The 576716-nt window shown below is 41.8% G+C and overlaps 7 protein-coding genes across 21 annotated transcripts; 1 reads left to right on the top strand and 6 right to left on the bottom strand.

Moving 5' to 3' along the window:
* Nucleotides 1-6727: 6727 nt before the first annotated feature.
* Nucleotides 6728-21928, bottom strand: wnt10b (wingless-type MMTV integration site family, member 10b). Its single transcript, XM_072248829.1, has 4 exons — nt 21864-21928; nt 21429-21691; nt 14895-15262; nt 6728-7186 (listed from the first exon to the last, which is right to left on the bottom strand). The coding sequence occupies exons 1-4, from the start codon at nt 21926-21928 to the stop codon at nt 6728-6730; spliced, it is 1155 nt and encodes a 384-aa protein (XP_072104930.1).
* Nucleotides 21929-32665: 10737 nt separating this feature from the next.
* LOC140191368 (protein Wnt-6-like) lies at nt 32666-63466 on the bottom strand. 2 transcript variants are annotated; one of them, XM_072248718.1, is made up of 5 exons: nt 62679-63466; nt 58394-58690; nt 45297-45514; nt 43416-43717; nt 32666-33719 (listed from the first exon to the last, which is right to left on the bottom strand). In XM_072248718.1, the coding sequence occupies exons 2-5, from the start codon at nt 58564-58566 to the stop codon at nt 33258-33260; spliced, it is 1155 nt and encodes a 384-aa protein (XP_072104819.1). In that variant the 5' UTR covers nt 58567-58690; nt 62679-63466; the 3' UTR covers nt 32666-33257. The 2 variants fall into 2 exon arrangements, with proteins under 2 accessions (XP_072104819.1, XP_072104818.1); XM_072248717.1 differs by lacking the exons at nt 58394-58690; nt 62679-63466 and adding exons at nt 47484-47558; nt 56037-56057.
* On the top strand, nt 60773-78144 carry wnt1 (wingless-type MMTV integration site family, member 1). Its single transcript, XM_072248716.1, has 4 exons — nt 60773-61002; nt 61143-61396; nt 63217-63482; nt 77310-78144. Exons 1-4 carry the CDS (start codon nt 60911-60913, stop codon nt 77796-77798), a joined length of 1101 nt encoding a protein of 366 aa, XP_072104817.1. The 5' UTR covers nt 60773-60910; the 3' UTR covers nt 77799-78144.
* Nucleotides 78145-149592: 71448 nt separating this feature from the next.
* On the bottom strand, nt 149593-163176 carry LOC140191401 (uncharacterized). Its single transcript, XM_072248794.1, has 3 exons — nt 162938-163176; nt 161926-162008; nt 149593-154041 (listed from the first exon to the last, which is right to left on the bottom strand). The coding sequence occupies exons 2-3, from the start codon at nt 161982-161984 to the stop codon at nt 150834-150836; spliced, it is 3267 nt and encodes a 1088-aa protein (XP_072104895.1). The 5' UTR covers nt 161985-162008; nt 162938-163176; the 3' UTR covers nt 149593-150833.
* Nucleotides 163177-171429: 8253 nt separating this feature from the next.
* LOC140191305 (5'-AMP-activated protein kinase subunit gamma-1-like) lies at nt 171430-237422 on the bottom strand. Of its 2 annotated transcripts, XM_072248581.1 has the most exons (13): nt 237219-237422; nt 210400-210448; nt 205224-205330; nt 197879-197960; nt 196415-196473; nt 195427-195472; nt 193840-193894; nt 190732-190858; nt 189554-189719; nt 181222-181259; nt 180996-181142; nt 177439-177532; nt 171430-177158 (listed from the first exon to the last, which is right to left on the bottom strand). In XM_072248581.1, the coding sequence occupies exons 1-13, from the start codon at nt 237303-237305 to the stop codon at nt 177130-177132; spliced, it is 1086 nt and encodes a 361-aa protein (XP_072104682.1). In that variant the 5' UTR covers nt 237306-237422; the 3' UTR covers nt 171430-177129. The 2 variants fall into 2 exon arrangements, with proteins under 2 accessions (XP_072104682.1, XP_072104683.1); XM_072248582.1 differs by lacking the exon at nt 171430-177158 and having other exon boundaries at nt 177451-177532; nt 180962-181142.
* Nucleotides 237423-266010: 28588 nt separating this feature from the next.
* Nucleotides 266011-513320, bottom strand: kmt2d (lysine (K)-specific methyltransferase 2D). Of its 13 annotated transcripts, none has more exons than XM_072248869.1 (57): nt 513027-513320; nt 511123-511207; nt 472298-472388; nt 454535-454670; nt 453538-453779; nt 448797-448906; nt 447657-447819; nt 439578-439749; nt 439087-439201; nt 433318-433505; nt 432533-432684; nt 424686-424793; nt 422806-423890; nt 419672-419782; nt 418472-418579; nt 410012-410116; nt 408802-408983; nt 406287-406451; nt 405569-405678; nt 404603-404653; nt 404303-404515; nt 402314-402457; nt 401673-401792; nt 400697-400830; nt 394223-394394; nt 390865-390963; nt 372500-372637; nt 370322-370510; nt 366558-366669; nt 364713-364963; nt 364283-364356; nt 358088-358138; nt 355572-357512; nt 354652-354831; nt 354020-354177; nt 347371-349745; nt 325457-325580; nt 325167-325254; nt 322377-322443; nt 316730-316962; nt 310946-315844; nt 308685-308837; nt 308137-308301; nt 306858-306999; nt 303254-303335; nt 302012-302190; nt 300863-301005; nt 300495-300636; nt 298501-298628; nt 293234-294329; nt 292288-292424; nt 285044-285174; nt 284115-284283; nt 278196-278312; nt 270379-270452; nt 269705-269813; nt 266011-268820 (listed from the first exon to the last, which is right to left on the bottom strand). In XM_072248869.1, the coding sequence occupies exons 3-57, from the start codon at nt 472344-472346 to the stop codon at nt 268728-268730; spliced, it is 18174 nt and encodes a 6057-aa protein (XP_072104970.1). In that variant the 5' UTR covers nt 472347-472388; nt 511123-511207; nt 513027-513320; the 3' UTR covers nt 266011-268727. The 13 variants fall into 13 exon arrangements, with proteins under 13 accessions (XP_072104970.1, XP_072104979.1, XP_072104977.1 ...); XM_072248878.1 differs by having other exon boundaries at nt 302012-302187; XM_072248876.1 differs by having other exon boundaries at nt 306858-306996.
* A 12185-nt stretch (nt 513321-525505) lies between these two features.
* LOC140191456 (GTP-binding protein Rheb-like) lies at nt 525506-541388 on the bottom strand. The gene is made up of 9 exons (XM_072248887.1): nt 541337-541388; nt 538328-538399; nt 534818-534885; nt 534464-534546; nt 533075-533131; nt 530850-530912; nt 528608-528655; nt 526122-526203; nt 525506-525691 (listed from the first exon to the last, which is right to left on the bottom strand). The coding sequence occupies exons 1-9, from the start codon at nt 541386-541388 to the stop codon at nt 525506-525508; spliced, it is 711 nt and encodes a 236-aa protein (XP_072104988.1).
* Nucleotides 541389-576716: the final 35328 nt, after the last annotated feature.

Below are 576716 nucleotides of genomic sequence, written 5' to 3'. Positions count from 1 at the left end.
TGTTATTCAGGAACGTAGTTACAGTAAACATAGTCATTTTAATGAGTAATCAAAATGGGAAAATGACCTCAGTTGCATTTCAGACTCTAGCCACAGGGTATCTAGTCATACAATTGCCTAACCTTGTCTGGCCCTCTGTTTGGGAATGGATGGAGTAAAAGGGAATGCAGCCTATTAGATACTGTAGAATAGATGCAGAAACTCCAGTAAAGATGAACTATACTGAATAAGTATTTACTGAACTAACCTTCAGTCATTTTTGACTATTTAATCACAGTTGTCAAGTGGAAAGTGAGTATTTGTTTTCCTCAGCAACAATCAGTTCAGCTGAGGGACATCTGAGACTAATTTGAGGAATGTTTTTGTCCTCTTCAATGACAGCTCGGCACGCTGATTTGTCTTTCCGTCACATTACTCTGGATCTGAGAACGGTGTTGAAGTAACTAGGGATGAAGGTATAAAAGTCTGAGACACAGGCAAGCCACAGAGAGCAGAAGTCATCACGTGAAGTGTAACACAGAGCACAACCTGAGCACTGTGCTTGCTTCTGGCTCTCAGGAAACAAGGACAGGAGGCAGTGTAGAGAGAGGCTATGAGCTATTGCCCTGCCTCAGGGGATTATCATGGAGAGAGACTTCAGTTTTCATGCTGGCAAATGGTTAATGAAAGGTGATCTTATTATGCTTTATAAAATGACTTAAGGTACAGTGAACCAGCCCGACCTTCTACTTCAAAGCACGTCCCCATAGTGGTGTAAGGAGTGGGCTTGCCCGCTGATGACTGTACAGTATTGTGCTCCATTCCTGATTCCTCAGGTAACAGGCCAGTCCATGCATGCCTGCCCCAACACCTGAATAACTTCCAAGATTGAGCTGCCTAGTGGCAGGCAATGTCCACAACATGTGTCTGCCAATGACCATCTCAAACAATAGGAATATCAGCCCATTGCCATTCATCAGCACACAGAGCATAAAATCTCCCACCATCGCAGTGCTGAGGGTCACCATTGACTAGATGATTAACTGGACAAACCACGACAGCCCTATGGCTACAGGAGCAGGGCAGAGATTGGATAATCTGCAGAGACGTGGCTCACCGTCTAACCCTTTAACACCTCTGCCACCTTTACTGTGCTCAAGTTAGGAGTGTAGTGGACCCATTAATTGCTCACAGTGCAGAGGAACTCCAATGATTGGGTATATTCTTTAAAATATCTCATGCGAGAAAACAGGCAGGCAAGTGATTTGCAAAGTTTCTCTCCGCTGTTGTACAATTAGCTACCAGGAGATGATGCAAAATCACTTTTCTGCATGTTTTCCCACCTTTCGTACAGAGAAATTAACTGTCCTGACTCAGTGCTTCGTGCTGACAATAGAAATGAAACCAAGAGCTTATCACATGGAGTCGAAGGGTCGACAGAACAGAAAGAAACAAAAGATGGGAAAAGGTCATTTGGTTTGGCAAACTGAATCCCTTCACAAACTACAAACACGAGGAAATCTGCAGATGCTGGCATTTCAAGCAACACACATAAAAGTTGCTGGTGAGCGCAGCAGGCCAGGCAGCATCTCTAGGAAGAGGTACAGTCGACATTTCAGGCCGAGACCCTTAATCATCACTGACCCATGTTGTGAGGTTTGTTGTTTTGCGGCAGCAGTACAATGTGATGCATAAAAATGTGATAAATTACATTAAGAATAAATAGAGATAGATAAATAAATACATGCATAAATAAGTAAGTAAATAACTGGGTGAATGAATGAGTAGATAAATGGATAAATGGTGCAAAAAGTGAATAAAATAGTGTTCATGAGTTTAAAAATCTGGCTGTTCCTGAAATATTGAGTGAGCATCCTTGGGCTCCTGTACCTCCTTGTTGATGATAGCAATGAGAAGAGGGCATGTCCTGGATGGAGAGGATTCTTCATGATGGATGCTTCCTTCTTGAGAGCTTTATAAAATCATAAAGGGCATAGACGGATATCAGAAACTCCAGGGCATGTTTAAGGTGAGTGGGGAGAGATTTAAAAAGACCTGAATGGCAAATTCTTCCCAAGGGTGGTGAGTATATGGAATGGGCTGACAATGAAGTCATGGAGACAGGTACGTTAACAGCATTTAAAAGGTACTTGGACAGGTACATGGGTAGGAAAGGGCTGGAGGGATATGGGCCAAATGCAGGCAAGTGGGACTAGCTTCGATGGGAATCCTGGTTGGCATATTTGAGTTGGGCCGAAGGCCCTGATTTGGTCCTGTGTTACTCTATGGCTCTTAAAGTTGCTGGTGTTGAGTTGAGTGGCTACAGTACTGTTAACAGAACCCTCCTAAGCTGAGCTTGTGGCTACAGTACTGCACAACCCATAAGCACCACAGGCTCCTCACTGCTTTGCATCATTTTTGAAAAAAATAATTAAGTTATGAAATGTTGCATGTGCGAGTTTCTTCAAGATTTCTGATCTCTGAAGTAATATAACCACAGAAAGTTCTGTGGGGTACCCTCTGCGTGCATTTCTCCTGGGACGTTGCCTGCTGACCACTCTAGGCTATGTCTGCTTTTCTAATGTGGTGACTACATTTAATGAGCTTTTGGAGCAGCTGATTTTTTTTTTGCTGTGAAGGGAAAACAGATCAGACTGGTCCAATTATACAGATTAATACCATCAAAAACGGGCATAGCAATGCCGCTCTCCAAGTCTAAAAGCAGTAAATTAGAAAGTACTCTTTGATGCTTAAGTGATCATGTAAAAGCAAGAACATAACAGAGCCAGGTGAACCCTACCTTCAACATAGGTGGGACGGTATGGCTCAGCCGTTCAAGCCACTGCCTCGCAGGACCACAGGCTGGTTCTAGGTTGACTGGGTTTAATCTTGATCTCGGGTGTTGTCTGTGTGGAGTTTGCAAGTTCTCCCTGTCATCTCATGGGTTTCATCCTGCGCACTCTGGTTTCTTCCCACATTCTAAAGACATGTGGCTTGCAAGGTTAATCGGCCACTGTAGGTTGTTCCCAGTGTGTAGGTGAGTGGTCGGATATATGGACGTTGATGAGTATGTGGTGAGAATAAAATGGGTTCAGTGCACGATTAGTCCTTGATGTTTGGTGCAGACCTGGCGAGTGAAAGGGCCTGGTTCTGCGCTGTATGTCTCCATGGCTGTGAGAGCACTGTCATACCTCTGAGTAGAACTCAGCTTGCTCACAGCAAGTCCTTCGGTCAAGTAGAATGCTACTTTGTTATGTGGGAGATGTAGCCAGACTACTTCAACCCTGCCAGATGGTGCTTTAGTTGGGGGTGACTGGTGCATATCAGATTTATCAGAGAACCACTGAATATCTTCTTCAAATGTGATCAAAAACAAAATTTTGACCTCCTAGCGCACCAGTAATGGACCCATTATTTGGATTTAAATTACATACCACTTTAAACCTTATAAGAAATGACCTTATAAAAAAATTATTGGGACTCAACACACACGCGAGCTACAAGCATTCTCTCTTACTAGAAGATCAGCACAGGGAAAAACCAAAGTGAAGCTGAATGAGATGAGAATGAATGGCATTTCTTTATTTAGACATTATAATATACAACATTTTGTATTTATAGGAAATTAAAGGATAGAAAATAATATTTAAAAACTTAAAACAGATATTCAATACATATGAGGATTACATCTATTAGTTTCAGATTGATATATTAAAATCAGATTCTGACATCATATTTCACCTACATTTCTGTAAATACAAGCAGGACTGGAGACTATGCCTCAAAATTTTTGGCCTAGCATTAAATATAGGTTTAGTATGGAATAAATGAAATTAGTGCTGTGTCTAATTAACTACACCAAAGACTTTGTTGGCCCTGACACCAACAAATCTCAAAGGCTACATCAGTCTGTAGACAACAACAACTTGGATTTACTTAGCACCATTAGTGCAGTAAAACTGATTGCTTCGCAGGAACATTATCGATAATAAAAACAATGATGCTGAGTTGTACAAAGAGACATTAAGGCATGCATCCAAAGACCTGCGTAAAGGAGGAGAGGGGGTGAAGGATGTTTGACTTAGGCCTGGGCGAGTGAATGAACAGCAATCAATGACAGGGCAGTGTGTGTTGCAGGAAGACAGAAGTTCACTCTAAGCAGTACAGCATACTTTCCCCTGCAATTTATGGGGACTTGTTGTGCCCAGAAATTCCAGAAGCTCTAGAATATACACATCCCAAGTTTGCAAATATGACAACAAGAGGCATTGCACATAAAAGGCAAAAGACATTCCATCCTGAAGTGGACCACAGTCCAGATGTTGCTTCCTCGTACTATTCTGCCAGCTGTGATGTTCATGCATGGCACCACTGATATATCCAACAACGCCCACATACTGCTGTAAGCAACTATGTAGCTAAATATTAAATACTGATGTTACAAGTGTGGGTGTATAATCCAGATTAAAGAAACAATAGAATAGTTTAGGAGAAATATGTTGGCCATTAATAATTTTCAGTATAACTTCCAGTGTTACTGCCGAAAGCAAGAAATTTTTTGAAATACCTTCTAATTCTTAGAGGAATCATTTAGATATACTATAGCATGTGCTGAGGAATGCTGATGACTAAGGCTTGCTGTACGGTTGTTAAGAGTACTGCCCCAGGATATTAAATAAGTTAATTAAGGTGGTCCGCTGAACAACTTGAACACCTGGCTTTGAAGTTGGAACGTCTTTTATCGGCTGCCCCAGTCAATTTCCATTTCAAAAAGATCTTCTCTGGTTGGGGAATATTTGTAGGCCAGTTAGGAAGTGTTCACAGGTGTAGGTACAGGGCTTCACAGAGCAAGACGCTTCTTTAAACAGTTTTTTTTCCCTTAATAGTTCAAATACCACTTTCTCTTCTGCTTTGACGGCTAATGAGGAGATGCATTTGCAAAGGACTGCCAACCCACCACTTCCCTTTATGGTGAGGACTTTGCAAAGAAGAATTTAACATCTGAGTCTCCTTGGCCGGAATGTGGGTTATTAGTGGGGAATAACATTGGTGAAACCATAAATGATATATAATTTAGCAGGAAATCCTTTGTACTGTATGTATCAAAGTGAATTTAAAATTAAAAGTCCAAGTGCAACAGATAGTCTTTGGACTGCTTTCATGCTAACAGTTTGCTTCAAACAGCACCCCCCCTCCTGCCGTGAGGTCCTAATTTGATCCCCTCCCACCGTTAACGTGGAACTTTGGATAGCTTTGGCTAAAATAAAATTCCGTCTCAACAATCTTTCATTTCTCTTTTAATGTTGTAAATGTCTGGGCAGCTACACATCTCTAGCATTGCACCAATGTACTAGTTGCATAAAACTGAAGCCTGTCTGTCTGTCTGTCACCAGTACCTATGTGTCTTTGGCTTCTTGACTGCTAATTCAGGCTGTGCCTGGTGATGTACACTGACCAACAAAATCACAAAGTGAAACTTCGATGTCTTGACTGTGCTGCCAGATCATTATAACTATCAGCCTACCTCAGTTACGTCCCCACCTAGCCGCAGTTTCAGAGCCCATGAGAATCGATTTCCTCTCACCTTACCCTTCACAACCCACAATCAAACATCTAACGCCTAAATTCTCTTCCTCACAATGTCCTCTAACCATTAGCTCTGACTGCATCAAACTCTTGGCACCTGGTTTCTAATCCTTTTCCAATGGCTCCCATCTATCTGAATAATATTCTCCAACAAATGTCATGCTCAGACGCTTCCAGCTCTCTTTGTAGACTGGATTATTGCTTAACACCACCCCTACCCAATCCACTGACCCATTCTCTCAAAGACCAGAAGGTGATTTAAACTTTGGCTTTTTCAACTCTCTCATCTCTTCATTTCACAACTAACACTCTGGCAAGGCGCCTTGGGTTCAATACTCTCTTTTGCGCTTCCTTCTAGAATCCATTTAGCTCTTTTTCTGGGTGTCCCGCTGCTTAAGCTACAACATGGTCTCGTACATGGTTGCCTTAGACCTGTTAATGGTGGTTGCCAAAATTTCTGGCTTGACATCAGACTGACATTCCTGAGCTCATCCAGCTAGAAAGCCCACAGGATGCAAACTGATGTTGCCCATTCTATCACTGAAGTGACCTTCAAGGCCAGGGCATCTAGCCTGCAGATACTGCAAACAGGGCAACATGCACAATGGCAGTGCCACGAGGAGCGGGCGCTGATCATTGGAACGTGGAGGGGAGCTTATTACTAGCATCTTGCTAGGCATGTCTCTCGTGGTCAAGAGTGTTGTAGTTTAGCCCCACCTCATTGAAAGCATCAGGTGCAGTTGGACAATCTGTCCAAAGACTGGCAGTTAAAATATGCTACAGGGCACCTCTCAAAGGAATTTTGAAGCATTGTATTCTCTATCTATGTCTATGTCTCCTTCCTTAAGCTAAGCCGGTAAAAGTAAACCTACAGTATTTAAATTGGACTCTGAAAACCTTCTGATAGTTTCCTTTTGTCAGCCAGTTCTTGGAAGGATTGAGTGGTTATTTCAAGTGGAATGGATTGTTATCAAAATGGGCAGTTGCAGTTTTTGGCTACAAGTTTAAACTGATTCCTGTAAACCAATCGGATAAGAATCACTGTTAGAGCAAACATGTTATCCTTAAGTATTCAACCTGTCCATCAAAATAGATAATAAAAGGAGAAAAAAATTTGGTACAAAGATTCCATATGACATTGGAAGGAAATGCATTCCGCTGCTTATTTGCATACACTGACCCACTCATTGACTCTGCATTCATCACACAACACGTAGCAACACCAGTGGAAGCGACAGTTGCACCGCTCACTCCGGCTCTGTTTGAGGATGTTGTGCCCCCTCCCACAGCACAGACTGTCACAGTTATCCATCCCTTGGCTCGTTTTATTGCACACCCTTCCCTGTGTCCCTGGTGAGTCCGTGCCGAGGTCCTTCTCGCAGAAATCAGGGGACTTCTCGAAGTACACCATGTCCTTGTAAATCCGTCTCCTGTTTTGCTTCAGGCTGAACTGGCCTGTGTTTCTATTGTGAGTTTTGATGAAAACGGCGTTCTGGAACCGCTCCTTGAGCACGGCACCGACCTGTCGGAATTCAGGGGTCACCTGCCAGCAGGTCTTAAACTGGCAACTGCCAGAGGTGCCGTGACATTTACACTTGCGTTTCATGTTGTCAATGACCGTCTGAAATTTAGAAGAAAAGCAATCAAACAGAAATACCATAGGAAGCACTGGTGCAATGAATAGAGTGCGAACCCCTCTCCGGCACCCTCTAAACACAACAGCCTAATGGGCTAAGACCTCAGTTAACGGATTACAATTGCTCCCTTTAAATACAAGAACGTCACTGGGAAAATGGAACAACAATAACATGCATTTTATACCTCCCGTAACGAAGTTAAAAACTTTTAAAGATACTTCACATAAGTGTTGACACACAAAATAGTTGGCAAGTTACTTAAGGGGATATGAGAGCAGATGACCACATTTTGAAGAGAAAGGTAGGCTTAAGCAGCATTAAAAAAGAGGAGACAGAAGCAGAAATGTTTTGGGAGGGAATTCAAAAGCTTGGGGCATCAGAAGCTAAAAAAAACAGCCACCAATAGGGGAGGCGATTCAAAGATAATCAAGAAGCCAGAATTAGAGTTGGATAACATCTCAGGGGGTTATGGGACAGTGAGTGCTGGAGAGGTGAGAAATAGGACCTGGTGCACGTTAGAATACAGGCACCCGAGCTTCGGATCGCCTCAGGTTCATGGAAGACACGTGAGAAAGGCTATCCAGCAGAGCACTAGAATAGTCTCAAGCCTAGAGACAAAGTCTAGAAGCAAGAAAATAACCCAAGTACAGGCAATATGAGAAAGGTATGTCCACATCCATAATGAGAAAGGGAGAATGCCTGGCATGTGAACGTAAAGGAACTTGAAAGCCCAGATGACCAGACTCAAGAACAGCTTCTTCCTCACTGCTATCAGACTTCTGAACCAGTCACCTCTTCCATATCCCTTCCCAGTGGTGATGCTACGTTCTCAGGATTTATATTATGTGAAATTCGTTGTTTTGCAGCAAAAACGAAAACACTATAACTTATAAAATAATGCAAATAAAAAAGGTATGACAATAGAGTGTTCATGGGTTCATGGACCATTCAGAAATCTGCTGGTGGAGGGGAAGAAGCTGTTCCTGAATCGTTGAGTGTGGGTCTTCAGGCCATAGTAGCAAGATATAGTACATTGAACTTTCAGACCAATCCATTAACTTAGTGGTCAGGGGAATGAGAGTTTTAATATCAAAACTTTCAATATATCATGAGTGGATTGCTTTGTAATATTTGACACTCTATCGTTCTCACCTTCCAGCACCCTACGTGATGTGTTTGTCATGATAGATATATCTTTCTGTTTGTGCATTATCTGTATTTATTTGCATGGGCTTTCTGCATCACCTATATGGCATTTGATGACTGACAGCTCAGAATCAGAATTAGAATCAGGTTTATTATCACCAGCATGTGATATGAAATTTGTTAACTTAACAGCAGCAGTTCAATGCAATACATAATTTAGTGGAGAAAAAATAATAATAAATAAGATTTTAAAATAAACAAATAAACAAGTAAATCAATTATGTATATTGAATAGATTAAAAATGTGCAAAAGCAGAGATACTCTATATTAAAAAAAGTGAGGTAGTGTTCAAAAATTCAATGTCCATTTAGGGATCGGATGGCAAAGGGGTAAGAAGCTGTTCCTGAATCACTGTGTGTGCCTTCAGCGTCATTATTATCGATGTTTGACTACAGATGTCATCTGGTTTAGTGAGTATTTTAAAATTTTTTTCAGTTGCCTTTCTGTCTATATGTGCATATGTGGTTTATTTTCTTGCTGATGTGCATTTGAAAGCTTACTTTGATTTGGTTCTTCTGGTGGCATGTGTTGCTGACTGATCATTATATAAAATCTATTTCCACCAGACAACCCCCTGTTCATCTGCTGCTCATCTGTAGCTTTGTGTGACTGTAAGGGTTGACTATTTCAATGCTCTCCAGAACCAGCACAACATCCTTCACAACCTGAGTTTTCCCCAAACTCTGCTGCCCATTTCCTGTCACAAACTGAGTTCTGCTCAATTGCCTTGAATGGGTGTGTCTTGCTGATCTAAACAGTTTTCCCATTCTTGTTAGCTTCAGTTTTTAAATCCCTCCATTTTCCTCTCCTGTGTCCTCTTCCTGTGCTCCAGAGGGAGCAGACTTAATAGGTCAAATGGCTTAATTCTGCTCCTATGTCTTGTGGTCTTCCAGCGTTACAGCCCTTGTACTCCTCAGATCTGGCCTCTTGCACACACCCACATTCATTTGCTCACTGTTGGTGGCTGTGCCTTTAGCTCCAGGCTCCAGGTTCTGAAATTCCTTCCCAAAATCTCTCCTTCACAAAGTCATTCATCACAGAAACTGGCCCTTCAGCCCATTGAGTGTGTGCTGACCATGAAGCACCCATATAGTAATCCCACTTTGCTCTCCCCACATTATTATCAAATCCCCCCAGATTCTGCTACCCACTGACACACTAGGGGCAAGTTACAGCAGCCAATTAATCTAGCAACCCACAGACCTTTGAGATGTGGGAGGGCACTGGAATTGTGATGGAGAAAGGGATTGAGGCCCAGTTGGTAGTGGGAGTATTGATACACTTAGGGGGAGACTTGACAAGGAGAGGGGGAAAAAGAACAGAGGTTCGTGCTCATAGATTTGGATGTTGCCAAATAGAAGGAGGTTGCATTGGTGCATAAGCGGATGGCCTGGTTCTGTGCACAAATGTCAGCAAAGAAATGACTAGGCACATAACAATCTTCCAAGCTCAACACTAGTTCAGGACTTTCAGATCACAGTACTCCATGCCTAGATGTATATTTTGTCCTTTTCAACAAAACATCAATACACTCAAAATTAATCAGACTTTTGTAGAAAGAACTAGATAGAATGAATATAAAAGACTTATTCTCATCAGCAGAGGGATCCAAAGTTAGGAGGTATAAGTTTAGAGTAACTGGCAGAAATAGTGGGAAGCTGAGTTGGGACACATTATTGAAAAGAGTGATGGAGGCAGAAACTACGGACATACTTAAAACAGTATATTAATCTTTATAACTCTTCTTCAACCAGCACAGACTCACTGATCAAATAACTTACTTCTCTGTGTGATAATTTCTCTATATGCAAATCATACAATAATTTTGACATACTTTGAGTGAATGAATCATAAATTGCAATGAATTGTAGGGAGAATTATCAGATGAGAGGGGTATGGAGGGCTATAGTCCAGGTACAGGTCAATGGGACTAGGCAGAATAACAGTTCAGCACAGACTAGATGGGATGAAGGGCCTTTTTCTGTACTGTAGTGTTCTATGACTCTAGATGGTAATCTAAACAGCTTTATGAGTATGTTACTGATTATTTTATATATATATAAAAAGAATAGTGAAATGGACCATCAATTGACATTGCACTTAAATAATCTGTAAATGACATGAAAACACATGAATTAGCTGAAGTGAAGCTTGTTACCAGATGTACAAATGTTATTTATTTTTGCTCTCAAAAGACCAAACTGAAGAATCCACGTCAAACTATTTTCTTCAGGAGGTGATTACCATTTCGGTTTGCGATTGTAGAGGTTATTTGCAAAGTGACACAGTGGTGCCGCCTCACAGTTCCAATAATGCAGGTTCGACCCTGACCTCCAGCGCTGTTTATGTAGAGTTTGCACCTTGTCCCTGTGACCACAGTGGATTCCCAATTTCCTCCCAAATCCCAATGATGTGCAGGGTTTTGGGTTAATTGGCTGCTGCTAATTACCTATAGTGTAGATGGTTGGTGGGAGATTTAGCAGGATGTTCTGTGGCATGTGTGACAGGAATGGATTACAGAGAAACAAGTTAGGGATTGGGATTGCTCTGAGAGCCACCATAGATTCAACAGTCTAAATGACTTCCTTCAATATTATAAGGAAATATGTGTATACAGTCAGGCCCCATTGCAAAACATTTAAATCATACTTCATTGGTACTCACTTACGTGAGTCTTACCAGCAATAAGGGCTATTATTTCAGTTCTTCTGTCATACTGTGAAATTGCGTTCTGCATAGTTGAGAACGCAACATCACATGAAGCAAGTAAAACTACATTAGAAAGAGCTTGTGGTTTCTTTGAAGTTTACAGGTCAATGGCCTCTGCAGTATGAATCCATAACTAGGTTGTTTCAGAACTGAGTGATTGTAAGCTATGTAGAAGCAATAAAGGAAGATTTGAAACAACTAAGTATAGATTTCTGCCAAGCGCTGTCTCATTAGCAGGGTCTGATAGTCCATAGACAGCTTCAAGTGAATCAGAGGACATTGTCAAGGTGTGTGATAAAGGCATGCACCCTGTGCCCTCTTTCAGCAGCCTACAAGGGTGTAGCTAACAAGACAGACAAGCTCATCAAATGGATGGCAGTAAATGATACCAACAACTGAAAAAGTGTATTAATGAAGCAACCAGTATCTTGCAGTGCCTGCTGGTTGAAAAAGATTGTGCAAACCAATTGACACCAGGTGACCAAAGCAAATGCTTACCTGAGCAGGGCTGGCCTTGTGTCCATATTGCAGATATTCTTGTGGATAGTGTGGAGGGTTGTTGTAGGTTGCGGCAGGACATGGACAAGTTGCAGAGCTGGGTTGAGAAGTGGCAAATTGAATTCAACCCAGAAAAGTGTGAAGCAATTCATTTTGGAAGGTTGAATTTGAAGGCAGAATACAAGGTTAATGACAGGATTCTTAGCAGAGTGGAAGAACAGGGGGATCTCGGGGTCCATGCCCATAGATCCCTAAAAATTGCCACACAAGTTGATAGGATTGTTAAGAAGGTGTGTGGGGTGTTGGCCTTCATTAGTTGGGGGGACTGAGTTCAATAGCCATGAGGTAATGTTGCATCTCTATAAAAACTTTGTTCAGTTTTGGTCACCTCATTATAGGAAGGATGTGGAAGCTTTAGAGAGGGTGCAGAGGAGAATTACCAGGATGCTGTCTGGACTGGAGGGCATGTCTTATGGTTGAAGGAGTTCTTTGGAGAAAAGGAGGATGAGAAGAAACTTGATAGAGGTGTACAAGATGATAAGAGACATAGGTAGAATGTATTGCCAGAGACCTTTTCCCAGAGCAGCGATGACTAATAAAAGGGGACAGAGCTTTAAGGTGATTGGAAGAAAATATAAGGGGATGTCAGAGATCAGTTCTTTACACAGAGAGTGATGAGAAAGAGTGGTGGATGTGTGGGGCACCTGTCAGAGATGGTGGTAGAGGCAAATACATAAGGGGCATTTAAGAAACTCTTAGATAAGCACAAGGATAGTAGAAAAATAGAGGGCTATGTAGGTGGGGAGGATTAATTTGGTCTTGGAGTAGATTAAAGGCTAGCACAGCATCATGGGCTGAAGGGACTCTGTGTGTAATGTTCTATATTTTATTCCATTCCTTCACCGATTTGGTGGAAAATAGCTATTTTTTTTTACCTTATTGGCTTAATTTAAACTAATAACTGCTTTGGTGAGTTTTCATGCAGATTGTTAGTTCAATTCTGTGTACTTTGCTATATTAAAATTAGGTGGATAGACCTGGCATCCTTACCTCTACTCATCTAATCATGTGCATTACCTTGAAACACTGATCATAGATCTTCTGAATAACATGAACTCTGCAGCGATCAGAACATGAAATGCAGTCAATTGGCTGGATCAGAATGTGTTGACTGACTAGAAATCCCAAAGCAATTTTTAAACTTGTACCCACTCTTAGTACATTTTTGATTTACACCTGTGAACGAGTTAGTTTTGCTGCCTCAATCACAGCACAAGTTAACAGCAGACATTTTGCCTCCATGAAGGTGCCACAACATGGCACCCACATCTGGGATAAGTCAAGACTCACCTCACAGCAGTTGTTCAGTGCCTAGCATGAAGCAATGCCAACAGAGGCAGGCATCAATAACAAAATTCACTGTTGCATTCAGTGCATCAGCTCAGCCTTTGGTCATCTGGAGGAAAAGAGTGTTTGCAGATCAAGGCCCTGAACCTAGCACAATATCTTATGGTCTACCAGTAAGCTGTGATCTCTACCCTTGAGTCATGGATTATCTACAGTAGTCACAATAAACTAGAGCTATTGTGTACTCTGTCTCTGCAAATCCGCCAAATCCATTAGCAGAATGAGGGAACCAACAGCAGTGTCCTTTCCCTAGCCAATATCCCCAGCAAGAAAGCCTAAATTATACTAAGTTGGCCGCATTAGGCAGGCCACATCATTTGCATGCAGCTCACCTGACTCCTGAGACACACTCTTCTTCAATCTCTACCATGGAAAGAGACCGCCAAGTGGACAAAGTTCCCGAAGCCTCCTTGCAAAAGTCCAACACTCCCCACCAACTTGTGGGAATACCTGACCCATGATTCCTCAAATGTGGAGAAGGAGCTCCCAGATTGGCTCGGAGAACTTTGTCCATTTGTCACGAGCACACAGGAGCCCAGCATAAACAATGCAAGGAGTATACTCCCTCACAAGCTATTGACACCCACTCCTGTCACCCATCTCCTGCCCCACTTGTGGAAGAGTCTGCAGGTTCCACATTGGCCTCCCCAGTCACCTCCGAGCCCATAGCGCAAGTAAGTCATCTTCAATCCTGAGGGACTACCCAAGAGAAATCCAGCATCCAACAACTGCACTGAAATAGAAGTTATCTAAACAGAATAACTATAATTTTACAATCCTGTCCTGATGTATTACATCCCCAGTCCCGAAGAAGGGTCTCAATCGGAAACCTCGACTGTTTGTCCTTTTCCCTAGACGCCGCCTGACCTGCTGAGTTCCTCCAGCATTTTGTGTGTGTGGCTTTGGATTTCCAGCACCTGCAGAATCTCTTGTGTTTATAATTTTACATTATTTTTGAAACGACAAAGTCCCCCAGCATTAATCCAGCAGGAATAAGATTTATTTGTCACATACAGTGAAGTGCACCGTTTGCATCAACAACCATCCAGCATCAACATAGCATGCCCACAGCTTACTAATCCATACATCTTTGGAAAGTGGGAGGAATCCCAGTTGGTCATGGGGAGAACGTGCAAGCTCCTTACAGACAGCAATGAGAATTGAACCCCAATCTTACAGCTGGCATTGCTAAGTGAAGCGCTAACCATTACACTATTGTGCATTTTTAGCGCTGCTAATGCACATTTTAGCGCCAGGAGCATATACGTTAATGCAGTTAAGCTGTGGTATAGACAAGCTCCTGCCCCTGCTCGTTTTCCATTCCGACAGGTTGCTGCCATCTATTTATTGCATCCCCTGAACAGAAAGGCTTGTTTGACTTTTTCCAGAGTGTAGTTAAGGGTCTGGAGCCACATGTAATCAAGAGCAAGGAAGGACAGCAGGCATACTCCCCTAAAGAACATTCCCAAAACAAACAGTCATTTCATGGCCACCATTAACCAACTTTGTTATTCCACATTTACCTAAGTAATTGAATTTAAATTCCTCAGCAAGCAATGGTGAGACCTGAATTCAATGCCTACAGGAAAATCACCCATACTTCTGGATACTTATCAAGTAACAACCACTTTGCCACCATATACCCATTTAATTGAGAGGTGAGTTATTCATTTTACACTTCAGAGGGTAGTTGACTGAATGGTTGAGATGGAGGTTCCAGCAGATTTGTGGCTTCTACCAGGATATTGCTGTTACACACATATCTTCCTGTCACAGCTCAAAACACTGAGGATCCATTTTGTAGACATTCAACATTTTTTTGGGTTAAAGCATTGAGTAGCCAGTGCATGTATTCACCATGGGTGGCTTACCTGCCTTCCCAATTTGTTATTGTGGAGTCTCATTCTCCCATGAATGTCCCTCGATGTCTCTCGTGAGTCCAGAAAATCCCTGGAAAATTTCTCCGCAAACTCGATGTCATGGTTGCAGTCACCCCATTCCCACGAGTCCTGGATCCTAGAGAAAAGTCCCTCAGGCTTAGGAACAGAGACGGGGAGCCCCTGGGTCAAGGCCTGCACCCGAAGCTGGTAGAGTTTGAATCTCAAGTTCTGGTCATCTCCTCCTCTCTGCTTCCGGTCACATCCGCAGCCATTCAGCTTCCCCAGGCTGCAGGCAGTGGCTACTGAGTGGGTGACCCCAGCAGCCAACAGGGAGAACATGAAGGCACTTTCACGGAACCCTGCATGGACAACAATAAGGTGGGAGTTGAAAGAGGGCTACTAAGAAATGTGCACAGAAACTCATCTTACAGACAGTTAATGCTTAGCAACTTCCAATAATGGAGCATTTGGCTCTCAGCCTGCTTGGCACAGACAGTTCTCACTGCGACCTGATTGCCTTAAATGTCTCTTAAAGTTTGACGACCTCATCAATTCATAATTTATTGGTGTCTTTTTAAAGTGTTACTCCTGAATCTATAGAGTCTCCTGGAATCTTGCTAGCTGAGTTGGACTTGGCATTGTGAGGTCTAGATGGGCTCTGGCCTGCTGGGGGTGTATAGAACTGCCAGAATCAATAGATCATAGAAGAGGGGGAGAGAGAGAGAGAGCTCAGAAATTGGTGTATGAGCTCATCCTTGAATGAGCATTACAAGATTCTGTCCAATAGAATAGATTTTACTTTGGTGCAGGTGATCTACCTGGACCAGAACTGCACCATACCCAGTAAAAGGTCCTCTGTTCAGGAATACCTGTTATGAGGGGGCATTGGGAGTGGACCCAAATGCAAGACACAGACACTGAAGTACTAGGGACAGGACAAGGTTTATCCAGAATGCAAGGCAAGTCAGGAAGAAACGACACTGGACATGGACACAGGCCCTGGATGAGACAAGGACACCGGGCCTGGGCTAGGACTAAGACTAGGAAAGCGTGACCGGGACAAGGAACTTGGAACTAGGAGCCTGGACAAGGACTCCGAGCCAGAGACTGGACATGGACCCGGAACCTGGGTCTTGACTCAGGCTCGGACCCTGGATCTAGGTGAGGACAGGACATGGCTACAGGACTGGACAAGGGAACTCCAGTGCCCGGCCGGGCGAGGCTCTTGGACTTGGCTTGATTAGGTTCTTGGGTACAGAGCCGAGACTCCTTCTTGGAGCACAGGGCCGGGATGACTGCCGAGGATTTGGATGGGGATGATCCAGCACAGGACGAGGAATCTCCAGCACTGGGCTGGATGAGGACACGAAGCCTTGACTTGGACAGGACTGGAACGCGGTGCCTGGAACTTGGAACACAGGAACACAGAACCGGGACCCCTCCTTGGGAACAGGACTTAGGGCTGGGGCTTCACACAGAGTCGTTACCCCTCCTAGGGAGAAGGACCTAGGGCTGGGACTCTTCTTTGACATGGACACTAAACATGGGGACACAAAGAGATAGTTCCAAACTCAACGATAGATAGTTCCTTATCTTGGCGTGGCAAGGCTCCAGTCTCACTCCAGCAGTTGAACTTGACAGGGATGCAGGCGAGGTTTCAGAAGGAAGGAGAAGGGAACAGTCCAGCAAAAGAAGCTGTCTGTGTTTGTGTTGTCTGTCTGTGTAGCAAAAGAAGCTGCATCCCGAAGCCATTTATGTAGCCAGCCCAAAACGAGAATCAGGTGCCTCAATTAAGGCACCCAATGGAACAAGGGAAAACAGGAAAACCCGGAATAAGGATCAATGAACTGGACTGTGAACCGGAATGCGGACTTCACGGACCGGACCATGATAATACCATCACCCGTGGACAAGATGGGCAGGCAGAGAGGACACCTGCACGGTCAGTTTGGGATAGGATATGGCCTCTGACAAAATACTGCACCTAGACATGATGGACGTAAATCAGGAAATGATGGAAATATGCAACAGGGGTCATCTAGAGAGAGAAAAAGAGTTAATATTTGAGGCCATTTTCTATTTTTATAGGAAGGACATTACTGCACTGGAGAGGGTACAGAGGAGATTCACCAGGATGTTGCCAGGGAAGGAGGGTTGCAGTTATGAGGAGAGACTGGAGGGGTTGGTTCTGCAAGAGTATGGTTTGGAATAGCCAGGGCATACACTAAGTATTGAGTGGAGCAAATAACTGAGGTGAAGTAGAAAGTAAGATCATGGAAGTGGTGCCCCCTCTTAATTGCAGGAAAGAACTTGGGGACAGGTGTGAAGTATGTTTGGAGGCTCAGGTGTCACTCTGCAGTGCCACCGCCTTCTGAGCAATTTCAATTTGCCCACAGCCGAACGTCCAAGGACGGACAGGGTCCAAGGTCATCGCTGAAGGTCAGTGCATTCACCAAAATGATTCCATGAGGAAAGGCTGTAGCTTATGGCCCTCTCACCATTGCACATTGAGAGGATGCAAACTGTGTCACAACCCCTTGAATATGTTGCATGGAATCTATTTAAAAGGAAAATGAATAAATCTTGTAAGGAAATGGAATAATATGCTTGGACTATTGATAATGACACATACATTTTCAGAACTATATATTTGCAAATTTTAAGAATAAATCATACTTTTGTAGAAAAAGAGTTACTTCAGAATCTTAACCAGTTGTAAAGTAGCACAAAGTTCACAGCAAATATCAAATATTGTCTGAATTACATCCTAGCTCCATTTTCCTGCTGCCTTGGTTCTTTCTGCATTAACACTCATGCCTATCAATCTCAGTTCTAAAGCTTCCCATTGTCTTCCAGCATCCACCAGAATTGGGTAAGTATTCTACATTTTCATAGCTGTCTGTGTGAGGAAATGCTGCCCAAGAGCAGTCCTGAATGACGGGCCTCTAATTGATGCCCCTTGTCTTGGACACCCCCTCCAGAGGGTGAGGTTCCTGTCTATCTAACTAGCTCCTGAATTAGATCAGCCCTTAATCTTCTGCAGTTAAAGGCCATGGGATCTGTCCCAGCCACCTTGTTAAACGTTGGTTTATCACTTAGATTATCACAAGGCGGGGCACTGCACCACCATCATCGTGTCTGTAACCAACACTCAGAATTTATGAACCTGCCCACATAACTTCACCACTCGGTATGCCAGTTCATTAATTCATCCAACTGATCAAGCTGCTAAAGGCTAGTAACTCTTTCCTAAAATATATTGCTCTTGGCTTCATGAAAGCGGCAGTTTGGTTGGTATCTAACTACAGCGTTATATAACTGAAACATAACTTCACCACTCGGTATGCCAGTTTCATGGGATAATATGAGACTATTTAACGATTCTGTTTCAGTTCATCAAATTTTAGTAACGGGCTCCTCGTTTCCTCTTTAAGCCCCAGCTTGTACTATTCAGAACATACTCGGATCTCTCCATGTGGATGGCAGCACGAATTGAACCTCCAGTGTCCCTGCCACTTCCCACGAAAAGCAAGCTAGGAGACAGGGAGGGGAAGAACCACGTGGAACAGCAACACAGATAAATGTAATTAGAACACATGGCCTGAACTGGCAACAGCGATTCATCCCGTCCCTGACTAACATAGCATTTGGCCTGAGTTAATTGCAGATGTTTATGTGATGCTGAGTTGGGGGTCATTACGTGCTGCACAGAATCAGCCACAGCGTACATTCAAGCCCCAACCGAACCTGGAGCCCCACGCACATCTGCAATTCATCCCAAACATCTGTTACTTTGTGTATTTTTATTATGCAAACGACCTCCCTCTCTCCAGCCCCTGTTCTCTTTTCTAAATGTCCAGCGTAGAATCAAAGCGGCCATGAATTGAGATTGGGGTACGCAGTTACAGGAATAGAATCTAGATTTTGAAGCGATGTTGTGGAATAACGTGCGTGTAAAGATCACAGCCCCTTCAAATGGACCGCTTTGACAAGCCGGTTCCCATTAAACAGTTGATAGCATCTATATTGAAACGCTACTTCTGAAATGCATCGCACGTTTATTTGAATCATTTGCTTATCTAGAAGCATAAAAGCAACGTTAAATGTTTACGGAACAAAAGTACCATTAATTTGAAAATATCATGGGATATATATTATTGACAAGTGACAATGCCGTTAATAGGTGAAATCCATAGTGTGATGCCGCTGTGTTGATAAGGAGAATTAGGAAAAGAAGATTGCAGAATCCGGGTAATTCAGGACCATCAACCCCCACCCCCAGACATTTGCGATCAATTAAATGCACTGCGGGCAATCTTATCTTTCACTTAGTATTTCGATTGAGGGATAAATATTGTTCGTCTCCCCTCATGGTTCAGAATGGGTGCCGTGGGATCTTTCCCATCCACCTGATTAAACGTTAGTTTTCAGCCCCACTAAGATCACCCCAAGGTGGAACACCCAATCAGCAACGCCGTGTCCGTAAATTAACACATGCCGGACAATAAACCTGATACTGATTCTGATTTCTCAAAAAGTAGGTGCGACAGTTAATCTGTTAATTTGGCCTGTATAATCGGATGCTGCGCTATTTCCATTACCTGCTCCCCCCCCCCCACCCACCCCGTCTCTCCCTCATCATTCGCTACAAAGTGTTTCAATAGAAGGATGTAACACAGTACGAAAACCGCTGATGTGAACACCCCGTGGCCAAGTACAGCTCAAACTACTGCCCGCGCTTGGCCGTTTTCTTGGTGTTAATTAGAACACTATTTACACAATTAACCAGATCGAGAACCCCAGAGGAACTCAACCGCCCATTAGAGTTCCAACCTGTAAGTCCTAAAGAGCGAGATGCGCAGTCTAAATTCGATCTAGGATAAGTTTTAAATATAAACGCACGGCGCTTTGTTTTTAAGAAGTGGTTCAGTTTGCCTGCGAAATAAATCAAACACTGTCGTTAGTAAGCGATAAAACCAGATTGAGATACCAATTAGTGGTGCACAGGTGATTTGTGTAGAGAGAGAGAGAGAGAGAGAGAGAGAGAGAGAGAGAGAGAGAGAGTGAGAGTGTGTGTGTGTGTGTGTGTGTGTGTCTTGGTGAAGAACGAATGAGCGAGTCCTCATCCATTGTCCTCGCAGTGGCTAAGATTCTGATCACTGATGAGGTTTCGTTAATATTCGGGATGTGGGGTTTAAGATTTAGAAACTGCATCACCCGTAATTTCTGGGACTCTGCCCTCCGAAAAACGTAATGATGTCAGGTCATAAACTGTAACAGAATGGCCTGTGTTTCTATAGCGCCTTCTCACACCTCTTTAAAGCGCCTTACAGCCAGTATTAATATGGGAAAATTGGCTGCCACTTGTCCCAAATTACGACGCGTTGTTGTAATGTGGGAAACGTGGCAGCCAATTTGCCCACAGCAAAATACCACAAGCAACAATGTACGTGTGAACAGATCGTCAGTTTTAGAGATGTTAGTTGAGAGGATTAAATATAGGCCAGGGCACCATCCCTCAAAATATTTCCAGGGAAGCTGTTGTATCCACCCGATGGAGCAGCCGGAAGAGGTCACCTGTGCACTTCGCAGCACTCCCTCAGCATCCAACAGGAGTGCGGGCCGAGATTTGGGGCCTGATGTCTCTACACTGGGGTGTGAAAGGGGACAGTTCTACCTAGTAAGCTACGGACAGCGCTACAGCATGAAACCGTGAAGTGTGAGGATGCCTTGAATCTCAGTGTGGAATTTGTATTTTCTGTTAGAAGAGCGACGTTCAGAGAACAGCTCTCCCTTCAGCAACAAACTCACGTCAAGTAGAATTTGGCATGTCACCATATTTTGTTTCTACACGCACTCACACAGACGCGCACTCATTTCATGCTCATTTCACACATACATACATACATACATACATACAGATAGACACGCGCGCGCGCACGTTTGTGTGAAAACTCGCTAAAGAAGGTCACCAAAGTTCTCGGAGCTATGGGCCAGTCCAGTCTGCTTCAGTCTCTCACCTGGGATTGTCAGCACAAATCCTTGGCGAGTGAGCCTTGCAAGTATCAACGGTACATTAACGACACTCTCCAGCAATAGAGAGCGGTGCCACCACGTTTTCATCGAAAAGGTGAAAGCAACGTGTGTGTGTGTGTGTTGTGTGGGGGGGGGGAGGGGGTAACTCGAAATGGAAATCACACCGCCCATCTCCCTCAAGTCTATACATCTCTTGTACATATATCTTGACTGACCCTTTCCCATTTCTAATCCTAAATTCCATCCTGCCTCATTCTCTCCGTCGCTTTGCTGCTTACCTAGGGTGTTAGAAGGTTGCAATTTTCTATTCATTTTTTCTTACCTAAATTTACCTACCTATTCTATCCACCTTCCCTTTGCACCTGAGCACTCACTGCCCAAACACGTTTCAGGGAAAATCCCTCTGGATCAGACATGCGCCTCCCTTGTTAACCCTTGCAACCCCATAACGGCGTGCAGCCTGAGGCAAAGAATCAAAACGTCCTGTACCTCTGTTCAGGATGACGGTGTCCTGCAGGATTTTGCCACCGTTTTCCAGGGTCGAACAGTTCCACCTCTGATCCCAGAGCTGATGTTGGCATTCGTGAATAGCGATCTGAATACCTTGAACCGCAGCCGCCGTGACATCAGGGCTCCTCACACACAAACCCATCTGGCGTCTGCTCAGTCCCGGCAGGGTCAGACAGACCGTGTTGGCAGTCAGGATCGGGTCTGCAGGTATCTTCAGTCCCAGAATCTCATTCCCAGCCACACTACACCGGAGAGAAATGACCAAACAAAAAACATGTTTACGAACATACATGTTAGCCAAAAGAAAGAGTAAACGCGTTTTATAACTGTACTTTTCTTCTTTAATATTTCAATTAAAGAGGACAATTTTTAAACTAGGCACAATGATAAGCAGCCACGCTAATCATTTCTTACCGACAGACGGTGAGTGAGATGGTGAGAAGCAGAGTTGCGTGTCCTGAGGTTGGGAAAACTGCCATGGCAGGGAATTAAATCGGTCAAATAGATCGGTCCTTTGCAAAGGACTATTGGGAACCACACGGGAATAGACTTTACAAACCAGGTCTGGCAGCGAGAGTATCAGGATAATTACAATCTCCTCCTCAGTGTCATGTTTCATTTCCTCGCTCAGCTGTTCTGTGTAGCCGCTAGATTGAGTCAGTCAGGGTTTTAAAAGTCACGGGACGAAAAAAAAATCCCAACTCAGTTCAAAGGCAGATTGAACGGAGATAGATCAGTCAGTCTTATTTTGCCAGATCACTGACGCTATCTCTGTCACTCTCTATCTCCCTCTATCTTTATACTGTATTTCAATCGTTCCCTCCCTCACCCTCTTTCCTCTCTCCTCCTCTGTCTCTCTCTCCCACCCACACACTTCCTCCTTCTCCCCCTCCCAGCTCTCATCCATTCTCCTTCAAACTCTCCTGCTCTCCATCACTCCCTCAATCTCTCTCCCACCCTGCCTCTCTCTTCCTCTTTCATCTCCCGTCACCTCCCCTCTTCTCTCCTGCTTCTAATGCAGGTAGATTAAACAAATCGCAACATTAAAATGAATACTTTGATCTTTATTGCCCGATCATGAATGTTCGGGCAATCTTTGAAAAGAAAAAGTTATTTGAAGTGCGACCGATGGGAGGAAGTGAACAGGTTCGCCAAGTGATGCTCTCTCTCTCTCTCTCTCACTCACTGTCTCCCACACCCCGCTCTCTCTCTCCTTCTGTCACTCTCTCTCGCTCATTCACTGTGCCTTTCTCATTTCTCTCTCTCGCCATTACATTTCCGCCAGTTTGTTTCTTGTTCTCCCGCTGTCCCGTTTAATATAAAAAGGACAATTACAGACAAATTCAAGTTAAACCAATTTACGTACAAAATCCAGTCGATTAAAATATTCCTTGAAAATCCGCCTTTGACTTTCAAAGCAGCTATTACAGTAATTAACATACACCACACATTGGAAGCTATCCGCAAACAATCCAAGAATCCCGAATATAGTGTGCTTTGGACTTGGGTTTACCCCCATTTCGTTCCCTTTGTATAGATTCCATTATTTACGTTATTTAAGATGCAGCATGTTTCAAAACACATAAAAACACACACACTGGACACCTATTGCTTTCTTGACAGCCACTGCAAATCAAAGCAATTCATTACACGTGAAGCCCTTGGAGACCTTTCTGAGAGAGGCGCCGCACCCATGCAAGTCTTTTTATGTCAACCCAGAGGAGCTGGGAATGAACAATCGCGGTGCTAGCTAAGGTCAGTCAGCTCAAGAATGGGAAGGTGGAGGTGGCTCAAATAGTCGGGGTTCTGCCGCGAGAAGTAACGACGTCCTCCCAGCACCTGCTGCCGAGGATGCGGTCAGAGTAGAATGGCGGGGCCACTCACGCGAAACAATCTCCACTGCTTTACTCCCGACCGGCACCCCTACTCGCCAACAAACAGCTATTGCAAGCTTTCTGTCCTTCTTTCGCTAAATTGTCTTCATGTTGTGCAGGTACGGAGATTGCCGCTGACTCCGGTAAGACAGATGATATATGCTTGTGCATTGTGCAAAGGTCAGGGAGTCCCACTTTTCTTCCCCTTCAGTCTGAAACGACAACTCTATTATTGCCTTCATATTTTGAGGCAGCTCGGTACTATTTGTCGGACGAGTCGAAACTGCACTTGGCTTATCTCACACAGAGCCAGAGACTAAATGAAGAGTCCTTTGGGGATTTGAGTGCCGCCCGATAAATGTGATAAATGGCACATTGAAAGGCTTCTCAATCATATCAGGACTGCATTCAAGAGGTAGGCCGCGTCGCAGTTTGGCGCGGGAACTCTGCTGCTGCTTTCTCGTCACTACAACCTAAGTGTGAAACAAGACCATAACCTCGCCTGCTAAAACCATTTCGGGTGGGTAGGAAGGGAGTTCGCGCTTCGGCGCAACCTAATATTAAACTGGTAAATGGGAGGACATTCCCCAACCAATGATCCCTCTCAAATTGATATTTAAGACATCGAGTGGGATTTGAAGAACTATTACTTCTATACCGATAAGAGTCCATACTCTGTCGACGGAATGTAACACTTCCTGAAGGTTCGACCCCTTGAGGGGCGGTTATTTACATCATCACTTGTGAGGCGATTTTTTTTTAAAAAACGGGATTAATGTAGGATTCGTGTAAATGGGTGGAGGGTGGTCGGCAGGGATTCACTGGGCCGAAAGGCTGGTTTCTCTGTTTTATGGTTCTCACCAGAGAGATAAAGCAGGTTAAAATATCATTGAGCAAGCGCTTTATTCTCGGGCGAATGAGATACTTGGTTTATGGGAATTTAAAATTTAACGTGATCAACTGGCTCCTTTTAAGGTCAATTGATAGAACCACCAGTTTATATTTATAGATGTCGGGTCAATCAGTGAGAGCAGATCATCCACCAGCCTTGCCCTACAATGAGGGAGAGGGGCTGGCGGATGGGTGAAATAGTTTAACCCTCCCCCCACTCCACCCAGCTCAACTAATATTAGGACTGGCATTGTCAGCGAGGCCTACACCCCGTCAACGAGGGATTACGTATACTGTATGGCTTTCCCGTGTAGGGTGTTTCCCATGAATGCTCCTTTCGCCGTTCTGTTTAATGCAGGCTGTTATTTGCGACTGCAGCAGAACAAAGCAACCATTGCCGACCAAAGTTGACAAAAAAGTAGGGGATCCCCTTGCAGACGCCAAGGAAGATAGGCGGGGGTGGCATGGTTGTGATTATGTCAGCGGTCCCAGAAACGTGTGATTTTGAGATTGTGTCAACGAAGATATACAGGAATGCTAAATATTGTATATACCACAGTGGTAACACCGTGTAGAGACAATTGCATAGTATTGGTTACCGCAAATTAATGTTGTCCATACTCTGTTTGATAAATCGGGATTATTTGTCCCTTCGCAACATCATCTGAAATTACAATATGGAAATTGCAGTGTATGAAACAGAATGGGAGAACTCTCAACACGTTCACTAACAGCGCACGTTTTGAGAAAGTGAGAAGTTTCAGTACACTCTTTGGTATAGTAATGATTGTTACAAAGATCCTTTAAAGTGCATCATTACAAAGTGTTTTTGTTTTATAAATCCCCAGTGGCTAGTGAATCAACTGCCAATGCGCGGGTCTCATTAATCTGTGAGTTCCGATGTGTGGGGGAATTACATTACACTCTCCCCAAACCTTGCAAATATCCAGGAGGTTCAAACAACGCCTTCTTACGAATGGCAATGTTGTGACCGAAACTTACTTCAGTAAATATCTGCGTTTAGAAATTTTAGTTAATTCCCAAGCATCTGATTGATTAATAATGACATCCAAAAGTAACCAAGAGGCCTGTTTAATCAGCGGGAGTTCATCTCGGAGCTACAATTAATTTGTAAACCTTGTCAATTCCAATATGTAGGAATCAAACAATTTGGGGAAAGGCAAGTGACTGACTCGGTTTCTCTCCGCACTTTAATTTCAGTGATTTGGCCGGAGGTCCGCACAATGGATGAAATTAACGTGTCCCCCATCTCTAATCACCCCCTCCTCCTGCCGACTTGTAAAAATATTGTTGCTTAAGAGTTGAGTGTGGGTCCTCAACGTGTGTTATCCACAGACACCACAGGGGATTGGGAAATGCATGCTATTTGGGCTCGTCCGAGGGTTGGGTTAGAACACGTGGCTGGGGTGGAGTACGATTATTTTCCGTATCTGCCGATGTTACACTTGCGTGTTCAATACTCCATTAGAACAATATTCAACTACGAGGCACTGACATCCAACAAGGTGTACGGAATCCATCTGTTTTCTACTCCCAATAACTTCGGGATTTAACACCACCAAACAACTTACAGATCGAACAATTTACGAACAACATTGGAAAGCATGAATCCTGTTATTGTCTGTCATGGAAGTGTTATTAATTATGCGTTATTACTATATGTAATGATGTTTTAAAGGTGTCGAGAAAAGAGAGAGGGAGAGAATAGTCGATGTAGCAACTGGACAGAAGACCTTTGGGAATGACGTTCAGAGTAGAAGGTGATAGATTTTAGATCTGCCATTGCGCTTTAACACATAACACAGCAACATTTTTCTACTGACGAGGCAAAGTCAAGACAATTTTTATTGCAGTGTCAGAGACAATCAGGCGCACCAAAAATGCCAGCCCTCTTCAAAATTAAAGTTCAAAGTTTTATATATGTGTGTGTGTGTGTGTGTGTGTGTGTGTGTGTGACCATATACTATCCTGAGTTTCATTTTTTGCAGGCATGCGCAGTAAATGCAAAGAAACGCAATAGAATCAATGAAACCCCACACAGAACACCATCACACTGAGCACAGCCCCCCCCCCCCAGGGCTGTGTGCTCAGTCCACTGCTGTTCACTCTGCTGACCCACGACTGTGCTGCAACACACAGCTCGAACCACATCAAGTTCGCCCATGACACGACCGTGGTGGGTCTCATCAGCAAGAACGATGAGTCAGCATACAGAGAGGAGGTGAAGCGGCTAACGGACTGGTGCAGAGCCAACAACCTGTCTCTGAATGAGAACAAAACAAAAGAGATGGTTGTTGACTTCAGGAGGACACGGAACGACCGCTCTTCCCGGACCATCGACGACTCCTCCGTAGAGATCGTTAAGAGCACCAAATTTCTTGGTGTTCACCTGGTGGAGAATCTCACCTGATCCCTCAGCACCAGCTCCATAGCAAAGAAAGCCCAGCAGCGTCTCTACTTTCTGCGAAGGCTGAGAAAAGTCCATCTCCCACCCCCCATCCTCACCGCATTCTACAGAGGTTGTATTGAGAGCATCCTGAGCAGCTGCATCACTGCCTGGTTCGGAAATTGCATCATCTCAGATCTCAGACCCTGCAGCAGATAGTGAGGTCAGCTGAGAAGATCATCAGGGTCTCCCTTCCCGCCATTACAGACATTTACACCACACGCTGCATCCGTAAAGCAAATAGCATTATGAAGGACCCCACACACCCCTCATACAAACTCTTCTCCCTCCTGCCATCTGGCAAAAGACCCCGAAGCATTCGGGCTCTCACAACCAGACTATGTAACAGTTTCTTCCCCCAAGCCATCAGACTCCTCAATACCCAGAGCCTGGACTGACACCAACCTACTACCCTCTACTGTGCCTATTGTCTTGTTTATTATTTATTGTAATGCCTGCACTGTTTTGTGCACTTTATGCAGCCTTGGGTAGGTCTGTAGTCTAGTGTAGTTTTGTGTTGTTTTACGTAGTTCAGTGTAGTTTTTGTATTGTTCATGTAGCACCATGGTCCTGAAAAACGTTGTCTCGTTTTTACCGTGTACTGTACCAGTAATTATGGTCGAAATGACAATTAAAAAAGTGAAGTGAAGTGAAAAAGTGACAGACCAGTGTGCAAAATACAACAAACTGCAAATAAAAAAGAAAGAAAGAAATAAGCAATAAATATCGAGAACATCGGTTGTAGAGTCCTTGAAAGTGAGTCCAAGTGAGGTTGTGAAATCAGTTCAGTGTTGTAGTGAGTGAAGTTATCCCTTTGGTTCAAGAGCCTGATGGTTGAGGAGTAATAACCGTTCCTGAACCTGGTGGTGTGAGTCCCCAGGCTCCTGTACCTTCTGCCTGATGGCAGCAGCGAGAGGAGAGCATGACCTGGGTGGTGGGGGTCCCTGATGATGGATGCTGCTTTCCGGTGATCCGTGTAAATGTACTCGATGGTGGAGAGGGTTTTACCCGTGATGGACTGGGCTGTATCCACAACTTTTTGTCGGCTTTTCCGTTCAAGTATATTTGTGTTTCCAGACTAGGCCGTGACGCAATCAATCGGTATACTCTCCACCGCGCATCTATAGAAGTTTGTCAAAGTATTAGATGACATGCCAAATCTTCACAAACTTCTAAAAAAGTAGAAGCTCTGTCGTGCCTTCTTTGTAATGGCAGTCACGTGCTGGACCCAGGTCAGATCCTCTGAAATGATAACGCCGCAGAGGAATTTAATTTTGCTGGCCCTCTCCACCTCTGATCCTCCGATGAGGACAGGATCATGGACCTCCGATTCCCTCCTCCTGTAGTCAATAATCAGCCCTTTGGATTTGCTGGCATTGAGTAAGAGGTTGTTGGGGCACCAATCAGCCAGATTTTCAATCTCCCGCATCGTCACAACCTTTGATTCGGCCAGCAACAGTGTGTCATCAGCAAATCTATATAAGGCATTGAAAATGTGCTTAGCCACAGTCGTAAGTATCAAACGAATAGAGCAGCCTTGTGGTGCACCAGTGCTGATAGTGATTGTGGAGGAGACTCCGAATTGTCTGGGGTCTGCAATTGAGGAAATCGAGAATTCACTTGCACGATGAGATACTGAGGTCTAGGTCTTTGAGCTTATTGATTAGTTTTTGAGGGGACGATAGTGCTGAGTGCGAGATGTGACAATGAAAAGCATCTTCACTATCCAGATATTCCAGGGTTGCGTACAGAGCCAATGAAATGGAATTCCTGATACTGAAAATGCTGGAAAATTCCAAATTACGGTCACAGCAAGTTAATGTTGTTCATACCCTGCTTTGATAAGTCGAGAAAATTTGCCCCTCCGTCTACACGTTCAGTAACAGCGCACGTTTTGAGAAAGGGAGAAGTTTCAACACATTGTATCTCCAAATCCATACAAAAATTCTCAAACATTGCAAAATAGATTGTAGCTTGCAAGGACGTCAATAGAAGTAACTTGGGTCAACCCTCCACGGCTCTTTAATTTTAAAGTGAAATGACAAACCGCAAGCTACGGATCTCACAAATCGCTGCCACATCATGGATCCATTAGTCAGATCGATTGAGGCACTAACCCCGCGGAGTACCAATAATTTACATAGGCGACACGAAGCCCCAGACAGTTGATAATGAATCAGGAACAAAGTGATAAATGTCATTCCCAATAAGTGTGCCTGGTTCATTTCGGTACGTGGTAGGGTATCTCTGGCCATGCTTTTTCACTACATTTTTTCGAAAAATGAAAAGAACGGTAACCACTTCTCGTAAAAGCTCAGTAGACAGAACATTGAAAGTTATTAGAAAGTGCTGAAGGCAGAGGAGCCCGCGGAAGCTGTGAGACGCTTGGTTACATTCAGAATGTAATACAATAATCTCCCGAAGCGGCCTCTGCACCGGCGTTTCCTAACCCTGCCCATCTTTCCGCGCAGAAAATGCCGCGAATTTCGGCACTGTAAAGCGGTGACCGGTCGAATGACTGGCGATGGTGTTAAACTATCGATGTCGGATCAGGTCCCCAATTAAATACCTTCCCAAATTCCTCTATAAAAAGCATATGACATGCGGCCACCTATCGCCAAAAGATAAGATGGCCCCTCTACCTATAAAACTGGAAATACAAATGATATCGAAAGGCACACACCCTTCCAATACACACATACTAAAGTTCTGGCGGCACACATCCATTGTAAACACATTGCGATCACAGCTCCAGAGACCCAAGTTTAGTCCTGGCCTCCGATGCTGTCTGTTTGGACATTCTCCTTGTAACCGCGTGGTTTTCCCGGCGTGTTCCCACGCGTCCTAAAGATCGTTCCTCCTGTTTTAGGGGAGTAGGGGAAATTGGTGGGTAATGGGGTTGATCTATGTATCATCTATTGCTTCGTATGGAAATAATAGCTGAAAATAAAGTATATGCATTCTTCATATCATACACAGACCCTCACACTGTCTCCAGCACACAACGACACAATCCAAGTTCATCTACTCTTCTATTCAGCTGCTCAATCCTCGCATCTCTCATACAGATAGACTGATGTCCACACCTCATGTACTTACTCGACCATGAATAGATTATCTACGTATATCAATACGCACCTCTTGCACACGAAGCATCCGCGACGCACACGCCATACTTGTGCATACTTCCAGATAGCAGCACCAGCTCTTCACGCAAATAGATGCAACGACTCCAATTTCATTACTTCACCTCGCTCTCAACACACACACACACACACGCGCGCGCCTAAAAGGGTAAAACTTCCACTTTCCATTGTCATCGCTGACGGAGAGTGTTCATTCATTGCGCGCTCCCGATATTGCTCCAGGTGCAGTTACTGGAAGTTCCCCAGCACCATTCGCCTTCAAATGGATGAGCTCAAAGCGAAGATCAAAGAGTTATTGCAGTAACGCATTTTTAAATCGTTTAAGTGATGTAATATGTTTATGGTCTGAACTAGCAGCACTTTACGGTTTAGTGACCTACTGGTGTCGTTTACCGTACATGCCAACAAGTCAAGAGGTTAGAGGACAATAGAAGTACATTTAACTTTTATTAGTTTATTTTCCTCATTGTTTAATTAGAAACGTGTTATTTAAACAAATTCGTGCATCCATTAAAACCAGAATAAATGTATAACACCGAACCATTTGCTCCATAATCAGAATTAGGGCGGAATCTATCATAGATGACGGGATTGGTCATCAGATTCTTTAGCCATCACACGAGAGTCGAAGGCGAAGGTCAATGAATGCGGTCTTTCCATAACCAATGATTTATTTTCACAGGCCTGCCTTCATTTGGGCCATGACATGTCAACCTTACCACCAACTGCAGCATACAATGCGAAAATGTCAACACAGGGTAATGTCCTTTAAACAGATGACCTCAGCCTCAGCTCTGCCTTGTGCAGCTGGATCCTGGACTCCCTGTCAGATCGCCAACAGGTGGTAAGAGTGGGCTCCCTCAACCTCCAACCCTCTGACTCTCAATACAGGAGCCCCTCAGGGCTGCGTACTGAGTCCCTTCCTTTACACCCTGTCTACCCATGACTATGTCGCCATCCACAGCTTCAATCTGCTAATTAAATTTGCCGATGACATTACATTGATTGGCCTTATCTCAAACAACAATGAGGTGGCCTACAGGGAGGAAGTCATCACCCTGACACAGTGGTGTCAAGAAAACAACCTCTCCCTGAATGTTGCAAAAACAAAGGAGCTGGTTGTGGATTACAGGAGGAATGGAGACAGGCTAACCCCTATTGACATCAATAGATCTGGGGTTGAGAGGGTGAACAGCTTCAAGTTCCTCAGCATCCACATCACCGAGGATCTCTCATGGTCTACATACCGGCTGTGTTGTGAAAAAAGCACAACAGCACCTCTTTCACCTCAGACAGTTGAAGAAGTTTGGTATGTGCCCCCAGATCCTAAGAACTTTCTACAGGGGCACAATTGAGAGCATCCTGACTGGCTGCATCACTACCTGGTAAGGGACCTGTACCTCCCTTAACCGCAGGACTCTGCAGAGAGTGGTGTGGTCAGCCCAGTACATCTGTAGTTGTGAACTTCCCATGATTCAGGACATTTGCAAAGACAGGTGTGTAAAAAGGGCCCGAAGGACCATCGGGGACCCGAGTCACCCCAACCACAAACTGTTCATCCGGGAAGCGGTACCGCAGCATAAAAGCCGGGACCGACAGGCTCCGGGACAGCTTCTTCCACCAGGTCATCAGACTGATTAACCCACGCTGATTTAAGTGCACTCAATATTACACTGACTCTTCTATTTATTATAAATTACTATGATTGTACATTGCACATTTAGATGGAGATGTAACGTAAAGAGCTTTACTCCTCATGTATGTGAAGGATATAAAATAAAGTCAATTGAATTCAACGCCTATCCAGCCCATCTACTAGTCAAAAGAGCACAGTGAGCTCACTTGTGCTATGGCACCCAACTCCATAAAACTACTTGTTATCACAAAGCGTAGAGGTCCGTGTTCCATTATATATATATACTATTTCAGATAATTGGGCGTGTCTGAGCACAAGTACATACAACCCTCCAACCTTGCAGAGGTACTGAAATCAAGAGAGCAGTAGATTCAAGGGCGATATTGGGAGCAGAGAGAATGTCAAAACTCTGAACGGCTCTCATACCTAATCCTAAAACGCAGTATGTACTTTTTAAGTCAGATATACCGGTCGAGCACCAACGTACCAAAGTAGTGAGCTATCCATCATCACAGAAAACCGATCTCTAACCCGAATACTGCCGGCACGCCTAACGTCCCATGTAAATCAGCCTTCATTCTGAACCCTGAAGATCAGCCCTGAATCAACCTGGATACCGGCCCATCGCCTAATTTGAACTGCCTTTAACGAAGTTGGATTTCTGGATTTTCTAATGCAATATAAGCACATATACTGCAGTCACCTAGGGGAAAACATATACGGACGCAACATACACGCGTACACATACACTTACATTCAATTTTGAATGTGCATATACATGTATCCAGGCACACAAGCAAACACATATACATACACAAACACATGCATGCCTAGTCATGTAGTCGGGCACAAATGCATATAAATGATCTTGTGCATACGTTATTAAACACATGCACACACATATGTTCACACAAGCCTGCACAAATACATACATGCATGCATTCGTATGCTCACGTACAAACAGGCATATTCATAGGTACATATGCAAAAGTGCGCACATGTACACACGTAGGCATGTATACTTTCATAATTTTACGCACACAAACGCACATGCATGCAGACATACAAAGTTATGCGTTCACTGGTGCAAGCAACGTCTTTCATCCGGACTCAGGGCTGGTAGATAGATAGTGCACCGACTCTTCCCAAAAACACAGCAAACATGAATCGTTTCCATTCAATTTATTATGTAGTGTTCTCTATGGTTTTTGTAGAAATACTGGATGAATACAAAATAAACCAGTCGATCTAAAAAGTAAACTTTTATTTTAAATAACCCATGTTCTTACCTATCTCTATTTAGTTCGAACTCTATGAACATCATAAAGTCGTTTATCAAAGCTCATCTTCCTTTTCACTGAACTGGGCAACTAATAAGCCGGGGTCAAAACTTTTTGACATTTTATACCAATACAAAAATAATTCTATATGTGTTCAGGCAGAAATTATATGGGATATTCATCCTTTAGGCGTTTATAATCCCAAGCTCTGCGTGATAAACACCTCCCTCCCTCACCCTGTCCCCCCTTTCCCATAGCAGGTCTGCAACTTGATGAAGATTCTGTTTATTGAGGAAACTTCACCGTTACAGAGACGTTTCTCTTCAGGTTCTTTGTGATACTCCAAACTTAGAGGAAAGGTATGAGCATCTCTCTTCTGTTGAGGTGGAACGGGGTGGAGGAGCTTCTGCATTGAAGCTAGAATTTCCTGTAAAGTTGTAACATCCTCTTCATGTCCAATAGGTTATCTTTGGTTAATATTCCTTCAGTTAATGTCGTTGGGGTTGCAGCCCGGCTAGACGCAGACACTGAGTTCCTTTCTGACTGTACATTGTTTGCACTGGACCACACAACACCAGTGGAAACGACACTTGCAGTTCTCCTGGAAGCTTACCATCTCTTTTCGGTGTCCCCGGCCGCAACAGAGCAAGTCACAGCCACTGACGTCCAGCGCTGTCCCGTTACATACTCTGCCCCTTGTCCCTGGGGCGCCAGTGCGCCTGTTGGGCGAACAGAAATCTGGGGACTCTGCCGAGTAAACCAGGTCTTCTTTGTCCGGCTGCTTGATGTTGTGGCCGACCGGGATCAGGGTCTTTCCGTCGTTGCCGCCCATCACCTTGAAGGCCCCATTGAAGCGTTCGAAGAGGCGGTCACCGACCTCGCGGAAATGGGGCATTTTCTTCCAGCAAGTTTTGACTGCACAGGAGCCAGATAAACCGTGACATTTACACTCAGTCCGCATATAGTTCTTAATCATCTGAAATTAAACAAGAAAGTGCAGAAACAGATAAATTAAATATGAAACGACATTCTTCAACACAGGAATATTTTACATTAACGTAATGCCTTAAGGGGCAGTCTGGATTTCTTTCTGCCAGCAATAACGATCTTTTAACGTTCATTCGCTGCTGTGATTAGGAAATTCGGCAACCAATTTGTGCACAGCAAGCTCTCACAAACAGCCAGGTAATAATAGAACATAGAACATAGAATAGTACAGCACATTACAGGCCCTTCGGCCCACAATGTTGTGCCGACCCTTAAACCCTGCCTCCCATATAACCCCCCACCTTAAATTCCTCCATATACCTGTCTAGTAGTCTCTTAAATTTTACTAGTGTATCTGCCTCCATAATACATAAGGTACTGCAAATGCTCGACTCCTGAACGAAGTGGCTGATGGAAATACGTAGCAGGGAACACAGCATCTCTGGAGAGAGGAAGGTCTGATGAAAGGTCATGGCCTGACACGTTAACTCCGTCTCTTTCCACAGGTTCTGTTTGACATACAATATGATGGACAACCACTAAGTGTATTTGCATCAAAAGGTTTAAATATTGGACTCCTCTGCTCTTTCCAAAATAGCGTCATCAGAACTTTTACATCGCCTGAGAAGGCAAGTGGGACCTCGGTTTAACACCTCCCACAGTGCGGCAGTTGCTCAGCACCGCGCCGAAGCTTGCGCTTAGTTCTCCGCCGTGAAGTTTATTCCTTCCAACACACGTCATTGGCTCCAAGTCGTTTCCAGATGTTCTGAAAGGGACGTAAGCGGCGTTTCATAAACGCAAGCCTTTGAATATTTTCACTGTCGCTAATTAAAACAATTGTATTTAACCGTTTGTAAGTCAATCTGTGCAAGACCTTGATTTTATGAATCAGGAAATGCATCGGGACTGTAACGTTGTAGCAATAGTCAATAATGGCCAATGAATGAACCGCTGGAAGGGTGAGAGAGAACTTAATTGAAACATACAAGATCCTGAAGGGTCTTGGCGGGGGGCGGGGATGGTGGAAGAGGATGTTTCATCTGCTGGGAAAATCTAGGAATAGAGGTCCCTGTTTAAAAATAAGGGGTCGTTCACTTAAGAAAAAGAAGGGGTGACTTTTGTTACTGAGGGTCTATTTTTGCGGTAGTACGAGATTGTGGATAAACGAGGGGTGAAAGGTTACTGGAGATAGGCGGGATGCGCAATTGTATACACAAGCGCAAATCGCATACAGAGAGAACTGAAGGATTTACGGAGGGAGAGGGAGGCCCAGTGCCTCTGGTCCACTCTTGCTCCACTCTAACTAACCACCTTGCTACCTGATTCTACGTTGTAAATCAACACACTTTACGTTTTTTTTAAAAAAAAACTTGAAGTGTCTTAAAGGGTGTATCTCGTTTGCTAAATTAATGATGTGTGTGTCTCTTGGCTCACACTGAGCTTTTTTTTTGCCACTGAGACAGCAAAATTGTCTCAATAAATATTTCCGTCCAATATCAGTTGATGAAGGGTGTATCATCACCTTCCTTTTGGTCAACGTTAGAACTTGTTTCATTCGGGCGTCAGGAGTTGGATGTGCGTTTGTGAGTTATCTCACTTGGCTACAGCAAGAGTCAGCACTATAGCGTCTTCCTTCCAGGAGTGAATAATCGGCAGTCCAGGGCCTCTGAAACATTTGTAGATGTGGAAACTAGTTCAGGGACACAAGTTCTCACAAGAGCAAAATCGCAGGAATATACACTCAGTAGCCTCTTCATTATGTACCTCCTGTACCTAGTAAAGGCATTGAGTGTATGTTCGTAGTTTTTGGCTGGTGTAGCCCATCCACTTCAACTTCAAAGTTTGACATGTTGTTCATTCAGAGATGCTCTTCTGCACACCACTATTGTAACGCGTGGTGATTGGAGTTACTGTCGTCTTCCTGTCTGGCCATTCTCCTCTGACCTCTCATTAACAAGGTATTTTCGCCTACAGGACTGCCGTTCACTGGATTTTTTTGTTTTTGTTTTTCACAGCATTTTCTGTAAACTCTAGAGACTGCTGTGCATGAAATTGCCAATAATTCAGCTGTTTCTGAGAAACCCAAACCACCCTGTCTGGCACCAACAATCATTCCATGGTCAAAGTCACTTAGATTACATTTCTCCCCCATTCTGATGTTTGGTCTGAACAACAACAGAACCTCGTGACCGTGTCTACATGTTTTTTTATGCATTGAGTTGCTGTCACGTGATTAGCTGATTGGATATTTACATTAATGAGCAGGTGTACATAATAAAGTAGCCACTGAGTATATATGCCTAGCTTTTTTAAATATTGTAAGTTTGTGCACTTCCAACATCATTTTAATTCCTATCAATAATTGCAAGCTTTTGTAAGCTGGTCTTCCTCATTGTTCACCTCTCTAAATTTAACAAAAATATTAAAAACATATGCATGACTTTCATATAGAATCTGAAACTGTAGTGTCTGTCTATGCCAAATTATAACCTCCCCCCAACTTTTTTTTAGAAAAATGAATTATTACAGTACAGAAACTTATCCCTTCAGCCCATCTCTTCCATACTGACAGTATGCCTATCTGCAGTGCTGTGCAGAAGTCTTAGGCACTTATATATAGCTAGGGTGCCTAAGATTTTTGCACAGTACTGTATTTGTCAACGTGGAGAGGAGAGCAGGTTTGTAAATCTGGTGAGAGCAAATGATGTTGGGAGTGGGGAGTGGAGGGCTGCAGGAGGGGTGTGGGACATGTGGCAGAGAAGGAGTGTCAGGGGTGGGGTATGAATGACACAGTTGCAGACACACCCAGCCCTGAGACACCAGGCAAGGTCATTTGATTCCAAACAATTTGTTTATAGATCATTACAGAATGTCTCTCTGGTGCTTCCCACTCCCTCCCCTCTCGCTTCCCCTTTTCCCAAACATGATTCCCCTCTTCCCACTCTCAGTCTACAATATTGACCCATATCAGAATCAGGTTTATCATCATTCAAGTATGTCATGAAATTTGTTTTTTTTTTGTGTGGCAGCAGTACAGTGCCATACATAAAATTACTACAGTACTGTGCAAATGTCTTAGCCACCCTAGCTCTCTCTCTCTATATATATATATATATATATATATATTATATATATACACCAAAAACTTTTTGCACAGTACTGGACATTTTCCATTTGCCTGCACTGAACCTAAATCACTGTATTCTTTCCTATCCAAGTACCCATTCAAATGTCTTTGAAACGCTGCAATTCCACCTGCCTTCACCAACAGCTCTGGCAGCTCGATCCAGATAACCCCTGTACTCTGTGTGAAAAAATGTACCCATCAGATCTCCTTTAAATCTCTGCCTCTAGCCTTAGACCTATGCCCTTTAGTTCTAGACTCCCTTGCCCTAGGGAAAAAGACTCTGCCCTATCTATACCCCTCATTATATTATAAACCTCTATAGCATCAACCGTCCACCTACTATCTTCATTGATCATTGGTGTAAAGCCAGTGGTGCTGCTACAATATCTCTACTTGTAAGGATGATATATAAAAGGAATAGGGCCATGGAAAGGGGCATTCACATGAGCCCTGCCAAATTATTCATCGGTTCAACTTGTAATCCTTCCAAAGTTTAATTCTATATTTTTAAAGCAGAAGTGTAATTACAGCCTAATAAATATAATTTATAGCATAAATATATCACTTTAAAATGGAGTCAAATTATGTTAAGTTTACTTCCTACAATTCTGACTGCATTTTAAAAGTACATCTTTGGCTACAAAATCCATTACAATATTCTACTAAAAATATTGGAAATGTTCCATAACGTGACTGAGTTCTAATTAAATGATACATACTTAAGGAATGTTTATGTGTTCAAAAATATTTTATGTTCTAAAACAATGTGGTCTAAAAGATGGCATCTGGATGATCTAAAGTGAACATGATTGTATATTGGAAAATAATGTGTGCATTGTTTTAGAAAAACTGTTTTAAAAGATAGTGCTAAGGTTTTAAGATACAATTTACTTGTGTAAAGATACATTTGGAAGAATGTTATTTGTTATGCATTTAAAATTGTGGTCTTTAAGAACACATTCATAAAATTAATAGCCACTTGTTCTAAAATGTGTTTGTATTCTAAAACAATGGTTTCCAAAATATATTTAAAATTTCACTCAACGTTTCAAACAAAGGAAATCTTCACTACCATTGTTAGAATGTTGTTACACATTGCAGCCACAGGAATTCTTACCCCCACATGAGCTGACTACCTTAACAACCACAAACTTACAGTTGACAGCAAAGGATTGCTCTGGATAATCAGCACAGTGCAGGGAATCGACTCTTTTTAAAGTCCAGCACTACAAATATTTATATCAAATTACATTACCTGTATTTAGTAATCTAGGGAATCATAAATTCTTTCTGTTGGCTCTTTCTGTCGACATGGGCACTGACCTGAGACAATGAAGTTTCTGTGTCCCAATCTACATACTGGGCCCATCAGTAACTTCAATCTATCCCTCAATTGTTCCTTTTTAGTTCAGTTATGCATTTTGCAATGAGATTGCTTCCATCTGGTATAGTTATAATTGGATTTTGCTTCATTAAATATTTACTTAATTAAAGCATTTCAACTTGATTTGAATGGGGAAACAGCTTAACTATTAAGCATGTTGTAGATATTCCAGACATCATTTGGAAACATAAATTTATCAGGATTCTGTATACTGAGCAGTTCTCCAAAAGTACAAGTTAAATTGCAAATTGGTCTTAGAAAAACAATTTTAAGCTCGTTATTAAGGTCCTTTTTACCATAAATTTATCATCTCACAGCAATAACTGTTTCATAGGCCTCTGTTTAATTAGCATCATTTAGGATTCTAATAAATTTTACTTTAAAAAGTCTTTTTTTATGCCTTCTTTTGTTTATCGGCCATCAGCATTCATAAAATGGAACACAGCAAACACTACCCCTGCTAGTATAAGAGGGAAAAGATATGGAATATAGAGTAGGCACATCATTGTAGTTTTTCATGCTGGATGTTAAATGTTTCCTGGCCAGGGTGAAGAAAAGGGTATTTAATGAGGAAGGTTGCACCAACACAGTTCCTTCTATCGGCATTAATTGAGAAGCTAACTATTTTCCAATCAGTAGTTTACGCATTGAAAGGTCATTAAAACAAATGTCATTTGAAAACAGTCATCTCACGTCCACTGTCTTGAAACAAATAAGCACGTTAATTCCCTGACACATTTCAATTCTGGAGCATTATGAATGAAATTGAGTTGACTTTGCACAATTAAGAGCACCATTCATCCCCATTCTTTAGAATGGACACTAGCTATAACAGATTATGACTAACATCTGAGAAGGAATTGACTAGTACAGTTACTGGGATTGCTGTCCTTGCATGTTTGGGGAATCTAACAAATAAAGAGACTTTTAAGATATCATAGCTTTCTCTTTCTCTCCCAGACTGTGCAATTATAACTTTGTTCTTAGTCTACAAGATGAAATTAGTTTCTGACAGCTCCGTATGATAAGATTGACCCAATTTCACCACAGTATTGAGCAGTTTATTACTTTAGATTTGGTGAGTTCTACCACAGATATTCAGTGATAATCTTTATAACTGGAACAATGCATTAATCAATATTTAATAGAAGTACACAACTTGATTTAAATCAGTTCTATATTGAATATGAATAGAATGGCAATTCTTAAAGGCTTATCACAGGCAGCTATTAAAATACTGGAGGCCACGGTTCCTCTAAGAATGTTTGGCATTGAGTCAGGTGTTAGCATTAGGGAAGTACTCAGACGAAATAATCAAAGGCTGTCCATTAAGAAGAGGCTTTATAAGACATTGGTCAGACTGCACATGGAGTATTGTAAGCAGTTTTGGGCCCCTTGTGTAAAAAAGAATATGCTGGCATTGGAGAGGGTCCAGAGGAGGTTCACGAGAATAATCCTGAGAATGAAAGGGTTAATGTACGAGGTGCATATGATGGCTCTGAGCCTGTACTTGCTGGAGTTTAGAAGAATTGGGGGAGGGGAATTTCACTGAAACCTATTGAGTTTGAAAGCCCTAGATAGAGTGGATGTGGAGACGATGTTTCCTATAGTCGGGGAGTCTTGGACCAGGGCACATCCTCAGAATAGAGGGACGTCCCTTTAGAAAAGAGATGAGGAGGGATTTCTTTAGCCAATGGGTAGTCAGTCTGTGGAATTCATTGCCACAGGTGGTTGTGGAGGCCAAGTCATTGGGTTTTCTTACAGCAGAGGTTGATCAGTTCTTGATTAGTAAGGGTGTCAAAGTTACGGGGGAAAGGCAGGAAAATGGAGTTGAGAGGGATAATAAATTCTCAATGATGGAATGGCAGAGCAGACTTGTTGAGCCAAAAAGGCCCAATTCTGCTCCTATATCTATTTAAAATTTGGTCGGATGCTGTTGATTATGGACATAAAATGCCATCTACAGCAAATAAACATTTATATATTTATCCAATTCCAAAACCTTGCTTTTTAAAAATCATACATGTTATGCTGAAAAGAAAACCTGTAATTTAATGGAAACAGAGCCGTAGTGATAATCAACAAAGGATCATTTTGCTTGGGATGTTACCACTGATCAAAGCAACACCGTTTGCCCATTGGTAGCTGCCATAATGTGTATTACAATTAAACAGACTTGTAAAGTCCCCAACAAGAGAAGATCTGCAGATGCTGGAAATCCAAAGCAACACACACAAAATGCTGGAGGAACTCAGCAGGCCAGGCAGCATCCATGGAAAAAAGTACAAAAAGTCCTGCCGAAGGGTTTCAGCCCAAAACGTCGACTGTATTTTTTTCCATAGATGTTGCTTGGCCTGCTGAGTTCCTCCAGCATTTTGTGTGGGTTATAAAGTCTCCAGCTTTTTTTTTTGGAAAATTGTAATGTTACTCACCCGTTTTCCCCATCAAAATAAATCCTGTATACATACAAATAGTTCGTGCTTGATCTGCTGGTTAAGCACCCTTCCCATTTGGAACATATTGGTGTGGCTAAGCATTTAAGCAATTTACCCATATATTGCAATATATTATTTACTACTTCGGTTCAGATCAATACATTCAACAGGATTGTTGTTATACTATATTGAAAGAATTAGGTTTAACATGGGAAAGCACAAGGATTTCATTTTTTGACAAAGCGAGATTGTATGAATGTATTTAAGTTTGAAAGAAGATCAAAATCGATGAGAAACTTGGAACTGCACTGTATTATAGCATTCCCTTTCTGCTAATGGAAAACGTGTTCCAGTACAGTGCAGCCTGCGGATTAAAAACTCTTTTGTGTGGCAGCTGCTTGGGTTTCTAAGTGGAATTAATTTTGAGAGTCTCAACTGGTCTCCAAACACCACTAAGTTGACAGCTACAAACAAAAAGAGTATAATGATGGCTTCTGAAAGGAATAGCGATGTTACCCATGACAGTACTGACCTGGTCAGGGGTGCAGTAGAGGAGCTGTGGAATCCATAACAATAAAATCCTTCATCTTGACAAGTATATTTATCAAAAGATATGGTTTTCATATAGGGATGTAACATCTGTGGGAAGGAACTGGTTATCTCATATCTAAACTGGTTTTGGACCATAACAATCCATTGGAATCTCTCCCAATCCTTAATCTCTGCGCTATTATTTTGTGCATGATAGATTACTTCAATGCTATTAATTCTCCCTTATTGTTGTATTTAATATAATTATTTTGCACCATGCAAGTTACAAATTGTGGTGTAGATCAATAATACTAATTGATACTTATAGAATTCAAACTGTACACTCAGTATCTATCATGCAACTAGCAAATTCAGTTTACATGAATTTCAAGCTCTGGCTACTAATATAAAATTACATATAAACGCAGCCACTGTCTATACTGCAGTGTACATTGAGATAAACATGTTGCAATTCTCATAAACCCTTGGGAATTAAACAGGTCACGCTGTCAGAAGAGAAACTATTTTGTAAAATTGCTGGGTGGGATTACTGTAAATTGCTCAAAGCAGAGACCATTTTAATAGATGTTTTTAAGATTGAGAGTTTTTGATAGGGTAAACAATGGGAGGCAGGTCACATGTTGAAAGAGTCAGTGACTAATTAATTTAGGATTATTAATAATGGAGAAACTTACACAGAGTCACAACATGAAATGTTTTGCCACAGAGGCTATTTGATGCAAAGATAATTATATCTTTGAGAGGAAGTTAGATTTGTACCTAAAGCAAAAAAAATGGTACAAAGCTATGGGAGAGAGAACAATACTGTATTGGAACTTGGCTTGAATTTTAGTTAAGCATGGAGATATCCAGACATGACAGGCAGGGGAGTTTCCTTGTGTTATGCAAGGCGCTATGGTCCTTTGAGGGCAAAAGACAAGGCACTTTGCCATTCACAATAATACACTTCTTTCTGGCAAAGGGGCTATATAGAATCTAAAAGCTTGAGAGAAGCTCAGTTTTTTCATGCATTTTTTTCACATGATGTGGGTGTAATTGGCTAGCCCAACATTTATGCTCATTCCTGCTTGCCTCTCAAGTCAGAAACATTGACATATGTCTGGAGTTGGCCAAATTAAGGCAAGCTTTATTAGATTTCTTTCAGTGATCAACAATCTCATTTCCTGGTCACCATTATAGATGGGTCTTATTCCATTTTATCCTGATTCCAGATTATTGAATTGGCTGAATTCCTCAGATACTATAATATTTGAACTCATGCCTTTAAGTCATTATGTCAGGCTTCAGGATTACTAAAAATAAAAAAAAATCTGCAGATGCTAGAATTCTGAAATAAACATTGAAAACACCAATAACACTCAGCAGGTCACCTGTTAACTCTGTGCTTTTCTCTCTCCACAGATGCTGCCTGACCTGCTGAGTAGTCTCTTTTGTTTCAGATTTCCCACAGTTGCTGAGGATTGTATCTCACTGCTCAGCATTTTTCTGGCTCTCCCCTGTTCTCATCCTCATCTCCCCCAGTCAGATAAACCTTTAGCTCTCTCAGCCAGCTCCATTTGTGACATTCATTCTCTCTTGGTCTCCATGCTACCATGGCCATTTCCTTCTTCTCTCTACACCCCACTCCTCTCTCTGCAAAAAAAAACAAAACGTTCGTTTCCCACCTTTACCTTGTTCAGCTGAAAACCTTCAATCGAACCCTTCTTTCTCTCCTCACAGTTGTTGCTGAGTAAGTAAACATTTTCTGTTTTTATCTCTGAATTGCTTGTACAGTACCTTAACCACTGTACCCCATAGTTATAGAACGGTAACTGCTAAAATAAACTTTAGCATCTTACCACTCAGTAAATGCCAGAAACTAAATGTGAATATGAAGGGGGTGTAGATACCATTTAACCAAATCAGTAACCAGCTAGCCAAAAGGGGAAAAAATGCGGATACAACAGTAAGGATCAATATTGGCGGAAGTTAGAATGCTGTATCTACCGAGTGTGTGTCTGTGTGTGAGAGAGAGTTTTCAAACAATTAATTTGTGATGACCTGCCTTCAGAACTGTGGTTGTTAGCATTAGATATCCGAACGGCGAACGGCCCCACGAAGTATCCAACTGCCGCACTGGTAGCGGTGATGAGAATCTAATTTTAAACAAATGCAGAAGATTACAGACAATTCTAGACCTCAACCTACCAGCCGGCCTGCCTCGTTATTATGCAGGTCTATCAAGGACTTGATGTCACTTTGACCTTTTCTCTTCCTAGCGTCCATGAACTGTTTGGACTTAGCGTAGCCGAACTCCACGTTGTCTCCACATCCGCTCCATTGCCAAGGGTTCGCGTCCCTGGCCGGTCCGAGAGCTGGAGCCATTGCAGCCCGGCTCAGGTCGTTCTCACAGCCGCACTGAAGCAGCTCTCCCATGCTGCACGCCTGAGTCACCGCGTACACGACACCAGCGGAGGTGATAGAGTAAACGAAGGCCGTCTCCCTGATGTCTGCCAAAAATGGGAAGCACGGGGATAATAGGTCAGTATTGCGAAACGGTGTTAAAGCTGGTTAACGCACGTGACATCGTTTACTTAATTATGTTGTGCACCTAATTATTTTCACACGCATAAAGTTACATTTCATATTCTACATATAGACATACGATTCAGCCCAAATGATCAGCTTATATACTGCACCCAAATCCCCCATCCCCCACCCCAAACCATAAACTCCTCACCATCTCCTTCTATAATTTCATCTCGCTTCCCCTTAAACCCACTGTGGTAACGAGTTTGTATTCTAACCACACTCCCTGTAAAGAAACATCTCAATTCTTGCCACCACCTTGTTTCCGAGGACGCACCTATTTATCCCCATTGCAGCGTAGGAAATGCTAAAGATTTTTCCTAAATTTTCGTCATGTCTTTTTTTTCGCTGTTCAAACTAAATTATTTGTTTGTAATATAGTTAAATTAATGGAAAAATTATTCCGGTTTAACTCGTTGCAGTAGAAGTAAAAAACATCTGACCATCAATAGCAATACAAGCTTGGTGTTGATAAGTCATTAGCTGAAGCACAAGAATGGATTGTGAGCCGGCCTGGGTACAATTGACCGTACTCTATTTCTTGGTCGGATAGCCTTGGGTTCAAAGCTCGCTCCAAGTTCGGAGAGCAGTGTTTTCGACGAGACTTTAAGCTAAGGCACTATCTAATGTGGACATGAAAGAACCCTCAGGACTAGTCCCACTAATTCTACTAATCTTTTCATTGGTGTTGTACGTAAACCGGTTCCAGTGTTTTCTCCCTTACATCATTTTTCATTGGCCGTAAAGTGTCTGGGGATGATTTTTTGAAGCGATAAAATCCAAACCTTTTCATCCTATGTTGTAAATCACACCTAGACATCTAAATACTATCGGTTTCTTGTTTATAAAATAAAGAGCGCGTGAAAGGCATATCAGAGCTAAAAAAAAAAGAATATCCTCCTCTCGCCATACGGCTCCCAAGCCTTCCTTGATATGTCCGTCTGTCCGTCTCGGTCCGTCTGTTGCTCGATCTTTCGGCCAGTCTGGGCTAATTTCTTATTTAGTTCAGGGTTCCACCTACTGATCTACCTGTGTGACAGTCTGCCCCCCTTCCTCTCTCCCCCCTCTCTCACTGTCTCCCCCCCCCCACTGTCTCTCTCTCTCTCTCTCCCTCCCTCCCTCCCTCTCCCTCTCTCGGTCTGTCCCTTCCACCCCTGGCTTGTTAGCATCCCGTGGCCCCGGAATTTCCCCCCTCACTGTTGCTGGGTGCCCTCACACTTGTTTCGGCGCCTCCAGGTAACACTCACAGGCGTGACCCCTACTTCTTTCCTTGGGGCTTGACATTCTGATCACTTCTCGCCTGCGACCCTAGTCTCGGCTCATACAAACTGTTAGTATCTCCTGTCCTATCTTCAAACCCACGATGAACTTCAAATACTTTAACTCGTTTTAAAATACATTCGTTCGAGTAACGCTTGGAGAAAGAGAATGGAATCGCCAGCACCACTACCCCAATACACACACACACTCATACACACACACACAGCTCCGAGTCTCTACCTTGTTGAAGAAGTTTCCCGAAGTATTTGTGGATAGTGCAGTTCCATCTGCGGAATCGGAACTGGTACTGACACTCCCTCATCCCGTGCCGGACTCCCTTCGCCACCTCGCCCACGATCTCTGGTTCGGTTTGACACAGCTCGGCTTGCTTGCCAGCCAAGCGCTTTGTTTTCCTGCAGATGCTGTTGGGGTCCATTACCAGTGGGCTCCCCACGGCCCTGCAACGCGATATTTAAAGCAAAAGCCCAGCGGCCACGAAGAAATGTTACTTCATTCCAGTAAACCCCCAGCAACACCTTGTCCCCTTCTGGCTTCAGTCCCTCAGACCAGTCTAGCAGGGCTTTCGGTACAGTCAGACTGAACGGCGAGTGGACCCAATACTACTGAACTGAAATAACATTACAGTAAAGTCTTATTTGAAACGGGAGATACGCTCAGATGTGATGCTGCAGCCAATGTAAAAACAGCCTAGAGCTCCAAATCCTATTAAAGGTGGTTAGGGGCATTTTCGTGAGTGGTTTCTTTGATTGAGTTTTGTCTGAGTCCGTTCAAGGTAACTCTGGGATAATCCCAGCTGCAGGTGCCTTTTGTATAGATACCGGGGAAGGATTGTCAGCACAGTGATCCCACGCACTGTATCCCTCTACCTGGCGTGTTCCCGTCTCACTCGCTCAAGAAATCTTTTCCACAATTTTCCACCCACAGAGATCAAATATCAACCCCTCACCCCCACCCCACTATCACCCAAACATTCCCTTTTCATCCAGTAATGAGGCGACCGAAATATCACAAAGTAACGCTAACCGACTTACCACCAAAGACTGATGATATTCGCTGGACATAAAAGAAAGAAGAAAAATCCCAGCTGAGCTCCCGCAAAAGGCACCATCTCCACGCACTCTCCGTCTAACACTGAATCCAGAAACTAGGGCCTCCAACCTTCTCCCTCTCTCGTCTCTCCTATTTCCCAACTCGCTCTCTCTCTTTCTCTCGAACACACACACAGACACACACGCAGAGACAGACACACAAACACATAGCTGTCGTTCCGCTCTGATCACTCGTGGGCCCGTCTCCGGCAGTGGGAGGTGGGATTTATTCTCTCCCCCCCCTTCTTTCTCCCTCCCTCCCTCTCTCTCTCTCTCCCTCTCTCTCCTCTCCCTGTTTCACTTTCTCTGTCTATCTGTTTCTCGCCCTCCTTTTCCCTTTCTCTCGCTCGTTCTCTTTTTTCTCTCCCTCTCTCCCCCTCTCCTCCCCTCTCTCCCCTACGTCGCTCTCTCCCTCTCTCTCCTCTCTTACCTTCTCTCCTTTCTCCGCTTCTCTCTCTCCTATTTCTCTTTGTCTTTCTCAATCAGCCTTTCTGTGTCTTTCTCTATCTCACTTGCCCTCTCTCTTTGGTTATCTCTGTCTGCCTCTCCTCCCCTCTCTCTCTCCTTCCCTCACTCAATGTCTATCTCCACGCCCCCCTCCCACTCCCCCGTTCTGTGTATAGGACAGACGAAGGTCAGGTCCGGGTCACAAAAGCTCCCCGGTACTTGTTCAGCCCCATCCTCTCGGGCTGTCGACCAGAACTAATAAAGGGGTCCAATCACCAGTTGGTATGCTTGGACCGCGAGTGGCCCATGAAACGGAGACAATGAAGATTAGAGGTAACCGCGTCGAGGCTTGGATTCCAGAAAGGCGTTTACTGGAAAAGTCTGACGCGGGGCAAGGGTTTCGATACCGGGGGAAGAGGATCAAGACTGGGAGATAGAGGTGCCTGCTAGAGATCTGGCACCTCTAACCCTCCCCCACCCGCACACATATACTATTCACATAGATGATACACATGTGTTATATATGCAGCCATTAGAAATACATCTTATACCCGTAAAGATCGCACACTAAACACATGCACACGCAGACATTGCGCACATTTCGCTCACATTTTATACACATTTACTCATATACGCATGTTACATTCACTATGCACACAATATACACACATTTCACACACGTTATACACGAATACAAACATACACAATACAAGCATTGCATACTCACATTATTTATACGTATATGTTGCACACACAGTAGAACACATACGTATGTACTTTTCAAAAATAAAACAATTCATATAGAAGCTGATGGGAAGCCTCTAAAATGTTCTAAGCTCTGATAGAGTGGAGAGATATCGAGAAAACTCACTCTGAAGGCGATCTCAACGGAAGACCATGGTTAGAAGACAGCTACCAGGAAAGCCAATGGGCGATACCGAGTACCCTGTCCAGAGAGTAATGAGAATACAGAGCTTGTTATCACAGAGAGTGGTAAAGATACGCCTAAGAGGAAGTTAGCAAGAAGTTGAAGGGAATGGAGATGATGAGTGATATAGCAGTAGGGTGAAGGAGGGTCCGGTTGAGCACCAGTGTACTGAGCGGGCTGAATAGCTTATGTCTATGCGGAGGACGGGCAGAGTATTGAACTTGATATTGATAGACTACAGTGATGAGATTGAGTGAGATACTGACTGTGAGGAGACGGTTCGGTATGTTGAAGGAAGGATGTGGAGTAGGCACCGTAGAATAACTCACATCATGAAAATACATATGGAACAGTCTTAGGCACTGTATATAGCTCGGGAGCCTAAGGCTTTTGTACAGTACCGTAGTAATTTTATGTATTGCACTGTACTGCTGTCACAAAAAAAAACAAATTTCATGACACATGTGAGTGATGATAGACTTGATTCTGATCTGTGTCGCTATTGTAGACTGAAGAGGGCAGGGAGAGGGGAATCATGGTTGGGAAAAGGGGAAGCGAGAGGGGAGAGAGCGGGAAGCACCAGAGAGACATGCTGTAATGATCAATAAAGCAATTGTATGGAATCAAATGACCTTGCCTTGTGCCTCGGGGCTGGGTGTGTCTGCACCCGTACCACTCCCCGTCCCTGGCACTCCTTCTCTGCCACCTGTCCCACACCCCTCCCGTGGCGCTCCACCCTCGCCATTCCCAACATCCCGCCAGATTTACAAACTCACCCTCTTCTCCACATTGACAAATACAGTACTGTGCAAAAGTCTTAGGCACCCCAACTATGTATATGTGCCTATGACTTTTGCACAGTACTGTAGATATAGGCGTACCAGTGTGCGTTTGATCCAAGGATAATTTACATTTCCCCTTTTCGCATCCCCATTTCAAGTAAACTTTGTCGATTGAGAGTGAGATAAAAATAATGAAGACAGCAAAGACTGAAAATTAATACCAGCCCCTCCTCTTCACTTTACGTTATATTAGTGGAACACAAGACTTGTCAAAAATAGATATACACATACGTCTACACAAATAGCAAGAATTGACTAACATACATGGGTAAAAATCAACAGATCAGAAAATCAGTTACAGACAAAGCCTTTCTATCCCAACACATAAGATACATACACGTGTATATATTTCGTTTACATATAACGTATTTAGCTTCCACATATGTCTTTAAACAGTAAATACAATGCTCACCCAGTATACACAATATACCAAGCATATTTTCTCTTTCCATTTGATTGCACTTAACCATGGGATAAGTGAAAGATTGTTAAGTCGAATGCGAACTAGTTTTCTTAAATGGATATACTCGCTTTATAAAGTGAAAACAACACATTCAACTAAAAATGTAAATTCAAATTTAATTTCACGAGTTATGCATTTTCACATCTGAGTTTAATTCCACTCATATTTAAGACCGTTTTAAAACAAAATTGAGCCCTGGATCTTTAAAGGCCGAGGCATTACAAAGGGGTCCCTAAATGGATTGCATGGTAATCCGTTTATTTGCATGATTGAGCCGAGGGAAACTGTCGAGCCCTTTCAGGTTGCTGTTGATAAATAAATTGCCGAAAAAGAGATTCAGCGACAACCCGAAAGTAAAGAACGATTGCAAAATCCGGCTTGGCGGCGCACCTTTCCCAAGCAATAATCTGAAATTCCTTATTCCAGTTCAATTCCATCCATGCATCCACGCACAAAGTACAAAGCACAATCGTTAAACAGGGGAAAGGGTCCTGCTTGTTGGCTGTAACATCATCTCCCCAAACTCTCTCGCTTGTTTTAATCGTAAACAAACCCTATCTGTCAATGGCTCCCGTGCAGGTTGGGAGGACAAAATCCAGGATATATGTAAGGACACTGATGGTAAGAACGAATGCTTAGCAGGAAGTGTGATAACAAACGAAATTTACGAGAAAGTAACTTTGTGCCTCTCAGTCTCAATGTGTAATGAAGCCAGAACTAACCAGTCAAATAGTAATTGAAGGTGAGCAAGTGCAAATCATATCACAAACCACATTTGCGCAACACAAGACGAATTTCCATTGAAAATTCAACAGAATAGCCTGCCCATGGCGAGGTTGCCCACTGATGACAGAAATAATTAATACATTACCAAAATATATTTTCAACATCGGATCAGGTACGTAAACATGATGAAAGTACCTTTACTCACGGGGCATAAATTCCCGATCTAGGCAGTATTACAATGCGCCAGCTATCTTGTCACCGACGTGAAAATGCTCCACTTCCCACAATGTTTTGTTATTTATCAGTTATTTTACTTAAATCTACATTTAAAGGTCCTGGTAGTTCAATACGCAGTGTACACAGCGAGGGAAGTTTTGAGTATAAAGTCACATAAATGTTTCCTTAATTTTACGCACATTCTGTCTCAAGTCATAAATGAAAATATCTTAATAAATAATCTTTATTCCCTGTACTAGGAAATGCTGACAATCAGCTGCAAGATGGGGATTTTCTTTAATTACACGTCACACAGCGAGGTCAACTAACGGTGCGACGAAAGCAAGGTGCATGAAAAATCGTTGCTCTGGAGTCAGGAGCGTCACTGAGAAAGTAGCTTATGCTATTCATTGTTGCAGATAAAACAATAATTCGCTAATATGCCTTCAAAAGGTCTTGCTGAAATGCTTGTCTATAAACGATTAACTCATCTTGCAAAAGAATGTTCTAAATTAGTTGTCAGATAAGATATTGTCCTCAACGATTTCATGTGAGTGTTGCCTCTAAACAATTCATTCCTGATGGCTGACAATATTCAAGAAGCCTCACAATTATAATTGTACAGTTATAAAATCACTTTTTAAATATATATGTGATGAATCTTGAATGTGCTATTCTTGTAGTTTTCATTTGCAGTGGCAAATAAGTCGAAGCAAGTTGCTTGCCAGGCTCCCAGTTAATTAGACAACTAGCGAGTACTGTACAGGTTAACTGAAGTTATCGTCGACTGGCTCAGAATTTGTGGAGCCCGGGAGTATAAATACGTGGATTTGGCTCAGGGCAGCGGTTTATAACACAGGGCGCAGTGTCCGATGAGTGCAGTGCCAAAGGATATGGACTTCAGAGAATAAAAGACTTTGGCGAGGTAGTAGAAAGGTTAAGTTTTTACTTAAAGCACACTAGGGATAAAAAACCTATTTAGTTTTTATTAGTGTATTAACATGATGGGAGGCTGGTTTTGTTGCTATGTTCTTTCTTCATTTAAAAGTGGTTTACTGGGAATTATAAAGCATTGTTGCATGTGCTTAACTAAAACTGATAAGTTGAAACTAGACTTAATCAGAGAAACCATAAATAGCTGATTGATGACTTCACAAATGAGTAAACAGATAGATAGAATTAGATGGGTCTGGCTGGACAGATGATGTACTGTTTGTGGAAGCTAATGGAAATAATTGAGATTCATGGTGAGCACAACTGCAGCCAGTGTTTGCAAGAGCGTGAGGAACTTTGGCTCAGAGTTGATGCACTGGAGCCCAAGATTCAGACACTGTGATGGATCAGGGAGGGCAAGGTTACCTGGTACTTCTGTCCATGGAGCAGTGAGCAGAGCCAACTCATGCTTTGTACCTTCACAATTTTCTTTGTTCAGTCAGGAGGAACGTGTGTGTGTGTGTGTGTGTGTGTGTGTGTGTGTGTGTGTGTGTGTGTGTGTGTGTGTGTGTGTGTGTGTGTGTGTGTGTGACTAAGAGTGACGCGAGTACGAGGCAGTACTGAAGGAGGATACTGACCACAGTACTGTGGTTTGGGATGCATTCAGATTATGAGAATGCAAATAAATTTAAGAGAGATTGTAGGCAGTACATTAGGTAACATTCTCTGCATCATAAGTGTGAGATCCAAAGGGTGTATTGCAGCCCAGTGCCAGGGATGAGGTTGTCTTCTTGAGGCTGGAGAGGAACTTGGGAAGGGGAAAAATCCTATGGCCTGAGTCCACATGGGAACCAATAACATGTGATAGGATTAAGAAGGTATTTCTGCTGATGGAATATGAACAAGTAGGGTCCAAAACAAATAAAGCAGAGCCACAGAAGTAATAAATGTTGGTCTACTACATGGGAACACAAGCAAATTGGCATTGAGTCAACAAAATAAGAGAACTGAAGAAAGGGTTTCAATTCATGAGGCACTTGCACAAGTCCTGAAGTAAAAAGGAGCTGTTCTGTTGAGATTGCAGTCACTTGGATTGTGCTGGGACTAGTGACCTAATGAATCAAATAACTGGGGATATTGATAAGGCTTTTAAGCCAAAAGTGCATGTGTGTGTCTTGGATGGGGGGGGGGCGGGGTTGAGCTGTTTCAGGTTGGAGTGAGTTAGGAAAATGAAAGAGAAATGTCAAGGTGATAACACGAGATAGTGAAATGGGTAATGATAACCAGTCTGCCAAGAATGAATAGAACTTGCAAACATAGGAGTTTATCAGAGTCAGAGTAGGAAGAAAGATAAAAAGACAAACTGAAGGTTCTTTACCTGAATGAATACAGCCTTTGAGACAAAATAGGTGAGTTACTGACAAAATAGAAATAAGTGAGTATAATCTAACATGGGTTTGGAATGAATAATGAGAGTTAATTATTTATGTTGGTTTAGGGACCTCGAGGGAACTACAATCATAATATGAAAATATTGTGCATTAAGAACAAAAGGGATTTGGTTCAATATGAAACCATGAGACCTGAGGTAGTGATGATGAATTGGGATGTTATATTAAAAAGTGCGACAGTAGACAATCAGTGGCTTAAGTTTAAAAAATAATACATGGTCTACAACAAATATATCTCCCCTTAAGGCACAAAAAACAGGAAAACAGTCCAAACATAGTTAACAAGAGAAATTAAAGATGGTTTTAGATTTAGGAAAAGTCTTATAATGTCAAAAAGAGCAGTAAACATAAGGACTGGGAATACAACAAAATTCAGCAAATGATGGCCAAGAAATTAATAAAGAAAGAGAAAGCAAAATATGAGAGTAATTAGCAAAAACCAGACATCAAGAAATATTATAAAAGGTTAGCAAATATTAATGAGAATCCCTTACATTCTGAGACAGGAGAAATCATATTGTAGAATAAGAAATGGTAAAGAAACAGAGCAAACATTTTGTGCCTCTCTTCATGACAGAGGCACAAAAGAACTTCCTGGAAAATTTGGAGAACAACGTCTAGAGAGAGGAAGAACCTGTAGGTCAATATCTTCTATTAAAGAGCACTGGAGAAGTTAGCAAGATTAATGGCCAGTGAATCCTCAGGACCTGATGACCTCTATTCCAAGGTTTTGAAAGAGATACTTGGAGTGAAATCAAGGTTCACCAGATGCATTCCTAGAATTGTGCGTGGGGGGTTGGGAGAGTGTGGGAGGGGGATCGCGCAATGAGAGGGAACTAATTAGACTGGGTGAAAACTTCCCAGAATCTAACATAATAAGAGGTGACATGCTTAATTCTTAAGGAGCTTGACATGGTAGATGCAAGAATAATGGTCCCTGGTTAGGGTATCTATACTTTATACTTTATTGTCGCCAAACAATGGATACTAGAACGTACAATCATCACAGCGATATTTGATTCTGCACTTCCGGCTCCCTGGAGTACAAATCGATAGTAAATATTAAAAATTTAAATTATAAATCATAAATAGAAAATAGAAAAATGGAAAGTAAACTAGAACCAAAGGTGTCACACACTGGCTATTCTGACTGTTGTTTAAAATCAGTGCTGCATACAGAAGGATGCACAAGGATTTTATCTAGAAATAGAAGGCAACATTATTTTTTGTCTATAAAACCATAAGTCATGGAAGCAGAATTAGGCCATATGGCCCATCAAAACTGCTCCTTCATTTGACTATGGCTGATTTATTTATTTAGTGAGATACAGCACTTCGAGCTATATTGCACAGCAACCTACTAATTCAACCTTAACCCAATCACAGGACAATTTGCAATGACCAATTAACCTACCAACTGGCAGGTCTTTGGACAGTGGGAGAAAACTGGAGCACCCGGTGGAATCCCATGCGGTCACGGGGAGAACGTACAAACTCCTTACGGACAGCGGCGGGAAAATTTTCCCTCTCAACCCTGTTCTCCTGCCTTCTCCCTGTAATCTTTGAAGCCCTGACTAATCAAGAACCTATCAACCTCTGCTTTAAGTATACTCAATGACTTGGCCTCCACAGCCGTCTGTGGCAATGCATTCCACACATTTACCACCCCCTGGCTAAAGAAATTCCTCCTCATCTCTGTTCTAAAGGGATATCCCTATATTCTGAGGCTGTGCCCTCTGGTCCTAGACTCTCCCACTATAGGAAACACCCCCTCCACATCCACTCTATCTAGGCCTATCAATATTTAATAGGTTTCGATGAGGTCTTCTAAACTCCAGTGAGTACAGGCCCAGAGCTATCAAATGCTCCTCAAACATTAACCCTTTCATTCCTGAGATCATTCTCATAAAATTCCTTTGGACTCTCTCCAGTGCCAGCACATCCTTCCTTAGATATGGGGTCCAAAACTGCTCACAATACCACACACAGAAGGAAGCTTTAGTTATCATCCATAAACAGTGATGTATACAGAAAAAAATGCTGAATTATATCTAAAAGTAGGACCATGTACCAAAGTAAGGTTCAACCCCATAAACAGTACTGTATACAGAAGGTACAGGATTTCACCTGGAAACAACTGTATAGTGAAGGAAGCACTGTATTTCAACTAGAATCACCTGTATACAGGAAGAACCATTGCTTTTCATTTACAGGTGGAATTGATGCATATCATACATAAAGAGTACCACATACTGGAAGTAACAAAATTTCACTGATCATAGATGAGGTAGCCCTGGATTTCATTTCTACACAAAAACAAAGAATTCTAGATGCATTCAGTGGGTCAAGAACATAGAACATAGAATAGTACAGCACATTACAGGCCCTTCAGCCCACAATGTTGTGCCAACCCTCAAACCCTGCCTCCTATATAACCCCCCACCTTAAATTCCTCCATATACCTGTCTAGTAGTCTCTTAAACTTCACTAGTGTATCTGCCTCCACCACTGACTCAGGCAGTGCATTCCACATACCAACCACTCTCTGAGTAAAAAACCTTCCTCTAATATCCCCCTTGAACTTCCCACTCCTTACCTTAAGCCATGTCTTCTTGTATTGAGCAGTGGTGCCCTGGGGAAGAGGCGCTGGCTATCCACTCTATCTATTCCTCTTATTATCTTGTATACTTCTATCACGTCTCCTCTTATCCTCCTTCTCTCCAAAGAGTAAAGCCCTAGCTCCCCTAATCCATACTCTCTAAACCAGGCAGCATCCTGGTAAATCTCCTCTGTACCCTTTCCAATGCTTCCACATCCTTCCTATAGTGAGGCGACCAGAACTGGACACAGTACTCCAAGTGTGGCCTAACCAGAGTTTTATAGAGCTGCATCATTACCTCACGACTCTTAAACTCTATCCCTCCACTTATGAAAGCTAACACCCCATAAGCTTTCTTAACTACCCTATCCACCTGTGAGGTAACTTTCAGGAATCTGTGGACATGTACCCCCAGATCCCTCTGCTCCTCCACACTACCAAGTATCCTGCCATTTACTTTGTACTCTGCCTTGGAGTTTGTCCTTCCAAAGTGTACCACCTCACACTTCTCCGGGTTGAACTCCATCTGCCACTTCTCAGCCCACTTCTGCATCCTATCAGTGTCTCTCTTCAATCTTCAACAATCCTTTACACTATCTACAACACCACCAACCTTTGTGTCATCTGCAAACTTGCCAACCCACCCTTCTACCCCCACATCCAGGTCGTTAATAAAAATCACGAAAAGTAGAGGTCCCAGAACAGATCCTTGTGGGACACCACTAGTCACAATCCTCCAATCTGAATGTACTCCCTCCACCACCACCCTTTGCTTTTTCCAGGCAAGCCAATTCTGAATCCACCTGGCCAAACTTCCCTGGATCCCATGCCTTCTGACTTTCTGAATAAGCCTACCATGTGGAACCTTGTCAAAGGCCTTACTAAAATCCATGTAGATCACATCCACTGCACTACCCTCATCTATATGCCTGGTCACCTCCTCAAAGAACTCTGTCGAGGGTCAAGCAACATCAGTGAAGACAGAAAAGAGAGTTGTCTTTGGTCAAGGACTTTTTGTTAGAAAATGAAGTGAGAAAGCAAATGTGTTAAATTTCAGAGAGGGGAAGGGGTGGACAGGACAGAGTGGTGTCTGTCATAGGATGCAGACTAAAGTTGTCTTTAAAAACTTCCCTTGTGGAGCCAGTAAGAAAACAAATTACAACAAAAGTACACCCACATCTGTGAAGGAAAGGGCGAGGTGGGGTGGAAGGAGAGGTTACCTGTAGATGTAGAGTTCAATGTTATGTCTGAAGAGCTTCAACCAACCTTTATAGTAAATGGAGCTGCTCTTCCTGGAGGTACATTGGGCATCATCAGAGCAAGGAAGCAGTTTGAAGACAGCGAAGTCTGAGTGGAAATTGGATAAAAATTTTAAATCACGGGTACTTGGAATCTCAGTTACACCCAATCTAGAGGTGGATGCTGACTGAATACACTACATTGAAAAAGTGCAAATGAATCACTGTTTCATCTGGAAGTAAAGATTGGGTCGTTGGATAGTAAAAGGAGGTAAAATGGCCAGTGTTGCAACTCCTGCAGTAGATGGGAAGGTACCAAGAAGAGTGCAGTGGGTGAAGGTAGGAGAACAGAGCAGGTAGTCACAGACGTAACAGTCTTAGGAATGCTGAAAGGGAAGGGCAGGATTGGAATTCTGTTGAAGAGGATAACCCATTAAATATGGAGGCTGGTGGAGTGGAAGATAAGAAAGAGGGTAACCATATCCCTGTTCTAACTCGGAGGCGATGAGTTTGAGAGTGTGGCAAATGGAGGAGAAATGCCTGAATATCCTGCCATCTATAGTAAAAGGGAAGCCACAGTCAGGGAAAAAGAAAGTCATATTAAAGGCACTGAGAAACAAATGGTAAAAGGTGTGAAGGTGTGAAATGCAGATCAGAGCTGCTGCTGAGACCAGAAAGCAAATGGCCAGCAGATCAGGCACTGTCCATGAAGAGAAAACTGAGTGAATGACCTTACAGCAGATCAAGCTAATTGTACTATAAACAGTGAAAGTGCATTATCTGACTGTGTTGAATTTGATGTTGTCCTGCAGGCTAAAACATATCCATTCAGAAGATGAGATGCATCTTTGGGCCTCATTATAACAGTGCAAGAGGCCAGAGTAACATGGGAGGTAAATACCTGATGTCCCCCCATGACTGAATGAAGGTACTCTACAGTCACCCAGTCTGCATTTTGATTTTTCCAATGAAGACGAATTATACTCCAATTTGAGTTTTCAGTCTTCCTTTCACATGATGTGGACTGATTGGGAAAACTAAAACTGAGTTATCAAGGTCTGTTTCATAGTGAAAGATGGTGAGGGCTACAATTTTCTATTTACAATGTTCTTCAGAATTTTCTAGTCAGGACGTTTACATATTGTCTGATGCAAGTGTTTTGACATTATCATCCCTATTTATTGCATCTTAATGTGCTGAGGCAGGAAGCGAATAGGATTTGTAGAATAGATTTAAACTGTCTTTCTTACCTGCGGCAAAATCACTTCAGATTAAGCAGGGAATTTACTCTCAAAACAGGCACGCGTGGCAATGAATACTGTGGTGTTAGCGCATGGACTTTCAATTCATGAAACTCCTCGGATATAAATCTTCAAGAGTATAACGCAAGAACTCATGATATTCTGACCTTTGCCTGGGAATGTTCTGCCTCCTAAAACTCTATACTAATCACCATGATAGCCAATGAACAATGTTAACTAATGGGAACTGAAGCACATTCATTCTTATCCCCAGTTGTACAAGAAGCTAATCCGGCCATTTGATAGCACATAGGTTTCAATTAGTTCTAAATATTTCAATACATATTACCTTTTCGAAACTGATACCAACTTTCCGAAAGAAGTAAGCTCACTCTGATAATAAATACACAGTTAGCAGACTTTGAATTAGTTGCTTACATTTTCTCTATTTTTGTCACTCTGTGTTCTTGGGTCTGGAATGCTTAACCACTCTACTTGTCAGCATTGTAGTCTTTATCTCCATCGTTCTAGGACAGTAAAAGCCACGCTCTTATCTCTTATGCACAGAAAAATATATGTTTGACAGTCCCTCTTTTGATGACCTAGGGACTTTTGAGTCATAACACAGTTGGGGAGGATGATATATTTACAAGTCAGAATAGTGTGTGACTTGGAGTGGGGTCTGCAGGATGGGATGTTCTCTTGTGCTGACCTCCCCTAGGGTTTCTTGGCAATGGATGTAGCCCAGGCACTTTGTAGATGGCAGGCACTGCATCTGTCAAGCACTCATCCACACACGTGCAAAGTATTCCATAACATTCTTCATCGTTATACGGTGTGGAAACATGCTCTGAAAGCCCAATGTGTCCATGCTGACCATTAAACAACCGTCTACGCAAATCATACTTTTCACCTCCTGTCCTTATCGACTCCCCGACAGCAGCCAATTAACCCACAAACGGGCACATCCCTGGAAACTGGAAAACCAGGGAGAAACAAATACAGCCACAGCTGGAACGTGCAGACTCCACACAGACATTACTGAAGGTCAGGACAGAAACCTGGAGCTGCGAAGCAGCATCTCTACTCGCTGCCCACTTAGTAGGGTGAAAAAGTTTAGGGTGTCAGGAGATAAGTCACTCACCGCATGAGACCTGGCCTCCATGCTTCTGTGATTGGACCAGTTGAGTTTCCAGTCAATGGCAATCCCCTGGACGCTGATGGTGAGAAACTTGGCAATGGTGTCAAGGGTGGGTGGGTGAACTCTATCTTGTTGGAAAAGATGATTGCATGACTCCTATATAGTGAAAATGCCATTTACCGTTTAACACTCTAAAGTAATTTCTGCATGGGAACAGTTAACTTTGAATCTGGTGCAAGACTTAATTATGTAGAACTAATAACATTAAATGCTGGAAATACTTGACATCAAGGGCAGCATCTGTGAAGAGAGAACAGAGTTAATGTTTCAGAACAATGACCTTGCAACATTTCTATCTTTTTTTTTGCATTTATGTCCATTCCTTAACATCTGCTTTCGAATTTTCCTTCTCTATCACAGTTTTTCTCAGTTACCCTCTGACCAAGCCACCAGCGCATGTTGTCGATTCCAAACTCCATATGAGCAAGACAGTGCAACAGTCAACCATTTCTCATTACACGTACACCAGTGTCAATTGCTAATGATTTTTTTGCAAAACTAGACATAGCAGTCATCAGAAGACACAAAGAAGACACAAAAATCAATTCGAAGTGTCAGGTCAAGCAAAACACAATCAAATGCCCCCAGCTGACAGCAATCAATCCCAAATCATTGACTCTTCTGTTTTAATTGAATTATTCACGTTTGCCTCAAGTATTTACTGTTTTGATTGTCTGAGTATATTTTGCAGTGAGAATGAGGAGTTTTCAATAACGTGTAAGTCTTTTGCCAGTTGTGTCGACTGCTTTGAGAATGTGGCTACTGTTTTAACCGGCATGGTTAAACAACTGAGAAAAACTAAAGAGCTGGCCAGCTATTCACCATTGCTCCAACGGGCCGAGAGCGCCGCCCTGAGGTCAACTACAACCCAAAATCAGGTTAACACAGAGCCAAATTCATGCTACCCATTTCTTGCTTCTTTCGAATTCCTTGGCGGCAATAAATAATTGGCTCCCGCTAATGTGAGGGAAAGTCAAGGGTTTGGCAAATATTGATGATGCAGCTTGTATTAAATAGAACAATAAATCACAGCTTCTGTTTCTAAAGTGAACTGCTCACCAATGCAGTCAATTTCAGCACACTCGATTCAGTGTTAAATACACTTTAATGTATTATTAAACAATATTCGGGAATTCTGCCAGGAACCATCTTCACATTCTGACAGCTGAACATTTAGTTAAATACTCCATTGATCATCTTTTTTTGTTTTATAAAAGGCCTTTCTGGCTGTGGAGGCCAGGGAAGAAAGTCAAGCGGGATGATAACGGTTAAAGACGAAGGAATTGGGTATCTACGCTTTAAAGAATCTCTGCACTTTCGCTGAACCTATCATTGCAATCTACAACTTTAATTCAAATCCAAATCATCGACCTGAACTGAGACAAACCAAGAGAGATATTATAAAATGTCTACTATTTTTATCATACATATCTGCAATGCTAGTTTTTTTTTGAAAATGCGTTTGAAAAGCAGAAATCAATCAACTTTAGTCCAGATAAATTGGACTACAATGTCTCATATATAAAGATATCGCAGCAGCCACAGTGAAAACGATTCCTCCCTGATTAATATTTTGGGTTTAACTGAGGGGTGGTAGGAGGCGGGAATGGTTTCCTTATTTGTTTTCCTTTTAAATATGAATATATTCAGCTGAAGATAGCCCTGAAAGAAACGCGAGCTTTTTGGCCCTGCCCGTGACGGCTCGGACATACTGAGAGCGACCTTCAGCAATCTTCTCTGTTCAGCCAAAGGAAAACGCGAAGCTGCGGCAGAGGCGTCAGGAATTACTTAAGTCTCGAGATCTGTCGGCGATTCCCAACGAATAACAGACGCAGTCTGAAAATGTTCTTCATAAACAGTGTAGGAAGCAACGCCAGAAACGATTCCTTTGGACGCGCATCTTCTCATTGCGCCCTGGTTATCTGAAGATCAGATTCAAAGATACATTTTTTCGAAGAAATGTTTCTCTCGCTGTGGGAATAAATGAGGCTGATTACTACAGAATTGTTTCAGTTACATAGCAGTAGCTTATTGCAGTTGCCTGAAAGTTATTGAACAATAGGAGTGAAGTGGTCTTACATGGACATTAACCGTTTTAATCTGCTGTCTTTCAACTAGTGGATGATGGACAGATTGATGGAAAGCTCTTGCGTCCCATCTCGCAGGCAATAGGGGAAAGAATGTGTCGCGTTTCTACCATTGTTCCTCTAAACTCGGAGGCTTGCCGACACTTTTTTTTAAAGCGCTTTATACAAACTTATAAGCGCCAGGACGTCCCAGTTATGAGGCGTCTGTGACCAGATTGGAGAGGGCGCGCCAAAAGCTACCTGTTCCCCTTAAGTCTACCTCCGAAACTACATTATTTTTGGGGAGGGGGAGGGGAACGGCAACTAACTTAATCCATATTATATATGCTGTAAATATATATTTACTTTATGATCATTCCTAACCAGCATCATCATGAAATTAGTTCTGGGATTCAAGACTCTGTGGTTTCTGGCGTTCTCTTCACTTTCCCACACACTGGCAGTAAATAACAGTGGGAGATGGTGGTAAGTTTTGACCAATATTAGTCGTCAGTGAAAACAATTTAGCGTCTCTTTAACAGGGGTAAAACAGGTGCGAAGTTATTAAATAATGTTGGGAATCGAAAACATTGAGGTTGTTTATTCTGTTCATTGTTTTATTTCAGGGGAATTGTAAATATTGCGTCTTCTTCGAACCTATTGATCGACTCGAAGTATGTCCAACTAGTTTTGGATCCAAGCTTGCAGCTGCTGAGCAGAAAGCAGAGGAAACTGATCCGACAGAACCCGGGCATATTGCACAGTATCACAGGAGGGCTGCAGAATGCCATCAGAGAGTGCAAATGGCAATTCCGCAGTCGACGCTGGAACTGTCCAACATCTCAAACTCCTAACGTCTTCGGCAAAATCGTTAATCGAGGTAAGTTCTCTTAGATGAGAATGAGCAGCGACGGTATATACTTCACCCAGACAGGTGTCATCCAGGGGTACTCCAGCATTAGATCAGTATCACCGAGTCACTCTGCCGAGTGCAGCCTAGACTTGATCGATAGGAAGACCCTAATCGGGAATCATAGAATAAAAAGGAAATACTAGAAATACTCAGCAGGCCGGGCAGCATCCGTGGAGAGAGAAACAGACACAATGTCTCAGGTTGATGAGCATTTCCATCATGTTTTGTGTTTTGTGTTAACTGCTTTGGATATAATTCAAGCCAGTCTAGTGTAGCCCGGTTCCCTATCGAAACTCTTACCCCACTAACGAGGTTACCCTGTGCAGACCAGGTGTGAAAGCAGACGTAGATGAGGATAACGGGCTCTCACTGATACACGACAAGCTGGGCCCATAGCGAAATCCCAATCAGACGAAGCGATTGTTGTACCTAAACTCTTCCTGAACCATATGAGCGCCCTATCTGAGATGAGTCTGCCCAAGCCTGTTTAGGCTGGGGGTTCAGGGAACACCGACCTAGTATACTCGGTTCATATGAGACTGATCGGAAAGAGACTTGATTTCGCATAATAACCTGATTTATGTACTTGCCCAAGTTAAAGTTTCTTTTAATGCAGAAACCCAGTTACTACCCGGCTTAGACTAAATATGGAACGAAGCAGATTCGCTTTCCAGAGACGCGCCTGGTCTCGGGGCATGTCCTGAAGTAAAATGGAAAAACTGAAATGCCAGAAGCTGCCATCTCGACTTTCATAATTAAATCAAAATCCACTTGGTTACTAATGTTCCCTCTTCAACTGGGTAATCCTCTTAGAGTTGGTATTAGGGAGGTTCCCAACCTGATCCTAGTGCGGGGAACGGGTCTGTCATTGAAAGCAGAGAGCGCTGGAAGCACACGGGCTGTGTGTACAGGAGCTGAATTTTTATAGTTTGGAATTTCCAACCTCGCATTCCTGTTTGTTGCGAGTCAATATCGACACCCAAGCTGAAAGGGTGAAACAGCCGCTCTGGGATCTGATACCGAGCAGAGCATCAAATCCTCCTTGGCCAACAGATTGATTTGGGTGAAGGTTCGTTTTGACCTTCACATTGTTTGGGGAGCAAAGACATACTCCTCAACCAGAGTCTCGAAAAGCTACCCTGTGCTTACTGGGAGCGCCGGTCCCAAGATTCGGAACACCGTTTGGGCTTAGTGCCTCGGCTTCTGTTAAACCCACCCGTTCAACAGTTTTACCCAAAGTTTGACTCACTTTTAGTTTAGTACTCTAGCCAGGCTTCTTTCTGCTTCCAATTCCCGCATTCTTTGATCTTCGCTTTACAGCTCAGTGCACGCTGTTGCTTTTTCTGCATCTCCCTTTCTAACCCTTTCTCCCATATGTCTACGTTTTCCGCCTTTTCGCGTTGCCTCCCTAATTTGCTTGTGAATTTCGCCCCTCCGTTTCTCCAGAGTTCTCGGACTCTCAACCATGTCAGGTTTCTCCTGCATTTCCGTACACCTTTCGCACTTTCGACCCCATCTTAGCTCTCCCAGAGCCCAACGGCTGTGTGCCTCGCTGCTTTACTGCGTTTTGCGCCCAGCTCACTCGCTGCGCCGTTCCCAGTCGGAGGCTCCTGCTCTCGGTTTCACCTTTCTCTCTCTCCATTGCTTTGCTTGCCTCCTGACCCTGGTTCCGGCCTTCAATTTTTCCTTCTTCCCCGCCGCATCTTAAGGTTATTCCATTCTCTGGTCGTCTCTTTCTAATTCTTGGTCCTTTCTCTAACGTCTTCGATCCTTGTCCTCCCCTGCAGGCTGCCGTGAGACGGCCTTCATTTTCGCTCTGATCAGTGCGGCAGTGACTCATTCGGTATCTCGCTCGTGTTCCGAGGGCTCCATTGAGTCGTGTACGTGCGATTACCGACGGCGGGGACCCGGCGGACCAGACTGGCACTGGGGTGGGTGCAGTGACAACATTGATTTCGGCCGCGTCTTTGGCCGCGAGTTCGTGGACTCAAGCGAAAGGGGAAGAGACCTGCGCTATCTGACCAACCTGCACAACAACGAGGCTGGCAGACTGGTAACGATTACATGATTTCAGTGCATGAAATACGGCAATTGAGTACGTCAGTAACAGAATGAGCGGGGTGAAGTGTGTTTGCAAAACTAAAAGCGGATAACTTTAGGAATGACCCTCTCTTCCAACATTCCAGTTATATTCCCTAACAGGAATTTCCAGTATTTCTAATAGGAAAATTTCAGGTTAGACGTTCGTTGAACTGCCGTCAAAATACAAACATGACGTAGGACCCCAGTTTTAAAAGCGACGTGCTGCGGATTAGGGAAATATGAAATAAAGACGAAAACGCTATAATACTCAGGGGTCAGCCAGGATCTGCGGAGAGGAGAAATAGAGTTACTGATTCAGATCAACGAGTTTTCTTTGAAATGTGGATAAGCTTTAGGTAGCAGAGAAGGGTGAGGGTGGAAGGAACAAAGGGGAATGCCTTTAGCGGGGTGGAGCTTCGGCGACCGGGCATGACACAAGAGCTGGGAGTGCCTGCTGAGAGAGAGTGGTGAAGGTGCGTTAATCGCAGCTCCTCTGTCTGGGAAAGGTGTAAATAAAAGATGCACGAGAACGGGAGAGAGAACAAAATAAAGCAGGAACTGCGGGGTACAAAATAAGGCCTCTGCTGGAAATCTGAAATTAAATAGAATATTGGAAATATCCAACAGAGCTGGCAGCATCTGTGGAAAGTTAAAATAAAACAGAGGTTTTTCAGTTTGATGGTGTTTCATCAGAATTGACCAGTTCTGATATATACTGGAAAGGCTGGTTATCTGAAATTGCTGAGTTCAGTGTTGTCCTGATTGCTGTAACATGACTATTCAAAATACTGTTCCTTACATTGGGTATCATTGGAGTAGTGTTAGAAACCAAAGAAAGAGGGGTCAGAGTGGTAATGTGGTGAAGAGTTAAAAGGATGGGTGACACATTTGAGAGCCCTTGTCAACTACAGTTGACGGGAAGCTCTGCGTCATTCTTGTGCAGTGGGTAGAGGTGGTCAATATTCATCCATTCAAGGGATGTGAGCTTTGCAGCATGAGCCAGCATCTTGTGCCTATCCCTAGTTGCCCTGAAAAGGTGGTAGTGAGCTGCCTTCCTGAACCACTGCAGTCCCTGAAGTGTGAGGAGGGAGTTCCAGGATTTTGACCCAGCATTGGTGAAGGAATATTGATACATTACCAAGTCGGGGTGGTGTTTAGCGTGGAAGGCAACATCCAGGTGGTGGTGTTTGCTATGCAATCTCTATTTGGTTTCTCCAATGTAGAGGAGACTACCTCATGAGCACCAAGTATAAAAGTAGTAAAAGTGACAAGTACTTCACCTGAAAGTTCTGTTTTAACCCTTGGATGGTGGAAAGTGAAGAGGTGAAAGGGCAGCTGTTGCATCTTGTGTTTACTTGGGAAGGTGAGGTGAGAATGGGAATGGATATTGGCGGAGATGGAATGGAGTAATAGAGGAATGGGTCCTTTGGAATACTGAAAGGGGAGGTGAATGTTACAGAACATATTCCATTGGATGTGGAGGTTGGTGGGGTGGAAGATGATGATCAGCCCTTGCTCTGGATGAGAGCAAGAACATGGGAGGTGGAGCAGAGGGAGTTGAGAGGCCTGTCAAACCTGGTGGAGGAAGGGACAGTGTGGGCACGTCTCCATCAGAACAGACAAGACAGAGACAGAGTAACTGGAAGAAGGGAATGGAATCCTTACAGGAAGCAGGGTGGCAGGAGGTTACCAGAGTCACCCTGGGCCTTACAGTCAGAACAGCAGTAAGTATATTTTTTAATTTGTCAGGTTTTTTTTGGATATATTTCATTCAATTACATCATTACCAAATTAGAATGCTAATATTGGGTGTCACTCTTTGCCTGTGATGTTGCAAGGCAGGGGCTGAGCCTTTAATGCTGGCACAATTAGCATGTGGGTGGAGTGGAGTTGAGGGACTGCTCATGGGACGTCCCAAATGTGCTGCTGCCAAATTCTACCAAGCAGCTGCGAATGGAGCATTGGATAAGCCAGCCCATGAGGCTGACTGGTCTCCACTGGCAACATTCGCCTTTCCCTCTTGGCCCAGAGGCAATGGACATATTCTTAACTAAGGCTCACATTGTCATTTGGTGGTGCTGATCCTGAATGAACTATGTTCGTAAAATTGGACGTGGGTTAAAATTGATCCACCAGCTCCCAGGTTCTCCCTTGGCCAGCTGCACCATAAGTTGATCGTTGATGCCAAGGATATTCCATTTCAAATAAGCACTTGTTGTGGAGAAAGCTTTTTGAATGACATTGCTCATGATATCAGGCAGCTGCAGAGGGAAACAGTGAATGGGCCAGATCATTGTTTTCAACCAATGTACAAAGTTGACTGACTTAAGCTGAGCCCTGCAGAGAAAGCGATGTTCCCCATTAGAGATGTACTCCACTTGTTTCTCAAATGCCCCAAGTAGTTTTGCTGCTACGCTGTTGTAGCAATTTGGACAGAGCCAGCTCCCACACACAGCACTAATGAAAATAGGTACATCACATCTTTTGGTGACATTAATTGAATGGTAACTTAGCTGACAGATCAGGAAAATCTGAAATAAACCAGAAAATGCTCAAAACACTCAGCAGGTCAGGGAGAGAAAACACTGACTGAATCCTCTCTTTCCCAGTTCTGACTGTGTCTCTCTCCACTGATGCTGTCTGACCTGCTGAGTGTTTGTAACATTATCTGTTCTTATTACAGATTTTCAACATCTGCTGTTTTGTTATGATTTTCAGATTGGGAGAAACTCCCACTTCTTTGTTTTGAATGGCATCAGACCATCTTTTACATAAATGGGAACAGGCAGATAGTGTAATAAAGGTCACACCTCAAACTATACTTTATTAGAGTGGCGTCGTTGTGTTTGACACCTCGATTAAGACCATAAGACATAGGAGCAGAATTATGCCATTTGGCCCATCAAGTTTACTCCACCATTCGTTCATGGCTGATTTATTTTCCTTCTCAACCTTCTCCCTCCTGCTTTCTCCCTTTGAAACCCTTACTAATTAAGTACCTATCAACATCTACTTTAAATACACCCAGAGAGTTGGCCTCCACAGCCACCTATGGCAACACATTCCACAGATTCACCATCCTCTGGCTAAAGGGATTTCTCCTTATCTCTGATCTAAAGAAGTATCCTTCTATTCTGGGGCTACACCCTCTGGTCCTAGGTTCTCTCACTAATGGAAACATCCTCTATCCAGGCCTTTCAATGTCTTAATTATTATACTATCCCAGTTTCACAATTTATGTTGCAAAGCCAAACCTGGTAATGTTCCCAGATGATCTACTACTTGGAATATTTTTAAATTCTGGTGGAGCCAGCGGGACCCCCATCTCTTCGCTAATGAAATACTTCAGATGAGTTCAGATGTCAGTGAGGCAATGTGGTCAGAGAGCAAAATGGTAAGAAGATCTATAAGTAGCTGAGATATTCTGTCCCCCATATTTGGAAGTCAATCACATGTCCAGAATTACAGAGAAATGGCTTTGATTAGAGAGGAGAGGTTCCCATCTATCTTTATTAACTCAGAGGAAGTCAATCATTTGCCTGTATGCCATGGAGCCTCAGACATACTTAGAAAGGTCAGTGTGCCTTGTCGGTAATTTGAGACTATATCAAATTACAAACAAGAGCAACCTTCATGAGGCCTGCTCCTCCACCCCAAGTCTTTCCAGGTCTGGAGGAATCCCAAGAGCCCCCAATTTCAATGTCTTTCCCAGGAAACATTGCTCACATCTCTTCTTATGCAGTTGGCTCTGGGTTCTTATCTTCTGGGGAATTAGGTTAATTATAGAATCCTGACAACCTGAGCTTTAAATGTGTCATCTCTCAGTATTCCTTGCCAGGGTTTTCCCAAATTACATTTTTAATTGGTACAGTCACAGCATTAAATCCCAACCCATGATTTGACAACAGTTTGCCCTGACAACTGCAACCCAGGTGCAAGAAATGGGATAAAACTATTATCCTGGTACATAGAAGCTTGTTGGGTGGGTATGTATTGCGGGAATTGAGAAAAGGGAGGACTGCTCCAGAGCTTTTTGAAGTTAAGACCAAGTTACTTACATGGAGGGGCATCTATTTAGGACAGAGGTGAGGAGGAATTTCTTTAGCAGGAGGGTGGTGAATCTGAGGAGGCCAAGTCATTGGGTATGTTTAAGGCAGAGATTGATAGGTCTTCGATTAGTCAGCGTGTGAAAGATTCCAGGGAGAAGGCAGGAAAGTAGAGTTGAGAGGGAAAATGGATCAGCCATGATGAAATGGTGGAGCAGACTCGATGGGCTGAATGGCCTAATTCTGTTCCCTACTTTTTATGGTCTTATGATAGCAAAAAATGTTCAATTTCCATCAATAACATATTTCACATTGACAGGAACAGTACTAAATCACTCATTAGAAAATTTCAGTCTCTGATGGCATTGCTTGTCAGGTGACCTGCTGCCAGGGGTTGGGTTTGCATGATGTGATGTAATATGAGGTGCTTCATTCTGGTTCTGAGGTGCTTGAGTAAGCAAAGCCTGCCCTTTTAAAACCATATCATTCTAACACAAGGTCCAAAATTGGGTCAGGACAGGGTGAATTGGTAGGGAAAGTTCAGAGGCTTGCAGCTGAGTTTCTAGCTCCAGGTCAAAAGAAACCAAGGCAACTTTACAAAATACCCATACCTATTTTAACATGAAGAGAGCTTGTAAAATGACATTCTGTCCTTTAAGGCTAGACAATTTTAAGTGGCAATAGATGATACCATTAAGCATTCAGTAGCCATGAGTTCATTGAACATTTGTTTGTAGAAAAGTGCCAAACTACGCAAACAGGAATAGTTTTGCTATTAGGGGGTCACTATATCTGGATGTTTTTTTAACTTTTTCTCTGTAAAATGTGACCTAATTACTTGAAAGTGACATGGACATAGTGACAAATGAAGAATTAATGGAACCTTGGTCAATGGCGAGATCTGAAGCAACATGTGGATTGAGAAAGAAAGGGAAATAGAGGGGTTTCTAGAACAGAGATTGAAGAAAAAATTATGTTTGGGCAATCAGTTGACTAAATCATGTGAGAAATTTGCAAACCAATTTAATGTATTAAAAAAACCTTGGACTTTAAACACCAAGACAAGGAAAGCAACGTGCAGAAAGTAACTTGAGAAATTGGCAGGTAAAAGAAAAGAAAAGGGGCCTGAAAGAAAATAAAAGCAATGAAATGTAAAAGCAGCAATGAAACAGGTGGGAAACACATATTAAAACCACACAAAATGTTTCCCAGGGCACAGAAATGCAAAACTGAGTTTTTAAACGTGAGCTGAGCTGCGAGTAAAAACAGTGCAAAGTGAAGGAGGAGAGAGAAAAAAAGCAGAGAAATTGAGGTGATCAGTTAAAGAGGAGAAAGATCACACTATTTAACAAAGACTATGTGAACAGGTTGCAATATAATTCAAAAAAAGAGGAAAGGAAATGTGTCAAGATAGAGGGAAAATAAATACAAGTTGCATTAGATGATAAAAGAGAAAGCAAACAGATTACAATCAATGTTTAAAAGGAGAAGTAAACAGGTTAAGGAAGACAAAAATAAACAAGTCACAATGGACATTAAAAGAGAGAAAAGGTAAATTAGCTATACTAGAAGCTGAAGCTGAATTGTTAGTTAACAGATCACAAGTCAGAGCAAACAGAAAATAAACAGGTCGCAATTTAGTTGAAAGAGGAAAGAGATTACAACAATGATGAGAAAGCAAATTAGTCAAAATTAAATTGAATGAAAAGAAAAGCAACTCACAAACATGGGAACATAAAAGGTTCAAAGGGAAACATACATGGGTCACAAAAAATGGTTAAAGAGGAGAGAGAAATAGGCCACAAGGGTGATTCAAGAGGAGAAAGTCAACGGGTGACAATAGGAGGGTTAGGTTGGTTAAAGCAGAAGAAAGTAGGACATTGAAGATAAAGAAGATAAAGTAAAGTTATGACAACAGATGAAAGAGAAGTTAAGTAGATTATAAGTGAGTTTAACAGAGGAGAAAGTTAATAGCCCTCAATAGAGTTTAAATCAGGAGAAAGTACAGTAGAGTTTAAAGGAAAGAAAACAACACAACCACAAGCGAGATTAAGGAAAAGAAAACAAAGAAATCACAATAAAAGTTAAAAGGGGAAATTTTACCGGGTGGTAATATATGTTACAGGAAGGTACATGGGGCATAGTGGAGTTTAAAGAGGAGGAAGTAACCCACTCACAAATGAGGTTAAAGCCAAAGAAAATATACAAGTCACATTGTAGTTTAAAAGAGGAGAAAGACAACAGGTCACAGGAGGGCTCAGAGGAGACTGAAGGCTCACATTAAAGGGTAGGAAACCAGAAGGCTGAGTTTCATCATTTGATGGTCTCCTGCAGTGATACAGGACATACTAGGGAGTAGACACATTCAGCACATAAATGTAGCATAAAATCAAATAACCTTATAGCAACTCAGAAGGAGGCCATTCAGCCCACTCTTTGAACGCTGGCTTCAATGAGAGCCGTTCCATCAGTCCCATTTTCCTTCTCATTTTCCTGTAGCACTGCAGTTTATTTTCTCACATGCAGCTAACAAAGTTCCCCTTGATTCTTTTTGCTATTAATCTGCACCAAGGAAGAATTTACAAGAGCCAGTTAAGCTACCAGCACATGTGGGAGGAAACCAGAGCACCCAGGGTCACAGGGAGAATGGACAAACTCCACACAGTCAATGTCTAAGGTTAGGATCGAACCCAGATCTCTGGAGCTCTGAGTTCTGTGTAATGGAGCTCACAACTCCAATGGTAGAGCCTGGGTACTGGAGAAGAGGTGGTTGGAGTAAGTTCCCAAGGCGGAGATTGTTGTGGAGTGTTACCTTCCCTGGGCTAGAAACTTGAGGATTCAATAGAGAACTCTCAATTAAAGTTTCAAAGATAGCATAGAAAGCACTTGGTTGCAGCCTGGTAAATGGCATGACAATAATGAATATCACAACAAGAGGTAAGTGTATCTTTATATGGACACTACGCAATAACGAGACTTCTGGTATATGAATTATCTGGATATATTGGCAGATCAGCATCTCTCTCAAGGCATTGTTGTACATGTAATTGGGAAGATTCTGAACTTTGATAGAAACAGTTAGTCTTCCTAAACAACCCAGCATTAGCAATCATTTCTACTTTAGCACAAGATATATTTTGCGAGCATAACATTATTTAAGAAGTCAATTTAGTATTTAAAGGCATCCGTTAGTCTTACGAGACCATGGATTTGCACCTTGGAAGGTTTCCAGGGTGCAGGCCTGGGCAAGGTTGTATGGAAGACCAGCAGTTGCCCATGCTGCAAGTCTCTCCTCTCCATGACACCAATGTTGTCCAAGGGAAGGGCATTAGAACCTATACAGTGTTGTCGCAGAGCAATGTGTGATTAAGTGCCTTGCTCAAGGACACAACACATTGCCTCGGCTGGGGCTCGAACTCACGACCTTCAGGTAGCTAGTCCAATGGCTTAACCACTTGGCCACGTGTCCACACAGAATTTAGTAATTATATGCACAGGATCAAAGGTTTGCTCTACCACTGAAAATTGGGCCGGATTGTACTGCCTGTGTTTCTGAAGAGAAACCATGGCAAGTAAGTTCCAATCTTGCGTGGAGCTGCTCTAAGTCCAGCAGAAACTGTGTTATGGCAGTTGCTACCACTCTGCTTCATTGCTGAATACATCGAATATTGAGGCTGACTTTGGTTGGACACTCCACTGGGGAATCTATCATCGTCACATCTGGTATGGCATTGCAGAGCCTGATCGTTTCAATGGAGTATTCTCGATTGTGGCAATAGGGAAGAGAAGTGTCTTTTTAAAATACTTCCACTTAAGTTTTATCGATTTGTAATTGTCTAGTATTTTAATTGCATTTTTGCACTTCAATTTTAAGTCTTTAAAGTCTTTGAATACTAGGGATATTCAAAGTCTGCAAAAGAAAACGTGCTGAGCTTTGGTAGGAAGAGGTCTAGCACTGACTCCAGTCAAGATCAGGGGCAGGGCCTCAGCAGACACAGCTGCTTGAGGTTTGGCTCAGGCTTGCCACTTGACCTCTTGTGTGAGAACAAAGCCAACACTTTATCTGCCTGCTGAAGGGTCTTGGCCCAAAGCGTCGACTGTACTCTTTAGATGCTGCCTGGCCTGCTGAGTTCCTCCAGCATTTTGTGTGTGTTGCTTGGATTTCCAGCGTCTGCAGATTTTCTCTTGCTTGTGACTTTATCTGCCTCAGTGACTCCTGGCTAGAGTTCAAGTTCAGCAAAACCTCTCCCATTTGGAGTATCAGTTTGTATAGAAATGAAATGCACAACATTTAATACTGGTAGTCAAGAAGCTAAAATCTTCGGATTATGGAAATCTGAAATGAAAACAGAAGATGTTGGAAAATGTTCAAAGGGTCAGGCAGAGAGAAACAGAGTTCACATTCCAAGTCGCATATCATCAGATGATAGAAACTAAACACAATTTTAACATTACAAAGAAGGGTGGAGAGAATAAAAGTAATCATGATTATATGTAAAGACCAAAAGATACTGGATGATAAAACTGCTAGCGGTGCTTGGTAATGCAGATGGTCTGGATGGAGGAGAGGGTGAATCAGAATACAGGGATGCTGATGGAAACCAGTGTTAATAGGTGCAAAGCACTGCAGTAGCTTAAAATCTAAAAAGAGAATGTTGGAAATACTGAGCAGGTCAGGAGGCTCTGTAAGAAATTAATGTATCAAACATTACAGGTTAATGACCTTTCGACAGAACTAAGCATCTTTGATGTAGGTTGGAAATGCTGGTTATGTGAAATGCTGCTTATGTTACCTAAAGCCTTATAAGGTATTGGTCAGACTGCACTTGGAGTATTGTGAGCAATTTTGGGCCTGTTATCGAAGAAAAGATGAACTAGTATTGGGGAAGAGTCCAGAGGAGGTTCATGAGAATGATTCTGGGGATGAAAGGGTTAACGTATGAGTAGTGTTTGATGGCTGTACTCACTAGAGTTTAGAAGAATGAGGAGGGGATCTCATTGAAACCTATCAAATACTGAAAGGCCTAGACAGAGTAGATGTGGAGAGGATGTTCCCTATGGTGGAGGAGTCTAGGACCAGAGGGCACAGACTCAGATTAGAATTATGTTCATTTAGAACAGAGATAAGGAGGAATTTCTTTAGCCAAAGCACAGATAGCTGTGGAAGCCAAGTCATTGGGTATATTTAAAGCGGAGGTTGATATGCTCTTGATTAGTCAGGGGATCAAATGTTACAGGGAAAAGTCAGAAGAATGGGGTTGAGGAGAAAATAAATCCGCCTTAATAGAAGGGCGGAGCAGACTCGATGGGCTGAATGGTCTAATTCTGCTCCTAAGTCTCACATCTTATCAAACTGCCACATTCGATGTTGAGTAAGGAAGCAACTGGAAGCCCAGGGTTACCCTGAAAGAAGAACTAGTAAGAGATTTTTTCTTTCAGTTAGTCCTGACGAAGGGTCTTGGCCCAAAACGTCGACTGTACCTCTTCCTAGAGATGCTGCCTGACCTGCTGCGTTCACCAGCATGATGTGTGTTGCTTGAAATTCCAGCATCTGCAGATTTCCTCGTGCTTCTGGACGTTAGGAACATTTGCTGGTGGTAGAGCTTTGACACAGTAACTTTCATTCCCTGCAAGTGTGGCTTCTATCAGATGAGTATAAGTGGAACTGCAAAGTTCCCTCGAATTTGTAATGACCAGTGCACGCAAAAATCTGGTTGCACAATTCTTTTGTCCAGTGACAACAACATGTGTGCTCTGACGAAAAGGAAATGTGATTGTGTGCAACTGTGAAATATACTTAACATGCCAACCCTTTGAGCCCAGTTTAAATTCCCTTGTGCGCTAGTAGCAAAAGATGTGTGCACACACACACGCAAACCTTAGGGGGAACGTCGCCGCAGTGGGTTGTTGATACTGGGTATGAAGCTGAACTGGTCTCCCAGCAGACTAATTTGTTGCACTGTTACCGGTGTACACTTCATGTCATCCCCTCTTCTCAATAGTTCTGTAAGATCCTGATTATCTGATTTGGTCTTTCAACCTCACGTCCAGAGAACTGATCAGTTTTTTTTAATTGAACCTTAAAAGAAAAACATTTCTTTATTGGTAAGTTAAAAACTTCCAGAGTAAACTGAATGTAGATATTGCTTTCTTGAGGACATATTATACATTGTCATCTGTTCCCTCACACCGATTTAATTTGCACTTTGTGTACCACTGGTTTGCCATATTGCACAGGGGTGTGTGTGTCTGTGTGTCTGTGTGTGTGTGTGTGTGTGTGTGTGTGTGTGTGTGTGTGTGTGTGTGTGTGTGTGTGTGTGTGTATGTATGTCTGTCCAGCAGCAGATTGGCTCGGTCTTTAGATTGGTGAAATAACAAAAAGACCAGAAGGTGTAGGAGAAGAGCGGTATTGGGCCCTTTTGTCCATCGAATCTACTCCACCATTCTTTTATGGCTGATTATTTTTTTCAACCTCATCCTCTTGCCTTCTCCCTGTAACCTTGGTGGGGGTGGTGGCATTTCAAAACAGAAAGACAAAATAAAAATGGTAAAACCAATGGAGAATATTAAAGGCATATGAAAACAGCAAAGTAGCCACTAGGGTCAGCAAAGAACAACATGCAATGAAATTGCTCCAAAGAGGTTTTTTTTTGATAATTATCTTTGTTGTCATCATGCTTTTCTCCAATCTGAAGATGTATTATTAGCTCTGTGGGTTATTCTATTGCAATTTCAGTGGGAGATCATTGACCTTGGAGTTAAAAGCACAATGAATCAGTTTGTCTCCTTGTCTGGGGGTTGTGCTGATCTTTCAGTGATGTTACAATGGGAGCTTAGACAATCTTTGTGGAGAATCATACCCCAAGTCTATAGGACCTTAAAGGTGTAAAATCAAAACACACAATTTATAACCTATGTGATTTGATCTTGCACCTAAAATATTCAGTGTTCAAAATACCCCTCCGTCCCTAACAGAAACAGAGAATTACTCATATCATAAACTATTAAGAAAACCAGCACTCCAGATTGAAGGGAAATTCACTTGTTTTCAGAACCATGCACAGCCACCATGGAAATACAAATAAGAACACATGACGTACTATATGGTTACGTAAGCCTGCATTGCATAGATGATCCAACTGCTGGCCTCGGACCTCCAGCCCGTTCCCCACAACTGAGAATTCCAAAGATTCACAACCATTTGAGAGAAGAGATGCGTCCTTGTCTGCATGTTAAATGGGCAATCCCTTACTCTGTAATTTGTTTTGGCCGGCAGCTTGTTTGTTCAGTAATCTGAAGACTATGGTATTAAGGACGGTTGAAAAGATAGCAGTACAGTATCAGAGTGGTTAAATTACTGCACCAGTATCCAGAGACCTGAACCATTGATCTTGTGACACAAGTTCTGGGGAACTTAAGTTCAAGTAATTAGATACATCTGGAATAAGAAATTATGACTATGAAACCACTGGATTGTCATAAAAATCTATCTGGGGTGATGATTTCTTTCAGAGAAGCAAATCTGCCATGATCACTTGGTTTGGCCAATCTGCGACACCCCATACTTTCTAAAATGGCATGGCTGTGATTCTGTTAACCCCAACAGTCCCTGCCATGAACAATTCTCTGTTGCTTTTGGATGAATTTTGAACACAGAATATCGTAGGGGCCTGGCCAAGCTACAATGTTTAAACACTGACCATCCCAGCAATTCTCACTTCGCTTGAAAGAGTAAAATCAATACGTGGTACAATCGTTGAACTTACTTGCAGTTTTCTTGGCCATGTGAAAAGTTGATCCAATTTCCCATGAAAGTGTGATAGAATTTCCAGAGTAATAGAATCATTGCATCACAAAGAGAGGGCATTCAGCCCATCGAAGTCCTGATGTCTCTCTGTAAGTGCAACTCCATCAGTCCTACCTTCCAGTTCTATTCCCAATAATCCCGTACGTTTCTTTCCCTCCAGGTGCTTCCTGGCCATGATGATTGAACCTGCTTTAGCCGATCTTTCAGGCAGTAACTACTTGCTTCATGAAAACAGTTTTTTTATTTCTCATGTCACCCTGTGTCTTTCACCAGTTATCTTTTGTTCTTGACCACTTGCCTGAAGCAGGTCCACTTTATGCACTTTTCCAGACTCCAGACGATTTTTGAACAGACCCATGCAAGTAGAACTGCACCTAAGGCTCTGTACGCTTCTGATGGGTCATGACATACAGTGTGTGTGTGTGTGTATATATATATATATATATATATATATATATATATATACACACACACACACATATTTGTATATATACACATACACAGTAGTTGAATAGCCATTTATACATCTTGAAGTTTGAACCCCAAATTCAACTCATAGATGTGTAAGGTAGTGAGTCTCCCTCAGCAGAGAGTTTATTAAGTAGTAGACCTAGATTTAAGGATTGGTGGGGATTTGACAAAAAAAAAATCTATCTTGAACAGAGGAAAGTGAGGTCTGGAATGCACTACCTGAAATTCTCACCACTTTTAAAAGGTACCTTAATGGATATCTCAGAAACTGTAAACTGCAGGCTCAGGAGTCTGAATGGGGACACACTAAACCATAGATGCTGGAATCTAGAGCAAAACAAATCAAAATGCTCGAGCAACTGGGCAGCTCCATTGGAGGGAAATGGACAGTCGACATTTTGAGTTGAGATCCTTCACTAGTTGTCCAGATGAAGGGTCTCGACCCAAAACATTGATTTTCCATTTCCTTTCACACATGCTGCCTGACCTGCTGAGTTCCCCCATGTCCATTGTGTGTTGCTTTAAATATTTGATTAGCAGTTCTGGTAATTTTTAATCCATCATATCTGGTCAATGTTAATTGGGTAATTACCAGAAATGCAGTCTTTTGCTACCCTCCTACTTTTCAATGCTAGCATCTACAACCCACAAAATCACCCATAATAACTTCTTAGTACTTTTACACTCGCTGTTGTCCAAACCATTGAGTGAATACAGGTTAAAACACAAATATCTCTCTGTCTATCTCTCTCTCACACACTCTCTCATTCTCTCTCTCTCTCTCTCTCTCTCTCTCTCTCTCATACACAATATGCACATAGACAGACATGCACACAAACATAAACACACACAGATACACGCACGGACACGCATACACATACTTCCGCACAGCACAATAAAACACACAACTATTGCAGGAAGCATCCCATCAACTGAACGTTTAATATTAGAAATTACTTCCCAAAAGTTGTCCCTGCCCTCCAAGTGTGTCCCTCTGTCCAAAATTTGGAGATCTTGGAACCGGAACTGGTTTATTATGGTCACGCGAAACAAGATACGTGAAAAACGTTTTTTGCGTTGTTTTCTGTTAGAATTAACTCATTCGTTACTAGCCCAGGAGCAAGAGTTGTAGGCTAGTAGGATGCAGAGTGCATCGCAACTGTTTATCGAGACTCCCAGACTACGCCTGTAGTATTGGACATCTCACTACGACATTATTACGTTCAGGATACGTCTCATTATCCACGGTACTTATCTCACTCCGGTGCCACCATGGAAGCACTTCGCCGAAAGTGGTTATTTGTATTTTTAAGATGTATCCGTTAGTGCGGAAATAACCCCTCCTCTGTCTCAAATAGACTGCAACAACAACAGTCCTCCGATATCCTGGCTAGGCTTCATTAATAGTAAGTTTATAACTTTTTCCAGTAGCAACATGTTTACCTATACTGATCGGTATTTATCGATTTCACAGACAGTCCATGCCGAGATGAGACAGGAATGTAAGTGCCATGGAATGTCTGGCTCTTGCACGGTTAAAACCTGTTGGATGCGGCTCCCCACCTTTCGGACAGTGGGTAACTTGCTCAAAGACCGGTTTGACGGAGCCTCCCGTGTGACCTACAGCAACAAAGGCAGTAACCGCGCCTCCTGGGCAGACATGCAACACCTGGAACCCGAGAACCCGGCTCACAAGCCACACTCTCCCCAGGACCTGGTCTACTTCGAGAAGTCGCCCAACTTCTGTACAGCCAACAGCAAAATGGGCACCACAGGTACCAGGGGCCGAGTCTGCAATAACACCTCGCTGGCCTTGGACGGCTGCGATCTGTTGTGCTGTGGGAGGGGATTCCGTACTCTGACCAAAAGGGTCACCGAGAGATGTCATTGTACTTTCCATTGGTGCTGCCACGTTAGCTGCCTGAACTGTACGACCACACAGACTCTGCACGAGTGCTTTTGAGGGCCAGGGCGTCTTCTTCTGGGGGGTTGGCTTGGGGTGGCAACGGGAACACAGGTTGACTCAGTCACGGGGATATCTGGAGGCAGTAGGGCGGGATACAATAAAGGGACTTTCTACGGAGCAGTAAAAGACTCATCGCCAAGAAAAGCTATGTGTAATAGATAGGTACTTCAAGGAGACCCTTGGTTCGTAAAGATTCGCTCAGTGCGTCTAGGATAAGCACAAATGTTGCATCAGGCAAAGCGAATTAGTAAGGTTTGAGACTGTCCACTAAAAAATTACTCTTCAGGACGCGAACCTGTTGGGGATTTGTGCCATAACCTCTTCCTCTCCCCAAAATAAATCATTGTACAAAGATATCTATATTAAACTTATAATTTATTGCTAGGTTTCCTTCTCGTTTCTTTCAGTGTAATTTACTGATTTAGCATCCAAGAAACAACACATTTGAACGGGACCGAAGTTTCCCCCCAGGAAACCCCGCCTATTGCTGTCTGTGTCATTTTAGTGCAGTGCCTCACCTGTCTGAAGCAAAGTAGCGTAGAATAGAATAGAACATAGAACGGTACTGGTCCTTCAGGCCGCGATGTTGTGCCGATCTTTTAAGAGTAGAGAAGTTCAATATCTCTCGACATGGCATAGGCAATGGTGAATACAACACAGATCTAAACAGGGGGCAACATCCGCCAAAAGCGAATGCGAGCCCAGGCAGTGAACAGCCTACAAGAGGTCGGCACAGCCAGCCTGGTGGTTTCGGGCTTGTGGGTCTAGTTATTGAAAGGGCCATCCAGAAACCTCAAAACTAAAACATTAGTCGCCAAAACTCTGCCTTTTAAAATAGAAAGCTATGTTTTCTATTTAATGCATGCCTAGCAATTTGCAGAATTCTTTATTGGAGCTTTTAATGAATTTTCGCGATCAGTAGAGTAAGCATCAGAACAGCTGATTTCCGGCCCGCCCCACCTTTGCCATGTGTCTCATTTGGCCTTTAACTTGACAAAAGTTGTTGACTTTACTGAGGCCGCCGTTCCTGATTCTGGCAGAAATTGTGCCGGCTTCGAGATGTCTTTTCTGTCCTTGCGTTTTCGTGCAAACATAAGCGCGTACCGCTGAACGCAAAATCTACCACGAACAAGAAGATAGCTTTATAAATAGTCACTTCAATGTTTAGAACTGTTGCTTTAAAAAAAAATATATATATATGCTTCCGTGTACCAAGAGTAGCAGCGTGGTGTAGTTTGAGCAATATCACTGAAACTGGGTTACACATGGGCATTTTAAACATTGTCATTCCTCTACCTGTGAACAACCTAATTTTAAATTACCTTACAAACTGGACAGGAAGTGCAGTTATATTGCTTGACAATAACTGATATCCTTGCGAATTACATAGAAACGTTCAAAAGCTTTGAAAACTTTATCGACAGTATCAACTTAATTTACAATCCTCCTAATGCCAACATTTAGAAGAACTGTTCAATGATTGATCATTCTTGTAGGAGCATGGCCAGTTTTGTGGGTGGAATCGGCTCTCTTTTAACCTGCGCAAAAGTGCAAAAATTAGATTCGCGCAAAATGTATATTTCGCCATTTTGGACGATTTTTGCAGCAAATTACGGGACTACGTGGAAACTATTCTGGAGAGTTTAGCACAGACACAAGCACTGTTTGGCAACAGGAGTAACGTACAACTGGACAATGCACTGGGTTGCCGTCAGAAGAAACTTGGATAATAAGGAGAGGGACATAAAGAAGCAACATATAGCAGATATTATAACACACCTGCAGCCACAAAAGTACTATATAATAAATAGCGCTGTATACGGAGGCAAAATCTAGTAATGAGCAAGAGAAACTACATCTGCATTTGGAATAAGCACAGTAAAATGTTGAGATCACAAAAAAACATTACAACTGCGAAATTATCGAATTTCTCTTAACATATGGTATAATGAATAGGAAATAACATAAATTAGTGATTTGCTTTAACTTGTGGAGGGTTCTGACTTAACTCTGCAACAACACAAAATCATGTTGGCCGGATTGCCTTTTCTACATTTAAAGTGCAACCGAATGACGGCTGTAACGGACTCAGTTATTAAATTCAGTGATCTGACCCACTGGAGAAGTTGAGTTTCTCGTTTTGATTTTGATCCTGGAAACAGGCTGGATTGGAGAGAGGGGCTTACTTCCACCCAAGATAATTGCAATATAGGAATTTGGGAATGAAAGAATACTTGTGGCATTTTCCCTTACTCCTAAAGCGTTCGGAAGCTCAGGAACTATACAACTGAGGACAATGGAATACAGTTGTGGGGAGGTGAGAGGATGATATCCCTTGTTACTTTAGTTGTTTTTATATAAAATAACAGAAGAAAGCCTCCTTTTTGTCTAAAAAAATTGAAAACAAGGATCAACTGAGATTTATTTAAAGAGCTCTTAGGTACTTCATTCAACATCAATTAAAATCTCGATCTCTTTTTGACAAATTATTTGAGAATAAACTGCAGTTAACCAAGCTCAGTAAAAGAAAGATATTCGTTCTAATTCTTTTGCTAAGACCTGTTCTTTCCCTTTAGAAGCTGGTATTCATGATGTTCCTCAAGCAGAATGGCTTAAAAATAACAATCACAAAACAAACGAGTTACCAAATGTACAAAGAATGTGTAGTGAAAGTCAAAATGTTTTGTGGTGATCTTTATCTTGTGAATTGTGCCCTCACTTTGTAAATATTGTGCACTGAAAAATTTCTGGAACATTTTTTGTGTAAATAAAATATTTATTAACAAATTTAATAGAAACAGTTATTTAGCACAAGTTATGTTCAGATTTATTTCTCTGGTTGCTTCATTGATTTATTTGTTTAAGAACCTTTTTTATAGTGACTTAAGTCGTATTAAACATTTATTTTCCCATGGTAACTGTGCTTGTAATTCTTTATTTCCCTAAAGAGTTCCAGCTGTCTGTGTTAACCAGAGTTACAGTATATGGTGTATGCAGCTGCTCTTCGTTCAGTGCCCATGCCTGTGTCCCCGTGTGTGCATCTGTACTTGTTTCTTCAAGCATCTGTGTGCATGCTGCATCTGTATTTCTGTTTCTGAACCCACTGCGTCCAGGTGGCCTTGTGTCAGAACACCAGAAAGGAAAGTGCAAGTTCACATATCAACACTATCAGCCAGAACATCACCACATAAGATGCTTTATACCAGGGGTTCCCAATCTTTTTTATGCCTTGGACTCCCACCGTTAACCAAAGGCCTTGTGCTCACTGGAGTTTAGAAAAATAAAGGGGGATCTTATTGAAAATTTTTCGATATTGAAAAGCCTAGACAGAGTGGATGTAGAGAGGATGTTTTCTATGGTGGGGGAGTCAAAGCCCAGAAGACACAAGAGCAGAATCAGGCCATTCAGCCCATCGTCTGCTCTGCCATTTCATCATAGCTGGTCCATTTTCTCTCTCAACCCCATTCTCCTGACTTTTCCCCATAATCTTACACACTCTGAATAATCAAGAACATATCAACCTCCACCTTAAATACTCCCAATTATCTGGCCTCCGTAGTCTCCTGTGGCAACAAATTACAGAGATTCCCCACCTTCTGGCTGAAGAAACTCCTCCTCATCTGCATCCTACATGGACATCCCTCTGTTCTGAAGCTGTGCCCTCTGCTCCTAGACTCCCCCACTACAGGAAACATCCTCTCCACATCCACTCTATCGCGGCCTTTCAACGTTCTATAGGTTTCAATGAGATTCCCCCCTCTTTCTTCTAAACTCCAACAGTTTCAGCACATCCTTTTTTTTAGATAAGGGGCCCAAACTGCTCACAATACTCCAAGTGAGGCCTCACCAGTGCTTTATAAAGTCTCAACATTACATCCTTGCTTTTATAATCTAGTCCTCTTGAAATGAATGCTAACATTGCATTTGCCTTCCTCACCACAGACTCAATCTGCAAGTTAACCTTTAGGGAATCCTGCACAAGGACTCCCAAGTCCCTTCACACCTCAGTTTTTTTTAAATATTTTCTCTCCATTTAGAAAATAGTCAACCCTTTCATTTCTTCTACCAAAGTGCATGAGCATACACTTCCCAACGCCTCCGTTGAAGCCTTTCCAATGTCAGCACATCCTTTCTAAGATAAGGGACCCAAAACTGATCACAATACTCCTAAGTGAGGCCTCACAGGTGCCTTATAAAGCCTCAACGTTATACCCTTGCTTTTATATTCTAGTCCTCTTGAAATGAATGCTGACGTTGCACTTGCGTTTCCCACCACAGACTCAACCTACAAATTAACTTTTAGGGAATTCTGCAAGAGAACTCCCAAGTCCCTTTGCATCTCAGTTTTTCAAATTTTCCCTCCACTTAGAAAATAGTCAACCCTTTCATTCCTTCTACCAAAATGCATGACTGTACACTTCCCGACACTGTAATCTATCTGCTCCTATTTTGCCCATTCTCCTAATCTAAACTACCTACCAAATCATTGGTATTTAACGTAAAAAGAAGCTGTCCAATACCGACCCCTGTGGAACACCACTAGTCACTGGCAGACAACCAGAAAAGGCTCCCTTTATTCTCACTCTTTGCCTCCTGCCAATCAGCCACTGCTTTATCCATGCGAGAATCTCTCCTGTAATACCATGGACTCTTAACTTGTTAAGTAGCCTCATGTGTGGCACCTTGTCAAAGACCTTCTGAAAATCCAAGTACACAGCATTAACTGATTCTCCTTTGTCTATCCTGCTCGTTACTTCCTCAAAGAGTTCCAACAGATTAGTCAGGCAAGAATTTTCCTTGATGACACCATGCTGACTACGGCCTACTTTATCATGTGCTTCCAAGTACTCTGAGACCTCATCCATAACAATCAACTCCAACATCTTCTCAACCACTGAGGTCAGACTAACTGGCCTATAATTCCCTTTCTTCTGCCTCCCTCCCTTCTTTAAGAGTGGAATGACATTTGCAATTTTCCAGTCTTCTGGAATCATTCCAGAATATATTGATTCTTGAAAGATCATTACTAATGCGTCCACAATCTTTTCAGCTACCTCTTTCAGAACTCTGGAGTCTACATCAGCTGGTCCAGGTGACTTGTCTACCTTCAGACCTTTCAGCTTCCCAAGCACCACCTCTCCAGTAATAGCAACTTCACTTCTCTCAAACTTCCACCATACTGTTTGTGTCTTCCACAGTGAAGACTGATGCATCAGTCCAGCATCATTTCCCAGGAGTCCAATATCCATTCTCACCTCTCTTTTACTCTTTATATATCTGAAAAATCTTTTGGTATGCTCTTTGATATTGTTGGCTAGCTTACCTTTGTATTCCATCTTTACCTTCTCAATGACTTTTTTAGTTGCCTTCAGTTGGTTTTTAGAAGTTTCCAATCCTCCAACTTCCCACTCATTTCTGTTCTATTGTATGCCCTCTCTTTTGCTCTTATGTTGACTTTGACTTCCCTTGTCAGCCACTGTTGCTCATCCTGCCTTTACAATACTTCTTGTTTGGAATGTATCTATCCTGCGCCTTCCAAATTTCTCCCAGAAGCTCCAGCCACTGCTGTTCTGCCATCATCCCCTTCCAATCAACTTCTGCCAGCTCCTCTCTCATGCCTCTGTAATTCCCCTTACTCCACTGTAATACTGATACATCTGACTTTAGCTTCTCCCTCTCAAACTGCAGGGTGAATTCTATCATATTATGATCACTGCCTCCCAAGGCTTCCTTTACCTTAAGCTACCTAATCCAAATCTGGTTCATTATGCGACATCCAATGCAGAATTGCTTTTCCCCTAGTGGGCTCAGCCACAAGCTGTTCTAAAAAGCTATCTTGTAGGCATTCTACAAATTACTTCTCTTGGGGTCCAGCTCCAACCTTATTTTCCTAATCTACCTGAATATTGAAATCTCCCATGACTATTGTAACATTACTCTTATTAAATGCCATTTCTATTTCCCTTTGGAATTTATATCCAATATCCTGGCTACTGTTTAAGGGCCTCCCATCAGGGTCTTTTTACACTTGCAGTTTCTTAACTCTACCCACTAGGATTCTACATCTTCCAATCTCATGTCAGCTCTTTCTAATGACCTGATTTCAATTTTACCAACAGAGCCACACCACCCCCTCTGTCTACCTACCTATCCATTTGATATATTTGCATGATAAGCTCCCATCTATGAATTTCTTTCAGCCGTACCTCAGTCATACCTGCCAATCTCTAATTGAACTGCAAAATCATCTACCTTATTCCATATACCTTGTGCACTCAATAATAATACTTTCAGTCCTGTCTTCATCACCCTTTTCGACTTTGCCCCCATGATACACTTCAACTCATCCCACTGACTGCAATTTTCCCCTATCATCTGTCTGTCTCTCCTCACAGTCTCACTGCGCCTTGCATCGACTTGTATACCAACTGCCCCATCCGGTTCCCGTACCCCTGCCAAATTAGTTTAAACCCTCCCCAACAACTCTAGCAAACCTGCCCACCAGATTATTGGTCCTCCTCAAGTTCAGATGTAATCCATCCTTTTTGTACAGGTCATGCCTTCTCTAGAAGAGATACCAATGATCCAGAAATCTGAAACCCTACTCTTTGCACCAATTCTTCAGCCAGCATTAATCTGCACAGCCTCAGAATAGAGGAACATCTATTTAGAACAGAGATGAGAAGGAATTTCTTTATCCGGGGGGTGGTGAATCTGTAGAATTCATTGCCACAGATGGCTGTGAAGGCCAAGTCATTGAGTATACCTAAAACAGAGGTTGATAGGTTCTTGATTATTCAGGGCATCAAAGGTCATGTGGAGAAGGCAGGAGAATGGGGTTGAAAGGGATAATAAATCAGCCATGATGGAACGGTGGAGCAAACTTGATGGGTTGAATAGCCTAATTCTGCTCCTATGTCGTGTGGTCTTATGATTGAATATTACTTTCTCCTCTAAGTTGGAATGCACTACAATATTGCACCATTTTGAAAGCTTGACTGGGCTGCTCCTGTCCTGAAATGCACACAGGCCAATGGCATATATTCTGGGTTGGACACTGAGGTTGTGATGTGTTATTTCTCATGCAATGCTCATTTAGAAAGACGCTGGGTGAAATTAATCCACACAATTCTTTACCCAACACATAGAAATGCTTCCATTTGATAGATGTAGGGATTGTTGGAATCCTGTGAAGGGCCAATTCATAATCAATTACAGAAGGGAATGTTGTCTTATGAGGAAAACATGATTCAAATTAAAACCATTTTCACAAGACCGAAATACTAACTTGGTGAAATGTCTTACAAATGCAGGCATGACAAGGTGGGACAAACCCCATTTATAGTGATAAACAATCATCAGGGATTTCATGTGCATCAGCACAAGGGGGAGCGGGTGAGAGGGACACTCTGGATTGGGCTAATTCCTTGGCAATTGTCACTTGCCCTTTTATTGCTGACACCACCACACAAGAGCTGGAGCAACTCAGTGGGTCAGGCAGTATATATAGAGGGAAATGGACTGGTCCTGATGAGGGGTTTGGACCTGAAACGTCAACTGTTCATTTCCCTCCACAGATGCTGCCTGACCTGCTGAGTTCCTCCAGCTCCTCTGTGTTCTCCAGATTTCCAGCATCTGCAGTTACTTGTGTTTCCATTTTGAGCTGAGCATGGACTGACAGGAATGGCCCAGCAATAATTGGCGTGGGTCACCAGTAATTGTCAACTGTTCCTTGGGTTCTTCAACGCAACCTTGGATACAAATGTTTTTCAAAAGAACCTTTATCGCAGCATAGGGAATTAAGAGGGTGAAAAAGACATTCCCCTGATTCATAGACTATAGAACATAGAACATAGAACAGTCCACAGCTGTGCCGACTAATAAAAACATACTCCATAATAAATCTAACCTAAACAGCTATTAACAATTGTTCTTACATCCATGTGCACATCTACAAGTTTCTTAAATGTCCCTAATGTACCATCACCCCTGGCAGGGTGTTCCATGCAGATACCCACCCTCTGTGCAAAAGAACTACCTCTGACATCTCCCCCAAACTGTCCTCCACTCAGCTTAACGCATGTCCTCTTGTATTGTCAGATCGACTGGTCAGAATCTTGTTCTCATCTCCATACAGTGTGAATATATAGAAGGAATTTTAGTTTTTGTCAAATTGCAATTTGCAGCTGGAAACTATAGGATTCATTTCAGGGGTGGACACATCTAAAGCTTATCCCGAATTATCCTGAAGATATTAACACCTGAGGAGAGGATAAAGTCACATGTGGACCAGAGCAGGTAGCATTACCCTCCCGGAAGAACATTAATCAGTTGTGATTTCATTACAAACTGACGGCTTTCCTGCTGATTTTTGAAAGTCTTGCAGTAAGCTGCAGATTAGTAAAATTTAATGACAACTAATTCACAATTTGCCGTGATGTTGTTTGACGTCACAACCTCTGTATTGCCAGAACATTTGCACAACTCAACTGAATACAAGTAATTCTCCACCAACAGAATCACAACTGACAGACTCCCACTCCTGCGAGGTAGTCAGGTGGATGTGCTGAGGCATGGTAATGCTGGCTCTGTGCCCAGAACCACGACTGTGCCCGGACATTGATAAATGGTTAGTGGTTCAGGTGCTGGCTGACTAGAAAATGACAATGGTTAGTTAGTGACACACAGAAAGCCGGAGGAACTCAGCAGGTCAGGCAACATCTACAGAGGGAAGCGTACAGTCGACATTTCAGGTTGGGACTCTTCGTCTGGACTGGAAAGGAGGAGGGGAGATGGTCAGTATAAAGGTGTGAGGGAAGGGGCGGAGCAAAGGCTGGAGAAGGAGGAGGGAGAGAGGAAATAGAGTCAGAAGTTGGGACGAAGTGACAAAGGCTGAAGAGGATGGAATATAATAGAAGAGGACAGTGGACTATGGAGCAGAGCGAAGGAGGTGGGGAGGGAAATTGGTGGGAAGAGTGTGCGGATGATAGGCAGACGGAGAGAGCAGGGGAAGTGGAAAGAGATGGGGTGATGGGAATAAGAGAAAAACAAGAAGGGACAGGGGGAAGAGGTTACTGGAAGTTAGAGAAGTTAATGCTGATGCCGTCAGGTCTTAGACTACAAACGTAGAATATGAGGTGCTGTTCCTCAATAGCAGAGGTTCCCAATCTTTTTGATGCCATGGACCAATATTATTAAGAAAGGGGTCCACAGACTCCAGGTTGGTAACCCCTACTCTATAGTTAGCTAGCTAATGTATTTATTCACAGTTAGTTTAAGCTCATCAGTACTTAAGTTATGCTACACACATCAAAGTTTCTGGTGAACGCAGCAGGCCAGGCAGCATCTCTAGGAAGAGGTACAGTCGACATTTCAGGCCGAGATCCTTCGCCAGGACTAACTGAAGGAAGAGCTGGTAAGAAATTTGAAAGTGGGAGGGGGAGATCCAAAATGATAGGAGAAGACAGGAGGAGGAGAGATGGAGCCAAGAGCTGGACAGTTGATTAGCAAAAGGGATATGAGAGGATCATGGGACAGGAGGCCCAGGGAGAAAGAAGGGGGGGGAACCCAGAGGATGGGCAAGGGGTATAGTGAGGGGGACAGAGGGAGAAAAAGGAGAGAGAGAGAAAGAATGTGTGTATAAAAATAAATAACGGATGGGGTACGAGGGGGAGGTGGGGCCTTAGCGGAAGTTAGAGAAGTCGATGTTCATGCCATCAGGTTGGAGGCTACCCAGATGGAATATAAGGTGTTGTTCCTCCAACCTGAGTGTGACTTCATCTTTACAGTAGAGGAGGCTGTGGATAGATATATCAGAATGGGAATGGGATGTGGAATTAAAATGCCTTTAAGTTATGCTTCTGGGTTTGGTGATAAGGAACCACCAGATTTTTCAGGAGGAAGAGAAATCCTTCGAATTTTGAAGTGTTGCTTTAGGCTTCTGCTCCTGATATATCTGGTTATTTTTAATGCTAATCATTCTATTCTACGTTATAAGGTCTGTTGATATTAATGGGATTTGTACACATTAGTAAAGAAGTGGGACTTATTGCCACAGTTATATATGCATTATAGGAAAGGCTGAACAGGAAAAGGCTGAGGCAGGAAACAAAATGGGAGGACCAAACATCAATACACTAATATTCCTTCTTTTATTTCACAGACTTTGCTGACAAGGCTAACATTTACTGCTCACCCCAAACTGCCCCTTGGCCTGGTTATAAAGTTAAAGATTCTTACAACATGGGCCAACCAAGATTCCCACCTGAGTCAATTCCATTTGCCCACATCTGGCCCATGTTGCTCATAACCTTTCCAACAAACACACCTGTTTAAATGACTTTTCAATATTGTTAACATACCTGCCTAAAGCACTTCCTCTGGCAGCTCATTCCATGTGCTGACTCCCCTCTGGATGAAAATGTTTCCTCTCAGCTAAACTTCTCCACTGTCCTCTTAAACCTGTGCCCTCCAGTTCTTGGTACCCCAACCCTGGAGAAAGACCTGAGCCATTTCAAAAGGAGAGTTTAATATCAATCAGATTGGCAGTTCTGGGGACACAGACCAGACTGCATAAATACACTCAGAGAATGAAATACCCAGATCAAATGTTTGTGCCTCTGAGTGTTAGTCCAGTCAGTGAACCAATCTGTAGTAGCTCCGCAAATGCATAAGATGCCACAATAGGAAAGACTGTAGAAGCTCGGTTTGTTTTTCTTGGAGTGGAGGAAGCTGAGGGGGTGGGGACCTGATAGAGGTATACAAAATTATAGGAGGCACGGTTAGGGTAGGTAGCAGGAAACTGGTAACAACAACAGAGGTATCTGAAAGTAGAGGATGTAGATTTAGGGTAAGGGGCAAGAGGGGATTAAGGAAGAATATTTTTCCCCAGAGGTGGTTGGATTCTGGAATACACTGCCTGAGAGGTGGTGAAGGTGGGGTCACTCAGAACACCTAGTCAAGAATCTGGATTACCAGAGACTTTTCCAGGGCAGAAATGGTTAATATGAGGGGCATAATTTGGCTGGGAGAGGATCCAGCCTGTCCTCTGTGCGCAGTTCCGGCATCCCTCAAACACATCCTGGTTAGTTGCAAGACCAGCCTAACACAAGGCAGATACACCTGGCGACATGACCAAGTGCTGAGGTGTTTGGCAGCTGAACTTGAGTGTAAGAGAGTAACCACCAACGCCAGGCCTCTCAATGCCCAGACAACGGTCCCACAACTACCATCCTTCATCCGGGAAGGAGAGAAACAGGGGGCTAACCCCTTGCCTCACAACTCGCGCCCACTGAGTGCAGCCAGGGACTGGGAAATGCGTGTTGACTTAGGCCACGGACTTACCTTCCCATCTGAAATTGCAACAACCAACCTGCGGCCTGACTGATCCTTTGGTCCAATTCCTGTCGGCACGTCTTTATCATTGAGCTGACGGTCCCCTGGGAGGCTGCTGTGGATGAGGCTTACGAACGGAAAGGGCTGCGATATGCCAACCTTGCAGCTGAAGCCGAGGAGCGAGGCTGGAACGTAAAAGTGCGCCCAGTTGAGGTGGGGTTCAGGGGCTTTGTAGCCAGTTCCACCGTAAGGCTGCTGAGGGAAGTAGGAGTCAGAGGTCAGGCCCATAGGAAGGCAATCAAAGCACTTGTTAACGCTGCCGAAATGAGCAGTCACTGGCTGTGGCTGAGAAGAAGGGGTGCTGTCTGGGCTGCCAAGTGACCATCTAGAGACTGACCACGTCACACACACCCAGGTCTGATCAGCCTGTGGCGGGCCTGCCTCGGCTGAGGGTGTCTTGTGATAAAAGGCCGAAACAGCCAGTGATGTGGAGGTACACAACTGAAGATGTGTCGTAATGGTAGTAACATCATCTCGTGGTCATCTTTAAGAACTACTTCCACTCAAGTCAAATGCAGTGCAGAAACTTTAGGGATTGTAACATCCAGTGCTATTAATCAAACTAAGGTGATTCGATGAAAATATAGTGGGAAGTCGGAGGTAAGGATTTTACACAGAGAATGGTGGGTGTGTGGAACTCCCTGCTGGGATGGTGATAGAGGCACATACATTAGGGGCATTTAAGAAATTCTTGGATAGGCACATGGATGATAGAAAAATGGAGGGCTATGTAGGAGGGAAGGATTAGATTGATCTTAGAGAAGGTTAAGAGGTCGACACAACATTGTGGACTGAAGTGCCTGTATTGTGTTTAGTGTTCTATGTTCTGGTGGATGAGATTAGTATGGATGGTATTTGGTGGTCACCATTGACTAGGTGGGCTGAAGGACTCAATGACTCTCAGACTCTACGATATTGGTTACAGAACTAAGGCCCTGAGGAAACGGTAGAAAATTCAAAGAGAATGAGTAGGTTCGTGCAAAGGAAAATTGAAAATCAAAAGTTACACAATCCAAAATAGCAAATTTGTCGAAGTGGGTAACGATCAGATGGAAATAGTGGGAAATATCACCTTCCTGGGTAGACTCCTTACCAGGATAGATTGAAATGGGGGAGGTGCTGATGAACTGTAAAGACAGCTAATGTGGGAAGAAGTACATTGCCAGGACTGGTGAAGATAAAGACGTCACTGAATTGAAACAATAACACAGGTTTTCCCCATAACATCATAAGGATGCAAAAGCTGAACTTTACAAAAAAATGAGAGGAAGTGGCACTGACTCATATAAAATGTGGTGTTGGAGATTTGTCAACATTTCATAGACTGCAAAGAGTACCAGTCAGTAAGTCCTGGGCTAAACGGAGGCAACTTCATTCCTTGCAATCCTTCAAAGTTGCCATGCAAGTTGATAGGGTGGTTAAGAAGGCTTATGGTGTGATGGCCTTCATTAGTTGGAGTATTGAGTTCAAAAGCTATAAAACACTGCTTTGACCACACTTGGAGTACTGGTTTTGATCTGGTTGCCTCATTATAGGAAGGATATTGAAGCTTTAGAGGGGTTACAAAAAAGATTTACCAGGATGCTGTCTTGATTAAAGAACATGCCTTATGTGGGTAGGTTGAGCAAGCTAGGGCTTTTCTCCTTGGAGCGAAAGAGGAAGGGGGGTAACTTGTTAGACGTGTACAAGATGATAAGAGGCACAGATTGAGTAGATCGATGAAGGGTCTCAGCCCAAAATATCGACTGTTTATTCATTTCCATAGGTGCTGCCTGACCTGCTGAGTTCCTCCAGCAATTTGTGTGTGTTGCCTGGATTTCCAGCAACTGCAGATTCTCTCATGTTTATAGATCGAGTAGACCGAGTAGACAGCCACGGTCGTGTAGAGATAAGCGTGACGCTATCTCAGCTTAGGGCATCAGAGTCTGGAGTTCAGTCCTGACGTCCCCTGTCAGAGGGTCAGCATGACATTGTGGGCCAAAGGGCCTGTACCCATACTGTTCCATGTTTTATGTTGTATGTTCTTGAGGCTGAGGTACTCAGCCATACTTCCAAAGTAAAATACAGGAAAACAGGAATAATAACATCAAAGATCCAGAATCAGCTTGCTACATGGGAACGGTGATGACTTTATCTAAGGGTGTCCTGGGCTCAAATTCCATCTGGGATCCCGGCTGTTTGTCATTTCAGTTCCCTTTCGCACTCCCACACAAAACTCCCCATCAGCTTCCACAAGCGTGAGGCCCAATGGTAACTAGAGGAACAATGCCTCATGTTCTGCCTGGATAATCTCCAACCCAATGGTATGAACATTGAGCAATACACACAAAATACTGGAGGAACCCAGTAGGTCCGGCAGCATCCATGGAAATGAGTAAACAGTCAACATTTTGGGCTGGAATCCTTAATCAGGACTGGAAAGGAAGGGGGCAGAAGCCAAAATAAAAAGGTGGGTGGAGGGGGATGGAGGGGGAGTGGTACAAGCTGAAAAGTGTTAGGTGAGACCATGTGAGGGGGAAGGTGGGTGGGTGGGGGTTGAAGTGAGAAGCTGGGAGGTGATAGGTGGAAGAGGCAAAGGGCTGAAGAAGAAGGAATCTGATAGGAGAGGACAGTGGATCACGGAATAAAGGGAAAGGGTGGGGAACCAGAGGGAGGTGATGGGCAGGTCACGAGGACAGGAGAAGAGAAGACAAGGGGTGAGAGGTCAAGTCCTGATGAGGGGTCTCGGCCTGAATTGTCGACTGTTTATTCCCCTCCATAGACGCTGCTTGACCTGTTGAGTTACTCCAGCATTTTGTGTGTGTTGCTTTGGATTCCCACCATCTGTAGAATCTCTTGTGTTAATGAACACAAAGTTTTCCAATTGCAGGTAACCGTTAACTCCTGTGTGCACCCCCCTCTCCTCTTGATCGGTATCCGCTCCTCCCATTTTTGTTCCTTTTCCTATAAGCCTCCTCTAGCTAATTTGCTAGTTTGGCATAGAAAAGCTCAAACACATGGGTCAATGACAGCCTCCACTTCTTACAGGTACTGGTTTCATCAGCTTCCTGGGATAAATCTGTAGTTATTAGGCAGAGTGAAACAAACCCAATGTACACAAATGTAAGAGATGATGCCCAGTCATTGGTGGGTCTTGCAAAAATCCTTTGGGTTCAAGTTGGTTCAGGAAACCTTTATGATGCATTGCTAATTATAATGACTGACCAGTCCCACTACCCTACATTTTATTATTCAGACTATGCCACCAACTTTCATCTCCCAGATAGCATGCATGTGTTCTGTGGCATTAACTGTTCCCCATGTTTGTCACTAACTCATGCCAGATGTGCATTATGATGTAGGACGGAAAATGCGGGCGCTATGTTAATGATAGGTTCAGTGTCCTACAAATGTGAGCATGACTCAACAAACCAACCTCATGTGCTATAGGGTTGTTCAGCTGGATAAAATAAAAGCTGTAACTTAAAGAATAAGTATGTTTCTATATAAAGAACAACAATATCACAACTCGGAACTCCAGCTGCTGAATTACTGGAGTCTGCACGAGAGGACAATAATAATTTAATAAAATATTGCAAGATTTATTTAATTCTGGAGCGTTTTTTGGTTTGCTTCAACTCATGGCACTTCTACAAATTTCCCAAAGCAGTGCATGTCCCTCCAGTTACTCAGGAATCCAGTCATGTGTCACATGTGGTATATGTTTTCCATTCACACACAAGTCACACACTAGTGAGATGACTGCCTCATCTTCCAAAGAAATAATCTCGAGTCTGCGTGGAGGAAAAGTTTGCATCACAATGATTTCCTTTTATTGAAACTAAACTTGTTACCGAATTCTTTCAGAACCATCCAAATTTTTAGCTGACACCGGATCCAGTCCAGCAAACGTTCTCCAGGGGTAGCTTAAGAGACAATGACAAGCAGCACTTCTGCACTGCATTAACCAAGTAATATTTCACATGGCATTTGCACAGATGAATAAGCTGGGTCTCTACTTATGCAAATCTGACCCAGGATATCAGTCTTTCCAGGCAATCTTATCTCACAAATCATTTCTAGTTTCAAAATACTGACCCAGCTCCCGAGGATGAGCAGAAACTCAGGCTAATCCTCTTCTAGTTGTTTTTGTTGGTGGATGTTCAAATTTCTTGACAAACACCAGTATCTCCCTTGACAGGAAATCCAAAATAAAGTTTGGCTAAGTAGTAATTCTGAAAGCTTTGCCCTGTTCCATTGACTGCCATACTGAGTTGTATGGTAAAGAGCAGGCTGTGATTTCTCTCGGTTTGGGTCAATATCTAAGATTGAAACAAGCTTCCCTTAGCATCACCTCCATTACGGTGTTGACATATGCAACAAGCCTGGGTTAAAGCTGGTCTGAACTCTCAAGGAAGGGTGGAATGCTGCTGCTTCTTCAATCTTCCATTATCTTGTACAGTTGAAAATGCTCAAAGCAAAGTAAACATTCTTTAACTACATTGACTACAGCTCTGCCTTTAATACCATCATTCCAAATAAACTGATTCCTAAGCTCTGGAACCTGGGCCTTAGCACTCAGATCTGCAGCTGGGTCTTCAACTTCCTCACAGACAGGACCCAGGCTGTAAAAATAGGGGACACGTTCTCCTCTACAATCACTCTGAGCACTGGTGCCCCACAAAGCTGTGTACTCAGCCCCCTGCTGTACTCACTGTACACCCATGATTGTGTAGCCAAGTTTCCATCAAACTCAATATACAAGTTTGCTGATGACACCACAATTGTAGGCCGTATCTCAGATAATGATGAGTCTGAGTACAGAGGGGAAATTAAGAACCTGGTGGCATGGTGCGAAGACAATAACCTATCCCTCAATGTCAGCAAGATGAAGGAATTGGTTGCTGACTTCAGAAGGAGTAGCGGACCGCACAACCCCATTTATATCAGTGATGCGCAAGTGGAACAGGTCAAAAGCTTTAAGTTCCTCGGGGTCAATATCACAAATGACCTGACTTGGTCCAACCAAGCAGAGTGCACTGCCAAGAAGGCCCACCAGCGCCTTTACTTCCTGAAAAAGCTAAAGAAATTTGGCTTGACTCCTAAAACGCTCACTAATTTTTATAGATACACTGTAGAAAGCTTTCTTCTAGGGTGCATCACAACCTGGTATGGAAGTTGTCCTGTCCAAGACTGAAAGAAGCTGCAGAAGATCGTGAACACGGCCCAGCACATCACACAAACCAATCTTCCGTCCTTGGACTCACTTTACACCGCACGCTGTCAGAGCAGTGCTGCCAGGATATGCCAGGATAATCAAGGACACGACCCACCCAGCCATCACACTTTTCGTCCTTCTTCCCCCCGGGAGAAGGCTCAGGAGCTTGAAGACTCATATGGCCAGATTTGGGAACAGCTTCTTTCCAACTGTGATAAGACTGCTGAACGGATCCTGACCCAGATCTGGGCCGTACCCTCCAAATATCCGGACCTGCCTCTCGGATGTTTTTTGCACTACCTTACTTCCCATTTTTCTATTTTCTATTTATGATTTATAATTTAAATTTTTAATATTTACTATCGATTTGTACTCCAGGGAGCAGGAAGTGCAGAATCAAATATCACTATGATGATTGTATGTTCTAGTATCAATTGTTTAGCAACAATAAAGTATAAAGTAAAGCATAAAGTAACACAGACAAAAAATGCTGGTGAACGCAGCAGGCCAGGCAGCATCTACTGGAAGAGGTGCAGCCGACGTTTCAGGCCGAGACCCTTCGTCAGGACTAACTGAAGGAAGAGTTAGTAAGAGATTTGAAAGTGGGAGGGGGAGGGGGAGATCCAAAATGATGGGAGAAGACAGGAGTGGAGCAGTGGATCTAAAAGCTGGAGAAGGGAGAGGATTGTGGGACGGGAAGCCTGGGGAGAAAGCGAAGAGGGGAGGGGAGCCTGGAGGGTGGAGAGCAGGCAAGGAGTTATAGTGAGAGGGACAGAGGGAGAAAAGAGAGAGAGAGAGAAAAAAGGGGTGGAAATAAACAATATATTTTAAAAAATTAAATAAACAAATAAGGGTTGGGGTGTGAAGGGGAGGAGGAGGCATTAGCGGAAGTTTGAGAAGTCAATATTCATGCCAGGAGGCTACCCAGGTGGAATACAAGGTGTTGTTCCTCCAACCTGAGTGTGGCTTCATCTTGACAGTAGAGGAGGCCGTGGATAGACATGTCAGAATGGGAATGGGACGTGGAATTAAAATGTGTGGCCACTAGGAGATCTTGCTTTCTCTGGCACACAGAGCGTAGGTGTTCAGCAAAGCAGTCTCCCAGTCTGCGTTGGGTCTCGCCAATATATAGAAGGCCACATCGGGAGCACCGGACGCAGTATATCACCCCAGCCGACTCACAGGTGAAGTGTCACCTCACCTGGAAGGACTGTCTGGGGCTCTGAATGGTGGTGAGGGAGGAAGTGTAAGGGCATGTGTAGCACTTGTTCCGCTTACAAGGATAAGTGCTGGGAGGGAGATCGGTGGGAAAGGAGGGGGGGAACGAATGGACAAGGGAGTCGCGTAGGGAGCGATCCCTGCGGAAAGCAGAAGTGGGGGGGGAGGGAAAGATGTGCTTAGTGGTGGGATCCTGTTGGAGGTGGTGGAAGTTACGGAGAATAATATGCTGGACCCGAAGGCTGGTGGGGTGGTAGGTGAGGACAAGGGGAACCCCATTCCTAGTGGGGTGGTGGGAGGATGGGGTGAGAGCAGATGTACGTGAAATGGGGGAGATGCGTTTGAGAGCAGAGTTGATAGTGGAGGAAGGGAAGCCCCTTTCTTTAAAAAAAAATGAAGACATCTCCTTCGTCCTGAAATGAAAAGCCTCATCCTGAGAGCAGATGTGGCAGAGACGGAGGAATTGCGAGAAGGGGATGGCATTTTTGCAAGAGACAGGGTGAGAAGAGGAATAGTCCAGATAGCTGTGAGAGTCAGTAGGCTTATAGTAGACATCAGTAAATAAGCTGTCTCCAGAGACAGAGACAGAAAGATCTAGAAAGAGGAGGGAGGTGTCAGAAATGGACCAGGTAAACTTGAGGGCAGGGTGAAAGTTGGAGGAAAAGTTAATGAAGTCAACGAGCTCAGCATGCGCGCAGGAAGCAGCACCAATGCAGTCGTCAATGTATCGAAGGAAAAGTGGGGGAAAGATACCAGTATGGGCTTGGAACATGGATTGTTCCACAAAGTCAACAAAAAGGCGGGCATAGCTCGGACCCATATGGGTGCCCATGGTTACACCTTTAGTTTGGAGGAAGTGGGAGGAGCCAAAGGAGAAATTGTTAAGAGTAAGGACTAATTCCACTAGACACAAGTCCTACATATGCCCTTACACTTCCTCCCTCACCACCATTCAGGGCCCCAGACAGTCCTTCCAGGTGAGGCAACACTTCACCTGTGAGTCGGCTGGGGTGATATACTGCGTCCGGTGCTCCCAGTGCAGCCTACTATATATTGGCAAGACCCGACGCAGGCTGGGAGACCGTTTCGCTGAACCTACACTCTGTCCACCAGAGAAAGCAGGATCTCCCAGTGGCCGCACATTTTAATTCCAGTCCCATTCCCATTCTGATATGTCTATCCATGGCCTCCTCTACTGTCAAGATGAAGCCACACTCAGGTTGGAGGAACAACACCTTATATTCCATCTGGGTAGCCTCCAACCTGATGGCATGAACATTGACTTCTCTAACTTCTGTTAATGCCCCACCACCCCTTCGTACCCCATCCCTTATTTATTTATTTATTTCCCCCCCCCCTTTTTTTTCCTCTCTTTTTTCTCCCTCTGTCCCTTTCACTATAACTCCTTGCCCATCCTCTGGGTTTTCCCCCCTCCCCCTTTTCTTTCTCCCTAGGCCTCCTGTCCCATGATCCTCTCGTATCCCTTTTGCCAATCACCTGTCTAGCTCTTGGCTCTATCCCTCCCCCTCCTGTCTTCTCCTATCATTTTGGATCTCTCCCTCCCCCTCCAACTTTCAAATCCCTTACTCACTCTTCCTTCAGTTAGTCCTGATGAAGGGTCTCAGCCTGAAACGTCGACTGTACCTCTTCCTAGAGATGCTGCCTGGCCTGCTGCGTTCACCAGCATTTTTTGTCTGTGTTGCTTGAATTTCCAGCATCTGCAGATTTCCTCATGTCTGTAAACATTCTTTAAATAGTTTTGCTTTATTTCTATTTACAGTAACGATTTCCAAAGCAAGGACTGTTCTCAACGTATCTCAATGCAGTGACCTTATGGGTTGAGCTATGAATCAAATGTGGCAATTCATCTGAATATGCTGTCAAAGTATTTTAAACAAACAAGTTTATATGTAAAATTGAAACGTCTAAACAAAATAATAATTTATTAACTCAGGCAAATTTTTGCAGGTTTGGCCAGTTTACATTGGACTTGCATGATGTGTCATAAACTGTTAGCTTGAGCAGGCTGTGTGTATCATAGTTCAATGTTAGTGGGAATCATTACAATAGATGTAGTTAGGGGAGGTTTAGACAAGAAGTGGGAATGCTGGTGACAGAACTGGACAGGACAGCACGGCAGAGGGTGGGAAATGACCTCTGTGACTACGTGACTGATTGTTGCATAAACAGTCACACACTTGCCAGAGATCTTTCAGATGCACACAAAGCCTTTCATAAGTGTCCTTGAAGCCAGTACCAGTCAAATATCCCTTCAAAGAGTATCAGCTGTGAAACTGGGCCCATGTTCAAGTGTTCTTGTTGGCGTTAACGGTCCACTTTTGATCGCGAAACACAGGGTTGAGGATTGCGCTGGCCGGTGAGTTAACTCGCTTGGTATCAGCTGGGTCGTCCACATCTCTGAAAGTGTGTACAACGGGCAGTTAGTGATGTCGATGCCCGTTTGATCCCATCCCTTCCAAACCGACCCGTGATGGTTCAGTCAACCACAGCATTAAACCTGGCTTTCAGAAATAGAATGAATCCACCAACCTCTCCTCACAAATCTCACTGGCAGATGTAAATATGAGGCTCAGAGACTGTAGGGATTCTCCTGGACGAAGGTGGTAGGTGAGTGAGTGACGGGCTGGGATTTGATGATGTCCTGGCTGAAGTGTGAAAGGTTAGTAAACCTGGTATTACTATTGGTTTATTAATGGCACATGTATCAAGATACAGTGAAAAACCTGTCCTACATACTGTTCACACAATTCATTACACAGTGCATTGAGGTGGTATAACGTCAAGCAATAACAATGGAGAAGATTTGAGTGACTGAGCGGTCTGGTGCTTTGCTGTCTCTGAGGGTGTTCGGTGAGGTTTCAAACAAAGTGCACAGCCCTGAGGCCAAGAAGCCTGACGACAGCGCGCGAGCCCATGATTGACTCCATTTCTCATTGATCTCACCGATTAAAGTGCCATGGCAGATTGAAATCATCACGGCAAAGCGGGTGTTCAGTGCCATCTACCAGCCTCTCACTCGCTTGTGCCAGAGTCGGTGTCTCTCTCTCTCTCTCTCTCACTTGAAGCTGCTGGGGGATTGTGCTGGAGTCCTGGGTCTTGGGCAAGGTTTCATCAATGCAGTTTGTGGATTGGACTCTAGTTCACGTTATGATGGTCCCTCCTTTTTTTTTCTTGCTATTTTGAGCGATTTTGATCAGGGCGGCCTGCAGATAACGAACAACACAGTGCTAGATTGAACTGAACCAAGCAGTACTGAATATGCCTGGACCCTTTCGATTTTGTGTTCAGCAGTTTCTGTTTGCACAATTTGGGTTTTTTTTGCAAGTTGTGGGGGGTTGGTGTGTCTCTTTGAACGGGTCCCATGGTTTTCTTTGTTTTGTGTTTGTCCATGGGAAGACGTATCTCAAGGTTGTATACTGCATACGTACTTTGAATCTTTGAATGCGTAACAGCGACAGAGAAAGTGCAGTGCAGCTAGACAATAAGGCGCAATGCCATAGCGAGGTAGATTGTGAGGTCAAGAGCCCATCTTGTAGTGCTAGGGAGCTATTGAATAGTCTGATAACAGCGGGGCAGAAGCTGTCCTTCAGCCTGGCGGTCCGTGCTTTCCGGGTTTTGTGTTTTCTGCCCAATGGGAGAATGTGTGGGGTGGGTGGGGACTTTGATTATGCTGGGTGCTTTACTGAGGGAGTCAGGAGTGCAGACAGAGTCCATTGCGGGGAGCCTGGTTTGCATGATACGCTAAGCTGTGTCGACATCTCTCTGCAGTTCCCCTGACATTGGCATTTCATGATGGGCCTTGCTGCTTTCGCGGGTTGCTGTGTCGAGAGGACCCTCTCAGCCTTCAGTCCTCACCAAACAAACCATCCACAGTCATGGCTGTAACCTGAACTGCTCCACCAGGGCTTCTAATACCTTCCCAAAGCTTTGAACTGACGTCCACAGCACTAGCCTCCTCCCTAAAGGTTCCAGACATGGGTTCAATCTGTTCCAGCAGACCTGGGCCCAGTGGTAAACACTAATGCAATAAACAGCTTGCTCGGCACCGAGTGGTGACTGTCATTATAATAACGAGGAGGGAGAACAGACTTTATGTGCGACCTCCACAAGGTGAAACTGGCGCAGGTTAATCGCACCATCCAACCTCTCCCCCAAATGTCTCCACAGATGGACGTGAGTGACTGGAACTGCGTGTGACAATTTGCCACGGTCTGCCACTCTCTGAGGCTTGTACAATGTTGCAGTTTTCTCTCTTGAGGTCTCCCCTGTTCAAAAGAGTGGACAGGAAACCTCAACCGAGGCCCCCATCATCCAGCTAAAGACAGTTACGAGACAGCAGACTGGTACTGAAGAGCTTGGCCATTCCTCACAAGCTGTGCTTGACCTCTGACCCGCTTGTAATTTATAACTGGACTAAATAATGAGAACTCCCAGCTTCTGGGAGATGTTATTGTCAAAGATATTGTTGTGCACACAAGTTCCCAGTGAAAGGTTAGATGCCCATTGAGAGGACTTTGATTTGCTTTTTATTCCCTCAACATAGATAATAGAATACATTTTAACTGTTATACACTGGTCTGCCTAAACATTAGAGCAGAGAAAGAGTGGGGGTAGGAGAAAAGGAAAGATGGAGGCAGAGGGAGAATGAGAAAAGGAGAGACTAAATAAGGGGAGAGGGGGAGGAGCAGGAAAGAAGGATTGGAAGAGAGACAGGAAGAGGAGGAAGAAAATGAGGGAGAAAGAAGAAAGAGAGAGGTAAACGGAAAGAAAGAAAATGAATAGAAAGAGAGAAAGGGAGAAAGAGAAAGAAGGCAAGATGAAGAGAGAAAAACACAGTAGCTGTCCTCACTGTAATTGATGCTTAAACTAATCAATGAAGTACATCTCAGAATTTCCTCAGTCAAGTAGGTTATAGGCACTGTGGAACTGAGAGAACACCAGAGGAAAACCCGATGTTTTGCTAGTCGGGGCAAGGTCTGTGCACGTCATCGGTAACCACACGCGTACAATCCAATGTGTTAAACAGGAACATGTAACGGCCATTTGAGGTCCATGAATAAATCTCTAAACCTTGGAAATCCTGGGAGCAGGAAAAAATTTGGTGTAATCTTGAAATACTGCGGCTCTTTCACTCAGAAAGCGGTTCCCATCCAACAAGGCGCCAAAGATTGTACAAAGTCCACAATAATAGTAGTGAAGTAGTTCAGTTAGAAAGTACGTAAGACGGTAGACTCAAAATAACCATATACTCAGCACACCAGCTGCCCTCCAGGAGAGCCTCCACTCCTTCAAGTTCAAGTTCATTCAATCGTACACTTGTATACTGCCAAATGAAACAATATTCTTCTGGACCAAGATGCACATATAACTCACACACATAACATATAAAGTAATATTACTTACTTACGTATGGCCCAATGCACTGCTGGCATTTAGGGCTGAACCCCCGAACTGAGCCCACTCTTAGTCTGGCCTCTACCCTTTGACATGTTTGGCATGGGCGCCAAAGCACAAGGCCCTGACTCCAGCCAACATAGCTCGCTGGGTCATTGAGGCACACAAGCCTCCAAACCCTACAACGAGGTTGTAGTTCTCTTGGAGGATAAAGTAACACTACCATTAGTTAATTAGCAAATCATAAGGTGCATTTACAACACAAGTTAAAAATAAACAGTATAATATTACTGCTGTTTCACGCATTGTTGATGAGGCCAACCACTGTTACGCCATCAGCAAACATGATGATTTAGTTTGAACTGGGTCTAGCAATGCAGTCATGCATCAGCAGTGGGCCGAGCATGCAGCCTTGGGGGCAGCCGGTGCTCCGCCCGGTGGAGCTAGAGGTGTTTCTGGCAACACAGACCGACTGTGGCCTTTCTGTCAAGAAAGGGAGCCCCTTGGCATCATTTGACAGGATTGGCAGACAGGTGGAAGCTGAAAATTTAACTGAATGTGAATCACAGGGTTCTTGATTCAAAATGACTAGGAAATGCAGTAAAGAATAGACATGCATTTGTGTAGCAGTAATGCAACTGTTATTTTGCGCGCAGCAAACTCATACAATCAGCAACACAATAATGACTAGATACTGCAATGTTTTTGTAAGTTGCAAACATAAGTTGTAAATAAAGATTAAATTTTGTCTAGCAAACTGAATCTAACTTCCTTATTCGTCTTTTAAGTAGTACCATGGATCATTTTTTAAAAAATCCACCCTTTAGAGTTTTACACCTTATCTCAAATAAAACTGCACCTTTGACAGTGCGACACTCCTGCAGTGCAGAGTCAGATTGGGTTTCTGCTCTCTTATAGAGATATAAAAATTTATGAGAAATATAGATAGGGAGAATAGGCATTTTCCTTTCAGGTTGGGTGAGACTAGGACTAGGTTTAGGCGGAAAGGCGAAATATTTAAGGGGAAGCTGAGGGTACTTCTTCACTCAGAGAGTGGGTGAGTGTGGAATGAGTGTGGACGTGGCATATGTGGGTTCAATTGTAACATTTAAGAGAAGTTTGGATAGGTACATGGATGAGAAAGGTATGGAGGGCTATGGGCTGGGTGCAGGTAGATGAAACTAGGTAGACCAGGCTGGCAGGAACTTGACGGACCGTATGGCCTGTTTCTGTGGCGTAGTGCTCTATGACTCTATAACTCTATGCAACATCAACTGGAATTGTCACATTTACTGAGAGCTTGGTGACATGGTGTCATGACCACAACTTTTTCCTTAATGTCAACAAAACAAAAGAGGTTGTCATCAACCTCAGGGAAATGGAGCGGGGGGTGTGGGGGGCGCAATGGACATGCCCTGGTGGTGAGTAGCCTTCTTCAACCATTGGTGGAGGTGCCGTCGTCGTACTGCTTGGGAGGGCATCCCAGTAACAGTGGCAATTTACATGCAAGAGGGTGACTAACAGGGGAACCTGCTGGGAGTGGTATCTCATCAGCTCACTGTCCTACCTTGAAGAAGACATGTTTGGGAGATGTTGTGAAAGATACCTCAGAGCTCCATCTCTTCTGTTATAAGACTATTAAATGGTCCATCAGCATGGTATGGTCGACCAGACCTTACAACCTACCTCATCATGGCCTTGCACCTTACTATCTACCTACACTGCACTTTCTCTGTAAACTGTAACAGTTATGTTACTGCTTTCCCTTGGACTACCTCGATGCACTGATGCAATGAAATTATTTGCATGGATGGTGTGCAAATCAAAACATTTTCACTGTACTTGTGACAATAATAAACCAATTTACCAAATTCATTGCACCATGATTAACTTCCTCAGTGTTCTCCTAATGGTTTATGGAAACACCAGAAAAATGCCCAAACTAATATGGAATATCGGGAACAAGTGTACAGCGATTTTATCCTGACCAAGGTTCATTTTCTTACATTAAGTTCAAGGGAACATTTTCAACTGGGCAAACAGTACTTTAAGCAGTTTAAACATATTAAATACAAATCACCAAGCACAGAAAATAAACCAACTACATTCAGAGCTAGCCCTATTTTCAGCATGCTGCCATCTGTTTCGATGCACGATTAACAAAAATAATAAAAACAACACTTGGCCATCAGGATTCAAGGTGCCTCTACCTTCAAAACTATTCATAAAACTAAAAGGGTGTAGCGTGGCAGAGGGCACGAAGGGTTAATCTAATTCAGCAGAGAAAGATGACATGTCAGAAAGGATTTTGGGAAATTCCTGCCAATCCCATCAGGCAGTGGGATAAATTTGTCCACACAGAGGAGTCTATTCTAGTGAAGTCATTTAGGTGGATGGGCTAGAACTGTGTGGTAGCTTCTCCCTGAATACGCTATTGTTTGTAAGGATTGGAATCAGTGTTAATTACATCAATTAGTTACAATGGATGTGTAATAAATAGCGACTTAGTGTCTGACTTCCTGCTGAGCCCTCTAGATTAATTCAGGCTCTGAGATGGGGCTGAAAGCAGTGATGGACAATTCATTAAGCCTGAAATGCCACACATCCTACCCATGAAGATTTGCATTAGACACCCGTGGCTGTGCAGAATTGTCCTGATTGTTTCCACTGGCTATTTGTCGTGCATTTAAGCTGCGAGTCTTTTAACAGAAAGTAGGTGTGCGCTGGTTCAGAAATGTGTGGTGCCCGGGGATTAGCAATGGCTCTGCCACGGTTACCATGGCTGGGAATCTCAGGAGCATTAGAATGCAAAGTGATGTGCAGGGAAGCGGTGGGGCTGGGACATACAAGGTAAGCTGTTTTATCGAACATTAAAACAGGCCGAGGGAGTTAATTACAACCGGCTGAAGGACCTTGTACAGAAACAATAACCACCTTGCGGTTGACATTTTGGCCAGAAAGCAGCTAAATTACTTCCGTGGATTATTCCAAATTGGTTGTAAAAGACACTCTGTGGTCAAAATAAGGTCTAGGTTTTGGAAAGAGGGAATGTCGATCTTTCCCACAGTCCCGTATCCTTCCCTGTGACATGAGGTGACCACAGGATGCCTGAGAGGTCGGGGGGGGGGGGGGAGGATGGTGTTGGTGGGTTATTACTGCAACTGAAAGAGAGGATGTGGAATTTGTATATTATATGCTAACAAAGTTCCGCCTCAGATATCCCACAAACTCTCTATTAGATATTGGTATGTCAGGTTAATCAAAATTACATCACATACTCTGACCACAAGAGCAGGCAAGTGAGTGTGAACTGTGTCAAATTCTGTTAGATAATGGCTTGCCCGTTTCTGATCAAGTGAAATAGACTTCTACCAAAGCTCAAGCCAAGATATACTGTAAATCAATTTTAAAAGACACTACTTAAAACAGTGGACTTGAAGGGTCTCAACCCGAAATGTTGACTGTCCCTTTCCCCACATAGATGCAGCCTAACTCACTGAGATCATTCAGCATCTTGTTTGCTGTTCCAGATTCCTGCATCTGCAGCTCTTGTGTCTCTTGTGTCTCTATTTAAAGCCTCTTTAGCTTTCTATAATTCTCTCCTCTGCTGTAGATGTGCTGTAACGGGCATCAAATGTCTGGAAATGTAGAAGAGGCTTGACCCAAAAGCAGAGACAATTTAGCAGTAAACAATGTTTTATTAATAAACTGCAAAATAACCAGCCACAAGGGGCCACAAAACAAGAGAGAACAGATACTTAACAAAACAAGGCAACTGCAGGCCAGAACAACTGGTTGATACTGGCTAGTTCGATGGGTGAACAAGGACTGTCTGTCTGTCTGTATCTTGTTTTACGGCGGTTGGCATCCAGCTTAATGGTGCATTACCGCCACCCTCTGCTCCGGAATGTGCACTAGACATACATTCTAAATCCCTTCACCCAATCACACACACACACACACACACACACACACACAAACCTACACTTCACCCTCCCATCTTTGACCATCCTAGTATCCTATTCCTGTTTATTCGTCATATTCTATAAAAAACCCCTGTACCCCTTAAAAATGCTAAAAATACCCGGACTTGAGCTCTCTCACCCATGCCCAGCAACCCTTTTAATGTGAATTCCTGCATCCCCAACTCCCTTAATTTATTTCTCATCATCTCTCTCTGTATCCCATACTTCCTGCAACTCAGAACTACATGTTCTACTGACTCCTCTTCCTGACATTCCTCACACAATCCTGTCTGGTGTTTCCCTATCATTTTCAATGTTTTGTTTAATGCACAATGCCCCAGCCTTAACCTAGTCCACACAATTTCCTCTCTTCTGTTTCCATTACCTACCCTAGTAACTGCAACACTCTTTTGTATTTGATATAAATGCCTCCCTTTCCCCTCCCTGTCCCATCTTTCTTGCCACATTCAGTTGACTTTTTCCCAGATTACACACTTAACCTCTGCTTTACTGATACTAATGTGCATTTCCACATTTTCTTTCTTTAACGCCCTCTTTGCCAACTCATCCACCCTCTCATTCCCCTTCACCCCTACATGTGCTGGAACCCAAAGAAATTTTACCTGACTTCCCTGATTTGCAATTCTTGTAACTAACTGAAGAACTTCATAAAGTACATCTTGCCGACTGTTTGTGTGAAAAGACCTTAAACTTGCTAGAACTGAGGATGAATCTGAACATATCAATGCTTTGGCTTGTCTGGCTTTCTGCACCCATTGCAACGCAACCAACACTGCCAGCATCTCCACTGTAAACACCCCTAACTTATTAAATGTTCTTCTGCTGATTCCAATTTCTTTTGCTGGTATTACCACCCCAAACCCTGTCACTCCTGTTTCAGGTTCCTTCGCACCATCCGTATAAATGTGAGTATAATCACTATACTTTTCCATCACATGACAGTTAAATGCATTTACCAAATCTGTTTTATATCTTTCTTTCCTTTTTACCTCTAACAAATGCCAGTCTATGTCCGGCCATACAAGCTTCCATGGAGCTACAACCGGATAAACTACTGAAGGACTTATCCTCAGATCAAATACTTCACATTCTTTCACAATATCATTCCCTGCCCGACTAAAGGTATCCCTCTGAAAACTCCCATTTTCCCAGCACTCCTGCAATACTCCTTTAGTAGGGTGAGAATCATTGTGCCCCTGCAAGTTAGCCCAGTAGTTTGCCATCAGTTGCATCCTTCTTAGTTCCAAAGGCATTATTCCCATTTCTACCTGTAGGGCTGACACTGGTGACATTTTAAAAGCCCCACTGCACACTCTCAAGGCCTGAGCCTGAATCACATCCAGTTTCCTAATAAGAGACCTAGCTGCTGATCCATATACTATATTTCCATAATCCAATACAGATCTCACTAAAGCCACGTACATTCTCTTCAAAGCTGAACAACTTGCTCCCCATTCCCTACCAGTCAAACATCTCATCACATTTATTACTTTTTTACATTTCTCCTCAACTTTCCTGATATGGTCTGCCCATGTTAATCGTGAATCAAATATAACTCCCAGAAATTTAAATGATGCAACCCTTTCTAATTCAACCCCATACATTCTTAACTTCTTCCCTACCTCAACCCTTTTCCTGGTAAAAAATACAGTTTGAGTTTTATCTACTGAAAATCTACATCCCCAATCATAACCCCACTCCACCACTTCATCAATTGCTTCTTGTAGTTTCCTGATTATATGGTCCATGTTCCTGCCTCTTTTCCACAAGGCCCCATCATCCACAAACAGTGACCTACCTATATCCACTGGTACCTTTGTGAAGACATCATTGATCATGATGATGAAAAGTAACGGGCTAATCACACTACCTTGAGGTGTGCCATTTTCCACTATGTACTGTTCTGATAATTCTGATCCAATCTGAACTTGAATTTTTCTACCAAACAAAAAATCTTTAATCCAATTAAAAACTCTCCCACCAACCCCCATCTTGTGCAGTTTAATTAATAATCCTTCCTTCCACATCATATCATAGGCTTTTTCAATGTCAAAGAACACTCCCACTACTGACTCTCTATTTGCCTGGGCCTTCCTTATTTCAGTCTCTAACATAATCACTGAGTCCATGGAATTCCTTCCCTTTCTAAAACCACTCTGATAACTTGCCAGCATTCCCCCTTTCTCAAGCTCATATGATAACCTTTCTGTTATCATCCTTTCCATTATCTTACATATATTTGATGTTAACACTACTGGTCTGTAGCTAGTGGGTTTTGATGGATCCTTGCCAGGCTTCCTTATTGGAATTACTACTGCTTCTTTCCATGCACTTGGTAATCTTCCCTCCTCCCACACTCTGTTATAAAAATGCAGCAACTTCAAGAGCGCTCCTTCTCCTAGATTTTTTAGCATCACAGAGCATACCAGATCTTTCCCTGGGGAGGTTGGTCTCAATCTCTTTATTGCTGTCACCATTTCTGCTAATGTAAATGGATCATCAATTATATCATCTGTTCCTTCCCTCCTGCTTAACACACCTGGGTGTTGGCTCATTATTCTTTCCCTTCTTCTTCTCCCTTCTTCAGACAAATTTTCTGAACTGTGTATCAGTACAAATGACTTGGCCATGACCTCAGCCTTATCCCTACTGGAGACTGCAGTTTCCTCCTCAGATATCATTACTGGATATTCCCATTCCCTTCTATCTCCTCCCATCCTCTTAATCATTCCCCATATCTCTCCCACAGGTGTTGTTCTTCCTACCTTGTTGCAAAAACTCCTCCAACTTGCCCTTTTAGCTTGACATATAGTTCTTCTCACCACTGCCTGTGCTTTCTTATATTGAACCAAATGCTGCATATTATGGGTTCTTTTAACTAGCCTGAATGCTCTATTTCTGTTTTTTACAGCCTGACAACATTCCTCTGTCCACCATGGTACCAGTTTTCTATTCATCCTATTTTTACTCCTAGGTATAGATCCTTCTGCTGCCATGATAATTGCTGAAGTCACCTGACTGTTTAATTCATCTACATTTCCAGAAATATCAATCTTTGTCAACCCTTCTTCACTCAACTTCTGGAACATACCCCAATCAGCTTTTTCAAACACCCACTTTAGGATTCCGCCACCTGGTCTTACTTCAACTCTTTCACCCACTGAACATAAAACTGGGTAGTGATCACTGCCTACTGTTGAAGCAGTCCAAACTCCCCAGTTACTAACGCCAGCCAAGGTATTAGACACTAACGTAATATCTAACACTGACTCAGTTCCTGTTGTTATATCTATCCTTGTGCCGCTACCATCATTCATACACACCAAATCCCTTTCTTCCATCAAATCTTCAATTACCTTTCCATTTGGATCTGTAATCTGATCCCCCCATATTGTGCTATGAGCATTGAAATCTGCACCCCACACTACTTTATGTCTGTTTTGTCCTTGTATCCTTAATAGGCTGTCCAAATCCAACCTTTTACATGGATTGTAGTAGTTAATTATAACCACTCCCTCCCCTCTCTCCCACACTTCCACCACTATGTATTCCTGATCATCTCCTTTTTCCAGTACCCTATATGGTATACCTTGCTTGATTAACATAGCACAACCCCATCCTCCCCCTAGATTTCTATCTTTCCTTATGATTGTATACCCATATACCACAAAGTCTAAAGTTGGTTTCAACCAAGTTTCCTGAATACACACTACATCCGGTTTTACAACCATTTCTTTAATAAAGTGCTTGAATTCCTGGCTATTGGCCAGTAAGCTCCTTGCATTCCATTGTAAAAGAATCACCATAATTAGTATTAACCAACCCATGACACTTGCTGGCTTGACTGATTACTGAGGTTCTCCCTCACTTCCTCCCATGTCAGTCCTACTAACCCTAAATGGTTTACTGCTGCTTTGACCACCAGCTGAATTTTGTCACTTTTTGACTTTACCTCAGCCATACTATTAATCACTCCCACAATGAATGATACTAGAGCCTTTTTGTCTACATAAATCCTGTCATTTGTTCTTTGTTGCATCTCTCGTATCCCTATTGCTCCCTGTTCATTAGGAGCATTATTCTGTTCTCTTGACATTCTTACAGCTTCTGCATAAGTGATCTTTCTTTTCACTCTTATTTCTTGAATTTTAGTCTCCTGTCTCACAACCTCACACCCACTATATGCCACATTATGAGCTCTTCCACAATTGCAGCATTTTGGTTGAACTCCTGTTCCGCACTTTCCATATTCATGATCACCCCCACATCTAGCACATCTCCTCTGCCTTTTACAGTTTTTAGCCACGTGTCCAAACCTTTGACAATTATAGCACCTCAGTGGCTTTGGCACATACACCCTTACTGGGTAACTCATGAAACCCAGGAACACCTTCCTTGGCACTCTTTCTTCCTCAAATTCAATCAATACTGATTCACTTTCCTTTTTCACTCCCTCCTTTGTTGTTTTCAGTCTTTGAACATTCATTACTTTCCCTCCTTTGATATTCCTCTTTATCTCCTCCATATTTATACTCATTGGTATCCCCGTGATCACTCCTTTACAACCACTGGTTTGTGCTCCCACCCTCCCAGTGTATTCCACCTTGCATTTTCCTATCTCTTTTAGCTTGAGTGCTTTCTCAAGTTGTTCCTCATTCGCACATCTTACCAATAAGTTGCCATCATTAAGGACTTTTGCAAATACTATTTCCCCTATCTTATTTGTCGGAGTTGTTGTTAGCACAAACGGGTTAATTTTCTTCATGTGTCCCTGAGCCTTCTCATTAAACCTAATTATGAGAACACCTCCTCTCTGAGCTTGTTCATCTTCCTCACTTTCAGAGCTTTCTCCACTATTATTTCTTACTCTTTTATTCCCTTTGTCTTGGTTTTTATTCATCCGACCCCTCACTACCTCCTCATTCCCTTTATTTCTCCCTTCACAATAATCCACCTCTCCTCAGCTGCCTACCTCTGGTCCCAAGTCTCTATCCCTCTCCTTCTCCATTTTCTTTCCCTCAACCCCGCCCCTTATCTTGTCCGCCATTACCGGACCCACACGACCCCCTCCCAGCAATTTCCGTTCCTTCCCCACTCTCTTTCCCTCAACAGGTTCCAAAACACACTCACGCATCAAGCAAAACACAGCCAGCTTCCAGTCGAGCCAGCTCAGTCTGGTCAAAAAGCCAGCCACTCTACTTGAGCTACCCCTCTTTTTTCGAACAAGGACTGTGGATGAGAGCTGGGTTTAAATAGGCTGCAGGTGCTGAGTTGGAAATGAGTGGCAGGTGACTCCTGTTAGCTGGGTGGAGACGGGTAGGTGCCAGCCTGTTCAGGTCTGATATCAAAGAGTTATATGATCTAACCCCTGTTCCCATTTTATGCCCTCTCTGCACACTTATCCCGGAATTCCTTTATAACATGATGAGTACTTCCGCCTTCAACACCTCTCGAGCAGTGAGTTCCAGGCACACAGTTTTCCACTCCCTGCTAATCTTTCTACCAGTTACCTTAAATCAGTGCCCTCAGGTTTCTGAACTCTCTCTCAACGTCCCTCCATGCTCCATATTTTGGACTCACGATTTAATGCACTTGGACGTTGATGATAGCAGTGTGGCATAAAGTTTTGATTGCATCATTGTAACGTTGCTGGATTTATATTGTCTTAATTTATAAAGATGACTTTAAAATCTCAGTTCCCAAGAGACAAGAAGCCACATTACAATACTCTGCCCAGACTGTGGCACCATTGGAAACACATGAGCAGGAGGTAGGCTACTTGGCCCATCAAGCCTGCCCTACCATTCAATATGATCGTGGTTGGTCTGCCCCAGGTCTTAACTTGGGTAAAGATGATAGTTTATTCAGAAAGACAACGACAACCAGGTTATGAGGAATGAATTGCTCCGTGCAGCAGCATCATAAGACTGAAAAGAAGATGTGACTGAAACATTACACACTAACTAGATTCCCATGCTCCTCACCTAAACATATGCTTTAGGTGTTGTTGCATTTTATTGTAATTAACTGCATTTCCAGTGTTCCATTATAGATGCAGATACAAATGTAAATATAAGAACATATTGAAGTATTTTCTATATTATATACACACACACCAATTCATACAAGTAAAATATATTATGAAAATAGGACAACCTTAAGAGAAAAGCTGTGGACTAAATGCCTTGCTTTAATTTACCTTGAGGGAGTTTGCAAGATAGTTCATGCATTGTCCTGTACAAATAGGGTATCTCAATCCTTGGAGCACATTCCAGTCAGTTTACAACAAATGATGTTGACTTTAAAATGGTCCCCATTCCAAACGAGTTCATGGTTTCCTTGCAACAATGTGGGTAAAAACTGGTGTAAAGCAAACCACAGAACTTCACTGCGCTGGTGACAAGCCAAAGCATGTTTTTTTTAAATCATGTTTTATTTTTCTGGTAATTGTTATCGTTTGACAGTGAAAGATGGATTGGTCATGAGGCATTAAATCATGCAGATGGGTCACAAATGTGGTTTCAGAGACCCAGTGAGATCCATCCAGTACCAATTCTAGATCATTTGCACAAGTCCTCATGTTATTTAGTGCTACAGAGAGTTCAGAGGATGAATAACTGTACAGAATCTTTAAATAATGACAGTGCTTTAGTTCAAGAGTTGGGAGCATAAAATGGTGGAAGCTTGATCAAATTTTTTCGAGATACTGAGGGAAAATGAAAGCATTTCCACTGGGTTGTCAGTTCTGGAGCCCGAGTCTAAAAATGAAGCAAAACAAAGCTGAAAACACTTCTTCACACAGAGGTGGGGAAAAATTCAGGTTTCTTTCCTGCAAACTGTAATTGGTGTGAGGACAATTGTTAATTATTAAATCTGAGGTAAATACATATTTTTGCTAACTAAAGGGACATGGGACGATGGTTTTATGGGTTGAGTATTTCCTTGGTGGCTACCATCATCATCAAAATGACAAAAATGGGAATCCATTGCAGACACAAGAAACTGCAGGTTCTGGAACCTAACAAACTTCTACAGAAGTACTGTTGAAAGTATCCTGACTGGTTGCATCTTGTTCTGGTATGACAGTATGAATTCACAGGAACATAGGAAGCTGTGGAGAGTAGCAGACTCAGCTCACTACATCATGGGTACATCAATAGTAGCTACAGGAGGCAGCATCCATCCCCACTATCCAGGCCATATCACCTTCTCACAAGAATCGTTGGGCAGGAAGTACAAAAGCCCTGAAGCCCCACATCACCAGGTTCAAGAACAGCTCCTTCCCTTCAACCAGTCAGTTCTTGAACCAGCCTGCACAACCTTAATCATTATTTCAACACCGTGACCGCTTTGCACTTCAACGGGCTTGTTTTTTTTTTCTTTTGTCAGATATGTACAATTTATGTTTTTCTTGTGAATGCTGCTTATCTGATGCTGTGTGCCTGTGACGTTGCTGCAAGTCAGTTTTTCATTGCATGTGACAATAAACTTGACTTTGACCACAAATAGAGCTCCACTGAAGACACGAGAGATGTGGATGGTGAGAAAACAAATGGAGACCTAATACAGAAGGGATCCCAGGGCTGGTCTGAAAGCTGTTTTGGGTGCAGTGGGGCGAGGTTTGATATTGTAAACACCAGTATTTGTTGTCCATCTCTCATAACTTGAGAAGGGGTAGCCAGTCGTCATCTTGAACCTGCTCAGCTTTGGGGGTGGGGGTGGATGTGGGTCCTTTGAGTGTGACCGCCTGCCAGCTGCTCCAACATCTTGCTCCTGCTGCTCCCAGGAGCGGTGGCTGGACATTCGTTACACACCGTGAAACATCACTGGACAAATTCAGGTTCTTCATTATGTCATTGGTAGGGTGCCAGCACCAGGCCACAATGCAGGTGGCAAATCTTGCAATCTGCGTTACAAGCTCCATTCGCAAATTCATCCTTTCCAAATGAATGGGATAGTGCTGTTCGTAGAGACAGTGCAACCCAATTTAGTCCTCAGCCAATGGAGGTACGTCATAAATCAGCCCTGATCTCACAGTGATGGAGGGGCCAAATAGTCTTCTCTTGTGGAATCTGAAGGGAAACTCTTGGTTTACAATGGGGATCAGGTTTCTTTAGTGTCTCACTAATGATCTAGAATTATAGCCAAATGATTCCGAATACTTGCCTGCATTGCCCACTTGAGACACAAGTATTATGTAGCATAATGGTGTAAATACAACTGAGAGAATACGTTGGACCCTACTTCAACGCGGTGCATCACAGGAATTACTTTTAGCCCCTGCCCTCTGGATTATTTGTCCCTCTTAACTTTGCTTTGGTGAAATAGGATGATATAAAACCTACAGAAAAGATGTAAACATGGCTGAAAGAGTACAGGGAAAATGTACAAGGATGTTGCTGGTTCTAGTGGACCTGAGTTATGTGGAAATGTTGAACAGGTTAGGACTTCATTCCTTGGAACGTAAAAGATTGAGGGGAGATTTGACAGAGGTGTACAAAATGACGAGGGGTATAGATCGGGTAAATGCAAGCAGGCTTTTTCCACTGAGGTTGGGTGGGACTACAATGAGAGGTCATGGGTTAAGGGTGAAAGGTGAATAGTTTAAGGGGACCATGAGGGGAACTTCTTCAGTCTGAGGGTCATGAGAGTGTGGAACCAGCAGCCAGCAGAAGTGGTGCATGCAAGCTCAATTTCAATGTTTAAGAGAAGTTTGGATAGGTACCTGGATGGGAGGGATATGGGGTGCTATGGTCCCAGTGCAGGTCGATGGGAGTAGACAGTTTAGATGGTTTGGCACAGAATAGGTGGGCCGAAAGGCTTGTTTCTGTACTGTACTCTATACAGATCAGCTCTTGAATGTATGACGATTGCATAGCTGCTTGACTCGATGGTCACTAGAGCTGCTTTACAATTGGAGCAACCCACAATCTGCTGGAGGAACTCAGTGGCTCGAGCAGCGTCAGTGAGGGCAAAGAAATTGTTGACATCTCAGGCCAAAATCCTGCATCGGGACTGAGACTGGAGAGGAGGGATGGCCATCAGTTGTTGGTGGAGCTCTATCTGGACTCCTGCCAAACATTTATCCCTTGATCAACACAACCCAGTCAACACTGCAAATGTAGTCTGACCAATGTCTTATAAATTCTCAGCATTACATCCTTGCTTATATATTCTAGTCATCTCAAAATGAGTGTTAATGCTACATTTGCCTTCCCTTCTACCAACTCAGCCTGCATGTTAACATTTAGGGAATCCTGCACTAAGCCTCCCTTTGCATCTCTGATTTCTGAATCTGCTCCCTGTTTAGGAAATAGTTTAGGTCTTTATTCCTTCTACCAAAGTACATGGCCTCCCTACACTATGTTGCATCTGCCACTTCTTTGCACATTCTCCTAATCTGTCTAAGTCCTTCTCTAAACTCCCTGTTTCCTCAACACCACCTGCTCCTCCACTATCTTTGTATCATCTGCAAACCTGGCCACAAAGCCATCAATTTCATCATCCAGATCATTAAAATATAACTTGAAAAGTAGTGTTCCCAACACAGACCCCTGCAGACCACTAGTCACTGGCACCCAACCAGTAAAGAGATCCCCTTTGTTCCCACACTTTGCCTCCTGACAATCAGCCAATCTGCTGGTACCTTCCCTGTAATACCATGATTTCTTATCTTGTTTAGCAGCCTCATGTGTGGCACTTTGTCCTACGGAAGTACAAGTAAACCACATCCAATGACTCTCCTTTGTCTATCCTGCCTGTTATTTCCTCAAAGAATTCCAACAGATTTGTCAGGCAAGATTTCCCCTTAAGGAAACCATGCTGACATGCCTATTTTATCATGTGCCTCCAAGTACTCTGAAACCTCAAACCTATATAATGGACAATTAATGAAGTAATCTGAAGTATACTTGCTGTTATAATGTAGGAAGCATGGCTGCTAATTGATGCACAGGACGATGCCACAAACAGCAAAGTGATAATGACTAGATCATGTTGATTGAGGGATCAGCAGAATTCCAGAAAGGATTCGCCATACCCTTCAAATTAGTGCCCCAAGATCTTTAGAGTCCTCTTTAAAAACAGATAGCACCATGGTTTAGCATTTCTGACTGTGATACTCCTTTAGGAGTCTAATCTGATTTATGTATTCCAGAGTCTGGAGTGGGATTTGAACCCAAGACCTTCTGATTCAGTAGTAAGTGCTGCCCTCTGATGCATGGCACTGGACTAGCATTGGCACCAACTGAGATCTGAAAAACAACAAAATCAACAAATTTCACGTCATGTCAATGATAATCAACCTGACTCTGATTCTGAAGATATCTGGCTTATTCTCCCAACCTAAGTCCTTCTGCAGACTCTCTGCTTCCTCAACACAGCCTGCCCCCCCCACCTACCTTTGTATCAGCTGCAAACTTGGCCACAAAGCCATCAATTCCGTCGTTCAAATCATTGACATATAACATGAAAAGAAGCAGTCCCAAAACCAACCCCTACAGAACACCACTAGTCACTGGCAGCCATCCAGAAAAGCCCCCCCCCACTCCCAATGTTTGCCTCCTGTCAATCAGCCAATACTCGATCCATGCCAGCATCTTTCCTGTAATACCATAGGTTCTTATCTTGTTAGACAGCCTCAAGTGTGGCACCTTGTCAAGGGCCTTCTGAAAATCCAAGTAAATAACATCCACTGACTCTCTTTTGTCTATCCTGCCTGTTATTTCTTCAAAGAATTCCAATAGATTTGACGGCCAAGATTTTGGCCTATGTTATCATGTGCCTCCAAGTACCCCAAAACCACATCCTTAACAATCGACCCCAACATTTTCCCAACCACTGACATCAACCTAACTGGCCAATAGTTTCTTTTCTTCTGCCTCCCTCCCTTCTTAAAGAGTGGAATGACATTACAATTTTCCCAGGCCTCCAGAACCATTCCAGAATCTTAGTAATGATTCTTGAAAGATCTTTACTAATGCCAACACAATCTCTTGCCACCAGGTAGGTAGGGTGAGGTGACATTACCTCTTGTAGCACTCGTGCTCATTTGCTTAGTCATACTGCTATCTCTGTCATTGTAAAATACTTCCTCCAGCCTCTGATTCAGGGCTTTGTCTAGCTACTAGAACAACTGTAAATCATCTAGCACCACCTTAGGTAGTGAAATGTCCCGAGGCATCTTGCAGGAATGTTATTGGATAAAATTTCACACATAATTTGGGCAGGTAGCTGAAAATTAGGGCAGAAATAGGAGTACAGGAATAGAGTGAGGTGGAAGATAAATGTGTGGCTGAGGGATTGGAGCAGGGGGCAGGGATTCAGATTTCTGGATCATTGGGACCTCTTTTGGGGCAGGGTGACCTGTACAAAAAAGATGGGTTGTACTTGAATCCGAGGAGGACCAATATCCTGGCAGGGAGGTTTGCTAAGACTATTGGGGAGAGCTTAAACTAGAATCGCTGGGGGTGGGAACCAAACTGAAGAGATGGAGGAAGGGGTGGTTGGCTCACAAATCGAGAAAGCTTGGAGACAGTGCGAGAGGGAGGATAGGCAGGTGATAGAGAAGGGACGCACTCAGACGGACGGTTTGAGATGTGTCTATTTTAATGCAAGGAGTATTATGAACAAAGCGGATGAGCTTAGAGCGTGGATCAGTACTTAGAGCTATGATGATGTGGCCATTACAGAGACTTGGATGGCTCAGGGGCAGGAATGGCTACTTCAAGTGCCAGGCTTTAAATGTTTCAGAAAGGACAGGGAGGGAGGGAAAAGAGGTGGGAGCGTGGCACAGCTGATCAGAGTTAATGTCATGGCTGCAGAAAGGGAGGAGGTCATGGAGGGATTGTCTACGGAGTCTCTGTGGGTGGAAGTTAGGAACAGGAAGGGGTCAATAACTCTACTGGGTGTTTTTTATAGACCACCCAATAGTAACAGGGACATTGAAGAGCAGATAGGGAGACAGATTCTAGAAAGATACAATAATAACAGGGTAGTCATGGTGGGAGATTTTAATTTCCCCAATATTGATTGGCATCTCCCTAGAGCAAGGGGCTTAGCTGGAGTGGAGTTTGTTAGGTGTGTTCCTGACACACTATGTATATAAGCCTACAAGAGGAGAGGCTGTACTTGATCTGGTATTGGGAAATGAACCTGATCAGGTGTCAGTTCTCTCAGTGGGAGAGCATTTTGGAGAGAATGATCACAATTCTATCTCCTTTGCCATAACATTGGAGAGAGATAGGAACAGACAAGGTAGGGAAATGTTTAATTGGAGTAAGGGGAAATATGAAGCTATCAGGCAGGAACTTGGAAGCATAAATTGGGAGCAGATGTTCCCAGGGAAACATATGGAAGAAATGTGTCAAATGTTCAGGAGATATTTGCATGGAGTTCTGCATAGGTACATTCCAATGAGACAGGGAAAGGATGGTAGGGTACAGGAACCATGGTGTACCAAGGCTGTTGAAAAACTAGTCAAGAAGAAAAGCTTACAAAAGGGTCATAAAACTAGGTAATGACAGAGACCTAGAAAATTATAAGGCTAGCAGGAAGGAGAATGAAATTAGGAGAGCCAGAAGGGGCCATGAGAAGGCCTTGGTGAGCAGGATTAAGAAAAACCCCAAGGCATTCTACAAGTATGTGAAGAGCAAGAGGATAAGACGTGAGAGAATAGGACCAATCAAGTGTGACAGTGGAAAAGTGTGTATGGAACCGGAGGAGATAGCGGAGGTACTTAATGAATACTTTGCTTCAGTATTCACTACGGAAAAGGATCTTGACGATTGTAGGGATGACTTACAGTGGACTGAAAAGCTTGAGCATATAGACATTAAGAAAGAAGATGTGCTGGAGCTTTTGGAAAGCATCAAGTTGGATAAGTCACGGGGACCGGACGAGATATACCCCAGGCTACTTTGGGAGGTGAGGGAGGAGATTGCTGAGCCTCTGGCAATGATCTTTGCATCATCAATCAGGATGGGAGAGGTTCCAGAGGATTAGAGGGTTTCAGATGTTGTTCCCTTATTCAAGAAAGGGAGTAGAGTTAGCCTAGGAAATTATAGACCAGTGAGTCTTACTTCAGAGCTGGTAAGTTGATGGAGAAGATCCTAAGAGGCAGGACTTATGAACATTCGGAGAGGTATAAAATGATTAGGAATAGTCAGTATGGCTTTGTCAAAGGCAGGTCGTACCTTACGAGCCTGATTGAAGTTTTTGAGGATGTGACTAAACATTGATGAAGGTAGAGCTGTAGATGCAATGTATATGGATTTTAGCAAGGCACTTGATAAGGTACCCCATGCAAGGCTTATTGAGAAAGTAAGGAGGCATGGGATCCAAGGGGACATTGCTTTGTGGATCCAGAACGGGTTTGCCCACGGAAGGCAAAGAGTGGTTGTAGACGGGTCATATTCTGCATGGAGGTTGGTAACCAGTGGTGTGCCTCAGGGACCAGTTCTGGGACCCCTTCTCTTTGTGATTTTTTTATAAATGACCTGGATGAGGAAGTAGAGGGATGGGTTAGTAAATTTGCTGATGACACAAAGGTTGAAGATGTTGTGGTTAGTGTGCAGGGCTGTCAGAGGTTACAGTGGGACATTGAGAGGATGCAAAACTGGACTGAGAAGTGGCAAATGGAGTTCAACCCAGATAAGTGTGAGGTGGTTCATTTTGGTAGGTCAAATATGATGGCAGAATATAGTATTAAGGGTAAGACTCTTGGCAGTGTGGAGGATCAGAGGGATCTTGGGGGTCTGAGTCCATAGGACACTCAAAGCTGCTGTGCAGGTTGACTCTGGTGGTTAAGAAGGCATATGGTGCATTGGCCTTCATCAATCGTGGGATTGAGTTTAAGAGCTGAGAGGTAATGTTGCAGCTATATAGGACCCTGGTCAGACCCCACTTGGAGTACTGTGCTCAGTTCTGGTCGCCTCACTACAGGAAGGATTTGGAAACCATAGAAAGGGTGCAGAGGAAATTTACAAGGATGTTACCTGGATTGGCGAGCATGCCTTATGAGAATAGGTTGAGTGAACTTGGCATTTTCTCCTTGGAGTGACGGAGGATGAGAGGTGACCTGATAGAGGTGTACAAGATAATGAGAGGCTTTGATCGTGTGGACAGTCAGAGGCTTTTTCCCAGGGCTGGAATGGCTAGCACGAGAGGACATAATTTTAAGGTGTTGGAAGTAGGTACAGAGATGTCAGGGTAAATTTTTTACGCAGAGAGTGGTGAGTGCGTGGAATGGGCTGCCGGCGGCGGCAGTGGAGGTGGAAACGATGGGGTCTTTTAAGAGACCCCTGGACAGGTACATGGCGGTCAGAAAAATAGAGGGCTATGGGTAACCCTAGGTAATTTCTAAAGTAAGGACAATTTTGGCACAGCTTTGTGAACTGAAGTGCCTGTATTGTGCTGTAGGTTTTCTAATTTCTGTTTCTAAATGCTTTAAGGATTGCCTGAAAGGAGGAAAGCAAGGTTTAGGGAGGGCAATTTCAGAGGTTAGGAACAAAGTAGCCAATGGCACAGCTGTCAGTGGTGGACCTCTGAAGCTGATGTCTGGATCGGAGGAACACCAAGGGAGATTTGGCTGCTGAATACTGGGGAGGAGTGAAGGCATGGAGTGATTTGAAAACAAGAATGACATTTTTAAAACTGGCAAGTTTCTTAACTGAGAGTCCACATCAGTCAGTGGGGAGTGATAGAGAATGTGATTAGTACCTCAATGGCAGGTATGTGCAGAACTTCTGTGAGCCAATAGGAGAATTTGAGAGTTGAGGTGGCTCTTGCATTGATTTCTTAAATATTAGGAAAGAAACAATGCAGGAAGTTATTGAGAAAGGTTGAACAGGTTAGGACTTCATTTCCTGGAGTATAGGAGAATGAGGGGAGATTTGATAGGTATACAAATTTGTGAGGGATATACATAGGATTAATGCAAGCAGATTTTTTTTTCCCCACTGAGGTTGGGGGAGACTACAACTAGATTTTGTAGGTTTAGGATGAAAGGTGAAATGCTTAAAGGAAATCTGAGGGGGGTCTTCATTCAGAGGGTGGTGAGACCTGCCAGAGGAAGTGCTCAATGCAAGTTTGGTTGTAACATTTAAGAGGAGTTTGGATAAGTATGTGGATGGGAGGAGTAGGGAAGGTTATGGTCCAGGTGCAGGTCAATGGGACCAGGCAGAATCACAGTTTGGCACGGACTAGATTGGCCAAAGGGCCTGGTTCTGTACTGTAGTGCTTTATGACTCTATAACACAGATAAGATCACTAAATTATTTCAGCTGTCTGAAACATGTCGAGGCTTCGATATCCCTGATTTATGGGTGGCTATGATTATTAATACTACAGTGCAGACCAGCAGGTCTTACAGGGACTCAGAAATTGGCTACAGGACAGCAGCCCACAACAATAAGCAGTGAGTGCAGGAGGGTAAAAGACTAATGCCTTCTGCTCTGGTTCCAGGAAGTGCAGAGCTGATACCAGCAGATCTACAGTGTGCACAGATTATCTTAAAACTCCGGGCATCAAAAGGCACATGAGTTCTAAAGTCATGGAATCACCCATTCTGTAACTCAAAGAATTAGGCAGCTTCATAGATTAATGGCTACAAATGAGCGGATGTCTGAACCAGTATGGAGGGCAAGCTGTCCTGATCTCTATCAAAGTTAATGGTAAAGTCAGTAACTTTATTGGAGAAATGAAAAACACTTCTGGAAAATTACTGTGTTTGTTATTTGAAGTATTTTCTATCCTTCAGCTTGCTTAATGGAGGAACTTAATGAATATTGTTGAGTAGAAGAATAAAATGGTGTAAAGCTCAATTCCTGACAACTTCACTGGAGTGGGCTACAGTACAACAGGTATACAGACTATATTAACCAGTGGACTAAGAGATTTAGTAAATCATGACTGAATGGCAAAAGCCAAGTGAGTCTCCTGAGGGACCATTTGAAAGTCTCTTAAACAGATGTTTGGAACTGGCTCTGTTAATGTTTACATCAATTCTTCATATTCTTGTGAGAAGTCTTTAAGTGAGCAACAAGGGACTTAGCAGATTTCTTGCTGTTTATGGATGGACCGTCTTCCCTGGTGGCCCGATGATGAAGCACCCAGCCCACTGCATATGGAGGCCACCAGCATGAGGTGGGTTCAAGTTCACAAGCAGGGTGGTGGTGGCTCTATTGCGGCTAACTTCAACTTAGCTCGACTTCTCAGTCGTTCACTTCAGCCAGTGAATCGTTTGCCCTCTGTTCTGCCAATTACTAGACATTGGTTTGGTTAGCCAGCCACCATACGGGACTGATTGATACTCAGCTGAACTGGGCTAGGTACCAATTATAGAATCGTACAGCACAGAACCAGGCCCTTCAGCCCATTGAGTCTGTGCTGACCATCAACCACCCATCCACACTAATCCTTATTTTATTCTCCCTACATTCCCACCAACTGCTCCCAGGTTCCATCTCTCACCCACGCACCAGGCACAATTTACAATGGCCAATTAACCCATCAAGCCATACATCTTGGGGATGTGGGAGGAAAGCAGAGCTCCTGGGGGAAATCCATGCAGTCACAGGGAGAATGTGCAAACTCCACACAGACAGTGCCAGAGGTCAGGATTGAACCTGGGTCACTGGAACAGTGGCTCTATTAGTTACGCCATTGTGCTGCCCAGTCATTGGAACTTTAAATGTGATCCCCACTCAATGGCTAATGGTGATGTTGAACATTGCCCCTTTTCACATGGTATACACTGCGGCCAAGTGATCTGTTGGTAACCCACACTGGCCAACCCATCAGGACCTCTCTTACCATTCAGTTTCAACAACCTATTTCTGGTCTTGCTACGCTCACTTTGTCAATTTCAGTACTGATAAAGAAAATAGGATATAGCCTGGACCCAAAGAAGAAAATGATCGAAGAGTCAATCACAAGGCTCCCTGGGTCTCACTATTCCTTAGACCGGGGCAACATATGAGAACTGCTCACATGTGGACTCATTTGGCCACGCTCAAACAATAGACTACACCGCCTCATCCTACCCCCAACACAACTTTGGTGATGCCTTTGGCATAATCAGCCACCCAGTGGCTTCAGAACCTCACACTCAATGTATCAATGTTGCTCCAGCTGTACCTAGAACATAGGACAGTACAGCACAGTACAGGCCCTATGACCCATGATGCTGTGCCAACCTTTTAATTTACTCCAAAATCAAATTAACCCTCCATTTTTTCCATCATCCATGTGCCTATCTAAGTGTTTCTTACATGTTCTGGATGTATCTGCATCTACCCCCACCCTTGCAAAGCACTCCATGAACCTACCACTCTCTATGCATGAAAACTACCTCCAACATTCCCCCTACGTTTTCCTCCAATCACCTTCAAATTATGCCCCCTGGTATTAGCCTTTTTCACCTTGGGGGAAAAAGGCACTGGCTGTCCATTCAATTTATAACTCTTATCATCTTAAACATCTCTATCAAATCACCTCTCATCCTCTTACACTCCAAAGAGGAAATCTCCAGATTGTACAACCTATCCTCATGAGACATGCTCTCTGATCCAGGCAGCATCCTGGTAAATTTCCTCTGCACTCTCTCTAAAGCTTCCACATCCTTCCTATAATGGAGCGACTGGAACTGAAGTCAATACTAAGTGTGGTCTAAGTAGGGTTTTATAGAGCTGCAACATTACCTCGTGGCTCTTGAACTCAATCCCCCGACTAATGAAGGCCAACACACCATACTCCTCAAACAACCTATTAACTTGTGTGACAAAGGAAAGGAAAATAGTAATACTGCATAGTGATGTACCATAGTTGAAACATAGAAACATAGAAAATAGGTGCAGGAGTAGGCCATTCGGCCCTTCGAGCCTGCACTGCCATTCAGTATGATCATGGCTGATCATCCAACTCAGAACCATGTACCTGCCTTCCCTCCATACCCCCCATCCCTTTAGCCACAAGGGCCATATCTAACTCCCTCTTAAATATAGCCAATGAACTGGCCTCAATCTGTTTCCTGTGGCAGAGAATTCCACAGATTCACCACTCTCTGTGTGAAGAAGTTTTTCCTCATCTTGGTCCTAAAAGGCTTCCCCTTTATCTTCAGACTGTGACCCCTCATCCTGGACTTCCCCAACATCGGGAACAATCTTCCTGCATCTAGCCTGTCCAATCTCTTTAGAATTTTATACGTTTCAATAAGATTTCCCCCCCCCCCACCACCACAATCTTCTAAATTCCAGCGAGTATAAGCCTAGTCGATCCAGTCTTTCATCATATGAAAGTCCTGCCATCCCAGGAATCAATCTGGTGAACCTTCTTTGTACTCCCTCTATGGCAAGGATGTCTTTCCTCAGATTAGGGGACCAAAACTGCACACAATACTCCAGGTGAGGTCTCACCAAGGCCTTGTACAACCACAAGTAACACAAAGAACATCTAAGTATTTATTTTTACAACTGCATTAATTTTTTCTCCTTTTACTTGCTTTAGTATTAGGATTCTGGAATTCCACTGGACTGATTTCAGAAGCCTTGATTTAACAGTGCCCCCTCCCTGTACACAGCCACCCACAATATTCAGAAAAATGGTCTGCCTATCGATTGCACAGATACTTTGGTTATTAACATATGCTGCAACTGTAACCTCATTCTCGTGGTACAGGCGGATGGTATCCCTGTGCAGCGTGTCAACACCCTAACTCCCAGAGACCCGATGATGATTGATTGCCAACCATTCAGACAGCCCTTTGGAAAGGGCTTCCAATGCCAACAAATCCCATGTGTCTCAAAGCTCTTACAGCATCACACTGCCGACCAGGCAAGTCATTCCCAGCTGTAAACAGGAAGTGGTAAGAAAACAATCCATTCTTTCATTGCATAATTCTGATGAGTTTTATGAAGTTGGAAAACTCATAGCAGATGTTACTAGTCAGACCATCCCTGGATCAGGCGGCAAGGCGTTCACTGTTAAGATGATGCTAAAAAAGACAGGCAGAGCTGCGACTGGGGAGCAGGTCGAGAATCCCTACAAAGCACAGAGGATTCCAACTTGCCTGAACATTCCCAGCTCCACAACGTGGAAGGTTCAATTCATTCAGTGTGCTAAATAAAGTTTCAGGTGTTTTTTAGATTATTAGGTATCCTCTAAATTATGTTTATCCATTCCCACCGCCTCCTGATAATAACCAACAGAGCAAAGAGACACAAGATACTGCAGATTCACACCAGGTCTGCTGAAGCGTCAACCATTCCTTTCCTCCCACAGATGCTGCTCAATCCGCCGAGTTCCTCCAAGCAGCAGAGTATTTTCTGTTCCTCCAGTTGGACTTTGTTGGAACACTTGAAGAGCCCAAAGAGTGGGATGGGGAATTAAAGAGACGGGCAACTGGAAGTCCAGTGTCACTCTTATGGACTGATCAGAGGTGCTCTACCAAAACGAACACCCAGTCTGCGTTCAGTTTCTCCAACAGAGAGGAGACCACACTGTATGGCAGTGACGACCGTACTTAAGATTGGAAGTTCAAAGTAAATTTAATACCGAAATTTGCAGATGTTACCATATACTACGTTGAGATTCATTTTCTTGCAGGTATTTACCGGGGAAAAACAAATGCAACAGAATCTATGAAAAACTACACACAAAGACTGACAAACAACCAATGTGCAAAAGAAGACAAACTATGCAAATAAGTAGATAATACTGAAAACGTGAGTTATAAAGGGCCCTTGAAAATTAGTCTGTAGGTTGTCGATTCAGCTCGGAATTGTGATGAATGGAGTTCAGGAGGCTAATGGTTGTAGGATAATAACTGTTCCTGAACCCGGTGGTGTGGGACCTAAGGCTCCTGCCTGATGCAGGTAGCGAGAAGAGGGCATGGCCTGGATCATGGGTTCTTTGATGATGGATGCTGCTGTCTTGCGGCAGCACTCCATGTAAATGTACTCATTGGCGGAGAGGGCTTTGCCTGTGACGGACTGAGCTGTGTCCACCACTTTCGATAGACTTTTCCATTCCCGGGTATTGGCATTTCCATACCAGGCCGTGATGTAACTAGCTAGCATACTCTCCACTGTAAATCTGTAGAGGTTTGTCATAGTTTTTGGTGATGTGCAGAATCCAGTGAGAGTGAATCACTGCTTTACCGGGAAGGAGTGTTGCTGGTCCGAGGATGGTGGAAAGGGAAGAATGGCTGCATCTCCTGCAATTCCTCAGGAAGGGAAGTCGGTGCTGGTGGGGATGGAAGAGTGAAGCAGCTGGTCACTGAGCCAGCGGTCTCTTTACAATACTGAAGGAAAGGTGAAGGGAAGACGTTTGTACTGGTAGAATCAGACTGAATGTGCCAGAAACTACAGACGATGAGGCATCAGATGTGGAGTCTGGTGGAGTAGAAGTTGAGAACAAGGAGAATCCTGGCTCTGGGTGGGAGGAGAGGGGTGAGAGCAGAAGTGCAGGAAATGAAGTAGACTCACGGGGGAGCCTGGAGGAGAAGCCATGGTTAAAGAGAAAGGAAGGCAGCTTGGCAGCGTGGGTGTGGAAGATGTTTTCCCCACCATCCAGTCCACCATGAGCACCCAGTTGCCTATCACTTCAACTCTCCATTTCAGTCCCACTCTGGCCCTTCACACTCTAATAAAGGAACAGCACCGTGTCTGCTGACCAGATATCTCACAGCCTTTCCACTTTGCAGCAGAATCAACCAGATGCTGCCTGACCTGAGCATTTCATTCATTTGTTCAGCAATACTGTGTAGTTCACAATTCATTTGTTTTTATTGTCTTGCCTCTGTTCCCATTCACCTCCTATTTTTAGACAGGTAGCTGCAATTATTGGTACAGTATTGCATTGGTTTATTATTGTCACGTACCAAGAAACAAGTTTATTTTGCATACTGTTCACACAGATCAGATCATTACACAGTGCATTGAGGCAAAACAATAACAATGCAGAATAAAGTGTAAATGCTATCAAGAAAGTGCAGTGCAGCTAAGTGATAAAGTGCAAGATCATAACAAGGAAACTAGTGAGGTCCATTGAAGTATCTGATAGCAGTGAGATAGAGGCCCACATCATCCTTTCTCAGCTACCAGTCTCCTTAGTTCTCTATCTCCACCCCCCCCCCCACTTTGAATTCCACTGTTATTCTGATGAGACCCCTTTGCATTGAAGCAACAATCTTCCATCAAGATTATTGTTAGCTCTTGGGCTCAAAATTGAAATCAACAATTTCAGATAACCAGCCTTTCCAGTTTGTACCAGAACTGGGCAGTGTTGGTGCCAGAACAGGGCTTACTGGGAGTAGTTGGTGGTAGAGCAGTGTCCAGGCAGAGGGGCAGGGTTGGTGTTCGAAGTTGGTGGGCTTTCAGAATAGAGAGGATGCAGTCCCCTGGGGCGTTATCTCTGTTAATGCTGCCTGGAGTGCTTCAAGCACATTCTGTTGTTATTTTAGATTTCCAGTATGCACAGTGTTTTGCTTTTCAGCCTCTTGCCAGTTCTAATGTAAGTGTGAACTCCATTTTCCTCTCTCCACAGATGTGACTTGATCTGTGAGTTATCTCCAGCATTCTCTGCTTTGGATTTCTGAGACTCCTGTAGTCTGCATGTCATCTGTTCCCTTCTCTCATCTGCTTGCCTTTCTTTACAGCTCATCCAGATGGATCAGTTGCCACAAACAAGCCTTTACCACCCTCTCTCAGCCAGCACAAACCTGTGTCATCCATATTCAACATGAAACAGCTCTTCCCAGATACAGTCTGACCAGATGACTACTGCCAGCATTTTCTGCTTTTCCTTTTATTTTCAGTTTCCAGCAGCTGCTTTCTTGATTTTCTTCATTCTGATGAAAGTGTACCTCCTGGTTCTCTCTTCTGAGACGCTGCCTGACTTGCTGAGGATTTCCAGCATCTCTGTTTTTATTTCAGATTTTCAGCATCTGCACATTTTTGTTCCCTTGCACACAGGAAAGATTGTGCTCACTATGCAGGGACTGCAATGGAATTATCAAATGATACAGTGTAAAAGTAGGCCATTCAGCCCATAGAGGTGTGCTAATTCATCTAAAGACCTTTGCTGCTCCCTTAGTGTGTAAGACTCTCTTGGTTTGGACTACGGTATCACCATTTCCCTCTCCAAGAAGACAAAATGAACCATATAAAGTTAAACCGGTTTGTAGTTGACACAATCCCATTAGTCCAGCATTAAGGACATAAGCAATAGAAGCAGGAGTAAGCCATTCAATCCCTTTAGTCTGTTCTGCATTCAGTAAGATCTTCTACCTCTGTGTCCTTGGTAGGAGAAAGGCGTAGAATATTTCCTAAACAGGGAGCAAATTCAGAAATTGTAAGTGCAAAAGTGACTTGGGAATCCTAGTGCCAGATACCCTAAAATTTAACTTGCAGGTTCAGTTGGTAGTAAGGAAGCTAAATGTAAAATTAGCATTCATTTGGAGAGGACTAAATTATAAGAGCAAAGATGTAATGTTGAGGCTTTGTAAGGCATTTCTCATGCCACATTTGGAGTATTGTGAGCAGTTTCTGGCCCCATATCTAAGAAAAGATGTGCTGGCATTGGAGAAGGTCCAGAGGAGGTTTACAAGAATGATCCCAGGAATGAAAGGGTTAACATGTGAGCAGTGTTTGATGACCTATATTTGCTGGAATTTAGAAGAATGAGGGAGGATCTCATTGAAACCTATCGAATATTGAAAGGCCTAGATAGTGGACATAGAAAGGATGTTTCCAATCATGGGAGAGTCTAGGACCGGAGGGCACAGACTCAGAATAGTAGGACGTCCCTTTAGAACAGAGATGAGGAGGAATTTCTTTAGCCAGAGGGTGGTGAATCTGCGTAATTCATTGCCACAGTTGTTGAGGCAGGTCATTGGGTACATGTGAAGTGATGTTTGAGTTTTTGATTAGTAAGGGTGTCAAAGGTTATGAGCAGAAGGTAGGAGAATGGGGCTGAGAGGGAAAATAAATCATCATGATTGAATGGCTGAGCAAACTTGATAGGCCAAATGGCCTGATTTTGCTCCTACGGTTTTATGGTCTTATGCATTGCTTCCCTGCACAAACCCCTTATCCCTTAATTCCCTTAATATTCAAAAATCTATCAATCTCTCTCCCATGGAGCCAGAACCTCTTTGTCTGCCTGCTTTAGCAGGAGGTCTATTGAAGAGAGAGAGCGATTCCTCGCATTATGGATGCATGGTTTGAATTACAACCACATCTTTTTGTGGATCCCACAAATTTAAAGAAATACGATTAAAGAAAGAGATTATGACATTTTATGGTATAAAGCACATTTTACAGCAGTAATCTGGGAACCTCCACCAGAACCTCAAAAATGAGATTCAAGAAGTTAGCTCAGAAACTTAAACCGTCATGGTCCTCTGAAAACTGATGACGAGTGGGGACATGGAGATGAGTGGCTTCTCCCTGTGATGTCTGCCTTTGTGTTTTGAGGAAGGAAGCAGAGAGACAAGAGAAGCATTGTTCTTGGCAAAGGGGAATCTTGATCGAGGCATCATAGCTCCTGAAGAGTTTTGATGATTAAGTAAGACATTATTTCCATTGGCAAGATGGTCAATGGGATGAGGACATGATCTTAATGTCCAGAGGAAGCAGAGGGGAGAAGAGGAGTAGTTCTGTTGATGTGGTCACTCTTTATCCAAATACACTGCCTGCAAGGACAGTTGAAGGAGACTAGGGGTGAACCTTCATACCAAAATTGGATAAAACTCAATGGGGAGCTATGGAGCAGGAGAGTGGGGCTGAATGGAGAGGTCAGCACAGAGGGAAGAGCTGGTATCAGCACAATGGGCCTAATGGCTGCTTGTACTGTTCCACTGTACACTTTGATCTAATCCCTTACCTAAAGGTTTACACCCAAAATGCTACCAAAAGCTCTTTATCTGGCCTCCTTTCAGTTCCTTCCCCTGGAGGCACATACTGAGGCTGAGGTATTGCTTCCGTAGGAATTCTCCAGCTTCAGATGACCATAGCCCCCACACAGCAGGCTAGACAGTGATTAGCTGAAGTGGAATATTCAACAACAAGATAGTGGAGGTAGAGACTTACACTCTCTTTGTACAGTCACTCATGCAGGTAACTGGGATATGTTAGTGATTTCATCATGCAGCTGAAAAATTTAAGATTTTTTCACCCCTGCCAGGAACCAAGCAGATTTGAAACATCTCCAGCAGATTCTCTCAGCACCTTTGCCCTTCCAATGCCTATGTGTTCTTACTGAGGCCAACATGGGGCAAAGGATGGCACACTTAGGTCTCCACGGTGTGTTTGGCCTCCGCAAATTCAGGCAAGCTCAGGTTTCACCGAACAAACAATAGTCAGTGCAAGTGTTCATGTTGAAGCAAAGTGGGCAGTTTTGGCTCCCACTTCAAAACATAAGATAAAAGTTTACTCTAAGGTAGAAATGGATTTGATTCACAATATTACCCAGGAGGAAAAGTCCCCACAGGACAGGAACTGAAATGGTCCCAAAAGAATAAAGACTGTGGTCCTCAGGGTGAAATTCCTCCAGTTCAAATCATTGCCATGATGGTTCTTCTTTCTAAGCAGGACAGATGGTAATAAGAGTAACTTGTTCTTAGCTGAAACTACAGGGCCAGAGTCAGGGAATATTGCAGAAGGAATGAATCCAGAGAGAGATAAATACCTGTCATGGCAATTTGAGAACAACGGTTTGTATCGGTTGACTTTCTGCTATTGGCCAATCTTGAACTAGTTGAATAATATAGTCTTGTAGTAGACCATAAGACAAAGGAAAAAAGTTAGGCCTTCTGATCTGCTATTTGATCATGGCTAACTTATTTTCCACCTCAATCCCATACTTCTACTTTCTCCCTTTACTAATCATTCATTTACCTTTAATGCCCTTACTAATCAGGAACCTATCAACCTCCACTTCAAATATACCTAATGACTTGGCCTCCACAGCAAAATGTGGCAAAGAATTCCATAGATTCACCATCCTCTGGCTAAAGAAACTCCTCCTCATCTCTGTTCTAAAGGGACGTTCTTCTTGCCAGAGGCTGTGTCCATTATTCTACACTTTCCCAGTATTACAAACATCTCCTGCACGTCCATTCTATCTAGGCCTTTCAATATTCAGTAGGTTTCAATGAGATTCTCCCTCATTCTTCTGAGCTCTAGTGAGTACAAGTCCAGGGCCATCAAACACTCCTGGTACATTAGCCCTTTCATTACCAAGATTATTCTCGTGAAAGACTAAGTGTAACGTAAGAACAGGAAGATTAAAGCTAACAATCGACTTACTTGCAAATAAAACCAAATCAGCGGGTGGAGCCACTATCTCACAGCATCAGAGACCCAGGTTCGATCCTGACCTCCATTGCTGTCTGTGTGGAGTTTGCAGGTTCTCCCTGTGACCATGTGGGTTTTCTACCAGGTGCGCTGATTTCCTCCCACATCCCAATGATGTGCAAATTGGTGGGTTAATTGGCTGCTGAAAATTGCCCCCAGTGTGTAGGTGAGGGGTAGAATCTGGGAGGAGTTGAGGGGATTGTGGGGAGAGTAAAATAGGATTAGTGTAGGATCAATGTAGAATGGGTGGCTGATGGTGAACACAGACTCTGTGGGTCAGAGGGCTTGCTTCTGTACAGAGTGCCTTTGATTCTTGTTTACTAAAGGAATGGGGAAAAGGAAGGTTTCTGGAGTTACATCACAGATCACCCAGTGAATGGTTCAACAGGTTCAAGGACTGAATAGCTTCTTCCTAGTTACAAATCTCTACAAACAGAAGCTTAAGAGTTATACAATGACCACGTCTTCTCTCAGACTTGCTACTTGTTATCAGTAAAACTCATCCACTCACCCAAAGACCAGAGCTACCTCAGCTTCTCCTAATAAAACTCTAGACTCTAGTTGGAAGTCACTTTATTGCAAGGAAATCTCAGACCGTGACATTAAAACAAAGACTGGTGATTACTAGGAATTAAAAACAAAATACACAACAGACCACTCAGAAAGAGAGCTCCATTAACATTCCAATAAAATCCTTCCATCCAAAAAAAAATCCATTTATTCCTCTTTCACAGAGGATTCCAAATCCAAATGTTGTTTTCAAATGTTGTTACACTTGGGCATGTAGGCGTCACCAGTATTTATTGCCCATCCCTAATTGCCCCTGAGAAGATGATGATGAGTTGTCTTCTTGAAGTTCTGTGGTCCTTCTGGTGAAGGTGTTCTCACACTGCTCTTGGGGAAGTGGGGTTACACCACACAGAGCCAGTGATACTGGAGAAACAACCATATATTCCCAAGTCAGGATGGTGTGTGATTTGGACAGGAACTTGCAGGGGCTCAAAGCCCTTGTTTTTCTAAGTGGCCTTCTTTTAGAAACTGCCCTTTTTGGCATATCTATTACCTTTGAATTGACCACAGACACACAAGGGATTCTACAGATGCTGGAAATCTTGAGCAACACACATAACATGCTGGAGGAACTCAGCAGCTCATGCAGCATCAATGGAGAGGAATAAACAGTTGGCATTTCTGGACAAGATCATTCATTGGGGGTCCTGACGAAGGGTCTCAGCCCGAAGTATTGACGGTTTATTCCCCTTCATAGATACTTCCTGACCTGTTGAGTTCCTCCAGTGTTTAGTATGTGATGCCTTTGAATTAACCAGTAATTTTGTAACTACTTCTGCAGAGCCCCAATTAAGTAACATGGGGACACATAACCATCTGGACAAAAGTGCACTGAAGCGTGAGCATTGAACCAACTCCCTGAGTTGCATCAAGTCTTACTGGGAACCATTGCCATAGAGTCAAAAATACCAGGTCCCATTGGAAGGGGTCTCTGCTATATGAAGGTTCTCAAAGACTTTCAATATTTAACGGTGCTTTGTTAAACTCCAACACATTCTGAAATATATCATTTTTGTTTGCCAGAGCCTGGTGGGAAATGAAAACAAGCAAAAGTTATAATTTATATTACTGAACAAAATGCAGGGATACAAATTAAAACCAGTTATTGAGGTCTAACAGGGTGGTTTCATTCCAGCACACAATACAAGCCAGGGCACAGAATGCTGCCAAATCTCGTAGGTTTTCTGCTGTGGTTTTGCAGTTGGCTGAGCCACATGAACTCACTCAGTGCCACACAGATAAAGATCACCAATTTACTGAACTAATTCTGACCAGCAATTTATTCCTTTATGAATAAATTCCTTTATACAGTGGAGATTGGCTCCTGATTAGCCAACAGCTCAAGGTTTTACAAACTACCCCTGTTTACAAATCTTTTAAAAAGTCTCATGCTTTCCTGGTTTTTCATCTCATCTCATCCTCCAAGGACTCTTTGTTGCTCCATCTCCAGCTTCTAGTAATACCCAAAATTTTATTGCTCCACCACTGGTAGCGATGGGCTTGGCAAAGATCTAAGCTCTGGAATTCCACTGCCCGAATTTAAACCTCTCTGGTCCTCTTCCTTCCTTTACCAAGCTCCTTAAAACTTCCCTCTCTAACCACTTTTCGATCATCTCCAAAATCTTCTTATGTACCTCAGTGTCCAGCTTAGTTAACACTGCTGTGAAGCCCTTTATGATATACTTGCTATATTAGAATGACTAATTGTTCTAAGTTATCATTTATCTAAATACTTAAGGAGCATTTTTGGTGCCTGTTAACCTCATGAGACAGCTGAAAATGATATGGTATTGATAATCCTCTGAGTGTCATGGACCTTCGAATTTTTGCATATACAAGATTTTTTGGTGCTGAAAATTCAGAGGTTGATCTGACATTTCTTTGCTTTAAGGTTTTGCTCTATCTAGAATGTGAGTAGTAATTATACTGTTATTTAAAATATTAAAACATCAGAGAATAGAAGCTGGGGTGCAGACGGATACCAAGCACAGAAACCTGGAGGTTGGTGACCAGCAGTGTTTCACAGGGGTCTGTCCTAGGACCCCTGCTCTGTGATTTTTATAAATGAATTGGGTGAGGAAGAGGAAGGATGGGATAGTAAGTCTGCAGATGACACAAAGGTTGGTGGTGTTGTGGACGGTGTGGAGGTTTGTTGTAGGTTGCAGTGGGACATGGACAGGATGCAGAGTTGGGCTGAGAGGTGGTAGATGGAGTTCAATACAGAAAAGTGTGAAGTGATTTATTTTGGAAGGTTGAATTTTAAGGAACAATACTGGGTTAATGGCAGGATTCTTGGGGGATCGTAGGGTCCATGTCCATTGATCCCTCAAAGTTACCACGCAAGTTGATGGGTAATTAAACGGGGATTGAGTTCAAGAACCACGAGGTAATGTTGTGGCTGTGTAGAACACTGGTTAGACCACACTTAGAATATTATGTTCAATTCTGGTTGCCTCATTATAGGAAGGATGTGGAAACTATAGAGAGTGTGCAGAGGAGATTTACCAGGATTCTGCCTGGATTAAAGAATATTTTTTATGAGGATAGGCTGCTCTGATTTTGTATTAGACTTTGTACAATTCAAACCATATAAACATTAACATCAACAGAAGTTTTAGATGTAATATTGGGCAAGTCATTTTTACCTACTGTGATAGAACATAGAACAGTACAGGCCCTTTGTCCCATGATGTTGTGATGACCTTTTAAACAATGATTTGCTTTGTCAATCTTCCTTCTATTCCTGTGTACTACTGTACCCCAGCTTGCTCACTTCGACCGAGTCTTTACTTGTGCTCCTCACAACTTAGTAACCTACCCATCTTTATATCTTCAGTTAATGTGGCTATAGTATCCTCAATCCCATCATCTGAATCTTCAGTATAGTTTATAAACAGTTATAAACAGCTCTGATCCCTATGGCTCCTCATTAGTTCCTGTTTGCGACTCTAATCCCTACTCCGGCCACCATATGCTCTTGTAGGGTTACACTTTATGTGGCACCTTAACAAATATGTTCCAGAAATCCAAGTATACTACATCTACTGGTTCCCCTTTTTACACCCTCAAAATATACTAGTAGCTTTTTCAGATGGGATTTGCCCCTCATATCAACTCTGCTTGATTGCCTTATGGTTTTCTAAATACTACACTTATTACATCCTGGACTAACTGGTCTATAATCTGGTTTCTGTCTCCCTTCTTGAATAGTGTTCCATTGGTGGTTTTCTAATCCTCTGGGACCTGTCCAGATTCCAGAGAACTTTGGTATATTATAAACAATGAATCCATTATCCTTGACTGCAGCATGCATGTTGTCAGGTCCTGGGTTCTTGTCAACCTTTAGCTATATTAGTTTAACTAGTACCTTGCTAATAATAAGCTATTTTAACTTCCTCCAACCCCACTCCCCACACCCCACAAAATACTCCGTGTGGTCCAATAACCACTTGTACAGTTGTAACATGGCATTCCAATCCGTGTACTTGATGCCCAGACTAATGAAGACAGGCATGCCACACACCTTCTTCACCACCCTGTCTATCTGTGTCACCACTTCAGGAAACCATGTACCGATGCCCCTAGGTCTCTCTGTTTTACAACACTCTCCAGGGCCCTAGCACCTACTGTGCAAGGCCTGCCCTGGTTTAACTAACCAAAGTACATCAGCTTGCACGGGGTTAAATTCCATCTTCCATTTCTTGGCCCACTTTCCTAGTTGATGTAGATCCTACTGCAATGTTAAGTAACTCTCTTCACTGTTTCTTGTATGGCTCTAGTACCACCCCGGCAGCACGTTCTATGCACTTACGCACTCTGTGTAAAGAACCTGCCTTAACGTTATGCCTCCTTGTATGAGCCATTTCTGCCTGGGAAAAAGTCTCTGGCGAGCCCCTCTATCAATGCCTCTTATCATCTTATCACTTCTATCAAGTCTCCTCTCGTCCTCCTCAAAAGAGAAAAGCCCCAGGCCATTTAACCTTTCCTCACAATACATGCCCCCTAATCCAGGCAACATCCTCTGCACCCTCTCTAAAGCTTCCACATCCTTCCTATAATGAGGTGACCAGAACTGAACACAATACTCCAAGTGTGGTCTTACCATAGTTTTATAGAGCTGCAACATTACCTTCCTATTCAATTAACGTCATACCTGGCCTCAGTCAGACTTCAGTAGGCTGGGTAGGAAGGTTATAGAGTTCAAGTCCTCCCCTGGAGCCCAAAAGCTTGGCTGACCCTCCAGTGCAGTGCTGAGGGAATGCTGAACCACGAGGGGCATCATCATTCTGATCAACTGTCAAGCTCAGTCCTCTGCCCTCTCAAGTGGACCTAAAACATCCCACAGCACTGTCTCTCATGGAGTCATACCAGACAGGAAAAAGCCTAAGGCCCACCACGGGCTCTGGCCTGTGTGTGACTCTCAGATGAAATGACCCAGCAAGCCCATTGCCCATGGGCTATCTCATTATCCATGTCCTAACTTCTTATCTCAATAAGAGATGTGTAATAATAAGCACTGTCCTCACCAGCCTGAAAGGATTTAAATCAGTTCTGACAAGATATTGTTGCACAGCTCAAAATTAGCTGAAAGCATAGCATCTTTGAAACAAAGGATGCTATAAAATGTCAGTGGAATAACATGTAGGGGGAGGGACCCATGGCCTGACTTTTGGCTAAGCTGAATATCGAGCCAGAAGTATGCATTGTACTCATCTTAGGTTGCGCAATTTCTCGTTACTTCTGAAGAATTGCTCCCCTCCCTGTGGAGGGCTGTTGCAATGCAGCAGCAAGAAAGATTAAGTAAGGTTTTTGGGCAGTAACACAGCCTTTTATGATGTCACTTGTAATTTCTGAAGGCACTGGTAAAACACCACCATCGCTGTCACTGCAAATTCCCCTGGATTCACTGGAAAGGCAAGTAAATCAACATCAACGTCCTGTGCCAAGCCAACATCCCGAGCACCAAGACCCCGTGTACGCTGCACCACATCACTTCACATGCCCAACACCGGACTCCCAAAATGGACAATGTTGTTCCGAGCTCTATCACAGCACAAGGTTACCAGAGGAAAAGATTCAAGAATTCAGTCAAATCATCCTTGAGGAAATCCACATCCCACTGATTCCTGGGAATGTCTGGCCCATGGAACACTGGAGATGGTGTTGACAACCTTGAGCCATGGATCAGGAGCAGACAGTAGACTTGCATAAATGGTGGAAGGAGAGGACCACCACAAAATACCCACCCATCCGCTCCGTCACCCACCTCCTGCCCCATATGTGGAAGAGTCCATGGTCCCACACTGGCCTCATCTGTAACCTCAGAACCTACAGAACCTGAGTGGAAGCCGGTCACTCTAAGAGGTAGTGCTGCATGCCATGGTCAGGGACCTGCTGAACTCGAATACCTCATCAGTTCAGATTTGGCCCCATAACTGAGAAAGGATGTGTTGACATTGGAGAGGGTCCAGACGAGGTTCACGAGAATTATCCCAGAAGTGAAAGGGCTAACAAATTAAGAACATTTGATGACTCTAGGCCAGTGCTCACTGTAATTTATAAGGAGGGATCTCATTGAAACCTATCAAATGTTGAAAGGCCTGGATAGAGTGGACATGGAGAGGATGTTTCCAAACATGGGAGGGTCTAGGACCAGTGGACATGGCTTAAAATAGAAGGACATCCCTTTAGAACAGATATGAGGAGGAACTTCTTTAGCCGTATGGTGGTGAATCTGTGGAATTCATTGCCATGGAGGCCAAGTCATTGGGTATATTTAAAGCAGAGGTTAATAGGTTCTTGATTAGTCAGGGGATCAAATGTTACAGGGAAAAGTCAGAAGAATGGGGTTGAGAGAGAAAATAAATCAACCCCTATTTAATGGTGGAGCATTGATGGGACAAATAACCTAATTCTGCTCGCATGTCTTATCAAAGTGGCCAGTCAACATGAACAATCAAACATAAGCTCTATCCCTCAATGAAGATGGTGAGTTTCCACTGTAGACAGTAACCAGGTGTGTAAACCATTGTTAATTCTTACTCTCTCTATCCTGACAACATTGATACTAAACAGCCAGATTCCAAACCAAATATTAATTGATATTTAATCCCTGACATTAAATAACTTGCTCCACATTGCACTCAGAGCAAACCTAGGCCACTTCCTGGGAATGACTCTTGACCAACTCAATAATCATTTACAATCTGTCATTTAATGACGTTATACTCCCACTTCTGGTAAGAATAGACTGGGAAATAACAAAAAAAAACACAGCACAGTTTATATCAGAATTCTGAAAAAGAGTTCCTTTTTCACGATTAAGCAGTGTGGAGTCCTTATGTGCTCATTACAGGCAACACTGCTCTTGGACGAAAGAAGAAATGAAAATAAGACACAGATTTCCACAACAAATATTGGCTACTCTCAGCAACTGGAAAACATCCAATTTGAAACTTGTTATTAATTTATAAACGAATGGATAAACATTAATTTGTGCTCGGAACAAATCGAGGAACACTGTGTATAAATTAAGTTCTCTTTTGCAATCTGGAGATCCCCTTTAATTTAACTCTTCGAGGTATATCCCTGGAGGGAAAGCATTTTGAAACTCCTTTGTCATTTGAAGATGCTAACTTTTGCAAGACTCAATTAACCTGTCATGTTCCCTCAGCAGTGATACTGGAGTTTTGGCTAAAAATAAAAATAGCATTTTTTGTTAATTATTGCTCATTAATAATTAATTTTTCAATTAGAGGCCATGTTATTCTGTTACATCACCTGATATGGTAACATAATTAAATTTGTTTGTGCACCATATTACCATACAATGGACAACAGGATGGACACCAGGTTTACTTGCTTTCTCCTTCAATTGCTCTCCTTGGGTCTTGGCCCCAATATAATCTAAAGGAGGGTCTTGACACATTAGCCTTCGTAAATCAATGTATTGAGTACATGAGATGGGATGTTCTGTTGAAATTGTATAAAACTTTGCTGAGACCTAATTTGGAGTATTGTGTGCAGTTTTACATCTTACCTACAGGAAAGATGTAAATAATATTTGAAAAGTACAGAGAAAATATATAAGGATATTGCCGGTCTGGAGGACCTGAGTTACAAGGAAGGGTTGAACATTCCCTAGAATGTGGAAGATTGAGAGGAGATTTGATAGAGGTATACAAAATTATGAGGGGTATAGATGGGGTAAATGCAAGCAGGCTTTTTTCCACCGGAAACAGGTGTTCTCGGGGAAACGTACGGAAGAAATGTTGCAAATGTTGAGGGGATATTTGTGTGGGGTTCTGAGTAGGCAGGTTCCAATGAGACATGGAAAGGATGGTAGGGTACAAGATCCGTGGTGCACAAAGGCTGTTGTAAAGCTAGTCGAGAAGAAAAGAAGAGCTTACGAAAGGTTCAAGAAACTAGAAAGGAATCTAGAAGATTATAAGGCTAGCAGGAAGGAGCTTAAGAATGAAATTAGGAGAGCCAGAAGGGCCATGAGAAGGCTTTGGTGGACAGGATTAAGGAAAACCCCAAGGCGTTCTACAAGTATGTGAAGAACAAGAGGATAAGACGTGAGAGAATAGGACCAATCAAGTGTGACAGTGGAAAAGTGTGTATGGAACCGGAGGAAATAGCAGAGGTACTTAATGAATACTTTGCTTCAATATTCACTATGGAAAAGGATCTTGGTGATTGTAGTGATGACTTGCAGCGGACTGAAAAGCTTGAGCATGTAGATATTAAGAAAGAGGACGTGCTGGAGCTTTTGGAAAGCGTCAAGCTGGATAAGTCACCGTGACCAGATGAGATGTACCCCAGGCTACTGTGGGAGGCGAGGGAGGAGATTGCTAAGCCTCTAGCAATGATCTTTGCATCATCAATGAGGACAGGAGAGGTTCCAGAGGATTGGAGGGTTGCGGATGTTGTTCCCTTATTCAAGAAAGGGAGTAGGGATAGCCTAGGAAATTATAGACCAATGAGTCTTACTTCAGTGGTTAGTAAGTTCATGGAGAAGATCCTGAGAGGCAGGATTTATGAACATTTGGAGAGGCATAATATGATTAGGAATAGTCAGCACGGCCTTGTCAAATGCAGGTCATGCCTTACAAGCCTGATTGAATTTTTTGAGTATGTGACTAAACACATTGATGAAGGTAGAGCTGTAGATATAGTGCATATGGATTTCAGCAAGGCATTTGATAAGGTACCCCATGCAAGGCTTATTGAGAAAGTAAGGAGGCATGGGATCCAAGGGGACATTGCTTTGTGGATCCAGAACTGGCTTGCCCACAGAAAACAAAGAGTGGTTGCAGACGGGTCATATTCTGCATGGAGGCTGGTGACCAGTGGTGTGCCTCAGGGATCTGTTCTGGGACCCCTACTCTTTGTGATTTTTATAAATGACCTGGATGAGGAAGTGGAGGGATGGGTTAGTAAATTTGCTGATGACACAAAGGTTGAAGATGTTGTGGATAGTGTAGAGGGCTGTCAGAGGTTACAGTGGGACATTGATAGGATGCAAAACTGGACTGAGAAGTGGCAAATGGAGTTCAGCCCAGATAACTGTGAGGTGGTTCATTTTGGTAGGTCAAATATGATGGCAGAATATAGTATTAATGGTAAGACTCTTGGGAGTGTGGAGGATCAGAGGGATCTTGGGGTCCGAGTCCATAGGACACTCAAAGCTGCTGCAAGGGTTGACTGTGTGGTTAAGAAGGCATACGGTGCATTGGCCTTCATCAACAGTGGGATTGAGTTCAAGAGCCGGGAGGTAATGTTACAGCTGTATAGGACTCTGGTCAGACCCCACTTGGAGTACTGTGCTCAGTTCTGGTCACCTCACTACAGGAAGGATTTGGAAACCATAGAAAGGGTGCAGAGGAGATTTACAAGGATGTTGCCTGGATTGGGGAGCATGCCTTACAAGAATAAGTTGAGCAAATTCGGCCTTTTCTCCTTGGCGTGATGGAGGGTGAGAGATGACCTGATAGAGGTGTATAAGATGATGAGAGGCATTGATCGTGTGGATAGTCGGAGGCTTTTTCCCAGAGCTGAAATGGCTAACACGAGAGGGCACAGTTTTAAGGTGCTTGGAAGCAGGTACAGAGGAGATGTCAGGGGTAAGTTTTTTACGCAGAGAGTGGTGAGTGTGTGGAATGGGCTGCCGGTGACGGTGGTGGAGGCAGATACGATAGGGTCTTTTAAGAGACTCCTGGACAGGTACATGGGGCTCAGAAAAATAGAGGGCTATGGGTAAAGGCTAGGTAGTTCTAAGCTAGGGACATGTTTGGCACAGCTTTGTGGGCTGACAGGCCTGTATTGTGCTGTATGTTTTCTATGTTTCTATGTTCCTATTAGGTTGAGTGAAACTACAGCTAGAGGTCATGGGTTAAGGATGAAAGGTGAAATGTTTCAAGGAACATGGGAGGGAACTTCTTCACTCAGAGGTTGGTGAGTGTGGAATATGCTGCCGGCACAAGTGATGGATGGGTGGTTGATTTCAACATTTAAGAGAAATTTGGGTTGGTAGATGGATGGGAGGGGTATGAAGGGTTTTGGAGCCCATGCAGGCCAATGGCACTAGGCAGATTAATGGTTCAGCACAAACTAGATGGGCCCTTTTCTATATTGTAGGGTTCTATGACACTATGTTCCAATAAAACACTTATTTCTCTGCAAACTCATCTCTCCCCTGTGCACACTACCATCCCCTAGTGTACTGGGGGGGGGGGATTTACAGCAACCAATTAACCCAAAAAACCCATATCATTGGGATGCGGCTGCAAACAAGAGTACCCATGTAAAACAATAGAATGGTACTGCAAACTGAGGTCATACAAGAAGAAATGCTACAGTGACAATAACTGAGAGAAACAGAACTAAGAGTCCCAAGAATAGCATCATCTTTTGAGCATCGCTGTGGTTGTGCTGGCCCTGGCGAGTGTTAACCAGTTGGATTGGAGGTAGTTGGGGAAGTGCTGTTGAACTTTGGAGGACGGCTGGGTTTTTCCCTCGTTGGAGATGTTCACTACTTTGGGACAGGTGTGGGGTGGGGGAAATGTTACCTCAAATTGACAGCTCAAACCAGGCACTGCAAACTGACACTGGGCCTGTGTTACCGGAGGATCCAAACCCTGTGCAACGGTCTTTCCTCGACATAGGGAATGGATCACCGAAGGAGCAACTGGGCCAAGGAGCCCCTGCAGTGTATGTCTGATGTCTCTCCCCCCACTAGGACTGCTCTCAGCCCAGGAGGCATCCTGAGATCTTACCTCACCAAAAGCCTCCGGCACACGGTGTGAACCCACGGGGAAAAACGTCACGGTAGCGTATCAGCTTCACAGTTCCAGTGACCCGGGTTCCATCCCGCGTCCCCTGTGTGGAGTTTACACGTTTTCCCAGTCTTTCTCCGGGTATGGCAGGCTCATCCCTCACCCCAAGGACGTGCGGGTTGCTGGGTTAATTGGCCGCAGTAAATTGTAAAGTGTGTGAGTGAGGGGTGTGGAATTGAGGTGGGGGAGTGGCAGAGGCAAAAACGTGGGTGGGATGAATAAAAAGTGGGTGTTTGATGATCAGCGCCTACTCGGCGGGTTGAAGGGCATCACAGTAACATAACGATTAGTACGACGCTGTTACCGCTCGGGGCGCCGGCGTTCAGAATTCAATGCCGACATCCTCTGTAAAGAGTTTGTACGTCCTCGCAGTGGAATGTGTAGGTTTTCTCCGGCAGTCCAAAGACGTACCGGTTACTAGGTTAATTGGTCATTGTAAATTGTCCTGTGATTAGGCTGGGATTCAATTGGTGGGTTGTGACAGGCGGCGCAGCTCGAAGGGCCAATTCCGCGCTGTATTTCTAAATTAAAATAAAATAATAAAATATTTCTCCCAGAATCCAGTGCTCTCAGCGTAGGAGGTAAGACTTCATTCAACAGTCTGGCAAAAAGTCAACTCTCGAACAATTTGCGCCATCCTCCATAAACTGAAACGTTGCTGATTACGTGGCGCAGGAGATGCTTTGGTTCCAAGTTCGGCAACCCAACCAAGCCTTAACACATGAGTAAACGTTCCCCGGCCTCTCCCCAAACCACAGTGGTGCTGATGAGGAAATGGGTCACTTGAAACTGGAAATCTGCTGTTCCAGTTCTCTCCAGTGAAGCTACAGACAATGGGACAGAGAAAACCACAAGAATGTCATGTTTCCCAAAAGACAGAGCTGAAAATTGCCACTTGGACCATGCTTTTTGATGCATGATCGGACAGAATAGAATTCTGAACACAAACATCAGCAAGTCCACACGAACTGGTTGTGCGGACCGCTAAACCGTTATTTAAGGTCGAAGGATGATTGTGGCTGCTGTGGCCTGGATAATTATGAAATTCTTATCCATGTAAACCTCTCTTAATGTTCAAGAAACATTTAACTGACATAAAAATGCCCCGCACTCAAACGTAGACAGAAAAAAAAATCCATCGGACCCCTAAGCCGACGTTCACTCTTTTACGTCCGTCGTCTCGGACATACCGTTCTTTCAAAAAAAGTTACCTGACAGGAATTTTTAATAGTCAGTTTCTCCCAACAGTCATTTACGAAACCCAAATCTTCTCCCTTCAATTTACTTTCATTAGATCAGTCAAGTGGAGTGACCCTAACAGCAGGGATGGTGAAGAGAATCCTATGAATAGAGGCTATGTGCAGCAGCTCATAGTGGAACTAAAGTTACTGAGTAACCCACCCATGTATAGCAGTAATCACCCACTGTATTGCATTGCCCCTCAGTAAATCTATTCACAAGTTTTATAAAAACTGCTGTGGAAGAGACTCTCTGAGAACTGATCTGAGCCTCCAATATCCTTAACCAGTTAACCAGAGAACGGCTGTATGACAAGGCAATTTGTACCGTTTGGCGCTTGCCTATGACATATCATCAAGGTGTACCATTGACAGAGGATTGCTGAACGGTTACCGCAATTGCCTGACAAATCTATCAGTTTGAATTTGGAAACCACAGGCCAAAGAGAGGGATGGAGGCTCTGGAAAATAACGCCAATCCAAATTTATGCCTCCTGCCAGAAACTGCAGGTGTGAACGTGGACTGGGTTTCATTTGCGATAATCCTCAATCACCGCTGATGTGGGTCACTTGTTGTCAGAGGATGATGGGAAGTCTGGGTATACACTGCCTGGAAATTCTACGATTGGAAATAATCTCTTGCTTACAACAATTTTCTGCAGTTCGCACATTACCAGCAGACAGCAGTAGATTACACTTCTCGTTGCCCGTGTCTGAACAGTGCAACATTGCCATCTGTCGAATTTGAATAGCAGTACAACTTTTAATCCCGAGGGAAACATTAAGGATATTTTCTCCTCTGAATAGGCTCTTCAGGCTCTAAACGATATTTGCCTAAATGTACAATTAAAATGGCCTTGTTTCGCAACTTTTGAAGTAGTAAATGATTTATTCTCAACTCTAGATTTAAGAGCTGTTTCAACAATTCCAAAAACAACTACACATTCCACATGCAACACTAATACTGTCCTCTTGAGAGCTAAGAAAGGTGAAAGAAGATTGGACAGAAGTGTTCAAAAATAATTTGGATTCATAATAAATAAACCTCAACCGTTTTAATGCAGCGTTACTGTTCCAGAGATATTGGCCCCTGCTGGGCACGAGTCCACTGATCTGAGCTACTTTCTGGAATGGCACTTTAACGGTGCCAGTCTTAAATGTACAGAAAATTTCATAGTGACTGGTTACAACAGCCTGTTCACGCCCAGACACAACGACACAATGACACCCTACCTTTTGCAGAAGGAAAGCGGTAATTCATTTGCTTTTTAGGGCCTGCAGGCTCGCCATACCTACCGCTTTGTGGGTGAGATCTATGCATTCATCCCAAGCCGGGGTGGCACTGGAATTTCTCTCGTTCACATCATTTGGTGCAGCTCAGGGTCGTGGGTTTAGAGTATGACAACTGTCTGCGAGAAGAAGTTTCCAGATGGAAGTGTTTTCCGTTCTGTATTTTCCGTTCTTAGTCCAAATCAAATAGTATGAAATAATCGACTTTCTTTCTCCTAACCAGTTAATGAGACGTACCTTATCTACATATTCACCCTGCTAAGTTATTCGGGAAAGGAATTATATTATTGTTACATTATTATAGTCTCTCTATATAACTGGCGCACCTAAATACAGAGTTAATAAAGTCTTGACTGAACGATAGACAAGCAAATCAAAGTACTGAATGATAAATGAGTTCTTTGCTTGTGAGGGAAGTCATCTTAACAACTCAATTGGATCTTAAATCTAGTTTATATGGGACTCCCTAATGATTCATCGCTTTCCGAATCCAGAGAGTGTGTTACTAATCTCTTCAAGCCTGACTCAAGGGTAGGTGACTCAACAGTGACTGGAGCTGGAATCTGTGACCTTTACGACCTCTGTGGTTGTGGCACCAAATGTCTTTGCCCGTTGATTCATAGGGAGTGTTCCAATTATCTCATTAACTTGCTCTTCCCCACTCTCACGTTAACCCTTTTATCAATGCTAACGCCTACTTGTTTCCAGACTGTTTAAATGCTATATGGCCGTTTATCTCTGAACATATCAATCAGTTATCACACTAATGTGCCGATCTGAAAAAGGAAGCCCAGACGTCCACGTGAATTCGGTACAGATCAGCTTCTCATTGTTCTCTCAAACATCAAGCAAATTAATTTCAAACATTCTGTACCTAATATTATGAGTTGTTAAATCAATGGATTGATAAAGCACAAAATGTAATATTTCACATTTTAATTCCTTCAAAGAGAACGAGATTTTCGCCGGTGTAGACCATTTGCTATTCCTCACAGACCACACGTTATCGAGCTGACTTCTACTGTAACAAAACGGGCGGAAGAAAGCCCCACCGAAGGCGGTGTAGTCCGTTTGTACTTTGATTAGTTGTCGGGGAAAGCGGCGATTCAATAAATGAATTAACTTCTTCGCGCTCACATAAGCAGCACATTACCCTCACGGTCTGTCGGTTCAGTGTCAGATTTGTGATTCACTTTTATTTAGGCATGTTTCATTCTTTGGGATCCTTGTATTTTGTGTTTTTTAAAATTAGGACAATAGAAATAAGGCGGAGGTTCTGAACACAAGGAACCCCGGAGCAGAGATATCACTAAATACAAGGATCCCAAACGGAAGCGTGAGATTGATCAGCATTTACTTGCTCAGGTAAAGTGCGAAAGGGAATTGCCTCTCTGACTGGAGGCCTGTGACTAGGGATCGGTGCTGGGTCCTTTGTGGTTTGTCATCTATATCAATGATCTGGATGATAATGTGGTTAACTGGATCAGCAAATTTGCTGGGGGTGTAGTGGATAGTGAGGAAGGCTATCATGGCTTGCAGAGGGATCTTCTGGACCAGCTGGAGAAATGGGGGGAAAATTGGCAGATGGAATTTAATGCAGACAAGTGTGAACTGTTGCACTTTGGTAGGACCAACCAGGGTAGGTCTTACACAGTGAAAGGTAGGGCACTGAGGAGTGTGGTAGAACAAAGGGATCTGGGAATATGGGTCCATAGTTCATTGAAAGTGGTGTCACAGGTAGATAGGATTGTAAAGAAAATTTCTGGCACATAGGCCTTCATAAATCAAGGTACTGAGTACAGGAGATGAGATGTTATGTTGAAGTTGTGTAAGACATTGGTGAGGCCTGATTTGGAGTATTGTGTCCAGTTTTGGTCACTTACCCACAGGAAAGATGAAAATAAAAAGTACAGAGAAAATTTGCAAGGATGTTGCCGCAACTGGAGGACATGAGTTATGAGGAAAGATTGAATAGTTTAGGACTTTATTCCTTGGAAAACAGAAGACTGAGAGGCAATTTGATAAAGGTATACAAAATTATGAGGGGTATACATAGGGTAAATGCAAGCAGGATTTTTCCACTGAGGTTGCGTGGACTACAACTAGAGGTCATGGATTAAGGGTGAAAGGTGAGAGGTTTAAGGGGAACATGAGGGGGAATTTCTTCACTCAGAGGGTCGTGAGAGTGTAGATTGAGCTGCCGGTACAAGTGGTGCATGCAAGCCCAATTTCAATGTTTAAGATAAGTTTGGATAGGTGCAAAGATGGTAGGGGTATGGAGGGCTATGTTCTTGGTGCAGGCCGATGAGAATAGGCAGCTTAAATGGTTTGGCATGGACTAGATGGGCTGAATGGCCTGTTTCTGTGCTGTACTTTTCTATGACTTTAATTCCTTCATCCAAATCATTGACATACAACATGAAAGGAATTGGTCCAAACACCGACCTTTGTGGCACACGTCTAGTCACCAGCAGCCAAACATTAATGGCTCAGTTTATTCCCACTCTTTACCTCCTGCCAGTTAGCCAATTTTCTATCCATTCTTGTGACTTTTCCATAACACCATGGGCTCTGTTAAGTAGCCTCATGTGTGACCCCTTGTCAAAGGCCTTCTGAAAATCCAAATAAACAACATCCACTAACTCTCCTTTGTCTATCCTGTCTGTTATTTCCTCAAAGAATTCTAATAGACAGGCAAGACATCAGGCAAAATTTCCCTTTTAGAAAACCATGCTGACTTTGGCCTATTATATCATGTGCCTCCAGGTACCCTGAAACCTTGTCGTTAATAATAGTCTTCAACAATTTCCCAACCACTGAAGTCAGGCTAACTGGCCTATAGTTTCCTTTTTTCTGCCTCCCTCACTTCTTAAAGAGTGGAGTGACATTTGCAAATCTCCAGTCCTCAGAAAACGTTCCAGAATCTAGTGATTCTTGAAAGATCATTATTAATGCCGCCAGAATCTCTTCAGCTACCTTTACCAGAAACCTGGGGCATAGTCCATCTGGTCCAAGTGACTCATCTATCATATCTACCACTCTAGATTCTCTTTCACTCCTCATATCTGAAAAAAAACGTTTTGCATCCTATTTTATATTATTGTCTAGCTTACCCTCATATTTCATCTTTTCTCTCTTTATGTCATTTTTAGTTGCCTTCTTTTGGTTTTTAAAAGCTTCCCAATCCTCTAACCTCCCACTAGTTTTTGCTGTAATTATATGCCCTCTCTTTTTCTTTGACTTTCCTTGTTGGCCTCCCTTTAGAATACTTCTTCATTGGAAAGTATCTTTCCTGTGCTTTCCAAATTTCCCCCCGAAGCACCAGCCATTGCTGTTCTGCCCTGATAGTGTCCTCTTCCAATTAACATTAGCTAGCTGCTCTGTCATGCTTCTGTAATACTGATACATCTGATTTTAGCTCCTCTCTCTCTCAAACTGCAGGGTGAATTCTGCCATATTATGATTCCTGCCTCCTAAGGGTCCCTTTACCTTAGCTTCCTCATCAAATCTGGTCATTACATAGTACTCAATCCAGAATTGCTGTTCCCCTAGTGGGTTCAACCACAAGCTACTCTAAAAGGCCATCTTGTTGGTATTCTACAAATTCCTTCTCTTGCGATCCAGCACCAACCAGATTTTCCCAATCCCCCAATACATTCATAACATTCCCCTTTTTACATGCCTTTCGATTTCCCATTGTAATTTGTAGATCACATCCTGGCTATTGTTTGGAGGCCTGAGTTATCCCACGAGGGTCTTTTTACCCTTGGAGTTTCTTAACTCTACCCACAAGGATTCTATATCTTACGGCCTATGTCACCTCTTTCCCATGACTTGATTTCATTTTTTACCAACAGAGCCACTCCACCCCTCTGTCTACCTGCCTGTCCTTTCAATACAAGCTCCCAACTATGATCTTCTTTCCGACATGACTCAGTGATGCCCACATCATACCTTCCAATCTGAAACTGTGCTACAAAATCATCGACCTTATTCCATATTCTATGCGCATTCAAATATAACACCTTCAGTTCTGTATTCACCCTTTTCTTTTTTGTCCCCCTTTTACATTGCAACTCATCCCGTTGACTGCATCATCTATCATCTGATCCCTATCATCTGTCTGTCCTTTCTCACAGTCTCACTACACTATGCATTTACTTGTGTACCAACTGCACCACCCTCAGCCCTATCACTCCGGTTCCCATCCCTCTGCCAAATTAGTTTAAACCTTCCCCAACAGCTCTCGTGAACCTGACCGCAAGGATATTGGCCCCCCTCGGGTTCAGGTGTAACCCATCCCTTTTGTACAGAAGAGATCCCAATGTTCTCGAGATCTGCAGCCCTGCCTCAGTTTTTCAGACACGCATTCATCTGCCAAATCACCCTATTCCTACCCTCACTGGCACTTGGCACAGGCAGCAATCCAGAGATTCCTATCCCCACATTCTGTAAACAATATGTTTATATAATAGAGGGTATTTTCAAGGGAAAAATCTAAAGAAATAAAATAGTTTACATAGTATTATTGACGCTTTGCGTGAAGAATTTCAGTCAGTAGGAAATTATTTAAATCAACTTCCATTCTATATCGTACCTTTAAGGCGCCTAATAATACCGCTCATATTCTTAGAAATATTGCGTTGATGACCTTGTTTTGTTTTTATAATCTTTACAGATGCCTCCTTGTTAGACTGTGGCATCAGCAAACAAAAATTCTGGAGGAAAATGTCGCCCATAACTTGTGAAGCTCACTGCAAAATCTGGTGTATTAGGTCCTCTTAAAATTTTAGACTTAATATAACCGATTTAATCCACTACCCGGAAATCCCGTTGTCCCCGGTCTCACCAGGGACCCGGTTCGCGCATTCTCTTTAAACTCACTTTCATCTGTTTCCCCTACCCTCTTGAGACTTACTTGGGTCATGTTTCCCACGTTCACTTTAAACCTATTTGTTTCAATGGCAAGTTTACTGTGTTGCGTGTAATATGTTTTCTCTTTAACAAAAATAACGTAAAATATGTTAGAGCATTAACAAAATAACACGAGATAACCCCAAAACAGATCTGCTCTCCGCCAGCACGTTATGTTAGCGCGGGTATCACTGCACAATACTGTAGTAATTTTATGTATTGCACTGTACTGCTGTCACAAAAAAAAACAAATTTCATGACACGTGAATGATGATAAACCTGATTCTGATCTGGGTCTCTATTGTGGACTGAGAGTGGGAAGGGAGCAGGGAGGGGGGAATCATGGTTGGGAAAAGGGGAAGCGAAAGAGGAGGGAGCGGGAAGCACCAGAGAGACATGCTGTAATGATCAATAAACCAGTTGTATGGAATCAAATGACCTTACCTGGTGTCTCGGGGCTGGGTGTGTCTGCACCCGTACCACTCCCCGTCCCTGGCACTCCTTCTCTGCCACCTGTCCCACACCCCTCCCGCGGCGCTCCACCCTCGCCATTCCCAACATCCCGCCAGATTTACAAACTCGCTCTGTTCCACGTTGACAAACACAGTACTGTGCAGCTATGTATATACCTGACTTTTGCACAGTAGTGTATGTACCATACTTAGCCTGATGGACGCTGGCAAATATACGCTGAAATATTCAGTTATCCAGTGTGCGCCCATTCCACCACACAATATAGATATGCGACCTCAACAGTGAGGTTTTTCCAAATAAACATGTATCCCTGTCTTCTTGCAAGGCATCCAAGTTAAATGAACGTGCATTTTCCTGAAACAAGATAACACTTACACTTGCAATATTTTATTTATTTATCCGTTTATTTATTTATTGTCTCAATAAACCACCTTTACATCTCTGGTTGTGATGCTGCACTTGATCAACTGCCCCCATGGCTCCCTGCCTGTTGGTGACCTCCCCCCACACGGTGGATCTATGTGACCAATACACTGTGCTAACAATCACTGGTGGGGTGGCGGGGTGGAAATACGTCTCTACCACAGGAGGTGTAAGGCACTTCTTCCCTCCGGTAGCCTGCAGGTCACCCTTGGGCAAGGTGTAGCACCTGCTTAGACTAACCCCCCCCCCCACCCCCGCCGATCAGGGTCATGTGAAGCCATGGGAGGTGATAGATGGTGCGATGGGCAGCCGGTGCAGATCACAAGTCCTGGTGATGCGACCACTGATGCCAGGCAGACAATTTCTGAAGAGTATTGATAATGGCAGGGGTTACCCGTCTTCTAACGACACCGCCCAGAAAAATGCAATGGCAAATCACTTCTGGAGAGAAATATGCCAAGAACAATCATGGTCATGGGACCATGATCGCCTACGTCATACAACATGGTACATAATGATAATGATAATCGTAATAATTACTGGAGAAGGACGAAAACACGCCATCTCTCTCAGCACTTGGAATCTCAACTACTTTTAGAGCAGGCACAACTATAAAGGAAAAGCCAGAATCCATCAAGCTCGTTTCACAAATAACTTACTGGGAGAAAATAGAAACTAAGTAAAATAGAAATAGAAGGTATCCAATACTAGCTCTCAAGTAACTCAAAATAACCTGAGAATTTGGGGGTGATCAGTTAAGACTGAGGTGAGAAGGAATTCCTTCCACAGCGGTTGGTGAAACTCTAGAATTCTCTACTCCGAGAGAGTGTGGGGGTGAGAGCATTGGGTTTTTTTTTTAAGAGGGTGCAGATAATACCTTTTTGGAAGGGTTCTGGAATTGAGGGTTATGGGGAACTGACACAGAAGAACAAATGAGGCCCGGGTCAGTCATGTTGAACGGTGGGGCAGGACTGAGGGGCCGAGTGGCTTGCTCCTATGTTCGGGGAAGTAGTAAGGATTTGGCAACAGTTGAGATGGAGACGGAGGAACGGCCAGCTAGCTTTGATGCACCTTCAGTAAGCTGACAGAAGCAACCGGACTTTTGGCAGGAGTAGGCCGCTCGTGGACTCAGGCGTTTCTGATCTTGTGATATCACTTGTTATCTTCACCGTCCGGGGTGCTCAGGCTCCTGCTGCCGGCCGTATGCTCTCCTGACTTGTTTCAGGCATCACTTTCCACCTCCCGAAGACCATCCTCCCATTTCTCTGTGGTCCCTTCATCCTGGCCTCCCATATCCTCTCTTGGGCTCCTCTCCACACACTGTTCGTTTCCTGTGCGAAAACACGGACTGCAGGAGACGCTCACTCCATGGGTTGGGGCCAAATATTCTTCACTCTCCGTTGCCAGGTTTTGCCCGACGTCGCATGCGATCACGGTGTCCGCCGAGCTACTACTGTCTGCGCTCCCCCGGGACCCCCTCTCATTTCCTCCTCCATCTCCCTCTGGCTTTAACACTTCATTCGCCAGCAGGCGTTCCACCTCCTCATCGTCCGATTCCGAATCAGGCGCCGTGTGGCGGCGGATACGTGAAACCGACTCGAAAACCATGTCCTGCAGGTTCTGGGACGATGCTTCACGTGGGTCCTCGTTCAATCTCCGAAATTCGTCACACTCGGAATTTTCCGCATTTTTTGTGTTGCGTCTGTGCTCAACAGGGACGAAGGAAGATTCCTCCAAGATTTCTTGGCGCCTTGCGCTTTCTTCCTGGATATCACCTGCCGCTGAATCGGTGTCTCCACTGGACAGCGGATCGCAGGCAAGGTAAAGAGACTGTAATGTGTGGACAGTTATTGGCTCAGCACTTTCTCGCCGAATATCTTGCGTTATTTCTTCAAACTTGCCTGGGCTGACCACCGTGCCTCCTGTCCAAGACCCCCATCGCTTCTCCGCTGTACCATCAGTCTGAGGACAGCTGCTGTCCGTACGAATCGCTTCGGCCACTCCACGATTCACTTCTGCTTCTGTCACTCCAGTCTTCCGCAAATGCACTTCAGCCGAGTTGGTATCCATGAGAGGAAGACCCAGTATCCGGGTTGCCTTTCCGTTCATGCGCTCCCTCACTCTGGCACGTGGATATGGGTTTTGCTCTTTCTCTGGGTTGATGCCATTACATTCTGCAGGCCGCTCTCCACAATAACCTTCAGCTTCGGTGTGCCAAGGGTTTCTGCCCGGAGTCGGACACTCAACACTATCTTGCATTGCCTCACGCCACCTTTGGCTCCAGGCGTCGGGGCGAGCTCTGGCCTCACTCGAGCCCACAACTTCAATTGGGTATGAAAATATCACCCGTTCTTTCTTCGGGGAGGAAATGTATTCCGCTCTAACTATCGCACAGGTCGCGTCGATAATGAAGACCCTGTCGCTTTCAGGGGTGCGGTTTGCACAAGCACTTTTACCCCGGCCTTCTGCCCCCGCGGAAGGTTCCTTCCAGTTCGGTAGTTTCCGAACTCGGTGCCAGTTCCGTGCGTTATTCCCGTCCTCTCTCCTACGATTCCCGTCGAGTTGTCGGCCCCCACTCGCCAGAGGGACATCCCAGCAGCGTCTCCGAGAGGACGGAGACTTGCCGTGTCCGTACCACTCGAAGTCGGAGAGCTTCCTATCTTTATCAATGGAGTTTCCTAAAGAGCCGTCACTGGGACCAAAAGCAATTTCCTCCATTTCACCTCTGCCGCAATGATAGCTCCAAGCACGGAACCCCGCCTCCCGCTTCCCTCGCTGTCCGTCCGTCTGCACTTGACTTGAGTTGTTCGCCTTGTGGAGATCCAGCCCCCTCGCTCTGTGGTCGGAGTTTCTGAAGCCTGTCACATCTTCCCCGCCGTTGTAACACGGCCGCTGCCTTACTCTGCCTCCTAATTCTTCTTTCTTCCAGGAGTGATCCGAGTCTGAAAAATCAAGTCGACCTCTGGACCAATAGTTCTCAATATCGCTGTAGGTATTTCTACACCGTGTCCCATCTGAAGGAAATTGATTGATCGAGAAGCCAGTACTGTTTACACACCACATCGCCTCCCTGTTGGAAGGTTTACATCCTTGAATTTCACCCCATCTTTCATCAGACTTCCTTTCATCTTTGGCCAATAGGGTTTGCCGGGGATCGGATGACTTGCTGGGTACAAGCGCATCCCTGGCATTTTCAGGGCGTGCGTGTGCGCATTCTGCTCCCGAGTCCACGACCGGCGACCCCGTATCAGGCCTAGATATTAAGCAGAAGACGACCTCACCTTTTTTACTCCGAAGAACTTCGCCTTTCATTCTGTTCCTCCGCTCACCTCTTCCTGCCCGACCATCCACCTCCACGTCCGCGCTTCGCACTTTGAAAGCTTCATGCTTCAGATCCGAATCCTGATGGAATCCCTTGGCGTCTCTCTTAGATGGGTGACACGCTGCAAGGTTGGCGCCTGTTAGATGCTGCGAGCCTGCGGGACACAGATACTTATCCAAAGCATGCCATGTAACATAACCAGGGCGAGCTCTCAGTTCCCCGGACCTTTCAGCGTCTGTGTACATGTCGCATTGCGTTCTTCTCTCACTGTTCCCATGACCTGTCAGATACGAAAGGTGGTCCTGGCGCCTGTAAAACTGTACTGAACGTGTTGGGTCATTTCGGGGGCTACTTGCTGCCTTGGCGTTCGGTACTGATAGATCATAGTTTGGCTGCCGGCCTCTCTCGCTCCATGCCGTTAGTTGGGAAGCGGCTGACTTGCTCTGAACTATGGGCTGACTTAGCCATGGACTTGCTTCGGTTTTCTGTCCCTGTTCCGCTTTCCTTTTCATCTGCAGGTACATCTCATAAGTTGGAGGCTGAGCCGGTCGCGGTTTGGAACCTTCGCTTTCGGAACTACTTGGCTGGATTTCCAGGGGACTAAACTGTCTGTGTTCTGATGGATGGAAGGCGCCTCTGCGAGGCGGGTGAGTGCCGGGCCACGGCTCTCTATAGGGTCTGCAATCAACAGCCTGGTTAACGGGAGACAAATCCGTCAGATACTGGGGTGCCCACGACTGGTGAATGGGTTCACGCCGCAAGGGATGGAGTCTCCTTGGCTGCCTTATCAGTTGGTGCTTGAAGTGGTCTGGGGAATTCCAGCCACCCCCAAAGCTTGTAAAGTCTTCCATTGCTTTGGGCTTCACCTTTTCCACATGATGCGTCCACTTCCCCGAATCTTCCAGTCCGCTCCAGTCCCAGTGGCCGAGGTTCTGCATCGTCAGCCCTTTGGCTACTGTTGACATACTTGGCCCGGTCGGTGCACATCTCGGCTGTGTTTGCCAGTGATTGGAGGAATCCTGCACAACAGAGGGATCTTCTCCCATTGGCCTGGATATGATACTTCTCGATGGGGCCAGACGTGGTGAGAGAGGTTTCTCCCAATAGCTGCAAGACAGAACAAATCAGTATCTTTGGAGAGACAAAAGACTGCAGATCTTTGGAGCAACACACAACCTGCTTGATTACCTGTGGGGGGGGGCGGGATTGGTGGGTTTCTGTAGAGTCATAGAAAATTGAAAGACTAGCTTTATTTGTCACATGAGATACACACTGAGATGTGTATCAAATTTGTATCAAATCAAATCAGAGAGGATTGTGCAGGGTAGGAAATGAACACTGATCTTACAGCTTCCCAACAACTGCAACTAGAGGTCATAAGGGTTTTTTTTAAGCGTGTCGTACCAGACAGTCAGCCATTCTTGTCTGACGCGTGGTGTCAGGATTGGTCTCCTTTCGGATTAACCGGGTTCACGATACGAACGTTCCTGACTCGACCCTTGTATCTTTTACAAGGCCGAGTGGCTAGCTCGAAAACCGTGAAAAGTGGAAAGCGTGCTCGGGGGGATTCGAACTCGGGAGCCTTTGTTCCGGAGTCCGGCGCCGATCACCACCAGCCGGCCCAGGTTAAGGGTGAAAAGTGAAATGCTTAAGGGGAACATGAGGGGCGTCTTCTTCTCTGAGATTGTGGAACAAGCTGCAGGGGGAAGTGGTAGATGTGGGATTGATTGCAATTTTTAAGAGAAGTTTGTGAAGCATTAACTCGGTTAGGTCAGAGTAAGGATTTACTGGGACAGTTATATTGGAAACACAACAATAACTAGTTTGGTTTACGAGACATGTTTATGAATGTGTGGAGAGAGGTAAATGAGGCGTGTGAACTACAGAAACAGATAGCTGCGTGGAAATCTGACTTAGCTTCAATAACAGAAATTTAGCTCAAAAGGTGCAGGGCTAATATTAAATATTCCTGGATATGAAGTTTACAGTAAAGATAAGGGTAAGAAAAGAAAGGACGGTTAATAGTATTGATTAAAGAGAGTATTAGAGTTCTGGAGACAAAGAATGTGCCAGATGGAACAAAGACAGAATCTGTTTGATGAGAACTAAGAAACAGAGGGAACATTACAGCTCTCCAATGAGTGGGAGAGACTTGGAGGACCAAATATGCTGAGGAAATTACAGAGCTGTGCAGAAACAGGGTAGTCCTAATTGGGGGGGGGGAGGGGCTGCAATAATCGCAGTGTAAGCTGGAATAGTTATGATGTTGAAGACAAAGAGGATGGAGAGTTTCTGAAACAGTTGAGGATAACTTTCTAGAGCTATGTTTCCAGTCTGGGATATTGCAGGATCTGATTCTGGGGAATGGGGTAGGTCAAGTGCACCAAAGTGCAGCAGGGAACATTGAGGAAACATAGGAGTTAGTTTAGCCACTGTACATAAAAAGAAAAGGAGCAATCCCATTAATTAGAGGAGGACCAATTTCAATAGGGTGAGAGTGGATCTGGCCCAGGTAAACTGGAACCGATGTTCACAGGACTATCGCGAGATGTCTTTAGGGAAGAGACGATTCATATTGAGGCATAATTGAGCGGTATAGGAAGATCAAACAAATCCAGAGCTCTCTAAACGGCAGAAGAGATAAAAAAAAAGAGGATGCAGTGAGGGGTACAGCTAGAAAAGCTGCTGCCTCATAGTACCAGAGACACAGGTTCAATCCTGACCTCGGGCACTTTCTGTGTGGAGTTTTCACATTTCCCCCATGATCACGTAGGATTTCTCCAGATAATGTGGGGTTGGTATAAATAGGTAGTTGATGGTCAGCATGCTCAGAGAGTTGAAAGGCATGTTTATGTGCTGTAGAACTTTAGGACTTGATAAAGCAAGAAAGGGTCACATATAGAAAGTGTTGGGTTATAAACAGTGAGAACCAGGCTGACTAGCTGAGGGAATCAGAGGGAAAGTGAAGACTAAAATGAGAGGGAAAGAAGGCATGTGACAAAAGGGAATTCAGGAGTGTTCTGTTGCCATGCGATGAGTAAAAGGGTAGAGAAAGTAAAGTGGGGCCTATTAAGGACAAAAATCAGAACTTGAGTATAGATAGAGGGCAGTGTAAATGAGTGCATCTGGCTGCATAAGCAAAAAGGATATGTTAAAATTCGAACACGAGAAAACCTGCAGATGCTGGAAATCCAAAGCGAAACACAAAATGCTGGAGGAACTCAGCAGGCCAGGCAGCATCTATGGAAAAGAGTACAGTCAACTGCAATTTGCTTATTGCCACAGTAGGTCAATGGCAGATGCAATCTCAATGGTTCTCCACAAGGCTTTAGACCACCTGGACAACAAAAACACCTATGTCAGGATGCTGTTCATTGACTATACCTCAACATTTAATACCATCATCTCCACAATCCTGATTGAGAAGTTGCAGAACCTGAGCCTCTGTACCTCCCTCTGCAATTAGATCCTTGACTTCCTAACCGGAAGACCACAATCTGTGTGGATTGGTGATAACATATCCTCCTCGCTGACAATCAACACTGGCGCACCTCAGGGGTGTGTGCTTAGCCCACTGCTCTACTCTCTATATACCCATGACTGTGTGGCTAGGCATAGCTCAAATACCATCTATAAATTTGCTGATGATACAACCATTGTCGGTAGAATCTCAGGTGGTGACGAGAGGGCGTACAGGAGTGAGATATGCCAACTAGTGGAGTGGTGTCACAGTAACATCCTTGCACTCAACGTCAGTAAGACGAAACAGCTGATTGTGGACTTCAGGAAGGGTAAGACAAAGGAACACATACCAATCCTCATAGAGGGATCAGAAGTGGAGATAGTGAGCAGCTTCAAGATCCTGGGTGTCAAGATCTCTGAGGATCTAACCTGGTCCCAACATATCGATGCAGTTATAAAGAAGGCAAGACAGCGGCTATACTTCATTAGGAGTTCAAAGAGATTTGGCATGTCAACAAATACACTCAAAAACTTCTATAGATGTACTGTGGAGAGCATTCTGACAGGCTGCATCACTGCCTGGTATGGAGGGGCTACTGCACAGGACTGAACGAAGCTGCAGAAGATTGTAAATCTAGTCAGCTCCATCTTGGGTACTAGCCTACAAAGTACCCAGGACACCTTTAGGGAGCGGTGTCTCAGAAAGGCAGCGTCCATTATTAAGGACCTCCAGCACCCAGGGCATGCCCTTTTCTCACTGTTACCATCAGGTAGGAGGTACAGAAGCCTGAAGACACACACTCAGCGATTCAGGAACAGCTTCTTCCCCTCTGCCATCCGATTCCTAAATGGACATTGAACTCTTGGACACTACTTCACTTTTCTAATATATAGTATTTCTGTTTTTTGCACTTTTGTTAATCTATTCAATATACGTATACTGTAATTGATTTACTTATTTATTTATTATTATTTTTCTCTCTGCTGGATTACGTATTGCATTGAACTGCTGCTGCTAAGTTAACAAATTTCACGTCACATGCCGGTCCCATGCCTGATTCAGATTCTGTTTTGGGCCGAGACCCTTCTTCAGGACTGAGGGGGAAGGGGGGAAGATGCCTGAATTAAAAGGTGGGTGGAGGGGAAGGAGGATAGCTGGAAGGTGATGGGTGAAGCCAGGTGGGTGGAAAAGGCAAAGGGCTGGAGAAGAAAGTATCTGATAGGAGAAGAGAGTGGACCATAGGAGAAAGGGAAGGAGGAGGGGACTCAGGGGGAGGTGGTCAGCAGGTGAGAAGAAGTAAAGAGTCAGAGTAAGGAATAGAGAATGGGGGGGGGGGATTTTTACTCACCAGACGGAGAAATTAATATTGGGGCGGCACGGTAGTGTAATGGTTAGCACAACCCTTTACAGTACCAGCGAACCAGGTTCAATTCCCACCACTTCCTGTAAGGAGTTTGTACTTTCTCCCTATAGCTCTGTGAATTTCCTCCGGGCACTCCGGTTTCCTCCCACAGTCTAAAGACGTACCGGTTGGTAGGTTAATTGGTCATTGTAAATTGTCCCGTGATTAAACTGGGTGACTGCTGGGCAACATGGCTCGAAGGGCCAGAAGGGCCTACTTCACGCTGTATGTCAATAAAATTTTTAAATTCATGTCATCAGGTTGGAGGCTACCCAGACAGAATATAAGATGCTTCTTCTTCACCCTGAGGGAGGCCTCATCTTGGCACAAGAGGTACAAGAGATACATTGGAGCGGGAATGGGAATTAAAATGCTGGGCCACTGGGAAGTCCCGCTTGTGGTGGAAGGTGCGGAGGTGCTCAACGAAGCAGTCCCCCAGTTTACAACGGGTCTTACCAATCTAGAGGAGGCCGCATCGAGAGTGGCCAAATGGCCTAATTCTGCTCCGATATCTTATGGTGTTATGGAGAGCACCGGACACAATTGACAACATTCACAGGTGAAGTGTTGCCTCAGCTAGAAGGACTGTTTGGGGCTCTGATTTCAGGTGAGGGAGGAGGTATAGGGGCAGATGTAGCACTTCTGCCACTTGCCTGGAGGAAGATTAGTGGGGGGAGGGACGAATGGACAAGGGAATTGTGGAGGGAGCAATCCGTTAATAGCAGGAGGATGAGAAGTAAAGATAGGTTTAGTGGCAGCATCCCTTTGGCGATGACAGAAGTTGTGGAGGATGAATGTGTTGCATGCAGATGCTGATGGGGTGGTAGACAAGGACAGGAGGAACTCTATCACTGGGAGGATGGGGTGAGCACAGATGTACAGGAAATGGAGGAGATGCAGGTGAGGCAGCAGCAATGGTGGAGGAAGGGAAACCCTGTTCTGTAAAGAAGGATGTCCTGGAATGGAAAGCCACATCCTGAGAACAGATGCGGTGGAGGCAAAGAAACTGAGCGAAGTGAATAACATTTTTACAGGAGATAGGGTGGGAAGAGGTATAGTCGAGATACACAGGTACACAGGAAATCACAGGTTGCGCTAACTATAATCTTCCCATGATCTTTGTACACAAGAGTAGGATTCAGAGGACTGGAGAATGGCCAATATTCCTGCATTGTCCCATGAAAGAAGCAAGGATAAGCCCAGAAATGACAGGGCAGTCAGTGTAACCTCAGTGACAGGAGTTCTGAGAGATGTTAATCAAGGATAATCTGGAACAATTAATTAACTAAAACAAGGATTTATTTAGGGTTCATCATGCTTAACCAGTTTGAGGGCTTTTGGATGTGGTAACAAAAGGAGGGTAGTGCAGTCATACTGTGTTTGTGACTGAAGGAAGGCTTTTGATAAGGTGCCACACAACAGGCTTATCAGTAAAGTTAAAGCAGGTGGCACAGAAGGAACAACAGTGGCATGGACATGAAGCTGGTTAAGGAACCAACAACAGAGTGGTGGTGAACGGTTGTTTCTCTGACTGGAGAAGGTGAATAGTAGGGTTCCACAGGGATCATTGTTCCTTTGGTCTGCATTAACAACTAGAGTTGGGGTGTAAAGTACAATCTCTAAATATGTGGACGCCACAAAACTTGGCAGTACTGTCAACTGTGAAGAGGATTGTGTTAGATTTCAGCAAGATGGAAACAGGCTGGTGGACACTTGTAGATGAAATGTGGAGAAACACAAAGTGACAGAGAAAGGCAAAAGAGAATCTTGTCCTAAAGCAAGGATCCGAGGGACCTGGGGTATGGTTGCACAAGCAGCAGATTGTATTGGAAAGCAGTCACTAAAGCATATGAAATTCTCTGCTTTATCAATGGAGGCACAGGTTTCAAAAGAGGAATTACACTGATCATTTATAAACAATGATCTAGCACCAACTGGGGTACTGGACACATTATAGGAAGGATGTGAAGGCATGAGAGAGGTCCCAGTGAAAATATTCAAGAATGAGAGACAACAAATACAAGGGTAGATTAGGGAGAGTGGGCAGTTTTCTTTGAAGACATGACAGCTGAGAGGAGGTCTGATGGAAATGAAATGATGAGGGGCTTGCACAGAGTGGACACTGGAGACTGTTCTCATTGGTGGAGGGGTTGAGGACTAGAGGCCATGGGTATAAAACAAAATGGAGGAGAAGAAGAGTGACAGGCAGAGGAATAAATTTTACACAACAGGTGGCTGGAACCTGGAGCACACTGGCTGCAGATGAGGTGGAGTTGGGCTCCATTCTGGTCCTCAAGAGGGAACTGGTGAATAATCTGCATGATTCCATAGAAAGGGCCAGTGGGTAGAACTGGACACAATGGGCTGAATGGCCTCCCCTGTGTCATAACCATTCTGTGATTCAATGTACTTCCTGTAAAGTTCTTTGGGGCAAAGGTGAAGGTAAACAAAAATTGATGCAGTTGCTCATTTCCATGGGCATAAATTTTATACAGTGACTGGATCCAACATCATTGGTACCAACTTAGCCTGCCTGGTGAATGGCCACTGTGTGTCCTCTGCAGGTCCCACAGGTAACTGGCTCTAAGGTTAAACCATTAAAGTGGGACAGATGATGCAGGCTGGGATTCAGTCACAACTAAAAATACATCACATGCGTTATATATTGAGCTGGCTGAAGCACATGATTGATTGAAATTACTTCTGAAGGCAATTCCTAGTCACACACTCAAGTGGCGGGAGTGGAATTTAACAGCAATATGAAGCAAATGGCAAACGTACCCTATTGTTTAAAGCAGTAATATATATTCACAAATAATCCTGAATATCATCTTTTAGAAGATAGACAATTCCATTTTCACATTTCAGAGAAGGAAGCCCATTGAACCTGAGCCAATTGCCAGGGTATTTCTTTCTGTCCCATTCAGATACAGATTTCAGGTTTATTTATTGCATATACAATGAAACATGCAGTGAAATGCATCATTTGCATTAACAACCAACATAACTTAATGATGTGCTGGGGGTAGCCTGCAAACATTGCCATATACTGTGGCACCAACATAGCATGTCCGCAATGTTCAGCAGAACAACACTGGGCAATATAAGCTCCATATATAATGCATGTGATGTATTTTTAGTTGTGACTGAATCCTAGCATGCATCATCTGTCCCACTTTAACTTTAAAGCCAGTTCCCTCATTGATTTCCCCGTGACCTGTTTTCTCTCACATTCCCAACTTCCCCCAACCCCACAATTCACCTTCCTCCTCAGCCACATATTAGTGACAAGGTACAGCAGCCAATTTAACCTAATCCTCACTGAGGGGTCAACAGAGGAAAGGGGGAGTAGATTCAAGTTTCTGGGCCCAACACATTGATGCAATCACGAAGAAGTCACACTGCCAGCTCTACTTCATTAGGAGTGTGAGGAGATCTGGTATGCCACCAGAGACCCTAGCAAATTTCTACAGATGCATGGTGGAGAGCATTCTGACTGACTGCATCACAGTCTAGTATGGAGGCTCCAGTGCACAGGATTGAAAGAGGCTTCAGAGGGTTGTAGGCTCAAACATTTCCATCATGGCCACTAGCCTCCCCACCACTGGGGACATCTTCAGAAGGCAGTACCTTAAGAAAGTGGCATCCATCATTAAGGACCCTCACCATCCAGGACATGCCCTCTTCTCATTACTACCATTGGGGAGGAGGTACAGGAGTCTGAAAATGCACACTCAATCTTTTAGGAGCAGCTTCGTTCCCTTCAATATCAGACTTCATGAACTCATGAACACTACCTCACTATTCCTCTTTAGCACTATTTATTTCTTAGATTTCTTATTGGAATTTATAACATTTTTATATCTTACACTGTACTGTTGCCAGAAAACAACAAATTTCATGACCTATGTCAATTATAATAAACTTGATTCTGATTCTAACTCTCTCCACATCATTGGGATGTGGGAGGAAACCAGAGCTCCTGGAGGAAACCCACGCAGTCACAGGGAAACATGCAAACTCCACATAGACAGCACCCAAGGTCAGGATTGAACCCAGGTCTCTGTAGCAGCTCTCTTCACTGCATCACCATGCTGCCTGTACTGAACTGTTAACCAATACTTACATGGATTGCCCAGGATAGGTGCCGCATTTATCCAAAGGTCTATAGTTGCCAGAGTTCATTTTCTTCTTTCTTTGAGTTATTGCCTTCAAAAAGAGAAAAAAACATCAATAAGAACAAGGAAGAGACATCCAGGCATTGCCATGCTGTCCATCAATCCCATTCTTGCAAGCTTTATTTAAGAGCAGCAGACCCTGAGTAGAAGGATGGGACTCGAAAACGGAGGCCGGAGGCAGGATCACGACTCAAGATCTGCACTGCAAACCCGGCTCCTGTGGCTCAGTGGGCAGGCACGGCAGCCACTAGTCCAAGCCTCATTCCCAAGACTTGAGCAGGTAATCTAGGCCGACACTCCCAGTGCAATGCTGCACCATCAGGGGTGCGGTGCTGCAGCTAAAACATTAAAAGGAGACTTTTTTCCTTTGGCCACTCTTCGATTACAATAATCCCATTTTATTCTTCCTGTTTATCAATTAACATTTGCAGTGGCCAATTAACCAATCCAACCATCTTTGGGGTGTTGGAGGAAACCAGAATACCCAGAGGAAACTCACACGGTCACAGGAAGAACATGCAAACTTCACACAGATAGCACTATGGCCAGGATCAAACCCAAGTCTCTGAAACTGTGAGGCAGTGGCTCTATCCACATCATAACTCTAATAGCTGAATAGCATTTTGACATTTTGAAATGGAGTGATAGGCAATAGAAACTTTTACCCCCCCCCCTTTTTTTGTTTAGTTAGGTCTCATCTTCCTCTGCAAAGAAGTGGTGTGAAACTCGGAGGTTTTTAGGTGAAGATAAATGGTAAAAGGGAGCATACTAAAACACTTAATTCATTAAAAATCAAGCCAGCGCAACGTTATGTCTGTATGGTGATAGGTTTCAACACCAGTTTAAGCAGTTGTTTTAAAGCCTGTAATTACTCCATTTCACATCCAGATAAATCCACACAAATGCCTCTGGAGATTTACTGGAACATTTTGAAAACAAATGTAATACTGTGGAACTCACCAATTGTTCAAAGCAAAGTGCAGACCTTTCTGCTTCTCTTGCCAAGCCACGTTCCCCTCGTCTTTCCCAGGTACTGTTTGGTTCTCAGTGTTGCTCAGCTCTGACGAAGCAGTGAGTATTTTGGAAAGTATACTTTAATAAAGTCCTGTGTTTGTTCTTGTCCGCTGTGTTTAACTCCCTGAGCAAGATTAACAGTATTGTAATTTACTGCTAAACTACGATAATTACAAAGCAACACGGATTAATGCCAAAGGACACTCTAGTTCTCTACTCCCACCAAATTCTGCACATATTCCTCCTCATGTGGAAATAATGGTCTGAAAGCAAGTTGCTAACAGTGCTGATAGCAGCACATTATTTGGGCTGTGCTGGCAGCAGAACAGTGATGACCACCGACTCTTTTGTTCTTTCTCCCTCCTTCTTTCTCAAATACGAACATCCTTGGATCACTGGTCTTGTTTTTAGTTGGTAACCCAACTCTGGCTGCTCATTCCAAGTCAGGTCGAACAGGAATACATCTCCACCCCAAATACTGTGCAAAACCCACCATAGACAATTTTCAACACCTTAATTCTGAAATTCCCATCGATTTCTGCAAGATTTGATGAAAAGGATTAAGATAACAAAAGCTGAACATGTTTGGGAAAATCCATAGATGCCCAAACACACAAACTGAGATACATATACTGTAGTTATCCAGTCTCTTCTGCTGTGCACTAGTCTAGACTGGGTGAGGTTGGTGGGGGGGGGGGGGTTGGCGGAGGAAAATTACGAATGATCAGATTGCAGTGTCAAATAATCAAATGGGATTTTGCCAAAATCACTGAATTTACCTTTAAAAATGTCCCTCTACTTTCCTTCTGGATGGAACCTTGGCCTCAGTTTATCTGCTCACATTTGTTGAGACTGTAGCTGTATGCTTCATTCCCAAATATTTAAATTTCTACCATATTCAGAGCCTTTCTCCCAGACACTTGTAGGCACCAAGGACACTTCTTTGCAAGCATGTTGGAAATTGATATATAAACAGACAGTGGGAGATGCAATTGCAAATTATACAAAATTATCTCTTGCACCAAGGAAAATACAAAAGGAAATAATACCCATCAGGACTTTGCATTACTAACAATTTACAGTGAGAGCACATGTTTAATTGCCAAGTGTTCCATCTCCACAGATACCTATGCACGAACATAATTTCAAGAAGGGCAGGTAGACCCCCAGCTAGACCACTTTGTCCAGGCTCAGGAACAGACTGACCAAGGAGTTTTGCTGACCAATCTGACCTCCTTTCACAAGGAGCTAAAGGCCAGAAGCGTGGGACTAAATTGCAACCAGAACTTGAAATATTTAAAGACGGGCTGCAACCTCACACATTCTGGAATGCAGGTACAACAGGCAGGCTGCATGTGATCCAACTTTAAAAAATCTGATGTGCAGGCCTGCCCAGTGCAATAGTCTCTGCCTGTGTAAAGTGGGGAGGACTCCCATTGCTGTGTCTCCCATTTTATCATATGTTCCCCTGCAACATCTGCCCATTTACCTCCATCCTTCTCGCTATACAGGAGCTCAAAGCCTTTCCAGATGAAGCAATAATTTTTCGCTCAGGATGATAGCTCTTCATGCAGGGAAAGCAATTTCAAAAATAGGTCATTCTAGAAAAGTTGGAGTAAATCTCTGAATTTTCAAAGAGAAAACATATTCTTTCAAAAACCAAAGTGAACTTCTGGAGTGAGAGGGACTCAAAGTAGGAAAGAAATAGAACATTGAGAACTGGTTTCTGCCAGGATGTATGGACAGGGGGAGCGGAAGGTAAACTTGGAGCCCTGAAACGATTTTTGTATTTGCTGGTGCTTGCACTCCTGGTCCATTGCAATTCCCAGGGCCAGAGTGCTTACTCAAAGTGGAGAGGCAGCTGGGCCAGAGGCAATAAGCAGTAGTTTCCCTTAATAAAAACAATAAATTGCCAACAACCCAAAACAGGTAATGAATTTCTGCACCTCCTCTTTGCCAGCTTTGACAGTAGCTGCACCATTAGGAGGAGGAGATAATCAGGACATTTACTTAATTGCTGTCTTTGTGATCTTACTGTGCACAGATCATCTGCTGTCTCACAACTGCGACTACAGATCAGAAGTGCTTTGAATCACACAGCACAGAAACAGGTCCTTCAGCCCAACTGGTCCTTGCCAACCAAGGTTCCTACCTAAGCTAGCCCTACTTGCCCGTATTTGACCTATATCCCTCTACCTGTCCAATGTTGTTAATATACATGCCTCAACCTTTTTCCCTGGCAGCTCTTTCCATAATACTGACCAAACTCTGGGTGAAAAAGTTGCCCCTCATGTTCCCAGTAAATCATTCCCCTCTCACCCTAAACCTATCCCCTCTAGTCTTTGATTCCCCAACCCTGGGATAAGGACCATGACCCTATCTATGATCTTGAACACCTCAAAGATCACAGCTCATTCTTCCAAGTTCCAATGACCCTTCACTGGACATTTGCCATCCTACTGCTGTAGACAGCTCTATAGAAACACATTCTCTTTTCTTTCACCCTTAGCTCATTTAAACATTACTGGATAAATTTAACAACAGAACACAACTAAGCCTTAGGCCGATTCAAGTCTGCTTATTATTGTCATGGCACCCTACAGCCCCACATTCAATCAGCATCACTTTGATATGTTCCTACATTTTGTTAAACTAGGAGGCCCCTATAACTCATTTAGAAAGATCATGGCTAATCTCAACTCTACATTCCTGTCTCCCTGCAGTAAGCAAACAAGAGAAAATCTGCAGACGCTGGAAGGGTTTCGGCCCGAAATGTCGATTGTACTCATTTCTGTGGATGCTGCCTGGCCTGCTGAGTTCCTCCAGCATTTTGTGTGTGTAGCTCCCTACAGTGAGCTTTCAGCCTCTTGCTTATCAAGTATTTACCCACCTCTGCCTTAAAAAGTTTTCAAAGAATGCTTCCACTGTGTCAAGGGAGAAAGTTCCAAAGACTTAGGAAGCTCCTGGGGAAATTATCACATCATCTTTGTTAATGGGGTAAGCCCATACTTTTAACCAGTAACTCTAATAACAATAACCTATCCCTCAACGTCAGCAAGACAAAGGAATTGGTTGTTGACTTCAGAAGTAGCGGACCGCATGACCCCATTTACATCGGTGGTGCGCAAGTGGAACAGGTCAAAAGCTTTAAGTTCCTCGGGGTCAATATCACAAATGACCTGACTTGGTCCAACCAAGCAAAGTTCACTGCCAAGAAGGCCCACCAGCGCCTTTACTTCCTGAGAAAACTAAAGAAATTTGGCCTGTCCCCTAAAACCCTCACTAATTTTTATAGATGCACCGTAGAAAGCATTCTTCTAGGGTGCATCACAACCTGGTATGGAAGTTGTCCTGTCCAAGACTGGAAGAAGCTGCAGAAGATCGTGAACACGGAGCAGCACATCACACAAACCAATCTTCCGTCCTTGGACTCACTTTACACCGCACGCTGTCGGAGCAGTGCTGCCAGGATAATCAAGGACACAACTCACCCAGCCAACACACTTTCGTCCATCTTCCCTCCGGGAGAAGGTTCAGGAGCTTGAAGACTCGTATGGCCAGATTTGGGAACAGCTTCTTTCCAACTGTAATAAGACTGCTGAACGGATCCTGACCCAGATCTGGGCCGTACCCTCCAAATATCCGGACCTGCCTCTCGGTTTTTTTGCACTACCTTACTTCCCATTTTTCTATTTTCTATTTATGATTTATAATTTAAATTTTTAATATTTACTCATTTTAACTATTTTTAATATTTAATATTTGTAATCCAGGGAGTGTGAAGCGCTGAATCAAATATCGCTCTGATGATTGTACGTTCTAGTACCAATTGTTTGGCGACAATAAAGTATAAAGTGATAATAATACTACCATGTTATTGCTTATTTTGTAGCTTATAGTTAATTTTGTCTTTGCACTCTATTGTAACAATAAATCAGTGATTATAAACCTTATTCTGACAATCCTCCCATTGCAGGCATTAGTCCAGTGAACCTTCTCTGAACTGCTTAAAAAAGGGGACAAGCACTGTAAACAGTACTCCAAATATGGTCTCACCAACATCCTACATAACTGAAGCATACCCTCCCTACTTCCCTCACAATAAACAAAAACATTTTGTTAGCTTTCCTAATCACTTGCATTTGAGCCTTTTGTGAATCACATGCTGTTCCCTAGTCAGGGACACTCCACACCCTCTGATGCCTATTTCTCAGACCTAGAATTTTATAATTGTGGGTGTACCTGAACATGAAATTAGTGCCCCAGATTGTAACAGTCAGCTGTAAGGAGTCTTCCTTGTCACTTTGGTCCTCTGCTCATAAAGAGGGTACTTAATTTCAAAACAATGAGCCGCATCAAATTGGAGGCATTTTACTTACAAGTGGAATATATTCGGCTCTAGTTACCGAAAATACTGATCTGAGCCAGAGGTAAAATGGAATTCCTGAAAGAAGTATTAATGATATGTGAGACAGACAAACTGGCTGGGCAAGAACTCCACCGAAACTGAATAGGCTTTCCAGAGATTAGCAGACACCAGCTCAGCACAAATAGTGCAGACACTCCATCAGCATGGATCAGGGATTACTTCCACAATCAATAGCTCTCTCTGTAACCACAGCAGGAGAATGACACTAAACTAACAGTAGAATTTGTGATATTAAAGACAAATGAATGATCTACTTGCTGGTGTCACCTTTTGTCTTTCAATGAATTGCACCATACAAACATCCCAAGAGTACAGCTATATTTTTTGGGAGGTCCCACGACATATATAAACACCTCGCCAGTGCAAAAACAGGAGGTCTATCAAAGTGTAGAACATATAAAAGTAGTGCTGATTCAATGTGGAGTTGCAGGGTGCCGTGACAATGAAAAGAAGATTTGAATCGGCCTAAAGGATACTTGTGTTTTATTGTTAAATTATCCAGTAATATTTAATTAGTGATGTGTTCTACAAAACAGAACGTTGATCATAATCCCTTCTTGCTGCTGTATTTCTTTTCTGGTAGAACTATTCGTTCAGTTTGCCTTGGACTCCAAAGTTATAAGAAACAAATAATTGAACTGCTATGTGCAAAGCACTTAATAATCTACAGTTCTGTATAGCCTGCGAACGATGTTTTGGGTTTGACATGCAATTGCTACAGAATCAAGGTATGTTTGGAGGTGGGAGCTGAAGAAGAGACCAAAACACACACCCAGCATTTTATCACAGCGAACCTGGGTACAAACTGAGGCAGAACTTGCTGATCAGTAAAAAGGATAAAAACCAGCCATACTTGCAAGCCCTTGGCATCAGCTGAAGAGGTCCATGATCATAAGGTGCAGGTGCATCTTGATACGTTTAAGGGGAAATCATTTGATGAAGCATAAATGAATAGAATATCATATTGAAAACATGACATAAATATGAATAGGAGGAGGAAGGGATCATCAATTTCTGTTTTGGGACATACTTAGAACATTTGAAACATCATGTGAATACTCAGCACTACTTTTGAACCTCCCAAAAATAGTACCAATGCCTACATTGCAATCGAATTGCAGTTCTTTTCTAAACCCTTGTAAACTATATTTAATCACTGCAGATGCATCGAGGTGCAACGAAGTTTTATTGGGAGACACTATGCATCACAGTGCAAGATAGGCTGGCCAGAAGAGTATTGGAACAACCCTCGTTGTAAGTAGCAAAAGGCATTGATGTGGGTTTCCATCAGCTGAGGGAGAGGAATATAATGGGGATAGAAAATTCTAGTCTTAATGATGATATGGAGATTTGGTCTTATACTAATAACATGGTCAAATTGGATACAAAAGCTACATTGCCAGAAAACTGGCCACGGTGGTAGCTAATGGAGAGGGAGCAAAGAATTAAGGTGCAATTTTCCCAGCAATGTATTGGTGGACATTTCAACTCAATTTGAATAAAGTGGGGGAGTGACAAAAATTGATGGCGAGGTTGAGTTGAGTGTTGTTTAGCAATGCAAGCAGACTAGAGGAGCACACACAAAATGCTGGAGGAACTCTAGCAGGTCAGGCTGCATCAATGGACAGCAGTAGACAGTCAACGTTTCAGGCCAAGACACTTCATTGGTATTGGAAAGGAAGGGAGCGGAAGCCAGAATAAGAAGGTAGTGGGAGGAGGACACAAGCTGGCAGCTGATAGGGGAGGGGGGGAAATGGGTGGGTAAGGAAGCGTGGATGAAGTAAGAAGCTGGGAGGTGATAGGTGGAAAAGGTAAAGGGCTGAGGAAGGTGGAATCTGATCGGAGAGGAAAGTGGATCATGGAAGAAAGGGAAGGAGGAGGGGCAACTGATGTAAGTGATGAACGGGTGAGGAGAAGGGGTGAGAGAGCAACCAAAATGCGTAATGGAAAGAGAGGGAGGGAGAGGAATTACTGGAAGTTAGGGAAGTCAATATTCATGCCCTCAAGTTGGAAGCTATCCAGATTGAATGTGTAGTGTTGCTCCTCCAACCAGAATATGACCTCATGATGACAGCAGAGGGAAGCAATGGAGAAACATGTCAGAATAGGAATGGAAAGTTGAATTGAAATGGGTAGCCATTGGGGAGATCTTGCCTTTTGTGGCAGACGGAGTAAAGACACTCCATAAAACCGTTCCCCAATCTGCATTGGTTCTCACCAATGTAGAGGAGGCTGCACCAGGAGTCCCAAATATAGTGGCAGATTTGCAGGTGAGGTGTCACCTTACCTGGAAGGACTGTTGGGGCCCTGAATAGCAGTGAGAGAGATGGTGTAGGAGCAGGTGTAGCACTTGTCACACTTGTAGTGATCAGTGCCAGAAGGGAAATCAGTGGGGAGGGACATGTGGACAAGGGAGTCACGTAGAGATTGATCTCTACAGAAAATGCAGGGGTAGTGGTTAGATGTGCTTAGTGGTAGGATTCTTTGGAGATGGCGGAAGTTACACTGAATAGTGTGCTGTACATGGAGGCTCATGGCCTGGTAGGCAAGGACAAGTGGAACCCTATCCCTGCTACGATAGTGAGAGGATGAGGTGAGGTCGGATGTGCAGGAAATGGAAAAACTGCGGGTGAGGGCAGCACTGAAGCTGGTGGAAGAGAGACCCCGATCTTTGAAGGGGGACATCTCAGATGTTCCAGAATGGAAAGCCTCATCCTGAGAACAGATGCAGCAGAGATGGAGGAACTGAAGAAAGGAATAGCAATTTTACAAGCGAAATGGTGGGAAGAGGTATAGTCAAGATAACTGTGAGAGTCGGTAGGTTTGTAAAAGATATCAGTGGATAGATGGAGACAGAGAGATTAAAGATTAAGATCTTTACTTGTCACATGTACATCGAAACATATAGAGAAATGTGTCATTTTGCATTAACAACCAACACAGTCTGAATATGTGCTGGGGCTGCCCATGTGTTGCTATGTTTTCCATGCCAATAACTTTACCAACCCTAACCCAGATGTCTTTGGAATGTGGGAGGATTGAGAAAGGGGAGGGAAGTATCAAGTAAATTTGAGGGCAGAATGTGAAGCTGGAGGCAAAGTTGAAGTTGATTAGCTCACCTTGGATGCAGTCAGCAACAATGCAGTCATCAATACTGCATAGGAAAAGTTGGGACCATCACCAGTGTAGGCTTGGAACATGGACTGTTCCACGTAACCAACAAAAAGGCAGGAATAGCTGGGGCCCATGCAATTGACCATGGCTATACCTTTGGTTTGGAGAAAGTGGGAAGAGCCAAAAGAAAAATTGTTGAGGGCAAGGACCAGTCCTGCCAAATGGAGGAGGATGGTGGTGGAGGGGAACTGGTGAGGTCTGTTGTCCAGAAAGAAGCGGAGAGTTTTGAGGCCTTCTTGATGGGGGATGAATATGTATATGGAGCAAATTTCAAGAGGGATTGACAGGTAGATGCCAAGAGACTAAAAGATTAGTTATTTCAGATCAAGGAAGACAAATTTCTTCAGAGAGTATATGAATTTTTGGAACCTTCTGATGTTTGAATGATAAAATAAGTTAGAGGTATGGGGATCAGGGGAGAAAGTGCTGAGAATAATCGTGGCAGAAGTGCTATTGCCTATCCTTACTGATTGTAGTCTGTTGGTCAGAGAGTCAAGGATCCAGTTGTGGATGGAGGTATTGATTCCCAGGGTCTGGAATATGGTTCTTGCATGCGACACTCACACACTTTGGAATGGTGTTACTCAGGAATGTAGATGAGGGGCCAATAAAGGAGAACTTGTCAAATCTGAGTGCAAATGAAATGCAAAATTGATTAAACTTTGTTTTGCCTATGATTATTCATTGATTACTGGATCTCTCACAATTGATAGCACATGAAAGGTATTTTAATATACCTCACTTAAATTGGTCTCTATTATTAGAACAAGCAAAAATGAATTACATCATTAACCAAACAACTATCAGTTAAATAAGGCACATTGAAAATATGAAATACATGGCTCAAAGGATTTTATTATGGTTTGAAGATATTACAATTAATACCTCTTCAATAAGATTTCAAATCTTCACAGATAAAAGCCAAAGGAATATAAACACTTCCATGAAAGGTCTGGACTACACATGGAATAAATATGATTTTGTGAGGAGATAACCAATGCACTTCAAGTTCACATTGATTTTACTGTCATTTTAAATATTACAATACATCAGTATTACATTAAATGAGCAAAACACATTCTTCATATAAAACCTTTTAGCAAAACACAAAAAAATGTTTTAAAGACAGAAAATCACACAGTCTCCCACGCAATGCATAAACGGCACATGGTAGTTCATGACAACTCTACAAGAATAGAGGCAGAAATACAAACAGAAAATGCCAGGAACACTCAGCAAGTCAGGCAGCATACACGGAGAAAGAAGTGATTAACATTTCATGATGAACGGTTATCAGAGCTCTCTCTACGTGGATGCTGCCTGGTATGTTAGGTATTTCCAGCATTTTCAGCACCTACAATCTATTGCCTTTTATAGGCAAAAGGGAGGTTGATTCTTATGTTTATGAAAAATGATTTTATTCCAAGGGAGAAGACAAAGTATTGCATTACACTTTTACCTCTAAACTTTGCTGACATATTTCAGTGGCCAACATTGCCCTTTCTGATTTCATGTCAAGGAGACAAGATACGTGGTACTGTCAAGACATTCATATATAATTCAGCTCTCAGTTTACCACTGATCCACCACCCAAACCCCATCCATTGTCCCTACCCCAGTCAACAAAGTGCATTCATTTCATTCCATTTGTAGGTCAAAACAAAATTCTCCAAGGCATCTGCAATAGGGTCAACACGAGATGGAAGAAGTGAATGAGGGAACACAGATTAATGAAGTTAACAGTCTGTAATTACTGATTGTCCCTTAGTCATTTTCCTTTTCATTTCCTGATTGCAATCTCTAGAAGACATTCTAGAAAAACTTAAATCCTTTAATTTGCAAGGAATAAACTGCCCAGCAACAAATCAACACAATAATGTGGTTGCGTATCAGAGATCTCAGGATGAAATGTAATATTATATGTTAACAATAAAATCCTGAAAGCACTTTATGAAAGGTCATCAACCTGAAACTATGACCCAGTATTTTCTCTCTCAATAGATGCTGCTTGACTAGCTGAATATTTCTATCATTGTTGTTGTTCCTTTTTATGCCTCACATTGCATTATGCTACACATTGGGTAGCATTTTTTGCTGTTTGTTTAGCAATTTGTCTTTTTTTTAAAACAAGGCCAAGTTGCTAGCTCAATGTTCAACCCAGCACAGATAGAAAGCATGCAAGGAGCTGGCCAGATTCGAACCCGGGACCATTTGCTTTGAAGTCCAGTGCTGATGGTACTACACCACTGGCCGGCTTATTTCAACCATTTTCTATTTTAAATTCTTTGCAGTTTTGCACCAAGGTTTACACAGTATCTCATCCCTCAACTGAACAAACGGATACATAAACATCATCACAGCAATGCCCAGAGAAATACTGCTGGTGAATGCCCAGTGTGATTTCAGCAGGAAGAAGCGCGAGCAATCAGGTGCAGCGAAGCAGTTAGAACAGTGGTGTGGATTATACACCATCTGCATGGGGTTTACAAGCAAGGTAATGTAATAAGACATAGGAGCAGAATCAGGTCATCCTCCTCAGCCGTTTGGTCATGGCTGAGTAATCTTGCTCAAAAACATTTCAATGACAACTTTACAAATGTGGCTTGATAATTTTTTTTTTTTTAAAAACCCCATTAATCAAAACCTGTCTCACTTAGTTAAGCCTATCATTAACCTGGGGAGCATGGCAAAAACACAATGCTTTCAACTCTGATCACCGTTCAGGCCCACAGGTGAGTGAGTTCATGTGTGAATGTAAATCAGGTACAGAATTAGCTTCACCTTGCTGCTTTATGCATGGAAAAAAGGCCATCTGGCTGAAGTTTGAAGGACCTCGAGCACTGTGCACCAGCACAGAGAGGGGGCAGGGGAACAGGAAAAGAACTCCCCTCAGGAGTTGAACGGGAGTGATTTTTTTTAAATGGCTAAAGCCCTCAAAGAAAGAGCAAATTTATTCCACTGCTCTTTGCTCTTTTCCTGTTCTGGCAAAGCAAAATTAATGCAAAACATTAAACTTGATCCTCTCTCCACAGATGATGCCTGGCCTGCTGAGTGTTTCCAGCATTTTCTGTTTCTATTTCAGATTTCCTGCATCTGTATTTTTTTTTTTATGTTCATTGTTGGTCTACTTTTTGTTTAGCCAATAAACTCACTAAAACTTCAATCCAATGTTCATGTTTACAGTAACTTACCACTGTTAATGGTATATCTGGAGTCATTTTGCCTGTAATCCATGACTATACTTGTAATCCATGACTATACTTGTAGTCCTGAAGTTACCTTCATCCAATTCCACTCCAAGGCTCTTAGCCTGACAACCAGACAGTGCAGCAGAAGCTAAACTAGTTGCTACGAATTGGGGTTCAACACAAAGCTCGTTTTCTTTGCAAATGTTAGGCTCTCAAATTTTGGGCCCTTTTTTTTTTATTAAAAACCGATCTGTTTTGACCTCAGGAACGCGCTAAATTATATCACTGGAATGTTATAACATACCCAACTTCAGTCTGGATTGAAGTGGTGGGGCGCAGGACTGAGAGTGAAAAACAAACTGATGTTCAGCTGATTTAAGTGCCAAACCAGATTTCAAAATATTAAGATCGAGGCTGAGGGCAGAGGACAAACCAGTGTTCAGCTCATTGCTCCGTGTCAGCCAAGTCCCCTACCAGAGCCAGTCCCGCTTGCCTGTGACAGACTAGCCTCCCTCTCTTCTTGCTACTACCACTGTGTGTAAGGTGCAGGAATCTTGACCGGCTGCAGTCACCTCAGCACTGAACTGGCTCTGTGACGGTGGACTCGAGTTCTGTGTACTATTTCCTTACTTTTTTATTGTTTGCATGATTTTTTGCTCATTGGATGTTTGACAGTCTGTTGTGTGGGGTTTTCGTGGATTCTATTGTGTTTCTTTGTTTTGGGTTGCCTGCAAGAAGGCGATTCTCAAGGCTGTATATGGTATACATGCTTTGATAATAAATGTACTTTGAACTGTGCTGAAACACTGGAATTACCAGGCCAGAAAATTCAGGTCCTAGCTAGTAACCACCAACTTGCAAGCAACCAGATAATTAGAAGAAAAACAAACCAGTGCAGAACACATTCCACATGCCTAAGATGTAAGTGTAAGGTCCCTACATATCACATTCTGGGTTTGAACATTTGTCAAAGCAAAATCCAAAGTGAATAACAGGTCAAAGCCTTGCCCAATTGCAAAAATATTGACAGGCACCCTTCCAACTTGGAATTCAACTTGGATTCATAGACAAAGGAGAACCCGTGGATGATGTATACTTGGATTTTGAGGAGGCCTTTGAAAAGGAGCTGCACACGAGGCTGCTTAACAATTTAAGAGCCCATGATATTACAGGAAAGACACTAGCATGGATAGAGCACTGCTGACTGGCAGGATACAAAGAGTGGGAATAAAGGGGGCTTTTTCTGGTTGGCAGCTGGTGACTAGTGGTGTTCCGCAGAGGTCAATATTGGGACCACTCCTTTACACATTATATGTCAACAATTTGAATGACAGAATTGATGGCTTTGTGGTCAGGTTTGCAGATGATACAAAGATAGGTAGAGGGGCAGGTAGTGTTGAGGAAGGGTGGTGTGCAGAAGGACTTAGACAGATTAGGAGGACGGGCAAAGAAGTGGCAGATAGAATACAGAGTCAGGAAGTGCATGATCATGTATTTTGGTAAAAAGAATAAAAGCATAGACTATTTTCTAAACAAGAAGCAAATTCAGAAATCAGAGGTGCAAAGGGACTTAGGAGTCCTTGTGCAGGATTCCCTAAAGGTTAACTTGCAGGTTGAGTTGGTGGTAAGGAAAGCAAATACAATGTTAGCATTCATTTTGAGGGGACTAGAATTCAAGAGCAAGGATGTTATGCTGAGGCTTTACAAGACATTGATCAGACCACACTTGGGCGTATCGGGAGCAGTTTTGGGTCCCTTATCTAAGAAAAGATGTGCTGGCATTGGAGAAGGCCCAGACGAGATTCACAAGAATGATTCCAGGAATGAAAGGGTTAATGTATGGGAGGAGTGCTTTAATGGTTCTGGGCCTGTACTCACTCAAATTTAGAAGAATAAGGGTTGATCTCACTGAAACCTATCAAATACTGAGAGGTCTAGATAGAGTGGATGTAGAGAGAATGTTTTCTATAGTGCAGGTGTCTAGGTCCAGAGGGCACAGTATCAGAATAGAGGGATGTCCTTTTAGAACAGAGAAGAGGAGGAATTTCTTTAGCCAGAGGGTGATCAATCTATGGAATTCATTACCATGGATGGCTATAGAGGCCAAGACAGTGAGTATGTTTAAAACCGAGGTTAATGGGTTCTTGATTAGTTAGGGTGTCAAAGGTTATGGGTAAAAGGCATCAGAATGAGGTTGCCAGGAATAATAAATCAGCCATGAATGAATGGCGGAGCAGACTTGATGGGCCAAGAGGCTTAATTCTGCCCCTATGTCTTAGAATTCAACTACCTGCAATCACCTTCCATTGAATTTTTTTTTAAAAAACACACACAATTTGGTGTTTAAATACTGTCAGAATTAATTAAATATCTTTTTCCTTCAGGCCTGTTGCTGGGTTGGTCATATTTCAATTTTGTTCAAAGCTTTTGTAAAGTTAAATTCAACCTCCGCCAACTTTTCAAATCAGGAATTTTTAGGGACACAACCACCCAAAACCATATGACCACATTGAATGTGACCACATCAAAGTGATTTTAACAAGTGAAATGCTCACCCAAGTTCAAGAGTTCCATGTTTTTATCAAACAAAGGAAGGACCACTTCATCTTAACTTTTTTTTGGTCTAGACTTGGAGGTGACAGAAACAGGCAGGTGCATTCATGTAATTTGTACCATATTCTTGCCTAGAGTGCAAAAATAATGCAAGCATACTTGCAATTTTTTGGTACTCGTAACACTACATATAGTTACCGTATGTGGGAAATGACACATCAAAAAATATATTCTATTGGAAAATGGAGTCTAATAATTCAGGTAGTGGACTTGCTCAATATCTTAATTGAAAAGTGTTATAGCAGTATTCATATGTTCAGTCATTAATAAGCTGGTTGTATTGGTCAGATTATAGCACGTCTATTAGTCAAGAAGAATAAAGGAGTGATGTCACTGCATCAAACTGGATTAAACTGAGCACAGATAGTCAAGCATACAACCACATATAAAACAAGGTACATTCAGATAATGAAATAATCAGCCAGCAAAAACACTAACAGTAGGATGGATTAAATAAAGTAACAAAAGACTCGGTTCCTTTGACCTGACCTGCAGTATCATTTCAGAGGGTAAAGAAAGTCAACGACTTCAGCAGGGAGGTGCAGAAACATTTCAAAGTGAAATCAAAATGGGAACAGTGAGCAGGAGTAAAAATCTTCCTCATAATAGCTCAGCGCACTACTGGTGAAAGAGGTTATGCCATCGTGGGTGTGTGTCCGTAGATACAAGATTTTCAGGCTGCTGAGGCCTCTACAAGGGGAAAATGCCAATGGTACACTTTGTCCACACATCTCCTACTGTTCGAGGTCCGATGATATATCACCTAAGGATAAAGTAAGAACTTTTACTTCATGCACTAACAGCGTACGTGTGCTGTAGCATGACAAACTCAAGAATACATGCTGAAATCAACAAGCGCTAATTATGGAAATTAAGGCGGCAAAAAAGCTCTCCTATGATTGTAGTTTATCGGCTCGGTTACTTGTTTTGGGATCGGGTTCATTTAACTTTTACTGGTTGAGGATGATACTGTATCATGTGCGGGGGGGGGTGGCGGTGGAAATAGAGTTGAAGAGCTAAAATGGTGAACTCTATACACTTGCCTCCTCCAGTTAGCACGAGTGCCTGTAGAATATCAGAAAGCGAGACAATCCCCTTCACTACATCATTATCGTCGACCACAACTAACCGATGAACCTACAGAGGGGGAAAGCACATGGGAAGTAATACATCGTTATTGCAGGAGATTAACAAAGGCGGCTGTGTAGTGGCTAATGATGTGAAAATTAAAAGTTGGAGTCCTCGGTATTTGACCAAAAGAATCCATTTTTCTTTAAATTTAATTGTAACACATCTTGATTCCAGCTCTTTCACCGTCCCCTTTAACAACAGTCCCTAATTCCAGTGCTTTACAATAATAGCTAGGTTTTCCCTTCCTGGTATTTTGAAGGAGAAAAGAACAGGATTGGAAATGAGGGAATCAAGGACGAGTTCAGGAACCGTGGAGTCTTTTTGTAATTTCATCTAATCTGTTTAAGAAAGGAAGTGCTTCCTGTGACAGACAAGAGAAAATCTGCAGATGCTGAAATCGAAGCAACACACACAAAATGCTGGATGAACTCAGCAGGCCAGGCAGCATCAATGGAAAAGAGTACAAAGTCCTGCCAAAGGGTCTCGGCCCGAAACGTCAACTGTACTCTTTTCCATAGATGCTGCCTGGCCTGCTGAGTTCCTTCAGCATTTTATCTGTGAAGTGCTTCCTGTGATCTATTTTGACACAAAATGTTGATAGACACTTTTATAAAAGGCAATTTCACAAAATGTAGAAATAAAACATTAATTTGTTATACTGAAACCTTACAATTTGAGGTTTTACTAGTTACTGTTCAATAATGCATGGGGTCTTTTAAACTGGCTCCATTACACTACCCTATCCGCCATAGCACCTCATACCTCACCACACAAAACACCACATATACATCCGCCATTCCCACCCTCAAACCTAATCCTAAAGTCCAAGGGGGCACACCCCCCACTAACCCGAGGCGCACCCCAATTAACCCTGGCCACACCCCCACAAACCCACAGTCACTACACTACCCTATCCATCAGAGCCCAACATGCTCACCACGCAAAACTCCAGAACCTGATCTCACCCAACCCAACATATAAAGAAAAGCTAATAATGTGGCATTGGGTCTGTCAAGTCCCCATGGGATTTGCTGGAAGGTGTGTGTTCCATTCACGTCTCCAACAATATCAACAACATCTGTTGATGTACTAAACCCTGAGAAACTCATTAGTTTAACGCTACATTTTGCTGAAAGAAAAAGTTTAAGATACTTGTGTCAAATTTCAGGATGTGTGGAGTACATTTAAATCAGCTGTTTTAAATAAGTAAAGTCAATCTGCCCATTCTACATCTGGTGCCATGGCATACCCTCCATCAGCAGCTATCAATGAGATGTAGACAGATTAACGATTTCTTTGATCAGGGATCGGGGTGAGGGAGGATGAATGAGACACTTGCCCCAATTAAAAATATGCTGTCTGTTGCTTACACAAAAATGACAAAGCAAAATGTTATGCTGGGAAAAGCTAAAACAAAATAATGTTGGAATTTTGCACAAATGCAATTTTGAACATTGTTGAGAATCCAAGTGAAACAGTTAATTTTTTACTCTCTTTTTAAATCTCTCCGAAGAAAAACAAGACAAAATTGCAAATGCCAGAAAAAAAATGGACAAAATAAATGCCAGAAATGCACAGGTCAATGAGCAATTGAAGAATAAAAGACAAGTTAGCATGTTTGGGTGTAAATCCATCAACTCAGTTCAGACTAAAGCAAACAGCTGGAGCAAAACGTTTGCATTATATTTTGATAGGTACTGAAGGATCTGTGCATTTTTATCATCGTTGCTTTACTTCCATTAATATCCCATCAATATTTCTCCTGCTCACTAGAACACTAATATCCTTTACTTGTAACACTCTAATAGGCAATTAAATGCTCAAGTTTTGCTGGTTTTTTACACATACATACACAGACAGGCTATCTATCTATCCCCCTTTATCTATCTCGTGTCTCCATTTTAAATCATACTGGAGACAATTTCTCTGATAAAACCTGGCAGGAGATTATTAAACACACAGCAACAACTGCATAGTCAACTCATGCATGAGCAATTTCTCTAAAACAAATACAGTCTTGCAATTCAGACCTGTTATGTCAAAATGTTGCAGATAGTAAGGCCCCAAAGCGTATAATTTGTGCTGACTAAAATTTCCACAGCATTCAAAGACGAGGATTTTTCATGGCTCAGTTGCAGAGTGCTTGTTCCAGTGTGAAATCTGGAATACGTATATGGACTAGAGCCAGCGAGCACTGTGAGGGTCATGTTTTTTGACTTCTCCAGTGCGTTCAACACCATCCGCCCTGCTCTGCTGGGGGAGAAGCTGACAGCGATGCAGGTGGATGCTTTCCTGGTGTCATGGATTCTTGATTACCTGTCTGGCAGACCACAGTACGTGTGCTTGCAACACTGTGTGTCCGACAGAGTGATCAGCAGCACTGGGGCTCCACAGGGGACTGTCTTGTCTCCCTTTCTCTTCACCATTTACACCTCGGACTTCAACTACTGCACAGAGTCTTGTCATCTTCAGAAGTTTTCTGATGACTCTGCCATAGTTGGATGCATCAGCAAGGGAGATGAGGCTGAGTACAGGGCTACGGTAGGGAACTTTGTCACATGGTGTGAGCAGTATTATCTGCAGCTTAATGTGAAAAAGACTAAGGAGCTGGTGGTAGACCTGAGGAGAGCTAAGGTACCGGTGACCCCTGTTTCCATCCAGGGGGTCAGTGTGGACATGGTGGAGGATTACAAATACCTGGGGATACGAATTGACAATAAACTGGACTGGTCAAAGAACACTGAGGCTGTCTACGAGAAGGGTCAGAGCCATCTCTATTTCCTGAGGAGACTGAAGTCCTTTAACATCTGCCAGATGATGCTGAGGATGTTCTACAAGTCTGTGGTGGCCAGTGCTATCATGTTTGCTGTTGTGTGCTGGGGCAGCAGGCTGAGGGTAGCAGACACCAACAGAATCAACAAACTCATTCGTAAGGCCAGTGATGTTGTGGGGATGGAACTGGACTCTCTCATGGTGGTGTCTGAAAAGAGGATGCTGTCTAAGTTGCATGCCATCTTGGTCAATGTCTCCCATCCACTACATAATGTACTGGGTGGGCACAGGAGTACATTCAGCCAGAGACTCATTCCTCCGAGATGCAGCACAGAGCGTCAAAGGAAGTCATTCTTGCCTGTGGCCATCAAACTTTACAACTCCTCCCTTGGAGGGTCAGACACCCTGAGCCAATAGGCTGGTCCTGGACATATTTCATAATTTACTGGCATAATTTACATATTACTATTTAACTATTTATGGTTCTATTACTATGTATTATTTATGGTGCAACTGTAACGAAAACCAATTTCCCCCGGGATCAATAAAGTATGACTATGACTATGGGTACCAAGTGATTGAGAAGCAATAAGGTCATATTTCCCCAGAAAAGGGGGAGAACAACAAAAAAGTTACAAAGTGGGTAAAATCCCAATGACTTACTACATGAAACATTGCTTTATTAGCTGTTCTATACCTCTGCTTCCACAAGTCGGTTGATAATCGTCTCAAGAGTTTCATGTTTGTAACACTTTAGCACACCCTCGAAGTACTGGGAGCGATGCAACAACGCTTTGGTTACAGTAATGTCCAGGTTGTTATACGTCTTCTCTGCAGCTAGATTCTAAAGCACAAAGTGTTGATTAAGGAATTACCAGGGAGGCACAAAAAAGTGAATAAATGTTTTGCTGCAATGTACTTACAATGACATCAAACTTAGAATAGATATCCCCTACTCGCCCTGTAGAGGAAAAATTCAGGAGCAATTAACATTAATAGGTAATATGCAGGTTGAAAAAACATTGGAACTAATATATAATTCAATGGTTACTGATTAAGTTGACGTATTTGAATAATGAACCTATCTGAAACTCCCTACTCACTGGTATACCCATTAACAAGTGAATCTCTCACACTTAAGTTGCCTTCATTATTTCATTAAGAGATGCTTTCTCATTGTGACCAAGAAAAGTTAGCCTGTAAAACTAGATTTCATAAAGGAATACAAGACAAGTCATGTGGAAGAATCATCGAAGGAATCAGGTTTAATCATCTATTTCCACAATAATACAAGAAATGCAAGTTGTCTGTCCTCCAAGTTTTGTGTCAGTCAACAAGAACATGGCTGAGCTATCTTAACATAATTCTCCTGGACTATCCGATCCCCCAATTCCTTTAACATCCAACATCTATCTGCTTCTAGGTGAGGAGAACAAAATTGTACATAATACTCCACGTTCTCACTAAGGTCCTCTGCATTCCTATCCTTAAACTCCAATCCTCTTGTAATAAAAGGAGTGCACATCACAGATGATCTCACTTGTTTCCTCAACACCACTTCTTTAGTCAAGAAAGGACAGTAGTGTTTCCATGTCCCAAGGAGATTGAGCCCCCCCACCCCCACTCCATTTTAACTAATTTTTACAGGAGCATCATTTAGTATCCTGATCAGTAGTGTCAGCATCACTGTCTGATATGGGAATTAGACCATAATATATAGGAGCAGAATTAAGCCATTTGGCCCATCATGTCTGCGTCACCATTTTATAATGGCTGATCCAATTTTCCTCTCAGCCCCAATCTCCTGCCTTCTCCCCATATCCCTATATGTCCTGACCAAACAAGAATCTATCAACCTCTGCCTTAAATATACATAAAGACGGCCTCCACAACTGCCTGTGGCAATGAATTCCACAGATTCACCACTAAAGAAATTCCTCCTCAACTCCATCTTAAAAGGACACCCCTCTATTCTGAGTCTTAGACTCTCCCATCACATCCACTCTAATCAAGGCCTTTCACCATTTGAAAGGTTTCAATGAAATCACCCCTCAGTCTTCGAAAATCTAATGAATACAGACCCAGAGCCATCAAACGCTCTTCATATGACATGCTATTCAATCCTGGAATCAGTGTCGTGAACCTCCTTTGAACTCTCTCCAGTTTCAGCACATCCTTTCTAAGATAAGGGGCCCAGAACTGCTCACAATACTCCAAGTGAGGCCTCACCAGTGCTTTATAAAGTCTCAACATTACATCCTTGCTTTTATAATCTAGTCCTCTTGAAATGAATTGGATTTGCCTTCCTCACCACAGACTCAACCTGCAAATTAACCTTTAGGGAATCCTGTACAAGGACTCCCAAGTCCCTTTGCACCTCAGGTTTTTGAAATTTCTTTCCATTTAAAAAATAGTCAATCCTTTCATTTATTCTACCAAAGTGCATGACCATACACTTCCCAACAGTGTATTCCATCTGCCACTTTTTTGTCCATTCTCCTAATCTGTCTAAGTCCTTCTGTAGCCTCTCTACTTCCTCAAAACTATCTCCCCTCCACCCATCTTCTTCTCCCCTGCAAACTTTGAAACAAAGCCATCAATTTCATCATCCAAATCATTGACATATAACGCAAAAAGAAACGGTCCCAACACAGACCCATGTGGAACATCACTAGTCACCAGCAGTCAGCCAAAACAGGCTCCCTTCATTCCCACTCTTTGTCTCCTGCCAATCAACCACTGCTTTATCCATGCTAAATCTTTCCTGTAGTACCATGGGCTCATAGCCTGCTAAGCAGCTTCATGTGTGGTATCTTGTCAAAGACCTTCTGAAAATCCAAGTACACAACATCAAGCAATTCTCCTTTGTCTATCCTGCGTGTTATTTCTTCAAAGAATTTCAACAGGTTTGTCAGGAAAGAGTTTTTCTTGAAGGAACCACGCTGACTACAGCCTATTTTATCATGTGCCTCTAAGTACCCGGAAACCTCATCCTTGATAATCAACTCCAGCATCTTCCCACCCAGAGGTCAGACTAACTGGCCTATAGCTTTCTTTCTTCTGCCTCTCTCTCTTCTTGAAGAGTGGAGTAAATTGCAAGGCATCTGACTGCAAGAGCCTACAAAGGATTGCGAGGATTGCTGGGAAGATCATCGGCATCTCTCTTCCACCTATTGAGATATTTATCAGGTGCACAGGGCATTTAACATTATCAATGATCCTTCCCATCAACAATCTCTTTGATCCCCTACCATCAGGCAGGAGGTCCCGTAGCAACAGGCCAAGGACTGTTAGGATGGGAAACAGCTTCTTACCCCAGGTTGTGGGACTAATGAACTCCCTGCCACCATCCAGGTCTCATCACTTATGAAGCACCAGTAATGTTATGCTGTTTACTTTTTAAACTAGTGTCTTAAATGCACCTTGTTTCTTGTTAATTTATTTGTGGTGATACTACTTTATGTGTTGTGTGTGAGTTATATGTACTGTGTTGTGCACCTTGGTCTGGAGGAATGTTGTTTCATTTGGTAGTTTACATGTATATGGTTGAAATGACAATCAACTTGAACTTGAACCCATGGTATAATAGGAAAGATACTAGCATGGATAGAAGAGTTCTGACTGGCAGGAAGAAAAGAATGGGAATAAAGGGAGAATTTTCTGGTTGGCTGCCGGTGACTAGCGGTATTCTGTAGGGGCCAGTGTTAGGATCACTTCTTTTCAATGATCTGGATGATGGAATTGGTGGCTTTGTGGCCAAGTTTACGGATGATATGAAGATAGGCAGAGGGGCAGGTAGTGTTAAGGAAGCAGGAAGGCTGCAGAAGGACTTGGACAGATTAGGAAAATGGGCAAATAAGTGGCAGATGGAATACATTGTAGGGAAGTACATGATCATGTACTTGGCACAGAAATAGAACCATAGACTATTTTCTAAATGGGAAGCAAGTTCAGAAACCAGAGGTGCAAAGGGACTTACGAGTCCCTATGCAGAATTCATAAAGGTTAAGTTGGAAGTTGAATCTGTGGTAAGGAAGGCAAATATAATGTTAGCATTCATTTTGAGAGGATTAGAATATAAAAGCACAGATGAAATGCTGAGGCTTTTTAAAGGCATTGGCCAGACTGTACTTGGAGTATTGCGAGCAGTTTGGGCCCCTTATCTAAGGCAGTATGTGCTGGAGGTATAGGAGACGGTCCAGACTAGGTTCATGAGAATGATCCCAGGAATTAAAGGGCTAATGTATGAGGAGCATTTGATGGCTCTGGGCCTATACTCACTGAAGTTTAGAAGAATAGGAGGGGTTCTAACTGAAAATGAGGGGGAAAGGGGGATTTTGGGGTCTATGAGTTTTGTTTATTTTTTTCTGTGGCAATTTTGGGTTGGGAGGTAGTGAATGTCTTTTCTTTCATCAACACTTGATCTTTTTGTATTTAATTGCTAGCTGGAGAAGACAAATATCAGAGATGTATTGTACATGCATACTTTGACAATAAAATGAACCTTTTGAACCTTTGAAACCTATCGAGTATTGAAAGGCCTAGATAGAGTAGACATGAAGAGTATGTTTTCAATAGTGGGGGAGTCTAGGACCAGAATGCACAGCCCTAGAATATAAGGATGTTTTCTTAGAACAGAGGTCAGGAGAAATTTCTTTACCCAGAGGATGGTGAATCTGTGGAATTCGTTGCCACAGATAGTTGTGGAGGCCAAGTGACTGGATATACTTAAAGCAGAGGTTGATAGGTTCTTGATTAGTAAGGGTGTCAAAGGTTACAGGGAGAAAGCAGGATAATAAATCAGCTATGATGGAATGGAGGAACAGCCTTGATGGCCTAACTCTGCTCCTATGTCTTATGGTCCAAATTGGATACCCTTACATTTATTGCTTCACATTTACCCCATTTGTCTTCTGCTACTCACTTACTCAACTTGCCTATATCCACTTGAAGCCTTTTTGCATGATCGTCACTATTCAGGTTCCCACTTAGTTTCACATGACTAACAAACTTGGAAATGCAACTATTAGTCTCCTCAGCTACGTCATTGATAGAGAGGGGGAGTAGCTAGGATCCCTGCGGTGCTCCAGTAACTACAGCCTGCCACTCTGAGAAGAACCTGTATATGTCGACTTTACATTCTCTAACTTTCAACCATTATCAATCCATGTATTCTAACCTTGTTTGCCAACTTCACTTGTGGGACCTTATTGTCTGAAAATCCAAATACACCACAGCCACAAGTTTCCCCTCATATACTCTCCTAGATACATCCTCAAAGAACATCAATAGATTAGACAAACATACCTCTTTTTCATAAATCCATGCCAACTCTGCTTCATTTTCTAAAGCACCTTGATATCACCTCTGTTATTATAGATTTCGGCACTATTCTTATTACTGATACCAAGCTAAACAGATTGGTTCTTCCCCATTTTCTCTCTTCACCTCAGAAATAGTGGTATTACATTTGCCGCCCTCCAATCTGCAGGAACTATTCCAGAATTTATGGAAATTTGGAAGAAGATGATAACCAAATACCTACTATTTCCGTGGAATAAAGGAAATTACAATGGCATGAGAGGGGAACTGGCCAAGGTTGACTGGAAAGAGACACTAGTGAGAAGGACAGCAGAGCAGCAATGGTTGGAGTTTCTGCGAGAAATGAGGGAAGTGCAAGACAGATATATTGCAAATAAGAAGACATTTTTGAGTGGAAGAAGGACACTACCATGGCTGACAAATGAAATCAGAGCCAAAGTTAAAGCAAAAGAGAGGACATACAAGGAAACCACAGCTAGTGGGAAGATAGAGGATTGGGAAGCTTTCAAAAACTTGCAGAATGAAACTAAGAAGGTCATTAGGAAGGAAAAGATGAATTATGAAAAGAAGCTGGCGACTAATATCAAAGAAGATACTACAAGCTTTTCAAGTATATAAAGGGTAAAAGAGAGTTGAGGGTAGATAGAGGACCAATAGAAAATGACACTGGAGATATTGTAATGAGAGACGCAGAGATGGCAGAGGAACTGAATGTGTATTTTGCATCAGTCTTCACAGTGGAAGACATTTGCAGTATACCGGACATTTAAGAGTGTCAGGGAAGTGAAGTATGTGCAGTGAAAATTACGACTAAGAAAGTGCTCAGGAAGCTTAATGGTCTGAGAGTGGATAAATCTCCTGGACCTGATGGAATGCACCCTCGGGTTCTGAAGGAAGTAGCTGGAGAGATTGCAGAGGCATTAACAATGATCTTCAAGAATCGATAGATTCTGGTACTGTATCGGATGACTGGAAAATTACAAATGTTACTCCGTCATTTAAGAAGGGTGGGAGGCAGCAAAAAGGAAGCTATAGACCTGTTACTCTGACATCAGTGGTTGAGAAGTTGTTGGAATCGATTGTTAGGGATGAGATTACAGAGTATTTAGAGGTACAAGACAAGATAGGCCAAAGCCAGCATGGTTTCCTGAAAGGAAAATCATGCCTGACTAACCTACTGCAATTTTTTAAGGAAATAACAAGCAGGGTAGACAAAGGAGATGCAGTAGATGTGGTGTACTTGGATTTTCAGAAGGCCGTTGACAAGGTGCCACACATGAGGCTGCTTAGTAAGATAAGAGCCCATGGAATTATAGGGAAGTTACTAGCATGGATGGAACATTGGCTGGTTGACAGAAAACAGAAAGTGGGAATAAAGGGATCTTATTCTGACTGGCTACCGGTTACCAGTGGAGTTCCACAGGGGTCGGTGTTGGGACCGCTGCTTTTTACGGTGTATGTCAATGACTAGGACTATGGGATTAATGGATGTGTGGCTAAATTTGCCGATGATACAAAGATAGGTGGAGGAGCGGGTAGTGCTGAGGAAACAGAAAGCCTACAGAGAGACTTAGATAGTTTAGGGGAATGGGCAAAGAAGTGGCAAATGAAATACAATGTTGTAAAGTGTATGGTCATGCACTTTGGTGGAAGAAATAAACGGGCAGACTATTATTTAGATGGGGAGTGAATTCAAAATGCAGAGATGCAAAGGGACTTGGGAGTCCTTGTGCAGGATACCCTAAAGGTTAACCTCCAGGTTGAGTCAGTGGAACAGAAGGCGAGTGCAATGTTAGCATTCATTTCTAGAGGTAGAGAATATAAGAGAAGGGATGTAATGTTGAGGCTCTATAAAGCACTCGTGAGACCACACTTGGAGTATTGTGTGCAGTTTTGGGCTCGTTATTTTAGAAAGGATATACCAACATTGGAGTGTTCAGAGTAGATTCATGAGAATGATTCCAGGAATGAAAAGGTTACCGTATGAGGAATGTCTGGCAGCTCTTGGGCTGTATTCCCTGGAGTTCAAGAGAATGAGGGGGGAATCTCATAGAATGTTAAAAGGCCTGAACAGATTAGATATGGCAAAGTTATTTCCCATGGTAGGGGAGTCTAGGACAAGAGGGCACGACTTCAGGATCGAAGGACGTCCATTTAGAACTGAGATACAGAGAAATTACTTTAATCAGAGGGTGGTAAATCTGTGGAATTTGCTGCCACGAGCAGCTGTGGAGGCCAAGTCATTGGGTGTATTTAAGGCAGAGATAGATAGGTTCTTGATTAGCCAGGGCATCAAAGGGTATGGGGAGAAGGCAGGGGAGTCGGGATGAGTGGAAGAACTGGATCAGCCCATGATTGAATGGCAGAGTAGACTCGATGGGCCGAATGGCCTACTTCTGCTCCTATATCTTACGGTCTTACTTTCTCCACCGCCACCACTTTCAAAAGTCTTAAACAAAAAGCTCTGAGATTCATTAGTTTTCAGCCTCATTAATTTTCCTATCTGAAGTTTTTTCTCCCCCAAATATAGCTTCTTTGATGAAGACAAAGCATTTCTTCCGCTATTTCCTTGTTTCCCCATCATAAAATTCTCCTGTCTCTAAAGAACCGACATTTGCTCTGACCCATACATTCCCCTATAGTCTGCTTTGTGTTTCCCAATAGTTAGTGTCATATTCTATTGTTTTTTTTTAATCAGTTTCCTCATCTTGGTTCACTGAACTGAAAAGCACTCCCAATCCTCAGAGTAACTTTACAAGCCTTTTCCTTAATTTTCCACTTTTCTTGTGAGTCTTAAGGAACCAAACACTTGTTGCAAATTGTGTATTCTTTGCTAAATGTTAATCAACGCCTTGTCACTCTAATACTCTTTAAAGCAGTTTCCCCAATCTACCCCAGTTAACTCATCCCTCATATCTTTGCTTAGATTGAAAACCGTGGTTTCAGTTTGAACGACAGCACTTTCCAACTTAATGTAAAATTCCATCAATTTTATGGCCACTCTTTTCTAGGGCACCTTTATGCCAAGGTTATGATTTAACCTTCCCGTGCTGCACAGCACTAAATCTAAAATTATTGTCCCCTTGTCAGTGCCTCAAAGTACTGATCTAGAAGAGTCCATCTCATATATACATTCCAGAAATTCATCCTTTACCTGACAGATAGACAAGGCAAATTAAGTCCTGTATGATTACTATATCAGTCCTGTTACACGCAATTTTAATTGCACCATTTCCTACATCACTTCCATTCAGAGAGCTGTAAACCTCTCCTACAATGCTTTCTGCCTCCTGCTGCTTCTTAGCTCCACTAAAGCCAGTACCAATTCTACACAACAATCTGCCAAGTCAAGATTGTTCCTAACTAACAAACTGATGCCATCTCCTATTAACAGTCCTACCCTACCTTTTCAATGTTGCTTATCCTTCTAAAATGTCAAATATCCTGGAAATACTTAGATCCCATCTTTGATCACCCTGTTTTACAATAGCAATGAGATCATACCCATCTACAGGTCTTTATGCAATTAATTCATCCTAGTTGGGAACATTTACACAGTGTCTTTAAATTTGGCCTTTTAACATTTTTCTGTACTCGATTCCCATTTGTTGCTCATCTTTGTTTCCACTGCCAATTCATTTTGTTTACTACTTCTCCAACATCCACCTTGTTTCTCCCCCTCCCAACTTTCTCCTCACATTTCCATCTTTCATCTGAAACTAATCTACATGGAGATCAACTTTACTGTCACCAGAATAAGTACAGCACTTGAAGAAAGCATGTTGAAAGAGAATTGAAACAAATGATTTTACAATAACAGAAGTGTTCAGACAAGTTAGAGAAGTTATGACATGCTCATTTGTAGGATATGACTTTGATAGTGTGTTGAAATGCATTCTGCAATGACAGTTAAAAATAAGAACTTTTATTTACCAGATTCATCCACAACTGGCAATGCAGACACTCTTTTTTCCACAAAGATCCCCAAGGCCACATAAATGGGAGTATTTTTCTTCACCACTGCAATGTTGTTGTATGTTCCAATGTTCAACTCTTCTAATGTTTTGGACATAAAATCTGGTTTGGGCATCTCTGAAATCTGCAATAAAAAATAAAAGTATCTTCAGAAACAAAACAAATACAGAAGTAAATGTACAAAAATCCACAGGATTGTTTATAGTTCAGAAGTAAAGATTAAAGAGAATATTTCTGAAGTAATATCAGATTGATATGCATTTTTAAACTCTTTGTTCAAGAATATCGTGGTTGGTCTTCATCCCGACACAGTAAAGAATCCCCCAAGTTCACCAAAATCTAATTAAAGCTAATTTTTAAAAAATTATTTTATCCAAAAGCACCACAAAAATTAAATATAAATATTTCTATTTCAAAAAAAACTGTCAGAAGCTCTGCTTCTACTGCAGTACAAATCCTACACTGGGAAATTTACTGATACACAATCCCACCTCTCCAGAACAAGGAAATTCTATTCAACAGGTATAATTTTTATTCATTAATGGACAAGGTCAACACTTACTGCTCATCTCTAGACACCCCTCTCAACAAGTGAATAGTGAAGAACACCAAAACTGTGGCAAAATGTGAGCTGCCAGAGGAAGTAGCTGAAACAGGTACATTAACAACATTTAACAGTTCCTTGGACAGGTATGTAGACAGGAAAAATTTACAAGGATATAGGCCAAGCACAGGCAAATGAGAGTAGCTTAGATGGGAATCTTGGTTGGCATGGACCAGTTGGGTCAAAGGGCCAGTTTCTGTGCTGTATTACTTTAATTTCAACTCTGTGCCACTGAATTTCAAAGACTCCAGGAATGAATGGATCAGGTCTCTAAATACTAGTCACACTCTAGAGGAATGATGATGTAAAAAAAAAGAGACTAACCAAAGGGTACTGTGCACTGTGTGCTTACAAGAATATCTAGGCCTAACTTGTATCTTTCACCCGAAATATTACCTCTTTTTCCCTTCCCATAGCTGTGGCATGACCAGTGTTTTCTGTTTGCAATTTTAATTTATATTTCAAACATCTGCAGCTTCTCTGATTTTCACCACCTTTTATCTTTGTCAAATTTGTGGTCTTGGATACTTACAAAGAGTTTGAGAAACTTCAAAATGCGCTTGTGTGTAAGGATATAGAGTGTATTCCCTGTTAAAGGATCAACAACTGGAAGACGATGAATTTTGTTCTTGATCAGCGATGAAACTGCATCGTATAAGCTGCAGTGATGGAAAAGACAGTGAGCCACAAATTGACACCACACATGTAGTCATTTACACTTGGCACAAGATGCTCTCAGTGTTGCGGGTTTGGTCCACCTCCAATTCCTGGGCTGGAATTGAGTTTCATATTCCACTTCATTGAAAATAGATCATGTCTGCAAAGACATGTACAAATCCTCAGAGAAACAGGAGGGAAGAATGTACTCAATATAGCCTTCATCCTGATGGCTACCATTGCGTACAGCTCCATCAAGTTGTGCACATAGACCTAGGGTGTGTAGACATTAAGGGTCACCTTAATGAAGTTCAACCTGTTCCTGATGTTGCAAAGCTTGGGTCTCTGGCCCTGTTTCACCTCCTCTTTGCAGGAGATCACCTTTGACAAGTTAATCAGGCTGTGGTGTGCACAGAATATTAATTCTGGATCAAGTGTGCAAGCTTCACAATCAGAAATACCAAGGCTACCCTGCAGTATAAACTGGGCATGCCTGCAGCAAGGAAGCCAGCACATATTACATAATTGGTTCTGTAACCTAAATATTATGGGGAAGTGAACTGCTCTCACAATAACTGCAAAAATTACAAAGAAAGGCTGTTCAGTCCATCAGCTATTTGCTACCACAAACAATTTGATGAATACGGTGGATTCTGGTTAATTGGGCCATCAGTTAATCGAGGTTGCCAGTTATTTGAAACAATTCTTAAAGAACAAAAACTAAATCGAGAAAATTACCAGGATTCCTTCCATTTATTTGGGACACCATGCCACTTAATTGGGGCACAAGATTGTTGCCAAACAGGTTCTAACCACCGTCAGTCTTGCGCACTTGCGTGGCCATTAAGCACTATACATGCTCAGAGTCAACAGTTTTAAATAGTGTCAGTTGTGTGTATTTGTGTTCAAAAAGCAGTGCTTGTTGTCACTGATAGCTGTTGAAAAATAAGCAGCAAGATAATTCAGAACCGTTTTGCTCACTGCAGTTTCAAGCATTCTGGCTTAGAGATGCCACAAACAGCCAGGAGTGAAAGCCAAATGATTTCAGGACTTCAACAAATTAGGAACTACAAAGAATTTGAAGGTTATAGACAATCATCTAGAGGAGCAGAGCGAAGTGATGATGGCACTAAATGGCGACTTCTTTGTTTGCATCTTCAGAAACAGCTCTATTTCCATCTTTAATATCTCTATCTTTCCCTTTCAGGGTTCTTTTGAAGACCCTGACCTGGAGTTACACGCTGAATATGGTTGTTTGCGGGAATGGGACCCGCTCTCGGGATTTCACAACTGGCCGTTATTTGGCACACCAAGGGCTCAGCCTAAGAGTTCAGCTCGACTTTGGAGGCCTAGGATCTCTGGGCTCTGGAGACAGGCAGATCAAAGGTCGGTGTCACGGCAGGTGTGTCGTCAGGGGAGTCGGAATATCTACGGCTGTGTGCCCAAAGACCTGAGATCTTTGGACACAGAGCTTGAAAAAAGCAACAAAACGGACATTTAACATCATAAACCAGCGAGCTGTTTGTTGTGTCTCCCCTCTCGCTATGAAACGGAGATCCTCTTTCTCCCTTATTAGGGAGAGAGAGCCTGTAGCATGTCGAATACCGGGTGAAATGCGAAGTCTTTGGGGTAACTGTAAGTCTGTGTCTTTGCTGTTGCTTTGCTCACAATTGAGTGCTTGGTGGTGGGTGCCCACGCTTTTTTTTTTGTTGGTGGGGGAAGGGGGGAATTGTTGCTTGCTGCCGCTTATGCACGGGAGAGAGGGGAGCTGGGGGGGGGGGACTTTGGAGTTCTAACATTTAACTGTCATTCATTCTTTGGGGTACTCCTCTGTTTTCATGGATGGTTACGAAGAAAAAGCATTTCTCTGACATTAAATGTATCTTTGAAACTTTTGAAGTTACAATGAAAATGAAGGTTTGGAGGGTACAATCGTCCAAAGCATTGCACGAAAACACTAGATGTCTGTGCTGATTTTGTTCGTTGCGTACTCTGGACGAATTCCTCCACTGATGACCATTGGGAATTAACAGTTTTATAGTGCTGTAGTGTTACTGGCAGTGTTCTAATTTGTTCTGTGCTATTTAAATACATAATTTGTTACTCAGTTTGTCTTTTTTTTCTACCTTTTTAAACTATCTCCATGAAACTTCAGCTAATTGGGGCAGCTGCTTAATCAAGCCAAAGTGTATTTGCGCCGATATGTCCCAATTAACCGGAATCCACTGTATGTGGCTAGTAAACAAAAATATTCATTATTCCAAATAAATCAATATCCCAATTGACAAATCCAAGCTCTCAGTATTGGATTATGGATCCACTTAATTTTGTTATAAGAAATTTACTTTGTCCTCTACTTAGAATTAGTTTCTCTTCCTCTCCACTCATTCCTATGGAAGTAAAAAAACCTCAGCCACTTCCTACTAATGTCTGTCAACCAACCTTCTCCACCCTAAAGCTTTCCAACCTTTGTCTCCCCACCTTTGGTATACTACTCCCCAGGTCATCAGCTTTCCACATTCAACTTACTTCACCCTTGCCATTCATCTGCTGAGGTCATTTCTTTCACCCAAGTACATAATAGCTGAAGATGGATTGTTCCCTTCATTGGCCACCTTACCCTTGGCTTAAGCTCCAGTTTCATTTTTAACTTATCTCATCCAACCCACGCATAATTTCAGATACTTAAAGTATTGAACAGTTAATGATAACTTTTGGACAGAGAAAAACTGCTTTTTGTAGTTTTGCCTATTCAATGAAGAATCTAAAAAGTTTACTTAGTTCTTCAGTCTTCAAAACATTAATTCAATGAACATTCTGCCATTAACATTTGAAAAATCCGTCTCTTACTTTCTTTTCAAGAGGACAGAGTACTTTTACAATTCAGTGTAATACTAAATCACTTAGATCATATAATTGGGCAAAATTAACAGTGATAAATCAAACACATACATTATCGCATATGATTAGAATATTTCATTACCTGGCATTTGGGGAGATGCTCACCAATGGTTTAAAAGAGTCTTGTAGATAAACCTCTGATAAGACAAAAAACAGAAGGGAAAAGAATATTGAATAAATCACATGAGTACAATAAAGGGAGCTTTTATAAAATATTCAACTGGACCACTTATTAGGACAGCAGCAAGATGCTTGCAGGAATATTTCCAAACAGATAAACAAAAATTAAAACAATCTTAAATAAATTCCCTTTCATATCAGCTACCAGAGTCCAAAACAAAATCAGATGCAAAATAATGTTATCCTCTCATCCTCACTGGTCTTTGTCTAGAGATTGCCAACCTGACATCTTCGACACAAAGCCATCTTCAACTGGACTCTGGCCTGACCTCCAATTCCTCCTTATCGCTATCCTTAACCCGACCCCTAACTCCCGGCTCTGACCCAAACCGATCCCTACGAACCTAAGAAACTATTAAATTTGAGGCACCACCTTGACGGGGAACACAGCTTGGCACCATCTCTACTGGAATTCATATTAATATTTCAGGTTGTTGTAAAGGAGAGTACTGCAGATGCTGGAAATACAAATTACAAACAGAAGAAGTGGAAAAAGCCCAGCAGAACCCTTCTGAGAAATGAAAGGTCCTTGACCTAAAAAACTTAACTCTGTTTCTCTTTCCAGAGATGGTGCCTGACATACTGAGCATTACCAGTATTTTCTGCTTTTAACAATGCTTCAGATAGGATACTTTTCTGACAAAGCAATAAAATTGCAGCATTAATTCCATTTCTCTCAAAATGAAATCATTTGGTCAAATGTACTGTATTTTTTAAAAAGCAAAAATTTTAAATTACACATCACCTAGCACTGCAAAAGCTGTCTCCAGCAGGGCAGACAGTACATCAATTACAACTTCAATCTCAAGGCCAGGGCTGAAATCTGGGACTTCACCCGTCTGCAAAGTGATATTTGCCACTGAACCATTGGAATCCAATTTTAGCATGAAGTTATATTTTCCCCACTCAGGAGTGAGGGGCTGAGAGCACTGCTCTAGTCTAAGGGAATAGTAATCCTGTTACAGAGTTAATGGTGTGGAGGGGTGGGGAAAAGAAGAAATTTTTTAAAAATTCTTCTGTCCTAAAGTAGATTAAAACTGTTAGATAATGGCTGTTCACAATCTTGACTTTATAACCCTTTTTTTAAAAATTCTGATAATTTGTAAACAGTGGATTTTTCAGTTTTGCAGCATTTGTGTATATTAAACTTTTTAATCTGCTTTTTGGGATTTTTATTCTTGACTAACTACAGCGAAATTATAAAGTAAAGGATTGAGCTCTGAAGTATGAAAAACCACAGAACACAAAAGATCCTTTAAAACACTTACTGGAAAGAGGTTTATGCATATTACTAAAGACAAAAATCAGTTGGAAAGTAACTTATCAATATCATATCAAGGCCCAACAACAGACTACAACAATTAAACCCCAATCAAACCCCATCACGAGCAGATTGAAAGATTCAATCTTCTCTCACATCAAAACACATCCTTCCTACTCTGTATACCTTCTAAATTCTTAAAATCCACACCTCTCTATGCAACATTACCTCTCCATGTTTCTATTTTGTGTTCCTCCAGTTCATAGATCTGAACCTGTGCAGAAAGAAAAAGAAAAATTAATCTCAACCCTCAAATGGTGCTCCTTCCATATCCTTCATCTTCAAGCAACCTTAACTGTGGGGCTTAAGGAATTGACCAGGAAATTTCAAGTACAATGCCTATCTGTACTGAATACCAATGGCTAACAGAGTAGTTACGATTAGCCCATGGCTTACACAAGTTAGCTGAGAGGTAGAGAGGCAAAACAGAAAGGGAAAGTAGTGCATCAAACTTTTCACTTCTAGTCTGTGAAGGTTAACATTTGGTAGAAAGTACACATGCAGACATTGCATGCAATTTAGGGTAGATGCTGAGATGTTTCCACTAGTGGAAGAATCTCAAATGAGGGGATGTAGTTTCATGATAAGGGGACAGTCATAGAAACATAAATATAGCATGGAAACAGACCCTTTGGCCCAACTCATCCTTGTCAATCAAGCTATCTACCCAAGCTAGAATCATTTGCCTGTGTTTGGACCATATCCCTCTAAATCTTTCCTGTGTATTCAAGTGTCTTACAAATGTCATAATTGTACCTACCTCTACAGCTTCCTCAGACAGTTCTTCCTTTTTAAAAAAGTGAAAGCAGGCATGGACTTAGCTGCAGTACTCTCCATGAAGAAACAGAACTGACACATGGATAAGACATCACACTTGTCTATCTATGTTCCTACAGGACAGGCTGAGAGAATTCAATGCAACTTGATGGAACAGAGTTGAGGACAACCAGGGACTTAGAATCTTGTAGCAACTATAGACAATTTGCAGCTGAGAACACATCTTCACTGAGGTGAAATGATAAAAGGTGCTTTGTGACTCAGGTCAGAGTCACTTTACTAAACACAGGGACGTGCTTAGAATCATTAAAACCACAGTATTTAAGATTCATTGGAACCACTGTATGTAAACACACACAAACTCAATGTCATTACGTACCAGTGGTGACTTGTAGTATCTGTGTAAAATATTAATGAAATCTGTGATTGTGAGCATGCCTGCAACAGAACAAAAGACCAGTCAAATGGAAAGCAGACCAACACTTAACTGCCTAGTACTAAAATTAGTAACCTTCATTTGCATGACTTCCTGGCTAAATGTCCGTATGGTGACCTAGAGAGTACAATGAATGAACACAAATGACCAAACTCCACTTTTTAATTGATGCACAGAAGCAATCCACAATTCAGATGACTCACACTACCTCAATCCTGTCTTCAGTTCCTAATTGTTTGGCATTGGTATAACCAGCTCTTAATATTGACATTAGTCTGCATTTGGGTAACTTGAAAGGGTTGGTGCACATCATTACATTGGTGGCAAAATGGCTGGAAAGACTAGATGTTTCACAAAGGCACCGGTCAGTGCAAAACTGCCGAAACAAAACCCTTGTTTTTCATATCAAATACAGAGTTAGTTTGCTATGGGATTAGTCACAATTCATGCAGGCATTCACTGAGTATGCAAAAACATACCTTAAGTGTGGATCTGATGACTGAAAAAACACTCGTCTACCTTGACCTCTTTTCAATGCAAAAGGATGCTCAGCAGATTGCTAGCGTTGGAGAGGTCCAGAGGAGGTTTAAAAGGATGACCCCAGGAATGAAAGGGTTAACATATGAGGAGCGTTTGATAGCTCTGGGCCTGTACTCACTGGAGTTTAGATGGGGGGGAGGGGGGGAGAGAAAGAAAGAAAGAGGGATCTCATTGAAACCTATCGAATATTGAAAGCCCTAGATAGAGTGGATGTGGAGAGGATGTTTCATTTAGTCGGGGAGTCTATGACCAGAGGGCACAACTTCTGAATAGAACGGCATTTAGAACAGAGGTGAGAAGGAATTTCTTTAGCCATAGGGTGGTGAATCTGTGGAATTCATTGCCACAGACAGCTGTGGATGCCAAGTCATTGGGTATATTTAAAGCAAAGGTTGATAGGTTCTTGATATCTTGAAATGACTGTTAGCTTGTCATTGCCTGGGTGTGTCTGATGGCTCCCTACTCAGGTGTATGCCAGGAAAGAGCTACAAACTACTTGGCACCACTTGATATCCAAATTAAGTGTGAACATCATCAATTTTGGCTGGCATCTTTCCAATAGACATTTTGCCATGTTTAGGAACTAGGCATAACCAGAGAATAAGAATTCTTACAGCTAAAATTGGTGGCAATATTACTTGGATGAGGGATATTCAGCAGTAGGCCTCCTTGACAGATACAGGACAGGGTCAATAGTTACTGTGAGGCCCATTAGCTACAAACCAGCACATTTACTACAAAATCTATTATCTGCAACAAATGGTTATTCTTGTAATATTACTGTAGTTTTACTTTTCAATGTTACCACAGCAATAATCTCTTCAGAATTACTTTAGAAAGGTGTGGTGCAGCATCAGCGAAACTCACCCACAAAGCTCTGTGTTTTGCTATCCCAGAGAGGTGCAGCACGAACTCCATTTGACACCAGGGCAAAGAAAGCCTTCTTTACCTGAAGGAGAAACAGGTAAAAAAAGGCAAGGATCACACATTCAGATACCCACAAAGATTAGTCCTTGAAAATCTAATCCTTTCTCATGAGATCTGGATTTAAAAGTGACAGGTGTATTGACAATCATAAATTAGGTCATAAGTAGGCACAGTTGTTTGTCTTACTGCACTAACATGAAGCAGTGATTAGCCACATTAGGGCCCTGCATGGGATCTGAGGTGTGTTCATAAACTGAATCCAGAATTTGCTGGGTGAAAGGAGGCAAAGGATAATGGTGAATGGGTGTTTTTCTGACTGGAAGTCTGTGTTAATTGGAGGGCCGTAAGGGCCAGTGCTGGGGCCTTTGTTGTTTGTAATGTATACAAATGACTTGGAGGAGAATGTAGGGGGTATGATTGGTATGTTTGCAGATGACATGAAAACTGGGAGTTATACATAGCAAAGATATAGATCAGCTGAAAAGTTGGGTGGAGTGATGACAGATGGAGTTTAATCCATATAAGATCCAAGATTGTCTGAGCAGAACAAAATAATTGTTTCTCCGGATCTGATGCAACACATATATTTTAAAAAACACACTAAGATAAAGGACACAATAATTAAAAAAAAATAAATGTAAATACAGAGGATAGGTTATATACATAGATTGATTAAATTGTCTGAATAGTTTAGCCAAATTCGGCAGTGGTAACAATGCATTAACCAACAGGGCCCCAACATTCCCAAGATGAAATGGGAAGTAGGAAAATAAAAGCCATGTCAGGCACCTATCCCTGGTCTTTGAACAATGAACTTTGCCTAAAGTACATTTAAGTTGATGCTCAGTAAGAACCGGATTGAGTGCAAGGGCAAAGCCCCACTATTGAAAGTGTGCTAAGTGTTCGTCATCTAGGTTCACAGAGGCAGCAAATTTCAACTGGATGACATGGGGTTAGTAACATCCATTTGTTAAACCCAACAAAATCCATGAACAGAGCATGAGCAGCTTCTTATACAATCACTATTTAAAAAGCCAAATAAGTATAATCTAGTCAATGGTCCTTTATTGACACCATCAAATAAGATCCAATTACCAGCAGTGGCTGGTATGACAATGTATCAGAACTCATGCCAAAAAGAGCACATTGTCCTTAAAAGGTTATATGCATACAATAATAAGATTTATAAATACATACGTAGTCATAAAAGGAACTCAGAGAAAATATATTTAAATGACATTCCAAATCATTAATATGGACCATGAGTACAGTTCATCCAGATCGATGAGGTCCAGCCATTTCCTCCACAAAGTAAATTATCAAAGTACATATATGTTACCATATATTAACATTAAACTTGATCTCAAAATACTTAATTTGATTGGTTAAGTCTTTACTCCCTTAAAATCTTTCTGAATCAGCTGAGTGGATAATCTGTCAATTTATAGTGTCTGACATTTGCTGACTGAGGGACTGATGTGATTATGTGCTGCCCAGGCCAGTGATCTTCCAAATTATTCACCAGTGGGGTGGTTAGTAATTCTTTGAACATATTTGGTAACTTTGAAGGATATTTGAAGGAAAACTCGGGACTTTAAATATGTTAAGTAACACAAGTCCACTCTTCTGTGCCAGTTTGACTCAGCAGACAGTGCCTACAGCTTTCAGTCTGAAGGCTGCAGGTTCAGTCCCAGAACTCTATTGCACAACATGGACACAGAACATTCAATCTCATTTAGAAAGTCACTTGCAGAACCTACACTCTGACATCTGGTCTAGGGTGATTAGGATCAGCAGTTTGAAACATATATAGTAAATCTTCTGAATAGTATTCATATGTGGTTCATAAACATCACACTGTGTATTTTTGCTGCTTGAAAGGTAGACAGAGTGGCAAAGATGGTGTCTGGCATGCCAGCTTTCATCAGTCAGGGCACTAAGTACAGAGTTGTAGAGTCATGTTGCAACTATGCACGTCACTGGAAAGATCACACTGAGTACTGTGTGCAGCTCTGGTTGCCCAACTATAGGAAGGATGTCAATAAACTGGAAAAGGTGCAGAAAAGATCCACAAGGATGTTACTGGGACTGGGAGGGCTTGAGATGTAAGGAGAGCCTGGAGCAATAAAGGCTGAGGGGTGAGCTTACAGAGATTCATAAAATCGTGACGGATATAGATAAGATGAATAGTCACAGTCTTTATTCCCCCAAACTAGTGGAGTCGAAACGAGAAGGCATAGATTTAAGATGAGTGGGGCAAGATTTAAAAAGCTGAGGAGGCACATTCCCCCCCCCCCCACACACACACACACACACACACACACACACACACACACACACAAAGGGTGTTGAGTATAGGGAACAAATGCCATTGGAAGCTGTAGGAGTCAGTGCAATTACAATATTGAAAAGACATTTGGACAAGGTACATGCATAGAAAAGGCCTTGAGGGATATGAGCCAAACGTTACTAGCCCGGAAAAAATTGGACTGGTGGGCCCTTTCCTGCTCTGTATAACTCTATGGCTGTAAATATTTTGGCACCACAAGTTTAGGAAAACACTTCAGCAAAATGCGGAGAGTGAAATGTACAGTGTTAAAAACAAGGCCCATCTGCTTGGGTTCATGTAGCTGCTAAGAATTGTTTTATACTATTCATAGAGAAGTACCTTACCAAATAATAAGCTGCTATTAACCACCAGCATCAGAAACACAGCACTGCTAACCGAGGGACCATTATTGCACAAAACAACATGGAAATTGGGTTTCATCTATTTTTGGTGAGCTACACTGTCACTGCTTGTAGCACGATCAATTTGGGGGTTCTTGCAAAACAAAAAAATCAAAAAGGTGTTTGAAGAAGTGCTAGGGTAGCTTGCATCCCGAAGTGTACCAAAATGGGCCCCACGTTGAGCCCAACAACACCACACTCGATTTAGCGCAGCTGCAGGTGCTTTGCTGAGCAGCTGCTGCAAAAGGCAGCAAAGGCACACTTTCCATGGCTGCCCCACATCAGCAGGTGACAGGCTGCAGGGGAGAGGGAGAGACCTCTCACGTTCCAAGGGTCACGCAAATCCTGGTCAGCAAAATCCACGCCAGCAGACGTGCCAGGGACATCAGAAGAGGTTGATAGCAGGAGACGACTGCAATTGCCTCCTGTGGATGTGAGACCAAGTAGGGCAATACAGGAATAAATTTCATATGTTCACAAAAATCAGGGTGATCTGCCGACCACTGAGAACAGCAACAGCAAGCCCTTTCGGTAAATGGATCAGAGATGCATTGATCAACGTCTTCCAATCAGAGCAGATAAGTCTGCAGAGCAGCAGGTGAGGAATTAAATGCCACCTGGGCTTCCCTGCTTGAATATTGATGTCTTATGTTAGTCGTAACCATGGGGAGACTTGCTGGGATTGCCTTGGGGACTATAAATTTGCAGGCTGATTCTGTGACACATTCATCAGGATGCCCCTTATATAACACATGACAGATTTGCCAAATTGGGAGATGAGACAGTGGCTACTGAGTAGGGACATGCATCTGGAGGCCACGTTCTCCCTCCTGCTCCTCTTCAAGGTTTGCCTCGTGGACCCCAGGCTCCAGGTTCTCCTCCAGTATCCACTGTCATTTTCCATTTGCACTACAAATAGAACAGTACAACACAGGAACAGGCCATTCAGCCCACAATGCTGTGCTGAACTATTACATTAGTAATCAAATGACCAACTACACTCATCCCTTCTGCCTACAGTCCCTATCCTTCCATTTCCTGTATATTCATGCTCCTATATAAGAGCCTTTATCATATTTGCCTCCATCACCACACCACTCTGTGTACAATAAAACTTGATCTGTACATCTCCTTTGAACTCTTCTTCTCTCATGCTAATCGTATACCCTCTGGTATTAGACATTTCAACCCTGGGGAAAAAGATACCAGCTGTCTACTCTACCTCTGCCTCTCATAATCTCATAAACCTACATCAGATCTCCCCTCAGCCTCCGCTGCTCCAGAGAAAACAACCCTTCTGTCCAACCGCTCCTTACAGCACATGCCCTCTAATCCAGGTAAAACTCCTCTGCACCCTCTCCAAAGTGTCCACATTTTTCCTATAATGGGGCAACCAGAGCTCAATACAGTTCTTCAGTAGTTGGTAAGTTGATGGAGAAGATCCTGAGAGGCAGGATTTATGAACATTTGGAGAGGCATAATATGATTAGGAATAGTCAGCATGGCTTTGTCAAAAGCAGGTCGTGCTTTACGAGCCTGATTGAATGTTTTGAGGATGTGACTAAACAATGATGAAAGTAGAGCAGTAGATGTAGTGTATATGGATTTCAGCAAGGCATTTGACAAGGTACCCCATGCAAGGCTTATTGAGAAAGTAAGGAGGCATGGGATCAAAGGGGACATTGCTTTGTGGATCCAGAATTGGCTTGCTCACAGAAGGCAAAGAGTGGTTGTAGACGGGTCATATTCTGCATGGAGGTCGGTCACCAGTGGTGTGCCTCAGGGGTCTGTTCTGGGACCCCTTCTCTTTGTGATTTTTATAAATGACCTGGGTGAGGAAATGGAGGGATGGGTTAGTAAATTTGCTGATGACATAAAGGTTGGGAGTGTTGTGGATAGTGTGGAGGGCTGTCAGTGGTTACAGCAGGACATTGACAGGATGTAAAATTGAGCTGAGAAGTGGCAGATGGAGTTCAACCCAGATAAGTGTGAGGTGGTTCATTTTGGTATTTCAAATATGATGGCAGAATATAGTATTAATGGTAATACTCTTGGCAGTTTGGAGGATCAGAGAGATCTTGGGGTCCAAGTCCATAGGACACTCAAAGCTGCTGCACAGGTTGACTCTGTGGTTAAGAAGGCATACGGTGCATTGACCTTCATCAACTGTGGGATTGAGTTTAAGAGCCGAGAGGCAATGTTGTAGCTATATAGGACCCTGGTCAGACCCCACGGAGTACTGTGCTCAGTTCTGGTCACCTCACTATAGGAAGGATATGAAAACTATAGAAAGGGTGCAGAGGAGATTTACAAGGATGTTGCCTGGATTGGGGAGCATGCCTTATAAGAATAGTTGAGTGAACTCAAGCCTTTTTTCCTTGGAGCGGCAGAGGATGAGAGGTGACCTGATAGAGGTGTACAAGATGATGAGAGGCATTCATCGTGTGGATAGTTGAGGCTTTTTTCCAGGGCTGAAATGGCTAACACAAAAGGGCACAGTTTTAAGGTGCTTGGAAGTAGGTACAGAGGAGATGTCAGGGGTAAGTTGTTATAGTTGTTGTTGCTTTTAAAAAAAAAACGCAGAGATTGGTGAGTGCATGGAAAGGGCTGCCGGCAACAGTGGTGGAGGTGGATACGATCGGATCTCTTAAAAGGTACATGGAGCTTAGAAAAATAGAGGGCTATGGGTAATCCTAGGTAATTTCTAAATAAGTACACGTTTGGCACAGCATTGTGGGCTGAATGGCCTGTATTGTGCTGTAGGTTTTCTATGTTTCTAGATACTGCCCAATTAGAATTTCATAAAGCTGCAACATACTGTAAATTCGACCCTTAAACTCAATTCCTCACCTAAAGGCAAGCATGCCACATGCCTTCTTTACCACCCTATCAACCTGTGTAGCCACTCACAGGGTCCAAGTCCATTCTTCCTATGATCCCTCTAAGCATCAACACTGTTAAAGGTCTTGCCTTGACCAAGTCTCCACACTGGTTGGCATAAACTGCAGGGCAGCCCTGGACTGATGCAGGCAATGGAATCTCATTATCAGATGATCAATGCTTGCCACAATAAATATAATACTTGTGTGGCTCCTCTTGTATCTATGCTCAGTTAGCGTGGTTGGAGAGCTCACAGATCCAAGGAGACAGGGAACTTGGTGGATGCTTTATCCACCAGGGGCCTCGTCTCTACCGGGTTGCTGAAAATATCCGGCAATTTGGTCTCACCGCAGTTGAAGACGTCATATGCATCATAGAAATCTACAGCACATTACAGGCCCTTCGGCCCACAATGTTGTGCTGACCACGTAACCTACTCTAGAAGCTGCCCAGAATTACCCTACTGTATAGCCCTCTATTTTTCTAAGCTCCATGTTCTTATTTAAGAGTCTCTTAAAAGACCCTACTGTATCCGCCTCTCCTCTTCAAGGTTCTACGTATGACCCAGAAACATCCTATTGACAATCAAAAACTGCTACTGAGAATCCACAAGCAACTAATGATTGAATGAGAGGAAACCATTTCTGATGATGGAAATCTCTAGGTGATTAAGGGGAGCCCCTGTGACCATATGTTTCTATTCAATGACTGCCTACAAGTGTAGGGAATCAGCAGTGCTAGCCCATCCTAGTCACTGAGATTCCACTTCGCCCTCAAAGCAAATGAAATCAGTTTTCCACAAGTGCAGTGTGTGGAAAAGCTCTCTGATGCAGTGGTGAGCAGCAGATTGGGAGAAGTGGCAAAGATACAGTAAGGAAATGGAGAGCCAATATGACCATGACTCTGAGAAGAGGGCAGTGCAGGCTCCATGGTCTTCCTGCAGAATGTCACACATCTCAGTAACAGCCTTGGAAAACCACAGCTTGCATATACATTGTTCAGAGAGTCCAGGTGGAAAATGTGCCTCTAAAGAGTCTCAGGACTAGGCACTTGTCTGAAGGACACAGCTTTCCCTTCTCCTTGCCACAATGTCTCCAATGAGTGCCAGCAACTTCATTGATGAGGCACTCATGGAGTGAGAATCTCAGCAGCTAAATGCTGGAGAAAACAGCTTGAGTAGTCTGCAGTCAGTTCTGAGGCTGCTCAGTTAGGTCTAACAATTCAGCTTTGTCCCTCTAAATAGTATCAGTGATAAATTGGCACAATGTGCTCGTCTTTCCACTGTGACCAATCCATAAAGAATGTAGGTTACAGCTTTGAGCTCCAATGTCGTGTCAGTGGAGGTGAATTGAGCATTGCGCAAAAGTAGCGATATCATATGGACACACCCGGCAGCAGTAATCACTGGACTTGCTATGAAACGTTGATGAAAGTGCCTGGCCCATTGTGCAATTTCACAAAGAAATGATTGTTACCACACTCCAAACTTGCATAATTTGTGTATTAATGGTTCTAAACAGTCTGGGTAAAATACTTGCCTACTTCAAAGTAACTCATCATAATGTAAACTGCTTTGAATATTTCAAAGAACGGGAAAAGCATGATAAAAACCTAAGTATCTCTTTGAAGTGAACACGCACCAGCAATGGTTGGACAAATATTAACTCCACATTACCTGCAGAGAAGTGTCAAATACCACAAGTTTGGAGCTGGTGGGGACAAGATCATAGCATCTGTGTGACTTCATAAAGCGGGTGTAGACCTCATTGTTGGATTCATTTGCTGCAATTCAACACAAAAGGTTAACAGGTCCAAACTCTTAAGGGTACAATATTTTACTTTTATACGATGTGCAGGACTGCCTAGAACAACCATTGGCACAGTGTAAACCAGTGATAAGCTTATTTTTATGCTTCAACCACATTTCGCTCCTGTTTCCTCTGAAAGGTTTAGATTTTCTGTCTTTTGGCTGACTTATTATTGATCAAAGGTTACAGATATAATCTGTCTTCAGGGTTATGATAATGACAGCCTTTGTACTCCCGGTCATCACTGGAATGTGCATTGATGATAAACACACTATGACTGGGCTGGGTTCTAATTTAGCCCTTTGTTTCTTCAGAAAGGGGATAAAAATGAAAAAAAAAGTGCTTTTGAAGGTAACAAAGTACACCGTGGTTACCATATAAATATTTAGATTCTAGGAGTAGGAGTGAGTCAGAAATGATCGATAAAACCAAACCGGAATCAGATAATTTATAAAGATAAAACACTAAGTCTATAGTGATAAGATAGAAAATATGTCTCATGGCAGTGAAGACAGTCATGGTATCAAAGAAACCATCAGAATGGACTAAATTAAATCTTTCATTCAGTTATGATTGCTGGAAATGATATAGCTCCATTCAGTGTGCACTTAATATTAAACTAGTGAAACATTCAAATGATGAGCACAACCTGATATATTAACAAAACAAAATTCTGTGGAAATAGTGAATCACTAACATTAATTTATGGCCTGGCTAATACCAGGTATTAAAAAGTAATTTGCAATAGAAATGATGCAAGAGTACAAGATAAATGCTGACCACCTGAATGATCCCCCTCTCGTGTTTCTATTGGATGACTGCTACAAAGATGCATAATTTTGACACTTCTCAATTGCTAAAATTATCACTTTTGCCAGGTGTAAAAGTTATTCCATTTTAGCTAAACAGAATCTGAGAAGTGTTTTAAAATTCAGCAGTTATTTCTTATTTGCTACAAGTACAAATTTCTTTCAGCAACTTCCAATTCCAAATGTTACAAAGATAAGGACAACCAAAGAAGTGGTCAGGTCCACTTCCCTCAATATTCTGTCAAAAGCTGACAAAACACTGTCCTGCCTCTAGAATGACTCCAGAGATTTTACCTTCATTGCCTTGAAACTAATCCAGTTAGTTTCACTTTCACAGTGTCTTTCCTGCCATTTTTGTTCTAAATTCATCTTCTGCCTATTCTATGATCAATTAACTTAAAATACTGTGCACAATTAACTTCTGGTCTACTGAATTTCTAACTTTTGTAGAGCCTCTCTCCATTTTCCTTGAAGGTTGAAAGACGTGTGCTTAGCCCATTGCTATACTCTCTCTGCACTTATAACTGCCCTCTTCATGTTACTACCATCAAGGAGGTGCTACAGGAGCCTGAAGACTAACACTCAATGTTTTAGGAACAGGTTCGACCCTTCTGCCATCAGATTTCCGAATGGTCCACAAATACTACCTCACTCTTCCTCTTTTGCATTATTTAAATTTTAACTTTATAGTAATGTTTAAGTCCTGCACTGTACTGCTGCAACAAAGCAAATTTCAGTGATAATAAACCTGATTGATTCTGAAGAGTACAAGATTTATATTCTTTGCTCAGAGTTCAGTTTTAGCGACAGAAAGCAGACACAGTAATTGTGGTAGTCAAGGTGAAGCAACTGCAGCAGGATGGCTCCAGACTTGTTCTACTGATTTGCGAGAATTGCTCAGCTTCTTTTGATTTGTTGATTAGTGCTCTGCAGTTACTGAAGATCAGTGATGGGCCTATGGTCACTCAAATCCTGCTCAGTTTCTACCCCCAGGAACACAAGAACAGGGGCATTTAGTTTCTCAAGACACTTCAACCACTCAGCAAGATTATGGTTGAACTCTGACCTAACCCCATATACGTGCCTAGTCACTGTATGCTTCAATGCTCCTGAATATCAATCTCAAATTTAAAATGGATGAAGGTTAGGTTTATTTCTCACATGTACATTGAAACATACAACAAAATGCATCAATGAACAACACAGTCCGAGAATGTGCTGGGAGCAGCCTACAAGTATCGCCACACTTCCAGTGACGACACAGCATGTTCACAACTCACTAACCCTGACTTGTACGTCTTTGGAACGTGAGAGGAAACCAGAGCATGCGGTCACAGAGAGAACGTACAAACTCTTTACAGACAGCAGTGGGTCAATAGTAACCCTGATCGTTGGCAATGCAAAGTGATTGCGCTAACCACTACACTACTGTGCTGCCCCTGCAACCAAGAAGTAACTGACGGCCCTCATTTTCAGGGCGCAACACAAGTCAGGCCATTTTTAGGTATTGCTTCTCGTCTGCCAGTTAGACTCTGCTTGTCTCATCTAATTTTGTTAGCTTGTGAATTACACCATCTTTTATTGCAATTCCAAGTTCAAGATACTTCGGTGAACTCTGGTATACGTGGCGCCAACCAAAGGGTTGTACATGCAACGTATTTGCTGCTTGCAACAATTGCTGTGCAAAATACTGACTTCTATATTTGCATATTTAACAGTGGGTGCACTTAATGTCAAAAGAGCACAAGGACTAGCAGATCACACCCCATGGTTTGCAGTTTGAGGAAAGGTTTCTTCGCCTCATACAGAGAAACTAAAGCAGGATGGGGATAAAGGTGGCTGAATACAGCCAAGGACAATGCACGAGGAAGCATCACAACAAAAACAAAACTAGGGATCAGAATTTTTCAATAGACTCACATTTTCTGAAACAAAACTGAGAAAAAAAACAGGGTTGCAAGTAAAGGCAAACATATATTAACAGCACAGCACAGCAGATCAAGAGCTTACCTGGGGTAAATGAGTGACACTATGAGGAACAGAGTGGATATTTGCATAATTTGTAGTATAGACAGCTCAATCCTGAATGCTTCATTGGCTTATTGGCTCACTGGCACCCGGAAGGGGATTTAAAAAAAAGGAAAGAATGCAGGATGGGATCCTTGTAAAGAGGCGAAGGAGTTATGTTTTAAACTAAAGTACAAGACTTTAAGGGTCATAAACCTGACTGAGTTAGCCAACGTACTTGAGTCAGAAAGTTGAGAGTCCAGGTCCATTTCTGAATCTAGACAGACCCTCAGCTTTGGACCACTACATTGGATAAAGAACTAAAGTGAGGTCCAAATGGCCTCATGCAGATACAAAAAAAAAATCTATGGTATTAGAAAGAACAGGGGAGTTTCCCTCGTGTACCCCTGATCAGCATTTCTCCCTCAATCAGCACACTAAAAGAAAGCACAGGTTAACTGGACATTCACTTTATTTGCTGCTTGCGAGAACTGCTGTACACAAAATTGACTTTTGCATTTGCGCATTTTGTGACTACATTTTTAAAGCAAGTAGTTGCTTGCAAGGTACTTTCAGGCATCCTGAAATTACAGCAAGATGAAATTACAGCTGAAATTACAGCAAGCCCTTTCTCAATAAATTCAGTATTATTCTTAGTGCAATGCAGTGCACCAGTAAAACAGGAACAGGTTAGATGCATTATTGTGGAGCTCAAAAGCAAGTACAGATTTGAATGCTCAAGATTCCTACGCCTCAAGAAAATTCTTGCACAGTGAACGCCCTTCAGGTGAGACCAGTCTCATCCAAGCCAGACTGGTATTAGTATCTTTACTAAGGGGATAAAGAAGAGAGTGAGCAAGAACTTAAGGAAGGGTAAAGAATACCAAAAAAAATGGAGGAAAGGAAGTTAATTGAAGAAAGTTTATAAAATGGAAAAAGGAATGCAGTTAAAAACAGACACGCACCTAGGTTGTTAGAAGCTTTCACACAAATGGTGGTCAAACTCAATGGTTGCTATGTCATTCGAGAATCATGATGCAAGTTCTTAGAAATACAGTTAATTCCAAATACTGGACATGAGATGGAGGACCACAAATGCTAAGAATTAACTCATTGGCAGTTAAATAGAGTGAAAAGGGATCAAGGGAAATACTTGGAATAGCCTATTGACTAAAACATAACTACCTACCTCTTAACAAAACACTATTTTGGGAACAAATGCCATTCTATTGAGGGATCTTAACCTTATGCAAGCTGGTAGTATCTAACATCCTTGAACTACTGAGCATCATTTATGAAGCCCTCATCTCAGCACATCAAAAAGCATCTTAACCTCAAGTAAGCAAATGGCAAATGTAATAGGTGATATAAGTAACAAATGGATGTAGCAGCAGTCTGGACATTCACATATGACATGACCTGGGAAAACAAAACTATTAACTCATACTTCATTATGTGATTTCAAGACGATGTGTGATAACTTTGATGTCATTTGTATAATAGTCCAAGTTTAAAAACAGTGAAAAAGCAAGCAGTCCTCAGGATGTGACTTAAGATTTAGGGCATCCAGTCATTCATCTACAAAGCAAACACAAGCCAAGGTACAATGACAAATTGCAAGCTTTTGACTTGGGTCCTAGCTTGAATAATGTCACTAAAGTCACTGGACTATTATTCCACATAAGGAAACAGTGAAGAGGATGATCAAATGACTGGTATCCGAGTACTGAATTATGAGGGTAGTCTGGGGAAAAGTGCCTTAGCTTTGAAGAACATAAACTAGAGGTAACATTTTATTCTGAGTACTCTCATAAGTTAAACCACAATTCTATGAAGTCAGGAAGCACTGGTTTGCAAAATGGTTAATTCTTAGATTGGACTCTGGGCTTAGATGCAAAAACTCTGGAGTCACTCAAGGGGCAGTTAGCCATCTTGAAACTTTTAAATCAAATAGCCTCTCTCATCTATCGAATTGTGATCTAAACTAGAAATAGTAGAAGTCTGGGTACTCCACTCAATACACCTCTCTAACTTACTTTTTTTTAAAAAAAGAAACCAGTGATCCCCCTGCCCTTCTATTTCATATACACTAGACATTTCATTTTAAACTATTATAAAATAAAATTTGGCCACATTTATACTTTTTAAATAGCTAAGCTAGCCTGACATTCAGTACATAAAACATGTTTCCAACTTTGAATAAAGTGATATAAAATGAAAAATATACCATCTCCAGTCGAGTTTAACTTCTCCATGTCTTCAAGGACAGCAACAGTCTGTGGGAAAAGAAACAATACAATTAAAGTCTGCCAGAAATTTTTAAACTATGATATAGAGTCATAGTGATACAGCACAGAAATGGGACCTTCAGCTTACTAAGACCAAAGAGATCGACCACCTAGTTACACTAATCCTGTGTTAATCCTATTTTTATTTACTCTGCATTCCCATCAACTCTCTCCAGATTCTATCCCTCTTCTACACACTAGATGTAATTTGCAGTGGCCAATTAGCAACACATCTTTGGGAGGTGGGAGGCAAGCAGTCACAAGAAAAACATGCAAACCCACGCAGATAGCATCCAAGGTCAGGACTGAACCTGGGTCTCTGGCACCCTGAGGCAGCAGTTCTGCTAGCTGCGCCCCTATGCTGCCATATCAACTCTACATTACAGAGATAATTGTGCATTTATAAATGTCAATAACAATCTTAGCACATGCCAATTACAAGTAGAGACAAAATACCCTCATTCATTTCAACCAGAATGAAGGCTGTTTGAAAAGAAACAAGTCTTGAATGCAAAGCTCACAAATTGGCATGCTCAATAATGTCTGCAATGCTAGAATTACAGGCAGGGTAGGTTCAAGAGTTGTTATAAATTGAAGATGAAATACACTGACCTCTTTTCACAAATGTGTCTAATTGTGGGGTAATATTTTTACTTACCAATGCTGCAAGACACTCCAGCCTGAAATGAATAGACTTACACAGGCAGCAAAGAGCAGATAACAGTGAAGAAAGATAAAAGGAAGTGGTGCTTTGTGCTCTAACTCCTCAAACTGCTGCAACTAAGGGACATACATTTGAATCATGTCCCACCAACTTAAGTGACCGGTCAGCAACAACAGCAAAGAAACTGAAAATAGAATGGAAAACCAATCCAAGTATTCAAGTGACTACACAGTCAGAGTAACAGCACTTCCACCAAGCTGGCTTTCACTCAAAGGGAGATAAAATACTACACTCAAGATGCAAGAGAAAGACGAGATCCTAAGATACTGGGATCATGCTGAACGTTAAGCAATTCATTGTAGGTGCTGTATTTGGTAATTTTATGATCCAGAGGTTCTTCAGAAGTCAAGGATGAGGCATAAAACTTGGTGGTTATGGCCCTTTATTAGGTGTTACAAGAACAAAGAATGAAAAAGATTAAAGGAGTCATGGTCATTTCAGACTTTTAAAAAACTAGCTCACTGGACAAATAAAGCACATTCCAGTGATAAGAAATAACATGCACAGTGACATGGCACAGACTGCAGAGAAACTTCTAGAAAAATATAGAAACAGCTATACTACAATTACTGAAAATTCACTGAACAGTTATACACATACAGGTGATTATATGAAACTGATAACCAAGCACAAGTTAAACTGCAAGAAAAATAGCAATTCTACACCCTAATCCAACACGAAAGAGATACATTTCTGTAACCCAAACAAAATGGTGGCAATAAACAGATAAGTTGGTTACTTGAGACACATCAGAAGTATGTCCTTACTAAATATAGCAATAATTCATACCACCACCAGTTTTATCTCCAGGATCAAATGAACTGTTTTAATGTTCAGGTGAAAGCAAATCTCATAGACTGGATGTCTTTGTGTGCTTGGCACCTGCTTGTCGTCCAATTACAGCTATTAAAAGGAGAGGAAGCACGGCTTTCAAAAGCCTCAGTGGGTGCTGTCGTGGCTCGCATTGAGTCAGCAATTACACTGCCAGATCAAAATCAGGTATATTGTCACTGGCATAGGTTGTGAAATTTGTTGTTTTGTGGCAGCAGTGCAATGCAAGACAAAATTACTAAGTTACTATCAACAAAAAATGCAAGGAAAAAAAAGAATAGTACAGTAGGGCTCATGGACCATTCAGAAATCTGATGGCAGAGGGGAAGAAGCTGTTCTTAAAACATTGAGTGAGAGTCTTTAGGCTCCTGCATCTCCTCCCTGTTGGCAGTAACGAGAAGGCATTTCCCAGATGGTGGGGGTCCTTAACAGCAAGAATGTTAAATCTAGTAGTGAGTATTGTACAAAGGCCAGATAGCAAATGAGGATTTCACACCATCATGGTGTAGAGTAGAGGAAGCATGCAGACTAGACAAACAGCTAAGATAAAATAGAAGTGAACAAAATTAAATATCACAAATAGTGTTACTGGTATATGTTAGCTGTCAAGGCACCCCTCAGTCAGGGAAAAATATCATTTCAGTATTGAGTTTGCTGAGCACTCTTAAAAAAAATATTCCATGAGATCTCCTCTAAACTCTAAGAGAATAAAAGTTGCTTAAATCATAACCTTAATTCACGCCCTCCTCACTAATCAATGGGTGGTTGAAGCAGCCATTTGGACTTTCAAGCCTGTTCTGCCATTCAGTTTGATCTTGGCTAGTCTGTATTTCAACTCCATCTACCCAAGTCATTTTTTCTTAAACAAGGGTTACAGATTTAGTCCTGAAACTTGCACTCGGTCTTACCTCAGCCTTTCAGAAAGAGTTCTGCAAATTTCCACTGTCAATACTTCACACTTTGCTAGATAGCTTAAAATATCCACTAAACACAAATGAGACTATTTTGCAGTTCAAGTGTACATAGGAGAAGCAGAGCCTTACTGTGACCTCTCACTGAAGTTACAGGTAGAACATGCGGATCATAAGGTTCGGCAGAAATAGCCCGAACATACCACTCATGAATATCCACCAATAATCTCACATGGGTCAGTTTTTGAAAGTCCTTCAAAAATCGACACAGATCTCATGGCTAATTGAATGAATCTTTATAACTGGAAGAAGACAGGAGATGGATGGTTGGAACAGGCACCAAAGTGAAGGGAGATTTCAGATGGGAAGGGGTGGGTGGTGCACATTATTAGGAACCAAGAAGTTGTTGTGAAACGGAGACATCTCTTTCTCCATTATTAGGGAGAGAAGAGCCTGTGGTATGTTGAACACCGGGTGAACGAGTAGTCTTTGGGGTACTGAAAGTCTGTGTCTTTGCTGTACACTTGAGTGGCGAGTGCTGATGTTTTTTTTTTGCTGGTGGGGGAGGTGGGATCGTAGCTTTGCTGCTGCTTACGCATGGGAGGAGGGAGCTGGGGAGTGTGCTGTTCTAACATTTAACTGTCATTCATTCTTTGGGGGCACTCCTCTGTTTTTGCAAGTGGTTGTGAAGAACAAGCATTTCAGGATGTATATTGTATACATTTTCCTGACATTAAATGTACCTTTGAAACCTTTTAACTCAAAAAAAAAATGGACAGCCAATATTTCAGGTCAAGACCCTTCAAGCCTGACCTGCCAAGTTCCTCCAGCAACTCGTGCTGCTCCAGATTGCAGCATCTGCAGTCTCTTTTGTCTCTAGTTCTCCCATAAATTGTACCTTATTTAACGGCTCTTGCCTGCTGGGATGCATGCAATGCATCACTGCAGAACAGAATTTGGCCTTGTCCCACTTGAGTCTCCTACTCAAACACTAAGAGGGAAGAACCCATACTCCTGAATCAGATCGATGTAACCCTGTTACATTGACTTCACTGTAATAGCAGCAATGTAAATTTACCTTCAGAGGCTCAAGTGTATTCTTAGGAAGTTAGGAATTGCACTGGCAGGTAACATCAGACTGCACAGTCCACACTACAAAATTGTATCTATAGACAATTTTCTCTTTAGATTTTGCTCTGAACCTGGGAAGCTGCCACCCTAACATAAGCTGCCATTCCTCAGGCTTTCATAAATTGCCACAAGACTTGTGGATCCCTGAAAATGTTAGTTTATTTGAATCTGCAGTGAGCCCATGGAAATAAACTTGGCAAACAAAAAGCTCAGGTTTTCTGCTTGGAAACAGAATTTAAATGGTATAAAAAAATAGCTCATACTTCCAAACATTTGACAAATTCAACTGATAGATTAATAACTATCACAAGGCCATAGCTTGAAGCGTTGCACGCTTGACACGCAGTTAACATTTCCCAAATTCCCTCAAGAATTGTACAATTGGTTTTCCTAGAGAACATCCAACTAATCAGAATTTGCCTTACGAGTGTTTATTATCCCAAAATGCCTTAATAAATTGAATTCAGAGAACACGTTGACCTTTGGACACACGAGTTTTTGTTTGAAATAAATGGGCTCGTTGGACTTGCACCAGCTTTATAGGAATATCCCAAAGTTACATTTCCAGTAATACCAGAAGATAACGGAATCGTTCAGCTGGTCAGGCAGCTGATTGGGAGAGGGAAACAGAGTTAACATTTCAAGCCAGGGGCCCTTTGTCCTGCAACATTAGCAAGATGAAAAAGAAGGAACACACATCAAAGTTACTGGAATTTCCAGCATCTGCAGAATTCCTGTTACTTGCGAAGATGAAAAAGAACTGAGTTTCAGAGAGGGCAGCAGGAGAAATGGATAGGACAAAATGAGAGACCAGTTACAGGGTGAAGTTACTATTTTGCCTGTGTATGAAATTCTAGTTGTAGGGTTGTAGGACATGCCCAGAAGTCAGACTGTACTTCTCCATTTAGTACATGATCTACCTGGCATGTCCAATAACCCTGCTACCAGCAACATGTAACACAGACAGAAGGATCATCATCCTGTAACTGCCCCATTATTCACAAAAAGCAATTAATAAACACTTTGCACAAAAAGCCTCAAATCTCCACTAGACTACTTCTCCCAACCATTTCATTAGGAATTATATCACTAAAGTAATTGCACCGTAATAAAATGGGGGGGGGGGGAAACAGCTGAATTAAGCTTAATATTGTCTAAACCCTTTGAACTGATAAGTACTGCCCAAAAGATACAACCCAATTAATACCATAGTATAACCAATATTGTTGAAATAGGCTCCTTTGGTAACAGTGGACAGTAAGTAGTAGTGTCATTTGCCGCAATGAGAAGGTGAAAATGCTGCAGCAGAACAAGAATATTTCCAACCAGTTCAACATTCTTCCCATTAACGAAGTAGCACTACAACTGGCACTTAGGAACACAATGCAATATAAATAAAAACCTCATGTACACCGCCCGTGCACTCACTTCCCACCAGTGTGAATGTGTGCCTCATGGAGGTGGTTTCTTCATTTAATTACCTGCACTAATGACAGTTACTGAGGAGAAACCAGAGAAGCCACTGTCCGATATATTGAACATTCTTGATCTCCTGTGGCTCTGTTTACAAAGATTGGGAAATCATTCTCTGTCACTTTTGGCCTTGAACAGTTTTCCTTTCTGTGCGTTGTTCTAGATGGTTTGCATTCCCTCCCTTTCTTCATTGATGGGGAATCAAACTGTGGAGCTAAATGGCTGCCAGCCACGGAAATGACTGTGCTTGTCCATCCCCGGGGATGCTGAGAAGCAGTGGTGTGGATATGGTCTCGTTGCATTTGCGCAAAAGAGGTGGGAATCATGGAGTATGAGGAATATGAGGAGCTGTGGTCATAGTCACCAGACAGTTGTATACTAGGCAGCAGCCCTTTGTTTTATGATTATATTGATGACTTGGCAGATTTACTTGACTTTTTTCCTGTGATTTGCCTTCTTTTCTTTGTCCAGAAGGGGCAAAGTCCAGGACCAGAGGTGTATCTGTGTCAGCCAGGGTACTAGCCAACTGACAGCAGTACACGACTATCCAGTAGTCTAATACATTGAGAAAGTAGCCAGAAGGCAGCATTTAGATTTTTTTGTTGCTAAAGACATCTGGAAACTTTGTCATAATCTAAGGCACAGCTGTTTTTTTAATATATAGTGCAAGTACACATCCAATTCCCAGAAGTATTCATGCTCCACAACTGTTCCAAAAATGCACCTTCTAAGCAGTCTGCACATTATTAGGCAAGATGAAAAAATAACTTCCTGCTGATCAGCTACTGCTGCTTCACTTTTCCAGCACAGGGACTCATTTTGATGGAGCCTTTAGAATGGGCAAACTGTGTGTTAATAACTGATGAACAATTTCAGTGTGTTTTTTTAACTCGTTTTTTGACATTTGCGCAATTTGTTCTTTTTGCGTGGGTGTTGGGTGTTTGATGTTTTCTTTAAACGGGTTTCATGGTGTTTCTCTGTTTCATGCTGTGGGAAGACAAATCTCAGGGTTGTATACTACATATATAATTTGATAATAAATGTACCTTGAATCTTTGAATTATAACTTCATTTTAGTCAGGATTTCAAAAAGTACAGCATGCCCAAAAAAAGTAATTATTTTAAACAACTGATGTTGTTTTGCAGCACTTCACTTGGAATATTGTGTTCATTTCTGGTCACCTCATTATAGGAAGGATGTGGAAGCTTTAGAGACAGTACAAAGGAGATTTATCAGGATGCAGCCTGGATTAGAGAGCATGTCTTATGATGACTGGGCCGGCCGGTGATTTAGTGGCATCAGCACGAGACTTTCAGGTGAATGGTCCTGACTCAGATCTGCAGCTGCGTCTTCAACTTCCTCACATACAGGACCCAGGCTGTAAAAATAGGGGACAAGCTCTCCTCTACAATCACTCTGAGCACTGGTGCCCCACAAGGCTGTGTACTCAGCCCCCTGCTGTACTCACTGTACACCCATCATTTCTATGGAACTCAATATATAAGTTTGCTGATGACACCACAATTGTAGGCCGTATCTCGGGTAATGATAAGTTTGAGTACAGGGAGGAAATTAAGACCTGGTGGCATGGTGCGAAGACAATAACCTATTCCTCAATGTCAGCAAGACAAAGGAATTGGTTGTTGACTTCAGAAGGAGTAGCGGACCGCACGACCCCATTTACATCGGTGGTACGCAAGTGGAACAGGTCAAAAGCTTTAAGTTCCTCGGGGTCAATATCACAAATGACCTGACTTGGTCCAACCAAGCAGAGTCCACTGCCAAGAAGGCCCACCAGCACCTTTACTTCCTGAGAAAACTAAAGAAATTTGGCCTGTCCCCTAAAACCCTCACTAATTTTTATAGATGCACCGTAGAAAGCATTCTTCTAGGGTGTATCACAACCTGGTATGGAAGTTGTCCTGTCCAAGACTGAAAGAAACTGCAGAAGATCGTGAACACAGCCCAGCACATCACACAAACCAACCTTCTGTCTTTGGCCTCACTTTACACCGCACGCTGTTGGAGCAGTGCTGCCACGATAACATAAAACATAGAATAGTACAGCACAGTACAGGCCCTTCGGCCCACAATGTTGTGCCAACCCTCAAACCCTGCCTCCCATATAAGCCCCCACCTTAAATTCCTCCATATACCTGTCTAGCAGTCTCTTAAACTTCACTGGTGTGTCTGCCTCCACCACTGACTCAGGCAGTGCATTCCACGCACCAACCACTCTGAGTTAAAAACCTTCCTCTAATATCCCCCTTGAACTTCCCACCCCTTACCTTAAAGCCATGTCCTCTTGTATTGAGCAGTGGTGCCCTGGGGAAGAGGCGCTGGCTATCCACTCTATCTATTCCTCCTATTATCTTGTACACCTCTATCATGTCTCCTCTCATCCTCCTTCTCTCCAAAGAGTAAAGCCCTAGCTCCCTTAATCTCTGATCATAATGCATACTTTCTAAACCAGGCAGCATCCTGGTAAATCTCCTCTGTACCCTTTCCAATGCTTTCACATCCTTCCTATAGTGAGGCGACCAGAACTGGACACAGTACTCCAGGTGTGGCCTAACCAGAGTTTTATAGACCTGCATCATTACATCGCAACTCTTAAACTCTATCCCTCGACTTATGAAAGCTAACACCCCATAAGCTTTCTTAACTACCTTATCCACCTGTGAGGCAACTTTCAGGGATCTGTGGACATGTACCCCGAGATTCCTCTGCTCCTCCACACTACCAAGTATCCTGCCATTTACTTTGTACTCTGCCTTGGAGTTTGTCCTTCCAAAGTGTACCACCTCACACTTCTCCGGGTTGAACTGCATCTGCCACTTCTCAGCCCACTCCTGCATCCTATCAATGTCTCTCTGCAATCTTTGACAATCCTCTACACTATCTACAACACCACCAAGCTGTGTGTCGTCTGCAAACTTGCCAACCCACCCTTCTACCCCCACATTCAGGTCGTTAATAAAAATCACGAAAAGTAGAGGTCCCAGAACAGATTCTTGGGGGACACCACTAGTCACAATCCTCCAATCTGAATGTACTCCCTCCACCACGACCCTCTGCCTTCTGCAGGCTAGCCAATTCTGAATCCACCTGACCAAACTTCCCTGGATCCCATGCCTTCTAACTTTCTGAATAAGCCTACTATGTGGAACCTTGTCAAATGCCTTACCAAAATCCATATAGATCACATCCACTGCACTACCCCCATCTATATGCCTGGTCACCTCCTCAAAGAACTCTATCAGGCTTGTTAGACACGATCTGCCCTTCACAAAGCCATGCTGACTGTCCCTGATCAGACCATGATTCTCTAAATGCCCATAGATCCTATCTCTAAGAATCTTTTCCAACAGCTTTCCCACCACAGACGTAAGGCTCACTGGTCTATAATTACCTGGACTATCCCTACTACCTTTTTTGAACAAGGGGACAACATTCACCTCCCTCCAATCCTCCGGTACCATTCCCGTGGACAACAAGGACATAAAGATCCTAGCCAGAGGCTCAGCAATCTCTTCTCTCGCCTCGTGGAGCAGCCTGGGGAATATTCCTTCAGGCCCCGGGGACTTATCTGTCCTAATGTATTTTAACAACTCCAACACCTCCCTTAATATCAACATGTTCCAGAACATCAACCTCACCCATATTGTCCTCACCATCATCAAGTTCCATCTCATTTGTGAATACCGAAGAGAAGTATTCATTGAGGACCTCGCTCACTTCCACAGCCTCCAGGCACATCTTCCCACCTTTATCTCTAATCGGTCCTACCTTCACTCGTCATCCTTTTTTTCTTCACATAATTGAAGAATGCCTTGGGGCTTTCCTTTACCCTACTCGCCAAGGCCTTCTCATGCCCCCTTCTTGCTCTCCTCAGCCCCTTCTTAAGCTCCTTTCTTGCTTCCCTATATTCCTCAATAAACCCATCTGATCCTTGCTTCCTAAACCTCATGTATGCTGCCTTCTTCCACCTGACTAGGTTTTCCACCTCACTTGTCACCCATGGTTCCTTCACCCTACCATTCTTTATCTTCCTCAGCGGGACAAATTTATCCCTAACATCCTGCAAGAGATCTCTAAACATCGACCACATGTCCATAGTACATTTCCCTGCAAAAACATCATCCCAGTTCACACCCGCAAGTTCTAGCCTTATAGCCTCATAATTTGCCTTTCCCCAATTAAAAATTTTCCTGTCCTCTCTGATTCTATCCTTCTCCATGATAATGCTAAAGGCCAGGGAGCAGTGGTCACTGTCCCCCAGATGCTCACCCACTGAGAGATCTGTGACCTGACCCAGTTCATTACCTAGTACTAGATCTAGTATGGCATTCCCCCTGGTCAGAATCCGTCCTGGACACACTAAACAAACTCTGCCCCATCTAAACCCTTGGAACTAATCAGGTGCCAATCAATATTAGGGAAGTTAAAGTCACCCATGATAACAACCCTGTTATTTTTGCACCTTTCCAAAATCTGCCTCCCAATCTGCTCCTCTGTATCTCTGCTGCTACCAGGGGGCCTATAGGATACCCCCAATAGAGTAACTGCTCCCTTCCTGTTCCTGATTTCCACCCATATTGACTCAAAAGAGGATCCTGCTACATTACCCACCCTTTCTGTAGCTGTAATAGTATCCCTGACCAGTAATGCCACCCCTCCTCCCCTTTCTCTGCCCTCTCTGTCCCTTTTAAAGCACTGAAATCCAGGAATATTGAGAATCCATTCCTGCCCTGGTGCCAGCCAAGTCTCTGTAATGTAATTCCATGTATGTATCCAAGCTCTCAGTTCATCACCTTTGTTCCTGATGCCTCTTACATTGAGGTACACACATTTCAGCCCTTCTACCTTACTGTCTCTACACTGTTTATTCTGCTTCTCTTTCCTCAAAGCCTCTCTATATGTTAGATCTGGCTTTACTCCATGCACTTCTTTCACTGCTCTATCGCTCTGGGTCCCATCCCCCATGCAAATTAGTTTAAACCCTCCTGAACCATGCTAGCAAACCTACCTGCAAGGATATTGCTCCCCCATCCAATCTGCACTACCTGTCTGCTCACCTTTGCTTTCCCCGCTCTGACTGTCACCCAACGACCTGCTTCCGGCAGCCTAGGTGTGACTACCTCCCTGTAGCTCTCATCTATGACTGCCTCATTCTCCCTTATGAGTCGAAGTTCATCCAGCTGCTGCTCCAGATTCCTTACACAGTCTTCCAGATCGCCCAGCCGTATGCACTTCTGGCAGATGTGACTCTGCGGGAGAGGGGAGTTACCCCAAGACTGCCACATCTCACATGAGAGGCACATCACCGTCTCAGGAGGCATTGTAAAGACTAACTGCGAACTAGCTTGTCCTCCGCCTCTTCTCGTCGAAGCCTCTCGAGTCAAAGCCTCAAAGCTCCACTCCTTCACTGGCCCACTCACGCACTGGCCATAATCAAGGACATAACTCACACAGCCAACACACTTTTCGCCCCTCTTCCCTCTGGGAGAAGGCTCAGGAGCTTGAAGACTCGTACAGCTAGATTTGGGAACAGCTTCTTTCCAACTGTGACAAGACTGCTGAACGGATCCTGACCCGGATCTGGGCCATACCCTCCAAATATCCAGACCTGCCTCTCGGTTTTTTGCACTACTTTACTTTCTCTTTTCCATTTATGATTTATAATTTAAATTTTTAATATTTACTATCAATTTGTACTCCAGGGAGCGTGAAGTGCAGAATCAAATATGTTTTATCATAAAGGGTATTTTAGTTTTGAGGGGATTAAAACAGAATTTCACTTTAAGTTTGCAATTATTTGCATGTAACTATTTTTTTCTGCTTGGCAATGAATTAGACTCCCTTTGAGAGACAGCTTTGGTGAGATATACCAAATGAAAGATTTATCAAAGATCCCCACCATCTGAGTCATGCATCCTTCTCACAGCTACTAATGGGCAGAAGCCTGAAGTCCAACACCACTAAGTTCAAGAACAGCTACTTCTCTTCAATCACTCAGTTCTTGAACCAACTTGCACAACCCTAATCACTACATCAATGCTACCAGCAACAGTATCATCATTTTGCACTAAAATGCACATCGTTTTATTCTAATTGTGTTCTTCCTTGTAAAAATTGTCTATAATTTATAAGTTTTTATTGTGAATTTAAGAGCAGGGAGGTTACGCTGCAACTGTACGGGGTACTGGTGAGATTGCAACGAGAGTACTGTGTGGGGTTCTGGTCTCCTTACTTGAGGAAGGATATACTGGCTTTGGAGGCGGTATAGAGGAGGTTCACCAGGTTGATTCCAGAGATGAGGAGAGATTGAGTCACCTGGGACTGTACTCACTGGAATTCAGAAGAATGAGAGGAGATCTTATAGAAACATATAAAATTATGAAAGGGATCGATAAGACAGAGGCAGGAAAGTTTGTTTCCACTGGTAGGTGAGACCAGAACTAGGGGGCATAGCCTCAAGATTTAGGATGAAGATGAGGAGGAACTGCTTTTCCCAGAGAGTGGTGAATGTGTGGAATTCTCTGCCCAATGAAGCAGTGGATACTACCTCATTAAACATATTTAAGACATGGATGGATAGATTTTTGCATAGTAGGGGAATTAAGGGTTGTGGGGAAAAGGCAGGTATGTGGAGATGAGTCCATGGCCAGATCAGCCATGATCTTATTGAATGGTGGAGCAGGCTCAACGGGCCAAATGGCCTCCTCCTGCTCCTGTTTCTTTTGAATGCTAATCATCTGATGCTGTGTGCCTGTGATGCTGCTGCTAATAAGCTTTTCATTGCACCTGTGCATACATGTACTTGCGCATGTGACAGTAAACTTTACTTTTGACTTTAACATGGGTAGAGGAGCTACTTCAACCACATGTAACATTCAGCAATCAAGATCACCTTCCTCCTTATCACAAAAGCAAAAAGTGCTTCATAAAACACCTTTCAAAAGCCACAAACGCACATACTTCTACAAACAAAACACAAGCAATTTGCATCACATTCAAGAGTGGAGACCGAGGATCGGACCGTGGATGGATGAGCACCACAGAGGATGCACTCATGTGGACACTCTCTACCACGTTCTGCAGTGTTGTTACTTCATGGGGGAGAGAGTGAAGTATACCAGAAGCAGGAATGCTACAGGTACTACAAACAATTCAAATGCACCCCATGTATTCAGTTCTAGATATGCACATTATTATTGACTGTACAGTAGCTTAGTGATTTCCTGCCTCCACACAGCCCGAGTCAGCTGGCTCCCTGGGTCAACAGACTTCATGCACTCGACACAGGAATATGGATTCAAGATTGGAAAAGGGAAGGTGGACCAATGAATAATGTATTGCTAACTAATTTACACGGAAAATATTGATTTATATGATACAAATGGCTCAGATGCAATCTAGGAAGGGCCCACACTTTTGCAAGTTTTTTTCCTTGAAACAACTACAACACTGACACCATTGTCATGGCAGCTACCACAGCACAGAAACTTCCAGGAAGGAGTCATCTAATCGAGACATCACTTTCCCTTCGCCAATCGGGCAAAAGACACAGAAGCCTGGAAACATGTACCACCAGGCTCAAGGACAAGATTCTAACCAGCTGTTATAAGACTACTGAGCGTTACCCTGGTATGACAAATTGGACTCTTGACCTCACAATCTACCTCATTATGACCTTGCACCTTATTGTTTACCTGACCTGCATCATCCCTGTAGCTGTTGCACTCCCCCCCCATTCCGTTATTGTTTCACCTTGTATTATCTTGATGCACTATGTAATGATCTGATCTGTACAAACAGTACGCAAGACTAGCTTTCCACTACATTGACCAATTCCAACTTAAGCCTGGACTTTCAAGTTGAAGTTTTCGGTGAATTAATCAAACTAAAGCCAATCCTCAGTTTAGTTACAGGAGATTTGGTAGGAGTCAAATTTTGTTGTCCTAAATATTGAAGTTTCCCATTGTAATACTGTAATTTCAGATTAAATAGGTGCAGCTTCATTGAGAACTGTTACTCTTTCAACAGAGTAAATAATAATAAAAGACCAACTCCGCCTCGTACCCCATCCATTATTTATTTTATATATTCCTTCTCTCTCTCTCTCTCTCTCTCTCCTTTTTCTCCCTCTGTCCCTCTGACTATACCCCTTGTCCATCCTCTGTTTTACCCCCCGCCGTCTTTCTCCCTGGATCTCCTGTCCCATGATCCTCTCATATCCCCTTTGCCAATCAACTGTCCAGCTCTTGGCTCCATCCCTCCCCCTCCTGTCTTCTCCTATCATTTTGGATCTCCCCCTCCCCCTTTCAAATCTCTTACTAACTCTTCCTTCAGTTAGTCCTGACGAAGGGTCTCGGCCTGAAATGTCGACTGAAACTCTTCCAATAGATGCTACCTGGCCTGCTGCGTTCACCAGCAACTTTGATGTGCGTTGCCAACACCATCAGTATTGGTCACTAAATTAGCCCCAAGAATAAAATCTCTCACCCTAAATGGATCTGGATGAGAGGAAAAGCAGTCAGGAAGGTGAAGGGTCAAGTTTGTATCCTAACACACTCCCTTGTAATCTGAGGAATGAGACAGTGATCACCCTTTACTGGAAAGGAAGCATTCTCTTTCCACCATCGAAAATCAGAGGCATGCAAAGTACTGACAGCAGTCCTTCCTTTCCTGTTCTGCAATAAAATCCACATGCACTTTGTGTGGGAATGCGAGAACACACACACGGACTGAGGGAAATCACAAGACAGGGCGATTATGCAAATGAAGATGGACTCAGCAAACAGACTCCAATTGCCATGTCAAGTCAATTTTTTTTAAAGCTCTGAGCAGCAACCAATCTAGACATCATAGGTTTGCGAGGAGGGGATTTCCACTCAGGTCCACTGCCCGAGTAGAAAAAAGCAGCGCCAGATTGCGGCAGTTAATTTGAGCTCTGAGCAGTGACGAACCAGCATTTGGGATTGATCAGCAAGAGCAAATTAAAGGAAGGCAGGGGCAAGTGCAGCGGCCAGAGTCAGAGTGGGTCAGAGTTAGAGTGGTGAGGCTTTAGCTCTTTGAAGTTTCAGTCAGAAGAGGCAGAAAAGAAAAGCTCGAGGTAAATTTTTTCCTTCCCTTCTTTACATCTGCTCAGTCAGGACAGTAGAGATACCAGGCAGGATAGTTGAATGCTCCTCTTGTAGGATGTGGGAAGCTCTGGTCTCCCTGACGACTACAACTGTGAGAAGTGCATCCAGCCGCAGCTTCCAACACTCCGCGTTAAGGAGTTGGAGCTGGAAGAGGATGAACTCCAGATCATTCAGGAAGCTGAAGGAGTGATGGGTAGGACATATAAAGAGGTAGTTACACCCAAGGTGCTGGACACAGGAAACTGGGTGACTGTCAGGAATGGGAAAGGGTTTAAGGTCTCTGGCACTAAGTCGGCCTCTGTGACTCAGAAGGGAAGTGGGGAGAAGAGGCATGCTGTGGTATCAGGAGATTTGTTAGGGGAACAGGAGGTTCTGTGGGCGAGAAAGAGATTCCCAGATGGTACGTTGCCTCCTAGGTGTCAGGGTCTGGAACATCTCAGATTGAGTCCTCAGCATTCTTAAGTGGGAAGGGGAACAGCCAGAGGTGGTGGTCCATGTAGGTACCAATGACATGGGTACGATGAGTGACAAGATTCTTCATAGGGAGTTAGGTGCTAAGTTAAAGGGCAGGACTTCCAGGGCTATAATCTCCGGATTGCTACCCGTGCCACATGTTATGGATGGCAGAACTAGAAAGATTATACAGTTTAACATGTGGCTAAGTAGTTGGTGTAGGAGGGAGGCCAAGATTTTTGGATCAGTGGGCTCTCTTCCAGTCAAGGTGGGTCCTGTACAGAAGGGACTGTTTGTACCTGAACTGAAGGGGTACTAAGGTTTGTTAATGCTGCACAGTGGGATTTAAACTAGAGTTGCAGGGAGATGGAAACCAGAGTGCCAGAACAGTTAGAGGAGAGGTTGTGGAGGCAAATATTGACAAGACCTCAAAGTCAGGAATCAAAAGGTTGAGCGTGGTGCAATGAGTGTCCTGAGCTGCATATATTTCAATGCAAGAAATATCATAGGAAAGGCGGATGAGCTCAAGAGTATGGGTCAGCACTTGGAATTAGGTAGCCATTACTGAGATTTGGTTGCAGGAGGGGCAGGACTGGCAGCTCAGTATTCTGGGGTTCCGTTGTTTTAGATGTGACAGAGCAGGAGGGATTAAAGGGGGAGGGGTGGTGTTACTAGTCAGGGAAAATGTCACTGCAGTGCTCCGTTGGGGCGGACTGGAAAACTCGACCAGTGAGGTGTTATGGGTGGAACTGAGTAATAAGAAAGGTATGACCACATTAATGTGACATATTACAGACCACCCAACAGTCCGAGGGATTTAGAGGAACAAATTTGTGGAGAGATCGCAGACTGTTGCAAGAAACATAACGCTGTTATAGTAGGTGATTAACTTTCCACATATTGACTGGGAATCCAATACTGTAAAAGGACTAGATGGGATAGAGTTTGTCAAGTGTGTTCGGGAAAGTTTCCTTCATCAGTGTGCAAAAGTCCCAATGAGAGAGTGTGAGATACTGGATCTGCAATTAGGGAATGAGACGGGGCAGATGTCAGAAGTTTGTGTAGGGGTACACTTTGCATCTAGTGACCATACTGCCATTAATTTCAAAGTAAGTATGATAAAAGATAGGTCTGGTCCGTGGGTTTAAGATTATAAATTGGAGAAAGACCAATTTTGATGGTATCAGAAAGGATCTGGAAAGTGTGGATTGGGACAGGCTGTTTTCTGGCAAAGGTGTACTTGGTAAGTGGGATGCCTACAAAAACGAAACTTTTGAGAGTACAAAGCTTGTATGTGCCTGCCAGAATAGAAGACAAAGATAACAAGTAGAGAGGACCTTAGTTTTCAAGAGGCCCTGGTTCAGTGAAAAGTGGAGGTGCATAGCAGGTATAGGCAAGTAGGAACAAATGGGGTGATTATGAAGTACCAGAAATGCAAGAGAACACAAGAAATCAGAAAGGCCAAAAGGAGGCATGAAGTTGCTCTAATGGACAAGGTGAAGGAGAATCTCAAGAGATTCCACAGATAGGTTAAGAGCAAAAGGATTGCAAGGGACAAAATTGGTCCTCTAGAAGACCAGAATGATAATGCATGTGTGGAGCCAAAAGAGATAGGGGACATTTTAAATGAATTCATTGCATCTGTACTTATTAAGGTGATGAGCACAGAGTCTATAGAAGTGAGACAAAGTGGCATCAACTTCATGGACCCTATACCGATTACAGAGGAGGTGTTTGCTACCCTGAGGCAAATTAGCATGGATAAATCCCCAGGGACTGACAAGGTGTTCCCTCAGACCCTACAGGAAGGAAGTGCAGAAATTGCAGAGACCCTAGCAGAGACATTTAAATCATCCTCACTGACAGGGGAGGTACCAGAGGATTGGAGGATAGCCAATGTTATTCCACTATTTAAGAAAGGCTCTGAACATGAACCAGGAAATTATAGGCCGGTGAATCTGACATCAGTAGTAGAAAAGTTATTGGAAGGTATTCTAAGGAACCAGATATATAAGTATTTCGATAGGCATGGACATGGTAGGTCACTTCTAACCAATCTTACAGAGTTTTTCGAGGAAGTTACCAGAAAAGTGGATGAAGGCAAGACAGTGGATGTTGTCTACATGGACTTTAGCAAGGCATTTGACAAGGTCCCACATGGGAGGCTGGTCAAGAAGGTTCAGTTGCTCAGCATTCAGGATGAGGTAGTAAATTGGATTAGTGGTAGCAGATGGTTGCCTCTCTGAATGGAGACCTGTTACTGATGGTGTGCCACAGGGATTGGTGCTGGGTCTGTTGTTGTTTGTCATCTATATCAATGATCTGGATGATAATGTGTTTAACTGGATCAGCATATTTGCAGATGACACCAAGATTGGGGGTGTAGTGGTCAGTGAGGAAGGCTGTCATGACTTGCAGAGGGACCTGCACCAGCTGGAAAAATGGGCTGAAAACTGGCAGATGGAATTTAATGCAGACAAGTGCAAGGTTTTGCACTTCAGTAGGACTAACCAGGGTAGGTCTTACACAGTGAACGGTAGGGCACTGAGGAGTGCAGTAGAACAAAAAGATCTGAGAACACAAGTACCTAAATCATTGAAAGTGGCGTCACAGGTAGGTAGAGTCGTAAAGAAAGCTTTTGGCACATTTGCCTTCATAAATCAATGTATCGAGTACAGAAGATGGGATGTTATGTTGAAGTTGTGTAAGACATTGGTGAGTCCTAATTTGAAGTATTGTGTGCAGTTTTGGTCACCTACTTATAGGAAGGATGTAAATAAGATTGAAAGAGTACAGAGAAAATTTATAAGGATGTTGCTGGGTCTGGGAGACCTGAGTTATGCAGAAAGATTGAATTGGTCAGAACATAAACATAGAAATCTACAGCACATTGCAGGCACTTTGGCCCACAATGTTGTGCTGACTATGAAACCTACTCTAAAAACTGCCGAGAATTACCCTACTGCAGAGCTCTCTATTTTTCTAAGCTGCATGTACCCATCTAAGAGGCTCTTAAAAGACCCTATTGTATCTGCCCCTACCATCTTCGCTAGCAGTGAATTCCCCACACCTACCACTCTCTGTGTAAAAAAACTTACCCCTGACATCCCCTCAGTACCTATTTCTAAGCACCTTAAAACTATGCCCCCTTGTGTTAGCCATTTCAACCCTGGGTAAAAGCCTCTGGCTATCCACATGACCAATGCCGTTTGTCATTTTATATAAGTCTGTCAAGTCACTTCTCATAATGTGTCATTCAAAGGAGAAAAGGCCAAGTTCACTCAACCTATTCTCATAAGGCATGCTCCCCAATCCAGGCAACATCCTTGTAAATCTCCTCTGCACCATTTCTATGGTTTCCACATCCTTCCTGTAGTGAGGTGACCAGAAATGAACACAGTACTCCAAGTGGGGTCTGACCAAGGTCTTGTATAGCTGCAACATCACCTCATGGCTCTTGAACTCAATCCCATGGTTGATGAAGGCCATCACACCAGACACCTTCTTAACAACACTGTCAACCTGTGCAGCAGCTTTGAGTGTCCTGTCGACATGGATCCCAAGTTCTCTCAGATCCTCCACACTGCCAAGAGTCTTACCATTACTATATTCTGTCTTCAAATTTGACCTACCAGTTAGAACTGTATTCTTTAGAACATAGAAGATTGAGGGGAGATTTGATAGAGGTATACAAAATTATGAGGGCTATAGATAGGGCAAATGCAAGCAGGGTTTTTCCATTGAGATTGGGTGGGACTACAACTAGAGGTCATGGGTTAAGGGTGAAAGGTGACAAGTTTAAGGGGAACACAAGGGGGTCGTGAGAGTGTGGAACAAGCTGCCAGCAGAAGTGGTGTTCAATTTCAATGTTTAAGAGAAGTTTGGATAGGTATATGGATGGCAGGGGTATGGAGGGCCATGGTCCCAGTCCAGGTCAATAGGAATAGGCAGTTTAAATGGTTTTGGCATGGACTAGATGGGCTGATGCCCGTTTCTGAGCTGTACTTCTCTATGACTCTAAGTCCCAATTCTGTGGGCTAAAAAATACGGATTGGCCACAGGGAACATTTAATATTTACAAAATATGTTAAGTAGTTTCCCCAAAGACAACTTTCACGCTGCATAGAGCATTGCAAGGGCTGGTGTGGACACAATGCTTCCTACTGTTGGTTCAGTATGGGATCAGAATGTTGTGCCACAAAAGCTTTGCCGAATAGCTGGTGCAAGGTGGCAGGATATTTACAACAAGTGTGAAGTATCCCAATGCCATGACTTATTTGAGAAAGATTAGCTGGGGTTTGAAAAGTGAGACAGCCATACAGTATCGTTATTTAAGCTAATCATTAACTAGCTGTTACACTGCCAACTAGATCAAACCATGATAGTGGCTGTAAACTGCAGTACAAACTTAACTGCTGCAAATTAGATTAGATTAGACTCAACTTTATTGTCATTGTGCCGAGTACAGATACAAAGCCAATGAAATGCAGTTAGTATCTGACCAGAAATGCAAAGAATAGTGTTATTTACAAAATAACTGCGAATAAAAAAAGTGCTACAGCACACAAATATAAAAGTACTGAGACAGTACAATACGGATGCAATACTGCTTAGCGCTGTGATGAGAGGTTCAGCAGGGTCACAGCCTCAGGGAAGAAGCTCTTCCTGTGCCTGCTGGTGTGGGAGCGGAAGCTCCTGTAGCACCTACCGGATGGGAGGAGAGTAAAATGTCCGTGGTTAGGGTGAGAGCATCCCTGATAATGCTTTTCGCCCTGCCCAGGCAGCATTTATGGTAGATGTTCTCAACGGTGGGCAATTGGGTGCCGATAATCCACTGGGCAGTTTTCACCACACGCTGGAGTGCTTTGCGGTCCAATACGGGACAATTGCCATACCGCACTGAGATGCAGTTGCTGAGTACGCGCTCGATGGTACAGCAGTAAAAGTTTGTCAGTATCCTGCAAATGCTGCAGTATGAACATATATTCTGTTATACAAACGAAACTTAAGAAAATGAGGTGAGAGAAAAATTAAACTGGGTGTAGTTAATAGAAAGACAATGAAAGGGGAATGCTGGGTTATAAACTATTCGAGGGATATCCTGAAAGTGGACTACTTATACAAAGAAGTCAAGTGCAGTTCCACTTCCTCCAATTAACGGGATCACAGTTTGCATCAGTGGGGGAATGCATAATGACTTTAGCCTGCATGTCACATTAGCCAGTGGTCTGCAGAAAAAGAGAAAGGATGCCATTCCTGCTTGTCCATCTCAACAGCATTTATAGTACTGTGCAAAAGTCTAAGGCACATGTAAAAAAAATTCTTAAAAGTGAAGATGCTGTCAAAAATAATGAAATGAAAAGTTTCTAAATATCAGAAAATTTACTATAAAGAGTAGTAAACAGTTAAAAAAACAAAAATCAAATTAATATCTGGTATGACCACCCATTGCCCTTAAAACTGCATCAATTCTCTTAAGTACACTGTCGTGCAGTTTTATAAGAAAATCAGCTGCTAGGTTGTGCCAAGCACCTTGGAGATCTTGCCACAGTTCTTCTGCAGAGGTTGGCTGTCTCGCTTGCTTCTGTCTCTTCAGGTAATCCCAGACATGCTCAATGATGTTGAGGTAAGGGCTCTGTGAAGGCCATACCATTTGAAACCATATAAAAAATCTAGGGTGCCTTAGACTTTTGCACAATACTGTATATATTGCACTTTTATAGGATACAGTTAATAGACTACTTTTAAAATGCATTTCTGCTGTTCTGTTAGCAACCGTGGCTGATAATTTGCACCAAGTGAGACCCCACAAACAGCAAGTAACAAACAATTAATCTGCTTGAGATGTGATTAAAGGAAGAAGGTTGGCCAAGAGCCAGGAGAAAGCCATTACTCTTCTTCAAGACTAATACGATCCAAAGTCAATGAACAAACATGTTCAAACTGCCTCATCTGACAATGCAGCATTCCCTCAGGAATTCACTGGAGTACCAGTCTGGATCAAACAATTTAATTCTCCACAACGGACCTAGACTCCACACAAATTTCAGATTTAGAAGCAAATATAATTCTAAGTAAGGCAAATGAAGTCTCTAAAGTATCACTGAATGCCTGCCAACTGGATATAGAGGACATCCCAAACAATTAACAAATGTCACTTAGTGTGGTTACTTGAACTTGAACTACATTCGGTGTTGGTGATGTGGTTTCCTGTATTAGGGAAACCAATCACAGACTGCGTAACCACTTTGCAGAACATCTCTGTTCAGTCTGGAGCACTTACTCTAGTTTCCAGTTGCCTGTCACTAATTTCCCAGCCCTCTGACCTGCTTTCAGCTTCTTACACTGTTTCAATAGAAGCCAACACAAGCTAGAGGAGTGGTACTTCGTCATCCAGCCCTCAGGATTCAACATCAAATTCAACACTTCCAGTCCTGAATCCAACAGTAAGTCAGCTTATTTCAACCCTTTCAGTTTTGTCTCCTCAAGCTATAAAACTATATATTGGTTCTTAATAGTTATTGAAGGAATTTATCCAGTGTCTCTGTTGTGCTCTTTTAGATTAGATTATGAGGACACGCAGACCTCTTTTGTTGTCATTTAGTAATGCATGCATTAAGAAATGATACAATATTCCTCCGGTGTGATATCACAGAAACACAGGACAAACCAAGACTGAAAAGCTAACAAAAACCACATAATTATAACATATAGTTACAACAGTGCAACAATACCATAACTTGATGAAGAACAGGCCATGGCACAGTAAAAAAGTTCAAAGTCTCTCGAATGTCTCACATCTCGCGCAGACAGGAGAAGGAAGAAAACTCTCCCTGCCATGCCCGACCACAGTCTGACTCTGAGTCGTCCAAAAACTTCGAGCCTCCGATCAGCCCTCCGACACCGAGTACTGAGCACCATCTCTATCCAAACGCTTCCACCTCAGCCTCGGTTGCCAGCAGCAGGCAAAGCCGGGGATTTTGGGGCCTTCCCATCGGAAGATTCTTGATCGCACGGTAACAGCCGCAGCGAACCAGCATTTCAGAAATTTCTCCAGATGTTCCTCTGTGCTTTCACGTCTGTCTCCATGAAATCTGAATTGTCCATGGCCCCTATTTAACAGATACGATATCATTTCACCGGAGAGCTGCGCGCGCTGCGTCGCGCTGCCATCTTCTCCTCCCGCCTTGATTGACTATAAATGAACAAACACCTAGTGCAAATAATGGACTGCTTTCATACAATGCTTTTGACGATTCCATCCTCTGAATCTTCATTTTCATTGTAACAATCAAGATGATTGTTGATACCTTCAAATTCTTTGTAGTTCTTAACTTGTTGAAGTAGTGAAATCATTTCATTTCACTCAACAGCCATCTGTGGCATCTCCAAGCCTGAAAGCTTGAAACAACAGTCAGCAACACAGTTCTGATTTGTCTTACTACTTATTTTTCGCCAACTGTAGTGACAAAAATCACTGCTTTTTGAACACCAGCGCACATAACTGATGCTTTTTAAAAACTGTTCCTTCTCAGCACCATGCAGTGTCCAACGGTCACACAAGTGCCCATGTCTGACATTAGTTAGAAACTGTTCGGCAACAGTCTCCTGGCCTAATTAAATGACATAGTGTCCCAAATAAACAAAGAGAATCCTGGCTACATTCTCGATTAGTTTTTGTTCTTTAAGAATAAGCAGCTGTCCCGATTAACCAGAATCCACTGTATATGCAGTTTATATAAAGGACTCAGCTCAAGGGGCTGAAGGCACGGTTGTTAAATTTGCTGATGACAAAACGATAGGTGCAAGGCCATGATGAGGTAGATTGTGAAGTCAACTGTCTGCCTTATCGTAGAAGTTCTTTCAATAGTCTTCGCACGAATAGAATAGCAGGAGAGAAACTGTCCTTGAACAACACACACAAAATTTGGAGGAACTCAGCAGGTCAGGCAACATCTATGGAAATGATTAAACAGTCAATGTTCAGGCCAAGACCCTTCATCAGGACTGGAAAGGAAGGGGGAAGAAGCCAGAATAAGGGTGGGGGGGGGGGAAGAAGAGAAGGAGTACAAGCTAGCAGGTGAATCACACAAAAAAAAGAAAATCTGCAGATGCTGGAAATCCAAGCAATACACGCAAAATGCTGGAGGAACTGATGAAGCGTCTCGGCCAGAAACGTCGACTGTTTACACTTTTCCATAGATGCTGTCTGGCCTGCTGAGTTCCTCCAGCATTTTGTGTTTGTTGTTGAGTTGATAGGTGGAAGAGGTAATGAGCTGAAGAAGGAGGAATCTGATAGGAAAGGAGAGTGGACCACAGGAGAAAAGGAAGGAGGAGGGGAACCAGAGGGCCAGAGGGAAGTGATTGGGGGGGGGGGGGGCTGTGGAAAGGAAAGAAGAGAGAATGTCCGGGTGGAAAGGGCCTTACGCCAAGAATTTGGAAAGCTTACAGAACACTCTTTATTGTGAAGGGAACACAACAGAAAAATAGGGAGGTTATGCTCCTGCTATATTGGTATTGATTTTATTATTGTCACAAGATACAGCAAGAAGTTTTTGTTTGGCAGCCCTCTAAATAGATTACGTGATACATAAATGCATTGAGGTAGTGAAAAGAAAACAATGCAGAATATAGAGAGAGAGTGTAGTACAGACAGACAATAAGATGCAAATTGGCAGATCTAGAGTTCATCTTTTAGCACATGGGAAGTCTATACAAGAGTCTGCTAACAGATAAGGTATTAGTAAGATCACACCCAGAGTACTTGCTTTCCTCACTTCTGGAAAGATGTGAGAGTGTGTTGCAAGGAGGCCAGAGAAGTTTTCTTTATTTTGAGACACAGCAAACCCTGATTTAACTCTAGCCTAATCATGCGGCAATTGCAATTTACAACGACCAATTAATCTATCAACCAGTACATCTTTGGACTGTGGGAGGAAACCAGAGCACCTGGAGGGAATCCACGCGGTGACAGGGAGAACATACAAACTCCTTATAGGCAATGGCAGGAATTGAACCCAGGTAGTCGGTACTGTAAAGCATTGTGCTAACCACTGCACTACCGTGCTGCCTGGACAAATACATGGATTGCCTTACATCAGGATAGAAGGGTTTCTGGAGTTCGCAGGAGTGAGAGACAACTTGATTGAAGCATTTAAGACCCTGAGGGGTCCTGATACAGTGAACGGTGAGAGGTTGTTTTCTGATCACCATGCAAAATGAAGGGGCTGCCCATTTAATACGGATGAAGGAAAGTTTCTCCCTCCTCCCTCTCAGGGAATTAAGATTCATGCAGAACGTGGAGTTAATGCAGAACAGGTTCGAGGAGTTGGGTGGCTTCCTCCTGGTCTTAATTCACATGTACTCACATTTAACTCCATGTATGAATGTTAGAGAGCAAGCAAGCACGCATGCACACACACCCCAAAGACCTTGCACATACCCTTTATCCCTCTGATGGGTCTTCATTTCACTAATTCCTTACACTAACTGTTCACTTGTTCACTGTTACTAAAACACAACATGTTGGGGTTTTGAGCCAACTTTCCAAGAAAAAAAAAGGTGGAACTGTATTCAAGTTGTTGTTTAGACCTGGATTACAGGATGACAAATGAAGCATGACAAATTTCCAAGTGGAATCCTTTCCTACTGTAATATATAATATTTCAAGTATTACAAGAAATTCATTGTTTGGATGAAATTGAAAGGAACAATCACATATGCACATATTACAATTCAACCTGTGAAAAAATATAAGCTTTTTTTCCCCCCACAATCCGCATCACCAATGTCAGGGTAGCTAACTAGTTAATACTTCTGACTTTCCTCATTCTGTCCTTTTTAGAACAGCAGGTATATGTAGTTCCTCCCTTCAGAGAATTTTCCTCAACCTAAGAAACACTGGAAGATCAAAACCAATACACCCAGTATTTCCATTCCCAATGATAATAGAGGATCTATGATTTTTATTTTGGCTTTTAACCCCATACAGGGGGTGGAGCTTAGGAGACGATGGCACCTAACGGCGACCCCTTTGCTTGCACCTTCGGAAACAGCTCTATTTTTATCTTCAATATCTCTATTTTTCCCTTTCAGGGTTCTTTTGAAGACCTTGACCTGGAGTTCTTTGTGGGAATGGGACCCACTCACGGGGGTCTCACGACTGGCTGCGATTCGATATAGCAAGGATGCGGCCCAGAAGACTAGCACGCCTTCAGGGTTCTGGGATTTCGTGGCTCTAGAGGCGGGCAGACTCGAGGTCGGTGCTTCCGCAGGAAATCAGGGTGTTGTGGGAGATGGAAGATCGAAAGCAGCGAGCTGGCTGCTAGCTGTGTGCCCAGAGACCCGAGTTCTTTGGGCATAGAGCTCGGAAAAAGCAACGCAATGGACTTTTAACATTGTAAACCAGCCAGTTGTTTGTTATGTCTCCCCTCTCGCTGTGAAACTGGGACACCTCTTTTTCCCTTATTAAGGGGAGAGAGAGACTGTGGTACGTCGAATTACCGGGTGAACAAGTAGTCTTGGGGGTACTGCATCTGTGCCTTTATTGATGCTTTGCTGCACACTCGAGGGCTCGGTGGGGGGTGCCGATGCTTTTTTTTTGCTGGTGGGGGAGGGGGGAAAGAGACTTTGCTGCTGCTTATGTGCGGGAGGGGGAGGGGCTTTGGGGTTCTAACATTTAACTGTCACTCATCCTCTGTTTTTGTGAATGGTTGGGAAGAAAAAGAATTTCAGGATGTATATTGCATACATTTCTCTGACATTAAATGTACCTTCGAAACATTACTTCAGGAATTATACTTTTTAAGCTAATTCAAATTTATTTCAGTTTGTCAGTCCCATTAGAGGAACCCTCGAGTCCAGACTGTCATTAACAATGTCTTATGCTCTGCACTGCGAAGACAGATACCAAGTATTTGTTTAAAGCTACTGCCATTGCCTTTGTCTTTATTATAACATCTACACTTGCCAATATAGAGAAGTTTTTCCTCAAACTTTTGTCTGTTACTATTGCATTCAAATTTTGTTTTCCTTAAAAGTTTTTTGCCTATCTTCTATGAATTTCAAATAACTTCTTGAGTTTATTATTCTTTATGGCGGCTTCATCAGCAGCCTCCTCTTTTAATCTAACACAATTTTTACCCTCTTAGTTATGGGGTGGGGGAGGGGAAAACCATATTTTTCACCACCCCAAACAAAATAAGGGAATGTCAATTTGCTGCAAATTACCAAATACTTGAAACACTTAACATTGCTTGACTATACGCACCTCTTAAATCTAGTTTAATCTTAACCATTCACTACCTATACTTATTTTGCTCCGCCCCTTTTAAAAGACCCCTGTTTGGGACAATCAGGTCACAAACTCAAAACAAAATCCCCCTCCCCCCCCCCCCGAACCATTACTACAAGATTAATACATTAACCTTAACCCATTGCACAATACTAAATCTATAATATTCTGTTCTTTAGTCAGAAAATCATTAGAATATCCAGGTCTAGATCTTGTATTATTCGTAAATGTAACTTTCAAAAAAAAATACAGTAATTGCAAACGCTGGAAATCTGAAATTGAAACAGAAAATGACAGAAACACTCAGCTGGTCAGAAGCATCTGCAGAAAGAGAAACAACTACACTTCTAGTCAAACGCCCTCATGAAAACTTCGTCAGACTTCAACCTGGAACGCCGGATGTTCCTCTCTCCGCAGATGCTGTCTGACCAGCTGAGTGTTTGTGGGATTTCCTGTATCTACTTCTACATTACTTTCACTAGCTTTCCCCTTTGATATTCGATATAACGTCTTTTGCGTCTACCGCAATCCTAAAAAAAATCCTAAAAAACTATAACGCCAAAATACAATTAGCCTCAAACAGCATGGCTGAGAATTTGGAATTATGCCTAAAATATCAATGAGATAAACACATTCTATACACTTAGCCAGGACAGATACCAGAGTGTTGCGTGACAGAATAAGGTCGCGCCCAGCACACGTCGCCGGGCTGCCCGTCTACAACGACAGCTCGGGAAGGGACAGTCGCTCTCCGGCACTCGGGACGGGACCTCCACACCCATCCAAACTTACCGGTTCCATCCCTGCGGCTTCGCCAACCCGACGCTCTATGCCCCCTCCGCGATGACTCGAATCGCCGTTTCCTCCGACTATTATCATGAACTCCTCACAATACTTTCAGGTCCTGTCTCCCAACCACATCTCCCAGCGCTTCCGGTCCGCGCCCGATGAACAACGAGCCGGCAGACAGGAGGAAAGATGGCTGGCGTTGGGCTGTCCCTGTACCCAGCAGCGCCACCTGTAGGCTCAAACGTCCAGGCGGAAGCCACAGCCGCGATGTTCAATCACACCGGCAAGCCGAAGTGCTCCGAGTTTATTCACTTTGCTCCTGCACTAACGGGAGGCACTAATAGCCGAGATCAGGTCAACATTCGATCAAAGCGACGTGAGAGGATTACGATGTTTACAGATTGAGCGAAGCAGAAGTCATAAATGAAGTTTGAGAGTGTAGTCATTGATAGTGAGATAGATTTGATTTCGTGCTCAGTGTTGTGCCAGTTGCAGGTTGCAAATAGTAACTTCAATAAGATGGATTTGACGTTCATTTTGAGACGTAAAATGATCATGGGAAATTGGGCTCAATTATTATGTTTCAATTTACAAACAGTGGAAGTATTCAATTATATTGGCACACAGCCCAAAAAGGCAAACACTACAACGAAATGCTGGAAGAACTCAGCAGGTCAGGCAGCATCTATGGAGGGAAATGAACAGTCGACGCTTCCCACCGAGACCCTTCATCAGGACTGGGATGTACATGTTCCACAGATGTTACTTGACCCACTGAGTTCCTCCAGCATTTTGTGTGGGTTGCTCCAAATTTCCAGCATCGGCAGTCTCTCCAGACAAATACTACACTTACATCCTTGGGTAATCAGTGGGGAATGAGAAAATTTTTAGAAAATTAAATGAGGCTTACACTCACTTAAAGACAAGTAGAAAACCAGCAGCCGAGAGAACAATATAAACAAGCAGCAAAAGAAACACAATGGACCAGGAAAAATTCTCACAGAGATAGTAAACCAATAATTTAATTTAAGGATTGAAATGAACTAAATGGGTGCTACTATGAGTGGCATGAAATTGTTTTATAAATGTTAAAACAAGATTATTTCTTTTGTTATTGCAGCATTTTCACATAGGCTACCCAATCTTTCACAGTGTTACTAAACAGCTGGAATTTTGCATGGCCAGTAGGATTCTCACCACATATGTAATTTTCCTCTCATGAAATTTATCACAGGGAAAATGTGTGGATTTCCTAGAACAGAGCGAGAGTTGCAAGAAAATACATATAGACGTGTTTCTTTTTTAACCATACTTATTTGATATGGCATCTACTACATGCACCAGGTATTCCAAAAATTTGCAGCAATTTGAACAAAGTCCCAATGAGTAACAATAAGATACGTAACCAGAAAAAGTCAAGGTCCTGATGCAAACTTTGCACAGTGCCGAAAGAAATAATTGCTCCAGAGATGGCTGAGCTCCTCCACCAATTTACTTCCTCTCTAGATTGCAGCATGGAGAGTCTCTCATATGGAGATAAATATTGTAACCACAAGACCATAAGAACATAATACGTAGGGGCAAAATTAGACCATTTGGCCCACTAAGTGAGCTCCACAATTCAATTGTGGCTGATTTATTTTCCCTCTCAACCACATCCCCCTCTAATCTTTGCTATCCCTGCTAATCAAGAACCAATTAACTTCTGCTTCAAGTATATCCAATGACTTGGCCTCCACAGCCATCCATGGCAACGAATTCCACAGACTTACCACCCTCTGGCTAATGAAATTCTTCCTCATCTCCTTTCTAAAGTGACATCCTTGTATTCTGAGGCTGTGCCCTCTGGTCCTAGACTCTCCCACCATTGGTAACATCCCTTGCACGTCCACTCTATCTTGGCCTTTCAATATTCAATTGGTTTCAATGAGATCCTCCTCATTCTTCTAAACTGCAGCAAGTACAGGCCCAGAGACATCACATGCTCCTCATAAATTAACCATTTCATTCCCGGGACCATTCTTGGAAACATCCTCTGGACCCTCTCCAATGCCAGCACATCTTTTCTTAGACATGGGGCCAGAAACTGTTCACGATACTCCAAATGTGGTCTGACCAATGCCTTATAAAGTCTTAGCATTACACCCTTACTTTTATAATCTACTTCTCTCAAAATGAATGCTAATATTGCATTTGCCTTCCTTACTACTGACTCTCCTGCAGGTTAACTTTTAGGGAATACCGCACTAGGACTCCTAAGTTCACCTCTGACTCCTGAATCCGCTCCCCTCTATGCCTTTATTCCTTGAACTTAAGTGCATGACTATGCACTTTCCTACACTGTACTCCATCGGAATCTGCTGATGGCACAACTGTTGTCTTTGCGTGAATGAAGTCACTGGAGAAAATGCTAAATGTAAATGTGCTAAACCCAAAAATTGTTCTAACATGCCCTCCTCTTGGCCGTCCTGGACAAAAATTAACTTGTACCAGGAAAGGCCATCTTAAAAGAGGGTCTACTCAATTATGGCAGCAAAAATGCCCTGCCTTGGAATTCCCTCCCCCAAATTATTTTGTGTGCCTCTACATCTAGCTATCATCCCTAGTCGCTCTAAACAGAGAGATTGTTCTAGAAATTTGAACAACAGTCTTTCAAAATGCGTCATCGTTCGTATGCCCGTTGCTCTTCCCCTGCTGGCCGATTGCAACTTAATCGCATTCCTCGTCTTCATGCCTTCATTCTCTGGTCACTAAAACTCTCTCTTTCCAGGGACACCAGCAAAGTAAGTGCATTAGGCTCACAGGCCCTCTCACCGATATACAGGAAGGGGTTGGGGTGGTCTCTATTTAAATGACTGCAAGGACCCCTCCCCAGTGGCACCCCCTTTCCGAACTGCCCAGTCGATCACAGGCCTGACTGCTGAAAGGGCCCTGCTCACTTGTATTCACTCCCCATTCAGGCTGGTGATGACTGCTTCAGATGCCATGTGCGATCTTTCTCAATCTGCCACGCTATCAGAATTGTGGAACCCGATGTCTCTGCTTTAACTTAAATCCCTCCCCGGTTATTTTCCAATATCCTTTCTATTCTGAGCTATTCAACTAATCATCTGTCTTCAGCAACCAGCCTTCATTACAGAGTACCATTACCATCACATTTTTCACGCTATTCACGGGTTTCAGTCACGCTCTCGGTGTCTTCTGCCTTCGCATTTCCAGTAGGTGTGTTTCCATCAGCTGTGGTCAGGTCTGGAGTGGCCGGCCGGTGGTCATCTCTTAGGTTCTCTGTAATTACACGGTTACTGGGTACACTCGATCCCCCGCTCTGTCTGCGGGAGCGACAAGAAGGTGAGTTGTACGGTTTAACCTGCTCCCACTGGCTGCCTCGCCAAGTCTGCACATGGGCACAAGTGACATTGGTGGTCCTATCCATCTGGGAGCAAACCCTGCCTTTTCAGACAGCATCCTCACCTACCCAGTTATGGGAGGACCAACTCCTTTCCCTCCAGCTCTCTCTGATCAGCAATGTGCTGCTGTTGTTTTGCTCACTCCTTGAACACTTTAAGTTGGTTACAAAGGTCTTTTACAGACTATATCATTCTATCTCTGTAAGCCCCAGGCTCACCGGCAACTCGCAATTACCACATAAGGAAGTCGTATTGCTCACCCCATCAATAATTCGTAGGGGCTGAGACCCAGCGTTGCTCGCAATCTCGTCAGGATTCCTGGTAATACATCAACCCATGTCTTTCCCGTCTAAGCTGTAGCTTTAGCTAAGGTATTCATGATTGTTCAGTTCATCCTTTCCACCATCCCTGAACTCTGGTGGTGGTAGGGTACATGGAACCGCTGTTGAATCCCTAGCAGTCAGCACATTTCCTTCATCACTTTCCCCGTGAGGTGTGCTCCCTGATCTGAATCCTCCTGAACTGGGGTTCCCCACCTTGGGAGGATTTCCTGAGCTAGGATCAATGCAGCGGTGTGGACAGTGCAGTCCCTTGTTGGAAAAGTCTCTACCCACCAAGTGAAGAGATCCATGATTACTAGACAGTAGCTTTTCCTCCTGCTTTTTGGCAGGAACCCTATGAAGTCTATCTGGATGTTTTCCCAGGGTTCCCTCGGCCGAGGCTGATTTGCCAGCTGTAGCTTTCTGCCCTTACCAGGGTTATGCTGGACACAAGTGATACAACGGCGGCAGAATTTCTCAACATCCCTGCCCATCCCTGGCCACCACCAGTCCTGCTGGAAGGTTGTGATCATGCTCTGCCTTCCCTGATGCATCGCACCATGATATAACTTTAATAGTATCTGTCTAATACAGGGTGGGGCCACTGTGACTCTTTCCTCCCCATGTGTCCAGCACCCATCTGATCCCTCCTTTGCCCCTTTTCTCCTCCAGTTTTCCTTCTCTTTTGCCTGCACCTCTTCATATAATTCTACTAAACTGGCTTCTCTCGTTTCTTCCTGCACACTTGCAATTTCAATTGCCTCTTGGTTCTCTGCTGCCTTTTTCGCAGTGATGTCTGCCCACTCATTTCCTTTCTGCTCCTCGCTCTCCCCTTTCTGGTGAGCTTTTACTTTAATTACCACCGCCTCTGCTGGCAGATTCACTGCTTCCAGCAGTTGTCGTATTAGGTGCCTGCGCTGTCAATGACTGCCCTCCCCGTGTTCAGGAGCTCTACAATGGTATGGAGTGTGTGTAGTATGAGTTGTCTCATCATTACAAATGGCTCACTGCCCACGCGGCACAGTCTAGAGCTGCTACGCAGCGGAGATGTCCTACTGCAACGGGTGTCTATTTCCTTGAATAATATGGCACTGGCCTTCATGCGACCTCACGGTCCTGCATCATTAATGCCATCCCTCATTGCTGCAGTGTAGGTGAACCGCATCTGGTAACCCTAGTGTGGGCGCAGAGACCAGGGCTTTCTGGATATCTGTAAGGCCTTTTCCTCATCTTCCTTCCCTCCTTTAACTAAGGCCTGTATCAGAGCCACAAATGCTGAGAACACTTGTGTGAAATTACGACAGTAACTGAATACACCCATTACCTTCCCCACTCCCCTTATGTTTACTGGGCGGGTAACGGAGCTGATTGCCGAATATCTGTCATCTGATATGTCTTTCCACCCCTGGGAAATGGTATAACCTGGGCACTGTATGGCTTGCTTTCCTGTCTAAGCTTTGTGTGAACTGTTTCCAAACCCTTCGACTGGCAGAATCTCTAAAACACTAGCTATCATCCTTAAATGACCAGCTTCATCTTCCGAAACAATTACTGGATATTGTAAACTGGTAAACCAGTAGGGCGGTAGATCGAGCTTTTCCACAGTCTGTGCCATGACTCTATGAAAAATAGCTGGGCTGTTGTGGAATAGTCATAGTCATACTTTATTGATCCCAGGGGAAATTTGGTTTTCGTTACAGTTGCACCATAAATAATAAATAGTAATAAAACCATACATAGTTAAATAGTAATATGTAAATTATGCCAGTAAATAAGTCCAGGACCAGCCTATCGGCTCAGGATGTCTGACCCTCCAAGGGAGGAGTTGTAAAGTTTGATGGCCACAGGCAGGAATGACTTCCTATGACGCTCTGTGTTGCATCTCGGTGGAATGAGTCTCTGCCTGAATGTACTCCTGTGCCCACCCAGTACATTATGTAGTGGATGGGAGACATTGTCCAAGATGGCATGCAACTTGGACAGCATCCTCTTTTCAGACACCACCGTGAGAGAGTCCAGTTCCATCCCCACAACATCACTGGCCTTACGAATGAGTTTGTTGATTCTGTTGGTGTCTGCTACCCTCAGCCCGCTGCCCCAGCACACAACAGCAAACATGATCGCACTGGCCACCACAGACTCATAGAACATCCTCAGCATCGTCCGGCAGATGTTAAAGGACCTCAGTCTCCTCAGGAAATAGAGACGGCTCTGACCCTTCTTGTAGACAGCCTCAGTGTTCTTTGACCAGTCCAGTTTATTGTCAATTCGTATCCCCAGGTATTTGTAATCCTCCACCATGTCCACACTGACCCCCTGGATGGAAACAGGAGTCACTGGTACCTTAGCTCTCCTCAGGTCTACCACCAGCTCCTTAGTCTTTTTCACATTAAGCTGCAGATAATTCTGCTCACACCATGTGACAAAGTTTCCTACCGTAGCCCTGTACTCAGCCTCATCTCCCTTGCTGATGCATCCAACTGTGGGAGAGTCATCCGAAAACTTCTGAAAATGACTAGACTCTGTGCAGTAGTTGAAGTCCGAGGTGTAAATGGTGAAGAGAAAGGGAGACAAGACAGTCCCCTGTGGAGCCCCAGTGCTACTGATCACTCTGTCGGACACCCGGTGTTGCAAGCACACATACTGTGGTCTGCCAGTCAGGTAATCAAGAATCCATGACACCAGGGAAGCATCCACCTGCATTGCTGTCAGCTTCTCCCCCAGCAGAGCAGGCCGGATGGTGTTGAACACACTGGAGAAGTCAAAAAACACGACCCTCACAGTGCTCGCTGGCTTGTCCAGGTGGGCGTAGACACGGTTCAGCAGGTAGACGATGGCATCCTCAACTCCTAGTCAGGGCTGGTAGGCGAACTGGAGGGGATCTAAGTGTGGCCTGACCATAGGACGGGAATCTCCAGAGGAGTCTAGTCCCAATATACTGTTATCCACCCAGGGTGAAGGCAAATCAGTCTTGGGACTCAGGCAATAATGGGAGCCCCAAAATCCATGAGCGATATCCAGGATTGAAAATACTTTATGTTCTGGAGACATGCCACTCATAATTAATTTAGATCACATTGTAGAGATCTGTTTGCACTTTCACACAAAAGAGTCTTTTTCTGTTGATCAATGTCAAAAAAAGCCAAATTAAATCCACTGTGATTCAATGTTGTGAAACAATAGAACTTGAAAACTTATAGGCATTGTATCTTTAGGGTGCATCTGGTGAATTTCAACTATTTCCTCAAGTTTGCACCAGAATTCTGAATTACCATATGCGACTTTAAGTGAGGGCAACTCTGAGGAGATGTTTTGTTTCTCCCCGGGGCTGAGGGGTTTATGAATGGTTATAATCAGAGTCACGGGCTGGCTTGGATCATCAGGGTTCTCAACCTGACGTTGTTTGACCTTAATAGGTGCCATCCTGACAGATTTTGTATATCTGGGTAACACCTCTCCCTGAAATATCTCCCCACTAAGTCCCATACTACATAAAATATAAAAGACGAGTACCAGTCAAACAGCAAATACTTAAAACCGCGGAGTATGTACTCCGCAATCTGCCACTTTTGAGCGCTTGAACTCATGATGCCTGCTGTATTCCCTTGAATCTAACCGTTACACTAAGGTACATACCGACACTCGTAAAAATGCGTAGGCTAAACTGCAGCTCCTGGAACAAGTATACACACCCCCAATGACATCCCGAGCCTTCGATAGCAATCGAAACTGGTGGTTGTCTCACCAAATTAACACACAAAGTTTCGTCCCTTACATAAACACACATGCACACGCACTCACTACTTTTATGTCTACCAGTTCAACTCTCCATGTTGGTGATACCTCGCATTCCTGTGTGCCACCGACCGAACAGATCCAAGTGCAGGTATCACACTCCTGACACCAAAGGTTGCGTGAATGAATTCACAGGAGAAAATTACTGGTAGATACAAAGCAGCTTCTTTATTCGACAAAACAAAGTACAGCAGGCATCATGCAGAGACACTTTCAGTTGAAAGGTCTCGCTGGCTCAATGTGGGGCTTGATATTTTATGTACTAAGCATCAAAGGACAGTTCCATATTTACAATGTATTGACAATGCTTTCTTTGAAACTACACACAAACTTTACACCTCCCGATTCGCACCCACACCAAGGACATCCAATTGAATTTTAACCAGCACTGCCTGGTCTGGGATTCACGGCTTTTAGGAACACATTGTTCAGAGCTGCACTCCAAATTAAATCCACAATACATTTTCAGATGTGAAGACTGGTAGTCAAGTCAAGTCAAGTCAAGCTTATTGTCATTTCGACCATAAGCTGCTGGTACAGTACACAGTAAAAACGAAACAACGTTCCTCCAGGACCCTGGTGCTACATGAAACAACACAAAACTACACTAGACCATGTGAGACAGCACAAGGCTACACTAGACTACGTAAAACAACATAAACTGCACTAGACTACAGACCTGCACAGGACTACATAAAGTGTACAAAACAGTGCAGGATAGTACAATAATTAGTAAACAAGACAATAGGCACAGTAGAGGACAAATTACAATATAATAATAAATCATGTATATGTCAGTCTAGACTCTGAGTATTGAGGAGTCTGATGGCTTGGGGAATGTAAATATGCTAAACCCAAGAAATCACTCTAACATTGTCTGCAGAATTTCAGATGATAACAAGTAAACATATAAGAGTAAGATAGATTAGTTGGTTGAGTGGTGTCACAACAACAACCTTGCTCTCAATGTCAGTAAGACCAAGGCATTGGATTGTGGATTTCAGGGAACACACACCAGTCCTCATAGAGGGGTGACCACCAGTGGAAAGGGTGAGCAGTTTCAAGTTCTTGGCTATCAGCATCTCTGAAGAATTGTCCTGGGCTCAACATATTATGGTTGGTAAGTTGATGGAGAAGATGCTGAGAGGCAGGATTTATGAACATTTGGAGAGACATAATATGATTAGGAATAGTCAGCATGGCTTTGTCAAAGGCAGGTTGTGCCTTACAAGCCTGATTGAATTTTTTTGATGATGTGACTAAGCACATTGATGAAGGTAGAGTAGTAGATGTAGTGTATATGGATTTCAGCAAGGCATTTGACAAAGTACCCTAAGTAAGGCTTATTGAGAAAGTAAGGAGACATGGGATCCAAGGGAACTTACTTTGTGGATCCAGAATTGGCTTGCACTCAAAAGGCAAAGAGTGGTTGTAGATGGGTCATATTCTGCATGGAGGTCGGTAACCAGTGGTGTGCCTCAGGGATCTGTTCTGAGACCCTTACTCTTTGTAATTTTTATAAATGACCTGGATGAGGAAGTGCAGGGATGGGTTAGTAACTCTGTTTATGACACAAAGGTTGGGGGTGTTGTGGATAGTGTGGAGGGCTGTCAGAGGTTACAGTGGGACATTGATAGGATGCAAAACTGGGCTGAGAAGTGGCAGATGGAGTTCAACCCAGATAAGTGTGAAGTGGTTCATTTTGGTAGGTCAAATATGATGGCAGAATATAGTATTAATGGTAAGACTCTTGGCAGTGTGAAGGATCAGAGGGATCTTGGGGTCCATGTCCATAGGATACTCAAAGCTGCTGCGCAGGTTGACTCTATGGTTAAGAAGGCGTATGGTGCATTGGCCTTCATCAATCGTGGGATTGAGTTTAAGAGCCGAGAGGTAATATTGCAGCTATATAGGACCCTGGTCAGACCCCACTTGGAGTACTGTGCTCAGTTCTGGTCACCTCACTACAGGAAGGATGTGGAAACCATAGAAAGGGTGCAGAGGAGATTTACAAGGATGTTGCCTGGATTGGGGAGCATGCCTTATGAGAATAGGTTGAGTGAACTTGGCCTTTTCTCCTTGGAGCGATGGGGGATGAGATGTGACCTGATGGAGATGGAGAATAAAGATGCATACGCAAGGCTCCTTTTCATTGACTACAGCTCTGCCTTTAATACCATCATTCCAGATAAACTGATTCCTAAGCTCCGGAATCTGGGTCTTAGCACTCAGATCTGCAGCTGGATCTTCAACTTCCTCACAGACAGGACCCAGGCTGTAAAAATAGGGGACATATTCTCCTCTACAATCTATCTGAGCAACGGTGCTCCACAAGGCTGTGTACTCAGCCCCCTGTTGTACTCAACTGTACACCCATGATTTCTATCGAATTCAATATATAAGTTTGCTGATGACACCACAATTGTAGGCCGTATCTCGGATAATGATGAGTTTGAGTACAGAGAGGAAATTAAGAACCTGGTGGTATGGTGTGAAGACAATAACCTATCCCTCAACGTCAGCAAGACGAAGGAATTGGTTGTTGACTTCAGAGGGAGTAGCGGACCGCACGACCCCATTTACATCGGTGGTGCGCAAGTGGAACAGGTCAAAAGCTTAAGTTCCTCGGGGTCAATATCACAAATGACCTGACTTGGTCCAACCAAGCAGAGTCCACTGCCAAGAAGGCCCACCAGTGCCTTTACTTCCTGAAAAAGCTAAAGAAATTTGGCCTGACCCCTAAAACTCTCACTAATTTTTATAGGTGCACTGTAGAAAGCATTCTTCTGGGGTGCATCACAACCCGGTATGGAAGTTGTCCTATCCAAGACCGGAAGGAGCTGCAGAAGATCGTGAACACAGCGCAGCACATCACACAAACCAATCTTCCGTCCATGGACTCACTTTACACCGCACACTGTCGGAGCAGTGCTGCCAGGATAATCAAGGACACGACCCACCCAGCCAACACATTTTTCGTCCCTCTTCCCTCTGGGAGAAGGCTCAGGAGCTTGAAGACTCGTATGGCCAGATTTGGGAACAGCTTCTTTCCAACTGCGATAAGACTGCTGAACGGATCGTGACCCGGATCTGGGCCGTACCCTCCAAATATCCGGACCTGCCTCTCAGTTTTTTTGCACTACCTTACTTCCCATTTTTCTATTTTCTATTTATGATTTATAATTTAAAATTTTAATATTTACTAATTTTAACTATTTTTAATATTTAATATTTGTAATCCAGGGAGTGTGAAGCGCAGAATCAAATATCCCTGTGATGATTATATATTCTAGTACCAATTGTCTGGTGACAATAAAGTATAAAGAGGTGCACAAGATGATGAGAGGCATTGATCATGTGGATAGTCAGAGGCTTTTTCCCAGGGCTGAAATGGCTAGCACAAGAGGGCACAGTTTTAAGGTGCTTGGAAGTAGGTACAGAGGAGATGTCAGGGGTAAGTTTTTTTACGCAGAGAGTGGTGAGTGCGTGGGATGGGCTGCCGGTGACAGTGGTGGAGGCGGATACGATAGGGTCTTTTAAGAGAATCCTGGATAGGTACACGCACGGAGCTTAGAAAAATAGAGGGCTATGGGTAACCCTTGGTAATTTCTAAGGAAAGGACATGTTTGGCACAGCTTTGTGGGCTGAAGGGCCTGTATTGTGCTGTAGGTTTTCTATGGTTCTATATTTCTATACTGATACAATCACAAAGAATGCATCACAGTAGCTATATTTTGTTAGGAGTTTGAGGAGGTTTGGTATGTCACCAAAGATTTGCAAATTTCTACAGATGTAACATGGAAAGCATTCTAACTGGTTGTATCGCGTCCTGGTACGGAGGTGCCAATGCACAAGATTGGAAAAAGCTGCAGAGGGTTGTAAACTCAGCCATCTCTATCATGGACACAGGCCTTTCCACCATTGAGGACATCTTGAAAAGGTGGAAATGTATTTTACTTGTAGTAACAAAATGGAAACTACGTTGTACCAGAGTGCAACATTATGCCGATGGACCTTGAGTATATGACAAACTACAGAAAAACAAGCAAATTCGGTTACTGGAAGAATGCCCAGTACACTGATTAAGCAGATGTACAGAATGTACTTGAACTGAAGCTAACACTTGTGTATAAAAGAGTGGCTATACTGTCTATTTATTCGAAACTATCACTGGCAGTTGTGCAGTGCTGGTCCTTCCTTGCTGCAAGTAAAATAAATGTGCATATGACTGATCCACTCTGAGCTAATTGTTGTTTGTTATGGGACATAGTGAAAAGGTGCTTGACAGAACTTTGAGGTTCCATCAAGATCGCATGTTTGGGTGCTGGAGCAGACCAAGGAGGATTATGGTGACTGCCTATTCCCGGGGAAACTCCGGCAGAGGAGTGATCACCAAGAGGTAAGTTTGCTTTCTGCTCTGTGTAGCCTTTCTAGGCAGATTCTGCCCCGTTCCCATTCTATACACTGTGATATTGAGTGGGTCCGTTTCTCTCCATGATCCCATTCTGACACTTTTGGCACAGCGACCAGAAATAAGACCATAAGACCATAAGATATAGGAGCAGAAGTAGGCCATTCAGCCCATCGAGTCTGCTCCATCATTCAGTCATGGGCTGATCCAACTCTTCCACTCATCCCCACTCCCCTGCCTTCTCCCCATACCCTTTGATGCCCTGGCTAATCAAGAACCTATCTATCTCTGCCTTTAATGCACCCAATGACTTGGCCTCCACAGCCTCTCATGGCAACAAATTCCACAGATTTACCACCCTCTGACTAAAGTAATTTCTCCGCATCTCAGTTCTAAATGGAGGTCCTTCGATCCTGAAGTCGTGCCCTCTTGTCCTAGACTCCTCTACCATGGGGAATAACTTTGCCATATCTAATCTGTTCAGGCCTTTTAACATTCTATGAGATCCACCCCCCTCATTCTCCTGAACTCCAGGGAATACAGCCCAAGAGCTGCCCGATGTTCCTCGTACGGTAACTCTTTCATTCCTGAAATCATTCTCGTGAATCTTCTCTGAACCCTCTCCAATGTCAGTATATCCTTCCTAAAATAAGGAGCCCAAAACTGCACACAATACTCTAAATGTGGTCTCATGAGTGCCTTATAGAGCCTCAACATCACATCCCTGCTCTTATATTCTATACCTCTAGAAATGAATGCCAACATTGCATTCGCCTTCTTCACAACCGACTCAACCTGGAGGTTAATCTTTAGAGTATCATGCACAAGGACTCCCAAATCCTTTTGCATCTCTGCATTATGAATCATCTCCCCATCTAAATAATAGTCCGCCCGTTTATTTGTTCCACCAAAGTGCATGACCATACACTTTACAACATTGTATTTCATTTGCCACTTCTTTGCCTATTCTCCTAAACTATCTAAGTCTCTCTGCAGGCTCTCTGTTTCCTCAACACTACCCGCTCCTCCACCTATCTTTGCATCATCGGCAAATTTAGCCAGAAATCCATTCATCCCATAGTCCAAATCATTGACATACATCGTAAAAAGCAGCGGTCCCAACTCCACCCCTGTGGAACTCCACTGGTAACCAGCAGCCAGCCAGAATAGGATCCCTTTATTCCCACTCTCTGTTTTCTACCAACCAGCCAATGCTCCACCCATGCTAGTAACTTCCCTGTAATTCCACGGGCTCTTATCTTGCTAAGCAGCCTCATGTGCGGCACCTTGTCAAAGGACTTCATATATGGGTATCACGATCAGATTTGACCGGCAAGAGTATCAGGGTCATCTGTTGTGACAGGGACACATCAAAGCGAAACCCAATAGTATGAATGGCAGTGATGCTTCACTACCAGATGAACTCAACGCCTTCTGTCCATGTTTTGAAAGGGAGAACACAATTACAGCTGTGAAGATCCCTGCTACACCTGATGACCCTGTGATCTCTGTCTCAGAGGCCGATGTTAGGCTGTCTTTAAAGAGAGTGAACCCTCGCAAGGCAGAAGGTCCCGATGGAGTACCTGGTAAGGCTCTGAAAACCTGTGCCAACCAACTAGCAGGAGTATTCAAGGACAATTTCAACTGCTACAGGCAGAAGTTCCCACTTGCTTCAAAAAAGGCAACAATTATACCAGTGCCTGTGAAGAATAATGTGGGCTGCCTTAATGCCTATCGCCCAGTAGCACTCACATCGACAGTGATGAAATGCTTTGAGAGGTTGGTCATGACTAGACTGAACTCCTGCTTCAGCAAAGACCTGGACACATTGCATTTTGCCTATGGCCACAATAGGTCAACGGCAGACGCAATCTCAATGGCTCTCCACACAGCTTTAGACCACCTGGACAACACAAACACCTACGTCAGGATGCTGTTCATTGACTATAGCTCAGCATTTAATACCATCATTCCCACAATCCTGATTGAGAAGTTGCAGAACCTGGGCCTCTGTACCTCCCTCTGCAATTGGATCCTCGACTTCCTAACCGGAAGACCACAGTCTGTGCGGATTGGTGATAACATATCCTCCTCAGTGACGATCAACACTGGTGCACCTCAGGGGTGTGTGCTTAGCCCACTGCTCTACTCTCTATATACCCATGACTGTGTGGCTAGGCATAGCTCAAATGCCATCTATAAATTTGCTGATGATACAACCATTGTTGGTAGAATCTCAGGTGGTGATGAGAGGGCGTACAGGAGTGAGATATGCCAACTAGCGGAGTGGTGCCACAGCAACAACCTGGCACTCAACGTCAGTAAGACGAAACAGCTGATTGTGGACTTTGGGAAGGGTAAGACGAAGGAACACATACCAATCCTCATAGAGGGATCAGAAGTGGAGAGAGTGAGCAGCTTCAAGTTCCTCGGTGTCAAGATCTCTGAGGATATAACCTGGTCCAAACATATTGATGTAATTATAAAGAAGGTAAGACAGCAGCTATACTTTATTAGGAGTTTGAAGAGATTTGGCATGTCAACAAATACACCCAAAAACTTCTATGGTTGTACCGTGGAGAGCATTCTGACAGGCTGCATCACTGTCTGGTATGGAGGGGCTACTGCACAGGACCGAAAGAAGCTGCAGAAGGTTGTAAATCTAGTCAGCTCCATCTTGGGTACTAGCCTACAAAGTACCCAGGACATCTTCAGGGAGTGGTGTCTCAGAAAGGCAGCGTCCATTATTAAGGACCTCCAGCACCCAGGGCATGCCCTTTTCTCACTGTTACCATCAGGTAGGAGGTACAGAAGCCTGAAGACACACACTCAGTGATTCAGGAACAGCTTCTTCCGCTCTGCCATCCGATTCCTAAATGGACATTGAATCTTTGGACACTACCTCACTTTTTTTTTAATATGCAGTATTTCTGTTTTTGCACTTTAAAAAAATCTATTCAATATACGTAATTGATTTACTTGTTTATTTATTATGTTTTATTTTATTTATTATTTTTCCTTCCATATTATGTATTGCATTGAACTGCTGCTGCTAAGTTAACAAATTTCACGTCACATGCCGGTGATAATAAACCTGATTCTGATTCTGATCTGATCTGGCATCAGGGACACACTGGTACAGGTAAAGAGGGTAAGTAAGAGCGGGATTTGTGGAAACTGAGCTCATAAATGTAATTCCTACAGGACACTGTAGTGAACAAAAGAAAGAGAAAATCGGTAAGTAAGGTGAGGAAGAGAGAGTAGAATCCCTGTCCCAAATAGGGGACACCAGTATGGTATATGTTTACTAATTATGGGAAGGGACTGGTGGAAGAATCATGGATGGGAAACCAAAGGGTGTACGCCCTACCCTCGTTAAACGCGTCTTCAGACAATGCAGATTCACAGTTATGCGAGGAACCTACTTCTACCAACTTCTCCTTATATGCGTCCAAAACTCACAGTTATGCGAGGAGCACTGCTTTCCTGCCAATACAAGTCACATGCGCACTCCTCATAGTCTCACTGTTGGGACGAGAAGCACTGCTTTCCTGCCAATACAAGTCAAGTGCACACGCCTCACAGTCTCACTGTTGAGATGAAAAGCCCCGCTTTCCCGCCAATGCAAGCCACGTGCGCACGCCTCACAGTCTCACTCCCGCCAGTCTCACACTGGTTTTGGCAATGTATGGATGTGCGACCTTGCGCTCTTGAACTTCTGTTGTTTTTATCTATGGTGCAGGGATTTTGTGCTTGAAATATTTAACTTTGCCTCCTAAGTGTCCGATGTCAAGTCCTGGGCCGTCAGCCGAGCGGCAGAGAACCGCTTTAACATTTGAAAAAAAGTTGGAAATTATAAACAGGGCGGCGTCAGGTGAAGGTAACACAGCTCTGGGACGCTACCCTGTGCAGTTGCGGGCTATGATAGCTGAGTTAGGCATCACACCAAAGCAGGTGCTTAATGCAGACGCGACCGGGCTTTTTTGGGAGCGTATGCCGAGATGCATTTACATAAGTAAGGATGAAAAAACTGCATCAGGTTCCAAGGCAGCAAAGGATAGATTGACTTTGCTTATGTGTTCCAATGCCGAAGGAGACTGTAAGATGAAGCCTCTCTTAGTTGACCATTCACTAAACCCCTGCGCTCTTAAGGGTTTGAGTAAGAAGCCTCTCAATGGAGCATGGAAATCAATTTGGATGGAGTGTGTGCACACCCTCAAGGGGTTTCCTGCCTTCACTGCAGCTGTCCAGGATTGTGTGGCCCTGGGCCATAAAATTGGTGGGGAAGGATTCTCAGATCTCGAGACTGCTGACGTGGTTGAACTCTTGGATTCTCACGATGAAGAATTAAGTGTGGATGACCTTCTGCGTTTAACTCAGTCTGAAGGTGGTAACGGTGAAAAATAAAGTGTCGAGTTGCGGGTGAAGGATTTTACGGTGAAGCAACTGGCAGAATTTTTTTAAGGCTGTGGAACACTTGGCACAAATGGCGATGGACATGGACCCAAGTTTAGAACGGAGTCAGCATTTCAGTCGTTCCCTGCAGTCAATCCTTCTTCCCTACAAGCAAATTTATGCTGAAAAACAAAAAGCTGCCAAGCAAACAACCCTCACCACTTTCTTCAAACTGGTGTTATCTCCTGCTACCAGCAGTACTGAGAGTTCTGTGAGTCTTCCTTCACCCCTTGCTGTCCGTGATGAACCTGACGACATACAACCATCCACCTCATCCATGTAAAGCTGCCCGACACCACAACAACCACTCATCTCCCAGAGGGAACACACCTGCCACTGTTGGTGAGTACTGTACACCCTAGTATGTTAACTCTCTATGATTTATTACATTGAATATTACCTGAAATTGACAAAATATAATACGAATGTTGCCTTGTGGTACTGCTTTTGTGTTGTATTGGTATGAAAATGTGAATAAATTACAGATAAAACATATTTAGGAAGCCCTCCAGAATGCACCCCTATTTCTCCATTTAAATAATTATACACATTATGCGTCGACTTCGAGGAACGTATTCCCCGCATATAATGAGGGTGTATATCGACCTTCAACGGCAGAGGAGTTATGGGTCATGGTAGAAGAATTGCCTGCCCTGGAGACAGGTTTGGAAGAAAGCTATTCAGAAACTTAAAACCAACAAGAGAAAATCTGGAAATGCTGGAAATCCAGGCAACACACACAAAATGCTGGAGGGACTCAGCAGGCCAGGCAGCATCTATGGAAAAGAGTACAGTCGACCTTTTGGGCGAGAAACTATTGTTTTGTGTCACAAGCCAAGTATTATGGATTTTGAAACCTTAATGAAGGTATGATTAGCACCCCCCACCCCACCAATTAGAATTTTATGAGGTTAAATTTCAAGGCTTTCAAGAACAATTTAATGGTACCAGGCCAGGACCTGCCACCATGCCAAATGAAGATTTTTATAAAAATATGTACGATGCATTAATGCTGCCTTTCCTAAAAAGGCTAATTGGTCCAAGATTATGGAGACAAAACAAGGAAGAGGTGAGTTTATAGAAGAATATATACAGAAGATAGTATGGAAAATGGAACAATGTTCAGGACTGCCAAAAAAAGCAGGCCTACAGTGAGTATTACTGCAAATTGTCTTTGGTCCAAATTGCATTCTGTCCTTCCCAAACAGTCTATCTATTAATGTTCCGAAATCAGATCCGGTGGAAGTTCGCATAGACCAGGATTCACACCTACTTTCTCCGGATGGGCCTGTAAATTTACGTAAAAGAGATTTATAAATGTGAGCAGCACTGAGGGACCTAATGTGTGTAGAGTATACCGGTGTATTGTGAGCTATGTTATTCCCGTCTATTACTATTTCCGTCAGTTAGCCTATTTTGTACAAGTGGCAGTTACTCACTATCCACTTATTAAGGAGTTTGGAGCATTTTTACAAGAGTACCTTGAAAGCCTCGGGACATTTCTCTAGATTCTGTTTAGATCTACAACTTCGTGAGGTGCACTGTTATCTTCACTGTACACAGACATGCCACCCTGCAAAAACTAATTTCAGGGAGGTAGCATCATCAATTTGCGGGAGACTTCCGGGTGAGGTGGGATGCCTGCAATAGAGTAGCTCCTTAGCAGCCAGCCAGCTAGTTTAAATAACGTTAGCTATGCTAATGAACGAATGACACCTGTTAAACTCACCTCAACATGTCTTTTACAGTCTTAACCCACCATGGGCAATAGAAAAGTCACTGTTGCAAACAGTGCAGCGAGCAACACTGTCATTATTTTTGACCCCTATTAGGCAGGGGTACACTTTAGTGTAGTCTGGGGTGAAGTGCGTTTTATATTTTTTTTGGAACACTCTGCCATGGCGCGCGCTCTCTCTCTCTCTCTCTCGGTCGCTCGCGCGCTCTCAAGCGATCTCGCTTGCTTTCTCTCTTGCTCGCTTGCTTTTGCTCTCGCTCTTGCGCTCTCTCTTGCTTTCTCTCGCTCGCTCTCAAAAAAATTGATTTCCGTGATATTGTATATAATTTGCGGGCATCAGGGAGCCACTATTAATATGCGGGAGACTCCCGGAACTTCCGGGAGAGGTGGGATGCCTGCTGTACGGCTTATTATGACTCGGCTGGAAATCTTTCCCCAGACGCTGAAGGGGGAATTGATAGATCGTTTAAACCAAACATGGTATGCCCCTGGTTTATTGCAAACTTTGCAAACTGCAAATCAAGCTTGTGAACAACGTGTGACACGTATCCAGAATCTAGAGAAACTAGTGTCGGTGGAAGGATCTCACACGCCACCCTCTGATGGATTGTTCGTGTATTTAGGAATGGATTTTATAGGATTACCCTCGTGTGAACTGTATAACTATGTATTGATTATTATGATGTTTTGCTTTACAATGGGTTGAAGAACAACTGAAAGCATTTTAAACTTTAGAGGTAACATTGTGTACCGGACCTGCATTAAGAATCCCTGATACAGCTGGACATTGAGACTGACAGCATCCTCTGCCAAAGATTTGATTCTATACACCGATGTCAGAGGCGGAGCGGAGTGATGATGGTGCTAAACATCAACTCCTTTACTTGCATCTTCGTAAAAAGCTCTATTTCCATCTTTAATATCTTCATTTTTCCCTTACAGGGATCTTTTGAAGACCCCGACCTAGAGTTACAGGCTGACTACAATTCTTTGTGGGAATGGGACCTGCTCTTGGGGTTTCATAACTGACCGTTGTTCAGCACGCCAAGGGCTCAGCCTAAGAGTTTGGTTCGCCTTTGGAGGCCTAGGATCTCGAGACTCTGAAGACGGGAAGATCAAAGGCCAGTGTCATGGCAGGAGACCCAAATGTCGTCAGGGGAGTCGGAATATCAAAGGCTGTGTGTCCAGAGACTCGAGATCTTTGGGCACAGAGCTTGAAAAAAGTGACGTAACGGACTTTTAACATCGTAAACCAGTGAGTTGTTTGTTATGCCTCCCCCCTCGCTGTGAAACAGAAACACCTCTTTTTTGCTTATTAGGGAGAGTGAGAGCCTGTGGTATGTTGAATTACCGGGTGAATGAGTAGTCTATGGGGTACTGCGTCTGTGTCTTTATTGATGCTTTGCTGCATGCTTGCTCAGTGGGGAGCACCGATGCTTTTTTGCTGGTGGGGCAGGGGGGGTGGTCGTCGCTTTGCTGCTGTTTATGCCTGGCTGGGGAGAGTTGGGGGGCTTTGGTATTCTAACATTTAACTGTTTTTCATTCTTTGGGACATTCCTCTGTTCTTGTGGATGTTTGCAAAAAAAATTCAGGATGTGTATTGTATACATTCCTTTGACATTAAATGTACCTATTGAAACCTATTGAAGTGTCATGGATATAGGTAGGAAGGATGGCATTTTTGTATGTAACAAAATGGAACCTGTATTGTACCAGAGTGCTTGGCTAATAATGTTCGTGTAACATTATGCTGATGGACCCTGAGTATATGACAAACTGCAGAAAGACAAGCAGATGTGTTGCTGGAAGAATACCAAGAACACTGATTAACCAGACATACAGAATGTCCTTGAATTGAATGTCCTTGTCTATAAAGGAGTGACTATGCTCTCTGTTTTTTTCTGGCTCTGGTGTGGTGATGGTCCTCCCTTGCAGCAAGTAAAATAAACACACTTAAGTCAACTGTTGTTTGTTATAAGATGTAGTGAAAAGGTGCTTGACACCTCAAAAAGATGGCATATATCATTAAGGTTCCCCACCACCCTATCATCAAAGGGCCTGAAGGTGCACACAATGTTTTAGGAACAGCTTCTTCCTCACCACCATCATATTTCCAATTGGACAATGAACCCATGAATATTACCTTACTATTTTGCTCTCTTTTTAAACTACTTATTTAAATATATATACATATATTATTGTAATTTATAGTAAATGTTATGTATTGCACTGTATTGCTGCCACAAAACAAAAAAAATCACAACATACGTCAGTGATAATAAACCTGATTCTGATTTGCTGCTTCTTTGCCCATTCTCCGAATCTGTCCAAGTCCTTTTGTCAACTCCCTGCTTCCTTAACACTACCTGAGCTTCCACCTATCTTTGTATAATCCACAAACTTGGCCACAAAGCCAACAAGTCCATCATCCGGATCATCAACATATAATATGAAAAGTAGTGGACCCAACATTGACTCCTGTGGAACTGCACTAGTCAGCAGCAGCCAACAGAAACTCCTACCAGTCAGCCAATCTTCTGTCCATGCTAGTATATTTCTTGCAATATTATTTGCTCTTATCTTGTTTAGCAGCCTCATGTGTGGCAACATGTCAAAGGCGTTCAGGAAATTCAAGTAAAAAACATCTGACTCTCTTTTATTGATCCTGCCTGTTATTTCCTCAAAGAATGTCAATGGACTTGTCAGGCAAGATTTGACCTGAAGTACACCAAGCTCACTTCAGCCTATTTATCATATACCTTCTAGTACCCTGAAACCTTATCCTTAATTGTGAACTCCAACATCTTCCCAACCACTGAAGTCAGGCTAACTGGCCTATAATTTCTTTTCTTCAGCCTCTCTCTCTTCTTATAGAGTGGAGTGACATTTGCAATTTTCCAGTGTTCCAGAACCATGCCAGAATCTAGTGATTCTTGGAAGATCATGACTAATAACTCCACAATTTCTTCTGCTACCTCTTTCAGAAACCTGGGGTGTAGTCCATCTGGTCCAGGTGACCTATCTACCTTCAGACCTTCCAGCTTCTCAAGCACATTCTCCTTAGTAATAGTAACTGCACTCACTTCTGCCCCCTGACATTCTTGAATTTCTGGCATGCGGCTGTCTTCCACATTAATTCAGTTTGCCACCATTTCTTTTAACCTCACTACCACCTCTCTGCCATCATTTTCCAGTAGTCCAACGTCCACTCTTGCCTATCTTTTACTCTTTATACTGTATAACTGAAAATCTTTTGTATCCTTTTATATTATTGGCTAACTTACCTTCCTATTTCATCTTTTCTCTCCTTAGTGCTTTATTAGTTGCCTTCTGTTGTTTTTTTTTAAAGCTTCCCACTAACATTTGCTACATTGTATGGCCTCTCCTTTGCTTTCATGCTGCTTTAACTTCACTCGTCAGCCACATGGCACACCCTTCGTAAAGAAAAACCACCTGCTAACGTGACAGTCTTGGGCTTCCTCAGAGATGGTCCTGTTGTGCACAACAATGGAGTCTAATATATATACAGTCTCTTGTAAAAGTATTCAGCCACCCTTTGTTTACATAAATGAGTATTACAACCAGGGATTCTGATGAATTTAACTGTGAGAATTTTTATTTGTGAATCACATGGTCCTTTTTTCACAGCAGAGCCCAAAAAAATTGAAAATTGTAAAGCATAAAAAACTAAAAAATCACAAACTGAAATGTCAGCAGATCAAAAGTATTCATCCCCCTTTGCTCAGTACTTAGTTGAAACACTATTATAGCCAGTAGTCTTTTTGGATAAGTCTCTATTACCTTTGCACAATGTGATGGAGCAAGATTTGCCTATTCCTCCTTGTAAAATTGCTCAAGCTGTGCCAGGTTAGTTGGGGAGAGGTGGTGGACAGCAATCTTGAGGTCTTGCCAGAGATTTTTGATCAGGTTAAGGCCAGGAGTTTGACTGGGCCACTCAAGGACATCAATTTTCTTCATTTGAAGCCACTCTAATGGCAGTGTGCTTTGGGTCAAAGATGAACTTCCTCCCCAGTTTAAGCTTTCTGGCAGAGGCTAGCTGGTTTTAATCCAGGATCTCTCTGTATTTAGCAACATTCATCTTCCCATCAGTCTTTAGATTTCCAGTCCCTGGTGATGCTGAAAAGCTTCTCCATAGCATGATGCTACCTCCACCATACTTTACAGTGGGGACAGTGTTACCTGGCTGGTGCGCAGTATTAGATTTACGCTTAGTGTTGAGGCCAATAAGTTGCACTTTAGTCTCATCCGACCACAAGACCTTCTTCCATATCTTTACAGTATCTTCAAAATTACGCTTTGCAACATCTTTACCGGCAAGGATACGTTTTTTTTTAAACATGGCTTCTATCTCACCACTCTTCCATAAATACCCTTTTTGTGCAAGGCTTTGTGTTGTGGAGCCACTGACTTCTGCAGCTCACTCAGACTGATAGTTGGTGTCACAGTAGCCACTCTTACAAGTGCCATTCTAAGTTTAGAGTAGCAGCTTGACGTAGGCAGTGTGGCGGTGGTTTCATGTTTTTTTCCACTTTGTCATGATGGACTGCTCTGTACTCCGAAGTATGTTCAGTGCCTTCCAGAGGGTCTTATACCCTTCCCCAGATTTGTGCTTCTCTATTATCATTTCCTTGACTTGAATGCTCTTGTGTTTTCATTTTGGTTTGGCCTGTTGGACCTTACAGAAGAGAAGGGGGCTCATTGAAAACAAATGATAGACAATAGACAATAGACAATAGGTGCAGGAGTAGGCTATTCGGCCCTTCAAGCCAGCACCGCCATTCACTGTGATCATGGCTGATCATCCACAATCAGTACCCCATTCCTGCCTTCTCCCCATATCCCTTGATTCCGCTATCATTAAGAGCTCTATCTAAATCTTTCTTGAAAGCATCCAGAGAATTGGCCTCCACTGCCTTCTGGGGCAGAGCATTCCACAGATCCACAGCTCTCTGGGTGAAAAAGTTTTTCCTCAACTCTATTCTAAATGGCCTACCCCTAATTCTCAAATTGTGGTCTCTGGTTCTGGACTCCCCCAACATCGGGAACATGTTTCCTGCCTCTAGCGTGTCCAATCCCTTAATAATCATATGTTTCAATCAGATCCCCTCTCAGCCTTCTAAATTCCAGTGTATACCAGCCCAGTCACTCCCATCTTTCAACATATGACAGTCCCGCCATCCCGGGAATTAACCTTGTGAACCTTCGCTGCACTCCCTCAATAGCAAGAATGTCCTTCCTCGAATTTGGAGACCAAAACTGTACACAATACTCCAGGTGTGGTCTCACCAGGGCCCTGTACAACTGCAGAAGGACCTCTTTGCTGCTATACTCAACTCCCCTTGTTATGAAGGCCAACATGCCATTAGCTTTCTTCACTGCCTGCTGTACCTGTATGCTTACTTTCAGTGACTGATGAACAAGGACACCAGATCTCGTTGTACTTCCCCTTTTCCTAACTTGACATAATTCACATGGTAATCTGCCTTCCTGTTCTTGCCACCAAAATGGATAACCTCACCTTTATCCACATTAAACTGCATCTGCCATCCATCTGCCCACTCACCCAACCTGTCCAAGTCATCCTGCATTATCTCAACATCCTCCGCACATTTCACACTGCCACCCAGCTTTGTGTCATCTGCAAATTTGCTAATGGTACTTTTAATTCCCTCATCTAAATCATTAATGTATATTGTAAATAGCTGCGGTCCCAGCACTGAGTCTTGCGGTACCCCACTAGTCACGACCTGCCCTTCTGAAAGGGACCCATTAATCCCCACTCTTTGTTTCCTGTCTACCAACTATGTCAGTACCCTACCCCCAATACCATGTGCTCTAATTTTGTCCACTAATCTCCTATGTGGGACCTTATCAAAGGTTTTCTGAAAGTCCAGGTACACTACATCCACCAGCTCTCCCTTGTCCATTTTCATAGTTACATCCTCAAAAAATTCCAGAAGATTAGTCAAGCATGATTTCCCCTTTGTAAATCCACGCTGACTCAGACCGATCCTGTTACTGCTATCCAAATGTGCCGCTATTTCATCCTTTATAATTGACTCCAGCATCTTCCCCACCACTGATGTCAGGCTAACTTGTCTATAATTCCCTGTTTTCTCTCTCCCTCCCTTCTTAAAAAGTGGGATAACATTAGCTACCCTCCAGTCCTCAGGAACTGATCCTGAATCTATAGACCATTGTAAAATAATTACCAATGCATCCACGATTTCTAGAGCCACCTCTACCCTGGGGTACCCTGGGGTGCAGACCATCAGGTCCCAGGGACTTATCAGCCTTCAGACCCAACAGCCTATCCAACACCATTTCCTGCCTAATATAAATTTCCTTCAGTTCATCCATTACCCTAGGTCCTTTGGCCACTATTACATCTGGGAGATTGTTTGTGTCTTCCCTAGTGAAGACAGATCCAAAGTACCTGTTCAACTCATCTGCCATTTCCTTGTTCCCCATAATAAATTCACCCATTTCTGCCTTCAAGGGCCCAATTTTGGTCTTAACTATTTTTTTCCTTTTCACATACCTAAAGAAGCTTTTACTATCCTCCTTTATATTCTTGGCTAGCTTGCCTTCGTATCTCATCTTTTCTCCCCATATTGCCTTTTTAGCTATCCTCTGTTGCTCTTTAAAAGTTTCCCAATCTTCTGACTTCCCGCTCATCTTTGCTATGTTATACTTTTTTATTTTTATACTATCCTTGACTTCCCTTGTCAGCCACGGTCTCCCCTTAGCATCTTTCTTCCTCTTTGGAATGAACTGATCCTGCACCTTCTGTATTATTCCCAAAAATACCTGCCATTGTTGTTCCACTGTCATCCCTGCTAGGGTATCTTTCCAGTCAACTTTAGCCAGCTCCTCCCTCATGGCTCCATAGTTCCCTTTGTCCAACTGCAATACTGACACTTCTGATTTTCCCTTCTTCTTCTTAAATTGTAGTTTAAAACTTATCATATTATGGTCACTACCTCCTAATGGCTCCTTTCTCTCGAGTTCCCTTATCAAATTTGGTTCATTACACAACACTAAATCCACATGATCCTTCAACTTTCTACATCAGCAAATTGGGTGAGATGGTAAGGTAATACTGTATATTGCACCTGATTAGTAATTACAAAAGGGATGAACTTTTCAGCCTCACAATATTGTTTTCTAATTTTTAGTAAATTGGTTTTGGAACTTTTCTTTTGATTTAAGAAGATGCACAATGTTTTGTAGACTAGCTCAAAAATCCTACTTCAATGTATTTCTAATTTAGAAAATAAGACAGTAAAATGTGAAAATACGCAAACACGAGGAATTCTGCAGATGCTGGAAATTCAAGCAACACACATCAAAGTTGCTGGTGAACGCAGCAGGCCAGGCAGCATCCCTAGGAAGAAGTACAGTCGACGTTTCGGGCTGAGACCCTTCGTCAGGACTAACTGAAGGAAGAGTTAGTAAGAGATTTGAAAGTGGGGGAGATCCAAAATGATAGGAGAAGACAGGAGGGGGAGGGATGGAGCCAAGAGCTGGACAGGTGATTGGCAAAAGGGATATGAGAGGATCATGGGACAGGAGGCCCAGGGAGAAGGAAAAGGGAGGGGGGAAACCCAGAGGATGGGCAAGGGGTATAGTGAGAGGGACAGAGGGAGAAAAAGGAGAGTGAGAGAAAGAATGTGTGTGTATAAATAACGGATGGGGTACGAGGGGGAGGTGGGGCATTAGCGGAAGTTTGAGAAGTCAATGTTCATGCCATCAGGTTGGAGGCTACCCAGACGGAATATAAGGTGTTGTTCCTCCAACCTGAGTGTGGCTTCATCTTTACAGTAGAGGAGGCCGTGGACAGACATATCAGAATGGGAATGGGATGTGGAATTAAAATGTGTGGCCACTGGGCGATCCTGCTTTCTCTGGCGGACAGAGCATAGGTGTTCAGCAAAATGATCTCCCAGTCTGCGTCGGGTCTCGCCAATATATGGAAGGCCACATCGGGAGCACCGGACGCAGTATATCACCCCAGCTGACTCACAGGTGAAGTGTCGCCTCACCTGGAAGGACTGTCTGGGGCCCTGACTGGTGGTACGGGAGGAAGTGTAAGGGCATGTGTAGCACTTGTTCTGCTTACAAGGATAAGTGCCAGGAGGGAGATCAGTGGGGAGGGATGGGGGGGGGGGCGAATGGACAAGGGAGTCACGTAGGGAGCGATCCTTGCGGAAAGCGGGGGGGGGGGGGGAGGGAAAGATGTGCTTAGTGGTTGGATCCCGTTGGAGGTGGCGTAAGTTATGGAGAATAATATGTTGGATCCGGAGGCTGGTAGGGTGGTAGGTGAGGATCAGGGGAACCCTATTCCTAGTGGGGTGGCGGGAGGCTGGAGTGAGAGCAGATGTATGTGAAATGGGGGAGATGCGTTTGAGAGCAGAGTTGATGGTGGAGGAAGGGAAGCCCCTTTCTTTAAAAAAGGAGGACATCTCACTCGTCCTGGAATGAAAAGCCTCATCCTGAGAGCAGATGCGGCAGAGACGGAGGAATTGTGAGAAGGGGAATGGCATTTTTGCAAGAGGCAAGGTGACAAGAGGAATAGTCCAGATAGCTGTGAGAGTCAGTAGGCTTATAGTAGACATCAGTAGATAAGCTGTCTCCAGAGATAGAGACAGAAAGATCTAGAAAGGGGAGGGAGGTGTCAGAAATGGACCAGGTAAACTTGAGGGCAGGGTGAAAGTTGGAGGAAAAGTTAATAAAGTCAACGAGCTCAGCATGCGTGCAGGAAGCAGCGCCAATGCAGTCGTCGATGTAGCGAAGGAAAAGTGGGGGACAGATACCAGAATAGGTACAGAACATAGACTGTTCCACAAACCCAACAAAAAGGCAGGCATAGCTCGGACCCATGCGGGTGCCCATAGCTACACCTTTAGTTTGGAGGAAGTGGGAGGAGCCAAAGGAGAAATTATTAAGAGTAAGGACTAATTCTGCTAGATGGAGCGGAGTTTCCAGCCTGCCCTCCTCTACACTGGTGACAGTAAACAGAGACCAGTCGACAGGTTTGCAGAGCACCCATGCTCTGTCAGCAATTGCCATCTTGACCTGGTGGCATGGCATTTTAACTCTTCTTCCCACTCCCACACTAATGTGACCTACTCCACTGTTCAGGAGAGGTCAAACACAAATTGAAAGATTGGCCTCCTCTACTGTAAAGATGAAGCCACACTCAGGTTGGAGGAACAACACTTTATATTCCGTCTGGGTAGCCTCCAACCTGGTGGCATGAACATTGACTTCTCTAACTTCCACTAATGCCCCACCTCCCCCTCCTACCCCATTCGTTATTTATTTGTATACACACATTCTTTCTCTCACTCTCCTTTTTCTCCCTCTGACTATACCCCTTGCCCATCCTCTGGGTTTTTCCCCCTCCCCCTTTTCCTTCTCCTTGGGCCTCCTGTCCGATGATCCTCTCATATCCCTTTTGCCAATCATCTGTCCAGCTCTTGGCTCCATCCCTCCCTCTCCTGCCTTCTTCTATCATTTTAGATCTCCCCCTCTCAAATCTCTTACTAGCTCTTCCTTCAGTTAGTCCTGACGAAGGGTCTCAGCCTGAAACGTTGACTGTACCTCTTCCTTGAGATGCTGCCTGGCCTGCTGCGTTCACCAGCAACAAAAATGTGAAATTGTTGTGCGGGCTGAATACTTTTTCAAGGCACTATGATGGAATATCTTTGATTTTAGTATTCCAATATTTGTGAATGGAAACATCTTTGGCATTTCAAGATGAGGTTCAGAGACTTGGTCACCAGTGAATGATCTGCTCTTGATCAAATTTAGATACTAAATAGCTGCATTGTGTGTGTGTTCAAAAAGCAATGATTTTTGTCACCAATAATTGGTGAGAAATGAGCATTAAGACAACTCAGAACAGATTTGCTTCCTATAGTTTAAAGCATCCAGGCTCAGAGATGCCAGAAACAGCTGGGAGTGAAAACAAAATGATTTCCCTACTTCAAAAAGTTAGGGACTATGAAGAATTTGATGTATAGGCAATCTTGGATGTTACAATGAAAATGAAGATTTGGGGGATACAATCATCTACAGCATTGTATGAAGACAGTTTGTTACCTGCACTAGATGTCTGCACTGATTTTTTTTCATTGCATACACTGGATGAATTCCTCCACTGATGACTATTGGGAACCAACATAGTTTATAGTACTGTAGTGTTACTGGCAGTGTTTTGATTTGTTCTGTATTTTATTTAAATACATAATTTGTTACTCAGTTTGTCTTTTTTTTTAAATACCTTTTAACTATTTTCAAGAAACTTCAGCTAATTGAGGCAGCCGCTTAACTGGGCCAAAATGTGCCCCAATTAACCAGAATCTACTGTATTCTACTTTGAATAGTTGCAGGAATCCTTTCTCTATGAAAATGAAAATATTCTGATAAAATACATTAATATCACGTGTTCATCCTTAAAACCCTGCACTCATATATCTGAATTGATGCTCATCAATGTAATCAGCAATAGATAATGGTTAAGACACTTAAGTGAAATGAAGTAAGTATAAAAACAACATAGCTAAGACAATCTCTCCAATATGGATCCTTCATTATGGCAATCATTTCATGCCAACTTAGACTAATAAATGTAATCCAAGGATGATTTTATTTCAAACAATTTTAATGCAGTAAATTCACCTCTGTAGGAACAGTGTCCCTATTTATCATACAGTAATGCAAAGATGCTACATTTGTATTTAAAAAAGGTTTGTACAATCTAGCCAACATGGTCATAAACGGTCTCTACATGTACCAGGGATGTACAGAATAAGCTTATTCCTGCAGAAGATTTAATACATAGAGCAAGAAACATCTTGGCTCTTTTGACATAAATTATATACAATTCAACTTATGTTCAGTACAAAAAAACATGCCACATACAATAAAAAAGGATAATTTTAATTCATTACCAGTGACAACATTTGCTGTACAGAATGCACACAACACAAAAAAAACCCTTTCATATTCTGGAAGTTTATTTTGTCATTAAAAAATACTCAAATCTCTGCTTTTAATTTTGCCCCAATTGCAAGGATAAAATGCACCACAAAATACCTAGCTCAGAGTGTAAACAGTATGAACAAGGCTTTACTGCAAACAGGACATCTTCATTTGTTAACTGAACATGTTCCAACAATACATCACTTGACTGTAACCTCCCCAGCTTGGAGAAATAGGATCTCACAATGCATTAGGGCTCTGCAGACATCTTCAGCTAAAATGAAAAAGCCCCATTTTAAAATTAGAATCTTCCATTAAAAGACACCCTGGCTCTTACCAGTTGAAGAGGGGTGAAATCAGCTTTTATTATAAAAACAGTAAAACACTGTAAGCTTAAGTTTATCTAACATGATCTACATTACCTAGAATCTTCTCATTGCATGCTAATGTCTTCCCTGCTTCAATCCAACCAGCAGCTATTTTTTTTTAATCACCAATACCAACCATTCATTTGTACGAATGAGAATCTGATCCAGTGGTTTCTGCTTTGGAGATTTCTACAAGTTTTGTATTTACATTTTTACAGTTGCAGCGTGGAGAAGATGCAGTGGGGGAAGCAGCTTTCACGAATCGCGCCAATAAAAAAAATCTCCCCCATCCAGACCTATCCTACTGTTCCGAATAAAATTCACACTTTTATATATATATTACAGGAACAAAACTACAGTAAAATGACTTGTGGAATCAAGTAGGTGAGAAATCCTTCAGTGCAAGTCTCCTCTGCAAGAGATTTCAGAGAGAGTCCATTTGTGCGTTGAACCAAATGCCCTAACAATTTACCTGCTGATACTGACTGATCAGGATCGAGGAGGCTGCAAACCAAGTCCTCTTAGTGCTACCGTTCTTTTCATTATATTTTGCATTATTAATCAGCAATTGAGGACTTAATATTGAGGTTATAGGTCCCCACTCTTGCCACAAAATAATATGCATGGAAGAAACCCTCATCGATCATGAAAATATATGCCATCAGGTTGACAGCTTAAAAGGGATCGTCAAGATTCAGAATTGGGAGCTGGTCAATTTATTATTTTGATCCTTGATTTCAACTGGAAAATTACAGATAGACCTTAACAATAACAGTATTATTATTGTGCCAGCCCCAGAGTTCACTAGTTTATTTCCAGTAAATTCCCAACAGAGAACCATTAAACCTGGTTCAAGTGAGTCCTTACTAATGTGGATTGTCTTTCAAAAGGTACCTTCTGCAAATTTATTTTTGAATAATCATTATTACTGATGATGCAAAAGATCAACATTTCTTACAGGGTCACTCAGAACTTACACAGTGACCAAGATGCATGGATAATTACATTTCTGTTTCTATCAAGCTACTTTATTACTTTGTTTCTTCTAACTATTGGTCAAATATGGAGTTAAATTCCTTTGAAATAAACAATAATCTGGTGATGATAACAGACATAAAAGGTCTGTTGTTTAAAAAGACAAAGATTTTTTGTGAAGTAATCAGAAATCTTGCAAACAAAAAAAAACTCCCACACTAATCTCTCCAGGATACAATTACGGACAAACAGTATGAGTAATCCAACATATTAATGCAATTAATTTTGTCACACCCAAGGGACACCATCTCTTTAAAACTCTAGTGTTTTTAGGAGTGCAGTTCATTACATTGCTGCCTTGGTTTCAAAATCAATCCACTCCCACAAAAAAAAGTGTTTATTTTATGTGAACCCTGCAATATTCAAATCTTTTTGCTAAAAAATCTTATCAGATGAAAATGCCATTCCCTTTGACCTTGAGATGTACCACACTTCTGTCTTGTATCAAAGACGTCTTCCAGCAGAGAAAGCTATAGACTTTTCAATCCCAAGTCTTCCCTCCTTTGGCTGAATTTCATTAGAAATACAATCTAACCTTTAGTTTAAGTCCCATCAGAAAAGGTCTGCACAGGTGAGGGTTTCTCATTCTCTCTCCCACCCCACCCCCCCTTCTCTCTTGCAGGAACTACAGACAAAAAAAATCCAGAGATTACATTCAGAAGCATCCCATAGACCTGGCAGGAAACACAGTCACAATATCTTTGTACATCTGCGTAGTCCACTTATTTTAGTAATTCATTGTTTGCTAAATTTCGTAGAAGGTTTTGCACCTCTGAGCACTACACTATCTCCCAACCACAGATGTACTCCAACATACAACACAGTAAATACTTCTTTGTGAAGTAGTGAGAATTCTTCACATCTTCATATAGGATGATCTGTCAGTTTGATTTAGAGTATAGCAGATGTGGTCTGAAGTTTTGAACCATCTGAAATTATTGTGAATTTTCTATCAGCTGAATTTGCTCTGAATGTTTTAGTTCATCCATTTTCTGCAGTTGAGAGCTCCGCAATGACAAGGAATCTTGTGCTGATCATCTTCAAAATCAAATTTGTAGTCGTAAGTCAGCTGAAAATTTAAAAAAAAAACTATTAATACAACAAATACTTATTGAACAGTCAACATTCTGGGAATTCACATCAGGAGTAAAAGTTAAATGGCCCCTCACGCCAGTTCCATCATCCTAAGAATGCTGGTCAAGTGGGTAACAAGTGGTAACAAGTGGGTGGAAAGTTATCAAGCATCTGTCTCCCTCCGTATTAGAAATATTCTAAGATCCTACTTCCATTTCCCTTTGAGGAACCCTCAGAGAAAAATGAAATCACCAATCTATGCATTAAATAGGTGAACCTTCTTTTGTAAACTGTGACCACACCCCCTCCCCCTGCAAAGCTCTAGATTCAGCTACAAGAGAAAACATCCTCTCCACATTTACCCATCTAGACACTTCAGGATCTTATGTTTTTATGTTTAAATGACTCCACTCTTCTAAATTAATCTGTTCAACCTACCCTCATAAAACAATTAACCAATTCTAAGTATTAGATCTAGTAAACCTTGAACTGCATTCTAAGAACTAACATACCTCCATAAATAAGGAGCCGATACTGGACTCAGAAATCCAAATGTGACGGTCTCACTAATGCTCTATATGAATGAAGTAATAAATTCACTATTTTTTGTATTCAATTTCCTGAACAATAACAACATTGTTAATTACCCTAATTACTTGGAGTACCTGCATAAGAGTCTTTTGTGTGAATCAGGACAACCAGATCTCTCTGCATCTCAGAGGTCTGCAATCTTTCACTATTTAAAAAAATTTTTTAAATTGTCAACATAGATAATTTCACATTGTCTCACATTACGCTCCATCTGCCAGACAGTGTGGACATTGCATTTCTTGGTTTGATTCTTATCTTCCTTTTCCACTTTTGTTTTGATTCACTTACCTCTTCACCTTTTGGAATTCGCCTGCTTGAGATAATGATTATTTTGTCCTCCTTGTCAAAAGTCACAACCTCTGCCACACAGTTGGGGGCACAGGAATGATTGATATATCTGCACAGTCGAATTTTTTCCCCCAAAAAAAGAGAAAAGCAGCCAGTCAACATCATAAAATTATATACAGAGAAACCCAATTATAATGTAATCACAGTTATGCAACAGCAAAAGTACCACAGTTTCAACAATTGGTAAAGTTGCTTCCAGTACTGATGCATAATGCCCAGATGTGAGTACATCTTAAGTGGAACGCAAAACAATTCTGCTATTGTAATAACTGGAAAAGCTTTTCTATAAAAGAGTTAATTTATAAACAAGGTATTAATCTCCTTTGCATTACACGATGAAATGAGACAATATTACTTAAGTTTAAATTATATTATTGTCATTTTATATCAGACTTTTTTTTAGACTACCCTTCTGATGAGATGGCCACTCTGTTCTCTTGGATGCAAAGGCTGTATAGATGGGGATAACAAGGAAACACAGTACAGACTCTCAAGAGAATAAAAATTTCACCTCCATACAAAAACAAAATCAGACTCTTTGCTCGTCAATCACTGGAATTTCCACCAAATTTCATAATTCATGCTCATGTAATCCCAACAGAAATGTTACATACCTGGCTGGGCCTCCAGTTAAAGTAGCATCAATCACATGCTCATTATTAATCCGAAACATATAAACACCTCGATTCTGAAGAAAAAGCAAATACAAGATTCAAAGCTAAATTTGTATTTCCCTTGTCACCTGTCTTCACCCCCATACCAACTCTTGTTTTTAAAAATAACTATAGCAGGCTCAGTTTCCCACTGTTAACATAATTCGATACTTCAAATAGTAGTAGTGTGTTTCTAAGAACTGAAGTAGCTACATTAGTTACAAAAGTTAAAGTGAGAAATTGGGACTACATCAACATTAAAGGAAAAAAGCCCAAAGATGTGTTTCTTATACACTACACTACTGATGCAATCTCTACAGTGGTAATATGAAAATTTTGTTCAGAATGACATTTGCACATTCCTGGACAATAAGAATATTATGTTTAGAGGCTGTTACTCCAAATATTTTTGTGATCCTCCGTATCTTCTAAGTTTGGATTTTTTTCTAATTTACTCTCAAACATGGATCAAGTTCTAGATCTTTGCAGTTGATCCAGAAAAACAACTCAGAAATTAACATAACATTTTCAGTCAATGCTTATAGCTACTGGACCATATATTCAAATCAAATGGTTCTGTTTATGATCAGAAAATGTATACAGTATACAACCTGAAATACTTGTCTTAGATTCAGAAGATCTCACACTGATCTTCAAATGTGATAATACAAGATCTGACAAAATGCTATTAAGTTTAAAACTCAAGTACTGTATATCTTTGATGAGAGATGAATATGGCCAAGAATAAGTCAACCCAAAGAGCTTCATAACAAATTTAGACTACAAATAAAGAATGCAACTCTAAGAATTAGCTAATCCTTCACAAATTGCTTTTAAATCCTGGAACTGCCTTTCCAACAGCACCGTGGGATGATCTTCACCAGGACCGCAGAGGTTCAAGAAAGTGATTTCCCGCCACATTCTCAAGAACATTAAAAGATGGCCTCAACAGCCTCATCTTGATTTATCAACAAAATTTGAACAGCTGCAATGGCTTTGACAAGCTGGAACATAAAAAGGGGTTCAACACAGGGATATTATCTACTACAGTAACTGATTTGCTTTGTGTAAATTTTCTCTGGCCCATTTATCTAACAGCGTTAAACAAACTACTTTATAAAGTGTTTTTTTTTAAAAGGTACTATTCAAAATGCAAATATTGGAGTCAATTGAAAATATAAATATACAGTGGCATGCAAAAGTTTGGGCACCCCGGTCAAAATTTCTGTTACTATGAATAACTAAGTAAAAGATTACCTGATTTCCAAAAGGCATAAAGATAAAGATGACACATTTCTTTAATATTTTAAGCAAGATTACTGTTTTATTTTCATCTTTTACAGTTTCAAAACAACAAAAAAGGAAAAGGGCCCAAAGCAAAAGTTTGGGCACCCTGCATGGTCAGTACTTAGTAACACCCCCTTTGGCAAGTATCACAGCTTGTAAATGCTTTCTGTAGCCAGCTAAGAGTCTTTCAATTCTTGTTTGGGGGATTTTCGCCCATTCTTCGTTGCGAAAGGCTTCTAGTTCTGTGAGATTCTTGGGCCGTCTTGCATGCACTGCTCTTTTGAGGTCTATCCACAGACTGTGAGGGCTGTGGCAAAGCCTTCAGCTTGCGCCTCTTGAGGTAGTCCATTGTGGATTTTGAGGTGTGTTTAGGTTCATTATCCTGTTGTACAAGCCATCTCCTTTTCATCTTCAGCTTTTTTTTTTTAAACAGATGGTGTGACATTTGCTTCCAGAATTTGCTTCTATTTAATTGAATTCATTCTTCCCCCTCTACCAGCGAAATGTTCCCCGTGTCACTGGCTGCAACACAAGCCCAAAGCATGATTGATTCACCCCCATGCTTAACAGTTGGAGAAGTGTTCTTTGCATGAAATTCTGTACCCTTTTTTCTCTAAACATACCTTTGCTCATTGCAGCCAAAAAGTTCTATTTTAACTTCATCAGTCCACAGGACTTGTTTCCAAAATGCATCAGGTTTGTTTAGATGTTCCTTTGCAAACTTCTGACGCTGAATTTTGTGGTGAGGATGCAGGAAAGGTTTTCTTCTGATGACTCTTCCATGAAGGTCATATTTGTGCAGGTGTCACTGCACAGTAGAACAGTGCACCACCACTCCAGAGTCTGCTAAATCTTCCTGAAGGTCTTTTGCAGTCAAACAGGGGTTTTGATTTGCCTTTCTAGCAATCCTACTAGTAGTTCTCTCGGAAAGTTTTCTTGATCTTCCAGACCTCAACTTGACCTCCACCGTTCCTGTTAACTGCCATTTCTTAATTACATTACGAACTGAGGAAATGGCTACCTGAAAACACTTTGCTATCTTCTTATAGCCTTCTCCTGCTTTGTGGGCATCATTTATTTTAATTTTCAGAGTGCTAGGCAGCTGCTTAGAGGAGCTCATGGCTGCTGATTGTTGGGACAAGGTTTGAGGAGTCAAGGTATTTATAAAGCTTTGAAATTTGCATCACCTGGCCTTTCCTAACGATGACTGTGAACAAGCCATAGCCCTAACAAGCTAATTAAAGTCTGAGACCTGAGAGCTCAAATCTCTTGGGGTGCCCAAACTTTTGCATGGTGCTCCTTTCCTTTTTTTCCCTCCCACTCTAAAATTGTACAAAACAAAAATGATACACTAACCTTGCTTAAAATGTTGAAAAGAATGTTTCATCTTTAACTTTATGACCTTTGGAGATCAGTTCATCTTCCACTCACTTAGCTATTCAGAGTAACAGAAATTTTGACCGGGGTGTCCAAACTTTTGCATGCCACTGTACACCTTGAGTTCTTGTCCTATCTCATTTTAAATGTAATATTAATTGTCCTTGTAGTGTGGTTTATTTTAGCCTATTACCTTAATCGAAAGGTTAGGTAACTGCAGTGTCAGGCTTCTTCCGCGCTGAGTGATTTATTACCTGTATGGAATTTGTATTATGATAACCCCAGTGATAAACAACTATATTATGGTTATTATATTACACATAAAGTATTTAATCTAATATTTTATTCTTGTATAGTGTACCAATGAGGAATTGAGGGCTGGAGTGTAAGGAAAGAGTTAAATTCGATTCCTCCTTGTTATATGCTAAAACACAAAATAGAAGTTTGTAAGACAAAATGCTGTTAGCCTGGAATGTGGGAAAATACAAGGGAACCAATCCACAGCTATGTTTTGAGAACTTCGTGCAAGTACTAGTCTACAGCCTTGAAAGTAGATTAATGGTGAGAAACATGCTGTGTAAATCTTAGAGTAAAGGGCCTTGAAGTGTATGAAAAGGTACAATTTCTTTACGTGAGGGGGGAATCTTTTCTTAGGCTGGGTCACAACTAGTGCTAAGAGCTGCAGATAGAGGAGAGACAGAAAGGTTGGAAAAGTTGTTGGGACACGTGGCTCCCTCTGGCAGTATGTTATGTGGCGTGGCTTAGTGATCTGGTTGGTAAATATTTTGTTCCTTTTACTACTTTATTAATCATTTTTCTTTATGAATTTTATTCTTTATATAACTGTAATACAGTAATTTCTTATAACCTTTAACATGTATACAGTGTCTCTTTTGATTGCTGATATCTCTTGCTGCTGAATCAGAAAAGAATAAGGAAGAAAATTTAAAGTTTTTTTGTTACAAGCTCAGACTTCCAACTGACAGATACAAGAAACCCTCCAAGATGGTTACATTCAATTTGAAGTGCAAGGCTGTACTCTCAGGTACCAAACCAACCAATTAGATTCTGGAGGAAATACAGTGCCTATAAAATGTATCCCCCCCCCACCCCCCCCGGAAGTTTTCATGTTTTATCGCTTTACAATATTGAATCTTTTTTTGGCACTGATCAACAGAAAAAGAGCCTTTCGTGTCAAAGTGAAAACAGATCTCTACAAAGTGATCTAAATTAATTATAAATATAAAACACAAAATAATTGATTGCATAAGTATCTAGAAGGTCCAACTGCTGGCGAGTCAGTATCCTGGCAAAAAAACTACACCATGAAGACAAAAGAATACTCCAAGCAACTCCGCGAAAAGGTTAGTGAAAAGCATGTCAGGAGATGGATACAAGAAAATCTCTAAGTCGCCCAATATCCCTTGAAGTACAGTTAAGTCAATCATCAGGAAATGGAAAGGATATGGCACAGCTATAAATCTGCCTAGGGCAGGCCATCCTCAAAAACTGAGTGACCGTGCAAGAAGGGAACTAGTGAGGGAGGCCACCAAGAGACCTATGACAACTCTAGAGGAGTTACAAGCTTCAGTGGCTGAGATGGGAGAGACTGCACATACAACAACTGTTGCCCAGGTGCTTCACCCGTCACAGCCTTATGGGAGAGTGTCAAAGAGAAAGCCACTATTGAAAAAAACTCACATGAAATCTCAGCTAGTTTGCCAGAGGTCATGTGGGAGACTCTGAAGTTAACTGGAAGAAGGTTCTATGGTCCGATGAAACAAAAATTGAGCTTTTTGGCCATCAGACTAAACACTGCACATCATCAAAAACACACCCGTCTCCACTGTGAAGCATGGTGGTGGCTGCATCATGCTGTGGGGATGCTTCACTGCAGCAGGCCCTGGAAGGTTTGAAGATAGAGGGTAAAATGAATGCAGCAAAATACCCATGACACCATGATGGAATGGGCTGTATCCACTACTTTTTGTAGAATTTTCTGTTCAATGGTATTAGTGTTTCCATAACAGGCCGTGACGCAGCCAGTCAGTATACTCTCCACCACACATCTATAGAAGTTTGTCAAACTTTTAGATGACATGCTGAATCTTTGCAAATTCCTGAGGAAGTAGAGGCGCTACCATGTCTTCTTCATAATTACACTTATACACTGGTCTCAGGACAGGTCTTCCAAAATGATACCAGCAAGGAATTTAAAGCTACTGATCCTCTCCATCTCTGATCTTCTGATGAGGACTGGCTCATGGACCTCTGGTTTCCTCCTCCTGAAATCAACGATCAGCTCCGTGGTCTTGCTAACCCTGAGTGAGAGGTTGTTGTTATGGCACTACTCAGCCAGAATATCAATCTCCCTCCTAAAGACTGATCCATCATCACCTTTGATTCGGCCTATTACAGTGGTGTTGTCAGAAAACTTGAATATGGCACTGGAGTTGTGCTCAGTCACACAGTCATAAGTGTAAAGCAAGTAGAGCAAGGGACTAAGCACACCCTAATGCGCTGTTAGACAAACTGAAGCAGATCCAAAATGTTTTGTCACCAACCTCTCAAAACACTTCATCACTATGGTTGTAGGTGCTACTGGACGATAGTCATTGAGGCAGGTTATCATGATCATCTTAGGCACTGGTATAATTGAAGTCTGCTTGAAGCAGGTGGGTACCACACACTGCTGAAGCGAGAGGTTAAAGATCTCAGTGAACACTCCAGCCAGTTGATCAGCACAGGTCTTCACTGTTTGGCCAGATACCCTGTCTGGGCCGGATGCTTTTCATGGGTCCACCCTCCTGAAGGATGCCTCAGAGACTGAAATCACAGGATCATCAGGAACTGTGGGAGTTTGTGATGGTTCCTCCATGATTTGACAAGCATTGAGCTCCTCTGGAAGCAAAGCTCTGTTGTCACTTATGCTATGTTGCTTGATTGAACTTTATAAGAAATGACAGCATTCAAGTCCTGCCACAGCTACTGCACACCCTTCATTGAATCAACTTTAGTCTGGAGTTGCCACTTTCCCAGTGAGAGGGCTTTCTGGAGATTATACCTGGACCTCTTGTAACTTTCTTGGTTATCAGACTTGAATCGAGATGCCTTCAGGTTTGATCACCGTACCCGGCGTGCTGGGATAAAGGCACATCTCGATTACACATAGAAAACAACAATCCCCCATTTCCCTCCAACACAGCAATCTTGTCCTCAGGTCCTCAGTTTTGTTCTTCAGCAACTACACATTTGCTAACAAGATGTTGGGTAGAGGGGGTCTCATTCATTCCTGTTTGATTCAGCCTGGCTTGGAAACCCCCTCCTGCCTTGCTTTCGGCCGTGGCGATGAATCTTTGCCTGCTTAAAGGTGCCACACCTGCTTGCTTGAAATCAAGTCCACTGAGTCCTTCAGAAGATCATGACATCTGTACTTCATTGAGTCAATTTAAAAGTACGTTGCTTAAAGGGAAATTACATGCTGCAGACTGTACTGAGAGTAATTCAAAAGAGGTAATATTTAGAAATATTGTAGAACGTCGCCATGGTTCACCAGCACCATCTTGTTATATCACATTTAGGTTAATATTAGCCTTATTACATTTACTTCAAACTTACAATTTTGAATCAAAGATTCACACTACAGGGAAATAGGTAAGTATGGAGCACTTTTGTAAAAGTGACATGGACATCAGGGTTGCATTTAGCTCAATTGCTTCTGCCAACTCTATGAAAGAGCTATATATGTACAATTTTCCTCGTCTATACTCCTTGAATGTTTCTTTTGAAAAGGCAGTGGATGAGTTCTTAAAATCAGAATATAAGCATGCCTCTTTAGCCCCAGTTCCTTGCATTACTTGTGTTTTTCTGTGGCAAATACAAGTCTTCAAACAAAAAATAGTCAGTCTGTTCCCAGGGTCACCAATGCTGTTCAGTTGAACAATCGCATCATCAAGTTTGCCAATGACATGATAGTGGTGGGGCTCATCACCAACAATAATGAAACGGCCTTCAGAGGGGTGAGGGAGGAACTCGAAGCCTAGTACCAGGCAAATAACCTCTTTCTCAATGTTAGCAAGACTAACAAGATGGTTATTGACTTCAGTAAAACTTACATCATTCACACCCCTTTTCATATCAGCAGCAGTTTCAAACTCCTGGGAATGCACATCTCACACAACCTCTCATGGTCCCAGAACACATCCTCCACAGTCAAGAAAGTTCACCAACGCCTCTACTTTCTGAGGAGGCTGATGTGAGCTGGACTATGTATGTCAATACTCACGTCCTTCTACAGATCCACAGTTCTAGGCATCTTAACATGCTGTATCAACTGCATGGTTTGGAAACTGCACTGAGGCAGACAGGAGGGCTCTACAACGGGTAGTTAAGCCTTCTGAACGCATCACAGGCACTAGCCTATCTGCCATCAATGACATGCATGCAGGAAGATGCTGGAAAAAGGCCAGCAATATCATAAAGGATCCCACCAACCATGCTCATGAACTGTTTTGGCCCCTTCCCATCAGGGAAGAGGCTTTGCAGCATCCACGCCAGAACCACTAGACTCAAAAAAGTTACTTTCCCCAAGCTGTCAAGCTGATCAGCACCTCCATTCATTAACCCACCCACCACTTTATTATTTTCTGTTACCTTATGTACAGGTACTCCTTACCTAGTGTCACTATGTACATACAGTGTATATACTGTAAGCCAATCTTATGCTTATTGTGTCTTTTTAATGTTGCATTGAATCCAGAGTAACAATCATTTAGTTCTTTATATTTGGGTATTGAAGAACGATAATAAACAAATTTGAATCTTGATTTGGAAAACACCAAAATTTTAAGTCAACTGTCCATATCAGCAAAGCTATGGCTGAGAACTACATTGCTGAGATACTAAGATTTAGCAGGGTAAAATAAAAACTGATGGCAGTAGAATGAAAAATAACATGCTCAACAATGATCTTTTTATTTTCAACTTAAAACTAAATTTGACTCAATGGCCCAAATATTAAGAGGTGGTAAAATGTATCAGCTGTTTTAATAAATTAGCTTAGCAATTATGCTTAAGTACAACACAAGTGCACATTGACGTGGGTTAATCCATACCTGAGTCTCATACAATTTCTCCCTGCGATTTGCAACCTCATTGCGAATGATTGTCCCTATATATTCAATCACCATTGTGTGTTTCTCAAGGTCTTTGGCTGCATAGAGACCCAGACCCTATAGAACAGAGAAAGAAAAAATGAAAAGTAGTAAAAATTTTTAAATTATTCTATCAACGGGTAGTACTAAGATAAGGAATCTTATTTTATATTCAGTAAGGATAGGCAGCAATACCTCTGTCACATTTATTCTCAGCTCTAGTGCTCCTCAAAGTTGCATCCTCAGCCCCCTACTCCACTCCCTGTGCAGTCACAACCGCATAGGCAGATTCGGCTCTAACTCCATCTACAAGTTTACAGATGATACCACCGTAATGGGCTGCATCTCAAATAACAATGAGTTAGAGTACAGCAAGGAAATAAGAGAGCTTGGTGACATGGAGTTATGACAACAACCTTTCCCTCAATGTCAGCAAAACAAAAGAGCTGGTCCTTTTTCCATTGGCTCTTACCAATTTGTATTGATGCACCACAGACAGCATTCTGCCTGGATGCATAACAGCTTGGTACAATAAATACTCTCCATGTGATTGCAAGAAACTGCAGAGAGTTGTGAACATAGCTCAGCACATCATAGGAACCAGCCTCTTTTTATGGACACTGTCCATAATCAAGGACCTCACCCACTCCAAACATTTTACTTTCTCCCATTTCTCATCAGGCATAAGATACAAAGACCTGAAAGCACACACCACCAGGCTCACAGACAGCTCCCATCGCACTGTTATCAGACTCTTGAATGGACCTCTTGTACAATATAAGGTGGACTCTTGGTCTCAAAATCTACCTTGTTAAGATCTCACTTTATCATTTACCTAGACTGCACTTTTTCAGTAGATTTTACACTTTATTGTTCTTGATTTACCTTATTCTAGCACAATGCACTGTCATTTGATCTGTATGAACAGAATGCAAGATAAGCTTTTCACTGTACCCTGGTACATGTGACAATAAATCAATGTCAAAGCAAATTTATTATCAAAGTATGTACAGGTCACCACAAACTACCTTGAGATTCATATTCTTGCTTTTATTTAACTCCTGTGATAACAGTATTTAATGATTGTGCAGCCGATATCTTAGGTTTTTTTTGTGACAAGATGTTGTATCTGAATTACACAGTGGATGGTAAATACATTACATATAGCTTTTTTCAAGAAAGTAATAATCCCACGGTGACATCCTACCATTGATAGTGTCCCATCTGTTGCACAAGCAAGAATGTTTGTGAGTGGAATGTCCTTCTCTTTCAAAAATTGCTCTACAACTCAAAATATTGACTCCCCCTACGTATCTGTTTCTAGTCCCTTTGCAAATAACAATGCTTGATCCATACCTTCAACATTTATGAAGCAAACATAATCAAGAAAAGATTTATTGCCTGGCAAATCTGACTCATCCCACTGCAGTGCAAATTCTATTGTCCTAAGTATGTTGCACAATGTATCTTCCATATTCTCAGACATGTCATCTATTTGTATTGAACAGAGTTGTCATTGTGCACAATTGTTTTAATTATTTGGTCTGGTGACATATGCGAAACCATACTCAGAACCTCTCTTACAGTTGGCAAAATTAATTCTTCTCCAATTGTATGGGGCTTTCCAGATGTAGCAATAAGCAATGAAATATTGTATGAAGCATTCAAACCATCACTGTTTGGTTGTGAAGTGCTGGCAAACATGTTTTGAAGTATTTTCTGTTTCTGAAAGTTTTCACTAAGTGACTGAAAATAAACCAAGTTCTTGTTTGTTTTATCAGAATGGATTCTCTTTAAATGTTCAAGGAGCCTGGGTAGTTTCATTGTCCCGTTTGAAAAAAACTTTTCCACACACCCTACATTGGCAGCTATTGGTTGCTTGGTGCTGGTATAAATCCATATACAGTGGCATGCAAAAGTTTGGGCACCCCGGTCAAAATTTCTGTTACTGTGAATAGCTAAGTGAGTAAAAGATTACCTGATTTCCAAAAGGCATAAAGATAAAGATGACTCATTTCTTTAACATTTTAACCAAGATTAGTTTCTTATTTCCATCTTTTACAGTTTCAAAATAACAAAAAAGGAAAAAGGCCCGAAGCAAAAGTTTGGGCACCCTGCATGGTCAGTACTTAGTAACAACCCCTTTGGCAAGTATCACAGCTTGTAAATGCTTTCTGTAGCCAGCTAAGAGTCTTTCAATTATTGTTTCAGGGGATTTTCACCCATTCTTCCTTGCAAAAGGCTTCTAGTTCTGTGAGATTCTTGGGCTGTCTTGCATGCACTGCTCTTTTGAGGTCTATCTACAGATTTTCGATGATGTTTAGGTCGGGGGACTGTGAGGGCCATGGCAAAACCTTCAGCTTGCGCCTCTTGAGGTAGTCCATTGTGGATTTTGAGGTGTGTTTAGGATCATTATCCTGTTGTAGAAGCCATCCTCTTTTCATCTTCAGCTTTTTTACAGACAGTGTGATGTTTGCTTCAAGAATTTGCTGGTATTTAATGAATTCATTCTTCCCTCTACTAGCGAAATGTTCCCCGTGCCACTGGCTGCAACACAAGCCCAAAGCATGATCGATCCACTCCCATGCTTAACAGTTGGAGAGGCATTCTTTTCATGAAATTCTGCACCCTTTTTTCTCTAAACATACCTTTGCTCATTGCAGCCAAAAAGTTCTATTTTAACTTCATCAGTCCACAGGACTTGTTTCCAAAATGCATCAGGTTTGTTTAGATGTTCCTTTGCAAACTTCTGACGCTGAATTTTGTGTTGAGGATGCAGGAAAGGTTTTCTTCTAATGACTCTTCCACGAAGGTCATATTTGTGCAGGTGTCGCTGCACAGTAGAACAGTGCACCACCACTCCAGAGTCTGCTAAATCTTCCTGAAGGTCTTTTGCAGTCAAACAGGGGTTTTGATTTGCCTTTCTAGCAATCCTACTAGTAGTTCTCTCAGAAAGTTTTCTTGATCTTCCAGACCTCAACTTGACCTCCACCGTTCCTGTTAACTGCCATTTCTTAATTACATTACGAACTGAGGAAATGGCTACCTGAAAACACTTTGCTATCTTCTTATAGCCTTCTCCTGCTTTGTGGGCATCATTTATTTTAATTTTCAGAGTGCTAGGCAGCTGCTTAGAGGAGCCCATGGCTGCTGATTGTTGGGACAAGGTTTGAGGAGTCAAGGTATTTATAAAGCTTTGAAATTTGGATCACCTGGCCTTTCCTAACGATGACTGTGAACAAGCCATAGCCCTAACAAGCTAATTAAAGTCTGAGACCTTGGTAAAAGTTATCTGAGAGCTCAAATCTCTTGGGGTGCCCAAACTTTTGCATGGTGCTCCTTTCCTTTTTCCCCCACTCTAAAATGGTACAAAACAAAAATAATACACTAATCTTGCTTAAAATGTTGAAAAGAATGTTTCATCTTTAACTTTATGACTTTTGGAGATCAGTTCATCTTCCACTCACTTAACTATTCACAGTAACAGAAGTTTTGACCGGGGTGCCCAAACTTTTGCATGCCACTGTATTTCAGATACTCTACACTATACTGTCCGCACTTTTTTTGTTTGGTCCGCCTCTGCCACTTTCGTTATGGATTAACGACCACAGTCAATCGCCGATTTTTTAAGTCCAACTTCAAGTGCTGCTATCAGCAAAGGGGAAGTTATGACATCATCATAGCTCAGGGAAACCAGACTCTCTACCTAAAGGTACATAAAGAGGGACAGCAATATGTTGGTTGGGCTGTGGGCTACAGAAACGTGGTCATGACATTTGGGGGAGGTCGGGACGATATTTTGAGTGCACTGGGGGCAAAGCTGTGCTTTCCACCTGGAGGTTGTGTGTTTTCTTTCAGTTCGTCTATTTAAATTTCTGTAGTCTATATTTAAAAAAAGAAAAAAAAAGATATTTGAAAGGGCAGATACTGAACTTTACCCCATTGAACACCATACCTTAATTCAAAGGAATTGTGTCACGATGTGATTAGTGTATTGGAATCAAAGTTCAAAGTAAATTTATTATCGAAGTACATATTTGTCACAATATAGAACCTTGGGATTCATTTTCTTGTGGGCATACTCAATAAATTCAATAACTATGCAAGTACAAAAAGGGGAAAAAAGGAAAAAAATAATAATAATAAGTAAGAAATAAGTATCAAGAATATGAGATGAAGAGTCCTTGAAAGTAAGTCCATAGGTTGTGGGAACAGTTCAGTGATAGGACAAGTGAAGTTATCCCCTTTGGTTCAAGAGCCTGATGGATGAGGGGTAAAAACTGATCCTGAACCTGGTGATGAGAGTCCTGAGGCTGCTGTACCTTCTTGCTGATGGCAGCAGTGAGAAAAGAGCATGGCCTGGATAGTGGGGGTCCCTGATGATGGATGCTGCTTTCCTGCAACAATACCACACTTATATACTGAATCGTCACCAAACTTGAATATTGCATTGGAGCTGCGCTTAGCCACACAGTCATAAGTGTAAAGCAAGTAGAGCAAGGAGCTAAGCACACAGCCTTATGGTGTACATGTGCTGATGGAGATGGTGGTGGTGCATTGCCAACCTGAACTAACTGGAGCCTGCAAGTGAGGAAATCCAGTATCACACTGTACAAAGAAGTATAAAGGCAAGGTTTTGAAACTCATTGATTAGTTTTGAGGGGACAATAGTATTGAATGCTGAGGTGCAGTTGATAAAGAGCATCCTAATGTATGCATCTTTGCTGTCCAGATGTTCCAGGGCTAAGTGAAGAGCCAATGAAATTGCATCTGCTGTGCTGATAGGCAAATTGAAGTGGATCCAAGTCGCTTCTCAGGCCGGAGTTGATATGCTTAATTACCAATCTCTCAAAACACTTCATCACTGTGGATGTAAGTGCTACTGGGCGGTAATCATTGAGGCAGTTTACCATGTTCTTCTTAGGCACCATTATGACTAAAGTCTGTTTAAGCAAGAGGTTAAAGATCTCAATGAATGCCCCAGCCAGATGATCAGTACGGGTCTTTAGTACTCGGCCAGGTTCTCCATCTGGGCCGAATGCTTTCTGTAAGTTCACTCTCCGGAAAGATGCTTTCACATTGGATTCAGATACTGAAATCACAGGATCATCAGTGGCTGCGGATGTTGGTGATGGTTCCTCTATGCTTTGACAATCAAAGCGAGCATTAAAGGCATTGAGCTCATCTGGAAGTGAAGCCCTGCTGTTGCCTATGTCATTTGATTTCACTTTGTGAGAGGTAATAGTACTCAAGCCCTGCCACAGCTGTCGGACATCATTCATTGATTCAAGCTCGGTCTGAGCTTTGAGCAAAGTCTAAGGGAACAGTGGGTTAGCAAGATTTGAGGAGATCATGTGATCATTGTAATTAATTAAGAGGTACTGAGGATCAAATGCTTATAAGTAATTCATTTCCTTAAATTAAGCCTGTAATCCCTCAGCTCCCCCTCTTTCTACTGAGCACCTCCCTTTATCTTCATTGCCCCCTTAGAAATTCCCATCACCCACTTTGGGAACCACTGTACTACACTATCCACCACACAACCAATCTTCAGAATACACAAAACTTCCAAAGTGAACAGCTTCCTGTGTCCATATACACTGTAGAGCACATGACAGCAAAATAATCAGCCAAGAGTCTTGAATAAAAGCTTAATATGTACAAACATATTAAGAGATCACTGAAAAAATTATGGTTAACTGAGAACCTGATTGTCCTCAAATGGTTTAGCTGCTCAATCAAAATCTTTTCATTGACCAGTTTTTGGCTGGAAGACACCAACATAGAGATATTAAAGAAATCAAACTTTGATTTCAGAATTTACAATTTATTTAATGTATGCCTTTTGCAGTGTGTTTATCTTGCTGGTGTTAAACTCACCTGTATTCGAGATCGAGCCAGGTAAACGTTATTTTTCCATTCAGTTTTCAGTCTGCGGTACTGAGAAGATTTGGAGTGGACAAACTGTTTGCTGTAGGGAGTGTTAATTTCTCCAGTTACAGTACTCTGAAATGCTTTTGATGTGCTGGTACTGTTCAAGGTGTGTGGCCTTTCATGTAGACAGAAAAAAAAACAAGAATACTTATAGTTGTACAATTCAAATCCTGTAATTCCTACACTATATCAATGTTTAATAGCATAAAGTGATTTCAGAGTTGCAAAGCCTTTAGATCTTTGAATACAATATCTGAACAAAAGACTATATTTACATTTTGGGGTATCAGTGTTCTGCACAGACAAGTAGAACAATATGAAAAACCACTTTTATTTATAATTTTAAACTGTTCTTGAGATGGAGTAGCTCTTAGAGGCAAGTATAAGAGTTACAATACTGAATGATTAAAAATAATTATTTTGAACTTGCCAGCTATCTATATTTCTCCAGGTGCTCATCACTAATTGCAATAATATGCCACACTGTGTAGTTAAGTAAAGACTAGAAACAAACTACAAACTTGTATTCCTGTGAGGCAAACCAAAATGGTAGCCACAGAACAAACATCATGCCCCTAAACTATTCCAATCTACTAGGTCAAGTAGTTCAGCAGACAAAGGCAACAATGGGAATTAGAAGCAGTAAATACAATTAGCATTTTGAAGAAATCAAACTGCATTATTTTGTAACTTTAGGCTAGAATTCTTCAGCAGGGGATCAAAATACAACATAAATAGAAACAAAACACTGCTGTGTTCATGAGAATGTAACTCCATAGTAATTTAAATTCCATAACATACCACTTTTTATAATTTCTCTTTTCTGTGACATGTGGTTAACCTCATTAGCAGCAACTTCTTTTCTCTGTACTTACCGTTTGTAATGAGTCATAATCTTTGGTTCAGAACGGGCACAACCTGTTGGATTAACAGCTAGTGGGAGCTCCATGAGTGGGTGCCGACCATAACGGAATATGTAGTTCTGACAACTCTCTACACCTGGCAACTAAAAGTAAACACAAGATGAATTTACAAAATTATATTACAGTTTTAAAAAGGACAAAACCACTCGCAAGTCAAGTGAATGACCATTTTTGCCAACTTTCAATCATTTTATTTAGACAGAAATTGCTGAACTAAAAAAACTACAATCGAAACCGTCCATCTGACCAAATGATAGACGAATCAAAATCTATGCGATCTCACTTAGTGCAATGGAAACATTCCCTACAGCCCTTTACTAGAGACTCAAGATTGATAGTTCATCATCTTTCAAACCAACATACTAATCAGGAACAGTAACAGCAAAACATTCACTATTAAAATATTATCATGGCTGGTTGTAACTTCCTTATTTGTAAAATGCATTCCTACCTACCAGATAACCTTTCACACCCTTATCAAGTACTTATCCACTTCTGCCTTAAAATGTAAAGATTTTTACTCCTTACGTATGTGAAGAATGAAAGAAATAAAGTCAATTCAATTCACTGCCCTTTAAGAGTTCTAATGATTCACAATGCTCAAAGATAATGAATTCAACTATCAACACACATAAAAGTCGCTGGTGATCACAGCAGGCCAGGCAGCATCTCTAAGAAGAGGTACAGTCGACGTTTCGGGCCGAGACCCTTCGTCAACTATTCAACTATCCTTTCTTTAAAATCTTAAAATGGCAACACTTCATTTAAAACAATGACCACCAGTTCTAGATTTCTCTAACAAGAGAAAACTTCATCTTCACAGCTACACTGTCAAGATTCCTTAAGATCATGAATGCTTCAAGTCCCCTCTTACTTTTTTTGAACTTCAGCAGATAAAAGCCTAGCCTGTCCAGCTTTCTCTCACAATGCAACCTGCCCATTCTAAGCTCTTAACTTTTTCATCTAATGCATTTACTATACATCCTTGGCTCCCCATCCAGCAATGGATGCAGCAGTAGCAGAGCAGCCACTTGGAAGATTGCTTTAAAAATGAGTTACATCCAAAGATGGCAAGAGCAAAGACAACCTGCATTCCCAGAATTCTGCTTGCAAGATATCCATTGATTCTGGGCTTACCTATGAACTATCCCCAAATGATTTGAATAGAATTGAATTGACTTTACATCCTTCATATACATGAGTAAAAATATTTATGTTACGTCTCTGTCTAAATGTGCAATGTGCTTTCACAAAATACTAGACAATCCTGCATCATTTACTACCTGTAAAAATGCCATTCCCTTGTCATCGTTGCTTCGTCTCTGCCACATCTGTTCCTAGGATGGGGCTTTCCTTTCCAGAACATCAGAGGTGTCATTCAAAGAATGGGGTTTCCCTCGCTCACACCATCTTCCTGCTGCTTTAGCAGGGATAGAGATACTCTTGTCCTCACCTACCACCCTGCGAGCATCCGCATCCACACATCATGCTCCACAACTTCCGCCATCTTCAACTGGACTCTACAACCAAATACATCTTTACGCCGCTGCCCCGCCCCACTCTGCTTTCCCCAGGGATTGCTCCCTTGATGATTCCTTTGTCCATTCGCCCATACCCACTAATCTCCCTCCTGGCACATATCCCTACAAGCGGCAGAATTGTTACCACTGGCCCATTCACCTCCTCTCTCACCTCCATTTAGGGCCCAAAACAGTCCCATCAGGTGAGGCAACACTTCACCTTCAAATCTGTTGGGGTTGTCTACTGTATCCTGTGCTCCCAATGTGGCCTCCTCTACATTGGTGTGACCCGATGTAAATTTGGGGACTGCTTTTTCAAGCACCTCTGCTCCATCCACAAAAAGCGGAATTAACTGGTTGCCAACCATTTTAATCTATATTCCCATTCCCATACATTGGTACATGGCCTCCTCTACTGCCATGATGAGGCCACACTCAGGTTGGAGCAGCAACACCTCATATTTTGTCAAGATAACCACCAACCTGATGGCATGAACATTGATTTCTCCAACTTCTGGTAATTTTCCCCCTCCGCTTCATCCTTCTTCAATTCCCAACTCTGTTCTCTTACCTCTTCTCCTCACTTCCCAGCTTTTTACTTTATCTCCCTCTACCACCTACATGGCTTCACCAATCACCTTCTAACTTGTCCTCCTTTCCATGCCCCACACCATCTGCATCTGGCATCTTCCTCCCTACTTTCCAGTCCTGATGAAGGGTGTCAGCCCAAAACCCAACTGTTTATTCATCTCCAAAGATGCTGCCTGATCTGCTGAGTTCCTCCAGCATTTTGTACAGTATACAGTTGGATATTGTAGCACACAGGAGTTGTACCACACCCAATCAGTGAAGGAGAGCACAAGAAGCAGCAGCAATTTCATTTAGGTGGCTGAAGATTAAAAACAGTTCTTTCTGGCAGTTTTCTGAGTTGGACTGTGCCCAATCAGTGAATGGGATTCATTAGACAGGGCAAATAAAAGTAAGGAAGGGGAAAGCGAAGCAGCCATTGTGTGACTGGGCCATTGCTTTGGCTCATCGGGCTTGAGTGAGGTAAGTATCTGGAAGTTTCTTCTTCTCTTTTATTCTTCATTCCTTGCCTGTTAGGGCATAGTTAATGCAACGAGAATGGCTCCAGAGGCTTTGTGTTTTGTTGTATATGTGGGAATTCTGGGAGACATCCATTCTCCTAGATAACAACATCTGCACCAGGTGCACCAAGCTGCAACTCCTCAGAGAACGTATTAAGGAACTGGAGCTGCAGCTCGATGACCTTTGGCTCCAACGGGAGACTGAGGAAGTTATAGATAGGAACTACAGGGAGGTAGTCATCCTTAGATTGCAGGATGCAGGTGACTGTCAAGAGAAGGAAAAGTAAAGGACAGCCAGAACAGAGTACCCCGTGGCTTTTCCCCTCAATAATATGTATACTACTTTCGATACTATTGAGGGGGACCGCAGCGACTGGGTCTCTGGCACTGTGGCTCAGACGAGAAGAGAGGTGAAGAGGATTACAGTAGTGATAGGAGATTCCATATTTAGAGGAATAAAGATGGGATATAGATACCCAGATGGTATGCTGCCTCCCAGGTGCCAAGGTCAGGAATGTCTTGGATTGGGTCCACAGCATTTTAAAGGGGGAGGGTGAGCAGCCAGAAGTCTTGGTACATATTGAAACCAATGACATAGGTAGGAAAGGTGGGAGGTCCAAAAGAGAGATATGAGGGAGCTAGGTAGAAAGCTGAAAAGCAGGACCTCCAAGGTAGGAATCTCTGGATTGCTGCCTGTGCCATGTGCCAGTGAGGGTAAGAATAGGAAGATTTGGCAGATGAATGCGTGGCTGAGGAACTGGTGCAGGGGGGAGGTTTCTGGATTTTGGGATCTCTTCTGGGGAAGGTACGACCTGTGCAAAAGGGACAGGTTACAATATCCTTGCAGGCAGGTCTGCTGGAGTTGTTCGGGAGGGTTTAAACTATTTTCGCAGGGGGATGGGAACCTGAGTGATAGGGCTGAGGATGGAGTAGTTGGTTTGCAAACAGAGGCAGTGTGTATTGAGACTGCTAGCAAGAAGAAAAATTGCAGTCAACAGGATGATTTGCAATGTAAAAGGGGGACAAAAATCGAAAAGGGTGATGAATACAGGACTGAAGGCATTATATTTGAATGCACACAGTATACGGAATAAGGTAGATGAACTTTTAGCAGTTACAGATTGGCATGTGTGATGTTGTGGTAATCACTAAATCATGGCCGAAAGAAAATTATAGCTGGGAGTTTAACATCCAAGGATACACATTGTATCGAAAGGACAGCCAGATAGGCAGAGGGGATGGGGTGGTTTTGTTGGTAAAAAAAATATGAAACCAGATCATTAAGAAGTGACATAGGATCGGAAGGTGTAGAATCATTATGGGCAGAATTAAGAAACGGGTAAAAAGACCCCAATGGGAGTTATATACAGGCCTCCAAACAGTAGCTAGAATGTGACTTACAAATTACAACGGGAAATAGAAAAGGCATGTCAAAGGGCAGTGATACAATGGTCATATGGGAATTCAATATGCAGATAGACTGGGAAAATCAAGCTGGTACTGGATCCCAAGAGGGGGGAGTTTGTAGAATACTTACGAGACGGATTTTTAGAGCAGCTCGTGGTTGAGCCCGCAAGGGGATGAGCTATTCTGGATTGGGCGTTATGCAATGAACCAGAATTGATTTGAGAGCTAAAGGTATAGGAACCCAATAAAGATGCCAGTGATCATAATATGATAGAATTCACCCTGCAATTTGAGAAGGAACAGCTAAAGTCAGATATATCAGTATTACAGTGGAGTAAAGGGAATTACTATACTGAGCCACAAGTAGGAGCTGGCCAAAATTGATTGGAAGGGAACACTGGCAGGGATGACAGCAGAGCAGCAATGGCTGGAGTTTCTGGGAGCAGAGGATACATATATCCCAAAGTAGTAGTAGTATTCTAAAGGCAGGATGATGCAACCATGGTTGACAAGAGAAGTTAAAGCCAACATAAAAGCCAAAGAGAGGGCATATAATAGAGCAACAATTACTGGGAAGGTAGAGAATTGGGAAGCTTTTAAAAACCAACAGAGGGCAACTAAAAATGTCATGAAAGAAAAGAAGGAATCCAAAGGAAAGCTAGCCAATAATATTAAAGAGGTTATCAAAAATTTCTTCAGATATTATGAAGTATAAAAGAGAGGCAAGAGTAGATATCAGAACGCTGGAAAACGATGCTGGAGAGTTAGTAATGGGGAGAAGGAAATGGCAGACCAACTGAATATGTACTTTGCATTGGTCTTCACTGTGGAAGGCACTAGCAGTATGCTGAAAGTTCAAGCGTGTCAGGGAGCAGAAATGAATGAAGTTGCCATTATTAGGGAGAAGGTACTTGGGAAACTAAAAAGTCTAAAGGTAGATAAGTCATCTGGACCAGATGGTCCACACCACAAAGTTTGGAAAGAGTTGCCTGAAGAGATTGTAGAGGCATTAGTAATGATCTTTCAAGAATCAATGAATCCTGGCATGGCTCTGGTGGACTGGAAATTGCAAATGTCACTCTACTCTTCGAGAAGGGACAGAGGCAGAAGAAAGGAAATTATAGGCCAGCTAGTCTGACCTCAGTGGTTGGGAAGATGTTGAAGTCAATTGTTAAGGATTTGGTCTCAGGGTACTTGGGAGGCACGTGATAAAATAGGCTGTAGTCAGTATGGTTTCCTCATGGGAAAATCTTGGCTGACGAATCTGTTGGAAATAACAAGCAGGATAAACAAGGAGAATTGGTGGATGTTGTTTACTTGAATTTTCAGAGGGCCTTTGACAAAGTGCTACACAAGGCTGCTCATCAAGTTAAGAACCCATGATATTACAGGAAAGATACTAGCATGAATTGAGCATTGGTTGATTGGCAGTAGGCAAAGAGTGGGAATAAAGGGAGCCTTTTCTGGTTAGCTGCCAGTGACTAGTGGAGTTCCACAGGGGTCCATGCTGGAACCACTCTTCTTTTTACGTTATATGTCAATGATTTGGATGACAGAATTGATTGCTTTGTGACCAAGTTTGCAGACAAAGATAGGTGGAGGGGCAGGTAGCTTTGAGGAAGCAGAGAGGCTACAGAGGGACCTTGCCAGTTTAGGAAAATGGGCAAAGAAGTGGCAGACTGAACACAGTGTCGGGAAGTGTATGGTCATGCACTTTGGTAGAAGAAATGAAAGAGTTGACTATTTTCTAAATGGAGAGAAAATTCAAATATCCGAGGCGCAAAGGGACTTAGGAGTCATTGTGCAGGATTCCCTAAAGGTTAATTTGCAAGCTGAGTTGGTGGTGAGGCAGGCAAATGCAATGTTAGCATTTATTTCGAGAGGACTAAAATACAAAAGCAAGGAAGTAATGTTGAGGCTTTATAAGGCACTGTTGAGGCCTCACTTGGGGTATTGAGAGCAGTTTTGGGCCCCTTATCTAAGAAAGGATGTGCTGACATTGGAGACTGTTCAAAGGTGATTCACGAAAATGATTCCAGATTGAAAAGCTTATCATATGAGGAGCGTTTGATGGTTCTGGGCCTGTACTCACTGGAATGGGGGGGCTGGGTGGAATCTCCTTTAAACCTATCAAACGATGAAAGGTGGCGATAGAATGGATGTGAAGAGGATGATTCCTCTGGTGGGGGAGTCTAAGACCAGAGTGGACAGCCTCAGAATAGAGAAATGTCCACGTAGAACAGAGAAGAGGAGGAATTTCTTTAGCCAGAGAGTGGTAAATCGATGGAATTCATTGCCACAGGTAGCTGTGGAGGCCAAGTCATTGGATATATTTAAGGAAGATGTTGTCAGATTCTTGATTAGTCAGGGTAAGAAGGAATATGGGTGAAGGCAGGAGATTGGGGCTGAGGGGTAAAATGGATCAGCCATGATGAAGTAGTGGAGCAGACTCGATGAGTCAAAGGGCCTAATTCTGTTCCTATACCTTATGGACTTATGGTTGCTCTGGATTTCCAGCAGCTGCAGAATCTCGTGTTTATCATTTACTATCTTCCATCTAAAAATACCTTCACCATTTCTGCACAGATTCTCCTTATTTTAGAGCAGCTCCAAATCATTCTCAATGAATAATTCTATCTATGCCTAATCACATAATGTTCGCTTTGCTGGATCTTGTACACCTCTGTATCTACATACGCACTTAAAACACTTATCTTATTTCTATCTCAATAGTTAATTTTTTTTAACCAAAAATAAAATGGACTTCTCTACCCTTAGGCCTGCTTCTCATCCCCTTTACATTCAACTCTCATCTCAGCAACCCATACACTGACCTAATTTTCCTTGCCATCTCTCCAGGCGCAAGCGATTCCTGGATGTATTCACAGTGCATATATGGTTTATTTTGGACATCCTGTTTCATCACTGCAATGGCACACTGCCATTCTTCATGTATTTCCTTCCCAGAGATGCAATTTATGATAATCTTTGCTTGTAGATTTATACAATTTATTCTCCCTATTTAATCACTTGCCATTTCTTATGGTACTTATTAGTTTCTACAGTGGAGGCTGATTATGTGCATAGCAGACTGAGGTGCAAAAATCACATGCTGAACTAATATTAGTACAAGTGCTTCAAGAACACATATTTTTCAATCTAAATCTGCACGATTTCCTACCGACTCTGCAATCCTCAGGACAGCATGGATTGTCAGGCCAAACATGTCCTCTCCTTTGATATAGTCAGGAAAAAGTCTTAGCATGTCTGCTTCTTTCCGCAGCCTCACAATAGGTTCAAGAATTCTGTTCCAAACACCTTAAAAAAAAGATGGGCACAAGTAGAAAATTATATGTTTGATATTTTAGTTATGGTTCAACATCTTAGTATTTCTGTCAGAAATACTAACTTTCAAAGTACTTCACCTTCCCAACCCAAGCCCCATCCTTCAAATTATTTGCTCCTTTTGCTTGCAAATAACCAAATTTTTGTTCTGGAGAACAAATAATTAACTTTTCCCTAGTTCTTGCCATGGCTGTTCTAAGCTGGTGATAAGACAGTGTAGGAGGAGAGAGAGTATGGCAGTTTGCACTGATATATTTCAACAGATTAGCAGTGAAAAGCTAGACACACTTTTCCATTATGGTCAAAGTACCACAGATATCTGTCTCATGATGAAGAAGTCAGCTGACCATACAGAGCAATGACGGAAATTATGAGAACCATTTGAAAATGACACTGAAGTACATTTTTTTTAACATTATCAGAATAATTAGTTATGCAGATCAGAATATGCCATTGATCCATTGTGTCTGACCAGTGTGCTAATGTAAGCTATTTGTACTGCTCATTATTAGGAATATATACACCCAATACTATAAATTTAGCAGAGAAAGCCAACAGCTACACAGTTTGAGAAAACTAAAATTCATAAACGGAAGGCAAAGTACTGCATCCAAAGTAAAAAATAGATGCAACTTCCTGTTGATATTTTCAAATGAGGAAGACTAATGGGGCTATCATGTATTTCTAAACTGCTGGAGCTATTGAAATACTTTAGCTGAATAAACTTATATATGCTGAACATGATTTGTCCCTTTGTATACGTGACAATTATAAACCAATACCTTGTGGCGTCCAATCACTAACAATCAGATCCTCGTGACCTTGTTCAATAACTTGGATATCAAATTCTGGTTTCCCATTAGTATCATTGATGGTGCAGTGGTAGCAGCAACGCTTGTTAGTGTATCGCATACTCCAATAAATTCGAGTCGCCTCAAATCCAATTGGATAAAGAGCTGTCACACTGTGGAATTCCTGCATCTGATGGGGGAGCAACTGACCAATGGCATGAAAAATCAGTCCACCAACCCTGAACATGTGGCTGCGTTTGCCACGCTGCACAATGCTAGCAATCTGCTTCACCTCATCTCTTTGAATGTAGACACGGCGGTAAACAGCAAAACATCGAATTTCCTGCTCATTTGCTCCTTTCAATTTATGTTGACTGCAAAGCATGGTCTTATCCTTAAAAAACATACACCGGGCACGGATAGCACATGCAAAATGGTAGGTATTTGGGCACCGAACTCGATGGCAACCTGTTGTGGCACCAGTCTTTTGACAAAAAGCACACTTTGTGGTGAGTCCCCTGTGAAAAGCCACTTCCACATTTATCAATGCCCCTGCCTGAGTCTCATAAACTTCAGAGGACCACAATGCACAGTTTAGATGGACCCACAAATCCAGATCCAGGTTCAAAAGTCTTGCTGGCCCATCTGTTAATCCATCACCATCTTCATGACAGAAGCAGCACCTCCTAGTGTCCTTGGGCATGGGGTCTGGTTTTAATGATGTCCCTAACTTCTGAATGAGTTCTTCAATTTCCTGTTGTGAGAAGTGTTTATATTTCCCTTTATGAAATATGACTTTAAATTCCAAACGTTTCCAACGGATTCCTCGCCACCTCTTCATTTGCGGTTGATGTTCTTCAAATTGCTTTTCATCCAGAGGGAGAGGATGTTTGATCTTTGGTGATTCAACTGATGGGTCAGGTTTACTTGACTCTGGTGGAGTTCCAGGTGATGAGATACTTGGGGATGAGGGTGGAGAACACTCTGGCTGTATTATGGGAAGCTGGTGAACATCGAGTATGGACATATTATTACTGTAATAATGCACCACATTTTTTTCCTTCATTGGACAGTCTGAGGACGCTTCCTGAAAAAATGAAGACAAAAAGTCATTATATACTGAAATAACATTCATTACCAAACTATTCAAAATGACAGTTTCCCAGTAAAAAAAAACTGGAGTAATTCAAATCTGTCTGCACATTGATTCCCCAGCAAAACTCATTTCAGCCGATTTCCATTCCCAATGCATTGATTTGAAAATGCTGCCTGGCCTGCTGCGTTCACCAGCAACTTTGATGTGTTTCTACAATTTCTTGCATGCTTAACTCTACCAAATCTAGCCATGCTTACATTGTTAATTGCCTTCAGCACTGCATTGTCTTTCATGTCCCCAGATCAATTAAGCAGTTTTTAAGTGCAGTCACTAAGTATCTACAATAAGAACATAAGAAATAGGAGCAGGAGTAGGCCATCCGGCCCATCAAGCCTGCCCGGCCATTCAATAAGATCATGGCTGATTTGTCCGCAAAGTCAGATCCATCCACCTGCCTTTTCCCCATAACCCTCGGCTCCCTTACTATGAAAAATCTATCTAACTGCATCTTAAATATATTTAGTGAAGAAGCCTCAACTGCTTCCCTGGGCAGAGAATTCCACAGATTCACCACTCTCTGGGAAAAAGTTTCTCCTCATCTCCATCCTATATCTTGAGGCAATGTCCCCTAGTTCTAGTCTCACCTACCAATAGAAACAACTTTCCTACTTCTATCTTATCTATCCCTTTCAAAATTTTGTATGTTTCTATAAGATCCTCTCTCATTCTTCTGAATTCCAGAGAGTTATAGTCCCAAGCGACTCAATCTCTCCTCATAGATTAACCCCATCATCCCTGGATTCAACCTGGTGAACCTCCTCTGCACTGCCTCCAAAGCTAGTATATCCTTCCTCAAGCATGGAGACCAGAACTGCACACAGTACTCCAGGTGTGGCCTCACCAGTATCCTTTATTGTTGCAGCATTACCTCCCTGCTCTTGAATTCAATCCCTCTAGCAATGAAGGCCAACATTCCGTTTGCCTTCTTAATAACCTGTTGTACCTGCAAGTCAACTTTTTGGGATTCATGCACAAGCACTCCCAAGTCCCTCTGCACAACAGCATGCTGCAATCTTTCACCATTTAAATAATAATCTGCTTCTATTATTCCTTCCAAAGTGCATGATCTCGCATTTACCAACATTGTATTCCATCTGCCAGACCTTGGCCCACTCACTTCACCTATCTATATCCCTCTGCAGACTCTCCACATCATCTGTACAATTTGCTTTTCCACTCAGTTTAGTGTCATCAGCAAATTTTGCTACGCTACACTCAGTCCCCTCTTCCAAATCATCCATGTAAATGGTAAACAGCTGCGGGCCCAGCACCGACCCCTGCGGCACCCCACTCACCACTGACTGCCAACCGGAGAAACACCCATTTATACCAACTCTCTGCCTTCTATTGGTTAACCAATCCATTATCCATGCCAATACACTTCCTCCGACTCTATGCATCCGTATCTTATTTATAAGTCTCTTGTGTGGCACCTTATCAAACGCCTTCTGGAAATCCAAGTATATGATATCCACCTGTTCCCCTCTATCCACTGCACTCATTATGTCCTTAAAGAACTCCAGTAAGTTTGTCAAACAGGACCTGCCCTTTCTGAATCCATGCTACGTCTGTCTAATGGAACCACTCCTTTCTAAATGTTTCGCTATTTCTTCCTTAATGACAGCTTCACACATTTTCCTGACTACAGATGTTAAGCTAACTGGCCTATAGTTGTCCATCTTTCGCCTACATCCTTTTTTAAAAAGTGGCGTGACATTTGCTGTCTTCCAATCCGCCGGGACCTGCCCAGAGTCTAGAGAGTTTTGATAAATGATTACCAACATGTCTACTATAACCTCCGCCAATTCCTTCAGCACCCTGGGATGCATCCCATCAGGACCAGGGGACTTATCTACCTTCAGGCTCTCTAGTTTGCTCATCACTATCTCTTTAGTGACAGTGATTTTACCGAGGTCCTCACCTCCCATTTCATCCATAACATCCTTCTTTGGCATATTAGATGTGTCCTCCACCGTGAAGCCCAACACAAAATAGTCGTTCAATGCCTCAGCCATTTCCTTATCACCCAATATCAATTTCCCCTTCTCGTCTTCCAAGGGACCTACGTTGACTTCAGCCACCCTCTTCCGCTTTATATATAAAAACTTTTGCTATCTGTTTTTATATTTTGTGCTAATTTACTTTCATACTCTATCTTCCCATATTTCTTGTTTAGTTGTTCTGTCGCTTTTTAAAGTTTTCCCAATCCTCCAGTCTCCCACTACTCTTAGCGACTTTGTACACATCAGCTTTTAATTTGATACTATCCTTTATTTCCTTAGTCATCCAAGGCTGACTCTCCCCACCTTGCTGTCTTTATTTTTGACTGGAATATACTTTTGTTGAGCACTGTGAAAAATCTCTTTGAAAGTATTCCACTGTTCCTCAACTGTCCTACCAAATAGCCTGTGCTCCCAATCCACATTAGCCAACTCCTCCCTCATCCCGTTGTAGTCTCCCTTGTTCAAGCATAATACACTAGTTTTAGATCTAACTATTTCATCCTCCATCTGAATGCGAAATTCAATCATACTATGATCACTCTTTCCAAGAGGATCCCTGACTACAAGATCGTTAATCTTACCTCTCTCATTGCACAGGACTAGATCTAAGATAGTATTTTCCCTTGCAGGTTCACTAACATGCTGCTCAAGAAAGCAATCACAGATGCATTCTATGAAGTCCTCCTCAAGATTTCCTTGACCAACCTGATTCACCCAATCTATGTGGAAGTTAAAATCCCCCAGGACAACTGCTGCTCCGTTCTTACAAGCCCCAGTTATTTTTTGGTTAATCGCCTCTGCCAATGCAATATTTTTATTAGGTGGCCTACAGACAACACCCACCAGTGATTTTTTCCCTTTACTATTCTTAATCTCTACCCAGATGGACTCAACATTCTGCTCCGTAGATCTTATATCGTCTCTCACAATCGCTCTGATCTCATCCTTAATTAAGAGCACCACCCCACCTCCTCTGCCTTCCTGCCTACCTTTCCGTATTACCTGATACCCTTGGATATTTAATTCCCAGTCATCTCCACCTTGCAACCAGGTTTCTGTAATGGCCACTAAATCATATGCCTTGGTACTGATCCGTGCCACAAGTTCACTAACCTTGTTTCTAATACTACGGGCATTTAGATAAAGTGCCCTTATACTCATTGTCCTTTTAGAATCTAGTGACCTATGCGATTTTTGCTTTTTACTCTACTCTTACTTTTTTCTTCACTAACTCTAGCTTTGGTCTCTGCGTCACTTCCCTCTTCTTTTCTGTGTGGGTTCCCATCCCCCTGCCATATTAGGTTAAAGCCTCCCCAACAGCACTAGCAAACAATCTCCCTAGGACATTGATCCCGGCCCTGCCCAGATGTAGACCGTCCGAACGGCACTGGTCCCACCTCCCCCAGAAGCGGTTCCAATGCCCCAAGAAACATACTGGCCATTTTGGGTACATTAGGTACCCATAAACATCACTGTGATTCTGAACAGGTAATCAGGTTTAGTAATGTTGAATTAAGGGCATTAAGGATAACTCCTTTAACTTGTCTAAGTCCATGAGACAGCAAATGAGGTTTCACGTCATCCGAAAGATCTCCCACAGCATAGTACACCGTCAGTACTGCTTTAAAATGATATATGTTTTTCAATTCACATCTCTGGAGTTGGAATTGAACAAAAACTTTCTGACCACCAAGACTGCCACTAACTGAGTTACAGATGTCTCTCAATTCTCCCCCACCACACTAATTTTCTACTGTTCCCTTTTCTCAAAAAAATTACCAACCAAATTTCATCTGGCAGTTTGGTGTCATGATGTCCCACATCTAAGACATGCTAGTAGATTAAGACTGAAAGAAACATTTGACTCAATGATCAATTTGTCAAATTACATAACCATATATAATGGTCAAGTCAACTCCTGGAAGAAAGAAACAAAAAAGAGCAAGAGTGGTTAATTTCAGTAAAGTTCTGAAATTCTTCATCGATTTCTTAAGCCCCAGGGAATCATGGACTTCCAGAAGCATTGCTAATCATAACCCTTTCCCAATCAAAGAGTATCCCAAGAGCCACAAGTTCTTAGACTGGAAGTATGCACATACCAATGTGGCAGTTGCCACCTCTTCCCCTGGCTTCTTAAAGGCAGAACCTGGTACTGCAATATCACATTGCTTGTACCACTGTTTTTCCAGTGCCACTTTCTCCAAATCCACAGGGTTTTCTTTGGAACCTACTCAGAAAAAAAAGTTCCAACTGTAATGACGATTGTTTTTGTTTGATTTAACTCCAAATACAAATAAATACACAGCAATCTGAAAGCAAAATAGCATGATACAAGGTCATGTTGTCGTACTCCATATTTTGTTTTTGAAAGTGCACTTTGATTATTTTGGAAAGTAAGATCACAAAGACCACATTGATGTAAAAAGTTTCAAGAAGGCCATGCAGAAAAGAAACTTGTATGTGCAACCTTGAAATTTACTAGAAGACTAAAACTATTGTAGGTTGGAGCCAACTTATTCTTCCTTGTATCATTTAACCTCCAGATAAAAAAATGCTGAAAGCTCAGTTCACTATGATTTTAAAGCACTTGTGTTCTAGGACTGGTTAACTGAAACAAATTGTTTCTGCAACATGCTTTCATTCAAACTCATGTGCACTGGTACAAAGGAATCTACTAAATATTGGTATGTGATGTGTTTGTTGCACAAGAATCATCTTAATTTTCACTCAAGGGCACTGATCATTGTCAAGACCACATTGGTATATAGTAACAAGCAACAATGTACAGGTGCCAATTATAAAGACAGAGCACAACAGTTTTTGGGTATAAAAACAGGAAGACATTCATAAAGTACTCTGGTGTGCAAACCTGAGCAGGTTATTTAATTGCTGCCAAGCCAAAGCTCATATCAGTGCAGAAAATTAACATGTCCTAAACTAGTTTAAAAAGTAGAATTCTGTTACCCTTCAGTGGATATTTAGAATACATCTGAAGCAAAATTGACTGATAGTTAATGAAATAGATAACTGAGTAGGAATGAAATTGAATAATGATGACCTCTTTTATTATAAGGAGATTAAGGTCTTACTCATAAAAATGCCTGAAGTTATGAAGTTTGAATGATTGTAAGAGTGTATTGATAATGCAGTTTTCAGTAATTATGGGGTCTAGATCAAGTAACCATAAATACAAATGAAAAATAATGGTTGGATGAAAAGGAGATGGGGGAAAGTGATGTGGGAATACAAGCACTGCTCACATGGAGGAAAAGGCTTTGGTGCAGCACAATTGTTGCTGCTAATAGAGCTGCTGCCTCATAGTGCCAGTAACCAAGTTCAATCCTGACCTTGGCTGTGTTTGTGTGCAGCTGGCACGTCCTTCCTGTTACCGTGTGGGTTTCCTCCAGGTGCTCTGATTTTTTCCACACACCTCAAAGACATAAGGGTTGGTGGACTAATTGGATTACTCCATGAGCCCAGATAGACCGATGGGCTGAAATATCTTCCTCCTCTAACGTGAGGAAATACATATGCAAGCTTCAACAAGAGTTCAGTCAAGTGGGTTGATTGTTATAAATGCTAAATGATTCAATGAAAAGCGCATGTTGAAATAGATATTTAAATAGGATTTGGGATGGGAAATGTTTGGGCAATTTTCTGTACAACCTTGCTTTGAGGGGATTAATCAAGTTGGGTCAATCATGATAGGGAGGATATGATAGCTTGATGAATCCAACAATCTTTTTTCATTACTTTAAATGTTAACATACAGAGGTCACCAGCAAATGACGTAGACAGGCATATGCTTTGAATGTTGATCTATTAAGGGAAATCATCTTATGCCAAAATTTGATCTGGTGGAAAAACAGGATGTAAAGAGCCAATTTCAATTGAAAAGCTGCAATGTCAGTTTAAAAAAAAAATCAGTTGGTTTGCTTTTTAGAATGATTAATTACCAGAATATTGCAACCAATTATGGGCTGCTGCTTTTTCACTTATGGAGCATGAAGTTTCTTATTATCCATGGGCAATATCCAACTCGCAGTGATGGGTACAAATGACTTACTTTTGAAAAGATCAAAGTTGTGCATACCTTGACCAGGGGCTTCCAACGTGGACTTTTTTCCACCTGGCAGAAAAGAACGTGAACCACCTGGAACAGATGCAACTTCGTAGGAACCTGGAATCTTCATTTGGAGCAACTGTGCAAGAACTGTCATCATTGTATTTATATCCTAGAACAAATACAGTTGTTATTGAGAACAAATATGAGATCAGTTTCTACCATTTTCTATATTTTGTTTCTTTGTACCTATATCGTCATCTCTTGCTAAGTGTCAATGTACACAGAATTTACATTAAATATTTTATCATGTTATACAATTTTCTAAGGAGTAAACATGCCATAAAGCAAATTCAAAGACTGAGACAAGACTTTATTAAGACAAGTTATTTATTTACCTTAGTAACAGTTCCTGAGACAGTAAGTGTGACTGCAACCTGGTTTCCTTTGCTACTTTTCCATGGGCCAGAGAAAGGTGTGCCCTTCACAGTACTTTCTACAAATGGTTCTGTATTTACAAATGGCTTTGTTTCAGGAAATACTAAGGAAGAACACGTATTTCAAAAGGACAAATTAGTAATCTACAATATAAATGTTGATTGACCAATAAAGACCTTAAATGATATTGTCAAGCTCATTTGTTGTTCTTCCTAAAAATCACATCTATCAACATTCCTAGTTACAGTGCTTTCAAGCAAGATCAGAAGCAGTGGTTTTTAAAAATAAGGTGAGGGTAAAGGAAACATTCACAACACATACAGCTGTGGGAAGGGATAATGTGGGAGCAAAATCAACAAATTTTACAATTATAGATTAAAATGAACAAAAAAAAGGGACAATCACATTGCTGAGAAAATGCTACAGCCCTCCAATCAAAGATAAAGAGAAAAAAATATAGACAACTGCATGAGATGCAAAAATAATAAAGCAGTGACACAAGGAGTTTTCAGCTATTTTTAGTGGGATAGTAGCAAAGTAAATAACAGAGGAGGTGCAGAATTCTTGAAAAACATTAGAGAACTAAAAAGTATTTCACAAACTAACTAAGAGGGGGCAGTAAAGAACATTGTTTTAATGAATTAACTTGAACAAATAGCAAAGTGAAGGCAGTGGCAAGAGCATTTTGGAGGTAGGAATCAAAATTTAGTTAGGTTTATCACAGCAACAGAAAGGAAGGTAGGCCAAACAAAGGTGGCTAAATCTACCAGAGTGAGATAGGAGCTGACAAAAAATGAAGGAAATACTTGAAGGAAAATCAGTCTCAGATCAGTTAAAGCCATTGAAGGGAATGAAGGTTCAAGTCAAATATTTTCCCATAAGATACAGGAAACTCATGCATCAGGAAGTCAAGGAACAAATAGGATAGGAAAGGCATAAAAAAGATGTGTGTAAGACAAATATCAAGAGCTCAATCCTTCAGAAAACAGTATAGAAAGTGCAGGGGTGACATTTAAAATATATATAAAAACCTTTGTGACCAAAGGCTCACAGTACATCAGATTATTATTACTTTTTAAATGTAAATCACTGCTCAACTAGCAACCAACCTGGGATACAAGCTCCTGGGATTATGGGAATTACAGGAGACAGGGCACGGTCCATTGACTCTTCCTTCACTTCAGTCAGCAAGGGAAACCGGGATGTTTCCTGCCCAAGGACACTCTCCGGTGAGGATGCTGGCACAATGCTGTCAGGTGTGTGCCTATCATCTTCCAGCTCTGCTCTACTGTTGAGAAGAAATTATAACTTAATGCCTTTTGGATTCATAACTACCTCAATATTCAAGACTGCAGGTAGAAACAGATTTTCAGCAAAAGGCTCCCAGACATCTATGAGCTTTCCTTTAATCAGCTTTTTCATTTTCACTCTAGAGCTACGTGCTTTGGTTCCTTTAAAGTTAATCTCAAATCTTAAGTGGGAAAAATTCAGCCTTGGTTGTATATGATAATTCTGTGATATGGCAGTGGAATGGAATTTGAGAAAAATGCATGTTACTGCACAATTCATTTTTTTTGTGTAAATTACACAACCACTAAGCATTGTTCTCATTTTTAAACACACTGTGTGTTGAGTAATCAAAGCCTCTTTTCAATTCTTTTATGGGATCTGGACTTAACTAGTATCACACCATTTCCCAGCTCTAATGCCCTTTAACCGAGTAGCTTGACAGGCCATTTTAGATAGCTGTTTTAGAGTCAATTATATCATTGTATTCTTGGGGTCACGAAAGACAAAACGTTGGGTACGAAAAGTAGATTTTCTTGCCTGAGGGCATGAGATAATCAGATGACTTTTTAAAATGACAGTCTGGTAGTTTCAAAGTTACCATTACTGGGACTAGAATTTTAATTCCAGATTTATTAAACCACCTGAATTTAAAGCTCCCAATTGCTACAGCAGGATTCAAGCTCACCTCTAGTTTAAAAGCCCAGGTCTCCAGAAACTAACCCAGCAACATATACTACATTACTTCTTGAAATAATAAGGAAGCATATCCAACATTAGTTTCCCAACAGTTGGTAAAAGTTATATTTACCCAGTAAAAACTGATTTGGTGACTTGTTAGGCGGAAGAAAGTGCAACGCCTTTGCACAATGATCGAGGATTGCATGATAATTAAGAACTGCAACTTCCACCTGTTACTTGTTTAAATAGTACAGCGACTTGCTGCTTTAGGCAGCAAAGTTTTATCCCCTTTATGAAACTAAAGACTGAAAGTAAATCAAAGAGCTTTCAAGGAAAAAAAAGAGTAGAATTGTAAAAAAAAACATTAGCTGTAAATAAAAAACCTCAGGTCTTCATTTTGATTGTGTGGCGGTGTGGGCAAGGAAGCCAACATGTCCATATTTTTCAGTTCTGTCGTCATGAGATCTGCAATGGAGTACAATAAAAATAGCATTACACTGCATTGTAATAAATAAACTAAGTGTGTTACATAATATTCAACTGTGCATCATGTCACTTGCATGTCAGAAATTAAAACCAACATGACAATACAGCGGATCACACCAAAATAAAAACTCTGATCAAATACAATTATCTTAATTTAAATACAACAAACACATTTACAACAATGCATAATATATCCTTATTAAAAAAAATTTGATCTGGAATTTCACTCAAAATTAAACACTTTTTTTTGAAAGATTGGTACAGAGGGTGGAGCTTAGGAGGATGATGGCGCCTAACGGCGACTCCTTTGCTTGCATCTTCGGAAACAACTCTATTTCTATCTTTCTTATCTCTATTTTTCCCTTTCAGGATTCTTTTGAAGACCCTGACTTGGAGTTACGCACTGACTTTGGTTCTTTGCGGCAACGAGACCCGCTCGCGGAGTCTCACAACTGGCTGCTATTTGACATGCGAAGGACGCGGCCTAGAAGACTAGTGCATCTTCAGGGTTCTGGGAATGGCAGATTTGAGATCGGTGCTGCCGCAGAAAACTGGTGTGTCGTTGGATACAGAAGATTGAAAGCAGCGAGCTGGCTGCTGGCTGTGTGCCCAGAGACCTAAGTCCTTAGGGCACAAAACTCGGAAGAAGCAGCACAACAGACTTTTAACACCATAAATCAGCGATTTGTTTTGTTATGTCTCCCCTCTCGCTATGAAACAGGGATACCTCTTTCTCCCTTATTAGAGAGAGAGAGAGCCTGTGGTATGTCAAATACCAGGTGAACGAGTAGTCTTTGGGGTACTGCAAGTCTGTGTCTTTATTGATGCTTTGCTGCACACTTGAGTGCTCAGTGGTAGGTGTCCATGCTTTTTTGCTGGTAGGGGAGTGGGAGGGGGTCATTGCTTTGCTGCCGCTTATGCGCGGGTGGGGCTTTAGGGGTTCAAACATTTAACTGTCATTCATTCTTTGGGTCACTCCTCTGTTTTCGTGGATGTTTGCAAAGAAAAAGATTTTCAGGATGTATATTGTATACATTTCTCTGGCATTAAATGTATCGATTGACCTATTGAAGATTTGGGTGGCACAGTAGAGTTTCTGCCTTACAACTCCAGTGATTGGGGTTCAATCCTGACCTCCAATCTCATCTGTGTCTCATTTTCCCTGAAATCGCATTCGTTTCCTCTGCGCGTTCTGATTTCCTTCCACACAAAGGTGTGCAGGCTGGCAGGTAATTGGTCACTGTAGATTATCCCAAGGTTGTGAGTGAGTGGGAGAAGCTGAGGGGGGAAGTTAATGGGAATGTTGGGAGAATGAAATTGGATAGGCAAAACCACTGTAAAAATACTTGCTTGATGGTCAGTATGGACTCAGGAGACCGAAAGACATGTTTCCATGCTGTATCTCTCTATGATTCCGTATGTGTAAGATTAGTTTGTTCAAAGGATTGCACTGAATTTCCAGGACATTAAACGCTAACATTAGAAAGGTTTTGCAAGTGCCCAGTACAGGATAAGTTTTAAAAATTGACAAATCTCCTATTAAAAACTTCTAAACCGTTTACCAGCCAGTGACTGGGAGATTTAGAGTCAAACAACATAGATACAAGCCTTTCACTCATCCCATTGGCATTGATTAACCAGCATCCATTTTTCTCTTGTATCACCATCAACTACTTCCCCCTTCTCCTCATTCCCCTGCCACCCATCTATATTAGTTACTAATTAATTGATGTCTTTGGGATGTGTTAAGAAACTGGAGCACCCAGCAGAAACCTACAAACACTGTTACAGTGAGAATGTGTAAACACCACACAGACAACATCAGAGATCAAGATCAAATCTGGGGGGGGGGGGGGGGGGGCTCTGGAGGAAAGCAGCAGAGTTAACCTATCTTTGTGCCACCCATAGAAAATGGCACATTTGCAATTATTTCATAATTGTTGTAGTTCAGTAGGGATAGCACAATTTAACTTGCTTCAATGGGGTGCACATAATTAACAGTCATAGTTACTTTATTGTTTGCTTTTGAGATCTGATGCCTAATATATTTCAGCCAGAACAGAGCAAACATTACATCTCATCACTTACAATGAAACTTATTTTATAAGACACAAAAGTAAGAATATGATTATTTGGAATATCCAAACCACTTTTCCTTCATTAAAATCAAACATTTAGTTTGCAAGGTAAGACGGAGGAGGATATAATCTCAACTCATAGCAAAATAGCGACAAGTTTTACAATTAAAAGAACATAAGCAGCTTTTGTCCAGTTTGTCTTCTCTGCAGTATTTACTATCATACTCACTGACATAACACTTCAACAAAGACCTTAACAAACTGGACTCAGTAGTTGTGAATGTCACAAGGAATCCTGACCAGGAGTAACAGAAGTAAGCCAATGCAAGCCAAACGTTGAACAACTTAATTAGATCATACCTAATTGGTATTTTGTCCGTGGTTACCCATCTTAGTTCATTGCTTTAATATCAGTGTATCAATAAAGCAACCAGCTTAGTTTTGAAATTTGCCATCGTTGCCTAGTCTCCAAAACCCATTGTTAAACTGCAGATTTCCACAACATTCATGTGAAGTATTACTTCCCAGCATCACCTTAAACGGCCTAGTCTTATTTTTCAATCTTTTCAATCTATGCCTTACTCTGGATTTACCTCACTTTAGGAATCCCCCCCCCCCCCCCCACAACCACAGTTTCTTTAACAATCTTAAACATTGCAATTAAACACCTTAATTTTCTTCACTGTAAAGTTCCAAAGGCAGCACCTTCCAGACCACGACCACCTAGAAGGACAAGAACAGCAGATACCCGTTTCCAAACATCTGCTTGGAAACAGATCCAAGTCCACCATCCTGACTTGGAAACTATCACTGTTCCTTCATTGTCGGTGGGTCAAAATCATGGAATTCCCTCCTAACAGCACTGTGGATGTACCTACACCCCAGGGACTGCAGTGGTTCAAGAAGGCAGCTCATCACCACCTTCTCAAGGGCAACTAAGAATGGGTAATAAATGCTGGCTTAGCTGGCAACACCCACATCCGGTAAATGAATTTTTAAAAAAGGAAATACAAGCCTAGTCCAACACAGCCTTTTTTCTACTACTCAGGCCCTTGGACTCCAGAATCAAAACTGCAACTTATTCCAAGGAAATATATTCTTCTTAAAGCCCTGAACTGAAAGCAGAGCACTGGTCTCACCAGAGCACCATGACATAACTTCTTACAGTTTCTATAAGGCCAAGTAATCAAAGATCTACACATGTAAAACAACAATTTGAATAGCACTGCATTCACAAGTTATTTTATTTCAATAACAGTAAAGTCCACACTTTCGTTTTATAATTTAATTCAGTCATGAAACATAACACCCTTAAGTCTCAATCAGGATATATATTAGCCTAAAGCTATAAACTCTTCTTGGAGGAGATTAATTAAAACCTTGTCTATTGTGCAAATAATTTTGCTCCAATCAATTTTCATACCTTTTTGTCCTTCGTGCTCTTTATGTCCTTCAGTCAACTCCTCAGAGGTGGCTAAACCATTTACCAGTTTCTGCTGGACAGAGGGAGGTGGTGTAGGAGGCAGCGATGAAGGTGGTGTTGGTGGGTTACTCAGGTTGTTCTGCTAAGGCAGACAGAAAAAATAATCTACTTAATTCTAGAATATTAAAAGGCAACCTTGTATTCAAGACCCAAGCTAGTATAGCTTTCTTTTGAGAGTTATAGAGCAGCAAATGTTTTTGGAAGAAAATCTTGCAGTTATGTACATAACACAACAAAACAAATGCAGTCAAGCAACACACACAAAATGCTGGTGGAACACAGCAGGCCAGGCAGCATCTATAAGAAGTTCAGTCGACATTTTGGGCCGAGACCCTTTGTCAGGACTAACTGAAAGAAGAGATAGTAAGAGAATTTCCAGCATCTGCAGGTTTTCTCATGTTTGTATTATGAAATCATTTGGTTTGAAATACTGAAATCTTCATAAATTCTACAAGCATACAAAATGTTTTACCAAAGGTCCTTGACTTTGATTACCACTATATTCTTAGGATTATTTTTGAGTTCATCAAGTCAGACCATTTCTGTCAGTAAGCCTCCACTCAACTATGCCCTAGACATTATTTTTATTACTAATTTACTCATTATAGCATTTAATTTCAGAGACACTTAAATCTCTCAGCTTTTACAGCTGGGAGCAGGGCTTCCCTGACTCTTAAAACTTTCAGGGGTAGAGTTTCCTTAACATTCAAAGTTCAACGTATTACCAAAGTACATAAATGTCAACATATAAAATCCTGAGATTCATTTTCTTGTGGGCATACCCCATAAATCCAAGAACCATAATAGAACCAATGAAACACTGCACCCGACAGGGCAGCAAACAACCAACGTGCAAAAGACAACAAACTGAGCAAATACAAAAGAAAAACAAAATAATAATGATAAATAAATAAATAATAAATATCAAGAACATGAGATAAAGAGTCCTTGAAAGTGAGTACATAGGTTGTGGAAACAGTTTGGATTCATTTTCAAGCCTAATGTTGTTTGAGTCAGATTGTTTGAGCCTGGGGCACCTAAAGCCAATAAAACAGGACCTCTGCAGCCAGACCAGTCAGATTATGCTTGCTTTCGAATCAAATGGGTTTTAGCAAAATTACCTAGATGCATTTTTCTGTCAGTAGAGATGGATCTTTTATATGAATCAAAGCAGCAAACTATACTAAACACAGCAGAGTGTAATTTCAGTCAGATATACCTTGTAGAGAAGTTGTGAGTAGTAATCTGGAACACTGTCTAGCACTGCGTTCCCAAAGGATCCTTTAAGTTGATTCTTGCTATTGAAAGGACTGCTCCCAAAGGGAGGAAAGTGGCCAAAATTCACCTCAACAGTAGGCTCCATCAAAGGGAGAAGGGACAATTGCTGGGGATAAAACAAAAAAGTAATTAACAACCACAATACAGAAAAATACATCTGCAGCACTATAAGTAATCTACAGCGTTATACACAAATAGCAACGTGACAATTTAACATGACTGCATAAGACAGTTTCAATCGTTATGTTAAATGATATTCAATTCTCACATTTTCTCCACATCATCTTTTTTCCCCTTTTTACTTTTGGTTCTGCAATGCATTGTGCAAACATTGTCATTTACCTTGATATCAGAGGGGTACTATACTGTGTAAAGCTCACATGAAAAGTATGAGGGAATTCTCAGAAATTAAGCAATATGATTCCACTGTAGAATCTCAGTTCCAAGATTTCAAACAATATTAAGTTATTTCACAGCATTGGCTGTTACCTGTTGTAACTGCTTCATGAGGGCATCTGTACTTTTTATTCCCTCATCCTTTCTACTCTTCTTTCGCGAGTTGCTGCCTCTGTCAGTTGTTTTCTGTGTCCTTTTTGTTTTTGGAGCCAAGCTTTTCTTGTTCATTTCTTGAAATTCCTTAATCTTGCATGTGCCACAAAACAAAGTAAAAAATAATTTCATAGTTAACATTTCCACTCAAGTACACTAAAGTACGTCACAAAATGCACACATTCAATGTCTGGTGTGCAGAAGTGAACAGTTTGCACACGTCCATATTAGACTGCTAAATGTGATCCAAAACTTAAGAAAAGGCAACTACTCTGATTTGTCACTTCTATTCACATATTAATTGTTCATAGAAGATTTCTTTCATTGAATGGAGAGCTTTAAAGTATAAAAAATGTGACAGTTTTTGTATGTAGAGAATGATAATCCTGAGTGAGATAGGAAGGAACACAAATCATATGTGAATAAATAAACCCAATATGAGGTGAAAAATATAAAGTGAAAATTAACTGGTCCTTTCCATTTTTACTATATTGAGGCATTGTACTGATGTGTCTTCTGCCACGAAGACGGATACAAAATATTTGTCTTATGCCTTAACTTCTTTTGCCCAGTCACTTCGCCAGTTGTTGTTTCTATGTAACTCTGATTATCTGGCTTTATCTCTTTTACATTGTTGCAGCAGCTTTTTAAAAAAAATACTCTTTTCTAACTCACTCTTATGTTCTTAACTCCATAACAAATAATTTGGTCATTCATTGATGTTTTTTCAAACTATTTTAATCTCTCTTCAGCAACATTATAACACTTTATTTAATTTATGCTAACCTCAGCATCTCTAGCTAGTCAAGGGTTACTTTTGCTTGTTACATTTTTATTTTTTGTTGTATATTTATTAAATTTAAAAGAACTTCATTGAATGCTTTCTATTATTTATGCACAAACACTTCACTCTAACTTCCTAACACAAGTAGCCAATGCAACCTTTAATACTACAGAATTGGCTTTAAGTTGCAAAATCTAAACAGACCAAATTAAAGTAACACCAAATTGACTGCAATCTGCAATAGTAACATAAATTCATTTCAGATTTATTAATGCAAATATGACATCAATCAAATAAGCAGATTATGGTACAATTCCACCATGTCTATTGTGGCTGGCCTGTGATCAGTTCAGATACTGCTATGTACAGATTAGTACAATTTCTCCACAAGGCAAATTTCCACTGCAATGACACAGGAGCAGAGTTAGACCATTCAGCCCATTGAGTCTACTCTGTCATTCAATCATGGCTGATTTTTCATCACCATTAACCCCATTCACCTGCCTCTCTCCATAACCTTTAATGCCTTTACTAATCAAGAACCTAAGAACCTCAGTTTTATATATACACAATGACTTGGCTCCACAGCTGCTTGTAACCATGAATCACACGCTCCTCACGTTAACCCTTTCATTCCTGGGATAATTCTCATGAACCTGCTATGCATCCTGAGCGCATCCCCTCTTACAAAAGGGGCCCAAAACTGCTCACGATACTCCAAATGCAGTCTAACCAATACTTTATAAAGCCTTTGTTGCATCTCTTTACAGGTTTGTCTTCCACAAATTTTGGTACCTTCACCCAAGACATTTATATAAACTGTAAAATGTTGTGATCCCAGCAGTGCTAATCAGAAAAAGACCTCTTTGTACAATAACGATGTTTAAGAAGCATTTGGGTATGTGGAATTACAATGTATGATTTGAATTCATAAATTGCCTATTATTCTTCCTAGACATTGGCTGTCCTGCTTTCTCTATTATAACCATTTTCTGTTTGGAGTAACAAAAAACTTTTCATGAACCCAGCATTTGAAATAACTATATGGAATATTTTTGAATGTATAAAGTGAAATGATATTACTTCATTTTACTGGTGACAAAAATCACAAAATATTCATTTCATGGCTTGAAGTTCAATACACAAAAGTAGAAAAGCAGCACTGGATGAGTGTAACTACATTAGAGACCAAACTTGGTGTCTATATAGAAACAAACAATGCTTGAAATACTCAGCAGATTTGGCCACAGCTGTGGGAAGAGAAACAGTGAACACTCTTCAGTTATGAAAAAGGGTCTTCTACTTCAAATGTTAACTGTTTCCCTTCCCACAGATGCAGCTTTTTTTCTAAGTTTGAGCTTTCCAGTTCCTGTAGTTTTACTGACTTTCAAACTTGTTGACAAGATTATAAACCAACCTCTGGATTTGCAGTTGCACCTTGAAGTTTCCGGTCTATCATCGCAGCCTTGCTTTCAATATGTCCTTTTAGAGCCAAGTGCGTTCCTTCTCCGGAGCGCTGTGCCACAAGCTGCAAGTTCTTTGTGCGTAATAGTTTCTGGAGAAGCAGCTGTCCAGCTTCAGATCTGGGAGCAAGAAAAGACTGGTCCCCTACATTTAAAGCATCGAAGGAATCAGTATTTAACTCATGTTTTAAATTTCCTTCAGAATATCCACAGCGAATTGCATCAATGTTTTCCTGTTTCACTGAGTGACCTGCACTTGTATCGGTGTCTTCAGCAGCAACTTCCTGCAAGTTGGAACAGCCATCTAGTCTTCCAATGACTCTCTGTGCACGTTCCTCTTGCCCATTGGTTTGATTCAACAGTGCTGATTCTGCACTGCATTCCTCCTTTGCAACTTGATTTGGGGGTGATACTGGGAAGTCAAATGTGCAAGCTTTTGACAACTTGTTTTGTACATGCATTTCCATATTAATTCTGCTTTGTGACTTTGTGGGAGAATTTTCTGCAGTGCCATGTGCTTTCAATGCAGATGCATCTAATTTGGAATCAGTCATCTTCTGGGGCAATATTCCAATAGCGTCTGCCATGCAAGCAGTACTTTCTTCAGATTCATGGTTTTTGAGTAATTCTGACTGTGGCTGTATTGTTGCTTCCAAGGTTTTGTTTTGCATTGATACATCTCCTAAATTGTTTTTATTTACCTCTGGAGGGAGCATTTGTGAACGACTGCAATGAGCTGGGGCAGGCACCAATTCATTTATTGACCCAGTGCTTTGCCTTGCTCGTTTGTTTTGAATTAAATGAGCCATCTCTTGTGGCTTCCCTCCATGTTCAGCTTTGATCTGCTGAACATAAACCATACCTGGACGAAGATGGCCTAAACCTATCTGTTGACTGGTCACTTGAACTGAACGCAAGCCTGCGTGATGCTGTTGAAATGACTGTGAAGTCATGGTGTTTGGATCTCCTGCTGCTCCATGCTGCTGAGATGTTGCAACACGCAGCATTCCTTGTAAACCAAGGCCATTATTCTGTTGGAGATTCGCTACAGAGGGCTGTACACGTCTCATTAATTGACTTTGCTGAGTCATTGGTCTCTGCTGCCCTGCAACACCTTGTTGCATTGTTTGCTGCACTGAAGTTGCTGACTGTGTTTGTAGATTCTGATACATAATACCCTGAGACTGTCCCAGTCCTACTGCACTCGTAGGCATGTTCTGAGTTGGTGTCTTGTTATGGTTCTGCCCTATCATGCACTGCGGAGGCAGCAAAGATTCCTGCTCTATTATAATTTGGGCTTGTCTCAATGTACCTGGAGGTGGCTGCTCTTGTTGCTGTTCGTGCTGATTCTCCTGCCTTGCCATACCAGATGCCTGCAAGCTCTGTCCACTAACCGCACCTAAACCCTGCATTCGCTGTCCTTGCCCCACAGTACCTGGAGACTGTCTCTGTACTATGAGGCCCTGCAGTTGCTGTTGTCCTTGGCCTTGCCCTAATATGCTCAGTGGACGTGGTTGTTGCGGTCCTTGCTCCTGGCTCAAAGTCTGTGACAGCTGTCCTTGCCCTGATGGGTTCTGTGCTTGTCCCTGTTTGGTTACAACTTGTGTCTGCAGCTGCCACTGTCCCATCAGGCCCTGGAACAGTTGGTGTTGCTGCCCTTGCCTCATCCCAATCAAACCTGGGGGCTGCTGCTGTTGCTTTGGCTGCCCCAATTGGCTTTGAAATTGGGATTGTCCCATCCCGACTGGGGCATGGGGTTGCTGATGTCCTAAGATCATTGTGCCCGGAAGGTGCAGCTGCTGCTGTGCCAGTGCAATCATGGCCGGAGGTTGCGTTTGTTGCTGTCCAATTCCCATCAGGGCTTGTCCTGGAAGCTGCAAACCCATTCCCACTGTTGCCTGGCATGCCGGTTGCTGTGGCACTATGTTGTATCCCGCAGCGGCCTGGGGCTGGGGCTGCTGACCCACGGCGGCCTGGGGTTGGGGCTGGGGCTGCTGACCCAAAGCGGCCTGGGCCTGCTGACCCACGGCAGCCTGGGCCTGGGGCTGCTGACCCACGGAGGGATGGGATTGAGGCCGCTGAGCCACGGAGGCCTGGGGAGAGGGTTGATGAGAAACGGAAGGCTGAGATTGCGGCCGCTGACCCACGGAGGCCTGGGGCCCGGGCGGCTGCTGACCCACAGAGGCCTGGGGCAAAGGCGGCTGCTGACCCACGGAGGCCTGGGGCCCGGGTGGCTGCTGACCCACGGAGGCCTGGGCAGGGGGCCGCGGACCCATGGAAGCCTGGGCAGGGGGCCGCGGACCCTCGGAGGCCTGGGCAGAGGGCCGCTGGCCCACGGAGGCCTGGGGCGTGGGCAGCTGCTGACCCACAGAGGCCTGGGGCGTGGGCAGCTGCTGACCCACGGAGGCCTGGGGCGTGGCCGGCTGCTGACCCACGGAGGCCTGGGGCGTGGCCGGCTGCTGACCCACGGAGGCCTGGGGCCCGGGCGGCTGCTGACCCACGGAGGCCTGGGGCGTGGCCGGCTGCTGACCCACGGAGGCCTGGGGCATGGCCGGCTGCTGACCCACGGAGGCCTGGGGCCCGGGCGGCTGCTGACCCACGGAGGCCTGGGGCCCGGGCGGCTGCTGACCCACCGAGGCCTGGGGCCCGGGCGGCTGCTGACCCACCGAGGCCTGGGGCCCGGGCGGCTGCTGACCCACCGAGGCCTGGGGCCCGGGCGGCTGCTGACCCACCGAGGCCTGGGGCCCGTGCGGCTGCTGACCCACCGAGGCCTGGGGCCCGGGCGGCTGCTGACCCACCGAGGACTGGGGCCCGTGCGGCTGCTGACCCACCGAGGCCTGGGGCCCGGGCGGCTGCTGACCCACCGAGGACTGGGGCCCGGGCGGCTGCTGACCCACCGAGGCCTGGGGCCCGGGCGGCTGCTGACCCACCGAGGCCTGGGGCCCGGGCGGCTGCTGACCCACCGAGGCCTGGGACCCGGGCGGCTGCTGACCCACCGAGGCCTGGGGCCCGGGCGGCTGCTGACCCACCGAGGCCTGGGGCCCGGGCGGCTGCTGACCCACCGAGGCCTGGGGCCCGGGCGGCTGCTGACCCACCGAGGCCTGGGGCAGGAGTGGCTGACCAATTCCTTGGGTCATTTGTTGTCCGATATCTTGCCCGAAAGTACTCTGTGGTTGGGATTGTACTTGCTGACCTACTGCCTCTTGGGGTTGAGATGATGGTTGTGGGTGTTGCCCTATCAAGCCCTGGAGTTGGGGGGTTTGTTGTCCCATTATTGACTGGGGCTGGGGTGGTGGGAGTGGAGCATTTGACTGCTGTCCCATTGCCATTGCAGCAAGAGGCTGCTGTTCCTGGCCCTGTCCAACTGCGCTCTGAGTCTGATGCTGATGACCCTGATCCACTGTACCCTGAGGTTGGGACTGCTGTCCTTGTTCTGCTGAAACTAGGGTCTGATGCTGCTGCCTTATGCTCTGCGTGACCATTCCTTGTGATTGATGTTGTTGCTGTCCTTGTCCTATTATACCTGGCAGCTGGTGCCTCAGGAATTGTAATGGAGTCTGCTGACTCATTATGCCTTGTGTTGCCAAGTGTTGTCCTAAAACATCTTGCGACTGCTGCCGCATCATACCCTGCATTCGAACATGATGCCCCATTGTGCTTTGTTGCTGACCTGGCAAAGGTGTGGAAAGTCTAAGGATGCTGTTTTGCCTGATAACGCTTTGTGGGTGAAGCTGCCCTGAAACTGTTTGAAGATGATGTTGTTGCAATGGCGTCATTGTTGCCAATTGCTGACTCTGTGAAACAATTCCTTGTTGAGGTCCTACAAGTCCCTGCTGTTGCAAAGCAGCATTGGGTGTCTGTTGCTGTAGAATTAGATTTTGTTGCTGCTGTTGAGAAGCAAGGACTTGCTGCTGACCTGCAAGACCTTGTTGGTGTGCCAACTGCTGTGCCATAAGACCTTGCTGAGGCCTTGGAGGCTTAGGTTGATTTGCAAGCCCCTGTTGGTGAGTTTGCTGATGCCCAAGGAGGCCTTGCTGTTGACCAATTGGCGAGATATGCTGTTGATTCATCAGCCTTAAGTGTTGTTGTTGAGGTGCCAGACTCTGTTGGTGCTGTGCTCCTGGCTGCTGCTGAGCCTGACCCATGCTGGTGTGCTGCTGTGGTAGTTGTTGTCCTACAATAGCTTGTTGCTGCTGGCTTGGCTGGTGTTGCGGCTGGACAACAATACCCTGCTGTTGTCCAATGAAGCCTTGCTGCTGCTGTTGGCCCATGATAGCTTGCTGTGATAATGTTGATTTGTTACCAACAATACCTTGCTGAGTTGTTGGCTGAAGCTGTCCAATGATACTTTGTTGCTGTAATTTTCCCATGATGCTTTGCTGCTGCGATGGCCCTACCAGCCCTTGCTGTTGAATAAGCTGCATTCTTTGTAGCTGCAGCTGTCTCTCTTGCAGGAGTCTATTTTCATTTGCAAGTGTCTGAGCAGCAGAATTCCCAGGAAAATAGCTAGTTGGAGTGGAAGATGATACAGTTGCTGTGGCAGATGGATATTCTTGTTGCTGTGTCACAGCTGATGCCAAGAAAGTTGGTCCTTGTTGAAGTGGCAGTCTTATATTTCCTGCATGTCCTATTAGTGTATTTTGTTGCTGAGCTAATGCTTGTGATCCAAGGATTGGTCCTCCTTGCTGTGCTAATGCTGCAGATAACATAGGTGCTGAAAGTTTGGGCATAACACGAGGATTTTGGGATGTGGCTGTCCCCATCACTCCTGAAGGGGATAAAGAACATTTCTGTTGTTGTTTATTCCGATATTCTGTCATAAGATTTGTATGTTCCTTTTGCTGTTTACGGACCTAAAACATAATTTTAGAAGAAAAACAAATTAAATAAAGCTGTTACAAAATCAGGATAATTTTATAATAAACCACTTAAATGGCACATACAAATTTCGGTGGACCCATAGATTTTCCAACCAAATTTAAGTAACAGGTAGTTCCGATATAACGTGTTTTCATAACACAAATTGGATACAATTCAACTGATGCATTGGGGAAGATCATTTGAATTATGTCGATTATGTGGTTATAGCGTAATCACAATTGGGAAAACCTGCTTTGGTCTGTGCTTAGAAGTCAGTTGTGCTGTAACTTGACTTTCTAGAATGAGGTTTCTCAGGAACGCAATGATCACATTGTAGCAGTACTTCTCAGATATGAGAGAAAAAAATTAAAGTTTACCTTCAACGTTAAAAAAGCTCATTCTACAAAATACCGACAATTTTTTTCTGATGGGGCAAAAATTGGTTCTATTAAGAAAGACTTTCATTTTAAAACAATGATAGCTTAGAGACTCATTTCTGCATATATGGAACTTCAACCACATACAGTATATTGCTTCAAGAGAATATAAGAGCTTGAGATGAAATTTACTTCACAAAGGGGTGAAGTACAATTTCAATGAATGCTTGCTCCACACATGGAGGGATTACAAAAAATAAATAGGCAAAGCAAAAGCATCCAAATGTACCATTGCACATGTATAGCTGACTCATCAGAAAGGTGGCAACATACTTGATGAAAAGACAGATGCAACAATCCCTTTCACTTAACCCTTTAACACATTACAATGCTAGATGCTACAACTACTTAATAGAAATGAAGAAAAAAATCAAGGAAACAAAGGAAAATATTAGGCTAAGCCAACCATTGTTCAAAAATCTCTCATATTCTAAACTGCACCTGATCAAGTTGTTTCTGGATTTTACTTTGTTGTTCTGTAACTCGTTTAAGTTTCTCTGCATCAGCCTCAGGAAATTCACGCCCTGCTTTCTTGGCTGTCCGTTGTTTGGCACATAATGCTTTTCTGGACTTCCTATGGACACCAATCTGCTCTTCCAAAAACTTTAGCTGCATCTGAAGTAGCTGTTGAGTGTGAAGCAGCCATTCTTCATATTGGCGATGTTCTGCCTCATCTAATGCACAAGAACCAAATGCATAATTAGGCAACTACTGCAAACACACAAAACATAATATCTCTGTCTACTTTCCTTCATAACAGTTGCCTAATTAATAGCACTAGATGATAAACTTAGCACCTAACAAGGATAGAAAAAAATGGCATTAGTTTTTTCTCGTGATTGGTTTCTGAAATTAAAGCAAAATACTGTTATCAACCCAAAAATAACATTCCCTTCATGCAAATTCATAAATGGAGTCATTTTGCTCTTGATAAATCTGAGTGTCAAAAATGAAATATCTGACAATCAGATCAGAACTGAGGTGAGTGTTCAGAGTAAATTTATAATCAAAGTACATATATGTCACCATATACAGTTGCAAGAAAGTTTGTGAACCCTTTGTAGTTACCTGGTTTTCTGCATATGTGGTCTGATCTTAATCTAAGTCACAATAATAGACAAACACAATCTGCCTAAATTAATAACACACAATCGTACTTCTTCTTAACACTGAGTACACCATTTAAACAATCACAATCTAAGTTGAAAAAGTATGTGAACCTCTAGGGTAATACCTTCTACAAAAGCTATTTGGAGTCAAGTGTTCCAATCAATGAGATAAGATTGTAGGTATGGGTTGTAGAAATGCCCTGCCCTTTCAAAAAGACACACAAAGTCAGGTTACTGACAGAGTCTGTTCTTCTCAACAGAAATCTTCTTATGTCCACCACACCTCAATCAAAACTACCTTCAGAGGACCTCAGAAGAAGAATTGTAGAGATGCATGAAGCTGGAAAAGGTTACAAAAGCATTTCTAAAGACCTGAGCGTTCATCAGTCCACAGTAAGATAAATTCTCTACAAATGGAGGAAATTCAGTACTGTTGCTACTCTCCCTAGGAGTGGGCGTCCTGCAAAGATCACACCCAGAGCACAACGTGCAATGCTGAAGGAGGCGAAAAAGAACCCAAGGGTAACAATGAAAAACCTGCAGAAATCTCTAGAACTTGCTAAAATCTCTGTTCATGTGTCCACTATAAGAAAAACACTCAACAAGAATGGCGTTCATGGAAGGACACCATGGAGGAATCAACTGCTCTTAAAAACAAAACATTGCTGCACATCTCAGGTTTGTAAAAGACCACCTGGATGTTCCATAACATTTCTGGGACAGCGTTCTGTGGACAGATGAGACAAAAGTTGAACTTCTTGGCAGAAATGCACACCACTATGTTTGGAGGAAAAAAGGCACTGTACACCAACACCAAAACCTCATCCCAACTGTGAAGCATAGTGGAAAGAGCATCATGGTTTGGGGCTGCTTTGCTGCCTCAGGGCCTGGACAGCTTGCAATCATTGAGGGAACAATGAATTCAAAACTGAATCAAGATATTACAGGAGAATGTCAGGGTGGCTGTCCATCACCTGAAACTTAATAGAATGTGGATGATGCAACAAGACAATGACCTGAAACACAAGAGTAAATCAGCAACAGAATGATTTAAAAAGAACATTTGTGTTTTGGAATGGCCAAGTCAGAGTTCAGATCTTAACCCAATTGAGATGCTGTGACATGTGCAAGGCATCCCAAAATTATTGATGAACAGAAACAGTCTTGTAAGGAGGAATTGTCTAAAATTTCCTTCTCATCGTTGTGCAAGTCTGGAGACTTTTGGAGACTTCTCTGTTCAAGGCCGTGACGCAATCAGTTAATTTACTCTCCCACTGCACATCTATAGAAGTCTGTCAAAGTTTTAGAAGACCTGCAATGTTACGGCATTTGCGTGCTGGACCCAGGATAGGAGAGATCCTCTGAAATGATAACACTGAGGAATTTAAAGTTGCTGACTCCCTCCCTTAAAGTTTCTGATCCTCTGATGAGGATTGGACCTCGTGTTTCCTCCTCCTATAGTCAATAAACAGCTCTTTGGTCTTGCTGACATTGAGATGGAGGTTGTTGTTATGGCTCCACTCAGCCAGGTTTTCAATCTCTGATTTGTCACCACCTTTGATTCGGCCTACAACAGTGGTGTCGTTAGCAAATTTAAATATTACATTGGAGCGGTGCTTAGGTTCACAGTCATATGGATAAAGTGCATAGAGCAGGGAGCTAAGTACACAGCCTTGTGGCTCACCTATATTGATGGTGATTGGGGAATAGACGTTGTTGCCAATCTGAACTGAATGGGGTCTGCAATTGAGGATCCAGTTGCACAAGGAGGTATTGAGGCCTAGGTCTTGGAGCTTATTGATTAGTTTTGAGGGGATGATAGTATTGAATGCAGAGCTGTAGTCAATGAAGAGCATCCTGTTGTATTTATCTTCTGATGGCAAGGGTCTTGGTCCAAAACATTGACTCTTCTCCATAGATGCTGCCTGGCCTGCTTAGTTCCTCCAGCATTTTGTGCACGCTGCTTAGATTTCCAGCATCTGCAAATTTTCTCATGGTTCTGTATCTTCACTGTTCAGACGTTCCAAGGTTGAGTAAAGCACCAATGAAACGGCATCAACTGTAGACTTGTAGGTAGGTAAACTGGAGTGGATCCAAGTCACTTCTCAGGCAGGAGTTGGTATGTTTCATCACCAACCTCTCAAAGCCCTTCATCACTGGATGCAAGTGCGACTGGATGATAGTGATTGAAGCATGTGGGTATTTCAGACTGTTGAAGCAAGAGGTTAAAGATATCAGTGAACACCCTAGCCAGCTGATCAGCAAAGGTCTTCAGTAATCAGCTAGGTATTCCCTCAGGCCAGATGCTTTCCACAGGTGCACCCTTCTGACGGAACTCATGTTGGCCTCAGACTGAAATCATTGGGCTGTTGAGGGGCTGTGGCAGTTTGTGAATTCACGGAAAGCAGCATTCATCGGTCAAGGACCCCCACCATCCAGGCCATGCTCTCTTCTTGCTGCAGCCATCAGGAAGGAGGTACAGGAGCCCCAGGACCCACACCAGCAGATTCAGGAACAGTTATCATCCCTCAACCCCTCAATGAGGCTCTTGAACCAGAGGGGATAACTTCACTTACACCACATCATGCTTGTTCATGAGGCTGATGGTTGTAAGGTACTAACTCTTCCTGAACACTGTGGTGTGGGACCTAAGGCATCTATACCCTCTTCTTAATGGTAGCAGTTAGAAGAGAGCATGGCCTGGATTGCAGGGGTCAATGATGATGGATGTGGCTTTCTTATAAGTGCGCATGCACCAGTCGTGCATGCAGCCTGTTACAGCCATTCCGACTAGTTTTCTTACTTTTTAAACTTACGTTATTTATTGTATTTTTTTCACGGTAGCACGTTGAAGCTGCACCCTCTCTAACATGCTGGTGGAGAGAGTTTCATTTGGGTTTTTAGCGCTGGAAATAGCTACATTCGGACACGTCTCATTAGCAGGGCAGCAGTATGGTCGCATTGTTTATTCCAGGGACCAGCTGATTGAGCTTATGCCAGCTGGTTTAGCGAACAGACGGCGGACACCCTGGCTCAAATCTGGAGAAAAACACACAGAGGACGCAGAGGGGGATCACAAAGGTGAGGAAAGATGACCGGGTCGAGACAACAGAGACTTATGGAGAAGAGGAGTTCGATGGGTATTAAAATGGTCTAGTTGATGGCACCAGCCAGGAGTCAGAGAACATTTTGGGAGTGCAGTGTTATGTGTTTTACTGAAACAGGGCTGCACGAGGACATACCCCATCAAAACTTCTCCATGGATGGCTTCCAGGCCGTTTGGGCTGACCGGAAGTGCACTGAGAGCAGTAAGCGTAAAGGAGTTGGGGGCTTGCTGTTCTGGTTAACAACGGATGGTGCAATCCTGGTCATATTACGATCGAGGAACTTGTTTGTAGACCAGATATTGAACTTTTTGCTGTTGGACTCTGGCCATATTCCACCGAGATACAACACTGGGCGTCACGGGAGGTTGTTCCTGCCTGTGGCCATCGAACTTTGCAGCTCCTCCCGTGGATGGTCAGACACCCTGAGCCAATAAGCTGGTCCTGGACTTATTTCCATCTGGCATAGTTTGCATATTGTTGTTTGATTGTTTGTGGTTTTTGTATTGCTATATTTATGCTCTATTCTTGGTTGGTGCGGCTGTAATGAAACCCAATTTCCCTCGGGATCAATAAAGTATATCTACCTATCTATCTATCTATGTTAGTGTTCCTTGTAGATGTTTACAATGGTGAGGAGGGCTATGTCTGTGATGGACTGGACTGTGTCCACCACTTTTTGTAGCCTCTCCATTCTTAGGCATTGGTATTTCCATACCAGGCCATGATGCAACCAGTCAGGATACTCTCCACTGTGCACCTATAAACGTTGGTCAAAGTTTTAGATAACATGCCAAATCTGCGCAAACTTCTGAGAAAGTAGAGGTGCTGCAGTGCCTTCTTTGTAATGGTACTTCAGTGGTGGTCTCAGGACAGATCCTTTGAAATGATAACACCAAGGAATTTATAAGTTATTGATCCTCTCCATCTTTGATCTCCTAATGAGGACCTCTGGTTTCTTCCACTTTCTAGTTTCGGGCTGTTAAAATGCACTTTTATGAATGCAGTCTAAAAGTTTTAACATAGCTTGCCTACATTTAAAAAAATAATACAATTTGGGAAGGAATCCATTGCAACAAATTTAAGATTCATCTACTTTCACTTGGTGGCTGCCTAATGAAATTTGAGCACTACAATCTGGTTACAATCTTGGTCCTTGAACATTTTGTCCCCAGCCCAGAAAACATATAAAAATGGTTTATACAAATGTTCAGTGTACCTGAAAATATGGTTATGACACATGCAGCTACAGGCATATTTCCAGTTGAGCTTAAACCTGGTTGTCAGCTTAAATTAGAAATGTTGGGCAAATACAGTATATTTGTGCTTGAACAAAATCTAATCCTCTTGTCTCCTACAATAATACTGTAGGAGACAAGATAAGTTATACCATGATGAAAGAAACTGCTTCGAACAACTCAAATTGTCAGGCCAATTCTGCTTCTGCAGTCGTAATAATTACAAGAATTTCTGGGCAGATAAAATATTCTTCTAACAGCTGTGCAACATCTTTTCCTTCTGGAAGATGCTGGAAATAGCTTAGAAGTCTACAGTTATTTTTAAAGTACAGAGATGGGAATTAAATTCATATGAAGGAAAACATCTTGTACAGAATGTACAGCAATTCACACAGATTCCGTAAGGCATCTCTTGCCCATTAGCAAGTAACACCTTTTGGAAGCCTGCTAAAATTAAGGTACATATTTTTGACAAGATATAACAATTCAGCTGCTTAAATAAATTTGGCTTTTTATTCTATCTTTAAGTTGCTCTCTTTCAAATTAGCACACTTAACACTGCTTAGATTTTTAAAAAAGCTCTGAGCAACAAAACTTCAAACCGTCGCTCATTTTAGTAATAAAGCTAAAAACTTACTTATAAACCCCTGGACAAAGGTTGGTGGATTTGGCCGGGTCTGCACCTGTTCACTATTGGTTTCCTGCTGGGAAAATGGAAAACCCAACTATTAGTGGATTTGGACTGGTGCAAAACCAGTTTACACATCTTCAAACTTAGATTCAGAAATACTATCTGCAATTATATCTCTACACTAAGGATTTGGTCTTACACACTGGTTATTTTCCAATAAAATTATGTCCACTTAACAACCTCTTTATTTTTGTCAATCTTCTTCCCCCTTTGACTGCAACATACATATGCTTTATCATGCAACTCTTAGCAGCAAGAACAGGACTGAAGTTGTGGCGATGGTCTCTGCTCTGTACAATACCTTTTATTATGTTTTCAATTTCCATTAAGAGGTCTAAGGCATGGAAGACCATGAAAAGCAATAAAGGAGGAAATAGGAAAGGGAAGAAAGTGTGGAAGAAGCTTATTGAGAAAAGAAGGGAAGCAAAGATCAGGATGGAAGAAATTTGGACCAGACTTGCACTATGGCAAGAGACACATAAGATATGGAGCTTAGACTGTGAAAAGGCACAGATGGGCCATGACCTGACAGGTAATAAAACAATGGCTCTATACTTGAACAGCAGATTTATAGCTCAAAAGAACTGGAGTCTGGAAATCCTTTGTGAGATCCTAAATGCAATCAAGTCTAGAATGAGTTTAGGAATACTGAGGCTTTGGCAACACCCAAGAGTGACAGACTAAGGTCGAAAGAGCAAATGAGAATAGTCTCCGAGCGAGCTGAAAATACACAAATACACACTGCATATGAACCAGTACAATGTGCTGGAGTATGACATTTAGAGGGAAGGAATGCTGTTAATGGACTGGATTGTGGGACATCTTACTGGTTTCAGAATCAGGTTATTATGCATATGTTGTGAATTTTGTTGTTCTGTGGCAGCAGTACAATGCAAGATAAAAAAAAAATACAAAAAATTATAATTATAAATAAAGATTGCAAAACAAGAACAGCGAGGCTTTGTTCATACACCATTCAGAAATCTGATAACAGAGAGGAAGAAGCTATTCTTAAAACATTGAGTTTGGGTCTTCAGGCTTCTGTACTTCCTTCACTGGAGGGCTAGAAGCTACCCAGTACACACTAGTGGGTCCCATGCATCTGAGAATGGCAAAATAATGGAACGAGTGAAAGCATCGGACAAATCAGAAGGCATTGCTCCAATTTTACTACTGGCACACAGGTCAATAGCAGGTGCCATTTGATTGGCTCTCCACTCAATCCTGGAGCATAAGGACAGTGAAGATGCATAAATACAACAGGATGCTCTTCATTGACTACAGCTCTGCATTCTATACTATCATCCCCTCAAAACAAATCAATAGCTCCATGACCTTGGCTTTAATGCTTTAGAAGACACAGTTGCATAAGATTTCCTCACTTGTGGACCCAAGCTAGTTCAGATTAGCAACAACACCTCCTTCACAATCACCATCAGCACAGGTGCACCATAAGGCTGTGTGCTTAGCCCCCCACTCTACTCACTCTATACTTATGACTGCAAGGCCAAGCACAACTCCAACGCCATATTCAAGGTTGCTAATGACATCACTGTCACTGGCCAAATCAAAGGCGGTGACAAGTCAGCATATAGGGGGGAGACTGAAAATCTGGCTGAGTGGTGCCATAACAAAATTGCAGTCAACAGGATGAGTTGCAACGTAAAAGGGGAACAAAATCAAAAAGGGTGATGAATACAAGACTGCAGGTGTTATATTGAACTTGTAACTCATGTTACAAATTGGCATGTATGACGGTATGGGCATCACTGAGTTGTGGCTGAAAAAGGAACATAGCTGGGAGCTTAACATCCAAGAATATACATTGTATCAAAAGAACAAGCAAGCAGGCAGAGGGGGTGGGGTGGCTCTGTTGGTAAAAAAAAATTCAAATCATTAGACAGAGATGACATAAGGTCAGAAAGTGTTGCATCACTGTGGGTAGAGCTAAGGAGTTGTATACAGATCCCCAAACAGCAGTAAGGATGTGGTCTAAAAATTACAAATGGGAGATAGAAAATGCATGCCAAAAGGGCAATGTTACAATAGTCATGGGGATTTCAATATGCAGGTAGATTGGGAAAATCAGGTTGGTACTGGATTCCAAGAAGGGGGAATTTCTACAATGTCTATGATATGGCTTTATAGAGCAGTTCATGGTTCAGCCCACTAGAGGATCAGCTATTCTGAATTGGGTGTTGAGCAATAAACCAGAATTGATTAGAGAGCTTAAGGTTAAAGAGCCCTGAGGGGTACGTGATCATAATATGATCAAATTCACACTGAAATTTGAGAAGGAGAAGCTAAAGTCAGATGTATCAGTATTATAGTGGAGTAAAGGGAATTACAGAGGCAGGAGAGGAGTTGGCCAAAATTGATTGGGAAAGAACACTGGCAGGGAGGACCAGTCACGATGAAATAGCAGAGCAGACTTGATGGGCCAAATGGCCTAATTCTGCTCCTATATCTTATGGTCTTTTACAACCTCAACCCCAAAACACCTTTAGGATGATGGTTACTTAATAACTCATTGTTCTGATTTGTTGAAAAAAATGTGAACAGCAAAAAAGTGAATTTAGTCATAAATAGGTGGCACCGAATGTTCTTGTGCCTACGTCAGCAATTTTTCGCATTTCATTTGTCTCCTTTGCTATTGCTTTTTTTGGTACCCAATATAAGACTATAAAAACACCAGAAGAGTGACTTGAATGGAATCTTAAAGAGTGTCCGACATACCTGATTGTTTCCAGGTGGCAACTTAGTCTGAACCTCATTTGCTCCTGGAGCTCCAGCCAACCTTTGTGCAAGTAATGAAACCTGCTGTCTAAACCACCATAAAAAATGATTAATCATGAACATCTGTTCATGCCAAGTGACTTGTTAAAATTCAAAATTCTTTAAGTAAACTGGTATTTACTGAAACACTAATCCAGAACTGGATTATGTAATTATAAAATATTTTCACTTGTATTAATCATGCCTAATCCTGTTCCTTATTATTCTGAATAGAATCAATGAAAACCTACCTATTCATCCCAGGTGCTACAGTGATGTTCCCTTGTGCCATGACCTTTTTAATTCCCTTCAATGCCACCATTTTTGCTTTGGCAATGGGATCCATGATATCATCGGCTGCAAATTTATCCAAATCTACAAAGAAAGAGATTCTGGTAAAACTGTTCAAAATGTAGGTTCCTTAGAACACATTTTAAAGAAGCATTTCAATTTCAAAAATACTCATCCACCTTTAACAGCACTATCCCTCTCACTTATAAGTAATCTATTCCAAAGAACAGCTAGTAATGTGAAAAATGTTTTAATTGAATCCTTCACAAGAAGCAGCTAACAGTTTTAAATATACAGTACTAAATAAATTATCAGTCAAAAGCTCTCCAAACAAATAGCAAATGATGGCGGTAATGAGAGAGGACAGGATTGTAGTTGTTTCTTCGTGAAACGTGGGTGTCTTGCATAATTTAGACTTTAAAAAGGGAACAATTCTGATTGGGTTGGATGACTCCTGCCCACTTTTCAACCTGTGCAAGTGAAAAGTAATTTGTATGCTTTTGAAAACCTGCTCAAATTATGTATCCACTGGATGTTTCTTTGGCAAATCATATTCGAAATTTTCAAACTGTGAAACACACAAAGTTAAAACATGGGTCAACATGTTCATATTACATTGTGGAGGGTTCTCATTTATTTCCTATTGATGCTTGTCAATATGGGAAAACACCTGTAACTGCCTGCAACTGAGATAAAACACTGCTAATTCGATCAGATTTCAAATACTTTTGAAAAGAACAAAGGCATACCAGATGGACAGAAGAGAGAAAAGAGGTGGCCAAAGTAAATTACCTACCTGGTCAGATTATCTTCATTATTCATTGGAATTCATCCTTCACATACTGTAGGAGTAAAACCTAATGTGATAATTTGAGGAAACCACATGCTGAGCAAACACATGAAAATGTTGCCCAGGTGTTACAGATAGGTGATGCTGCAATCATCTTACTTCCACATTGTATGAAATCCTAAAACTTATACAACTGCAGACAATTAAATCTGAAGTTCTCTGAAACTAGTTCATCAGAATGTTTGGTAACAGAAAGGCAAGTGAAACTCTCCTGATAAATCACCATTTGTGGAGTAAAAACGAAGTTAATGTTTCAGGTCAATGATCCTTTATCAGAACGGGCTTTTCACAGTTTTGATAAAGTCACTGATCTGAAATATTAACTCCATTTTGTTCTCTCTGTATATAGTGTTTGATCTGCTGTATATCTAGCAATTTTTTTAAAATTCTGATTTTTTTTTCCCTTTTCAATAACCCAGAAAAACTCTCTCTTTCCACCATCATTTTCCTACGTGGATGAAGCGAGCATGCAAAAATACTGAAGAGTGCCTACTGGACAAAGCCAACCATCACCTACATATACTTTACTACAAAGGATAAAGTTCATAATCATATCCACGGTCTCGAGATTTTGGGTGTGGAAAGTCCCTGCATAAAGAATGAGGTGTGATAATAATTTGCAGAAGTTGCTGCCACACTTGCCAGCTAAACTTAGTTAGAAACATAGAAAACATACAGCACAATACAGACCCTTCAGCCCACAAAGCTGTGCCAAACACGTCCCTACCTTAGAACTACCTAGGCTTTACCCATAGCCCTCTATGTTTCTAAGCTCCATGTCGCCATCCAGGAGTCTCTTAAAAGACCCTATCATTTCCGCCTCCACTACCGTCACCGGCAGCCCATTCCACGCACTCGCCACTCTCTGTGTAAAAAACTTACCCAACATCTCCTTAGTACCTACTTCCAAGCACCTTAAAATTGTGCCCTCTCGTGTCAGCCATTTCAGCCCTGGGGAGAAGCCTCTGACTATCCACATGATCAATGCCTCTCATTATCTTGAACACCTCTATCAGGTCACCTCTCATCCTCTGTCGCTCCAAGGAGAAAAGGCCAAGTTCACTCAACCTATTCTCATAAGGCATGCTCCCCAATCCAGGCAACATCCTTGTAAATCTCCTCTGCACCCTTTCTATGCTTCCACATCCTTCCTGTAGTGAGGCGACCAGAATTGAGCACAGTACTCCAAGTGGGGTCCAACCAGGGTCCTATATAGCCGCAATATTACCTCTCAGCTCTTAAACTCAATCCCGCGGCTGATGAAGGCCAATGCACCGTATGCCTTCCTAACCACACAGTCAACCTGTGCAGCAGCTTTGAGTGTCCTCTGGACTTGAACCCCAAGATCCCTCTGATCCTCCACACTGCCAAGAGTCTTACCATTAATACTATATTCTGCCATCATATTTGACCTACCAAAATGAACCATCTCCCACTTATCTGGGTTGAACTCCACCTGCCACTTCTCAGCCCAGTTTTGCATCCTATCAATGTCCCACTGCAACCTCTGACAGCCCTCCACACTATCCACAACACCCCCAGCCTTTGTGTCATCAGCAAATTTACTAACCCATCCCTCCACTTCCTCATCCGGGTCATTTATAAAAATTACAAGGGTCCCAGAACTGATCCCTGAGGCACACCACTGGTCTCCGACCTCCATGCAGAATATGACCCGTCTACAACCACTCTTTGCCTTCTGTGGGCAAGCCAGTTCTGGATCCACAAAGCAATGTCCTCTTGGATCCCATGCCTCCTTACTTTCTCAATAAGCCTTGAATGGGGTACCTTATCAAATGCCTTGTTAAAATCTATATACACTACATCTAGTTCAGTCACTTCCTCAAAAAATTCAGTCAGAAGTCACATCCTCATTTATATTGAGTAAATCTCATGAAGAATTTCTGCAAGTGGCAATTTTGCATTTACTATAATTTATAATCCATCACTAACATTTACAAGGATGCTGCTAGGACTTGAGGGCCTGAGTTATAGGGAAAGGTTGAATAGGTTACAACTTTATTCAATGCAGCGTGGAATAATGAGGGGAGATTTGATAGAGGTATACAAAATTATGAGGGGTATAGATTGGGTAAATGCAAGCAGGATTTTTCCACTGAGGTTATGTGGGACTACAACCAGAGGTCATGGGTTAAAGTTGAAAGGTGAAACATTTAAGCAGAATCTAGTGGTGGATGTGGGGTTGATTTCAACATTTATGAGAAATGTGGATAGGTACATGGATGGGAGGAGCATGGAGGGCTATGGTCTGGGTGTAAGTCAATGGGACTATACAGATTAATAGTTCACAATGGACTAGATGGACCAAAGGGCCTGTTTCTGTGCTGAAGTTCTATGGCTCTACAACTATTGACTGAGAAATACTCATAAAATACAAAATAACACTTTGATTTGCCATCTAGGATTCTTCCATACAAAATTAAAATATTGATACAATGTTTTTCCCTTTTTCCTCAAACATATCAGTTATTTTCAAACAACTACTTACGAAAACACAATATTAAGCTTCTGCATACAGCAAGAAGCAGCGTAATAAATTGTGCTCCATTCACTTTTTGGTGGTATTGCAGGAAGAAATGTTTATTATGAATTCATTGGATGTTTTAACGATGCACTTAAATATCCATTTTGTTGTTTGGTTTGGTCATTCATTGCTACACGCAGTCCCTGTGTTACGAGCGCCCAACTTAAGCACACCCACATACATGAACAGGCACCAATATTAAATTCAGAAGTCCAACAAATATACACATTCATTCCTATAAACAGAACTAGTTCCCAATCTTTCCACTTTTATTGTTCTTTCTTACTAGTCTTGTGTAGTTTTGCTGCCATTCATTCCAATACTATGGAAGAATAGTTACCATATTGAGTGATTTTTGCGTGTGTTTTGTAAATTATGAAGTCTGTATTAGATTTTACAGTTCATCAACTGTAAATTGATATCATCACTAACATTGTGAACTTAAATGCAAGGATGAAACTCATGCACTAGTTGTGGATACAAAGATAAATCAATTGATTTAATCTGACCCACTGAAAGACTAATTTTGCACAAGAATCTCCTCAATTATAACTCAGCAGTCCTGGTAAAGTTTTACTGTACTTTTGATCAGACCGTCCAAAACTACACACAATTTTCAAGTTGTTGCCTCGAGATCCTGCCCAGTTCAACATTCTACCTTACCTTTGTATTCATTCCCACAAGTTTTAAAAAATGTATTTAATTGTTCCTTTTCTAAAATCAAAATTGCTACATCTATAATGGCATGTATAGCTGCATGCTGAAATCACTTTACTTTTCACTTGTCTGAAATGTTATATCTTAAGGTGAATTATTTTTATTACTAGTCTATTATTACATGACTTTCTACTTTTGAGCTGCATCTGCAAATAGTGTTGGACTTTCATTGTGTTAAAAACATCCATGGAGCATTGCAGAAAAACAATCCTTTGATACCCTATGATCTGGAATATTCAACAGGAAAATACGATGAAAACAGATTCAATGAAAACCCAAACAACAGGAATTCTGCAGATGCTGGAAATTCAAGCAACACACATCAAAGTTTCTGGTGAACGCAGCAGGCCAGGCAGCATCTCTAGGAAGAGGTACAGTCGACGTTTCAGGCCCAGACCCTTCGTCAGGACTAACTGAAGGAAGAGTTAGTAAGAGATTTGAAAGTGGGAGGGGGAGGGGGAGATCCAAAATGATAGGAGAAGACAGAAGCGGGAGGGATGGAGCCAAGAGCTGGACAGGTGATTGGCAAAGGGGATATGAGAGGATTATGGGACAGGAGGTCCGGGGAGAAAGACAAGGGGGGAGGGGGGGAACCCAGAGGATGGGCAAGGGGTATAGTCAGAGGGACAAAGGGAGAAAAAGGAGAGAGAGAGAGAGAGAGAAAGAATGTGTGTATATAAATAAGTAACAGATGGGGTACGAGGGGGAGGTGGGGCATTAGCGGAAGTTAGAGAAGTCAATGTTCATGCCATCAGGTTGGAGGCTACCCAGACGGAATATAAGGTGTTCCTCCAACCTGAGTGTGGCTTCATCTTTACAGTAGAGGAGGCCGTGGATAGACATGTCAGAATGGGAATGGGATGTGGAATTAAAATGTGTGGCCACTGGGAGATCCTGCTTTCTCTGGCGGACAGAGCGTAGGTGTTCAGCAAAGTGGTCTCCCAGTCTGCGTCAGGTCTCGCCAATATATAGAAGGCCATATCAGGAGCACTGGACGCAGTATATCACCCCAGCCGACTCACAGGTGAAGTGTCGCCTCACCTGGAAGGACTGTCTGGGGCCCTGAATGGTGGTAAGGGAGGAAGTGTAAGGGCATGTGTAGCACTTGTTCCACTTACAAGGATAAGTGCCAGGAGGGAGATCAGTGGAGAGGGATGGGGGGGGATGAATGGACAAGGGAGTCGCGTAGGGAGCAATCCCTGCAGAAAGCGGGGGGGGGGGGTGGAGGGAAAGATGTGCTTAGTGGTGGGATCCCGCTGGAGGTGGCGTAAGTTATGGAGAATAATACATTGGACCCGGAGGCTGGTGGGGTGGTAGGTGAGGACCAGGGGAACCCTATTCTTAGTGGGGTGGTGGGAGGATGGGGTGGGAGCAGATGTGCGTGAAATGGGGGAGATGCGTCTGAGAGCAGAGTTGATGGTGGAGGAAGGGAAGCCCCTTTCTTTAAAAAAGGAGGACATCTCCCTCGTCCTGGAATGAAAAGCCTCATCCTGAGAGCAGATGCGGCGGAGACGGAGGAATTGCAAGAAGGGGATGGCATTTTTGCAAGAGACAGGGTGAGAAGAGGATTAGTCCAGATAGCTGTGAGAGTCAGTAGGCTTATAGTAGACATCAGTGGATAAGCTGTCTCCAGAGATGGAGTCAGAAAGATCTAGAAAGGGGAGGGAGGTGTCGGAAATGGACCAGGTAAACTTGAGGGCAGGGTGAAAGTTGGAGGCAAAGTTAATGAAGTCAACGAGCTCAGCATGTGTGCAGGAAGCAGCACCAATGCAGTCATCGATGTAGCGAAGGAAAAGTGGGGGACAGATACCAGAATAGGTACAGAACATAAGATTGTTCCACAAAGCCAACAAAAAAGCAGGCATAGCTAGGACCCATACGGGTGCCCATAGCTACACCTTTAGTTTGGAGAAAGTGGGAGGAACCAAAGGAGAAATTATTAAGAGTAAGGACTAATTCCGCTAGATGGAGCAGAGTGGTGGGTAGAGGGGAACTGATTAGATCTGGAATCCAAAAAGAAGCGGAAAGCTTTGAGACCTTCCTGATGGGGGATGAAAGTATATAGGGACTAGACATCCATGGTGAAAATAAAGCGTTGGGGGCCAGGGAACTTAAAATTATCGAAAAGTTTCAGAGCGTGAGAAGTGTCACGAACATAGGTCGGAAGGGATTGAACAAGGGGTGATAAAACAGTGTCGAGGTATGCAGAAATGAGTTCGGTGGGGCAGGATCAAGCTGAGACAATAGGTCTGCGAGGACAGGCAGGTTTGTGGATCTTGGGTAGGAGGTAGAAACGGGAAGTGCGAGGTGTGGGAACTATAAGGTTGGTAGCAGTGGACTGGAGATCCCCTGAGCGGATAAAGTCGGTGATGGTGTGGGAGACAATGGCCTGGTGCTCCTTAGTGGGGTCATGATCGAAGGGTAAATAAGAGGAGGTATCCGCGAGTTGTCAATGAAAATCCATTTGGATATACATTTTAAAATGACACATTTGAAGGAATGGGGGTAAAAGTAGCGGAGCATGATGAATTGGATACTTCTTTCAAAGAGACATCAGAGATTGCATGGACAAAATGCTCCAAGACGCAAAAGTGGAAAGGTCTTTCTTGGGAGGTGGGTCAGGAACTACCCAAGCATTTGAGGATGTTGTAGAGTAGGGATCTCTGTGTATCCAATCCACCCAAGGCAAGATTGCGGTTGTCCACCAGGTTCTCTTACAAAAATAGGGCACAAAAGACATTTCCATTGCCTTTGCTCTTTTTTTCTTTTTTCTCAGTATCCAGTGACATGGATAAAGAAACAACAAATAAGCATAAGTGATTGCTGGAGTCTTCAATCGTAAGCCAACATATGTAAAAAATGTGCCACTGGTTGTGCTGGCAAGTCATGTAAAATTAGCAGCACTGTGCAGGACCTTCTCTGCTCATCACAGACAGACAATGGATTCAGAAAGATCTATAAATAGCGTACCTAAAAAACTGCAGCCAGCCAGATCATTCATACAAGCAAGCAAAATAAGTTCATACTCTTAACTGCCATGATCTGGGAGATTAGAATTCTACGGAGTTGATGATAGATGTGAAAGAAGAATTGCTCTTATTGCCAAGGTGCTATCCAGATCTAGCACTAAAATTGCCTAATCAGTAAGTCACGACTCTCTAATGAAATACACGACACTACATACATCTTCACTTGGAAGGGCAAATGCATGGACAGAGTTTTGCTCAAGGTTTTGTGGGCTATTCATTCAGCACAAAGCTTGGCAGCATTAAAGTCGCTTGACTTCGTACTTAACTCTAAATCTCATCATACCTGTGATGAACACGGATGAATTTAAGAGGAACTGCCACTCTGAATGATCAAAATTATCTCTGTATGGGATTTTGACAAAAAAAACTGGCTTCGTGTTGGGACAATCACCTCTGGTAGCTTCTTTTGCTGCAATAAATATGCTAAAAATGGAGACTAATTACCACCAATGTACTGGTATATAGTACAGAAAAATAAAAATAGTAGTCCATTCAAGGACTGGCATTTAATGGATCACAACTTAGTTTGATCAAGGGATCATCAGGATGTTATAATTGGTAATCCTGCATGGTGACTACTGGACTAAACCCAGACATTTTGGAGAAGTTACATTTTACTTAAATAGGTATTACAATTGTTTATTTAATATAAATGAAAAGTTGGGGGACAAAGACAGGGAGTAAAGAAGTGAAAACTGAGGTTGCAAGAAAGGAGTATCAGAATGCCAAGGAAATCTTATCTCATCAAAGTCAGCTGGGCAAAGCACAATGATAAATAAGAGGTACCAAAAACTATTTTCATGTCAGCAAACTATCCACTTTTCCAGGAGGGGAAAAAAAGCCAAGAGAATTTAAGACCACTAGAAACCAAATAGTTCTTCACATCAATGACAAGCAAAAACAAACATAATTAAGCCGCAGATTTGAACAGTGATACAGCATGAAAAGGCTCTTTGGCCCACTGAGTCAAAGTCAACCACCAAACACCTACTTAAACCAAGACTCTGCTGATCCCCCTTCATTCCTCTACATTCCCATCAACTCCCCTCAGATTCTACCACTCCTCGTGTTTGCTACCACTCAACTACTGACCAGGGCCAGTTTATAGCAGCCAATTAACCTACCAACCATAGTTACAGGGAGAACATGCAAACTTCACACAGCGTCCAAGGTCAGGTTTGAACCTGGGTCACTGGAGCTGAGAGTCAGTGGCTCTACTAGCTGAGCCACTGTGCTGCCCCACCTTCTAGCCCCAAGCACTTTATTATTGCAATTTTATGGACCAACTTATGGTACAGCCGGAAACTCACCCCACCACCATTGTGCAGGGAAAGAAAACTAAGATCCTCTCTAAACCCCCAACCTTAACCATACGAATAAGGATTAAGAAATTACTTTTTTTTTTTAAATTCTGTGCCAAGGGAAATTCATCCTTCCTATTTATCCTTTCTAGACCTCTCAATTGACATCAAGTCTATTTTTAATCCAATGCCTACTTTCAGCTTTCCTCAGCAGCCTATGGGACTTTGTCAAACTGATTTCTATAATCCATACATACCACATCAGCTGCATCAACCACTTTTATTATTACACAAAAAAAACTTTGTTCGCCAAGCAAGCACAACCTTCCTATATTGACTGCAAGTAACTTAGACTTCCTTAGAATTTTCAATAATACATTCAGAGGATGTTATGCTGACTGGCCTATGATTAAGCAGGCTACCTCTTTCTTGAAATTTGAATGAGTGTGGCTCACGACAATGAAGAGATATTTAAATACCTGTTTAGATACATTGTACAGCTGCCAATTTGCAGAAAAGTCTTAACCCATGTGGAAAAACAGACTACTATCAAAAGCAATTCCAGTATGAGTTGCACTTAAAAGAGATAAAATATTAAGCCAAGAATTTTACAGTGTATTCAAAAAGTAATTGAACAGAGATATAATACACCTACAGTGCTTATAATATGATCAATCTGTCTGACTTGCTTCTTCAAGCAATAAGTCACCCGAATTTGATAGCCTACTACCAGGTGCACAACTGTAAAGTCATAGTATTGGATAAACTGTGTAGAATGGATTAAAAACTGAAAAATTGGAATAAATGGGCCTTTTCAGACTGGAAGGAGACAAGCAGTGGAGTACTGCAGGAATCACTTCTATACATTACTGACCTGGAGAACAAAAAACGGTATGCAAATTTGTCAATAACACAAAAAAAAGATGGAAAAATGTTATGATTAAGAATATTGTGATTCTGCAATGATATAGATGGACTGAATGAGTAAGAAAAAGACTGCCAAATGGAGTTCAATGTGGGGAAGAGTGAGATTGTGTACTTCGGTAAAGAGAAATCAAAAGGCTGATTATCTAAATGGAAAGAGGCTGAAAATGGGTGAAGTTCAGAGGGATCTAAATGTTCCAGTGCATCAACCAGATGAAGGTAGCAGGCAGGTGCAACAAGTAGTTGAGAAGGTGAACAGCATTTTGGCTTTCATTGCAAAAGAATCGGAGGTTAAAAACAAGGAATATTTGTTGCAAATGTACAGGATGTTTTTGGGGTCACACCTGCATACAGTTCTGGTCCCTTACCTAAAAAAGACAGAGTAACATTGGAGGCAGTACAAAGGAGATTCACCATGCCAATGCTCAGGATGAGAGGGTTACCCTCCCAAGAGACCAAAAAGTTTGGGCGTGTATTCCTTGGAATTTAGAAGAATGAGGAGTGACCTTATTCACACACACAAGATCCTAAAGGGGCTTAGTTGGGACATCTACTGGACTACTGAGGCAGTCTTAAACCAAGGGACATAACTACAGGGAGTTTGTTATTTAAAACTGAGGTATGTAGAAATTTCTTCTTGCAGATGGTGGCAAATCTTTGGAATTTTAATGGTCAATCTTCCATCATCTGCTGGGATAAAGTAGTATTTAAAGCAGAGGTGTATAAATATATGACAGAACGAGGATTGGAGAAAAAGCAAAAAGAAGTTCAGGCCAATGCCGATCAGCTAAGATCATATTAAATGGTGAGGTAGGCTCGAACCACCTGACTGTCTACTCCTCCTATTATTTTCCGATGCTCGTGCTTTGTACCTGCATTTGATTCTAGTGGCAACTGGGTCTCCAAAGCCAACATTAGATTGGCAAGGCCCACCTTCCTGGGACTACAGACCATTGAAAGACTTAAAGACTTTCAATGTCTTTTGACATTCAAAAATAGTAACCAGCAATACAAAAGAAATTTAAATAATTTCAAATGATTAAACTAGAAAATGCAAAACAATTAGATACATTGGGAAAAAAAATATATTTAACCAAATTAATTCAACGAAATGCAAGTTATCTGAAACTTACCAAAGACCCTTGGGCCAAAAGATGAGGTCAATGACCTGGTACTTGTTACATACACCTGTTAAGGTGCATTCTCCAGTTACCTTATACAGATACTATGGAAAGAATTCCTACTGTAACTCCTGGAAATATGCAGGAAGTTGGCATTCGGACAGCAGAAGAGCAATGGATAGAAGCTCTCAGAAAGTTCAAAGCTTCAGCATTTTGAAGAGTGGCGCTTAAAACTATTTCAGATTGTCAATATTTATCTCTTCCACAAAATAAAGAATATGCATCAGTGTAACTAAGAAGCTGGATCAGATGGAAGCAGAGATATTTAAGTATGAGAGTATTCCAACAATCCCCACCTACTTCTGCAAAGGAGGTACTGGAAGGAAATCCTCAGTTCACAAAGCAACAAAACTTTTAGCCATTCATTAAAAAGGTAAAACATCAGGTTGTAGCATTAGTCTGCTTTCAACAGCAGAGTGAACTATTCTGCTTCAACCATGGCTCACACTCTCAAATATTCTTCCAGAAGCCATAGATTAAGGTAAGGAGACTGGTTGCTTGGTATTCTCCAGCTCCCAGCTGCAATTGATACTAATGTTTGTAATGTGAATTATAGTGATGTTTAGCATTTAGCAATGTTGTTAAGCTTTATAATTCCGTAAAAGAGTGCTTCCATGGAAAGGTTGGTTACCCAAAGTTGTCTCAATTGTCAAACAACTTAATGACAGTAACAATTTTTCAAGATTTATCACAATGTCTAAAAAAATGCCAAAACTTAAAATGTCTGCTACTAAACATGCCATTAACATTGTAATGCTTCCAGTTACATTGAACTAAATAACACAGAAACAAGCTATTCAACCCACCAATGAACACGTCACACGTCTCTTCTCACTCAATTTCATGTCACAACTTCTGCACATCATTCTATTTTTTTCTCACTTCTTAAAAATTATTAAGCTTCTATTTAACAAATCTATTTAACCGCATCTATGGTATTTGGTTCAACCATTCTTTGGTAGCAAGTTCCACATTCAAAGGTAAAAAACCTGCTCCAGAATTTCTTACTGGAGTTATTGCCAACCATCATGTTCATGGTCATGATTTGGACTCTCAAGTAGAATCATCATCTCAACATCAAACAATTGAACTTCTTCAAATTTTAAAAGTATCCCAATTTAGAAGCGAGCCCTAGTCTTTCAAGCCTTTTCTGATATGTGTTACCTTTTCCTTTTCAGCAGCATCCTTGAAAATGTTAATTGCATTTCCTTCATTACTCATGTATCTATATTGCATTATGAAGCCCAGAGTAGCATGCAGAAAAGTGCACAACACCATAAACTCTAACACCATTTCTCTGAGTTTCCTATTTAGCAAATGAACCACAGTGGTTTTGTGTTTTATTGTTTTCGATAATCTGTGTCATCATATTTCATTACTTGTGAATCTGTACATTACCACCGTACAGCAGAACCCTATTACCTTCAAAGAACTGTCTTATTATGCTCAAAATATTTCTCATTTACAAATCCATCTGCAAGCTTATTAACATTGTCATATTTTGACACTGTATTGACTTTATCGCCAATTGCAATTTTTGATATTATATTTCTAATTCCAGTTCTGATCTCGTTTTCATTTTATTTAGGTTAAGGTAAGGGGAATCAGGGACAAGAGATATGCAAGAAATGGAATAGATGGAACTGAGAGCCCTGTCAAACATTTTTCAGTGGATGTTATGTCGGGGTGAAGATGATTTGCTACTGTTTTGGTTTTGTGGGTTCCAAGGTAAATGATGAGGCCAATGTGGACTCTTCTGTAGATTTTGCAGAAGCATAAATCATGGTTTATTTTTAGTGCCTTTCTTAAACACCAGAACAACATTAGCTATCTTCTAATCCTCCATCAGGTACTTCACCTGTCTCCAAGGATGATTTAAGTATCTCTGCTGGGGCCCCTGCAATTTCAACACTTGCCTCCCACAGGGTCCGAGGGAACACCTTGCCAATCGCTGGGAATTATCCACCTTAATGAGCTTCAAGACAGCAAACACCTCCTCCTCTGTAATCTGTGTAGGGTCCATAAAGTCAATGCTGCTTTGTCTCACTTCTATAGACTGTGTCCATCTCCCAAATAAATAGATGCAAAAAATCCATTTAATATCCCCATCTCTTTCGGCTCCATGCATGGATTACCATTCTGATCTTCCAGAGGATCAATTTTGTCCCTTGCAATCCTTTTGCTCTTAAAGCACAGCAGCTACTGACAACAGTGGAAATTGAGTGCAATAAAGTTGGACTTCACCTAAACGCTAAAAAGACAGAGTACATGGCGTTTAACTGCAACGAAAGTACTCTCAAAACTGTAAAGAATGATACCATTAAGGAAGTCTTTGACTTCAAGTACCTCGGGTCAAGAATGACGAGCTCGGAGAAGGACATAAAGATACGGAAGGCACTGGCATGGAGGGCTATGAACAACACGAAGGAAATCTGGAAGTCAAACCTGACCAGAGGGCTTAAAAAGAGGATCTTCATGCAGTCATGGAGTCTATTCTCATGTATGGATGCGAGATGTGGACACTCACCAAGACTATGCAAAAGTCTCTCGATGGTTGCTATACACGAATGCTCCAGATGGCTCTTGACATGAGTTGGCAATAGCACATGATGAATGTCGAGCTCTATGACGACCTACTAATGCTCGCCACTAAAATCGAGGCGAGAAGACTGCAATAGCGGGGCACTGTCTACGCCATCCCGAGCTACCTGCCTAGTCATCATATGGGAGCCCAAGCATGGGAGGATGAACCCTGGACGCCCTCCCAAGACTATGGTCAACACACTCCTGGAAGACAGTGGTGAGGCTAATATAGGTGAACTGAACACATTGATGAGGGAGAAGTGGAGAGTCCGTCATCGTGCACGACGCCGGCCTGTAGGCCTGAATTGACGTAGTAGTAGGGCCTCGCTATCTCTTGAAAACCAAGGCTCCCTAAACCTGTTATCTTTACCTTTTATTCTGATAGGCACATACAAACTTTGCACTCTCAAAATTTCATTTTTGAAGGCCTCCCACTTACTAAGTACATCTTTGCCAGAAAGCAGCCTGTCCCACTCCACACATGCCAGAACTTTTCTAATATCATAAGTAGCCTTTCTCCAATTTAGAATCTCAACCCGAAGTCCAGACTTACCTTTTTAACTATCTATTGTTGAGAGTAAGTTATTATATTACAAACAGTGCTCTTGATGCGATCGCTTATACACTGGATAAACCAAATGCAGACTGAATGGCTGCCTGAAGAACATTGCCAATTTGTCTGCAAGGGTGATTCTGAGCTTCCAGATGCTTGATATTTTAATTTTCCATGTCACTGTGACCTCCATGTCTTTGACTTTATCAATAATTTCAGTTATCAGCCTTTCTACCCTATATTAGAACTGACCTATTCTAAACTCATTAACCTGTAATGGTAATGGAAAAACACCTAATCTTAATAACGTGAAGCTACTAGTTTGCCATAAAGTAGTATCTGGCTCATTAACAACCTTCAAGGTAATAAATCTGCTGAAATAAAAAAGCAGAGTTAACATTTCAGGTTAAAGACCGGTAGAGATCTGCTGTCATCCAGTCGAACCTATGTATGACCCACCAGTGCAGTTGACTCTTAAATCACTTAGTAAACTACTCAGTTCAAGGGAAGTTAACAATCAGTAATAGATTTAGGCCTTACAATGATGCCCAGGTTCTGAAAAAAATAAATCAAAAAAAAATTGCTGAATATGACGATCAATAGTTTTCCAGTTAGAGCAACATTTTTTTTTCTTTCTTCCTCAGAAATTGAAGTCTGTAAATCTTGTTCCCAAAGATTTTTAATTTTATCTAAAGGAACACCTCATTCCCAACAGCATATTATAAATATTAGATATAGATCCATTATAAAGAGGTTTCAAATTAAAAATTACGTCTAGTAGATTCTTACCAGGACTTATAGGAAATGTACTTATTTGAGACCATAAAAAATCTCTTATTTTTTTCGATACCTACAAATGAGTTTTGGGTAAACTATATTTAGTTGACAGTTGTTCAAACGAAAAGAGACTTCCCTCTACAAACAAGTCCTGAAACCTAATCTATCCCATTCTTTAAAAGCCACATCAATCATAGAGGGTTTTAAAAAAAAAATTAGAAAAAATGGGACTCGAAAGAGAAAATCTCAATAAGCCAAAGTATTTTCGGAATTGTATCCAAATTCTCAAAGTGTGTTTAACTACCAGATTACCAGTTAATTTACTCAGAGAAAAAGGAACTGAGATTCAAGAAGAGAAATAATAGAAATTTTATTAACAGAATTAACTTCTAAAAAAACCCACATTGGGCAATCCTCACGATTAATGTAATATAACCAAAATGTAAGATTTCTTATATTAACTGCCCAATAATAAAATCTAAAGTTTGGTAAGGCTAATCCTCCATTCTTTTTATCTTTCTGAAGATGAATTTTATTTAATCTAGAACGCTTATTCTTCCATATATAAGAAGATATAATAGAGTCAAGAGAATCAAAGAAAGATTTAGGAATAAAAACAGGCACTGCCTGAAAAAGATATATCAATTTAGGTAATAGAGTTAATTCAGCCAATCAACGATAACGAAAGAGGCGACCAATTTGATAGTATCCTTTTTACGTGATTCAATAGGGTAAGAAAATTTTCTTTAAATAGACGCTTATAGTTTTTAGTAATTGTTATACCTAAGTAGGTAAATTGGTTTCTTACAATTTTAAAAGGAAGGTTAGAATTTGTTGGTATCAAATTATTCAAAGGGAAAGGTTCACTTTCATGTAGGTTTAATTTATAACCTGAGAACCGGCTAGAACAGGAGAGTAAAGAAAGCGCATGGGGTAACGAAGTCTCAACATTAGAAATAAATAGCAGCAGATCATCAGCGTACAGCGAGACTCTGTGAATAGTGTCTCTCCTTAAAATACTGGTGATATCATTAGATTCTCGAAAGGCAATGGCTAAAGGTTCGAAGGTCAGATCAAAAAGCAAAGGGCTCAATGGACAGCCCTGTCTAGTGCCACGTTGAAGCTTAAATGGCTTGGAAATATGAGAATTAGTGATAACCCTAGTGGAAGGAGCTAATCCATTGAATGAAAACGGGTCCAATATTGAATTTTTCTGAAGTTTTAAATAAATAATTCCATTCAACTCTGTCGTAAGCTTTCTCAGCATCTAGGGATAACACACATTCCGATATCGTGTTAGAAAGAGAATAAATAACATTTAATAACCGACGAATATTAAAGTGAGAATATCGATTTTTGATAAATCCATTTTGGTTATCGGAAATGACAGATGGTACAATATTTTCAATCCTATGGGCCAAAACTTTAGATAGGATCTAAACTTAAGGTACCAATTGTTTTTCTTCAAGAAACCCATGTACGTAAGTGTGACAATTCACGCCTTTTTAATCGATGGAGAGATTCTCATTTCCATTCGTTTCAGGCCAAAGCCAGAGGGGTTTCGATCCTTATAGATAATAAAGTACCCTTTGTTCAACATAAAGTAGTTTCTGATACTAATGGGCGTTTTGTTATAGTATCAGGGAAACGAAATAACAAACTAATGGTATTTGTCAATGTGTATGCTCCGAACATAGATGACCCAGGTTTCTTTGAGTGTTATTTTTCATTTTTGCCAGATCTAAGTCTGTACTCATTGGTGATGGGTGGAGACTTTAATTGTTGTTTAGATCCAGCTTCAGATTGTTCATCTTCTAAACTAATGATACCAAATAAATCAGCTGTGTTTATTAAATCTTTTTTAATGAAATGTGGTATTGTTGATGCTTGGCGTTTTTTTATCCAGTGGACAAGGAATATTCGTTTTTCCTCTCATGCCCATCATACATATTCCAGGATTGATTTTTTTTTATTGATAGCCAAATGATTCCATCAGTTCGATCCTATGACCATAAAGAGATTGCTGTCTCAGATCACGCTCTTGTGCTCCTATCTATAAATCTCCCTGGTCTTCTTCAAGGTTTTGGTGATTTAATTTAACTTTGTTATCTGATAAAGATTTTTTTAAGTTTATGGAGAGACAAATTACTCTTTTTTTTGAAGAGAATACGTTACAGGAGACTTCTAGTCTTATCAGATGGGATGCCTTTAAGGCATATATTAGAGGACAAATTATTTTATTATACTGCAAGTATTTAAAAAAAGCTAATAAAGAGAGAAGTGATTTAGCTAATCAGCTAAAACAATTAGACCAAGAGTATGCTTTGGCTCCAGAACCTGCCTTATATAAAAGACGTGTTGAAACTAAAACTAAATATGATCTCCTTTTAACCTATCCAATTGAAACCCAACTCCTAAAAGATAAAAGTCAATTTTATATTCATGGAGATGAAACAGGTAAATTATTGGCTGATCAAATTAAAACCTTTATAGCTAAACAGCAGATTAAAGAAATATGCAAAGCTAATGGTGATAGGACAACTGATTATTTAGAAATAAATGATACTTTTACAGAATTTTATTCTAAACTCTATAGTTCTGAATCTTCTAAGGATAACACTGCAATGAACAATTTTTTAGACCAACTAAACACTCCTACAATTTCTGCCGACAACAGAAAGTTGTTGGAACAACCTATTTCTTTTGAGGAAATTGTTGAGGCTATGCGCTCATTACATTTGAGGAAAGCTCCAGGTCCAGATGGATTTTCTGGAGAGTTTTACAAGATCTTTTCCTCACTGCTTATACCTCATTTATGTTCAGTTTTTTCGGATTCATTCAAGTCGGGCAGACTTCCTCAATTTTTTTTTTAAATGAGGCTTCCATTTCACTTATCCTTAAAAAGAATAAGGATCCAATTGAATGCTCTTCTTATAGACCAATTTCTTTAATTAATGTTCTTTTAACAATTCCATTCAGTTAATTTAAATTAACTGAACAACACTCCCTATTATTTGTTATGTCATGAAGTATCATCATTATGCCCAGATACTTTCACACACTGTTGCATTGTAATATGACTTGGAATCGCAGGATTAAATTTCAATCAACCAATTGATTAATTATGTCAAGTTGACTGCTCTTGTAATCAATGCTTTAAGTGCCAGTTTCTCGGCAAGACTGGTGTCCAATGCTATCTGGAGGTGCAACTGAAACTGCACTTTGGAAACTACAATAACAGCTTTGCTAATACAGTCGGCCCTCCTAATCCATGAGTTACGCATGCGTGAATTCAACCAACCACGAATCGTGAAAACCCGGAAGTGCTCTTCCAGCACTTGTTGTTCGAGCATGTACAGATATTTTTTTCTTGTCATTATTCCCTAAACAATGCAGTATAACAACTATTTTACATAATATATACATTGTATTAGGTATTATAAGTAATCTAGAGATGATTTAAAGTATACGGGAGGATGTGCGTAGGTTATTGTGGATTGGGATCGAAAAAAAACTGGAAGTTCTCTTACTAAGCAAGTCGGAACAGGTACATCCGGTATTATTTAGCGTCAGTTAGTCAAACGTTTGTCTTAGTATATAGTATATATTTTACCTTTCTATGCATATAAAACACTTAAGAAACGTATGTTTCAGCACCGGGCAATTCAGTGACAAACCGCTCCTGAGCGCACTCTCCATCCATGCCGGGTTGATGTGAGGAACAAAAACCCAATAATTAAACCACTGCATTGCTTAGTAATAATTGTAGCTTTCATCGGGGCAGGGCCTTTCTCACTTTATCCTTTAAAATTGTTCCAATCGTTGACCGACTGTAGCCTAACGCTTTTCCAATGACCAATGGCGTTTCACCTCCTTCCGATCGCTTTCTTATTTCCACTTTATTTTCGATCGTGATTATTTTCGTGAACAGAAACACAGCGGATTCAGAGCGCCGCCACCGGGTCCTAATGTCCACCACATTGGGACAGGTTAAATAAGGTCCGGAGTTCCGCTGGGTCCTAAGGTCCACCGTATTCAACAAGTTGAATAAGGGATTTGAGCATCCGCATTTTTTGGTATCCGCAAGGGGTCCTGGAACCAATCCTTCACAGATAAGGAGGGCCGACTGTACTCAAAACTTATTAAGTAGCATTTTACTAGCAGCCACATCACTCTTAAAAAGAGGATCATCAGGCTTCTGTACACTATATACCTGTTTGAGTTGTTTCGAACATTGGCCCTGTTGAATTGTTTGACCCGATGTCAGAACAGCTTTCATGAGGGTGAACCTTCGCAAGGCGTCAAGCACTGGTGTACCTGGTAGGACATTGAAAACCAGTGCCAACTAACTGGCTGGAGTGTTCAAGGACAGCTTCACTCTTTCATTGCTGCAGTCAGAGGATCCCACCTGCTTCAAAAGGGTGACAATTATACCAGTGCCCAAGAGGAGCATCAAGGACATCTTCAAAACTTGATGCCTCAAAAAGGTAGCATCCATCATTAAGGACCCCATCACTCACAACATGCCCTCTTCTCATTGCTACCACCAAGGTGGTGGTACAGGACCCTGAAGACACACATTCACAATGTTTTAGGAGCAGATTCTTCCACACCACCATCAGTTTTCTGAATGGACAATGAACCCACGTACTACCTCACTATTTTTTTTCTTTTTTGTTCTCCTTTCACATTGTGTTTATCATTGTAATTTATTGTTGCAATGTACTGCTGCCACAAAACAACATATTTCACAATATGTGCCAATGATATTAAACCAGATTCCGACTCTAAAAATACCTTCCTCCTGGTTAAGTTGTAGCTGGTTAAACCCACACCTAATCAAGTTAACTATGTGGGAGATCTAAGGAATATGGCCTTGATAAGCTAATAACCCAAAGCACTGAGTTCCATTACAATCACAGACATGTTATCAGACATACCTTACACTAAGTTTGTCACTTGTCACATCTTGCACTTTTGAAGTTCAGTACAGTGCATTTGTCTTTTTTACCAAAATAACACACAAGATGCCTTCTCCCTCCCAACTGGGGCATTCATTCATTCATGTCCACAATGTTTTTATTTTATGTCTGATAGTCCTGCTAGCATGATAGTACCCTGAATGCTACAATATCCTATGGCATCCTGATGATGCATTTGAGAAATGGTGAACAACCTCAATACAACTGCAAATTCTTGCAGGTGGTTCCAATGGTTATGCAATATTCAGCGATATTTTGGAAAGGATAATTCAAAAGCCAGTCAGCAAACCTGGACACGACATAGAAAGTTATAAAGAATGGCTTTTTTCATAGTTGCTCCATTGAGAGATGGAAGGTCAAAGAGGATCCTGTCTTTTCCTGTCCATCCCTGCAAAAACATTCATGTTGACAACTTTTGGTTCATCAAAATTTGCCAAAATCTACATCTGCACTGTCAAAAGGAAGCTACATCTCTTATAAAAGTAAAAGGCATTAAATGCAGAAAATTCAGTCTGTGGACAAACAAATTGAAAACCACAGATTTGCTAATACCACAAGGATTAATTGCTATCTCTTCTTTAATGAAGTAGTCAGCACCTGCTCCTTAATCAAATACAATGGACTGCATAGTCATTAAGCAGTCTCCAAAACCCATAAACATTTTATTGTAATTGCTTCACGTTCAAGGAACAAGTATTAATGCCACGATCATAGAAGTCTGCAAATGAGAAAGATCTACAGCAAATATGATTAGCCTGCTGTAGAAATTTGTGAAACAGCTTAGCTTACTTTGCTTTGATGCACACATTCCATTGTCACAGGCAATGCCAAGAATGCAACCACCAAGAGTCACTTTGAACACAGTACACAAAGCATAAAGATTAAAAGTCATCAGTTTGCTCGTGCATTTACCGTTATGATTTCTGACAACTTTGTGAGCAATCAGCAGTCTAAGAAGCGTTTAATTAGTCAATGATGTTATCACATAATCTTAAGTAGTATCATGCTTTAAACTTAGTGGCAGCATTCCTGTCTGAAACTCAGAGGTCAAGGTTCAGACATTTCAGGCAGTACCATTTTAGGTTGATATTTTGTAGGATATCAAATATCAGAGGGAAAGAAGTACCTGTCCCTCACCATGAATTACAAGAATCCAATAAAAAAAAACTCCCAATGTATAGGACCAGCTGCCTTATCAACAGACAAAGTCATGAGGCAGTCTTCAGATTCCAAAGATGGACAAACCACAGACTAACCTTTTCATGCCAAAACAGCCTAAAGAGCATGCCTTCTTATACACACTGTATCTCAAGGGGACAACATTGTGTTTTGTCTGTCAGTGCCAGTCCACTCAGTTTTCTAAGAAAAAGAAAACTACAAGAACTTGAGATAGACTTGAGCTAAAGTTTAACAATCTCTCATCAAATCCAAACCTGAGAGGCTTACTAACATTTCAATACATATGCACATGATAAGAAAAGCACAGAATCTTCAGTTGAAAACAAAAACTAAAGTAGCACAATGATAAGAGATCCTGGAAATTCATGTGTTGCAAGGGCAATCATTCAAAGCATCACCTTTCTGCAACATCTTGATAACTTTTTCTGTGAGCAAACATGACATGGTTTCCTGAGAGCATACAAAAATAGGCAATTCTCCTATAGTATGTGGAGGAGGAGGAATAATGAAAAATAAGCTGCATTGAACAAAATGAATCACTATGAATGAACTGCAATAAATCCAGAATGCACACAAACATAACTTAACCTGTAGGTTTTCAATAGTTAATCATTCCAAAGAAAACAAAGCTCTGATAAGAAGCTCACTTGTGTATTTTCCAGCATTTGAAGCTTTTCTTTTTAATTCTACAAAGTAATAGTTACTGTGATTGCTACCTCTATTTGCTAATGGTAATTTATTCCAATGGTTTGAATGCTATCATCTTCATTCACAAAGTACGTGAAATGGGATTAAATTTGAATAACTGGTAGTTTAACAAAACAGGTTTTAAAAAGTAACACAAAACCTTACCCTAGCTCACTTTCTATGCAATAGCAATTGAAAGTAAGTACACAGAGTTACTTGCTTTTACATAGTGCATTATCAGGTCTCTCAGAAATGTCTCAAAGCACCTCACGTACGTTACCTTGAAGCACAGTGATGGTAATTGCAAAAGCCTTTTGCGCACGAAATCTCATAAGCAGATATGAAATCTATAATTTACATTCTACTCTCATTTCTGCTTGCAAGGGGAGCGAGCATCAGCCAAGACACCAACATTTCCCTTATTTTCCCCCCAGTGACATGGGATTTTTACTGACCAACTTTAGAACCGAACATTAAAACCAGAGCTTGACATTTCTAATTCAGTGCAGTGTCCATTAATGGCCAATGAAAATGAAAGCTACATTATCTGTAAGCTTGCCAATTACCTACTGTACCTGTGTCTGGGAAGAAAGCATTGGCTAACTGTTGCTGCTGTTGCATCACAACTTGCTGAGTCTGCTGCATGATGCCCATTTGCGATACAGCTAACTGCTGAGTTGGCAATAAATGCGGTGAGGTCAGATGTTGACTCTGTTGAGAGGCCACTATCTGCTGAGTTGGATGTTGCCCTGTTGCCATATGCTGCTGCTGTTGGGACATGACTACATGTGGTGAGGCTCCAAGTTGTTGTTGTGATGCTGTCAATTGTTGCTGCTGTGAAGATGGAAGAGATCTTGGGATCCCCAACTGATGATGTTGTATCACCCCCAAGATATGTGGTTGTGGCAAGTTTAAATTCTGTTGTGACCCTTCAAGGTGCTGAGACGGCTGTGTTGTTGGAAGGTGTTGGGGAAGCCCTGGATGAGTCTGTTGATGTGAAACCTCAAGCTGTTGCTGTTGCAGAACGGGAAGATGGGCCTTTGATCCTGAATGCTGCTGCTGTTGAGCAGATATACACTGTGATCCTCCCAACTGCTGTTGCTGCAGTTCCATTTTCTCTTGTTCAAGTAAATCATGGAGTAGTAGTGGAAGCTCACTTGCCTCCAAAGAGCTCTCCACTTTGACAAGGTCATCCACAGACTGACGTTTTGGCTCCATACTGGGCACATGTTGGCACATTTCATCAAGTCCGAATTTACCTAATGATGGCCTAGGCTGGACAACCAGAGGCAACTTGGATATTATCTGTGCTGAAGATGTGCATGGCATAGTTTCCAAGTCCACAGTAGAATGTTCACTGTTGGGGATCTCTGCAGTCTCATGACTACCCAAAGCAATGGTACCACTTTGAGTAGTTGTCTGTGTTCCACTAGTAGTACATGCAGAACTCTGACATAGTGCTGCTACACTTGTGTGGACATTAAGTCCAGTACCCAGATTGAGTAGCATTGACACTGCTCCTCTCTCATCATCCCTCTTTGATGGGCTTTCTGATTTTATCAGTACTGTCTGAGCTGTGTAAGTATTTGCTACAAACTGGCAAGCTGAACTTTGAGGAACATTCTCTTCAACCTTCAATACTAGGTCAAGAGTAGGCTTAGGAGAATTAGCAGTCGATGGGGCACTAGTGACTGGATTACTGCTTTGACTGTTAGTGCTTGTTTCTGTATTGACATTATTCACCGACTCACAAGTAATCCTATCAGAAGTGCTTAGAGTATCTGCAATAATATCAGATTTAGTTTTTGCCTTTCCACTCTCCTCTTCTTTCTCAGTCTTTTCTAAACCAGAGCTGCTGACATTATTAGTACATTCATCAGCTGTGTTTATAGCATCCTGATCAGCTAACATATCCTGATTTTCTTCTGCCTTCTCATTTGCAGATTCAACTAAACGCAACTGCTCTGTAAATATGTCCTTTTTGTCACCAGTGTCTAGCTCAGGGTCAGTATAAGCTAACAGATCAAATTCCTCACATTTGAGAAGGTCATCAAGGTGGGGATCATTGGTTTCCAGGTTATCAAGGTTACCAAGTTCATCATCTGTCTTACTATCTGGGTCAAGACTCAAATTGGCAAGGTCATCTTCTTCATCTAGCTCTTTGGGTGAATCGAGTTCTTCATCTAGAGATTTTTCAACTGAATCATCACAAGAGATTTTCCTAGGATCCAACTCTGTGTGCTCTCTAACTACATTTGAGATGGATGAGACAGAGTTAAGTGGAAAAGATACCGTGTTGTCCTTCAAGCCATCAGTACTGCAATTTGAAGTGGCTGGTGTAGTCGATGAATTAGTCTGAAAGGGCTGTTGTGCTTCAACTTGTACTGTAGATTCCAATGGATCTTTTGTCTGGATATGCTGATGGGAACTTGATACTTCCACTGAATGAGGTGAAGATTGCAATGGAGTAGAAATATTTTGTTGGGGCAAAAGCGTAATCCCAACTGGTGACTGTGGTAAAGGTGCACCAGGACCTCTTGATATGACCTTACATCCTTGCATTTGGTGCACAAATGAACTGATTTCTTGATTTGCTAATGGAAGGCGTGGTCTTGGCTGAGGAGTACGCTGTATCAATTGGGTGGTTATGGGCAGTCGTTGGGAATTGTGCCTCAATTCTATATACTGAGGACTCACAGGGATCGGTGAAGCTACAATTTGTTGTTGCGCATTTTGAAAAGTGATTTGAGTGGCAATCCTAGGGTTAAGCCCAGCTGTGCTGTTCATTTGCATTGTCATTCCAGGCCTATGCAAAGATTCAGGTTGGTGGAACCGAGTCTGCCCAGGAAGCCTTTGTATTAACTGTGGTTGCCACTGCTGTTGTTGATTAGTTGGTTTGCCTCTTGGGTGGAATCCTTGTGGGTTACCAACCACTGGTGGTCTAGAAAATAAAATATTAAATGACGATATAAGCAATGCAGAGCAGCAGAATTTAGTGTCCTCTCTTCAAATCGAGTAAATCAAATATACTTTAAGTAAGGCAAGTGACTACTAGCACAAAATGCATACACAACAGGCTTGTTCTCATAAAATGAGCTTCCCTATGATTTAATATTGCAGATAAAATTACCTGCTCCTTAGTATTGTAGCTCCCAAGATCATCAATACATTTTTCCCTCATGTCCCTCATTGACGAGATAACAAAGTACACCATCATGGATGTTGTATACATGAACTTTAATAAAGCTTTCAATAAGGCCTCTCATGGTAGGCTGATCCAAAATTTAAGGCACATGAGATCCATGGAGACTCAGTAGATTGGATTCAAAATTGTCTTGGCCATAGAAGGCAGAGGATAGTAGTGGAGGCACATTATTCTGACTGGAAGTCCGTGTCCACTAATGTTCCACAGAGATCACTACCGTGCCTCTTTTGTTGGCAATTTATATAAATAATTTGGAAGAAATTGAAGGTGCTCTGATGAATCAGTTTGCAAATGACATGAAAATTGCCAAGTATGAGATTAGTGATGAAGTTTGTCAAAGGATATTGCAGAATATAGACCAGTTGGACGAGTAGGCAGAGAACCAACAGATGGAATTTAACCCATACATGTATGAGGTGTTGCCCTTTGGGAGGTTAAATGCAAGAGGACCCATAGTGTAAATAGCATGACCTTTAGGAGTATTGAAGAAGAGGGATCTTGGGGGGCAAGTGCGTAGCTCCCTAAAAGTGGTCAGCCAAGTGGCTAGGCAGGTACTTGCTTTTATCAGTCGGCCATTGAGTATAAAAGCTTGGAAGGCATGTTGTAGCTGTATGAAACTTTAGTTAGGTCACATTTGTAGTATTGTGTGCAGTTCAAAAGGAAGTGGAGGCTTTGGAGTGGGTTGTCCCAGTTGTTGCTTGGATTAGACAGTATTAGGTCGAAGGAAAGATTGGACAAACTTGGATTGTTTTCTTTGGATTATTGGAGGCTAAGTGCAACATGATAAAAAGCATATAAAATTGTACGGAAGTTATAGATAGGTTAGATAACGCCACTTTCGCAGGGTGGAATGTCAAACATAGCTTTAAGGTGAAAAGAGGGGAAACTTTAAAAGATTTATGATGCAAGGTTTCTTTTAGTAAAACACAGTGGTAAGTACCTGGAACATGCTGCCAGGAAAATGGTGGAAAGGTACAACAGTAACATTTATGAGGCACTTAAGACAGGAATGGAGGGATATAGACCACATGCACGAGGATGGGATTAATTTAGATTGGTATGATTGGCACATATATTGTGTATCAAAGGGCCTGTTCCTGAACCATACTGCTCTACGTTCTATAATCCAAGTCTCCTCTGCCAGTCAATGGAAAAACAAAACAAGACATCTGCAAAAATTAGTAGCTAGAGATCAGCTGAATTCAGTAATATCATCATAATCAGAGAGTGTTCCACAATTTCTTTTAAAATCAGAAACAAGACTCTACCTCCTCGCTGGCTGCAAAACATATACCAAAGTTATTAGGATAAAAGAAATCAGAAATGCTGAGCACAATGCTGTACAGGAAACTGAATCTCAATGTATGTTGCTATTATTTTATGATGGGACCCAGACAACAAAAAACATAGTAGGCTGCTAGGACAGGTTGGATCTCATGGAATCCGAGGACATACAGAATTGGCTTGATGGTAGGAAGCAGAGGATGATGGTGGAAGGTTGTTTGTAGGAATGGAAGCCTGTGACTCGTGGGGTCAGTGCTAGGCCCACTACTATTTCCCATCTATGTCAATGCCTTGAATGAAAATGCACAAAGCATGGTTAGTCAGCTTGCAGATGACACTAAAATAGGCAGTGTCATTGACAGTAAAGATGGTTTCCAGGATTTACAAAGGGAGCTTGATCACCTGGATCAGTGGGCTGAGGAAACGCAGGGGGAGAGAGGGACGAGAGGGGGAGCTACAGGGTCAGAGGAGGAGAGACGCAGACGAGGGGGAAGACGACAGCCAGTGGAGGGGAGAGAGACGGGGAGGGAGAGAGACAGGGGGAAGAGAGAGTCACAGGGGGGAGAGACACAAGGGGGGGAGAGAGAGACACACACACGAGAGGGGGGAGAGAGAGACACGAGAGGGGGAGAGAGAGAGACGAGAGGGGGAGAGAGAGAGAGAGACGAGAGGGCAGGAGAGAGAGAGAGAGAGAGACGAGAGGGCGGGGGAGAGAGAGAGAGAGACACGAGAGGGCGGGGAGAGAGAGAGACACGAGAGGGCCGGGGAGAGAGAGAGACACGAGAGGGCCGGGGAGAGAGAGAGAGACACGAGAGGGCCGGGGAGAGAGAGAGACACGAGAGGGCCGGGGAGAGAGAGAGACACGAGAGGGCCGGGGAGAGAGAGAGACACGAGAGGGCCGGGGAGAGAGAGAGACACGAGAGGGCCGGGGAGAGAGAGAGACACGAGAGGGCCGGGGAGAGAGAGAGACACGAGAGGGCCGGGGAGAGAGAGAGACACGAGAGGGCCGGGGAGAGAGAGAGACACGAGAGGGCCGGGGAGAGAGAGAGACACGAGAGGGCCGGGGAGAGAGAGAGACACGAGAGGGCCGGGGAGAGAGAGAGACACGAGAGGGCCGGGGAGAGAGAGAGACACGAGAGGGCCGGGGAGAGAGAGAGACACGAGAGGGCCGGGGAGAGAGAGACACACACGAGAGGGCCGGGGAGAGAGAGAGACACGAGAGGGCCGGGGAGAGAGAGAGACACGAGAGGGCCGGGGAGAGAGAGAGACACACGAGAGGGCCGGGGAGAGAGAGAGACACGAGAGGGCCGGGGAGAGAGAGAGACACGAGAGGGCCGGGGAGAGAGAGAGACACGAGAGGGCCGGGGAGAGAGAGAGACACGAGAGGGCCGGGGAGAGAGAGAGACACGAGAGGGCCGGGGAGAGAGAGAGACACGAGAGGGCCGGGGAGAGAGAGAGACACGAGAGGGCCGGGGAGAGAGAGAGACACGAGAGGGCCGGGGAGAGAGAGAGACACGAGAGGGCCGGGGAGAGAGAGAGACACGAGAGGGCCGGGGAGAGAGAGAGACACGAGAGGGCCGGGGAGAGAGAGAGACACGAGAGGGCCGGGGAGAGAGAGAGACACGAGAGGGCCGGGGAGAGAGAGAGACACGAGAGGGCCGGGGAGAGAGAGAGACACGAGAGGGCCGGGGAGAGAGAGAGACACGAGAGGGCCGGGGAGAGAGAGAGACACGAGAGGGCCGGGGAGAGAGAGAGACACGAGAGGGCCGGGGAGAGAGAGAGACACGAGAGGGCCGGGGAGAGAGAGAGACACGAGAGGGCCGGGGAGAGAGAGAGACACGAGAGGGCCGGGGAGAGAGAGAGACACGAGAGGGCCGGGGAGAGAGAGAGACACGAGAGGGCCGGGGAGAGAGAGAGACACGAGAGGGCCGGGGAGAGAGAGAGACACGAGAGGGCCGGGGAGAGAGAGAGACACGAGAGGGCCGGGGAGAGAGAGAGACACGAGAGGGCCGGGGAGAGAGAGAGACACGAGAGGGCCGGGGAGAGAGAGAGACACGAGAGGGCCGGGGAGAGAGAGAGACACGAGAGGGCGGGGGAGAGAGAGACACGAGAGGGCGGGGGAGAGAGAGACACGAGAGGGCGGGGAGAGAGAGACACGAGAGGGCGGGGGAGAGAGAGACACGAGAGGGCGGGGGAGAGAGAGACACGAGAGGGCGGGGGAGAGAGACACGAGAGGGCGGGGGAGAGAGAGACACGAGAGGGCGGGGGAGAGAGAGAGACACGAGAGGGCCGGGGGAGAGAGAGAGACACGAGAGGGCCGGGGAGAGAGAGACACACACGAGAGGGCCGAGAAGAGAGAGAGACACGAGAGGGCGGGGGAGAGAGAGACACGAGAGGGCAGGGGAGAGAGAGACACGAGAGGGCGGGGGAGAGAGAGACACGAGAGGGCAGGGGAGAGAGAGACACGAGAGGGCAGGGGAGAGAGAGACATGTGAGGGAGGGAGAGCGAGACTCAAGAGGGAGGGACAGATAGATAGACGAGAGAGAGACAGAGAAAGACAAAGAGATGGGTGTGTGAGGGAAAGGCAGGGGTGCGAGACGGACACTAGAGGAAGACAGACGCCAGAGGGAGAGACAGAGAGAGAGCACACGGTTTGATAAACTACATTACTGAACCAACCAGCATGAATTTTGATGCATGCAGATTCCTGTTAAATTGCACGTACCTGGGCGCATTCACATCATCAGTAGGAGCAACGCCTGGTTGTGCAGGTCGACAGAGACTCTCCTCTTGGGGAAATATACGTTGCTTTTCTAGGACCAATGGATTTATTGACCTTCCATTTCCAGAGCTAGGGATCAGCCCTCGCAGGCCAGACCGATCCTGCAAATTTAAAGAATGTTGAGCACTTAAATTGCAAATATTAAAAACCTCACTCCTTACTACAATATGTGAAAATATCATTCAAAAAGGTAGATTGTTACCTGGTTAACATCTACTATTCAATCAACATCTCAAAATTGTCATTGCACTTCCAAATAATTTCCAGCATCCAAAGTGCTTTGGGACATCAGAGATATAATTTGTCATATAAATATCAAGCTCACTTCCTGTAATGTTTACTTTCAAATCATCTTTGAGCTTGAGCCACCCAGTAAATTTAATACCAGATGGTTCCAAACTTTCAAGTCAACAGGAGTAGTGCATTTATTCATTCTAGGGAGTAAGTGCATCAAGCGCATCCAGATTGACAAAGTTAGGGACAAAAAGTATGAATAAGAACTTACACTACCCATTTCTACACAAGAAAGATTCAACCCTTCCTAATCATATCAGCTACCCAGTATCCATAGGTACCTGAGAGAGGGGATATGGAGGCGGTGCTCTTGCCTGTAGCTCATGGGGCTGAATTGAATTTTCTTTTGACCAACTGGCTGTAGTAGTGCCACTACCACACACAGCCGCCTGCTCCTTCTCCTGTCTTAAGTTATTCCGTTGAATTTGCTGACGTATCAGCAGCTGACGCAACCTCTGACGCTGAAAACAAATGAAAAGTAATTTAATTCCAAAGTTCCTTCTTTCACACCAGACTAGCAAACAGTTCCATTACTCAAGGGTTGAAACTCCAGCAATAGTATCATTTGTTTGTTAGCTTCAGGTTACAAAAGTCAGATCTAAGTTTGGTCAATGCTCCAAATCAGTTGGTTGAATCTCTTTAGTCTACACACTATTCACAGTACATTGAGAATTTTGCAAATAATGATCCAACATAATTTACATAATTATGTAGCTTCCCTTCTCTTTCATTGGGGAAGGACTCATTTATATATTGCTGTTTGTGACCCCAGAACTTCTCAAAGCAATTTATAGCTAATGAACTTTTACTTAACAAGTGTAGTCCCTGTTATATTGTTGAAAGTTAGACAGCTAAGTTTTGCACAGCATGCTCGCAACAGGAATGTGATAATGACCGAATAATGTGGTTGACAGATCTTGCCCGTTCTGCTTCAAAATAGTGCCATGGGATCTTTTAAATCCACTGGAAGGGGCAGGAAAAGGTTCAATTTAATACTTTATTTAAAAATAGACCAGCTCAAATGGTGTAGCAATTCTCTCCTACTGGGAAAGTACATTCCCAGCATGCAACAATAACACTCCTAACCTGCCTTACAATATTTAAAATTTCATACTTTGTCATCTACTGGAATAATATGTTAAAATTTAAAATACCATGGTACATGCACCCACGAACTTACTCAAGTAATACATTTTATTACCTGTCTCTGTTTCTCAAGTTCTGTCTGACTCAAATTTCCAGTTTGTGCTCCTCTGTTGAATGGAAGCTCATTTAAATCTCTGCTGGGAGATGCTGGTGTGTGGATCTGTGTGGAGGTCTCGCTGCTTCTCTCTGATGGAGATGAATCACTTACTGATCGATTATTAGAAGTCTGGTATGGGCAATCTTGTTGTAAAGGTAGTGTATCTTGCTTGATCAACGATGGCCTTAAAGGCATATTGGTGAAAGCCTCATCTCTTGTTACAGCTACTGCATCTGGAGGTCCTGATTGATTACTAGCATTGAGTTGAGAGCAATGAGCATCAGTTACCTTGAGCTGATTCCCCATTAGATGATTTGATGGAAAATTATTTGTTCGAGGCATCTGAGATACTGATGGCTGAGAATGGGATTCTTTAGCCATATCTCCTGGTGATGAAGTGAAAGGAAACTGACTTTGTGGTTGACCAGTGGCAAATGTCTTGGCACATGACTCAAAACTGAGAGGCCTTGGAGATTGAGGCTGTATTACATAAGCTGCTTTTGGATGTGGGTCATTGTGCTGAGAAAACATTGCTGAATGTTGAATGCTGCCACTTGGTTGCCCATGAGGCACTGGCGATGATTTAAATCCAGTGTCAACCATTTGGGATCTCTGTGGTTTGTGAAGCTGAGCATAAGGATCTCTTGAAGGTGGCCTTGAGTAAGGGTCTGGTGATTGGAATCTAGAAGCAATGGGAGATTGAGGAAATGCCTCATTGGAATGTGGCCTGGGTGTCAACGGTGAACTGCATTGAGATTGTGGACTCATTGGTACCCTGGACAGAGAATCAGCAGGAAGTGATTTAGGAGGTAATGGAGAGCAGCTCTCACTAGAAGATGGTCTTGGTGTTAAGGAAGATTGATGATATGGATCAGAAAATGGTGTGGAAGGAGACTGGCGGTACAAATCAGTTTGAGCCTGTGGTGAGACACCCTGAGATTGAGGGTGTAGTTCCTGAGAACGCTGAGTAGGCATTGTAGGCGTTTGGTCCACATATGATGCTCTGGGAGTTAAAGGTGCTTTGAAGATATCTCTATCCCTCCCATCTGAAAGTGACCGTACATTCATATTTGGATCCAACATTGCAGCTCTGTAAAGGGAAGCCAAAGAATTTGTACTTAAATCTTGTCTCATAACTCCTGCAAACTGTTCATTTCTTGGATGCTGTGCTCCAATTTCTGTATCAGGAAGTCGCCTTATCTGGTCTCCAGTTGGTGATGGCAGCGTTAAAGCTTCAAGTGGTTTTGTGTAACAGTCTGTTGACTGTGATGATCGAAACCCTGGACTTCCTAAAGGTTGGTCAATTGTATGGGTATCATGTGACTCACCAAGCACTCTAGATCGGAGGAATGAGTCTGGGGCTACCGGATGTTGCTGATGCGACAACCCTGGTGTGGCAGAATGCAGCTCTGACGAGGCAAGCAGCTGTGGTCGGCCTGGAACAACAGGGCGAGGTACACTTGACTGGTCGTGAGAGCTGTTCCATGCCGGTGTTTGACTTGGATTACTGGAAGACTTTACATTGGGTTCCTGAGGATACGATGTTAGCGAATGCCCAAAAGGATCTTGGGCCACAACTCCAGTCGGAGACTGCAAATGCAGTTTCGGGAACAAGTCACTGCTGGAGTCCTTTGGGGATGGGCTTGTTGCCTGCAGCTTGACAAATTCATTAGTCGAGGTAGTAAATGATTTATTACCATGTAATGAAGCATTCTGGCCTAATCCGTCAATCCTCATTTCTGCTGGGGAGCCAGAATTCCCCACAACTAATGTTGCTGGAATAAGACTGGTCACTGCAGGACTCTGAGTCACGGAATGTGGATGACGGGGCGGCTTACGATCCTGCTTTACCTCCTGTCTCTCAATTTTCGGCTGCTTGGTACCTTGCATATCAACCTGCTGTGAAAACAAAGGTGAACAGGTTATATTTTAACACCATAAATCAGCGAGTTGTTAAACACCATAAATCAGCAAGTTGTTTTGTTTTGTCTCCCCTCTTGCTGTGAAATGGAGACAACTCTTTTTCCTTTATTAGGGGGAGAGAGAACCTATGGTATGTCGAATTACCGGGTGAACGAGTAATATTTGGAGTACTGCAAGTCTGTGCTTTGCTGCACACTTGAGTGCTCGATGGAGGGTGCAGATGTCTTTTTGCTGGGCGGGGGATGGGGCATCGCTTTGCTGTTGCTTGTGCGTGGGAGGGGGAGCTGATGGAGCTTTGGGGTTCTAAAATTTAACTGTCATTCATTCTTTGGGGCAGTCCCGTTTTCGTGGATGTTTGCGAAGAAAAAGAATTTCAGGATGTATATTGTATACATGTCTATGACATTAAATTGAACCTATTGAACCTTATGTTAATCAAGAAAAAAAAATGGACAGCACTCTTCATGAACTGTCGAATAAAGGAATTTTTAGTGAAATGAAAAAAGCTCAAGACCACAAGCTAAGTATTTCAATAATATCAATTTATTTACCTTCTGTGCTTTGTTGATTCGCTGAGCTGCCCTGTTGTCTTTGGCCTTTTGCTGAAAAGCAAAATAGATTCTGAATTAATTACAACATAGTATTTTGAGGATATGAAGAATATTTATAAAATGAAACCTGTGTGGAAAAGATATCTTGTAGTTCATGCCAGCCATAGGATTCTGATCTGTGCAATGAAAATGTCAATGCCAATGACAATCGGTCTCTAAAATTATGCATGGCAATAACTAAGTTTCCAATCCAACCAATCAAGGTTATGGCCCAACAAATCAAGGACAATCGCCACACTTTCAAGCCTTCCTTTAAATAAAATACCCATTGAATATTCACTATAACAACACATTTTATTTCAATACAGATTTGTTAAACTACATTTCTTGCAAGGAATCTGAATCCTATGAAATAACAACTACTTTGTTTCATCAAAGCAGTTTTTAGTGCCAGTGTAGTAAGTCTTTGTAAAAAATTATCAATGCACTGATAAAAATGACATTAGGTAATGGATAAAGCTAGTTATGAAATGTATATTCTAATTTTGATGGAATTTCAAACCAAATTGGCAGAGGAGCTGGCTTGTTACTATGGTAATAACAAAATATCTTGAAGCTCATTTTGAGACAGCAAAATTCCCAAGTAATGTGACTTGCTGACGAGAACACTTAGGGAATGAGGTCTTTATATAACTGTTGGAAGCACACAATTCCACAATCCTCCAATTGGCTCAGTACCAATAACAAGTATACTCAATTATGGGTTTAATGGAAAATGAAGATCATACTTTGCAGTAGTTTGTTGAGCTGCAACAGGAAAAAAATGGGGAGAAATGGGGGAAAAATGGGGGGGAAAATGGGTCAACACAAAATGGACTATCACAGAAATCAGTCTGTCTACTCCAACCATAAGATACCCATCAACATTAATCCCATTTATCAGTACTTGGTCCATAGTTTACGATGTCTCAGTAATCCAACTGCTAACCCTGATACCCCAACCACCTGCTTCTACCACCCATCAGGAAGTGCATCTGGATGATAAGAATCTCTCAAGATTCCCCTCTTAACTTTCACTTCAATTAAACCTATGCCCTCTGGTGTTAAGGACATCTCTGCTATGGGGAAAACTTCCCATCAACTACCCAATCTAGGCCTTTCATAATTCTGCATACCTAAATCAGGTCTTACATCAGCCTCTTCTGCTCCAAGAAAACAAGCCTAGCCTATCCCATCTCTCTTCTTATCTGCAATATTCTGCCCCAGGCCAACATCTGAATGAACCTCCTTTGTACTCTCTCAAGTGCAATCACAATCTACAATGACTGGAACTGCACACAATATTCTAGCAGTGGCCTAACCAATGTTTTATAATATTGTACCAAAACCTCGTTGCACTTATATTCTATGCCCAAATGAGGTACTGTCTCATTGGAACTGAAGAAAACTAATAGGTTGAAGTTAGGTCTTGTAAACAGGATTCAACTATTTACTGAACCCTGGAAAAACACAAGAAACTGGGATCAGAGAGAAACCATGATAACACCTGCTATGGAAGATGCTGAGTCTGTGACTCTGAGAATGAATGGGAGCCACAAGTCTGGCTGAGAATGGTCAATGATAGTCTTGACACGTAGTATACTGTGCAAAGTAAGAGCAGTGTGACTCTAGTTATGTGTGAATTTGACAGAACAAAAATTCCTTTTGAGAGACACATAACATTCCTCTATTTGTCAAGCCATAACCTGTAACCTCTGACAGCCCTCCACACTATCCACAACACCCTCAACCTTTGTGTCATCAGAAAATTTACTAACCCATCCCTCCACTTCTTCATCCAGGTCACTTATAAAAATCACAAAGAGAAGGGGTCCCAGAACAGATCCCTGAGGAACACCACTGGTCACCCACCTCCATGCAGAATATGACGCATCTACAACCACTCTTTGCCTACTGTGGGCAAGCCAATTCTGGATCCACAAAGCAAGGTCCCCTTGGATCCCATGCCTCCTTACTTTCTCAATAAGCCTCGCATAGATTACCTTATCAAATGCCTTGCTGAAATCCATATACACTACATCTACAGCTCTACCTTCATCAGTGTTTAGTCACATCCTCAAAAAGTTCAATCAGGCTCATAAGGCACGACCTGCCTTTGACAAAGCCATGCCGACTATTCCTGATCAATTTTTTGCCTCTCCAAATGTTCATAAATCCTGCCTCTCAGGATCTTCTCCATCAACTCACCAATTTTTAGAGCATTTTTGTTTAAAACAGCAGAACAACATTGCCTATCCTCCAATCCTCTGGTACCTCCTCTGTCGCTAAGGATGATTTAAATATCTTTGCTGGGGCCTCTGCAATTTCTGCACTTGCCACCCAGTGTCTGAGGGAACACCTTGTTAATCCCTGAGGATTTATCCACCCTAATTTGCCTCACGACAGCAAACACCTCCTCCTCCTCTATAATCTATATAGGGTCAAAGAAGTTGATGCTTCTTTGCCTCACCTCTATAGACACTGTGTCCATCTCCTGAGTAAATACAGATGCAAAAAATTTTAAGATCTCCTCCATCTCTTTTGGTTCCACACATGGATTACCACTCTGATCTTCCAGAGGACCAACTTTGTCCTTAACAATCCTTTTGCTCTTATCTGTAGAATCCCTTAGGATTCTCTTTCATCTTGTCTGTTAGGGCAACTGCATGCCTTCTTTTAGTCTTCCTGATTTCTTTCTTAAATGTTCTCTTGCATTTCTTATTCCATAAGCACCTCATTTGATTCTACTTGCCTATACCTGCCATGCACCTGCTTTTTTTTTTCCCCTTAACCAGGGCCTCAATATCTCTGTCTCTTGAAAACTAAGGTTCCCTTTACATTTTATTTTGACAAGCACATTCAAGATTTCTTCGCTCAAAATTCCACTTTTGAAGGCTAGCCCGTCCCAATCCATACTTACCAGATCATTTCATCAAAATCCGCCTTTCTCCAATTTAGAATCTCAACTCATGGACCAGACCCCATCTTTTTCCATACTTACTTTGAAACTAATGGCACTGTAGTCACTAGATGCAAGCGTTCACCTACACAAACTACTATCACCTGCCCTGTCTCATTCCCTAATAGCAGATTAATTATTGGACTCTCTCTCATTAAGACATTCTACGTACTGATTAAGGAAACTTTCCTGAGCACATTTCACAAACTCTAACCCATCTTGTCCTTTTACATTATGGGATTCCCAGTCAATATGTGGCAAATTAAGATCACCTGCTATAACAACCTTACGTCCCTTGCTACAGTCTGCAACCTCTCTACAAAGTTGTTCCTCTAAATCTCTCTGCTGGGTGGTCTGCCATACAGCCTGATTAATGTGGTCATACCTTTCTGATTACACAGTTCCACCCATAATGCCTCACTAGACGAGTTCTCCAGTCTGTCCTGAGCACTGCCGTGACATTTTCCCTAACTAGTAACGCCTCTACTTCTCTAATCTTCCTGCTCCGTTGCTCCTAAAACAATGGAACCCCTGAATTATGATGCTGTGGCCTTTTCGGAGATTTGTCCGGCACAGGAGCGCCTGCTTGATGTTTCAGGGCTTAAACGTGTTATAAGGAACAGGGAGGGAGGGAAAAGGGGGGAGTGGGGACATCTACTGAGTCTGCTGTGTAGATGTAAGTCAGAAATAGGAAGGGAGCACTACTCTGTTGGGAGCATTATATCAGCACCCAAATTTGCCACTGGGAAACAGAGTAGATGAGTAGGCATACATATTTTGGCAAGGTGCAAAATTAACAGGGTTGTCGTCATGGGAGACTTCAACTTCCTTAATACTGATTGACAACTCTTTAGTAACAAAAGCTTTAGATGGGGCAGAGCTTGTAAGACGTGCCCAGGAAGGATTCCTGACACAGTACATAGATAGGCCAACTGAAGGAGAGGCTGTAATAGATCTAGCACTCAGCAATAAAACTGGTCAGGTGAGCATTTTAGAAACAATTACCACAACTCGAACTTTGGACAAGAATAGCAGAAGACAGTATGGTAAAGTATTTAAATGGGTAGGGTTAATTAAAATGGTACTAGGCAGGAACTAGGGAGCATAATTAGGATCATGTTCTCAAGGAAATGAACAACTGAAAGGTGAAGGCTCTCTGGGACACTTGCAAAGGGATCTGGATAAGTTTATTCCGTAAGATGCTAGGGTGAAGGAACCATGGTTGACAAGGTGTAATATTCAGTCAAGAGAAAGGAAGAAACATCCTTACGGTTTCGGAAGCAAAAATCAGACAAGACTCCTGAGTGTTACAAAGTAGCCAAGAAATAGCTTAAGAAGGAACTTAGGAGAGAAGTAGGATTAAGGAAACCCCAAGGCACTCTATGCGCATTTGAAGAACAGGAGGATAACTAGAGTGAGGTTCAGACTGGTCAAGAATAAAGGTGGGAAAACGAGCCTGAAGTGGAGGAGCTAAGGGGAGATCCTCAGTGAATACTTCATCTCAGTGTTCTACAGGGAAAGGGAATTTGATTAATGAGTGGAATCAACCTAATATGCTGAAACACATCAAGGTTAAAAAAAAGAGCTTGGAGCTTCTTAAAAAAAAATGTGAGGATAGGCAAGTCCTGGGCCCTGGATAGGATAGACCCCAAGGTTACTATGGGAGGCTAGAAGAGAATGTTGGGGTGCTTTTGCATCCTCCCTGGCCACCAGAGTAGTACCAGAATATTAGAGGGTAGCAAAAGTTGCTCTGCTGTTCAAGAAAGGTAATAGGGATAATACTATGCAATTATAACCAGTGAGTCTTCCATCATTGATGAGGAAACTAATGGAGACAATTCTTAAGAGACAGTATGTATGAGCATTTGGAGAAGCGCACTCTCATTAGGGATATTCAGCATGGTTTTGTGAAAGGCCAGGTCTTGCTTCACGAATCAATTTTTTTGAGGTGGTAACAAAACAAAACTAAGAGTGGTGGATGTGGATTCGAAATTGGCTAGCCCACAGATAACAGAGAGTGGTAGTAGATGAAGTGTATTTTGCTTGGAGGACGGTGACTCGTGTTTCACAAGGATCTGTTCTGGGATTTCTGCTCTTTGTGATTTTGTTGAATGACTTGGATGAAGAAATAGGGTGGGTTAGTAAGTGTGCAGATTACATGAAGGTAGGTGGTGTTGTGGATAGTGTAGAAGGTTGTTGTAGGTTACAATGGTGTATAGACAGGATGCAGTGCTGGGCAGAGAATTGACAGATGGAATTCGATCTGGAAAATTGTAAAGTGATGCATATTGGAAGGTTGAACTTGAAGGTAGGGTACAGGGTTAATGGTCCATATCCATAGATCCCTCAAAGTTCCTGTGCAAGTTGATAGGGTGGTTAACAAGACTTATGGTGTGTTGGGCTTCATTAGTTGGAGGATTGAGTTTAAAAGCCATGAGGTACTGATGCAACTTTACAAAACTCTGATTAGACCAAATTTTAAGTATTAAATTCAGTTCTAGTCACCTCATTATAGGAAGAACATGGAAGCTTTAGAGTGTACAGAGGAGATTTACCAGGATGCTGCCTGGATTAGAGAACAGGTCTTATGAAGGTAGATTGAGCAAGGAGGTTTTTCTCTTTGGAGCGAAGAAGGATGACAGGCAACTTGAAAGAGGTGTATAAGATTATGAGAGGCATACAGTGAGTGGTCAGCCAGTACCTATTCCCCAGGGTGGCAATGGCCAATACCAGAGGACATCCATTTAAGGTATGATGTCAGAGGTATTTTTTTTTAAATACACAGAGTGGTAGGTCCCCAAAATGCACTGCCAGGAGAGGTGATAGAGGCTGGTACAATAGAGACATTTAAGAGACTCTGATATGCATATGGATGTCAGAAAAATGGAAGGTTATCGGATGTGTATGAGGGAAGGATTAGATTAATAGTGGCACAACATCAGGGTCGAAGGACCCATACTGTAGTGTACTGTTCCATGTTCTCAAATTCATTTCAGAAAATGAACACAAAACCCCACTCTAGTTCCTAAAACAAAACCTGATGGAAAAAATAAACTTCCTATGGTTGCCTTGTTCAATTGCCATGCCATGCAGAGTGATATACAAGCAGAATTTTACCCAAGTTTCTATCAGTTTTTGCCAACAATTTTTACCATGATGAGATCTCAAGATTATGTGCCAAGGTGATAAGCACTTACCAGAAATGGTGCTTTATCAGCTGCTGGGACCTTCCTCCAAATCTTAGTGATCTGTTTACAACGACTTGCCCAGTCTGAAGAAATCATGAAAACAAAAATCAAGGAGCTTCAACTTGCTTGAGATTACCAGCAACTATAAGAATTTAAATATTTTTATGTATTTTACAACTAAAACTGGTGTGAAAATCTTAATTAACTAACCTTACAAAGAAAGTTAAAAATCTACAAACACAGAAAATCTGAAATAAAATAAACAGAATACGCTGGAAACAATTAGTGGGTCAAGCGGCCTCTACAGAAAGAGAAACATACATAACATTTGCAGTTGTTGACCTTTGGTCAGAATATATGACAAAGGGTTTTTCCCCACCTAAAATATTAAGTTTTTTATTCAACTAATCTCATAAACTGTAAACAGGAGACAGCATACCTGGGTAATCTTGCCTCAAGTTAGGGAAGTTGATATTTGCGTAGAGAACAGGTGATATGGTTGATAATTCTCCCAAAGCTTCATCTTTTTCCCATCTCAATATACTTCGCTGGTTATAGGAAAGTCCATCCCCATCTCCCTCTGTAGGAGTGGTGGGGGTAGTTGGGGTGGTTGGAGTAGCTGGTGTAGCTGGAGTTGTCCATGGGCTCTGTTGCTCTCCACTATCTGGGCTGAAAGGGATACTCCTTTCCCTGTACATTAATGAAAAACATCATTACGTACAAAATACCTACAATGTGCATTGCACTTTACAATCTATCCAAAATAAACCTATTCTGCAAAAAAAAAAAGGTTTGAGAATGACAGGTGTTAGGACGCTGAAGAACACATTGTTTCCTGGATTTAGTAGCTGCCACTGATGTACAGTGGCATCAGTGTAGCTTTGCACCTGCATCTGATAAAACAACTGCAACAAGGGATATGATACATCTTCAAGGTGGTAAAGATTTTAGCAGTTATATGTTCAATCATAATTCTCAACTTATCACTCATATTGAGTTCCTGATACTGTTATGTTCTCAACAGATAATAGAATTAACGATTGACCACTATCTTCTTAGAGGAAACTGAGATGCACAGTCCATTTGGGGTAACATAGCTCCAAAATAACATTGGTTAAGAATGCTGAGAATCAAACTAACTAATCTAATAACCTAAGCTAGGTAGTTTGCATCATTTTTGAAATCTGATGCTTAGATATTTGGTACTTTCCCCACTCATCTTCAATCAACCATTCAAGTGCAACTAGGGTTTTGTCAGGTACTGATACAGCAGAGGCTCCTAAGGTTGTCATAGCCGGGGGGTGGTAGTGGGGATAAGCACCCACTACCTATAAAGTGCTCCAAATGGCGTGCGGCTCTAACACCTTCTGACAACCAAGTCCAACTCTTGGCATTCTCATGTGGCTTGGCTACTCGGCCCAGCAAAACTGTTTCTACTGACAAGAGAAGGGGCAAAGCAGACCATTGGTGCCTCAAAACCAGTTGCTACGGGCAGGTGGGGCTCATCATCCTTGGATGGCAGCCCACCTAGAAGGAAAACTCTGATTTTAAACCTCCGCTGCCTTGCAGCCATACTCACCCATGCGAAAGGCTTCAGAAGCAAACTGCGAGGAAATAATCTGGACTGGAGTCCCTAAGGCAGTTTGGTGTTTACAACTTCGCTCTGGCAACCTCTGCGACGATACTGGTGCCAAGCTGTATTAGCGCTTGCCCTTCCCTTGGACTATATCAGTGATGTAGAGGGGGAAACCTGCTGCATGGGCAATAGCCGGTTCTTCAAATCTTCCCACCCAGGCTTGTGCCCTGGAGAGGACACAGTCCACCAGAGGCACAAACCCATGACTCCCTGGGATTGAGGATGCCTACTGATACAGAAGGAAATGATCACCATCTTGGGCTAAAAGGCTAACCTTTTAGTTAATTTCTAGCAGTACTCCTGCACTTTATGACAATTATGTCTGGGCTGTATAAACTTACATTTCTTCATTGGGAGTGAATACTTTACAACTGGGCGAAAAGAAACTAGACTTTTCCATTTGGTTGACAATTCCAGCACTATGGGAAAAAAAACTTCGATACCGTCACTAAGAAGGTGTGTTTCACATTTAACACTTCACAGTATTCAAATTGCAAGCTTTGCTTTTTGCTTTTACTGAGGCTCTTCCTGCAGCACATATTGACACCAAGACTGGAGAAGGAAAGTTGAGTTTTCATAACAGCTTCAAATCTGTAAATCATCACCAGCATTATTTGTAATTAAACCAAAAAATAAAAAAAAAATTACCTGCTTTCAAGAAATGGTGACTGACAGACATTAGGAAAAGACTCCCCTGCTGAAGATGAGGTCTGTGCCAGAGAACCACCAAGAGAAAGTTGCCCAACAGCCACTGTCCCTCCTGTGGAATATAAAAGGAAAATAGAAACCTTACTCAGTTCCAAGATGCACAAGAAACACACAGAAAATAGGTGGTTATCTTGATTAGAATACGGTTTGCATTACCCAGTCCTTTAGTTAATAAAAACAAAGGTGAATTCAATCATAGTAATAACTTCTGTTTGACATGACCACCTATAATCATCTCCTTCAATTAACATTTCACACATTTAAATTCTATCAGTCAGTTTGGACTGGCCAAAACATCTCCTCCACAATCTCCATGAGCACAGGTGCACAACAGACAAGGCTGTGTCCTTAGCCTCCTGCACTACTCGCTTTATACCACATTTGAGTTTGCTGATGTCACCACCATTGTGGGCCGTATCAAAGGTGGTGATGAATCAGCATATAGAAGAAAGATTGAAAATTTGGCTGAGTGGTGTCGTAACAACAACCTCTCATTCACTGTCAGCAAGACCAAGGACTTCAGTGATGACTGCTGACTTCAGGAGGGGGAAACCAGAGGATCACGAGTTGGTACTGATCAGAGGTAGAAAGGGTCAGTAACTTTAATTCCTGGGTGTCACTATCTCAGAGGACCTGTCCTGGGCCCATCATATAAATGCAATTGCAAAGAAAGCACAACAGCACTTCTACCTCCTTAGAAGGCTGCAGAGATTTAGCATGACACAAAAAAAAATGACAAACTTCTATATTTGTGTAGTGGAATGGGTATTGACTGGTTGCATTACGGCCTGGTACGTGAACACCAATGCCTTTGAGCGGAAAATCCTGCAAAAAGTAGTGGATTCGGTCCAGTACAGAATGGGTAAAGCCTCCCAACCACTGAGCACATCTACATGAAACACTGTCGCAGGAAAGCAGCATCCATCATCAGAGAACCCCATCACCCAGGCCATGCTCTTTTCTCGCTGCTACCCTGAGGCAGAAGGTACAAGTGCCTCAGAATTCGCACCACCAAGTTCTAGAACAGCTAACTTCCTCTCAACCACCAGACTCTTGAATGAAAGACGATAACTACACTCTTCTATTGAGATGTTCCCACAACCAATGATCTCACTTTAAGGACTCTAACTTGTTATTTCACACTCTTGTTATTTATTGCTATTTATTTATAGTTGCATTTCAACAGTTTGTTGTTCGTTGATCCTGTTTACAGTTTTTATCCTATAGATTTGCGAAGTATGGCTGCAGGAGAAAGAACCTCAGGGTTGTATATGGTGACACGTGTACTCTGGTAATAAATTTTACTTTGAACTTTAGGTTTCTGTAATACCAGGAATTCTTTCCTATTCATATTCAATTATTTATTAATTTGAAACAGTTTAATCAAATCATCCCATCAACACCTTTGTCTCTGAAGTATGTTACCTATGCTTGCCTGGGCTCTTAATAACTCAGGACCTGTCATGGCTAGCACATCCTTAAGATTGAACCTCCAATGCATTAAACTTTATTTTGCAAGATCTTCTAATGACTTTGAGTAGAAAATCCTACAAAATGTAGTGGATTTAGCCATACATCATGGGTAAAGCCCTCCCAACCTTTGAGCACATCTACATGAAATGTTGCCATAGAAAAGCAGCATCCATCAAAGATCCTCACCACCCAGGCCATGCTCTTTTCTCGCTGCTACCATCAAGAGTAGAAGGTACAGGAGTCTCAGGACTCGCATCACCAGGTTCAACAGTTACTACCCCTCAACCATCAGGCTCTCGAATAAAAGAGGATAACTACCCTTATTCCATTTCAGGTGTTCTCACAACCAATGGTCTCACTTTAATGACCCTTTATCTTGTTACTTCATGCTATTTCATACTCATTATTTATTGCTATTTATTTATATTTGTTTACACTGTTTGTTGTTCATTGATCCTGTCTACAGTTCACTGTTCTATAGACTTGTTGAGTATGCCCACAGGAAAAAGAATCTCGGGGTTGTATGTATTCTGATAATAAATTTTACCTAGAACTTTTGATATCTCTGGCAAGCCCAACATTTAACATCCAACCCTTGAATTGAGTGATTGTTTCAAAGGGCAGTTAAATTTCAAACCATCACTTTGGGTTTGGAGTCACACACAGGCCAGAGCAGCTAATGAGTGCAGAAAACCTACTCCAACGCAGTAATTTCAGGATCATTAATATTAATCACTTTCTATTCCACAACATATTTACTTTAACATAATTCAAAAAGCCTCCCTGAACATTGCGGGGCTTGAACTTGCTAATGAACCAATCCAGGATCCTGAACTAACATTTATATTGTACCGTATCCCTCTTCGTAACTACACTAATATTTTATGATTAAAACCAATACCTGAAGTCTCTTTGATCTTGCTAAGTTACTTGTGTAAAGTAATCCCTGAATGTTTAATGCTAATTTATCTCTTCTGCTTTTTTTTCTTAATTTATATTATCAGATACCTCAAATGTCATGTGTAACCATCAGGAAGGGCAATATCCAGAGTAGTGTGTGGGGCACATGGAGCACTAGACATAAAAAACATTGAGTACTGTAGAAGCATTCAGGCTATGCCCACTTTCTAGAAAAACCTACTAGGGAAATACTTGTATCAGTTCTTGCTGGGTAAGATGTCAGTAAAAAGGATGGAGCTGGTGCTTTTAAATATTTAGGTTGCAAGTAGCCATAAGAGAGAATCTAGAGAACTAAAACGTTATACAGTGAGGAAGGTGCTGGTGCTCCAACAAGAGCAGCTGGGTGTAGAAATACAATTGTCAAGAATACTTAAGATGTCTTGAATCCGTCATGCCTCAAGAGTACAACCCAAGTCCTAGAATAACGAACAATCAGGGGCAGAAAGGGCAGAGTGACCTAATGGCGTTGCTCCTCACTTACTACAGAAAATATTTTCAAAGGATGCTAGCAAGAGACTCAGATAGAAAGGAGTACCTTCAATGGTGCTCCCATCTAATAGAAATCATGTATTTTTGACAAAATATCTGATTTTAAACATTAAATAACAACCTGATTTATCCTAGCAAATGCAGCCTATATTGTTCAGGCCAAACACAAACTCTTTGGTACAAAGAACTTCTTAAATGTTCAGGATTTCTTTCACCATCGCCAACAATTCTCTTGCTGTCCTCTTTCACATCTTGGCAAATTATGAAACATTCAAACAGAGTGAATAGCAAGTGCTTGGAGAAACAGTACACAATCAGGTACAGAACAGGCAGTTAAATAGACAAAGAAACACAACAGGAAAACTTGGCAACCTGATCAAGCTTTCCCAAGTTTCTCTTTGCATTAACCAACCAAAGTTCTTCCAAAACTGAAGTATTCCACCCAAATATAGCTACATTTAGCACTAGCACACCAGCTGCATATTTAATTATGAATACAATCTGATGTGAGACAGACTACAAGAGCCCTGGGCAGCACAGTTAAACTCATGCTTGCAGAACATCACAAGGGAAAGGATGAGATAATAGAGTATGAGCTTTCCATGGCTGAAATGAATTGTAGATGAGTTGGAATGAAATAAATAATATGTACAAGAATTTAAAAAAACAGTGAAGCTCAAACCAATAGGTTCAAGCACAGCCAAGTAATCTATTGAATGATCTAATACAGCTGATATGTAATAGCTTAAAAAAAAACTATGAAAAATATGTATTCCCTTTACCAGGAAGTAGAGATTGCTGGCTTAATGAAGGTCTGATGAGTTCTCCTAACCCATGGGAAGTGAGAAGATGGCTTTCAGATACTGTTTTGACACTACTCAGTGTTGATTCTGGAAGTGGATGATTTCCCTGTGATCCCAGAACATCAGTGAAGAGCTGCTGCACATCTTTACTCTCCATTTGTGCCAGTTCTGAATGAAGAAAGAATTTATTCTGGAGATGTAACAGTGAAGCTATTATATCAATTAAATTATTAAACAAATTCTAAACATCAACATGCTAGAAGCTTAAACCAGATTTAAAAAAATAAAAACAAATGCATTCCTTTATAGCCAGCTCCTTGTGGGTCCAATGCCCCCTTTATGGATCAACTAGTTTTCAAATGGGCATTCACAATCTGCTTTTGGATGATTAGCAAAGTCAAAACAATGCTACACTTCCTTCTCTCAACACCTTGGAAATTATATTTTAGAATATAGCACCAAAAGTCAGCACCTTTTTGAAATATGACATGGAGAGAGGGAAGTAGATGTGCTGGAAATTGACCAAAAATGCTCAAGATTTCCATTGACAACTTTATTGCCAAGAACAATATTGGTTTATATCAAATAAAAACATTTCAAGGCACTTCACATAACTGCCACATGTATACCAAATACCACAAGAAAGTGTGTTGGTACAGATGTGGTTTAAAGCAAGAACTTAAAAGGAAGAAAATATAAAGACGTGTATTTTCAGCTTGGGGGGCAGGCAGTAGAATTAAATTTCAGAACAACTAAAAGCAGAATCAAAAGGAAATGTTATTTTGGGATGTGAGGGTAGCAGAGAGTTGCGTAAAACAGAGCAAGATATCAATACCCTAAACATCCAATCACAGCTGGACTGAAGCAGAGATTTTGTCAAGTGAAGTGATAGGGATGGAATCATCCATCTTTGTGGAGGAGAACACAGGAAAGTTGTTTGGCTGAGGACCAAAGTTTACAGTGAAGCCAAATACAGTCTGGTCAAGATGCAGACCAAAGTTGGGGAAGGAGCAGAACTTGTATAAAAAAAAAGCTATAGTTGCAAGTACCTTCAACCAAAGGCATCAACTTAGGTTCACCCTTCTCAAAGCTAAAAGAAAGTAGGAAATGAAATGATAATCCATTAGAGACATAAATAATTCCAGTAGGGCCATTTTCATGCTATTCCAGAGCCAGAATATTGATGGAAAAGATTCAAATGTGAGAAAGATGAACCGATTTGGGGAATAAAACCACCAAAGACTAAAGAAAGGGAGGTAACATATGGAACAGTAGTTGGAACAAAAGGAGTTAAGAGTAAGATTTTAGAAAGGCAGACACTGGTCCTTTTGAAGAGAAGCAAGACCAACATCTGGGGGAAACAAAGCTATTTAGATCAGCTAGTATACAATTCTGGAACAAGAGTTGAATAATGAGCATTTAGTGAAAATGCAATTCCAAGGAGGAGGATGTGGACTTCGTGGACGATGGTTTGGAGAAGGAAAAATTGGGAGGCATAATGGATCATACAGAAGGACAGGTTCAGGAATATGTGGGAAAAGGGAGAAGGAAACGTAATGAAGGCAAAAGTCTATCTATCTATCTATTCAGCTCCTGACACATATTAAGACCAAGGAGAAAGGGGAATGAGGTTTTTGAAAATCTTTCATGATCAAGGAAATCAGCCAAGGGTTACAACTTGCTCTTCAGGATCACCTGAAAGCAATGAATAATTTAAGTTGAGGTGTGCACAGCTATGTTTCATCTGATGATGTCTAAATAATTTTGCTGATAAATGAATAAAACAGTTCTGGACTAGAAATGTTCAGGTATGTCAGGTTGGGATACTGGAAACAAATTTGGGCCGAAACTACAGAAAACAAAATGAGTAAAGTGAACGTTTTGTTAGGGAGAAAGGGAGAGATGAGAGTTCAGGAAACTACCAAGCACATCAGAAAATTTGAAAGTCCAACTCCAGGTGACTTGCTGTCACTTTTAATCTTTTATCCTGCATATCAGTATTCTAAAGGTCAGATGGCAAAAATAAAAACATAAACATTGAACTGTAACTTTATACATCTTTATCTTGTAATATGCAGCTTCAACAAATCCCAAAAGCAATTTCACCCCTATCCCAACCTTAGAATGTTTTTTTTTAAAAAATGCTTTAATACCTACCCTCTGTTACGATCTTGTCAAGATCTGAGCTGAGAGCACCCTCCACTGGAACATCATTAAAAGCTTGATTTCGCTTTGAGTTCTCATCAGGATGACTGGATGAAAGCTCATCCGTTATGGATGAGACGTCAATCCCAGCTTAAAGAAAGGAGTACCATGATAAGTTACCAAACCGATTCTTTGGCAGATGTATAGACAATAATATTTAAAAGTGAAACGGGGAAAAAAAATGTAGGTTGGCTCCTCAAATATAAGGTTTGATATGAATAGTTTTCTTTACTTCCAAAGGAAATGACAAGAGGTTTTCAAAATTATGATAAGTTTGTGGAGAATTAGTCAAATAACAAATACAAACCCAAAATATGATGTGACTGTTAACATTCACAACAGAGTAATGTCAGCGGTCTTAGGCCTGCTTATTAAATTCATTAAGTCCTATTTCCACTCAAAATACAAGGTGGAGCACAGCACTCTGAGACACTCTATTTATGACCGTGGAAACAGACTATATGCACAACATTCTATAAATAGTGCTGCTTATTATGTACACCACTGAAATGTAATGGCTTTGTTACTTGGGAATGTCATTTTCAGCTCATAAACGAAGGTCACAAAACTCACAAATGATTGGCATTTGTAATTTAGAAGGTTCTTCTAAGAAGTGGACAAAAACTCCATCAGTGGCTCAGTTGGTAAAGTCGCTATCTAACAGCTATCCAAACCAGAGATCTCATGCATTATTGCTGGCTTAACAGTTGGACTGTAATAATTGTCCTCTGAGACCTTCAAAAAATAATTTTTCAAAAATCCAAAGACTCCAAAGAAAAAGCCAAGGATTTGCTTTGAAATAACTTTCTTAATTTAAGTGATATTTCAGTATTAGAAATGAAAGCATGCACACAATTTAGATTTCAAAAACAAATCTACATTTCCTAAGTAGTTATAAAGCTACAGGCCAAACAGGTTCCCAAAGAATCAATTAAATGTATGAAATACTCATAAAGCTACACTAATACCATGTTCAGCTCCTCAATGATAATCTGTCCAGGCAAACCAACTGCAAGTAATTGTAAGTGGGTAGTATTTCACAAGGTGATTGCAATAAACACAAGCAAAGGGCTGACTGGAATTAAATCCTGAGAAATGCAACACATTTGGGGAGGGCAAAAAAATCTAGTACAGAATAAATGGTAAATTACAGGAGCGCAAAGGAAAAAAGGGAGCTTGGAGCACATGCTCCAAAGATTCCTGAAGGCAGCAGGATAGCTAATGATGATGATTAAGAAAACACACTTTTACTTCACAGGCTGATACAGAATACAAAGACAGGAGGTTGTGCTTGAATTGCACAAAATATTAGTCTGGCTACAGTTTGTGTAATGAGGACAATGCTTGTCATTGCATTTTAAGGAAGATGTGGTGACACTAGCATTGGTTCAGGAGGAGAAAGACAAGAATTTTGCCAGGGCTGGAAAAGTTCAGGTGTAAGAAGAGATCAGACAGACTGCAGCTGTTTTCCTTGGAACAGCTAAGGTTGAGGACAGATTGAGGTTTTTGGTGGGGGGGGGGGATTATGATGGACAGAAACATACTTGACAAAATGGACCCAAATCCCTCTGTACAAAAGTCAATAATTTGGGGATACAGATTACAGATAATTGGTGAAAAAAATTACAGCAGACAATAGAGGAGGTCTAAAACACACTCCCTGAAAAGGTGATGCCAGCATAAATATTATATTCCATTTTAAAAGTACTTTGTGTTATAGTCTATAAAGGATACAGCTCAAGAGGTGGAAGTGGAACTGAATTGCTTTTCTATTTTTTGGTCAACATGGATACCTTGGAGATTGAGTGAAGCAAGAGATGCATACAGATCAAGAAGACAGCATTTCTCCAAGGCTTTGAGTGGTATTTGCCAGGAACACAAGCACCACTATAGGTGCACCTCAACATATTGAATTACACCAACATTCTGAATTAATTCAAATGTCTACAGTTCCAGCTTGCGACATTATTCGGAAATTGTGTTCTGATGTTCAAATTTAAATACTGGATTAGCTACCAATATTTGAAACATGAACAAAACTGAAATATCACCACTGCGACTGAACTACCCTTGGTTACAATGTAAAAAAAAGTAGGCCCAAAGCCAATTGCTACACAAGGGAAAGTATATAAGGGAAGTTTTACATTGGAGGCAGGTAACAAAAACCAAGGAAAACAAATAACCACCTTAAAACTTTGGAACAGTTCCCATATTTTATCCCCTTACTTAAACCTTCTGACGGTCACCTTCTGGTTTCAGTTAAAATCTCAAGCCAGTCTCTTGGTCGGAGCTAGCTAAATTCATGTTTCACAGAATACATCATTGTGTTTATGAGCTATTTCCAATTGAAATGACCAGACCTAAGGCATGGGGTTCCCCTGAAAAACCTAGCTTGCTTGATAATCAAACTATTACCTCCTTTGTACTTACAAATTGTTACTTTTTAAAAATTTGCCTTTGCTAAAACAAAGCTCGTATTAAAATTAACGATGGGACAATAAGCTCAATTCCTTATGCAGGTACTACCTTCTTAATACTTCAGTTTGGTTACTGACGAATTCTCATTTCCCAAATGGTTACTCCAATTCGATATACTGGCATCCCAATTGAGCATAAATCTTCATACAGGCAATCTTCTTGCCTTCAAGTGAATTGCAAAATGCTTTACAGGCTATTCTGATAGATAACAATGCAGAAAGGAATTCCAGCAAAAAGCAAACTTCCACTGAATGAGTTATAGTGCCTATAAAAAGTATTCACCCCCTCCGCTTGGAAGTTTTCATGTTTTATTGTTTTACAACATTGAATCTCAGTGGATTTAACTTGGCTTTTTTGACACTGATCAACAGGAAAAGACTCTTTCATGTGAAGATGAAAGTAGATCTCCACACAGTGATCTGAACTAATTACAAATATAAAACACAACATAATTGATAGCGTAAGTATTCACCCCCTTCAAATCAATACTTAGTAATGCACCTTTAGCAGCAATTATAGCCTTGAGTCTATGTGGATAGGTCTCTATCTGCTTTGCACATCTGGACACTGCAATTTTTCCCCATTCTTCTTTACAAAACCGCTCAAGCTCTGCCAGATTGCATGGGGATCGTGAGTAAACAGCTCTTTTCAAGTCCAGCCACAAATTCTCAATTGGATTGAATTCTGGACTCTGATTTGGCCACTCCAGGACATTAACTTTGTTGTTTTTAAGCCATTCCTGTGTAGCTTTGGTTTTATGCTTGGGGTCATTGTCTTACTGGAAAACAAATCTTCTCCCAAGTCAGTTTTCTTGCAGACTGCATCAGGTTTTCCTCCAGGATTTCCCTGTATTTTGCTGCATCCATTTTATCTTCTACCTTCACAAGCTTTCCAGGGCCTGCTGCAGTGAAACATCCCCACAGCATGATGCAGCCACCGCCATGCTTCAAGGTAGGGATGGTGTAATTTTGATGATGCATGGTGCTTGGCTTATGACAACCATAGCATTTAGTCTGATGGCCAAAAAAGCTCAATTTTATTTTCATCAGACCACAGAACCTTCTTCCAGCTGACTTCAGTCTCCCACGTCTTCTGGCTAACTCTAGCAGAGATTTCATGCGAGTTTTTTTTCAACAGTGGCTTTCTCTTTGATACTGTTCCATAAAGCTGCGACTGGTGAGGCACCTGGGCAACAGCTGTTGTATGTGCAGACTCTCACATCTCAGCCACTGAAGCTTGTAACTCCTCCAGAGTTGTCATAAGTTACTTGGTGGTCTCCCTCACTAGTCCCCCTTCTTCCATAGTCACTCAGTTGTTGAGGATGGCCTGCCTTGGGCAGATTACAGCTGTGCCATATTCTTTCCATTTTTTGATGATTGACTTATCCGTCCTCCAAGCGATATTCAGTGACTTGGAAATTTTCTTACATCCATCTCCTGACTTGTGCTTTTCAATAACCTGTTCTCGGAATTGCTTGGAGTGTTCTTTTGTCTTCATGGTGTAGTTTTTGCCAGGATACTGACTGGCCAGCAGTTGGACCTTCCAGATACAGGTGTATTTTTACTACAATCAATTGAAACACCCTGACTGCCCACAGGTCTCCAAATACGGATCTCCATTTAACTAATGTGTGACTTCTAAAATCAACTGGCTGCACCAGTGATGATTTATTGTGTCATATTAAAGGGGGGAATGAATACTTATGCAATCAATTATTTTGTGTTTTAAATCTGTAATTAATTTAAGGTCACTTTGTATTCTGTTTTCACTTTCACACGAAAGGGTCTTTTTCTGTTGATCAGTGTCAAAAAAGCCATTAAACCCACTGAGATTCAATGTTGCAAAAAAAAATAAAACATGAACACTTCCGGGGGGGGGGGGGGGAGAGGGTGAATACTTTTTATAGGAACTGTATTAGGAACTGCACAAGATTTATGTATTGTGCCACTGTCTTCAGAAACCATGCATAGGACAGCACACATTCCATCAAAGGCATCAATAGTCACAATTTGCAATTTCAGATTTATGCCTACAACTTTGTTATCTTCTCATTGTTCAACACTGCAGGACAAGTAGCAAAATAGAATAGAATTTAACAGTATCAACTAACAGTAGTCAACTCAACTGCTTGCGCATAGATTAGTATGGATATAACAGTATCAACTTCCCAAATCCATCAATAATAGTTGATTCTATGCAAAAAATAAAATACTGATCACAATTATAATCTCCCATTATATCAAAAAATGTCTCGACTCTTCTTTGTTGAATGTACTTAACACTTCTGGGAAGCAATCAAAAGGTGCCGACAACTTTATCTTCATTCACTCTCAGTGGCTCTTACCTAAGCAGGCCAATATTAGAACATATCACAGCCAAGTCAGATAGTGAACTCAGCCAAAATTCTCAGATGCACACTTTCCATTGGTGTCTGGGGTTATTGATGGTGATCAGCGGAGAGAAGAATGGGACACAACAGCAACCCAGATGAAATCAGCAAAGTCAGCACTAAGGTATCCTCTAGTCTATAATGCTAAGGAGTCACCACACTTCGTACGATTGACTTGGAGACCAAGAACCATCATAAAAAATTTATATTTGAGACTGGGAAAGCTTTGAACAAACTACAGAATCAGCTTATAAACACTATGGTGCAAGCAAAATTCGTTTTTCGTAAACCTAGATATTTAATCTCATAAATGAATTTTGCACCAATAATCAGTGACATGTACATGCTCATTCTACCAATAATTGCCAAGATACTCCCATGCCTCAACAGTTTTTATATTCAACTCACTACACTCTTACAATACAAATATTTTGATTACGTATGTATAAACTATGACGCAGAACAATTTACAATCATAACTGTTACTTCTGAGATATTTTGTGAATGAAAACTGATTTTGACATGCATTTTATAGACAAACTTTAAGATTTAAGGCAGAAAAGCAAACACAAAAATTATGTTCACATATGCTAAAAAAAACTTTTTTAGCACTTGACCAGTAACTCGCTGAAAAGACTGCTGATGTCACGTGAATATCCTCTATGAAAATGCAAGCAGACATACAAGCATCCAGGTACAAACTACTGATGTTAACACGTGAACACGCAAATAGTGGCGAGAGGGTCTGACTGCTTACCAAAGGGAGAGAGGGAGCTGTCTGCGTGGAAAGGACTGAGATCGAAACCTAAAAACCCAAAAGTACAATAAAACAAAAGGGTAAAAATGAACAGTAGCAAGAAAAGCCATTTACTCTTTACAACCAAAAGAGTCCACAACCATCCCTATACAATGACACAGCCCACTGTGTACAGCCTAAACCACATAAGTTTCATGACGAACATCAAAGTGCCATGGAGTGTTCCATAATCTCTAACACTATCAGCATGTTAGCCAGAAAACTTACATTCTAGGAATGACCTTATGGTCAATGTGGTAAACCAATCAAATTGCAAAGTCTAATAAGCTCATAAATGAAACAATAAACAGACATGTCAATGGGTCCTCGCCAAATCACCAGCTAAGTGTACATTAACAAAGCCCGTGGTGGATATCCAAGATGCTGCACTACTAGTGCCATAGAATGTAATCTAATCTCAAACTGATAGAAAGTTGGATGATGATAACCATGGCTATCTCCCATTACAGGGAACATTCGTTGTGGAAAAGGATCAATAGTAATTGACTTTTACGTTTTAAGGAAATATAATAGCTGACTGATATGAAGCACTAGTTTCTAAAGCAATAATAAGACTGTAGAAGACAAAGATTAATACACAATATAAAAAAGCAGCTTAACACTGCCTTCAAGCTATTCTCCAGGAATAATACATACAGGACTTCATTATGTTCTGTCTATCTATGGGTACATGCACCATTTCAAGGTAGACAGATACTAGAGTATGTGATAAGACATGGTCGATTAAATCAGTTCCTGTAAGCCACAAATGACTGTGTACCACAGAATGCCAGGAAGGAAAATAAGCCTGAAAAATTAAAAACTGATAAAAACCAAGACAATTTAAGATGAAGCCTGTGTCAATTTTCCATTGCCACTCTGATCTCCTGCACTGTTACAAGCAGACTTGAAGAACAGCACCTCATCTTTCATCTAGGCATGGTGCAGCCTTCTGGACTCCTATCAAGTTCTACAACTTCAAATTACTGTTTGCATCAGAACTGCTTAGTTCTGTTTTAAGTCCATCTGTAACATTCCTGAGTTTTTCTCTATCCATTAGCACCAGTTAACCTGCTAAGCATTTCCTGCAGCTTTGAATTTCACAGCTTTTACATTCTTTTATTGTGCTCTTCCTAACTGCCTTCATTTCACTGCTTTATGTTTCTTTGTTCATGTGCTCTGTCAAGTGGACAACTTCATCTGAAGTTTATGGGTACTATAACCCTGGCACTACCCTATTAGAGATTTTCCTTTTGTCTTATCCATTACCAAACTAACCTCCATCCTCTCTGCAACTTATCTTGTTTTCTCTTTACTCCAGTTCTGACAAATCATCTTTAACCTGAAAAATTAACCATTTCTTATTACAAAAGGCTGCCTGCTGTGCTGTTTTCAGTATTTTATTTTCATTACAATATTTAGGTTGCTTTGGTAAAAGTAAATAATTGTGTAAAATTAGATTAGAACCTAATTTCTATATTCTTAAATAATACAACTACACTCAAACCCCGCTTAACGCTGCGTTCCTTGAAGGTGAAGCGCTATGTAAATCAGCGCTATGCGGGGTTAATATAACATCATGTAAATGGACGTGTGGCTGAATTAAAAAAAAGAATGAAACCTAAGATGTATATTATTTTATGTATATTCATTAATTTGTGGAGTAATAAACACGCAAGTACGCCTAACCTGTACATCAGTGGAGCAGCAACACATCACAGAAGCAGCGGAGGGAATCGGGTGGCGGTTACATCTTAGAGGAGGGACCAGGCTGTGGGTCCTCCTCTAACTTTGGCTTCCTCTTTAAGTAGGCATCGAGATTTGACTGTCTTTTTTTTTTAAGTTTCCTCTCATGAAGCAGTTCTCTGTAGCAGGAAACCATGTCCAGAACACCTCTCTTTGCCTTATTGCTTCACTCCCAATCAGGTCCATGATTAGTGCGATTGTGGTGATGCTAGTGCTGAGAAACTTTGTGGTGAGGTTTCTTGTTGGCGTTTTCTCTTCTCCATCCATGTCCTCAGATTCACCCAAGATATGTTGCTCTGCCAATTCTTGAAGCTCTTCATTATTAAGGCTCTCACCATGAGAATGCAGCAACTCTTCAATGTTGCCATCATTAACATCCTCTAATCCCACTGCTTTGGCCAGTTCAATGATGTTTTGGATGACTGGGCTCACTTGAAATCCTAGCATATCGTTGCATGTTTCTGGCCATAGCTTCTTCCACACTCCATTCATCCAGTTTGAAGTTACTTCACCCAGGCTACTCTGACGTTGTCTACAGGTTTCATGACATTGTAGCTTTTCCAAAATTGCCTAATGGATTGTTAGTCTTAACCTTTTGTTTCCTCAACAAGTTGTTGAATGTGTGGCGAAGGTAGCAGGCCTTAAAATTCAATATTACTCCATGATCTGTTGGTTAGAGTAATGAAGTGGTGCTGCATGTAAGGTAAACCACTTCTACAGGAATGCAGATCCAAAGCATGTCAAGATCCTCAGGGTGACCTGGGGCATTATCAAGCACCAACAATGCTTTAGGTTCAAGGTCATGCTCCTCACAATATTGCTTCGCTGCTGGACAAAAATGTGAAACAAGCCAATTTTAAAAAACATCAATCGTCACCCAGGCTTTCTTGCTTGATTTCGAAATCACTGGTAGACTTGACTTTAAAATGCCTTTCATTGCTCGTGGTGTTTCAGGGTGGTACACAATCATTGGCTTTAACTTAAAGTCACCTTTAGCATTGCCTCTTAGCAAGAGAGTTAACTGGTCCTCTGCAGCCTTGAACCCAGATGCACATTTCTCTTCTTGGGAGATGAAAGTAAGAGAAGGCATTCTTTTCCAAAATAGGCCTGTTTCATCCACATTGAAGACAAGTTCAGGAGGATAATCATCCTTTTATATTGTGACCTTCAGTGTTGTAGGAAAATCTTGGGCTTCCTTGCTGCCTGCACGAGCCACTTCAGCAGAGATACATATGCTATGGAGGTTACTGCACTGTTTAAATCTATCAAACCAACCTCTGCTCGCTGTGAGTGTTACCGACGTATCTTCTTCTTCTTCTTCTTGAATATGACTGAAGATGCTTCTTGCCTTTTCCATTATTATCAACTGGCTTAGGGGCATGTTACATTGTGTTTGGTCATCCACCCATATATTTAGTCCCTCTCCCATTTTTTCAAGCAAAAGTCTCCTTGAACGAGTCACCTTCGTTGATGATAACTTTGAGGTTGTCATTGCAGAAGCTTTCATCTTGCCTGCAATTTTTATAATTGTTCTGATGTTGATGTGGCCAATTTCAAAGAGGTACCAACATCAACCTGATGCTCATCAGCTTCCAAACGCCATATCACTTACAATTTCACATCCATGCTAATGCTTTTCTTAGACATCATAGATGTACTACCCTCGCTGGAAGTTGCAGGCCTTTTTCCAGACATTATGAGTGGAAAAAAAAGGAATAAAATGGCAAAGGAGCAAGAACATTTACATACATGGGGGAGGCAGAGTGTGAACTAATATGTGATTGCTGTGAGTGGCTCAGAGCGTACGTAAAGCACTCTCATTGGCTGATTGAATGTTTACTGATCTGGTGGACATTCTTGAGAAATTTCAAAGTGTTGGTTAGAATGAATTTTTGTAATTTTTAAAATTTTCAATAAAGAATTGAATAACTGCGTTTTAATGAATCAGAACAGGTAAACTTTCTTTTTTGTTGTCTGTAAATCCTTAGTTCTTAACTCAGTGTAAACAGGATAGTAGCTAAGGCAGTGGAATGCTCCTCCTGTAAGATATGGGATCTCAGGGTACTTAACAGTCTCCATGATGACTACATCTGCAGGAAGTACACTTAACTGACAAGGTTAAGGAACTGGAGCTGGAGCTGGATGTACTCAGGGCCATCTGGGAGGCTGAAAACCTCAGATGAAACTTCGACTGAGGTGGTCACACACAGAGTGCAGGCTTCAGGTAGTAGATGGGTGACCATCAGCAGAAGGAAGAGGAGTAAGCAATGAGTGCAAGGTTCCCCTGTGGCCATTCTCCTCAGCAACAAGTATACCCCTTTGGATACTGCAGGGAGGATGATCTATCAGGGCACAGCATCAGTAGCCAGGCCAGTGGCACTGTGATCAGCTCAGGGGCTCAAAAGGGAAGGGTAAAGTCAGGCAAAGCGATAGTGATAGGAGACTCGATATTTAGGGGGATGGACAGGAGATTCTGTGGATTCAAAGGTGATGCCAAGATGATGTGTTGCTTCCCAGGGGCTAGGGTTCAGAATGTCAGAGCAACTGCAGAATGTTCTCATGGGGGTACGGTGAGAGGAGTGAGCTGCCAAAGGTCATGGTGCACACTGGCATCAATGAAACAGGTAGAAAGGGGGAAAAGGTACTGCACAGTGAATATAGGGAGTTAGGATAAGAGGCTGAAGAGCAGGACCTCCAAGGCAGTAGTCAGGGCAGGAATAGGATGATAGCACAGATGAATGAGTGGCTGAGGATCTGGTGTGGGGGCAGGGTTTCAGGTTCTTGGATAATTGGAATATCTTCTGGGGCAGGGGTGACCTATACAAGAGGGAAGAGCTACACTTAATTTGGAGGGGAACCAATATCCTGGCCAGGGGGTTCGCTAGTCCTACTCGAGAAGGTTTAAACTAGCTTGGCAGGGGCATGGGAACCAGAGCAACAAGTCAGAAAGTGGAGGAATGGAGAGGAAGGAATATGTCAGGGCCAGTAAAAACAAGGAGCAAATTAATAGATATGATAGGGTGGATAGTGTGTTTATTTTAATGTTAGGAGTACTATGGGTAACAAGCATGGATCTATAACATTCTGGCCATTACAGGGATTTGGTTGGGAGAGGACCAGGAAAGGGGTTTGACATTTTAGAAAAAATAGAGAGGGAGGTGAAGGAGAATGGGGAGTTGCATGAACCAGAGACAATATCACAGCTGCATTCAGAGGGGACATAATGGATGGCTCATCCACTGAATCTATATGGGTGGAAATCAAAAATAGGAAATATGCAGCTATTCTGATGGGATTGTACTACAGACCCCTTCCCCCATAGCCACCAGGACATTGAGTAACAAATATGCAGGCAGATTAAGGTACAAGAACAATAGTTGTTGTCATGGGGGACTTCAGCTTCCCAAATATCAACTGGAATTTTCTTAGCGCAAGAGGTATAGATGGAGCAGAATTTGTTAGGTGCATCCAGCAGGGTTTCTTAATACGAAGATTGTCCAACGAGAGGAGGGGCTGTACTGGATCTGGTGTTGGGTAATGAGCCTCACCAGATGACTGACCTTTCAGTGGGTGAACAATTAGGGAATGGTGACCACAATGCCTTAAGTTTTAAGATAGCTATAGATAAGGATATGCATGGACAATGTGAGAGAGTATTGAATTAGAGCAGTGCAAATTACAAGAACATTAGTGAGGAACTAGGGAAAGTTGATTGGGAACAGCTGTTATTGGGCAAGTCCACATCCAACATGTGGAGGGTGTTTAAAGACTAATTGCAGAATACAGGACAGGTATGTTCCAATCAGAAGGAAAGACAAGGATGGTAAGATAACCTCAAGGGAGATAATGAACTTAGTCAAGAAAAGGTAAAGTATATAAAGCCAGAAGCTACAATCAAACAGAGCCCTTGAGGATTATAAAGCCAAAAAGAACTCAAGAAGAAAATTATGAAAGCCAGGAGGGGCCATGAAAACTCCTTGACAAATAGGATTAAAGAGAATCCCAAGGCATTCTATATATACACCAACAGCAAGAGGATAACTAGGGAGTGGGTAGGACCACTCAAGGATAAAGGAGGGAACATTTGCTTGGATGCAGAGGATAGGCTGATAGCGGCCAAAGTGTATTAATACACTAAGGTATTTTGAGGTAAAAGACGTGGTCATATTGGGTCCCTTAAAGAGCATTAGAGTCCCCAGGGCCTGATGGGATAAACCCCAGGTTATTGAGGCAAGAGATGAGATTGCTGGGGCCTTGACCAATATCTTTGTGTCCTCTCTAGCTACAGGCGAGGTCCTGGAGGACTGTCAAGTAGCTAATAGTATTCCATTAACCAAGAAGGGAACCAGGGATAATCCCGGAAACTACAGACCAGTGATTCTCATGTCAGTGGTGGAAAGTTACTGGGCAGAATTCTCAGGGATAGGATTTATGAATACTTGGAAAACCATGGCCTAATAAGGGAAAACCAGCATAGCTTTGTGCAGGGCAAGGCATGTCTTACTAACTTGGGAGTTTTTTTTAAACTAGGTGACGAGAGTGACTGATGACAGAAGAACTGTGGATGTAAGGTGTTTGATAAGATCCCTCACGGGAGGCTCATCCAGAAGATTAAGATGCATGGGATCCACAGTGAATTGGCAATTTGGTTTCAGAACTGGCTTGCCCGTAGAAGAAAAAGGGCCGAGGTCATTGGGACTTATCCTAGCTGTAGGTCTGTGATTAGTGGTGCTCTGCAGGAATCTGTACTGGGACCTCTGTTGTTTGTGACGCATATAAGTGACTTGGATGAAAATGTAGATGGGTGGGTTAGTAAGTTTGTAGATGATACAAAGATTGGTGGTGTTCTGGATTGTGCAGAAGATTGGCAAAGAATACAGCGAGATACAGATGAGTTGCAGATATGGGCAGAAAAATGGCAGATGGAGTTTAACCCAGATAAATGTGAGGTGTTACACCTTGGTATGTCAAACGTAAAGAGACAGTGCACTGTTATGGGCAAGACCCTTAATTTTGATAAGCAGAGGGATCCAAGTTCTTAAGTCCTTGAAAGTGGCTGCATAGGCTGAAAGGGTGGTTAGGGAGGTATATGGCATGCTTGCCTTTAATAGTCGAGGCACTGAGATCAAAAGTCGGGAAGAAATGCTGTAGCTTTATAAAACTCTAGTTAGGCCTCATCTGGAGTATTGCATATGTTCTGGTTGCCCCATAATAGGAAGGATGTTGAGGCTTTGGAGAGGGTGCAGAAGAGGTTTACCAGGATGCTGTCTGGATTAGAGGACAGGTGCTATCATGAGAGCTTGGACAAACTTGGGTTGCTTTCTCTGGAGCAGTGGAAGCACAGGGGAGATCTGATAGAGATTATGAGAGGTATAGGTAGAGTGGACAGGCTGTATCCCTTTCCCATAGTTGAATAAGATGAGGGAGTAATTTCAAAGGAAATGTGAGGAGCAAGCTTTTTTTTTAAAACAAAGAATGGTGCATGCCTGGGATGGTGGTAGAGGCAGATACACTAGGGATTTTTAAGAGACATTTAGATAGGCACATGAATATGAGGTAAATACGAGGATATGAACATTATGTAGGCAATGGGGATTAATTTATTTGGGAATTTGATTGGTTCAACACAACACTGTGGGTCGAAGGGCCTATACCTGTGCTGTACTGTTCTATGTTCTGCATTGAGGAATGGGATGGGATTAAACTCAGTCTCTGTCCAGTATTCATAAAAATCTCTGCCTAACACATAAAAAATAAAATTCCTTCATATTATTTTTATACTTTTATGTTCAATCATTAATTCTGTCATTGAAATCAGTATCAAATAAGAGAAAGACAAAATATCATTGGGATTTGTGTAAGGTCACTGGCATAATTTTGGTCCATCTATAAACTTAGTAGAAAGAACATTTATCATTGTGATGGGTTCATTTTATGGGATGGGAATAGATAATTTGATATTAAAAGCAGACACATCAGAGCAAATGCACCAGAAACAGGTGATCAGCAAATATACACAAGGTGCTAAGTGTGTATTTCTCCTCAATGTTAGTATGAAAAAGAGAGAGATGTCCTAGCAGTCAAATTTTCAGGACACAGACTTCAAAATAAAAATCAAATCCTGGGCCACAAATGGACTTTAGGTCTCAGGAAAGCCAGCAACTTTCTTACACAATTTTAGCAATTATTCAACTTTATACATGATTTACAAAATCTTTATATAATTTATACAAATACATTGTAATTTATAAAATGTCAAATAGCTGAGTGAAAAACATGCCAGCCTAAAGGACTTACTCTTAGCAACTTAACTGACCTCTTTAAAAATAATGGCATTGATTTTTCACGTCCCACTTACAATATGCAGATTAGTACATTCTCATCTTTTTGAGGTCTCTAATGATGCAACATAGAAGCCTGTGCTGATTTTTCTTTTTCCTTTTCAATCTTTTTATTAGCTTCAACAACATACACATTACAAAAAAAAGTACAGAGCAATTGGGATTGTATTAATTAATAATAATTATATTATAAAAGCATAGTCAGATAACACATAGTTAGTAAACTTCCCAAAATCTCTCAGATTAATATATAAAGAGTATACATAAAATACAAAAATATCGTTAAAAAACAGAAGAAGAAAAAAAATATATCCCCTTAAAAAAAGAAACTAATCTACCCAAACTGAAAGAAAACTAAGGAAAAGAAAAAGAAAAGAAAGGGCTATTATGATACTTCAGATAGAACCAATAGTGTTGCCATTTCTGCTCCTCTCCCCATACATTGAAATCACAAAACAGATATGGCAAGGGTCAAATTACATCATGTGGAAATACTGAATAAATTAGTCTCCAAGTCTCATCAAATTTAATAGATGGGTCATAAATGACACTTCTAATTTTTTCTAGATTTAAACAAGATATAGTTTGAGAAAACCAGTGAAATGTAGTTGGAGGACTAATCTCTTTCCAATTCAATAGTATAGATCTTCTAGCCATTAGAGTAACAAAAGCAATCATCCGACAAGCTGAAGACGTCAAATGATGTTTTTCTATCATTGGTAAACCAGAGATGGCAGTAATAGGATGAGGTTGTAAATCAATATTCAAGACAGTTGAAATAATATCAAAAATATCGTCCCAATATTTCTTCAATAAAGGGCAAGACCAAAGCGTATGAGTTAATGAGGCTATCTCCGAATGAGATATTCAGTTAGTCTCACTGCCCTTCCTAACAGCCTTTTAAAATATACATCTGATTTCTTCTGGAAAATTACAGTGAATTGGCTTCCATTATCCCTGCAGGTAGCCTCTTCCAGTTCATAAATAGGACTTTTAAAAAAAAAGTCCACAATGAACCCCTCTAACCCAATCTTTCACGCAAACAGGGTTATTGACCTGAAATGTTCACTCTACTTCTCTCACTACAGAATCCAACCTCACCTGTTAACAGGTTTTTTTTTAGCACTTTCTTTTTATTTCAACCATTCACAGACATTACATCCTATAAAAGAATTACCCCCATTATAACTCCAGAGAGCTATTAGCACACCACATGGATCTCACAGACACTTGATGCATGTTAAATGAGTGGTTGGGATGCGGGTGGCAATGATTGGCATTGCTTGATTAGACCAAATTGTTTCCATGTTTTCACTGTGGAATACTATTAATCATACTTTCACCAGCTGTCTTTGTTTTACATAATACAATTAATGAGACATAGGCTGCTGATACTGCAAAAGCAAACTGAGGAATTATGTAAAAAATAAGCTCACATTTAAAAACTTATCAAGATAAAAATATAGATCTATTTGGATGCAGTACTTTGAACCATTCTTTTTTAAGTGAGAAGAGCAAGTGGGATGGAGATAGTTGTTAGGGATGGTGAGAAAGGGCAAAAGGATAGAAAATAAATGAGGGTATTGAATAGAAGAGCAATTGCAAGAGTGCAGTGGCATTTCTGTTTCATGCTCACTGCACGTGGAATGGTTCAGGTTAAAAAGAGAAAGGCAGGGAATGTAGGGGAGAAAAACAGGGTTGGGAGAGAGACAGTAGTTGACTATTAAAGTCAGGTGTTCCATTTAATGAGATGGAAACCCATAGGAAACATTTAGCAGCTGTAGGAAGCAGTCATGTACATTGAATGTCAAGGTGAACCTGGGATCAGCAAGTAGAAATAGTTGTGAGACACACACAAGCACATTGTTGAGAACCAATCCTGACATCATTATCAGTGTCTCCAGCAGCGCCTCCTCCTCCCCAAACTGAGTCAAAACAGAACTTGAAATCTCCATCTCATAGTCTAAACACCCCACCTACATCAAAACTGAAGTTCCTCAACCCCATTTTCAGCAGCTTTAATGTTGTTGAAAATACTGAGGGATTGTTAGGCCATTTTGTAGCAACATCAAGTTCAAAGTAAATTTATTATCAAAGCACATATATAGCACAACATACAGCCCTGAGATTCATTTCTTTGCGGGCATACTCAATAAATCCAATACTATTAAAGACTCAATGAAAGACCACACCAATAGGGCAGGCAACCAGAGTGCAAAAGACAAAAAACTGTGCAAACACAAAAAGGGGAAAATAATTATAATAATAATAAATTAATAAGCAATAAATATCGAGAACATGAGATAAATAGTCATTGGAAGTGAGTCCATAGGTTGTGGGAACAGCTCAGTGATAGGGCAAGTGAAGTTATTCCCTCGGGTCAGGGCCCTGATGGTTGAGGGGTAGTAACTGTTCCTGAATCTGGTGGCAAGTCAAGACTCCTGTACCTTCTTCCTGATGGTAGCAGTGAGAGGACAGCATGACCTGGGTGGTGGAGACCCCAATGATGAATGCTGCTTTCCTGCAACAGGGCTCCATGTAGATGTCCTCAATGGTGGGAAAGGCTTTACCCCCCATTGAGCACATCTCAATAAGTCAAAAGCTTAAAAAGAAATGAGTGGAGTTGTAGCAGTTCAAGATATAGAAAGCAAACTAGACCAGTATTCCCCACTTCAACACACACACACACTGTGGACAGTGCCACTTATTTTGAAAACAGATTCGTGAAGTGCCAGTGCTAAGCACATCCTAAAAACATGGGAATCAAAAGGAAAATCCAGTGAGAAGCCATGAAAAGTTTAGTCAAAATATGAAACTGAGCCAGACAAATGTAGTTACAATGGAAAAAATATTTAAGTGATATCTTGTGATCAGAGCAACTAACAGTAGTATTATAGAACTAATATCTATTTCAGACACCCCACTGTTATCATAGGCTACCATGAGAAAAAAATACAAAGAACGCATAACAAAGCACCCTCCACACCACTCCAAAATCGTCTGCCCTCAACTTCACAAGGCTGTAGTTGAGACCACCAGAAACAGGACAAAAAAATACATACATTTCCTTGGTCTGCTGATGTCTAATAATTAACAGAAACTCTACACTCACTTGGTAGTGTTTTTGCTTGTCCAATATCTCACACACTTCCCAAAAGGGATACATCACAATTACTCAAGCTCAGAAAATTTAAGGACAAACTGGCAGATCCAAGATGTTATGACCTGCACACTTAAAAAGAGTATTATTACCTTATAAACTGCAGAGAATTACTATATTATAAATTAGAAAGTGTAGTTGATCATAGGACAAACTTGTATATTCATTGCTTATTCATACAGGAAATCACAACATGTTATTCTGCTAATATGCTGAACTCCTTGAAAGTTCTAAAATATAAAGTGTTAAGTAAATACTGGTTCATCTTAAATTTTTATTGTCCTCATACTGCAAGTTATTACCTTGGATTAAGTGCAATTGGCAAAGTCAACTCTTTTCATTTGCTGGAACAGTTTACATGAACCTTGGGAATTTTTGTTTTTGCTTAGATGAGCTGCTTTTAGTTACAATAATGCCAATGAGCTCTTCAGATTTATCTGTGCTATACATCATTTTTAAACAAAAGAGGCAAAATAGCTGGCCTGTTCAGAGGTTTTTCTAAAACCTTTCAATACCCAACTAAAAAATGCATATGGGCTGGGACCTTCAGAAACTTGTTTCCAGTGAATACAATTTCCTTCTCATATCAGCAAGCACCCTACATTCTGGCTGGATTCTGTTATAGTACAAAAGATAATGGACATTGTCAAATTCGGGTGGGGGGGGGGGTGGTATTTAATTTTAAATGTAATTCATAAGATTTTGCATTATACAATGATTCTTTGTATTTTTAATCTTGAAATCCTATTAGAAGAAAGCATACTTTGGGATTTAATACGAGGGGTGATTGATAAGTTCGCGGCATAAGGTAGAAGGAGTCAATTTTAGAAAACCTACTTATTTTTCAACATAGTCCACGTCTACATTTACACACTTAGTCCAGTGGTCGTGGAGCATACGGATCCCTTCTTTGTAGAAGTCAGCGTCTTGGACCTCTAGAAAGTGGTCCACAGTGGGGGCTGATTGATAAGTTCATGGCCTAAGGTAGAAGGAGGTGAGTTATTAACTTCAAACTTTCTGCATAATCACTCAAAGAGTTGAACTGCATGTGCATGTAACGAGAGCTGTATAACTCATCTCCTTCTACCTTAGGCCACGAACTTATCAAACACCCCGGCTGTGGGCCACTTTCTGGTGGTCCAAGACGCCGACTTCTACAAAGAAGGGATCCGTTTGCTCCATGACCGCTGGACTAAGTGTGTACATGTAGGAGGGGACTATGTTGAAAAATAAATGTGCTAGGTTTTCCAAAATTGACTCCTTCTACCCTAGGTCACGAACTTATCAATCACCCCTCGTACAAAGTGCTACATAAATTTGAATGAAGAAATAGAGCTGCAAGGGCTTACAAAAAAATCAATTAATTACAACCACAATATTAAATATTTTCTCTGCATTTTGACTTACCCATTCCATCTGGCTGAGCTTCCTCCATTTTAGGTGGGTCATCTGGGATTGGGCCTCCATTACGTTTGAGGGGGCCTTGGATTGTCTTTGCATCAGGAACTACCAAAATTGAATGAAACAATAAGAAATACAAGAATATTAATCTTTAATAGAAATCAACATGGAAAATAAAGATTTATTTTGTAATTCATTGATATACTTTCATTGGTATTGTCGAAGTAAACAAACCTAATTATTTTTTTATGAATCTCGATTAATTATACAGAATAAAACAGCAGTGATCTCAGAACTGATCACATGGGTGTACAACATCTTACACTACTCCTCTAACTAGGACTTGTAATGTCCTCTGTCAATTAATTAGCCATTTAGCTTGTTTAGCTTTTTATACAATACTACAGTCGCAAGAAAATGTTTGTGAACCCTTTGCCATTATCTGGTTTTCCGCATTAATTACTCATAAAATGTGTCTCATTTTCACCTAAGTCACAATAATAGACAAACAGAATCTGCCTAAATTAATAACACACAAACAATCGTACTTCTTCTTAACACTGAGTACACCATTTAAACGTTGAAAAAGTATGTGAACCTCTGGGGTAATACCTTCTACAAAAGCTATTTGGAGTCAAGTGTTCCAATCAATGAGATAAGATTGTAGGTATGGGTTGTAGAAATGCCCTGCCCTTTCAAAAAGACACACAAAGTCAGGTTACTGACAGAGTCTGTTCTTCTCAACAGAAATCTTCTTATGTCCACCACACCTCAATCAAAACTACCTTCAGAGGACCTTAGAAGAAGAATTGTAGAGATGCATGAAGCTGGAAAAGGTTACAAAAGCATTTCTAAAGACCTGAGCGTTCATCAGCCCACAGTAAGATAAATTCTCTACAAATGGAGGAAATTCAGTACTGTTGCTACTCTCCCTAGGAGTGGGCGTCCTGCAAAGATCACATCAAGAGCACAACATGCAATGGTGAAGGAGGCATAAAAGAACCCAAGGGTAACAGCAAAAAATCTGCAGAAATCTCTAGAACCTGCTAAAGTCTCTGTTCATGTGTCCACTCTAAGAAAAACACTGAACAAGAATGGTGTTCATGGAAGGACACCACGGAGGAAACCAGTGCTCTCCAAAAACAAACATTGCTGCGCATCTCAAGTTTGCAAAATACCACCTGGATGTTCCACAATATTGCTGGGAGAATGTTCTGTGGTCAGATGAGCAGAAGTTGATCTTTTTAGTAGAAATGCATGTTGTTATATTTGGAGGAAAATGGGCACTGAAAACCAACACAAAAACCTTATCCCAACTGACGAATGATAGAAGGAGCATCATGGTTTGGGGCTGCTTTTCTGCCTCAGGGCCTGGACAGCTTGCAATCATTGAGGGAACAATGAATTCAAAATTACATCAAGGCATTTTACAGGAAAATGTCAAGGTAGTGGTCCTTCACTTGAAGTTTAATAGAAGTTGATGATGCAACAAGACGATGATCCGACACACAAGAGTAAATCAACAACAGAATGGTTTAAAAAGAAGAAAATTTGTGTTTTGGAATGGCCTTAACCTAATTGAGATGCTGTGGCGTTACCTGTGGAAGGCTGTTCATGCAAGGTAAAACAAAAAATATAGATGAACTGAAACAGTTTTGTGTGGAGGAATGGTCTAAAATTCCTCCTCGCTGTTGTGCAAGTCTGATCGGCAGCTGCAAGAAACATTTGGTGAAGGTTATTGCTGCTGAAGGAGGTTCTACCAGTTATTAAATAAAAGGGTTCACATACTTTTTCCTGCAAATATATATTCTAGCATTTGCTCATGAAAAACCTCAGGATTTTTATTATTGAGTTTATTCTATCACGTTTCTTTTTTAAAGGACTAGCTGTCACGAGGTTTCTTTCCAATTTGCTGGTTCGCTTTATTCACTGAATTGTCAAAGAAGGACTTCAAATTCAATCTCTTTTCATCTGCAGGTGACACAATCATCAGTTCTTAATTGACACAAGTTGTTGGAATTTATTTAACATATTTTTAGCTTGTCGAAGATACTGAGAATGTTACATTCATTTCTCAACCTGAAGGATTCTGAACATTAAACATCAATTTTGTTACTCTGTCCATAGGAGTTAACTGATCTGCTGAATATTTCAATTTTTTGTTCATTTTAGACATCCAGTATCTGCAGTTCTTCACTTTCTGTGGCTATATACAGTATGAAGTGCTGCAATAGTGGGACCAATTCAAGTGAACTATTCCAAATTAGATGATGTTGAACTTGTCAACTATTGCTCTATGCATGCAAGTGAATGGTCAATATTGATTATCCCGTCAAACTTTAATCTTGTAGTTTTTGGGAACACAGAAATCAAGAAGTGCCCCACTCTTATCAATGTATGATACTTCTGCCCTGGTCTGATATCCATGCTGTTTACGACATCCTGCCCTACCCAAAATAAAAAAACTTCAACAATAATAATTCAGTTGAGGGTTAAAGGGAAGTAGTTGAGACCTCTTAGATGGCCACTGCAGCAAATATTGATGCAGTGTAAATGCTACCTCTAGATGCACAAGGACTTCTTTATCAGACAAACTGCTCTCATCAGTGAAGAACCCACTCATGATTTCACAATATAGAAAAATCATTGACAAGCAGCTGATGATGGAGCCCAGGATGCTTTCCGAAAGAATACTATCAGAATCTATTCTGGGGCTGCAAATGGCTTTTGACAACTATAACATTTTCCTGTACATTAGATGAGAATCCAAGTGCTTGATCAGTTTTTCTTTAACCCAGTTCTGCTGAAGCTGATATACTGCCTTTACATAAGACCAGGTACTCTGAACTCTCCTTCAGTACTCAAGCTCTTGCATTTGCATCTGCAGCCATATGGCTGTAGCATCTAAACAACAGCTAGATTATCGACAAGACAGAATTAATTGTCGCGATCACTAATTCAGTCCAGTTTACTGGTCAACGGAACAGTAACCTCGGAATGAGATTTATCTTGTTTTTGGGATATTGTTCTAAATGGACAAGACTAGCTTAATATGGGAAATAACTTGTTCAACAGTCTTCATCTAGCATGTTATCAAGGACCATAGACAATGCTGTTTCCAGTGTATTAAGTGAAACAAGTTTGCTGGGTACTACATCTGGGAACCTCCCTGCAATAGAATACTTTTAGCAAGTGATCATTTAACTTTCAAGTTCATCCTTACTTTCAAATTCATACACTTGCACTTCAAGAAACTCAACTTCATCTACTTACTAAAAAAGGAATACATTTATGTGGAAAATCTTATCAACAATTTCTTCATCCAAAATTGAAATATATTCACAATTAACTGTCAAGTGCTCACCCCTCTCCTGGGCTCCATCAAGCTTTTCATCCGTTGGGTCCTTCTGCTGAGATGCTGGGTCTGATCGAGAGCTGCCTTGTGGGAACTCTGTGTTTTCACTGTCAGAGAAACCCTCTGAGCTGAGGCAAACTTTCCGACTGCTGTCCAGCAGTGACTTTCCAAAGAACGCTTCCTGTCAGATATGGAAGGTTAAGAAAAAAATCTCGGCTAACCTGCAAATCATTACAGAAAGTAAAATTTCCATGTGTAAACATGTAAGATTACTTTTCATTAAGTCTCATATCACAAACTCCATTTTTAAAACTGGATGCAATTTACAACAAGTATAAATTACCTACCTTAAGAGTACTATCATCCTCATTTTTATTTTGTGAAGGCAGTTCAAAATCCACATACAAATAAGTCCTTGCTGAAATGAGGTGGTTAAAAATACCAGGACCGTGTACCTTTTAAAAGTTTGGCACCACACATGGTAGTCCCTTGACTATTCCCCACTCCACTGCATATATAAGCCTCATTCTGGGAGCATACCTCAGTTCGCTTGAAAGAAGGCTGCAGCAGATTTAGAAAGTTGAATATCAAAGTTAAATACAGATTCAAAGGAAGCTTCTTTGCACCATATTAGATGGAGGAAGCTTTGCATATGGAGGCTGAACTAGAATACAGCACAAGGAAAAGAATACCAAAAGGAAGCCAATGCGATATTCCTCCTCATTGTTCAAACTCCACCCATAAAAGCTGCAATTGCTAAGAGATTACAGACGGAACATTGACTCCAATTTAGAACACTACAATGTTAGGACACTCATCACAAGCTGCCTTATCCAGAGTTCATAAAAGCATTGCATGTCACAAGTAAACTGTCTCCTGTCATATGTGACCACAAGTATAATTAGTTCATAAAATTCTTGCTAGTATCCAATAAGGAAAATCTACATTCCTGTAATCTAGAGTTTTATTAGGTTTATGGGTTTAAATAATGCTTTATCACCACATAGCACTGAGTGGAATCAATTCCTTGCAATGCAACAGAAAATTAAGCATAGAAAGAAATCCAGAACATATTTGCTCAAAAAAAAATCTTATGGCAATAAGGTGCAATGTTCCCAAACAATTCCCAGCTATTCACTGTGGATCCTGAGAAAAATGCTGTTTTTAATATAAACAGTAAAGGAATGCAGCCAAAATAGGGATTGCCTCAAATTTTAAAAAATTGCCACATACAAGTTCTTTCCTTAATGTCCAACAAATTGGCCTTTACCTTTATAACAAGAAGCCACCAACAAGCAATCCATGCTCTTTTGCAGGGTGAGATTCATCAATTGTTACCTTTAGTTTGATTATCCTAGGAGACATCAGAAATTCAGAGTGGCTATGTTTATTTGCGTTACTTGCCAATGGAAGCCTCATCACTACCTTCCAACCAGAACTCTTCTTTAAGCATCTTTTACATACTAATGTAAGACCAATTTTCAATTAACTCAACTATCTTCAACATCAAGTATTTTCACTTTCCTTGAAAACAAGTAATCAAAAGTTCAAATAAATACTCATGATAACGCAAGCAATTCAGCAAAAAAAAAGGGATAAGCCCACTGACAAACCAAAACAGTGAATGCTAATTAACCAATGGCGATCAAGTCACCCCAACTACTTTAGCATAATGACAATGTGGATTCTGAACAGTAATCAAGAGGAGGAGAGGTTTTTACTTCTTCATAAACCAGTGGTGGCAACGTCAAATGTAGCAGCACCATAAAGACTACCTTGATCAAGATCCTACTTAACATAGACCAGTGATCAAGCCTGGAAATTTCCTGTTCACATTTACTCAAGCTTTACTAGTGGGTCAATGGGGAAAGCATACAGGAAAACTTGAGAGCCAGGTGCATTTCTGAAGCCAGAGTTATAACATGATGTTGCCATCAGCCATTTGCTGGCTTCTGCAGAAACATAAATTGTGTCCATTTGAAAACACAATGGACACAGAGGCCTACGCTGTATGTATTGTACTGGTGGTGATGTTAACCAGATTACTTCCAGTAGGATACTAGACATGTAGGTTGGTTGCTGTCTAGCTCTAATTAAATTACTTAGTACACAATTCTAAAGCATTTGATAACCTGGAGAATCTTAACAATTATCATTTCTATGGGCTTCACATGAAATGAATGCACATTGGCCCAGATTTAAAGGCAACAAGCATCATAACTGAGAGCATGGTTACCTCAAACCATACACTGAGTTCAATCATCTGATTTACAGCTGCGGCATAACTAGGTGGAACGCATGGTCAGCTTCCTCACGTTTCAAGGCAAACTAAATGGACTATTAATTTCCTGCCAATGAAATGCTCCCTTATAACAGTCCTTACCAGTAATTTAAGCAGTACAGAGAATCATGAGTCAGCAGGCAATAAAAACAATTTTGAGGATGACAAGTGACAATTCTGTTATCAATTCAGTGATAGAGATTCCTCCTCCTCCCCAAACTGAGTCAAAACAGAACTTGAAATCTCCATCTCATAGTCTAAACACCCCACCTACATCAAAACTGAAGTTCTTCAACCCCATTTTCAGCAGCTTTAATGTTGTTGAAAATACTGAGGGATTGTTAGGCCATTTTGTAGCAACATCAAGTTCAAAGTAAATTTATTATCAAAGCACATATATGGCACAATATACAGCCCTGAGATTCATTTCTTTGCGGGCATACTCAATAAATCCAATACCATTAAAGACTCAATGAAAGACCACACCAACAGGGCAGGCAACCAGAGTGCACAAGACAATAAACTATGCAAACACAAAAAGGGGAAAAATAATTATAATAAATTAATAAGCAATAAATATCGAGAACATGAGATAAATAGTCATTGGAAGTGAGTCCATAGGTTGTGGGAACAGCTCAGCGATGGGGCAAATGAAGTTATTCCCTCGGGTCAGGGCCCTGATGGTTGAGGGGTCAACCATCAGGTGGTACCTTTACACAATTACTGCAGTTCAAAAACAGCCCAACAGTACCTCGAGGATAATTTTTGATGGACAATAAATTGCTGTCTTGCTAGCAACACTCAACCCATGAATGACTAAAGATAAATCAGGAGTCTTTTACCCAGCAGAGAAAATTTTCATTAAAAACACAAGTTTCCAGGTGGAATAAACCACTCTCTAACCTACCTCACAAATGGGACCTACCTATTCTTTGCCTTCAACTCATTCACTCCATTTACCTCCTTCATTCATATGAGCACCTTTATTTGAATTCCTTCAAATAAGATGTCCAGTAAATTTACTGATACAATTCTCAGTTTTATTTTTTAAAAAATAGGTGACATAAAACCATCTTAAGCTCTGAAAATTAGAATTGTCATTTTCTCATCCATATTTAAATTTAACTTGGAAACAAAAATAAATTTTGATGTGTTTAAATTAGAGGAGGAAAAAAATTTCAAAAAGGAATTTGATTTTACATTGTAGTTTAGTAAGTAGATTTAGTGAATGACTCATCTGACCCAGACCCTAAATAAAGGGGCAGCATATATAATATAATTCTTCTATAGCAGAAATATAATTCTTCTTCAACCTGGCCAAACTAATACAAGCCAGCTGTAGTCTCATGGTAGCTGCAAAATGAAGTCTCAAGTCAGCGTATTTTTTTGTGCTATGAACAATTTAAAGTAAGAAAACATTGCATTAAATAAATGCTTTGATGAAATTCATCAAATGAATAAACACTCCACACATAACCATTACAGTCACTGGTGAGAACAATTCTGCACAAAAATAATAAAAATTTCCAGGAGATATGCAAATAGTGATACAAAGTTGTACTGAAGTTGCTGAGATGCAATTAAACACCAATTATAATTCAACAGTTCATTCAACATCATTATTCTTGTAAACCGTCAAAGTCATCTCAAACCTGCCTGTAGGATCTTGGTCCACAGAGAAAAGATAATACATTTGGCAATACAAGTCATAATATTTCAGTTATTTATTGTACGTGAAGTACTTCGAGACATTTGAGACACATGATAAAGTAACAACCAAGTCAACACTTTAGCATGAAGAGCCTCTGAATTTGGAAGGTGAGGGAGAGAAAAGTTTCAAAGATTACACACTACACACAAGACTGAATTTAAAATGTACAAATCATCTAACTGTTGAGTTTTATCCTTTAGGGACAAAAGTAACTGAAGTGCCAAATCAGTTCATGATATGAATAAAACACTTAGGACATTAGTGGCTACACAGACTGAATTGATGGAACTGAGGATCTGGCAGGATCAGAGCAGTGTCCTTTTATGAAGCTGAATACGTTCCATGGAACCTGCAGGGCTACAGTAAGGAATCAGATTGGTTTACAAGTGTTGAAGTTGAGTATAGCATTCAAACTCTAAAATAAAACAATCTTTCACTGAAAAGTAAAACCACCAATATTCTCACCAAAGAATGGCAAATATTTGTGCATTCTCTCTTTCACCATGATCTTCTGATTCACTTAAAGACACATGGTAATTCCCCTCAATTAAGAACATTCAAACAAACATTTAGGTAAAAAAGTTTCTGAAATTTAAGCAGCAAATCCAAATTCTTTTGTGTCATAATAGAGCTGACCTCATCACCATATTTTGCACCTAAACAAAGCTTATTTTTATGCACCCATGTGAGCCGGCCCGGCCCTATTTCGTGCCCCTGTGCAAGCCAAGCTGGTCCTACTTTGCGCCCGCGTGAGCCCAGCTGGCCCTGTTTCGCGCCCGCGCGAGCGCGAGCCGGCCCTGTTTCGCGCCCGCGCGAGCCGAGCCGGCCCTGTTTCGCGCCCGCGCGAGCCGAGCCGGCCCTGTTTCGCGCCCGCGCGAGCCGAGCCGGCCCTGTTTCGCGCCCGCGCGAGCCGAGCCGGCCCTGTTTCGCGCCCATGCGAGCCAAGCCGGCCCACCCCTATTTCGCGGCCATGCAAGCCAGCCTGGCCTTATTTCGCGCTCGTGTAAGCCGGCACGGCCCTATTTCGCGCCTGTACAAACAATCTGACCCACTGTTGCACCAATGCCAGCCGCTCAGTAAAATGCTGTGCCAACGCAACCATTCCAGTCTGATTTTGCATCAATGCAATTTAATCCAGGCTGATTTTGCGCGAGTGTAATTGGTCCTACCCGCTCTACACCCACGTAAGCTGTCAAAAGTTCCTCTGCGTCAATGCAAATGATCTGACCCACTTTTATGCCAATAGAAACAAACAGTTATCCCGAGCATACAGAAAACCAGAAGCGCTCCTCTGAAATGCAAAGAGGTATTTTCTACTTTCATTAGTTCCCGATTAGAAAAGACTTCACAAGAATAGATGGTACTTTTAGATCTCATTATCAGTTACATTATTGAACTGATTTAAAAGGGAAGGATGAGGCACTGGGGTAAAGTTGAAATTGGAAGTGTATACCTTGACCCTTTACCTAAGCAGTATAAATACAGCCATATCACAATTTCAGTGAAGAATCTTCAAAAATAAGCAGAAACAACTGCATTCTTTTATCTTATTAACCTGTAATAATGATATAGGAAGTTGCAAGTGACACACAGAATGTATAGAATGTTGCCACCAGTCTAAAAAATTACTGAACACATTAACGCTTCCATAAAATTAAACAACTGTAGAAGACTACAACCACCATAATCTAGCATCAAATCTCTGATCCAACCATATTATTGACTTCTTGCTTTCTAGCTATTCTTATTACTAAAATAGGTCACCAACTGTTCTCCAGATAATACGTGTGCCATATTCAGTGTATGTTATACAACATTTGAAAATTGACAAAATATTATTTATAAGAGATTCTGCTTCCAAAGAATACAAAAGTCTAAACAATCTTCAGGTAAGCTGCATCATTAGAAGACATACTAACATTTAAACAATGAAGTTGCAGTCCAATGTCATCTATTTTGGAAGAGATCATTTAAGCGTCCTTTGAAATAAAGCACACTTGGTTGCAACTAAAATATTGGAATGAACCATTTGACAAAGGCCAGATGTACCACTATAGATATGAAGTTGTTGAGAGAGAGTTTTCTTTAACCAGAATAATTCCATCTGATGCAGTGGCTGGGAATATGGCTAGATTATAGTATGTCAAATATTTTATAGCTTTGAAAATAAATCAACAGTAACAAAGAAAGATCAGTAGCAACTGAAGTAAACACAATTGCATGTTTGAATTTTTACCTGTGAACATTTGATTAAGACTGAAAAAACAAATCGCATTCACAACATTAAGGAATAATTGATGAATAATTTATTTTATACAGAAATGCTAATGTGGCTCACAAAAGCTTCAGTGGCCAAACACATTAACAATTCTGCAGGGACAAACGACTTATCTACGAACTTGGCATTACTGTAAATTACTCAAGATTGTTTTCTTTAACAAATGCTATCAAAGTTGCACAATCATCTATGTGAATAGCAAGATGCCAGTACCTGCAGATATGCTGGAAAGGAATCCTCTAACTTGCTTTTCTTTCGGCGCTGCCTTTTCTTTGCTTTCTCACCTACATCTGGTCCTACCACAGGTATATCACTGGCACTCTCAGCTGGAAGTTCTACCTGAGTACCTACACGAATCAGAAGTTAAAAACCTCAATTGATATGGAACCTTTTTTAAATAACTTAAGCTACGAGAGTTAGGAAAGCTCACCAAATCAGTGCAAAGGAGCCACATCAGGAGTGAGAGTTACTATGGACACTAATTCTTGGTTAATACCAGCCTTCATGCTAATAGTTCAGTGCCCTAAATTTTGGATTGAACAATATCTGACAATAAGTGTAAAAGGTCACCAATTAAAACTGGTTATACCAATTCTAAACAGTTTTAGATGCATGATTTCTCGTTCATTTAGAACATGGAACATCAACTGCTCTCGCAATTAGCAGCACTTCTATCCCAGGATGAAAGGTTGAGTGTAATCTTGAGCTGGATTCAAAATGTATCTCTTTTCATGACTTGTCCTAAATTTCCCATGGGCAAATATATTAAAGCATCCGTTCCCTACAGTAATCTCAGACTCTTAGAAATAGTTCTGAGATTGAAGTATAGTTCTTGCTGCAGAAAACCTGCATAACCCCAGCACTGGTCCAGACTATATGTTCCCAAAATATATAGTTTGGGACAGCCCCCACCCCACCCTTGTACGTCATCTGTCCATTAAATTTTAGATAGAGAAAAATAGTAAGATGAAGGGCCTATTTTCAATACATCACAATTAAGAAAACATTCTTCTCTTAGAAGCACAATAAATCAATGTTCCCTAAAGTCTGTCTTGGCCCATTGGCTAAACAAATAGAACAAGTGATTTTAAAAATGAACTAAGTCATTGGGTTCATCTGCAAACAACCAAAACATAGCATAAACATGCTGCGACTTCATGCTTATATTATTATGGAAATGTAAACTCACCTTCTTCTTTGTTGCACTCAATATTCGGACACTCAATGGACATTCCAGGCTGTGCCACAGAGATTTTATTCAAATTCTTCATCCGTGACTGCCTCTGACGGACCATAAATCCACCAATTCCTTAAAAAAATATCAAAAGTATGTTTGTTTTCTCATTCTTAACATTCTTTCCCTTTCACAATTCACCTCTATTCTTCAGCCTCATTAGTCAAGATAAGGGACTGCAGGCTAAAGACATTCCAAAAATCTACACGCATAACTTTATTCAAGTTGCACTCGTGGTATGCACTGTCAGCTTTCTCCTGTCGAGTTATCACCTGTTCCATCACCATGGCAAGAAACCAGATCAAATGCAGCAATCTGATCTGAAGGCAAGTGTTGCATGCTTCTTTCAAATTGAGTTTACAAGGGGGGAAAGAAATCTATTCTGGATTATGCAAACTGCTTGCAGAATTTAATTAAATTATAAGGAACAGAAGTCTATCAAAGATAAGTTGGGCCTTCCAGGGTAAGAAATAGAAGCCTCAAACATAATGTAAGCTATCAAATGGACATAAATGCATTTGAATAGCTTTTCAACCAGCATGTAGAAAAATCAAACTGCTTTTAAAAAATTTTTGGCAACTTAACACATCACTTACCAGGTCGGTATGGCTTCCTTTTCCTCTTTTTCCCTTCCTCAGTTTCCTCACTTGTTTTTCCAGGATTGTTTATTGCACACACATCATGTTCCTGGCAGATAGGTGCATCAGGTTTTATGTCACATTCTCCTGGCTCCACGGCAACTTTAAAAGAATTAGAACCCAACAAATAATCACATTCAGTGTAATTCAAAAAATTTTTTAAAAAAATACCAATACACCTTTTTAATTGTTCTTCTTACTCTACAAAAGCATCACAAAACATTTCAATCTGTATTTATCAAGTTCTCATCTATATCCACAATTTTTTGTGAGGTAAGTTACATTCATTTCCATTATAAACTTCTGTAAGCCATAATTTAATTAGAAGTTTTGATGTTCAAGTTTATAATAGAAAACACAATGTAATCATGAAGTGCCGTCACACAGTTTCCCACTTTTCTTCCCACTCAGTCCTTCAAATGTCTAACATTCAAAAAACAACTGAAATAATCATTTTAACTAATGTATTTCACAATAATTTGGTTTCATTCATCCACTTAATTTCTCGTTTGCTTGTGCATAGCTTCATTAAATCTTTACTCAGTCTGTAAAGGGGGAATCTGTAGTTGCTACTTTTGTCTACATGTCTGATGCCACAAGATGAGTTTTGCACTTTACCATCTGAAAACTTTCAACGAATCCAATTTCCCAACTGAAACATACCATGTATAGGTTTTCAATTAGTGTCCGGACAATCTATGCTCAAAACAAACACTGTAAAAACAACTTCAAATTTCAGAAGCTTTAAGACAAAGTCAGCATTTCTCTGGATCTGTGTTACAGAATTAAATGCTTTAAACACCTATCTGTTGTAATCTTTATTCTGTGCTCCATAAACAACAGGGAAGAAGGAAAACATGACTTTCTTCATTCAATGTCACCTCAATATTTTTGTTTTTAAAAAGTTAAGACTTTTAAGTTAGATTAGCGTTTCTGTGGAGTTCTGCTGAAAATTAGAAAATCTCAATGCTAAAAATATTGATTTCTAAAATTGATACACCAGAGAAAGAGAGAAGCACATTAAAATTATAGACTGGCAGCTATGGATATCTTAATTCTGCAGATCTATATTGTGCTTACAATGCAGTATAATAGATCTGTAGAATTAACATAGCTTCTCTTCCGAATAGAAGTGACAGCTCCTATATCTGCTTATGTATAGTTTTTGCAAATTCTGTCATAGCTCCATCCCCCCCCCTTATAAATGTCTGCAAGAAAATGAAACTCAAGATAGTATACAGTATGGTAACGTATACCTTGAAAATAAATTTACTTTGAACCAGGTGTATAGAGTGTCAAATTTCCATTACAAATAGGGCCAAAGTAACTTGTAACCAAAGTAAAAAGGACAGTAACAATAAATTTAAAATTGAGTGAATTACAATTAAATATTTGGTTTCAATGCTTCCCAGTTCCCTCATGATTTTTCACTAAGACTCTTCTTTTCCGAATGAATATTATAAAACTTTACAAGTTATGTAATAGTACTATGACATCCAATTAATTACACAAGAGTATAAGCAATCATGAAAAAATCAAATACTTGCAAAGAACAAGAAGAAGAAGAAAGCCCCCAACTCCGAGTGAAGTCATCGAGACGCCATTATGACGCCGTTTTTTTTTAGCAGGCTCTCTTATTTTTATGAGGCCGAGTTGCTAGCTCGACACTCAACCCAACACGGATGGAAAGCATGCAAGGGAGCCGGCCGGATTCGAACTCCAGAGCCTTTGCTCCGAAGTCCAGCGCTGATGCCACTACGCCACCAGCCGGCCAAGTTGCAAAAAACAAACTGCACGGAAATGTATTTAATTTAATCTGCTAGGTTATTGTTTTCTTGAATTTGTTTTGATTGTACTAGAGTACAAATTTTATAAGTAAAATTTGCAAAAGGTTTAAATATAATGGAAAACACCATGCTTTTCAGTATAATTGAATCTCTTACTCACCTTTTTCCTCCTCCCCATCACCTTCTTCTTTCTTTACTTCTACAGATGAACCATCTATGCCTCCCAACACTGCCTCGCTGCATGGAGTTGAAGGTTTGTTCTTTAGTTTTGGCTTTGGCCCTTTTTTGTGTGGTGGTGAAAGTACCATACTCCGGAACTGTGACATTCCAGATTCTGTCAGCCATACTCCATCCTGATTATAAAACCGCGGTTCTATAAATGAATAAATTAAATCTAGGATAAATTTAGCATTCTTTAAAAAGTCTGACTATGAATCTTTCAAACAAATTACTTACTTACCTGGATCCTTCATTTTGATGATAGGTGCAGCCACAGGGGATTCACTTCGAACTGTAAATACAAACAAAACTGGAAACCTTTTTGCCAAAATGTCAAAAGCTAACATTGAAATCTTGAAATAGCATAGATGTGCCAGTAATTCAGTTAGCTTGGAGACTTGCCCAATAAAACAAGTACTTTGACACCACATTGAACTGCCCCTCAAGTTAAGAGGCTCCGCGAGGACAACCAATGCTTCCCATTTGTGAAGAAGAATTTTGTGGTTCAAAATCCACAAAATCAGCTGACAGAATGGGCTGGCCGGATGAAATCCGTAACCTCAATGAAGATGGTGTTAGAGCTCCATCGTCCAAGCCTTCCGTTGTGAATTACTGATTTGAATGTGCGGGGACTGTATCAGGTGGTCAGAATTGTTGGTCCGTGGCCATCTGTAAGCCAATAAATGGTCCCCATACAGTTCACAATTCCCATTGTCTTTGCCCCCCTCCACTAACCTGCTCCTAATTTTTCCTGGTCCACTCTGAAGAGAGAGACCATACCTCATCCAGACCAGACATACGGCTACATGGTCAGCTGTCACACTGAGCCTCGCGTTCCCTATAACAGCTTTGGAGGGATTGCTTAATTCAAGCCCCTTGTAACATCGAGCTACAGCTTGCCAATATTGTCCCTGCTGATAAGTGTGGCATCGTTTGGCCGAATGTGGGAATAATAATTTGTACACGTGGCCTCTTAAAACCCAAAATGAATGCTCTCAGAGCGTCAACAATAGCCAATACAATAGTATAGATCACACTGCAATGCAGGTTTTTGGCACCTGCAAAAATAGTCACCTGTTTTTTAATCAAGTTGTACATATACATTAAAAAAATTTTAGAACTGCAATCTAGTTCTTAAATCTAAATTAAGTAAAAGCATGTCATCATATTCCTCAACGTACCGGACACTACTAATACTGTCACTTACCAACTGGACGAACAACAAATGGCTCACACGCAGTACAATCAAAGCCCTCATCTGCCGCTTGCTCCACTTCTTCTTCTGTGAAGAGATTTTCACAAATTGCATGGACCCACCTACAAGCAATAAGGTAAGTTATATTTATGAAGTCATGATTCAGGCAAGCAAAATATGAGTAAATCACTTTAGAACTTCCCATTATTTCTTTCATTAAATTAAAGGGCTGATAAGCCATTTTACTTATTCTAAAATCCATAACAATTCTACACTGTGAGCTCAGTGTTGGGAAAAATTTGGCTTTACCAGCTAAATTACAAATAAATAGATGCTACTACGCTCGCTCAGTATTAGCAGTCTGGTCTTTCACATAAGCGTACCGGCCTTTCATGTAAATAGAGTGAAGGGATACAAATAAATTCTGCCACTGCACCATGTGGGAACACTCATTTGAAATTCAAGTTCTTTGCTCTTCTTCAAAACTGTGCAGTTTTTAAACACCAACAAAAAAACAGTTGAACACTTCAGCTATCTGCATAAATTCTGCACTACATTAAACAGAACCAATGCAAATTACTTAATGCAACTATACTAATGTGAAAGCTGGATAAACAAAAGCAAATTACACACTCCAAATCATGAAATCTGGGTATTTCACTTCAGGATGATACAAAACCAAGTTTTATAAAACTAAACATACAGATACAAATACAAATCTTTGGCCTACCTATCACAATGGTGACACTGTATGAGAAGGTCCTCTTCTTCATAGTCTTCATTACAGCTTGGACAAGTAACAAGGCTACCACAAGGCGCACAGTGGGTGTAGTTATTCTGCCATTCACAGTGAAAGCCAGGTGTTGTAGCACCACACTGTGTACAGCATACACACCTGTAAGACAAGGTATCAAAATCAGAATCAGGTTTATTATCACCAGCATGTGACGTGAAATTTGTTAACTTAGCAGCAGCAATTCAATGCAATACATAATCTAGCAGAAAGAGAAAAAAAATGATAAATAATAATAAATAAAATCATCGTCGTGGTTATCCCTCGAGGTCGAGGATGATGGTCTTCATTATGTTAATCTATTTATGGGCTCTCAAGTGGTTTATGAGTCCAATCTTGGCTTTGAAAGTTCAGGACAGGTAGTTCCAGATGGCAGATCAGGTTTTGGTTGTTGCTGCCTTTCTTTCCATTTTCTTCTCTTTTCTTCTAATTCTGCACATCTGTTGGCTTCAAAAGTTGCTGTTCCTTCTTGGATGATGGCTTGCCAGAGTTTCCAGCCCTTGGCATTGGTTTCTCAATTGTTGATGTCAATGTTACATTTCTTCATGTTGGCTTTTAAGACGTCTTTGAATCTCTTCTGTTGTCCGCCTCATTTAAGTTTGCCTTCTTTAAGCTGGGAGTAGAAGATTTGCTTTGGCAGACGTTCGTCTTTCATCCGAACAACATGACCGCTCCATCTTAGTTGGTTCTTGATGACGTAGGCTTCAGTGCTTGTTGTTTTCGCTTCATTTAGCACACTGACGTTGGTTCTTCTATCTTCCAGCTGATATTTAAGATGTTTCCAAGACAGCGTTGATGGAACTTCTCAAGTGCCTTCAGATGTCGTCGGTATGTTGTCCAGGTTTCTGATGCATACAGGAGCATTGGGATCACCACTGCTTTGTACACTAACATTTTGGTGTCTGTTCGGATGTCACGATCATGAAAGACTCTTGTTCGAAGACGTCCAAAAGCTGTTCCAGCACATTTAAGATGATGTTGGATCTCATCATTAAGGTTGACATTGGAGGAGAGGTGACTTCCAAGATATGGAAAGTGGTCCATGTTTTCCAGGGTTGTTTCACCAAGTTGAATTGATGGTTCTATCCGATTTGTCTCAGTTGGTGATGGTTGGTAGATGATCTGAGTCTTCTTGGAATTGACGCAAGTCCAAGTTTCGAGTATGCACAGTTGAAGGCAGTCAGAATCTGTTGTAGGTGGTTTTCTGAGAGAGCTGCAACACTGTTGTCATCTGCATATTGGAACTCGATGAGGAAGCTCGTGGATGTCTTGTTTTTGGACTTGAGATGGGCAAGATTGAAAAATCTGCCATCTGTTCTGTAGACAATTTCGATTCCTTGGGGTAGGTCGTCCTTGATGATGTAGATGATTGTCGCAATGAAGACGGTGAACAAAGTTGGGGCAATCACGCATCCCTGTTTTACTCCTGATCTAACTTGAAAAGGCTCACAGTTACTGTTGCTGACCATGACTGTGGCAAGCATGCCATCGTGGAGGAATCTCAGGATTCGAATGTACTTTTCAGAGCACCCATAGGTGGACAGGACATCCCATAGGAGTTCCCTTGATACCGAGTCAAAGGCTTTGATGAGGTTGATGAATGCCATGTACAAAGGTTGAAGTTGTTCATGACATAAAATAAAACAAAATAATAAAGTAAATCAATTATGTATATTGAATAGATTATTTAAAAATGTGCAAAAACAGAAATACTGTATATTACAAAAAGCGAGGTAGTGTCCAAAGCTTCAAAGTCCATTCAGGAATCGGATGGCAGAGGGGAAGAAGCTGTTCCTGAATCGCTGAGTGTGTGCCTTCGGGCTTCTGTATCTCCTACCTGATGGTAACAGTGAGAAAGGGGCATGCCCTGGGTGCTGGAGGTCCTTAATAATGGACGCTGCCTTTCTGAGACACCACTCCCTAAAGATGTCCTGGGTACTTTGTAGGCTAGTGCCCAAGATGGAGCTGACTAGATTTACAACCTTCTGCAGCTTCTTTCGGTCCTGTGCAGTAGCCCTTCCATACCAGACAGTGATGCAGCCAGTCAGAATGCTCTCCACGGCACAACTATAGAAGTTTTTGAGTGTACTTGTTGACATGCCAAATCGCTTCAAACTCCTGATAAAGTATAGCCACTGTTTTGCCTGTATGAAGTTGGACTTCCATATTTCCTTAATATACAGGGTTACAAGTAGAAAAAAATTATTATTTTTTAATATGCCCGCATGCACGAGTATTTAGAGGCTTCAGTCAACATTTTTTTTTTGATATTTTACCCCAAACTCTGATAAGGATGTTCAAATGGGTTTAAACAAAGCTGATTTAATTGTGTTGGAGGATAGAAGGGAAGGAAACATCCAAGATTTGTGGTCACAAATGCTGCTCTATATTTAAGTAAAATAAAAAATGCTTTTTTTGAATCTGGTCACAGATTATTGAAGTTCACACTTACCACTTGCATTTCCAACCACCCTTTGGCACAGTCTGTAATGGTGGATCCAGGCAGTATGTGTGATAACTTATATCACAATCATCACACAACAATAAACGAGCAGGATCAGAAGCTTTGCCGCATGCTTCACACACAATACATTCCAAGCAACGCCATCCCTTGCTCAACATAACTTTTGTGATCTGCAAGACAAACAACATAATCAGAATAACACAAGATTTTATACAGCATACTGATAAAAGTTTACATTTAACTCTAAATCAGTAATCTCTGTCACAAATGTTAATTTGAAATTGATAATGATGTAGATGGTACAGCAAAAAAAAAACTTAATCTGGCATGCTCGGGACTTTGATGATGCCAGACTAGCAGATTTTCTAGACTCTTGGATGTTTTTCATATTAATACTCCAACACACTTCTAATTCACTTTTTTTTTAACATATTCTAATGTTGGAATGATAAAATTTTCCAGTAAACCTGATAAATTCAAAAGGAGCATGGGAACTGGGGTGCCAGTGACTGGGAAGGAAGCGTGGTATTCAGAGCCCCTGTGAGCCATGTGCCGCACCACTGAGATTCTTGATTAGTCAGGTAGTGGATTATCAGAAATTTACTGCAGTTATCTCTTCAAATTTTATTAAACGCGCTGGGAAAAATTTACCCTACACTCTACATTCAACAAAAAGATAAATATAACCTACATACACTGTTTTATTGTGTGACATAATGTATAGTGGATTTCCTTTCTTTTTGGCAAACATGTACTCAGAACTACGTTCAGCCTATTCTTGTGTGCTGCCTCTGGATGCAAAAAATTCATGGCAATGAATACAAAAATTCAAGCAGTAATTTTTTTTAAAAAAACGCAAACTAATGTATTTGCCCTCCATACTAAAGCCTTTGAATCAAAAGATGAAGTGATATTCTTTGTATACTCAAATGATTCCCATTGCTGCTGTTAAAGGAATGCAATTTTGCTCATTTCCTTTGGAACTTATTGAAATATGAAATTCCTCTTGCCAAAAAGGATGCACTTGTGCCGTAAATCAACACACTTCACTTGCAAGCTTCTACAACGCCATTTCTGTACTGATGCCAGATATTTTCTCTTATACTGCAGAAAAATATCTGGCACCGTAGATAACCACCGGTCTATCATCTAGTGCATAAAAAATATGACTTTTATCTCCCTTTCTCTTCCTCCATACCTTACTATTGACACAGTACGGGTGATAGCACTGCCCACATTGTGAACAGGCCAACAGTTGTCCTTCCATTCCTCGTCCAAAGCTCCCGCATACAACACACATATCCTGAAAAATAACAAAAATATAGTATTACAAGTCATTCTTCATTTCCCCTTAGCATATAGACGTTTACAAAACTATCAACATATTGACTTTTCATATGTCATATCTGCTATTATTTGCACATGTTTCACTGATTCTTGAGAATTTGGTTAAAACAGGTTTTAATTTTGAAAAGAAAAAATTTTAAATGTTAAGAAATCTAAATTTATATGTTTATAGAACAAGGTCTCAACAATCAAGCAATATTTCGGTGCAACCTCCTGATTTTGTAATTTTTTTCATAAAATGGGTGTTTTTCCTGTCATTGCTTAGCCTTTGTCAACACAGACACAATAAAAAGCTAATTATTCCTATTTATTTAGTCTTATATAGATTTAGAGCTTTTAGATCATTGTCTACACCATAGGTACACATATATGCTGTTAAATGCTGAATATTTACTTGCGTTCAATTTTATACTATTTCACATGTACTCCTTTAAAAACTCTTACATCATGCAACTTTATCATTAGCATTAAATATACAAAGTAACAATTTTGGACATAAAAACACATTTTTAATTTTAAAGAGACAATTACTTTAATAAATCAACTGTTTTGGAGGAACAGATTGAAAGCATATTATTTAAAACAAAGAAAGTGACTGAGACCTGATGCTGGTGGGGGTGGCCTAATTACAACAAACAATTCCAACCTTTTCACCACTCAAGTCAATGCTTCCTTGCTTAACAACTTTACTTAACAATTTGGTACAACAAATAACAATCTGCCATGTACATTTTATCCTTCTGTAAATATTAACAACGGTAAACAAAATAAAAACTATAGTACAACTGCAATGTTTAAGTATAAACATCAGAAAACACACCAGGAACTTAAAAGAAAAATTCCATCCATTTCTGGGCTTGAAAATCTTCGAAAACGTTCAGTCAGCTTTATCAGGAAGTAGACGATTAATATGCTCCTCCTCTATGAAGTCCATGACATCAGCAGACAGGTGGTAGATCTCCCTCGTCCTGCTTGCATGACCCGGTGATGATGGCTCCATCAGTTTGACCAGAATATTTCTAACTGATACGAAGCACATATCCTTTCCACCTGGTTTTGGATGGAAGCGCGTGTTGGGCCCAAGAGGGTGGAAAAACTCCACTTGAACATCTTGATGATGAGCATCCACAGTGACAGCCTTTGCTAACCACCAATTTTGGTCATAAATGACTGCAAGCCAATCTCCACAATTAATGACACCAGCAGATATATCTGTCGTAGCCCCGTCAGGACCACTCTGGGGTGCCTACTCTATTTCCTCCATCAGCATTGCCAAAGGCCCTCTGTTCTTTCCCATTGTGGTAGGGCCATCATTCTCCTCAGCCTGTACCCTGGCATGTGTATTTTCAGTCAACTGAAAAGTTGTTGGGCTGAAACACTGGCACATCTGTAGCTCACTGCAGAAACATGACAATGATCTGTAATGGATGCTGTTTCCGTAAGGTATGACCTAATGGATTTTCCTCATTGCTGGTACAGGTTTTAGTGGTTGAGAAAGGAGTGCATCATATGCCTGCATGTCACCTTCAGCAATATGATTAGATTAGATTATGAGGACACTCAGTCCTCGTTTATTGTCATTTAGAAATGCATGCATTAAAAAATAATACAATGTTCCTCCAGAAAGATATCACAGAAACACAGGACAAACCAAGACTAATTGACAAAACCACATAATTATAACATATAGTTACAACAGTGCAAAGCAATACTGTAATTTGATAAAGAGCAGACCATGGGCATGATAAAAAAAAAAGTCTAAACTCCCGATAGCTCCATCATTACACGCAGATGGAAGCACCGCAAACTTGCTGATGCATTGGCGCACCCGACCGTAGCCGACTCTGAGTCCGTCCAAAAACTTCGAGCCTCTGACCAGCCCTCCGACACTGAGCACCATCTCTGCCAAGCGCTTCGACCCCGTCCCGGCTGCTGAGCAACAAGCAAAGCCGAGGACTCAGGGCCTTCCCCGCTGGAGATTCTGGATCACACAGTAGCAGTGACAGCGAAACAGGCATTTCAGAAATTTCACCAGATGTTCCTCTGTACTCTCATGTCTGTCTCCATCGAATCAGGATTGTGCACGGCATCCTACTTGACAAATAACAGATATCATTCACCGGAGCAGCCACTGCAAGCTGTGTCGCGTCGCCATCTTCTCCCCCCTAGAGCTGAGTACTGCAAAGGCTTCTCCCTACCATCTCATGGAAGGTCTTGCCATCCACAGTGTCATTCCACCGTAGTACAAGGCTGTCTGCAGTCCTTTTCACGGTTCCCCCAATGCCATCTGGAGCTCCCTTCTCATGTGAAGTTGCAAAGAAGTTCCAGGTTGTTCTCTGGAAACCAAGTGTTGGAGGGACACTGCAGAGGAGAGAGAAGTTCTTCTTGTTTTTGTACTGCTTGCTGGGGCCATCTGACCAAAACTGAATGGTATCAACTTCTGGAAATTTTAAACCAATATGTCTGAGGACTGGTTCCATGTGAGTCCAAGTGGCAGAAGCATCTTGTCGCTTGGATTCTGATATTATACAAAATCCTGCTTTCTCTTCTTTTGTGTCATACATGCCAGTGTGCAGATTGAGCTGTGGGAGATTCTGACCAAAATGGCATGACTGTACCTCAGAACTATATTTGCATTTCCATACCTCAGAAAAGTCCACATGCACAATTACAGTGCTTTCATTGCAGTTCTGTATCAAGCTCCTGTATTCCCTGGACTGGCTCTGAACCAAGCACACGTGTTGTTGCTTCACTCTTTAGTTTGTCTTCATACAGTTTGATGAGCTCTGCCAGTGTGCCATTGTGCTTCACAAGTCTTGTATTGTGGTGAATTCCATCTGCTGTTTGGTCCTGAACTCATTCCCATTGCTGCCACTCAACATCAGTCAACTCTTGCTGTGGGGTGGGAAGTGTGTGCTTGTGGAGACACCGGGTGCAGCAGCGCAGAAGACATGCCTGGCTTGTCTGAGAACAACACACAAGTTCAAAACTATCCTCCAATTTGCTATATGCCATATACTCTTAGGACCTCAAGCATCAGCTTTGCACTTTCATGGTACTGGCGTTGGCATGTCTTTTGATCTGACATAAAGAATAGACGTAAAGCACAGAAGGATGAATAACTGAGTTTTACAGTTGGTTCCTTTTTGATGAACTCCCTGTGGAGGTTGAATATTGTGTCAGTCAGAATCATTCTCTGATGCTTTATTTTCTTCCGTGTTATCGTGTCCTGTTTGTCAGTCATCATTCGTGCAGCATTATAGTAGAAATCCTGAACCACTTGGGTTATTGTTTGAATGCAAGTGGGTTTTTTTGTCGGTAGTCCTTCTCTTTTGCAGTGTGTTGTATGTCAGCCCGAACTGCTTTGTCTGGTGTATTAGGTAATATTTCTTTAGAGCCTTGCCTGACAGAGTCAAGTTCTTTGATTTTTGAGCAGACTTGCAGGATGACAGTAAATTATTTTGTTTTGGTTAAATTCTTGAATGAGACAATTGTGGAAGAGCAGGGTTTTCTTGATGGAGGGGTTTTTGAGTTTGCTTCCCTGTAGCATCTGCTGTTTTTTTTTTCTTGTTGATTCTTGTGTTTATTAATTTCTAGTTTGTTCTCGTCGCCAACACTTTTTCAGTTTGTTCCTATTTTAGATTAGATTATGAAGACATGCAGTCCTCTTTTATTGTCATTTAGTAATTCATGCATTAAGAAATGACACAATATTTCCTCCAGTGTGATACCACAAAACACAGGACAGACCAAGACTGAAAAAACTAACAAAACCACATAATTATAACATATAGTTACAACAGTGCAACAATACCATAACTTGATGAAGAAGTCCATGAGCACAGTAAAAAGTTCAGAGTTTCTCAAATGTCCCACATCTCACGCAGACGGGAGAAGGAAGAAAAACTCTCCCTGCCATGCTCGACCACAGTCCGCCCGAAAACTTCAAGCCTCCAATCAGCTCTCCGACACCGAGTACTGAGCGCCATCTCTGTCCAAATGATTTGACCTCAATCTCAGTCGCCAACAGCAGGCAAAGCCGGGGATTTTGAGGCTTTCCCTCCGGAAGATTCCCAACTGCGCAGTAACAACAGCAGTGAACTGGCATTTCAGAAATTTCCCCAGATGTTCCTCTGTGCTTTCACGTCAGTCTCCATCAAAACAGAATTGTCCACGGCCCCTATTTAATGGATACGATATCATTTTCACCAGAGGGCTGCGCGCACACGGCGCGCTGCTCTCGCTCCTCCCGCTTTTATTATCTCTTGAAGTTTATTTTTCCAAGCTGTCATCTCTCTCAAGTACCTTGCTCTTGTTTTCTTTCTTTCCCTTCCCCTGCTATAGACTGCCTACTGTGAGCTAGCTCCTGTATAGTCTGATCCAATGGACAATCTGGGGGAGTTTCTGGGCGTTCTGGGCCCTTTCTCTTACGCTCTCTTGACTCTTGCTGTCTACGTTTCCACGCCTTTCTCTTACTCCTCTTTTCCCTTTCAATCAACTCACTGATAGTTTTTATCTTTCCATCCTCTACTCTCTCCTTCCATCTTTGCTTTTCCTTTCTCAGGTATTCCTCCTTTAACTCTGGCTCACTATATATTTTCTCTCTCCGCTTTTTTTGGTATTCCCTGTTTCTTCTCCTTCGCTCCTCCACTGATAGCTGCTGCCTAGCCATAACTTCCTAAAATACATAAAAGGAAGGTCAGAATTTAATGGAATTACTATGAAATTGTGCAGAATTACTATGAATTTAATTATGTTTAATTTGGTGAAATTTTATAAAATGATTATGAAATAGTGCAACTAAATTCATTTATGGTTTTAGTCATTGGGGATACATATAGTAAGGAAATATTGTAGGCCTGTGTGTGGAAGAAATAAAGGGGAAATTATGTATATTATAAATAAAGAAGTTAATGAAACATTACAAGCCATATTACTATTTATTGTGATCATAAATTATACTCAAGCCTCCATTGAGGATGATTTGTCAACACCGTCAAACTATGTGTCACCACGGTTTTGACGTCTGACAGTGGTGACAAAACACACTTTATTTTACATGACATGTAGGAGTTGTATACAGGAGCCATCTTGTTTTCCCTCTGTTGCTAGCTGCCTCTGGCCTCTACTGAAAAATGCACAAATTTACATCATAATTTAAAATAATTCTTTCTACACAAAAGAAAGTGTTGACACATCATGGTTGTGACAGTAGCAACATCAATAAATATGTAAAAATTATTGAAAAAATAGCAAACTTACTAGGAGCTTGTTTGACCTTGTTGCATTTAGCAGATGTGGAGGCTGGAGAGGGGATTTTATTGCTTTTTTTAAAATAAATATCTGACGGTGTTTACAAAAACTTGGGACACACTTTGAGCAACCACAAAATAAAAGTATTGTTGAAAATTCACTGCTTTTAGTTTTAAAGAGGTTTTTCACTCTACTCTTTCATCTGACATATATATTATATATTTTGAATGATTTTTTCACACTGATAATCTCCTGTCTGATGACAACTGATTTTGTGGGTACTGGGCTATCATATAATCATATAATTTATAAAATTAAAAACAAACATATGAAAAAATGTTGCATTTGCGCAAAAGACCCTCAGATGATCAACCCTGATTATTTAAAATAAGAAAATGTTATTCATTTTCAATGGAATTAGCACTTTATTTAGTGGGACATGGTGTCACCAAAGTCTCAAGAATCAGTGGTTTACAAGCGAAAGATTGGTAAGCATCCACTCAACATGCAGAAACTCAACATGTGCAGAGCATCCAGCTCCAATACTATTATCAAATGTAATACCTGAAAGATTAAAAGAATGGGTAAATCGGATCCAAAATTGCTTTAGTGATACAAGGCAAGAGGATGATGGTGGAGGGTTACTTTTGTGACTGACAGGCCGTGACCAGTGGTGTACTACAGGAATCTGTGCTGGGAGCATTATTGCTCAACATACACATTACATGATTTGGAATTGAATGCAGAAAGAATGGTAACTAAATGTGCAGATGTCACAAAATCTCCAAGAGCTCTGAACCATGAAGGGCCACTAGCTTATATGGCTTACTTAATGTGCATTGGAACTTCATAGTCATTGGGTTAAAAAAAAAAACTTGATTCCTTCACAAACAAGAGAAAATCTGCAGATGCTAGAAATCCAAGCAACACACACAAAATGCTGGAAGAACTTCAGCAGGCCAGACAGCATCTACGGAAAAAGAGTACAGTTGACGTTTCGGGCTGAGACCCTTCACTCGAAACGTTGACTGTACTCTTTTCCATAGATGCTACTTGACCTGCTGAGTTCCTCCAGCACTGTGTGTGTTACCTTTATTCCTTGCTCTTTCTCAGCACAATTCCCAAAACATCATGCACTAGTTGATGTGGTATCCAGCAAATTCCTCAAGAGTCCAAATCAAAAATTATGATGTAGATTGTTTGCAGTGTTGATTTAATACCTTTAAGAGTTCTCTTCTAACACTCCAATGCTCCCCTCAGGAATATCTATTACCATAATTGCACACAAAAACCTTAGAAGGCCCATGAATGATACAATCCCTGAAGCTTCAATTCCCTTGCTGAAACCAAATATCAAGCACTCGGATAGAAAAATCGTGCCAGGCACTTAACAGTCAGTAAAGATTTCAAAACACATTACATTTAAAGGTATATGCATTAAAAAAAATCCTGAACAAGATGCTGATGATACTAAATTAGGGGATCTTGTTGATAGTGAAGTAGGTTACAATGAATTGCAAAGGGATTTTGTTCAGTTAAGGAGATAAGTCGAAATCCATTTGCCATTCCTCAGCCTAAGTGTGAAGTGATGCATTCTGGACATTCTAGCCAGGGTAGGACTTACACATTGATGCAGGGTACTGATGAGTGTTGAGTAACAAAGGGACCTCATAGTACAAGCGCACACTTTGCTGAAAGCGGGTGCACAATTCAAGAGATAGTGAAGGCGGCACTTAGCATACTGGTCTTTATTAATCAGGGCATCAAGTTTAGGAGTTGGGACATTATGTTGCAGTAATACAAGTCATTGGTGAGGCCATACTTGGAATATTGTATACGTTTTTGGTCACCTTGTTGTAGGAAAGACACGCCAAGGGAGATTAACGAGGAATTGTCCGAGTTATAGGGAGAGGTTGGCTACACTGTACCTTTATGCCTTAGACCTCAAGACCATAAGAAACAGGAGCAAAATTAGGCCATATGGCCCATCGAGTCTGCTCTGCCTTTCAATCATGGCTGATCCTTTTTTCTATCTCCTCAACCCCAGTTTCCAACCTTCTTCCCATGACCTTTGACGCCATGCCCAATCAAGAACCTATCAATCTCTGCCTTAAATACACCCAACAACCTAACCTCCACAGCTGCACGTGGCAGCAAATTCCACAAATTCACCACCCTCTGGCTAAAGGAATTTCTCCGCATCTCTGTTTTGAAAGGGCACCATTCTATCCTGAGGCTGTGCCCTCTTGTCCTAGACTCTCCCACCATGGGAAGCATCCTTTGCACGTCTACTGTGTCTAGGCCTTTCAACATTCGAAAGGTTTCAATGAGATCCCTCTCATCCTTCTGAATTCCAGCCAGTACAGACCTAGAGCCATCAAAAGTTCCTCGTATGATAACCTTTTCATTCCTAGATTCATCCTTGTGAACCCCCTCAGGATCCTTTCCAATGCCAGCACATCTTTTCTACGATGAGGGACCCAAAACTGTTCACAATACTCAAGGTGAGGCCTCATCAGTGCCTTATAAAGCCTCAGCATCACATCCTTAAGTGGAGGAGAATGAGAGGTGACTTCATAGAAGTTTATAAAATTATGAGGGGTATGGATAAGGTAGACAGTCATAGTCTTTTCCCCAGGGTTGGGGAAGTCCAAAACTAGAGGGCACAGATGCAAGATAAAGAGGAGAGAGATTTAAGAGATCTGAGAGGTAACTTCTTTAATCAAAAGGCAGTAAGTATACCTGGAATAAGCTGGCAGATACAATTGCAATATTTAAGAGGCATTTGGAGGGAGGGGCCAAATGTGGGCAAATGGAACTAGCAGGGAGGATGCTGTGGTCGGTGTGGACCAATGAGGACGAAAGGCCTATTTCCCAGCTGTATTACTCTATGACTCTGAAAATGAATTCAAAAAGATGAACTTTTCAAAATTAAGTCCAACTTCCCAATAAATTTTTGTTTTTTATTATAGGTGCATTTAATCAGGGGGCAATATTCAGAGGCTTACTCTCACTGGATTACATCAGATAACTTAATCAACATCCTGAGAAATCCTACCTGCAGGAGAATAAATTTGTCCTCAGTGGAGAAGAGGACCACTGTGTTGTGCATTGTATCATCATCATCATCATCATCTTTACTTGGAGATGTATCTACACCTGTGGACTAAGACAGGAAACAAAGAATTCAGCACTAGAAAATCTGCATTAAATAATATTCAATTTTGATGATTTCCACAGTTAAAGATTCCTGAATTACTCTGAAAAAATATTCTGAATTTGACAGGGAAGTTTTCTCATGGTTCTCTCATACAAGATCAACTTCAAGATGGACGCAATTTACAATAGGAAACGATGAGTGTTACATATCCCGTGAGCATGATGTAATTATCTTGTGAGCATTATGTCATTATCTCATGATGGGCATGATGTAATTGTCTCATGACAGTGGGGTGATGTTATGTCACGTGATGGCATGTTCCAAACCGTATCTAAACAAAGCCCGCAACTGTGACGCAGTTCCTCATTTTTATTTTTGGTGCAACGTTGTTGTTGCCGGTCGGATATTTGGAGATGCCACCGGTTTTGTTTGTTGCACGTTTATTTTTCCCTTACAGTCCAGTATCAGAGAGTGAAGACATTACCAGAGTTATCCAAGAAAAGGATTGGGTAAAGTTAATGTCGTTCAGCCTCTTGGGAATGATCGACCTTTTTGCATCTTCGTTCGGGAATTGTGGCTTGCACATTCGAGTTAAACCCCTGCAAGGTCGGGAAGGTTTGTGCAGTGACCACTTTCCAGTCAAAAGGTCAGTTCCTTTATTTCTTCGTGATTCCTCCGGACAAGGCATCTCTCGGCTGTGATCGGCAGATTCGTCATTACTTTGAAGGAATCATTGTTTCGGGGAAGTCTCTCCTTAATGACAGTATAAATCACATGGACTTTCAAATTTACCACTTTAAGTCTGTGTTTGGATGAGAACTCGTTAAGAACAGTTTATAAGTTTGACTGTTTGTTCGATATAGTCGCCTAACTGTTAACTTCCAGTTAAGTTAATCTTTCCTTTACTGTTCCATGTTTCCTTGAGCAGAGGTTAATAAATCTTGTGGTTTGTTTAGAACTCTGTCTCAGTTTCATATCTGTTGCTGCTGGTTCATAACATAAGCAAGTTGTTTTATACACCTGAAGAGTTAAAGTATAGTATCTTTGGGTATTAAGGTAAACATTGCTGTACTGTTATCCAAACCATTCTTTTCTTACCCCCAAAGACTCCAAGATTCCCGATACAGACTTCAAGCGTGAGCGCCCTCGCCCTCGTCCAACATGACCACCACGTGGTCGCTTTTTACCTGGAAAACTGTTACAACGACCCTGTTGAAGAAGAGTAATTATTTGCAAAATACCCTTTCTAAAAAAAACATTTCTAATGAGTTTAAAGATAAATATTATCTCAGTTTATTTCATGCTAAATCAGAAGACAAGCTGAAACAGCTATAGGGTAGTCCATGCAAGAATCCTCTTCCACCAAACAGATTTCTCCTTTGTATTGCTATTCTGGCTTTGAGTACCAGAAACATACAGCAAGAAATTATTAATTTAGTATCCTATAAATCAACAGACATAGGGTAATGTGCACAATATCAAATAATTTAATGAAAGACTTCCATTTATATAGAATATAGTTACTTATTGCAAGTGTATACAACTGCTTAAATGGTTTTGGTTGGAAAGTAGAACACAACTATTGAAAACTGACAAACCCTATTTGTAGTGTCAATGACTAGTGGCTCATCCAATGCTAGATATTGTATAAATAACTGCAGCAGTGAAAAGGATTGGGAGATGATGCTGGAAATACAGAACTGAGTTTTGTCAGCGTACACACATAAAATAATCCTATACTTATGAATGGTATCATCAAGGGTCAGCATATAGGCAAGCAAGGTGGCTCCAGCATTGTGCTCAAGTAGCAAAAAGAAAATTAGTTACAATTAAGTGCAGTACTGAGAGAGTGCTGAATATTAGGAGTTGCAATCAATTAGACAAGGCATGTATAAGATCTCACTGATATCTCAGCTAACAGCAATCCTTCATCAAATACCACAACAAAAAAAACAATTATCTGGATGTTTCAGGTCAGGACAGTTTCATTGTATTACTGTTTGGACCTCCTGTGACCCTTATATTACAAAAGCCACTATACTTTAAAATAGCTATAAACAAGCGATGAAAGTGCTTTGGGACACTGAAAATGTGAGAAGTGCTATATTTCCATAACCAAGAGTAATCATGATTAGCATTACTGACTTTAATTACAGCCACTGAAACATTCAGGTGGCAAACCTCAAAAAGTAACTCCCCCTCTCTTCCCATAGATGCAGCTGTCTTGCAAATAACTAATTATTTAAAATAATTTAGCAATTAAGGACAGATAGTAATGTGTGTAAACAACGTGGTCTAGGATGAACACACGTGAAATGGCAAATTAGGTTAAGGGATGAGACAGAACATAAAACAGCAAATAACTGCAAGATTAATGAGTTAACAGTTTTTCTTATAGGGTTATGATTCTTTGAAACACTTTTCCTCAAGAGGTAGAAGCTAAATCTTTGATCAATGAAGCAGAGATAGATTATTTTTATTTTTTATTTATTTAGAGATACAACGTGGAACAGGCCCTTCTGGCCCAATGAGCCACGCCGCCCAGCAACCCACCTATTTAACCCTAGCCTAATCACAGAACAATTTACAATGACCAATTAACCAACTAACCAGTAAATCTTTTTGGAGGAAACCAGAGCACCCAGAGGAAACACACGCAGTCACAGGGAGCATGGACAAACTCCCTACAGATGACACTAGAATTGAATTCCAAACTCCAATAGCTGTAATAGCATTGCAATAATCACTACACCACCAAGTAGCCTCCACTTGATAAGTATGGAGTGAAAGGTACCGTAGGCAGAATGGAAGTGGAAATAAAGTTAAAATCATATCAACCATGACCTGACTAAGGTGCTGTGCAGACTGAGGGACCACGTGACCTACAGTACCTGTGCTCTCGAATATCTATGACCTTTTACATACTATTACTTTAAATTCTTAACATCTGAAATCTTATGCTTATGTGCTTGATTAAGATCATTTAGCAAAGGCAAAGATCTGAGCAGAAATACTTAGTAATGATGCTCTCAGAAGAACAAACTGCTACTTCATCTTATACTTCCCTTTCCTCTTTCAAACAGAGGAAAGAGAAGTTGAAGATGGAGTAGCAGTTTACAGCAGAGATCAAATGGGTCTTTTGGAGGGCTGATGATGGTCACTTTCGGAAACAATCAAAAGAGAGGGAACCATTTATAGTCCATTAACAACGGGCCAGAAGGTAGCAAATTCATGTAAATGGATTCAAGCAAGCAGGAGGCAAGCTTTAGAAATAACATGAGCTGGAGACAGTGTGAGGAAAAGCTAAAAGTGAAAGATACTGATTTAGGAGAGCAGGGATGCACTTAAGTATGCTACTTGAGATACTGACACTATTTATATTACAACAGATAAGGCTCTGAAATTTAGCTTAGAGGCTGAGAAAAAGTTTTGTTGTGGAGAGCAATAAAAGACAATGTCCCTTGATTCATTGATTCTGCAATAAGAAGCTAATTTAGAGGCCCTCCATTGGTTGGGGTCGACCATGGATGCCTCATCCTGGCTGTCTACATGATATGCAAGCCAAGGTAGTACGATATGGAGAGTGAGCTGTTGCTCATGCAGCAGGCTCCCACTCTCCACATATTGATGAATTCAAAGGAACGGCAGAGACTGATACAGTTTGGCACCAGTGGCGTTGCAGGAGCTGCCAGTCAACATCAAACTCAATGTAGGACCGCCTTAGGGACTCCATCTCCAGATTTTTCCCTCAGGATTTACTCCCGGAGCCTTCATCATGAGTGGGTATAGCCGCAAGGTAACAGAGGTTTGAGATCAGAGTTTTCCTTCTCCTAGATGAGTCGCTAACTATGGCTGACAAGCCCCATCTGACAGAAGCTAATTTAGAAATGCCACAAAAACTGATGAGAGGCAAAGAATGCTTATGTTTAGAAAGGAAAATTATATTACTTGAAGTAGAGGGAGGAAGCAGAGCAGTTCGGGATTAAGTTTCAATTGCTCCAGCAGGTTAAATAGATTTCCTTCTCCGTGAACTACACAAAATGGACAGCCACTCGCTTAATGTCCAAGCATGCGTTGTTAGCTGACTTACAATTGCCTTCAATGAGCCAAAGTTTTTAAGAGGAGAAAAATAGTGTGTGTACATTCACAAGCCTACATTTAATCACCTTCATTTACAACATTGCTCTGTTTTAACTGCCCAAAGCAAACTAACTGTATTCCTCCATCCTCACCTGTTTGACTCGCGGCCGACCTGGTGAAAAACGCCTCTTCATAACTGCAGGCTTGCCAGATTCACCTTTCATCATACCAGGGTCAGCTGGCAAGGAATCTTCTGTTTCTGTTAACCGCAGGTCTGAACTTAATTTTTCAGCCTCATCTTCCATCCTTGGAGAAACATCATCTGTTGCTGTCATACAAATATCCATTGAAACCAAGCCTGCATCACGGTCCAAAGTATTTGCAAAATCTGGTTCCAAGCCAGTGCTAGTTGAGTCAGTTTGACTTTGATTTGACATTTCCTCCACAATCTCAGATTTAATTAGCGTGTTACAGGCAGAATCTGCACTTACAACATCCTGGACTTCCATCTGAGTATCTTGCCCAGTCTTCAGCCTATTCCCTGCAGATATAACCTCCATAGGAGTCACATCATCAACGTCCATCTCAATAGGATCTTCCTTGGTCTCCATTCCTTCGGTGACCATGTCAGAAACTTCACCTCTATGCACAGAGCCACAAGTTGAATCAGCAGGAATATCACAGGGGTCAGTTTTATTTTTATGGATTTTGCCAGTCTCCTGCTTGACTAAAACAAAAGAGGCACCACCTAACTGTGTTTCAGCAGAAATACTGACAGAATCCATCAGGTCAGAGTCTGTGGGAAGATGATCGACTTTTGTCTCCTGCGGAATGGAACTACTGGAACTAGCATCAATATCTGCACTAATGCAAGTCTCTGCCTGGTCAAAAAGAGAAACAGTTCTTTCCATTTTTGTTTCTCGTTGATCTGTCTTATCTGAGCTAAAGCATTCTGATAATTCTTTTTCTGCAGACGGAGAACTCACTGCACTTTTAATGCTATCAGATTGTGGGCCATGTGTCACAGTTTCAGAAGTCTGATGAATCTCCGTGTTATGAGCAGAATGGAATTCCACAGTAAACTTTTCATGTTCTAATTCTTTCTCTGCAGTTAAGCCCCTAATTCCATTTTCCTCCAAAGAAGCAAGAGACTGAGACTCCACCTGTTCCATGGTGTTCATTTCTGATAGTTGTTTTGAAATTTCCAGTTCCACTTTACTGTCCGTATTGACAGAATCTAAAAAAATAAAAATTAGCACATTTGTGTTAGCTCCTTATTATCGACACCAATGTTATTCATTTTCGATTTAAGTTGCAACATTTTTGATAAATTTGTCATTCATATCTTTCAAAACACACATGATCACAAAATGAGCTAGCTCAAAGAGCAGAGGAGTTCTTGAATTCATTGCAGTCCAAGTACCTAGTGCAGTGGAGTAATTTGGTTTTATGTCTTCAGAAGTTTTAGTACAACTTCTATGAGGTGGCATAATCTAATAATAAATATCAAAAAGAACATCTGGCTAAAACTTAAGAGAAATTTAAAAACATAAAAACAATGGTAATTTAACCACTGTTGACCATAAATTTAACCCATAATTATGATTTTATTCACCCTCCGCGTGCACAATAAATTCTTTCAGCTTTTGCCCATTACAAACTGCATTCTACTTTGCCTAGCAATGGTCATATTCCAACATCATCCCAGATGGTATGAATGATGAAAACCTACAAGGTACTGGGGACAACAGGGACTCAGGGTAACCAAACTACATCTTGTATAACTAATGTGCCATCCTATTTGTTCATTGCACAAGGACTTCCATACTCAAAACCATGAAAATGAAACCAAAAAGACTGCAGTCAAAAACAGACAGAATGGATATATTGGGCAATAACATATTGAGATTATTTCCTCTCTTCTAATGGAAATATATTAATTTGTACAAAGGGACATGAAAAAATTACAGTTACAAGCCAAAAGCACCTGTCAAAACCAATTAAACAGCCCATTTAAAAACAGACTTCTCACCCTCCTGTTCATGTAAAGAGTCTTCAGCAATACATTCACTCAATTTTTCTTCTGGTTTCAAGTCCATTTGCTGCTTTCCAGTCAACTCTGTTGGTTCTTTTATCTTCTCTGCTCAACAGAAAATAATACATTTCAGGTTGCTTAAAATAATAATTTAAAATATCCCCAGACACTTCATGAGCAGTCTTTTAATTTAGACATTATTGTAACAATAGTGCAGCGTCTAAAAGCATGAATTTCCAATATGACAAGTTCAATCTGCACTTCTTGATCTAAGCAATACCAGAGTGCCATCTTCAAGCAAGTGGAACAATCCATAGCAGGACGTTTGTAAGAGAGCTACCTTTCAATCAGGACAGCGATCGAGACTTTAAAGGCATTGTTTCACAGTAGTTCATGAAAAAAAAGCTTTGACCAGCGACCAATCATCGTTAGGGATTGATTAGCAAGAGCAAATTAAAGGAAGGCAGTGGTAAGCGCAGTGACCAATGTCACAGCGGCCGTCGTCTGAGTAGGCAAAGTCAGCGTGGTCAGTTTGAGGCTTTAGTTCTGAGGCTTCAGTGAAATGAAAGCAAAAGAAAAGCTCTAGATTAAGTATTTCTTTCCCTTCTTTATATCTGCATAGCTAGGGCAGTAGAGATGTCAAACAGGATAGCTGAATGCCCCTCCTGCATCCTGCAGGGAGACCTCCAGTGTCCCTGATGACTACATCTGCAAGAAGTGCATTCAGCTGCAGCTTCTAACAATCCACATTAAGGAGTTGGAGCTGGAACTGGATGAACTCCGGATCATTCGGGAGGCTGAGGAGGTGGGAGATAGGACATATAGAGAGGTAGTTACATCCAAGTTACAGGACACAGGAAACTAGGTGACAGTCAGGAATGAGAAAAGGATTAAGGAGCCAGTGCAAAGTGCCCCTATGATCTCTGGCATTGAGTCTGCCTCTGTGACTCATAAGGAAAAGGGGGAGAAGAGGCACACTGTGGTGATAGGTAACACTGGACAACAAAGATTTTGCTTCCTGAATACCTATAGGTGTATCTTATGAATTCCGGGCTACTGATCATGAAAATCACCATTGAAATTTCCCTATCATACACCATTTTTTAAAACAAAGTTATGCTTATTATTTCAATTCATAATTGAAGTCAATTTAAATGTTGCCTACAATGTAAGCTAGAAAGTTTCCTATCTTGTCCAGGCATGCTTGGGCGGCGTGGCTGCTGCATGGCAGGACAAGCTTTAGTAATAATTATTGGGTTCAGGACTGCAAGGATGGAATTTGCTATCACCAGGCACAAAAATTTCTACGAAGGATTTTGATACTTGAGACAGATACTTCACAGAATAACTGATGACAAGATTAAGGAAAACATTTTTGTTGGTCCGCAAATCAAACAGGTTATCAATGACAGGCAATTTGAAAAATTTCTAGTGGGACCAGACAAAATCACATGGAAGGCATTCAAGGAAGTTGTTGAAATTTTTCTTGGCATCTAGAGAGCACCAAACTACATGCAGCTGGTTAAAAGCATGCTTCAAACATATAAAACCATGAAATGCAACATGTCACTAAAGATTCATTTTCTGCATTCCCATTTAGACTTCTTCCCTGCAAATTTTGGTGCTGTTAGTGACAAGCATGGTGAAAGGTTTCACCAGGACATTGCGGTCATGGAAAAAAGATACCAGGGCAACTGGAATCCATCAATGCTGGTGAATTATTGTTGGACACTTAAGCGAGAAGCCTCAGACACTGAGTACAAATGAAAATCATTAACAAAATATTTTTAACTTACTTGAACTATTGCAAAGCATCAGCACCATTATGCAATTAAACACATTATATTCAATAAAAGTTAATTTGTTGCTTCTCCAAATTCCTACTTGATACAAGTAGTCTGAAATTATATTTGTGTTCATCTTCAAGCAGTCTATCATAAACAAAAAAAAATTCTGAGGAAGCAACACTTTTGAAAAAAGTTTGTTGTCCAGTGTTCATTAGCTAGGGGAATGGACAGGAGGTTCTGTAGGCAAGAACAAGATTCCTGGATGGCATGCTGCCTCCTGGGTGCCAGGGTCTAAAATACCTCAAATTAAATCTTCAGCATTCTTAAGTGGGAAGGTAAACACCCACAAGTCATGTTCCACGTAGGTACCACTGACATGGGTAGGACAAGTGACAAAGTGGTGACCTCCAGGGTTGTGATCTCACAATTGCTACCTGTGCCACATGCTAATGAGGTCAGAATTAGGAAGATTATACAGTTTAATATGTGGCTAAGGAGTTGGTGTAGGAGGGAAGGCTCCAGATTTTTGGATCATGGGGCTCTCTTCCAGAGAAGGTGGGACCTATAAACAAGAGACAGTTTGCAGCTGAACTGGATGGAGACTAATATCCTAGCAGGAAGATTTGTTATGCTGCACAGTGGGGTTTAAACTAGAGTTAGGGGGATGGGTACCAGAGTGCCAGAACAATTAGTAATGAGGTGGAGGCAGATGTTGGTAATACCACAGACAAAATTAGGAATCAAAAGGTTGTGCATGGTGTGACTGATGTTCTGAGCTGCGTATATTTCAATGCAAGAAATATCATAGGAAAGGCGGATGATAGTGCTGAAGATGAGGTAGGTTTATAAACAGAGGCAACGTGTACTGAGGAGAGGCTGATGATGGGGCAAAATTGCAGTCAACCGAATGAGTTGCAACGTAAAAGGTGGACAAAATCGAAAGCGTGAATACAGTAGTGGAGGTGTGAAATTTGAATGCGCACAGTATACAAAATAAGGTAGATGAACTTGTAGCACAGTTACAGATTGGCATGTATGATGTTGCAGGCATCACTGAATCATGGCTGAAAGAAGATTATAGCTAGGAGCTTAACATCCAAGGTTACACATTGTATCAAAAGGACAAGCAAGAAGGCAGAGGGGGTGGCTTTGCTCTGTTGGTAAAAACTGAAATTAAATCATTAGAAAGAAATGGCATAGGGTCAGAAGGTGTTGAATCTTTGTGGATAGAACTACGGAAATGCAAAAGTAAAAAGATCCTAATGGGAGTTGTATACCGACCCCCAAAAAGCAGCAAGGATGTGGTCTACAAATTACAACTGGAGATAGTAAACACATGGCAAAAGGGCAATATTACTAAGGTCACAGGGGATATCAATACGCAGGTAGATTGGGAAAATCAGGTTGGCGCTGGATTCCAAGTGGGGAATTTCTAGAATGCCTACAAGATGGCTTTTCAGAGCAACTCATGGTTGAGCCCACGAGGTGATCAGCTATTTTGGATTGGATGTTGTGCAATCAACCAGAATTGATTAAAGAGTTTAAGGTAAAAGAACCCTGAGGGGCAAGTGATCACAATATGATCCAATTCACCCAGAAATTTGAGAATGAGAAGCTAAAGTCAGATGTATTAGTATTACATTGGAGTAAACCGAATTACAGAGGCACGATAGAGGAGCTGGCCAGAATTGATTGGGAAAAGAACACTGGCAGGGATGATGGCAGAACAGCAATGGCTGGAATTTCTGGAAGCAATTAAGAAGGCATAGGAGATGTACATCCCAAAGAGAAAGATGACCCAACCGTGGCCAACAAGAGAAGTCAAAGCCAGCATAAAAGCCAAAGTGAGGGTATATAATAGGGCAAAAGTTAGTGGAAAGTTAGAGGATTGGGAAGCTTTTAAAGACTAACAGAAGGTAACTAAAAAAAGTAATTAAGGTAAAGATGGAATAAGAAAGTAAGCTAGCCAATAATATTAAAGAGGATACCAGAAGTTTCTTCAGATACATAAACTGTAAAAGAGAGGCAAGACTAGATATTGGACCGCTTGAAAACAATGTTGGAGAGTTAATAATGGTGAACAATAAGACCATAAGATATAGGAGCAGAAGTAGGCCGTTCGGCCCATCGAGTCTGCACCGCCATTCAATCATGGGCTGATCCAATTCTTCCAGCCATCCCCCACTCCTCTGCCTTCTCCCCATACCCTTTGATGTCCTGGCTAATCAAGAACTTATCTATCTCTGCCTTAAATGCACCCAATGACTTGGCCTCCACAGCTGCTTATGGCAACAAATTCCTCAGATTTACCACCCTCTGACTAAATTAATTTCTCCGCATCTCTATTCTAAATAGACATCCTTCAATCCTGAAGTCGTGCCTTCTTGTCCTGGAATCCCCTATCATGCGAAATAACATATCTAATCTGTTCAGGCCTTTTAACATTCGGAATGTTTCTATGAGATTCCCCCCTCATTCTCCTGAACTCCAGGGAATACAGCCCAAGAGCTGCCAGACGTTCCTCATATGGTAACCCTTTCATTCCTGGAATCATTCTCGTGAACCTTCCCTGAACCCTCTCCAACAAGGAAATCGCAGATGAACTGAATAAGTATTTTGCATCAGTCGTCACTGTGGAAGACACTAGCAGCATGGTGGAAGTTCCAGGTGTCAGGGGAATGAAGTTTTGTGAAGTTACCATAACTAGAGAGAAGGCTCTTAGGAAACTGAAAGGTCTGAAGGTAGATAAGCCACCTGGACCAGATGGTGTACACCCCAGGGTTCTGAAAGAGGTAGTCGAAGAGATTGTGGAGGCATTAGTAATGATCTTTCAAGAATCACTAAATTCTGGAATGGTTCCAGAAGACAGGAAAATTGCAAATGTCACAACACTCTTCAAGAAGGGAGAGAAGAAGAAGAAAGGAAAATATAGGCCAGTTAGTCTGACTTCAGTGGTTGGGAAGATGGTGGAGTCGATTATCAAGAATGAGGTCTTAGGGTACTTGGAGGCACATGATAAAATAGGCTGCAGTTAGCATGATTTCCTCAAGGGAAAATCTTGCCTGACAAATCTGTTGGAATTCTTTGAAGTAGTAACAAGCAGGATAGACAAAGGAGAATTGGTTGATGTTGTGTACTTGGATTTTCAGAAGGCCTTTGACAAGATGCCACACATGAGACTACTTAGCAAGCTACAAGCCCATGGTATTACAGGAGAGATTCCAGCATGGATAAAGCAGTGGCTGATTGGCAGGAGGCAAAGAGTGGGAATAAAGGGAGCCTGTTCTGGTTGTCTGCCAGTGACTAGGGGTGTTCCACAGGGGTCTGTGTTTTTTATGTCATTATTCAATGATTTGGATGATGGAATTGACATCTTTGTTGCAAAGTTTGCAGGCGAGAAGAAGATAGCTGGAGGGGCATGTAGTTTTGAGGAAGTAGAGAAGCTACAGAAGGACCCAGACAGATTAGGAGAATGGGCAAAGAAATGGCAGGTGGAATACAGTGTCAGGAAGTGTATGGTCATGCACTTTGGTAGAATAAATGAAAGGGTTGACTATTTTCTAACTGGAAGATACATAAAACTGAAATGCAAAGGGACTTTGGAGTGCTTGTGCATGATTTACTAAAGGTTATTTTGCAGGTTGAGTCTGTGGTAAGGAAGGCAATTATAGTGTTAGCATTCATTTCAAGAGGACTAGAATATAAAAGCAAGGATATAATGCTGAGACTTTGTAAAGCATTGGTAAGGCCTCACTTGGAGTATTGTGAGCAGTTTTGGGCCCCTTATCTTAGAAAGGATGTGCTGAAACTGGAGAGGGTTCAAAGGAGGTTCACGAAAATGATTCCAGGATTGAATGGCTTGTCATACGAAGAGTGTTTGATAGCCCTAGACCTTTATTCACTGGAATTCAGAAGATTGAGGGGTGACCTCATTGAAACTTATCAAATGGTGGAAGGCCTTGGATGTGGAGAGGATGTTTCCTATGGTGGAAGAGTCCAACACCAGAACACAGCCTCAGAATAGAGGGGTGTCCTTTTAGAATGGAGATGAGGAGGAATTTCTTTAGCCAGAGAGTGGTGAACCTGTGGAATTCATTGCCACAGGCAGCTGTGGAGGCCAAGTCTCTATGTATATTTAAGGCAGAGGTTGATAGATTCTTGATGGTCAGGGCATGAAGGGATACGGGGGAGGCAGGAGACTGGGGTTTAAAGGAAAATTGGATCAGTCATGATGAAATGCTGGAGCAGACTCAATGAGCCAAATGGTGTAATACTGCTCCTATATCTTATGGTCTTACGGTCTTATAGAATTATCCATTTACAGACTGAATTACCACCACAAAATCTAGGTACTTATAGTCTTCTGCTGGTACAAGGGTTACACAAAATAATGACATGGGAGCAGCTGAACAGTGTACTGTAAACAAGAATTGGCTTAAGGCCTAAGTAAAATCATGAAAAACTCTGCACCAACTATTCTAGCAATGAACTGCTATTATTCATGTGGACAAATGACCTAAGTAGTCAAAGACAAGGAGTTCAAAATATTGCACAATTTCCAGTTGGAGTGGCTACTCATCCCAGGATTTGGCTGAGAGTGGCAGCTCACTTCAGGTCGGAGACTCTAACAAGGTTTTCAATCTAAACCACTTCCAAAACCTACTAATAAGAAAAACTTTTCTTTTCCATTTCACTCCTTCCCCAACAATAATTCAAAAAAAAAAGAAAGCAAAAAATTTTAATTAACATAGCTGTTTACATCTTCCTTCTAGAGGGTAGAGGATAAAGATTTCTTGGTATCATAAGTCAAGAAGCTAAACATGTTTCCTCCCTGTCCTCCTGCATTAATTATTGTACTTCAAGTTAACTCACATATGCCTATTGCTAATAAAAGTAACATCTGGCAGGGAGACCAAGACCATGGCTGGTCATTCAAGGAATCTTACATACAATTACATCCATCTGTACCAGCCCTTTGAAAAGAGTTCACTAAAACTGAAATTCATGCCATCAAGAGATCTGTCACCACCATACTGTACCCCAATGTTCTACAGTGGCAGACACGTGTCTACCAGTACAGTATACCTACATCTATAGTTGAATAGGTACCCAACCTGGTTCAGGTCCAGAAGATGTGACTGAACCCAACATGATTCTCAAGTCTGCTCTTCCCAGACCTGGCATCAGGTTCCAGATCGCAACATCCTCCTTGTCAAATGTGTTTCTGCCAGATGACGTCAAAATGGGATCCTTTTAAGAGACTGGATTTGTCCTGCAGAGTTCCAATAATTGTTGGCAAGCCTTTGGCAAGGGCAACTAGCATAGCGAGCAGACAGATAGGACAGGAGACTTCTAAGGGCAAAAAGGATGGTAAATGTTCATAACATGGACAGCCTCATCCAACAGGCCAAATGTCGTGATTTAATAAATGGAAATGGGAATTCTGTTGAATGTCAGAAATTTCTCATTCCTAATGAATGGACATCGCAAAGGTAGTACAACTCCTTAATGAAACTTGCACTGAAACAATAATATAACATTGCTGAATAATGCAGGTCCAAATTTCATCCAAGTGACTTTAGGATTAAAAATGTTGCTTTGACTATGCTACATTTCATTACTAATCAAACTACACATGCATTGAAAGGGAATATGACAATACACTGAAAATCACAGCTCCATTTCCTTCAAGGTTATAGTGCTAATGCTGAAAGCTAAAGCCTGCAGTGCAACAGCATCCAAATGATCCAAAAAAATATATACAAGGTTCTATACCTTTGGCCACTCTCACCATGGTTCACTTGACTAATAGCAGTTCATTGCTAGAATAGTTGGTGCAAAGCTTTTCTTGATTTCATTTATGCTTTAACAAGACAGTGAAGTACAGTTTCTCGACCAAGATGATCACCTATGGTCTCCAATGTCATGATTTCAAGTAACCCTTTTGAACCACAGGAGTAAAAATATCTTCATTCTTTGCAAAAAAACATCTTTACTGTTGTCATGCCAGTAGAATTAAACTTTTCAGAACAAACAATTAAATCTATTAAATCATACCTGATGCCGCTGACTCAAGTTTCAATTGCCTTTCATCAACAGGCTCAGGAGATGAACGCCCTGTATTTTGCAGTGGGTTTTTACACACTGAACATGTGTATGGGTGCCCTGGCAAGTTGAGAGATGAAGGGCCACAGTTTGCATGGATCCACCTGAGAATTTAAAATATAGAACTTTAAAGTGGACGTGAATAAAATTGTAGTTGGATTATTATTACTACTCAATCCTAGTCACAGTCACTATTATCATTTGAATCCTTGGTATCAAATTGGAATAATAAAAATATGGAACACTCTTCTACTAGAGAAGTAGTGTGATCCACAAGCATCACTGACACCACAGGCTGATCTCCCACTCCATATAAGAATTCTAGCTTAAAAGCTGAAGGACATGAAAATAGTAGAAAGCAAGATGTCCCCCAAAACTAGCTGAAAGAGAATGAGTGTAAGAGCAGTTAATGCAAGTATTAAAAAAAAAAGTTCATTTGAAGTGGAAGTAGATTCATGTGGAGCATGACCATTACAACCGAACAGTTGGGTTAAGTGGGATGTTTACTACAATGAAAATTGCATACAAGACTTCATCATCTCTGCTTTTGGTTGAAAAACAAAATTTCACCAACATTTGTTTGGAATCCAAAGACATTATCACTAAATAAGAGGATGAAATTTTTAAATTGTTACGTACAATGATATGATTTATTATGGAGGCAATTGACAATGATGGCTGCAGCTAACAGCAGTTTTTCCAGACCAAATTAATAATCATTATCAGAAGCCACTTACTTTTGGCATATATGGCAGCTTAAAGTGTCACCTGTTTGACCATTTGTTTTACCACATATCGTACACACGGCACTATTCCTGTTCTTTTGCCAATAACATTTCTCACAAATTGAGTAGTTCAGATGCCACTGTGTATTGGCATGTTTCCCTGCAGATCTTGAACCACAATCACTGCACACACGACAGTTCTGCAGAAAAGAACAAGTCTTTTAATGAGTTGGCTTAACAGCAGTTTCTCTAATTAGGAAAAATAAAGTTGGAAGAGTTCTACAATCTACAAACACAGGACATTCAGTCTCTCACAATCCTCATATTGAAAAGGAAACAAATCAACCCAAAATACCCGGCCACAAAACTGCCTGCCCACTCTTCACATGCACAGAATGGAGAGAGTCATGTGATAACTTAGAATTCAGGGGAGTTGATTCCGGAGACAACGCTTCAAATTAATGAGCATCGCTTTAAGTCCATTCCTCATCAAGCCACCTTATAAAGGGTGCAATGTTACTTGACCACAACAGGTTTTTCCTCCTATTAATGGCAACTAGGGCATCACAGTAGTACAGCAGGTGGCGCTGCTGCCTCACAGTTCCAATAAAACCAAGGTTCAATCTTCACTTTTGGCGCTTGCTACATGAAGTTTGCAAGTTTGACCCATGACTGCATACATCTCAAAGATGTGCTAGTCACTAACTGGCTGTTGTAAATAACCCCTAATGTTAACAGGCAGAAAGAAAACCATGATGGGCATGTTAGAAAGAATATTTACAGGGAACTAAGTGGGAAAATGGGACTAATGGGATCACTAAGTATCTGGAGTGACTCTCTGGATTTAATGGTCTCCAGCTATATAGTAACAAAGTAGGGGCGGGGGGACCTCCATTAACAAGGTTCCTAAAAATACTTTGCCCTCATACTTAGTTATTTTTTAATGGAAGGTGGCTGCAAAATTTAAATGGTGCACATAAGAATACGTATGTGCTGTATCAAAATTCCAGGTAAGGAGGTAGTATGGTTTTTGTATAAAAGTTCTAAGTTTCAGTCACTACAACTAGACAATCCAAATTCTCTAAGATGCATTCAATCTAGCCACATTAATGAACTATACAATGGCAAGAGAAAACATTGACAAAGTTGTGTGACAATCTTGAGGTCAGCTGACTCGTTTCTCAGCTTGAGCTGCCGCATCAAAGCAATGCTTTATAAATGAAAGAACAGGAAAATAATGGCAACCCATGGGTCCCATAAGGAGGAAACACAAACACTTGAGCATTTTAAAATAATATTTTAAATGCCACAAGGATCTATAAAATACCTCTTTTGGCCTGCATGGACACAATGATCTGAATGGCCATTCAGAGCATAAATTTCAAGGATTCCCACTGTCATACTGTATGAAATAGGCACTTTGGCCTCTTTTCCAGTAAGAATGCTGGAAAGATGACAGCATCTATCATTAAGGAGCTGCACCACCTGGAACATGCCCTCTTCTCATTCCTATCATCAGGGAAGAGATACAGGAGCCTGAAGACCCACACACAACACTTTAGAAACAGCTTCTTCTCCTCTGCCATTAGATTTCTGAATGGCCAATGAATCCATGAACATGACTTCATTATTTGTCTTTTGCTCTGTTTATTTTTTATTGCAACTTCTAGTATTTGTTTTAATGTCTTGCACTGTATTGCTATCACAAGCAAATTTCATGACATATGCTAGCGTTAACAAAGGTGATTCCGAAAAGTTTAACAGACAGACTGCAAATACAATCTTCTGTTGAAACAGATGAAAAAAAACAAATGAACAGGTAGAGATTAATGTTTATTTTACACTCATAATAATGCCTTTAATAACAAAGTTTTGAAAGAAGTGGCTGTGTTGTAGACAAACTAGTTATCATCTTGCAAAATTCCATAGATTCTAGAAGAGCTCTGACAGAATGGGATTTGTTTTTAGAAAACTTTAGCATTTATGAATGAAGATAGAAAACAGGGAACTACAGACAGTCAGTAGTAGGAAAAGTGCTCAAGTTATTAATAGTAACAGGGTGCTTAGAAAATATTAATATGATAGGGAAGTGTCAACATGAATTCCATGAAAAGGAAATTATACTTTACAAATTTATTAAGAGTTTTTTTTGAAGTTGTAACTAGCAAAATAGTAAGTGAATCAGTGGATGTGATGTACTTGGAATTTCAGGCCTTTCCTAGGTTCTATACAAGAATTTAAAAAATTTGAGTGCACAGCATTGCGAGTAATAAATACAGTGGCATGCATAAGTTTGGGCACCTCTGATCAAAATTTCCGTTACTGTGAATAGCTAAGCAAGTAAAAGATGAACTAATTTCCAAAAGGCATAAAGTTAAAGGTGACACATTTCTTTAATATTTTAAGCAAGAAAACTTTTATTTCCATCTTTTACAGTTTCAAAATAACAAAAAAGGGAAAAGGGCCCGAAGCAAAAGTTTGGGCACCCTGCATGGTCAGTACTTAGTAACACCCCCTTTGGCAAGTATCACAGCTTGTAAACGTTTTCTGTAGCCAGCTAAGAGTCTTTCAATTCTTGTTTGGAGGATTTTCGCCCATTCTTCGTTGCAAAAGGCTTCTCGTTCTGTGAGATTCTCAAGCCGTCTTGCATGCACTGCTCTTTTGAGGTCTATCCACAGATTCCCGATGCTGTTTAGATCGGGAGACTGTGAGGGCCATGGCAAGACCTTCAGCTTGCGCCTCTTGAGGTAGTCCATTGTGGATTTTGAGGTGCGTTTAGGTTCATTATCCTGTTGTAGAAGCCATCCTCTTTTCATCTTCAGATTTTTTTTTTAATACAGACGGTGTGGGGTCTGCTTCTAGAATTTGCTGGTATTTAATTGAATTCATTCTTCCTTCTACCAGTAAGTGTTCCCCATGCCACTGGCTGCAACACAAGCCCAAAGTATGATGGATCCACCCCCGTGCTTAACAGTTGGAGAGGGGTTCTTTTCATGAAACTCTGCACCCTGTTTTCTCCAAACATACCTTTGCTCATTGCGGCCAAAAAGTTCTATTTTAACTTCATCAGCCCACAGGACTTGGTTCCAAAATGCATCAGGCTTGTTTAGATGTTTATTTGAACCTTTTGAATAGAACTAAGTACTGCCATGCAGGGTGCCCAAACTTTTGCTTCGGGCCCTTTTCCTTTTTTGTTATTTTGAAACTGTAAAAGATGGAAATAAAAGTTTCCTTGCTTAAAATATTAAAGAAATGTGTCATCTTTAACTTTATGCCTTTTGGAAATCAGTTCATCTTTTACTCGCTTTGCTGTTCACAGTAACAGAAATTTTGACCGGGGTGCCCAAGCTTTTGGATGCCACTGTAGGTGTGGAATAAAAAAATGGAAAGCAGCATAGGAATAAACTGGTCATTTTTGGGTTTGGAAGCTGTGACTACTGGGATTGAGGCTGGAGCCCTAGCTGTTCATAGTTGCTATCAATGATTTGAGTGAGGAGCACAATATATGCATTTGCAACTGTTAAAACTAAGTGACAGAGTAGTTTGTGAGGACGATATGGAGGGACTCTGGGAATAATCTAAATGATTGGACAAAGACATGACAAATTAAGTGTAATGTGGAAGAATGTAGGGTTATGTACTTTGTTAGAAAAAATAGAAAATACAAATTTTGGAGACAGGTTGAAAGGGACTGCCACAGAAGAGAAATCAATGATCTGGGTACCTGTGAACAAATCACTGTAGGTAAATCTGCAGGTAGAGCAAGCAATTTGGTAAGATGGCCTTTCCTGCAAGAGGATGAGAAGATACCTTACTGCAACTATAGGTCCCTAATGACACTAGTAATATTCCAGATACAGGTATAACTAAGAAAGGAAATACTTTCAATAAAGAAAATTCAAGGAAGGCTTCCCTGATGGTTCCTGGGGCAGGGAAGAGTGTAGGGGTGGATTTGTCCTCAGAGAAGAGATTAACTGCAGCCTTTGAATTTCTGAGAATGAGAAGTGTTATCGATAAAATGTACAAAATTATCATGGAGTTGAAAAGTCACATTTAGAAACGCTATTTCCTCTGGCTGGGGTATCTAAAATCAGGGTGTCATGGTCTCAGAATAAAAGCATAAGTATTTAGAACTAACATGAAAGATATTTTCTTTACCAACAACATCTTTCAAATTCTCTACTCACAAAGTTTGTAGAGGTTCAGTCACTGACATTTTTTAGACAAAAATCGATAAATGTTTCAATATTGTGGAAATCAAGGTAAATGGCATTTAGTGCAGGAATGTGATAGTTAGGTTAAAAGATCAACCACAAACTTACTGAATAAAACAGTAGGACAGGGTTCAATCAGCCTACTCCTCATTCTGTTTATTATTTTTGTCACCCAAGAAAGTAGAGCAATATATCCCAAAATTCATGATCATCAAAAGCAAGTGAGCTTAGCAAAGTGTTTTACAATTTCTCAAACACCATGGTGGGATTTGCTGGACTTGGAAAGATTTAGACAATGTAGCTTTAAAGGAAAGCCAGCCTAGATGTGAATTTTACAAACAGAGCAGACAGAAGTCACCATGCAAACCACTTTATGAACATAGTAAGAGTACTAAAGTGCCACAACAGGCCCTTCAACCCTTCTAGCCCATGCCAAACTGACCTGTTGCTTAGTCCCTTCTAACTGCACCCAGACCATGCTCCTCTAAACCCTTCCCATCCATCAACCTACCAAAATTCTCTTAAATGTTACAACTGAACTGATGTTTACCACTTCCGCTGGCAGCTCATTACAAACTCCCATCACCAAGTGAAGTTTCTCCTCAGATTCCCTTAAATATTTCACTTCATCCTAAACCTACGACCTCTAGTTCTAGTCTTACTCAAATTGAAGGGGAAGAAGCCTGCATGCATGCACCTTTCTGTACCCTTCATAATTTTGTATATCTCTAAAGGATTTTCCCTCATTCTCCTGTGATCCAGTGAATAAAGTCCTAACCTATTCAATCATTCCCTATAGCTCAGGTCAAGTCCCAGCAACAACCTTGTAAACTTTCTCTGCACTCGTCGACACTTACATTTTTCCTGTAGGCAGGTGACCAGAACTATGCATGATACTCTAAATTCAGCCTCACCAACATCTTGTACAGCTTCAACGCAACATCCCGACTCCTGATCATGACTGCACTGTCATCTACATTCAGTGGCCCCTTTAATAGGTGCACCTGTACACCAGCTCATTAATGCCAAATATCTAATCACTCAATCATGTGGCAGCAACCCAATGCATAAAAGTATGCAGACATGGTCATAAGGATTAGTTGGTTCAGGCCCAACATCAGAATGGGCAACAAATGTGATCTAAGTGACTTTGACCGTGGAATGATTGTTGGTGTTAGTTGGGGTGCTTTCTCTCAGAAACTACTGATCTCCTGGGCTTTTCACGTGCAGAAGTCTCTAAAGTTTACAGAGAATGGTACAGAAAAAAAAAAGATATCCACTGAGTGGCAGGTCTGTGGGTGAAAACGCCTTGTTAACGAGAGAGAGCAGAGGAGAATGGCCAAACTGGTTCATGCTGAAAGAAAGGAGACATTAACTTAAATAATCACATGTAACTCAAAAACCAACATTGGTGTGCAGAAAAGCATCTCTGAATGCATAACATGTCAAACCTTGAGGTGGATGGGCTACAACAGCAGAAGAAGACCACACCAGGTTCCACTCCTGAACCTAATAAAGTGGCACGGAATGTATATCTGCTTGTAAAAGAACACGTGTATGCGCTCACCTTGCATTTCCAGCTATCAGTAGGCAGTGACTCCATTGCTGGTTTCAAACAAAACGTATGATAGCCCTTGTCACACGCATCACACACCAGCATCATTGTGTCTGCACCAGGCTGCCTACATGGAGGCAATAGGAGATGTTACAACCTCGTCTTTATCTACATAAATCTATAATATTACTGTACTTTGTTGACATACCTTAAATGTAAATACCAATTTTTCATAGAATCTATGATACTACTTAATGAGCATCATTACATAAAAACAGTCCAAAAGAAAATTGTCTACTGACTATAGTAAACCTATATAAATAAATCCAGACATAGTGACTTGACAAGAAAACATCTGACTATCCAATATGTTCAGATTTTTCTTCTTGTAACCTTTAATACTCAATTGCATAAATATATATTTTTTTTACATTTTCATTCAGCTTTACTTAATAATAGTGCACCACTGATGCAAACTGTGTCTACTTGAAACAGTTACATACCTGCAAGTCTGGCATACTTTGCACTCAGGACATTGCCAACCAGCACGCTTAACTGGTGTCACTACAATTTCCAGGCATGCACCATGATAGTGCAGTCCACAACTGGTGCAGAAGAGAAGATCTAGGAGATCCCCTGGAGCATCACACACACCGCAATTTGCTTCATCTTTTGCTTAAAGAAAATGAAAATACATTATGACTGGGGTTTTAACAATTTGCTGCCTGTGACCAATTTCACATAAATTGGGAACTAGAACAGATAGTCTTCTAGCACATTTCATTCATTGTCTGATCTTTTTAATTTGTAAACCAAGCTAGTCCTATGTTAGCCTCTTGGGAAGTCTTTCTGGTTGCTATGGAAAAAAACATCCCAAGCCTATCACAGACACTAACCATCGAGCAAACCAATCCACATATTGCTTGTGGGAGCTTGCTGTGTGCAAATTCACCATCATGTATTTTACAATAGTGGCGGCAGTTTAAAAAGTACTTCAAAATCAGAACAACACACATCAAAGTTGCTGGTGAACACAGCAGGCCAGGCAGCATCTGTAGGAAGAGGTACAGTCGACGTTTCAGGCCGAGACCCATCGTCAGGACTAACTGAAGGAAGAGCTAGTAAGAGATTTGAAAGTGGGAGGGGGAGGGGGAGATCCAAAATGATAGGAGAAGACAGGAGGGGGAGGGATGGAGCCAAGAGCTGGACAGGTGATTAGCAAAAGGGATATGAGAGGATCATGGGACACGAGGCCCAGGGAGAAAGAAAAGGGGGAGGGGGGGGAAATTCAGAGGATGGGCAAGGGGTATAGTCAGAGGAACAGAAGAAGAAAAAGGACAGTGAGAGAAAGAATGTGTGTATATAAATAACGGATGAGGTACAAAGGGGAGGTGGGGCATTAGCGGAAGTTAGAGAAGTCAATGTTCATGCCATCAGGTTGGAGGCTACCCAGACGGAATATAAGGTGTTGTTCCTCCAACCTGGGTGTGGCTTCATCTTTACAGTAGAGGAGGCCGTGGATAGACATACCAGAATGGGAATGGGACGTGGAATTAAAATGTGTGGCCACTGGGAGATCCTGCTTTCTCTGGCGGACAGAACGTAAGTGTTCAGCGAAACGATCTCCCAGTCTGCGTCGGGTCTCGCCAATATATAGAAGGCCGCATCGGGAGCACCGGACGCAGTATATCACCCCAGCCGACTCACAGGTGAAGTGTCGCCTCACCTGGAAGGACTGTCTGGGGCCCTGAAGAGGAACCCACTCTGGACCATCAGCCCACTATCACCTGCACCATTACTAACTCATGAGCACTAGAGAATTCCCACCCACTGCCACCAAACTCGTAGTTTCCTTACCCCGCACTGCTCGTTCTACCTCCTACCCAAGATCCACAAATCTGAGTGTCCGGGTAGGCCCATTGTCTATGCCTCCTCCTGCCCTTCTGAATTTATGTCCACATACCTTGAAACCATTTTATCCCTCTTGGTTTAGTCCCTTCCCATCTATATCTGTGACACTTCACATGTTCTCGATCTCCTCAACAACATTCAAATCCTTGGCCCTGACTGCCTCATTTTCACTTTCATCATGGGTGTCCAGTCCCGAAACACTTCTATTCCCCACCAAGATGGCTTTAAGGCTATCAGCTTCTTTCTCAACAGGAGACCACCTATTTCTCCTCCACCACTACCCTCTTCCATCTCCCAGAACTGGTCCTCATCCTCAACGATATCTCCTTTGGCTCCTCCCACTTTCTTCAAACTCAGGGGGTAGCCATGGGCATCTGCATGGGCTCCATTATGTCTACCTTTTTGTTGGCTACGTCGAACAGTCTATGTTCCAAAACTTTCCTAGTCGTGCTCCCCAACTTTTCCTGTGTCACATTGAGAACTGCATTAGTGCTGCTTTGTGCACCCATGCTGAGCTCTTTAATTTCATCAACCTTACCTCTAACTTCCACACTGCCCTTAAATCCACTTGGTTCAATTCTGACAGCTCTTTCCCCTTTTTCGATATTCTGTCTCCATCTCTGGAGACAAACTGCCTACCGACATCTTTTATAAACCTACTGATTCCCACAGCTATCTTTCCACCCTGTCTCCTGTAAAAATGCTATTCCCTTTTAGTTCCTTCACCTCCGCCACATTGGTTCCCAGGATGGAGCTTTCCTTTTTAGGACATCAGAGACGTCCACCTTCTTCAAAGAATGGGGTTTCCTTTCCTCCTCTATTGATGCTGCCCTCACCCACATCTCCGTTTCCTGAATATCTGTGCTCACCCCATCTTCATGCTGGTTTAACAAGGATAGAGTTCCTTTTGTCCTTACCTACCACACAATGAGCATTCACAGGGAATCCTGTAAATGCCAGCCGCCCTGAGTCCCAGGTCATCTGTGACCAGCATTTGCTGTGATTTGAGCTTCCTTACGGGGTTATGGATGGAATTAATCTGATATTTCTTCAGGATTCTGGTGATCCTTCCACAAACCATGGAAATATAGGGAAGCAGGCAGTAGCGATAGGTTCCTCCTCGTTGTTAGGTTTCCTGGCTTTTTTGTCGGCCCTTTTAAGGGCCTAATTAATTTTCTTCACATTGTGACATTCTGTAGGAACATCCCGCGTAATCCTCTTATTTCCTCACTGAGACTCTCCGGGTCCAAGATAATTTTCATGGCTTTTATACCCTGAGTATGTATGTCTATTAGAATAAACTTGAACTAGCAAGGCCTAAGCCACGAGTTGGCCTAAACCGTGAGTTGACCTCAGGCAGCAAATGACAAAGACCCTGTTCCTAGAACATCCTAACAAAGGCAAAGCTGGGAGAGAAACCTCATTTCCTGTCAAGACAAAGAGTTTGTTTGACACAAGGTTTAATTGCATTTACAGTGCTTTGAAAAAGTATTCAGCCCCCAACCCTTTGTTCATATTAAATGAGTATTACAACCAAGGAATTTGATCAAATCTCTTACTAACTTTTCCTTCAGTTAGTCCTGACGAAGGGTCTCGGCCTGAAACGTTGACTGTACCTCTTCCTAGAGACGCTGCCTGGCCTGCTGCGTTCACCAGCAACTTTGATGTGTGTTGATCAATTTAACTGATAAGTTTTATTTGTGAATCACATGCTCCTTTTTTCTCACAGTATAGCCCATTAAACAAGGAAAATTGTAAAGCATGAAAAAAAAATCAAAAGCTGAAATGTCAGCAGTTCAGAAAGTGTTCACCCCCCCCCGCCCCCCACTTTGCTCAGTTCTTAGTTAAACCATCTCTCACAGACATTATAGCCAGTAGTATCTTTGGATAAGTCTCTAATAGCTTTGCACAACATGATGCACAACGTTGCCCTTTCCTCCTCCCAAAACTGTTCAAGCTGTGCCAGGTTAGCTGGGAAGTGGCAGTGGACAGTAATCTTGACGTCTTGTCAAAGATGTTCAAAGTAAATTTATTATCAAAATACGAACATGTCACCATGTAACAACTCTGAGATACTTTTTCTTGTGGATTTAGTAAATCCTTAAAAGAATCAATGCAAGAACTTGGGCATTCAACAAGTGTGCAAAGGACAACAAAGAGAGAGGGGAAAAAAGGAAATAATAATAATTAAGCAATAATTATCAAGAACATTAGATGAAGGGTCTTTGAAAGTGAATCCACAGATTGTGGGAATAGTTCAATGATGGGACAAGTGAAGTTATCCCCTTTGGTTCAAGAGCCTCAAAGTTGAGGGGTAATAACTGTTCATGAACCTGGCAGTGTGAGCCCTGAGGCTCCTGTACCTTCTTCCTGAGAGCAGCACTGAGAAGACAGCACGGCCTGGATGGTGGGGGCCCTTGATGATGGATGTTGCTTTCCTGAAGCAATGCTCTGTGTAGATGTGCTCAATGGTGGGATGGGCTTTACCCATGACACCATGATGGACTGGGCTATATTTACGAGTTCTTGTAGGATTTTCATTCAAGGGCTTGGTGTTTCTATACCAGACTGTGATGCAGCCAGTCAGTATACTCTCCTCTACACATCTATAGAAGTTTACCAAAGTTTTAAATGTCATGCTGAATCTTTCCAAACTCCCAAGTAAGTAGAGGCGCTGCCTCGCTTTCTTCGTAATTGCATTTACAAGCTGGGCCCAGGACTGGTTCTCCGAAATGATAACACCAAGGAATTTAGATTTGCTGAGCCTCTCCACCTCTGATCCCCAATGAGTACGGGCTCATGGACCTCCGGTTTCCTCCTCCTGAAGTTAATAACCAGCTCCGTGGTCTTGCTGAGCCAGATTTTCAATCTCCCTCCTACATGCTGATTCGTCACCTTTGATTGAGCCTATGACAATGGTGTCATCAGCAAATTTGAATATAGCATTGAAGTTGTGCTTAGCCACAGAGTCTTAAGTTTAAAGTGAGCAGAGCAGGGTTACAAAGCACACAGCCTTGTGGGTGCATCTGTGCTGATGGACATCGCGGAGCAGATGTTGTTGCCAATCCGAACTGATTGCGGACTGCAACTAAAGAAATCGAGGATTCAATTGCACAAGCAGTATTAAGGCCAAGGTCTTGAAGTTTACTAATTAGTTTTGAAGGGATGGTGATGTTGAATGCCGAGCTGTAGTTGATAAAGAGCATCCTGATGTGTGCATCTTTGCTGTCCAGATGCGTCAGGGTTAAGAGAACAGCGAATTAGATGGCATTTGCTTTAGACCTGTTACTCCAGTAGGCAAATTGGAGCAGATCCAAGTCACTTCTCAGGCAGGAATTGATATGTTTCATCACCAACCTCTCAAAACATTTTATAACTGTGGATGTAAATGCTACCTGACGATAGATGAGCAATTGTGTTACCTGGCTGATGCATAATATTAGATTTACTCCACATGTAACGCAAAAAAAGCATATCCTTGCCCGTAAAGACTCTGCAAAGTGGCACTTAGAAGACTTATCATGTTGTGTAAAGCTAATAGAGACTTATCCAAAAAGACTACTGGCTGTAATAGCTGTGAGAGGTGGTTCAACCAAGTACTGAGCAAAAGAGGGGGTGGGGGTAGGATGAATACTTTTGAACTGCTGACATTTCAGTTTTTGAATTTTTAGTTTTTCATGCTTTATAATTTTCCCTGTTTTTTTTTGGCGGGGGGGGGGAGCTCCACTGTGGGAAAAAAAAAGGAGCATGTAGTTTACAAATAAAAAAATCTCAGGTAAATTGATCAAAATCCCTGGTTGTAATATTCATTTATATAAACAACGGTTGGAGGTTGAACAACAGGAAATCAGCGGATGCTGGAAATTCAAGCAACACACATCAAAGTTGCTGGTGAACGCAGCAGGCCAGGCAGCATCTCTAGGAAGAGGTACAGTCGACGTTTCAGGCCGAGACCCTTCGTCAGGACTAACTGAAGGAAGAGTTAGTAAGAGATTTGAAAGTTGGAGGGGGAGGAGGAGATCCAAAATGATAGGAGAAGACAGGAGGAGGAGGGATGGAGCCAAGAGCTGGACAGGTGATTGGCAAAAGGGGATACGAGAGAATCATGGGACAGGAGACCCGGGAAGAAAGACGGGGGGGGGGGACCCAGAGGATGGGCAAGAGGTATATTCAGAGGGACAGAGGGAGAAAAAGGAGAGTGAGAGAAAGAATGTGTGTATAAAAATAAGTAACAGATGGGGTATGAGGGGGAGGTGGGGCCTAGCGGAAGTTAGAGAAGTCGATGTTCATGCCATCAGGTTGGAGGCTACCCAGACGGAATATAAGGTGTTGTTCCTCCAACCTGAGTGTGGCTTCATCGTTACAGTAGAGGAGGCCGTGGATAGACATGTCAGAATGGGAATGGGATGTGGAATTAAAACGTGTGGCCACTGGGAGATCCTGCTTTCTCTGGCGGACAGAGCGTAGATGTTCAGCAAAGCGGTCTCCCAGTCTGTGTCGGGTCTCGCCAATATATAAAAGGCCACATCGGGAGCACCGGACGCAGTATATCACCCCAGTCAACTCACAGGTGAAGTGTTGCCTCACCTGGAAGGACTGTTTGGGGCCCTGAATGGTGGTAAGGGAGGAAGTGTAAGGGCATGTGTGGCACTTGTTCCGCTTACACGGATAAGTGCCAGGAGGGAGATCAGTGGGGAGGGATGGGGGGGACGAATGGACAAGGGAGTCGCGTAGGGAGCGATCCCTGCGGAATGCAGAGAGAGGGGGGAGGGAAAGATATGCTTAGTGGTGGGATCCCGTCGGAGGTGGCGGAAGTTACGGAGAATAATATGTTGGACCCGGAGGCTGGTGGGGTGGTAGGTGAGGACCAGGGGAACCCTATTCCTAGTGGGGTGGCGGGAGGATGGAGTGAGAGCGGATGTACGTGAAATGGGGGAGATGCGTTTAAGAGCAGAGTTGATAGTGGAGGAAGGGAAGCCCTTTTCTTTAAAAAATGAAGACATCTCCCTCGTCCTAGAATGAAAAGCCTCATCCTGAGAGCAGATGTGGCGGAGACGGAGGAATTGCGAGAAGAGAATGGCGTTTTTGCAAGAGACAGGGTGAGAAGAGGAATAGTCCAGATAGCTGTGAGAGTCAGTAGGCTTATAGTAGACATCAGTGGATAAGCTGTCTCCAGAGACAGAGACAGAAAGATCTAGAAAGGGGAGAGAGGTGTCAGAAATGGACCAGGTAAACTTGAGGGCAGGGTGAAAGTTGGAGGCAAAGTTAATAAAGTCAACGAGTTCTGCATGCATGCAGGAAGCAGCGCCAATGCAGTCGTCGATGTAGCGAAGGAAAAGTGGGGGACAGATACCAGAATAGGCACGGAACATAGAGGTTGAATACTTTTTCAAGATGCTGTATAATCCAAAGACACACACATTTAAGAACTGTAAAGAGTGCTTTTGTCAAAAATTAAAAATTAAAACCATGTTAAAAAATAAAATCAACTATCTATCTTCAGAGCTAGGAATTGCCATTCAAATACATGGGATTACATACATACTACCTGATTAACTTAAGTCTGACTAGCTTAGGATCAGGCAGTTGCACCTGTAACAATATACTGGGGAACTCCAGCATGACCAAGCTTTGCAGCTGAATTCCGCGTGGAGCTCTGTATTTACCCCATACTTACAGCAGGTCTGCTCAAGTCCGAAAACTTACTTACCTATGAACATCTGAATTCCAATGGCTCCTTTGATTATTCCAAAGAAAAAAATGACACTAAATGCAACATCACATGCAAAGTGTAAGCAATAAGATACCAATCAGCAACCCCTACCCTTGCACAGAATATTGCCAAGGCAGGTACTATGTCCACTGAAGAGAACTCACTTCTCCCTCCAACTCCCCACACCCATTTTCAGTCAAGTATCATCTTACTCTCTTACCCAGCTCAAAATAAATATCACTATTTACTCTAATATACTGGAGGCAAACAATAAGTCATATCATTCCAATGATGTTGTACCTAGACCTAAAGGTAATACTATGGTAGCACTTAACTAATTGCAGAACTCCATGATACATTGTAAAAATATATTTCTCAACTTTAAAATTTCCACTGAATTGTGCTCTCTATTGCTAACCAGATAATTTTTTTAAATTACTGATAAATGGTGAAGCTATATTCATGAAAAAAAAGATCACAATAAACTTTAGTCCTTTGAGCAAGTGATGTTATTGAAGATTGTGGCTGGTAGTCAGCCTGATTTTAACACTTATTGACTAGGATAATTGAACATAGAAGGTGAGGAAAAGAAACCAGAGACAATTGAGACCAAAAGGAGCGAAGAAGAAAGAAAACCCAGACAAAAAAAAAACCTCTTGCCACTCTTTCCATTTGCAAATATGCACTAATGGGAACAAAACAACAGAGCTTTTTACCCAAGATTGCTTAAACCAATGGCAGACCATTTTCCATAAACTTCCAAGATCGGTAAAATTAATGCTGGGATTAAAGAAAGCACCTTAAAAAAAGATTCCCACTTTAAATACATAAACAAGTTACATTCACATGAAATAGCCATTTTTTTTCCTCTTGTACTAGATTTAGCAATATTCAACTCCTCACACATCATCAATAATGCCACAAACGTACAAGTTTCTATAAAAGCATATTCAGTTACCTATTTGCACTGCTTTATCTGCATGGTCTGGACAAAGAAGAGTCAAGGTTTTCATTGATTGGAAAGATCCAGATGCTGCTGCACAGGGAAAGTGGTATGATCTTAAGCATCCTTCCATCCGGCATCGAATGGTAGCACCCAACCGTTTACAATATTCGCATTTCTATGAAAGCAAATATAAACAATATTACTTTTAAAATGTTATTAGTTATCTGTAGTACAACACCGGGCCATAAATAGTATCAAGCAAACACTCATTGCAACAGGTATCTATTACAAATAGAGCATCAAGATGGGAACATTTACACTAATAGAGTCGCTGCCTCACAGTTCCAATGACCCGGGGTTCAATCCTGACCTTGGAGCCTGTCAAGGTGGAGTTTGAACATTCCCTTTGTGGCTGCATGGGTTTATAGCCCATCCCAAAGATGTGTGAGTTGGTAGTTGTACTGGCCACTGTAAATTGAGTGGCTGATGGTCAGTGTGGAATCAATGGGCCCATTCTGTCCTGCATCTCTATGACACAATTACAGATGCCAAATGAGAAAAAAAAAATCCATCATTTGCTACTTGAAAGATGAGTCAAATAACAGTGGGTTGCTGCAGTATACAACCAAGCAGCAGACACTACTGCACATAACAATCCAGTAAAATAAGAATACTTCACGAGATACCAGCCACTTTCTAACTAGAAATAAAAGTACACCAACAGTTATTTCAGTAACTTCTGGTCGATAAGTCAGAGGATCCAGTCTATATTTGCACCTTATAGAAAAGGAGATGCTCTCAAACACTTTTTGGCCCCATCTTCTTGCCTTAGCTCCATCATCACAATTCCCACTGCCCTCCTCATTTATTTCATTACAAGGAAGCATTTCTTCCCTTTTAAAAAATGGGGTCACCCAAGTTTTCACATATCTATTGAAGTAGAACGACTGGCACTGGTTTCTGCCTTCACCAGTCAATGGTGGTCAGTAATATAGTGGGTAAAAGCAGAAACACACCATGCTACACTGTTGTATTTAGCGTTACTACAAGTTGAGATTGTGACCCACGAAACCTGTAATAATCATACAAGACAATTATTCAGCCCTCTCAAAGATCTTCCAACATGAAGAACTTCAAGATTTAACCTCTTACCTGCGAGATACCTGAGATTACAGCCTTATCCACATTGACCAGTCTTTGCCCGTCACCCTGCACAACATCATGTGACCAGGCTGCACACCAATGATGAGCCCAGAAATGCCCTGTGGAAAGATGCCCAGAATTAAAAAAAAACTCTTAGTAGAGAGCAAACTTGCTTTCCTTTATTCACGAACAAAATAAATATCCAGAATATTTATTTGTTGGCAAATTATTAAATTAACATTCAAACATATTGAATGAATTAAAGCACTTTTGGAGAGATTATCTCCTAATCTGAAGACACTACTGCAGTTTAAGAGAGAATAATCGATTGCAAGCTAGCTCAGCCAATTACATTAGACGGTTAGAAAGGATAGGCTACACTATGAGTTTGTGCCAGACAACCTAACCAAACCCACTAGGATCTAAATGTGTGTGTCAGATTGGACCTACGTTCTGTCAGATCATTCAGATTTGGGTCTGACTGTAAAATGCTAACCTGGCTCAGGACTTTATCGAGGTTAGTTTTCAGTTTGGCTCAATGTTAACACTATCAGCTGTGATAGCTGGATATTTGGCTAGGGAGGAGACAAGAGGCTCGACCAGTGATGGCAGGGTGATTTTCAGGTATTGATTTGAAGCCTGACTCAGTGCTGATGACAGTGTGGAATACTCAGCAAAACAAATGGAAAGCATTTGTCTAGGCCCTAGGAGTTCATTCTCAGATGCATGCTCAAGTTGGCATGTCATTTTATTTAAGCAACACATATCAAAGTTGCTGGTGAACGCAGCAGGCCAGGCAGCATCTCTAGGAAGAGGTGCAGTCGACGTTTCAGGCTGAGACCCTTCGTCAGGACTAACTGAAGGAAGAGTGAGTAAGGGATTTTAAAGTGGGAGGGGGAGGGGGAGATCCAAAATGATAGGAGAAGACAGGAGGGGGAGGGATGGAGCCAAGAGCTGGACAGGTGATTGGCAAAAGGGATACGAGAGGATCATGCGACAGGAGGCCCAGGGAAGAAAGACAAGGGGGAGGGGGGAACCCAGAGGATGGGCAAGGGGTATAGTGAGAGGGACAGAGGGAGAAAAAGGAGAGAGAGAGAAAGAGAAGTTATGTTTATTTAGAAAGGCAGGGTCTGATTAAGATAAGTCAGCATAATCCTCTCATATCCCCTTTGCCAATCACCTGTGCAGCTCTTGGCTCCATCCCTCCCGCTTCTGTCTTCTCCTATCATTTTGGATCTCCCCCTCCCCCTCTCAAATCTCTTACTAACTCTTCCTTCAGTTAGTCCTGACGAAGGGTCTCGGCCTGAAACGTCGACTGCACCTCTTCCTAGAGATGCTGCCTGGCCTGCTGCGTTCATCAGCAACTTTGATGTGTGTTGCTTGAATTTCCAGCATCTGCAGAATTCCTGTTGTTTGTATGTCATTTTATTTTTCCACTTAGCTCAGACTGATAGATACTAATACCTTATGAAACAATGTCCACTTGGAATTATTGTCAGACCATTAGAAAGTACCTAAGAGGAGGTCAGCCTTACAGTCCCTTAAGCCTGTGGATTTTGCATTTCAAGTCTACTTTCCTGCCAAATCCCCATGTCTCTCAAATCATTTTGTGCCCAAAAATCAACATCTGCCTTCAATGTGTGTAAATGAGCAGCAGAACAGTGGGCGAGTGAATGAGGGCCTTAAGGAAAGATGAGGTTTCTATCACATCTAAGCTGACTTGAAACTCAGGCCTAGTAAGTAAATGAGTGGGGAAACAGCACCAAGCTGTATGCCTAAAAAAGCATTTCTGCACATAATATTTGCAAACATTTTATTAGCCCAATATAAACTATCGCATCCTACACAGTGACACTAGTTACATTTAAATAATAGAAAACCAATTAAGCAAGCAGAATTCAAGAGTATCAGTGGAAGATGACTGTAAGCAAAAATAAAAGTTTATATAATTATTTTTAGCAGCTGATAGCAGTAACCCCTGACAAAAGAGTAAAAAGAAATGCATTTAGCGCCTGAACTCAAGCATCTTAGTGCTTCAATTAATGTTACATTATTTGAAGTGCAGCAAATCATTAGCAAATGCGACAGCTATTTTGCGCGCAGCAAAATCCTCAGAATAGGCCAGTTAAATGACTTTTAGTCGTGCTGCTGAAGGAAGATTGTGGCCAAAAATCTGAAAAGATCTACTGCTTTTCAAATTATGTCATGTGATCTTTAAACTGATCAATTCAAACAGGCAGGTCAGACTTTCAAACAAGATCTTGTCTAAAGGACAATGCAATACTTCTCTAATGTATTACTCCTAAGAGTTTCAAGTTCTGCAGTGAGCTTTGGGCCAACAAGCTTTGGACTCAGGAAGCAATGAATTATCAACTGAGCCAAAATAAATGTACTATCATATGCTACACAGAAGTGCACTGTTCAATCATCACACACTAGAAGATGCCACAATGCCAAATTGGGTAAATGCATCACATGGAGAATAAGAGAATCTCTCCGACTTGATAGCATGTCTGCAAAATGAAAACCAAATGCACCCAAAGTGGAAGTAGTCAGGATAACAAAAAACAAGATGTGAAGAAAGCAATACTGTGTAACAGAATCCCTTATAAGAGATTTGTGGCGTGGGGGAGGGAGAAGACCAAGAAGGAAATCATAATCAGCCAGATTGTCGGATCCTGATCATCATCGGGCAATTGAGATAGAAGTCACAGAAAGATTATGGCACATGAAGCAGCTATTTGGCCTGCCAAATCCATAATGGCTCCATGTAAGAGCGATATGCCTCCACTATTACCCCAGCAATGCATTCCAAACCCTAACCACCGACTCCATGCAGAGGTTTTTCCCCTATATTATTTTTATTTTTAGCAAAAAAAACAACAAAATTACCTTTATTCTATGTTCCCTAATTCATGACCACTCTGTCCATCAAAAAAAATCTAATTATTCTATGAACAATTTTAACTTCAAACACCTGTCAGGTCACATCAGAGTTTCCAATGTTCCAGCTTCTCCATTAAAGTTTAAAGTTGATAATCCCAGGAATTATTTTGTCAGTCTCCTCTGCACCCTCTCTAAATCTTTTGTGAAGCATAGTACCCATGATTGGATATCGTACCCAGTTGTAGCTGACACTCATGCTCATCATGCCCTGGGACTATATGCTATTTATAATGTTCAGCAACTTGCATGCATTCAACCACTTTGACAAAATACTCAACCACTTTCAAAAAAATATACTTGCACAGTATTTCCCAGTCCTGTTGCTGCAACTCTATGAGCTTACACCCACTAATCTTTTCATTCTTAAGACTAAAATATATCACTGCAAGGCTCAGTATTAAATTTCATTCACTTCTCTACATCTTCTTGAAGTCCAGTTCTATTTTATACTTGTCTTACACAGAACAAGGGGGAGTCTATTCATCTGTTTGGGGTCATGTCATTTTTTAGGGGAACAACTCCATTAATCTCATTCCCCCAACCTGATTATCTCCTCATTGTCCTCGATGCCCCCAAATTGTGAGTAAATTGGTTTATTATTGTCACATGAATGCAAGGGAGAATAAACTTGTCTTATCAGCAAGGCTAACTCATGGACCTGTTGCAACATATTTCATGAAGACTACATAACGTTTAACTAATGTTTAACTACATAATGCTTAACTACAGTTTAGTGGCAGTAAGTTCCAGATACCAATCATGCTCCATGTAAAAAAACACTTTTAAAATTCCTTCCTCACACCTTAAAACCATGCCCTCCTGTTTTCGTTAAACCCACCTTGGGTTAAAAATTCTTACTACCTATCCTATGACTTATTATTTTAATATACCTCAATCAGTACATCCCTCAGCCTCCTTCAGTTCAGGGAAAACAAATCCAGTCGATCCAATCTCTCACGATAACTAAATTCCTCCAGTCCAGGCAACATTCTGGTGAATTTTCTCTGCATTCTGTCCTGCAGAATCATGTTCTTTCTCCAGTGTGGGGACCAGACCTTAGCACAGTATTTCAAGCACATTCCAACCAGTGTTTTGTAAAGCCGAAAGACAATGTCCCAATTCTTATATTCTAACCCCTGACTATACCAACACTACCTACCTGTGTTGCTACTTTCAGGGAACGCCATACTCAAGCCCCAAGGTCCCTGTTCATAACATTTCTTAGAGTCCTACCACTTACGATGCATGTTCTACCCCTATTTCACTTCTCAAAATACATCACTTTGTACTTGGCAGAATTAAGTTCTATCTGCCAGCACCCTGCCAAACTTTTCATCTGATTTGCATCCTGTTCTATTCTTAGACAATTTTTCTTGCTATCCACAACACCACCAACTTGTGAAACATCTACAAACCTATTAATCTCATCTCCAACAGTCACATTTAAGTCATTAATGAGCAACAAGGGCTTCAGCACTGATCCCTGCATGGCACAACAGAGACAAACTTTCAATCAGAATGCATCCTTCTTCCACTACCCTCCTACCACCAAGCTGCCTAGAAAGACACTAATTGTTCAGGTATTAAGACGTAACAAATTAACAGCATTAAAATAACTAAGTTTTAATGAATCGAAACTCTAATCTTTCAACATGAATTTATTGGGGAAAAGAGGATTAGGAACAGTTTTATAAAAAGTACAACATTCAACACATTTAATACAGAAATATTAATACTAAAATGCTTTGAGAACAACTTGGGACAAAGTTGGACTCTAAACAATAAAGTAGTTATAATTTTTCACCTGTTGACTCAAAGAGAGCCACTGTTGTTGCACTTTGCTCAAAGCCAACTCGTGTGAGCTCATCCGAGAGCCCCTCCACCCCCAAAACACTCGCATGCCTCAACGAATCCCTCTCAGTTCTGTTAGTCCCTCCGTTTCCAAGTTCGGTCAACACAACTGATGGATCAAACTGCTTCAGTTCTCTTTGTCCGTGTAAGCTCTGCTCTCCACAGTTACAAAATACGCACAGCTTCTGCTCCAGGCTGGTCAAAAGGAAGACTCAACAGATTAGTTCTCATAACAGTATTTTTTTTTTTAAATCATTATCTACGTTAATAGCTCTTATCTTATTTACAAAAAAAAATTAAGTTTACATACAGCTGTCCCTAGACCTGTAACAAATTCAGAAAAATGTTTTATTTTTTAACTTTTACCACATAATTAAATTTACAAGTGTGAAGCTCTTGACAAATCAAATAAAAAATCTGAGCAAAAAACTTGTAGAAGTAACATTAACTAAAATCTGAAAAACATGACTCATAAAACATTTGAAGAAATGAACAAGAAGATTTATGAGGGTAGAGCAGTGGACATCATCTACAGGGATTTTAGGAAATTATTTGACGAAGCCCTTCATGGTAGGTTGGTCCAGAAAATTAAGGCATATGGCATCCATGGTGAGCTGGTATACACACACACACACACACACACACACACACACACACACACACACACACACACAGACAGTAAAAGATGTGGATGAAAGTGTAGGCGGTCTGATTAACAAGTCTGCAGATGAAACAAAAATTGATAGAGATGTGAATTGTGTTGTCAAAAGATACAGCAGGTAATTCAAAACATCATGGAAGCTCCTGCAATTTGAAGTATTTCAGAGACCACCATTTTTGATTTACGTGTTTCCCAAACTGTATGTGAAATTGCATCAGCTGTGTCATCCACAGCAAGGTGGTGAGAAACCTCCAATTTCTGAACAGCTTCTGTACATTTCCCCTCTTACCTGCACTTGTCCTTGTGTTGCTCTTTCAAGACAGGTTCTAATGCCCCTTCTTGATTTGAACAGTCATGAGATTCGGACGGATCACCTTCATCTTCTTCTGCCAAACAACTTGTTTCAGTGGAGTCAACATTCATAGCTGCAATAGAAAATGAAACTTTTCCAACCATTTACTCCGAACATCATGTATTTGATAGTTTCAGGAATCTTTTGTAAAAGCACCAACTTATTCATGTACACGAGAAATTTTGAAGATGCTGAAATCCATAGCAACGCATTCAAAATGCTGGATGAACTCAGCAGGTCAGGCAGCACCTATGGAAATGAATAAACAGTCAATGTTTCAGGCCCAGGTCCTTCTTCAGGACTGGAAAGGAAGGGGGAAGATGCAAAAATAAAAAGGTAGAGGAGGGGAAGGAAGATGGCTAGAAGGTGATTGGTGAAGCCAGGTGGGTGGGAAAAGTAAAGTGCTGGTGAGGAAGGAATCTGATAGGAGAGGAGAATGGACCATAGGAAAAAGTGTAGGAGGAGACGACCCAGGGGGGAGTGATAGGCAAGTGAGAAGAGGTAAAAGGTCAGAGTGTGGAATGGGGGGAAATAATTTTTTTTAAAACTGGAAAGAGAAATCGACACTCATGCCATCAGGTTGGAGGCTAAGAAGATGGAATATAAGGTGGTGCTCCTCCACTCATCTCAGCACAAGAGGCAGCCATGGACCAACATGTTGGAACAGGAATTGGAATTAAAATGATTGGCCACCGGAAAGTTCCACTTGTGGTGGAGGTGCTCAACGAAACTGTTCCCCAATTTACGATGGGTCCCACCAATGTAGAGGAGGCTGCATCGGGAGCACTGGACACACTAGACTGCCCCAAAAGAATCACAGGTGAAATGTTGCCACACTCATGCTAAGCTCATCAATCTCGCCTCTCCCACCCTGCCCTTAAATTCACTTGGTCCATCTCTGACACCTTCCTCCCCTTTCTCAATTTGCCTCCATCTCCAGAGACAAACTGTCAACTGACATCTTTTATAAACCTATTGAATCCCACAGTTACCTTGACTACACCTCTTCCCACCCTATCTCCTATAAAAATGCTATTCCATTTTCTCAGTCCTTTCATCTACGCCACATCTGTTCCCAAGACATGGCTCTCCATTCCAGGACATTAGAGATATTCTCCTCCTTCAAAGAATGGGGTTTCCCTCCCTCCACCATTGATGCTACCCTCACCTGCATCTCCTTCGTTTAATTTCCAAACTTCCGTGCTCACCCCATCTTCCCACCACCTTATCAGTGATAGAGTCTCTCTTGTCCCTACTTATCACCCCATCAGCCTCCACATCCAACACATCAACTTCGGCAACTTCTGCCATCTCCAAAGGGATCCCACCACCAAACATATCTTTACCACACCCCCCCCCCCCCGCTTTCCACGGGGATTGCTTCCTCTGCAATTCCCTTGTCCATTCATCCCTCCCCACTAATCTCCCTTCCGGCACTTATCCCTGCAAGTGGCCTGAGTGCTACACCTGCCCATACACCTCCCTCACCTCTATTCAGGACCCCAAACAGTCCTTCCAGCTGAGGGAACATTTCACCTGTGAATCTGCTGGGGTCATTTATTGTGTCCAATGCTCCCAATACGGCCACCTCTGCATTGGTGAAACCCATCGTAAACTGGGGGACTGCTTTGTTGAGCACCTCCACTCCATCCACCATAAGCGGAACTTCCCAGTGGCCCAGCATTTTAATTCCAATTCCCACTCTGATATGTCGTTCCACAGCCTCCCCTTGTGCCAAGATGAGGCCACCCTCAGGGTGGAGAAGCAACACCTAATATTCTATCAGGGTAGCCTCCAACTTGATGGCACGAATACTGATTTCTCTTTCCAGTAAAGAGAAGTCCCCCTCACCTCCCTCTATTCCCCACTCTGACCTTTTATTTCCTCTCACCTGCCTATCAATTCCCCCAGGATCCACTCCTCCTTCCCTTTCTCCTATGGTCCACTCTCCTCTCCTATAAAATTCCTTCTTCTCCAGCCCTTTAACTTCCCTACCAACCCGGACTCTTTCCCCTCCCCCCACCTTTTTATTCTGGCATCTTTCCCCTTCCTTCACAATCCTGAAAAAGGGTCTTGGCCCAAAACGTCGACTGCTTATTCATTTCCATAGACGCTGCCTGACCTGCTGAGTTCCTCCAGCATTTTGTGGGTGTTACTTATTCATGTGCTTTGCTGAAAGGTTAAACTTCAGCCCAATTAATGTTCATTATTTTGTTTCCCCTTTCTCTGAATAAAAAAAACGTGAGAAAAAATATGGCCTTTTTTTTTCTTTAAATTAGGCTAGTTATAATCTGCACAACCACAAGATTATGTATGGAAGTCCAAATCTGGAATCATCCTGCATATCATCTTGAACATCATAATAATAAATCTCAACTTAAACACAAACAGGAAACCAAAACTGTACCCTTGATTAAATTAAGAATTAATCTGTGTACACAATTCTGTGTGTAGTGGTGGTGGTAGGGAGAGAAAGTGAATAAGAGATACTAAGAAAATGAACATAAACCAGGCAATAGATTCAGCATTCTTATCAGTGTAGCACTTTTATATAATAATGGACTATAAACCAGTGGCTCAGATAATTCATAATATAAAGAAGCACAGTTCAATTTCTGGCCCAAATTGGTTGATCTGTGACTCAATTGCAGTACAAGAAACAAAATGTCACAATACCCCAGGATAGGAAATAGATTAGGAAGGGAAATTACCCAAGATTTCAGCTTCCCTTAGCCTCTCAATGCAATGTGTTGAAAAGTATGTGAGGATATTATATGATGAGAGAAATATCCTACTAACATTTAATTACATGGAGAATGCCACCTTGAGTATTTAAAGGCTATTTTGCAAGGTTCCACTGAAGCCAGTCAAGGGAGGACCAACCAGGCTGATCTTATATGGTGAATTGTAGGGAACTCAGGAGTGTGGTAGAACAGAGGGGTCCAGGAATACAGGTCCATAATTCCTTGAAAGAGGCATCACAGTTATATAGGGTCATAAAGAAAACTTATGGCCTTCATAAATCAATGTATTAAGTACAGGAGTTGGGATATTATGTTGAAATTGTACAATATGTTGGTGAGGCCTAATTTGGAGTATTGTGTCCAGTTTTGGTCACCAAACAACAGAAAAGATGCAAATAAGATTGAAAGAGTGCAGAGAAAAAACACCTGGGACTCGAGGATCCAAGTTATAGGGAAAGGTTGAGAAGGTTAGGACTTCATTCCCTGGAGCATAGAAGAATGAGGGGAAGATTTGACAGAGGTACACAAAATTATGAGGAGTATAGATAGGGTAAATGCAAGCAGGCTTTTTCCACTAATGTTGTGTGAGACTACAACTCGAGGCATAGGTTAAGGGTAAAAGGTGAAATGTGTAAGGGGAACAGAGAGGGAACTTCTTCACTCAGGGTTGTGAGTGTGTGGAACAAACTGCCAGCACAAGTGATGGATGTAGGTTCAATTTCAACATTTAAGAGAAATTTGGATAGGAACATGGATGAGATGGGTACTGAGGGCTATGGTCAAGGTGCAGGTCAATGGAACTAGGCAGATTAATGGTTTGTCATGGCCTAGATGAGCCGAAGGGCCTGTTTCTGTGTTGTAGTGTTCTATGGCTATGAACCTCACTAAACATGTTATTGCTTTAGGAGAGGAAGAAAAACCTGGGGGATAAACTTCATTCTGTGCCAATTTGTCACAGGAAAGGGCAGTTACAGCAGAAGCAATTTGATGCCCAACAGCACTAAAGCATGAGCTATTGCACACAAATAGTTTGTACAAACATACTTTGTCAATATATGTAACTAAACACAGGTGAATGAATGAGCCTTCAAAAACTAGAGAACAGACAGATTCAGCATTTAGAACTTGCATGTTTAATTACACATGCACAGAAGTCCCAATCCGCTTCCATTTGAATGAGTAAATGCCAGCAGTTCTGAACCCCCAGCATTCAACATTCAAATCTGATGGAGCATCTAAAAATGAACTCAGTGCCTGAGCCTCTATAGCCCACTGGAGTAGAGGGTGCCAAAGATTTATCACTGTCTAGAGTGAAGGAGATTTTCCTCATCTTAGTGCTAAATAGCCTCCCATCTAATCAGAGGCTCTGACTCTTGGCTTTAGACCCCATCACCAGGGCTAACATCCTTCTTGTGGCATATTAAAGCTGGACTTTGTGGACTCATAGAGCATAATGGACTCATAGGGTCAAATATTTCATAATTTTAAGCAATAGGCAAAAAGATCCACTTGGAAGAAACGGGTTGTTCAACTGACAAAACAGCACCAACAAAAGATGGCAAACATACAGAATTTAAACTTTACTTTTAAAATATTGCGCTGGACTTTAAAAATAGCATACAGTAGTAACAAAACCAATTGCAAGAGTAAAGGGATAGCTGAAAATGGAGACAAGAACACGATTATTCAAAGGAAATTGAACAACTTCGTCAAAATCCATGTGGCCAATTTCTCTTCTGAGATTGCGAACCTTAATGAAAATATAATCAACTTCCAACATTCAACCAAGCAACTGACAGATTTCGTTAACAAAAACTAACAAGACACTAACTGACAGAATCACTGACTGCTTGATTGAGTTCCTGGCAGATCACAAAATTGGCTTGCTTCAATTCCCTAAATAGCTGAATAAACCACCAGCACAAACGAAGAATTCCACTTTTAAAACAGTGTTAAGGCTAAATTTATTACTGAGATTAACAAATGGCAGGAATCAAAAATGTGCATTCCACAGGATACGCAGATTTCAAATACAGTAACAGAAAGACTTCATGTAGCTTGCAGAATCATGATGCAGACTTTTATTTTCGTTTGATTACGCTTATAGAGACCAAAGACAGGCAAAGTTGATGCCCCCCACTAAAATTTTATTTAAGCAAACCAGTGTTGCTGGACCCAAACTGAATAGAAAATAAAAACTGGAAAATTCAATGTCTAGCTATGAACATACTGCAGAGCCTTGGAGGTGGAAGGTGAGGCCAATCATCTCAAAGGTTACAGAAATATCATAGAGAATCAGGAAGGGGAAGGAGGTAAAAGCTACATTTTCAGAGGATGAAGTATGTGATAAGTCATAGAACACTACAGGACAAAAGCAGGCACTTTGGCCCATCAAATCCATGCGGAACTATTAATCTGCCTAGTCCAATTGACCTGCACCCAGACCATTGCCCCTCCATACCCCTCCCACCCATTTACCTAAACAAATTTCTCTTAAGTATTGAAATTAAATCTGCATCCACCACTTCTGCTGGTAGCTTGTTCCACACATTCACCGCCAAGTGAAGAAACTCCCCCTCAAGTTCACCTTTTACCCTTAACTCATGATCACTAGTTCAATTCTCACTCAAAGGCCTGCTATCTGTACCCCTCATAATTTAGAGCTTTCTGTGAGGCAAAAACCCAACTGGAGAGTTAAAGAGATTTGCAGATACAGATTGTACAGATTTGGGAGCCAGCGAGAGGGTACGGAAACTGGGAGGGGAAAAAAAATGACAGCAAGGACAAAGAAGTAAAAAAAAAAACACATGTAATTTTTGATAAGGGTAGTGATATGGCTCTGAAAAGTACAGGGAACACAAAACAAGAAGAGGTCACTACATACAATATGAGCTCAAGTGGATAGTAGATTATTCAGGTGGGGTCGTGACAACAAAATGTAGATCCCAAAGAAAAAAAAATAAACTGCAGATACGAAAAATCTAAAACAAACAAAAACAACAAAAAAAGAGGCAAACATGCAAGTTATGCAGCATCTGTGGAGAGAAACAATCAAGACTTTGTAGCGGTGTGCTACACACAGCGCTAGAATAACACGGAGTCGGTGAGTTGGAGTTGCGATGAAAGAGATTTATTCAAACTTCGCAGCCTGCTTTAAAGCCTTCCCGTTCCCGCCCTCCCTGGGCGGGATTGCTGTGGGGAATGCATATTCCCAGACCCTTTCCGTGCGCAGGATTTTCCCCCTGGTGAAGATGGCCTGGCGTCCTTTTTGGGGCCGGCCCTCTGCCTGCGCGCACTGTTGCGAGCCGGTTCGTGTGTGCTAGAAAGTGGGTTGCCACAAACCCCCCCCCCCCAGAACCAGTGATACCTCCCCCAATGTCCACAGTCTGGATCGGCCTCTGTTTGGGAGGTCTGCCCCTGCGCCGCGGTGCCTGAGCCTGGACTGGCTGTGCCAAGTCCACGTGAGCTGGTTTGAGTCGGTCCACCGTGAAAACTTCCTCTCTCCCCCCAATGTCCAGCATGGACGTGGACCCGTTGTTCCTGATCACCTTAAACGGCCCCTCGTAGGGCCGCTGTAGCGGTGCCCGGTGTCCGCCCCGTCGTACAAAAAGAAACTTACAGTTCTGCAGGTCTTTGGGTACGCAGGTCGGGCTCTGTCCATGCTGTGAAGTGGGGATGGGGGCCAGGTTACCGAGCCTCTCCCGTAGTCTGTCCTGGACTGCTGCGGGTTCTTCCTCTTGCCCCCTTGGGGCTGGTATGAACTCTCCTGGGACTACCAGGGGTGCGCCGTACACCAACTCGGCCGACGAGGTGTGCAGATCCTCTTTGGGCGCCGTGCGGATTCTGAGCAGGACCCAGGGAAGTTCGTCCACCCAATTAGACCCCTCCAGGCGGGCCATGAGAGCCGACTTCAGGTGACGGTGGAAACGCTCCACTAGTCCGTTCGACTGTGGGTGGTAGGCAGTTGTGTGGTGTAGCTGCGATCCTAAAAGGCTGGCCATAGCCGACCACAGGCTGGAGGTGAACTGGGCTCCCCTGTCGGAGGTAATGTGGGCCGGTACCCCGAAGCGGGCTACCCAGGTTGCGATCAGTGCTCAGGCGCAGAATTCGGAGGTGGTGTTGGTGAGTGGGACTGCCTCTGGCCATCTGGTGAAGCGGTCTATCATAGTTAGGAGGTACCGCGCTCCTCGCGACACTGGCAGGGGCCCCACGATATCCACATGAATGTGGTCGAACCTCCGGTGGATGGGTTCGAACTGCTGCAGCGGAGCCTTGGTGTGCCGCTGCACCTTGGCCGTTTGGCACTGCATGCACGTTTTGGCCCATTCACTGACCTGTTTACGAAGCCCATGCCACACGAATCTGTTGGAGACCAGCCGGACGGTTGTCCTGATGGAGGGGTGCGCTAAGTTGTGAATGGATTCGAAAACCCGTCGGCACCAGGTTGCTGGGACAACGGGGGGGGTTGGCCGGTAGCTACGTCACATAGTAGGGTCCTCTCACCTGGGCCTACGGGGAGGTCTTGGAGCTGCAAACCGGAGACTGCAGTCCTGTAACTGGGGATCTCAGCATCTGCCTGCTGTGCCTCTGCCAGCGCTGCATAGTCCACCCCCTGGGACAGGGCCTGTATGGTAGGTCTGGATAGTGCGTCCGCCACGATGTTGCCCTTTCCAGAGACTTGCCGGATGTCCGTCGTGTACTCGGAGATGTAGGACAGATGTCGCTGCTGGCGAGACGACCAGGGGTTGGACACCTTCATGAACGCAAAGGTAAGCGGTTTGTGGTCTGTGAACGCGGTGAAGGGCCTACCTTCTAAGAAGTACCTGAAATGCCGGATTGCCAGGTATAGTGCCAATAGCTCCCAGTCGAAAGCACTGTATTTGAGTTCAGGTGGTCGTAGGTGTTTGCTGAAGAACGCCAGGGGTTGCCAGCGACCCTTGATGAGTTGTTCCAGCACTCCACCGACTGCTGTGTTGGATGCGTCCACAGTGAGGGCAGCAGGAACGTCCATTCTGGGGTGCACTAGCATCGCGGCGTTTGCCAAGGCTTCTTTGGTTTTAACAAAAGCAGCTGCGGCCTCTTCTTCCCAGGTAATGTCCTTGCCCTTACCCGACATTAGAGTGAACAGGGAGCGCATGGTTCGGGCTGCTGAAGGGAGGAAACGGTGGTAGAAATTCACCATACCCACGAATTCCTGCAGGCCCTTGATTGTGTTGGGTCGGGGGAAGTTGCGGACCGCGTCTACCTTGGCGGGCAGCGGGGTTACCCCGTCTTTAGTAATCCTGTGGCCCAGGAAGTCGATGGTATCGAGTCCAAACTGGCATTTGGCTGGGTTGATTGTAAGGCCGAATTCGCTCAGGCGGGAGTAGAGCTGGCGGAGGTGGGACAGATGCTCCTGCCGACTACTGGTGGCTATGAGGATGTCGTCCAAATAGATGAATGCAAAGTCCAGGTCGCCTCCCACCGCGTCCATTAGCCACTGGAAAGTCTGTGTGGCATTCTTTAGACCAAACGGCATTCGGAGGAATTCGAAAAGTCCGAACGGGGTGATGAGTGCTGTTTTGGGGATGTCATCTGGATGTACCGGGATTTGATGGTATCCCCAGACGAGGTCTACCTTGGAAAAGATCCTTGCGCCGCGTAGGTTTGCTGCAAATGTCTTGAATGTGCGGCACAGGGTAGCGGTCTGGCGTTGTAGCCTCATTCAGTCTGCGGTAGTCACTGCATGGTCTCCAGCCCCCCTTTGCCTTGGGCACCATGTGCAGGGGGGAGGCCCATGGACTGTCGGACCGTCGTATGATCCCCAATTCCTCCATCTTCTTGAACTCCTCCTTCGCCAGTCGGAGCTTGTCCGGGGGAAGCCTTCGAGCACGGGCGTGGAGGGGTGGTCCCTGGGTCGGGAGGTGGTGCTGTACTCCGCATCCGGGCATGGCTGCCGTGAACTGCGGTATCAGTACTGATGGGAAATCCGCCAGGACCCTGGTGAATTCATCGTTGGACAGCGTGATGGAGTCCAGGTGTGGGGCTGGCAACTTTGCTTCACCCAGGGAGAACATTTGAAAAGTCTTGGCGTGGACTAGTCGCTTCCCTTGCAGGTCGACCAGCAGGTTGTGGGCTCGCAGAAAATCCGCCCCCAGGAGTGGTTGGGCCACGGTGACCAGTGTGAAGTCCCACGTGAACCGGCTGGAGCTGAACTGTAGCCGCACCGTGCGGGTGTCGTAGGTTCGTATTGTGCTGCCATTTGCGGCCCTCAGGGTGGGTCCCGGTTCTCTGTTGCGGGTGTCGTAACTCGTTGGAGGTAAAACGCTGATCTCCGCTCCGGTGTCGACCAAAAATCGGCATCCCGACTGCTTGTCCCAGACGTACAGGAGGCTGCCCTAATGGCCAGCCGCCATAGCAATCGGCGGCGGCTGGGCCTTGGCGTTTCCCGGGAATTTGCAGGGTGGTCTACAGCGGCAGACCTCTGTGCCCCACCGCTGGTGGTAGAAGCACCATTGTTCGTTGGGCTCTGCTGCCGGGCCTGGTCTGGTCTGTCGTTGGGCACGCGGCTTGGTGATCTGTGCGATGGATGCCCCTCTCTCCTTCTTGGCATTCCACAACGCATCTGCTCGAGCCGCCACCTCCCGGGGGTCGCTGAAATTTGTGTTGGACAGCAGCAGGCGTAAGTCCTCGGGCAGTTGCTCTAGGAACGCCTGCTCAAACATAAGGCAGGGTTTGTGTCCTTCAGCCAGGGCCAGCATTTCGTTCATTAATGCCGATGGCGGCCTGTCTCCCAAACCATCCAGGTGCATTAAGCGTCGTGCTCGTTCGCACCGTGATAGTCCAAAAGTCCTTATGAGCAGGGCTTTGAATGCTGTGTATTTGCCGTTCTCCAGGGGCGACTCCGCAACTTGTGCAGCAGTCTCTTGGTCGAGAGAGCCCAGCACGCAGTAGTAGCGGGTGGACTCCGAGGTTATCTGCCGAATGTGGAATTGTGCTTCTGCCTGTTCCAACCACAGACGGGGTCTCAGCGGCCAAAAGCTTGGCAGTTGTAACGAAACTGCATGAACAGATGCGGCGTCGGTCATTTCTGGCCCAAATATCGTTTGGGCCGTCGGGGTCACCAAATGTAGCGGTGTGCTACACACAGCGCTAGAATAACCACACGGAGTCGGTGAGTTGGAGTTGCGATGAAAGAAATTTATTCAAACTTCACGGTCTGCTTTAAAGCCTTCCTGTTCCCGCCCTCCCTGGGCAGGACTACTATGGGGAATGCATATTCCCAGACCCTTTCAGTGCGCGGGATTTTCCCCCTGCTGGTGAAGATGGCCTGGCGCCCTTTTTGGGGCCGGCCCTCTGCCTGCGTGCGCTGTTGCAAGCCGGTTCGTGTGTGCGAGAAAGTGGGTCGCCACAACTTCAAGTCAATGACCCATGGACAAGATGAGTCTGTAGAAGGCACTGGGAGAAATAAGAGGGAAACCAGAATACAATATAGAGTCAGGGCTAGAGAAGGGAAAGGCTTGGCTTAGCAGGCAAGGGATGCCAAGAGAATGGAAGATGACAACCATACAGATGTTAATGATTGATTTTTTCCTAGTGGAAAGAGATGGCAAACACAGGTCATGCAGTCGGTAGGGAAGAAAAGCAGCTAATAATAATTCTTCTGCAAGAGCATCATAGAGAAACTGGCAGTGAGCAAGGTCAGAGTGCGCACTACTAATCGAGTATTAAAACCTGAACCTCTATACCTCCCTCTCCAACTAGATCCTTAACTTCTCATCAGCAGACTGCTGTTAATAACATCTCCTCCTCACTGATAATCAACATACAAGGGGTAATTGATAAGTTCGTGGCCTAAGGTAGAAGGAGTCAATTTTAAAAAACACAGCACATTTATTTTTCAACATAATCCCCTCCTACATGTACACACTTAGTCCAGCAGTCGTGGAGCATACAGATCCCTTCTTTGTGTTATACAGCTCTCGTTACATGCACCTGCAGTTCAACCCTTTGAGTGATTATGCAGAAAGCTGGAAGTTAATAACTCACCTCCTTCTACCTTAGGCCATGAACTTATCAATCACCCCTGCTGTGGACCACTTCTGGAGGTCCAAGATGCCGACTTCTACAAAGAAGAGATCTGTATGCTCCATGACCGCTGGACTAAGTGTGTAAATGTGCTAGGTTTTCTAAAATTGACTCCTTCTACCTTAGGCCACGAACATATCAATCACCCCTTGCAGGTGCACCTTAAGAACGCGTCCTTAGCCCATTCCTCTACTCTCTCTACATTCACGGCTATGTGGACAGGAACAGCTCAAATGTTATCTATAAATTCGCCGCCAATGACACCACTGTTGTGGACAGTCTCTCAGATGGTGACAAAGTGGAATAGAGGAGTGAGATAGATAGGCTGGTTGCATGGTGTTACAACAACAAACTCACACTCAATGTCAGCAAGACCAAGCAACTGATTGTGGACTTCAGGAATCTGAATTCGGGAGAACACACAGCGGTCTTCATTCAGGTGTCAGTGGTGGAAAGGGTGAGCAGCTTCAAGTTCCTGATCGCCAACATCTCAGAGGATCTATCCTGGGCCCGACATACTGATGCAATCACAAAGGAGGAATGCCAGAGGCTTCATTAAGAGTTTGAGGAGAGTTGGTACATGTCATTGAAGACTCTTGCAAAATTCTATAGCTGCATCACAGTATGGTATGGAGGCTCTAATGCTCAGGATCGCTATAGGCTAAAGGCCAGGGTTCCCAAGCTCTTTTATGCCATGGACCCCTGCCCAAGGGGTCTGTGGACCCCAAATTGGGAAACCCTGCTGTAGAGGGTTGTAGACTCAGCCAGTTCTATCACAGGCCCAACCAACCCCGCCATTGAGGACATCTTCAAGAGGTAGTGCCTCAAGGCAGAATCCATCATTAAAGACTCACCTCCACAACATGCCTTCTTCTCATTATGACCAGCAGGGAGAAGGTACAGGAGCCTGAAGATCCACACTTAATGATTTAGGAACAGCTCCTTCCCCTCTACCATCAGATTTCTGAACAGTCTAGGAACACCATCTCATTATTTATCCTTTTGAACAATTTTTTTATTTTCTAACTTATAGTAATTTTTATGCCTTGCACTGTACTGCTGCCACAAAAAATAAAACAACGTTATTTTAGTGATAATAAAGTCAATTCTGCTTCAATACTGAACTGTGATAACAAACAAGTTTTCATCTCAGGGGTATGACCAGAATAAGAGCAAAGTATTAACTAGGGTCAAAGATGAAGAGAGAGTCATTGAGCAGCAGTAACATGACAGTAAATATAAGGTAGTTTCTAAGTATAAATAATGACTAAGCAATGACTAGATAAATCATTTTCCCCAGGACCAGTAGGGATTGTGCATGACAAAGACCTCAAAATCAAATCAAAGACGGTTTCTTCCGAAATCCAGCAATGGTGGAGACACAATGAGTTAGGCTGCTCATGTGGTAATTAGAGATACTTTAAACCGTTAATCCCTCATTGCAAGAATGGTGTTCACCAAAAGGTCCAAGGGCAATTCAGAAATCCAACCGCAGGCCCACAGATCAATTCGCAGAAACGGTGAATACTTCTACGTGGAAAAGCTGGTTAAGATTTCTTTCCCTTTTTGTTCTTCCTTTTCAGCTGTGAAATCACAACATTTCACAAAAAAGTTTCAGCCATTAAGACCAATTGTCACCCTTCTCTTCCCAGCACATTATGTTTCCTCAAGAATGGCCTTCCATTTGTCCTTTCACCTCCACAGGATCTTTGGCTGAGACTGAGCCAAGAGCATAACATTTGTTTAGGCCACCTAAAACTGGACATTTAGTGACTAATCCAATAGAATTGGTATATGAGGATAGCTGTCTCAAATGCAGGTGACATTACCACTGTTGAGAACAGAGCTATTAACACACTGGTCTTCCCAGTTAACATGTAGAATTTTAGAGATGCATTATTAGTGGCCCCTTGTGAAGCTCATTAATTGATCTTAGTAACTCCACCCAGCTTTCATATACACAATAGGTTGGAAATACCTAATAAAAGGAAAGGGAATAACTGCCTGGATCTGGTGTCACACATTCTGTTCAATGAAAATTTACTAAAGCAATTTCCCAAGACATAAAAGACAATGAACCTCAACATAAACATTTGTAGAGTAAGGGAATTGCTTGACGGTCTCCGGAGCATGTCCCCATAGTGGGAAATAGCAAAACCTCAAACAAATTGAAAACTCTTCATAGTCTTCAACTTAAGTTCCAAGCTTCAATAAACTTTCAAGGAGATCTAGCATAAGCTCAAAGTCTGGAGTGTGTAAGAAATGTCATATCAGAGATCAGTGACAGATGCCTGTGAAGCTGGTCAGTCTCTAAACAAAAATGTCAAAGATAAAAAGTCCTCTGTTCAAATGTATTCAATGTCATTACCAGCAGGAAGATGGATTTTGGTCAGGATAAGGATGACTACTAAAAAAAGCAAAGAAAGCTGCAGGAATGTTGTATCTTTGCTGACTCCATCTCCAAAACACTATAGGGAATGCTACCATTCAGCTGAAAAAGCAGAAGTCTAGTAAATTTGATAATTTTTTCTAGAGCAGCCAAAGTTATCCAGCACCCACTCTAAAGCTCAGTGATGCCAATTAAACAAGCCTTCATCATGCCAATTAAAACCATGCATAGCTTTGATACAGTAACCAAAGCCTTCCCTTGCTCTACTGACAAATGAAAATCATGTCACACGTCCAGCGAAATGAACAAAGTCCACTTTGTTGCAGCAACTGGAAGAAAACAGTCTGAAGAAAACAGCTCTATTTCCATCTTTAATATCTTTATTTTTCCCTTTCAGGGTGCTTTTGAAGACCCTGACCTGGAGTTACATGCTGACTTCGGTTCTTTGAGAGAATGGGACCCGTTCTCAGGATTTCAGGACTGGCCTTTGTTCGGCATGCCAAGAGTTTGGCCTGTGAGTCCGAATCGGATTTGGAAGCCGAAGATCTCGGGGCTCTGGAGACGGGCAGATCGAGGGTTAGTGTCACGGCATGAGACCCGTGCATCATCGGGGAGTTGGGATATCTGCTGTGGGTCCGAAGACCCGGGATCTTTGCGGTCTTCAGGCACAGAGCTCGAAAAAAACAACGTAACTGACTTTTAACATCGTAAACCAGCGAGCTGTTTGTTATGTCTCCCCATTCGCTGGAAAATAGAGATACCTCCATCTCCCTTATTAGGGAGAGAGAGAGAGAAAAAACCTGTGGGATGTCGAATGCCGGATGAAACGCAAAGTCGTTGGGGTAACTGCAAGTTTGTGTCTTCGCTATTGCTTTGCTCACGCTTGAGTGCTTAGTGGCAGTGCCGATGCTTGCTTTTTTTTTTGGTGGTGGGGGGAGGGGGGATTATTGCTTGAGGTACAAATTTGAGAATGGTATCAATCACTTGTGGCTCAAGGGCATCTCAAAAATAATAAATGTTTATAACTGGCATTAGTAGAAAACTAAATTTGGAGAAATTAATAGGCTTGAAATCCAATGATTACTCAGGACATGATGACTTGCATCATGGGGTTCTGAGGGTGGTAGTTACAGAGATAATAGATGTACTGTCATTGCCCAAAATTCCATAGATTCTTAAGTGGTTCCTGCAGGTTGAAAGGTAGAAAACATAACCCTAGTGTTGCAGATAAGAATGACAGGAACTATAAACCAGATGGCCTGATATCAGTAACAGGGAAAATGCTGGAATGTATTATTCAGGAAGTGGTAAAAGGAATTTGAAAAAACAGGACAGAGTAAATGTAGATCTACTAACAGTAAAGTTACATTTGAATAATGTGTTAGAAGTTTTTTTTTTGAAGTTGCAACTAGCAAAATAAAGGGAGAACAAATTAACATCAAGAATTTGAACTTTTGGAAGGTTATTGATAAAATGCCACAGAGGAGATTATAAAGAAGATTACAGTGCACCAGTATTGGACTGAAATTCAGTTAATGGACAGAAAACAAACGGGTCATTCTTAGGTTGGTAGATTGTGTTAAGTGAGCTGCCACAGGATTGTGCTTGAACCCAACAGTTTATGATCTATATCAAGGACTTGAATAAGGACGTCAAGTGTAACATATCCAAATTTACTAATGAATCAAAGCTAGGTATCAGTGTAGGCTAAGAGAAAGATACAGAGGAACATCAGGAGACATTTACAATTTAAGTGTATGGTAAAGGATATGGCAGATGGAAAATAATGTGGAAAAATGGCAGACAAAGTAGAAAGTTGAAATATTCTTCAAATAGAAATGGTAAAGTGTTGGTAGGTGGCTCCATTGGAAAACAAGCCATACTTACATTTGAATTGAAAGCTCATAGTCAGCATTTACAATTATAAGTTATGTTGCAAAGGAGTAAATTTCATCAGTGCATTTTTCAGTAAGAGTAAACAGTAGTTCATTGCTTCATTAAAAGACATTTAGTTTGTATAGTTTATAGATGCACAAATCTGAAAATACAAGCAATAACTACAGACAGCACTTATGACCCCATATGCAAACAATCAGTTCAACAGTAATCCCAAGTGATATCTGCTCTATTTATGTTTAAGACGTTGATCAATTCAATTTAGTAAGCTTGACAGTTCAGTAAGATATAAACTAAGAAAGAGTTGTGAATCCAATTATAAGTGATTCTTGAACGGGGATCATTAAATACCTTTACACAATCATATGAACAACTGACCATAATATTTCTAAAATTGCCAGATATGCAGACAAATTTCCATGTCTGACTTCTCAGTCAAGTAATCACAGACTTGAACAGTAATTAGGCAGGCGGAATACTCCACTGACCAAATGCAAAAGTAGTAACAAACTGCATTTGTTGAGTAGTTTGGTGTCATGCATTCACCTTATTGGAGGTACATGATAAAATTGGCCGAAGTCAGTTTCAAGAAGTCTTGCTTGATAAATCTGTTGTAAATGTTTAAGGAATCAGCAAGCAGGAGAGACAAAGGAGAATCGGTGAATGTTGTATATTTGGATTTTCAGAAGGTCTTTGACAAGGTGCCACACATGAGGCTACTTAACAAGATAAGAGCCCATGGTATTACAGGAAAGATACTAGCATAGATAGAGCATTCACACACAAGATGCTGCAGGAACTCAGCAAGTCAGGCAGCATCTATAGAAAAGAGTAAACAGTCGACATTCCAGGCTGACCTTTCACCAGTCCTGATGAAGGGTCTTGGCCCGAAACGTCGACTGTGTACTCTTTTCCATTGATGCTCCCTGACCCGCCGAGTTTCTCCAGCATTTTGTGGGTGTTGTTTGGATTTCCAGCATTTGCAGATTTTCTCTTGTTTGTGGATTGATAGAGCATTGGCAGGAGGCAAAGACTGGGAATCAAGAGAGCCTTTTCTGGTTGGCTGCTGTTTACTAGTGGTGTTCCACAGGAATTGGTGTTGGGACCACTTTTTTTTAAAAACGTGATATGTCAATGATTTGGATGATGGAATTGATGGCTTTGTGGCCAAGTTTGGAGATCATACAAGGATAAATGGAGGGGCAGGTAAATTTGAGGAAGCAGAGAGGCTGCAGAAGGGCTTAGACAGATTAGGGGAATAGACAAAGAAATGGCAGATGGAATACAGTGTCAGGAAGCATATGGTCATGCACTTTGTTTGAAGAAATTAAAGCGTAGATTATTTTCTAAATGGAGTGAATATTCAAAGATCCGAGGTGCAAAGATACTTGGGACTCCTCATGCAGGTCTCCTTAAATGTTAATTTGATGGTTGAATCGGTGGTGAGGAAAGCAAATGCAATGTTAGCATTCATTTCAAGAGGACTAGAATATAAAAGCAATATTGTAATGTTGAACTTTACAAGGCACTGGTAAGGCCTCACTTGGAGTATTATGAGTTTGGGCCCCTTATCGAAGAAAGGATATGCTGACATTGGAGAGGGTTCAGAGGGCTCAAGCATGATTTTGGGAATGCAAGGCTTACTATATGAAGACCAATTGATGGCTCTTGGCCTGTACTCGCTGAAATTCAGAACAATGAAGGGTGACCTCATTGAAACCTATCGAATGTTGCAAGGCCTCGATAGAGTGGATGTGAAAAGGAAATTTCCTTTGGTGGGAGGGGTTAGGACCAGAGGACACAGCCTCAGAATAGAGGGACATCTATTTCGAATGGAGAAGTGGAGGAATTTCTTTAGCCAGAGTGGTGAATCTGTGGAACTCGTTGCCACAGACAGCCGTGGAGGCCAAGTCATTGCGTATATTTAAGGCAGAGGTTGACAGGTTTTTAGTTAGTCACAGCATGACGGGTTATGGGGAAAAGGTAGGAGATTGGGCTGAGATGGAAAAATATCAGCCATGATGAAGAGCAGACCCAATGGGGCAAGTAGCCCAATTCCGCTCCTTTACCTTGTGGTCTTATTTGTTTTTGTTGGACAGTCTTTAACTACTATACTCAATTGTTTACTTTTCTGGTTATTGTTCAATCAATCTAACTATCTTGTATATCATAATCCCTGGTTCAAGAATTTTCATTCGTCAACCCTTTTGAAGTTGAGAAAGCCAAGTGCCAACATACAAATGGCAAAGTAAGATGAAACAGTGATTCTCAGTTTCATCCTTAAACCACCTTCGATTTCAGGCAAGTCACAATCCAAGTTGGAGTTTTCTTAGCATCAGGATTGTTGAAGGAAAGAAGGGATGGAATGGCATGATCTGCATTTCAGAATAAGGGACAATAATATGGTGTAAACAACCAAGGAATATGCATTGAGCACCAAACAACAGAAATTACTTTAGATGGAAGCATCCGTATGGAAGGTGACATTAGATCAACTTGCCAAGCAGTTAATAAGCAATAGGCTAGTGTTTCTGGCCACACTAAAAACAAAATCAGGTATACTACAAACCCATGAAACCAGGCTACACATACCAAGAAGCATACCTGTGGCACTTGAGCAATTGTCCTCATTGCTCGATTCCATTCCATCCATACTGAATCTTTTTCCCAGATCCGACACCACTTACTGAAACACCTGAAAAATATATTGGAAACAGTATTCTTAAAACTGCACCCAATTATATAAAAAATATGAAGGTAACGTGAATAGCAGTGCAACTTCTGTATTAGAAGATTCGTAGCTCAATGTATAAATGCCATATTAGCTTTCCTAATTGAGTGCTGAACATGAAGTAATTTCAACAAAAGTGGAAGATGTCAAATACTATGATACAATAACCTTATCCAGCAATTTTACACAAATTCAACATCAGCACACAGGAACAGGGACAATGGCATTCAGCCCCTTTATCTTCTTACTATGTTCAATTAGGTCATGATATATTCCATCTATCCATCAAGTCTCAAGACAAAATTACTGCCACAGGCTAGGGTCAATGCAATGGTGAGTGGTGTAAAAATTTAACAACAAATAAGCTACATTATTTAAAAGTAAATGAGCAGTAATAAATATCAGGCAGTAAGTCCATCAATTGCACACACAGAGATTTCTTTGCCATCTTGCTTGTGCAGTAATATAACACACTCCCAGCCAAGTGGTCGGCTAACTTACCCCCAACCAAATCATTGAACAGGGAATGGAATCAATCACTATGCAAGTTTAGGGTGAGGACCAAAGAACAATTTGACGAGATTAAATTTCTACTCATCTCGTGCTACATTTTGGACAAGCAGTTTGATAATTGAGAGCTAAGTGTTCCAAGCATATGTGTGACACTGATTGGCTCACAAGGGCTATGCCAGCTTTCAGGGAATCATCCCAACAGTTTCATTCCCTGTTCTCTTCCTTTCCCTCTACTCATGTAGCTTGTTCTTTCACTCATGTGCTCATCAACTCCCTTTTGATTCTTTGGGACTCTTTGCTTTAAGACAGAGTCAATGAGATATGGCAGTTAGGGGACAAACAGAAGAGGTCAAGGATAAATCCTCAAGGACACTGGAGCGACATGTGTGAAAGTAGGCGATTCACTGGCTGTGATCTGGTGGATAAGAATGGAACCAAGCAAGTGAAGAACCATTCAGTTGCACAACACTGGAAATGTGTTGGAGAATATTATGTTCAAACATCAAAAGAAGGGTACAGAGTTTACTTTTATGACATAACACAGGATGTCATTTAGCTCTGTAATTTCAGGACTGCAGCAAGTACAAAAAAATAATTGGGAAGGGAGGGATTCAACATGGAATTCCAAGAAAGATGGATTAAACAAGTTAAGGACAAGTCATTTAAAAAATACATTAGATTTCAAATAGATTTTTTTTAAATCTGAAAAATCACTGACAGCAATGCCACAGTTCAAGATCTTGGTACAGATTTCAAATCATTAATTCATTCAGTCCTGTTGACTAGTCCATAATTACACTTTTACCAAAATTATTCTCACTTCGCACCAATCGAAAAATTGATGCAGTTTCCACAGGCTTCTATTTTTCCCAGCTGTATTTTCCACAAGGCTGACTCGTACAAATATTCCACCAAGATCCAAAGATACTCAGTTTATCAAGATTACTGCAAAAGATACAAAGCTTGAAACAATGCTATACAAGCTGCATTTGTGCACATTGCATTGCCTCAAGCGTCAGGTTATAAATTTTTTAAAAAGCCCAAGTTATACACAAGGAATAGCAAGCAGAGTCTTCACTTGTGACACTAAATGAATTGCCCTCTTCAGAATAAATCTGTTAAACACAAATTCTGATGGGCATACACTGGCAAAGTAGAAACAACGTTTATATTCATTGCAAAAATCATCTAAATAATTCAGGTAATAAAAAACATATATTCATGTTTAAAACACTTATATTTAAAGTGCAGCTACAAACTGATCCTCTTATTGCACTTGCTTATGTCATTTAGATACTATTGTGATGCACAGAACTGCTTAACAATAATTGTAGATAAAAAATACAGCACATCAATTGCTACTCTGCACAACACAGAATGGAGAAAGAATGTTATTTCCTCTGAAACTGATACAAATCAGCATTACTGTTCAAAATGTACACTACTCTCTGCCCATTACTAAAAATTGTCTGCTAATAAGTGGTTATTTCTTAGTTGCAAATTTATAAAGCCTATTAACCCTCCTCCATTCAACCTCCTGTTGATCTCATATCTAGCAAATATGAAGAATATTTATAACAAATCTGTTTTGCCCAAGAATCTTCGCTTGGACAGAAAGTTTGGAGAAAGCGTTCACTACAGATCTCAAGTTGAATTCAACCCGAGATGAAAATCCACTCTCTTTGGGCATAATTAATCAATGTACAAGTCCAAACAACAAAAATTGTTTTCATCCAATATCAACTTTCAGTCATATCCAAAGGCCACAAGAATTATCAGTACAATTAAGAAAAACCAACTTAAGTGGGATTACATGAAGCTTACACCAAGTGCACAAGAGTGAAATAATAATAAAAAAGCCACACTTCGAATACTCACCAACACACAAACAATATACATAGACCCAAGAACATCATACAAACATCATATTCCAAATCCTTATAAAGGCCATAAAGGAAACTATTGGGAAATGCCACTTAGCTCAACAAGGGCAGCAGGCACTTGGGACCAAAACACCAACCAACTTAAACATAATCACTGCCACACACATCAAAGTTGCTGGTGAACGCAGCAGGCCAGGCAGCATCTCTAGGAAAAGGTACAGTTGACGTTTCGGGCTGAGACCCTTCGTTGACTGTACCTCTTCCTAGAGATGCTGCCTGGCCTGCTGCGTCCACCAGCAACTTTGATGTGTGTGGCTTGAATTTCCAGCATCTGCAGAATTCCTCGTGTTTACATAAACATAATCACTGTTCCTTTACTACTGTTGGGTCTAAATCATGAAACTCTGCCCATCAATGTTGGCCAAATGCCTTCACTAAAAGGGCTTCAGCGCTTCAACGTTGCTCATGCCACCTTCTCAAGACAATTGATTATTGGCTATAAATGCTGCCTTGCCAATTGTACAACTGTCCTTCACTGAAACAAAGCGTGAGACACAATATGAATGTTTCTACTGATGGTAGAGCCCCAGTTAAAGTTCTTAGTCCCTAATAAATCCAATAAAAAAAATTAAAGAGCTTCACTGCACATGAAAACGTTAAAACATGAAGCATGCTCATTCATGGAGTAACTGAAGCTAATAGCCTAGATTAATACTGGTCTTAAGGTGTTGTACTTAAATGCACGCAGCATAAGAAATGGTGGATGATCTTGTTGTACAGCTACAGATTGGCAGGTATGATATTGTGGCCATCACTGAGACATGGCTAAAGGATGCATGTCTCTGGGAGCTGAACGTCCAAGGATACACGGTGTATCGGAAGGATAGGAAGGTAGGCAGAGGGGGAGGCGTGGCTTTATTGGTAAGAAATGATATTAAATCATTAGAAAGAGGTGATATAGGATCGGAAGGTGCAGAATCTTTATGGGTTGAGCTAAGGAATCGCAGGGGTAAAAGGACCCTGATGGCAGTTATTTATAGGCCTCCAAACAGCTGCAGGGATGTGGACTACAAATTACAACAGGAAATAGAAAAGGCTTGTCAGAAGGACAGTGTTATGATAATTGTGGGGGATTTTAACATGCGAGTAGATTGGGAAAATCAGGTCGGCACTGGATCTCAAGAGAGAGAATTTGTAGAATGTCTGCGAGATGGCTTTTTAGAACAGCTTGTTGTTGAGCCCACTAGGGGATCGGCTGTACTGGATTGGGTGTTGTGTAATGAACCGGAGGTGATTGGAGAGATTGAGGTGAAGGAACCCTTAGGAGGCAGTGATCATAACATGATTGAGTTCACTGTGACATTTGAAAAAGAGAAGCCGAAATCTGATGTGTCGGTGTTTCAGTGGAGTAAAGGAAACTACAGTGGCATGAGAGAGGAACTGGCCAAAGTTGACTGGAAAGCGACACTGGTGGGAAAGACGGCAGAGCAGCAGTGGCTGGAGTTTATGCAAGAAATGAGGAATGTGCAAGACAGGTATATTCCATAAAAGAAGAAATTTTCGAGTGGAAAAAGGATGCAACCGTGGTTGACAAGAGAAGTCAAAGCCAAAGTTAAAGCTAAGGAGAGGGCATACAAGGAGGCAAAAATTAGTGGGAAGACAGAGGATTGGGAAGTCTTTAAGACCTTACAAAAGGAAACCAAGAAGGTCATTAAGAGAGAAAAGATTAACTATGAAAGGAAACTAGCAAATAATATTAAAGAGGATACTAAAAGCTTTTTCAAGTATATAAAGAGTAAAAGACAGGTGAGAGTAGATATAGGACCGATAGAAAATGATACTGGAGAAATTGTGATGGGAGATGAGGAGATGGCAGAGGAACTGAACAAGTATTTTGCATCAGTCTTCACTGAGGAAGACAGCAGGATACCGGACACTCAAGGGTGGCAGGGAAGAGATGAGTGCGCAGTCACAATTACGACAGAGAAAGTACTCAGGAAGCTGAATAGGCTAAAGGTCGATAAATCTCCTGGACCAGATGGAATGCACCCTCGTGTTCTGAAGGAAGTAGCTGTGGAGATTGCGGAGGCATTAGCGATGATCTTTCAAAAGTCGATAGATTCTGGCATGGTTCCGGAAGCTGGAAGATTGCAAATGTCACTCCGCTATTTAAGAAGGGGGCAAGGAAGCAAAAAGGAAATTATAGACCTGTTAGCTTGACATCAGTGGTTGGGAAGTTGTTGGAGTGGATTGTCAAGGATGAGGTTACAGAGTACCTGGAGGCATATGACAAGATAGGCAGAACTCAGCATGGATTCCTTAAAGGAAAATCCTGCCTGACAAACCTATTACAATTTTTTGAGGAAATTACCAGTAGGCTAGACAAGGGAGATGCAGTGGATGTTGTATATTTGGATTTTCAGAAGGCCTTTGACAAGGTGCCACACATGAAGCTGCTTAACAAGAGCCCATGGGATTACAGGAAAGTTACATACGTGGATAGAGCGTTGGCTGATTGGCAGGAAACAGAGAGTGGGAATAAAGGGATCCTATTCTGGTTGGCTGCCGGTTACCAGTGGTGTTCCACAGGGATCAGTGTTGGGGCCGCTTCTTTTTACATTGTACATCAACGATTTGGATTATGGAATAGATGGCTTTGTGGCTAAGTTTGCTGACGATACGAAGATAGGTGGAGGGGCCGGTAGTGCTGAGGAAATGGAGAGTCTGCAGAGAGACTTGGATAGATTGGAAGAATGGGCAGAGAAGTGGCAAATGAAGTACAATGTTGGAAAGTGTATGGTTATGCACTTTGGCAGAAAAAATAAACGGGCAGACTATTATTTAAATGGGGAAAGAATTCAAAGTTCTGAGATGCAACGGGACTTGGGAGTCCTCGTACAGGATTCCCTTAAAGTTAACCTCCAGGTTGAGTCGGTAGTGAAGAAGGCGAATGCAATGTTGGCATTCATTTCTAGAGGAATAGAGTATAGGAGCAGGGATGTGATGTTGAGGCTCTATAAGGCGCTGGTGAGACCTCACTTGGAGTACTGTGGGCAGTTTTGGGCTCCTTATTTAAGAAAGGATGTGCTGACGTTGGAGAGGGTACAGAGAAGATTCACTAGAATGATTCCGGGAATGAGAGGGTTAACATATGAGGAACGTTTGTCCGCTCTTGGACTGTATTACTTGGAGTTTAGAAGAATGAGGGGAGACCTCATAGAAACATTTCGAATGTTAAAAGGCATGGACAGAGTGGATATGGCAAAGTTGTTTCCCATGATGGGGGAGTCTAGTATGAGAGGGCATGACTTCAGGATTGAAGGGCGCCCTTTCAGAACAGAAATGCGAAAAAATTTTTTTAGTCAGAGGGTGGTGAATCTATGGAATTTGTTGCCACGGGCAGCAGTGGAGGCCAAGTCATTGGGTGTATTTAAGGTAGAGATTGATAGGTATCTGAGTAGCCAGGGCATCAAAGGTTATGGTGAGAAGGCGGGGCAGTGGGACTAAATAGCATAAAATGGATCAACTCATGATAAAATGGAGGAGCAGACTCAATGGGCCAAATGGCCTACTTCTGCTCCTTTGTCTTATGGTCTTATGGTCTAATTCAATCCCTTAATTAATTTAAAAGAGATGCTAGGTACACAAAGAGAAAGCAAAAGACTATTCCAACAGAGCTATACAAAAACTTGCATGAGGTATAAACTGACATAAATCTCTTCAATGACACTAATAGTTCACCAAAACTGAGTAAATGGTAGTAGTTTTGGAGGCATTACAAAACGTACAACAACAATTTCAATTCCTAAACATTCAAGCCTTTTAAGAACAATTACTGCAAGAGGGGATAAAAAGAGTTGAGTTAGTTTCTTCTCTCGTTCTTTGCCTACACCATTTACTAGAAAAGACATGGATCAAACTGACTGTAAATTTCATTTCTTTGCTCCTCTTGGATCAAGGTTTGAAGAGATATGCAATCTTAAAATAGGTAGCATTTCATTTCATAATACAGTTTATCTCTATGCTGTCCAGTGGGGCACTAGAACTGAATAATAAACATGAAACTACAGTGTATTGCTGCAAATGTAAACCTTCATCACTATGCATGTTCCAGCTTCTGAAGAAAGCAAAAAATGCAGTGTCTAGGCAATATGGATGTCTATTTCAGTTGTCTTTGATATGACTATTATGTTCACATTGCTCTACAAGAAATGCAAACTGATGCAATTTAAATCTAACATTCAGAGAAAAAGTACTGAAAGCTACAATACAGTCAGTCATAGAACACTACAGAACAGAAACAGGTCCTTTGGCCCATCTAGTCTGTGCCAAAGCATTAATCTCCCTAGTCCCATTGACCTGTACCCAGACCACAGCTTTCAATACCCCTCCAATCCATGTACCTACCCAAATTTCTCTTAAATGTTAACATCAACTCCGCATCTACCACTTGCACTGGCAGCTCGTTCCTCTGAGTGAAGTTTCCTCTCATGTTCCCCTTAAACGTTTCACCTTTCACCATTAACCCATGGCCTCTAGTTCTAGTCTCACTGAACCTCAGTGGAAAAAGCCGGCTTGCATTTACCCTAAGTAACCAAAACTGGGCAAAATACTCTAAAATTAGGCCTCACTGACATCTTGTACAATTTCAACATAACATCCCAAATACACCAGCAATACTATATACAGCTAAAGTACAGCCAAAATGATTATCAAACCTACTTGCAAATCAAGGGTATCAAAGCAAAATCCACATACTGAATAACTATAATATACCTAATTACAAAACAAAACTCCCAACTCTTGTATATTTGCATATAAATGTATTAAAATGTATTCAGCTTCAGAAATATACATAGTCTGTTAAATAGAAAGTGAAAGCACACTGGAAAACATCTAATCACATTATATTTTGGAAATGAAATCCAAACACAAGGATAGGATAACGTTTTTTTTTAAGTGAGGCAAGGCAACAAAAAAAATAGATTAGTTGTTTATTGCTGGGATTTAAACAGATTAAACTAAAAACTGCTGTTAAATGTGCAGAACAAAAATATTTTACTCCATATTGTTTTGGGGAAAAAACTCTTAAAGTAACATTTCAAGAGCTTTAATACAAGTTTATAATAATCACCTGTATTAAGTCAAACTCGTGCTCTAAAATTAAATTAACACAATGGGGATGAAAAAACAACACTAGACTGTCCCAACACAGCTTTCCCTGCCACAAAATAAAAATGCCCACTCTATAGGTCACCCACACAATGAACTCCTGCACTTTGAAAGAATTTTTATTTCAGGTGAAACCACCTTCAAATATACAAGTACAAACATTTCAGGACTGTTCATAATTCAAACAGAAAAAACAAAAGGTCACACCGAGTAATTGACCTGACCTTATATGGCTTTATGAAGGCCAATAGGAATTAAACTCAATTTTTCAATCTATTTCTAATGCATTTCCCTTCAGACATAATTCATAATTATGTAAATAACAATATATGAACATTTATTTTTATAAATTTGACCATCCATCGTTAGATTCCTGAAATTTTAAAAGTAATCTGCAGCTCTTTAATTCAACAAATTTGAAACCGCCAAATCAGTAATCGATACCGACGGAAAACAATTTACCTTATTGCTTGCCCTATTCCTATACTCCTACACTCCATAAATCCTAATGGAAATTCCCCACTGCATGGCTGATCCTATTCCTTGTATAGAAAGCTTTATGATCGACATTGGCCTCGGGCAGGAGGCTCCAGCTTGGGCCGCGGCCACTCCTCACTTTCTCCGGGTTCGGCTTCACTATTTCCTGTCACCAAGTAATCAAAAACATTCAAGAAAACTCGAGAGCAAAGGCAAAATTAAAAGAAAAATCCGACTTGACTTAAACCTACAAAGACAAAAAAAAACCGAGAAAATGAAAAGTGAACAGAACCAAAAACATCCAGAGGAGCGACGGAAACGTCATCACTTCCGTTCCGGTTAGAAACAGTAGCTTCCAAACGCTCGTTCCAGCTTGGGTAAATTTTTGAAAAAAAACAGATAACTATTTTAAAATATTACCAAGGAAATAGGGACGTATCTGATAGGTATGTTAAATATACAATTGAGTAGGAAAATCTGCAGACAGAAACAGCAACGGGTCAATGCAATAAAATGCTTAGTTCCGACAGAAAACCCTATCCCATCCGTTTCGAAGTAAAACTGAGAAGGTTCTCAGTTTCCAAAACGGATCTCAAAAATGATTTAAACATATCTGACTAAACTCTATTCTTCGAGCTGTTTCAATAATATTTAAAGTAGCAGATGGCACACAACACTAAAACTGCATTACTAAAAATTGAAATTAACAGCGGAACACATGTCAGTGAACTAAAATCCAGGCAACACAAAGCATCGCGTACTAGCCGAACAAAAGGACGGGTTCGAAACGGTGTCTCAAATTTGAAATTCAACCGTAAATCGCATTTTCAAACACAAAGTATCCATTTCTAAAATCAAATAAAAACATAAGATTTAGTGGCAATGATACCCAAATCATACTTACGATAATATTAGCCAACTCCTAATTTAATATCGAACTATCACTTTACTTTTAATTAAAAGATATTTTCTATCTGCCACGAAAATCGCGGTGTAAATAGTGGTACATTGAAAACAGTATCCTCAACAGCCTCCTCCCCCCCCCACCCCACACACACACGCAACTTCTGTTAAAATTAAACGTTTGCTCAAGGCCATCTCAACAGCATAAATAACTTGTGTTGATGGGAAATTGCTACGAATTCCAACACAGCTCAGTCAATGCATATGCCATGTTGCAACCCCTGCATCCTGGTGTCAATAAACAGTTTCTAATTTAACCCAATTGTTCTTCTGTGCCTACAGTTTTGTTACCTCTAGACGCTACTTTTTCACTGCTCTTCTAGTTTATCTCCCATGTTCCACTTTGCATAAACAGAAGCTCATCCAAACCTCTGCTGAACGTATTCCACGTTCAGACCAAGTATATTCATCTGGAATCACCATGCTTATCAACATACATTGACGCCCAGACCAGTAACATAACTACAAAAACCTCATCCTTTATATTCAAGGTCCTCCATGACGCTCTCCACTTCCATAACCTCTTCCAGTCTGACACCTTCAGAGAGTTCAGATCTCCTGTATATATCCAATGCTGACCTCTTGTGTTTCCCACACCTCCTTTGCCCCACCAATGTTGACTAAGTCTTCACCCTTCTGGACTGCAGACTCAAATCCCCTCCTCTAATCCTCTGTCTCTTCTCTCTCATCCTTTGAAAATCTCCCTTAAAATAGGGCTTTCTGACCTAGCTTTTGGTCATCTGTCCAACTATTTCTTTCTGGTTCAGTTTTGAATTGTGTTCAGCTAAACTCTGAAACAATTTGGCATATTTTCTAAGTTAATGTATATAACTGATAACAGTTTTTTGATATCTTAATTTTATTACACAAATCCAGATGTTTAAAAATAAATTAATCCGAGATGATTTTCCATTTAGGGCTACAAGAACAATAGAGGGCAAAAGCCCCAAGTACTGTGTCTTGCTAGTCAGATTGGACAATGGGGGACGAGGGGTACACAGAGAATGGAAAATGAGAAAATTCTCTAAACTGCTACTTAATTTTGCATTCTATCAAACTTGAATTGTAAAATATCATGAACATAATTAAGTTTTCAAAATGTTACACTTCAAACCATGACTTAATGCGGTATTAAATACTGCTCTCAGCTGCTTCCTTTTCTTCAACATTGTGGGTTTTGTAGGGTAATTCCTCCAACTGCCAGTAAAAAGATACAGTGCTTATAAAAAGTATTCATACCCCCTTGGAAGTTTTCATGTTTTATTGTTTCACAACATTGAATCACAGTGGATTTAATTTGGCTTTCTTAACACTGATAACAGAAAAAGACTCTTTCGTGTGTAGGTGAAAATGGATCTCTACAAAGTGATCTAAATTAATTACAAAATTTTGGAGACCTGTGTGCAGTCAAGGTGTTTCAATTGATTGTAGTAAAATACACCTGTATCTGGAAGGTCCAACTGCTGGCCAGTCAGTATCCTGGCAAAAACAACACCATGGAGACAAAAAAAAACAGAGCAACTCCACAAAATCTTATTGAAAAGCATGTCAGGAGATGGGTACAAGAAAATTTCCAAGTCACTGAATATCTCTTGGAGTACAGTTAAGTCAATTATCAAGGAATGGAAAGAATATGGCACAGCTGTAAATCTGCCTAGAGCAGGCCGTCCTCAAAACCTGAGTGACCGTGCAAGAAGGGGATTAGTGAGGGAGACCACCAAGAGACTTATGACAACTCTGGAGGAGTTACAAGCTTCAGTGGCTGAGATGGGAGAGACTGTGTATACAACAACTGTTGCCCAGGTGCTTCACCAGTCACAGTTTTATGGGAGGGTGGCAAAGAGAAAGCCACTGTTGAGAAAAAAAACTCTCATGAAATCTCAGCTAGGCATGTGAGAGACTCTGAAGCCAACTGGAAGAAAGTTCTATGGTCTGATGAAAACAAAATTGAGCTTTCAGCCATCAGACTAATCACTATATTTGGTGTAAGCCAAACACTGCATATCATCAAAAAACACACCATCCCTACTGTGAAGCATGGTGATGGTTGCATCATGCTGTGGTGATGCTTCACTGCAAGGCTTATGAAGGTAGAGGGTAAAATGAATGTAGCAAAATACAGCAAAATCCTGGAGGAAAACCTGATGCAGTCTGCAAGAAAACTGCGACTTGGGAGAAGATTTGTTTTCCAGCAAGACAATGACCCCCAAGCATAAAGCCAAAGCTGCACAGGATTGGCTTAAAAGCAATAAAGTTAATATCCTGGAGGGGTCAAGTCAGGGTCCAGACCTCAATCCAATTGAGAATATGTGGCTGGACTTGAAAAGGACTGTTCACTCACGATCCCCATGCAATCTGACAGAGAAATGGGGAATAGGGGAAAATTGCAGTGTCCAGATGTGCAAAGCTGATAGAGACCTATCCACACAGACTCAAGGCTGTAATTGCTGCGAAAGGTGTATGTATTAAATACTGAGCAGAAGGGGGTGAATACTTATGCAATCAATCATTTTGTGCTTTATATTTGTAATTAACTTAGATCACTGTGTAGAGATCTGTTTTCACTTTGACATAAAAGAGTCTTTTTCTGTTGATCAGTGTCAAGCAAGCTAATTTAAATCTACTGTGATTCAATGTTGTGAAACAATAAAACATGAAAACTTCTGGGGGGGGGGGGGGTGAATACTTTTTGTATTCACTAGATCAGATCTTCCCAAGCCTAGATCTCGTCTGGCCATAAAAATATACCTGCTCAGAAACTGAAGCAACAGCTGCAAAAGTTATTTTATTTTAACCAAGGCTTATACACTAAATCGAGTAAATTTAGTGCTCCCTTTTAACATCAGATAGATTTCAGAACAATCATCCACATAAACCACAGCTAAAGTTCCAAGTTTACAACTGAATGAAAATTTCATTAACAAAACATACACTTACAAGTTAACAGCCATGAAAAGAATAATGAAAACAGCCAACATAACAAGGGTAGAGGTAAGAAATGAGAATAACAAAGAACTGGCAACTGTTATCAACCCATAAGCTAAAAATTAACAGATTTTTTAGAAAACTAACACAATAATCATGGTGGAATTTCAATATTTCAACCAAGTGGCTACAACACAAATTGAAAGGGTGCAATGAAATAAAGTTTTATCTCAGAGGCACTGGCTGCATTTTAACACAACACTATTAAGCAGAAAACTAAAGCAGCTTTATATGATTTGAATGTACCCATAACTTTGGTAAAGTTCATAAAATATCATGATTAAAATGCTGTGACACCATGGAAGCGTAACAGCTAACACTATGACAGTTCGGACCATTCTGAAGTTCAGAGGTCAATTCCAGTGCTGTTCTGTGAGGAGTCTCTGCATGTCCTCCCCGTCGAATGTGTGGGTTTCCTCTGGGTGTTCCAGTTTCTTCTCACAGTCCAAAGATGTACTGGGTAGGTTAATTGGTCATTGTAAATGGTCCTGTGATGAGGCTGAAGTTAATCGGGGTTGTCTGAGGTGGCATGGCTTGAAGGGCCGGATGGGCCTACTCCATGCTGCATTGCTAAATAAAGTAGATACCAGAGAATGCTTAAAACACATAACTTGGAAATGAATAAAACTTAACCTAAGTCACCAATAATAAGCTAACTTCCTGGAGTTTGGAACTACCAATTATGCCATTGGAACCGTGTACTGACATTGCTGAGACTTTATTTAATATTGTCCCTTGAGTAGGTAGAAGTTAGTTTCGAGCCAAATTTAGGGCAGCACAAACATCAATGAGGAGCCCACAACAGATAATTATACGTGGTTTGTGCACACGGCACAAGGGTTGGATCATCAGCTCAATATTCAAATCCCAACTGTCTGAGTGAGGCTTTGAAAACCACCGATCCCAGTGGTGCCATAATCAGCACATTAGGATAAAAGGGGAAGCAACTATAAGCTTAATTCTTAAAATAAAATATTCCTAAGCCTAACACACAATATATTGGTGAACAATTTGTAGCCCAAAATTATCCTACTATTGCAATAAATGGCACAACAGAGTGAGGGGAAGCACAGGATATGGAGAAGTACAGCACAGTCGACAGCACAATTTCTGTGCTGGCTGTGGCATATCTCGTGTTCAGGTACCTCAAATATTACTATCATATCTGCTCTCGCACCACCACTGGCAGCAGATTCCAGACCATACCACTGTGTAAAACAACTTGAATCTCCTTTAAACTTAACCCCTCTCAATTAAGAGCCTAAAACCACAATATTTGAAATTTTCACCCTGGGGAGTCGGGGAGGAACATAACACAAGGATGAGATACAGGCTGCTAGACGGAAGTGTGTTTTTTAAAATTAGAGAGGATGCTTACAAGCAAATGAAGCAAGAGGGTGCAAATTCAATTGAACAGTCAAATTTAAGAGGCAACCAAATAATGGATGTGAGGTTCTTGCAAGTTATAAACTGAGCCAAGGGTGAAAATGGAATGAATACGTGTGATAATTCACCTTCACTGGGTCTTTGGTTATGGCCCTATAGCCCCATTGTTTTCAGCACATCCCAAGCAGCAATCTTAAAATGGGTAGGCAATTTTTGCACTAGAAGATTGAAGGTGCTCTAGGCTGCAAACCTAGACATAGGTAATACCAGAGATTACTATATTTAAAAGTATGCCCCACTTCATGCAGATTTGGGACGTTACATTTGAGATGTAGCAGTGTACATATTTGACTGTCCCATAATTCATTTTCAAAAAAATTTGAACAAGAAAAAAAAATCATCAAAAGTAAACAGTGGATTCTGGTTATTTGGGCCATTGGTTAATCAGGACAGCTGCTTATTCTTACATAAAAACAAAAACTAATCAAGACAATAGGTGGGATTCCCTTCATTTATTTGGGACACTATACTGTCTAATTAGGGCAGGAGACTGTTGCAAAACTGTTTCCAACTAGCATTAGTCGTGTACACTTGCGCAGCCATTAGACACTACATTGTGCTCAGAGTGAACAGCTTTTAAATAGCGCCAGTTGCATGTGTTTGTTGTCGCTGATCGTTGGTGAGAAATAAGCAGTAAGACAATTTAGAAGTGTTTTGCTCACTGCAATTTCAAGCATCCAGGCTTGGAGATGCCAGAAACAGCCGGGAGTGAAAATGAAACAATTTCACAACTTCAACAAGTTAGGAACTACAAAGAATTTGAAGGTATTAACAATCATGTTGAATGCTACAATGAAATGAACATTTGGAGGATGCAACTGTCAAGGGCATTGTATGAAGGAAGTCCATTAACTGCACTAGGTGTCTATGCGGAATTTGTTGATTTACAGTCAAAAGAGCGTGGCAGCATACACTGAATGAATTCCTCCATCAATAACTATTAGGCACTAGTACAGTTTTATCGTACTGCATTAGTATTCAATATGTTCTAATTTATTCTGTTTTTCATTTAAATAAATAACTTGCTACTCAGTTAAACAGTAATTCGTCTTTTTAATTTTTTTTTACTATTTCCATTAAACGTCAGCTAATTGCTTAATTAAACAGGCAGCCACTTAATTAGGCCAAGATGTGCTGCTCCCAATGTGTCCCAATTAACTGGAATCCACTATATATACAATTAAACTTACCGTGAGCGGTCAGCAACAAAACATCAATATACTACAAACTTGTTTCCACAATCATCGTCAGTCGCTCAATGCCAAAAAATTTAACATTTTAATGAAGTTTGTATCATCAGTAATATGGTACACTTCTCATTTCCATGACGTTTTCGTCTAGTCATGGCAATATGCTTTGTGTCAACTAATGTACACCCATGATTGTGTAGCCAAGTTTCCATCGAACTCAATATATAAGTTTGCTGATGACACCACAATTGTAGGCCGTATCTCGGGTAATGATGAGTTTGAGTACAGAGAGGAAATTAAGAACCTGGTGGCATGGTGCGAAGACAATACCCTATCCCTCAACGTCAGCAAGGCGAAGGAATTGGTTGTTGACTTCAGAAGGAGTAGCGGACTGCACGACCCCACTTACATCTGTGGTGCGCAAGTGGAACAGGTCGAAAGCTTTAAGTTCCTCAGGGTCAATATCACAAATGACCTGACTTGGTCCAACCAAACAGAGTCCACTGCCAAGAAGACCCACCAGCACCTGACTTCCTGAGAAAGCTAAAGAAATCTGGCCTGTCCCCTAAAACCCTCACCAATTTTTATAGATGCACCACAGAAAGCATTCTTCTAGGGTGTATCACAACCTGGTATGGAAGTTGACCTGTCCAAGACCAGAAGAAGCTGCAGAAGATCATGAACACGGCACAGCACATCACACAAACAAATCTTCCGTCCTTGGACTCACTTTACACAGCATGCTGTCAGAGCAGTGCTGCCAGGATAATCAAGGACACGACCCACCCAGCCAACACACTTTTCGTCCCTCTTCCCTCCGGGAGACGGCTCAGGAGCTTGAAGACTTGTACTTCCAGATTTGGGAACAGCTTCTTTCCAACTGTGATAAGACTGCTGAACACATCCTGACCCAGATCTGGGCCGTACCCTCCAAATATCCGGACCTGCCTCTCGATTTTTTTTTTTGCACTACCTTACTTTCCATTTTCTATTTTCTATTTATGACTTATAATTTAAATTTTTACTATTTACTATCGATTTGTACTCCAGGGAGCATGAAGCGCAGAATCAAATATCGCTGTGATGATTGTACGCTCTAGTATCAATTGTTTGGCGACAATAAAGTAATGTCGTTATAAATGCCCATGTCCACATTTATCTTTGGGTGAGTGCGTAAAATAGCAACTGATTGCAATTTAAATTATTTTGAGAATATTTTGCCAGTTTCCCTTCTGTAACTAATGTTTCTAATTTCAAAAGTAAGAATTTAAAGCTCAAGATCTCAATGGCAAAATGTTTGCGTGATTTAAATTTGTATTATAAAATCTAAGCAGATACTGTATGCCTAATTTTCCCACATGGTTCCCTACCTAACATACAATATATCCCTCACTTATCTCACTGCTGTATGTAGTACTTTGGTAAACACAAATTATTTGACTGGTAGCAAAATATTTTAGGGCCTCCTGAGCATGCAAAGTGTGTGCAAGTTCTTCTTGGTGAAAGATACTAAAACCAGGAGAGGGAAAGCAAATGGTCCAGGGTTCGAAAGATCAATTTAAAAGGCTTGAAGCATCAGTGCAAGGAAGTGGGTTATTAGAAATGGCAGTAGAAAGTTAAAGAATAGCAAACATGAAAGAAAAAATGCTTTGGTGACAGGGTAGGAATTTGAAGGGGACGAAAGGCCCCAGGGTAACTTTTTAACCCCACAATCCCTTTTTCAAATACAGAATATAGCTGTTTGTGAATCTTTTCTTCACAACAAAAGAAAATAGAAAGACAAAATTAAAAAAAAGCAAATAAAGCAAACAATATATTAGAAACATACAAGAGTGACTATTTTCTAACCTACAATGCCCAAGTTCATGTATTATCCCTGAAACTATTAAAATCCTTTGGTATTGGCAATATCAGTAATTGAGTCCACAGCCAGCTGTAACTATCTGTAGGTACTAAAACATTTAGAAGACTTGATTGTAAAGTTTGCTTTTTTAGTCCAAGTACATTGCCATATTGTAGATTTTTCAATGCCAACAAAACTTAGTGGCAAGAACATAATTCTCCCAACATTGATCACATTCATGAGCACTAAATCCGGGTTACTCACTGCAAAGCTATATTTTCCGTTTGTAAATTTAGGATACTATGCCACTTTATTGGGACAGGAGACTGTTAGCAAAGTTTCTAATTAACATCATTTCGTATGAACTTGTGTGGCCATTAGACACTCAGCATGCTTAAAGTGCTCAGTTTTTAAATAGGGACAAATAAGCAGTAAGACATTTAGGAACTGTTTTGTTCAAGCATTCAGGTTTAAAGATGCCAAAAAAGCTTGGGAGTGAAAATGAAACAATTTCACTACTTCAACAAGTTAGGAATTACAAAGAATTAAGGTGTCAATAATAATCTTGAATGTTACAATGAAAATGAAAATTTGAAGGATGCAATCATCTAAAACATTGTGTGAAGGCAATCCATTATCTGCATTTACATAAGAACATGGCAGACGAATTCCTCTATCGATAACTATTAGGAACTAATACGCAGTTTTATAGTCCTGTAGAGATATTGGTAGTGTTTTAATTTGTTCTGTATTTTATTCAAATACATAAATTGTTACTCCATTAAATGATAGTTTATCTTTTTTATACCTTTTTAACTATTTCCATTAAACTTTGGCTAATTGGTCCAAAATGTACTAGTCCCAATTAACCAGAATCCACTGTATAGTTCTGTATATTTTTTGAAGTCTTACCTACAATATGGATGACAGACACACTTCATGTAAACTTCACATTTCAGGTTTTACAACTTAATTATAGAATGCACTAAGCAAAGCTGAGAGACAAGGGAATGAAAGAACCAAGGGAAAATCACTCAAAATTTTATTTTAAATATGCAAAACTTTGAATATCTCTTCAGTAATCCTCAAAAGCAGTACTGAGTTTAAAAAAATTGAAAAACAACCTTTACAGTTGTTTTACCTAACAATGACTGACAAAATATTTGAAGGTTTTCCAGCAAGACTTCCCCACTAATGGAAACCCAAACCTAGAGCTCAGGAGACTTGAAACCTGCTATTTTAGAGGTTGAATGAACAGGCTCAACCAAGTAGCAGAAGGTAGTTCCAAAATAATAAACTGTCTGCAAGTAATCTGCCCTCAGAATGCAACTCCATGACCCATTGTTCAGTATTGTCTTTATAAAGCATACTGAATACTGCATACTGATGCAAGTCTGATAATTAACTGGGTTTATAAGGCTCTACTCTGATCACTTTTCTGGGGGGAATAGGAATTTCTATGACCAAAACAAACTGGTCACTTTCAGAATTGATTAATCCAATGCTATAAGCATCCATCTTCTATATTCCTTCCTCAAGACATTCTGTCTTTCATTAAATGTTAGTCAACCACCAATACCAACCTGTAATAGCTCATTTCCCCAAAACACCCAAATTAACATCCTTATCTTCAAGTTTATCTACAGCCTTGCCCTTCCTCCCACAATGCATTTTCTCTCACAGTTGACCCTCAGTAAATACTCTTGGTTATTCTTTAAAACCTCATTTGTTAACTCATAATTCATGTCCAACTGAACATAAAACATAGATCAGTACAGCACAGTATGGGCCCTTTGGCCCATGATGTTGTGCTGACCTATATAAACCTTCTCCACAATCCATCTAACCCTTCCGTTCTACACAGCCCATAACCCTCATTTTTCTTCCATCCATGTACTAAGTGTCTCTTAAAATTCCCCTATTGTATCTGCTTCTACCACCAATCCCAGAAGGGTATTCCAGTCACCCACCGCTGTTTTTAAAAAAAAACACCTACATCTGACATCCCCCCTAAACTTTCCTCTGCAACATTAAAACAGATGTCCTCTGGTATTGGGCATTGTTGCCCTGGGAAAAAGGCACTGCCTCTCCACTCTACCTGTGTCTTTCATAATCTTATATACCTCTATCAAATCACCTCTCATCCTCCTTCACTCCAAGTAGAAAAGCCTGAGCTGACTCAACCTTTCCTCATATAACATGTTCTCTAATCCAGGCAGCATCTTAGTAAATCTCCTCTGTGCCTTCTATAAAGCTTTCTATAGTGAGACAATCAAGTAATCTGCATACAGAGATTATCTCCAGACCCAGTTGACTTTTTTGTGTACTAGTTTTCTCTGACAGTAGCCAAAACCAGATTATTTCCAAATTCTCTCCCACTTTATTTCATCACAACTTTCTCTACTCCCACTTCCCTATCATCTCCACATTAGTAACTCCTTTTCCTACCACTGCTCAAGGTTCATATGCCACATTATGCACTTTTACATGTTAATAAGGCCCACCTCATTTACACACTAATATAGTAAATTCTGTGTTGGCACATGACCAAGTGGTTAAGGCGTCGGTCTAGTGATCTGAAGGTTGCTAGTTCAAGCCTCAGCTGAGGCAGTGTATTGTGTCCTTGAGCAAGGCACTTAACCACACATTGCTCTGCGACGACACCGGTGCCAAGCTGTATCGGTGGCGTGGAGAGGGGAGACTTGCAGCATGGGCAACTGCCGGTCTTCCATACAACCTTGCTCAGGCCTGCACCCTGGAAACCTTCCAAGGCGCAAATCCATGGTCTCACGAGACTAATGGATGCCTAAAAAAATAGTAAATTCAACCTGGCTGAAACCAAGGGTAGTTATTTACCACATCCAATTAGGCTTCTCTAGCCAGCTTCACATTTCATCAGCTCCCTATCACATCAGTGATGGATCTGTAAATGATGGATTTGGCATTTATTCCTTTGGTCTTCTTATGCTCTGAAAAAGTGACATAAGCGACAATGAGTCGTTTCACATGTGTTTCTCAGCCCTCTGCCACTCAATTATATATACCTTGTTGTGTGCAATTTTGAAATCTTTACTCCTATCAGATTTCTCAACTTCCAATTCTTCCCATTTCTTCAGTTTAGTACCACAAACATTGGGATAATACAGAAAATGCTGGAAGTGCTCAGAGTCAATGCTCTGTTTCTTTCCCCAGTGATGGCATTTAACTTGCTGAACACTTCTAGTACTCTCCATTTTTGTTTCAGATTTCTAGCATCTGTAGATTATTTTGTTTCAAATACTGGGACCAAAGGCTAAAGGACACTTGGAACACTATTAGTCTGGTCTTCAATCATCCAAAGTGGCCTTAGCATCTCAAAAACCAATACCTCCCTTTCTCTGTTGCCAAGCTTTACTACTTTAGAATCATTACGGCCAGTAAGCATAGTGTTGCATGCCACTGTGCTTAAACAAATTTTGTTTGATCTTGTTCAAAAATCCATTCCTTGAACCCATTGACCCTCACGGATGGAAGAGTAAAATAATGAGTTCAGATGCCTTAGTCTCTGAGGTGATGCAATTCTTTGTCTTAACCTATTAATTCTCAATCCTGACAACAGGACACATAATTTCAACTTTCTCACCCGCAAACCCATCTTGAAACCTGCCATCAGCTCCTCTATTCCCTATTAACAGTATTCTTTGAACTAATGCTAATCACTGTTGTAAAACTTCCTTTGGGCATTATGAAATACAAGTAGGAGGAAGCCAATCAGCCCATCACTCCTCCTCTACTATTCAATGTGATAACAGTTGACCTACCTCAGTTTCATGTTCCTGTACGAACTCCATATTTGATTCCCTTAATATCTCAACTTCCCAGCCGGGGAAACCTCAACGCTGTATCCACCCTGTTAAGACCCACAAGAAATTTCTAAGTTGTACACCTTATTCTTCTGAACACAGGAGTATAGGCCTATCTACTTAATTAAGCTGAGAAATCAATCTGACAAGCCTTCATTGAAACCAGACCTGTATACAATTTTCCACATGCAATGTAACCAGGGCCCCACACAAATGGACAAGACATCTCAACTCTTATACTCAAATACTCTTGCAATAAAGGCCAGTGTAAATTGGCTTCTTAATCCACTGCTGCACCTCTTAACTTCCAGTGATTCAGGTCCCCCCGAATATTTAAAGATGTTTAATCACTCACCATTAAAAAACATCCTCCACCATCTGCTTTTGCTACCAAAGGGGATGGTGTAACATTTTCCATTATATTCTATCCGCCATGGTCATTGCCATTCAGTTAACCAGTATTCTCCCAAAACCTCTTTGCATCCTCATTACAATCCACAATACCACTTAGCTGTGTACTGTCGTTAGTGCAAACTGTGAACAAAAGAGGCCCAAGCAGATCACTGCAGCACTTAATTACTCATAGCCTCCCAACCTAAAACTGACCCATTTATTCCTACTCAGGTTTTCTATCTGTTAATCAATCCACAATAGCATATTACTCTCAATATCACATGCTCTAATTTTGTTTAATAATCTTATATAGTCCCTTATGGAACTCTTTCTGAAAGTCCAAACGCATGTCAACTAGTTTGCCCTTTTCTGCGAGTTAAAACCTCAAAAACTTCCAGCAGGTTTATTATGATTCCCCTTTCATAAAGCTGCTTGCTCTGCCTAAACCTATTGCTAATTTGTAAACGTCCTATTACTACTTTCTTAATAATACTCAGTTGCCACCTTATTAGGTACATGAGTGGAACCCACTGCAGTCTTCTGTTGCTGTAGCCCATCCACTTCAAGGTTCGACATGTAGTAGTATATTCAGAGATGCTCTTCTACATACCACTGTTATAACACTTGCTTATTTGAGTTACTGTTGCTGTCTTGTCAGCTTGAACCAGTCTGGCCATCCTCCTCTAGTCTCACTCATTAACAAGGAGTTTTCCCCCACAGAACTGCCATTTACTGGATGTTTTCTTTTTTTTTTGCACCATTCTCTGTAAACTCTAGAGACTGCTGTGCATGAAACTCTCAGAAGATCAGCTTTTTCTTCAGATACTCAAACCACCCCAGTCTTGCACCAACAATCATTCCACAATCAAAGTCACTCAGATCATATTTCTTCCACATTCTGATGTTTGGTCTGAACAAGTGAACCTTTTACAACACACACAAAATGCTGGAGGAACTCAGCAAGCCAGACAGCATCCAGGAAAAGAGTTCAGTCGACATTTTGGGCCGAAACCCTTCAGCAAGACTATTTCAGCATTGAATTGCTGACACACGATTGACTAATTAAATATTTGCTTTAACAAGATGTACAGGTGTACCTAGTAAAGTGGCCACTTAGTGCAGATTGCCATACTACTGCTGTCAGGAGGAAATCTGCAGATGCTGGAAATTCAAGCAACACACACAAAAAATGCTGGTGAACGCAGCAGGCCAGGCAGCATCTATAGGAAGAGGTACAGTCGATGTTTCGGGCCAAAACCCTTCATCAGGACTAACTGAAAGAAGAGATGGTAAGAGATTTGAAAGTGGGAGGAGGAGGAAGAGGGGGAGATCCAAAATGATAGGAGAAGACAGGAGGGGGAGGGATGGAGCTAAGAGCTGGAAAGTTGATTGGCAAAAGGGATATGAGGATCATGGGACAGGAAGCCTGGGGAGAGAGAGAAGGGGGGAGGGGAGCCCGGAAGGTGGAGAGCAGGCAAGGAGTTATAGTAAGAGGGACAGGGGGAGAAAGAGAAAAAAAAGGGGAAAAAATATCCCAGTGGCTACACATTTTAATTCCACGTCCCATTCCCATTCTGGTATGTCTATCCACGGCCTCCTCTACTGTAAAGATGAAGCCACACTCAGATTGGAGGAACAACACCTTATATTCCATCTGGGTAGCCTCCAACCTGATGGCATGAACATCGACTTCTCTAACTTCCGCTAAGGCCCCACCTCCCCCTCATACCCCATCCCTTATTTATTTAGTATTTTCCCCCTTTTTTCTCTCTCTCTTTTTTCTCCCTCTGTCCCTCCCACTAAAGCTCCTTGCCTGCTCTCCACCCTCCAGGCTCCCCTCCCCACTTCTCTCTCCCCCCAGGCTTCCCATCCCACAATCCTCTCCCTTCTCCAGTCTGGTATCCCTTTTGCCAATCAACTTTCCAGCTCTTAGATCCACCCCTCCCCTCCTGTCTTCTCCTATCATTTTGGATCTCACCCTCTCCCTTTCAAATCTCTTACTATCTCCTCCCTCAGTTAGTCCTGACAAAGGGTCCCAGCCCAAAACATCGACTGTACCTCTTCCTAGAGATGCTGCCTGGCCTGCTGCGTTCACCAGCATTTTTTGTGTGTTACTGCTGTCAGGCTATCTTTACGAAATACAACCTTATTCTTCTGAAGATTTTACACAATATTGTTGGGGGAAAAGCTTCATGGATTACAGTACACTCTGCCAAAAAGATGCTGATAATTCCCACAAGTCAGAATGATGGGTAACTTGAAGAAAAACCTGCAAGTTGTGGTGATCCCAGGTAGCAGAGGTCCTTCCATTTGAGTGATCTCCCTCTCCCCCATTGCTGTCAGCAGATAGTGCCGGAGCAAGATTTAATTAACATGGACTGTAGATTTGGACTCAAATTCAGGTTTATGATGAGTTCTAGTTCCTCTTTTTTGTTACTACTTTTGGGCAATTTTTGAATTGTGGCAACCTGCAGATAATGAACACTGACACAAACTGTATTGAAATATGCCTTTTGATTTCGTGTTTTATATTGTGTTTTTGCTCACAATTTTTGGGTGCTGTTTGTGCAACTTGTTTTGTGCGTGGGGGGGTGATTTTTTTTTTGAATGGGTCAGTTCCATGGTTGTTCTTTGTTTCATGACTGTCTGTGGGGAAGGCAAATTTTAGGGTTGTATACTGCATCCATACTTTGATAATAAATATACTTTGAATCTTTACTTTTTGAATCTTTTGTGCAAAGTAGATGCAGGGCAAGTACTTGCAGGTACACAGTGCAGCCATAGTTTCACTGCAATAGAGGGGGAATGAACAAACATTTAGGGTGGCAGATGGGGTTTTGTTTTCCACATACTGCTTAACCTGCTGAGTGTTTCCAGCATTTCCTGTTTTTTCTTAATTGCAAATTTCACACACCTGCAGTTTTGCTATTTTCATTAAGCAATAAAGTAGGCCTATTTGGCCTTGATTTTGTACCCAGGCAAGTATTCCATCACATTCCTGATTGCACTTTGTAGATAATAGAAAGACATTAGGGAGTAGTAGGCAAGTCACTTGCTGTAGGATACTCTGACCAACAGGATATTCATGTGACCAGCATAGTTCAGTTTCTGCAATATGATCCATAGGATGTTGATGGTGGGGGATATTGCAATAGTAATGTCACTAAACATTAAGGATAAGAGGTTCAACTCTCTCTTCTAGGAAATTACTATTGTCTGGCATTTCGATGTTGCAAACTTACTTGCTACTTACCAGCCAAGCCTGAATGTTCTCAAATGGAATTGAGCATTATGCAATCATTAGAAAAAATACCACTTCTGACTTTATGATGTAAAGCAATAACCAAAGGTGGCTCAACTAAGAGACTGTCCTGAAGAACTCCCACATCAATACTCTGAGGTTAGGGTGATTGAAATGGAATGTATTCCTTTTGATGCTCATTGCCTTCTTGCAGCCATATTTGGTTAAATATTGTTTTCATTATCAAGGGCAGTTGCTCTCACCTATGAACTTAAGCCTTTTGGTCCATTTTTCACCACAGCTTTAATGTGGTTCAGAGCCAAGTAGCCATGGCTAGACCCAAACCAGGCATCAATGAGTAGATTATTGGTAAGTGATATTTGACAGGACTGCTGATGACACCACTTTGCTTATGATTGAGTGGACTGATTGGGTGACAATTAGTCAGACTGGAGTGTTCTGCTTCTTGTAAATAGGACATAATTCACAGGAATGTTTTTTTTCCATATTATCAGGAAGATTCCAAATGCCAAGCATCATAACAGCTTAGCAAGACATGCAGCCAATTTTGGAACAGAATACCATGGCTTGTATGTTGTCTGGTCCTATTGCCACTGCTGTATGTAGTACTTTCAGACATTTCTTACTTAGTGAATCAAATTGGCTGAGAACTGGCTGGGATAGCATGGGTGTCAGGAGTAAACCAAGATGATGTGGGTTCAAAAGGGAACAGGATAAAAATCTAAAAGAATTAATCAGACCAATGGGAGAGTGGAACTAGCTGAATTGCTTTTACAACAGCTAGGACTAACTCTAAGTGAAGTAGACTTCCTCTGTACTGTAATATTTGTGATTCTGCAATTACTAATAGTATTACAAGATGTGCATTATGCAAGTATCCCAGAATTCCACAGAAATTTTGAAATGCAATGACATATGCAAGAAAATATAGCAATCTGTTCCTGAATCTTGAATCAGTAAAATAAACTCAACAGTTCATTTGAAAGAACAGCACATGAAACTTACTTAATACTGCATTATTGGAGGAATATGGGGTTCACAGGGTTCTGGCTTTGGTGAAATTTGCACAAAATGGAACTTGAATAGATCCACAGAAAAAAAAAATACCCAAAGTAATCTTTAAAGGTGCTGAAAACTGAATATGTCAAGTATTATTATTTATAATAGGTAGGGTGAGGTTAAGAAGCTAATGCACAGATATTAAAAAGTGGATAGATAGGGTTAAATTTTATCTTTAAAGGATTAGAGCCTCTAAGTGTTTTTAAGTTATACTAAAGTTATAAAAACATTTGAAAGACAGCAACTGAATTGCTGTTTTCTGGGACTATACCTCAGGAAAAACTGATTGGCGAGGTTATAATTCAGATTCACCCAAATGATGCCAGGACCAAAAGACTAAAGTTACAAGGACAGATTATACATGCGTGCGCATGTGCGCGTGCGCCCTTAACTCCTGGTGGAGTCATCAGAGTGCCGTCATGACAAGCTTTTTGCACCAATTTTTTTTTGGTATGCTCATCGTACAGTGTGTCTTGGGCATCTGAAACCTGGCAGAGACCATCCCTCTCCAGTTGTTTTTTTTTAAAAATGAGGTCGAGTTGTTAGTTCAACAATCAAACCCAGGCACGGATGGCGAGCTCTCAAGGGAGATTATACATATATAGCCTATATTCCCTCAAGTCTACAGAATGGTCTAACCAGTGTTTACAATGATTAAAAGGGGTGTGAGGGGGAAACAATAACCTTTGGCGGGAAGCTCACAAGGGGGCTATGCCATTTCAGTGGTGACATTAAGCAGCATTTCTTCTGATACAGCTGTGGAAATCTGGTATACTCTGCCCCAAATAGTTAATTGTTGAGGTGGGGAGGGAAGTGGAAGTCAATTGCACATTTCAAAATTGAGATTGACATTTTTATTAGATAAAATTTCAGAACCCAATACAATTGACCCAAGCATCTGAAATTATCAGATCACAACATAACATGCCAATTCACCTCAGGATTGAAGATTGGAAAAGTTGCTATCGCAAATGTCCAAGTCCAAACTACCAAATTATACTTGCATTTACATACAATTCAGTCCTTTGAACCACAATAGTGGCCAAGTGGTTAAGGCGTTCGTCTAGTGATCTGAAGGTCATTAGTTTGAGTCTTGGCTGAGGCAGCATGTTGTGTCCTTGAGCAAGGCACTTAACCACACATTGCTCTGCGATGACACCGGTGCCAATCTGTATGGGTCCTAATGCCCTTCCCTTGGACAACATCGGTGGCGTGGAGAGGGGAGACTTGCAGCATGGGCAACTGACGGTCTTCCATGTAACCTTGGGCAGGCCTGCGCCCTGGAAACCTTCCAAGATGCAAATCCATGGTCTCATGAGACTAACGGATGCCTATATAAAGAAGTGCACTTGGAAAGCTCAAGCCAGGCCACAAGTAAAAGTTAAGTACACTTTCCCACTGATTTTCACATATAACAAATTGAGGATACTAAATGAATTCAATGAGCTATTCAAGTGCAAAAAGATTTTTGTTTGTTTGTTTTATCAACTACACAAAAGCATTTGGTAAAGTGAAGCAAGTTATTTGAAATATCACAGAAAATTCTAGATCTAGATTCGGAAGACCTCTGCCTAATCAGAAATCTGTACTGGGAACAAACTGCCACTGTAAGAATAGATGGAGAAGTGAGTCAGTTTACAAAAATCAAGAGAGGCGTTAGACAAGGGTGTATTTTCTCCCCTGATTTAATGTGTACAGTGAAACAACATTACAAAAAAATAAGAGACATCTTGGGAATCAAAGTTGGTGGTGAAAACATCAATAATTTCAGATATACAGATGACACTGTGTTAATTGCAAGTATAGAGGAAGAACTACAAAACTTAATTGATATAGTTGTTGAAGAAAGTGCAAAAATGGGTCTATCAATTGCAAAAAGACAATGTATAGTAATATCCAAAAAGGAGAATTCTATCTGCAGGCTGAGAATAAACGAGGAAGACATAAAACAAGTACAGAACTTTTGCTACTTAGGAAGCTGGGTGACATCAGATGGCAGGTGCAACATGGACATCAAAAGAAGAATAGGGATGGCAAAAGACACCTTTACAAGAATGAAGAGTATACTGACCGATACTAAACTAGGCATGACAACCCGCCTCAGAGTACTGAAATGTTACCTTTATCCAGTTATGTTACATGGCTCAGAACATTGGACAATATCTAGTAACATGAGGAAACCAATTGAAGCAGCAGAGATGTGGTTTTTGAGGAGGATGCTAAGAACATCATGGATGAAACAAATATCTAACGAGGATATCATGAACAGAGCAAACACAAAAAGAAAAATAAATGTATGAGATCATGAAAAGGCAACATAACTTCATTGGACATGTGATTAGGAAAGAGGAGTTAGAATGCATGGTAATTATGGGAAAGATTGAAGGGAAGAAAGCAAGAAGATGACAAAGACAAATGATGATGGAGACAGTAGATGGAGACCTGGAAATGAATACCAATGAATTGATCCACTTGACCCAAAACAGGAGTGTGTGGGCCATGGCAGTCAAAGCTCAAACTGGGCACAGCACCTGATGATGATGATGAAATGAACTCAGTGCTCCAATTCAAAATTGTATTAATGAGGCCATAATGCTAATAATGGCCTTCTCCAAGTCTCCAGGCTCAATGAATTAAACACAGCATACTAGTATAAAAGAAATAAAAGGATGAGTTGGACTGATTTGCTTATGCAACAAGGGCCAGATTGCTGTGGTTCAAGAGTCATTTCTCTTATAGTACTGCATAAACATTCTTCCACTAATTGTAAAATTAGTCCTCATATTTACCTGTTTGCTTTTTTCCCTTTAAACCGTTATTAAGCCTGATTACCCTCCATGTGAAATGTTTTAACTTTAGCATTGAACAATTATGAAAAATGATTCATCTGTTCAAACATTAAATGGTAATAAAATCTTGCTCAGAGTTACTGGGGTGGAAAAACAGCTACACCATTTCTTTTCCATTTCAATTTCATGCTCCTCCCATTCCTAATTGTGAAATTACTATCAGAGGTAGCCACATTTCTTTATGGGAGATATCATACATATACAAGCACTGTTTAAAAATAAAGGGCGATTCCTCAGAGTAATGGAAGGAGAGTCTCTGGATGCTTTAAGGTAGATAGATCCTTGATAACCAATGGGATAGCTTTTAACAAACTGAATTCCATCATAAAAACTTTCTTGCCAGAACTTCCAACAACTCATCAAGAATAAAACTATAAAACATAATGTGTGTGCTCACAAAATGCAAGTCATCCATGCCTTAGACTGACCTGGATTAGACTTGCTAAATTTAAACAGTATTCAATGCAATCAAGACCAAATGAGTTCAAGTATTATCATCATTAGGAGCTGCTATTTGCCTAATTTGTTTGTTTGTTAACCTTATTATGACAGAGTTCAATTTATTATTTTACTTAAAGACTGGTACCCATAACCTAATCTGGATATCCAGATTACCCATGTGCCAACTCAAGAAACTGTCACTAATATTACATACAGTTTCTCATACAAGAAAGTTAAAATTAAAAGCCACCATAGTTCTAACCTCTACACTGCTTTGTTAATTGGATACTCTGAACTTAAAAACTTTGCATTTTCAACTAAAATATTATTTAAAAAAATCTCAATATTCATTCACTTGTTTTACATGTGCATTTAAAGACGCCAACTGCAAATCAGCTCCCCTCATTTCCAGAGTATGGACAGCAAGGCAGTGGAACTTGATCTCGATCTCATCTCTTGATCTAAGTGGCAGAATACAGTCAGTGTCAATCACAGATTCCAGGAGCATGTTCAATGTTTCCTGGGAGTGGTGGTTAGAAATCTACCTCATTAATACCAGGGCAACTTTCTAACACAGTAATCCCTCTATTACAAAGACCTCTTATTTTCATCTCTAATGATTCCAATCTCACCTCTCCCTCAGTTATCCTTCTGCCAAAACCTTAATCCACCCTTTTCATCTTTAAAATCAACAATTCCCATGCTCTCCTGGCCAACCTCTCATCCTCTACTTATGCTGCCATATCTTAATAGCACAAATTCTCACCCATGCATAATCCATGAAGATGGTTTATACTATCCAATCATCCTATTATCATGTTCAAGTCTCTTCATGGTCTCAGGACTCCAAACATCCAAAATTGTCTTGCCACAACTCTCCAAAGACTACAGATGGTTGTGCACCTCTCTGTATTTCTCCCATCCCCAGTAAAATGTCATCAATTATCTTGCTCTAAACTCAAATTCCTTAAAACATTTGTCCAATTATGCATTGGCAACATATAGTTTATACATTAAACTATAAACTATATATTTTAAAGCTAATGTTTTTGAACTTGGGAAATGACCATTGATATGAGATTCAACTATTCAACACAAACAAGCCCAATCTTGTCCTCTGCAGACAGTTGCATGTATAGATTTAATAGTTTGAGATGAACATCAACCACAGATAATTATCCCTAGCATGTAATTCACACACCAATTTTAACACCTCAACTGCTTGCCCAGCTCAGGTTCACAATTTAGATACAAAGCAAATCAAGAAATTAACTTTTGACCTTTTGGTATAGATTATGAACAGGTTTGGCATGGCCTTTATTATTAAGTGAAATCTATCAAGATCATAATATTTCCCACACCAACAGAACATCAAAACCACAGAAATAAAGAAATATAGAATATAAAAACAAGGAAGTAATGTTGAGGCTTTATAAGGTACTGGTGAGGCCTCACTTGGAGTGTTGAGAGCAGGTTTGGGCCCCTTATTTAAGAAAGGATATGCTGAAACTGGAGAGGATTCAGGGGAGGTTCACAGGAATGATTCCGAAAATGAAAAGGTTATTGTATGAGGACCATTTGATGGCTCTGGGCCTGTACTCACCAGAATTCAGAAGAATAAGGGGGTGAACTCATTGAAACCTATCGAATGTTGAAACGCCTAGATACAGTTGATGTGTAGAGGATGTTTCCTATGGTGGGGCTGTCTATGATCAGAGGACACAGCCCGGAATAGATGGACATCCATTTAGACTGGAGATGAGGAGGAATTTATTTAGCCAGCCGATGGTGAATCTGTGAAATTCACTGCCACAGACAGTTGTGGAGGCCAGGTCATTGGGTGTATTTAACTCTGAGGTTGACAGGTCCTTGGTTAGCCTGGGCATGCAAGGCTATGGAGAGAAGGCATCAGCATGGGGGAGAGAGGGGAAAATGAATCAGCCATGATGAAATGGTGTAGCAGACTTGATGGACTGAATGACCTCCAAATTATTTTTCTTGCCCTACACTCAGGATCATAATGTTTACATCTTATTAGCATCTGTTATTAGAAACAGTGACCAAGTACTTGGCTAAATTAGAATTAATTAGGGAGCTACCATGGATTTGTAAAGGACAAGTTAGCTCCAAGTAACTTTTACGTAGAGAACACTAACATGGTACACAAGTAATTCACTGTCCATTACTATATGGACTTGCAGAAACCATTGACAAAGTTTGCACAAAGGCCAATTACCAAAACAGAGCTAGAATTGGAAATATACTCTGGACATAAATAGCTAATTGGTTGGGAGACAAAAAAAACATTCGGGATAATGTGTAACTATTCCAAAAAGCAGGATGTAGCTGGTACAGCCTCTACTCCACACACCTATCCCAACACCCAGTTCAATCAGAACCTGCCTCAATTTTTTGACATTGTTATCTATAAATTATGAGGAAGAGGAAGACATATATCCAATGTTTGGTGGCAAAGTAATTAGTGTCAGAGTAGAAGTGTGGAAAGAAACATTAGTACATTAAACAAGTAGGCAAATATGTTCCAAATTTAGAGGGAATTGCAAAAGTACTTTCTAATTGATAAAAACTAAAAACTGAAGCAGAGGTCCATATAGAAGAATCACCAGAAAAGATGATCAATGAACACTAGTCTTTATTTCAAGGACACTTGAAATAATGGGATGGAAGCTATATTATGTTTGCCTGAAGCTCTGGCTAGATTGCAAAAAGAGTGCTGCATATAGTTGTAGCATCTCATCTTGAGAAACATTTATTTGCCTTGAGGACTCAGTACAGATTTAAGCTAAAATCTCTAGGTGAAAGGGTTAGTTTATGAGGATTCTTTTCAAAGACATGTTTGACTACATTCCTTTGAGTTAAGAATATTAAAGAGAGATCTAATTAATCTGGACTCCACCGTAGCATAGCAGTTAGTGTAACAATATAACAGCTCTGAGAGTTGGAGTTTGGAGTTCAATTCCAATGTCCTCTAAGAAAGCTTCCACGCTCTTCCCACATGCGAGTGGGTTTCCTCCAGGTACTTCAGTTTCCTCCCACAGTCCAAAGATAAAGGCTAGTAGGCTAATTGGCCATTGTAAATTGTCCTGTGATTAGGCTACCTGTGAAATGGCTAGGGTTAAATTGATGGGTTGCTGGGCAGCGCTGCTCCGTGGGCCAGACAGGCCTGTTCCACACTGTATCTCTAAATAAAATAAGAATTAAATAAACTGATTGGATATATTTTTTTAAATCCTCCCAGAGATGTTCAAAGCAAACAACATAACGTTAGTTAAAAAGAAGGCTATTCAAGAGTAATGCCAGTAAGCACTCCCCCCCCCCCACAGAGTTACAGAAATCTGGAACACACCCCCACAGAAAAAGTGCTGATGTGAGATGAACTCAAAATCTGTAGATTTCAGTTTTGATTTATGTTAGATAAGGATACCAAGGACCAAGAAACAAAAGCAGATAAATGAACTTGAGACACAAAGAGAAACAATTCATATCCAAACCATCCTATCCCTGTTTTAAAATCTCACTAAGGAAAGCTTCCTGTCAATATGCTGGACACAAGTGATCTTGTTGTTACAGTATTAAAAATGGAGTCAACTTCCTTATTTGTGAACATCCCACTAAATGGTCTAGTCCTGTGGCCATTTTTTCCATAGGTTTATAGAGTCATACCATCTACTATGTTACACTGACCTAGCTTTGGACTTTTAATAGTATAAACAAGATTTGTATTTTTGACAGATGAATCAGCTGCACTTGCTTCTATAAATGAGGGATTATTTATAATTGGGCCTTAAAGCTACCACTAAACCTACATACTAATAGCACAAAAAGCACTTCAGCAAATATACTTCCAGCAGTTGTTCTAGCTCGCAAAATGAAAAAGATCCCAAGGTCATTCTAAGTATGCCGTTACTTGACATCTGCTGGTGTACTAAGTATCAATGACAGGGGAGGAAAATTCAGCCTGACCCCACACTTCCAAATAACTGCCAAGTGTAGGTGGAAGCAGAAGGCTCAGAACCCAACCTGGCTTTAACATGATGAACGATTATTTGTAACAACATTAAAATTGGTTGCAGGAGAAAAGTAGAAAGCTCGTTCCTCTTGGCATGCCATTAATCAGAAATAAACCAAATAATACATTCTCTGTAAAAAGCAACTATATAGTTTTTTTTTTATAAAAGAACTGTATAACAAGATTTATTTTCCCCAATATGAATTTACTTTTACCAGACTTGCCACTTACACAGGATCCAAGGCTCTCCAAATATGGTGTTTTTTTTTTACAAGATAAATTACACAAAATCCATTCGACAAAAATAAAAGATTTGCTGATAAGCAACACACACACAAGATGCTGGAGGAACTCAATGGGTCAGGCAGCCTCCAGAGAAATGAAAAAACAGTCAACATTTCAGACCAATACCCTTCTTCAGGACTGGAAAGGAAGGGGTAAAACGCCAGAATAAAATGGTTTGGGGAGGAGAAGGAGGATAGCTAGGTGATAGATGAAGCCAGGTGCGTAAGAAAGGCAAAGGGCTGGAAAGGCAAAAATCTCAAAAATCTGATAGGAGAAGACCATACGAGAAATTGGGGGGGGGGGGGGAGAAAATCACCACGGAGAGGTGATAGGCAGGCGAGAAGAGGTAAGAGGTCAGAGTGAGGAATAGAAGAGGAGGGAAAGGGAAAGGGGGGCGGGGAGGGGGGGGGGGGAGGAGAGAAGATTTCCCAGAAAGAAAATTGAAATGCATGTCATCAGGTTGAAAGCTACCCAAACAGAATACAAGGTGTTGCTCCTCCACCCTGAGGATGGCCTCACCATGGCACACGAGGAGGACATGAACTGAAATGTCAGAATGAGAATCGGAATTAAAATGTTTGGACACTGGAAAGTTCTGCTTTTAGTGGATGGCGCAGAAGTGCTCAACGGAGCAGTCCCCCAAATTGCTAATAATTGCAATAAATTGCAAAATTTGTGGTGGGCCTTCACAAACAGTCCTGCATGGAAATAATTGGCATCCTAGTTCAATGGCTACCCAGATTTTCTATTAAATAGCATTATTCTTTTCCTCTCTACTGGGATGGAATTTGTAGGGGGTGGTGGCACAAAATGGGCAATAGCTAGAAAAATCATTCAGTTGTGGAGGGTGCTACAACTGAATTTAATTGCATTCTCACCTAAAATCTATACTTGCAAACTTTCCAGCAAGGCAAGACTATAGCCAAATTCAGCTAATTATTATTATTTTTTTTAAACTTCAGCCAACTGTAGTACCTCAACCAAAAAGCATGCAACTGCAGAGACTGGAAGCCTGAAATTAAAAAAAAACAATATCATAGAAATTCTCAGGTCAGGTAGCTTCTGGAGACAGAAACAAGTTAATGTTCTGAAATGTTAATCAATTTCTCCCTCCAGAGCTTTTCAGATTTTCAGTTTTTACTTGTGATACTTCAATTTTTGCCTGAGTTTCAATCCAAATCAGCATAAAATGGGAATTAACCAGATATTCTAGTGCAATAAACTTTATAATATATTTAATATGGAAAAAATGTCAACAGTCACTAGACAGAATTGTAATCTCCCAAAGAAAATTGAGAGCTAACACATAAAAGCATTAAAGGTCAAAGAAGTCCTTTTACAGGTTTCCTCCACCATCCGAAGTTAGAGCGTTCCTATGAAACAGTTCGTAAGCCAGAATGTCGTAAAGCGAAGAAGCAATTACCATTAATTTATATGGGAAAAATTTGTGAGCGTTCGCAGACCCAAAAATAACCTACCAAATCATGCCAAATAACACATAAAACCTAAAATAACAGTAACATATAGTAAAAGCAGGAAGGATATGATAAATACACAGCCTATATAAAGTAGAAATACTTTTCTACAATCATCGCCGCACTGTTCTCTGTAGCAAAAATCTCACGCAAGCGCTCTCGGCAAAAACACGGCGCAAGCACTCTCCAGTAACCTTTAAGCTATGAAGCTGCCAAATCATACCAGATAACACGTAAAAATACACAGCCGATATAAAGTAGAAATAATGTATGTACAGTGTAGTATCACTTACGAGAATTGGGAAGACATCGAGCACACTGATGATGGTTTGTTAGGTCGAGTCGTCGGAGATTGGGGTGGTGCAGTGGCCCCCACCCTCCGGGCAGCGAACCGATACCAATCCGCGATGAATGCAGGGGTACAGCAGTAGCCCAGATGCACCCAGTACATCTTTAAGAAAGAAGTCGAAATAAACAAGCTAATTAATTAGGTGCCGCCTGGCACGCAAATGTCAGCCCAGAGGCGACGCAATCGGCAATCGGCTCTGATCTGGGCCAACATTTACGTGCCAGGCGGCACCTAATTAATTAGCTTGTTTATTTCGGCTTTTTTCTTAAAGATGTGCTGGGTGCCTCCCAGCTACCGCTGCATTCTCCATGGATCGGTATCTGTCCGTGGCCCGGGGGTTGGGGTGGTGGGACACTGGGGTGTCATCTCATCATCGATCAGGGCAGGCAGGTCATCTTCTTCTATCTCTGCCTGCCTCAATGTCGAAGGTCAAGGTTCGTCATCTGCTGTGGCTGATGTGGAAGGCTTGCTTGACTGCTTAGTCTCGCGCATTTTTCTATCATACAGTTCTTTGTAAGGACTCAAACCATCCTGCAAATATGCCCTAAACCAACGTACCCTTTCAAAATTAAAGTCGTACTTTTATCATTGCAGTGAAAATCTCACGCAGTTGCTTCACGTTCAGTTCCTGGACCACTTTACTTTCAGTCCGTTCGCTACTGCATTCAGTTTTGATTGTTATCCTTTCCTCTTCCAATTGCATCAGCTCTTCATCTATCAGTTCTTGGTCATGGGATGCCAAAACCTCCTCAACATCATTTTCGTCACCTTCCACAAGCCAAACTCACTTTGTCCTTGCTTTGTTCACCACAATCGAAAAGCTTAATTATGTTTAGTTTTACGCTAAGCGTAACACCCTTACGAGCTCTTTTAGGCTTTTCCGATACCTTAGAACTCATCTTGCAAACGGCTGCTCACAGGCATGTGATTAAGCAACACCGGCTAGAATGCAGTTCCGAATCCGGGGGAGAGCGGCTGCTCAGGGCACACGCTGCTTTTTATCACGCGCTGATTTTTTTCGCGCGCTGCCTTTTTTCGTATCAGTGAAAACACCTTCTGTTAGTGAAAACAGGGAACTAATGTAGGTCTTTCGTAACAGTGAGGTTTCGTAAAGGGAACGTTCAAAAAGTGGGGTCACCTGTACAAGTATTGAGACAGATTTTTAAAAAAGGGAGTTTAATGCATTAGGAAATGTACTATATCATAAATATATTATGCAGTAATGCATGTCCCTTGATACCTTGCCCTACCAAATTTCTATCACCGAGTCTCAAGTTTCAAATTAACCCAACATCTACAATCTTTCGAAGGCCAAGTTCCTGATTTCAGAAAATGTTCTTTGCCATTTCACTCCTAAAAGTGGTTTAATTTTGACTGTGCCCTATTGTTTAACATTCCCAACTGAGGAAGAAGGTTCTATCTACCCTATTGAATTATGTTCATCAATAATGTCCCAAATTCTTACAAATCTGTCCTGACTCTTTCATGTCAAACTTTCCAGAGGTTTCATGTTCCATTTAAAAATCTGACCCAAGACTAACTAAAAATGAAAGATTAATTATCACATGTACGTAAAAACACAGCAAAATGTGTCAGTTGGGTCAAATCAAATTATTGAGGTTTGAACTGGGCAGCCCGCAAATGTCACTGTGCTTCCGGTGCCAACATAGCATGCCTGTAACTCACTCACCCTAATCCGCAAATCTTTGAAAAGTGGAAGGAAGCTGGAGCACCCAAAGGAAACTTAAGTGATCGGAAAAACATGTAAACTTATTTCAGACAGCAGCAGCAATCCAACTCTGATCTCACAGGTGACCTGTAATAGCATTCAGCCAACCTCTACACCACCCTAAACCAAAATATAACTCCACCCCTTTGCATTCCAGCTTCCTCAAAATGAGGTCCAAATTACCATTCACCCCCTTTTTTTTTTATTTTTTCTCCCTGCCCACAAAACTTATGTTAAAAACCTTTCATTCCTCCCTAGTTTCTCACCATTCAGAAAATACTCTGATTTATTTTTCCATACATCCAACATGGATTATATCACATTTGTACACTCCAAGCTCCACTTCCCATAATTTATAAAAGACTAACTATCACAGGCCGAGCCTGGGTAACAAATGCCCTCCATTTTTACAGATTTGTAAAAGTCAATTTTGTCAGGAAGGAGGAAAATATATGGAAATTACTATCTGGTAACATTGTTCTACAGAACAGTAACTTGCTTAAAGTGGAGAGAGTAAATCAGTTCTGTTGTTGATAGAATAAATGCATGTGCATACAACAGATTTTTGAATTCAATATTATGGGAGCTCATTTGTGGGGGCTGCCCATAAAACAGAACATGAAGGGTGATGGTAGGATAGAGGAATGTTTGGGGACAGAGCTTCTTAATAGAGTTATAGACCAGAATAAATTATAAAAATTAAGTGAGGACCAAACTATAAGACGACGAACATGACGGGAAGCAGTTGAGCATAGAGCTACATTAGTTTGTTTGGGAACTAAGCCAAAGGAGCTCATTGGGACTATTTTTATATTTATTTCACATTTCTCCTCAACCCATTGAGCCTAAGCCAGTTTGCAATACATCCCATCAATCCCATTCCCCACAGCCTATTCTAAAATACCCTGATTCTCCTGCCATTCATCTACACTTGGTGCAATTTACACTAACCAAATAACCCAACAACTAGCATGTCTTTGGACTGTGGGAGAAAACCAGAACCCCTAGAGAAAGCCCATATAGGGACAGGGAAAATAAAATCAGGGTCTAGCCCAGGTCACTAGAAGGCAGCAACTCTGCTGTCTGCACAGCCAATGGAGTCCCATTAGTAACAGCTTCTGGCTATTTACTTCAACATAAGCAATTGCACATTGCAGATTAAAAAACTTGGGAGGAATATCTTGCACTCTATGTGGAAAACAGAGCTGCACTGTAGCACATCAGAGTGCACCATCTCACAGATCCAGGAACCTGGTTTGGATCCTAACTTCCATGTTCTCCCTGTGACTGTGTGTGGGTGTTCCACAGGTGCTCCACTATCCTCCCACATCTGAAAGCCAGACTGGCTGTCAGATTAATCAGCTACTGAAAATTATCCTTGTTTTGAAATGTGTTGTAGGAAAATCAGGGTGGTAGGGTGAGATGCGCCTCTACCAAAGGAGATGCAAGGCACCCTTTCCCTCCACTAGCCTGCAGGTCACCCTTGGGCAAGGTGTAGTATCTGTTTATGCACCCTCCACCCCTGATAAGGGTCATGTGAAGCCAGTGGAGCAGGTGGTGGATGGTTGTGTGAGGAGCTGATGCATATCACAAGTCCTGGTTATGCAACCACTGACGCCAGGCAGACAATCTCTGAAGAGTATTGATAAAGGCCAGGGCCACCCATCTTGTAAAGACACAGTCCAGGAGGCAATGGCAAATCACTTCTGTAGAAAACTTGCCAAGAACAATCATAGTCATGAAAAGACCATGATTGCCCATGTCTTACGACACAGTACATAACAATGATGAGTAGGAAAATCAGGATCGAGTTAATGGGCATGAAAGAGACAGAATACTACAGAGAAATAAATGGGGGAAAGCTAGTTTTGATCAGAACCAACACTTGAAAAGCCAAATGGCATCCTATCTTATAAATAGAAAATAATCTCACAATTAACAAACAACTTCAAGTTTATAGTTAGCAGGTAAGCATATAAATTAGTGTTTCAGTTTTAAAATCTGCCTCCCAATGAACTCCATTAGATAGATATTTGGGTCAGTAATACAGCTACCTACCACTACTGACTCTCAAGATGCTTATTTCAAAAATAAGGCTGAAATCAGACTTACCATTTACAAACTTTTGTGATACAAAGACAGCTAGAGCTTAGGGCAAAATCTTTTAGCTCATTAGCACAAAATGCTTTCAATACTGGATGGTAGAAGATGCATGTTTTGACTCCATTTACCAAAAGTTTTACTCCACAAAAATGTATTCTAATATACCAATAAACTACAATTAAAAGCTAATAATCCACAAAAGTAAAATTCAAAGTTGATTGTGGACCAAGAATAATTTCTCCTCACTAGATTGATCAGTTTTTAGTTAGGTACTATTCATTAAACATTTTTCCAAGATCACTTAATTATACATATACAATTGTTTTATTTCTCTGACCATTATACAGCAGACACCCCAGTTTTTAAATGCACAATCCTAATATAACAATAAAAGAGCAACAAATCTTACCAAGAATGTCAATCTGAGTTTACAGGGCACCACCACATGACAGGTACTGTTTATTACAGGGAAGCATGAGGAAGGGGGAGGGGTGCTGGGAAAGAAAAAGTTCAATGAATTAGCAGTTATTTAACTACTGAGTTCATACATACAGTAACTCATTTAATACTACCTCCAACATCGTTGTTCAAACATTTGAATTTATGAAGATCAGTGTATACTTTAAAAAGTAGTATTTTATATAAATGAAGTCACAGAACTAATACGCACACATGTTTTCGACGAAATGAGAACATTTCAACAACAGTACATTCAGACTATTGGCATTTTATTCCCAAATTTCATAGGCCTAACAAATACAGTTTCTACATTTAAAATGGTCCCCATTGACCATTTCTTAAGTAGTTAGGAGTGTTTCTATCATAAAAGGAACAAAAAAAACGATTTTAGTTTTAAGGTTGTTAATTAAATTGATTTTACCGACAATGCCCAATTTAAATCGGTCAAGGGATGGGGCTACATAGATTTTAATTAAATGGAGCCCGTTAACAAACCCAGCCCCTTTATTCAAAACCAGTTCCTGATTTTCGTCAGGAGCAAACACTTCCGAGTTATTTACTCGATTATCGAGGCAGTACGAAACAAAATGACTGAAATAAACAATTTAAAATTATTTCTTTTATGTTTAATCCGAATGGATTAAATCAATGTATTCAAGAGAACCTTTTGTTCGTCTCCAATTGTGAACCACGTAGCGCCTCTCCAACTCCAGGGCCAAAACGACACACCCCCAAACCCACTTCCGACTTGGAAACAAAATACAACTAGAAACTTTCAAGACTTTTAGAAATCACACCGTTGCAACCAATCTACCAGTTATTTACTTAGCTTTTTACACCGACGGGGTTCCATCACAAATTTTGGATCAAATATAACTCCAAATAAAGGAATTATTTAAATTGCATACGAGGCAGATATCAAGTTTTTCACTTTTAACATTTAACTGCGATGCTATAAAATAGAGCAACTTAAAAAAGACAACGCAATGATTTAAAAACCAATAGATGCCTATCGATTATTTCAACATATTATTAAAATAATCGTTATTTAAAACGACAATTAATAAACAGTTCACTGATTTTTAATTGTATCGAAACTTTAGAAATCTAGTTAATAAATTCGCCTCTAAGAATCGTTTTTAAAATAGCTTTAAAATGTCTAAAATATATCATACGGACCTAAATATTTTTCCAAACGACTTGAAGACGGGAGTCAGATGTTCAGCCACCTTCACGATCCACAATACATGGATTTAAATTTTCATATTTATAAAGAGCCCTATCCCAAGGAAACCGCCCATGATTTGGGGATTAGAGGGGTGGAGATAGAATTTGTCGAGTAAAATGCTCCCGGACAACCTTAATGCAGTGGTTTACGGCGTTTTTTTTACCCCAAGAACGAAGAACGTGCACTCACACCGGATAAACTTCCCTCCCCCATTTCCATTAGAAACTCTCAAACAGGCGCGCGCGCGCACTCGCTCACTCGTCATTTACCTCAAAATTAATCCAGTTTTTCTACTGATAAACTATACCCGTCCAAAGCTGTTCTCAAACATGTCTGCTCGATAACTGACTCCCGGGATATGTTTATAAATTTTAAATTAACGGGTTCTCCGTAAACGCCCCACAACAGCACCACCCCCTCCCCTCCCCGCACGCCCCAAGGCTGGCAAAGCCCAGAAAGGAGCCAAAATAATTTATTTTACGCATCGAAAATGCTTCTAATGGTCTTTAGATGTACTTTATTTCATCATCAAAAACATTTCGATTAGCTCTCATTACTTCCTTCAAGGCACCATTTAAAAATATTTCAAAAAAAACAAGCTTCCAATTAACTGCTAATACACTCACTTTCACTCCATCCTCGCTCACTCCGCTTCGATATTCAATCAGTTTGTTGGGAATTCTTTTGCTTTGTTTCCAAGGCAGAGGGTTAAATTTCTAATACAATTTCAAATCTATAAAATCCCTGTCGGGAAGCAGAAATACTTGAAGCGAACGGCCATCTTGGAAGCCCTGAGAAAGGAAAATAATCCCGCGGACTCGATTTCACTTCTTCTTCCGCATGAAGCTGGATTTAAATCAGAAAAAAAAGTCAATGTGAACTATTTTGACATTTTTTCTTTTTAATTGGATTGAATGTTTTTTTAAAATATTTGATTCTGCGGAAAGATATTATTTTAGGGCTGAGAGCAGTCTAATCTCTTTGCAGCAGCGCTCTGACGTATAATCATCCGCAGAGTTTAAAATCTCACATTTAAAGCGGAACATCGGACCGTCAGTTCGCGAAGTATTTATGCTAAAACATGTAGTTCGGTGTTACAATAATTTTAAAAAGTACTTTTTGAAAGATTTAATGAGAAAAGTTGTTATTGCTCTTCATCTTTTAAACATGGTGAGACCTTTAAAAGAATGGACAATGAAGTCTGTAATGTATTACGTGCTGAGTGTTTTCTTAGCTGACTAAACTGTTTGAATATCGGACCCAGCACCATGGTGAAAAGTGGGAGGAATTTCACGTGATTACAACATTGAATGCAAATTTTTTTTATTACTCTTTTCATCTCCTGAAAGTCAGTGGGCGCTAAGGTATAGTTCAACTGCGAATTGCCCAGTTCGTTAAATTACAACCAAGAGTAAATCTTCAACTGCTGGAATGAACACACACACACAGTAATCAGTTGTTTCAGCGGATAAAGAAGCCATTGGATACAATTTAACTGTTGGAGGAGGCATGATCTCCCTTCACGTTAAGTTCATCATATTTTACAACTAGGAGTCGACTTCGTCAATTGTTTCCAGCACCGTCCCAAGTCGATACTGTACCACAATGTACTTCGTGCCGTACGCTAAACTGTGTCCCCTCATTGCCAATGATGCACCAAAAAAGTCTTTCCGTAGTTTGAATATAGCTGGAAAAGCCACTTCTTACATCTTTTTTCACCCGAGGCATCCCTGCTGTCGCTTACTCTCCCCACATATGGAAATCTAGTTTCAGACCCCCCTTCTCAAACTCCGCTCATCTTGTTAACATCACCCTACTGAGTTCAGCTATTCGCTTGCAATGTTTGCTCTGAACGCAATACCAAGAATCATAGGTCCTACTACAATTCTCTCAGTTTCAACACTAACCAACCTGCAACAAGGAGAATTGGTGACCCTTAAAAAGTAGATAGCATGAATATACGAGTTCGCGCTTGGTGTAGCTCACTATTTAGAACAGGCCCACGGTGTTGTACCGACCTTGTAATCTACTAAGATTAGTTTAATCATTCCCCTCCTACACAGCCGTTCATTTTTCTATCCTCCATGTGCCTATCTAGGAGTGTCTTAATGCCCCTATTGTAAAATCTCTACTCCCACCCTTGGCAGTGCGTTATACACACACAAAAAAAAAAATCCCATTTTGACATTCCCCTATATTTTCCTTAGATCACCTTAAAATTAGGAGCACATGCTGCCTATCAATGCCTCTCGTCATTTTATACACCTCACATCTTCCATTTTTAAGAGAAAAGCCCGGCTTGCTCAACATTTCTTCAGAAATACTCTAATCCAAGCAGCAACCTGGTAAATCTCCTCTGCACCCTCTAGAGGGTCTCCTTTCTTGGAAGGATGAGGAGACTACCCAAACTGAGCACAATACTCCAAGAGTGGTCTAGCCAGGGTTTTAATAAAACTGCAACATTACTGGCAGCTCTTGAGCTCAATCCCCTGACTATGAAGGCCAACACACCATACAACTTCTTAACCACCCTATTAAATTGTCCAGCAACCTGAAGGATCTACGGACATTGACCCCAAGATCCCCTTGCTCCTCCACACAAGAGTCTTGCAATTAACCCTTTATTGCCTTCAAATTCAGCATTCCAAAACAATCACTTCAGTTTTCTATTCTAGGTTGAACTTCATCTGTATTTCTCAGCCTAGCTCTGCATCCTATCAACATCCTGTTGTAATGCATGACGAACTTCTACAGTAGCCACAACACAACCAAACTTCATGTCATCTGCAAACTTCACAATCATAAAGAGCAGAGGTCCCAGAACAGGTCTCAGTAGAACACCACATGTCACTAATCTCCAGGCAAAATGCACTTATGGGCAAACTAGATCTGAATTCACACAGCCAAGCTTCACTGGATCCCATGCCTCTAGACTTTGAATGAGCCTACCACAGGGAACCTTAAAGAGCAAGTCTATTGCCCACCAAGTCACAGAAATGACAGTACTATTGACGGATCTTACCAGTTGAGAGTGCACATCTTCACTTGTGGCCCTGCTCCTTGCAGTCTGCTTGGAAATGGCACATCACCCTGACTTGCATGTAACGGGACTTCCATAGCTAGCCTTCAGAAAAAGTTTTCCCAGCATTTCTTACTGAACACTTGAAATTGGAACCGAAACTGTCGCTAATCCATTGGTAAACATGAGGAATTCTGCAGATGCTGGAAATTCAAGCAACACACATTAAAGTTGCTGGTGAACGCAGCAGGCCAGGCAGCATCTCTAGGAAGAGGTACAGTCAATGTTTCGGGCCGAGACCCTTCGTCAGGACTAACTGAAGGAAGAGGTAGTAAGAGATTTGAAAGTGGGAGGGGGAGGGGGAGATCCAAAATGATAGGAGAAGACAGGAGGGGGAGGGATGGAGCCAAGAGCTGGACAGTTGATTGGCAAAAGGGATATGAGAGGATCATGGGACAGGAGGTCCGGGGAGAAAGACAAGGGGGAGGGGGGAAAAACCCAGAGGATGGGCAAGGGGTATAGTCAGAGGGACAGAGGGAGAAAAAAGAGAGAGAGAAAGAATGTGTTTATATAAATAAATAACGGATGGGGTACGAGGGGGAGGTGGGGCATTAGCGGAAGTTAGAGAAGTCAATGTTCATGCCATCAGGTTGGAGGCTACCCAGACGGAATATAAGGTGTTGTTCCTCCAACCTGAGTGTGGCTTCATCTTTACGGTAGAGGAGGCCATGGATAGACATATCAGAATGGGAATAGGATGTGGAATTAAAATGTGTGGCCACTGGGAGATCCTGTTTTCTCTGGCAGACAGAGAGTAGGTGTTCAGCAAAATGATCTCCCAGTCTGCGTCGGGTCTCGTCAATATATAAAGCCACATCAGGAGCACCGAACGCAGTATATCACACCAGCCGACTCACAGGTGAAGTGTCGCCTCACCTGGAAGGACTGTCTGGGGCCCTGAATGGTGGTAAGGGAGAAAGTGTAAGGGCACGTGTAGCACTTGTTCTGCTTACAAGGATAAGTGCCAGGAGGGAGATCAGTGGGGAGGGATGGGGGGACGAATGGACAAGGGAGTCACGTAGGGAGTGATCCCTGTGGAAAGCAGAGAGGGGGGGGGGGGAGATGTGCTTTGTGGTGGGATCCCGTTGGAGGTGGCGGAAGTTAGGGAGAATAATATGTTGGACCCGGAGGCTGGTGGGGTGGTAGGTGAGGACCAGGGGAACCCTATTCCTCGTGGGGTGACGGGAGGATGGAGTGAGAGCAGATGTGTATGAAATGGGGTAGATGCATCTGAGAGCAGAGTTGAGGGTGGAGGAAGGGAAGCCCCTTTCTTTAAAAAAAGGAGGACATCTCCCTCGTCCTGGAATGAAAAGCCTCATCCTGAGAGCAGATGCGGCGGAGATGGAGGAATTGGAAGAAGGGGATGGCATTTTTGCAAGAGACAGGGTGAGAAGAGGAATAGTCCAGATAGCTGTGAGAGTCAGTAAGCTTATAGTAGACATCAGTAGATAAGCTGTCTCCAGAGATAGAGACAGAAAGATCAAGAAAGGGGAGGGAGGTGTCGGAAATGGACCAGGTAAACTTGAGGGCAGGGTGAAAGGTGGAGGCAAAGTTAATGAGGTCAACGAGCTCAGCATGTGTGCATGAAGCAGCGCCAATGCAGTCGTCGATGTAGCGAAGGAAAAGTGGGGGACAGATACCAGAATAGGTACAGAACATAGATTGTTCCACAAACCCAACAAAAAGGCAGGCATAGCTGAGACCCATACGGGTGCCCATAGCTACATCTTTAGTTCGGAGAAAGTGGGAGGAGCCAAAGGAGAAATTATTAAGAGTAAGGACTAATTCCGCTAGACGGAGCAGAGTGGTGGTAGAGGGGAACTGATTAGGTCTGGAATCCAAAAAGAAGCGTAGAGCTTTGAGACCTCCCTGATGGGGGATGGAAGTATATAGGGACTGAACATCCATGGTGAAAATAAAGCGGTGGGGGCCAGGGAACTTAAAATCATTGAAAAGTTTAAGAGCGTGAGAAGTGTCACGAACATAGGTCGGAAGGGATTGAACAAGGGGGGAATAAAGTAGGAAGGGATTGTCTCCTGTCTTCTCTCATCATTTTGGATCTTCCCCCTCCCACTTTCAAATCTCTTACTAGCTCTTCCTTCAGTTAGTCCTGACAAAGAATCTCGGCCCGAAACGTCAACTGTACTCTTCCTAGAGATGCTGCCTGGCCTACTGCGTTCACCAGCAACTTTGATGTTGCTAATGCATTGGGATGGATTTTTTTTTTTAAAATATAAAATTTTATCTTCTGTTCAAACAAAATTGTACACCTTTTTATAGTGGGCAGTTCTCAGATTTTGCTGTGAGCCTCAAGGAAACCGGTACTATGCACCAAAGCCCAATTTTTTTGCTTGGAAATTTCCAATGAGCAGGTTGATTATTCATGCAGAATAACAAAATGCTGGAGGAACTCACCAAGCAAGACTGCATCTATGGAAATGAACAAACAGTCAATATTTCAGGCAGAGACCCTTCTTCAGGACTAGGAAGGGGGTAGATGCCAAAAATCAAAAGGTGGGGGGAGGGGAAGGAAGATTGCCAAAAGGTGATAGGCAAAGCCAGGTGGGTAGGAAAGATAAAGAGCTGGAGAGGGAGGAATCTGATAGGAGAGGAGAGTGGACCATGGGAGAAAGGGAAAGAGGAACACCAGGGGAGGTGAGAGGGGGCAAGAGGCTGGAGTGGGGAATAAATTGAAAGGAGGCGAAAAGAAAAAAGTCATCACGAGAAAAAAGCGATGTTCATGCCATCGGTTTGGAGGGTACCTAGACAGAATACAAGGTTTTGCTCCTCCATCCTGAGAGTGGCCTCATCATAGTAAAAGAGGTGGCCATGGACTAGCATGTAGAACAGAAATGGGGATAGGAATTAAAATTCAAGGACACCATGTTTAAACACAAGTTGGACCATAAAGGGGCATAAATCAGCAGTTAATCTAACAGTTCCAACCATAAGTGTTAATACAGGAATGCAATAAAGTTTTTTTTACAATATAACTTAGAAAAGAAGTGTCTTGTGATTATTCAAAGGATGGGAACAAGTTACAATGTTGATGAAGTTAGGACACATTGGCAGGAACTGGCACTGAAAGCCTAGGCATAATGAAACTATTATACAACTAAAATTTGTTATGAATAATGCTTTAAATCATAAATACCACAGATCAATACCAACTCATGTTTGAAAGGTTTGTCCCAGATATCATATCAATGCCAGGGTTGAAAGCAAGGACTTTGATTGCACATAATAGATTACAGCAGGGGTATGCCAAGGAGGCCTTGTCCCTTTGGACTGCTCAACAGATTAGCACACAATGGAGATTTCCTTGTTCAACTGTTTGTCCTTTGGACCACACATCTTACCTTACCCCAGATCTTGCACATGAACTGAAGTCCTTCTGCTGTACATTTAGGAGTATCAGCCCAAGAAAAACATTTGGTTAAAACTTTTGACTTTCACTGCTGTCCTAGTGCTGCTATTAAGTGCCCATGGCAGGAACACTGGCTTCAAGCTGGTGGCTGGGAAGATCTGTAATAGCTGGAACTACTTCGGTGTTACTTCAAATCAAGCACCATATGCCTTTTCATTCCTTCAAAATACTGAAAACCCAACTTTTTAGTTAATTTACAGCTTTCAACAATTCCAAAACACCCTTACATTGCCTAAGCATGTTTATCATTATGTAGCAAACCTAAATATATTGATCACCAGAAAATGTTTGCTTAAATTAGGTAAAGGGGCAACTACTAATGGATAATAGCAGATCAAGGTTTAGATTTGTGCATAATACATTGTAAGATAATAGTCTATACTAAGAATCTCTTAAAAGGTGAAAGATTAAAAATCTATAAAGCATCAATAAGCAAATGTTTTAAGCATTTTATTTACAATGCTAAAAACTTGGTTTGACCATTTCAATTTTAACTATGAATTAGAGCTGAATAGGGGTGAGGCACAATATTCAGCCGTTTAATTGTGGAGGGAAAAATAGTTTTAAAAAGTCAGTAACCTTTCATCACTTCTTTAACCACTGCAATCCTTCTGGTAGTACATCCAGTGGAGTTATTGGGTAGGGAGTTCCAATGTTTAAACCCAGGAGAGGCAAAGAAACACAAATAAAGCTAGGAATGTCTGCGACTTAGACGGGAACATTCAGGTAGCATTATATCCAAATGCCTGTAGCTCTTAACCTTCTAGGTGACAAACTGAGTAGTTATCAAAAAGCTTGATGAATAAGTGCCGTGTATTTTATAAAAGATTCTCATGGGTAATATCCAGAAAAACAGTCGGTAACTATATTTTAACCAATAATTACAACTTAAATGCATGGGGGAAGAAAGGAATACATATGGTTTCCTAATATTGCAAAGAAACTCATACATATTAAGCAATATCTTTGAATCATGAGAAATGAAAGTCACAGCAACATTGACATTTGTTACAGCAAATCTAAAATATTCAAAATTGCTAGGTCACTTTCTTTACTGTTTCTTCCTTCAAGACAAAATAACTTTACTTCAGCACCCTCTAGCACCTAACCCAAATAGCCATTGATTCAAATCTTTAGTGTTAAATAGCTTACTTTATAATAAAAAGACATCACAACTTAAATGCAGTCAGATTCAGACTCATTTTTCACATATACGTCAAAATAGTGAAATGCATCACTCGCGTTAACAACCAACGCAACCCAAAGGTGTGCTGGAGGAAGCTTGCAAGTATCACTACATATGCTGGGCCAACATAATGTGCCCACAATACACAAGCAACAGAACACCAACAGACATTCAGTTCTCCAACCTCAGGACAGGAGGTCTCTGGCCTCAGATTCCAACTTGGGCTTCCACTTCTCCAGTGGACTGCAGACTCACGGTTGTTATTCGGCCTCGACTTCCGATCAATCTTCAGGCTTTGATCTTTGGCATCAAACCTGTGACTCAATGACAGAGGAGGACCAGGACCTCACTCACCCAACTCAATTCAACCAACATTGACACATCCACTGCTTAAGCCACCACATGCAACAGCTAATTCAGAACAAGGATTTGTGCTTTTCATAGAACAAAAGCTCATTGGGTAAACTTAGCCACAAGGCAACTTCCATTGCTTGTCATCTTCAACCATACAACCACACATGCATTGTCTGGTCTTTTGACATCCTCCCATCTCCAGGGATGGAAGCACTGCAGAAGCAGCAGCAATACACTTCTTCCAATTTAGTATACCACTTGATGGTCACTATTAGGCCCCTACATTGGGCAAAACTAATGCAAATTGAGTGACTGTTCTAAAGGACACTCCCATCCATATGCAAGCATGGCCTTGACCTTCCAGTTACAAATCACTTTAATTCTCCATCCAGCTCCCAACTCTACTTTCCTATTAGTTCAAGCAAGATGTGTTGCCATTCCACCTGGGCACATCATAGCCCTCAGGACTGCAGTTCAATTTCTGATGACAGCCTGAACTGCCCAGTTCTGATACTGAATCAACGTGCAAGTCAGTTTCTCTTTCAGACACTACTTAATCTGCTGGATATTTCCAGCTCTTGTTTGAGCTTTGTACCAACTGCTCTGTAATAATTCTTAGTTCCAAGTGTCTGCCACTTCATTGGCCACATTCATCTCCTCCATCAACTATGATTATCCCTTTCTTCACTGTAGCTATGAAAATATTGATCAAGGCCTGGTGGCTTATTTTCCTAATATTTCAAACATACTAGTCAGTATTCCATTCTGAGATGCCTTCTGAGATCAGAAATTCTCATTTGATTGCAAATGTCATCCCGTTACTTAAGGGAGGAAAAAAATTTCAAGTCAATAGAGTACCAGTTTCTCAAAATATTGGGAAGTTATTCAAATCGATGAAAGTAGTATCCCGACTCTCAAGCTAAAATCTCTCCAGAGCTGCTGTTTGACCTCATGAACATTTCCAGTACTGTTGTTATTTATTTTCAGATTGGGGAAAGCAGTAATACAAAAAAATGCAATAGTGTTTGTAAATCAAAGTTCAGAATTACAATTTATTGAATTTATACAGTACATAGCTGAATGTGTTAATGCCAGTTCAAAATCAGATTGGGTTTAAGGGATCAATATGCATTCTGCTCACACTAAATATCACATAAGCAAATTTAAGCTGTCTCATTACAAGTTGATAGCTAAAGCCATCATGGGAAATGTGATTATCTTTACAGATCAGAAAAGAATGCAAAGCAGCAAATATTTCTCAAAAAAAAAAAAATCAGTTAAGCAATTTTAAAAAGCAGCTAAATCACCTGCAGTGAGAGAATCACTTGTGCCCATTTCTGTACAAATGCAGTCTGGAATTTACATGTTGTCCCTGTTAGTGTACATATCTCCTGCAGATGCTCTGGTTTCCTCCCATCTTTCAAACATTTGAAGGCCATTTGGCCACTGCACAGTGCTTAGTGGATCACTGAGTGGTATAATCTGGATTTTGAGAATGTGAGAAGAGGGATTAGTGCAAGTGAGTTGTTTATAGTCAGATGGCCAATGGATTTAAGGGCCTATTTCTGTGCTGGATCCCAGTAGTTGAAGCATTGAGATCTACGCGTAAAGTTTTATTTCATTGCTTTGCTCAGGAAAATGAGATCAGAGTCAAGTAATTCTGTAGTATTTTATTAAGCAGAAGTCCTACAAAATCAGTTTCACAATACACAAAAATCATTAAGTTGTCAAAACCCAAATAGTGGTGTGGGTAATGCACTACAAAAACGTATTACTCAGACAAGATAATTACACAGTAGCCAACAATTAACTGTTGCATTTAGTAGCTTAATGTTAAGACCCAATTACATCTTTAGATCACACAAGAAAAACAGTCAACTAAAACAAACAATTCAAGGCACTGTTTCAAAGGCAATATGGATACAGTTGACCTTTTTTTTAAATCCCAAGGGTGTGAGAAAAATCAGAAACGACCAACTTTATCAGAATACAAATACTTGAACGGTCAGAAACAAAATTAATCTCAACTTACAGTACAAATTTCCATGACTGAAAGTGCACTTCAAATATCACTTGGTACTGCTAATTACTCCAGTTGAGCACAAAAATGTTCAGACTAGTTCTGTCCAAATAGCAGCGATTCTGACTAAATAGCAGCATTTTTCTGACCAAATTTGACAAAAGTATTTTTATCCCAAAAGATTATTGCACAAGTCCTATCATTAACACAAGGAACATGTTTAGAGTTAGCAGGGTTCTCTCGTGATAATGGCAAAGCCTGGCTACAACATGACATTTTGTTACATAACAATTACACAAACTTCATTAAATTGAAAGCAACCTGCAAGCCAAAATTCAGTATCAAGTTACATACATTGCAGTCATTATTAAAGCACAAATACCCTGTGTGACCAAGTTTTTGAATTAGCACATTTGAATAAGCAGCTAAGCATTCCAGTTATTTATCAATAAAACAAATCAGTTGATCCAAGTCAACTATCAAAGTGAGTTTGCAAAAACTTAGCTATCCCTTAACAAAAAAAAAAAATTCACATTGCTGCACACCCTAGCCCAAATCAACTTTCTACCCATCAGCAATATTTGGTGTCACATCCAAACAAAAAAAAACACACACGCTAGAAAGATAGGAAAAGGGTCTAAGCATGGATTGCTTAAGAATCAGACAAGACCCATTCCATAAAGCATTTTTGGCATCATACCAAATCAACAATTGGTCACTGAACCAGTAGATTTGGCAACAAGTTACAAGATGCACTTTGTATTCACAAACCCAGTTATTCAGCTCAAAATAACCCATTACAAACAATATTCTTGCTTGGACAAGAATTGCAGCAGTTCAAGATTCCATTATTACAATCCAGACTTTAGACAATTTCAATTTGCTATAGTCTCTAGTAAACAAAGACTTAAATGTCTCAATGTATTTCTTACTGTGATAGACAACTGCATTCATCCCCACTATGTAAACAATCTTCAAACTAAAAAGGCTATGATAAAGTGCCAGTCCCAGTAGGCACCAAAATGTATTTAGTAGATTGCTCATTAACCAAGGCCACCAACTGATTTGAAGTGATGCTGCAAATAGGCAGGTTTCTGACTCCTTAATACCTTCTATTTTTAAATGAAATTCTCTAAAAACTTGTATTCCAAGCAAAGACTTACACAAACACCACATGTACAGTGATCTAGAAAATCAAGTCAACTTGTATGGAGCAGTTGTAGTACTTCAGGTACAAGCAACGAAACAATTAGGTCTTGTAACTGCCTTCATTCTTCAGCATACAGGAGTACCATGGCCACAAAGCTCACTACATCATGTGACATTTCTTGGTTTGGACATACCCAACTGGTTTTTCAATTTCTTGGATCATTGTTTCAAATATTTGCACTGTACTCTGTAAAAGAAGAATTCAGTGACATACACAATTTTAATATTTCCTGCTCAATGTCTACAATGCAAATACTATGCTAGAGATAGCAATTACTACCCCCCCCCCCCCCCAACCATATACACGATTAGCAGTTACAATAGAGGGAAGTCAGGGTCAGTTTCTAATACCATTGTCCTGTTGCACTGAATTTTCACAGTAAACTACCCACAGCTACTGTTTGTTCTGGGATAGTTTATTTTGTGTTGTCTAGTCAATATGAAAAAGGTACTTAAGCATTGCTCTGGAAAAGAGAAAACAGGAGTAAAGTTTGGGTTGAGACACCACACTGCAAAACAATAACTGGAACTTGCTATTCCATAGTAGTTCACTTGAATTATGGGATATATTCAGAGGTTATAGGCAAGCAAGCTCCCTAGGAAAGTAGTAGGGCTGCCAAATCGTGTGCTCTGTTAATGACATGGTCCATTCAGGGATGGAAAAGGCAAATAAAGCTTTGTCAGAAATCAAGAACTTTGCACAATTTCTCTCTATTATAAGTATATTAAGAAATTGGGAACAGCAAATAAGTAGAAAAATACACTAGTGGGCAAAAACAAATCAAAATGTATAATGGAACAAAAAGATTAACTTCATATTGAGGCAAAGGATTAGGTATAGTTCTTAGAATACTTATTGCTGACTTTACAAAAGAGGCAGCAATATTGATGTTTAATTAAGGGAAGTGCACAAAATATTACATGGGTTAAATTCAAAGGGGTCTAACTTTTTTTTTGAATGGATCACTCGGCCTGAAAGGCGATTGAATACTATGGACAATGGAAAATTGAATCCATAGGGTAAATGAATGGCAAGCGCTGTGATTAAAAGGATTCCACAAGGCTCAGTCCACACTCCCTCAATTTTGTTGCATCTATATTTAGTCTGATAAGATGACAAGTTTGCAAAATGAGACAAAAGATTGGCCATCTGGGGACAGGGAGAATTAAAGCTTTCAATTTCAGAGATATAGATGGTTTGATTAGATGGACACAGTAACAAGGCAAGAAAATACACTGTGGCTAATTTTATTAGGCATCTCATGTACATAAATTGCCCACTCTGTATGTTCATGGTCTTGTTGCTGTAGCCCATCTACTTCAAGGTTCAATGCATTATGTTCAGAGATGCTCTTCTGCACACCACTGTTGTAACTCCTGGTTTTGAGTTACTGTTGCCTTCTTGTCAGCTTGAACCAGTCTGACCATCTTCCTCTGGCCTCACACATTAACAAGGTGTTTTCACCCACAGAACTGGCATGCATAGGATGTTTGGCTTTTTTTTTTTTGCGCACTATTCTTGGTAAATTTGTGCACAATTTTACAAGATTTGTGCACAAAAATCCTAGATCAATTTTTCTGATACTCAAGCCACCCCCTCTGGCACTAACAATCATTCCACAAAGTCACTCAGATCACATTTCTTCCCATTCTGATGGCCTGAACAACTGAACCTCTTGATCATGTATTGCGCTTTTATGCATGGAGTTGCTGCCTCACAGGCTGATTAGGTATTTGCATTAATGAGATATTAATAAAGTGGCCACTGAGTGCATATTATAAATGGAAGGATATTAAATAGTGTGGAGGGACCTTGGATTGCATATCCAGTCATAAGAGATTTTTTCCTTTATTAAGCAAGGTACATAATATAAGAGCAAGGACATCTTGCAAGAACTGCATAGAACATGAAGCCATACCTTGGGTCACAAATACACTTGTCTCTGCATTGTGGGAAAGGTGCAATTTCGATTGAATGTGTACAGATTTAGAGAGATGTTGCCAGGACTGGAAAATCTTAGTTATGAGAAAAGACACCAAGAGCAAAAAAAAATTAAAAAAAAAAAAAAAACAACACTATTTCCATTAGCAGAGGACTCAAAAGCCAAGGGGGGGGGGGGGTGAGGAGCAGAGAATAGCTTTAAATAATTGGCAGGATTAAAGGGGGAAGATGAGCCAAGAAGTCTTCAGAACCCTTCCACAATTGGCAGAACATGGTGGGGGGGGGGGGAAAAGAGAGGAGGAGGAGAATGAGAAGAGGAAGAAAATGGCCTCTTTCATGAATGCTTAAAATTTTGTGACACATGGGAAGAACAATCTCATGAAGAGTCTGGAGCCCAGATATTTCAGTACCAGCACAAGGCTTAAGCACCCTCACTAATTTAGTACATTGCCTGGCAATTTTGCACTCTCAAAGGAAGCAATGAACTTCTTTCCAATCACTTACATCATTCTGTTTAGCTGAAGATTCCAAGAATGCAGCCCCCCAAGAATCAGCAAGTTTCTTCCCTTCTTCAGGTTGCACAACTCTACAGAAACAAGCAACAATGAACTTCAATAAAAAATAAATTACAAAAAAACCCACACTATTGAAAGCATGTTCAAACATTTTATCATTTCTGGATATTCTACAATATTTTTTTTTAAAACTGGTACTGCACGTTATTGTCAAGAACAACACCAAATCTAACACTCAGGCAGTTGTGGGCAAGTTCTCTTTCTCAACACAATACTCAATGTTGTGGAGTGCTGTTAGGTGGAGTGCTCCAGGATTTTGACCTTACGTCAATGCACAGAGAGTCAAGTGCTCAATTCAGGATTGCTTGCAGCTTGGAAGGTGGTACCCTCATTTGTCAGTGACGGATATTGCAGGTTTGGTAATATAGAAACATTGGCCTACATCTTGCAAACACTTAATGGGGATTGGAACAGGAAAAATAGACAGAATGATTGGAGTATAATGACACAGTTAATAGAGCTGCTACCTCACCTATGTTCACTCCTGACCTTCAAAATTGTCTATGTGGAGTTTGCACATTCTCCCTGGGACAAATGTGGCTTTCTTACAGATACTTTAGTTTCCTCCCATACCCCAAAGACATGCTAATTAGTAGGGTATTAGACTGGTGAGAGACTGGGGGTGGGGGAAGAAAAAAGGAATGGGAAAGAAAACACCAAAACAAATTGGCATAAATAGGTACTTGATGCCTGGTCCCATGCTCTGGTGACCCCATGGATTGTCAAGCTAACAGCTTTACCCTGGGTGAGGGCAAAGTTTCAAGGACTTAAGTTGCACTCATCCAGGAAAATAAAAAGAGAAAGCTTCACACATTTTCCCCCACTCTTGAAAATTTTTCTGGTAAGCCAAGACACAAGTGCTTCAGCACCGAACACCCCAGTTTTGATCTGCTCAATCATGTGTGGCTGAACCAAAGTAGTGCCATAATGTAGAAGATACAATGATACCCACTGGCTCTTACACTAACAAAACTATAATTATTCAACTGAATTATTACTTACACCCTTCATATACACTAGGAGTAACAATCTTTACATTACATCTCCATCCAAATGTGCAATTAATAATTTAATATTAAAACCAGATAGTCAATATAACAGAAATACAGTTGCATCAGCATGAGTTAATCAATCTGATGGCCTGGTGGAAGAAGCTGTCCCGGAGCCTGTTGGTCCTGGCTATTATGCTGTGGTACCATTTCCCAGATGGTAGCAGCTAGAATAGTTTGTGGTTGGGATGACCCAGGTCCCCCAATGATCCTTCAGGCCCTTTTTACACTCATCTTTGTAAATGTCCTGGATAGTGGGAAGTTCACATCTACAGATGCGCTGGGCTGTCTGCACCACTCTCTGCAGAGTCCTGCGATTGAGAGGGGTACAGTTCCCATACCAGGCAGTGATGCAGCCAGTCAGGATGCTCTCAATTGTGCCCCTGTAGAAAGTTCTTAAAATTGGTTGGGGGTGGGGCAAGGGGGGCATACCAAACTTCAACTGTCTGAGGTGAAAGAGGCACTGTTGTGTCTTTTTCACCACACAGCCAGCATGTATAGACCACGTGAGATTCTCTGATGTTTAGGCCGAGGAACTTAAAAGCTGTTCACCCTCTCGACCCCAGATCCATTGTTTCAATAGGGGTGAGCCTGTCTCCATTCCTCCTGTAATCCACAACCAGCTCCTTCATTTTTGCAACATTGAGGGAAGAGGATTTTTGACACCACTGTGTCAGGGTGATGACTTTTTCCTCTGCAGGCTGCCTCATTATTTGAGATAAGGCCAATCAGTGGTGTCGTCAACAAATTTAATTAATAGATTGGAGCTGTGGGTGGCAACACAGTCATGGATATACAGAGAGTAAAGGAGGGGGCTTAGGACACAGCCCTGAGGGGCACCTATGTTGAGGGTCAGAGGGGCAGAGGTGAGGGAGCCCACTCTTACCACCTGCCTGAAATCTGACAGGAAGCCCAGGATCCAGCTGCACAAGGCAGAGCCATATTGAGGTCTCCAAGCTTCTTGTCGTGCCTGGAGAGAATTATGGTGTTGAATGCTGAACTGTAGTCCAAGAACAGCATTTTCACACAAGCATCCCTCTTCTCCAGATGTGCAAGGACTGTGTGTAGAGCTGTAACTATTGCATTGTCTTCTATTCAAGCTGTTTTAATTCCTCATGAAGATTCCAAAATGAGGAAAATAAATTTCCCTAAAGTTTCCTCACATACCACTTCCCATTCATTTGCATTAAATCCAGAAAATTTGTTGCTAGACTTATATCCCAAATAGAAATCATTTCTGAACAGTGTACAAACCAATCCCCTTCCCTGCCACTTTACTCAGAAGAGGTCTGTTTTTTTAATAAATATAAATCACCTTGTTATAGCCCTACTTCACACATTTATAACTTCGCTAATAACTACATACCTTTGTTTAGAAAGGTCTCTCTTATTTGCAACCAGGACTGTTGGTATTCTAAATGGAAGGAAGAAGAACAAAAAAAAAAAAGAAAAAAAAATCACATTAGTTACAGCTGTCAAGGCCAGAAACTGACAGCTCACCTCGTGTTCACATTCGGACCACAGCTTTAAATGAAGGCTTAAGTGTCTGCACCACTAGTGAGCAGGGTACTGACAAGTGTTATTTCACTGGGATTCATTATGATTCAAGCAGCAGCACTTGTCTGAATTGGTTTGACTTGTGTGGATAAGATATACTTGGGCAACTTTCAACATTGTGGGCTTAGCCAAATGTACTAGTTTGTACCACATGTACTTATTACATGATCTTTGCTATAATCAGCATGCTCAACTATTTTTAGTGTCACAACCTTCTGCACATTTTTCTGCAGTCCCCAGATTACTCAAAGGTTTTGGGGGTTGGGGAGGGCAAATGCAATTAGTACTTCACTTCAAATCTAGACCATTATCTCCACAATGGATAGTTCTAGACTTCTCATTTAGCACAATGGTAGTGCCACAGCCTAATGGTGGGACAACCCCAACAGGATTTGCACAATATGCACAGTGGGTAAATGGGTTAAGAAATTTTTTCTGATTTGTTTTTCCTCACTACTTGCTCATTTTAGAACTCAGCTCTATCAGTACTATGGATCCAAATTTAATGATGAACACTAAAGTCATCCTGAAGAGAGGTTACATTCTGTATTCTCGCTACCTACACACTGGTGTTCAGCTTTGAAGATGGCCAATTCATCAGCCGAGGGATGGAAAACAGGAGATTTCATGTGCATTCTTATCTTGATACTACCCATCTTCATGGGGTGCAGAAAAGTCCAGGACCACTTTCTCCTTAATGAATACCACTAGGTCTGCCACAGGGGTCGGTTACCAAAATGAGTGGAATGTTACGTTTGGAAATTGGTAGGGCACTGGGATCACTTGCCTTATATGACAGCTTCAAGGTGGCTTTGCATGGTTGACAGCTGGGAACATATTGCTGTTATGTTAGATTCAGTGCCAAGGATGATGGCAATGGCTTGCTCCAGCAGAGTGACAAGCAGGTGGCAATTAAGCAGGGCTGTAGGTCATATTTAAATTAGACTAGGTAAGCTCAGTGGGTTTCAAGTCAAATGCTATAGATACTGAGAATTATTCTTTAAGGAACACAAAATGCTGGAAACACCAAGTGTGCAATATCTATAGAAGCTGTTAACATTGAAGGCAAATTCAACTCAAAACACTAATCATTTCTTCCAACAACTGCTGTCTGATTTGCCAAGAGCAATAGGTTTCACCTCTAGACTCAAGTAAACAATATACTATTTTAATGGCAATCTAGATTTCCCCCAGTCACTATTACTGGATACTTTACTCAAGATTTATTCAATGAACCAAACTTTAAAGACTTCCCAGTTACCATGATGAGATTTGAATTCATTTCCACATTAGCCCAATCCTCTGGCTTATTGGACCAGTAACAACTTTGCAATCATCTACTACATTTAGCAAATGTGGAACCAATCTAGAACCCTACTCAAAAGGATATTAACATTAAGATATTTGTAACAACATGGCATTTACTATTTTCTTGCCACGAGTTCAATCTGAGACTTGTGTAGCAGTCAAGCTTTCAACAGTGACCATTGTGTTGTAGTACCAAAGTTTTTTTTATATATTTTTTGTTTTAATAAATCAAAATACTTGAAGTAATGGTCCAGTATTATGATCCAGGCTTTGTGCCAATAAAGCAATCCTTTAAGTTTTTAAACTCCAGTGCAAAACAGAAACTACAAGTGTTTAAGTTCTTAATTCAGCACTGATTATTCGTTTATTTTAACCTGCTGGCAAGATGTACACAGTATTATCATTAACCCCAAACAGACACCAGGAGTCACCGAACTGTTAGCTTTGCATATTATAATTTGAACAGCATACTGAAAAGTGCACTTTAATAGAAGCCGTTGCCAAACCCAAGAATGTTTTCAGCCTCAAGTTTCTATATCTGTTTAGAGTTCAAGACTCTCAGCAAACAAAAAAATGCACTAACACAAGAAAAATCAAAAACTGCAAATGCTGGCAACATCAGGAAGCATCAGTGGAAGAGTTAACAGTCAGCATCTTTGCACCATTACAGTCTAAAGAACTTAGTGTAAATAGCTTCCAAAAATCTGAAGTTGCAAAGTGGCATGTATGCTCTTGCTACTCACCTGCACATTTGGCAAAAACATGGAGGTTCAAAAGGTGGAGCATAATGTGGAGAAGATGGTCGGCTGTGGGATTAAATAAATATGAAAGATTAACAACTGTTAGAAGGGGTTACCAGTAGTTGCCTGTGCTACAAGCAATTCAGCAGATTTGTCCAAACTGTAACCAAATCTTGCCAATCAGGAAAAACATTTGTCCACAGGTAAAGCCCTCCCCATCATTGAGCACATATACAAGGAGCACTGTCACAGGAAAGCAGCATCCATCATCAGGGACCCCCACCACCCAGGCCATGCTCTCCTCACTGCTGCCATCAGGAAGTACAGGAACCTCAGGACTCTCCCCAGGTTCAGGAAGAATTATCACTCAACCGTCAAGCTCTTGAACTGGAGGGGGGATAATCTCACTCACCCCAACACTGAACTGATTCCACAACCCATGGACTTTTTTGGACTTTAAGGATGTTCTCAGTATTATTTACTCTTCTATGTACACACCATTTGTTGCATTTTACACATTGGTTGTTTGTCCGTTCATTTGTTGTGTTTTTCATGCATTCCAATTTGTTTCTTTGTATTTACTGTGAATGCTCACAAGAAAATGAATCTCAGGGTAGTACACGTGTACTTTGAAACTATTTAATCCTACTCTTTCATGAACACCCCCCAAAAAAATTTTTACCAATTTTTAGCCCAATACCATACATTTTAATTTAACACCAACTTTGTGGGAGTTTCAGAAAACCAAGTCTAAATACACCATACTACCCTACCAGTTACATGCTCAAATTGTAGCAAGGTTGTTAAATTTCCCTTTTAGCAATGCACATTGATATTCAGTATCCTGTTACTTCATCCTTTATAACAGCTTCAAGTATTTTCCCTACAACTGTTAACTGGCCCACAGGTTTTCATTTTCTATCCCTGCTTTTATTTAATAAGTTGTATTTGCCCCTCTCCAATCATTGAGAACTATTCCATGATCCATATAATTCTGAAAAATTACAAACATCTATTTCCAAGCTGTCTCCTTTAGTACTCTGGATGCAAATTAAAAAGCCATGGAGATTTAACAACGAGTGTCATTAATTTCTCTAGCACCATTTCCTCACCTTTATTAGATACTTCCTTAACATTTATTGAAAGTTAACCCTTTTCTTTTCAGTGTTTACTTGTTCTTGCTTGGAGAGGACAATAGAAGTTCTGACAAACTTGATGTTAGTTACATTCAACAACTTTCATTAAATCCTGAAGGCTGCAATGTGTCCAGATAGATTAGATGCTATTCCTCAAACCTTGTATTGGTTTAGTTACAACAATGCAAGAGGCCAAAGCTGGAGGTTGGATCAGGATTTGAATGAAAAATTCAGGGCTCAGGGCTATGCCTGTGGAATGAACAAAGGTGTTTCCTGTATTTTGGATCTCCATGGTAGAGGAGCACCAAATACACTGCATTGGAAGAAATGCAGTGAATTCCTGCTTCATCTGAAAGATCAAATGGATGAGGTAAAAAGGACAGGTGTTACATCTCCTGCAGTCTCATGAGAAAGCACAGCAGGAAAAGTACAATGGGTGAAGATGAAGGTGGACAAGGGTACCAGCAATTTCAGATCTGAGTCTGACTTGCATGTCAGAGTTTGTCACCTTTGTTCACTAACTACCAATTTGAGAATTAGCTGTCAACGGGATTATCTCAGCATCCCTGCCTTGCCCTGGAGGCATTCCCTTTATCCTATCCATCCCTCAATCTCAGCAATTTAGAACTAATGTTTCCCAATTCTAATGAAGAGGTTTCAACCTGGTTTTGGTCACTGCTGTCTGACCTACCGAGAGGGTACAATTTTTAATTTTATTACTTTTATTAAAGTTATTAAACTTAGCCCAATCAAGTTAAAATTTAGCAACATTTAACCTATGACATTGTTTCTATCCCACCAAACTCAATCGTTTACTGAAATTTGTTCTAGTGTGTTGTTAACATCCAAAACTTTTTTTAGGTTTATTAGGAGAGCTCAAACCTCTAGGTTGCAAGGAGGAAGGTACAATTCAAAACTTCCAACCACATCCACTGCCAATTCTACTATTTGTACACTAGTCATTATAGTACTAACAGATCAAGAATCATGCATGTATTCCAACATAGATTGGTAGTGTCATGATTAAACACTATTCAAATCAGCTAGGAAAATAAACAATGCTTCACCCCACCAAAAAAGGTTAATACTTACTGTATTTTTCCCACCACATCCAGTAGTTTACTGCGAATTGTTTTAATCATTTCAAAACTGCAAGAACACAAGGACAGATATTAACAAAAAAGTTACTCTTATCTGAAAAAAGAACACTTGTCCTTTCTGACAAAGGCACGCAACCCCCTGACTATACATAAAAAAAATTGCTCAACATCTTTCACAGCAAGTAAATCTGGCTTGGTTACCAATTTACATCAAAACACCACATCTTTCACAGCAAGTAAATCTGGCTTGGTTACCAATTTACATCAAAACACCAGTGATGGTGGTAGAAGAGATCCTATTCTGGTGCAGTGATTCAACTCTTCCACATGTGGTTCCAAGCCATAATGTCTTTCACCAATTTCAAAGAAAGCAGCCCAATGCATTGAAAGCCTGAATTAATGTCTTAAGCCCGTGTCTCTGGCTCTGAAGATGTCTAGCTAAATCTCAAATGGTAGAAAAGCCTCAGCGTATACCCAGTTTTAGGTGAACAGGCATGCACACTAAAACAAGACTTAAAAGCAACAAAATTTTTGCTTTTGGATACATGCACCTGAAATTGCTTGCTTCCAGTTCAAAACAGCAAGTGCATAAATAGAATAGCATTTCCAGCACTTCAGTCCATGTTCATGGCAACCATGTCTATCCATACTAATCCCATCTGCTGGTAAATGGCAACTCCCATTCCATTCTAATCATATCCACCCCCATCACTTTACAATGCATTCCAAGCAACTACCACACAAAACTTCATAAATCTCCTTTAAACTTTACTCTTACCCCAAAGCTACACCCACTACTATTCAACATTCCCACTCTGGGGCAAATAAAAGTGACCCCCATCTATGCCTCCGAATTTTACACACTTAACTGGTTGCACTTCAGCCACCAATGCTTGAGAAAATCTAGTTTATCCAGTCATTCCTTTATAAATACCCTAATCCAGTCATCTCTGGTAAAATGAGGGCTATGCTGTAAGGTAATTCTAGGCAGTTTCTAGAATAGGTTACATGGTTGGCACGACATTGTGGGCCAAAAGGCCTGTAATGTGCTGTAGATTTTTATGTTCCAATCTCTTCTGCACTCTTGCCAAAGCCTCCAGTTCTGATCACCATGTAACAACAGTCTTAAATTTCATACAACTACAACATGACTGATTATGCTCAATGCCCTGACTAATTAAGTATGCCATTCATTCTTACCATGTTATTGGCTCATGTTGCCACTTTCAGTGCAATGGATTTGGATCCCAACATCAACATTCCCAAGGATCCCACCATAAAGAAAGACCTTAATGCAATTTCAGCTTATAGTTGCTGCCAGTTACATCCAATATTAAAGTTATTGCATCTTGTTCTGAATTATTTAACATGGATTACTCACCTCTTCATTGATGTTACTGAGTAAACCAAAATATACCCATGAATATTCACTGTGTGGGAAAGGCTGAAAATTGAATACTCGTCCTGAAGGTTGAGTGGTTGGGGGGGGGGGGGGGGGCGGGAAGGAGAGGAGAGGAGAAAAAGTATTACCAAAGTGGGAAAGTGATTAATAATCACCAAGTTAGAAACCAAAGGCTATAAACAAGTTAGTTTTTGCTAGGTAGGATTGATTTTTTTTTTAAATATAAATATATAAACAGTATTCACAGTAAATCACATTGCATTTTCCAAAATTTGTGCCATCCATCAGATTGTAAACCTCCATTCTACAAGATTATACACCCAAAATCCTCACCTGCCCAGCAGTATCCACCAGCTGCAGGTAGAAATCTTGTCCATTGAAGTTTATGGTTTTATTAAATGCTGCAAAAAAGTTTAAAGACATCACATGAACAGAATATCTGCCAGCATGCATTCAATATTGCAGGTGATTTCTGTACAATCTAATCAATAACCCAAGGTGCAGTATTTCAGCTGACGCAATCTCAATTCTACAAGGTGCTGTACTCCACCTGTATATTTCACCCTCAACCCCCAAAAGAATCCTAAAATACAGTATTTAAGCTACACATTGTTACATCAATAGCCCTACAGCAAATAACTATCAATACAAAAATCTCAATAATCCTATAATGTGTAGTGTTTTACCTCAAGAAGCAATCAAATGCACAAGCAAAATCAGAAGCAGCTCTGTTTCTAGGGAAACCAGCGTACAGCAACTTAAGAGTTAAGGAAGCCAAGTGCACATTTATCTGATCTGTTTGAAATTAGGTTAGGATGTCATAGACTTGCAACACCACATCCTTTGCCATGTTCACTAGTATTTACCAGAGTGAATTATAAACCCATCATTTGGTATCATTGTTCACTAGATATCAACTGGTAGCACTCTCACCCAAATCAAAGGCAGCCTTATTCAGAAGTCAAGCATAAACTGATCAATTTTCATTACAATACTAAGAGTGCGCTGCACTGAGGGGTGCCATCTTTTGGAAGAAAAATTAAATCACAGGCGATATGCTTCTCAAATTGCAAAGACCACAGAGCTGGAATAATGGAATTTTGCTGTTACACTGCTGCTAATGCTCATTCCTTAATCATAATGTAAAACATTATCAATTTGCTATACACAAAATGGGCACAGGGCACAAAGTCCACCAAAAGCAAATTAATTTCAAAAGAATTTCACAGCCATTGAACACCTTTGAAACATCCCTTTGTTCTGAGAGTCACTGGATACTTTCCCATCACACAGTGAACAGTTCAACAAAATTGCTATTTCTGCATCCTCTACCTCTGCTCTCAGAGTAGTTTGGAAAAAACTCAGTCCCATAATATCCTAGCAATAGCAAAAGACAAGTTGATGACTAGATCACAAATACAGCAGAAATGGCAAGTTTGCACTCGTACTAAAATAGGTAATGCCCGATAGTGAAGAAAAACATCAAGAATTGCAGCAGAATCTTGATTGGTTGAGTAGGTGGGCTGCAGAAGGACAAATAGAAGAATTCAGATAAATGCAAAGTGTCACATTTTGGAAGGACAAATCAAGATAGGACATTTTACATTGAACAAAGGTCCCTGGGCACTCTCGTAGGCACATAGTTCCTTAAAATGGGTTCACAGGTAGACAGGGCAGCAAAGACAGCATTTAACTTCTGGCCTTCAGTCAGTGCATAGAATACAAAAGTTGAGTTATATTGCCATGGCACAAGACATTGATAAGTATTATGCTCAGCTTTGGTCACCCTGTTAAAGAAAGGATGTGATTAAACTGGAAAGAGTGCAATAAAGATTTACAAGGATGTTGTCAAGACTCAAGGGACCGACTTATAGGGAGAGGTTGAACAAACTAGTCCCTTACTAAATGAAGCATAGTTTATTGTCATGTGCATTATCAGGCACAAAGAAAAGCTTGCAGCAGCATCACAGGCACAGCCTCAAATAAGCAGCATTCACGAGAAAAACAAATTAAGCTCCATTTACACACTTTTTTTAAAAAAACAAGAAAATATATTACATCATCATGAGGGACACAGCTAGTGTGAGCAGTTTTTCCTTCCAGGGCTGGGAAATTAAACCAAATGACTAGATTTAAGGTTAGGAGGTGCAAGATAAATAAGAATCTGAGGGCACACAGCAGGTGGTAGGTATATGGAAGCAGTTCCCAGAAGGAATGGTTGAGGCACTTTCCCTCTGCAGCAAAATATCATTCAGTTCCGAGACACAAAAACCCAACTCCACAAAACTTTATTAATTGACCTATGTGAATAAGTCCAGTGCCCAGCATATCATTTTGACAGGGTCCCACACAGGAGATTAGTGTGCAAACTTAAAGCACACGGTATTGGGGGTAAGGTATTGGTGTGAATAGAGAATTGGTTGACAGACAGGAAGCAAAGAGTGGGAATAAACAGGACCTTTTCAGAATGGCAGGCAGTGAGTAGTGGGGTACCGCAAGGCTCAGTGCTGGGACCCCAGGTATATGTATATGTATAAAAAACATGAACAAGGGAATTAAATGCAGCATCTCCAAGTTTGCGGTTGACACGAAGCTGGGCGGCAGTGTTAGCTGTGAGGAGGATGCTAAGAGGATGCAGGTTGACTTGGACAGGTTAGGCAAGTGAGCAAATTCATGGCAGATGCAATTTAATGTGGATAAATGTGAGGTTATCCACTTTGGTGGCAAGAACAGGAAATCAGATTATTATCTGAATGGTGGCCGATTAGGAAAAGGGGAGGTGCAACGAGACCTGGGTGTCATTATACACCAGTCATTGAAAGTGGGCATGCAGGCACAGCAGGCGGTGAAAAAGGCGAATGGTATGCTGGCATTCATAGCAAGAGGATTCGAGTACAGGAGCAGGGAGGTACTACTGCAGTTGTACAAGGCCTTGGTGAGACCACACCTGGAGTATTGTGTGCAGTTTTGGTCCCCTAATCTGAGGAAAGACATCCTTGCCATAGAGGGAGTACAAAGAAGGTTCACCAGATTGATTCCTGGGATGGCAGGACTTTCATATGATGAAAGACTGGACGAACTAGGCTTATACTCGTTGGAATTTAGAAGATTGAGGTGGGATCTGATTGAAACGTATAAGATCCTAAAGGGATTGGACAGGCTAGATGCAGGAAGATTGTTCCCGATGTTGGGGAAGTCCAGAACGAGGGGTCACAGTCTGAGGATAAAGGGGAAGCCTTTTAGGACCGAGATGAGGAAAAATTTCTTCACACAGAGAATGGTGAATCTGTGGAATTCTCTGCCACAGGAAACAGTTGAGGCCAGTTCATTGGCTATATTTAAGAGGGAGTTAGATATGGCCCTTGTGGCTAAAGGGATCAGGGGATATGGGGAGAAGGCAGGTACAGGGTTCTGAGTTGGATGATCAGCCATGACTGAATGGCGATGCAGGCTCGAAGGGCCAAATGGCCTACTCCTGCACCGATTTTCTAGGTTTCTATGTTTCTGTCATGATCGTAAAGAATGTTCAAAAATCTGTTGATTCACTCCTGGAATTGACTTCAAATCTGCTCAGTTGGGCCACTCTGGATGATACAAGGTAGGTGAATCTATGTAATTCACTGCCATGGACACTGGAGGCAAAGTCATTCAGTATATTTAAAGCGGAGGTTGATAAGTTCTTGATTAGTTAAGGTGTCAAAGATTATGGGGAGAAGACAGGAAAATAGGTTGAGCAGGATAATAAACTAGCCATGGTGGAATGGTGGAGCAGAATCAATGACCCAATTCTGCTCCCATGTGTTTATGGGCTTATGATAACTACATCTAAAAGACCATACTCACTATTCTCAATTGTAGGGTCATAACGTTCCATGAAGTGTCCATCCACAAACTGGACTGCCAGTGATGACTTTCCTACAAAAGCAAATTCAAAGCAAGAACATGTCAATATTGAATTGTTTTTTCAGCAACTGAAGGCATACTGTACTTGCCTTAATTATTTCTGCTAAAATATTAAAGTCATTATCACTGAAGCACTTTTTTTTTTGTTTAACTTTGGGTTTGCAGCATCTGCCCTGCTTGAAGCTCCAGCACTTTGGGCCCCTACCCATCCCTTGCACTCCCTCATCCATCATTTTTAAATCTCAAGATCTTAAGCTTTCACCACTGCTATTTATTTCACAAGGATGATTTCAGGAATGAAAGGAATTCAGAAGGATGACAGGGGAAAATCTCATTGAAACCTTTTGAATGTTGAAAGGCCTAGACAGTAGATGTGGAAAGGATGTTTCCTATGGTTGTAGAGTCTAGGATAAGAGGGTACAACCTCAGGATAGAGGGGCGCACTTACAAAACAGATGCGGAGAAATTTCTTTAGCCAAAGGGTGGTGCCTGTAGCTGTGGAGGTCAGGTCATTGGTTGCATACAAGGCAGAGATTGATAGGTTCTTGATTGGACATGGCATTAAAGGTTACAGAGAAGGCCAAGAACTGGGGTTGAGGAGAGAGATTTTTTTAAAAAAATCTGCCATGATTGAATGGTGTAGCAGACTCGATGGGCCAGATGACTGAATTCTACTGCTATGTCTTATGGTCTATTTGCATCACTCTTGGTTTCTACCCCATCACACCTTCCCATTTCTGCAACTTAAAACATGGGGCAGTTTACTGACCTTTCCTGATATTGAAAAAATATTAACCCAAATTGGTAAATATCTATCTTGGTTTCCCATCTAAACAGGTGCCACCTGGCTTATGGATTTCCAACATAGACTAAAAGCAGGCAATCTTCAAAAATTTGCATCCCAGTTGGAGACAAGACAGACAAAGTTGCAGAAAAGTGATATTTACTTTTAATAATGGTAACTTACAAAAGTCAAAAAGCAAAACGTAAAACCCCCAGAGCTAACAGAAATGATCAAAAGGGTAAAACAAAGGCTCCACTTTTGCTCTCCTCTCACTTTTCCCATCTTGGAATCTTGATCCAACCAGAATGCTGCTGACCTTCCAGAACCGATGGATGGGATCCAGAACTCCAGTTCTGAAGGACAGAGTACCACACAAAAAAAAATCATTCAAATATAAACAAAAGATCCCAGAACTATTCAGAACCCCTTGCACTTTGTTACCCAAACCACTATCAGTGGTTCAGTATTCGAGAAACAGAAACAAATACAGACCTTATTTGATCATTGGATTTAAAAAGATAAAACCACATTACCCATGGATTTTATATCTAGGAGTTTATAGAACGCAGAGCCTTGGGGTGTGATAATCCAATTGTCAACTTACCAAAATAAAGTCAGGAATACAATATTCACAGAAAGCACCACCAACTGAAAAGATTGATAACCACTAACTTAAAAAAAACAAAATAATGGCTCGACTTTTGTTCTCCTCTCACTTTAAACAATTATATACACAATTCTCACGTGACCAAACCAAGATTTTTCTTAATGGCATACCAGTGGCTTTAAAAAATTCCAAGTACCAGCTGTAATAAAGTTGATACCATTCTCACCTTTGGGCTAGAAGACGTTGGATTCATGGCCGTTTCCAGAGTGACAGTAAATCATCTATACTAACACTCCAGTACAGTTCCGAGGGCGTGATGTTAAAAATGAAGATTTTGCCTGCCTACACCACTAACTTCCATTACTGAATTCAGATCATTGCTGGAAGAGAAGCAGTATGCCGAACAAAGTAATGAACTAGTATCACTACCATGGGGCTCTTGCTCTCCACAATGACTGCAGTCGTTGACCAATCCAGATCATTTTAGTCAAATATAACACGTGAATCTTCGCAAACACGAGGAAATCTGCAGATGCTGGAAATTTGTGCGTGTTACATGAATCTTCGAGTTATTCCTTGCATCACATAATAACGTGTTCCAAAAAAAAGGAAAGCAAATAGGCTTCTGCTTACATTTAAAGCTTTAAAAGTCCAATTTTTTTTGGTAGTAACTTCCCCCCCCCCCCCAACACTAAAACCCCAAAAGAACACTTACGTTGAAATTACGTTGAAATCACCGGAGAATTTTTAGCTCGATTGACATACAAACTTTTTTTTTTTGGCCAAATATCAGCTAGTTCAAAGCTAGTTAAAATGTACTCCCTTTAAAAGTTACTCCAGCAAGAGATAAGCAATGGGAACCAACATAGCAAATCCATCAGGACATGTACGGGTGATATAAAACAAATAAGGCTATGTTTTCAAACAACTCGCTATCATTTTAAAATTACGAGATAGAAATGTCCCATTATTTCCCCCGCCCCAACACTCTTCGGGGGGAAAAAAAGCAGGGGTAGTTTAAACTCTGAAGAAAACCCGACTCACTGAGGCTGCATGTATAATCAAGCAGCAGCTTAACTGGGAAGGAAAAGCCACCTAACAGAATAAACTGCGCTTATGTATTACATTTCATGCCCCTTTCGCGATATTATAAAACGTTTCCTCTAATTGGTACGCTTCGAAGTGTTATTATAGGAAATTAGAGCAGTCCTCTACAAGCGCTCATTAACAGGAATAAGCGAAAACAAATCCATCCTAATAAAACCAAATGAAGGACATTCCCCTACTAAAAACAACTTCGACTTCTCTTCCCTTACCTGGGGGGGGGGGAGAGAAGAGAAGAGAGAAAGAGAATAAGGAGGAAGGTATCAAGAACACATAGGAAAGGTTTGAATATTATAGCGGATAACTGAGCTGATACTAATCCCTATGCGAGGATTTACAAGATTTCACACAAACCATCTCCAAAGAACGGGAAAACCAGCAAAGAGAATGAGGTGAGATTTAACCGTGTGGCGTTGCCTGTGTAGACAGATATACAGAAATTAAAGCCACTCACCAACTGATCTATACCCCAACACTGCAATCTTCCGAAACTTTAATGGAGCCATCTATTAAAGGCTTGCTGAGCAGGAGGATGTGTATTATCCTCAAGAAAATTTGAACAACCCGGGTTTGCACCGGCCACGTGACCGCAATGCTTTGAAACGCGTGTTTACACCCGGGAGACTCGTACTGTGGTTCCCCCTTTTCTACTCCGGGCTATGAAACCACCCACTACCCCTTATTCGCCAACGAATGTGTCATTTTTTATTAGTATGTTATTTGTTTTCCTCTCAACACAAAACAACAAATAGTTCACACCATTTACGGCAAAATGATTGGGGCGGAGCAAGACGCAAAGAAGTACCTGCAGTCGCTCAACATCAAGTCCCACCCCCTTCTTACGCGCCACCTCTTGGGCAGATCACAGCGCGTGTGGGGCGCGTTGTGCCTTGGTAACCATCCGCTCCGATACAGCGCACCTGTGGATGTAGCGGGTGTGACGTTGCAGACAGTGGATCATATGGAAGGCTCTAATGATTAGTGTCTAATCCGACCCCCTTCCAATTGGGTCAAGAGCAGTTCAGCGAGTTCATTCCGAGATTTAAGACTGTTGTGAGAACTGGACCGTATAGCGTCTGTTGATCTGCCTTTTGGACATTTGGAGTTGGGATGATGTGAATGATGATATTGCCAAAATAATGTGAACGTTCATGTAAAAACAGGATATTGTAAATACTCCCGCAGGTGAAAATTTATGAAGAAACTGCAAATGGTGGAAATGTGAAATAAAAAATGCTGCAAATAAAAAAACCCTTAAGTAGGTTAGGTAGCATCTGTGGAAAGGGGAGCAGAGTCAATGTTTCAGGCCCAGCATTGGCAGGTTTTAGTTCAGATTTTCAGAAAATGCAGTTCTTGACTTTTTTGAGAGTAAAAAGAAATTGTGAAATGGATAGTTGACCTTCAGGTTCAGACCCCTGAAAGTTCTCTACTAAAAACATCCATTGTAAGTAACATTGATGTCCATTTCCCTCCACAGTTGCCTGACCTGCTGAGTTCTTTCTGTGTTGCTCCAGATTCCAGTATCTGAAGTCTCCTGATTCTATAAAAAAAACTTGCATTTTTTTTTCTTTTCTCTACTTTCATAATGCTCTGAAGAACTTGCTGTACGATTAAAGCCTAGTTGCTGTTTGACAGTTAAATGTTGTTTAGGAGGTAGATGGAAAATCTCCCAGAGAATACAATGTGGAACTGTGTGGGGATAACCTGATGCAGTATGAAACCAAGTTTAAAGAATCTTCCCTGAGATTCTGTAAGTACATTTTAAACACATACACGCTGGATCTAACTAAATCTGTACTGGTGTTCACACAGCACACGAGCAGTATCCCTAATTTGATGCACTGCCGTACCACTGTTTCCACCTTCTATATCCTTTCAAAAAGAAGTTTTGTGTCTCTGTCCTAGATCTCTTGTTCTAGAATCAGACCCATTTATCAGCGAAAGCAATTCATTCTATAGACTCTGTCACACTTCACACTCTTCCATATTGTTAAACACACCTTCTAAATCATACTCTAATCTTCTTTGTTCTTTCCATCTCATTCATCATAGGACATCCAAATTTGGAACAGAAGTTGGCCTTTGGACTCTTCAAATCTGCTCCACCATTTAATAATATCATGGCTGATGTGACTATCCACCCATGGTAGCTTTACACTTTCTGGCTTATCAAACATCTTTATAAATCTGCCTTAAAAATACTCAAAAGACAGTGTTTCCACCACCCTTTAAGGAAGAAAGCTTCAATGAACCTTTGGGAGAAAAAAAATCATTTAATCTCTGTATTAAATTTTAAATAGTGAGCAATAGTGATAAGCGTGGATGCTGAAAAGGCATTTGATTCGGTTAATTGGAATTTTATTTACAGAGTTTTACATAGATTTGGTCTACATGACACAATTATTAAAACTATACAGGCACTATACGACAATCCTACTGCCAGGACTAAAATCAATGGATATTTATCAAATAGTTTTGCCCTAGAAAGGGACACAAGAGAGGGTCACCACTACTCTTCCCATTATATCTGGAACCATTAGCTCAATACATCAGACAAAATGAAGATATCAGGGGAATTACTATTAAAGGGACAGAGCATAAATTGGCCTGTTACGCAGATGACATTTTGATCTATCTAGGGCAACCAACATACTCTTTACCTAAATTGATGCAATCCTCTGAACAATATGGCCAATTATCAGGATACAATATCAACATAGATAAAACCCAACTATTTTCATATAACTATAGCCCACCAAGAGAAATTGAAAGTAGATATCCTTGGGCATTGCAAACAGAGTCTGTCAAGTATTTGGGCATCATTATGCCAAAAGATTTGGCAAAATTATCAGAATGCAATTATCAGCCTATATATAAAAAAATTAAGGAAGATATAACAAGATGGAACTTTTCTTGGTCTCAGTTCAAGAATTGAATCTATTAAAATGAATATACTGCCCAGACTACTATATCTCTTTCAGACCCTACCAATAAAGATTAACCAAAATCAATTCAATGAATGGAACAAAATGGAACAATCAAGATATATATGGCAAGGTAAAAAGCCTGGGGTTCATCTCAAAACTTTGCAATTAGCCAAGGAAAAGGGAGGATGGGGCCTACCTTCTCTTAGAGATTATTATTTTGCAGCACAGTTGAGAGCTGTGATATGCTCGTGCAACCCATCATATGACGCTCAATGGAAAAACATTGAGGAGGGGATACTTTCCATCCCTATACAGGCAATTTTGGCTGATAACAACCTACAAAGTTACATAAATAATATTGACAACCCGTGGGTGAAATGGACTCTTAAACTATGGAAAACTATTATAAGAGAATATAAACTAGAGAGAGACATTGCAATTCTTAAATGGTGTGCATATGACTTGGATTTTACGCCAAATAAACTGGATACTAGATTTAAGGACTGGACAGCGAAAGGAATAACAGCTATTTGCAATATAATGAAAGAAGGAACACTGTTCAGTTTTGAAATGCACAAAGAGAAACACTTATTAGAAAAACAAGACTTTTATCGATATTTACAGGTGTGACTGTATGTTAATAGGATGGTTAAAAATGTAACCAACGCAAGTACATGTCTGATAGAGCTATTTAGAAAAGCATATAATTCAGACAACAGTAGTAGAATCATTTCAAGCATGTGTAAGGGTTTGTCAAATCTTAAAACACATTCGACTTCATACATTAAAGCAAAATAGGAGAGGGAAGGAGGGATAATAATATCTGAGGAAGACTGGACAATAATATGGAGGTATCAATGGAAGTGTACCAATTCACAGAAATGGAGGGAGTTCGGGTGGAAAAACTTGATAAGATATTTTATTATACCCTCTCAGAAATCCCATTATAATAGTAACCCCCCTGTTTGCTGGAGAAATTGTGGAAATCAGAATGCAAACAATTATCATATTTTCTGGGAATGCCCCGTTATCAAAGACTATTGGAGTGGGATACATAATGCCCTACAAGACATCTTTAAATGTGAAATACCCTTAGACAGTAAGACCATATATCTTGGGTATATACCTCAAGAATGGTTGAAAAGAGATAAGTATTTAATGAATGTACTGCTGGTGGCTGGTAAAAAGACTCTTACCAGGAAATGGTTATCACAGAAGAGCCCAACTTTAAATGTATGGATGGAAATTACAATGGACATTTACAAAATGGAGAAGATAACAGCATCTGTTAGTCATAAGTTGGAACAATTTTACTCATGCTGGAAAAAATGGTTTAACTACGTAACACCTCATAGGCCTGATTTTATTCTCACAAGTCAATGAATGTGTTGTAAAAAATAGATCACTCCCTACGTTGTACATAGTTTTCTTTTGATTGTTCTTTCTTCCCTCTCCTTTCTATAAGTGTTTACCTCAGATAAATATTATGTGGAGATTTGTGACAAATATGATTATATGGTATCTGAAATACATCTTATGGAAGTGTTTGTTTGATGATGAAATTCAATAAAAAATAAATTACAAAAAAAATTTAAGTAGTTATTCTCCCACAAGAGTCCTTCAAGACCTCTGGGATTTTATATGTCTCAATCAAGTCTTACGTTCTAATCCTACAGTGAATACAAGCCTAACCTTCCAACTTTTCCCCAAAAGACAACCTGTCTATTTCAGGTATTAGCTTAATAAACCTCTTCTGAACTATGGTCTTATGTAAGGAAGCCAATAATGTACACAGTGGTCCAGATGTGGTCTCATCAATGCCTTATATAACTGAACCATAATGTTTTACATTAATTTCCCTTAACAATAAGTAATCTCCTCTTCTTATAGAATATAGAATATAGAATAGTACAGCACAGTACAGGCCCTTTGGCCCACAATGTTGTGCCGACCCTCAAACCCTGCCTCCCATATAAGCCCCCACCTTAAATTCCTCCATATACCTGTCCAGTATTCTCTTAAACTTCACTAGTGTATCTGCCTCCACCACTGACTCAGGCAGTGCATTCCACGCACCAACCACTCTCTGAGTAAAAAACCTTCCTCTAATATCCCCCTTGAACTTCCCACCCCTTACCTTAAAGCCATGTCCTCTTGTATTGAGCAGTGGTGCCCTGGGGAAGAGGCGCTGGCTATCAACTCTATCTATTCCTCTTATTATCTTGTACACCTCTATCATACCTCCTCTCATCCTCCTCTCCAAAGAGTAAAGCCCTAGCTCCCTTAATCTCTGATCATAATGCATACTTTCTAAACCAGGCAGCATCCTGGTAAATCTCCTCTGTACCCTTTCCAATGCTTCCACATCCTTCCTATAGTGAGGTGACCAGAACTGGACACGGTACTCCAAGTGTGGCCTAACCAGAGTTTTATAGAGATGCATCATTACATCGCGACTCTCAAGCTCTATCCCTCGACTTATGAAAGCTAACACCCCATAAGCTTTCTTAACTACCTTATCCACCTGTGAGGCAACTTTCAGGGATCTGTGGACATGTACCTCGAGATCCCTCTGCTCCTCCACACTACCAAGTATCCTGCCATTTACTTTGTACTCTGCCTTGGAGTTTGTCCTTCCAAAGTGTACCACCTTCTCCGGGTTGAACTCCATCTGCCACTTCTCAGCCCACTTCTGCATCCTATCAATGTCTCTCTGCAATCTTTGATAATCCTCTACACTATCTACAACACCACCAACCTTTGTGTCGTCTGCAAACTTGCCAACCCACCCTTCTACCCACAGATCCAGGTCGTTAATAAGAATCACGAAAAGTAGAGGACTCAGAACAGATCCTTGTGGGACACCACTAGTCACAATCCTCCAATCTGAATGTACTCCCTCCACCACGACCCTCTGCCTTCTGCAGGCAAGCCAATTCTGAATCCACCTGGCCAAACTTCCCTGGATCCCAAGCCTTCTGACTTTCTGAATAAGCGTACCGTATGGAACCTTGTCAAATGCCTTACTAAAATCTATATAGATCACATCTACTGCACTACCCTCATCTGTATGCTTGGTCACCTCCTCAAAGAACTCTATCAGGCTTGTTAGATACAATCTGCCCTTCACAAAGCCATGTTGACTGTCCCTGATCAGACCATGATTCTCTAAATGCCTATAGATCCTATCTCTAAGAACCTTTTCCAACAGCTTTCCCACCACAGACGTAAGGCTCACCGGTCTATAATTACCCGGCCTATCCCTACTACCTTTTTTGAACAAGGGGACAACATTTGCCTCCCTCCAATCCTCCAGTACCATTCCCGTGGACAACGAGGACATAAAGATCCTAGCCAGAGGCTCAGCAATCTCTTCTCTTGCCTCGTGGAGCAGCCTGGGGAATATTCCATCAGGCCCCGGGGACTTATCTGTCCTGATGTATTTTAACAACACCAACATCTCCTCTCCCTTAATATTAACATGCTCCAGAACATCAACCTCACTCATTCTTTATCTTTCTCACTGGGACAAATTTATCTCTAACATCCCGCAAGAGATATCTAAACATCGACCACATGTCCATAGTACATTTCCCTGCAAAAACATCATCCCAATTCACACCCGCAAGTTCTAGCCTTATAGCCTCATAATTTGCCTCTCCCCCATTAAAAATTTTTCTGTCCTCTCTGATTCTATCCTTCTCCATGATAATGCTAAAGGCCAGGGAGCGGTGGTCACTGTCCCCCAGATGCTCACCCACTGAGAGATCTGTGACCTGACCCGGTTCATTACCTAGTACTAGATCTAGTGTGGCACTCCCTCTGGTCGGCCTGTCCACATACTGTGACAGGAATCCATCCTGGACACACTTAACAAACCCTGCACCATCTAAACCCTTGGAACTAATCAGGTGCCAATCAATATTAGGGAAGTTAAAGTCACCCATGATAACAACCCTGTTATTTTTGCACCTTTCCAAAATCTGTCTCCCAATCTGCTCCTCTGTATCTCTGCTGCTACCAGGGGGCCTATAGGATACCCCCAATAGACTAACTGCTCCCTTCCTGTTCCTGACTTCCACCCATATTGACTCAAAAGAGGATCCTGCTACATTACCCACCCTTTCTGTAGCTGTAATAGTATCCCTGACCAGTAATGCCACCCCTCCTCCCCTTTTTCCGCCCTCTCTATCCCTTTTAAAGCACTGAAATCCAGGAATATTGAGAATCCATTCCTGCCCTGGTGCCAGCCAGTCTCTGTAATGGCCACTACAGCATAATTCCATGTATGTATCCAAGCTCTCAGTTCATCACCTTTGTTCCTGATGCTTCTTGCATTGAGGTACACACATTTCAGCCCTTCTACCTTACTGTCTTTACACCATTTATTCTGCTTCTCTTTCCTCAAAGCCTCTCTATATGTTAGATCTGGCTTTACTCCATGCACTTTTTTCACTGCTCTATCGCTCTGGGTCCCATCCCCCTTGCAAATTAGTTTAAACCCTCCCGAACCATGCAAGCAAACCTACCTGAAAGGATATTGCTCCCCTTCGAGTTCAGGTGCAACCCATCCAACCTGTACAGGTCCCACCTTCCCCAGAAGAGATCCCAGTGATCTGAAAATCTAAAACCCTGCTCCCTGCTGCCCTTTGGGATTGAGAAAGGTTTGCCTCTACGCTGTTTTTTAGGCTCTGAGGTAGCTAATGCAGGAACCGCACACTCTTCCAAAGTGTGGGTCAGGAAGTGTCTGCTGGAATAAGTAGGTAGGTAGTTTGTGAAGCGATGCACTCCTTCCAATATTTATCCAGGGCTGCTGTGTGCTCCCAATGCATGGACTCGAGATTCTCAATACTATCCCAAATCTGCCTATTTACCTGGAGACTAAGGCTATGTCCACACTAGACTGGATAATTTTGAAAACGCCAGATTCGTGTAAAAATGATAGGCGTCCACACCAGGCATTTTTGAAAATACCTCTGTCCACATTAAAACGGGTATTTGGGCAAATCTCCTCCTACTGGGCATGCGCAGGACCCATCTACAGAAAACAAGCGAAGAGGAAATGGTATACTTGGTATGCCTTTGTCCACTTACAGACTAGAAAAACTTGAAAGGAAATTGCCAAACGACGGACAGCTGTTGGCTCTCAGGCAGGAGGACCTAAAACTGAAAAAACAAATACTGGAACGTATGGAGGCAACCAACAGGGAGTTCATGGATAGTATGACCCGGCTGACGACGAACATTGAAAAACTGACTAACTCTGTTGCAGAGGGATTTGCAATGATGAGGAATATGATGGCTCCCCCCAGCACTTTTCACCACCACAGTACCAGCCTCACAGTCACTACAATAGCTACACATATGGACACACAGACCCCCAGGTGGCCCCACCAACATCTTCCCCACTCCCACAGAGGGGTCACCCTGGAAACATTTCCTACAGCCATAGTCTCTTCACCGACGAAAGGGCCGACGGGTTTTTTAAAACCTCTGGTTACCCCATACACACTACAACGCCCAAACGGCGTTTTCAGATTTAAACACTCTGGAGAGCGTTTTAGAAAAGCTCCATTTTCGGGGGAGGAAAACGCCGTTTCTGTGTGGACGGAGGATCAAAACGAAGAGAAAAAACTTTGGTTACGGACTCATCTGGTCTTGTGTGGACGTAGCGTTAAGAATCAGTAGGAACATTGCATTTCTTCACAGAGAGTTTGAACACATCCTTAAATGTTTTCCTCTGTCCACTGGTGATCTCGACATGTGATAGAAGTCAGAATAGAGTGTCTGGTTTGGGAGTCTGATGTTGGATGTTTGAACAATGTGGCGTGCCCAACAGAGCTGATATTGTGTAACCAGGACAATGTCACTATAACAACTTGGGGCGTTTTGGAGTTCAGAGTTCAATTCAGGTGCTGTCTGTAAGAAATTTGTACATTCTCCCAGAGAACCAAATGGGTTTCCTCCAGGTGCTCCAGTTTTTTCCCACAGTCCAAAGACGTATTGGTCAGTAGGTTAATTGGTCATTGTAAATTGTCCCGTGATTAGGCTGGGGTTAAATTGGGGGTTGCTGGGCAGTGTGGTTCGAAGGACCAGAAGGACCTATTCTGCACTGTCTGTCTAAATAAAAAAATAAACTGTAGGTGGCTGCATCTGGCTGTAATTGTGACGGGCTTAAATCCTGATCTGCTGATGCCATGTCTGCTGTAACAAAGGTACATGACCATGCAGTTTGCTTTTCTTCATTTGAAAAGGTTTGGGCTGGCTTTTAGATAAGAAACCAGTTGAGCAGGTACTGACTGTATCACGAACACAAGAGATTCTGCAGATGTTGGAAATCTTGAGCTATGCACGCAACATGCTGGAGGAATTCAGCAAGACATGTAGAGGAGAATAAACAGTCGAAGTTTTGAGCCAAGACTCTTCATCTGTCTCAGCCTATGTTCCCTCTAAGCTGTGCACCAGTGTGCACGCACACACGTTTTTCAACCAGCGCACAAAGGAGATTAATGTGCGCACAAAAGGTTAGTTACCTAAAATGATGTAGTAGTTAATAATTATACTTATTGAAAATAATCTTTTAGCTAAATGTTTCTGTTAACTAGTTAGTCGGTTTTTCAAATACCACAACGCACATCACTATTTTATGTCACCTCACCTTTCCTGTTCCAGTTTGTACAGCTGCATCACGGTGGCAGCCATCTTTGGCGGACAGTGTTCATATTGTAAAGTTTACAAAGATCTGTTTCAAATCCTGTAGATAGCTTACTAAGTTTTTATTGAAAAAGATCAGTCAAATGACCCTGTGGCTAAATATTGTCACATGAAATTGATAAACATCACGTACAAAGTAGCTTTACAGGTTTTAAGTGATGTCTTTGATGAACTGGCTGCACTGTGCAAGGTTCTGCAAAAGAGTGGCCTGACACCGATTGATTCACTTCATTTTGCACGAGGCAAAATTGACAAGATAAGAAAGCAGTATCTGGGAGACAATGTTTCGTGGAGTGACAAAGTTAAAGTTTTGCTAAGCCAACAACGTGAAGAAAACGTCACAGTAGATGCAAGTTCGTTGTTGACGTTTATAAATAGTCTTTGTGTTCATTTAGAAGAAAGGTTTCCTGAAGATGAGGTACAAGAATGGTCAGCTTTTGATTTCTCCACAATTGCAGATTGTGACTTCACATTTGGCGATGAACAAGTTAATGCCTTATGTCTAAAATATCATGATTTTCTAGCTGAAAATACTGTAATAGTTAGACAGTTTAATGATTTCAAATTTTCCGTGCAAGAAAAAAATTAAATCCAAACTGATTTCAAACTTTGCTCAAATGGTGGCAGTTGTACTTCAAAATGAACAGTTTTGTGACCTTGCACAGTTGATGGACATTGTGGGAACCCTTCTTGTGTCTAGTGCGGACTGTGAGTGAGGTTTTAGCCTAATGAATCAACTCAAAAACAAGCTGAGAAACTGTTTAGGTGAATGTCATTTGGATATGTTAATGAGAATCAAAAGCTATCAATTGGATGGAAGTTCTATTAGTCTAGATAGAGTTTACAAAGAATGGGTAAATGCCAAAGACAGGAGAGAGAAAAAATAACTGAGTGACTTAAATACGTATGTTATCTTGTTATTCTGCGCAGTTTTATGTCAAATTTTTTTTGTAAACGTACATAAACTGTGCAATGCGTGCATTCAGTGCGCACGTACTTTTGTCACAGGAAAAAAATTTGCACAACATAAGATTTTTGCGCACACTGACTACTAAAAGTTAGAGGGAACATTGGTCTCAGCTGAAAATTTCGACTGTTTATTCCCCTCTACAGATGCCGCGTGCCTTGCTGAATTCCTCCAGCATGTTGTATGTGTGTTGCTGACTGAATAACACTTAAGCTTTGCAGACAAAGAAACTACAGAAAACAATAAAAACAACAGTCTGGGCCCTAATTCAACACCAGTATAGATAGTGCATACAGGGAGGACAGGAATCACTGCTGCAGAGTAGGCCATGAGTTTTGCGATAAGTCTCAGGTCAGCCTTCTGATACTCTTTTCCTTGGTCAACCAAAGTCTGCACTTGTGTACTGAAGGAGGTGTTGAACTTGATCATTAATATCTGCCTTTGCTGAGAGGTGGATCCTGTGAAGTGGTCTACATTTACACTCTCTGTTTATTGTCAGAGAGTGGTATTGTGGAGTGGGGCAGCTGCTGAGTGCAAGATTTAATCTCATTACTTCAATAAACAGGTCAATGATGGTATGGTGCCTATCCTCCATGTACACTGTCTACAATCTACAGCTCAATGACCACGGTTTAGGTGATCTTCTGGAGTGTAGTTGCTGTAGGTTGAACAGTTTCCCATTAGCTATGAAGGTTAACTTCAGAGCAACTGGAGTGAAGTGCTGTACTGTAGCAAGAAAGATGGAGACAAGTCTTATGACAATGATACAGTCTTGGTTGGCATTGGTCTCCACTGGGAATGGCACTGTTGTAGACCTGGTTAGGACATAGTTTGCATGCAGTGAACATCAAATGGAGAGCAATTTTTCTGGGGAGCAGGCTTTAGCGAAGTTGAAGAAATCCATTCTGGATTGAAAGAGGCTGCTAAGAGTGGTGGACTCAGCCAAATCAATCACGCGCACAACTCTCCTTACCATCAAGGACGTCTTTAAAAGGCAGTACCTCGAGACAGTGGAATTCATCATTCAAGGACCCTCACCATCCAGGACCAGCCCTCTTTTCTTTACTGCCATCATGGAGAAGGTACAGGATCCTGAAGACTCACACTCAAGGTTTTAGGAACAGCTTCTTCCCCTCCACCATCAGATTTCTGAACAGTCCATAAACCCATGAACACAACCTCATTATTTCTCTTTTGCGCTATTTATTTTTTAAATTGTCTTGCACTGTATTGCCACCACAAAGGAACAACTTTTGTGACATACGTCAGTGATAATAAACTTGATTCTCATTTGGTGCAGCTCCTTGTACTTCTCTCAGAGTTGGGCAGTGAAGATCATGTCCACCATTTCACTAACTGTGATTCAGTGGGAAACTCTCTGGCCACTGGAAAGAAGCAATTAGGGAGGATCCTGGTGAGGAGAAGCCCTCTGTGGTTACCACATTTGAACCCTATGCTTAAGGATTATCACAGCTATCGCATTTGAGTTCCCTGGTGTGTCCTTCTCTTCCCAGGGGTTGATGATGAGATTGTGGATTTTTGACTGCAGCTCTTCAGCGCTGAATTTTAAGATTTCAATGGGGATACTGCTACTCCTGAGGCCTTGTTATTTTTGAGCAGGGAAACAGCCTTTTTGATTTCTTGTTGGTCACGAGCGGTGGCAAAGCTGAATCAAGTAGGCTCTTGGGGGAGTCAAGTGTGCTACATCAAGGACAGAGTTGCAGTTGGCTAAGTCTTTGAAGTCTAAATCTATTCCTCTCCATCACCATGTTTTCCTCTCAGTGGGATGGGCCTTTGGATATTTGAGACTCATATGGCCTTGACGGAATTGGAAAATGTCAAAGCTGTCAGTGAGCTGCTCACTTCCCTGTACTCTCTCCATCCCAGTTTTGTCCTGGACTCCTTCAAGTGCCTGTAGATCTACTTCTTTTCAATTGAGGGACAGTAGAGCTTCCAATACAGAAACACCTTGAGTTTGCAGTCAAAACTGTACTGCACTTTCTCTGTAGCTACAACACTATATTCTGCATTCTGTTTTCTTTGTACTGCCTCAGTGTAAGTATGCAAGGTGTGATCTGTCAGGATGGCATGCAAAACAAAAACTTTTCACTCTGTCTCAGTACATGGGACAATAATAAGCCAATACCTGTACCAGTAATTAGCTCTGTGATCTCCTGGTCATTTTCATCAAACTAGTTCTGGTTTTACTAATAGGGAGGTGGAGAATCTCTTCATGGCCGTTAACATCAGGACATCAGGGCAGCCCGTACAATATGGACACCCTGCAGCTCCTGTAGGCTGAGGGTTAGTCCATCAGGTGGTGTCTGAGAAAAGATGCTGTCCAAGTTGCATGCCATCTTGGACAATGTCTCCCATCCACTACATAATGTACTGGGTGGGCACAGGAGTACATTCAGCCAGAGACTCATTCCACCGAGATGCAACACAGAGCGTCATAGGAAGTCATTCCTGCCTGTGGCCATCAAACTTTACAACTCCTCCCTTGGAGGGTCAGACACCCTGAGCCAATAGGCTGGTCCTGGACTTATTTCATAATTTACTGGCATAATTTACATATTACTATTTAATTATTTATGGTTTTATATTGCTATATTTATAGTCTATTCTTGGTTGGTGCAACTGTAATGAAAACAAATTTCCCTCGGGATCAATAAAATATGACTATGATCATGACTATACCTTGTGGGATTGCTGATAACTTCAACATTGATCTGTTGGTAATGTTTCTGCTGACACTGATGTCTTTGGGCCTTGTTGATGGAAGTACAGTAATAGAGTGGATTAGACAGTGATTGCCTCATTACCTTTATATTCATTTCTGTTACAACAATAAATAACATTCTGTTAGCTTTTCTAATTACCTGTATGCCAGCCTTGGACTAGTACACACAGATCCCATCTGTGGCTAAAAGGCATCCGTTAGTCTTGCGAGACCATCGATCTGCGCCTGGAAAGTCTTCGCTGTCCAGGGCGCAGGCCTGGGCAAGGCTGTATGGAAGACCAGCAGTTGCCTATGCTGCAAGTCTCCCCTCTCCACGCCACCGATGTTGTTCAAGGGAAGGGCATTAGGACCCAAACAGCTTGGCACCAGTGTTATCGCAGAGCAATGTGTGATTAAATGCCTTGCTCAAGGACACAACATGTCCTTGAGGTCGCTAGTCCAATGCCTTAACCACTTGGCCACATGCCCACACCATCTGTGTCTAAGAACTCAGAAACCTCTCACCATTTAGATCATGTTTTTATTCTTGCAAAATGAACAATTTCATATTTTCCCAATTTATTTACCAGGTCTTCGCCCACTCATTTAAGTTTTGTAGGCTCCTTTTGTCCTCTGCAGTACTCACTTTCCTACTTATCACATAAACTCATAAAAATATCACTTCCTTAACTCTGCATTGCATTAGAAAATTTTGAGAAAAACTGGTAATTGATAATAATGTACTTTGAATCTTGAATCTGGAGGAGGATGCCAAGGATGTCACCCTTGGTTGCATTGTTCACTAGCGCCATCTTCGTTTGCCTCCAGACAGTTCACAAGACTATTTAATTCACTTCTTTTCCATCTTCTTTCTCTTTTAAAAGTAGTTCTGCTACTGTTGGAACCTGTGATCTACATTTTGGTGGTGTGTTTTTTGGCCAGTTGAGCACCCTGGCACTTTGCTGTCTCCATGAGGGTTGCGTGAGGCTTTGAGTGAAGCGTGTGGCCTTGAGGCTAAGGAGCCTGGAGATGGGGCGTAAGCACATGATTGACTCCATTGCTTGCCAATCTCACCAATTAAAGCATTGTGGAAGATTGAAGTCATAGAGGCGAGAGCAGAAGGCGAGTGGGTGTTCAACTCCGTCTACCAGCCTCTCGCTTACTGCTGGTGGAGGAAGGTCTGTCTCTCTCTCCTTCAATGCTGTTAGAGAATGGTGCTGGAGTTCTAGTTCTGGGTCTTGGGCAAGGTTTGATCGACGCGGTTTGTGGATTAGACTCTGTAGTGCACGCTATGATGTGTTTCTGGTTTCTCCTTTTTTTGTTGCTATTTTGGGTGACTTTGAATTGGGGTGGCCTACAGATCACAAACACTGAGCTAAACTGAATTATACCTAGACTCTTTCAATTTTGTGTTTTTCGCTCTTTTTTGTTGGGGTTTGCACAATTTGTTTTTTTCTGCACGTGGGGAGGGGTTTGATGTTGTTCTTTGAACTGGTCCATGGTTTCCTTTGTTTCATGGCTGTCTATGGGGAAGACAAACCTCAGGGTTGTATACGGGATACATACTTTGATAATAAATGCACTTTGGATCTCTGAATTATGAATCTTGAATTGAACAAAAGGCCTCTCAGCCATAATTAAGTCAAACATGACATGGAGTTAGTTGAATACAGTTATAAAGCGAGAAAGTGTTGAATCTGATGAGGATATCAGACATCTTTTTGTAGATTGTGGATGTTGGGTTTAGACTTAAGAGTTACACTTTCTTTGTATTTCAACAATAGTTGCGCTTGCAAAATGATAAAATCTAATCAGTATTATTTTGGGAACCAGTCCTCCAATAAATTGCCAAGTGTCCACTTTTCACATATGAGCCTTGACAGTGGTAAATTGGTTTACTATTGTCACATGTATCAAGATAGAGTGAAAAACCTGTCTTGCAAACTGTTTATACGTATCAATTCATTACAACAGTGCACTGAGGTAGTACAAGGTAAAACAGTAACAATGCAGATTAAGTGTTACAGTTATAGAGAAAGTGCAAGGCAGGCAGACAATAAGCTGCAGGTCACAATGAAGTAGATTCTGAGGTCAAGAGTCCATCCTTTCATACTAGGGAAATATTAAATAGTCTTATGACAGTGGGGTAGAAGCTGTCGCTGAGCCTAGTGCTACATGCTTTCAAGCTTTTGCCAGGTGGGTGGGACCTTTGATTATGTTGGCTGGTTTACCAAGGCAGTGAGAGGTAGAAAAAGGCCATAGAGGGGAGGCTGGTTTCTGTGATGTGTTGGGCTATGTCTACAACTCACTGCAGTTTCCTGTGGTCATAGGCAGAGCAGATGCCATACCAAGCTGCAATGCATTCGGATAGGATGCTTTCTATGGTGCATTGATTAAAATTGGTGAGGTCAAAGGGTACATGCCAAACATCTTTAGCCTCCCAAAGAAGTAGAGGCATTGGTGACACAAACACGAGGAAATCTGCAGGTGCTGGAAATTCAAGCACCACACATCAAAGTTGCTGGTGAACACAGCAGGCCAGGCAGCATCTCTAGGAAGAGGTGCAGTCGACGTTTCAGGCCGAGACCCTTCGTCAGGATAATTTATATATTGGCGAGACCCGACGCAGACTGGGAGACCGCTTTGCTGAACATCTACGCTCTGTCCGCCAGAGAAAGCAGGATCTCCCAGTGGCCACACATTTTAATTCCACGTCCCATTCCCATTCTGACATGTCTATCCACGGCCTCCTCTACTGTAAAGATGAAGCCACACTCAGGTTGGAGGAACAACACCTTATATTCCGTCTGGGTAGCCTCCAACCTGATGGCATGAACATCGACTTCTCTAACTTCCGCTAATGCCCCACCTCCCCCTCGTACCCCATCTGTTACTTATTTTTATACACACATTCTTTCTCTAACTCTCCTTTTTCTCCCTCTGTCCCTCTGAATATACCTCTTGCCCATCCTCTGGGCCCCCCCCCTTGTCTTTCTTCCCGGGCCTCCTGTCCCATGATCCTCATATCCCTTTTGCCAATCACCTGTCCAGCTCTTGGCTCTATCCCTCCCCCTCCTGTCTTCTCCTATCATTTTGGATCTCCCCCTCCCCCCCTCCCACTTTCAAACTCTTACTAGCTCTTCCTTCAGTTAGTCCTGACCAAGGGTCTCGGCCTGAAACGTCGACTGTAGCTCTTCCTAGAGATGCTGCCTGGCCTGCTGCGTTCACCAGCAACTTTGATGTGTGTTGCATGAGGCATTGGTGAACTTTCTTGGTTGATGAGTTAACATGGTTGCAACAGGGCAGGCTATCGGTGATATTCACTCCAAAGAACTTGAAACTCTCAACCCTTTTGACCTCAGCACTGTTGACATAAACAGGAACATTTGTACTGCCTCCCCTTTCCTGAAATCAATGACTAACTCATTTGATGACACTGAAGGAAAGATTGTTGTCATGTTACTAGGCTCTCTCATCTCTTTCCTGTACTCCAACTCATTATATGCAATATGGCCCACTACAGTGTGCAAATATCTGCAAACTTGGGAGCAAAATGAGAATACTCTGAAAATGAGCAACCACCAGTGGTGTGAAAGCCAAACCAGATTCTGTCTTTGCCTAGCATTTATCTGCATAATGTACTTAATTGACTGCAAACTACTTTTGGGCATTCTGAAAGAAATTTAAAACGTGTTAACTATATGCAATTTTTTCCTCATCAGGAGTGCTGAATTGAGAAAAGGAGCATAGCCCAGTTTTCCTGTCTGTGTATTGAATTTGAAAAGTTTCTCATCTCTTAACCTCATTGATAACTTATCAAACCATCAGACAGCATTGTCTCACGATTTCCCATACATTATTGAAATATCATTAAGTCATAGAGTCATATGGCATGGAAACAGGCCCAACTGGTCCATGCTGACCAAGATTCCCATCTAAACTAGTTTGCCTGCATTTCCTTTCCATATACCTGTCAAAGTACTTTTTATATGTTACTAATGTACCCACCTCAACTGCTCCTTCTGGCAGGTTATTCCTTATACTGACTACCCTCTGGGAATAAATGTTGCCCCTTAGGTTTTTATTAAGTTTCTCCCGTCTCCCCCTCTAGTTCTTGATTCCCTAATCCAGGGAAACTGACCAAGCATTTATCCTAACATGAGGAAATCTGCAGATGCTGGGAATTCAGGCAACACACATCAAAGTTGCTGGTGAACGCAACAGGCCAGGCAGCATCTCTAGGAAGAGGTACAGTCGACATTTTGGGCAGAGACTCTTCGTCAGGACTTTTACTTCATAAGCATTTACCCTAGCTATGCTCCTCATAAACTTATACACCTCTTTCAGATCACCTCTCTTTCTCTCACGCTCCAGTGAATAAAGCCAACCTGCTTTACCTTTCTCAATATCTCAGTCCCCCAAGTTCCAGCAACATCCTCATAAATCTGCTCTGCACTCTTGCCCATAAAGCTGAATGCTTTATGACTTGCATGTGAAAATCCTAACATGGCTGCACTGCCTGATCATGATTGTATAGCAATATCTGCAGTTAAATCTGAGAGTGCCTTATCTATTCCTCTCTCCCTCAGTATCACAAGGAATATAAAAGAATCACAACTTAACCTGATCTACACATTTTCCAATTTTTGCAGTTATCCTATTCAACCAACACACACAAAATGCTGGAGGAACTCAGCAGACCAGGCAGCATCTAGGAAAAGAGTACAATTGATGTTTCGGGCCAAGACCCTTCAGCAGTTTGTGTGTGTTGCTCGGATTTCCAGCATCTGCTGATTTTCTCTTGTTAGTTATCTTATTCACCAGTTTCTCAGTTTTAGACACATTTCTTGGAACTCCATGAATCCTGACTTTGCTCACTTGCTGAAAACCAAATTTAAGTTCCATCTGACTCCTCTGATTTCTCCCTCTTTTTCTTTCTATCACGTTTCATTTTCCAATCAATTGAAAGTGCATGAACATCAGTGACCACAATTCCAAATTACGTCATAAACTGTACATGCTTGCTATCTCCTAAGACTGTGAAAAGTGCTGTAGATGATAGAAGACATTCTTTCCGATGTTCTACTGTTGCTGTTGTTTACCTTACCACCTTTGAACCAACTAACATTGATCTTCTGTGGCTAAATATCTCACTCATTAAGTTAATTTATTGATTCCATCGCACTCAGTACTCTCGAGAGGCCAGTTTTTGTCCATTTGCTAATTCAAATAAAAAATGAGCATGAATTGGCAATGCCCAATTTCCATTTAGTACAAAATGTATTGCAGAACCTTTCCACTTCTTGTCAGCAAAATCCATTGCTTCTCATTTCCCTATCTGTGCTCGCCTCTAAGTGCTGCAGCTGCTCCGAACCGCCCAGCTTGCTGAGTGGAACGATCTCAAAGAACCCATGAATTAATTGATCTGAAACAATTGCCCATCTATTTGTGAACTGTTCATTTGCGAAGAAGATCTGGAAAATAAAGCAAAGGTTTTCATCAAGTTTCATCCTGAGCAGCTCTCTCTGATCCTGGGCTGTTCCTGGGGTTACACACAGAGACAGGCATCAGGTGCTGCTGGAAGGTCATCAGCTTAGTGAAAGACACACTTTAGTCTGCCCAAAGCTTGTTGCTCTTCCTGTATAAGTAAGTGTCCATAATGGAATGCTACCAAGAGGCATATTCCAAGATGCGGGAGAGCATGCTGAAGCTCCATGAAGCCAATGCAAAGTCTTCATGGGGAAGAACTGCAGACTACAGTCTGAATAAAGTTTATGGCGAGAGGGCACAGATTTAAGGTGCTTGGAGGTAGGTACAGAGGAGATGTCAGGGGAAAGTTTTTTACGCAGAGAGTGGTGAGTGCGTGGAATGGGCTGCTGGCAATGGTGGTGGGGGCAGATACGATAGGGTTTTTTTTAAGAGACTCCTGGATAGGTACATGGAACGTAGAAAAATAGAGGGCTATGGGTAACCCTAGGTAATTTCTAAAGTAAGTACATGTTCGGCGCAGCATTGTGGGCCAAAGGGCCTGTATTGTGCTATAGGTTTTCTATGTTTCTACGATCCTGCTGTAAGTGGACACTGAGTGGCTGTAACTGCATAACAGCCCTGCAAACATTTATAGGGTGTCTTGTTCAGAGGCTACATAATTGGCATTGGTGCTTTGTATAATGAATCTAAAGAAATTGTAGTGATTGTATTGTACTTCATGTGTATATTTTTATGAATAAAGTTTATGTTTGAAATAAAAAATCTGCATTCTATCATAGTCATAGTCATACTTTATTGATCCTGGGGGAAATTGGTTTTCGTTACAGTTGCACTATAAATAATAAATAGTAATAGAACCATAAATAGTTAAATAGTAATATGTGAATTATGCCAGGAAATTATGAAATAAGTCCAGGACCAGCCTATTGGCTCAGGGTCCTGTGCCCACCCAGTACATTATGTAGTGGATGGGAGACATTGTCCAAGATGGCATGCAACTTAGACAGCATCCTCTTTTCAGACACCACCGTCAGAGAGTCCAGTCCCATCCCCACAACATCACTGGATTAATTAATTACACTTAAATTCCAATTAATTACACTTCTTGTTCAATCTTAAAACTTTAAACTACATCTATTTGAATAGCATCTAATCAGAGATCGCGAGTGAGAGAAGAGGTGACTCACACAAGTCTGCAAGTGTGCTTCAAACAGCAGCACTTTGCGGGAGCTTTGGTGTTTGAACAACGGCCAATCAGAGATTGGGATTCATTAGCAAGGACCAATAAAAGGAAGACAGGTGCAAGTGGAGTGGCCTTTGTTAGAATAGAGAGTGTTAGAGCGGGGATTTGATAGTTTAGCTCTTCGAGATTTCAGCTTCAGTGAGAAGAAGCAAAGAGCTGTCAGGAGATTTTTTTTTCAGTTTATTTTTTGTTTCTTTCTTTATAATTGCATAGTTAGAGCAGTAGGGATGCCAGGCAGGATAGTGGAATGCTTCTCTTGTGGGATGTGGAAAGGCAGGGAGACATCCAGTGTCCCTGACAACTACACCTGCAAAAAGTGCATTCAGCTGCAGCTTTTAACACACCAGGTTAAAGAGTTGGAACTAGAACTGGATGAACTCTGGATCATTCGGGAGGCAAGGGGGTGAAAGGAGGACATATAGAGAGGTAGTTACACCCAAGATGCAGGACACAGGAAGTTGGGTGACAGACCAGAAGAGGAAGGGGGTTAAACAGCCAGTGCAGAGGATCCCTGTGACCATCCCCCTCAACAACAGGTATGGGATACTGTTTGGTGAGTGATTGAGCACAGAAAGTCACAGTGGTCAGGTCTGCCACTGAGTCTGGCTCTGTGACACAGAAGGGAAGGAGGGAGAAGAGGCACACTGTGGTGACAGGGGATTCATTAGGGGTACAGAAAGGAGATTCTGTGGACAAGAATGAGATTCCCAAATGGTATGTTGCCTCACAGGTTCCAGGGTCAGGAACATCTCGGATCAAGTCCTCAGCATTCTTAAGTGGGAGGGTAAGCAGCCAAAGGTCATGCTCCACATCAGTAACAATGACATAGGTTGGAAGAGTGACGAACTTCTGCAAACTGAGTTCAGTGAGTCAGGTGCTAAGTTAAAGGGCAGGACCTCCAGAGTTGTGATCTCAGGATTGCTACCCATGCCATGTGCTGGTGAGACCAGAAATAGGAAGATCATAGAGTTCAACACATGGCAAAGGAGTTGGTGTAGGAGGGAGGGTGTCAGAATTTTGGATCATTGGACTCCCTTTCAGGGAAGATGGGACCTGTACAGAAGAGATGGTTTACTACTAAACTGAAAGGGAACTGAAAAACTAATATCCTAGTGGGAAGGTTTGCTAGTACTGCATGGGTGGGGGGTGGTGTTTAAACTAGAGTTGCAGGGGGATGGGGACCAGAACAGATGGAGGAGAGGTGCTCAGTCAGGACAGACTGGAGAGCTCGTCTAGTGAAGCTTTATTGGGGAAACTGAGAAATAAGAAAGGTATGACCACATTAACGAGGCTATATTATAGACCACCCAGCAGTCCACAGGATTTAGAAGAACAAATTTCTGGAGAGATTGCAGAGTGTTGCAAGAAACATCAGATTTTGATAGTAGGTGATTTTAACTTTCTGCATATTGACTGGGATTCCCATACTGTAAGAGGACTAGATAGGATGGAGTTTGTCAAATGTATTTAGGAAAGTTTCCTTAATCAGTACATAGAAGTCCCAATGAGAGAGAGTGTGTGATACTTGATCTGCTATTACAGAATGAGACAGGGCAGGTGATAAAAGTTTGCGCAGGTGAACACTTTGCATCTAGTGATCATGATGCCATTAGTTTCAAGGTGTAATTATGCAAAAGGATAGACCTGGTCCATGGATTGAGATTCTAAATTGGAGAAAGGCCAATTTTGATGGTATCAGAAAAGATCTGGCAAGTGTGGATTGGGACAGGCTGTTTTCTGGCAAAGGTATCATTGGTAAGTGGGAGGCCTTTAAAAGTGAAATTTTAAGTCTGAAGCTCGTATCTGCCTGTCAGAATAAAAGGTAAAGAGGAGTAGGGAACCTTGGTTTTCAAGAGATATTGAGGCCCTGGTTAAGGAAAAAAAGGAGGTGCATGGCAGGTAGGAACAAATGAGGTACATGAGGAGTATAAGAAATGCAAGAGAACAGTTAAGAAAGAAAGCAGGAGGGTGAAAAGAAGACATGAGGTTGCCCTAGCAGACGAGATGAAGGAGAATCCTAAGAATTTCTACAGATTTGTTAAGAGCAAAAGGATAGCAAGGGACAAAATTGGTCCTCTGGAAGATCAGAATGTTCGTCCATGTGATGGGTGAGATCTTAAGTGGATTGTCTGCATCTCTATTTACTCTGCAAACAGACACAGAGTCTATAGAAGTGAGGCAAAGCATCATCAAGGTCATGGATCCTATACAGATTGCATAGGAGGAGGTGTTTGCTTTTTTGAGGCAAATTAGGGTGGATAAATCCCCAGGGCCTGACAGGCTATTCCCTCGGTTGCCTCTCTGACTGGAGGCCTGTGACTAGTGGAGAGCTGCAGGGATCAGTGCTGGGTCCTTTGTTGTTTGTCATCTATATCAATGATCTCGATGATAATGTTGTTGACTGGATCAGCAAATTTGCAGATGACACCAAGAATGGGGTTGTCGTGTACAGTGAGAAAGACTATCAGAACTTGCAGAGGGATCTGGACCAACTGGGAAAATGGGCTGAAAAATGGCGGATGGAATTTAATGGAAACAAAAGTGATGTGTCGCACTTTGGCAGGAGCAACCAGGTCACATTGGTCTTCATAGGTCAAAGTATGAGTACATTAGATGGGGTGTTACATTGAAGTTGTATAAGACGTTGGTCTGGCCTAATTTGAAATATTGTGTGCAGTTTTGGTCACCTACTTACAGGAAAGATGTAAATAAGGTTGAAAGAGCACAGAGAAAGTTTACAAGGATGTTGCTGGGACTGGGGGACCAGAGTTACAGTATAAGGTTGGAAATTTATTCCCTAGAATGTAGAAGATTGAGAGGAGATTTGATAGAGGTATACAAAATTATGAGGGGTATAGATAGGGTAAATGCAAACAGGCTTTTTCCACTGAGGCTGGGTGAGACTGGAACCACAGATCATGGGTTAAGGGTGAAAGGTGAAAAGTTTAAGGGGAGCATGAGGGGAAACTTCTTCAATCAGAGGGTCGTGAGAGTGTGGAATGAGCCGACAAAGCAAGTGGTGGATGTGAGTTCGATTTCAACATTTAAGAGAAGTTTGAATAGGAACATGGCAGGGAGTGGTTTGGCATGGTCTCGATGGGTGAAAGGGCCTGTTGCTCTAGCTACTCCCCTGCTTGATTCTTCCAAATATTGACTGATATCAGTCTTTGAGGAGACCCTGAAACAAAGCACATTCTATCTCGCACTCCCTTCCTGCTTGCTGGTTGAAGTCAGCCAGATGAGGTAGCCTTTGAGAATTCTTGGCTGTCTCTCTTTGGCTCAGCTGCTACTTTTGACTCTGAACTGACTGGTGTTCACCTCTCTTTTCAACATGTATAGATTTGCCAAAACATTTTAGTTCAACAATGACTATCTTTTCTGTGGGACAGGTGGAGATGATGAAATGATGAATGTATAACCCCACCGAAGTTTCAAGGATTGGGGAACCATTTTTAGCTATTAATAGCTTTGGGTTATTGGGGCCTTACAGGTGGCCAGGAAAGGGTATATCAGTATGTCTTAACACACTAAAACTTGCTCTACATTGGCAGAGGAAAGAAAGGCCCCATGTTTTATGTTTATGATCCTGATTTCACTCACACTGCATTCTCCAATTAGGAACAAAACAGCTTGAATAAGGATAAATAACTGATAAGCGTCTCACCAAGTTGAATCATTTGCAGAGTATTAAAGGTGCAAATGTGAGTATAATTTGAAACCAGGGCCACTTTGTTTCCATGTCACCTAAAGCTACCATTTTTCCCTTATTAACCATTTGCTTGCATCTTAATGAGCTTTCCCTTGTCCACGTCCACATCTGAAGATCATTGAAAATTAAATCAGAATCAGAATCTAGTTTATACTGTGTTTGGTGCTCCCAGTGTGGCCTCCTGTATATCGGTGAGACCCATCGTACATTGGGAGACCGCTTCGCCGAGCATGCCCGCCAGAACAAGCGGGATCTCCCAGTGGCCACCCATTTTAATTCCACTTTCCATTCCCATTCCGACATGCCTATCCATGGCCTCCTTCACTGTCATGATGAGGCCACACTTAGGTTGGAGGATCAACACCTTATATTCCGTTTGGGTAGCCTCCAACCTGATGGCATGAACATCGATTTCTCAAACTTCTGGTAATGTCCCCCCCCCCCCTTCACCATTTCCCATCCCCTTTTCCCTCTGTCACTATCTCCTGCCTGCCCATCCCCTCCTTCTGGTGCTCTTCCCCTCCTCTTTTTCTTTCTTCCATGGCCTTCTGTCTCTTTCACCAATTTACTTCCCATCTCTTAACTTCATCTCCTCCCCTTCAGGTTTCACCTCTCACCTTGTGTTTCTCTCTCCACTCCTCCCACCCCACCTTTTAAATCTACTCCTCAGCTTTTTCTCTCCAGTCCTGCCCAAAGGGTTTCGGCCTGAAACATCGACTGTCTACTCTTTTCCTAGATGCTGCATGGCCTGCGGAGTTCTTCCAACATTTTGTGTATGTTGCTCAGGTTTAATATCACTGGCATATGTCGTGAGATTTGTTGTTTTGTGGCAGCAGTACATTGCAATATATAATAAAAGAGAGAAAACTGAATTACTGTAAGTATATATAATTAGATAAAATAAGTACATAATGAAAATACTACAAAGTACAATAAGAAAAAATGTACTGCTGCCACAACAAAAAACAAATTTCATGACACATTTGGGTGTGCTGATTGTTAATGCAAACAATACATTTCACTGTATGTTTCAATGTGCATGTGAAATAATAAATAAAATTGAATCAGAAAGGGCAGTTAAGAGGCAAGCCAAGAGGAGAAAAAGCAGAGGTACTCAAAGGATATTAATGGTTTTATCAGTTAATTTGTAACTGTGAAGTAAGTTCATCGCACTCTGGAGGTCAGTAGCTCCCTTAAACCAGTTCCTCAGACATTGCTTTCAGCGCTACTACCATCAAAACAAGAATATTTTACAGACTTACAGAAAATACTTCACAGGACTTTAAAGTAGAGAGGAAAGTCACAATCATTTTCTGTGTTTGTGGGGAGTTCAATTCACAAAGTCAATGAAATTCTCAAAATTCACTTTAAACATTTACAAATGACTCATTATTTCTATGCAATGTAACAATTTTACCATGAAAATCACTCCCAAAGCATGAAAGTGGCAACTTTAGTAATATCTCAGTCAAAAATGATTGGGTGAGGTTGAGGTCAGGTCAAGGTCGCAGTTCCTAATGCTGCTTTTCTATTGCTGTAATACACCCCAAGGGTCCCACTACTGTGGAATCTGCCCAGTTTACATTACAGGGCAAATTCCAGGACAACAGGCAAACAATTGTTAAAGTTGCTGCTCTGAACTTTGTTTGCTAGTTACCAGACTTTGTTGGCAATAGGAAGGGATGCACAATGGTGGGAAGAATACTCAGTCCACAATAAATGGAAGGCTCTGTGTTTGTCTACAGAGACAGTATTTGTATCTCCACCATATGTTCTCCTGTCCTCAAATAATGTCTAACATGATGACAAGATAACTCACATCTAGTGGGTTCTGAATCTGGGTATGCTAAGGCCAGTGGTCACAGTACAAACCATGATAGTGTAGTGGTTAGTGCAATGCTACCTCAACTCAGGCAACCTCTGTAAGCAAGATTGTATGTTCCTTCCCATATGTGTGTTTCCTCCGGGTGCTCTGGTTTCCTCCAACTTTCCAAAGACTTACTGGTTAATAGGTTAGTTTGCCATTGTAAATTGTCCTGTAATTAGGCTCAGGTTAAATCGGTTTGTTAATGGGTGGAAGGGCCTGCTCCACACTGTATCTCAAAATAGATGAATAAATCTTAACTTGCTGGTCTTAAATGAAAGAAAGCTTATAAAATAAATTTTACATTACCTTAAAAAAGGAAGCCTTTGGAAAGCAGATCTGATGATCTGGTTGACAAACACTGAACTTGCACACAAACCAGGGAGATGGCAGGTTCGATATCTGGTCTGTACAAGCTTGTTATCACAACCAGCGTGATCTTTTGTGTCAATTGGTGAGGAAGGAAAAGAAAACCTTGTTGCTCAAGGTTGTGTAGTAATGACCCATGTCAGAAAGTGAACTGTTGAAATGTCTGGTCTTGAATAAGAGCAAAAATAGGCTCTTAGTGATGTCCAGTCAGAGAAATAGGAACATAAAGATAACCAGACAGAAAAAGACCAAAGTCCGTCCAGTTCTCCGCCTGTGGTCACACGGTCTAACATTAATTGAGCTGTTGACTAATCATTGCAATCTGTCTCTCTCCATTCATCTATAACTAAGGCAGGTGTGACAAAGGCAAACACCCAGAGATGGAGAGCTCAGGAAGTCACAGATCCAAGTCACCTGCTCTTTTCAAACCTTTTAAACTGTTGCATCTATCATGTCACAAATTAAGCTAATCACAGACTGTGTCCTAGGAAATTATAGAACATAGAACAATACAGCAAAGTACAGGCTCTCCGGTCCATGATGTTTACCAACCTTTTATCCTTCTCTGAGATCAATCTGACCCTTCCCTCATGCATAGCCTTCAATTTTTCTATCATCCACATGCCTCTCTAAGGGTCTCTTAAGTGTCCCTAATGTGTCTGCCTCTATCACTACCATTGACAATGTGCTTTACACACCCATTACTCTGTAAAACACCTACCTCTGACCACCCCCCCCCCCATACTTTCCTTCAATCAGCTTAAAATTATGTCCTTTCATATTAGCCATTTCTGCCCTGGAAAAAAGGCACTGGCTGTCCACTCTATCAATGTTTCTTATCATCTTATACACTTTGATCAAGTCATTTCTCATCCTCCTTCACTCCAAAGAGAAAAGCCCTAGCTTGCTCAACCATTCCTCACAAGGCATGCTCTCTATTCCAGGCAGCATCCTGGTGAATCTCTTCTGCACCCTCTCTAAAGCTTCCCCATCCTTCCTATAATGAGGTGACCACCAGAACTGAGCACGATACTCCAAGTGTGGTCTAGCCAGGGTTTTATAGAGATGCAACATTACCTCATGGCTATTGAACTCGATCCCCCCAACTAATGAAGGCCAATACACCATATGCCTTCTTAACCACCCTATCAACTTGCACAGGAAACTTCTATAGTTGTACCGTGGAGAGCATTCTTTTTTTTAAATTCAAATTTTTATTATTATTTATTCTTATTTTACAAAACAGCACAGCATATCACAGAGCAGATACAGTACAGCATACTGACACAGCCATCCCATGACAGGAAAACAAATAAAACTTAGAGACGGAAAGAAGTTCTAATTTAAGTTTAAATTAACATACAACCAAAATTGATCCCATGCGTCTTGTACTTTTCCCTCACTGTTAATTCTTCCCAACATGTGTTCATATGATGAAATCTTAATCATCTCATCAGTCCATTCCTTCACAGTGGGACATTTGGGTTTTTTCCAGTTTTGCAATATAATTCTTACAACTGTGATGATGCATTCTGACAGACTGCGTCACTGTCTGGTACGGAGGGGCTACTGCACAGGATCGAAAGAAGCTGCAGAGGGTCATAAATTTAGTCATCTCCATCTTGGGCATTAGCCTACAAAGTACCCAGGACATCTTTAGGGAGCGGTGTCTCAGAAAGGCAGTGTCCATTATTAAGGACCTCCAGCACCCAGGGCATGCCCTTTTCTCACTGTTACCATCGGGAAGGAGATACAGAAGCCTGAAGGCACACACTCAGTGATTCAGGAACAGCTTCTTCCCCTCTGCCATCCGATTCCTAAATGGACATTGAAGCTTTGGACACTACCTCACTTTTTTTTAATATACAGTATTTCTGTTTTTGCACATTTTTAAAATCTATTCAATATATGTAATTTATTTACTTGTTTATTTATTATTATGTTTTATTTTATTTATTATCATTATTATTTTCTCTCTCTGCTAGATTATGTATTGCATTGAACTGCTGCTGCTAAGTTAACAAATTTCACGTCACATGTCAGTGATAATAAACCTGATTCTGATTCCGATTCTATGGATGTGGACCCCAAGATCCCTCTGTTCCTCCACCCTGTTAAGAGTCCCGCCATTAAACCTGTACTCTGCCTTCAAGTTCAACCTTCCAAAGTGAATCACTTCACACTTTTCCAGATGAAACTCCATCTGCCATCTTGGACAAAGAAATAACATCATCCGGTACTGGACCTGTGGCCAGTGAGGATGCCAAAGGTGCAGATCCAGATTCAGAATTGCACAGCAATCTCTTCTTTCATTCATTGGAAATGACATTGTTATTGGAAATAATATCTCTACCTCACTGATACTCAGTATTGGTGCACTTCAAAGATGTGTGCTTAGCCCACTGCTCTACTCTCTCTACACCCACAACTATGTGGTAGGCACAGCTCAAATGCCATCTATAAATTTGCTGACCATACAACTATTGTTGATGAGAGGGCGTACAAGAGCAAGATAGATCACTGGTTGAGTGGTGTCATAGCAACAACCTTGCACTCAACATCAGTAAGACTGAAGAATTGATTGTGGTTTTCAGGAAGGGGAAGTCAAGGTAACACACGCCAGTCTTCATTGAGGGATCAGAAGTGGAAAGTGTGACTAGTTTCAAGTTCTAGGGTGTCAATATCACTGAGGATCTATCCTGGGCCTAAGACATTGATGCAGTTACAAAGAAGACACGACAGCGGCTATATTTCATTAGGAGTTTGAAGAGATTCGGTCTGTCACCAAAGACACTTGCAAGTTTCTACAGAGGTACCGTGGAGAACATTCTAACTGGCTCCATCACCATCGGTGAAGGGGGAGGGGCCACTGCACAGGATCAAAAAATGCTGCAGAAAGTTGTCAACTCTGCCAGCTCCATCACGAGCACGAGGCCCCCCAGCATCCGGGACACCTTCAAAGAGCCATGCCTCAAAAAGGCGGCATCCATCATTAAGGGCCCCCATCACCGAGGTCATGCCCTGTTCTCACTGTTACCATCAGGGAGGAGGTACAGGAGCCTGAAGGCACACACTCGGTGATTCAGGAACAGCTTCTTCCCCTCTGCCATCAGATTTCTGAATGGACATTCAACCCGTGAACCTCACTACAATTTTTCTCTCTTTTTGAACTACTTATTTAATTTATCTTTTTAAAATTTATCTTTTTTAATATATACATACTTTTTACTGTAATTTAGTTTTTATTATGTATTGCAATGTACTGCTGGTGCATAACAACAAAGTTCACAACATATGCCAGTGATGTATGCCTGATTCTGATTTAGTTTCCCATAGGACCCAGTGCATATCCCGTCTGGCCGTGTTTGGTATCATTCTGGAGTTATGGATAGCATAATAATAAAGTAACTAAAATGAGGACCAGTCTTCGGGAAGTAAAACATGTACACAATTGAACTTCCAACTGATACTTTGTGGCCAGTGAGTGGGTTCTGATTCTGTCTCATTGAAAGACAAAAGGTGGATGTTCTTTCTATTAGCACATTGTTATAGATGTATCCCTGCTGCTTAAGGAACAGTTTAGGACAGATCTGTTTTGTCTCTTAACCTTCTGGTTAGTTGTATATTCATGGAGTCGTTGCTCAACAGTGTAACAAAAGGGTGTCTGGACTTTGTACACAGAAACCAGTGTTGAATATTCAAAGAGTTTCTGCTGGTTGGAATGTGCTGCCACTGTAAATCTGTAAATGCAACTATAGTCAAATTGTTAAAGTTAAGTAGGTGATTATAGCAATTGAAATGGTATTTAATAATGCTCCATGTAGATGTGCTCAATGTAGATGGTTAAAAAGACCTTACCTATGATTTAATGTGGGGGAATTAGAGGACAATTTAAGTCTCTATTCCATGTTCGAAGTTCAGTGACACGGACATGGGCCGTGTGCGTTTGGGCTGGATGTCAGGGGCTGGCAGACCACTGTGGACAAAGGCTGGTGGCTCCCCAGGTTTAGCGAGTTGCTGGTGGGTACCGGAGCTGGAGTTCCATGTGGGCAGGAGGAATGAGGCCCGATGACCCCCTTGGGTTTGCGAATCGATAAGACCGGAGCTCGAGAGCTAATGTACGAGCCCAAGGGTCAAATTTGAAGTTCAGTCGTCAAGGCTCATTGGCCAGAGCTGGGTTTGCGAATCTCTGCGAGTCCACTGAGGTAGTCATAGGCTCAATGTCTATGTGTCCGAGTCTGCTGGAAGCTGAAGAAAATGGTGTGTGCATGGTTAGGAGGGAGGTACAGGGCTTGTTTTTGCTGTTGTTGTTTTGTTCCTTGTGTTTTGTCTTGTTCTGCTGAGTATCGTGGGTATGCTGTTTCAGCACTGGAATGTGTGGTGACACTTGCGGGCTGCCCCCAGCACCTCCTTGGTTGTGTTGGTTGTTCATGCAAATGACGCATTTCACTGTATGTTTTGATGTACATCAGAATCAGGTTTATTATCACTGGCATGTGATGTGAAATTTGATAACTTAGCAGCAGCAGTTCAATGCAATACATAATCTAGCAGAGAAAAAAATTAAAAATAATAGTAATAAATAAGTAAATCAATTACAGTATACATATATTGAATAGATTAAAAAACCTGCAAAAAACAGAAATACTGTATATTTAAAAAAGTGAGGTAGTGTCCAAGGGTTCAATGTCCATTTAGGAGTCGGATGGCAGAGGGGAAGAAGCTGTTCCTGAATCGCTGAGTGTGTGCCTTCAGGCTTCTGTACCTCCTACCTGATGGTAACAGTGAGAAAAGGGCATGTCCTGGGTGCTGGAGGTCCTTAATAATGGACACTGCCTTTCTGAGACACCGCTCCCTGAAGATGGCCTGGGTACTTTGTAGACTAGTACCCAAGATGGAGCTGACTAGATCTACGACCCTCTGCAGCTTCTTTTGGTCCTGTGCAGTAGCCCCTCCATACCAGACAGTGATGCAGCCTGTCAGAATGCTCTCCACATACAACTATAGAAGTTTTTGAGTGTATTTGTTGCCATGCCAAATCTCTTCAAACTCCTAATAAAGTATAGCTGCTGTCTTGCCTTCTTTATGACTACATCGATATGTTGGGACCAGGTTAGATCCTCAGAGATCTTGACACACAGGAACTTGAAGCTGCTCACTGTCTCCACTTCTGATCCCTCTAGGAGGATTGGTATGTGTTCCTTCGTCTTACCCTTCCTGAAGTCCACAATCAGCTCTTTCATGTTACTGACATTGAGTGCCAGGTTGTTGCTGTGGCACCACTCCACTAGTTGGCATATCTCACTCCTGTACGCCCTCTCATCACCACCTGAGATTCTACCAACAATGGTTGTATTGTCAGCAAATTTATAGATGGTATTTGAGCTATGCCTAGCCACACAGTCATGGGTATAGAGAGAGTAGAGCAGTGGGCTAAGCACACACCCCTGAGGCGCACCAGTGTTGATTGTCAGCGAGGAGGAGATGTTATCACCAATCCGCACAGATTGTGGTCTTCCGGTTAGGAAGTCGAGGATCCAATTGCAGAGGGAGGTACAGAAGCTCAGATCCTGCAACTTCTCAATCAGGATTGTGGGAATGATAGTATTAAATGCTGAGCTATAGTCAATGAACAGCATCCCGCTATGATAATATAATGACATGTGCATGATAAATAAATCTGAATCTAGAAACTTGAAATTTAAAACATTGTGTCAGGAGAGTGAGATTCTCTTGGTTTCTCTTGGACTCTCTCCTGAAGGTTCACTGTACGATTAAAGACTGTTATGTTTTCCAGTTACTGCTTTTGTGTGGCTCAGTTTTGGTCAGTCACAACAGGCCCTTCTTAATTTTCTTAATTTTACTCGCCAAGGCCTTCTTGTGTCCCCTCCTAAGTCTCTTAAGTGTTGAAAGAAATTATTTCAGGAAGAAATCAGCCTAGTTTGTAGTTGTATGAATCCCCAACACATTCTGTGTCTACTGTCTCCCCAGGGTGGTCTGACGAGAATGGTCACTTGTTCAATGAAATACTGTGTTGGCAGATTAGTTTCGAGCCCTCCATTTCCACTGCCCTGAACGACGTGTGGTCGAACATGGTCGACATTCTGTAGTCTCTTTGGAGTCCAAGGGTCAATCATGTCAGCTTTCTACCTTCTCTTTTTTTACAACTGGAACCCAAGGAGCCCCTCACATTCTTCTCCTGACTCCTGATAGAGAATAAATTCTGCAACCCCACCTCCCCCACACCCACCCGTCAAGATGGCTATATGATTCTGGACTGAGTCAGGAGGCTCTTTGAATGGAGCCAGCAGTGGAGAAGGTAGTGTAACATCACAGGTTGTATGGTGACTGGAAAAATTGCGCTCTTCCCATTAGTTCTCTAAAATCAGATTAGGATAGGTTACCAAGTATTGGTAATTCATGGTTCAACCAGCAGAGGGAAGCCTCTGCATTGATTCAAGATGTTAGAGCTACTATTGTATTTAATCTGAAATCAGTAGAGAGAGAATGAGACATTTGATACCTCTTGGTAAAATAAATGCTTCTCTGAAGCATTACATCAATCCTATACTAATTTAATTTACATCTTGATAACATTTTGTAGTGACAAACAAATGAGAATTATGAAGTTACATAAGTAGCAACCTCAATTTATTGTTTATTTTATCAAGTTACTGGTTCAACAAATGAGAAACACTACCTTTTTAACCCTTCCCTCAGCAGATCAATTTATTTAACAAGCAGGAAGCACTGTGTGGCATTTTCAGCACAGGTCAAATGTCAATGGAAATGCTTTGGTAAAAATATGCTAATTACTTTGGCTGGCCGAATTGAAATATTTTAAAAGATTACTCAGCAAAAAATAAGAATTAACTTGGTTCAGTCCTTGCTCGTCTCCATGTTCAGCCAGCATTATATCAGGAGTAAGACCGCACGAAAGGTGAAAATATTAACTCACCACAATATTGCCACTCATTCTAATTTCTGAGTACATCTTCACTCTGGTGACCTGAGCTCAAACTGAGCATATGTACCTCAATGGTCAGAGGAAGCACTTCACCAACCTGGTATAAATCAGGAGGTGACCATTTCCAGCAATAGTTAAAAGGGTTTTCAAAACAGCTCTTTATTATTGCCACCAATAAATGTTCACTGCTATTACTCACCTGTGCTTCACAGATGACACTCACAAAACCATGTGCTCCACTCCAAAGAGCACCAGGCACATGGGAACACCATCGCCTCCATCTCTCACACCATCCAAAACACCTGAAGAGAATAAACATCAACCTTGCCAATGATGCCCATACCAAGGATAAAGTTTACAAAAATAAATCCTTACGTGCAGCTGGTGAAAGCTGGGAGACATTCTGCCATGACAGCTGATTATGGTCTTTGAATTGCAAAAGCTCTTTGTTAAATATATTTGCAGTGTTGGGCCCATTGGGAACAAAAACTAGGGATGGCCACTTGGTTCGAGGTAGCTCCCAGAACAGAGATTCCAACACTCAATGAAAGGGACACCTTCATTTCTCAGAAATGGTTTTAAAGGTCTTTGAAAGGCCAACTTCCCATTTAATTGTTGCTATCACTTTATGTGCTGTTTGGCTTTATGTGTTTCATGACTGCTTTGGGGATCTATATCCCTTTTCTATTATGTAGAACTCAGAAAGAGCCCCACCAGTCACTGCTAGCTGCTCGTGTGTGCTGTGCGTTTCATCATATAATATACTTTTGTTATGACTCTGAAGGAGACCATTCAGCTCATTGAATTTATGCTAGCTCTCCGCTTTCTCCACATTTCTCTGTAAACGGTTCACTCTTTCACATTCCCATCTACCCCAGCCAGCTTTCTTTGGCCACCCACCTACCCTGGGGGTAACTTACAGCAGCCAATGAACCTGCCAACGAAGTGGAAGACTCTCCAACACGATAGGACAGCGCAGTGAGTAGAGCCACTACCTCAAAGCTCCAGTGCTGTCGGTGTGGAGTTTGCACATTCTCCCTGTGAACTGCATGGGTTGCATCTGGTGCTCAGGTTTCCTCCCACATCTTAAAGACGTGTTGATTGGTTGGTAGGTTAATTGGCCACTGTAAGTTGCCCGGGTTTGTGGCTGAGCAGTAGAATGTGTGGAGGGGGAGTTGATAGGAATGTGGGAAGAATAAAAGAAATAGGATTGTAGTAAAAAATGTGGCTTGATGGCCAGCCTGGATTTGACGGGCCAAAGGGTCTGTTTCCTTACAGTGTGACCCTATGACCTGATGAACCTATCCATGGAACCTTTGCACGAAATAAGAATTGGCAACCAGAGTTAGGGACAGAAGCCTTGCTGGCAACACCCATATCCCAATAATTAATTTAAAAATGTCTCCGCAAACATTCCTTCCTGCCCTCAATTGCTGCTTTACTTCATTCCATGTGATTCTATATTTATTTTAAAGACGCAGTCACAAGCCCATTTGCCAACACTAAAGCTATCTGACCTCACAGTGAGAGTAACTCTTCTTTGAGTTTAACTCTTTGGTGTTCTCTAAGCTGTTTATTGGAGGGCACAGTTGGCAGGAACTTTACAATGACAAACCGCCACCTACACTTTGCCCTTAAGGCAACCACCATGTACGACCCACCCATCTAAATAACACTCAGAATAACAATTGCCCCTCCTATTTTTGAAGTGGCTGAAGACCTCCAAGTTCGACATAAAATGATATGTTCCATAATCTAAACACAAGAGATTAGCAGATGCTGGAAATCTTGTGCAACACACACGCAAAGAGCTGGAGGAACTCAACAAACCAGGCAGCATCTTTGGAGGGGAATGAACACTTGACATTATTTTCTACTAATGACATTCACATTATCATGTCCTGCCTGTGGCACTTGGTGTTAATATTAAGTATCTTCAGTACCAACAATAGATTATAATCTGATCTCTTAAATAACATTGTCTAAATATTTGGATATAATTCACTTAACTTAAATATTGATTGTCATCTGATACTTTGGCAGATGGTTGCCACATATGCAGAAGTAAGTTTAGAATTTGCAAGGGCACTAAAAGGTTCATGACCAAGATTTGTTACTACAATAGTCGAGGGAATTTTTAAGAGATTCCCACAACTGGAGTCAAGAGTGCAGAGGGTATGTAGTGTGATTAAGCTATCAGCAGCTAATTGTAATAGTTGGACCTCATTAAAATGATTGAAAGGCATGCCTGAAGGCTGGCTGGTTGGGACAAACAGCTCCAACAACAGCTGAGTCAGGACCTCAGGACTTCAAGCTCCCAGGGGTCACTGGTTGGAGGGTCCAAACATGATCTATGTCAGCCTATAACCATGTCTGGGTAAGTTTCAGGGAGCATTTCTTCACAGAAGTAGCAAAATGAGCAGAAGTTCTTTAATGATTGTGTTTGGGTGGACATTAAGACCGTGATCACGCAGAACTGATCCACATGTGTTTGTATAGCATATTAGCCATTGACGTAAAATTTCTCACTTCTTATTGATCTGAAACATTAACCATATTTCTCTCACTGCAGCTGCTGCCTGGCCTGCTGAGGATTTCTAGCATTCTCTGCTTTCTTTACCTTTTCTGAGGCAGTGAGAAGTATAGACAGAGTTCAAAGAGGGGAGACTGGTTCCTGGAACACAGCCCAGCACATCACTGAAACCAGGCTCCCCTCCATGGAGTCTGTCTATTCTTCTCGCTGCCCCAGTAAAGCAGCCAGCACATTCAAAGAGCCCACCCACCCCAGGCAGTTTCCCTTCTCCCCTCTTCCATAAGGCAGAAGAGATACAAAACCTCAATGCACTGTGTAATGATTTGATC

Source organism: Mobula birostris, chromosome X (assembly GCF_030028105.1).
Source record: "Mobula birostris isolate sMobBir1 chromosome X, sMobBir1.hap1, whole genome shotgun sequence".
NCBI lineage: Eukaryota > Metazoa > Chordata > Chondrichthyes > Myliobatiformes > Myliobatidae > Mobula > Mobula birostris.
This window is presented reverse-complemented; position numbering and strand designations above follow the sequence as displayed.

What these genes read in the sequence shown, in the direction of transcription:
- LOC140191456 (XM_072248887.1), bottom strand. Translation starts at nt 541,388, where the DNA reads ATGGCTCCATTAAAGTTTCGGAAGATTGCAGTGTTGGGGTATAGATCA. An exon ending in TGGTGGATACTGCTGGGCAG is followed by an intron (nt 534,547 to 534,817) that starts GTGAGGATTTTG and finishes CTCAACCTTCAG; the next exon opens with GACGAGTATTCAATTTTCAG. An exon ending in TGTTTTTGCCAAATGTGCAG is followed by an intron (nt 528,656 to 530,849) that starts GTGAGTAGCAAG and finishes CCTTCCATTTAG; the next exon opens with AATACCAACAGTCCTGGTTG.
- wnt10b (XM_072248829.1), bottom strand. Translation starts at nt 21,928, where the DNA reads ATGGCAGTTTTCCCAACCTCAGGACACGCAACTCTGCTTCTCACCATC. An exon ending in CACCGTCATCCTGAACAGAG is followed by an intron (nt 15,263 to 21,428) that starts GTACAGGACGTT and finishes TTGTCCATGCAG; the next exon opens with GGTTCCGTGAAAGTGCCTTC. An exon ending in ATAACAAATTGGGAAGGCAG is followed by an intron (nt 7,187 to 14,894) that starts GTAAGCCACCCA and finishes TCTAAATTTCAG; the next exon opens with ACGGTCATTGACAACATGAA.
- kmt2d (XM_072248869.1), bottom strand. Translation starts at nt 472,346, where the DNA reads ATGGATGGAATGGAATCGAGCAATGAGGACAATTGCTCAAGTGCCACA. An exon ending in CTCCATATCCCCTCTCTCAG is followed by an intron (nt 354,178 to 354,651) that starts GTACCTATGGAT and finishes TTAAATTTGCAG; the next exon opens with GATCGGTCTGGCCTGCGAGG. An exon ending in TAGTGATTGGACGCCACAAG is followed by an intron (nt 292,425 to 293,233) that starts GTATTGGTTTAT and finishes CTTTTTTTTAAG; the next exon opens with GTGTTTGGAACAGAATTCTT.
- LOC140191305 (XM_072248581.1), bottom strand. Translation starts at nt 237,305, where the DNA reads ATGATAATAGTCGGAGGAAACGGCGATTCGAGTCATCGCGGAGGGGGC. An exon ending in GATACTACAAGTCACCACTG is followed by an intron (nt 195,473 to 196,414) that starts GTACGTAATGAC and finishes CTTTCTGCACAG; the next exon opens with GTTCAGATCTATGAACTGGA. An exon ending in ACTCGTGCTAACTGGAGGAG is followed by an intron (nt 177,159 to 177,438) that starts GCAAGTGTATAG and finishes CTTTATCCTTAG; the next exon opens with GTGATATATCATCGGACCTC.
- LOC140191368 (XM_072248718.1), bottom strand. Translation starts at nt 58,566, where the DNA reads ATGGCATTTTCACTATATAGGAGTCATGCAATCATCTTTTCCAACAAG. An exon ending in CGGGAAACTTCTTCAACAAG is followed by an intron (nt 43,718 to 45,296) that starts GTAGAGACTCGG and finishes CATTTTTGGCAG; the next exon opens with ACATCAGGGAGACGGCCTTC. An exon ending in ATAACGAGGCAGGCCGGCTG is followed by an intron (nt 33,720 to 43,415) that starts GTAGGTTGAGGT and finishes GTTTAATTTCAG; the next exon opens with ATGATTAAGAACTATATGCG.
- LOC140191401 (XM_072248794.1), bottom strand. Translation starts at nt 161,984, where the DNA reads ATGAACTCTGGCAACTATAGACCTTTGGATAAATGCGGCACCTATCCT. An exon ending in ACCTATCCTGGGCAATCCAT is followed by an intron (nt 154,042 to 161,925) that starts GTAAGTATTGGT and finishes TCTGTCTTGCAG; the next exon opens with CTATTGGGAGAAACCTCTCT.
- wnt1 (XM_072248716.1), top strand. Translation starts at nt 60,911, where the DNA reads ATGAAATTAGTTCTGGGATTCAAGACTCTGTGGTTTCTGGCGTTCTCT. An exon ending in AATAACAGTGGGAGATGGTG is followed by an intron (nt 61,003 to 61,142) that starts GTAAGTTTTGAC and finishes GTTTTATTTCAG; the next exon opens with GGGAATTGTAAATATTGCGT. An exon ending in ACAACGAGGCTGGCAGACTG is followed by an intron (nt 63,483 to 77,309) that starts GTAACGATTACA and finishes TCGATTTCACAG; the next exon opens with ACAGTCCATGCCGAGATGAG.